The 433,002-nt window shown below is 38.3% G+C and overlaps 1 protein-coding gene and 1 non-coding gene across 2 annotated transcripts; both read left to right on the forward strand.

Annotated features, from left to right (window-relative positions):
* The first annotated feature begins 105,339 nt into the window (after nucleotides 1–105,339).
* On the forward strand, nucleotides 105,340–363,270 carry ric8a (ric8 guanine nucleotide exchange factor A). The gene is made up of 21 exons (XM_090383331.1): nucleotides 105,340–105,492; nucleotides 125,250–125,420; nucleotides 133,704–133,952; nucleotides 134,050–134,307; nucleotides 140,203–140,330; nucleotides 141,751–141,930; nucleotides 154,234–154,375; nucleotides 221,024–221,071; nucleotides 230,765–230,978; nucleotides 231,190–231,259; nucleotides 256,612–256,687; nucleotides 257,775–257,827; nucleotides 258,692–258,959; nucleotides 286,938–287,032; nucleotides 310,043–310,220; nucleotides 313,670–313,768; nucleotides 327,874–327,935; nucleotides 343,007–343,089; nucleotides 344,980–345,133; nucleotides 355,307–355,426; nucleotides 363,144–363,270. The coding sequence occupies exons 1-21, from the start codon at nucleotides 105,340–105,342 to the stop codon at nucleotides 363,268–363,270; spliced, it is 2,928 nt and encodes a 975-aa protein (XP_090239457.1).
* Nucleotides 151,789–151,860, forward strand: TRNAC-GCA (transfer RNA cysteine (anticodon GCA)). The gene has a single exon. It is a non-coding gene; the product is annotated as a tRNA-Cys (tRNA).
* Nucleotides 363,271–433,002: the final 69,732 nt, after the last annotated feature.

Here is a 433,002-nt window from a genome sequence, read left to right on the forward strand (position 1 = left end):
GTTGATGACGCAAGGAACTTTAATGGGCTTTTTTTACTCAGTGGCTGAATTGGTCGGATTCAGGCTTAGATAGCAAGATTTTTCACCAGAAAATGAAGTTTTCGTCCAGAAAAATAGGCATATCAACTAGAGAACACACAATTTACAGACACACACTCTGGGTGACACTAATGTAATTTCTTTTTTTTTTTGTTTCAACATACTGTCATTCTAAAAATATACAGCCACCTATACGATAGTCATATACCTGTCGCAGCGCGATGCTTTTTAGCTGAACGTATAGTCTTACGAAGAGCATTTAATGAATGCTCTTCGTAAGAGCATTTACGAAATGCCTACAAACATTGTAAATTTTTGAAGACTCTCAAGCATATTGAACAAGTATAGAGAACGGCAACAAGATTATTGATGAGAATGAAGGGGTCCTCTTATAAGAAAGGCTTAAATTCTGCAAATTGCAGCGTCTGGAGACTAGGCACTTGCCAGGTGATCTGATTGAGGTGTATAAGGCCTTGAATGGGTTGAGCAGGCTCAATTATGATGGGATTCTTCCTCTTGCTCAGATTGCGAACATGAGGGGACATAAATTCAAATTGTGGGAAGACAGTTGTACAGTAGATGTGCGGAAATTTGTTTTTAGCTAGCGGGTAGTTGATTGCTGGAACAAACTTCCATCTGTCGTTGTGGAAGTTGATAGCTTAAATAAATTCAAGACGTAACTGAACAAACTTTTAGAGGGAATGAATATGTGAAATAGTTTTTTTTCTTTTTTGGCTGATGTTACATAAGTTTGCTTTCTTGCACCAAATGCTCTATTACTACTATTACTAATAATAATATCGACAAATTTTCGAAAACCATCTCAGGGCAGGTAGACAATAATTCTCGAGGAAAGAAAATAAAATTGCACCTTAGACAACTAATAAGTCGTTCGAAACTTTCGCCTACAGAAGTTAAATCAGAATAAGACAGTCTAAATGCCTTCACAACATGACTCTGTACCAAGGTTGCCAACGGCACATAAATTTACATACAGTCAGTAAAATGACTTACTATTAGGCAGCCTTTAAAATTGCAGTGCTAAGAAGTTTTTTGTAATCTAAGTTTAAGGGCTATGCACACTGAAAGGATACTGAAAGAGGCCATTTATCCTAATGGGAGCAAGTGGTCTGCACGACCGGAATAATAAAAGTTTTACAGGATGAAAACAGCCTCTTTCCACACATGTTAAATGTGTGGAAAGATGCTCCAATACGATGGGCTTCAGTGATGTACGATTATTTGGAATGTAATATGATTATTAAGAACATTATCATGCCCTTTGTCATTATACTTAACCATAAAGAGTATTTTACTGGAAGGAAAATTATTGTAAGATCACAACATCTTACTTTTAAAAGGGATATTAATCAAGGATATCCACACGGGGTAAGTTTTCGGACCAGTTTTTTGGAACCTGGTCGTCGATCAGTGGTTGCAAAGAGAGTTTTCTAATTGCCATAAGGTAGCTTACTCAGACGATTTAGAATTGTGTGTGACAGGTAAGTCTAGGCGTGTCACTGAGGGTAAGTTGGAACTTATTATGAATGATCTTGCGGACTAGGCTTTAACTAATAAACTTAAAATATCTTCAAACAAAGCAGTTATGATGTTACTGAAAGGAAGATTAGACTATAATAGGACTCCGCGTTTAGTAATTGATAATAAACAATTACCATTGGTTTCCTGTGTTAAATATTTAGGGGTAATTTTAGACGACAAATTATTGTTTACAGCGCATTCGGATTATTTGAGTAATAAAAAAATGTATATACGGCCTCCATTGTGAGGATTACTAAGAAAGATTGGGGTTTGAATAAAAGAACTCTTACTCTTTATTATAAAATGATATTTATCCTTATAGTGACTTATGAGGCCTCTGTCTGGTATGCCAGGATAAGGGTTGTTAAATTTCGCCAGAAGTTATTGTCCATACAGAGAACTATCTTGTGGGTGTGTAAAACAGTGTCAATTAATGCCCTACAATATTTGCAGGGACTCTTCCACTAGATTTAGTAGTAACTTTTAGAGCTTTCTGTTATTTTATGCGTAAAGGTAAACAGATTTCTTTTATGGGCATTGCTAATAATCTGTTTGTGGGAATTAAAAAGGAAAAGAAAAAGAAAAGTTTATTCTAAAAGTAAGCTTTATTTCAACGATTCATCAAAAGGGTGGTTTTATCCCTACATGGAGACTTCCTATGTAATCACTAGTCATGGCTCATTAAAATTATGTTATTCCAACTGGGTCTTGTAGAACAACCATATTGTATTTGTGGTATGCTGGAAACGTGGGATCATGTACTATATGACTGTTCCATTTATGAAGAGTATAGATTCAGATCTTTGATACCAAATTTTGATAGAGGGTCTGAAACTTTGTTAATGTTAACTCCAGTTTACTTTTTGGCCTTACAAGAATTTTGTAGAAAGGCTTTTAGAAAAAGAAAGCGAATTCCTATAATAACTGATGTTAGCTAATTAACTGTACATTTATTTATTTATTATTATTATTTTTTAAATGTGTGCTGTGGGGGTGCATTCTATAACTCTCCCTCCCCCGCATGCCTTTTTTATTATTTTTTTTCTGGTATTGTGCACCGACTGTGAACTTGTGCTACGGTTTCTGTACTCTATCGGTAACAAACACGCTTGAGTTTTTTTTTTTTTTTTTTTTTCTGCTGGCACCGAGGAGGGCAGCTGGTGCGGGATTTTGCTCGTGAGTGTTTGAAATTTTTTTGTTTTTTGTTATTTATTTTATTTTAATTTTTTTTCGTTATTTATTTTATTATTTTTTAAAAATTATTTATATATATATATTTTTAAATTTTATATATATATATATATATATATATATATATATATATTTGCCATATTTACTATTTGCCATATCCACTATATATATATATATATATATATATATATATATATATATATATATATATATATATATATATTATTATTTATTTATTTATTTATTTTTATATTATTTTATTAATTTTTTGTTTTTGTTTGTTTATTTTTTATTTGTTAAAATTTTTTATTATATTAATTATTATTATTATTATTTACTATTATTTTATTTTATTATTTTTTTTATTTATTTTACAGGCACCCAGGAGTGGGCACACTTTGGTCTAGCACTTCTACCATTGGGTGCAGGATTTTTGTGCTGTTAGTACACACAGGGTAGTAAACCCATGCATTCCGCGTTCCTTGGGACGGGCACCAGACAGCAGTTTCCCAGGTGTTGGCTGCTGTCTGGAGGCTAGATGGTCTGGATACAACATAAATACACAACGTAATTTACACTGTTTTTTTTTATTTTTTTTTTTTATCTTCCAGGCCTGTGGTAATTCCGGTTTGGATATTACAGACAATAAAATTAGGTGGATTTAGGAGGACAATAAAATCAGGCCGCCGTAGCCTAGTGGTCAGGCGCGCAGGTGCATAAGTACACGTGCCTTGAGTGACCGGGGTTCAAGCCCGTGACTGCTGAATACGGTGCTGTTTCTCGTATTCTGTCTATCTTGTTAACTCCTCTGACTGTTTGGTCGTCCCGGAGTATAAACAGAAAATTTATTTATTTATTTAAACTAATGTCTAGGGGCCACCAAAGACCATATATACATACGAGAATAGTGGATCTATTGGGCTGGTAAATACGAGGGAAAATAAACAACTTGCAAAAAAACTGTAGGGAAACCGATAGTGGATGAACGAGGTGAAAGTGAACGTAGTACCCAGGACCGGATTCAAACTTGTTGTGGCCCTAAGCTATAACATGTATGAGGCCCTTCTCTCTTAGAGTTCACCTGTGACAATATTAAAAAAAGGATTTTTTAAGGTGAAGCAAGATCCCCTGTAATGCGATGCCTTAAGCTGTAGCTTGTTTAGCTTATATGTAAGTCTGGAGAACAGTGTCTGGAGACTAGGCACCAGCGAGGTGATCTGATAGAGGTGTATAAAGCCTTGAATGGTTTGAGCATGCTCAATGCTGATGGGATTTTTCCTCTCTCTCAGATTAATCACCTGAGAGGGCATAAATTCAAATTGAGGAAAGACTGATGTAGGATAGACGTTCGGAAATTTGCCTTTAGCCAGCGGGTGGTTGGTTGGTGGAACAGACTTCCATCCCTTTTCGTGGAAGTTGATAGCCTAAATAAGTTTAAGGCTCAGCTGGACAGGTATTTTGAACGAACAGAGGGGTGAAGTGGAAGTGGTTTTTTTTTTTTTTTTTTTGGCTGATGCTGCATAAGCTTGCTTTCTTGCATCAAATGCTCACGTCCCGATACATATGACCGCATATCTGCCAGCCCCCAAATTAGAAGCCAGAAGGACAACAACAAAGGTTGACATCACTAGCCCCAACTTACTTGATATAGATAAGTGCATCAGAGCCGCCTCTCTCATTCCCTGGGTGGCCTTAGAGACTTGTGACCCAGAACTAGCTGTGAACATTCTCACAAACTGGATCAACACGGTTGCCAAATATGCTGCCTCTAAAAAGATCACAATCAGTCCATATACAAGACTTTGGTGGAATTCTGAACTCAAAATGAGTTTCCAGCTGAAGCAACAGCTCCATCCCACATGGAAACAGTCGCAAAACGTCAGTGATCGTATCGTTTATTCAAGGGCACGGGCTCAATTTAATCGCCTGAAATCTGAGGCAATCAAATTATACGTTAACTGTGAGCTGGCTAAAGGAAAAATTCCATACAAAAAAGTGAACCCTCATTTTCCTTTACAACTTGATCCTGAATTGTGGCTCGATTTCGTCACAAGATTTAACCGTAATCCTATGCCAAACTCAGATCTAGCTCTACTAACAGAGCCCATCCAGCAAGAAGTGTTGAACAACATTCAGATTACAAAACAACAACTGATCGTAGCCATCAATTCTCTACCTGCCTCGTCAACCACCGGTGATGATGGAGTTCCCCAATTCATGCTCAAATGCCTAAGTCCGTACATTATTCAGCCACTTTTAATTATCTTCAACCAGTTACTCTCGAACAAAATTTTCCCACAGCAGTGGAAAAACTATCTCATCAAACCTTTAGCCAAAGTTCAGTCGCCATCGAAACCTAAACACTTCCGACCCATCTCCAACTCCTCCAGCCTGCTGAAGCTCCTGGAGAAGGCCTTACTCCCCATCCTCACTAAGCAGATCTTGCCCAGTAATCCAGCCCAAATTCACTACTCCCTTCCAAACAGATCAACGATCACCAATCTGCTAGCCACCACAAATACTATCTTGTCAGCATTGGAGAATAGGCAGGAACTAGCTGTGACTTACTTAGACATTGAAGCTGCATTTGATGCCGTCCAAGTAAACCAACTTCTCACTCTCCTGGAATGCCACTTCCAGATCACAGGGAACATATTATGCTTTCTCTCCTCTCTTCTGAATAACAGAGTTATAAAGCTTCATACAGGAGATCGCACCCTTACTAGATCCCTCACCGCAGGAGTCCCACAAGGAGGGGTCCTTTCGGGCCTTCTGTTTTCATCCATTATCTTCCCACTGGTTGCACATTCTCGATGTCTACTGAGCTATGCGGACGATATCAAGATACTCACTCCCATCACCCCCGGTCAAGACCTAGATCTGGTAAAAGTGGAAATTAACAACACTCTCACCACAGTCACATCTTACCTCTGCCAGTTTGGGCTCAAGATCAATCCTGCTAAGTCCGAATTCATGGTGTATTCATTGAAGCAAACTCCTTCTTCTCTCCAGCCTTCGGTCGGCAACACCCTCATCCCAATTGTGTCCAGCCATCGTGATCTGGGCGTTGTATTCGACCCAAAACTTCGATTCAACGCCCACATGGATATGCTCCTCACACGTGCTTCAAGACTCCGGTGGATAGCAAAACAACATCTCCTTCATATCACAGATAAAAAGATAACCGTGAGGTACATAAGAACAGTTATCTTTCCACCTTTACTCTATGCTGCTGAAATTTGGGCGTCAGCGGCACCATCAATAAAGAAACCACTCTTTGCCACAGAATTCTGGCTCCTAAAGTGGGCCAACAGAAAGCACAACCTTCCAGCTCTGATTCGGACCACACAGCTTGCCAACTCTCTCGGAATTCCACGGCTTCCCACCTTAGTCGACGACCAACGCCTCCTAGCAACAGTCAGGATGATAACAGGCATAATGGCAACACCTTCATTCTGGGATACCTGTGGCTGGAGGATCCCCCCTGCTGCCCTTAGGGCCAATCCCGAGCTCCACTCACATTCAGCACGACTCCATCTCTCGGACAGGTTCCTTCCTCAGCAGATGCTCAAGCAAACCCAGGCACTGGACGCCGACCTGAACAAATTCGCTGCTGACCGGACTTACCGGAAAAAAATTATGACGAGTAGGACTAATCGGCAATGACTGATGTATACCTTGCATCTGTTCCTGTCTAATTGAGCTGGTGTTCTTATCTCGATGTTAAGCCAGCTCAATCAGATTTAACTCTCGTAAGGAGTTCTCTCCTTTGTATTATAATGTTTTCTTTGTAAAATTACCTTTTGTAAATAATTGTTCAATTTTCCCGGAAGTTTGGGAAACTGTAAGCCCCTGGCTTTATGGCCGTGAAGGGTAATAAAGATTATCTGTCTCTCTCTCTCTCTCTCTCTCTTAAATGCCTCTACTAATGCTAATGCTAATGGTAAAAAGTCCGGCCGTGGTAGTACCTCTTGTGAATTAGAGGGATGGTCATGGCAGAGGACCACTATATCACTCACACAATGTCAAAAATCCAGTGTACTTCATATCAGGACTAATCGACGTACTTTCCATCAAGCGGAATTTCCGAACAGAGGGTATGCTCGGTAGCACAGTGGTATCGTCACCGTCCTTCCCCAAACCGGGTTGTAAAGGCCCGGGTTCGAATCCCGTCGAGGACGCGAGAAGCTTTAATGGGCTTTTTTCTTCGCTCCGTGGCTGAGTCAATCGGTCTCAGGTATGGACAGTAAGGTTCCTCCCCCCCCCCCCAAACTGGTTTGTTCGTCCAGCAAAAGGCAATTCGACCAGAAAACACACCCAATTTACACACACGCATACGGGTTTATGTAATGAATTGCGGGTAACCTTAATATAATAATAAAAAATAAATTTAAAAAAATCAGAACAGATGGCCAATTGGACAATTCTTTCCTGCCATTCTTTTCATCACAGATATTAGTGTCTGACGTGCCAGCCTTGTTGAGGTTGGACAGCAGATAACTAGAAGAAGAAGATGGATTTACTTTTTGTTTCCTGCTTTGTTTAGCGACAATGTGATATATTTCACATGCAGAGTGTGGGAGAACAGTCTGGGGAACGCTCTGGTTTGGTATCCTCTAGTTAGTATTAGCGATATAGGAATACTGTATATTGCAATGAATCCGCGTTTTCTGCACTGGCCAAATAAATAAATACATGTTCGTTGATTTCTTTGATACAGGTGCCTATATAATGGTGCAACAAGTCTCCATCGTCTATGGAGACTTGTTGTACCATTATTGCCAACTAAACACGCACATCGACCAGCCGTTTTTGGAACATAGACCGGAAAGCTCTGCTTTGGAGTGCCTAATCGCGGTATATATCGATGACGGTTTGCAGCGATGATTTGTTGGCCATTCTGAGGACTTCGAGAGCAAAGTCCTTAGAGCAGTAAACAGATGTTGATTCATCATTTCCCATTGTAGATGAGGGAAAATCACCATGTCTGTAAATATGGTCATTCATACTTACAGATATGTTCATACACTTGTAACATCTATGCTACGACGGTGCAAGCCATTCTGCGAGCACTTAAAAGCCCAAACTCAATATTATGAAAGGTGAACCGATTTCAACGCCATTTCGGTATAGTGTATACCCAGTTGTCACTAAATTATGACCACCGCATTTGTAATGGACTATGCCGCATAGCTCGCAGTATAAAAAGCAGAAGCTTCTAACGCTAAAGCAATGGTAATTTGTAAAAGTGATAAAGTAGCAGATATGACACGTATTAAAGACATCGCACAGTTTCAAAAGGGCATAATTGAAGGAGCTCGTGCATCAGATGCTTCCAGATCAGAAACAGTATGTCTTATCGGCTGCTTAGCCCATGGTGGTGAACAGGGGCGGCTCGTTCATAGGCACTGCGGCACTGCAGTACCCCCAGCTATTTAAATAATAATAATAATAATAATAAAATTCTTTATTCATAGAAATGTAGGACCCGATTCCCGCTAGAGGCAGCCAGAGGAATCTTACAATTAACTGGATACATTACATTCAATACATAAAAAACTACGTGGTTACAGAGCAAATACATAGAATACTTAGACAGTGCAATATACACAGCTAATATTGCAATAAATAGATTTTATAGTTATTATTATTTGATTATACAGAGCTTATATTGCATTACAGTATATATAGGTTTTATAGTATTATTATAATACATTGATTACACAGAGCTTATATTGCATTATAGTATATAGGTTTTATACTTATTATAGGTGGTAGATGACTTTCATCAACCGGTGAAATACTACCACTTTGCTTATTGGAGGCTTGAAGTGGTGAAACCCATGTTTAGTCTTTAGAGCAAAGTTTCTGGCATCCCCCTCTCCCCGTACTTCTCCTTCAACCCATGCACAGTACTAAGTACTATAGGTTTTGATACCGTTCGTGTTTGGGGTTTTCATAAAAAAAAATAATAAAAAAAAAATACAAGATGCAGCACATTGAACCAGTCTGTAAACTTTCACTGGGAGTTATTCCGCAGACAATTTCAGAAATGCTGAATGCACTTCACTATGGATTTGCGCTTTTCTCTTCTGTACGCAGAATCTCTGGACCACACATCCAAATCAATGTTTGTGGAGTTCAGCACGTCCATGACGCTGTTCGAAAGTGCCACTTAAAGGTCGAGAGCTTCAGCAGGTTAGAACAGAGCACTGGACAGTTTCTGAGGCCTCTACCAGGGATTTTCCATCCTACGATTTCCCAGATATTAACTAAGTCGAGAGCAGCGGAGCTCAGATTAAGCGGCATTGTGAGCTTCCTCGCATATGCCAGGTGCTGCGCCGGGCTGTACCTCAGATTTATGCAGAGCTGTAATTTTAATGTTATATAGGATAGGTGAGCTCAATTGTTGGCCCACTTTAGGACCCAGAATTCCAGTACCCAGAGTATCTTCAGACTGGACATAGGAGCAGAGGACCAAACATCAATACCATAACTGATGACAGAACTAAAATAGTAGAGGAGAAATTTTCTGACTATTTTCTTGTTGTGCGCACTACAGAGATCAAGTTTCATACCCCATAAAGCCTATAATGCTCTTGAACGCAGTTGCTGGATTTGTTCCTTATCCGTTAGATTTTCTTCGATTGCCACTCCTAGGAATTTTACGGAATGAGTGGCGACGAGACCATGCCCCGCAATGGAGGGCTGCAGAGAGGTTGCTGGATTGAGGTCGGCTTGTGCTCTAGGTGAGAAGATGACGTATCTCGATTTTTCAGGGTTTATTTTAAGTCCAAAGTAGGTAGCATATTCACAGAAAGAGGAGAGATATTTGTTCAGGATGACAGAATTCGATAATTCCTCTGCCTGGTCTGGTGAGGTGTTAGCCGGGTTTGAGAGGTAACATACAATGTCGTCAGCGTAAGCCATGAACGCAGATATTTTATTCATTAGTGGAAGAAATATCGCTGAAAAAAAGCAGTCCCGACAACGATCCACCTTGTGGTATACCGACTTCCACCTGTTTTGTGATGCAGTTATTCCCTTGCTGGAAGGTAAGGCACCTCTTGGTCAGCAAATTTCTGAGGACCTTCGAAACATTACCCGTGAAACCGTAGTAGTTCTCCAGGAGGTACACAAGCGGCTTAACTTGGACTGAGTCAAAGGCCACTTTCAGATCCAGAAAAACAGCAAGCATAACATAGCCTTGCTCCCAGGCTTGAAGGTTTTTAAATTCAGAGCCTGTATGCATGTTATAGGTGATCTTTGTGAGAGCGCGTAATGTGTATGCTGAGGTCTCTGGGAAAGGATTTGATTGGCAACAACTTTAAACATGCCTTTCTCCAGGCATTTGAGAAAAGGGGAGGAGATTGAAATATGACTATAGTCAGCAGTAGAGGTCGGATTCTGCACCTTTGGAATTGGGATGATTCTATAATTTAGCCAAGCGTTTGCGACAACTCCCTGTTGTAAAATTCTGTTAAACAACTTCGTCAGTTTATCTCTGATGAAGTAGGAGGCAACTTTAAGGCAAAAGGTGGGAATAGAGTCACTTCCCATTGATTTCTTATTGGACAGGGCGTTGATGGCCTTGATTAGCTCCTCTTCGCCAATCGTCACGTTCGCGAATTAGTAAAGTCGTAGTGGACAATGTTCCAGGGGGAGTCGACAGCTGCACTGTCTGTTTTGACGAACCGAGTTACATGATCGCACCATTCGGCCAGGTCACCATCCGGTCAGCAAGTATAACGATTCTGCTGACCGGATGTGATTGGCTGACCAGGATCGCTATCTACAAGCTATCCTCTTTTCCATCAATGAGTTGATAGCTGCTTTTAAGATTTCTGGAAACTGTATCTGGCTATTGAGTACGCTGAGTATGATCTTTCTATGGGTGATCTCTTGAATTGGGCATGTAGTCGTTGTTTTTCTTTAAACTGGTGCATAAGGATGCTGGACCACCATGGCTTCGAGTGTGGGCAGATGACGCAAACTCTTTACACGGCCACTTTAGCAATGAAAGATAACCATTTCTGAAGCCAAAACGCTGCTTCCTCTATATCGATTTCACTGAGAGTTCGCCAGGAGTAGAGGCTAAAGAGGTCCATTGCTGTTTCAATTTATAGGTATTTTGGATCATATACAGCTTTCATGATCTTTTAAATCGTGTTCGATTGGTTTGGTTGGTTGTAGAATTCTTTCAGCATGATGAGAGAAGCTTCAATTGGCCTGTGGTCAGAGGGAAATGCCGAATTAGAGCTGATTACAGCTTCAACACTCCCATGGCTGGAAAAGATTCTCTGTAATGTGGCTTCTCCACGAGAGAGATGCAACCTGCCCACCTCTGGCCTCGAGATCGCATGTACCCCTGGTTGCGCATTTTGGTCGCCGAAAGATGGCATCACTAGGAGACCTGCAGGCCAGATATCTGTGTTTAGATACCTTTCTATATTAGGATCTTTGATCTTGATCCAAAAAAAGGCATAGTTTGGATATCTGGTGGGAACCCTGACGGGTGTATCGGGTATATCTAGCTGCTGCAGAAGAGTTTCAATTTGTTCCACCGTTGTTTCCAGGGATAGTCGACTTATAAATATGCTAGATGGTTTAGACCTCCTTCCTCTATGTTGCACGATTTTAATGCTTAGTGGGTTAGGGTTAGAGCCAATAACTCCATCACGATTCTGATCTGCTCGGCTGATAAATGTCTCTTTACTAAGAGTGGCCTTGCCTTGCTTGGGAAGCACATTACTTCTGCTTAGTGCTGATTTCTTCCCCCATGCTTTCGCGACTTCCGTGGCAGGGGATGAAGGCGAAAGGATTGCAGTTAACGGCTCTGTTGGAAGACGCACGACGCGGGAGTCAGAAACCATTTGTTTCGAGTGTTGAACAATTTGCATAGGTAGGGAGTGTGTAGGTATCCTGAATGGGCTTACTGATGGATTCCAGCAGCAAGGTGCTGGAATCCATCAGTAAGGAATCCATCAGACCTACAACATTCTATGCAGAATGGTGCATAGAATGTTGTAGGTCTTCCAGCCTACGTATTGACTCTCTTAGGGTTGTATTCTCTGTGTAGAGCTTTCTCAGAATATTTTCATATAAGGTAAACTTCTCACCCATTTTACTACCATTTTGACACATGAGCGTAGGAGAACTGTGGCGGAGTCGGACATGCTTGCATTAGGTGACCTGCAGTCAACTTCGCCGGTGAAGCCCGCTGGCGACGGAGGTGGGGAGGGGCAGACGTTATCCCTTGCCTTTGATTCTGTGGTGTTCACTTTTTGCACACGGCATGCAGCACATTGCCATCGTAATCGCCTCTGGGCTGAGGCGCGAGCTATGTTTTTTAAAAGACAACAGGTTTCACAAAAACCAAGCCTACAGTGGCCATTGCACTTGATCCAGCAATTTGTAGATTGTGAGCATTTTCTGCACGTTTCAGATTGCTTCTGCGCCCTGTCGCCATGGGTATAGCAAAGCTTAACTTCATGGGAAGAATAAAAGTTTAGTATACAGTACTTACTTTATGACGTATAGTGAGTGGAACTTTACCCTACGGGGAGATTATCACCCCCTTCCTGACCTTGAAAGTGATCGCAGACGGTAAAGACGGCAATGAGTTAAGCAAATTCTTCCAAGATGTAGGAATAGCGAGCTTCCGCAGCAGCAAGATACCTGATTCGATTTGACTAACATGATGTTGGTACAGTGAATGGAGTTATATGAAATTTTGTGAAGAACAATGCAACGCAATGAATATTTTTATTAAGTAAATGCTCAACATTCAGCAGAGTAATTATGTGAATACAGCTTAATTGCGAATTGAGCTTGAACTTGAAGTTATATTATGAGGTGATGTGTAAGTAAAAGATTATTTTTACGACACGATTTTGTGAAATTTGATTCGATCATGGCCTCCACGTTTCCCCATGAAATAAATCTCGTTACAGTGAATAAACTTCAGCAAGTTAGTTTTTCACAATTATCTCTCCAAGAAAAAAATGCGATTAAAAAAAGAAGGCTACCTCACACCAAAGATTCAAATTTCTCAGCGGCGAATAAGTAATAATAAGAAATATATTCACAGTTTCAAAACTGAATGGTACCAAAGGAAAAGTTGGCTTTGTGGTTGTGAAGTTAAAAATGCATTGTTTTGTTTTCAGTGTTTACTGTTCGGGGGTGACTTAACGTGGACAAAAAGGGTTTTATAAACATAAACAGAACGAAAGAAAAAACTCCAAAACATGAGAGTTCCAAGAAACATTGATAATGTGATTTCACTATCGCTTTTAGGAAGCGTAAATATTAAAGAACAGCTTAGTGAGGCGTACAGACTTTCGATCTGCAAACATAAAAGAAAAGTAACCAAGAATCCTTTTGATTGGCATTTTTCAAGGATCTGTTGTACTGTTGAGATATGATCCATACATGACCTCCCAGCTGAAAATCACTTTTCTAATTCTCGAACGGGGCACTTACGCCCCGTTGATTCACAAAGGTGTCCAACCTACGGCTCGCGAGAAAGATGAACTAAAACAGCATTTTAAATTTTGTTAATTATCAAAAAAATTTTCTCATTAATGTTTTGTTCAGTAAATGTAATTGTGTATTGTACTTAATAAAATTTTCGAATATTTCAATTTTACTTTTACATGCAATAAGATATGAAAAATGTAACGCAGTAAAGAAATCTAACTGAATTTTTTGAATATGGCTCCTGTACGGGAAAAGGTTGGACACCACTGCAGTAGAAGGTGGGCCAGCGCCCATTGGGAATACACGATCTGCTCATTCTTGACTAGCGCGACTCCTCCGTATGTGGGATAGGTGGTCGGATAGGTTTCACCAGGTACCATAAGTTGTAGAATGCGTTAGCTCTCTTAATTCGCACAGCAGCACTAATTGCCCGAAGGCCAGAAATGAGAACAGTGCGTACCGAGTTAATTCTCTCTTAATCCGTTCGCTCAATGGAAAATATTTTAAATGTAACTTCCAAGGGGAATTCGAAATAATTCGCTATAAAAGTTAAACAGAGGCCTGACTGAGTAATTTAGAATTATAAAAATGGTCATACAGTTTTATATAGAAAATATCTTAAAATAAACAGTAAAAAATGCAAATTTAGTTAAATAATTTTAAGCTTATTTGAATAGTAGGTAAACATGTGAAAAAAAAGTTAAGGAATATTACAAATTTCGAAGTGCACTGCATCCAAATGTCACTGTCAATAAAGGTGCCGGTACGCTGTACCGTTGCGTACCGTCACAAAAAAAGTACTGCTTCTTTGTGACTTCACCATGCACAGACTCATTCCATCTACTTTGCCAAATGCTAACCACTTCACTCCATAATCTTTTACGTTCTGTCTTCAAGTTACTAACTGGGTCTGTTGTAATTCCCATAATAGATACCTGCAGTTCTTTCTTATGTTTATAAATCATGCCACGGTATAAGATAAATAAATCTAAAGGCAGTTCTCCTCCAAGAATTTGGAGGGAATTGTTTTATACTGTACGAGGGACATTATTTAGTACCAGAAGCACTGTCCTTTGAATTGATAGTAGCTTATTTTTGATTTTCACTTTAACGATGTTCTGGTGCCAAATACCTGTTACGTACGAAACTATACGCAGATATATTGCTTTATAATATAGTTTCATGGTCTTTTTATTCAAACCCCAGTCTCTTTTGGAGATTCTTATGGCCAAAGCAGTAAAATTTCTAATTTTTTCCTTCAGTTTGGTGACATGAGAGAGAAAGGTTAATTTATCATCGAGGATTATGCCGAGATATTTGTTTTGAGGAACATAAAGTATCTGTGAACCATTCAGTTGAATTCTTGGTGGTCTTCCATAATTAAAGTGGTTTTTAAATGTCATGAAATTTGTTGTACTTGGAGATATCTTGAGGTTGTTGATTTCAGCCCATGCCACCAAATCATCTAAGATAGGTTGAATGTTGTCCTCTAATACCTTACGTGGCCTTCCTTCTATAGCAATCACGAGGTCATCAGCGTAGGCCACCTTTAGAGAATCCTCGTGTGTTCTCGTGAACCACTGATCTAATACGGAATTCCAGAGGAGAGGCCCCAACACCGACCCATGGGGGAATCCTCTTGAGACCTGCGCATTATAAGACAGATGCTTTGCCTTGACCATGATGTATTTCTCATTAAAGTATGATCTCAGTACCCTGTACACATAATTATCACATTTAGCCAACCTTAAAGACCTGAGGGCACTCTCCCACCAGAGGGAGTCGAAAGCGCCCTCAATGTTCACAAAAATTGCCAAGACATATTTAGAAGAGGAATTCTGGATAAAGTTAGTCAATGTAAGAATAGCATCGTCAGTGGACCTCCCTTTCTTGAAGCCAAACTTACAGCTTGAGCATAACTGGTTTTCCTCAATTTTTTTTAGTATTCTGGGAGTCAGAAGATGTTCAAATAACTTTCCCAGATTATCAAGTAAGGAAATTGACCTGTAAGCACGGGGATCGGATGTGTTTTTCCCCCTGGCTTGTGAAGAATCTTGAGCAATGCCAATTTCCACTGATTTGGAAAGTACCCTTCCAGGAGGCATTTCTTCAAGAGATTTAGCAGTACTTGTGAATATAAGTCGAAAAACTTGACAATAACGAGGTTCTCCGCAATGTCAGTTCTGGGGCATTTCTTGCTGTTTAGTCTAGCTATGGCAGAACCCAACTCCAACAAATTAAAACACTCAATATCAATTGAACCCGTATACATACTATTTTCAAGACGTACCTGACCTTGCTCCAATGTATCCAACTCTGGAATATCTTTAGGGAACAGACTTAACACTATAGCATGTACCGTCGAGTTCCAGTGCTCAGATTCTGCTCCGTTTATTCTTACTACACTTTACTCCACAGATTAATTTGTTTCTGGAGATTTTGTAAACTAATCCCCATGGTTCTGAATTCCCAATCTATTTGACAAATCCTTGCCAACAAGCTATTTTAGCATTAGCTATTTCCTTGTGGTATCTACACCGAAGATCTCTATAAAAATCCTTGTATGCTTGAACATCCCGTTGAGACAGATTTTTGTGTTTTTGATATTCCTTTCTTGCGTTCTGAACTTGCGATCTTAAATTTGCAATATCTGAGTTCCACCAAGGGACAGGAGTTGTCTTCTTTTGTTTTTTCTTCTTTGCATAATCCATGGCCAGATACAACTGGGTTTGAATAAAATCAACAATCTCCTCAGCCATTAATATATTAAGGGATTCGATCGTTTCTGAAGAGAGAAAATCTTAAAATTTGTTCCATTTAATACTGTTAATGGAAAATCTCCTAAGATCAGTAAGTTGAAAGTCATCGACTCGCTGCCCAGGAAGAAGACCATAAACTATGGCACTGTGGTCACTGTTGATTAACTCTGGGACAACATTCCAATGAGAGATATAACAATCAATTTTGACAGAGGTCAGAGAAATATCAATATTGCTTTCACCATTGACTGTCGAAACAGTGTAGGGTTTATTAGGCAAATTTTAAACAGTAAGTCCATGAGCAAGAATAACATCTTCCAGGGCCGACCACGAGAGTCAGTAAACCCGCTATCCAACATATTGGATTTTGCACTAACATCACCAGAAATTATCAAGATTTTCGAAGCAAACTTTGTACACAATCTATCTATATTGTGCAGAGCCAATTGGAAATCTTCTGATGGTGGGCAATAGAGAGAAACAAAGTAGAAATTTATAAATGTCGAGGAGACAAGCCAACAGACTGCATTCTGAGAACACTCACCAGAAACAGAGGTGACCGCCAAATCATTATTCAAAATGACGATAGCTGTCTTGGGCGAATTGTCAAGCGAATGCACAATTCTTTGCAGAAGTTGGGAAGCCCATTACCTAAAATGCTCTACCACCAATTTGTGCAGAGCAGTAAGGTCCCTGAATGCAAATAATATCCATTTTATTCTCAAACGCCACCATCCTTATCTCGTCCATAGCTGCTCTAGCTCTTTGGCCGTTAATTTGGAGGATTTTAAAGCCCTGGTAAGAATAATTTTCACTCAAAAGAGGATTTAAATTAGCCGTATTACTCATATCGTGTTCTCTTTTCTGTCAATTCCACCGCTTTTATGTATTTGGGACAGCAGCTATCATGAACAGAATGTTGAAAATCTAGATTTCTCCTCTTACAGTTGACATATTTTGGTGTCTCCTCTTTGTGCGTGCATTTCGAGAAAACGTGGCCTCCATTGGCACAATTGCCACATGAGACTGTTTTCTGCAAACAGTTTTGCGCTGAATGTCCATACCCCAGACAGCGAAAATATTTAGAAAAAACTGTAAAATGGCAAAACCTGTGTGAGGAGAAACTCAGAGAATACGGTCATTTTGCATTATATACTTGTATATTTTTGGTGCTAATCCAATGACCCAGTTAGTAACACGATTTCCTGCACCAGAACTGAATCTGAACGTGATTCCTTGCCTCACCTCTTCAAAACTAAAGCCAAGGTCTTTCAAGTTTTTAATGTGGAGATCCTCTACAATGCCCTCTTTGGAATAATCCTTGTGGATATTGTATATCATAACCGTGGGGCGTTGCAAACCGGTTTTATCCATAGCTAGAGCAACACCAGTCAGCGTTGTTGAATTGCAAATGGATTTTGCATCTGTAGAATTAGTTTTCGACTAGAACACCATTGTTTCTTAACAATCTAATGTTTTTAATCTTGATATTTCTATGCTCTTTCCTTATTGTGTCAGTGACCTTGTTTTTGACGTCCTGGCCACTAGTTATTGGACTGTCAGGCGAATGCCTTAATATTATATTGTTAGGATCACTACAAACTACACTTTCGTTCCTGGCGTTAACATAATCTGCAGTTCTGGGTTCAGATTCAGACACTCCCTTGTGTTCTTTAGTAATAACTCCTGAGGGGAGAGTCCGACCAGCAGGACGTTGTGCCCAAATTCCAGTGTGATCTCTAACAACGTCCGCAAAAGACGTAACTTTAGGATCTTCCTTAAAAAGTTTTGCTCTTACTTGCAGTTCCTCTGCCTTGACTTTTAAACGCTCGTTCTAAGGAGCGCTGAGAAACTTATAGAAATTAAGTAACATGACGATGTTTTGGTATACCAACTTTGAGGTGAATTGGACCAATAGCCACTGAGATAAAGCAAAACACTAGTCCAAAAATAGCTCAAAAGAGCCAACTTTTATATTTCTTATATTAACTGTGAAATTGAAGTCCATACCTAAATCTTAGCCCAATTGGGGTTTAAATATTCACGCTTATATATCTAACGTTTATATCTATTCCATTTTTATAGGTGGCACTGGTAACAATAATGGTGACTCCCACGGAAAGTATTTTTCCCCTCCATAAAGCAGTTTAAACACTAGTCCAAAAATAGCTCAAAAGAGCCAACTTTTATATTTCTTATATTAACTGTGAAATTGAAGTCCATACCTAAATCTTAGCCCAATTGGGGTTTAAATATTCACGCTTATATATCTAACGTTTATATCTATTCCATTTTTATAGGTGGCACTGGTAACAATAATGGTGACTCCCACGGAAAGTATTTTTCCCCTCCAAAAGTTGTTGTTATGCCGCCATCTTGTCTTGCACCATAGAAGGCAATGATGAAACCAATAGCACTACCACAAAGCCTAACATTCCATTTATTTCCAGTCTCCATTATAAGTCTATGGGAAAAAACCTTGTAGCATAAAATATTAACGTTGAAATCTTAAATCACTCATATCTTAGCAACCCCTTCACAAAACAACCCCAAACTTGTCTCCTATCACTCACCAAGAATTTATGGAAGTTATGCAATAATTTATTCACGGGGGGTTTGGTCTAGATCTTGAATAAAATCCAATTATTGAGGAGCACAACAAATGTAAGGACATACATACAAGTGTTATCGGAAGATTATAGAATCTGTTCGAAGAAACCCAGGCCATTCATAGACATAGAGAACAGTCATAAATCATCATCAACACTAATGAAAGATCGCTGCCCCCTCTTTCTCTCGAAACTTTCTACTCGTTTCCAATGGTGTATTCGTGCTGGAACGCACCAGAAAAACGTTCCGATACTTTTTTCTAAATGTCATAATTGAAAATCATTAGATTTATACACCTAATATTATGAAACAATGGCATAATCAAAGGGGAGGGAGAAATATCTATTTTACTCATTGCTACTAAAAATATATATTAATAAATACTAGTAATACTTTAAAATTAATAGATTTCTTTAAAAATTTATTTAAAAGCAAAAGTATAAATTTCGCAATGAAACTTGAACGTTTCTTACTAAAGTACAATAGGTTAGATAAAGAGATTCAACGAATGACATATACCGTGATGAGTGCGAACGCTGCATTTTGATTCGCCATGAGCTGAACGCTAGAACTGGTTGTTCTATGAACCATGAGTCTGAAATCTGATTCAATTAGTGTACAGTCAATGTGGCGTTATCATATTGTCTTCTGGAGAACGAGCGTTCCGGTACTATTTTTTTTATGACGAGCGTTCCGCAATCGATGCTCGAACGTTGCCCAGTTACTTCGATGCAGTGCAGTACCGGCAGGGATAACGGTGTCAAACCAAACCATCAGAAATCACATACACGGACTTTATGCAAGAAGACACATGCTGCGTGTGTTCCATCGAATTTCTGACATCTTTGGACCTGAAGAATGTGGCGACATTCGAAGTCGTATTTTAACTGACTCTACTTGAACTTTTTGTGGATGACTCTAAGCAGAATTTTCAGTCGATTCTCACCACATCATAGTGTAGCGTGAAATAGAAACGAGAAACAACCCTTGTACGTACACAGCCAATTCAGTGGAGGTAGATTGCTAGTATGGACTGAAATTAAGCTGTGCGCATGTATAGACATACTGCCATCCAAGGTTGTTCCGTATGCTGGCGCTGTAAACGAAGAATTAGTTCTGATGCACGACAGCACTTAACCCATAAGCCACAACTACTCAAGATGAGGGTTTCATCCCTATGCATTGCTCTTGCCCTTGGTATTTTGGTTGATCCCAAGGAAAAATAAGGAAGTCACCAGGATTTGTTATACGGCAGTCAGTTGGTCACAATTTGAACTGGAAATAGAGTGCAAAGTATTAAATAAAGGTCCAATGAACTGTTAATGAAAGCAAGACCCGGATAAAGTAGTAGGGTGGCCAGGAACGAGAGTGCAATAGCACGCGCTCTTTGAGTGTACCTGGGTTCCAGCCCATTACTGCTAAATTCGATTAACGTTTGTATTGATGAATTTTTGTAAACTCCACTGACCTGGTGATTGGTGTATTTAACGTATTTGTGTATTGTATGCGGTCTCTAGGGTTTCCTGTAGAGAGGGTGATCGGAGTATAAAAAGGTTCTCTGAGAGTGTACAAAGGCTGCCAAGACAGACAGCCTTATCTTGAGTACTAAATACAGATCTGGAAGCCTCATTTTAGGAAAGATGATCTGGATCAGTTGGAACGAGTGCAGAGAATGGCAACGAGATTGTTGAATGGATTGAGTAAACTTAATGCTGATGGGATCCATCCTCTTGCCTGGGCTACACATATAGAGGCACAAATGTAAATTTCCGAGGAATGGTTGCATGATAGATATGTGAAAATTTTCCTTCAGCCACTGGGTAGTTGATTGTTGCAAAGAACTTCCAACTAGTGTCGTAGAGGTTGGTAGATTGGATAAATTAAAGGAAGAACTAGACAAACTATTAAAGGTGAGATACATGTGATAGGGGTATTTTTTTTTTTTTTTTTTGAGCTATTGGTGATTATACCAACTGTGCTACAGATGAGTACACTATACCTCTTAACTCCCCGGGTGAGCCCCCCACGGTTCGGTGTGAGGCCCACTGTAGTTTTTTATATTTACCAATAATATTTATGAAGAAATATCAGGTTTTGAATAGCTTGCTCAAACTATTCAAATACACCTCAATCAGACCACCTCACAGGTGCCTAGTCTACAAACGCTGCAATTTGCAGAACTTAAGCCTTTCTTTGTTAGAGCACCCCTTTGATCCCCTTACCAATGTCATTGCTCTTTTCTGTACTTGTTACAGCTGCTCTACATCCTTCAAGGAAGAACTAGACAATCTATTGCAGAGAATGAATAGGAGATAAAATGCAAAGTGTCGTTTTTTTTTTTTTTGATTATAGGAAGGTGACCCCAATATGGTCAGTGAGACCTGCCCAAATTCCCATGGAGAAAAAGGGTGAGGGAAACAGAAAACCGTCTCCCCACTCGAGGGAAGATGTTTTAAAGAGGTGAGCCAGGTCAGGGTGCCCGGCGCAGATCGCCTAGAGGCGCCAGGTTTGGGGTAAAGTGTAAAATGTAAAGTGTGTTTAGGGTCAAACGGCACCAGGGGTTCCCCCCATCTCCGCGTAGTTTACATTGTGGGTGAACCAGTTGACTGGAAAAGCCAGAGATTTAAAAGTGTATGGACTTTGTATATGTATGATGCCTTGTACCGTTGTTCATCTGGTCATTTAGCCGCTGGGCCCCTACTGAGGCCCAACGTTGCCCCACTTACGCCCCGTGGAGGCAGACCAGGAACCCAGTAGTCTGTTTCACTCTGGCAGGTCCTGCCACTTAATTTCCTGAGATTTCGGCGGCTAGGACCTTAAAAAAAAAAAAAAAAAAAAAAAAAAAAAAAGAAAGAAACGCGTCGACGTAGGGGTAGAATCGCTTAGTTTTGCTAGGCCAAGTTATGGGCGTAAGGTAATTTAGATATGTTAAGTTTTTGGCATGTAGGGCTTTCGCTAGCGTATAGATAGAGAGGGGGGAGGCAGAAGGCTGGGGGGAGAAAGACAGAAATATGGGGCCAATAGAGTAGGTAGCCTCAGTTTTCAGTGGGACATGCCCATGTCCCACCAAAGCAGAAGATATAGGGTGGAGAGGAGGGGAGGACGAAAATGTCCCCCCTCCCCCCAAGGAAGTAGGTATAAAGGTGAAGGGGGCTATAGTGCCCTCTTCAGATCGCCATATGGCTATTGGCAGCTATTGTTTCAAGTTTCTTTACTCATGGTCCTTGTGCTTGTGTCCCTCATCTTTAGTTGCAGCCTTTACATTGTGCTGGCTGGTGTCTCAATAGTGGTACTTGATGTCAGTCATTGTAGATGGTGATTGATGTCCTTCTCCTGATGAAGAGGTCTTGTGCGAACTGGGATAATGCTCTATATTCATCCTCAGTATCTATGAAATGGGATTCCAATCCTTTTGGTAGGTATCTTATTTTTGTTATAAGTACTCCTCTGAGGTCTTCATATTGTGGGGTAGTGGAAAATAAAAAAAAAAAAAAAAAAAAAAAGCTGTAAATAATTGTCCTGAATTGCAGAGTTGTAATATTTCTTACTACTCTGTGCGCTGAAGCATCATAGCCTTAGTCGCATTTTTTTTTTTTTTTGGATACAATTTATTCTGTTTTATTTATTATTATTATTATTTATTATTATTATTATTATTGTTAAAACAACGTTCTTAACATCGGTGCTTGCTAATTTTCGATTTCCTAGCGTTACACAGTGTAAATAAAAATTTTGAACAATAAACACTGATTTTCTCCAAATTTTACAATTTCATAATCAATCCAAAATAAGTTTGGGAAGATTCGTCCTATTAATACTAGTAGTATAAGGAACAAATGCCGCGAGTTTTATAATAGTAATTCAAAATTAAGTCAATCACATATATCAATAGATTTCTGGAAAGCTTTTGATACTGTTGCACATGCAAGACTACTCTACAAATTGGAGCAGCATGGCATTAAGGGCAAATTGCTACAATGGATAAGAGGATGGTTGAGTGGCTGAAGACAGAGTGGTAATCAATGGATACTGCTCTACGTGGATTAATGTTATTAGTGGTGCTCCTCAGGGTTTTGCGTTGGGCCCATTGTTGTTTTGTATATTTATCAATGATATTGATGAAGGCATATCAAGCTTAATGTCAAAGTTGCAGACGATATGCTATCCATCTGCAGTTCTTTGCAGACAAATGCAAAGTACTGCAGATGGGTAGCAGTAACTCCAAAGAAATGTACCAACTGTGTGGTGCTACACTCAGGGTAGCGGAGAATGAGAGAGACCTGGGGGGTAATTGTGCACTCAGATATGAAGTTTTCTGAGCAGTGCAGATAGGCTGCCAGAGTAGGCATTGGGTCTTGTCAATGATATACAGGAATTTTTCGAGCAGGGATAAGGAGGTGATTATCCTCTTGTATAAGGCAATGGTCAGGCCACACTTTGAATACTGCATACAGGTCTGGAAGCCTCATTTTAGGAAGGATGTAAAGTTGCTAGAACGAGTACAGAGGAGGGCAACAAGACTGGTGAAGGGAACAAAGGGGTGCTCTTACGAAGAAAGGATTAAGTTCTGCAAATTGCAGCTTACGGAGACTAGGCATTTGCAAGGCGATCTGATTGAGGCGTATAAGGCCTTGAATGTATTGAGCAAGTTGAATGCTGATGAGTTGCTTCCTCTTGCTCAGATTACCTAACTGAGGGGGCATAGATTCAAACTGAAGAAAGACAGTTTTAGAATAGATGTACGGAAATTTGCCTTTAGCGAGCGGGTAATTGATTGGTGGCACAAAATTCAATATGTTGTTGTGGAAGTTGATAGCTTAGATAAATGCAAGGTAGAACTAGACAAACATTTGGAACGAATGGATCAGTGAAATGAGAAGAGTTTTTTTTTTTTTTTTGTTGCTGGTGCTGTATAAGCTTGCTTTCTTGCATCATGTTCCTCTAGTAATGCTAATCTTCATCTCTTTTTCCAAGCCTAAAGAGCACCAGCTCTATAGGCTTGGAAAAACAGATGAAGATTAGCATTACTAGAGGCACATGATGCTAGAAAGCGGTTTCAATTTTTATTTCAATTTATTTACCAAGTCTTGTAATGTTATAACAGTATCAGACATGGAATGTAATAATATTACATTCCATGTTAGTACCCTGGTTGGTACTGTGAATGTCAAATACAAGTGTACCAGTTAAATTTCCGTTACTATTTGTACTGACTTGGTAAATAAATTGAAATAAAAATTGAAACCGCTGTCATGGTTTTAGTTCAGTTTATTTTATTTTTTTTTTTAGAGTTGCTTGGTCAGCAAGAGCAGAATTGCCTTCTCAAGTTTAATCTTACAAAGAGAGTAGAAATTTCTTGTATTTTTAACAAGGGTTTAGTGTTTTTTCTTTTTTTTTTTTTTTCATGTCTTACATTTTTCTTTTAAAATCAGACTGTTCTCTATCAACCCAATTTTTCATACTCTACATGTATACTCTATATTTGCTATTGTTATTATTTATTTCTATTATTTTTTTATTTATTATTTCTATGAAACACAGAGCCAAGCCAAGATTTATACGAGCCTCAGTGCTAACGATAAAGACGAGTAGTCAACGCATTGGAGTTAATCATGGTTCGAGGCCCAAGTTAAACACAGTAATGTTCTATCATTCTCTACCTTATCTCCTGTAACCCTATGTGGCATTCCCAGAATATATTTGGAAAATTTATTAATTAAAATGATGTCCCTCTCAACTTCATGAAAAGGTCCCATTGATCTTTATCTCGGATGTATTTGGCTCCAGGTTTAACATGGCCCTGACTAAATAACTTCTTTATTTTGCCAGAAAAATTAATCATCTAAATATTTAAGACAAACATTTATGAAAAAAATTAAGAGAAATATTTATTGGAAATTATTTTAATAATAATGCTCTGTATTATGGGAACATACACATATCCACCACCAATTCCTTAAATGCGAATCTCCAAGTAATTCTCCAACGGGGTAATAATAACTGAGTTAATTTCAATCCTTTTGATCAGTCCTATCCTACCTCTTGAAAAAATAAATCCTGATTTCTAATCTCTCTCTCTCTCTCTCTCTCTCTCTCTCTCTCTCTCTCTCTCTCTTGGAATAAGCACATCCCAAGTATTGCTTCCCAGGCATCAAAAAAGAAAAAAAAAAATTGGATTATTCTTTTTTACTCTCGGCGTTACTTTCCTTCCAAAGAACTTCTCACGGGAGATTTTTCAATACACAATGTTCACAATATAATATTCACTGGAGTCCTGCATTTGTTTCACGAGTGAGATGACAAGTTTCAGTCAGCCGTGGACATACGCACAATGAATATGGGGAAATGAAGAGTTCATGGATGAGCTTCATGGTGCAGATGTTGGACGATTCTTTCGCGATACCTCGGTTCTTTGGAAAATGTTACGAGAACAAAATAGAGTTGGTGGATCAGACTTAGCATGTACATCGTGTTGAGAAATAAATGCTATGTTCAGAATAGTTCCCTCCTCGAGTTTTTCTCCTTTCTTTGTGATTTATTATTCATTCTTCCTTGTATAACGTATTTTGATTTTGTGTTCCTGCAAGTTAATGTTTTCTGATATAAATTGTAGTAATTGTACCTCGTTTGGGACTTCTGTATGCCTGCAATTAATAGACTAATAATTTTATTTGAAGTAAAAACAAAAGTACATTTCTATTTGGGCACTGTTTTATGAAATAACATCAACGTTGCTAATATTAGAGTGCTCTAGGAAAGCCAAGGAGATAAAAAAAAATTACATTGGTCACGAAAATGTCCCACTTTTTTTTCTTCTTCAGGGTATGTTTTGTTCCGAATTTTTCATCTTTACGATTGTTTTGTCCCAATTTTTTAAACTTATGGGATGTCTAAAAATGCAGATGATGTAAACATTGGTAGAGTAGTTAAATGATTTGATTAATGTGCTTCTCTGGATTAAAAGTAGTTAATGCACTTCTCTGGATTAAAGCAAAGCTTTAATCCAGAGAAGTGCAAGGTCTTACACCTGGGGAACAGTAACCCCAAAATAACTTATACACTTGGTGGAGTTGAACTAAATTCAGTAGTGGAAGAAAGGGACTTGGGAGTTACGATATGGTCAGACATGAAGTTCTCTGAGCATTTTGAGACAGGTTGCAAGGAAGGCCCATGGTGTGCAATCGATGATTTTTCGAATGTTTGCTAGTAGAGATATGGACGTCATAATCCCACTATATAAGCGTATTGTTAGACCACACTTGGAATATTGTGTTCAAGTATGGAGCACCTAAAAAACACATCAAGCTTCTTGAAAGGGTCCAAAGATGGGTAAATTCACCCCAGGGACTCACATCTGTGAGTATGGGCTTGGCACACCCAGGCCCTTGAGCTGGATATCATCATTCTTTTCTTTCTTGGTGATTCCTTCCTACTTCTCTCTCTCTCTCTCTCTCTCTCAGGGTAACTAGGGGATATTTTTTTCTTGGCTGGTGCAGCATAAGCCTCAGGCTTCCTTGTACCATATAGCTAATAATAATAATAATAATAATTCCCCTGGTGAGATCGGCAAAAGGGCGTCCATATGAGGAAAGATTTCGAACATGTGGGTTGCACAGCTTGGAAACTAGACAACTTATAGGAGACTTGATTGAGGTGTTTAAGGCTCTGAGAGGCAAAAGTAAAATGAATGAGGACGAACTTTTCACGGTTATAAATTATTCTAGAACAAGGGGCCATAATTTCAAGTTACGGGGGGTGATGTTTAGATTGGATTACAGGAAGTTTTATTTTAGACAGCTAGTTATAAATTACTGGAAAAAGTTACTAACATGGGTGGTAGAGGCTAACAGTTTGGGGAAATTTAAAGACCAGCTGGATAGTTACCTACGGAAGGAGGAAAAGGCATAGGTTATCTATTTCCTTTTCTTTTATTATTTATTTTATTTGAATTTATTATTATTATGCTCTTTTTTTTCTTTCTTTTTTTGTCTGGTGAGCATAAGCCTTAGGCTTTCTTGTACCATACGGCCATTATTAATACTAACTTTAATATTTTATATAAAAATTTTTGTCAACCTTGGAAATGGGAGAATCTATAAAGAACTTTTTGCACTTAGTTGAAAACTTAGCACTTTTTAATTTTAGTACTTTTTCTGTAATTTCAAGAGGTAATCCATAGTATAATATGGTATTGGATAACACTTATTTATAATGAAAAAAAAAAGTTTTATTATTATTTTGTACGGTGAAAGCTGTTATTACTCTGATGCTCAAATACAGTTCTCCTGCAGTCTTTATCATATACCGATTTGTAAATCTGTTTCTGTATTTGCATATTTAGATATTACCAGTACTTGCAAGTGATGACTATCCACGGTTACTAGGGCTAATACATTTGCAAATTAATAAATATTGTGTTTGTTAGATTAGACAAGAACAACTTTAACTGTTGAAAGAAAAACAAATACGTAAGCAATTTGGGAAGCAAAAATTCGAGAAATGTTCTTAGTTGGAGTGAGCGAATTTTTCCACTCGCTAAATATTGTGATTCATTATTTACGAAAACTGTTACACTAAACGTGTAATCGTGAACTTCTTCATAAAAACACTGGAAATAACGTGCCCTTAATATCGTGTTAATCTTGCACCACACGGGGTGTTCACTTGTTTGTTTACGATTTACCGTATGCAAAAACAACTTATGGAATGATCTGATATTCTGGTGTTGTGCATGTTATTTAAAAACACACGAAACACGAAAACTAGACATTATTCACTCGCTTTCAGAAATCACGTCTCTGTTTTAATTGCTTTTTTTCGTGACACGGAGAATGCAGAGGTACGGAATTACTGCCAAGCTAAGGGATAACCCTGCCCGCTGTATAAAGGTAATTCGATCATTTCTATTGAAATAGCATTTAATGATGCGCTCGATTAAAAATAAATAAAAATAATTGTTATGTTGTTTCTAAAATTGTAAAGTTTTCGTTAAAATAATTTTATTTTATTATTAGTGAATTTTCAAGAAAATTTGTAATTTTACAAAATGGTTTCATTTCTCAAACATAAAAATAATACGACACAATATATAAAATAAATTTTTCCATATAGCAAACCATCTTCTTTGGTACGTAAGACACTGTCACCTCGATAAGTGCAATTTGAATTTTTGAGTTTTTTCTAGCTCCCACAGCAAAATATCTCACGCTTATGGGACCTAGAAAACATTATTTTGCAAGTAGGGGCATACCCTCAGTTTGCATATGCATTTTGTATACAATAAAGATTTCTTCTTCTTCTTTGTACGCAGCATTGAACAAAACTAGTTATTCTACTAAGTGCATCGATTTCATGTTGTGAAGCAATTTTACCACGAGTTGTCTTGCTATTGCACTTCAGCATTTAAAAAAAATCACTTCTCACACGGAGAAGTAATTTTATTATTATTTACGGCTATTTTTATTTAAATTTATTTAAAATATAAGCCATTTTCCCTATCGCGTTTTCGACTCCTTTTTTGAGCCTCATCGGTGGGGAAGCATAGAACGGTAAAGGATATCGTTGTTATTGGTTGGGTTTTTAGGAGCATCAGCAACTAAGGCCGTGTATATTGTCTGTAAATTTCGTGGGTTGTGTGATCGAGTTTCTGTTTGCTGGACGAAAAACCAGAGTTTTTGGGAGGAAAAACCATGCTAATTTTGCCTGAGACCGACTAACTCAGTCACGTTGTGAAAAAGACCCATAAAAATTCTTCCTTCCGTTATCGACAGAATTCGAACTCAGATCTCTTCCACCCAGTGTTGTGGGGAGGACGGCGATCCGACTAACTGCGCTACCCACAAGGGCGCGGTAAGTGAACAACCTGATCTACAGTATGTGAGCAGCTGGATGGATATTATTCATATAGTTCTTCACGTTGTTCACTCGCTGATGACTTTGCAAAAAAAAGGAGCCTTAATGCGGATATAAGTAATGGCATAGACTTTAAATAATTAACAATATACTTCTCCAGTGGAGGAGTTTTTTTTTTTTTTTTTTTACTTAAAGTGGGCAATACCAAAAAATATCCAATGTTCGTAAAATATCCAAGATCGATATTTGAAAAGGTTATGTCTTCGTAATCGCCATGCTGTGCCCCTGATCTAAAATTAGACTTTGAGATGGCCTCTAGTGTAGAAACAAGTGCACGAACTATCCAAAGACGGCTTTCGGAAGTCGTGGTCTGCATGCCTATTTGGCCGAAAAAAAAGCCTTTGTTGACCCAACAAATGAGGAAGTTTTTTGCTATTTAGATTTAATGATGATTTTGTCTTCTTGTCTCACAAGGCTTAAAACATACACCAGTGTTTTCCCTCGTTTTTCTCCCTTAAAGTGCAGTCATACCTCAAAAAAGAACAGGAAAAGTTTGTTCTATTGTGAGAATTAACACCGTTGCATTAGTTATATAGTTCAAATCCTGCTGGCCATGAAAACCGATTTTTTTTTTTTTTTTTTTTTGTTAGTTGTTGGCGCATCGGCTTCTATGGCCATAATGCACCTCCCAAGATTTCTACAGTACTCTGATCCAAGCCCGAGGCGGAATTCGAACCCGCAACCTTTGGGTTTCCAGGCAGGCACTTGTGGGGGGGGGGAGAAAAAGAACTTCTTAATTTATATACATATGTCTTTACTCTTCTTTAAATTTTATTTTGAATATGTATAATAATAATTCTTTATTAAATATATATATATATATTTTTGTTCTGTTCCCTTATAACTATATAGACCTCTATTCCTTACACCCCCACGTACACATCTGACTTTACTTCACAGGAGAATTCCAGATTCGTGGGAACTTCTCAATTGTGTATAATTCCCTTCGGAAAGGCTGAGTGTTCAGGAATAACAAACTCACAAATTAATAAACAACAAAGTTTATTTACATACATATGTACAACATAATATACAATTGAATAAAAAAATAATATAATATGCATACAAAGTTAAATCAGGATACCTTGCAAATATTATTCTTATATTAACAATCAATATGCTACTTTCATCATTATACTCTGTGTTCTCACCATTCTGTTACAATACACTGAAGACCAATCATAACTTTCCTAAAGTCTCTATTTGTTATTAGTCTTTCAGATGAACCAACAATTTTTCATTAATACAAACACTATATTCAATTATCTATCCTTAAAACATAATCAAAACTTCTCATAGGATTCAATTATCTGTCCTTAAAACATTCAAAGATTCTCATATAATCCTTACTACCCTTCTAACACATTATAATCATTTGAACAACAATTTAGTCTATTACTCATCCTTCGTTTTTCTTGCATTTTACAATAACCTTTTTTAATTAATTAAACTCTGTTAGTATATATAATTTACTTCAGAGATAATTTACTTCAGAGTTAATTTATCTGTCATTTTACTTCTAGTGCTACCCCTTTTTTTTTTAATCACTATGCTGTTTCACTAACAGTCCTAGTTAACTTACAGCACTTAATAATATCTCACCTACTTCTATCTTTTTTCTTTCCTTTCCGGGGAGGTTCCAAGCTTTCCATTTGGCTCTCTGAGGATCTCCTTCATCTGCTACACCTGAATTTTCTACAGATAATTTTTTTGGAACCCTTTGCTGCGCTGGGACTGGCATTCTTTCTCCACCTTATTCGGGCTACCACCCATTCGCTGCTTCCTTCCTTCTCATCGAGCTACTAATTTCGCATTTTCGCTCCTTCTCTCGAGCTACTGATTCTGCGGATTTCGCTCCCTTTTCTCTCCACCTTATTAAACATATCACAAGGAAAAACTCATAGGGCATCTCACACTAACTCCTTCTCCACTCCACTTTATTAAAACTTATCACAAGGAAAAACTCATAGGGCATCTCACACTAACTCCTTCCTTCTCCTCTCCACTTTATTAAAACTTATCACAAGGAAAAACTCATAGGGTGCTACCCTCGTTTTTCCGCTCCACCTATTAAGAACTCTTTCAAGAAGAAAACTTCCCAGGGCGCACCCTTCTCTTTTCCCACCACGACCAAACACTCCCCTGTTAACTGACACATATTTCCTACCACAACAGAACCCTCAACTGTCCATGTTACTAACTCATTTTTACTTATATTGACGAAAATCTCGACTGCTGTGTCCGCTGACTATTTCATTTTCCCTACCACCAACAAAAAACTCAACTTAGAATCTCACTAGCCCATTTTCATAAACACCCACAAGATCTCAACTTTGGGTTCTGTCCCCTACTCACATTTTCTAACACGACAAAAAACTCAACTGTCTGTCCTAACTCAATTTCCCAAACGCCGACGAGAATCTAAACTTTGTCTCCCCCTAACTCATTTCCATAAACACCCACATGAATCTCAACTTTGGGTTCTGTGTCTCTTTTCTCTCTGTTCACTCGCTTTTTTCATCTCAACTACCTACCGCCCCTTTGTCCATGTTCTGAGTCTTAACCAATCTTTCTCATTTTATCAACTTCCACTCTCTTCTTATTTGCCCGTTTTATTTTCTCAAGCTGATTCCTTATTGCTAGATCTAACTTCTTATTTTAAGAAATTTGTAAACTTTCTCAGGCTGTCTGTACCTTTGAAGTCAGCCGCTTATAATTATACTTTAGCAGACTAATTTCCCACGATCTATAAAACTTGCCATCATCGACAGCCAGACGCCAATCTTAAATCTAATTCCCAGCATTTGTTCCGTATTTACTATCTGTCTCTTCTCCAGATGTCACCGATTAAAGAAATGTCCCGACAGCACATGGTCCACCGCGCCATTCTTTTCTAGAGTTAACACCTTCTACTAATAGCAGTTGCTACTCATTTCTATTGTTTGGTTTGTCCGTGGGAGCTGGGAGTCGAGTGTACCTAGGTTGCTAATAGCTTTTCACTTTTTTTTTTTTTTTTTTTTATGAAACCCCCAAACACGAAAGGTATCAAAACCTATAGTACTTAGTACCGTGCATGGGTTGAAGGAGAAGTATGGGGGGAGGGGGATGCCGGAAACTTTGCTCTAGAGACTAAACATGGGTTTCACCACTTCAAGCCTCCAATAAGCAAAGTAGTGGTATTTCACCGGTTGATGAAAGTTATCTACCACCTATCCCCTTGTATAAACGTTGTCTAATTTAATCCCTTGCGAGTGATCTTAGTAATATTCTTGACTTGTAGGGTTTCGTTCCCCCATATTGCTATATTATAAGTTTTTCTTTAAATTAATCTCACCTTTCTATAAAATGATATATTTGTAAGATTTTACATCTTACACACTTTACCCACCCGGATAGCCCGGTCGGCATGAAAACAGATAAAGGTACAAGATAATTCTGCAAACAAGAAATGTTACTTTCTTTTCTTTCTTTCTTTCTTTTTTTTTTTTTTTTTGCATGGATTTGCACTGTACACCTTAAGCACAAATCCAATCTTTTATATGAGTGTCTTAATATCTCTTACGGCCTGCTCCAGGTCTTCTCTTCACATCACTGGTTTCACGCTTTAATTTCAGCACCTGGGATACTTTCATTTAATGGTTATTCTCACGCTCTACTTCTAGTTTTATTTACCTTTTTTTGTTTTTTTAATTCAACGGTGTTGATCCTTTTTACTCTCTAGTACAGTAATCTGTGTCGTTTGTGATGTGCGTGTGCTTTAGGAGCCTCCGTGACCAAGGCCATACTGCTCCATTGTGTATTATATAACCCAGGGGCTACAGCCTATTTTATCAGCGATAGCACGCGTAGAAAGCCCTTCCTGGGACAGAGCAACAGCTACACTTTTTTTTTTTTTTTTTCTTCGTGTCAACTGAACATATGGAACCATGCTTACACCTCCGCAAAACGGATACTAATCGGCGTGTATATCCTTCCAACGCCGTATTTATAGAAACTGCTGATGCAATACCTTGCAATTACTGTCTGATGCAATAGAAGTATTATCTGGCGCAATACTTTTGCTTTGCGACAAACAAAATGACTGTAATTAAACAATATCTTATACATTTCGCTACAAATGTTACTTTTTTTAAGGTGATGCAGTTTTTTTGTCCGCCACTGTACACCTCAATCGGATCACCTCGCAGGTGCCTAGTCTCCAGACGCTGCAATTTGCACAACTTAAGCCTTTCTTCGTAAGCGCACCCATGGCTGGATTTGCTGCTGTACGAATTAAGGTATTGCATTATTATTCTCCATTCAGTTTAAACCCTGTTGCCTGCAAAAAAAAAGGACGAGATGGTCTTTATAAATGTTTACAGATGTAAATATTTAATTTTTTAAAATGTTGAAATGTCTGTACTTAATATTTATTGAAATCTGGGAGGGTGCCAGATTTTAAAGAAGTTACTGTGTGTATTTTTAAGTATTTATTTTTTCAATTTTTTCCAATTGTAAGAATTGGCATATCTAGAATAAAAATCCAATATTTTATCAGATTATTGTAGTTATATTAAGCTAATATTTTACTTTTTGGAATGAAATAAATATGTTATACATATACACTAAACTCCCGTTATAACGATCTGGCACATAGCCTTATCTCACTTTTCTTTATTATCAATCTTATGAAGTGCGTGCATTTTTAACGCATATAAAGCCTCGACATAAAACTCTCTCTTTTATATTACTTTTTTTTTTGGTGTTTCAAAAAGGAATAAATCTGGATATAGCCCTCCTCATCTTGAGTTTAGCTTTTGGGAATGGGATGATAAACACTAAAGCCTAAGAAGCGTTTATGATGCAAGTGTCTTTTCATTTAATGGTTATTCTCACGATCTACTTCTAGTTTTATTTACCTTTTTTTGTTTTTTTAATTCAACGGTGTTGGTCCTTTTTACTCTCTAGTACAGTAATCTGTGTCGTTTGTGATGTGCGTGTGCTTTAGGAGCCTCCGTGACCAAGGCCATACTGCTCCATTGTGTATTATATAACCCAGGGGGCTCACATCTGGTGAGTATGGGCTTGGCAAACCCAGGGTTCAGGGAGCTGGATATCATCATTCTTCTCTTCCTTGGTGATTCCTTTCTATTTCTCTCTCTCTCTCAGGGTAACTTGGGAATTTTTTTCCCGCTGGTTCAGCATAAGCAGCAGGCTTCCTTGCACCATATGTCTAATAATAATAATACTAATAATAATAATATCAGTAAAAGTGTGCATTTACAGGTCGATTTGCACGTTTTGTGGGCGGGCTGAAAAACATGGAATAACTCACGCGGGATCGAGATCAACTACATCTGAAATCGAATAAATACAGCCCTGAAGAGAACTATAGAAAGCCATCTAGGAGGCCATTCCATTTAACCTCCATTAGCCTATACCATTCCCAAGGCCGGAGCCTATCCATGGTTTTGGACATAATGGGAATAATGTTACTTGTCTTGTGAAAATTCAAATTTGTTAATTAAATTAAAAAAACTCAACGCAAAATTTTAACTAAACAAAATTGGCCACTTAGCCTCTCATTAGAAAAACCAAATCTAAAATATAACTTTCATTTGTCTTAATAATGAGGGTTGACATCCCTGCCACGGGGAGGCGGGCCTCCACTATCTAGCCGTATTCTTAAACGCCTCTTAAATACCGCGGCAACATACTTATTAAAATAGGCAAATAATCTCTTGTCCATAAACATGACCCACAAACTACTTCTCTCCAGAACTTCCACAGACATTTACAATTCTTGTCTATAATCTACATAGTTGCAGCACTCCAACATAACATGTATGGATGTTTCCAAGCATCCACATGTACAGATTCCACTATCAACCAGCCCTAATTGGTTTAATCTCATGGCGAGTCCGTGTCCAGTCAACAGAAACGTTACATTTAAACATCTAGGAGGCCAGGGGAAATGAGCCTAGATCTCTCCAAACGAGTGACAAGTGACGAACCCATTATACTGTCAGGGAGGACAAATTTCATTAATGACAGCCGTATTATTATTATTTCTCCTAATGGGCGTTTTTTAATAACACACAGGCATGTTACGTTTATAAGATGGTCGGCAGAGTTCTCAAAAGGGGACGGCAGTCAGTTGAGGAAGATCCAGGGTCTGGTCAGCCACTTAAGCAATCAATTCCGAAACAAATGCCATCGTTGAAGAAAAAAATTTACAAAACGTAAGAATTAAAGAATTAAATTAAACTGAAATTGAAGAAGTACTTAATATTTTTCATTTTACACAAAATTTGTCTAAGATTGGTTCCCGGAAACCTTTCCATTCATGACAAACATCAGAGAGCGCAGTCATCAAAAGAGAATTTAAAATTCATTCTTGCTAATCATATGTATAATCCAGATAGATTTTTATTCCAGTTGGTGAATGGTGCTGAAACTTGGCTGAATATTTTTATGATCCTGAATCTAAATTAGAAAGCATACAATGGACGCACAAAGGATCGCCAACCCGGAAAATGTTTCGAACTCAACTATCAGTTCGAAAAGCGTTGGCCTCAATTTTCTGGGACACAAAAGGATTGTTGTTAATTGATTATCTTGCACGTAAAACCACAATGGCAGGGGAATATTATGCTACGCCAAAGTTAAAAGCTGCAATTGGAGAAAAAAGACGAGGAAAAGTGAGTCATTGGATTTGCTTCTCCATGACAATGCACCCGTGTACTAAGCGTGGGTTGCACTGGTAAAATACATGAATGCGAATTTCAACAATTAAAACTAACCCTATATAATTCAGATCTGAACCACAGTGAATATTACTCGTTCAGAAATCTCGAGTCTCATCTTCGTGGAAAAAGATGATGAAGAGCTAGAAGCAAATGTGGAAGCTTAGTTTGATTGCTGAGCCTGAAGGGTTTTTTTTTTTTTTTTTGAAGGATTAAACCCTTTGCAGATTGAATATGATAAGTCTGTTGAACGTCGGGTAAATAAATTGATAAATAAAATAAAATAACACAGAATTTTGTACCTGTATTTTATACTCCGTACTCAGAAATTTTTGATCACCCTTCTTACCTTTTATTTATTTATTTGTTTGTTTATTGTACCATGTGGCCCCTGGCAACCCCGCAACCTATTTACAATGCTATACCACTCAACAATGTCAACGTACAAATACAGTTATCTCAGATTCCCTCGTAGAGGGTCAGTTTTTTTTTTTTTTTTTTTTTTTTGCCAGTGCAGCAAAAGCCTGTGGCTTCATTGCGAATACTATTACTATTACTTAAATCCGATCGAACATGTGTATGGCGCCCTTGGGCTTCCCATTGCACACTGACAGCTACCTCCTTGGTCACTTGGTGAGCTTAGGTGTGCGCTGGTGGAAGAATGGGATTTATTGCCACAGAATCTTATAGACACCATTATATTGAGCATGGTTCACTGCTGTCAGGCTAGTTTAGCTGTTGGAGGGGGTCATACGCCGTCCTGATGTCATGTGACCGTATTTTCGAGCATCTTATATCGACTTCTGTAACGTGATCTTTTTGGTAATATATAACCCCTATAAATGTCCTTTGTACCTGTCTGAAGTTTTTCACTGTCCCCTCATTTCACCGTTATTGTGTGGTACACCACCATATAAAATTATGTCCTGCTGCTCCATTGCAAGCTGCACGAGTTACGCCACGTTTTCTGTTAATTTTGTTGAGCAATGTATTTCAAGTTATGGTTGCTTGCAATTGCAGTATTTGGCAGTATTAAATAAAACTCGTGGTTTTATTTAATTTGAAAAAAAAAATTGAATTTTATAGTTTTTCATCCAGTAAAATAAAGCTAATTAGAACTGATTTTCATCCTTTATATAATCTGTATATAATTGTTCTCAAATGTTAATTTGTAAAATTTCTCTATTAAAATTTCATGTTCAATTATGTTATTTTTGAAATGCCTATGTACAACTGTTATACAGAATGGCTGGCTAAGAACGTTGTAAACAGATAATATAGTGATTCTTTAGTGCCTTTAATTATCTTCTCTGATAACTAAAAGTCTAAAGAACCGATTACTGCCGTAATAAGAATCAGAAAAAATAAAGAAATAAAAGCTGCAGATACATCAATGGAGATTATTTAGAAGAAATCAAAAGATACAACATAAAGTAACTATGCCTAGCCAGTTTCCTCAGACAGTTGCTACTCCTCAGTAAATGATTGCATGGTAGTGTGCTGTCTAGAAGAGTTCAGAAATTCAACGAAAATTGGGGTTCACAATAATTATACCTTGTTGGAAGTAGCATTTAGAAGGAGTTTTCCTAAACGATGTTTGTTCTATTATTCTTGCCGGCAGTAGAATAATAGAACAATAGAAGTATGCGAAGTCCACATCTGGATTATAGTTGTCCTTCAGCATTTGGCGGTGGAATAATCTGGGAATGAGTTAGAGCCATCGTTTCACTGGTTTTATCGGGCTACCTCGAAGAACTAGAGTAGTAAATTCTCCACCAGCAGAGTTTCCAACAATTGAGGCATATTTTAGATCTAATGGTGATTTTAACATTTGTGATTTCTCACAAAAGATGGAATATCTTAATTTTATTATTTTTTTTAAATTTTTAGTGACCACAAGTTTGGATGCGAGGTCATCTTCGCTACATTATGTTTGTAGATTTCCCACTCGAAAGACAATAATTCATCGCTGTGTTGATGTGCAGTTGCCCAAACCACTGCTGCATGACGGATTGGTTATTTCGAAGAAACGATGTCTTAATGTTAGTGCAGTAATAGATTAAAACGACTTATCTCGTCTCTCCATTCATTCTAGTATTTCTATAAATTTTTCAAACTACCCACTTACACAACGACAGGTGGTAGTTAGTTCCAACTATCGATTACTCTGACGGAAAGCAAAGCTTTGCACGTCTATCCAACAACATCCTGTTTCAGTTTATGTCCCTTCATGGGGATCGTCCGAAAAATAATGATGCTAGCAGCATTTAGTCTACTCTGTCCACATAAAGCTTAAATACTTTAATTACGTCTCCTTGCAGGTACTCAGTTTTGAAGGACTGCAATTTTTACAATTGAAGTCTTTCGTGGTAAGAGTATCCTTTTGTGCGATTGACTAATTTGGTTGCTCTTCTCTGCACCCGTTCCAAAATATCCACATCCTTCTTCTAATCAGGCTTCCAAACCTGTATGTGACGCTGAAGATGCGTCCTATCTATTGTCTTATACAATGGGATAATCATCTCCTTGTTCATGCTAGTGATCCTGCATATCATTGACAGAACCACTTGTCCTCGCCGATAGCACATTAGCTATAATCACCGTCTTCCTCACAACCGAGTCCGCGTTTGTATTCCGTCAATAACACTAAGGAAATTTCGTGGGATTTTTTTCACTCCGTAGCTTAATTAGTTGATCTCAAACAAGAATATCAAGGTTTTGTTCCTGGAAACACGGTTTTGCATTCAGAAAAACAGGTAAACCTACCAGAGAATGCAAGCAATTTAGGGACATAATGCACATGTAACCCTAATCTGATATTTTTTATACAACTATTTTTGTTAACAGGAGAGACTGCTTCTACAGGGATGGGATACACTTAAATAGAAAGGGTGCAAGAATGTTTGCTGATGCTATCGAGGCAATGTTAGGTGGGTCGGAAAACTGCTAGATTGGGGGGATACAAGGACTAATAGATTAACAGTAGCCACTGGCAGAGGTGAAAGTGATTCTTGCACTGCTTCTATTGGAATGAGCCGCAGCCTGGAAAATAAGATGCAGGATATTTCAGAGACTGCTGGGAATCATTGGGGTACAAGTAAACACATGGGTTGTGTTAGGGTAGCAAAGAAAAAGAACAGGTGCATGTATACTTGTGTGTACACCAATGCTAGGAGTTTAGTAAATAAATTTGATGAATTTGAGGTATTGCTCAAAACATCAAAGGCAGATATTGTGGGGATTTCAGAGACGTGGTGTCACACAGATATAAGAAATGCAGAACTGGAATTTGGGGAGTACAATGTCTACAGAAAGGATAGACAGGATAGGAAGGGAGGAGGGGTTATGCTATTAGTTAAAAAACACATAAAATCCAAGGAAGTGAAGCCAGTCGACATCGCTGGACAGTGCAGTGTCGAGTCAGTTTGGTGTGACATAAGCATTGGGAGATCAAAATTGAGAGTAGGAGTGTGCTATAGGCCTAATGACTCTGATGAGTATAATAAGAAACTGTTCGGAGAAATAGAGTGGGCCAGTAAATCAGAGAGTCTTATAATGGGGGATTTTAATTTCCCAGATATTGACTGGAATTTGGGGGCTGGTCACTCACACAGTAGCAAGGCTTTTGTGGATTTATTGGATGATTGTTTTCTACATCAGCATGTTCGGGAGGCAACTAAAGGGAGTAATACTCTTGATTTGATTATCAGTAGTGATTCTTCATGCATTAAGAATCTGCAGATAAATGAACCACTTGGTGGCAGTGATCACAGTGTGCTGAAGTGGGAGTTACTCAAAGAGGTAACTACCATTAGGGGTAAAGGGAAGGGGTATTGCTTTCGTAAAGGCGACTACAATGGACTGAGACAGTATTTAAATTCTATACAGTGGGATCAACTGATGATATTGCCAACAGCAAATTCAAAATGGGAAGCATTCAAAGAACTTATCGTGGAAGCTACTAGGCTTTACATACCAACTAAGAAATATTGTTCAAGGTTTAGGCCTAAATGGTTGTCAGATGAACTAATGAGGCATATGGCAGAGAAGAAAAATGCATGGGATACATACAAATTAACACGTGACACGGACGCCTATGATAGATACAAGTTGATCTGTAACCAAGTTACAAAGGAGGTTAGGCAGGCGAAGGCAGATTACGAGAGATCCTTGGCAAGGGATGCGAAGAAAAACAGCAAAGAGTTCTTTACTTATGTAAACTCTAGAAGGAAGGGGATGAATCAGATTGGTCCACTTGAGATCGATGGGTCAACTGTTGATGACCCTGCTCGGGTAGCTAACAAACTAAATGAATATTTTGCATCGACATTCACACATGAGGAGTTATTCAGCGAGGGGAATGCCAGAGGTGTATTCAACTCTAGCAGTAAGCTTGAGAATCTTGTAATAACTGAGAGCAAAGTGGAGGAGAAATTGTTGAAGATAAACACAAGAAAGGCACCTGGGGTGGATGGGATCTATCCAGTTATATTAAAGGAGGCAGCAAAGGAGGTAAGCAAACCCTTAGCCATAATTATGAGAGCTTCCTTGGACTCAGGGGAGGTACCCATTGACTGGAGATGTGCAAATGTGACCCCAATTCACAAAGGGGGATCAAAGGCTGACACAAGTAATTATAGACCTGTGAGTTTAACTTCTGTTCCCGGAAAATTAATGGAGGCACTGGTGAAAGAAGCACTGCAGGATCATCTAGACAAGACTTCAGTTATAGCTAGGACACAGCATGGTTTTGTTAAGGGGAAGTCTTGCCTGACCAATTTGATTGGATACTATGATGCAGTCACAAAAGAACTGGATGCAGGGAATAACTTTGATATTATATACTTGGATCTTAGAAAGGCTTTTGATACTGTTGCACATGGAAGACTGCTGCACAAATTGGAGCAGTGTGGCATTGGAGGCAAGTTGCTGCTATGGATAAAGGGGTGGTTGAGGGGGAGAAGAAAGAGAGTGGTAATCAATGGACACTGCGCATCGTGGACTAATGTTATTAGTGGAGTCCCTCAGGGTTCAGTATTGGGGCCTTTATTGTTTTCTGTATTTATAAATGATATTGATGATGGTATATCAGGCTTAATGTCCAAGTTTGCAGACGATACGAAGGTTGGCAGGGTTGTCAAGGACACTACTGACACTATGCTGCTGCAACAGGATTTGGAAAGGTTGAGCAGATGGGCTTCGAGGTGGCAAATGAAGTTTAACATTGACAAATGTAAAGTACTACATATGGGAAACAGCAACCCCAGAGCAACGTATCAACTCTGTGGTACTACACTGACAGTGGTAGAGAATGAAAGGGACCTGGGGGTGGTGGTGCAGGCAGATATGAAGTTCTCTGAGCAGTGCAGACGAGCTGCAAGAGTAGCTCATGGTGTATTGTCAATGATATATAGGAATTTTTCTAGCAGGGATAAGGAGGTAATTATTCCCTTGTATAAGGCAATGGTCAGGCCACACCTAGAGTACTGTATACAGGCCTGGAGGCCTCATTTCAGGAAGGATGTAGAGCTGCTGGAACGAGTACAGAGAAGGGCAACTAGATTGGTGAATGGGACAAAGGGGTTCTCTTACGAAGAAAGGCTTAAATTTTGCAAATTACAGTGTCTGGAAACTAGGCACCAGCGGGGTGATCTGATAGAGGTGTACAAAGCCTTGAATGGTTTGAGCATGCTCAATGCTGATGGGATTCTTCCTCTAGCTCAGAAAAATCACCTGAGAGGGCATAAATTCAAATTGAGGAAAGACAGATGTAGGATAGATGTGCGGAAATTTGCCTTTAGCCAGCGGGTGGTTGGTGGGTGGAACAGACTTCCATCCCTTGTCGTGGAAGTTGATAGCCTAAATAAGTTTAAGGCTCAGCTGGACAGGTATTTCGAACGAACAGAGGGGTGAAGTGGAAGTGGTTATTTTTATTTATTTATGTTACTTTTTTTTTTTTTTTGGCTGATGCTGCATAAGCTTGCTTTCTTGCATCAAATGCCTCTACTAATGCTAATGCTAATGCTAATGCTAATGCTAACTCCGTGAACTGCCTAGCAGCCTGTCTGCACTGTCAGAAAACTTCACGTCTTACTATACAACTACCCCTAGGTCTTTTTCATTCTCCACCACCTTGAGTGTGTAAAATCTCATATTTATTCTGAGATTATTGCTGCCATAGGCAGTACCATGCACCATGCATTTATCAACGTTAAATCTCAATCGCTACTTCTCAGCCCAACTGCTTAATATTTTTGTTCTTGTTGCAGTAGTAGGCTTTGATTCTTTATTCCTTTGATTAACCAACCTGATAATAGCGGTTATCTCTTTAGTTAATCATCTGCAAACTTAGACAATAAGCTTTTTATGCTTTCCTCAATATCATTAATACATTTTGAAAATGGTAAGGGCCCAGTACTGAACACTGAGGGCTCCACTAATAATATTAGTCCAAGAAGATCAGTGCCCATTTATAGCCATCCTCTGTTCTCTAGGACTAAATTTATTGTCCAATAAATAGAAGCAGTCTTTAATGCGTACAAGTGGCAAAAACTTAACTGAAATCTAGGTGTATGATGCCAAAAGCCAAAATTATTTTTTACATCTACTTCCTTTGTTACTGCAGTCATAGTAGTTAACCAAAGTGATTAAACAAGTTCTCCCCTTAACAAATCCATACTTTGATTTCCGTATAACACCATTCCTGTCAAGGTGATCCTGCAATACTTAGTATTAGTAGTGGAAAACGATTCATGAAAGCAAGCTTACACACAGCATCAGCCAAAAAAAAAAAAAAAAAAAAAAAACCATCTCTCTCTCTCTCTCTCTAGTTCTTTTAGTTCTTCCTTGGATTTATTCAACCTGTCTATCTCTACAACAACTCCAGTTGTGCCATTGTGTATAGCACAGTTGATATAATCACGTCCTTCCCGCACAGGTGGAAAAGATCCTAGCTGAAATCCCGTTATCAATGACGAGAGGAATTTTTATGGACCTTTGTTACAACGTGACTGAGTTAGTCAGTCTCAGGCGAGGGTAGCATGGTTTTTCTCTTGGGGTTTTCTTCCAGCAAAATAGCAATTTGCAGAACATATTATATACGACGCAATGTGTTCTCAGTTGCTGATGCTCCAAACTCTACAACAGCCAACCAACACCAGATTGAAGTTTGTTACAACAATCAACTACTCGCTGGCCGAAAGCAAATTTCGGCACATCTATCCTGGAACCACCCTTCCTCAGTTTGAATTTTACCTCCTCAGTGTGTAGGATGAGCAAAAGGAGTGGTGAAATGATGCCATCCCCATTGAGATTATTCAATCCATTCAAAAAGATAATTTGCCCAAGAGTTGGAAATTATTCAAGAAAAAATTCCATATGATTATTACTAAAATTATTAATAATCTTATGGAAGATTAAGAAATTTCAGGGAAAGTTTCACAGTTTTACACTTTGAGTGAAATTTCATAGGAAATTTGAGTGAAATTTCATAGTTAGGTGTAAAATTTCGACTCAGTAATGTGGATTTACCCCAGATTTTTTTATAAATGAAATAGCCGATTTTTTTGCCATGCTTTGTCATCAATTCAATATTTTTATAAATATTTTATCAATGAACAGAAAATATAAATATGTATATATTTATATTATATATACAAGGTTATATTATTCTTTTAAATGTACAGTTTTATTTAAATTTCTGTTGTAATATACCCTGTCTATAAATTGTTGTTGGAGTTTATCCTGTAATGTATATTTTGAATAAAATTAAATAAATCTAAGTATAAAAGTAATGTACATCAAAAACTTTAAAACGACTGAGGAAAATATCGGTTTCCAATAAGTAAGAGGACGGTACTCTTACTCATTAATTAATTTTCCTCTGTCAATAATCAAAAGCCTGTGGCTTCCGTGCATTAAGTTGGTTAATATTAATACTAAATATTGGGATTCTGGATAATGAAGGGATAGTTGTGCTTGCCAACATCCCTATAGCTGGAGCACCCCTTCATATGTCTTCTGCTCGGGTTTTTTCCTAAATCAAACACTCTGAGAGCAAATCATTCATTAGTGGCAGGTATTCTGCGAACTCCAGTGAAAAGAATGACACACACACACACACACACACACACACACACACACACACACACACACACACACACACACACACACACACACACACACACACACTCTCTCTCTCTCTCTCTCTCTCTCTCTCTCTCTCTCTCTCTCTCTCTCTCTCTCTCTCTCTCTCTCTCTCATTCAGACATTAAGAAAAGACTCACAGACTTACAATGACTAACGAAAACTCGGAAATAATTCAATAACAAACCATGGAAACGTCGAAGAATACCTTTATTGGTTTTACAAGAAGCCAACACCTGCCTATTATATTACCATCCAGGTTGTAATTTGAGAATTTTTGTGAGATAACAAGCGTTTGCCTCACGGCTGTTCTGTCTTTGTTCAAAATGTGACCTTATCAGGGATTGAAAGGTACCTTTCAATTCACCTAACTGAGGTGAATTGCAACAGATTTCTTAAATTTTTATTAATTACTCAGTTCCCATTAAACGTTTTGCGATTTTTAAGTCATGGATTATTTCCATTGTACTGTTTTCATTAGAGGAATCTCCCATTTCGATCGGATGAAGAATGTAACATCATGGATTGAAGTTATAGGTAGCCATAAGGGTGTTAAGCAGAGGTGAGCGGCTTGTCCCCTAGAAAATATTCCAGCTTGTTTTGATTCCCTGGAAATATTAAACTGCCCTAGTTGAACACGATTATTGAGCTGTACGCACCGACAGTTGCCTGGTATGATTCCCATGAGTTACCGATCTATTTTTAGGTAAAATACTTGAATGAATAAGCGTAGTGTTCTTTGCAGAGAGGCAGCAAAGTTTATATATATATATATACACACACTTTAATAAAATCATAAAAAAGTCATTTCAAATGCTTAAAGCCACCAAATTCTCAGAAGGACGTAATTATTTTGAACGAAATTGTTACTTATACGAATAGAAAATCTTCCATTTTCAGAGGTCACAAAAATTTAAAATTCATCGACGAAATATTAGTTTTAAGATACTGATTACAGGTAAATTGTAATATAATTTTCATAGAAAATATCTAATTTCATCGAACCATATCTAATTTAAAATAGGCATTTTCCAAATGTTCTTTAAGGTGTTGAGATTAAATCTTCCAGTATTCTTTCTTTTTACACCCAAAAATCTTATTCGGATTTCGTTAGTCTGGTTTTGCACCATAAATTTTCGAAAACGTGATCAAACGTATTACGCAAGCGGTAAGTAATTAGCTTGAAGGAAGAACAACTAAAAAGTTGTTTACACTCCATACTAGTGTTTTTATATTAAAAAAAATCTAGACTTTTCAATTTTTTTGTGAAATGTTAAAATAAATACATCGCTTAGTTTTTAATAAAAAAATCGAAGAATTAAATTAATTTCGCACGAAATTATTATGGAGAAATCATCCGCGAGGTGCTCGCGATTGTTGTGGTGATGGCAGCAAATAAACGCTGTTTACTTTCATGTACGAGCGCTTCAAGTCCAAGTTTGAGAAAAGTGTTCGTTTAATGTTTGGCCATTTGGGCCATATCGTGTTCGTTTAATAACAAAGCATTAAGTACGTGACGTGCAGCAGTCGTCGCAAGTTATTTCTCGGATTAAAAACTTTCGTGCAAATACATGGTAAGTGGAGTGTTTGAGATATGCTGCAGCCAGTTAATTATTACTTTTCTCTTTTTCTGACGCTGCAACGTGCGTGCAAACTTATCATTTGGACAGAGCCATTAAAATTAGGCCTACTCTACACGTTCCTTATTTATAATCGCCTTCCAGAAATAATTATAATATTTTCGTTCATTGCGGTCTATTTTTATAGAGAATTTTAAGTTTTAAAAAAATTCTTTAAAAATTTCAAGTTCATTTAAAAAAATGCATCTTAACGATTTTAATAAGAATAGTTCGTTGTTCTGAATCTTACTTTCAGTGAGATAATATAAATATAAATGCGTATATAGCGACTGAATTTCGTGAGAGACGTCAGTTGTCCAATGGTTACACCAAGAATGTTTTATTCTAAACGGACAAAAAAGTTTAAAAAATTCTAGTTCATGTTTTAGGGGGTTGTTAACTTGTGGTACGCACTCCTGTTTTGTTCACGCACATGCACACCAAAACATACAGGGGAAAGAGGTTAGACTAGACCAGTGGTTTTCGATATTTTTATTTATAATATATATATATCTAATATTTAAAAAATGTGTTATATGATAGTTATTAACAATAATATAATTATAAACCAAATTACAAATTATATATACTGTACTTATATAATAATTTTATTATATGGAAGGTATGTACAATGGAAGGTATTTGGACATTTGGTTTACGTAGCTTTTCAATGAGATATTTATGCCTGGTGTGATTCGCAGATCTTTTTGATATTAGGTGGAATATTGGAGAGATATACTCTCATTTCTTTCTCAATCGTTTGTAGTCTTTCTCTCTTGTTAGTTTTTATAGTGGTAAGCACAGAAAATCTTAACTCACATAGGTAAGATAAGATGTACCTTTTTATAATGAAATAAACATATAAATTAGAAAATAATAAGTTTAAGTACCTTAAACCCAAATTACGTGGTACCCCTGGAATGTTGTTTCGGCAGTCTAAGGTGCCATGGCACCCCTGTTGAAAATCACTGGACTAGATTGTAGGAAGTTTTTTTCTTTTAGCCAGTGAGTTGATTACTGGAACAAGTTGCCTCCTCAGATAGTTGAGTATGACATTTTGAAGAAATTCAAAAGTCTACATTACTTACGTGGGGGAAGCGCATAATTTGTATTTTCTTATCTACTCCCCCTTTTTTTTTTTTTTTTTTTGATTTTAAGATGTATTAGTAATCAAATGAGACGAAGTTTGATTTCGCTACTTATTTTGGATGATATAATACATATATTTCCAAGTAGCGACTATTTTTCACTATGATTTATGTTTCTTCTTTTTTTGTGCATGTGTTTGGTTTCTTGATTAGACTTAGGCGATATTAGACGGAAAATAAAGATGGCGGTGTCCTGAGTAACAATATAGTGTTCTTGGCACTTGCCACTTTTTATTAATATAAAATAAATATGAGTCACAAACTATGGCTCAAACCAAAATTTTTAAGGAATAGTATGTATTGAATTACAGTTTGAAATGTGAAACAGAATCTCGATAAAGTTAGCATTTACGATGGTTCTCTAATTTTCTTTCCTGGAAATTAATGAAAAACGAAACGAATATATTATCATGAGTGAATAATATATAGTAGAATGGTATAGTGGCGAATCGCCTCCATCCCACAAGTTTAAGAACTTCTCGTGTTTCGACTCAAATTTATGTTGAAAGCGGTGGAATTTTATTTTATTATTTATTTATTTATTTTTTTGTTCCTGTCAAAATCACTGAACTAGAACTGGCCAATGGCATCAGGTAATTTCAGGGTGGTCCAAAGATTTCGATGACTTTAATGTGCAACTTCTGCAAAATTCGCAAACTGCAACAATTCGATTGTTAGTTTTATCTCTAAACGCTCAATACGTGGATGCTGTTTTCTCTTTCAGCTTCTCAGTTGACATTGGGGTACACAAACTCACAAACTTAGAAGCACAAATAGTTTGAAGGGATTTGTGTTTGTCATAAGTACCCAAGGTTATCTTGTTTCAAACTTTTTGTTTTTATATCATTGAATTTCCACCAAGAAATTAGGAAATATTGAAAAATATGTTATCGTAGTCAGTTCGAACCCACAAAAGCTTCGTTAACCGATACGTTAAGGATTTAAACTAAGTAACTGATGAACAAAAAGTATATATTACTTTTTGTTCATCAGTTACTTGACTTACTATGACTGACATATTTTTCATTTATGAAGATTTTACATATGTATAGAATCAGCATGAAATGAGAAATACAAGATAAATCCTAACCTATTGGCTCAAACCAAAAATTTAAATTGGTTTTAGGCAGTGCATTGGGAAAAGTTTCAAGGGATGTTTTACATATTTGTCCAATGCATTTTTTCTTTTTTTTAGACTCATTAGAATATATGTGTAAAGTGCTTATTGTCTTCACCATCTCTATCTGTCTATTCGTTCGTCCTCATGCAATAACTGTTCGTAGCAGATAGCTATATTTTCATGAAATTTTATATTTCGCTCTAGGAAATTTTTGTAGAGCTGTCCCAAAATTCGAAATTCTGTTAAAATTGGATCAGTAGAGGCCTGGCAATTATTATTTATTTGTCCGTCCGTCTGCCCTCAGGTAATAACTTTACTCGTAGCGCATTGATTCTCATGATATTTTATATTTGGCTCTTTTAGGAAGATTGGTTAAGCCTCCCGAGTTTTTTTTTTAAATACATATCACATAGGTTATCCGTATGCTGTATATTGTTTCTGAAAACTGGATATTATGTGTGTTTCCGTGAGCTGATTAGAAGATTGAATGCGCAATGTGGCGGATGCGCAGAAAAGAAATTTTCTCTGTTCGCGCACAAAGGTCGTTGCATTTTTGCTCGCATTTTTATAATATATATATATATATATATATATATATATATATATATCATGAATTATTACTATTTGCTAATGCGTCTAACATATAAAACGCATTGCATATATCAGCTAACTTGTTCTTGTCTTGATTTTGCCTTTTGTTTTTATTTGTTTTTATTTTCAATGGTTGATACAGGGTACTCCACATACATTACATCATATGATCATTGGAAAAAATTATGGAACCAGCTATTGAATAGTCCAAAATAATTTACAAACGGAATCTCGGTTAATGAAACTTTGTTCAGACTGAAAATTGATTAGAATAAAGCGAATATCTATCCACGAAAATCCATAGTTCTAGTGATGATATACGATCCCCATCTTTCTTGAGATTTTGTATCAATTGTAAACAAATGTACTGGGTATTACAGCATCATTATTTCCTTATCGATTATAAAACGTTCATCAATCAGTAGGCGTTTCTCCACGCTTAATTCCTTGGGAGGAAGAGATACTCGGGAAATAAGTAATTTTAATAACAGATTAAAAATAATGCACTCCAAGTAAATTTTTATAGGCTAAAATGCAAAATGCTAAAGGCAACCTATAAAATAAAATTCTACGAAAAAAAAAAATTCCAATAATTCAATTTTATAATTTTTACATCTTGCACAATCAATCGCCTTATTCCTTTCTCTAGACTTAACAGCGGTATCCACAAGGATTTCGAAACATCATCAGAATTGGTCTATAAATGGTTGGGTTACTGGAATGTGTTTTGCAAAATTTTACTTTTCCGTCTTGTTTCACCAAAACTCGATCGTTTTTGCCTATAAAATTTAAGTGGGCAGTGTTTTTAATCTGTTATTAGAATTAGGCCTGACGAGCCCAGTGGTCAGGAGCGAGAGTGCATAGCACGCGTTCCTTGAGTGGACCGGGTTCAAGCCCGTGACTACTCAATACAATAAATATTTGTATTGACGATTTACTGTAAACTCTACTGACTTGGTTGTCGTGCTAGAGTATAAACAGAAAATTTATTTTATCTAAACAAAGATATCTGGCCTGAAGGTCTCCTGGTGATGCCATCTTTCGGCGACCATAATGTACAACCAGGGGTACATGCGATCTCTAGACCAGAGGTGGGCAGGGTGCATCTCTCTCTCTCTCTCTGCATAGCTAGGCAGCAAACCAGACTGTACCTTTCCTTTCAACCTAATGAAAGAAGAGCAGCCACCGTGCTGACTAAATCCTGCAATCATCTCGTCAAGTCTGATAACCAGATACAAGTGCACATTACTAGTAGGGTGAGTCCTAGTGCCACACCCTGCTCAAGAGGAATCCACCTCCAATCAGCCACCATCCTCAGGGAAAGGAATCCTAGAAACTTAATCCAGATCAAGCCTGTCAACGATAAACATGTGAAATGCTTCATGCAGAATATCAGGAGCCTGAAGAACAAGCTCAGTGCCCTGATTGACATACTTCTAAGTGCGGATTACGACTTTGTTGTCCTTATTGAAACCTGGCTTCGTGATGACATGGACATATCGCCTTTAACCATCAACATCGGTTATCAGTTTATTCTGGCAAACAGGAAAGATAGGAAAGGAGGGGGAGTCTTAATTTGCCAAAGGCAACAGTTTCCTCTGATCAAGGCTTGTGCATATCCTGGTAACGATTTTGAGGCCGCACTGGGCTGCTATCTAGTCGATGGACTACAGTTGCTAGTATGTACAGTTTACTTACCCCCACCCGTTGCAGACCAATGCATTACTAATTTTTCTGCTTGGCTGCTGACCTCTATCAAGTGCAACCAGAAAGTAATAATTCTCGGAGACTTCAATCTGTCCCTGCCAGCTGCATCATAGCTCCTCGATCAGTTAATTTCGGATCTGTCGAGTCTCAACATCCATTGCATCTGTGTCCCCCCTCTCGCGGAGAAGCCACATTACAGAGAATCTTTTCCAGCCATGGGAGTGTATGTCGAAGCTATAATCAGTTCTAATTCGGCATTTCCCTCCGACCACAGGCCAATTGAAGCTTCTCTCATCCTGTTGAAAGAATGCTATAATCAAAGAGTTGAAAGAATGCTATAACCCAATTGAAAAGATCAGGAAAGCTGTATATGATCCACAATACCTAAAAATTGAAACAGCAATGGACCTCTTTAGGCTCTACCCTTGGCGAACTCTCAGTGAAATCAATATAGAGGAAGGTGCGTTTTAGCTTCAGAAATGGCAGTCTTTCATTGCTAGAGTGACCATGTCAACAGTTTGCGTAATCTGCCCACACTGGAAGCCGTGGTGTTCCAGCATCCTTATGCACCAATTCAAAGAAAACAACGGTTACATGCGCAATTCAAGAGATCACCCACAGAAAGTTCATACTCAGCGTACTCAATAGCCAGATACAGTTTCCAGAAATCCAAAAAGCAGGCTATAAACTCGTTCATGGAGAAGAGGATAGCGTGTGGCCAGCGATCCTGGTCGGCCAATCACATCCAGTCAGCAGAATCGTTAGACCTATCCGAATGGTGCGATCATGTAACCCTGTTCGTCGAAACAGACAGTGCAGCTGCGGACTCCCCCTGGAACAGTGCACACTACGACAAAGCCATCAACGCCCTGCCCAATACGAAATCAATGGGAAGTGACTCTATTCCCACCTTTTGCCTTAAAGTTGCCTCCTACTTCATTAGCGATTGGCTGACAAAGTTGTTTAACAGAATTTTACAACAGGGAGTCGTCCCAAAGGCTTGGCTAAATTATAGAGTCATCCCAATACCAAAGGTACAGAATCCGACCTCTACTGCTGACTATGGGACTATTTCAATCTCCTCCCCTTTTCTCAAATGCCTAGAGAAGTGCTTCTTTAAAGTGGTTGCCAATCAGATTCTTTCCCAGAGACCTCAGAATATATATATATATTACACGCTCTCACAAAGATCGCCGATAACATGCATACAGGCTCTGAATTTGAAACCCTTCAAGCCTGGGAGCAAGGCTATGTTATGCATGCTGTTTTTCTGGATCTGAAAGCGGCCCTTGACTCAGTGCAAGTTAAGCCACTTATGTGTCTCCTGGAGAACTACTACGGTTTCACGGGTAATGTCTCGAAGCTCCTCAGAAATTTGCTGACCAAGAGGTGTCTTACCTTCCAGCAAGGGAATAACTGCATCACAAAACAGGTGGAAGTCGGTATAGCACAAGGTGGATCGTTCTCGGGACTGCTTTTTTCAGCAATATTTCTTCCACTAATGAATAAAATATCTGCGTTCATGGCCTACGCCGACGACATTGTATGTTACCTCTCAAGCCCGGCTAACACCTCACCAGACCAGGCAGAGGAATTATCGAATTCTGTCATCCTGAACTAATATCTCTCCTCTTTCTGTGAATACGCTACCTGTTTTGGGCTTAAAATAAACCCTGAAAAATCCAAATATATCATCTTCTCACCTAGAGCACAAGCAGACCTCAATCCAGTAGTCTCTCTGTAGTTCTCCACTGAGGGCCACGTTCTCCTCGCCACTCATTTCGTAAAATTCCTAGGAGTGGTAATGGACGAAAACCTAACGTATAAGGAACAAATCCAGCAACTGCGTTCAAGAGCATTACGGGCTTTCTGGGGTATGAAACTTGATCTCTGTAGAGCGCACAACAAGGAAACAATCAGAAAATTTCTCCTCTACTATTTTCGTTCTATCATCGGTTATGGTATTGAAGTTTGGTCGGCTGCTCCTACGTCCAGTCTGAAGACGCTCTGGGGTCTGGAATTCTGGGTCCTAAAGTGGGCTAACAATTGGGCTCACCTACCCTATACAACATCAAAATCACAGCTCTGCATAAATCTGAGGTACACCCCGCACAGCACCTGGCATATGCAGGGAAGCTCACAATGGCGCTTAATCTGTGCTCCGCTGCTCTTGACTTATCGTAGGCTCGTAAATCGTAGGCTGGAAAATCCCTGGTAGAGCCCTCAGAAACAGTCCAGTGCTCTGTTCTAACCTGCAGAAGCTCTCGACCTTCAAGCGGCACTGCACTTTCCGAACAGCATCATCCTCGCGCTGAACTCCTCAAAAATTGATTTGGATGTGTGGTTCGGAGATTCTGCCTACAGAGAAGAAAAGCGCAAATCCATAGTGAAGTGCAGTCAGCATTCCAGCTATTGTCAGCGGAACTAGTGAACTCCCAGTGAAAGTCTCCAGACTGCCTGAATGTGTTGCAGCTTGTATATAATAACTATAAAATCTATGTACTATAATGCAATATAAGCTCTGCATAATCAATCTATTATAATAACTATAAAATCCATTGATTGCAATATTAGCTGTGTATATTGTCTATGTATTCGATGTATTTGCTGTGTACGCACGTAGTTTTTTATGTACTGAATGTAAGTGTACAGTTAATTGTAAGATTCCTGTGGTTGCCTGTAGAGGGAATTGTGTCCTACATTTCTATGAATAAAGAATTTATATTTTATTATTATTATTAAACTTTGCCTAATTAATAGATTAATTAAAATTATTCCCCTTACACATTTCGAGAAATGAGCACTTTTATTGTATTTCTTCTGCTATCTTCACCATGTCCGTCCGGATGTAATAACTGGACTCTCAGTGGAAGAAATTTTGAGAAAATTTATATTAGAAACATTTGTCGAGCATCCCAAATTTTATTGAATTCTAACAAATAGAAATCCGGTAATTTTTACTTTTTTTTTCTTTTCATCCATGTACCCTGCACTATAGTATAGATGAAGCGCTGGACGGATTTTTATGAATTTTGATAATTAGCTCTTTTATGAAGAATTGTTGAGCCATCCAAATTTCATTAAAATCGGTAAAATAGGAATCCGGTAATTATTATTATTTTTTTTCTTTTCCTTTTTTCTTTTTTTTTTTCTTGACATATCACGTAGGCTATCCACATATCGTATATTTGTAGCTGAAGCACTGGATGTTATATTTGTTGGAATATAATATCCTACTGAATATTATAATATCCACTAGTGCCCTGATTGAAGGAATGAATGGGCAATAGGTGGATGCTCAGGAACGAAATATTCTCGGTTCACAAATAAAAAGTCTTAGCTTTCTGCTCGCTTTTTATTATCAGTTTACCAAATACATAAATCATAAATTATTACTATTTGCTTACTACTGTACCATGCCGGATTAAGGTATGAGCTAGTAGAGCCCTAGCCCGGGGCACCAATCTTTATAGAGCACCAAAAACAGAAGAATGATGAAGCAAGAAATATATATATATCCTTAGGAAGAGAGCGCCGAAAAACCTTTCTGTTCGGGGCGCAGAAATACCTTGGTTCAGCTCTGCTATTGTAGATAGTCAAGTGCAAGTCGAAGTCGATATTAGGAAATGTGCTTTGATGCCATAGCCGATGACGTCCGATTTTGTATATCTCGGAAGAAATTGGTGAAGTGAAACTATTTGATCCAAAACCTTTTTTGTTAGTAAATCAATGGAATATAATATTAATGTACTTTATAAAATCTAGGGGTGCGGGATTTTTCTGGCACCCACTGGTATAGCACTACTTCCAGCGGGTGCGGGATATATTGCCTTTCCTGGGCAGACAGTGATTATAGAGGCGCGGCTTCTCGTGGGAAGCGGCTTGAGAGTAATCTCTGCTTCCTGGTGGCTGACAGTCCAAACAACGTAACACTACACAACGTATAACACAAACAACATGTTGTTTAGTTTCTGGCCACTTTCTACCAGGAAGCAACAAGCACCAGGGAGGGGCGTCTTGACCCGTCTACGCCACGAGGAGACGGGCCACAACTGAGCGCGAACCGCAGCAAACGTCGAGTGTAACGTACTGAATATCCAAACCATTCAAAATATGAGGAAATAAAATAAAATAGAAAACTAAAATAATAAAAATGATAAAAATAGGAATAAAATAATTAAAAATAAAATAAAAATAAGGAATTGATAGCAAAATATAAAAAAAACGGAAAAAATAAGGTAAAAATAAAATAAAATAAAATTCTGCACCAATGCAAGGCTGGTGCCATCAGTGAGAAACACAACAGAGGAAAGAATAACAGTAAAAGAAGGAGGAAGAATAAAAAGTAAAAATGTAAACACTTAATAGGCGGACAAAAGGGAAAAGTCATGAATTAAAATTAAATAGAGGGAAGAGATAAAGATTCCAGGCAGGATAACGTGTTTCAGTATATGATCCTGCCTCAGGACCAGGAAATAGAATACAGGAAAACACTGATCGTTCAGCATTGTACAAGTAAGATTAGGAACTCTCCAAGTGGAAGGTGGTGGTGAAGATGGTGGTGGTATCACGAAATGATGACGATGGAGGTGATGGCCTGGACTTGAGTAAGAATAGGAGTTAAAAAAAAAAAATTTTTTTTTTTTTTTTTTACAAAGAAGCATGACTTATTTTTAAATCCTGGAATGACCACCAGGTCAGTGGAGTTTACAATAAATCGATCAATACAAATTTTAACAGTCTGTGACTGTTAAATAATTAACTGTTAATTATTTAACAGTCACAGACTTGAACCCTTTTTCACTCAAAGAGCGTGTGTTACTGTATACGCACTCCTGACCACGCGGCTACGTCAGGCCTCGAAGTTCCCCCCATTGAAGCACTATTGATGAGTTGCCCACGTCTGGCGAAGACTTTATATGCAAAATATGGCAGGAGATTTTGCATATTTTGCAAATCTTGCAAAAATCTTGCAAATTTTTCTTTGAAGTCCAAGAGAGATGACTCATTGCTTGGAGAAAACGGTTGACACACAGCAAACAACACTATACCAACACATTGGTCTAATTCTAGTCTGTATCACGAAAGAGAAACACAGCGGAGTTGGTCTACTGTTCCAGGTGTTCCAATTAGTTGTTTAATATTCACGTCTATTAATCGCAGAAAAAATAAAAATATCGATTTAAGAAGTAAAAATCGAACGCACCTGCCATGTAATGCACCGCATGCATTAACTAACCTGGTTTATTACAAAAACAGATTATTGTATTAATCTAATCTTCAAAAGTAGATAAATAACGAATGCTTCGAAACGTCTCCCGTTTTTTCGCTCGCGTGCTTGTACGGTATTACGAAGATACGACTGCCCAGACGCCTAGCCATGTTTACATACTCGCATTTTATTTATTCTTTTTTTAAAACTAAATAAAGCCCAAACAGCGATGTACGCAATATATATTTAATCATGCAAATCACAGTGTTTATATGCGCATTCGCCGCCCTTCTAATAATATATAATTTAATTTAAGCCGCTTGTATTATTTCCCATACTAAGAACTGTACAATGCATCCATTTGTAGTTTGTCTTTTTTTTTTTTTTTTTGGATGGTATAAATGTTATATGTGAATTTAAAAACACGCTTCTTTGTAATGTGCCCCCATAGCCAATAATGGGCTGTTCCAGTGCACTCTTTTGTAAGTTCATTTGCTATTTGTGTTTGTGATTTTATTTCAATATCTGCTCAAATCGCTTGTCTTGTTAGACATCGTAATTAAACCTCGTTCACTGTCAAATTTTTAAAACAGTTACGTTTACACACGTTTGAGAACGAGAATAGCCTTGTGCAGGCGTAGATTTTTGCTGCTCCTGGAATAGAGAAGTTTTTACTGTTTTATTAGCTTAAATTGGCATATTAACTTATTTTCTAGCGTAGCTATATATTCCTAGTTACGATACTTAGTTTAAAGTTTAACTTAGAGATTTTGTAGGTATTGCTTAGTATCGGTAAGGGTATCAAATCCACGTGTTACAAGTTGCAACTCCGCTGAACGAGAAGGTTTTTTTAGCCATATTTAGCCGTTTTATTGACCTGTTATATCAATGTTATTTTCGATAAGTGGCTTGTGGACCTAGTCAGGATCCTTGATATGTTCTGAATTGAGACAGCGAGATTTGGAAGTTAATTAATACTTAAGTGTCCGTGTATTACCGTTCGTAACTTTCCGCCATTGTATAACAATACAACGTTATATCCCGAACTAGATAGCGTAAGCTTAGTATAGTATATAATATAATATTGTCAATCAATCAGGAAAATCTGTTGATCTTGTTGAACTTCATTGTCAATTAAATGGTACTTTTTAACTAAATACATATAACGACTTAGATTACAAACGTAACATAATTAATTAATACATAACTTGATACGGAAGTTATATAAACGGAACTCGTAGATAATACTCGATACTGAAAAATATATATAGCTTTATAACTACTGTATGTTGGGATACACGTTTAGGGTTATAATTTTGTACTGAAAATGAAATTTTATTGAAATTAAAACGAAATCATGACTCAGACCAGAGCAACAAAGCAAAAGGCTCAAGCTAATGGGAGTACCGTGGCCCAGAGCAGAACTGAGGGGGTGGAGGGCAGTTACCCTCTGAATCACAGCCTTTTAAAATGCACTGCTTGCATTATGTTTCTGGAGCAATCGGATACGGGACATGATATTGCCATGGTATGTCTTTGTGTCTGCGCGATGTAAGGAGTGTAAGGAAATCAGTCAAAAACTCAACGTTGTTATGGGCCTATATGAGAACTTGAAGGGCAGGGTGGATGCCCTCGAAGGATCTATTGAGAGGCCCATCAAGCTCTCAGCTTCCCACATCAACGCCAGAGCTACCACTTGGTAATCATGCAAAACAGCTGCAACCCCCAAGGCAGAATGCGCTGGTCCCAGGAACTAGTAGTTGCTGGTGACTCTGCTGTCAGGGAAACGATGACATACTTTGTAAAAAGGATAGGTGGAATAGGACCAGGGTATGTCTGCCAGGAGCAAAGATGATGACGTTGTAGAGCGGATATCATCTTTTAAGGGCACAAAAGGTGATATAGTTGTACACATTGGCACTAATGATAAAAAGAGCAGGAGACAGGCAGAATTACTTAACAAGTACAGGTCACTGTTGAAAAAAAGCCGTGAGTTAGGATTGAATTTGAAACTGTCTGCAATTCTGCCCAGACACGATAGGAGGGAGTATATGATGAGAGACTTGTCAATCAATTCGGCCCTGGAAAGATTGTGCAAGGCTCAAGGGGTTGAATTTTTTTCAGACTGGTCTGTACTTGTTAACAGAAGGGACCGCTTCTAGAGGATGGGATACACTTAAATAGAAAGGGTGCAAGAATATTTGCTGATGCTATCAAGGCAGTGTTAGGTGGGTCGAAAAACTGCTAGCTTGGGGGAATACAAGGACTAATATATTAACAGTAGCCACTGGCAGAGGTGAAAGTAATTCTTGCACTGCTTCTATTGGAATGAGCAGCAGCCTGGAAAACAAGATGCAGGATATTTCAGAGACTGCAGGGAGTCATTGCGGTACAACTAAACACATGAGTTGTGGTAGGGTAGCTAAGAATAGGAACAGGTGCATGTATACTTGCGGGTACACCAATGCTAGGAGTTTGGTAAATAAATTTGATGAATTTGAGGTATTGCTCAAAACATCAAAGGCAGATATCGTTGGGATATCAGAGACGTGGTGTCACACAGATATAAGGAATGCAGAACTGGAATTTGGGGAGTACAATGTGTACAGAAAGGATAGGAAGGAAGGAGGGGTTATGCTATTAGTTAAGAAACACATAAAATTCAAGGAAGTGAAGTCAGTCGACATCGCTGGACAGTGCAATGTCGAGTCAGTTTGGTGTGACGTAAGCATTGGGAGATCAAAATTGAGAGTAGGAATGTGCTATAGGCCTAATGACACTGATGAGTATAATAAGAAACTGTACAGGGAGGTAGAGTGGATCAGTAAATCAGAGTCTTATAATGGGGGATTTTAATTTCCCAGATATTGACTGGAATTTTGTGTTGGTCACTCACACACTAGCAAGGCTTTTGTGGATTTATTGGATGATTGTTTTCTACATCAGTATGTTCGTGAGGCAACTAGAGGGAGTAATACTCTTGATCTGATTATCAGCAGTGATTCTTCATGCATTAAGAATCTGCAGATAAAGGAATCACTAGGTGGCAGTGATCACAGTGTGCTGAAGTGGGATTTACTCAAGGAGGTAACTACCATCAGGAGTAAAGGGAAGGGTGTTTGCTTTCGTAAAGGCGACTAGGATGGTCTGAGACAGTATTTAAATTCTATACAGTGGGACCAACTGATGATGTTACCAACAGCAAATTCAAAATGGGAAGCATTCAAAGAACTTATCTTGGAAGCTACTAGGCTTTACATACCAACTAAGAAATATTGTTCACGGTTTAGGCCTAAATGGATGTCAGATGAACTAATGAGACATATGACAGAGAAGAAAAATGCATGGGATACATATAAATTAATGGGTGACATGGAATCCTATGATAGATATAAGCTGGTCTGTAACCAAGTTACAAAGGAGATTAGGCAGGCAAAGGCAGATTTTGAGAAATCCTTGGCAAAGGATACAAAAAAGAAAAACAGAAAAGAGTTCTTTACTATGTAAACTCTAGAAGGAAAGGGATGAATCAGATTGATCCACTGGATATTGATGGTTTAACAGTTGAGGATCCTGCTCAGGTGGTTAACAAACTAAACGAGTATTTTGTATCTACATTCACACATGAGGAGTTATTCAGGAAGGGAAATGCCAGAGGTGAAGTAAACACGGGCAGTGAGCTAGTTGATTTCGTAATAACTGAGAGGAAAGTGGAGGAGAAATTGTTGAGGATAAACATAAAAAAGGCACCCGGGGTGGATGGGATCTATCCAGTTATATCAAAGAAGGCAGCAAAGGAAGTAAGCAAACCGTTAGTCATAATTATGAGAGCTTCTTTGGATTCAGGGGAGGTACCCATAGACTGCAGATGTGCAAAATGTGACCCCAATTCACAAAGGAGGATCAAAGGCTGACACAAGTAATTATAGACCTGTGAGTTTAACTTCTGTTCCAGGAAAATTAATGGAGGAACTGATTAAAGAAGCACTGCAGGATCATCTAGACAAGACTTCAGTTATAGCTCGGACACAGCATGGTTTTGTTAAGGGAAAGTCTTGCCTGACCAATTTGATTAGATACTATGATGGAGTCACTAAAGAACTGGATGCAGGGAATAACTTTGATATTATATATTTGGATCTTCTTAGAAAGGCTTTTGATACTGTTGCACATGGAAGACTGCTACACAAATTGGAGCAGTGTGGCATTGGAGGCAAATTGCTGCTATGGATAAGGGAATGGTTGAGGGGAAGAAGACAGAGAGTGGTAATCAATAGACACTGCTCATCGTGGACTAATGTTATTAGTGGAGTTCCTCAGGGTTCAGTGTTGGGTCCATTATTGTTTTCTGTGTTTAAAAATGATATTGATGATGGTATATCAAGCTTAATGTCCAAGTTTGCAGACGATACGAAGGTAGGCAGGGTTGTTAAGGACACTACTGATGCTATGCTGCTGGAACAGTTCAGCAGATGGGCTGAGAGGTGGCAAATGAAGTTTAACATTGACAAATGTAAAGTACTACATATGGGAAACAGCAAGCCCAGAGCAACGTATCAACTCTGTGGTACTACACTGACAGTGGTAGAGAATGAAAAGGACCTAGGGGTAATTGGGCAGGCAGATATGAAGTTGTCTGAGCAGTGCAGGCGGTCTGCAAGAGTAGCTCATGGTGTCTTGTCAATGATATACAGGAATTTGTCCAGACGAAGAGAGCGTGGTTGAGTTTTCAAAGAAGCTCAACATTAAGAACTGTTGCTACGTGTTGGCAGATGCCTAGAACATGTTGTCGGAGAGAAATCTGAAAAAGGCATGACAAACTTTGGGGTGCTGCCGAAGAGACGGTGACCCATGTGCAAGATTTGAATGAAGACGTAGGTGACATTGTAGCTTTATTTGGTGTGACCTGACCATTGCCAGGTGTGACCTGGCAATGGTCAGGTCACACCTTGAGTACTGTATACAGGTCTGGAGGCCTCATTTTAAGAAGGATGTAGAGCTATTGGAACGAGTACAGAGAAGGGCAACAAGATTAGTGAATGGAACAAAGGGTTGCTCTTATGAAGAAAGGTTTTAAGTTTTGCAAATTACAATGTCTGGAGACTAGGCACCGGCGAGGTGATCTGATAGTGATGTATAAAGCATTGAATGGTTTGAGCATTTTCAATGTCGATGGGATTCTTCTCCAGAATAATCACCTGAGAGGGCATAAACTCAGATTGAGGAAAGACAGATGTAGGATAGATATGCGGAAATTTGCCTTTAGCCAGCAGGTAGTTGGTTGGTGGAACAGACTTCCATCCCTTGTTGGAAGTTGATAGCCTAAATAAATTTAAGGGTCAGTTGGACAGGTATTTCGAACGAATGGAGGGGTGTATTGGAAGTGGTTTTTTTTTTTTTTTTTTTTTGGCTGATGCTGCATAAGCTTGCTTTCTTGCATCATATGCCTCTACTAATGCTAATGCTAAAAAAAGCTCGCTGTTTGCTGATTAATGCAAGTTTATTACCAGCGAATTAACTCGATAATATAGGTATGTCAGATGGAGAATGTGCAGAAACACGGGAAACATGTCAGGAATGATTGCATTAAAATTATATTGCTTTTTAAACACTAACATTCTTGTTGACCCCATGAGTGAAAAAAAAAAGTTCAGTTTACCTACGTTTCTTGGTCATTTTTATGAATTTGGTAATCTTATTTTGAACATAACCTTAGTTTTTACATTGCATCAATGATTATTATTTAAATAAATAAATATTTCTGTTTATACTCCGGCATGACACCCAAGTCAGTAGAGTTTACAATAAATCGCCAATAAAAATATTTATCGTATTTCGTAGTCACGGGCTTGAACCCCAGTCCACTCAAAGGAACGCATGCTAAGCACTTTCGCTCCTGACCACTGGGCTACGTTATTAACCAGGGATGATTAAAGATTGATTTTTAAAGATTTATTAACAATGTTGAAGTTATGTACAGAATAGAGTATAAATATAGTGTATTCATGTTTGCTACAGTAAAAAGCAAGTTAAAAAATCAAAAATGAAAAATTAGAAACCTTCCTTTGATTAATCAAAAAAATTTACTTAAAACTGTACATTTGAACGTTTTCGTCTTTTATGATCATCCCAAACTAAGAACTAAATATAGTTGCCCGTCATAGCGTCATCCCACCTTCCCTGGTACTGCTTCTTCATTGATCCAGGTGAGAGTGTAAAGCAATGGAGCTTGATTGACATTCTGCATCCCATTTTCCTTAATTTTCAATCAGCTTCTCAGCTACTTCTTTCACTAAACTTGCCTTCGCTTTATCAGGTGATGTCCCGGAGGTAGAAGCTTTTAAAGAGTCTTTTCTGAAAATGGCAGAGGAACAAGGTGTTTCCAAGAATGACGTTTACAATGCAGATGAAACTAGTCTTAATTGGAAGTCACTCCCTCGTAAATCACTTGCATCACGATGCGAAATGACTGCTCCTCGTTTCAAAGCTAACAAACAGGCGTGTTACAGTTATGGTGTGTGCAAATGCAAGTGGACAGCATGTTTTACCATTGTTGATTGGGAAATCCAACACAACATGCTTTAAAGGTGTAAAAAGTGCTTACCAGTACGATATAAAGGACAGAAAAATGTTTGGATGAATTCCAACATTTTTTTGGATTGGTTTAGCCAAGATTTTATTCCAAGTGTGAAGAGACATCGAAAAAATTAGGATAAAGCTGGTCAAGTTTTGTTTATTATCGATAATGCACCATCCCACCCTCTTGAAAAAATGAATTCAGTTGACGAGAACATTATTTTCAGATTTTTACCGCCAAATGTTATAGCCCTGCTGCAGCCAATGGATCAAGGTGTTATAGAAAAACTAAAAAAGATGTACAAAAAACAAGTCTTGCGTCGCTTGCTGCAACCAGAGGGAGACGAAGAGAGCGTGGTTGAGTTTTCAAAGAAGCTCAACATTAAGAACTGTTGCTACGTGTTGGCAGATGCCTAGAACATGTTGTCGGAGAGAAATCTGAAAAAGGCATGACAAACTTTGGGGTGCTGCCGAAGAGACGGTGACCCATGTGCAAGATTTGAATGAAGACGTAGGTGACATTGTAGCTTTATTTCAAGGGATTCCTGGGTTTTCCGAGTGTGGGCAAGATAATGCAGAGGCATTATCATGCATTATCATGCGATGCTGATTATCATGGTTATTATATTTTAACTGAAGAAGAAATTGTTCCATTAGTCCAGGATAAAGAACGTGCTGACTTTAACCAAGGTGATTCTGAAGACGAAGAAGAAGAAGAGGGAGCGGACTCACTCACGCTGAGGCCTTCATTGGCTATAAAATGCAATGACATTGTGTGAGCTGCTGTCTGAATGCAGTTCTGTGGAGATATTGCTATTAAAGAGATTGACAGCTCGCCACGAAAAAAAGACAATCTCCTATGGTTCAAAGAAAAATTCAAAAATTCAAGATTACATATTTTAAAAAAATAAACGTTCCCAAGATTCAATTTACTCTTATTTGTGTGCAATTGTGTTCGTTTATTTCTGTTGATGTAAAAAAAAAAAAAAAAAAAGTGTTGATTTACACTGGTGTTCAAAGAAAGTGCATCACCCCTTAAAATTGTAATTGTCGCCCGAATAACGTAAGTATATGGCAATATTTCCTACAGATTGCATCAGATAAGATTGACACGCGTAGATGATGACGTAATATTGCATCAGCTATTACTTTCAGCTATATAAGCACGCTCTGAAAGAGTTGCAGTCATTCCTTGCTTGTGTCAGGATGGCGAGTTACGTGCAGTAACGCCACGAAGAAAGAGTACTATTTTTGCTTTACGCGAGGAAGGATGTACTTCCCATCATATTGCTTATAGAGTGGCCTGCTAATCCCCACTGAGGGATGGGATATTTGCTGCTGACCCCTACCTGGGGTGGAATCTTCACTGCCTGCTAATCCCTACTGAGGGGTTGGGATCTTCGCTGCCTGTTGACCCCTTCTCAGGATGGGATCTTTGTTGCTGACTCCCACCTGGACTGGAATCTTTGCTGCCTGCTGACCCTTACTGAGGGGTGGGATTTTTATCTCTATCACTTTAACTAACAACTGCTCCTTCCTACTTCTATGGGGATGCCTCTAACTATCATCTCCATCTTTCTATCACTATATTTCCCCCAGTCCCTCCTTCCCCATCTTCTCCCTGATATACATCCCTCTCCTTTCCTATATTTCCACGGGCTTCCCCAGACCATCAGTTCTGGGAACGCCCAGCAGGAGGTAAAGGATGAATCTGGCCTGCCTCTGTGCAGCTAGAGATGTGAGACAGTGGGCAGTAAAACTCTTGTTTGTCGCCCCCTGGTTGCTAAATCGCCTAACGCCAGCCACTCAACACAACAACAACAAAAAAAAAAAAAAAAAAAAAAAAAATCACACCTTCACATATTCCAGCTACACACAAACGGCCGACGATGGCACTTACCTCACCACAAGACGACAAAGCGGCGAAATGGGGGGGGGGGAATCCTAGAATCCGAAAAATAAACCTAATAATAATAATAGTGTCTTGATCAGTCGACAGTGAGTAGATTTCTTTCCAAACTCAAGAATACTGGTTTTGCTGATAGGAAAATAAAAAAAAAGGAACCGGACGCCGCAAACGAGTGTCTACACCAAAACAGGACCCCGTTTTGAAGCGCGTATGCCTTTAAAAACCGTACAGCTTCTTCATCTGAGCGGAAAAGAGAATGGGAAGAACGTACAGCAGTGGTAGCAAGTGCAGTACCAGTCAGAAGACGCCTCTTCCAAAATTGACGTGTCGTCCTAAGAAGTTCCTCCTCACACAAAAAATGAAAAAGGCCCGATTAATTTGGTGTAAGGAGCATGTGAAATGGACCCCCGAGCAGTGGAAGTCAATTATTTTCTCGAATGAGAAGAAAATCAACCTGCATGGCTTTGATGGGAGACAAACGATTCGCCGTAGACGTGGTGAAGAATATCATCCAGACTGTATGGTGTCTACAGTGAAATTTCCTACCACCCAAATTATGTGGGGGTGCATTTCGTATCACCTGCAGTTTATAAAAGGTTCCGCCTGACTGCCAATGGATACCTCGCTATATAGGAAGGCAAATTGCTGCCAACCATTAGAGACCATTTCAACCTAACAAGTACCTGCATCTTTCAGGACGACTCTGCTCCTTGTCATTGGGGGAGAAAAGTGTAAGTAGGCACTTCTGTAGCTACTTTAGCTTTATTTCTGCATTAGAGGTTCGACAGTAATGTGTTTACATTTGTTACAGGTGAAAAAAATGGTTGGAAGAATGGTCCATTACAACTCTTAGCTGGCTAGGAAACAGCCCAGACTTGAATTCTATAGAGAACTGTTGGCATCGTGTGGAATCTGCAGTTGCCAGAAAGAAACCTAATACCCTTTGTGAACTTCAGGAAGCCATAATTCGTGTTTGAAACAACTAACTATCAGTTGATTATCTTCAGAAATTGATCTTGTCAATGCCTCGACGATGTGCTGTTGTCATCAGTGCCAGAGGCAGTTCAACTAAATATTAGTTTGCACCTGATGAACTTTTCATTTTGTTTTCCATTTAAAATGATAAACTGAATCAAATTCTGATAACATTTCAGCCATAATTGTCGTGTTTACCAAAACTGTTGTATAAAGGTTGCAAATACTCATTTTGGAATATTTTGAGAGCACCTGTCAAATATTACTTAGCTTTGCCTTAACTATTAATAAATATCTTTTGTTTTTATTTCTATTTGTGATGCTAGTCATTAATGTAACATACCATCGCGAAAAAAGGTTAGAAATATGAAATTCCTAGGTAATGCGCTTACTTTGAACACCAGTGCATAGTTGAAACCATGTAAAACAATTTGGTAAGTTCAAAATAAATATAATATATATTGTTTCTTCAAAACGTTTCGGTTATTACTTTATTTACAAACCATTTCCTAAATAAATAATTTTTTATAATACTTCATATTTCGAAATACAGTAGCAATAACCTTGCTTACAATAATTGAATTCTAGGCCAAATTATTACCCTTTGTTTCCTACAAACTGGGTATTCTTATTATGTTTCATTATCCGAACTATTTGATTAAGAACCAATCTTGGTCCCGATTAGTTCGGATAATCGACGTTCTACTGTATTTCATTAGGGTTACCTGGTTATTACATATATCCATGTGTACTGTGTCTGTAAATTGCGAGTTCTCTAGTCGAATTGCCTGTTTTGCTGCACGAAAAAACCCGTTTTTGGTAAAAAAAAACAAAAAAACTTGCTATCTTACTCCTGAGACCGATTAACTCAGCCACGGAGTGAAAAAAGCCCACAAACGTTCCTCGTGTCATCGACGGGATTCGAATCCGGGCCGTTTCCACTCTGTGTTTGGAGGACGATTACGATACCACTGTGTACCCGCGCAGACTGAAGGTGGTGCATGTGGGAATAAATGGTTTGTTCAACAAAATTTCGAATATATGTGATTCGTGATCGGCGGGAGAAAGTACTGCTCAGACTGAGCGCATTCGGGCAGAGTGAAAAAGAAAAAGGCACGAAATTTCGTCATTGGCAATGAAGATTTTATGAACGCAACTATATCAAACTATATTCCCAAAGAAGACGAGAAGACTGCAATTTATTTTGCTATTTTTCTTTAAAGATAAATTTTTTTTGTAGAATTTGTATTGTTTAAATGTTTCAATAAATTAATGAGAATATTAAAAATTGCTTACCTTGCACCATGCTGCCGCCGGCGCCCATGATTCTTTACATGTGTGTGACACCACGTCTCTGATATCCCAATAATATCCTCCTCTGATGCCTTCACCAGCACTGACGTGTTTCTGATCAGATGTATTTACTATACTTCTAGCATTGGTGTATATATGCAAGTATACGTGCACTTTTCTTACTCTTAGTTACCCTAAGACAGCCCATGTATTTACTTGTTTCATGATGATTCCCAGCAGCTCTTGTGATCCCCAGCAGCTTTCCAGGCTGCTGCTCATTCCAATAGAAACAGCGCAAGTCTCACTTGCACCTATGCCTGCGGATACTGTTAATCTATTTGTCCGTGTATCCTCCAAGCTAGCAGTTTTCCGACCTACCTAACACCGCCTTGATAGCATCAGCAAATATTCTTGCACCCTTTCTAGTTAAGTGTATCCCATTCCTGTAGAAGCAGTCTCTACTGTTAACAAGCATAGACCACGCTCTGAAAAATTCTACCCTATGAGCCTTGCACATTCTCTTCATAGCCGAATGGATTGATAAGGCTCTCATCATATACTCCCTCCTATCTGGGCAGAATTGCAGACACTTTCAAATTAATCCTAACTCGCGATTGTAGATTTTTTTTTGTTTGTTTGTTTATATTAACTCTCTTTGCTGCCGCTGCAAAGGTGATCGGTATATGCTACCATGAATCCTTTAACGTTCATATTTAACATTGCATCAAGGTGTCACGTGTACCGAACTTCCTGTAAATGATGTACAGTTATGTTGAAGCATTAGCAGTCGGAAAGAGCTTTATGCATGCGCCTTATGCCTGTTCATGATGTCCCAAGCAAAAGTACATAAACGTGGTCTTCAAACGCCATTCTCGCGAAGGTGAATTGGTATGCGGCTGACTGCTTGAACCTCGCGAAAATGGCGTTTGGAGACCACGTTTATGTACCAGATTAGTGGGAAGAACTGGTCTATAAAGATAACAGATTAGTGTGAGCTCCAATCTGACTAATCATTTAATAATGGCTTTTAAGTAAATTTTTTCTTTGCCCTGTTACATACCTCATATGCAATTATGTTTATGGCTCTATTATATATTCGAAAAATTAGTCTAACTAATGAGAACATTAGTTATTCTAATCTTAATATATTTTCGCATCTTTAAGGAGCTATTGTTCTGTGCGCATGCCCAAATGGACGTTCACTGAACTAAAATTAGACGAGATGAAGTATAAACTTTCAGGTTTTAAGCCTTGTATTAATATAAATATACATTTAGAGGGAGTTGACTTCAATTATGAAACAGTTTTGAAATTGTTGTTGTAGTCACGCTAATCTAGTTTTATTTTGCATGCTGGGCTGCCGATACCACAAAATATTACTCTGAGTTTTGTCATTTTAACTGCGTGGATGATAATAATCATTATTATCATTGTCAACATGAAGGGTGCTTATGTTCTTGTTAACAAGAAAAGGTACACATACTGGCGACACGAATAATATTTTTAGTTGGAACTGTATAATTAAATTTTCCTGACTCATATGCATTCTTCCAAAGGAATTTTAGAATATCCAAGCATAAAACAGCCGGTGCCGTGAAATTCAAGTAAAATTTATTAATAAATTAGGGTAAAAATTTGAAAGTTTCGCGCTTTTCGATTTCTATCCCTCTGTTATGGCTTTTTTTTGATTGCATGACAAATAAATAAGACACATTTGTTTGTAATTTCTGACATCAAAATTTATAATGCTTTTATAGTTTGATTTTAAGTATAATTTGTCACTTGTTCCCTGTAGTATATAAAGGTGTACTAAAGGGTAAAGAGTACTATGTAATAGTACTGATGTGTAATTTGTAAGTTTCCGGTCTTTGTACATACCCATACTTATTTTTCTTTGCTTGAGGATGAAATGGCGCATTTGAATTTTGGAACTAAGCAAATTTGATTTACTGCTTAGATTGACTGGAGTTTAATTTTCATATGACGTACTTTTATCTTTGAGCACTTCAAAATGTTACTGTTGGTTATTAGAACACGTAATGTTCTTTACTTCAAAGTATGTTCTAGGATAAAAGTGCTTTGGAAAATATCCAAAAGAACGTTTTTAAACGCATAATTTCTGTTTATATATTTTTAATTCACATTTAAATTGCTATGCACATCATAGATTTACGCTGGCTCCCTCTTTAATATTAAAAAAGGGCTTGTAATCGATTTACAATTTTCACATTGCCTTTTATTGTGTCTTTAGACGATTATTCAAAAGTATAATGACGAACTTCAGAGGACGAGAATTGCTTCTGAGGTGCTGGCTAAATATGAGGCGAATTGAAAGATATGGATTGTAACTGATGATGAAATAAGGACGCAACACTTTGACCAAAAACAAAACGACAGTCTGCGGAATGATGTTAGCAAAAATTCTCTCCCAAAAGAAGAAATTCAAGATAGATTCCTCTGCATGAAAAGCGATGGGCGTTATGGACAAAGCACAACCATAAATTCTCAGGAGGTGGGCGTCACAAACTCAGATGTTCAAAAAAGACTTAGAGGTGGCCTCCTGTTACATAATGCAACACACCACACCACACCACCTTTGCCTTTAGCCAGCGGGTGGTTGGTTGGTGGAACAGACTTCCATCCCTTGTCGTGGAAGTTGATAGCCTAAATAAGTTTAAGGCTCAGCTGGACAGGTATTTTGAACGAACAGAGGGGTGAAGTGGAAGTGGTTTTTTTTTTTTTTTTTTGGCTGATGCTGTATAAGCTTGCTTTCTTGCATCAAATGCCTCTACTAATGCTAATGCTAATGCTAATTCCACTCCCTCTTTTATTTAAAGATAATGACTTAGAGCTTATAAGAAGAGGCCTTAACTACAGGCTCTGAAGACAAATACCAACAGACTTTTTGGTATAACTCTAAACTAATTAGACTGCTGTACAAAAACACACACATAAAAGACCTGGATATAAAGATTGCACATAAAAGATTGCTGTACAAACTGAACCAATGTGGCATTAATGGCAAGTTAACTGCTGTGGATAAGGGGATGGTTAAGATAAAGAAGACAGATTGGTCATCAATGGGCACTGCTCCTTGTGGACTAATGTTATTAGTGGAGTTTCCCACGGTTCAGTGCTGCTTCTATTGTTGTTTTCAATATTTAGCAATGATATTGATGAAGGTATATCAAGCTTAATGTCTTAGATACAAAGGTTGGCAAAAGCTCACCCTGATGACAGTCATCAGGGTAAGCTACTGCAACAAAATCTAGGAAAATTGGGTCGATTGGCTGAGAAATGGCAGTTGAAGTTTAACATTGACAAATGCAAGGTACTGTATATGGGTAACAGTAATCCCAGAGTAACTTAGCTGTGTGGTACTACACTCAGGGTAGTGGAGAATGAATTATGCAGTCAGACATGAAGTTTTCTGAGCTGTGCAGCCAGGCTGCCAGAGCAGGTCATGGGGTCTTGTCAATGATATACAGGAATTTTGCTAGCAGGGATAAGGAGGTAATTATCTCCTAGTATAAGGCAATGGTCAGACCACACGTTGAGTACTGCGTACAGGTCTAGAGGCTTCATTTTTGAAAGCATGTAGAGTTGCTAGAACGAGTACAGAGAAGGGCAACAAGATTGGTGATGGGAACGAAGGGGATCCTTTTACCAAGAAAGGCTTAAATTCTGAAAATTGCAACTGGTGTGAGTCTGAGCACGGAAATATGTAATCATTTCCGAAATAGTCAAATAATAAATTATTGCTCTCTCGGCAAAGGGCGATTCGTGATATTTCATATACTTGGTCTCGTGTCTCTGTATAATGTCTTGAAAGGGGTACGTCAGATATACCACATTTGTTGATGTTAATTAATAATTCAGTCCACGTTCTGTAATCAGGTATTCAAATTTTTACCCTCTTTTCCAATAAAGCATGGTCATAAAATCTATAATAGCATCCGGATATGTTAAAATTCTGACATTGTCGCGTACGGGGTCCGGAATATCAACGGCTTAAAAAAAATAAAAATAAAAATAAAAAAATTATAATAATAATAAATAAAACTGCGTTTTCCTTTTATTAGAGTAGACTTTTCACTTTATCTTTGTCAATTCCTTAAGTCATAAATTTTAAAATCGGAAAGATCATTTATAATCGCCATGTACACAATTGTTTTTAGTAAGCAGTACCACTGAAATATTGATGCTGGTTTTTTTTTATTTCAGAATTGTATTTTATTCATTTTGAAAATGGTTGTGTTTTATATAAAAGCACCGTTACTTATTTCAGCAATGAGCACGCATTCTTCGGAAGAATCGCCTAGCCTTATGACTGAAAACCAAACAGAGACAGACAGTCCTAACTCCAGGAAGAGATCTCTCTCTCCACAGACCGAACAGACACAGTTGGACTGTGACAATACAAAACTTCGTTTAGTGCAAGTAGAGAATCAGCCAGCTACCGGAGATCCCTGCGAGTCCTCTCAACAGAATTCGCCAGCATCCGATCAGTAAGATTTTCATCATGTTTTTGCCTATTAGTTAACAAGCGATTTAATAAAATAAATAAGATCTTTATTGTAAAGTTCATCGGTACACGCAGGTACCACGACCCTACAATACCCTTCACGGCATCATGCCAGGGGTTAACAAACGGCAGAGATAACCTCGCCGGGATTATAAAGATTAATTATAGGCAGATTATATATACATATATAAAAAAAGTTCTTATAGCAGATAACATTGACTTGGAAGGAAAACTAATACAAAATAACAAAAATAATACAAATTGTGATAACATAAGATATTTTCCTCGAGTTCGGTTTTCTGAGAGTTTCTTGCCCAGCCAGAACGATCTGAGATCAGTTGGTAGTTGTGGAAACCACGTGCAGATCTAGGATGAGCTGTCTATACTTTTTATCATCTATGATTTTAAACAAGTCTTCATCCAGGGATTGAACCTGATGGAGCTTCTGATAAGGGAGGAACTGATCTTTAAAATGTAGCCTCTAAGGAAGAGCAAGAAGCTTGGGAGTTGAGCGGAGAGCTGGTTGGGGAATCCGCCAGCACACGGTGTCCCAAACGTTGGGTGCTGAGACTCTCCCGGCAATCATTTTTACGGTGAAGATGAGTCTTCTCTGGTGCATTAATGCTGAAAACCTGGTTAAATTCAGCGCTTTGGCCATCGGTGTTGTGCGCTGCTGTGGTGGGAGATGACACTTCTAGGTTGCCCACTTCAGGACCCAGTATTCAGCGGCTTTTAATGGTTTAATTGTGGTGTCTGCAGCTGAGCCCAACAACTCTACTCCATACAGTACACCTCCGAAAATCATCATCCTGATATACATTTTTATCAGGTTTATGTTGTGAATGTGGAGCAAGTGCTGCTTGGCAACCCACTGTTTCTTGTTGAATTTAGCACAGAGTTCTTCTATATGATGATGGAATCGTAATTTTCTGTCGAAGATTACATCCAGATCTCTTTGCTTTTCAACGCAGGGGATCGGGACTCCTTCAATCGCAGGCTGAATTATGGTTGGTATAGGTTTAAGTGAGAATACCATGATGGCAGATTTCTCAGGGTTCACTTGCAGGTCAAAATTCGTGAGGTACTGCTGTACTTCAAATGTCCTCTTGGGCATTTTTTATTTTTCAAATTTAAACGTTGCGGTGGAAAATTAGCCACTTCAGATGAACTCTAGTTGAAGTAATTGTTCGTAATGGGTTGAATATTTGTTTATCAAGAAATCAAGAAGAGAAATTGGTTTAGTTTTATGTGGCCATTATCATAAAGCAGGAACAGTTCACACCTATCGAAAGATGTGTCTGATTAGAATTTTTAGGACTCCATGTGGAAATATTTTTGTGACCTTTTTGATAGCTCTCTCCTTGCAGCTGACATAATATTTACGATGGCCGTTAGTTTTTCCTCTTGTGCAAAAGGCCTACTTTTTTCGAATTAGTAGGTTTTTCCTCTCAAGGTTTTTATCCCTTAAACATACAAAACATGCAGTTTACAAATGCCAACGAGTATAATGGGCCCCGTTATAAAGTTGTTTATTATCATTTTTATTGTATTATTAATAAAGTTCAAGGAAGAAACTTGTAGTTACAGAAGTTTTTACATTTCCCTTAATCATCCATCCCCCCAAATTATAGATATCTGTGGAGTAGTCGGTTTGCCACACGCCACTTGTTTTTATTGGTGTGTTCAAATTTTATCGTCGGCAAAAGTAAATTGTTTTCTAGATCTTTTCAAAAGCTGAGTCATTCAGTGGTTCGTATTCCTGTGGCCGCAGAATTCTGATCTTGGCCTTTTTTCTGAATATCCTTTGCCTTAGAACGAGATGGTCTCAGATGGTAGTATATGGGTGTTTCTTTCCGGAGACAACCAGTTATATTTTTCACGGTTGTATGCCTTTGTTAAGTAAGGCATGAAATAAATAAGCTTGGAAGTTGCAATTTAAAGCATTGGTTCCAGCGTAAAGAGACAAAGGTTGGATTATGTTAGTAGAATTCTGTTTCTTTCTCCTTTAAGACATATTTCTTCAAATAAGCCTCTGGGACTAGGACAATTCTGACACATAATAACTGCAATGGAATACACCAACCATATATGATTCAAACTTTATTAAATTTATTAAATTAAAATAGAATAAAAATAAAATAACAAAATAAGACAGGCTAAAATATGCTACCTTCGCTTGACACCAATAACTCAGCCACGTTGTTAAAGAGAACCATAAAAATTCCTTTCGTCATTGATATAATTTGAAATCAAGTCTTTTGCACTTGGTGTGGGGAGAACAGTGATTATACCAACTGTGCTACCTACAAGAGCATGAGATTATGATGGTAAACACCGGTGAGTTTTGCTTTGTTCTCCAGAGGGCTGCAAGGCTCTTTCTTGGTGTTTGCAAAGTGCCGCGAGAAGGTGGGTTATTCATCCCAAGTGACTCCTAAATCTGTTGTGATGCGTGACTGTTTTGACGGGAAGGTCATCTGTTGGGTCCGTGATGTCACTTTTATTATTTTTGTTTTAAAAAGTGATCTTGGCGGACTTGCTGCGATTTAACTCTAAGCCAGTATGTTGCAGCCTGCAACATATGTGCAGCGTCTTGGCTGTCTCGTGAGAAGATGAACATCTTGAGGTTGTCTGCATACAAATTAAAGTTTTTATGCAGCTACATCGAGGGTTATCGCATAAAAAAACAGGTGCGCACAGAACGCCTTCTCGGGATACGCCTATGTTCACGGTGTACTTGAAGGTATTGTTGAACGCCATAAACAGAGTAAAAAAACGACGAAAATTCACAGATTATGGTGTACAAAAAAGGTACTATAAGTTGGGAATTAATCATAATCACTAACTCGTTGCTTTCGGCAGTTTCACAAGTTGGTCGCTCCACTTCCTGCTAGATGGTGTAAGAACTTGTTAAACACGCCAAAACAACTAAGGCTGTGAGGTGTCAGTATATTGTGTTTCTAATTGCGTATATTCTTTGGTCAGTTTGATGTTTATTTAATGAAAAATTGAGAGTTAGGAATTGAAAATTTTCAACCCTTCGCTTGAGACTGAGTTACTTAGTCAGGTTGTGAAAAAGCTCATAAAAATCCCTCTTCTCTGACAGGTTTCGAACCCTTTCTCCACTTGTGTCGGTGGAAGGTGATTAAAACTACTATACTACTCGCGAAGGCTGTGTCGCGGCAGTAGGGCTATTTTGAATGTCCATGAATATCATGGATGGGAACAATAAAAATAAGGAATTTCTTCAGATATGTTGACTGGAACGGCAATGGAAGTTGTCAAAAAAAAAAATATGTAAATGATTTATACACGTACGCAGATGACATCAAGATTTTAACGACCATCCAACCGTCTTTGTCTAATAGTGCATTGTGTGACCAGGTCAATCATAAGCTTATGGAGCTATTCATATACTAGATAAATTTGACCTGGCTCTCCCCAGAAAACTGTAATAATGGTGTACTCTCTCAAAAAATCACCTACGCTTATACATCCAAAAATAAATGGAATGCCTGTCCCAATTGTCACAACTTATAGAGATCTGGATTTAACACAAGACTTACGTTCACGTTACATATTGACTTACTTGTAAAGAGGATGAACTGTCTACGTTAGCAACCAAACAACACCTCTTGCACGTGAGACAAACTGCGACAATCGCACGATACATAAGAACAACAGTGTATTCGGCTATATTGTATGGTGCTGAATTGTGGGCGTCAGCCACTCTACCCACATTTGGAGAATATATGCGACTGAATTCTGGTTGCCGAAGTGGGCCAACAATAAACACCATCTTTCGCATCAGTTAAGGACCACGCAGCTTGCTGAACATTTTACATTTTTTATTAACATTTATACAAATATACATATATACAAACAGTTTTCTTATACAATCATCCGGTTCTGCAGAGAAACTCCTGATTATAGACCATCTCATACAAATCCAAAAATAACAATAACACACTCAAAAACTCTAAAGAGAAACATGTTGCGTGTAGTAAAACATGTTGCAACAACACCCAGAACAGAGTTCAACTCCGCCAGTTATCATCGTATTGTTCACAGAATGCTGTAGTTTGGCCAAATGTAGATCACGTAGTTTGTATGTGCCTTATATGCGCTGATATCACAGTGGTATTGTCACCATCCTCCCCACACCAGGTGGAAAAGGCCCGGGTTCGAACCCCGTCAATGACGCGAGGAACTTTAATGGGCTTTTTTCACTCCGTGGCTGAGTTAGTCGGTTTTAGGCGTAGATAACAAGGTCCCCCCCCCCCCAGAAACTGGGGTTTTTCGTCCATCAAAACAGACAAATTGACCATAGAACACGTGCAATTAACAGACATAAGACACACAGCACGGCAGATGAATTTACTGTAATTATTCGGGTGGCCTAAAAATAATAGTTTGGTTTTTGGTTTGTATGTGCCACCTTAACTGGGCAGCAGCAAAGCAGTACCCATCCTCAGCACGAGGAGGTGGACCTGTATTAACTTAATTGCCTAAAAGGGGCAGATTCTGCACCCACTGAAGGTAGTGCTAAATCGGTGGGTGCCAGCAGATTTCTCTAGTTGCCCGTACTAGAGAAAGAAAGAAAGAAAGAAATAAGTCACTGAAGACTTCTTGAATTTTAGTTCTACCAAGGCAAGCATCCGTTCATAATGATGCGTCGTTGGAACTCGTCGTGGAAGTTGTAAGTAACTGCCTTCTTCTGCTGAAAGCGTCCACAGAAAACTGTTGAAAATAGTTGAAATGGAGACATTTTCAATCAAAACGTTTATATTGTCAGGTAATAACTGCGAAACTTTTTCCAGTAGAGAATTTCTAAAGTCACAATAATAACGGCAGTGGAAGACAACGTGCGCCAAGTCTTCTTGCTGCTGACAAAGGCAAGTATCATTATTTTCTAAACCCAACTGAACAAGTTTCGATTTGATGGAACCGTGCCCAGTGATGAGAAAAGACGTGTATATATTTGGAGAGAACCAAGATGAAAATTTCCGATCAGAAGCAAACAGTACATTATCGATAAACTTGTATGTGATTCTAGCCTTGACTGACGTGGTTCAACGATCTTGCCAGATGTTGATAAGTTCCGACCATATACGACGTTTTTCCTGCTTTATATCATTTAAAACGTTTGTAGTAATACCAGAAAATTCCATCGGCAATGCATGCTTGAGATGATAACAGAAATATATAAATATAAGATGAAGATCTAACGGCAATGTCGCACCTGTTACTTGTAGGGCATCCGTAGAAACTGTCCTGCAGGCACATAGCATACAAAGCAGCATTGGACGCTTGCGGAACAACCGAAACTACAGCGTTTACCAGACATCATTGCTTGGAAACGACTGATAACTATAATAAAGATGATGCCTGGCGTTATATGCGTTATATCATTACCGTGCTTCTGACAGCTTGTGAGTAGCACATCCTGCCATCTTGCTTAAGAGGCACCAAATCCCTGAGGATGAAGGCCAACAGACTAAAGATGGCCGATAGATTTATACCAGCCAGGGCATTGGAATCAATCCACACCTTATCTCTAATTGGAATTGATCTTAAAAGGATAAGAGAAGATCCGAAGTACAGAAAAAAAAAAAAAAATGAAGTTCGCTGAGGCTACTCTCGCCTAACAGAGCTGTGCGTTTTTTGAACAATTGTGTTTACCAATGGTGTGTTTATGTGAACACGTATAACACGTCTATAGTGTATTCAGTGGTGGTGGTGTTGCTATACTGAGTAATTTGTATGTTAACTGCCAGGACTCTTGACAGAAATTCAGTGTAAATGTAATCTCTGAATTATTTTATTCCTTTGTATTATATGTAAATCCCCTGGCATTTACTGCCGTGAAGGGAATTGTAACTCATCAATGTAACACTTTATTTAGTTTGGTAAGGCAGATAAAGATTTATTTATTTATTTAAATAATACTGTACGAATAGAGCATAACCTCATTATGTACAGAATGGGGCTTTGCCCTTTACCAGTGATAGTAGTAATATTAATAATAGCAAATGACGCAAAAAAGCAAGCTCATACAGCATCAGATAAAAAAAAAATTAATACTCGTCTCATTTGCTATTCCTACTAATAATTTGTCTAATCCCTTCTTAAACGTATTCAAACTACCAACTTCCCCATTACCACCCGTAAGTTTGTTCCAACAATCAGTTACTATGGCTGAAAGCAAATTTTCGCATACCTGTCCTGTAACCATCCTTTTTTACTTTAAGTTTTTGTCCCCATATGTGTTATCCGAGAAAGAGTAAGGATGCCATCAGGACTGAGCTTACTCAATCCATTCAAAGGTTTAAACACCTCAGTCAGATCTCTTCGCAAGTGCTTAGTTTCCAACTGCTGCAATTTGCAGATTCAAAAACTTTGAATCTGCAATTTTTGTATCTTAGATTAATCTTCTTATTCTTTTCCGCAAATTTTGCAACAAATCCGTATCCTTCCTAAATTGAAGCTTCCAGATCCATATGCAGTGGTTTAACCATTGCCTTATATAGCGGGATAATCATCTCTTGTCTCTGCTGGCAAAATTCCTGTATATCACGCACAGAATCCCATGAGTTGGTCTTAAAAACTTGGTTCTGCACCGCACACCTATTTTTTTTTTATGTTATTCTGGGATTACTACCTCCCATATGATAAATGCAGTACCCAGCATTTATTAATGTTATTTCTCAAGTGTTATATTCCAATGTCTGCCTAATTTCTCTCGGTATTGTTGCAATGATATACCTTGATTCATGTCATTACACACTCTGCCAACCTGTATCATCTGCAACTTAGACGTTAAGCGTAATATGCCTTCATCAGTGTCATTAATAAATATAGAAAGCAACAGTGGGCCCCAGCACTAAACCCTGGGCGACTCCACTAACCCAAGAAGAATAGTGCCAATTTATAACCAACCTCTGTCTTCTGCCACTGAACCACCTCTTTATCCATAGCAATTGCTTTCCTCTAATGCTACATTGCTCCAATTTGAAGTAGTCAAAAGTAATTTTTGCATTCAATTCCTTTGTTACTGCGTCGTAGTATCCAATCAGATTACCCAGACCAGATTGTATAGCTGTGTTCCTGTCTAAATGGGCCTGCGTTACTTTTTTAACCAGTGACTACATTTTTTCCTTGGAACAGAAGTCAATTTTACAGGTCTTGAATTACTTGCTTCCCTTTTGATTCCTGTTTGTGAAATGGGGTGACATTTGCACATCTGCATTCTATGTGTGCGTCTTCCAAATGCAAGAGGACTTATAATTATGGCTATAGGTTTGCTTACCTCTTTAGCTGCTGCTGCTTTTAATGTAATTGGATATAAAACAACAGTGGGCCCCAGGTGGCTTTAAATTTAGCAATTTCTCTTCCACCTTCTTCTTAACTAGAGAAAAATCATTTAGCTCCCACTCCCAATTATAACTTGTTGTACTCATGGGGCTCCCATCCCTAAAACCGTCTTCGCAGGTGAATGTCGATGCAAAATATTATTCAGTTTGTTAGCAACCCGAAGAGTTTTATCAATAGTTATGGCATTCATATCTAGTGAGCCAATATTTTCTTCCCTTCTTTCTTGTCAACATAAACAAAGAATAAAATAATAATGTTTTACGTTATGGCTCTCGTCGCGTGAGGCTTTTGTTCTAAATTTACTTCACTGCAAAGGGTATGTAAATAATTTATGCAAAAAACTCCAGACTGAAAGACAGTTTATTTATATTACTTGCAATTTGATAGCCAATCTTCCCGGTGGAAAACTGGGTTTTGTGATCGAATGTTTTTAGTCATTTTATCTGTATATAGCGGTGTCTTTAACTCTTTTTTACCCAATGGAAGGAATAGTTAAAATTAAACGAGTATGAATGAGAGAATGAATATTTTTATCCACTATATAATTAGCTTATTCGTTTCGTATTTTCAGGATGCAGGGCTCAGTTAGAGCAAACGGTTCTTTCCTTTTTAAGATACCCATAAATTCTTCGTCAGTTTTGTCACGTGACTGCTTTCTTGCCGCGCTTTCGCCTTTCTCTTAATGTCCATTTAATACACATATAAAGCCAAATTCGCCTTTGTCCATCTGTATGTTCTCAGAATTGCAGTCTTCATTAATTTATTGGAATTCTTTCGTTCTTGTAAAAGCGCCTGATGCGATATTGTATGAACCTTCGTTGATTGGTTATTATGCTTTCTGTTTATACAACGATGCCTCTTCTAAAGGTTTCAATTAATGTTTTTCTAGCTCTTTTCAGCTAACTTTTCTTCCGTTTAGATTCATGCGCATTTTTTAAGAAGGCGCTTGAATCGAAAATAAATGTCTTTTTAAAGGAAATGAGATGTGTTTTCCTTTGAAATGTTCAAAATGTTTGAAAATCTGTGTGAATAAAAAATGCAGTTTTTTATTTATTAGACTAGTCTAGTTAATTATTTATTTCGTATAAATTTTGAAAGAGGTGGGGTCAGGACCTAAGACTGTTCAAACAAAATGTGCCGTTTTAACTTTAGTCATCCGTGCAGTCCAGAGTGTAGAAGTAAAATATCTTCATCATTAAAGAATATCACCATGAGTGGAAGCAGTGGTTAAGGTACAACGAAAGTTTTGTAAGGAGTTTACGTAAGAAAGCCACTTGCAAGATCAAGTATATTTTCCGACTAATAAAACGAGTCATGGCGTTGGCCATCCAAATGCATACCAAATGCAAATATATAGAACAAAAGAACTGGACAAACATTGGAAAAGAGTTTTTGAAAATTTTTGACTTTCACAGCAGGGAAAAACTATGAAATGGTGTTCAATGCGAAACTTCGATAAAAGAAAGTTTATTTCCGTTGAATTTCCTAGCATCTCATGGCTTTCCCTCAGTATTTGTGATGTCACCCTTTATTCCATCTGTATATAGTGTGTAAGTCAAAAGTAGCTTCACACATTTGGTTCTTTCTAACTTTTCATTCTGTTTACATAGAAGAAACACACTAGTGTCATATTAGGACCACTGTAGAAGTAAGTCATAAGTCCATAAATTGCCTGTGTTCTCTGATCAATTTGTCTGTTTTGCTGGACGAAAAACTCGAGTTTCTGGGGAGGGGGTTGGAACCTTGTTAATCACGCCTACGATCGAGTAACTCAGCCACAGAATAAAAAAAAAAAAAAAAAAAGAAAGAAAGAAAAAAAAAAAACCCATAAAAGTGCCTCGCGTCGTTGAGAGAATTCTAACCTGAGCCATTTCCATGCGGTGTGAGTAGGACGATGATTATAACCACTATACTACCCGCTCGGACAGAGACGTTGTACTGGGAGGAAATTAGTGCAAAACCTAAATTTTCAGAGAAAGTAATAGTCACGCTGTTTCGATATAACCTCTGCAGTAATGCTGCACATGTCCCAATGGTAATCAATCTTTTTCCAGTGTGCTGTAGCATGGCTTGTGTAATCATGTTGATCGCTGCAGTGATTTTACTGTCCAAGTCATTTACATCAGTTGGCAAAGAAAGCTTGTACCTGAAGTCCTTAATGTAACCCCACAAAAATAAGTTCATTGATGTGAGTTCCGGTGATTCTTTATGAGAAGAGGCAGAACGCGGACTATGCACCTTCCTGTAACTTGAGCACAAAACACGACTTTTTCGGATCTGTTCCCAAACCATGTTGGGTTTTAAAATGCTCACATTGCGTGTGTTCCCTTTTTTGTGGCGTAGATGTGCATTCATACTAAATGCAAAATATTTAAGCAGCTCTTCTTCTCTTGCCATCTTTGCAAACATGCACGCACAGAATGTCTGATCTGATCTTGTCATCAGCCATAGGTAAGAGAGCTTGTATCACATGATATGTTAAGTGCTTGTCAAAGGCCATGAAGCGTCAGTATATTCTGCTTGTAATTGCGTGTATTCTTCAGCCAATTTGATGATTGCTGGAAAAAAAAACAAACGGAACAGGTTTTCTGAACAAAATTTCCTCACCTGAGACCGACAAACTCAGCCAAGTGGTGGAGAGAAGGGAAAAAATTTCTCCCCCCTCCATTGATGGGATACGAACTCGGGTCTTTTCCACTTTGTAGGAAGGACGGTGATTATAGCTACTGGTCAGCCCGTGATGGGTGGATTCTATCACCTGCCACTTGTATGGTTTTAGATGCAATCGCTGACGCAGCACTCTCCACAGTGCTTATTTGCTGTATAACAAGTTCTATTAGATTACCAAAGATTACGAGAAATCTTTGGCAAAGGATGCAAAGAAAAACAGCAAAGAGTTCTTTATTTATGTAAATTCTAGAAGGAAAGGGATGAATCAGATTGGACCTTAACACAGATGGGTTGACTATTGATGATCATGCTCAGGTAGCTGATAAACTGAATGAGTATTTTGCATTTACATTCATATATGAGGAGTTATTCAATGAGGGAAGTGCCAGAAATTTAACAAACTCTAACAGGGAGCTAAGCGATTTTATAATAACTGAGAGAAAAGTGGAGGAGAAATTGTTGAAGTTAAACATAAGGAAGACACCTGGGATCTATCCAGTTATATTAAAGGAGGCAGCAAAGGAAGTAAGCAAACCCTTAGCCGTAATTATGAGAGCTTCCTTGGACTCAGGGGAGGTCGCCATGTACTGGATGTGTGCAAATGTATCACCAATTCAAAAGGGGGTTCAAAAGGTGACATAAATAACTACAGACCTGTTAGTTTAACTTGTGTTCCGGAGAAATTAACGGAATCACTGGTTAAAGAAGCATTGCAGGATCATCGAGACAAGGCTGCAGTAATAGTTAAAATACAGCATGGGTTTGTTAAAGGAAGGTCTTGTCTGACCAATTTGATTAGATACTATGATGTGGTCACAAAGGAACTGAATGCCAAAAATAATTTTGATATCATATAGTTGGATTTCAGGAAAGCTTTTGATACTGTTGCACATGGAAGACTTCCTTCGCTGCCTCCTTTAATACAATTGGATAGATCCCAGGTGCATTCCTTATGTTTAACTTCAGCAATTTCTCCTCCACTTTGCTCTCACTTATTACAAAATCACTTAGCTCCCTGTTAGAGTTTGACGGAGAGCGGTAATCAATGGACACTGCTCTTCGTGAACAAATGTTATTAGTGGAATTTCCCAGGGTTCGGTGTTGGGCCCATTGTTGTTTTGTTTATTTATCAATGATATTGATGAAGGTATATCAGGTTTAATGTCCAAGTTTGCAGATGATACAAAGGTTGGCAGGATTGTTAACGACATTAAAGACAGTATGCTACTCCAACTGGATCTAGATAAGTTGGACAAATGGGCTGAGAAGTGGCAACTGAGGTCTAACGTTGACAAATGCAAAGTACTGCATATAGGTAGCAATAACCGAAGAGAAACGTACCAACTCTGTGGTACTACACTCAGGGAAGTGGAAAGTGAAAAAGACCTGGGGGTAATTGTGCAGTCAAATATGAAGTTCGTTGAGCAGTGCTGATGGGCTACCAGGGAAAGTCATGGAGTCTTGTCAATGACATATAGGAATTTTGTTAGCAGGGATAGGGAGGTGATTATCCCGTTATACAAGGCAATGATCAGGCCACACCTAGAGTACCATGTACAGGTCTGAAGGTCCCATTTTAGGAAGGATGTAGTATTGCTAGAATGAGTACAAAGAAGGGCAACAAGGTTGGTGAGGGGAACAAAAGGGTGCTCTTACCAAGAAAGGATTAAGTTCTGCAAATTGCAGCGCCTGGAGAGTAGGCACCTGCGAGATGATCTGATTGAAGTGTATAAGGCCTTGAATGGGTTGAGCAAGCTGAATGCTGATGTGATTCTTCCTCTTCCTCAGATTAAGAACCTGAGAGCTCACAGATTCAAATTGAGAAAAGACAGTTGTAGAATAGATAGATGTGCGGAAAGTTGCCTTTAGCCAGCGGGTAGTTGATTGGTGGAACAGACTTCCATCTTTTGCTGTGGAAGTTGATAGCCTAAATAAATTTAAGGCTGAGCTGGACAGGCATTTGGAATGAATGGAAGGGTGAAAGGGGAGGGTTTTTTTTTTTTTTTTTGTTTAGCTGATGCTGCATATGCTTGCTTTCTTACATCGTATGCCTCTACTAATGCTAATGCTATTTTAGGCAAGTACGTTGATTTTTGTGGTCTGTGGATGAAACTCCTCACCTACAGTTTCCCTAGCGAGCTTATACTGCGTCGCACAAAAAATCGTAGCTAAAAAGTCTTATACCAATAGTAGATCGAATACTCGGTAGGGTTTTGCGGAAACTTGGACGAAATTTCCGCTTGACCTGCATCGTTAACTTTGTTTCTTCCTTCCAAAGATGCATTGTGCTGTACCAGTGTGTTGCCGTGTCAGCAGTGCCAGGTTGCTTGCAATTAAAATTGAAAGCTCCAACTTTATCTATTTTTAATTACTCTAGTATATCTGCAATGAGCACATTTACAAACTTTTAAAAGTTTGAAAATGTGTGAAGTTGTGATGCTTCTTTTGGCTTACTCTGTAGATTCTTGCACGGTTCCAATTAGACCTGCATCTGTAGTAATTGGAACCGCACCAGAACCCGACGTATTAAGAAAATTTGTCTTAAAATTTTTTGCACGCCAGTAATAATGCAATATAGTTAATTTTAAATTAAAATTAATCAATAATATTAATATTTATTGATTATAATAACAAAAAATTAAATAAAAAATGAAAATATGTAGAAACGGTTCATCAGCAATTGTGGGATTTAGCTGTATTCTTTATTGGATTAGAAAGCCATTTGTAGAAAACTCTTTCGCTGGCTAGCGTAGCTGACCAAACAGTTTGAGGCAAATAGAAGCTCTTGTTTTTCTGTTGAAAGCAAGAGAATGTTTAACACTATGAGAAAAATTAAGCCCCTCCTATTTCCCCACAGAGAGCAGGAATTTACTTAAAGGCAGCACGAAACTGTTCGTACTACAATGTCACCTGCCATCTTGACCCCAATGGAGGTGTATAAGATAATTTGCTGAAATACTTAATAGGACGAAACTACAATCAACTTTCATGAGAATCATGGTTATGTTGAAGTCAGAGTGGTATTCAATACAAAACAAAAAGCTGTGCGAAAATTTAAGAAATATGTATATAACAAATCTGGATATAATTTCGACATTGTTTACTCAGATTCAGGAAAGACTTTGACTCAGTCCCGCATGTATAACCTGTAACACGTTGGAAACACAGAGAACAATCCTTAGATGGATTGTAGGATGGCTACAAGGCAGAAGGCAGAGGGGTTATTCTTCACATTGGGCTAACATAATAAGTGGGTTTCCTGAAGGATCGGTACTGGGACCACTCTTGTATTTTGATTTTCTTGAATGACGTCGACGAAGAGGTAGAAGGCGTGATGTCAAAATTTGCATACGATATCAAGATCGGTAGAGTAGTTTAATGATTAACACACACCTTCTTCAGAACGATTTAGATCGACTTCAGAGATAGTCAGAAAAGTGGGCAGCATCGTTTAATGCAGCAAAATGCAATCCCAAAATAACTTACACACATGGCGGGTTGAACTAAAAACAGCAGAGAAATAAAAATATTTGGGGGTTATGATACGGTCGGAGATGAAGTTCTCCGAGCAGTGTAGACTGGTGACAAGGAAGGCCTATAGTGTTCTATTGATGATTTATCTAGCACTACAGTGTGGTATCTGTAGAGAATAAGTAACATTAGTCTTCTCTACTAGGGAAGCGTTGCTTTTTCGAGGTAGTGCAGTAACAGGCAATTCGTTGTGAAGGCGTTCGCAATATGAGATGTAACGAAAACGTTGCCGTTTCACCTACTGCGGTGATTTACTACGAACTAAAACTATTTTTTGCACCAACTTGTTCGTCTAGTATTCATACATTATGAAATAAATAAATAAATATATTTTTATTAAGCAGAGTTATGTTCGGAAAATATAGTGTATAGTGTGTATAGTGTTTTTTAGGGTCTAACGGCACCAGGGGTTTCCCCCATCTCCGCGTAATATACATTGTGGTGTGATACAGAACACTGTAGAGGCCAGAGGTTTAAAAGTGTATGGATATTGTAGTGTGTAATGTTTTGTACCGTTGTTCATCTGGTCTTTTAGCCGTTGGGTCTCAAATGAGACCCACCGTTGCCCACACTATACCTCGTGGAGGCAGACCAGGTACACCAGTATTTTAGAAATTTACTATTTACTCTGGCAGGTCCTGCCACCTAATTTCCTGAGATTTCAGTGGCTAGGACCTAAAAAAAAAAAAAAAAAAAAAAAAAAAGTGGAGGGGGGAGGAGAAACGCTAGAAATTGGGTCAGACCGAAAGAGATATAAGTTATACGGGTTATAGTTCATTTATTATTATTATTTATTTATTATTTTTTTTTTTTTTTTTTTAATTTTTGTGTGGGGCTTGTGTAGTTTTGGCAAGGGTCAAACGCTAGTCGCAAGATAGCTAGAGAGGGAAGGGAGACTGAAGACTGGGGGGTGAAAGACAGAAATATGGAGTCAATAGTGAAGATAACCCCAAAAGTCGGTGGGGCAGGCCCATGCCTCACCAGGTGAAGATAGGGGATGGCAGGGGGGAGGGTACAGAGTAACCATCCCCTGCCAAGGAAAGGGAAAGAAAGTGAACCGAGTGAGGGTACCCGGTTCAGATCGCCTAATGATGTTTCGGCAGCAAACTGCATAATGTCTTTGTCAGGTCTTCGTACGCCATTCCTGGGACATGTTGTTCCGTCCGTGTGAGTGGTCAAATCCAGATAATGACTCCAGTTTAAGCCAGTGGTCAGATCCAGGTTAAGTTAATGATTAGTTTTTCAGATTGTAGCTGTTAGGTTTTTGTTTGGTTGACACATCTAAGGATCTTTATTATGGATGATGAGTGGTTAGTTTGTGGGAAAATTCCTGCTAAGGTTGTGGGTATGTTCTTCTTCTAGTAAAAAGATCCTGCGCAAACTGCGTTAAGGCTTTATAGTTGTCCTCGCTCTCCAGGAGATATTGTTCTTGGTTTATTGGTGAGAAACGTATTCTAGTTATTAAGAGGCAGCGGAGGTCTTCATATAGTTGGCAGTGGTGCATGAGGTGCTCCCACGTCTCTGGCTGTCCACAGTGGCAGAGAGGGGTGTCACTCAATCCGAAACTGGAGAGTTTTGCTCTTATTGCGCCATGTCCCGTGAGCAGGTAAGATGTCAGCAGACCCGGTGAAAACCAGTTTGGGCTTTGGGGAAACACTAGTTGATTATCCGGTATGAATCTTCGGGTGACTTCCCCTTTTGTCGAAGTCGTCCAGCGGGTTTGCCAGGCCTGCTGTAGGTGGGTGAGAAGGCGTTTTTTCTCTAGTTTACGATCGTTCGCCGGATCAGTTGTGTAGTCTAGGCAGGTGATTGATTTGCCTTTGGATAGTTGATAAAGCAACCCACAGCGGACGATCTCCAGGTCCAGGGGGAGAGCACCCAAGAGGACCTGGAGGGCGTGGGTGCTTACAGTAGAGCAGGCTCTCGAGATTGTTAGTAGGACTGAACGTTGAATGGTCTCTAGCTTCCTTTTGTTAACTGCTGTTACCGCCTTGTGGAACCAGACTCCTGATGCGTATGTTATTGCTGGTAAGAAGACTGCCTTATAGAAGAGGGCTAGGGTCCTCTTCTTAAGTCCCCAGTCGCGACGAGTGACTCTAGCTATTAGTGCGGAGTATTTTTTGATTTTGCTTCTGAGGTAAGTAAGATGGGGTGTGAATGACAGATTTTTATCCAGCAGAATACCAAGATATTTAAGTTCAGTGGAAAGCTTAATTGTTGTTTCCTGAATCTTTATCTGGGGAGGCCTTCTGATATTGAGAGAACCTTTAAGTAGGATGGAGCAGGTTTTTGTTGGGGATATCTTTAAGTGGTTTTGGGTGGCCCAGTCTTGTAGGATATTTATAGCACGGTTTGCAGAGATCTCTAGTTGAGTTCTTGAGTCTGCCGCCAGCATCAGGATCAGGTCATCCGCATAGGCCTGCGATCGCACATTACCAAGGTCGAGGTTTAGAAAGCTGTCGAGCACCACGTTCCAGAGAAGTGGGCCAAGTACTGAGCCTTGTGGGCATCCTCTATAGACTGGTCGTGTGACTGAACAGTACGGAGCACTGACGGTTACTGTTCTGTTTGCAAGATAGGTTTTTATACAATTGTACAAATTAGCTGGTAGTTTTGCTTTCCGGAGTCTGCCAAGGACGCTTGGCCACCAGAGGGAGTCAAACGCCCCGGCAAAATCCACTGAAATGACAAGGAAGTATTTATGGCTGGTAGTGGTAGCTGCTTTGACGATATTCTCTAAGGCGTCCACCGTGGAGTATCCCCTTCTAAAGCCGTATTGGTTGTCAGAGTGAAGGCCAGCCTTGGAGTAATGAATTTCTATTCTGTTGCTTAGAAGATGTTCTAGGAGTTTGCTTAGTATGGATAGAAGAGCGATGGGCCGGTATGACTCCGGAAGGTCTTGTGGTTTTGTCGGATTCTTGAGAATAAGCCTTAATTTTGCAGATCTCCATACTACTGGGAAATGGCCTGCTTCAAGGCAATGGTTGAAGAGGTTTAGGATCTCATTTGGGATGGTTTCAACAGCCTTCTTTACGATCTCAGGCTCCAGCATATCTTCTCCTGGAGATTTCTTGTTTTTTATTTTTGCTGCAGCGGAGTCCAGTTCTTCCTTGGTGAAGCTGTCTTCCACTTGGGCCGTGGTGTATGTGCTGTTTTCCTCACATAGTAGTATTTGCTCTGGGGTACTTGGTGGCATGTGTTGATGGAACATGGCGTCAAGGATGTTATTTATAGATTCGGACCATGTCTTTGTATACGTGCCTTGTGGCGTCTTGGTGGCTGGGATGACTTCTCCCCTGGGGAGTTTGTTTGTGATTACTCTGTAAACCACTCCCCATGGAGCAGAATTTCCAACTGTGGAGACTAGGTGCTCCCAGGAGCGCTTTTTCCTTTGTTTAATCAGGGCTGTGTATTCGTTTCTTGCCGTTCGGTACTGCTGCTTGAGATACTCTACTTCCGCTTCTGGCCATGTCCGTCTTGCGCGTTGAAAATTTTTCCGTCGGGTGTAAACCTCCCGTCGCAGTTGTTGGAGCTCTGGGCACCACCAAGGTACGGCTCCAAGAGAAGGTTTCTTCCGTTTAATAGAGTTAATTGAGCTGTCAGTGACTAGGCTTACAATTGCCTTTTGGTGCTGGTCTGGGTTCAGTCCAACTGTGCTGAGAGAGTGGGCGGCCATGATCAGTGAATCCTTAAATTCCTGCCAGTTTGCCTTGTCAATTGCAAATCTATGTAGAGTTTGCCTCATAATTGGTTGTCGGCTTACTGATCGGTGTAGTTGGAAAGTTATTACACGGTGGTCCGAAGTGGTCCAGCTTTCTCTAACTGTCCAGGATGAAAGGTGTTGTGCAACGGATCTTGTGGCCAGGGTGATATCAATTGTGGCTTCCCACATTGTACTAGAGAAGGTCGGTAGGTTATTTGGTTGGTTGAGAATTGAGAAAGAACTGTTTGAAAGATATTCTTCCAGTCTTTGTCCGTTGTTTGTGCCTCGTCTATCTTGAGTTTCACTGAACCACGCTGGCGACCTGCAGTTTACGTCGGCGGCAACGATGATTTTTGCATTTGGGAATTCCAGAGAGATGCTTTGTAAGTATCTAATAATCAGGAGAATATCCTCCCCCGGCCGCGAGTAGAGAGAAACTGCGTAAAATTCCCCCAAAGGGGTGATGATATGGGCACAGGCTGCCCAGGGAAGGCAGTAATGTGGTATTTTGGTAACAGTGAGATCAGAGTTTCTGACCAGAATAGCCGCCCATGGGGTCTCCCCGTCCACTTGAACGATCTTATAAGCCAACGGATACCCTCTGACTGCCTTACTATGCGAATATGGCTCTTGAAGAAAGAGGATATCGAGGTTCTCCTCATCTGCCTTTTTCCTCAACTGCGCTGCAACTGCTTTAGCTCGCTGGGCATTAATTTGTGCAAATTTTACAGTGGTAGTATTAAATGGTTTAAGGTAAGTCCCCATAATCGAGCCTTAGTTGGCATGTGCTCTTAGCTTTTGTGTAGACAGGGCATTTATTGTCCCGGATGGAATGATCCGCCTGCATTTTCATTGATTTGCAGTTTGCGCAAGTGGGTGGGTCTTCTTTTTTAGTGCACGAGTTAAAGTCGTGGCCTCTCTCAGCACAGTGTCCACATGTGGGTTGAGCTTGGGTACACGTGTGTGTCGTGTGTCCAAAACGACAACACTTGTAGCATTTGGGGACAGCCACATGCTCCTTGAAGCGGTGACTGCCCCAATTTATGAACACTCTATTTTGTTGACTTATTGTTCTCCAGGCTGCGGGGGAAAGCTCCACTACCCAGTTGGTAGAATTTCCCACTCTGGCATTTTTTTGGAATTTCGGGAAAACGAGGTCATTTGGTTCAACATCTGGGTGGTCCTGCTGGAGGTTTCTTCTGTATAGTTCATCCTGGAGCGTTGCTGGGGTTAGGTCCTTTTCGGTATCATAAATTATTATGCTGGGCCCCTTTCTTTTCGGGGGTGCAGCCTGTAGGCCAAGTGTTTGTATTTTGGGGTTACTAATGATTTTGTTAGCTTCTTCTTTCGTCTCAGTTTCAATGATGACACCAATATTACGTGTCTTACGCACAGATTTAATTTTTGCCATTTTCAGGTCTTCTGCTAAATTTGCGACCACTATATTTTTTACTTCCTCACTTGTGTGATGATCTTCTGTGGAAGTAGATCTAACAATTACCAGATGTGGTTTTTGTAGGAGAGTTTTCCTTTTGGTTGAGTTTTCTGATTCAGTTGTTTGTTCAGCATTACTGGGAATCCTCAGCGTGTCTGCATAATTAGGGGCGCGCTGTTGCATTTGACTATCCCTACCGTCAAGATATGCCTCGAGTTTAGCCACTGCTTTCTCGCGTTCGAGGTGCGTTGTAAGTAAAATGGTTTCCAACTTCGTCCATAGGGAAACTATGTCTGCGCGCAGAGCTGTACTGACTCTGCTGTTGGTTGTCTTCATTAAAGTTTCTAGTGCAGTTCTCAGGTAGAGAACCTGCTCTAAAACGGGACCCTCAGGCAGAGTGGGATCCAGTGGTGTCTCTTCATCATCATTTTCTCCTTGCTGGGAAGATCGGTCTTGTAGTTCCTTTCGTTCACTTTGGGATCTGGTTTCCATTTCTGATTTCGGAAATGATTTTTTATTACGCTTCTTGGAGGCTGGAGTAGGCCTGGAGGCCTCAGTATCACCCCGTAGGCCTAGAGTTTGGATAGTTTCAGGAGTAAAGTCCTGGCATTCATCAATGATAGTATAGTCTGCAGTGGACATGATTTTCGAAAAACGGAAAACAGGGGTTTCCAGATAATCGGGTCGCCGTTAGTATTCTCCTAAAAAGTAGCAAAATGATGGTTGAAGCAAGTCTCTATGATAAACAGGAACCCGGTATTGGGCTGTAGCCTTCTGTTCACGTGGGAAAAAATAGGAAAAGTTCAAGCGGAAAAACCTCTAAATTAACAGAACAAGGTCTTTTTTTTTTTTTTTTTTTTATTATTATTATTATTAGAAGTTTTTGGGGACGATAAATACGATGACAGTCTTCATTTTCTCGCCGGATAAGCCTGGGGGAAGTTTCACATCTGCCACAAAAAGTTTGTAGACGTGTGGGGAACACACAGAAAACATGGTAAAGTTAGTTTAAATCAGGCGAAAAGTTTCAGAGACGTTGTGCCTATGGGCATAAGAGGAGAAAAGTGCAATTAGGGTGGAGGAGTATAATCCCTAACCTTGTCGCCACGTGACGTTATTCTTGACCTTGTTAAGCGACAATCACTAGGCAACGTAAGCAGACAATTGCTGACACACAGCGGGTGGTCCCCTCCCCAGTCACAATTTGCTAGATATTAGCGTGGCAGCTCCGAAAAGACCGAAAACTGCTCTCTTCAATTTCCTGCCAATGGCGGCATGGCGACCTAACCATTGACAAAGACGTTGAATAATTAACGTTAAGATCTAGCAGAAAGATCCCAGAAAACACCAAAAAAAAAAAAAAGTCTCACCAACGGAATCCTCTTCTAAACTTGTCTATGGAGAACATAATTCCAGAAGTATGAGGCACTTTAAGCACTTAAATTAAACAAAATATCAGGAGCTCGAATTATTGCGTCTGCATGCCGAGACTATCCCCGCACCTCCCCGTTCGGAAAATATAACGTGCCCGACTCACGAAGCGCGAGGATTGGGTACAACTCCTTGTATATCAAAAGGTATGTCAGATTTCTAATATACAGCAATCGCAATATTCATTATCCGTATTTAAGGGTGATTGAAATTGGGTTACTGTTGATATGTCAGCCTTAGTTTGAATTTGCACCAGCGAAGCGATGGCTTCCAGTAAGAGAGGTGTTCCCATAGCAACCGCCACAATTAGACAGTCTCGTTTACAAGAAATTTCTGTTTTCTCTGGGGGAAAAAAAAAGCAGATGGATATTGGGTTTCCTTCAACTAGACAAATGTTTCCGTGCTATAGCTGAAGTGTGGGAATTAGATACACTCTTTACACTTTTTAGAACGATTTACTGTACTGTGTGGGGAAACACCCCTTAGACAAGAAGAGTTGGATAGCACAGAAAGTAATAGTCGTCGGTTTCCAGGATTGTTGCATCCAGCACTTTGAGTAGCAACAAGACAGTGAAGACTTTTTGGGCGGCAGTCAGTCCGGTAAACATCAGAAAGAAAGTGGATATTACTGGATGCCGAAGTCACCAAGGGATGATGTTTACTTTGATATATAACTATACAGGGTGTCTCAAAAATATTGGTACAAACATTTAGGGGAGGTAGGTAACATCTAAAGGAATGTGAATCGCATAGGAACCCATAACTAACGTCACGGGAAAGTAGTAGCAGAGGCACAAGAGCAGAAATGACACGAGACAGTAATTAGTGGCAAACATTTATTTGACATAATATTAACAATGGAGTACGAGATGGATGCATATCATGATGTTACAACAGATGCTCGAAGGTTCCACCATGAGACGCGATGACACCGACGCAGCATGGATTGGCCGACAAGGTCGAACACACCTGGAGTTTCTTTGACAGTAGCAGCAGCGCAGACGAGATCCATTTCCGTCTCCACAGGCGATTCATACACGATAGATTTGAGGCCGCCCACAGAATGAAATCAAGGCTCGATAAATCAGGCTGTGTGGGGGCCAGGCAATGGGTCTACCATGGCCAATCCATCGACTCCCAAAACGCCTGTTCAAATGGTCACGAACACACCTTCCATAATCGGCAGGCGCCCCGTCATGATGAAACCAAATGTTGCGTCTCACATTTGCTGGAACATCGTAAAGTAACCCTGGTAGAACTTGTTCAAGAAAGATCCAATATTTAGCGGAGTTCATGCGGGATGGTAACAGGTATGGGCCGACTAAGCAGTCACCATACCTGTCCACAAATTTATTGCGAAGCGATGTTGTGCCGCATGGGGGCGCACACCGTGTGGGCCCTCTGCTAATCCATACACTAGGTGCATGTCTGCCAGCTCACAGTTCGTATATCGATGCATGCTCTTCGTGCGGCGACTACTGCTTGAATGAGTAAACCAGAAATTTTTCCTCTCGCGAACTGATGAACAGCGCCGTGTACCGACTTACGGTGACGTTTTCGGTGATGGGTTCCTATGCGATTCACATTCTTTTAGATGTTACCTACCTCCCCTAAACGTTTGTACCAATATTTTTGAGACACCTTGTATAATATCGGTGTAGATACACCATAGTTTACCCATAAATTAAACTACGTACGTAGTGTGAAAGACATCGTTTTTAATTGTATCTCATACTGTGGCTACCTTCACAACGAGATACTAGGTATTGCACTACTTCGAATAAGTAACGCTTCTCTAGTAGAGAAGACTAATGTTATTTATTATCAGTGGATACCACCACCACCCAGACGGCACCGTTTCAAAGTTGTTGGCCTATCATCGCTGGGCAGGTACCCAGATAATGCAAACATGCCATCACAGTTGCGAAGTGGTTCCACAATATGAGAGATGCCAAATGGTATACAGAATGATACAATATTTGAAGATTAAATGCACAAGGCATAATATGATAAGGGTTTAAATATTGTATCATTCTGTACACCATTTGGCATCTCTCATATAGTGGAACCACTTCGCAACTGTGATGGCATGTTTGAGAATAAAGTATCCACTGATAATAAATAACATTAGTCTTCTCTGCTAGAAAAGCGTTACTTATTCGAAGTCGTGCAACGCCTGGTATCTCGTTGTGAAGGTAGCCACAATATCAGATACAATTAAAAACGATGCCTTTCCACACTACGTACGTAGTTTAATTTATGGGTAAACTATGGTGTATCTACACCGATATTATATAGTTAGTTTACACCCATATCATATTATGCCTTGTGCATATAATCTTCAAATATTTGATATATAACACAGCCCATAGATAGTGGATGAGTTGTCCATGACCCTCTTATTCAACCATCTTGTTATTCAGTACTCGACTGAGAGGAATTCCTTTACATACGGATTCCTTACAGAGAGTGGGACAGAATACCAAATTAGAGAAGCGTAAAGTGGAATCGGTTGTAGACAGTGTAGGACATGTCTCGCGACTACTTCCACGTTGAGCAGCGAATGTGTTAGTTGTTTGACGGCACCAGGGGTTCCCCCATCTCCGTTGAGCAGCAGGTGTCGGACTGTCAACATTGCAAAGTGCTTTTTCGTCTTCATGATGAAGAAATAGCCCTGAGAGGTGAGGCCCTCTTACTGTGTCAAGCCGAGGTCGGTGTGACTTTACTTTAATCTGTGATCCATTATGATAGGCTCTGATGTCATTCTTCAACCTCTTTTCGGAAAAGGTGATTTGAGCTGATTTCGATATGTTAAGTCCAGAACCGTAGACAGGCTAGGGGCTGTTAGTTACGGTATTTGCTGTCATTCTTCAACCTCTTTTTTGGAAAAAGTGATTTGAGCTGATTTCGATATGTTAAGTCCAGATCTATTACCGTAGAGAGGCTAGGGGCTGTTAATTACGGTAGATATGTTACTATACGAGGTGAATCTATGCAGGGTCTTTAGCTGTTATATACAATTTGAGTTGGTCCACGTATGATGCAGAAATCACTGTTCCTTGCGAGAAAAGGTTCAAAGGCAGCAGCGAATGGAAGACCGGCCAGGACTTCACTTTGCATTATACCCCGCATTATAATAAGATATAAATCTTTCCACACTTGCTGGAAAAAGATTTATGGCTAATGATCAACTGTGTTCGGGTGTCAGAATTAGATCGTTGATTTTTAAGTTTCCTGTGATGAAAAAAACTATTTTTCCAGAATGTAAATGAGAACAGGAACTGAGAGTTTATCAGTTCCTGTTTAATTTAAAAAAAATTAAGTCTAGTTGAAATATACTGTTAATTGCTGATTATGTTTTAAATACAGTGTTGAGTAGGTTCATATATGCAGGGTTATTCGGGATTACTGTGTGAAGGGGTCTGTGACTGTAACATTGGCCAATAAAATGCTGTTAAGGTGGTTTTCTCAAACACTGTTAGCCCACTAAGAGCAGCCCACTGAGACACGATGAAGATTTGATTTCTTTCTCGCCTTGACACCCTGGCAGTCATGGCCGCGTATTTCCTTATTTTTTCCTTATTTTGATAAGTCCGAGATATTTCACATACTTCATCAGTTTTATCGTTTTTTTTTTTTTTTTTTTGATTTGGTAGTTGTTGGCGCATCGGCTTCTGTGGCCATATTGCACCTCCCAAGGTTTTTGCAGTACTTTGATCCAAGCCCGAGGCGGGAATCGAACCCGCGACCTTTGGGTTGCCGGGCAGGTACTTTACCCACTCGGCTAACCCGGTCGGCAGTTTTATCGTGTTCCCTTGGAGCTTAATTTGGGGTGGTCTTCTGATATCAAGCGTGCCCTTCAGTAGGATTGAGCAAGTCTTCGTCGTTGATATCTTTAGGCAGTGAGTCGTCGTCCATTCCTGCAGGATCACCAGCGCTTGGTTGGCCAGGGCCTCCAGTCCTGCCCTTGAGTCCGCCGCCACAGTGAGGACTAGGTCATCAGCAAAGGCCTGGGATCCAACCTCCCCCCAGGTCCATTGAAGAAATTCATCAAAGACAGTGTTCCACAGGAGCAGCCCCAGGATCGATCCCTTTGGGCAGCCCCTGTGGATGCTCTTGGTCACTTTCTAGAATGGTGTGACTATCTCTAACCTCCTATCCTTCAGGTAATTCATTATGCTCTTAAAAAATCCTGTTAAGCAACCTGACCAACGAGACTCATACCGTCCTATAGCCCATCTCTCAACTCTTAAGTAAATTGCATGAAAGATTACTTCACAGCAGGTGGGGGGTTAATGGGGGTCTCTTCCATCAAAGTGAGTCGAATGCCCCGCGAGGTCGACCAGGATGGCGAGAAAGTATTTCTTGATACATTGTTGTGCCTCAGTCTGACGTTTCTGGATCTCAGACCAGGCCTGAACCCGAACTGATTAGGGTTTGTGAGGTTTTCTGCAGTGTATGGGCTAGTATTCTGCTGTGAAGTAATCTTTCATGCAATTTACTTAGAGTTGAGGATGGGCTATAGGACGGTATGAGTCTCGTTGGTCAGGTTGCTTAACAGGATTTTTTAAGATCAGCTTCAGGTTGGCTGTCTTCCAGTGTGTTGGATATTTCCCTGCTTGTAGGCAGGTGTTAAAGAGATAGAGGAGGAGTTCAGGCTCATATTCCACAGTCTTTTGAGTATCTCTGATTCTGTCAAGTCCGGGCCAGGGCATCTTTTATTTCTAATTTTCAGTGCTGCGGCCCTTAACTCATCCATAGTGAAAGGATGCTCCTGCCATTGCGTTGTGTAATTTTGATTTGCATCACATATTTCCTGCTTCTTAGATGTGACTACGTTAGGTGCTGCTTAGGTGTGACTATTTCTTCCTGCTTAGGTGTGATTAGTGTAGGTGGTTCCTGGAATATTAGGTTATGTTAAGTTAGCCTAACCTAACCAAACTAACCTAACATAACCTAACCAACATAAGTCAGTGGGGCATGTCCATGCCCCACCAGGAGGAAACTCATTCGGCTGATTGGAATTCAGCTGAGTAGAAAGTCACTGATGAGAGTGTCCCGTCCGGGGGGGGGGGATCCACATATCGGGTGTGCACATTTCGGTGGTCAGATCCGGTTCCTGTGATCCTCTTATCATTTTCTTTTTTTTTTTTTTGCTCTCTCTGAGGCAGTTAAAATGTTTAGGTCGGTGTTTAGGTAGTTAGTTTAGTTTATGTATAACTGGCTCTGGTGGCGCCCAGGGTAATGTCCATCTCCACCTATATTCATGTATCCAAGTGAATATCCAAAAAAATATATATTCATGTATCCAAGTGAATATCCAAAAAAATATATATTCATGTATCCAAGTGAATATCCAAAAAAATATATATTCATGTATCCAAGTGAAAATCCAAAAAAAAAAAAAAAATATATATATATATATATATATATATATATATATATATACACACACAGGCAACCGCATCCCGGTGTCCGTCCCCACACGTGGGTCTACTATACTGTCTGTGTAAGTAACACAAAAATCTCGCACCCACCAGCAGTTGTGCAAGTCTGATAGGTGCCAGCGTCTCCCACTTCCAGGCTGCCCAAACCTAGGAGCAGAAAAAACAAATAATAATAATAATAATAAAATAAAATAAAAAATAATAAATAAATAAAAAATTAAATATATAAAAATTTATTCCCCCCACCAAAAAAGCCACCTCAGGGAATAATCCCGCTTCAGTAAATTCTATTAATGCCAACAAACACAGCAAAACTAATAAACACGAAACAAACAAAAAAAAAAAAAAAAAAAAAAAGGTACAGTCATGCAGTCGTACTAAAAACCTAATCTACACTAATCAAAAGAGAGAGCTGCTTCCTTTTAAGGAATACGCCCCTCCAAAATTCCTGTAATAGCTTAAAACGTTTTTCATCAATCAACCATTCTGTTTCAGTTCCCCTATTCAATGTAGGCAAGCTAGCTCTTAATTTACTTCTAAATTCTTCATAAATTGGGCAATCATTCAAAACATGATCCCAAGTCTCGTTGAACCTAGAGGAGCACAAGGGATCTGTTTCCAGACCCAGATCACATAGCTTAGATTTTAATGAGACATGTCCAGTTAGCAAATAAGACACTTCCATAGTTGGGTTAAATCACTTAGTCTTCGTACCCGTATTAAAACTTTCTTTTGAAATAAATAGCTTGGTATCATATCGAGTATTACTTGTGCTCCAACGGTTCTGCCATATTTCATTTAACTTTAACCATATATTCTTTTCCTCAATTTTCCTATCTACCAAAATTTCATTAGTAATACCCAAAAATGATGTCTGAATTCCCTTTCTCAAAAAAATAGCTGAATGCCCTAAACGCTATATATAAATCTAATGGAAGGATGCCAGCAATTACATGCATTGCATGCATAGAGACGGTTTTACACTCTTAATATTGGATCTCTGAATTGGGTTAATTTTATTCCTAAATTTAATTACATTAATTCTCTTAAACCAGACAGAAGCAGCGTATGATACTATAAGCAAGAATATAACCTTATAATATAATCCAAGGACCTTTTACTGGTCCTTTTTAGTAATCCTTACAATAGAGGCAGTAAATTTTTTAACCTTGCCACCGAGATATTCAAGATTTGCCACAAATGACATATTATCATCTATAATTACACCAAGGTGCTTGACCTTAGAGACCAAAGGTATCTGTTTATTATTAATAAGTACACGAGAGGGGCCTATTGTAATCAAGTTTCCCTTTAGTCAACACCATAACTTTCTCAGTAGAAGATATACTAAGTTTATTATCTATAGCACAATTGGCGAGACTATCCACAACCATCTTAATTATTTTAGGTGTTTAGGTAAAGTGTAAAGCTTACATTGTGGTGTGATACAGTTCACTGTAAAGGCCAGAGATTTAAAAGTATATTGATATTGAGGTGTGTGATGTTCCTTTGGCCATTTAGCCGCAAGACCCCTTCTGGGGACCGACGTTGCCCACACTTCTCCCCGTGGAGGCAGACCAGGTACCCAGTAGTTGTAGTTTACTCTGGCAGGTCCTGCCACCTAGTTTCCTGAGATTTCAGTGGCTAGGACCTGAAAAAAAAATTACGTTTGCGTGTTGAACGCTAGATTGAAAGACCGAAATGTGGGCGAATTTAATTTGGATGATATTAAATTTTGACCTGTGGGGTATATGCTGGTGTGTAGATAGAGAGGGAGAGGAGACTGAAGACTGGGGGGAGAAAGACAGAAGAAATGGGGGTCAATAGAGGAGACGACACCATTATAAATCAGTGGGGCATGCCCATGCCCCACCAGGAGGAAATCTGGGTTGGCGAGGAGAGGGAGGGGGAAAGAAAGATGGGACCAGCAAGAGTGCCGGCACCGATTGCCATTATGGCTGGAATATGCAGAAAGCTGTGTGGTCTCATTGGGCTGTTTGGAATTCAGCTGAGTAGAAAGTCATTCATGAGGCTGCGTCTCCTCTGGGGGAGATCCATGTATCGGGTGTGCACCTTTCATGGGTCAGGTCCGGTTCGGGTGATGCTCTTATCATGTTGATTTTGAGGTGGGGTTATGACTTTTAGACGCAATTCGGCCAAAGTTCGCACTGGTAGGTTATTCATTTCATGGTTGTTGTTGTTGTGGTGGTGGTGGATGCTGTAGAGTCCGTCTTCTTGTGAAGAGGTCTTGTGCATATTGAGTGAAGGCACTGTAGGTATCTCTTTCAGTTAGTATCAGATATTCCTGGTTTCGTATCATTATTTGGGTGGTGGCGATAAACCGGCAGACGGAGTTCCTCATACAGTGAGCAGTCGTACATCAAGTTCCCCCATGTCTCGCGTAGACCGCAGTGGCATGGGGGGGGGGGGGGTGTATTTATTCCCGATATCCAACTAGTGTTGGATATCGGGAATAAATTTTTTGGTGATTTCACCTTTGGTTGATGTCTGGCAGCAGTTTTGCCTGGTCTGGTTGAGGTGTGCGAGGAGACGCTTGCGTTCCACTTTGTGGTCGGTTTCAGGGTCCACGGTGAAGTTCAGGTGGTTAGCCTCCCTTCACTTGGAGAGTTGATATGTTAGGCCGCAGAAGACTATTTCCTGGTCTAGGGGAAGAGTACCTGTCAGAGCCTAGAGATCGTGCGTGCTTACAGTATTGCAAGCCTTTGTTATTGTAAGTAATATATATATACTGCTGGGTGGTGTCAGTTTTCTTCTGTTGATGGCCGTGGTGGCCTTCCGGTACTACACACCAGCGGCATACGTTATGGCAGGCAGGAATACGGTTTTATAGAATAGCTTGAGGGCTCTCCTCCACAGGCCCCAATCCTTGCGGCAGACCCTCATGAACAGAGCAGAATATCTCTTGATCTTTTTCTGTATGTAGGTCAGATGAGGGATGAATGAGAGGTTATTGTCTAGGACAATCCCGAGGTGTTTTAGCGCCTTTGTGAGCTTAATTGTAGGTATTTAGGTAGGTGGTAGATACAGAGTGCCTGGCACATGGATAACTGGACCCAGGGTTTCTCTCAAGTGGATGTCTAGGGATCAGTTCTGGGACCCCTCTTCTGGAACATAGTTTTGGACAGCTGGCTTTTGCAAAAACCTGACAATGTCTCTGCCTTCGCCTATGCCGATGATTTGGTTCTCCTAATTCCAGGTCGATCGCGTTTTCAACTAGAACAATCAGCTGATATAACTCTTTCTGAGCTAATCAAATGGTCTACAATAAATAAATCACGATTATCTGCATTAAAAACAAAACTGATGGTTTTTAATGGCAAGTTGATTACAGAAGAACTCCTAATATAAAAATATAGACGGTAAGCAAATCCCTTTGGTACCTGAATTTTGGCGTAATTTTAGATGACAGATTAACCTTCTCCTCTCCTATTAATCATCTCGCCTCGAAGATTAAGAAGTTCACTGCAGCAATTATCCGCATTTCCAAGTCGGACTGGGGACTAAATAGGAAGACTCCCTTATATTATATAGCAGTATCCGTACCAATAACAACATGTGCTTCGGGAGTTTGGTTTCATAGTGCCGTTAATGTTAAACTTCGTTCCAAGCTATCTCCATTCAACGGATTATACTGCTTGCCATGCTCTGGACCTGCAGGATAGTGTCTTCTGCTGCTCTGCAGGTCCTTGCTGGAGTCTTACTACTACGAGACGTGCATGTCATTTTCAAAGGACTGTGCTATCGTCTAAAGCACGGAGTTCCTGGCGTTAGGTTAGGTTACATCTCATGTAACCTAACTGCTGACATCAAAAACGAGAAACGGAGAATTTGGAATGAACTTACCAATGTGTGGCATTCACTATGGGATTCCAGTACTACCGGTCAATTCACCCACTAATTTGTTCTTGCAGTTACCTTCCCTCTCAACAAGAACGTTCAAAAATGGCTTTCTCCCAGCTTAACCGGGGCGACCTTCGTATCATCTGCACACTTGGACATTAAGCCTGATATAACATCATCAATATCATTAATGAATACAGAAAACAACAATGGACCAAGCACTGAACCCTGAGGACTCCACAAAATGACATTAGTCCATGAAGAGCAGTGTCCATTGATTACCACTCTCTGTCTTCTCCCACTCAACCATCCCTTTATCCATAGCAGCAATTTGCCTGCAGTGCTACACTGCTCCAATTTGTTCAGCAGTCTGCCATGTGCAACAATATCAAAAGCCTTTCTAAGATCCAAATATATGATATCAAAATTATTCTTTGCATCCGGTTCCTTTGTGACTACATCATAGTATCCAATCAAATTGGTCAGACAATACTTCCCCTTAACAAACCAATGCTGTGTCGGAGCTATAACTGTCTTGTCTAGATGATCCTGCAATACTTCTTTAACCAGTGCCTCCATTAATTTCCCTGGAACATAAGTTAAACTAACAGGTCCGTAATTACCTGCGTTTCCCTTTGATCCTCCTTTGTGGATTGCGATCACATTTGCACATTTCCAGTCCATGAGTACCTCGCCTGAATCCAACGAAGCTCTCATAATTATGGCTGAGGGTTTACTTACTTTCTTTTCTGCCTCCTTTAATATAACTGGATAGATTCCATCTACCCGAGGTGCCTTTCTTATGTTTATCTTCAACAATTTCTCCTCCACTTTACTCTCAGTTATTATAAGATTATCTAGCTTACTGCCAGAGTTTAATACACGTCTGGCATTCCTCTCCTCATGTGTGAAAGTAGGTGCAAAATATTTATTTAGTTTGCTAGCTACCTGAGCAGGATCATCAATAGTTGAACCATCGATAGCAAGTGGACCAATCTGATTCACTAGAGATTACATAAGTAAAGAACTCTTTGCTGTTTTTCTTTGCATCCTTTGTCAATGATTTCTTGTAATCTGCCTTCGCCTGCCTAATCTCCTTTGTGACTAGGTTACAGACTAGCTTATATCTATCATAGGCTTCTGGTCAACTGTTAATTTATATGTATCCCATATAATAAGAGTTAAGAGTTAAGTTATAGACTTATCTCTTTACTCTAAGATCCCAAATGTTTTGACAATCATGTGTTGTATCTCTGTATATAGTATTTTATTATTATTCTTCCTTTGTGTGGTATTGCATTTCATTTGATCGTACTAACTTGCCTCCCCCTCGCTGGATAATTGCAAAGCGCCTAGTCTTCAGAAATACTGATATTAATAATGATAATTTCAGAATGTTATATAAAAACAGATAATGATTATGATCATAATTTTCTACAGTTGTGTAAATTCGTTTTCATTATCGTCTTGTATCATCGGCATTTACTTCGTTTCAGAACTGAGGTGTCTTAACTTTTTGGCTGGGGAGGCAAAACAGATCAAATGCTGAAGGTCGCAAGTCATATTGATTCTCGTGAGCCGCAAGCAGCGGGTCGCAAGATCAGTTCCTTACCACTAAATATGCAATTTTCAAAATAGAATTTATTTATTTATTAGACAGATAAACATATATTTTACTCTTAATAATTAAATACGAAAATTTAAATAAGTTATTACATGCATTAATAACATTCTTAACTCTTTTCAATTGCTCCCATGCATCCAAGTATTGTCATGTCTCATTCGTCTTGAAACTTTTTTTTTTTTTTTTGAATATGAAGACCCCAGACACGAAAGGTGTTGGAACCCATATTACCGTACGTGGGTTTCAGGTTAAAAAGACAGAAGATACTTGACGACATTAGACTAGAATTTCTGTAATTTCTGTAAATATATGTGTGAGTGAAGATTGTTCTAGAAAGCAGAAGTAGAAAGGATAAATGAGGAGAAGAAAAAGTTGCTTTGTGAATTTAGAGTTGGACATAGAAATTCCTCGTTTAGGTTTTGGTTGGGCTGATGCCCTGGGGCACGTAGCATGTCTCAATTAATCCTTGAAAAACCAAGCCTCTGTAGCTTCCTATGCGGACCGTGCATATATACTGCGCCGGATTAAGATTTTGTAGGTCCCTGGGCTACAGGTACTGTGAGGTCCCCCAGTAATATTTTCAAAAGGAAAAAAAGTTAAAGAAAAATTAAATTTATTTTTACGAGGCTAACAATTAATATTCAAACATTTGCTCTGAATAATTTCTTGAAAATAAATTTCTCCAAAACATCAGTAAATTGTAAGTTCTTGAGAATATCGTTTTCAATTGCCATGAGAGCAAGTCTGTTTAGTCGTTCTTGTGCCATTGTCGATCTGTGTACATTCTTTAGATGTTTCATCTTGGAGAAATTCCTCTCTCCAATGGCATTAAACAAAAGTAAATCTGTAGTGCTATTTCAACATTAGGGAATGAAGAAGTTAATCCATTGTTTACTACAATGGTATAGATATCAGAAGCTTGTAGTGTTTCATGCTTGTGCCTGAATTCATAAAATTGCCCAACAAAGTTCCTGAAGTGAAAAATTTCAGGCATAAATCCAAGCTCGATGTCATCTGAGTAAATCTTCTGCAACTTGGCTGCTGCCGTTGAAGTGTCTTCATCATTCATTGTTGGAAATTCGACCGGGAAACAAAAGTAATGAATGAACATTTTTATATGCTTCAATGCGATGAGAAAGAGCTGAGCATAACTTTTCTATGATGGGTAGATATGTTTCCACCTTAAACTTCTGTCTTCCTCGCAAAGCAACATCTTCAGCATTACCATCATTGATTCGTTTTCTTTTCCAGTGCTCTCATTTTTTTCGTCACAGTATTCCATATATTCTACTTTGTCTTTTACTTTATTTTAAAACACTTCAAACTGATCCCGCTGCGACATCAAAAAATCCAGTAGAGATTTAAGAAGTGTAATAGCTGATTGAAACTCCACTGTTTCAACTTGAAGTGATTTGCTCTCTAGTATGACAGCCCAGAAGTCTGCCAAGAGAACTGTTTTCAACTTTGATAGCTGCTTGAGTATAGTTTTTGCGTCATAATGTGTGTCAGCCTTCTGATTTCCATTTTCTGAGATTAACTTCAAAGCTTCTTGAAAACTGATGTACCCTTTAGACGAGGCTTTTGTGGCATCGGCCCTTGCAGACCATCTAGTATCTGATGCTCTTTTAACTACCAATTTAGATTCACTTCCACTTTCAGCTTTAAGGCACTGAAGCATTACTAATCAACGTTGAGTTGAACTTGAAAAGAAATTTTAAAGTTTTTGTATAAGACCAAAGAATGAAACTGCTCCAATGCAGTTTTCCACAGCACTTACACCTACCAAATTACGGGAGTGTGCAGCACGTGGAATGATGTGCAAGGTGATTGATATTCATAATATGTGCTTGAAGCCCTTTGTAGCATCCTAACATGTTTCATGCGTTGTCATAAGACTGTCCTCTTAGATTAGCTACATCAATTCCAATTTGTTCAAAGAATTTCAAGACAATGTTGGAAAGAGCTTCTCCATAGTGTGCATAGTGTTAGGGTCGGGCGCCACCTGTGGTTTCTCACATCTGCGCCATATGTACACTGTGAAGAAATACAGAACTGTAAATGCCAGAAAAAGTGTAGTGTGTTGAATGTGTAGTATTGTGTTGGGTTCTGTTGTGTGTCCTGGCATTTGGCCGCGGGAACCCTGATGGGACCCCACATTGCCCGCACACACCACTAGGAGGTAGCCAGGCTGCCCATTATTCTCTGGTAGGTCTCCGTCAGGGTCGCCTGAGCTTCCTGAACAGAGACCAATTAAAAAAATAATAAATAATAATAATAATAAAAAAAATATATATATATATATAAATAATAATAATAATAAAGTAAAAAAAATAAAAAATAATAAAATAATAAAAAATATAATGAAATTTAAAAAAAAATTAAAATAGAAATAAATTAAATAATAAAATAAAAATAATAAAAAATGATAATAAAAAATAAAATAAATAAAAAATGAAAAAATAAAAATAAATAAAAAATAAGGTAGAGTGCGGCAGTACAGGGTGTACGGAAGAAGATGGTTGATGAAAGTAAGAGTAAAATTGACAGTGGAGCATATGCTCCACCAGGAGAAAAGTGGGGAGGGGATAACTCCAGAAGGGTAGAAAGGCCACTCAGCGAGAGTGCTGAGTGTGACTTATATTTTGCGGTGGAGTGCTCAAGACCACTGGAGCCTACTCAACCATGTGGAAGTTAGCAGGTAATCCTACCCTGGATGTTCCAGGGTTAGCAAGTCGATGCTGGTAAAACGGTCAAGTGTAGATTTTTTATTTCAATTTTTTTTATTTTTTTTATTTCATTATATTTTTTATTATTTTTTTTATTTCATTATATTTTTTATTATTTTTTTAATTTTTATATTTTTTTATTTTATTATTATTATTATTATTATTATTATATAAAAAAATAAAAATAAGAGCTTCGCCAGTGTGACTTGCAATGGGAATGAAAGTGAGAAAACGTTCAACAACACCTTATGATCTGATATTCCAACATAGCGAAGAACTACAGTCCGCTGATCAATGTGAGAATTGTCTGGTGTTGAATCAACACTTAAAGAAAAGTATTTGGTTTCCTTGATTTCTACAATGGTTTTCAATACTTTATTTCTCAAATCTCTATGACTTCCTCACATATTGTTGAAGATAGATATGAAGCTTTTCCTCGTCCTTGATTACTATATTTTGCTATATGTGAACTAAGAAAAGTATCATACTCAGCAAGTAATTCAAGTGTCCCAAGGTAGTTGCCATTCTGTTAAGAATTAAGTACTTCTGTATCACCACGAAATGCTAATGTTTTTCTAACTACGAGATGAGAGAAACTTTATAGTTGAAACTACTCTTTGCAGTACTTTTGCCCAGTATTCTGTTTCCTTTGTGAATTGGATTTCCAATATTGATTCAATTCGTCCAAGTGATTTTCGTCTAGAAATCTATGTCATCATAGAGGTTCAATGTCCAGATTTTGTAATTCGTGTAGAGGCATGTTTCCAGTCTGAAAATCCACCATCAGAAAACTGGGTTTTTGATCCATGTATATCATAAAAGAGAACGCAAGCAATATACATTTCCTGTTGAGGAAGAATACATTAGCCATTCCCTTTTAATTTTATTACCAGTTATATGTTTTCGGAATATCAATGAACGCAAACATTTTCTTTTCCACGGGATCTTGTTCATACCAAAGTCACGTACCTCCTTTGTTATAATTGAGTTTGTCCACAAACCAATGTCATCTTGATACTCAGATCTCAGGTCATCTTTCTTCTGGTGGACAAGTTCAGCATCAACTCCTATGGCATTGGCATCATCAGAGACAACTTGAACTTCTAGTGCCTCAGTCGTTTTTCCATCATTGAATTCATTTGTTGTTAGCTCTGTTTGCTGTTCTGCTGCTGCCTTGCGTTTGAACCCAAGATCAAATAAGTTTGGAGATTCACTGAGCAGTTCTTCATGCTTCCGCGTCTTCTCTTGTTGTCTTTTTCTTTTTCTTGCTCCACTCTCAAACCTCTTCTTCTCCGACATGATTAATCTGAAAGGGTGAAACAATTTGGTAAAAATTGATTTAACTGAATTATATTTATTCAACTTTCTGGCTGACATGACTCAACGGAACCGGCCAGGGGCACAAATAAGAATATAGTTTGCCGAAGCATACGGTCACGAAGCATACATGATGGTCCCACACAATGGGACCATCACGCCCAATCCAACGGCCAGGAAACGTCATCAAGATATCTCACACTCAAAGCCCAATGTGGCGGCGCTCCATCCTGTTGGAAAATAACCCCATTTGGCAGTTCATCCAACTGAGGATACACATAAAACTCAAGCATGTCCTGGTAATTATCCGCTCTCATAGTCGCTTCTTGAAAGGATTATTAGTTTCCTATTATTTGTATTACTCATTTAAAATTGGTTACACCTTTTTGTTCGAGAATTATGGGCCTCCTGGCTTCCTCCTAGCGGGGTGTGCGGGCAACGTAGGGTCCCACCAGGGGGCCCTGCGGCCAAATGCCAGGATATAACAGAACCTAACGCAATATGTCATATACAACACACAATACTTTTCTGGCATTTACAGTAGTACTGTATTTCTTCCCAGCGTATATGCGGCGCAGATGTGGGAAACCACAGGTGGCGCCTGACCCTAACACTATGCACTATGCAACTCATATATTCTTGGTGTTTCTGGTGCGTACGTTTTCTTACCTGAATATGCATGGCTGTATCTTTTACTACCTCGGAAGGGTTTCTGAATATTTTTGAGAGAGTAGTGTATGCTTCCAACGTGTACCCTACCAAAGTAATTTATTTATTTTTTTATACTTTAAGCTTCTTTAATGATACATTTAAATATAGCATCGTAAAATATTTGAAACATTTGCATTCGACCTGTTCTTTTGTTCCTCAGACAGACAAGCCCAGGTGGTGCTGTACGACCTCAGTTCTACATTGAAGTTGATGCAAATACAGTGGCAAATTTAAAGGCTGGCACTCAATATACTCTCGTTCCTGTTGATTCTGAGCAAATTAGGTCCACAGCTGAGGGTGGAGATATAACAGTAGCTGGCTTTGACAGCAATAAACAAAATCAGTACGTAATTATCTCTTTTTTTTATCATCCTTTACTTCAAATGTTTGCATATATGTCTTAACTTCAGCCTGGATTCAATAGATAATACCATATGTGTCCTGTAGATTTAATTGGACAAAGGCGTATTTTTGTTCGCCTTTGTCCAATATCATATCGTTTTTCATTGGTACGTTGATGAACTACCTTTAAAATGAGGCCACAGATTAACTGTAATAGTGTTCAAAAATGTAAATAAATAAAAATATTTTTATTGCAATCTTTTATTTTATTAAAAACCTTTTCGCACATTTGCTGTGATAGGAAATATTGTTTGCGTTGAATTCTCTCAAAGAATAAAAATATTGATTATGACGAAACTTTAGGGACACATTCGTTTTATTGCGCGTTTGCTGGATAAAACACTAATTTTAGGGAACCCATGCTACCTTCGCCCGATACCAACTCCCCAATATATATTAAAAAAAAAAAAAAAAAAAGTACTGTACAAGCGAGATTCGAACACAGGACTTTTTCAGTGATGTGAAAGAGTAGTAATTATAATCGCTGTGGTAGCCGCGAGAGCCTCCCTCTTTTTAAGTATTACAATTGGTATAGGCCAACGTATGCACAAAAGTCAGGTCGTCCTATCAGCCAAAAAAATTGGCTTATAGAACTTATACTATCTTACAAAAGTATTTGGAACACTCTCCAATTTTATGAACGGTATGAAGTGTTTTAATGGTTAAAACACTCCCGTGTAGTGTTTAAAAATCATAAGAACTTGAATAATTACTAGCACAACTTCGAGTCCAGTTGCATCACTTTTACGGAAAACAACTTCGGGATACAAGTAGGTCTTGTTTATTTCCCGCCAGAACGATAAGAACTCTATTCAGGTCCTTCATTAGGAGAAGCCAAAAAAGAATAAAATCTGCAAGTGATCCAGACCCAGGTTCTCTAAAAAAAGCAAATCCATCTTTATCGGCAAATAGAAAACCTTCAGGAAAGAGGGAAGAGCCTAATTTCACGAACCGTTCATGAAGTACAGAAAACAAAGGACAATCCAGAATCAGGAGACACTTCTCAGGGCGTCAACGTTCAGATCAGTTACCCTTCAAGAAAACATCACTACCACGACTAGCCATCACAAGGCAAAATACTCTTCTGCATGAAAAGAGACTGCTGCATTAATGGACACTCCTCCATTAACACTGAACCCTGAGGGACTCCACTAATAACATTAGTCCACAATGAGCAGTGTCCATTGATTACCACTCTCTGTCTTCTCCCACTCAACCATCCCTTTATCCATAGCAGGAATTTATCTCCAATGCCACACTGCTCCAATTTGTGCAGCAGTCTTCCCTGTGCAACAGTATCAAAGGCTTTTCTAAGATCCAAAAATATGATATCAAAGTTATTCTTTGCATCCAGTTCCTTTGTGACTACATCATAGTATCAATCAAATTAGTCAGACAAGACTTCCCCTTAACAAACCCATGCTGTGTCCGAGCTATAACTGAAATCTTGCTAGATGATCCTGCAATGCTTCTTTAACTAGTTCCTCCATTAATTTCCCTGGAACAGAAGTTAAACTAACAGGTCTGTAATTACCTGTGTCTCCCTTTGATCCTCCTTTGTGGATTGGGGTCACATTTTGCACATCTCCAGTCCATGAGTACCTGTCCTGAGTCCAGGGAAGCTCTCATAATTATGGTTAAGGGTTTGCTTACTTCGTTTGCCGCCTCCTTTAATATAACTGGATAGATTCCATCCGCCAGAGGTGTCTTCCTTGTGTTTATCTTCAACAATTTCTCCTCCACTTTACTCTCAGTTATTACAAGATTATCTAGCTTACTGCCAGAGTTGAATACACCCCTGGCATTTCCCTCCCTGAATTACTCCTGATGTGTGAATGTTGATGCAAAATATTCATTTAGTTTGTTAGCTACCTGAGCAGGATTATCAAGAGTTAAACCATCGATATCAAGTGGACCAATCTGATTCATCCCCTTCCTTCTAGAGTTTGCATAAGTAAAGAACTCTTTGCTGTTTCTCTTTGCATCCCTTGCCAAAGATTTCTCGTAATCTGCTTTCGCCTGCCTAACCTCCTTTGTAACTTGGTTACAGACCAGCTTATATCTGTCATAGGCTTCTGTGTCACATGTTAATTTATATGTATCCCATGCATTTTTCTTCTCTGTGACATGTCTAATTAGTTCATCTGACATCCATTTAGGCCTAAATCTTGAACAATATTTCTTTGTTGGTATGAAAAGCCTAGTAGCTTCCAAGATTAATTCTTTGAATGCTTTCCATTTTGAATTTGCTGTTGGTTGGTAACATCATCAGTTGGTTCCACCGTATAGAATTTAAATACTGTCTCAGACCACCGTAGTCACCTTTACGAAAGGAAAAACTCTTCCCTTTACCCTTGATGGTAGTTACCTCTTTGAGTAAATCCCACTTCAGCACACTCTGATCACTGCCACCTAGTGGTTCCTTTATCTGTAGATTCTTGATACATGAAGAATCACTACTGATAATCAGATCAAGAGTATTACTCCCTCTAGTTGCCTCCCGAATATGCTGCTTTAGAAAACAATCATCCAATAAATCCACAAAAGCCTTGCTAGTGTGTGAGTGACTAACCCACAAATTCCAGTCAATATCCTGGAAATTAAAATCCCCCAATATAAGACACTCTAATTTACTGCCCCACTCTATTTCTCTGCACATTTGCTCATTATATTTATCAGATTCATTAGGCCTGTAACAAACACACCTACTCTCATTTTTCCTTTCCCAGTGCTTATGTCACACCAAACAGACTCAACATTGCATTGTCCACCCACATCAACTGGATGCACTTCCTTAGATTTTATTTGTTTCTTAACTAATAGCATAACCCCTTCTCCCTTCCTGTCCTGCCTATCCTTTCTGTACACATTGTACTTCCCAAATTCCAGTTCTGCACTGCTTATGTCTGTGTGACACCATGTCTGTGATATCCCAACAATATCTGCCTTTGATGTCTTGACCAACACTTCAAGCTCATCGAATTTATTAAGTAAACTCCTAGCATTGGTGTACATGGTGTACACAGCCCAGGGATTTACTTGTTCCACTATGACTCCCAACAGTCCTGGAAATTCCCATTGCCTTGCTTTCCCGGCTGCTGCTCAATTGCATTTCAATAGACGTAGTGCAAGAATCACTTTTACGTCTGCCAGCGGCTACTGTTAATCTATTAATCCATGTTTCCCCCCTCAAGCTAGCAGTTTTCCGACCCATCTAACACTGCCTCGATAGCATCAGCAAATATTCTTGCACCCTTTCTATTTAAGTGTATCCCATCCCTGTAGTAGCAGTCTCTTCTGTTAACAAGCACAGACCAGGCTGAGAAAAATTCTACCCCTTGAGCCTTGCACAATCTCTCCAGGTCCGAATTGATCGACAAGGCTCTCATTAAATACCCGCTCCTATCGTGTCTGGGTAGAATTGCAAACACTTTCAAATTCAACTCTAACTCACGGCTTTTTTTCAGCATTGTCTTATACTTGTTAATGAGGGGTACAAAAGGGTTGTCTCACCAAAGACTTCAGTTCTGCAAATTGCAGCGTCTAGAAACTAGGTATTCTTATTCTTTCACACATGACAAACATAAGGACCACCTACAATGAAGATATTTATAGTGTACTTCGACGAATCTAGTTACCAATCCTCATCCCCAGGGCTGACCCAGCTAAAATTATCTAAACTATAAATAACAGGATCGTTGAGTTAGTTTTCAGCCAGTAAATCTAAGATGATGATCTTGTCTTTTACCAGCCACCTTTCTACCCTCTTTCAGTAGAGCTCAGATTCCGATAGTGAACATAGTGGCATAGTGTTTTGTGGAAGCCGCCACCGGTGGTTTCCCACATTTGCGCCATGGTACTTTGTGAAGAATTACAGAATCTCTGTAAAAGTCAGAAAAAGTGTAATGTCTGGTTTGTGTCAGAGTAGTGCTATGTTCTGTTGTTCTGTCTCTGGCTGCTTGGCTGCAGGGCCCCTAGGGGAAATTGCCCGTCACTACGTGAGCCAGGCTGCCCATTATACTCCGGCTGGCCTCCGCCAGGGATGCCTGAGCTTCCTGCGGAGACCAACTAAAAAAAAAAAAAAAGAGAGCCAGAAGAGAGGGGTATAGAAGAAGAAGAAAGAATTGAAATCGGAAATGAATTTGGATGGATTGACAGAAGAGAATTAATCTACCCTAGTTTAGACGAAGGAAGGGAAACAGTAGGATTTAAGAGTCACATGGGACAGACACTCCTGTGTGTTGCCATTGGCATAGTACTTGTAGATCCCGCACTATGGTGAGTGTCAGCAATCCCGCACCTACATCGGTGCCAGCAGTATATCCTATCCATTTCGGGTTTGCAATAACTTTTAAATCCCGTATTCCGAAGATTTGTCAGCATCCCGCCTTGGATGGTGCCTCCAATAAATCCTACCCTATTCGTGTTAACATGGTCCTGTCTGTGTTGTTCTGGGGGGGGGGGATGAGAGTTATCTCACGCTGGTCTGGTTTACTTCTTGGGCTCTGAGTTCTACAATTTTAGCTCGCCTAAGTGCAAATGTTTCCTGCGCGTAGGTGGTTAATGCCTTATAGGTATCTTCCTAGAGTAGCAGAGTGAATTCTTGATTGCGAGGGTTATTCTGTATTGTGGTGAGGAATTTAAGCCTAACGTTGTCGTAGCTGGGGTGGCATTTGTATATGAGGTGCCCCCAGGACTCCTCTTTGCCGCAGTGGCAATGTGGATCATTCTCGATTCCCATGGCTGTCAGTTTTGTTGGAAGATCCATGCCCGGTGATGATAAAAGTCACATGGAGACCAGGCGAAAACCAGAGTTTCTGGGTGAGTTGTACTTATAGATGAAAGGAATTGTTTCGTGATGAATCCCTTTGTTGTGGTGTCCGAGTCATGTTGTCATATCTCTTGCAGATGCTGAGTTTTCCATTGTCTTTCCTGCCTGGGGCCGTTTGTGATGTTAAGTTGAAGACTAAGCAGTTGGATTGGAACTCCCTTCCTTAAGTGATAGAAAAGCCCTCTTTTAACCACTTCTAAGTACAGTGGATGGCATCCAGTTATTACCTACATAGTGAACAGCCACAGAGACCTTAAGGTTATTTGCGACCAAAAGCTTAGATTTCATCAGCATGTTAAAGAGAATGTGTAGTTTTAGATGGTGCGTGGGACAAAACCTGTTGCATGTAAGTGATTTGAGAACAAGGAAGAAATATATCCAGACTGTAATTTACCTGTGGAACTCTATGCAGAAGAAATTTGGGCATCAGTAGCCCTGACAGTAAAAGAAAAAAATCCATGATGAAGTGTGCTGGCTGTTCAAGTGGGTCCTTCATAAATATAATGTTCCTCCACAGGTACAGACGACTCAGATGGCGAGACAGAACTGTCACGCTACCACCCACAATAAATTGCAGAAGGCCCACAACTTCTACCAAGCTTCTAACTGGTGTCATTTTCATCCCCAAATTTCTGTGCACAATCCTTGAGGTTAACCCCAAAACAGCTTTCAATGTTATGTAGACTTAAACTGAGCGACAGAGTCATACCTGCGCAGTCACTACCAGCCATTCGAGTATTGGAATCAAGTGGAGTAAATATAAATAGATTTGCAAAGCAAGTCCCCTCCATACTCATAACAAATATGACTCGGAGAATTTGATAACGCTCGTCTCTGTATTCTGCCTTCCGATCCTGGTGATGATGCAATCCGTGAAAGTGCTCACAAAACCACACAGGCTGTAAATTGGACTGGAGCTTCTCCAGTCCAATTTACAGCCTGTGTGGTTTTAATTAGATTAATTGGAATCTGGTACAAGCTGTGATGTAAGAAACTAATAATGACTGATAATGAGAGCACCTTTTCACACTATATTATGAAGTGTGCAACTGCCTGCCTTCCGTCAGCGTTGTTATCGTATGCTATGGCAGTTGTGTCGGCTATAATTAATTTTTATGTATACGAGTAGTTTCTAAATTATATGCAATTAAAATTACATATAATTAAAATTGAATATAATTATCGCACAATTTGTACTTTAACTATAATTTAGACGCATTATAGCCAAAGCAGCTTATGCGCCATCAAACCCCCAAAACAACATTAACTATAATTTACTTTCCACTTTTTTTGAAGCCGTTAAAAACTGTTAACCTAACTTTCCATTATTATAATTGTTAACATAACCTATTAATTTCCTTATTGTTATATCTCTAATTGTAAGTTGATGGCCTGTCAAATCCTAGCCTTGTGGGCTGTGATGAGTATTTATTTCCCATTGTATCTAGCCGTGTGCTGCAGTAAAAAGCTTATTTATATTTTGTACTGTAATTTTAAATTGAGGAAGGATGGCTGCACGATAGATGTGCGAAAATTTATTATAATTGATTGAATGGAAGTTTGTTCTAACAAACTTTCATCTGATGTGGAAGTGGACAGATTGAATAAATTTAAGGAAAGCTTAGAGTTACCATTGTTAATACTAATGCTAAGAGCTAACTAAAGTTAACAGCCTAAATGCCTCTTGGATCCGATGGGTTTTTTTCCCATTCATTATAAAAATCCATACTCCCTATATCTTAGATCTCCTTCACGTACACTGTGTGGCCTCCTTATTACACACCTACCCTTTTCAGAAAATGGAGGGTTCCTTCAATAACAGCATTATGTTCGAGCCATGCGATATGAAGCAGGTGGACTGATGCGTAGGGATGCCATGCCGTATGTGTGTAATTCTTTGAGACGATGGAAGAGACAGGCGCCTCCGTAGCCAGGTGGGAAGGAGCAGCAGTGCGTAGCACACGCTTCTTGATTAGACCGGGGTTCGAGCCCGTCACCACCAAATACGGAGGATGCGGAAAGGTCAAGGGAATGACCACCGCATATTCCCGGAGAAATATGGCCTTAGTTGCTAATGCTCCTAAAAAAAAAAAAAAAAAAAAAAAACCATGGAAGAGACTAAATATTTAAGTGACTTTGAACGTGGCATAGTAGTTGGTGCTAGATGTACCAGTATGAGTGTATCGGAAACTACAACCCTGCTGGATGTTTTTAAGTATAGCTGTGTCTCGGGTGCATCGAAATTGGCCCAATAACCAAATAACATCCAACCAACGGCGATCCAGTGGACAGAAACCGCTAGTTCATGCGAGAGGATAGCGGAGGCTGAGAAGACTTGTGTGAGTTAACAGAAAGGATACAATAACTCAAACAGCAAACCCAGTACAACAGTGGTAACCACCAAAGAGGCATTTTAGAACTCAACTATTCGTAAATTGCCATGATTGGGTTATCACAGCCGACGACCGAAACGGGTTCCACTCTTATTAGCAAAAAAAAAAAAAAAAAGAAAAAAGAAGATACGGTTACAATGACATAAAGAAGAACAACAACAACAACACCGGACAGTGAGGGATTCTCATATACGGACCCATCCTGCCAGGTATCATCACTGCAGGCTGGTGGTGTTATTGCGCGGGGCATGTTTTCGTAGTTCGCGTTGGGTCCCTTAGTAGTGAAGCAATTTGTATGCCACATGTTATCTGGAAATTGTTCAGGACCACGCACATCCCTTCATGGCTGTAGTGTATCCATCCACGAATAGCTTTTTCCAACAGAATATGCACCATATCAAAAGGACAGAATTCCGCAGACGTGGTTCCAGAAACATGAAATTGAATTTATCCTATTAAACTATATAGTCACCAGATCAAAATCTGTTGGAATCGCCTTGGAACGAGTCGAAGTAGAGTTTTGCAAAAAAAGTGTGAGAAGACATGTAGTCAGTACAGATCAACATCTTTCTACCCCTCATTGAATCCATGCCAAATTCTGGCTGCTCTATGGGCTAAAGGAGTACTTACTGGCTATTAGGTAGATGTACCTAATAAAGTGGCCACTTCGTGTATTTAATTCACTCTTTCAGATAGGCAATTTCTTTCTGGTATGGAAGAAATATTTCATTAAGCCCTTATTGAATAATAATGATCGCAAAGCTTAGAAAGATTTCGGACCAATCTCCATTGGATATAAATTGCTAAAGATCCTTTAAAAATTCATTATTGAACATATTATCAGCAGTGAGCAATGGTCAATAAGATCTGCGGACTTACTTAACAAGTACAGGTCAATGTTGAAAAAAAGTTGCAAGTTAGGGTTAAATTTGAAAGTGTCTGCAATTCTGCCCAGACACGATAGAAGGGAGTATATAATGAAAGCTTTGACGATCAATTCGGCCCTGGAGAGACTGTTCAAGGCTAATGGGGTAGAATTTTTTCTCAGCGTGACCTGTGCTTGTTAACAGGAGAGGCTGCTTCTACAGGGATGGGATACACTTAAATAGAAACGGTGCAAGAATATTTGCTGATGCTATCGAGGCAATGCTAGGTGGGTCGGAAAAGTGATTATTGCATTGCTATTGGAATGAGCAGCAGCCTGGAAAGCACGTTGCTGGAGATTTCAAGAACTGCCAGGAGTCATCATGAAACAAGTAAATACATGGGCTGTGTTAGGGTAACTAAGAGCAGAAGGAGTGCATGTACACAAAAGTTAGAAGTATAGTAAATAAATTTGATGAATTTTAAGTGTTGGTCAAGACATTAAAGGTTGTTGTTGTAATTGGTTTTTAGGAGTATCGGCAACTAAGGCCATTTTGCTCCGTGAATACTGTCTATAAATTGCGTGTGTTCTGAGGTCGATTTTCTAATTGCCAGATGAAAAGCCTGAGTTTCCCGGAGAAAAACCATGCTACCCTCACCTGAGGCCAAATAACAGCCAAGTTGTGAAAGAGACCCATAAAAATTCTTCCGTCATCGACGGGACTCGAACTCGGGTCTTTTCCACTCTATTTTATTTTTTACTTGGTCTCCGTCAGGAAGCTCAGGCAACCGTGGCGGAAGCCAGCCAGAGTATAATGGGCAGCCTGGCTCACCTCCCAGTGGTGGTGGTGGGCAACGTGGGGTTCCCTTAGGGGCCCTGTAGGCAAGCAGCCAGAGACAGAACAACAGAACATAGCACTACTCTGTCACAAACCAGACATCACACTTTTTCGGGCTTTAACTGAGATTTTGTACTTCTTCACAAAGTACCATGGCGCAGTTGTGGGAAACCACCGGTGGCACCTTCCACAAAACACTATGCCACTGTGTTCAACCAGGTCGAAAACTAGTGGACTCCTCTCGTGTTGAAGCTGTGGCTATGGCTGTCGTCGATTTATCAAGTCAATCTCCATGTGGTAGCGCAAGTGTGCCAGCTGATTCTCGTGAAGTGGATATGCCATATTCCACTGTAAGGCTAGTAATGCGTCAGGTGTTGCGGTACATCTTGTATCCTTACAAGATGCACATGCTACAGCAGCTAAAGCATGGTGATGCAGATATTCGTTTCACACACGCACATCAGTTTCTGGCGCGAGTGACTGGATATCACTTCGTCATGGAACATCCTTTCGAGTGATGAAGCCCACTTCTGCTTAAATAGACAAGTGAATACGCACAACTGTCGCATTTGGGCAACAGAAAACCCTCGAGTTATCCAAGCGGTCCCATTGCATTCTCCAAAACTGACAGCGTGGTATGGATTTACGGCCACATTCATGATTGGGCTATATTTTTTTTGAACTGGTAACACCGACTGAACCGTGCACCTATTCCGTCACTGGACAGCGATATTATGAAATGTTGGCAAATTTCGCGATACCAGAGCTGCAACAATGTGGGTACCTTCAGGATACCAAATTCATGCAAGATGGTGCGCCACCCAACATCCACCGTTGTGTGCAAAGATTGCCAAAGCAACATTTTACAGATGAACGGGTCATCAGCCATTGTTTCCAGACATCTTGGCCACCCCGATCACCAGACTTCATCCCATGCGACTTCGGGTTGTGGAGTTTTTTGAAGAACCAGATGTATCAGGAAGGATGCCAAACTCTGCCAGATCTAAAGGACAGCATTAGACGTCATGTGCTGGCTATTACAGTTGACATGTTACGTTCTGCTGTAGAAATTGCTGTTCTTCGAATGGAAACTGTTGTTGACCAAAATGGAGGACACATTGAACAATTGTAGCGCTGTTCAAGTGATTTGTATTGCCACAGCGCCATATAGTGACAAATTTTGTAACTAATTTTTTTTTCCCAATAAATGCGAGCGCATTCTTTATTGTACCTGTTGTCCAAATTTATCTTCAGTACGAGCCTTAGAACTCACTCCAGAGCCTTCTGCTTAGGAATACTTTAATTTTAACAACTCTGTATATCTTTAAATTCCCATCCCACTTCACAGATTTGGTCCTCTGCTCCATAGAGTAACTTGAAAGCTTTATTCGGTATTGAATACTACTATTGAGATGGATGAACAGGATCTCGAATCGCCTGTTTACTATCTCTAGAACCATCCTACTTTCCAATCTCAGTATCCCTCCCTGGAAACAGACAATTAACACAAGAAACATTTTCACATTAGCCCAACTGCTAACAGGAAGATTAGACGCTCCCAGCATTGACCGTTTATTTCACTCTCATCGAAAAGTCCCAGAATGATGAAACAAGACATCCTCTTCAAAGCAACTTAAAAAAACCTGGACAGCCTAAGTCACTTTTTTTGTGCAAACAGTAGAACTCTTCAAGCAACTAAGAATAGACAACGCATACAGGTTGCAGGTCTTTGCCTACTCCTATCGTATCGTGCAACTTTAGTGGCACCACTCGGCTCAAAACTGCATTTAATTTTGATCCTGTTGAACTATATCTTCTCATTATTCTAAATGTCAACCTAAGATGTCAAAATTTTAAATATTCTAATATGAAATCATAATTATCCATGTATGTCAAAATTTTGTATTCAACCTTTCAGGTGAACGCCCCATGGACTTTTTAACCTTTTGCTCATGAGGTCCGCTTCACACTTTAGAATGTAACCCACACCCTTCTAGCCAATGGCTGTCCCAGGGGTGTCTCCTCAACGGAGAAATAAATTTATAATAATAATAATAATAATAAAAAATTCAGGGAAGTACTGGACAAACTTTTGAAGCGAATAGATAGGTGAAATGGGAAGGAGTTTTTTTTTTTGGCTGATGCTGTATAAGCTTGATTTCATGCATCATATTCCTCTGCTAATGCTAAATCTTCTCGAAACCCGCAAAAGACAAAGCACCTTTAACAATAAAGATCAGCTAGATGCAATCTTCCTCTCCGCATTAACGCTGGCTTTGACAATTTGACCTCTTTCTATTCCTTAGAGATGCATTGTCGCATTACTGGCAATCTTGAAGTATGACAATGTCATACTTCAAGATTCCCTTCAAGATTAGATAACCTACTTGTCTCAGTTTCAGCAAGTATGACTTTGTGACTGAATCGTAGATAGACCCTAGTGATCTTTAATATTAAGTACATACTTAATAGAGGAGTCCCTCAAGGAGGCATTCTCTCTGCTTCCCTCTTCTCATCAGCTGTGGGTCCATTTCACTTTCACTTCGCAGCGAATTTTTGTTGTGCGCAGATGTTGTTAAAATGTGTATTAGGAGTCTAAAGACGGGGTTAACACTTTACAGATCTCATTTTAAAGTGTAGTCATCGCAGAAGAATTTGTGGTAGCATATAAAATTAGGGTGAGGTGTGTACCAGCTGTGAACAATGATGCCTTTTGATTATACAGCCTTCAATATCTAGCTCAACCTTTGCTGTGTCGTATTTCCACTAATTGTATCGAAACTTTTGGGTTTTTATTTACTGAATAAACCTTTGGGGATACAACGTCTCAGTTTATGCACGCAGTATTATGAATCGACACGTAAAACTGCCTCAAAACAGATGGATTTTAAAAACAGTAAGTGTATTAAAGGATTTGCAGCTCTTGACACGCCCTTAGTCTGTTTGAGCTACTTGTTTTGAATTTTTGCGTTTTTTGGGCTTTTGTATCTTCAAATCTTGGCAACAGGTCTGAAAAACATAAATACACCCATTTATGTTTTTCAGATCGAAATTATTACATGCAGATAAGGGATGGCTTCGTAATTAATCAAGAATTCTGAGGCTTGCTGGTTGGGGGGAGAAGGATCTTGAAAACCAACTTACTTTTTTTCATATTTCTAAATTGAAATTTATAACGCGCACCTATTTGGGAAAATAATGAAATTAAATTATCAAATTTATTTGTTGCCAAATGTTTCAGCACTTGCGTGTGAATCGCGTGTCGAAGAGACCTGCAGAAAACCTAAGCTGGAATTTTTGTACAGCACAACTAAAGGTCTAGACAACTTTTTCCTAATCAGTGCTTCATTCATATCACTCACTTAGACGTTGATATTTACACCTCCAGTTGCCATAAAGTCTCCTAGATTAAAATTATTAATTTAGAATTAAAACATAATGAATTAGAAGGAACGAAATTATTCGAATTGCATTTAAGCAGCTGGATGCCAAGTGAGTTTATTGCTCATCTCCCTTCTAGCTGTACTACATTTAAATATTTGTCTTTCCTAAACAATAACAATTACAAAATCCGTTCACAATCATCTTATACAGAAACTAAAGAAATGTTGCTGAAAATGCAATATTTATTAACAATTCAATAACACTTTCAGTTCATACAAGAGAACTAAAGTACCATTAACAATTCAGTTCTCCATGTGTTCTCCTCCATTTTCTAGTTGACTGTCTATTTAGGGAATTGTGTTATCATCACAGTTTCCTCAAGAATGTCACTCGGAATATGAAGATCTCGCAATGAAGTGGCTACTATAGATCTATAATTGAAGTTGGAAATCTATATATATATAACCCATATACATCTGTATTTCACAGGAGTCAGGTTGGAAGATCTCACAGGCCACGGATGCAGACAATATCGATTAGCTACTATGACACAGTAACAAAGGAACAGGAGGCAAACTCTAATTTGTCATCATACATTTTAGTAAAGCTTTTCACACTGTTCCACTTGGAAGCCTGCTGCACAAATTGGAGCAGTGTGGCATTAGGGGAAAGTTGCTGCTGCAGATAAAGGGATGGTTGAGTGGCAGAAGGGAGAAGATGATTATAAATGGATACTATTCTTGCACTAAGATTATTAGTGGAATCCATTAGGGTTTAGTACTGGGCCCCTTACTGTTTGCTGTTTTTGTTTACGGTATTCATCAGTATCGTAAACAAATATGATATGCTCCATATGCCTTTTCTAAGTTTCTTTACAAACTTAGACAAAGCATATCAAGCTTGTCTAAGTCTGTAGATGATACAAAGATTGGTGGAGTGAATAACGACAGGAATCAAGGAATACTGTTTCAGCAGGACCTAGATAAATTAGGCAAGTGGACTAAGCAGTGGAAATTGAGGTGTCACATTGGTTAATGCTTTGCATTAACCAATGTGACACCTCAGTTTCCTCAATTGGTTAATGCAAAGCATTAACCAATACATATGCTTTGCAGTAATTCCAGAATAACATACTATTAGGTGGTACGACACTTAAGGTCATGGAGAAAAAAAAGAGACATAGGGATGATTGTACAGTATGAAGTTTTCTAAGCTGCCTTACAGCTCATGGGATTCTGTTAATGATACATAGGAACTTTGCCAACAGGGACAAAGCGGTGTTAGCCCGTTGTGATGGTTAGGCCGCATCTTGAGTACTATTACAGGTATGAAAGCCTCATTTTAAAAAGGACGTGGACCTCTTGGAACTGGTGGGCAGAAAAGCAACGAGATCGGATCAAAGACTGCGTAGAAGTGGCGTGCTTAAACTTCTCACGAGTGATGCTTTCGATCCTGCCCCGTAGTGCATTGCAGATGCAAACTTATATATATATATATATATATATTTTTTTTTTTTTTTTTTAAAGATTACTACATTTTCGGCTATCTTCCTTTTTGGCCTGTGGCTTTCCGGACATTTCGTACTACCATCATTCTTTATTTTTATTTGTCATATTTTTTATAATATGCATATACTTACATTTGCATCCATTGCTGCTGCCTTGCGCGCTTCGGTGCATTTTCCATATCCTATCCTGTTTATTTAACCTTCAAATATCTTATCTGTTTTTACTCTTTAATACAATCTCTTATATATTATATCAATTTAAGAATTAGTTATCTACTGCTTTGCGCGATACTATTCTTAAAAATACACCCATTTATGTTTTTCAGTCTTTTTATGGTCTTGTTTGCAACTCCGTTTTGCCATTTAGCCTATGCTGGCTTTAATCATCAATCTATAATATTTAATCTATATCTTTAATCTATAATCTTTAATCTATAATCTTTAATCTTAAATCTAAAGTTTATCTATCTTTTCTTTGTGGCCTTTAGTGTTTTATATATATATATATGTTTTAAATAACCTGATTTTTCTAATGCTAGTTTAACAACACAAAGGGATAACACCCTTACCAAAAAATACTTCGGTTCTGCAAACTGCAGCTCTTGAAAATTAAGGCACTTGTGAGGAGGCCTGATTAAAGTGTTTAAATATAAGGCTTTAAATGGATTGAGTAAGCTTAATGATAGTGGTATTCTAACTCTTTCTCAGACAACGCACACAGGAGGACATAAACTTAAACTGAAAAAAAGGATGACCGTAGATGTGCGAAAATTTTCTTTCAGCCAGCCAGAGAGTAATTGTCGGAACAAACTACCATCTGATGTGGAAGTAGACAGTTTGAATGAATTTATGACAATTAGACATTGTCAGAGGGGATTGACAGATGTGATGGGGGGGGTAGATTTTTTTTTTTTTTTTTACTGATGCTCTATATTCTATAAGCTTGCTTCCTTGCATCAGTTTTGAATATTACTCCTAATATTAATACAACAATGGTGTGCAAAACGTAAGAACCAACACTATTTCTGAAGGTTACACCACAAAATCTGTACTTAAGGTTACTCTTTACTGATGAGAGTAGATTCAGTCTCAGCAGCGATTCTGGATGTCAGCTAATCTGGCGAGAGGTTGGCACACGGTATCACCCCCGCAAACATCAGTGAAAGGGATCGATATGGCGGTCGAGGTGTTCTCGTCTGTGGAGGCGTTATCTTGGATGGACGTACACAACTCCAGATACTGGAAGGCGATACTATAACCGGTGCACGCTACGCTACTGTACTGAGGTAATCCTTCCCCATGTGCGTCTGTTCTGAGGTGCCATTAGCCCCGAGTTCGTGTTTATGGATGATGACGCCATACCCCATCGCACTTCAGCTGTTGATAAAGCTTTTGGAAAGTGAGGGCATTGTTCGTATGGATTGGCCTGCCCGTTCCACCGCCGATCTAAATCCCATCGAACACATATGTGGACGCCTAATGGCACGTCCACATCCACCACAAAATGTTCACCAGCTGAAGATGGCGCTGACAGAGGAATGGACGATGTTACCGCCAGAACTTATCAACAACATTGTTCTAAGTATGGACAGGCAGTGCAAAGCCTGCATCGACATTAGGGGTGGCCATATCTCCTACTGAGAACCACCTCTTCCTTTTGTTCCATCTTTGGCAGTGATGCATCTGTATCATGGCAGCCAGTGCTATGTTGCCATTTTTCAATAAAGTCCCTCTGTACCGTTTTGTTTCCGTTGTTGTGTCGGTGTTACTTCATTCATCATTTGTGTACCTCACGAGGTTACTTTGGTATGCTTTTCCCATATGCAGGCCACTCCTATGAGAAGCTACAGGTAAAAACCTGACTTGTCCTTAAATTTTGCACACCAGTGTATTACCGAGTACTACCGGTAGAAAGTCCTCCAGTTTTTTTTTTTTTTTTATGTGGTGGTGTATATTATCTCATCATCCTGAGCACGTTCGTTTAATGCAAGGATAATCGTAATCTGTACTCAGATATCGGTCTCCATTAACAACAACAATAATAATAATAATAATCCCAGAGTCTCTGACTCAAGGAATCACCTACTGAAGGCTAATGACAAAGACACCACAAATTCGACAGAGAACAGACCACGCACCTGTCTCTCAGCAATGTACAAGATACTGACCAGCTGCGTAACTAAGAAGATATCAGATAACTGGAGAGCCAGAATATCATAATCGACAAGCAGCAGAAAGGAAATAAGCAGAAGGAATTGACCAATGACGCTGCAGTTATGAAGCAAGCCTAGAAAAAGCACCGCAACCTGTACACGGCCTATACCGATTACCACAAGGCCTTCGACTACTAGGCCCATAGATGGCAGATAGATATTCTGATCTACAAAGTCGACACAACATTGACAAACTTCCTAGAAACAACCATGGTGAAATGGAAGGCCACCATCAATGTAGAGAACATCACGACCAGACCAACCCCATCAGAAGAGGAATCTTCCAGGGAGATAGATGCCTTGAGCCCACTATTCTTCTGTCTAACGCTCAACTCACTGTCTTTTATTATTTATTTGGTTTTTTTAGGAGCATTAGCAACTAAGGCCATATTGCTCCGGGGATATGCGGTGGTCACGGGCTCGAACCCCGGTCTAATCAAGAAGCGTGTGCTACGCACTGCTGCTCCTGCCCACCTGGCTACAGAGGCGCCAAATCACTGTCTGCCATGCTCAATAACAGAAAATATGGATATATCCTAAAAGAAGGGAAAAATAACCTGTACACCGTTATGCTTGATGTACATGGATGACTCAACTCTATGCCGCCAGCGAGATTCAATCCACCAGCTACTCCGGATCACCGATGAGTTCAGCACTGACATCAGGATGCAATTTGGCCTAGAAAAATGCAAAACCTATGAAAAGGAGGTGCGATTAGCCCAGTGGTTACGACGTCAGACAACCAGTATCATGGACCGAGGTTCAAATCCCGCCACGAAAAAAAAAGAAAATGGCGGGAGGAAAGAAAATCGCGAAAGTCGCTTCATCGGACCCACCTTCCCCAAGGTAAAAGTTACAGCTGAGGTAGAATGGTGCCATCTGCTGCAACTGCCATTAACTACCATCAAACACTGGATGCAAAAGCCATAGTTAAACAGGTCCACCTTCAAAGCTGGATGAAAATGAGAAGTAGAAGTATTGAATATAGTGCCTCGAATGTGGCGTAGGATAAAGTCACTCGCATTCAGGCCTTAGGCAGAGAGAGAGATCTCTTCGAAAAGTCACAGATGGTCTATCGTGGACGACTGTGGAGAAAGTGGCGATGTCTCCCATGTGGCCACGACAATTGTATGACAGGGCATCCAGCCCAACCAACTGGAAGTGCTTTCTGCGCAACTGCGCTGGCGACCACCCAGGAAGAAAGTAGAAGCCAACACATGAAGTGAAGCTGGAACAGATTATGAGATCGATAACGATGATGAAGTGCCGCCAACACCACCCGAAGTCGACCATCGAGAGACTGATCATAGCCTGGAAAGAAGGAGAAGGGGAGACTGACTGACGTCATTGAATAAGAGAGAAGGCAATTAAGAACTTGCTGGATTACTTCCAGGAAAACACAGCACCAATCTACTAAGCGATAAGAGAGTTAGACTAACGGCACACAACGCTCAGCCTTAACAAGGAGACTCCGCTCACACAGATTGGAGAAACAAAGGCAGAAAGATGGGCGAAGAAGGCGCTCTATGGCAGACACGATAATGACCTCCAACAAAACTATGTAGATAAGATGGCTTCTAACACATGGCTCACGAACGGGAATCTCTTTCCTGAGACCGAAGGATTCATTCTCGCCATCGCCCAACAGGTAATCAACACCAGGAAGTAGAGGAAATACGTAAAGGATCCCGGAGTAATAGATGACACATGTCAACGATGCCACCTGGCCCCCAGAAGCAATCCAGCACATCACCGCGAGATACAGAGTGATCACCCAGACACAATACACTCACATACACAGCCAAGATAATACATCAGAAGCTAGGGCAAAAATACCAGTTGATTAAAGAAAGTGTACGGTAATACGGGTATGAATCCCAAGCTATATACTACTCACAAATTATACTGGGACGGTGGCATAGTAACGGATAAGACGATCCCTCACAACAGACCAGACATAACCCTCATCGACAAGAAGGAAAGAACTACCTACCTGATCGATATTGCAGTGCCGAAGACCAGCAACCTCCAGGAAACCTACGAGGAAAATATCAGAAAGTACACAGATCTAAGTCAGGAAGTCAAAGAGATGTGGCATATTGAACACGTAATGACCATCCCTATCACCGTGTCAACCACGGACATGGTGACAAAGAGCCTTCATAAGAACATAGCAACAATAGGTCTCCCAGAGAACACTTCCTGAACACCTGCAGGATAGTCAGAAAGTTCCTCGACCAACAGTAATAATAACAATAACAGTAACCGGGAGCAACCAAACACCCCATGCACTTGAAACCAGTACCCATCACGTGGTGGAAAAATCCCATAAAGGATTAAAAAGAGATAATAATAAAACAATGAGAAATAAATAAATAAATTTCCGTTTATGCTCACTCAAGACGTCCAAAGTCAGAAGAGTTTACAATTTCGTTGAAGCTGTTTATTGCAGCTGATTTACTAGGGGAAACAGCTAAACAATACCGGCACATTTTATGGGAGAAAGGGCTCGATAACGCAGTCTTCGCGTACATGACCCCATGACAGGCTATTTTCAAATAGCCTCTAGAATTGACTCTTTTCAATGGGGAAAATTAAAAAAAAAAAAGTCTGTGCAACAAAGTGCTTCACTTTTTTTTCCTCCCACAAGCATAAAGTAGATGAATCCTGAGATACCGCTGCGCCGAATTGGAAATCGTAATCCTAAATGCTTTATGTATAGCGTCTGAGAAAAATGGCATTAAAGGGAAAGATACGAAGTTAAAATGAATATACAGTTACAGTTTTCTTAAAGTTGTACTGTCTTAAAGCTGGACTGTCTTCTCATACACATTAGTAAATTATTGTGGCCTCAAAATTTAGACTAGATATTGTTAACAGTAGAAAGTTTGGATATATTTGACCAAAACTAGTTTCGTATACGTAGGAATTGGCCAACAGGTGGAGGAAAAGGTGTCTATCTTCAGATGTCAACAAATTCAATAGCATTGCCACTTTCTCACGCAGATTGCAACAGTCCAGTTGCAGTTACTGCCGCTCATCCTGGTACTGTATTGGCTACATTTTCGAATGACAAACAAAAGGTGAGTTGTGTAAATAATATTCCAACGAACACGTCACATTTTTCCTAGTTTGCATTTCGTAAATTCTAAATTTTACCTTTGCTTATATACTGTATATGTTTATATATTTTATATGTTTACGAAATCAAGTAAAAAACCTTTTATCGTAAAGGTAGCAGTGCCGATTGATTTCTCTGGTAAAGCTGATTGATTAATCTTGTAAAAGACAATGTAAATTCATGCTGTCTTTGTATGGATTTTGAGTTAATATTGTTGTAGAATTTCGGGTGTCGGCAGCTTAGGCCATATTGCATCATATGTAATATGTGTTTAAATTTCATGTATTCTGTGGTCAATTTGCTGTTTATCTGGAAGAAAAACCCGAGGTTCCGGGAGAAAAAACCATGCTACCCTCGCATGAAACCGACTAACACAGTGTGTAAAAAATACCCATAAAAATTCCTCGAACTCTGGTCTTTTCCACTGGCTGTCGGGAGGGCGAGGATTACACCAACTACGTTCTCCACGAGGGTTGTTTTTAATGTAGGGTTTAACATATCAGCAATTTAGGACATATTGCTCTGAATATATTTGTAACCTGTATTTGGCCGGTTTGCTGGATGAAAAATCTAAATTTCGGGCGTAAAAACAATGGCACCCTCGCCTGAGACGAGTAATTCAGCCACGTTATGAAAAATGCTTATAATAATTCCTCTCATCATTGACGTGTTTGAATTCAGGTGTTTTCCACCCGGTGGGTGAATGATCCCACAAAGGATCATCCAATAAATTATTAGGTTGGGAAGGGGGGTTGATATTTTAGTCACACCTTTTATTTAATCAAAACGTGATATCTGTATAAAACATCAGTTCAAAAGTGAATCAAAAAGTAACTTCAATTTAAGATTATTATTAAATATAATACCAGAAATTAATAATATAATTTATGAAGCTATTCGCCTAAACTACTATACATTAAGGTAACGTTTCAGGTATCTTACCGATACCCATCATCAGACCGTGCTGTTGGGGGAACAAAAATAGAAAGGGTTACAAAGCCACTACACAAGAACTACGGATCGAGGATAAAAATCTTGGCACAATTCTATTGACTATTGGAATTAATCCCTCACCTATAAATTAACTGCTGGCAGACCTCTTGCCTGTATGCATATCAGGTTTCTGGAAGTATTGGCAAGAGGAGTCTGTCAGCAGGTAAGAGTTTAATCCCTTTGTATTTAATATTTGGTTTAATATTTTGTTCTATTGTAGCAATAATCCAAACTTAGAATTGTTTATTTGAAAATCGTAATTGTAATTATAATATTCATAATATTGATAATTGTGATTGTAATATTAGTAATTGTATTCAAATTTGATGATGGTTATCGGTAAGATACCTGAAACGTTATCTTAATGTACAGTAGTTTAGGCGAATAGCTTAATAAATTATATTATTAATTTCACGTGGCATAAGAGTGGTATTATATTTGGTAATAACCTTAATGGAAAACAACCACGTAACGTCTTTCCCTAACTATAACGGCAATTTATTTAATCTATAATTAAAATGTGGGTTTGGCGATTAAAAATCATTCATTTTACTTCCTTTCAAAAATTAAACATCTGATAACAATGTAACAATGTTTTTCAGTCAATTTAAACTTGTTTACACTTGTTATGTTTATTTGTAAATATTGTTGCACCTTTTACAAGATTGGTTACGATTATTGCACTTCCATACCATGTAGAAATAGCCTGGGTTCAAATCCCACTTAGTCGAGGGATAACTTTTGTTTTCCGCAACCTTAGAGATACGGTATGTCCGGAGTTCAATCTGCAGGTTACTACTTTTCATTATTCTGTATTTAAATGAATTTCCCCAGATGTGATCGATGTTGGTGCCTTTCTGACTATTGGCCAAATTCAATAAAAAGCAAATAATGAAAGATTCCGTGATGTATTTACACTGTGATGTGTTTCAGTAGAAAATACACGTGTAATCGAAGTGAAAAAGAATAATTTCTTTCTTCATACAGTCATGATGGTTCCATCTATTGTTTTGCAATGCTTGAGGTTGTCTCAGTGCTCTAGTAGATTTAAACATCTTGTTACATCGTCCAAATAAGCTACCCTCGCCGGTAACAGTGTTTTATAATCACAGTCCTTCTGGTCAGGGTCCGAATCCCGTCAGGGCAGCTAATAAATTTTTTTTTTTCACATCATGGGCCGAGTTAGTTGGTCTCGGACGAAGGTAGCAACGTTTTTTCCAGGCAACTCCTGGATTTTTTCGTCCATCAAAAGAGGAACACCATAGAACACAACATGTGAGGTGGATGTTGTAACAGGAATAGTATTTCAGGCATTTACTGAAGTCGTGGTACAGAAAGTACCAGAAAACATCTGAAAACAATCTCTAATCATTTAATAAATTAAGATAAGATTATACAGATGACACTATACGCATATTGGAGCTTATTTTTTCACTAATTTTCATTTGAAAGTGATTTGTTTGTTTTATGACAAAACTCCTGTGTTGTCAAAATACACAAAAAATTGCTTATTGTGACAAAATACACTTATCACATTGATATATATTTCATCGGGAATAGGCTTCTTTTTGTTTGACGTTCCAGTTTCCTGATGCAAATCAAGAGAGTACTAGTATTATTATTAGTATTGGTGTTAACCATATATTTTTTAAATTATTATATTAGGGTCCCGTAAATGATTACATATACCCGTTTATGTGTTATGTCTGTAAATCGCGTGTGTTCTCTGGTCGATTTGCCTGTTTTACTGGAAGAAAAACCTCAATTTCTTGGGGAAAAACCTTGCTATGTCTGATGTGTTATGTCTGTAAATTGCGTGTGTTCTCTGGTCGATTTGCCTGTTTTGCAGGAAGTAAAACCTCAGTGTCTTGGGGGAAAACTTTGCTATCTACGCTTGAGACGGACAACTCAGCCACGGAGTGAAAAAAGCCCATTAAAGTTCCTCGCGTCATTGACGGGATTCGAACCTGGGCCTTTTCCACCCGGTGTTACGAGGACGGTGACGATACCACTGTGCTACCACGCAGACTAGTGTTAGCGATATAGTTCGAGCAAGTCACAGGCTTTGGCTGCACTCACCAAAAAAAAAAAAAAAAAGTATAAAATAAAATAGACTAATTATCTGCTTCCCGCCTCACTTATTTAACTGTCCAGTTCACTTCTGAATTTCTTTCAAACTGTAAGCCTCAACTACTAAGGCAACCTGTTCCAGCAATTAACGACTCGGTGGGGAAAAGGACCTGGGGGTAATTGTGCAGGCAGGTATGAAGTTCTCTGAGCAGTGCAGACTGGCAGCAAGAGTAGCTCATGGTGTCTTGTCAATGATATGCAGGAATTTTTCTATCAGGGATAAGGAGGTGATTATTCCCTTGTATAAGTGCATTATAGCCTAAGTTGCTGATGCACCAATAAATCTAACAAATAACAACAACAACATTGCCTTGTATAAGGCAATGGTCAGGCCACACCTTGAGTACTGTATACAGGTCTGGAAGCCTCATTTCAAGAAGGATGTAGAGCTGTTGGAATGAGTACAGAGAAGGGCAACAAGATTAGTGAATGGAACAAAGGGTTGCTCTTAGGAAGAAAGGCTTAAGTTTTGCAAATTACAGTGTCTGGAAACTAGGCACCTGCTACGTGATCTGATTGAGGTGTATAATGCCTTGAAGGGTTTGAACAAGCTCACTGCTGATGGGATTCTTCCTCTTCCTCAGATTACTCACCTGAGGAGACACACTGGTGTTCAAAGAAAGTGCATCACCCCTTAAAATTGTAAAATTGTCGCTCGAATAACGTAAGTATATGGCAATATTTCTTACAGATTGCATCAGATAAGATTGACACGCGTAGGCGATGACGTAATATTGCATCCGCTGTTACTTTCAACTATATAAGCACGCTCTGCAAGAGTTGCAGTCATTCCTTGCTTGTGTCAGGATGGTGAGTTACGTGAGGAAGGATGTTCTTCCCGTCATATTGCTTATATAGTGTCTTGTAATCAGTCGACAGTGAGTAGATTTCTTTCCAAACTCAAGAATATTGGTTCTGCTGATAGGAAAAAGGGAAATAGACGCAAACGAGTCTCTACGGCAAAACAGGACCACGTTTTGAAGCGCTTATGCCTTAAAATCCGTAAAGCTTCTTCGTCTGAGCTGAAGAGATTTGAAAAGAGAATGGGAAGTACATACAGGAGTGGTAGCAAGTGCGGTAACAGGCAGAAGACGTCTCTTCAAAAATGGACTTGTAGCCCGTCGTCCTAAGAAGAAGTCCCTCCTCACACAAAAAATGAAAAAGGCCCGATTAATTTGGTGTAAGGAGTATGGACACCCCCCTCACCCCCAAGCAGTGAAAGTTAGTTATTTTCTCTGATGAGAAGAAATTCAACCTGCATGGCTCTGATGGGAGACAAACAATTCGCCGTAGACGTGGTGAAGAATACCATCCAGACAATATGGTGTCTACAGTAAAATTCCTTACTAGCCAAATGATATGGGGGTGCATTTCGTATTGCGGAGTAGGCCACCTGCAGTTTATAAAAGGTTCCGTAAATGCCAATGGATACTTGGCTAATTGGAAGCCAAATTGCTGCCAACCATTACAGTCCATTTCAACCTGCCAAGTAACTGCATCTTTCAGGATTACTCTGCTCCTTGTCATCGGGCGAAGAGTGCAGTTCTGGGCACTTCTGTAGTTACGTGTTTCCTAATATCACCCCTAATAGGACATTTACACTTGCTTTCTCATTCCAATTGCATGTAGAGACTCTAATCATACTCTTCACAGTCTTCTATCTGTAGATTTATCTCATTATTCCTTTGTTTCCAATTAATTTTAACCTTTGTTTACAACACAGATTCTATGCTGGCAGATGTAACTTCTGACTTTGCAAAAGCTCTTTTTGCGCTCAGGCTGCTTTTGATAAGAACCAAGACCTCGCCACTCTTTCTTTCTTTTTTTTTTTTTTTTTTCTAAATACATCGTTGGGGATGATGAGTTCCATTATCGTACATACGATAATGGAACTCATCATCCCCAATTTCTGGGTGGCACACCAGGTTTCTGGTAGTCCGATTATGCCAGCATTGGTTGTCCTAACCAAGATTTCAAATTTATGAATTTTTTTAAAAACATTTTTGACATTACTGTAGGCACAAAAAAAAAATCTATTATATTAGGGTCACCGTGTAATTTCTTACTTATACCCGAATTTGTGTCTGAAAATTTCGTGTGTTCTCCGGTCGCTTTGCCCGTTTTGCTGTAGTTTCTGGGGGGGAAAAAACTCGTTATCTACGCCTGCGACTGACTAACCCAGCCAATGAGTGATCAAAGCCCATTAAAGTTCCTCGTTCCATCACGGTAGGAAAAGTCCCGGGTAAAACTCTCATTACCCGGGACTTTTCCGCCTCGTATGGGGAGAAGGATACACTGTGCTACAACCTCAGATTACTGTAGGCACAGTTAAGATTAAGTATTCTTCTATTATTTATTACCCTACCCTGACACACCCTCTGAAATTACTTTGGCTTGTGTCCCTAGCTTTATCTTCCCACTCATGAAGCGTTACCACACTCAGAAAATCTTGCCAACATCGTTTGTACCGTCAATAAACAAGAATTCTTGAGATGTGTGCAAGCATTACTTTGACCCATATCATCAGAAAATGCAAGTATATTACCCTACTTACTCCCTCTAACTAGCTGTTTCCCTGAACTCTTAAGGAATCTTCAATGATATTAGCAAACCCTTGCACCACCTTTGTTCAATTGAATACCGTCCCTACAAAATAGATTCCTTCTACTTACAAGTGCCAGCCACGCAGAGATCCTCAAGTCTTAAGTTAATCCAAAAGGCTTTCAGCTTATAATCCCTCCTAACCCATCTAGACAGAATTGCAGACATATAAACATTCTGACCTAACTGGCAATATTTTTCGGCATGGTCGTGTATACAGGGTGTTTCAGTTAAACGTTTCAGAACTTCTAAGAGGGGTAGGGTACATCCTGACAACTCGAAATCATATAGCAATGTGGGGTCGGAAATGCTTTCCTGAAGCGGTGTTGTACACAGAAGCACCATAAAGAAAAGAGACCGTAAGTGAGAAATCGTTTTAATAATACATGAAAAGAAGCAAAAGGTACATGGATTAAAGTAAGTGTTCGAAGTTTCTTCCACGGGCTACAATGCACGCCTGACATCTCCGACGCCTGGACATCCGAACATTCTGGAATACTCCAGGCGAATTTCGAATTTCTTGAACAAGAACGCCAAGTTAGTAGGATGGATGATTACACGAACGCAGAGTTAGCCGATATGCATTTGGTGTACGGGGCTGCAAATTGTAGTGGGCCAGCCGCACAGCATTTGTACGCGGAACGATATCCGACGAGGCGTATTCCCAGTCATAATTTCTTTGCAAGACTGCACCAGAGGTTAGCTGAGAGAGGTTCATTTGAAAGAGCTGACAGGGACAGGGTAAGAACAGCACGGACTCCAGCCGTCGAACAGAATGTGCTGCAGCATGTACAGGGGAAACGAGTACACGAAGTCTAGCAAACGCAGTCGGGGTTTCCCATTGCAGCGTCTGGAGGATTCTCCGAGAACAAGACATGCATCCGTTTCACGTGCAGCGTGTCCAGACACAGCAACCGGAGGATTATGCACCTCGTATTGCTTTCGCACAGTGGTACCTTGGAAAATGTGCTACAAATCCCCTTTTTCCTGCTGAAGTGTTGTTTTCCGATGAGGCATCCTTCACAAGGGAAGGAATTTTCAACACGCATAACGACCATATCTGGGCGGTCGAGAACCCGCATGCAATACGACGTCGTGCAGCACAGATTCGATTTTCGGTCAATGTATGGGCCGGTATTATGGGAGATCACCTCATCGGACCTTACCTGTTACCGTGTCGTCTAACCGGACCTATCTACTTGATCTTTCTGCAGCAAGTATTGCCACAACTTTTGAGAGATGAACAGATTTCTGCATCGACGCAACAGACAATGTGGTTCCAACACGATGGAGCCCCTGCCCATTATAGCGGAGATGTTCGTAACTACCTGGATGTCACATTTGGTCAACAGTGGATCGGACGTGGTGGTCCCGTGCGTTGGCCTGCTCGGTCACCCGACCTATCATGTCTTGATTTTTATTTCTGGGGTCATATGAAATCGCTAGTTTATGACACCCTGTTGACAATGCTGAGGAGCTGGTTGCAAGAATCGCAGTAGCTGCCGAAGAAATTCGAAATTCGCCTGGAGTATTCCAGAATGTTCGGATGTCCATGCGTCGGAGATGTGAGGCGTGCATTGTAGCCCGTGGAAGAAACTTCGAACACTTACTTTAATCCATGTACCTTTTGCTTCTTTTCATGTATTATTAAAACGATTTCTCACTTACGGTCTCTTTTCTTTATGGTGCTTCTGTGTACAACACCGCTTCAGGAAAGCATTTCCGACCCCACATTGCTATATGATTTCGAGTTGTCAGGATGTACCCTACCCCTCTTAGAAGTTCTGAAACGTTTAACTGAAACACACTGTATATTCAACAAATGGTCAGGTCGTGTTCGTTTACCTTCGTTAATACCCACATGAAGAATAAGCTTTCTTTATTTCCCTTAAAATCTGACAGTCGGTTGGTAGCATCATCAATTGTTACTCTCGGCAAACACACCCTAGTTCTGGTATACTTGTCATTACAAAAGATGTTACCGTTTCTAAAACTAAATAAAACTAAATCTCCTTCAACCAGGGAAGTATGCACTTCACTGTTCTTTTCTTGGACTCGAATCGGAGGAGCATCACTTGACAGGTCAAGAGATACTTGAGTTCCTGACGAGTTCTCAAGTTACATTTGTTTCTAGGGTAAGCACTCGTTTCTTCAGTCACTCAAATTCTTCTAGTAATGTACCATGTTTCAATTTGACATCAGTACACTCGTTACATCAGGTGCAAAGAAATGACTCGCCAGTTGAGTTTGTCTACTACACTGGACTCAAAATACATGCCACAAGCTACACAAACGAGAAGTCATGACCCATATCGGAAATGCCCTAGGTATATCCGTTTTAGTTATGGCATTCTTGCATGTTGCATTGAAAGAGGACCTTGTAGCAACCATTATTTAGGTAAAATTTTATCTTAAGAAAGAACAAGTATTGGGAATCATTTTATATATTTAAATAATCTATGGTACTATACAGATAATTACTCTCACTTGTTCCGTAAATTCCGTTGATGCATAATTTCAGGTTCTGGAAGGTGCACAGGTTATAGATATTCAGTGTAATGGACAAGGTGATGGAATTGGAACTCCAACGCCCTTTATTAGCGGGAACCCTGAAACTGTGATTAAATGCGAAGCTCCTGGAAGAGATGATGCCATTCACAGCAGAACTCATTATGTCGAACACCAAGAAGGCTCCTCCATTGAAAACGAATCCAAAGATTTGACCTACACGCCTTTGACGACACGTGATCAATCACAACACGTGGCCATGGTAAGTTTTCTTCTGCACCTAGTCCCTGATACATTTAATCTCTGTTTTTAATAAAAGCGAAATGCCACTGTTTTATCTTTATTTTCTGTTCTTTTAGCATTCGGGCCATTTCGAGACTCCACGTATCTCGCATTTCCAGAATCCAGCTTTGACCAACTCCTCGACACCTTTAGCAATAGTACCAACACCATATCAGTTGCATCGCACGCCTACTATTTATAGTACTTCTGGAATCGCCAATCCTTTGAGTACATCATTTCCACATCCCTCGCTACCAATAGGTCACCCTAGAGCTCACATAGGCTCCACTCCCACCGCTCAGCACATGGCATCTCCGTGGTCTCCCTACGCACAAGTAAGTATAATCACTGTTTCATATGCTAATTGTTTCATTGGCTTTTTTATTGGGCAATGGTTGTTCTAATGAATGAATAGTGGGTGGGGGCTGCTTTGATTCTATGAACGGATGTATATATAGATACAGAAGAGTGTAGATTTTATGTGGTGGTGGTTGCGAAGTGCACAGAGTGGATTCATTTGCGCAGTGTGCTCTAATGCCATTTTACATTACTCATATAAGGAGCACCTCCAAGTGAAATTTCTGAAGAGAACAAAAAAAAATTATGATATTAGGTTCCCCCGTAAATGATTACATCTACTCATGTATTTATTTGGAAGAGAAGTGTCCAGAATCAATGGACACTGCTCTTCGTGGGCTAATGTTATTAGTGGAGATCCCCAGGGTTCAGTGTTTGGGTCCGTTGTTGTTTTCTGTATTCATTAATGATATTGATGATGGTACATCAGGCTTAATGTCCAAGTTTGCAGACGATACGAGGGTCGGCAGGGTTCTTAATGACACTAATGACAGTACGCTGCTGAAACAGGATCTAGAAAAGTTGAGTAGATGGCAACTGACGTTTAACATTGACAAGTGTAAAGTACTACATATGGGAAGCAGTAACCCCAGAGTAACGTATCAATTCTGTGGTACTACACTGACAGAGGCACAGAGTGAAAAGGACCTGGAGGTAATTGTGCAGGCAGATATGAACTTTTCTGAGCAGGCAGTGCAGACGGTCTGCAAGAGTAGCTCATGGTGTCTTGTGAACGATATACAGGAATTCTTCTAGAAGGGATAAAGAGGTGATCATCCCCTTGTGTAAGGCAATGGTCAGGCCACACCTTGAGTACTGTATACAGATCTGGAGGCCTCATTTTAAGAAGGATGTAGAGCTATTGGAACGAATACAGAGAAGGGCAACAAGATTAGTGAATGGAACAAAGGGTTGCTCTTACGAAGAAAGGCTTAAGTTTTGCAAAGTACAGTGTCTGGAGCTAGGCACCTGCGAGGTGATCTGATTGAGGTGTATAAACCTTGAATGGTTTGAGCATGTCAGTGCTGCTGGGATTCTTTCTCTTGCTCAGAATAATCGCCTGAGAGAGTATAAATTGAAATTGAGGAAAGACAGCTGTAGGATAGATGTACAGAAGTTTGCCTTTAGCCAGCAGGTAGTTAATTACTGGAACAAACTTCCACCTGTCTTACGAAAAAAAACCCAGTTTCTGTGGGAAAAAACCTTGCTACGCTTGAGACCGACTAACTCAGCTATGGAGTTAAAAAATTTCACTATAGTTCCTCGCGTCATCAATGGGAGGAACTATAGTGGAATTTTTTAACTCGGGCCTTTTCCATCTGATGTAGGGACGGTGGCGATAGCACTGTGCTACTCGCGCAGACTCTGAGGAGAACAAGTCGGGCAAACACCATATGGGTGGTCATTTTTCCACAGATCTGCGCAACCTGAATAAGGCACGATGTGCCTTATTCAGGTTGCACAGATCTGTGGAGAAATGACCAGCACATTGTGCCCTGCTATTAACGTAGCAGTTATGAGGCTGGTTCGCCATGTAGGAAAATCCCACGAAGAGGTAGTGAAAGCAGTAAATGTTATTGTTGGTATTGTATGAATCAAGCAGACTGTAGCCGAGTGGTGAATACAAGTACAGATATATGCATGATGCGCATTTGAAGACACGTTCTGCCACAAAATATGGCAATATTCTTGTGATCTGCATCGCGTAAATTCCTTTGTCCCATATGTCTCGTCTCGGATTATAAACAAATAATTTATTTATTTATATAATTCTTTGTAAATAAATTGATATTAATTTAGTATAATATAATACTCCAGTGGTCTAATATAGTTAGGGAAAGACGTTACGTGGTTGTTTTCCATTAAGATTATTACTAAAAATATTGCCGCTCTTGTGCCGCGTGAGATAGTCGATTATTAAGCTGGTCTCCTGAACTGCTATACATGGGGGTGACGTTTCAGGTATCTTATGAAATGTTACCTTAGAATCGTTAAGATACCTGAAATTCCCCCAATTCACGGGGGTGAAGCGGGTGGTTATTTGTTTGTTTTGGTTTTTTTAGGAGAATTAGCAACTAAGACCATATTGCTCCGGGGATATGCGGTGGTCATTCCCTGACCTTTCCGCATCCTCCGTATTTGGTGCTCGCGGGCTTGAACCCCGGTCTAATCAAGAAGCGTGTGTGCTGCTCCTGCCCATCTGGCTACGGAGGCGCCACGGGTGATTATAGAGCTGTGGGTTTGGCTTCTGTTGCGGGGAAAATAATGGAGTCACTGGTTAAGGAGATGATACAGGATCACCTATACGAGTCAGAAGTAATAATTCAGACACAGATTGGGTTTGTAAATTCGACGTCTTGGCTGGTCTGACCAATTTGATTGGATATTATGTTGTGGCCACAATGGAACTGGATGCAAAAAATAAGTTTGATATCATAAATTTGGATTTCAGGAAATCTTTTGATACTGTTGCACATGGAAGACTGCTGTACAAATTGGAGCGGTATGGCATTAAGGGCAAGTTATCGCAATGGATAAAGGAATGGTTGAGTGGGAGACGACAGATAGTGGTAATAAACGGACACTGCTCTACGTGGAATAATGTTATTACCAGAGTCCCCCAGGGTTCAGTGCTGGGTCCATTGTTGTTTTGTGTATTTGTCAATGATATCGATGAAGGTATATCAGGCTTAATGTCCAAGTTTTCAGATGATACAAAGGTTGGCAGGGTTGTTAATGACAGTATGCTACTGCAACAGGATCTAGAACAGTTAGGCAGACGGGCTGAGAAATGGCAACTGAAGTTTAACATTGAAAAATGAAAAGTACTCCATATGGATAGCAGTAACCCAAGAGAAATGTACCAACTGTGTGGTACTACACTCAGAGAGGTGGAGAATAAAAAATACCTGGGGGTAATTGTGCAATCAGATATGAAGTTCTCTGAGCAGTGCATAAGAGCTGCCAGAGCAGGTCATGGAGTTTTGTCAATGATAAATAGGAATTTTGCTAGCAGAGACAAGGAGGTGATTATCCCTTTGTATAATGCAATGGTCAGGCCACACCTTGAGTACTATATACAGGTCTGGAGGCCTCATTTTAGGAAGGATGTAGAGTTGCTAGAACGAGTACAGAGAAATGCCGATTGGTGAGAGGAACAAAGGGGTGCGCTTACGAAGAAAGGCTTAAGTTCTGCAAGTTGCAGCATCTGGAGACTAGGCACCTGCGAAGTGATCTGATCGAGGTGTATAAGGCCTTGAACTGTTTGAGCAGTCTCAATGCTGATGGGATACTTCTGCTTGCTGAAATTAAGAACCTGAGGAGGCATAGATTCAAATTGAGGAAAGACAGTTGTAGAATAAATGTGCGGAAGTTTGCCTTTAACCAGTGGGTAGTTGATTGCTGGAACAGACTTCCATCTGTTGTTGTGGAAGTTGATAGCTTAACTAAATTTAAGGCTGAACTAGACGAACATTTGGAGTGACCTGATGGGTGAAATGGGAAGGGTTTTTTTTTTTTTTTTTTTTGGCTTCTGCTGTATAAGCTTGCTTTCTTGCATCACATGCCTCAACTAATGCTAATGCCTTATGTATAGTGGTTTGGGCGAGTGGCTTAATAAACTGTATTATTGATTTTGCGTGGTGTAGGAGTGATGATGTTTTTAGTAATAATCTTAATTTTTAGTTATACTCCAGTGGATTTTCCTTTTGGATTTGTATTGTCTGGTGCACTGTTGAAACCAACCTGGACATGCTATTGATGGTATATTTGTTAATACTGAATCTTGCCCTTTTAACGGAGTGTGATGGGGTGAATTTTGCTCCATTACCTTTGGACTCTTTCCTCAAAGAAGACAGGAATGTCCCTGACGAGCATGTTTTGTCTACTGATCCTGATACCAGGATGGGATTTTTGGTAAGATGCCAGGCGCCGGTCACACAACATGAGGACGGAACAGAGCACAAACACTACACGCACATGACCGGATTTCGCGCAAGCTCACCACAAGAAGTATAAAAGCAGCTAATGGGGGAAACCCTGGGCTCTGAAACAACTACACTCAGCATGAATTGTTGAGGAGGCTTCCATCCTGCAGTGGGTTGATAATGGCTGCACTTTACCTTTACCTTTTACCTATAAAGACCAAACATTTAGGAACATTGAATGTTGGTGCTTTCATTTGAACAATTCTTATATTAATTGATATTTATGAACTGCGTTTATCATGTAAACAATTCATTCCTACTTGCCCATATACAATTTTAAGCTGATTCTCGTTCTAATTTATATTTAACTGAGCTTTCTATTGCATTAGCATTAGCAAAGGCATACATGCAAGAAAGCAAGCTTATGCAACATCAGCCAAAAAAAAAAAAAAACCCCTCCCATTTCACCCTTCCATTCGTTCGGAATGCCTGTCCAGCTCAGCCTTAAATTTATTTAGGCTATCAACTTCCACAGCAAAGGATGGAAGTTTGTTCCACCAATCAACTCCCCGCTGGCTAAAGGCAAAATTCAGCACATCTATTCTACAACTGTCTTTTCTCAATTTGAATCTGTGCCGTCTCAGGTTCTTAATCTGAGGAAGAGGAAGAATCACATCAGCATTCAGCTTGCTCAACCTATTCAAGGCCTTATACACCTCAATCACCTCGCAGGTGCCTACTCTCCAGGCGCTGCAATTTGCAGAACTTAAGCTTTACTTGGTAAGAGTACCCCTTTGTTCCCCTCACAATCTTGTTACCCTTCTTTGTACTCGTTCTAGCAACTCTACATCCTTCCTAAAATGAGTCCTCCAGACCTGTACATAGTACTCTAGGTGTGGCCTGACCATTGCCTTGTATAACGAGATAATCACCTCCTTTTCCTTGCTAGCAAAATTCCTATATATCAATGACAAGACTCCATAACCTACCCTGGCAACCCGTCTGCACTGCTCAGAGAACTTCATATTTGACTGCCCAATTACCCCCAGGTGTTTTTCGCTTTCCATTTCCCTGAGTGATAGTTATTATAGTTATTGTGCTCTGTAAGGCGTTTTTTCCCGATCTTTATTGTTTGGTCGTTCGATATGTAGTAACTTTACATTAATTGTATTAAAACTAAACCAATGTGTGCAAAATATTAACCTCCATTTTCAAATATGTGTGTAACAGCTTATATATTCGAAGGCGATATCTGTCCAGCAAGCTTTCAGCACCTCACGATTAGTGAAACACTGCAGAAACTTTTTAAATTGGTGAACTTCATTGGATGATTTAGTTTGAGATGGCTTTCCAGTGTCAAACGAGAGTTTTATTGCCTGTTAACTGCTTGCTGACGTTTCACATTCAGGCCAACCAGAGTTGTGCGCTTGTGTTCATGCGATGGCATACACAGGATATGCGGTACCACAAAAATAACAATATTCTGTTTACCACACTGTTTTGAAGTGCGCTAATGTTTCCCTGGAAATGATTTTCATCGTTACCATACTTTGAAATCATTCCTGCCCATGAAAAATAGTGGTACATCATTCACCCTACGAGTTACTTGTAGTTCAAAAGAATAAAGCTGGCTTTAGATGAAATCCGAGGAGAGAAATATAAGTATAAGAACGGTTTCATTTTTCTGTTTAAACAATTTTTCTGCCAAGCATCTTGAAGATTCCAAACGAGTAACTTAAAAAAACATGAGTCGCTTGTAATGGTGTGCTTCATTTGTTATTACATGGTGTTACATGTTATTCTTGTTATTACATTAAATGTAATTTTGTGCCTATCATAATGCTGATTTATTTATACTGAAAATACTTTTTATACGTAGTATGAATAGTATGATGTTTGGTTTTCTTACTTTGTTATTATTTATTATATATATTTTTTTACACTCAGTCTTCACAGGGAGTCTTTGGTACGCCTGTAGTTTCCACTACAAATATCGGAACGGCATCAATTAGCTCGAGTGTGTCTTTGAATAGTAGTGGAGAAGAAGGACAGAATTCCTCACCGGAATATCCACGGTTAGTTTTTGTTATCAGATTTTCTAACATCAAACATTTCATTTATCTTTGAATGACATGACTTACACCAGCCAAAACATTATGATCACCCAACTAATATGATGGTCTCCACGTGCAGCCAAAACATTATGACCACCTAACTAATATTATGTTGGTCCTCCACGTGCAGGCAAAATAGCCTGTACCCGGCGAGGCATGGACGCTACAAGATTTCTAAATGTATCGTCGTATCTGGTACCAACACGTAACCAGCAGATCCTTTAACTCCTGTAAGGTCTGTGGTTGAGATGCTGCAGATTGGAGATGCTGTTCCAACACAAACCACAGATGCTCGATGGGATTGATGTCTGGGGATTTTGAAGGCCAGGGCAATACCTGGAAGTCTTCCTTATGTTTCGCGAACAAGTCTCGAACAATCCAGGGGGGGGGGTGTGGCATGGTGCATTATCCTGCTAAAAGACTGCACCTCCAGAGGGGAAGACTGTTGCCATGAAAGGATGTACCTGTTCAGCAGTGATGTTTAGGTAGGTGGTAGACGTCAGAGTGCCCGGCACATGGATAACTGGATCCAGGGTATCCCAGCAGAACATCGCCCAAAGCATGACACTGCCGTCACTGGCTTGCTTTCGTCCCACAGTGCATCCAGGCGCCATCACTTCCCCAGGTAAACGACGCACACGTACCCGGCCGTTCACATGGTGCAACAGGAAACGTGATTCGTCAGACCAGCGACCTTCTTCCAATCACTCAAGGTCCAGTTTCGATGCTCGCGTGTCCATTGTAGGTGCTATCGCTGGTGAACCGTGGTTTGCATGGGCACTCGAAGCGGCCTATCGCTACGCAGGGTTCGATGTACTGTGTGTGTTGTGACACATTACTCCCATCACCAGCATTCCAATTACCGTCGAGTTGCGCTACAGTCGCCCTACTGTTTCTACGTACCATCCAGGAGAGCCTTCGCTCACCTCGAGCATCGATGAGCCGTGGTCGTTCAACACCCCGCCGGCGGTTCGTGGGTTTCCCCTCCTTGGACCACTTTCGGTAGGTACCAACCGCGGCTGACCATGAACATCCCGCCAGCTGTGTCGTTTCGGATATGCTCCGACCCAGTCGTCTGGTCATTAAAATTTAGCCTTTCCCATCTGAAGAACAAGAGTAGCACTGATTAACGGAGCTCAGTATCAGGTGTTTTTTATACCGTGTCCGGACCCGAGCATGCGCCGTTATTCATCTGCAGTTGCTTCGATTTGCATAATGACTCGTTGGTCATAATGTTTTGGCTCATTGGTTTATGTCATGGTGTTCTCAGATAAATCAAATATTTCAATAAAAATAGTATTTAGCAGCTTTTATTAAAAATCTTCCTTCCGGTTGTTAAGGTCTTTTTATGCATCTGCTGATTTCTTTTCTCCCTGTTTAGGGCCCCGCACAATACTCCGAACGCTGGTGAAATGTCGCTGGATATGACTGGCGGAGTTCAGAGGTTAACTGTGCCCGGTGAAGGCCAAATGGCTCAATATGTTGGACCTTTGGATAGTATGCGTTATTTTGTCCCATTCAATGGACGAGAGAATCACAACGAAAAGGAAAGGCGAAGAAGGTACACAATAAAGGGAAAAATGCAGTAATTGCAGCCATTTTTTGATAAGTACATTATTATTGTTAAAGTCTTTTTAGTTTTCTTACATCTATTGAAATATTTTGCGTTACATAGCTGTCGTGAAGCACGGGAAATGTTATTCGTGCGAAGACATGATCCCTGTGCATTCAGTAGCATTTTCAGACACGTGGACAATTTTCATAGCCGCAATTGATTTGCAAAACAGTAAATGTGATTATCGCTTCACTTCTTCAGCCGAATGTGGATATTCCTGCACATTAAAAATTCCACACGAAATAATCATTCCAAATCCGATGAGAACGGACTGTGTAGCTATAAATTGTTCATTATATCGACTCGAGATGACCGTATGATAAAAATATTCTCTAAGGAAATGAACAGAATTTGTTGAAAAACTATTTCTTGCATACGAGTAACTCCCTGATTAAAGATTTTAGAATAAAGTTCTTGAACCTGTTCACCGTGTTGTCATGAAAGGCTAGTTTGACAATTCCAGCATATGAAACAGTATTCCCTCGAGGGCAGCACACTGTACATAGCCACCGTTTTCTTAAGTTTTTAATGTTCAAACATCGGACTATGTCATCAGTGTTTCTTGTCGAGGTATATTTTGCTTTCCCTGCTCTGCTGTGAAGAATGCAAAAAAATGAAGCTAAATTATAATGCTTGCAATTCTTGGCGAGCGTACATTCTAACTCTTCTCTCTCACTTCATCCCCCCCCCCCTTCAAGCTGGAGTTGAAAGCGTTCTTGTAGGTGAACATGATCAAAGACGAACGAAACGTGGGCTATTCCTGCTCCGGACAATCAATCTCAACGCTTTCACCGAATCCAAGAATCAGATTAAGAACTTACTTTTACAGGATCCTACTATACTCAGCGATTCGTTGTGACCGAGAAAGTCATGGCGGAGGTGTTCTTCTCCTTTGGTATCGCAGTTTGAAATTAATTAGTTCAGGTACTTTCGCCATGTCGAAGGAATTCAAAAAATCTAGTTTTGTGTTGCTTCTTTTAAAAGTCGCTTTATCTTCTCCCCGTTTTACATTCTGCTGTTTCGGATCTTGACCGCAGCTTAGACAATCTTATAACTGAAATCTCGTCATCTGCTCACGTCATTATTTTAATCTCCCGCGAATTTATCTCACCTCCTCATCTTCTGGATTCAGCCTCTCTCCAGCCCGTCAACACGACAACAAAACTCAGCTTGTATCAGTATCGATTTTTTTTTTCACTCAGGGTTTAAAATGCTTGCACTTAGTTTTTTGGAACGAATTCATTAAGCCGGAAGTGATTCCTAACATAATTCAATTTGATCATAAAGCCATATACCTACTTCCGCTTTTCATAGGTTCAAAGAAATAAGAGCCGTGTGTGAAAAAATAGTCTTTATAAGGGTTATATTTCCTCTGTCATCACCAGCGCTACTCATCGGAATGACCTTAGACCTCAAAATATCGCTTGAAAAAACCAAACAAATACTTCTAAAAGGTAATTTGGACATAAGAAGACGTCCACAAATCAAAATTAACACAATCACTATAAAAATGGTAACAGAACTAAAATATCTTGGAGTGGTCTTTGATTCAAAATTAACTTTTTACCCCCATTTGATCTACTTGGCGAAGAAAGTGCGAAATTATGCAGGTATGATTGCCAGGATCAGTCGAGCAGACTGGGGACTCAAAAGAAAGACTCTGACAATCATATACCGTGCAATATTCCTACCTGTTATCACCTATGGAGCCGGTGCGTGGTTCATCCGCTCGGCCATAGTAAGAAATAGGAATAAATTAGAATCGATACAAAGGACAATACTACTCACTATTACCAGAGCATGTCGCACAGTAAGCACACCTGCACTACAGTTGCTGGCCGGAACTCTCCCACTTTACCTGGAAGTAGCCAAAAGAGGCTTATATTATAGATTTAAAAAGGGCATACCCACAGAATTTCTGGGGATAGCCCTTGATACAACCAATACGTTCAATGATGAAAGAAAAAGAATAGCCACAAAGCTCCACGAGCTATGGCAAACAAAGTGGGAGCAGGAAACCAGAGGTCTGGTCACCAAACGGTTTCTGCCACTGGTGTCAATGGTTAGCCCAAAGCCACCTAAGTGGTATGCCCCTGGACTTTTTACAACATTTATATTGACAGGGCACGGCTCCCTAAAGGCGAAACTAACCTCCTTAGGCCTGACCGATGACCCAAACTGCACCTGTGGCGAAAGTGAAGACTGGGCACACATTCTCTATGAATGTATAATATATGACATCCCCAGAACAGAGCTAATAGCACAGATTGGTCCCCTTCCCAGGGGAGAAGAACATCTCTTCATCATAGAAGAGCAAAATTATAAAGCTTTTACATCTTTCACACAGAAAGTTTTCGAAATGCGCAGAGCAATGCAAAGAATGGCAATTCAGCCCCCCCCAGCAGTTAAACAATAATCAATAGTAAAATTGCCCAAGTTTCCCACCACGCCCAGATGATGACTTAAAAACTGTTAGGGTAGCAGTATTCTGCACCCTGACAGAAACCTGACATAACAAAACTCCCCATGACTACCATGCCATGTGTAGGAACCTGGGGCCCCAAACCAATGTAGGGGAGGAGGATGGGAATGCATGCAGAGAAAGTGAATGGGAGTGAGCAGAAGAGCAAATGTAATTGGCCGAAAGAATACAAAGTTAAAAATAACTTACATTACTTTATATATACTGTACCAACAAACATTTACAAACCACATAAACACTATCACTGCATTCTCCCCTGGCCTGCAAAAAAAAAAAAAACCTTGCAGCTAGGCCTGCACCACAACTGAAGAATAACAGTAAGTTGCGGTGCCCAGAGAGTGCAGTGCAGAAAGAAAGAGTCGAATAAATGAGATGAGAGCTAGAAGAATGAATAAAAGTGCAAGCGTGAGAGAAAAGAACACAAACCACAAATGCTAAGTTAAGTACACACTAACCCTGGTTTTAATTAGTATTTAAATTTACGCTACCCATCATTGCATCCCCTCCTGGTGTGTGAGAAAAAGATGAATGAGTTGAGTGAAATAAAACAAAAAATAAATAAATAAAATAATAAATAAATTTAAAAAAAATATATATATATAAAAAAATTATACAATAAGAAAAAAGTATAAAAAAAATAAATAAATAATAATAAAAAAATAAAAATAATAAATAAATAAAATAAAAATAAAAAAAAAAGAATGCAAGTAGAGTGAGAATGCACATTACGAATGAAGTAAATGTGTGTGTCTCCCCCCCTTCACCTGGTAGGTTCCCCATTGCCAGCTAACATATCCCACTCCCAGAGGGGGATGGGCAGCTGGACCTTCATACCGGATTCGACACTCCTTGGACATGACACCGACGAAGACATTCTGCGGCTTTGCTGCCAACACGCCATTGGCGATCCGAACTGGGTGCTCTAACCTGGTTCCCTTTAAAACCCATCCCCGGGCAGGGAATGGAGGAGACGGATCTCTGTCTCCTCTCCTCCCTGTCTACCCCCCATATTTCGCCTGGTGGGGCTCGTCTCCACTGACCTCTTTGGGGATGCCTACTCTATCCGTCCCTATTCTTCTATCTGTTTCCTCCCCAGTCTTCAATCTCCTCCCCCTCCTCTCTCTCTCACTAAATCGACCTAGTACACCCCTTAAAAATGCCGCCAAATTATAACCAACATCTAAATTCTACCGGTTTTGTGCAAATCTCTAAGATATCTAACACTATCAGCTTTTATCTAGCGTTACATGTCTAAATTTAATAACATCAAAATTTTGCCCTACCTATTTGGCCTTTAACACATCTCTTTAGTGTTCAACCCTAACCAGCGATTTCCTAACAGCAATCCCATTAAGCATTAATGTCAAATGCATAAACTTTTTTTTTTTTTTTTTAAATAGGCCCTGGCCACTGAAATCCCAGGAAACTATGTGGCAGGATGCCAGAGCAAATTGTTGTGATACTGGATACACCCGGCTAGCCTCCACGTGGCAGGGTATGGGCAACGTCGGGCCCCACTAGGGGCCTGGCGGCCAATTAGCCGGATAAACAATGGGCACAACATATCACACTGCACAGACACGACCCACACACTTTCAAGTCTCTGGCTTGACAGTGTACTGTCCTCGATACAGTGAAACACACGCTGAGATGGAAGAAATCCCAGGTGCCGTCTGACACGAACATACCTTATGACCTTAGACCATTTTGGAATATGGTCAACAATATGAGATCTTCGACTACAGTTACGATCTTGTCATTAAAGCTTGCTGACCACATTATTACAGATGTCGCTGAAATTGCCCACGAATTCTCAGAATATTATAAATCTCTCTAGAACGTTCACGACATCACTAATTATGATTCCTCTCTATTTACGTGTAACGATGTTATCTCTGCGGTCCAAATTGAAGAGCCTGATCTCATTGCTGGTGTTGAGCACTTGAAAAAAGACTACTCGCAGGGAACTGATGGAATTCCTCATATATTCTGGAAAAGAGCAATCCGTGTGCTCTGTCCTTATGTTCTTCGCTTAGTTAATCAATATTTAGCCAGTGGAATTTATCCCCCTTCAAGTCTGGGTTTATTCTCCCTCTTTATAAAAATGGCAGAAGATTCTACCAAGAATTAAATTGGCTTGCGAAAATCGCGCTGTTTGCTGTAAACTTTCCGGTTTCGCAAAGTCTCTTCTTATGCCACGCCAACGCGGATTTAGGCACCGCGGTTCAGTCACATCCAATCTTTTGTTTTGGCAAACTGTTTTGCTGCAACTAGACGCCAGCCTCACATTTGAGGTTGTACACAGACATATCAGGAGCGTTCGACTCGGTGTCTCATAGTTTACGTAAGTAACTGTTTTTCTGTGGATTCAGAGATCCCATTTTAACTTGGACCATAGTTATTTAGCCAATGCAGCTATAAAGTTTTAATCAATGGAACAAAGTCTTCTCTTTTCACACAACACTAGTCCCGTGGAGTTCCTCTCTTGGCCCATTACTTTGTAATCTTGGTCTAGCCTATTTCCTAAAGAATTCATTCTGACGTTTGTTTTTTATTTTTTATTATTATTTTTTTTAGCATATGCTGATTATGTTAAATTTTTTTATGGTAGTCAATAATTTCGCTCACTTTCAATCTTTGCAAGGAGCTTTAAATATTTTCTGTTTTTGCATTAAAAATAACTTTTGTATCAACATTATCTAAATGCTGCGTGATGTCTTTTCCCGATCTTCACACTCGTCTTACGGCATATGACTACTCTGTCAACTGTATAAAGATCCCCTATAAAGATCTTGGTGATCTCCACCTAACGACAGTTTCGTTGCCCACTTTTAAAAACATCACTCAGAGGCTTTCAAATGCTTAGCCTGTTAAAAAGACCTTTTGTAACTCTAGACTCTTCTCTTTACAGAATGTTCTTTACTGCGCTAGTTCTGCCCATCTTGATTTTTGTGGCCATGATTTGGTCTCCTCGCTCGGAACCCGCTTATAATTTCCCTCAAAAAATTCAGGAGGAGGAGGAGGCTATTAAACAAATGCTTAACTAGATGGTGATATTTTCTTTTATTAATATATCTTTATTGCAATCAGTGAATAGAATGGATTACATAGAGGAGTGGTGCCCTCTCCTCAATACCCATAACAGCAAAAATGCTAAGGGTTTAACATATTGAACTGAAGATTACAAAGAAAGTTATTTACAGAGTACTGTATATGTATTTAGATGTTTTTTTTTGTCTTTTTTTTTTAAACCGCGATGGTCATCAGAATGTCGTGCTTGCCGGATCACTGCTCTTGGAACCGCATAGGCAACCTTCCTGATGACACGTCTTCTGTAAGATTTGTCCCCAATATAAACTTCTTGAAGTCCGCATCAATCTTTGGAATGTTTTGGATAAAGACCGTTACTCGCCGTATTTATCTCACTTGCACCTTCTATTCCAGAGAAGAAACCATCGCCAGATTTCGATTTCTCCACAAAATCATTAATAATTGACCCGATCTCCTTACCCTCATAAATTTCTGCGGCGTCCCTTCCACATCAACCAGACTGAACCACTTATTTTATTTGTCTTCCCGTACCAACTACGGTTCCCATTTTAGTCCCCTTTTTAAATTATTAAATTTAATCAACGTTTTAGAATTAGATGCTTTTACAGATTGCAGTTCTCTTATTCAATTCACTACTGTTTATTTCCATAAATGTTTAAGTTTTTTATTCTCTTTCTTTTTTATACCATCAATTTATTTTTATTTATTATTTATTTAATTTACTACGCATTGTAATTGGGATCATCCTCTATGTGCTAATTAATAATATATATATATAAATATAAAAAAAAGTCTCGTATTCGAATCCCGTCAATGACGAGAAGAATCGTTTTGGGCTCTTTACACGACGTGGCTGAGTTAGTCGGTTTTAGGCGAGGGGAACATGGTGTTCTCCTCTCGGAAACGGAGTTTTCGTTCTGCAAACAGCAAATCGACCACAGAACACACGGTCTAAGCCACTGATGCGCTTAACACTTGACAACCAACACATGAAACATTTTTTTTTTTTTTTTTTTGTGCGGAAAATATTTCTGAATTTTCCGGTGACGTGACTTTCGACGAAGGTAGGCCTTTTCCGCATGTTACTGCATATCCAGAGCGTTTGGAGCTGGTTCTAGTGTCAACTTGGAGACTGGAGAAATTCTTAAAGGCCTCTTCAGTCTGGTCTAAAATTATTACTTTGCTGTGTTAGTTATGTTTATTATTTTGTAATTATTGTACTGCTATGCTTTTTTGGTATGTCGCTTGTGTTACGTGACCCCCCATTTAGTTTGTTTCCAGGAAGCAGCGATCACTTGGGAGGCAGCTTTCTGGCATCCCTCCGTGTCGCATGGAGGCGGATCTCTTCTAGTACATCAATGGCAAGCTTCTTTCAGTCTGACAAAGTCAGATTAAAGGCCAGCCCACGAGAATTTCGCATGAAAGGAGGGGGGGGAGGACAGCCAGATGGTTGAAGGGATAAAGTGATAGTACGGAGGGGCAAAGGAATGATAGGTTTCTCGAGAAAAGACGAAAAAAAAAAAGAAAAAAAAGAAAAGGAAGTGAAGTGAAGTTATAAGGATAAAAGTTCCCACGCTGAAGACTCCCAGAGGCTCGAGTGCCAGCAATTCCCTTCGTCAAGTTTAGTTGAAACTTTAGACGGTGACCAGGCAGATGGTTTGCAGGCAAGAAAATAAAATAAATACGTAAATAACCCATAGTTTTAATGCTATTTTACTATTCGTTCTCATGCTATCAACTACATCACATGAAATGTTTTTGTGAAACATGTCAAAAATTAAATCTGTACAAAACGTCGTGTGGAACCGTGGATTGCCAATTACGGAAAAAAATATATGAAAACAGCATCACACTTTATGACCAAGCAAAGGAACTATTTCCAGAGCAGTCACCTTTAAGGAAGCCTTCAAAAGAAGAGAAAAGTGATTTTCAAAGGATTTGTGTCTCGCCCTGGTACGCAGCAATATCTCTTTCAATAAGTTAAACAGCTTTCAAGCAATTTTTGAAACAGTATTGTATAAATGAAAATATTACGCACGAATCTGCCTTGAAAAAGAATTACCTTAACGCTATTTATGACGACATTATTCTCGAAATTCGTCAAGATAATCGAGTAAACTATATTTGGATGTCCTTCGACGAAATGATAGACGTTTGTGGTCGCTATATTGCACATTTTACGTGCGAAAAATTAGACCCAGAACCATCGTGTCTGTATTTGCTTGTTTGTGATTCACCTCGAAAAGGTGAATTACTCTACAATAGCAAGATTTTGTAATAGTCTTTGTAGTTATTGTGGACAGAATCGACCCATAGCGAAAGAGTCCACATTTTTGTTAGTAACGCTGCTTTGTATATGATAAAAGCCGCTTCTGCGTTACAAGTTTTTTATCCAAATGTGTTACCCATGTTACTCGCTTAACCCATGGCTTACATAGGTTGGCAGTAGTAATTCGTGAGAATTTTGGCGAAATTAACCAAATTGTTTCTAATATAAAAAAGATTTTGTCAGAAGCGCCTATCGAGAACAGCAATTTACCTACTCTTCCTCTCCCACCTGATAATGTTCTCACAAGATGGGAAACATGGTTACTAGCTACATCGTTTTATGCTAAAAATTTTGATTCAGTAAAAGAATTTATTGATTCTTGGATAGTACGCATTCATCGGCTATTGATGCTAAAGGCATTGCTTTCTGATTCTTTAAAATGTTTATTGTTCATCCAGACTCATTTCGGCTGTTTACCTAGTTGCATAACCGAACTTAAAACGTGGGACTTGCTTGGAGAAGCGCAATTGGAGAGATGGAAAAAGCTGAATTGCAAATTTTAACCGTGCCAGGAGAAGAAATAAGAATAAAATAAAATGTTTTAGAAAATAACTCAGGATTTCACACTTTAAGGAAAAACAGATGAATTTATAAATGGGAAAGGAAAGGAAAGGAACTTCCATTTCAAGTAAAGGCTTCAATAGCTCACATTTAAGTAGAAAGGTCACTCTCTGCGTATAAAATCGATAAACGCCACAAATTTACGATGGACCAGAATTGTAACAAAAATTATTACGGGTGTGAATTTTAAAGAGAAAACTTTTAAAAAAGATTTAAAAGTTTTCATAAACGGTTCCATACATGTTAAAGTAATACTGAGGAAAATATTCAGTATTACTTTAATATGTGGAATAAAATTTTGGTTCAATTGTAATAAACGAGTAATAAATTTTAAAAAATGTGCATATATTAGCGTGTAGATATTTTAGTGCATATTTGACCTGTTTTTTAGTGCATATAATCCGATGTCTAGTGATTATATTGAAGGAAAGTAACTAGTAAGTACGTGACTGCCACTATTTTTTCTCTGATCCCCATATTACTGCATAGCGATATTTCGATAGTTTTTTTTTTTTTTTGGTATTGAAAAACATACTTTTTAAATTTATAAAATCAGCTGTTTCAGCTTTGTATATACATCTCTGCAGGCGCTTTTCTGATTTGTATACTTTAGATGCATAGAAATGGAGGGGAAGGAAAGAAGATTAAGCCTCTAGGGAAATACTTGAAGCAAGGCAAGCTCCCTATTTTAAATAAATAAATTCTCTTTATTGTACAGCGAGAGAAATGAGCACTACTATGTACAAGCCCTTCCAGAGGGCCAGGGATTAAAATTAAAAAATGAAACTAAAGCAAGGAGCTCGCGGGTTTGAACCGGGGACCTATCGATCTGGAGTTCAACGCTTCACCACAGACCTATATCCCTTCCCCCCACATTTTTTTACGTACAAGACCGGATTTCCCGCACGAAGTAGCACATTTACTTCAGGGAACCCCCTCCAAAGGTCTCTGGGGGATCCCTGAACCAACGCAATTACTAAATGAAGTAAAGCTAATTGTATGTTTAATTTTTTGTAGTTATTGCCCCTTTACTCTGTCTAAATCCATTCCGTTAATATTTCGTTTATTATTATTAGTTGCAAACTTCTCTGGCCACTATGTTAGAGCAATTTACAATTAATAATTTCGACAATGAATACGATAGTTAACCGTATTTAGCAGTCATGCTGCCTTGAACCATGTCCCAGTCAAACTCATGTGCTACCCGCAGCAGTATATTTTGCCGTCAGTGACTTGGTTTTAATTGTGCCACAGCGTTTTATTAATCATACACTATTAGTAACTAAAGAAATATAATTATTTCAAAGCTAATGTTAAGCACACCTTACTCGACCGATAATTCCCGGCGAAATAACTAGTTAGATAGCATGCGAATGTGTGTGGGGGTATAGCTCAGTGGTAGAGCATTCGACTGCAGATCGAGAGGTCCTCGGTTCAATCCCGAGTGCCCCCTAGGTATTCTTTTTTTTTTTTTTTTTATTCTCTCTCTTTTTTAACTGAATCCCGGACGAGGATTTTTGGAAACTTCACTTAAAATCTCCATCTGGATTTTAGAATTTTTATCATTTTCTGTTTTTACTTCCTTAAAAGAACTATCGGCTTTCGTTATCAACTTTCCTTTTCTTTTTATCCTGTTTTTTTTTTTTAAAGAATTAAAGAAACATATAAACGAAAAATTATAATATAGCCCTTTTGGGGTATAGAGGAACAATTTTCGTAATATACTTAATAAAAAGCACACAAATAAAAAAATTTTTTTAATTTGTGTAGTTTTGAATTAAGCGTAGCTAACTACGTTGAACCTGGTCTGTGAGCAGACTGTTTCATTTGGATGTCTTTGAAATATAGCTAAAATAACGGGGAAACATTAAGTTACATGTTTACTCGATACTCGTGCATTTAATTTTTCAATTTCATTATAAAAAATAAAATTACATTTAAAAATAAAATTCATACTTCAGAAATGTTATGGCATCAGTAACGCGAAGAAAGTATCCAGTATGGTCGATTTTTAAGCAAACTTAACGAAAATGAAAAACTAAAATTACGTTTATTTTTGACTTCAGTTGGAATCTCACAGTCTGTGAAGAGCCGTTGGCTCTTCGAATGCGAACCACGGTCCGTCAGTTTGTGATTCCTGTTATGGAACAACCACCAGAAATCCGACTGATTCAGGTCCAAATCCTACCCTAAAGTAAATATCCCTATACCTTTATTAGGCCAACTTGTAAAAACTCTTTGACGTGTAATGGCAATTAGAATTTCAAATCTTTTTGAACTCAACAACTTAAATTCTGTGCATCAATATGGTTTTAGACATGCAAATCTTGTGAAATACACTGCTTGGCCTTGTATCTCGTGTTCAAGCTTCACGTAAAAAATACGAATATTCGTCAGTTTGATTTGCTGTTGATCGATTACATAAAGACAAATGTCCTCGACAGCTTTATCAGGTTGTAAATAGTTATTTCCATAAAATAACTATAAAAAGTATAAAAGTCATTTCTAAACACTGGTCTGTCACTAAATTGGTTACGAATTTGCTACCATTGGTTACTACTTTCCATATGATGGGCTCCCAAAAACCAAGTCATGTCTCTAGTCCCTGTCTTGTGCCTGTCCTCTGTCTTACGCCAGTTCTCACTCAGAAACACTAATATAGTTCTTTCTGATTTCAACGACTGGACGGTTAAAAATACGCATCTCTCTCTCTCTCTCTCTCTCTCAAAAACCAAAACGATCGTCTTTAGGGGAAAATTTGGCCACATCCCATCATGAAAATTAATGCGCCTTCCATGGAGATGGGGACGGGGCTGAACTGCGTCTTACGAACAAAAACTGTCTTAAGGAGTGGTCTAAAATTGAATACCTTGGTTCAGTTGTGGATAACTGCTGCTGTTGTGCATAAAATTGTGAAATAAGTACACTGTGAAATATTAAACATGTCTGAAGAGCACCAAGGTGCATTGTAATATTTTATATCATAATTAACAGAGTAAACGCGCGTTATCCTTAGGATAACTAGTTTTCCCTTAACGTATGCTATGAAATAAATGCGACATTGTCAATTGATCTTGGAAAGTTGCAATTCTAGCTGTGGGTAACTTATTGGGTAAATTATGATACTTGTTGTGCACAGGTTGCCGAATCATATTCTGCCAAAGTTAATTGCATTGAATTGTTGCAATTTCTGCAGCCTTTCTTTCCTAATTTTATTTGTAGAAAAATGGAAAAGTTCTTAGTTGAAAGTTGTAGTGGAATGCAGTGAAAAACAATGTCAATAATTATAACCTTTAAATCCTCCTTCAGAGTATAGTGGGTTCGCCACTTGTTATTAGTTTGAAGAGATCTGGGTTGAAATCGCATTGTAGACTGAAGATAGAATCGCATTGTAGACTGAGTCAGTGGGGTTCACCCTGAGTTCTGAGGGTTTTTTAAGCCCTTATAATATGCAGATCAACCCCTGAACACATAATAAAATCCTATAAACTAGTTTACTGTGGCTAAAGTAGGCAATAAACCCACAAGATAACCAATGATAATTTTTAATTGATTCTTGGTTGTAAGTGTGACTCATCTTTAATTGCTTATCATGATCCACAGTTAGCATATATATATATACGAGTATTGCATTACATGTAATAATCTTTTTCATTTTGTTCAGTATTTATGCTTTTCTTTACTCTCTTTTATTTTAAGATCGTCACCTAGTTTTCGGACTGTTTGGAAATGAATCACACATATGGAAAATTTTGATTTAAGAATTCTATACATTATGCATATGCGTCATAAAAATTCTGACAAAATGCCTCGTTTAATCTTTCAGGAGTCGCATTAAAACTGCTTGTCAGACTCTGAGGACCTTGGTGCCAGGACTGAGTGAGAAGACAGACAAGGCAACTGTATTTGAATTCACCGTTCAGTATTTGCTTCACCTAAAAAGAAGTATAGGAGTTAAATACGATAAGGTACTTACCTCTGATGATAGGCTTCTTAATCGAGATGCTCTAGATCTAAGTTATTATAGCAGAAATGTGATACACGATCATTGAATTATTGGCCGGAGGTCTCAATTCAGTGAGCAAAATATGAACGCCCTCCATCAATAGGGTTACTTAAGCTTACTTCACATATTCACTAAACGATGTTTTTGTTCCAATTTGGTATGTTTGTTATGTCACTATATCTCTAATTATTAATAAAAATTGGAAGAGTTCGTTCAATTGTATTTTAAAGGTAAGCGGTCCTATCACACCATGAACCTCAGGTGTGATAGCACCTGTGGATCATGGTGTAATAGGACTCGATTAGATTTTCTGTTTTTTACTGCCATATTTGAAAAGAACAGTGAATGGACGGATTCAAAAAACAGTATCGAGAAAACTTGTACGCTTAAACTGAAATGTTAAAAAACGACTAGGACAATATCTGAAATCATTTTACTAATTGTTTCATATTTATAATTTCCTAAAACAGCATGATGGCCATTTTAAAATAATACAAATTGTAAACAAATCAGCTTTTACACTGCTCCTTCCCACTGAAGGGTCACGTAAACAAATGCCTCTTAATGGAGTGCTGAATCCCATTTGAAAATGAAGATGCAAAGCTGAATCCCATTTGAAAATAAAGGCCTTGAAATGGGCATGATTTTTTCCCCTCTCTTTTTTCAGGAAGTCCATATTTATTTGCACATTGGCTTGAGGTGTACATTAAGATTAATCCATTTGAAATAGTATGACAAGGTGTTTTATAAATGGAGCAAGACATCGTGGCAGAGAGTCCAAAGTTTCTGTCCTGGATGGCTTTACAATGACAATAGGAGTTTACAAAGGCATTGTTATTGAGCATCCCGATTTGTTCGTGAACCCCAACACGTTGTGTAGCTAGTTGCTGATTTTGCTTCGTACAGCTTGTATGGTTGTCGATGTCTTTACTCCGTGAAAGAAAGTACTAGGCTCCTACTGGCAATCTGACTTTTTTTACAGCAGAGCATTAACCCTTTCTAATTCCTGACTGATATCTCCTTTATTTATTTTTCATGGTTTATATCGATTTCCAAAAAAATAATGGCAGTTGTATTGATGATTTTCTCCAAGAAAAGGCTAACCGTCAGATTAAAGTATATTGCTGATTTTCACGTTTTCCTTTTTTCACCACCGAAAGGTGCCCACTTGCACCTTTTGATATACACGATTCCACTCTGCATCAATAAACAACGCTGAACAGCTGCATTCTTGTTTCTTCGATAATTATTGCTATAAATTAAACTGCTTCCCAAAGTGAATCAAAATGAGCGAAGTCCACTGTATTTGAATAAATACAAACTCATTATACGATGGCATCTTTTAGTATTTTCACGTATAGTCATATCAGTAGATGACTACTGATGCGATATGACTACTACATAGTCATATCAGTAGATGACTACTGATGCGATATGACTACTACATAGTCATATCAGTAGATGACATACGTGCGACGCATGCTCATGCCAGATATTGTTCCGGATTGGCCCATGTTATATTGGGTGGTCAATTCTTCGACAATGTTGTGCCTGTGCGCCTGTACGAGTCGTCGGACCTGGCCCTCATCTCTAACATCAGTCATTGGCTGACCTTTGCAGTTTTGCTGTCGGGTGGTTGTTTGACCATTTTGACGCCAGTCCTGGTACACTTTAACTACGGCGGCTCTCGAACACCCCGCCAGTTCAGCCGTTTGGGAAATTGAGGCACGAGCTCGTCGAGCACCCACAATCTGTCCTTTAGCAAAGTCCGATAAATTCTTCCTTTTATCTATCACGCTCGGAATTTTACTATCTACTGAACCACTGACACCTTATCTATGTGACGTAGGTCGGCTAACTCCGCACTCTCGTACCTCATGTGGTCAACGGGTCGCATTCAGTTTTCATAGGGGTGGTCATAATTCAGTGATCACTCAGTGTATATATTATGTCTGTAAATTGCGCGTGTTTTCTGGCCGATTAGCAATCCACCGGACGAATCCCAGGATTATCTGTTATGGCTACACAGTACATGTAAATACCAGATGTTTACGTTTTATTTTTCTTTTATATTTTTAACCAAGGAGGAGGAGGAAAAGAAGATGGTATGGCTTTTGAAACATCGACTCTCCCCCCCCTGCTTATTTAACCGCTATAAAGAGGGAACAGTAATAATTTATTTTTTCATTCAGCAATCCGGCAAATGGATCACAGGATGCTCGCGGTAATCAGACACGACATGAAACGTGTTCTTGCATGTGTTTCGTTATTTATAAATAGTGCAGTTAGTTTCCTCCTCTCTCTCTTTCATGCGATTATGCTTCCAGGGTGATCTTTCCCCTACTCCTTCAAAAAAAAAAAAAAACTGGACAGCAGAAATTTTTACCGGCCTTTTTCACTGTAGCCGACTTTGTCCATATCGGGTGAGGATTTCGTGGATTTTTTCTTTTCATCCAGCAAGACAAAAGACAATAGAACACTCACATGCATACAGATATTAAGAGAATATAATATAAGAGAATCATTTTCTTTTAAATGTCTAAATGCGATTCGTGAAGTCACATGACTGAGAAGTAACTCCAATAAAAAAAGGGGCATTTCTCGACAAACAAATTTAAAAACTAACGCTACAGTTAGCACTAGCATTAGCAGCGGAATATAAATAAATAAGTTTTCTGTTTATACTCCGGGACGACCACACGGTCAAAGGAGTTCATAAAATTGAAAGAATACAAGAAACAGCACAGTATTTAGCAGTCACTGGCTTGAACCCCGGTCACCCAAAGCACGTGCACTCTCGCGCTTGACAACTTGGCTACTGCAGCAAGCTTATACAGAATCAGGAAAAAAAAAAAAAAAAAAACTTCCCTTCGCTCCAAATATTGGTCTAGTTCTGCCTTGAATTTATTTCAGCTTTCAACTTCTACAACAACAGATGGAAGTCTGTTCCAGCAATCAACCATCCGCTGGCTAAAGGCAAATTTCTGCACATCTATCCTACAACTGTCTTTCCTTAATTGTTACGCCCCCTGAGTTGCAGAATCTGAGCAAGAGGAAGAATCCCATCAGCATTGAGCTTGCTCAATTCATTCAAGGCCTCAATCAGATCACCTCGCAGGTGCCTAGTCTCCAGATGCTGCAACTTGCAGGACTTAAGCCTTTCTTGGTAAGCGCACCCCTTTGTACCGCTCACCAATCTTGTTGTCCTTCTCTGTTCTCGTTCCAGCAGCTCTACATCCTTCCTAAAATGAGACCTCCACACCTGTATGCAGTACTCAAGATGTTGCCTGACCATTGCCGTATACAAAGGAATAATCGCCTCCTTTTCCCTACTATCAAAATTCTGTATATCATTGACACAACCCATGACCTGCTCTGGCAGCCTATCCGCACTGCTCAGAAAACTTCATATCTGACTGCACAATTTCCCTCAGGTGTTTTTCATTCTCCATTACCCTTAGTACAGTGTCGCACAGTTGGTATGTTTCTCTGGGTTTACTGCTACCCATATGCAGTACTTTGCATTTGTAAGTGTTGAATTTCAGTTGCTACCTCTCAGTCCATCTGTCTAACTTTTTCTAGATCCTGTTGCAGCAGTGTACCGTCGTTAGTGTCATTAACAATCCAGCCCACCTTCGATCATCTGCAAACGTTGACATTAAGCTTAGTATACCTTCATCGATATCATTAATAATATTGATGAATGTATAACAGGCTTAATAATGTACAAGTTTTAAGATGATACAGGTGTAGCTTAAGTTGAAATAAGTTTAGAAATTAAGTTTATCACAGAATATTTATACCGATAAATTCACTTTTAAACTATTATTAACATGACCTATAGTGGCCTTCGGATAATTGAGAAGAGAAGAGGTCTGTGTGGAAACACATTTCTCCTGTACAATGTCTAGAATTCGTCCGTTTTACTTTTTTTTTTTTTTTAATAGAATTAAGAGTTTCTTCGAGACAAAAAAAAAACTAAGAAATTGTCAGGAAAGATAAGATGTTTTCGTCTACATAAAATTTTGACCTTTTGTGGAATAATTTGAGAAATCCCTGTTTTTGCATATATTCTTGAATCTGTCATTATCCGAGCCTGTTTCACTTCAAACCTCGATTATAAGTAATTCGGTTAAAGTAGACAGTCTTTTTGTTTGAAGTGTTTCCGATCGGAACGACCAGCAAAGGAGATTCAGTTTTCATTTCGTACATTATGCATTAAACCGATTGGTTTACGCGTGTTTTATTCAAATCTCCAGGCACATGGCATACAAATTTGCTCCTTTTCTAATTCTTTTACCCCAAAATACGTTTTTAGCGGAATGAAAATAGAATCGCCTCATGTTAATTAGTGGATTTATTGCTTTTACTGCCGATTATTAAATAAATATTCGTCTTCTGTTTTCTTTACAGGAATTTATGGAAAAATATTCCCCATACTAAAATAGCCAGATGTGTGCATTGCTGCCACACATGAATCCTTGTAATTATTTGTAAAGTTAATTTGTGGACCTATTTACTATCTCTGCCGAATTCAAATCATTCCACTGTGCTCGTTGGTCCGTAGCCAATTTCATGTAAAAAAAAAAAAAAAAAAACTATGTCCAATACAGTTGAGAAAGTTTAATTAGTTGTAACATGTTTATCATTACGACAGAGCAAGTGTTGTACGTAATTATACTCAATAAATGTGTAAAATATTGTCCTCTGCAGCTATGCAAATTTTAAATGCTAAACTTATTGATTTGCATGTTATTATATTCACTGTTGTTGTTTGTTATTATTATTATTATGATTATATAATGTGTGCTTTTTAAAATAAAGATGTATAAAAATGATGTCTCTTTTCATTGACAAGTGTCTTCACAAACTTCAACCGGGTGGAAAAGACCTGAGTTCTCACACCAGGTGGGAAAAAACCAGAGTTCGAGCCCAGTCGATGACGTGAGGAATTTTTATGGGCCTTCTTCACAACCTCTCTGAGTTAGTCGGTCTACGTCGAGGATAGCATAATTTTTTCTACCGGTAACTCTGGTTTTTCTTCCACCAAACAGAAAATCGACCACAGAACGCACGCAATTTACAGACAGTATACACGGGGCAGCATGGCCTTCTGATGCTCCTAAAACCCTGCAACAACAGTAACTTAATAAAAGTAACAAAAAATACATTTGGCTACAAAACATCGCTCCATCTGTAAGTTTTCAGCTGGCGAGACTGGGATCGGATTATTTGGATTAGCCAAGAACCGGCGCAAGCCTCACGAGTCCTGGTGCTTTTTGAAATGATTTCTAAAATAAATTCGTACGGAGTGTAAATTTCATTATGCGACCCCATGAAAATAATAATAATAAGATTCTTTATTAACATAAATTTTATACACTAGTGATTCCTTATACAGAAAGCCAGAGGAATCTTACAATTAGTTGTTTATACAAGTGATTTTGATTTATAAAAAAAAAATAATAATAATAATAAAAAAAATAATAAATAAAATAATAATAATAACTAAATAATAATTAATAGATCAAAGCACAGATAATAGTCAAAATGTAAAAATGAATGAAGTAGTAATTACAGCGAAAGAGGAATACAAGTTGAGCAGAAACAAATTACATAAGTTAACTAAGATCGGCACTTACACAAATGTCCTTTACAAACAGCAAGATAGGACAAGATGCCATCTCGGTATGCCTTGTCTATCGTCCACAGGTCGAAGTCGATGTTGAGCGAGTTGAGAGTGTCCAGAGTCACATTAGGGAAGTGTCTCTTGAAATTCTGTAACCGCTGGAGCCTTGAGCATAAGGAGGGAGTACTACGGAGATGTCTGCCTGGCAAACGCCAACCAACTGTGTTCCAGATGTTGATGTGATCCTGCTTAGCTGAGCACAGATGAAGGAATGACTTTATTTTTAGCACATGGGCTCTGTGGACTATGGGCGTATATTGCAGGTTGCAGCAGAGAGTAGATTTTGATGTTGTGTAGTTCTGGTGCGACCACAAGTTGGCCCACTTCAGCACCCAGAATTCGAGGCCCCATAGTTTCCTGAGGCTGGTGGGTGGTGCCGCCGACCAAACTTCCACGGCATAGGAGAGTACACTACAGAAGTAAGTTGCAAGGTACTTCTTGATTATTTTCTTATTGTGCGTTTTGCACAGATCAATTTTCATTCCCCAGAACGCTCTTAGGGCTTTGGAATACTGTGCTTGGATTTGTTTTTTATAGGTGAGGTTGGCATCCAGGATTACTCCTAGGAATTTGACACTGTCTGTGGGAGTCAGGACATTTCCTGCCAATTCCGGAAGTACAGAAGATGCAGTATCAATAGAAGTGATCCGACTTGGCGTAAAGATGAGATAGTTTGACTTCTCTGGATTGACTGACAGGCCAAAAAATTTAGCATACTTACAGAATGTATTTAGGTAGCTGTTTAATGATTCAGAGGCGGTTTGTCTTTCTTGTGAAGGACCAACATTGCGTTTGCATGGCAAGTAGCAAACAATATCAGCATACGATAGGAACGCTGGAATTTGATCCATTAGTGGAACGAATATTGCTGCAAATAACAAGGCTGAGAGACAACCACCTTGTGGGATCCCTACTTCGACGCTTTTAGTGACTTTAACGCCATCGCCTTTGAAGTGAAGCATTCTCCTAGATAGCAAATTATTGAGGATCTCGAGCATCTTTCCGGATATCCCGTAGAATCTTTCAAGTAAGGCAAGAAGGGGTGTTATTTGGACTGAGTCGAAAGCAGATTTCATGTCCAGAAAAATGGTGTGAAGATCTTCGTTGTCATTCCAGGCCTGAAGTATTTTCTGTGATAATGACTGTAGGCAGGTTACCGTAGATCTATTAGGCATGGCATAATGGGTGTGTTCTGGCCTATGCGCAAAGATTGCGAGTGCTACATCATTATAGATGCACTTCTCGAGGCATTTCAGGAAGGGAGAGGCAATTGATATTGGCCTGAAGTCAGCCGGTCTTTTCGCATGAGGCTTTTTCGGAACTGCCACGACTCTGTATGATAACCAGCTTGAAGGCACCTGTGCAAATTTGAGTACTTTGTTGTAGAGTTGAGTGAGCTCTTTGATGATGAAATGAGAAGCAATTTTTAGACTAAACAGAGGTATTGCGTCAATTCCTATGGTGAACTTGTCAGGTAGTGAATTTATTATTTTTATTAGTTGTTCTTCGGAAATTTCTGTATTACTAGTAAGTGAAGAAATGTTAAACGCTTCGTTCCAAGGATATGCTTCGGACACACGGTGATCTCGCTTAAAACGCAGCACATGCTCACACCATTCCAGGACATCTAAAGATAGAGGGGCGCAAGTATGGCTAGTGGACCACACACGTTTTCCCCTGGATAGCCGGCCGTTCATGAAATTGTCAATAGAAAATTGTTTCCTCTTCTGGAAATCCATCCTTGCCTTGAAAAATCTGGCGTATGACTCTTGTGAAGGCGACTTCTTGTAAGAGGTATGGGCTGCCTGTTTTTCCCTAAAGGCCTTGGTCAGGAGGTCATTCCACCATGGCTTTGAGTGGGGACTAAGGATGCAAGTTTTGGACATTGCAGACCTTGCAGCAATCGGAACATGATCGGATGGGAGGAAGTTCTCAGTTATGGTCAGGGTTTCCTCTACTAAACAGTTTTAGAAGATGCGCTACAGGGTGGCATCGCCGTGTGAGGGAGGAACATGAATAAGATCAATGCCCATTTCCGACATGTTCAATGACAGAGTATCTAGGATCTTCTTTGTGGCTGGCAGTGGAAGGTTAAAGTCTCCGAGGATGATGAGCTTTTGCCGATTATTGATTGTGGATGACAGCCATGCTGTCAGATTAAGTACAGAATCCTCAGAAACTGGTGGAGGTAAATAAACACACAGAGATCGAAAAACCAGCAATTCGGTAGATTCCAAGAACAGCTTCTACGTCACCTCCTGGATAAGTGGATGCCTTAATCAGGGGTAGTGAACTCCTTTGACAGATTGCTACACCGCCACCTCGTCTCCCAATTCTATTAGCAGCCAGCGTGTGATAGCCAAGATTTGAGGTGAAGGCAGAAATTTCCATTTCATCTCTGAGCCAGGTTTCAATCAGAATGACGAAGTCGTACTCTGAGCAGGAAAGCAAATCAAGTAGACCATGTAGCTTGTTTTTGACACTCCTGATGTTTTGTAGGAAACATCGAATTTTTACTTCGACAGAAGGTTGTACTATGGTGAGATTACTCTTGGAACAGTATTTGCTTTTCACATAATGATCTGAAATCTCGTCCCGGGATCGATGTCGCGTTCGATGTGCTCTCATTCTGGATATTCTAACTGGAATGCGATATCCAGTGCAGCTGCACAATTTGCGCATGTCTGATGCTGGTCATAGCCAAGAAAGTCCAAGCTATGAGCCCACAGTGTTTGCGATACGAAAAATTCAGGATGAAACTGTTTAATGGAAGAGTTAAATTAGCATTAGCATTAGCAGAGGTATATGATGCAAGAAAGCAAGCTTATACAGCATCAGCCAAAAAAAAAAAAAAAAAAAAAAAACCTTTCCATTTCACCCATCAATTCGCTCCAAATGTTTGTCTAGTTCTGCCTTGAATCTATTTAAGTTATCAACTTCCACAACGACAGATGGAAGTTTGTTTCAGCAATCAACTACCCGCTCGCTAAAGGCAAACTTCCGCACATCTGTTCTACGCCTGCCTTTCCTCAATTTGAATTTATGTCCCCTCAGGCGATTAATCTGGGCAAGAGGAAGAAACCCATCAGCATTGAGCATGCTCAAACTATTCAAGGCCTTATACCCTCCTGTCAGATCATCTCGTAGATGCCTAGTCTCCAGACACTGTAATTCACAAAACTTAAGCCTTTCTTTGTAAGAGCAACCCTTTGTTCTATTCACTAATCTTGTTGCCCTTCTCTGTACTCGTTCCAGCAGCTCTACATCCTTCCTAAAATGAGGCCTCCAGACCTGTATACAGTATTCAAGGTGTGGCCTGACCATTGCATTATACAATGGGATAATCACCTTTTATAAACCGTATATAAACCTTATTTTAGCCTTACTATCGAAGAAAAACGTTTAACATGGTATGAACATGTAAAACGGATGCAAGAAACCAGATATCTAAAGGCTATCCTGGAATGGATACCTCCAGGAAGAAGGAGAAGAGGAAGGCCTAGGAGGACATAGGCGGATGGAGTACGGGAGTGCATGACAGCCTGAGGTTTAACTGACCAAGATACCAGGGTGACTGAGTGGTTAAAGCGCCAGAACCTGCCAAGCCAGAGTTCAAATACCTTGAACTGCATTGTGTCGGGAAAAGATTCCTAGCAAAAAAAAAAAAAAATGAGGCCGAGGAAATCCATTGTAAATGGAAACACTCTTGAAGAAGATTTTAGCTTTACAACGCCATTGCTACCCCGTGAGTCATCTAAAATATTAATGCACTTTCTTTTTATATTCTAGCAAGGCCATATATGGTTAGAGGAGTTTATATTAGCCCTAACCATGTATTATTGTGAGTATTATCAAACTGGTAATATTTCATTATATTATACTGACTAATACCAACTCATTCATCAAATCCATAAACAAACAAAAATCAATTCGTCTTGTAGGATTTAAACTGAAACATTTCAGCATAGTGGCAAAGTCTCAAAAATATGTTCGCTAACTACTTCCATGCACTGTTTGTATGGGATAATACCATGCAAACAGCGCTTTTAGTTTGCTTCAACTTAATAGACGTGTTAATCGGATATTCAGGACTATTGTGAGTGAATGGAACACCTTTGTTCCAGTGGTCCCGCTTCGCCATTCGGATAAAGCTATCCTAACAATACCTTTAGTTTTGTTCTAATTTTTGAGAAAAGCAAACTGTAACTGGAAAAACATTAAACAATAATAGTAAAATAAAGGGACCAACATCTCAAGCGAAGTTGGCCTGTATAATAAAGTGGCTCAGTTTATTAGATAAACTGACAACCGAAGAATTAGTGAACAATCAGTATTAAACTTGTTTGATGTGTTTGTATAAGACGTGTATGAAATACTGTGCCGATTGAGCTGTATAACGCCTTGAATGCTTTGAGCAGGCCCAATGCTGATGGGATTCTCTGTCTTGCTCAGATTACGCACCCGAGGGAGCATAAATTCAAATTGAGGAAAGACAGTTGTAGAAAAGATAGATGTGCATAAATTTGCCTTGAGCCAGCAGGTGGCTGATTACTGGAACAAACTTCCATCTGTCGTTGTGGAAGTTGGTAGCTTAAATAGATTCAAGCAAAAACTGAACAAACTTTCGGAAAGAATGGATAGGTGGAATGGGAATTTTTTTTTTTTTTTTTTTGGCTGGATGGTACATAAGCTTGCTTTCTTGCATCATATGCCGCCTCTACTAATGCTATTACGGCACCTCCCATATTAGGGAGGTGCATATAGACATTGTTAAAATATTACGATTGTGTTAATTCTCGCCTATTGCAGGGCAATAACGTTAAATAGTATCAAAGATTTGAAGACATATAGAAAATAATATTTAAATTAAACGTTTATAATATTGAACACACTGGTAATATATACACAGAGGTGGCCACTTTATTACGTACATGAACGCTTCATGAAAAAAGCGCTGCACCTTCAGTGAGCCTCGTGCGCATTACACTGGCCGCTTTATTAGGTACACCTACTTAATAGCGAATAGGCTTCCCTTTAGCCCTCAGAATATCATAGGCATTCGTACTGGCACGAACTCAACAAGGTGTCAAAAGCGTGCCACGGGGATACTGCTTCATGTTGACTCACCTGATTTCCACAGTTGTTGAAGATTGGATGTTGCAAAAGCTGGTTTCACCTCATCCCCTCAAGTGCTCAATTGAATTGAGATTTGGCAACGAGGGAACCACCACAGCAGACTGAGGACACTGTTGTGTTATTGGAAACACTTCTGTATAATCCTTGCCTTGTTACGGGCATATTCTCTGTAAAGAACTAATTAGCAAATGATACTTTGCAGCCACGAAATGTTGCTCCACTGGTATCAATAGGGCTAAACGTGTACCACGAAAACACTCACTACGCTATAACACGGTCACCAGTAGTCTGTTGGTGATACCTGGCAGTATGAAACCACACGCTCATGCGGTTTTTTCCTAATTTCATCCTCCCATTATTATTAAAAACGTTGCCTGGTCTGACGAACCAGAATTCGTCAATATGTTCTCATGGAATCCATGAGAACATATTGCGAGTTATGCGTTCTGAAATGTCTGTTTGGTTACCACCGTTGTACTGGGATATTATTTGACTGACTATAGCCATCCTGTTACCACCACAAGTGTCACCAGCCTCTATTGATCTCTGACATCAACGAGCTGTTTCCGACCACACCTCGCCGTTGGTTGATGTTTGATTTTTGGACTAATCTCGATACTCCCTAGACGCAGTGATTCGTGAAAAACCGAGCAGGGTTGCATTCCCGAGTTACAGATAATGGCGCGTGTGGCACTGATTATCATGCCACTTTCAAAGCAACTTAAATATTTTGTCTTGCCCATTCTCAGCCTGAATTGAACACATATGAAATCCCTACGTATCTGCCCAACTGGTTTATATCGCATCATACGAATATATGGTGCGGTTACCGAAGGAGCGCTCCATTTCATGAAAATGGGTAAGGCTATCTAATAAAGTGACCACTTAGTGTAAAAAAGACACATATGAATGGGAATTTCACTGTAAGAATGGGAAATATGAAAGGTTTAAGTGACTTCGAACATGTCATATCATGGTAGTGAGTGCAAGATGCAACAGTACACACTGTCCAAAGAAAACATTATTGCCGCCCACGTGTTTTAGCAATCAACAGTTCCACCCAGTCAGGTGGCATACATGTCGCGGTTAGAACCGGTAAATGTGATACTGCGGGTTCGCGCCATGCGGTTCATACGAAGTACTTGATCGATAGGGGCAAAGGACAGTGATGAACTTTGATAAAGGGATGACTGTCGGGTACAAATTTAAAAGTGATATTATTACGGAAACTGCGAACCCTGGGGATTTTTCATAGAGCGCTGTAGTTAACATGGCTTAACGGAGTGCTGGAGCCCATCGACGAAGCGTGGTGAACATAGGTTGTGAGCCGATAGACGGGAAATGGTAGAGCGACTGATCATGGATGGAGTTGGGGGAACCTGTGGTGGCACAAGACCTGCAACACTACACACTGTGACCATGAGAAATGGTCTATGCAGATAGCATGATGGTCATAATCCCTGTCTCCCACACCGGGTGGAAAAGCCCGGTTTGAATCCCGTCAATGATATTAGGAACTTTTATTGGCTTTTTACACTCAGGGGGCCGAGTTAGTCAGTCTCAGGCCGAGATAGCTAGGTTCACCGAAAGTTACCGGAGAACCTTGCTATCTCTGGTTTTTCATACAGAAAAACAGACAACTTTACTAGATAATACACGCAATTTATCGAAATGTCACACGAGGACAAAGAAGATAGCCCTTGGTGGTCTTAACATAACAGTTTTTATTTTTGACCACGAGGAAGTGACTTATGGGTGATACTTTGGCCGCCGAATTCTCTGCAAATGAATCCTGCAGAACGTGTGTAGGATTTGGGATCGACAGATCCAGCGTTTACTATCGCAGACCTACGGACTCAACCCTTGGCCACTTGGTAAAACATACCTCCCACGATGTTAAGAGTCCTTATAGAGTCCTTGGCTAGTGTGGCGAAAGTGGCAACAAGAGGAACACACCACTACTATTAGATAGGTGGTCATAATGTTTTTACTAGGTGCTGTAAGTGACTTGGAAACTGTAACACGCCTAGAGTTTTCAGGAACAAATGTTTCAGGTGTATCGAGATTGGTGCAAAAATCAAATGACATCTAGCTACCAGCGATCCTGTGATGGGAAACAGCTCGTTGAGGCAAGAGAACAACGGATGCTGACAAGACTTGTGCAGAGTAACAAAAAGGCTACAGTCAGTAGAAATAACACCTCACAACAGCGGTACATAACGAAGCAATTTAGAACGCACAACTAATATTTTGTCAGGGTGAGATATTGCGGTCGACTACAGAACTGGATTCCACTCCTATCAGAAAACAAAGGGTACGGTTACGGTGGACTTAGAAACACCAACAATGTGCAACGGAGGATTGTAAAAACGTTGCTGGAATGACGAATCCCGGTTCCTAATGTATCAACCCGATGACAGGGCTAGAATACAACGAAAACAGCACTAGTCCAAGAACCCATTTGCTCAGGTGTTGTGTTGTGTTGGCATTATTTTCGTGGTGCACCTTGTGCCCCTTAATAACAGTGCCGCAACATATGGCTGCCACAGGAAATTATTTCCGACCAGGCTCATCCCTTCGTAGCTGCAATAGGCTGAATTTATGAGGGCGAATTCAGCATAGGGCAGTTGCTTCCCCCACAATTCGCCAGATTTCAGATGAATTGTGTAGGATGACAACCTTGGTACACTATCGACCTCTCGTTGAGATCATGCCATGAAAAAACCAGGGTATTCTGAGGTCTAAAGGGATATACTCACTGTTAGGTATGCATGCCTAAAGTGGCCACTCCATAACTGTTACCCTCATTATGGTATAATTTCAGCACAAAGATTCTTTTAATTTCTCACTTCCACACTTTTGGTCAATTTCTCTGTCTCTCCGTGCGGTACGAATCCCGGTGAACAGCAATACTTCAAGCTGCGTATGTTACCGACATCTTCATTATTAATGAACTGGGCGATGGAAAGTCACGAAGTAGTTTAGATTCCGCATGCGATTTCAATTAATAGAACAAATGGAAGGCGAATCATCAAACAGCCATCACTGGCGATGTTGTAGAAAACAAAAGTAGAAGTAAAAAGAGAGGATGATGGAACAAAATAGTAATAGTTCTGTACTATGAAGATTTTGCCAGAAAATCCTAACCTATAGAAAAATGCTTCGTGTCACAAAGCAAAAATGTACAGACCGATAATCTGAAGATTCGGGTCCCAGAAAGAATAGTCTAGTACAGACTGTTCTAGTCGAAAGTGATCTAGTTTTATTGGGAGACTCAATTGTCAAGATAACATTTTTTGTAATAAAGAGAGGTGCTCCAGATGAAGAAGTTTGTCAGGAACAACAACTAATGATGTTATCAACAAATTGTAAGATTTCAAGGGAGGTAAAGACAGCACAATTATTCGTGTGAGGACTAACGATATTAAACGAATACGACTGTACCATCCGTTGGATAAATATAGGATTATGCTATTAGATAGTATGAATCAGAGCTGTAATACTCAATATGTTCTACGTTGATAATAATATTAGTAAATTAATAAGAGGTGTTTACCTCAATATAGTACGTGGAACACTTCCGTATGATACCCTCCAGAAATTAAAACGGAAAAAACGAAAAAATCGACAACTTACCGGTACATTAAAGTAAAATATAAATAATTAAATAATCAATTTAACACAATTCAAAATCAATTCAAAACAATTAAAATTCAAATCAACGCAATTAAAAGAATCTAACGAAAATATTCAAAACGATTTTCCTTCCTGAAGCTGACAAAGCGAAGTCACATAATCACTATTTAAGTTGCAGGTTTAGCCTGATTCGGTAATTTTCATTCCTGTGATCACGACAGTCGGTCGAAAAGCTTTGTCAGCTTCAGGAAGGAAAATCGTTTTGAATATTTTCGTTAGATTCTTTTAATTGCGTTGATTTGAATTTTAATTGTTTTGAATTGATTTTGAATTGTGTTAAATTGATTATTTAATTATTTATATTTTACTTTAATTATTTATATTTTACTTTAATGTACCGGTAAGTTGTCGATTTTTTTGTTTTTTCCGTTTTAATTTCTGGAGGGTATCATACGGAAGTGTTCCACGTACTATATTGAGGTAAACACCTCTTATTAATTTACTAATATTATTATCAACGTAGAACATATTGAGTATTACAGCTCTGATTCATACTATCTAATTAATTTTCAAATTCTTATTGACTATTTCATTCACTTCCTGTCTCTCCAGTAGTATACAATCGATACACACAATTATGGGAGATTTTTTGAATGGCTTGGTACAAAATTACATTAAATCTACACTAAGGTACTCGGCCCAAAGTTACCATATTTCTTTCCTAAAATATTGCCTTCAAAACAACATCGTTCCGAAGTTTGCCAGGGTGAATTTAAATCAAAAAATTTCAGGCATAAAACAACTATCACTGACGACATCACGTAATATTGTTAAGCTTACCTTAAAATCTCGATATTCGGATAAACAAAAATACCTTTCCCAGGTTAGGAAGCTTCGCGATAAATTAAAAAATTATCTACATCCGAACGATTGGTCTGTATTGAAGACCTCCATAGATTTGCGACGGGAAGCACAAGCCTCAGAAATAAAAAACAGACACGTTAATAAGTTGCAAACATTATCGAATAGTTCAAGACACGTTCATGCGAATTCTAACACATTGTCGCGAGCTTGCGACCAAGTTCACACGAGTTGGGTGACATCCCCCCCACAGACACATAACGCACTACCACAGAATATGTCGGCTAGTTCACGAACACCCCCTCACCCAGTATCCAACGAACCGACATATCAACAGGTTACAAATCTTTCCTCGTGTACACTATCGCAGGACCAGATTTCACTTTTATCCAAAGGATTAAATTATAATTTACCACCTCGAAAGCTGCCAAAAAAACAATGCGTAATTGATATTGAATTTGGACTTCGTAGTGTTCCACAAAAAGATGTATTTATTCAACAAGTTAACCAAGTAATGAATAACATAAAAGAAACGCGACTTCCTAAATTGAATACACATGACAGTTTACGAGAACTTCGAGAAAATAAGGACATTATTATACAGAGGGCAGATAAAGGAGATACAGTGGTAATACTAGATAAACATGATTATATTAATAAGTTAGATTCAGTTGTATCTGATAGCTCCACTTATTGTGAAGTGGACCCGACACTGTTTACCAATTTGGTAAATCAATACAATAAAACGTTAACCACATATCGTAAAAACGACTACATTACTATGGTTCAGTTGAAGGAATTGAAGTCCAGAACATACAATATCCCTGCACTTTTTGGTCAGGTAAAATTACACAAGCCTGGATTTCCGATTCGACCTATTGTTTCCTACAGGAACTCGGCATTTTCAGCCTTAGCCACACATGTATATAACATTATAAAACCTTTTAGACAGGTTATACAATTTGGGATTAAGAATTACGATACATTATTTAATAATCTTAAAGACTGTAGACTCGGCGACAATGACAATTTATTCTCATTAGATGTTACATCATTATATACGAATGTAAACGTTGAATACACATTAGATATTATTTGGGATATGTTAAATAAAAACTCGACACCGATTAATTATACGAAGCTGCCTATAAAGGAGATTTTTCACTTAATTAAACTATTAGTTGAAGCTAACTACATCACCTTTCGAGACAAGGTGTACAAACAAATTTTTGGATTACCAATGGGTTTGAGCCTGAGTGGCTTAATGTCAGAGATCTATCTCTCAACGATTGAGCAGATACATTTGACACCTTTTCGTCCCCGTATCACATACTATGGGAGGTATTTAGACGATGTTCTAGTTATTACCGATAATAGTACTATCCAAGATATTTTACATTCGTTTAATAATATTCATTCTAGACTCAAATTTACATTGGAAAGGGAAGATACGGATACTAAGTCATTAAACTTTCTAAATTTCACGCTTACCCGGGACTCGAACAAAATACAATTTAGCATCTATCGAAAACCCACAAACACCGGTATGCTTCTACATTATAATAGCTACCACCCGTTCACCTACAAAAGATCGATTATCTTTAATCAATTTCTAAATGCCTATAAATATTCAACGACGGATTCTGCTTTAGACTCAGAAATACAAATATTAACTAGCAGATTCTTGAACAGGGGTTATCCCATTAACACAATAAATCGAATTAGGGTACAAGCTAGGGATAGGATACAAAATACTGCACCAATCAACAATAGTAATATCAAAAAATACTTTATTTCTGTCCCATATGTTGAACAGTGGCACAAACAGCTTAACAGATTCTTTAAAGATACCGAATTTAAAATTATAGCTAGGCCTATACGGAAGTTACACACTATACTGAACAATCGCTCGGTTCTTTCGGCGTTCGCAACACAAATTAATGATCTAGTATACAACATTTCTTGCGGTGATTGCGACTCGTCTTATCAGGGTTCGACGCGGTTTTCTCTTAATATCCGTGTAAATCAACACGAAGCCTCAGTTCGTGCTTCTCGTTCAGCAGCGTCAGAATTAGCCTTTCATGCCATTAACGAAAAACATACTTTTTTATTTAATTAACGAGGCCAAAATACTTAACGTTCAACGTAATTATACGCGACTATTAATTGCAGAAACCGTTGAAATTAAATTACACGAGAATTCTGTTAATGTTCGGCGGCCATATTTGATCTCCGATGCGTGGACCTTTACGCGCATGCGCGAAGTCACATAATCACTATTTAAGTTGCAGGTTTAGCCTGATTCGGTAATTTTCATTCCTGTGATCACGACAGTCGGTCGAAAAGCATTGTCAGCATTGTCAGTTTTGAATATTTTCGTTAGATTCTTTTAATTGCGTTGATTTGAATTTTAATTGTTTTGAATTGATTTTGAATTGTGTTAAATTGATTATTTAATTATTTATATTTTACTTTAATTATTTATATTTTACTTTAATGTACCGGTAAGTTGTCGATTTTTTCGTTTTTTCCGTTTTAATTTCTGGAGGGTATCATACGGAAGTGTTCCACGTACTATATTGAGGTAAACACCTCTTATTAATTTACTAATAGGATTATGCTATAAATGATGCGATTTTGTAGAGATGGTGATATTCGTGTGAACAAAGGTGGAGCAAGAATTTTTGTCTGCATCGTTGAGGATACCCGAAGGGTTACTCCCAAGAGCTCTTCGCAAGAAGACGAGTGCTCTCGTCTTCTTGCGAAGAAGACGAGATGCAATGGAGCACAACTGAATCCTACACATAACAACCAGCAAAATATATATACTTAACAAATGACAAGAACTGACTTGACTGAACTGGACGGGACCTGGTCCCATGAGTGATATTCCAAATGGGAACACCAATACCACTGAAGACTAACTGCAGCTTGCTGCTGGCCATCTTGGCTTTCAAACCATGCTCCCTTGCATTGTCCTATCTTTTCCCCTTTCCCCCGGAAAGAATAGGACGGTCTTTTCCGCTCCCTCCCCTCCTTGCCACTCCTCTCTTCGCCTGGTGGAGCATGGGCCTGCCCCACTGATTATCTGGGGTCGCCTTCTCTATCGTCTCCATATTTCTGTCTTTTCCCCTCAGCCTTCTATCTTCCCCCCACTCTGCCTAATACGCTAGCATATACCACAAATAACTTGAAAAATTTAATTGCGTTCATTCTAAACTCATTTGGCCTTTCTACTAAATTTTCTTAATCCCCACCGAGCAAGAATTTTTATTTTATTTTATTTTATTATTTATATATATATATATACAGTATATATATATATATATATATTTTTTTTTTTTTTTAGGTCCTAGCCACTGAAATTTCAGGAAATTAGGTGGCAAATCCTGCCAGAGTAAATATCTAAATACTAGTGTACCTGGTCTGTCTCCACGAGGCATAGTGTGGACAACGTTGGGCCCCAGCAGGGGTCTAGCAGCTAAATGGCCAGAAGAACAACGATAGACAACACTGTTCAAAGTTTAGGCCTAAATGGATGTCTAAACAGATGAACTAATGAGACATATGGCAGAGAAGAAAAATGCATGGGATATATATAAATTAATGGGTGACATGGAAGCCTATGATAGATATAAGCTGGTGTATAACCAAGTCACAAAGGAGATTAGGCAGGCAAAGGCAGATTATGAGAAATCCTTGGCAAAGGATGCAAAGAAAAACAGCAAAGAGTTTTTTACCTATGTAAATTCTAGAAGGAAAGGGATGAATCAGATTGGTCCACTGGATATTGATAGTTCAACAGTTGAGGATCCTGCTCAGGTGGCTAACAAACTAAACGAGTATTTTGCATCTACATTCACACATGAGGAGTTATTCAGGAAGGGGAATGTCAGAGGTGAGTAAACTCTGCCAGTGAGCTAGATGATTTTGTAATAACTGAGAGGAAAGAGGGGAAGAAATTGTTGAGGATAAACATAAAAAAGGCACCTGGGGTGGATGGGATCTATCTAGTAAAGGAGGCAGCAAAGGAAATAAGCAAACCCTTAGCCATAATTTTGAGAGCTTCTTTGGACTCAGGGGAGGTACCCATGGACTGGAGATGTGCAAATGTGACCCCAATTCACAAAGGAGGATCAAAGGCTGACACAAGTAATTATAGACTTGTGAGTTTAACTTCTGTTCTAGGAAAATTAATGGAGGCACTGGTTAAAGAAGCACTGCAGGATCATCTAGATAAGACTTCAGTTATAGCTCGGACACAGCACAGTTTTGTTAAGGGAACGTCTTGCCTGACCAATTTGTTTGGATACTATGATGCAGTCACAAAAGAACTGGATGCAGGGAATAACTTTGATATTATATATTTGGATCTTAGAAAGGCTTTTAATACTGTTGCTCATGGAAAACTGCTGCTCAAATTGGAGCAGTGTGGCATTGGAGGCAAATTGCTGCTATGGATAAAGGGATGGTTGAGGGGGAGAAGACAGAGAGTGGTAATCAATGGACACTGCTCATCGTGGACTAATGTTATTAGTGGAGTCACTCAGGGTTCAGTGTTGGGTCCATTATTGTTTTCTGTATTTATAAATGATATTGATGATGGTATATCAAGCTTAATGTCCAAGTTTGCAGACGATACAAAGGTTGGCAGGGTTGTTAAGGACACTACTGACGCTATGCTGCTGCAACAGGATCTGGAAAGGTTGAGCAAATGAGCTGAGAGGTGGCAAATGAAGGTTAACATTGACAAATGTAAAGTACTACACAACGGAAACAGCAGCCCGAGAGCAACGTATCAACTCTGTTCTGTGGTACTACACTGATAGTGGTAGAGAATGAAAAGGACCTTGGGGGTAATTGTGCAGGCATATATGAAGTTCTCTGAGCAGTGCACACGGGCTGCAAGAGGAGCTCATGGTGTTTTGTCAATGATATACAGGAATTTTTCTAGCAGGGATAAGGAGGTGATTATTCCTTTGTTTAAGGCAATGATCAGGCCACATCTTGAGTACTGTATACAGGTCTGGAGGCCGCATTTCAAGAAGGATGTAGAGCTGCTGGAACGAGTACAGAGAAGGGCAACAAGATTAGTGAATGGAACAAAGGGTTACTCTTATGAAGAAAGGCTTAAGTTTTGCAAATTACAATGTCTGGAGACTTGCATGGTTTGAGCATCCTCAATGCCGATGGGACTCTTCCTCTTGCTCAGAATAATCACCTGAGAGGGCATAAATTCAGATCGAAGAAAGACAGATGTAGGATAGATATGCGGAAATTTGCCTTTAGCCAGCAGGTAGTTGGTCGGTGGAACAGACTTCCATTCCTTGTGGAAGTTGATAGCCTAAACAAATTTAAGGCTGAGTTGGACAGGTATTTCGAACGAACGGAGGGGCGAAATGTAAGTGGTAATGCTAATACACTTACAAAATCCATACACTTTTAAATCTCTGGCCTTTACAGTGAACTAGCACACCCACAATGGAAGCAACGCGGAGATGGGGGAAACCCCTCGTGCCCTTAGACACGAACACACTATACACTATACACGGAGGGTTTGGGAAAACTGCTAGTTAGGGGGAGAGATGGGTAATTTAGATCCACGTTTATCTAATGATATGGGTCGAAATAATACTTGCACTCACCTTATGAATTCTTGTTTATTGACACAACAGCCGATGTTGATAAGATGATGTAAGGGAAGCAATGTTTCAAATGAGGGAGAAGATAAAGCTTGGAATACAAACCTAAATAACTTCAAGGTGTCTGTCAACGTAGCAAACCATAAAAGATTACTTATTCTCAACTGTGTTTACAGTAATGTCAGGAGTAATTTCAATAAAATGGCTTAATTTGAACTCCTGGTCAGTACACAACAACACACACACACATAATATTACACACATTTCTGGCCTTCTACAGTTCTTTGTAATCCTACAGTGTACAAAGGCGGAGTTGAACTTTCGTTCAGGTGCCGTCCTACAAAAGATATTACACATGTCTACATGTCCTGGTTCGGACAACTAATGCTGATATAATAGGTCTAACAGAAACGTGGTGCCACCCGGAAATTGGTGATGACGATTCCACTACTCGTCATCACAAATTTCCGGATGGCACCACGTTTCTGTTAGACCTGTTGTATCAGCATTAGTTGTCCTAACCAGGATATGTATAATGCATTTAGAAAAAAATATGGAAGATAGAAGGAGTGGAGGGGTCATAGTTCTTATCAAAAGCTGCCTGACCGCGAAAAGAGCTTTTGCTGAGTCCGAAGTTACGTCTGACAATAGAATCTGTGCTGTGAGTTAGTTTGAAGTGAAGGAACAATGAGAGTGGGAATAATCTACAGACCAGAAGATTGTGAAGATTATGACGAGAGGCTTTAAATGCAGAGGAAATGAGCAAGCAAGCGTGAATGTCTTATTATGGATGACTATAATCTCCCCCAGATTGATTGTAATAAGTGGGTGGGAAATTCACAATGGGGAAAACTCTTCTAAATAAAGAATGATTCTAAATAAACTGGATGTTCCAGTAACATTTAGATTGATATAGCATTCTGAAGGACACACAACATCGCTTTATTAGGGAAAAATCATCTTTAACTAAATTAATAGTCTATTTCGACATGAGCTGGATTTGGGGAACGTTTTCAACATACTATATTTGGATTTTAGAAAAAAATTGGACTCGGTTCGTCATGAGGTTACTGTATAAGCTTGAACAGGTTGGGATTACTGGTAAGATTCTAAGATGGATTGCTGGGTGGCTGTAAGGAAACCCTCTGTGATTAATGGATATGCTTCAGATTGGTGTAAAGACAGGAGTGAGGTCCCTCAAGGATTAGTTCTTGGACCACAGTTGTTTCTCATTTGCATAAATGACGTCGACGAAGGGATAGAAGGAGTGATGTCAAAATTTTCATATGACATAAATATTGGCAGATTCGTTAATAATCAGTACCAAGCAGCGCTCCTTCAGAATGACTTGAACAGACTTAAAAGATGGTCAGAGAAGTGGCAGATATGTATTAATACTGCTAAATGCAAGGTCTTACACTTGGGGAACAGCAACCCACAATTAAATTATATACTTGGTGGAGTTGAATTAAAAACAGTGGAGGAGGAAAGGGATCTGGGAGTTACAATACGGGCAAATATAAAGTTTTCTGAGCAGTATAAAAAGGCAGGAAAGCACATATTGTTCTATCGATGATTTTTCGAACGTTATCCTGTAGATATAGGGAGATCATGATCCCAATATATAAGGCAATTGTAAGACCACATTTCGAATACTGTGTTCAGGTATGGGGGCCTCAACTGAAAAAAGACATTGAGCTTCTTGAAAGGGTCCAAAGATGGGCAACTCGAACGGTTAGATTGGCAAAAGGACGACGGTAAGAGGAAAGGCTCCGGTTATCTGGGTACTACATCGCTTGGTAATAAGGCACCTTACTGGTGACCTGATTGAAGTTTATAAGGCTCTGAGAGGGATTATTAAAATGAATGAAGGTGGAATTCTCATTGTTATAAAGAATTCCAGAGAAATAGGGACCGTAAATTCGAATTCGTATTAGCATTAGTATTAGTAGTGCCGTATCCAGATATCATCATAAGAGGGGCATGACGACCAGGTTTTTGAGTGTTTCTTTAGATAGACCTAGGAACGAATATGCCCCTGGGTATTAGATGCAAGGAAGCCCAAGATTTATGCTGCACTGTAAAATAATAATAATAATATTTAATAAAATAAATAAATAATAAAAGAAAAAAGAAATCGACAACCTATGCATTTCCCTCCTCTCATTGCTAACTATTCAGCTGACTTTTGCATTTCTACAAATTGTAGGTAAACTGTTCCAATAAATTTTACCTCGCTAGCTAAAATAAAACTTCCTGCAATCCTCTTTATCCAGTCTAAACATCTTCCCCCGTAACTTGAATTTATAGCCCCTTGTTCTAGAATAATTTATATCCGTGAAAATTTTGTCCCCATTCATTTTAGTTTTGCCTCTCAGAGCCTTCAACACCTCAATCAACTAAGGTGCCTAGTTTCCAAGCTGTGCAACCCACATATCCGAAGTCTTTCCTCATATGGATGCCTTTTTGCGATCCCACCAGGCGAGTTACCGTCTCTGGACCCTTTCAAGAAGCTCAATGTGTTTCGTTAGGTGCCGTCTCCATACTTGAAAACAGTATTCCTTGTGTGATCTAACAATGGCCTTATATATTGGGTTTATCTCTACTATCAATTGTTCGATAAATCATCGATAGGACACCATGGGCCTTTCTTGCAACCTGTTTACAATGCTCGGAGAACTTCCGGTCTGACCATATCGTAACACTCAAGTTCCTTTCTTTCTTTACTGATTTTAGTTCAACTCCACCAAGTGTATAAACTATTTTAAGGTTACTTTTCCGTAGGTATGAGACCTTGCATTTTGCAGAATTATAGCATAGCTGCCACTTTTGTGACCCTCCCTGAAGTCTATCTAAATCATTCTGAAGAAGCACGGCTGGGCGGTGATCATTAACTACTCTACCAATCTTTACATCATTTGCAAATTTAGAAATCACGCCCGTATCCCTTCATCGATGTCATTTAAAAAATCAAGAACAGTGGTCCCAATACTGATCCTTGGGGGACGCTACTTCTTATATTAACCCAATCTGAGGAATAACCATTTATCACAACCCTCTGCCTTCTGCCCTGAAGCCATCCAGCTACCCACCTATGGATTTTCTCTGTGATTCCAACCTGTTCCAGCTTATAAAGTAATTGGTCATGTGGGACTGAGTCAAATGCTTTGCTGAAATCCTAATGCACAATGACTCAATTATTCCCTAAATCTAGCTATATATCTGGCTATATGTAGAATACTATTACTATTAGGATGGAAAATTTCTTAGCTGGGACAATCAAAAGTACTAAACGATACAAAGTTAGATTGGTTATTCCTCGTATTAGTTTTGATAGAAATGACTTCGCAGTCGAAGGCTTTGAAATAATTATTACAAAGTTTTTAACTTGGCAAACTAGTGATATTAAAAAGTAATTATTTTATTTATTTACGTCACCTCACCCACATATTAAAATGAGACCCTCATCTCAGTAAACTAATACAATCCAGGTACACATCCAGGTTCCATCCAGGTTCATACCAATAAAAAAAATCATACAACATAACACATACAATTATACTCACAAAAACGTCAATAACAACACAATGATTTAGCTAGAAATAATGTTATATGCAACTCCCAAGCTCCTCCTTAAAGCCTGACAAGCAAAAAGGGGGAAAAAATTCAGTGCTTTACTAATTCACTAAATCACTTAGTCCGAACCTTGTTTTTTAGAGACGGGCAACTTTTAATATTTGAAGCAGAGGCTTCAAATATTAAAACCGCAAAAAATATTAAACTATTTTTTAATAGTTTTTACTTTGCTTGTTAAACTATTTTTAATAAGTAACATAACATATGTGATATATAAAAAAACCGATTATATTAGGGTGACTTAGAAAGTCATTTCAACTACTCATGTGCATTCAGTCTGTATATTGTGTATGTTCTCTGGTCGATTTGCCTGCTTTTGCTGGACGAAGAACCCCAGTTTTTCCTGGAAAAAACCTTGCTATCTATGTCTGAGGCTGACTAACTCAGCCACCAAACTATTATTTTAGGCCACCCGAATAATTAAATTCCGCAGATCGGAGTTTCTATTCCAACACAAACCACTGATGCTCGATGGGATTGATGTCTGGTGAATTTTGAGGCCAAGCCGCAAATCTTCCTCATGTTCCGCGAACTAGTCTCGAAAAATCCGGGCGGTGTCCACATGGTGCAACAGGAAACGTGATCCATCGGACCAGACGACGTTCTTCCAATCACGCAAGGTCCAGTTTCGATGCTCGCGCGCCCATTGTAAGCGCTGTCGCCAGTGAACCATGGTTAGCATGGGCATTCGGAGCAGGCTGCGGCTACGCAGCCCCATTTTCAGTAGGGTTCCATTTACTGTGTGTTGTGACATATTACTCCCATCACCAGCATTCTAATTACCGGCGAGTTGCGCCACAGTCTCCCTTCTGTAGCCACATACCATCCGATAGAGCCTTCATCACCTCGAGCATCGATGAGCCGTGGTCGTCCAACACCTCGCCGGTGGTTCGTGGGTTTCCCCTCCTCGGACCACTTTCAGCAAGTAATAACCACGGCTGACCATGAGCATTCCACTAGCCGTGCTGTTTCGGATATGCTCTGACCCAGTCGTCTGGCCATTACAATTTGGCCTCTGTCAAACTCGCTTAAGTCCGCTGCCTTTCCCATCTGAAGAACAAGAGTAACACTGATTAACGGAGCCCAGTATCAGGTGTTTTTTATACCGTGTCTCGACCCGCGCACGCCTCGCAGTTCCCCTGCAGTTGCTTCGATTTGCATAACGACTCGCTGATCATAATATTTTGGCTCCTCGGTGTAAATTAAGAGAATCGTCCAATTTATAAGAAACTTGCAAAGCCGAAAAATTAATTAAAATTTGAATAAACCTTCGCAGCACCTAAATGCTGTCTCCTAAACCTTAACAAATGTCTCCAACACAGAAGCAATCGCCTCTGCAAATCGCTCCGTCCCATCCTCCTGGTAGTGTGAACTGCGAAAGTCGGACTTTTATACTGAGGAAATGGGCTTACAAAACCTTTTTTTTTTTTTAAATGATGATAAAATTTGATCTACGTTGTTTCTTACCCTTCGATCCAAGAGAAAGCAATGTGAGAAATTGCCAAAGCGACTATCTCACTTTAATAGGTAGATGCCTGGACGCTTAACACACTAACTATTTTAGGTATAGTTAGTTAGTATATCAAGTTGCAACTAAGGCTATATGAGGCGTCAGTATATTGCTTTTGTAAAGTGCATAGATTTGCAGGAAGATTGGAGTAGGTGTCTAGTCACGCACGTTTCCTAAGGTATGTGTGTCTGAGACTTTCTTTCGATTAGCACAGTGCAAATTCAGGAGCACAGGGACTTTTTCTCATCCTGTAGATGTGTGCTGGATATATCTCACTTTTATTCTTCAGATTACATTTTGTCCTGATGTTTCATCTTCAGAATTCGATGTGGACTGATATTTCGTCACTGAAAAGACACCTTAACTTAATGTCAATAAGGGTGAAGAGCATCCTTACATGATGCTGATAACAGTGATTAAGATTCAATAGTACACTGTAGGCCCATTGTACCATGCAATATGTACTGCATGTAGAATTGCATGTTTGCCAGTGTAGATTTACCGATACAAGTGTAATTTTGCAGCTAGCTGTTACCCAGATCATTCTGAAGGAGTATTGTTTGGCTCTAGTGATTAATTTCTCTCTCTCTCTCTCTCTCTCTCTCTCTCTCTGTGCCTTCATCTTCATATCATCTGCAAATTTTTAAGTCATGCCCTTTGTTCCTTGATTAATTTATTCAGAAAAAGGGGCGGTGCCCAATACTTGATGTATCTCCCTAGAGAGTAACAGTTAACTACAATTCTTTGCCTACTGTCGTGTAGCTATTCCGCAAAGTGTATAAGAATCTTCCTTGCGATTCCAGCATATTCCAGCATGTAGGTTTATAGCAGTATCCAGTGTGACTGGCATAAAGTTATGGCTCCTCCGTAGCCAGGTGGGCAGGAGCAGCAGTGCGTAGCATACACTTCTTGATTAGACAGAGGTTCGAGCCCGTGACCACCAAATACGGAGGATGCGGAAAGGTCAGAGAATGACCTGCGCATATCCACGGAGCAATATGGCCTTAGTTGCTAATGCTCCTAAAAACCCAAACAACAACAGCATAAAGTCAAATATTTTGCTCAAGTACAAATAATAAATAATCTCGAAGTTATTTCCTTTGTTCCGTGGTCACAGCTTACAGTGTTTTTGTTAAATGTATCTGTGTTAAATATTAAAACAACTAAGGCTATGAGGCATCAGTATATTGTAATTGTGTGTATTATGCGATCGGTTTGCTGAAAAAAAACCCGAGTTTCCAGGATAGAAAAACTATTCAACCCTTCCCACAGACCGATTAGCTTATGGGCTTTGTGCATAGGCCATAAAAATTTATCACGTCATTGACGCGATTGAACTCAGGCTTTTTCTGTCCAATGTGGAGGACGGTGATTATAACCATCGGTTACCCGTGAGGGTCACTTACACTATCATAATAGTTCACCAGGAAGGTGGAAAACAATCGATTAGCGGATGTAACTCAGTCATGTGTAATTATAAAATAAATTGTCTGTTTATACTCCGGGACGACCAGACAGTCAGAGGAGTTCACAAGATAGACAGAATACAAGAAACAGCACCGTATTCAGCAGTCACGGGCTTGAACCCCGGTCACTCAAGGCACGTGTACTTATGCACCCGCGCGCCTGACCACTAGGCTACGGCGGCCTTTTCATGTACTCCAACATGAGCCTTTGTGGGTAGCACTGTGGTTATAATCACCGTCTTCCCACACCGGGTGAAAAACGCTTGGATTTGGATCTTGTCAAGGATGCTAGAAGTTTTTATGGGCATTTTTCCCAATGTGGCTGAATTACCTGGGCTCAGGCAGGGGTGGGTGTTCATGCTTTTTTTTATCCTGAGTCTCAAATACTGTATCATTGTTTCATTTTTTATTTGTATCCATTAAAAGAATAGTTCTACTCATCTAGGATTTTATGATTAACAACTGAAACCTTAATATTTGGCATCAAAAATATGAGGGTGGATGGTCCCAAAGGGAAGCCTAGTGTTTGGAAACAAGGAGGCAATCTGATTGAGGCACATGAGTGGGGAGTCAAATTAGATGACAGTGAACTTTTCACATCGAAATGGAGAACAAATATCAGAGGAAATATAGTGTTAGAGACAACTAGCAGAATGGATAATATGAAGTTTGTTTGGTCAGCGTGCTATCGACCGCACTACTTTTGTGTACAGGTTTTCTGCCATGTACAATAGTAACATTGTCCTCACCTTTATATTTTTTAAATTCAAGTTTTACTACCGTACACCGCTTTGCTCTTCACTTAGACAAAATACATTATTTGCAGTTTTGCATGTTCGCTAACAGAGACCACCCTCTATGTGATGGGAAGTCAGTAAGCTATGAAACAGCTGTCCTAGTTGTGTCTCAGAATTTTCAATGTTTAGCGGATTTACATGTTCAGCGATGCTATACAATTTAAAAAGACATTAAGAACTTAAACATAATCGTACATAATGGTGTTTCTGTTTAAGCCGAACAGTTTAAAGCCGAGTAGTAGTAGTAGTAGTAGTAGTGGCATGTGATGCAAGAAAGCAAGTGTATGAGCTTATGCAGCATCAGAAAAAAAAAAAAAAATCACACCATTCCCTCCAAATGCCTGTCCAGTTCCTCCTTAAATTTATTCAACCTATCAACTTCCACAACGACAGATGGAAGTTTGTTCCAGCAATTAACCACACGCTGGCTAAAGGCAAATTTCCGCACATCTATTCTACATCTGTCTTTTCTTAATTTGAATTTATGCCCCTTTAGGTTCGTAATCTGAACAAGTGGAAGGATCCCATCAGAACTCAGCGTGCTCAACCCATTCAAGGTCTTATACACCTCAATCAGATCACCGCGCAGGTGCCTAGTCTCCAGCCACTGCAATTTGCAGAACTTAAGCCTCTCTTGGTAAGAGGATCATTTCATTCCCCTCACTAACCTTGTAACCCTTCTCTGTACACGCTCAAGTAAATCTACATCCTTCCTAAAATGAGGCCTCCAGACCTGTACGCAGTACTCAAGGCCTGGCTTGACCATTGCCTTATACAGAGGGATAATCACCTCCTTTTCCCTGCTAGCAAAATTCCTATATATCATTGACAAAATCCAATGACCTGCGCTGGCAGCCTGTCTGCATTACTCAGAAAACTTCAGATCTGCCTGCACAATTACTCCTAGGTCTTTTTCATTTTCTACCACCTTAAGTGTAGTACCACATAGTTGGTACGTTTCTTTGAGGTTACTTCTACCCATATGCAGTACTTTGCATTTGTCAAGGTTAAGCTTCAGTTGCCACTTCTTAGCCCATCTGCCCAAATTATCTAGATCCTGTTGCAGTAGCACACTGCCATTACTGTCATTAACAACCCTGCCAACCTTTGTATCATCTGCAAACTTCGACATTAAGCCTGATATACCTTCGTCAATATCATTGATAAATATACAAAATAACAGTGAACCCAACACCGAACCCTGTGGGACTCCACTAATAACATTAGTCCACGAAGAGCAGCACCCATTGATTACCAACCTCTGTCTTCTCCCACTTAACCATCCTTTTATCCATTGTAGCAACTTACCCTTAATACCATTCTGCTCCAATTTGTACAATAGTCTTTCATGCGCAACAGTGTCAAAAGCTTTCCTGAACTCCAAATATATGATATCAAAATTATTTTTTGCATCCAGTTCCTTTGTAACCACATCATAATATCCTATCAAAATGTCAGACAAGACTTTCCCTTAATAAATCCATGCTGTGTCTGAATTATTGCTGCAGTCTTGTCTAGATGATCCTGCAATGCATCTTTAACCAGTGACTCCATTATTTTACCCGGACAGAAGTTAAACTAACTGGTCTATAATTACTCGTGTCACCCTTCGATCCTTCTTTGTGAATTGGCGAAACATTTGCACATTTGCACTTCCGTCGGAACCTCCCCTGAGTCCAAGGATGCTCTCATAATTATGGCTAAGGTTTTGCTTAGTTGCTTTGCCGCCTCCTTTAATATAACTGGATAGATCCCATCCACCCCAGGTGCTTTTCTTATTTTTAACTTCAACAATTTCTTCTCCACTTTGCTCTCAGTATTCTGGGCTTGGTCTTCATTGAGTTCAGGAATTTTCCCATGATGGAAATCAGACACAGGTGAAAGTGTATGAATTTTGATTTCATTTCAAGTAGTGCGTTGAAATATTATTATTATTATTAGCTATATGGTGCAAGGACGCCTGAGGCTTATGCTACGCCGGCCAAAACAAACAAAAAAATTTCTGAGGTACCCTGAGAGAGAGAGAGAGAGAGAGAGAGAGAGAGAGAGAGAGAGAGAGAGAGAGAGAGAGAGAGAGTAGAAGGGAATCACCAAGAAAGAGAAGAATGATGATATCCAGCTCAAGACCCTGGGTGTGCTATCTCTGTAATCCTATAGTATTTTACTTCATTAATTTAATTACTACTACAAAAAAAGTGTAAGCACACTAAGGAAGACAGAAAAAAGGTCAAAGAAAAAATAGGACAGGTGTTCAAAAAAAGAAGAATTATCATCTTGGTGACCAGATAAATGCGCACATGAAAAAAGCCCACACGAAAATTTCGCACAGAAAAAACCCCACTTTCATAAATGCTCACATGAAAACTGCCCACACGGAAAATTGCTCACACGGATAAATGTTCACATAGAAAGGTAGTAGGCCTAGTGGCCTGTTACTGTCTCCAGCATCCCTTAGTTGGCCAAAAAAAACCAGAATGGTTTTCTAAAAGGGCATCTGTCCACCTTATAATTATTCTCTACGTACAAGTATCCCAAGAATGAATTTTAATTGATTTCAGAAAGTTTAAATTCGTGCATTAGAGGTGTGTTCGTGTGCCTTCTTCTATTGGTGCGTGATGATCATGTGATAATTGAATGCACGATATTCCACTCTCGTTGATATTTGGGATTGAGAATGAATATAGCGCCCCCTGTTGGATGCGCAGTGAAACTGAGAGTGTGACATCCGTCGTTAGTGTGTCGTACCCGGTCGATCCGTAGCCGCTGTTATTACGGTAGCAAGTGGATGCTGCATGGATCCTGTGGGATGAATGGGTAGGGAAGAACGTTTTTATAGGCTGCACTTAAATTGCAGTTCAGACGTTGGATATTTATTAGAAAGAATGATGGACGAAGTTTCTTTGAAGTACCTCCAGATTGGATCGGAAGACGACGTCGTCAGAATTTTAAGGGACTTCAACACGCAGGTAAACATAAACAAATTCTTTTTCGAAATGCCTCGTTTTCATATTTTTACATTTTCATAGATTGCATATCTGCGTGAAAGGTGCCAGAAATAAGTACACTTATAGTTATTTTTAAGCAAGAGATTTTTGAAAGTAACAGTTGGTAAGATGTGCAATATCTCTAAACAAGTGGGCAAGAAAATGTTTTGATCGGAATATCATCTTATAATTATATATGCGGAAAAAAAAAAACCCATTTATATTCGTTTATAATCTCCAGGCAATGAGTTTAAATAACGAAGCATTTATTTATTTTTTTAATAATGAACCGTAAGTAGAAACAAAATGCATATTTTATTTGTTTTATGATAACACGTAGTTAAAGAAAAAAAAAAAAAAAAAAAAGGATCCAGTGCGAAACATACGGCATTAAGGAACACCCGTTTATTTCTAAAATGAATACTTAAGATGGCCGCCCCCTTCCCATTCCTTTCCCACATAAAACAATCTCAAGTGTAACCTTTAATACTATAATTCCTGGTGTTGAAGATTGACATATTTTGGAGTGTTACCCCAGAGCTAGGGGGTATAACACCTCGTCTTCCGTGGTAGAACCGATAACAGGTGGCCCAGTTTGTTTGAGAACGGAAATGATTGTAAAATTCGTCAAGAAGCAATTAGAGAATTTGAACATATTGCAATTCACCTCTCCTCACATCTCCAATTCATATAGCGAAAATACCAACTTCATAGTATTCCAGAAAGATGTATGCAGTTTTCAGTAACTCATTTAATAATATAATAAGCTTTTTTAAGGTTGACTGGAATCTTCAGTTTATTTGTTTAGGAAAGAACCATTTTGTGATCGCTTGCCCTGTTTCATAACGTGCCACTTTTGTAGAAATGTAATAGAAGAAATGCAAACGTTTGTTAAATATATATTTGTACCTAGAAAAATTGAAATGTTTCCAACTATTTGGAATGTTGAGTGTTTATGTTTAGTAGCACTTAGGTATTATTACTCCAGGGGCTTACATCTGGTGAGTATAGGTTTGGCACACCCAGGGTCCTGAGCTGGATATCATCATTCTTCTCTTTCTTGGTGATTCCCTTCTCTCTCTCTCTCTCACACACACACACACATGGGGTAACTCAGAAATTTTATTTTTTTGGCTGGGCCAGCATAAGCCTCAGGCTTCCTTGCACCATATGGCTAATAATAATAATAAATAATGGTATATTCAGATCAGAATTTAACTGTCCATCACTTGCACTCCCAATTTTAATGAAGTTACTTGCATGGCATCTGTGTGATTCTCCTTTGTTTTGTTTTTAATTTATAAAAATTTAATTTTTACCTATTTTACCAAATTGAAAACAGTGATATATTAATTATGATTTGTTAAACTTAATTAAAAATGTCAAACAAAAAAAATGATAGAAACCAATAATAAAGAAAGTTTTCATCATATTTTTGGAAATTTTTTTTTCAATGTCAGTGATTTTGCCAGTTTGAAACCCAGATGTGCATGCAACATCTGGCAGATGAAACATGTAACTCTGTATTTTTGTCAGCTGTTCACATTCAGCCAGCAAAATCAAAGTTCTATGACAACTTGTTGGTGCATTAGGCACTAGTTGCTGGTCCAGGAATAAGAGTGGTCTAGAAAGAAGATAGATGCTTCAGCCCCTGATGTCTGTTAAAGGCCAAACAGAAATTTAATGTTTAATAATTCATAGTATATAGAAATGAAAACTGAAAATACTGAATAACCAGTTAGAGAATATTGGTGGGTAAAGGTGTATGGAAGGATTTTATTTTATTTACAAACTTAAAAAAAATAACAATTTTAAAAAATAGTGTATTTAAAAATTTCAAATATTTAAAAAAACTCTAAATGGTTGAAGATAATTATAACATTGTAGGTCTGAGTGCTTTATTTTCAAACATATACAGACTTTCCTATATTGTTTAGTTGCATTTGGCAAGAACATTAGCATTAGTAGAGGCACATGATGCAAGAAAGCAAGCTTATACAGCATTAGCCAAAAAAAACCCCTTTTCATTTCACTAATCCATTTGCTCCAAATGTTTGTCTAGTTCTGCCTTTAATTTATTTAAGCTGTCCACTTCTACAACGACAGATGGAAGTTTGTTCCAGGAATCAACTGCCCGCTGGCTAAAGGCAAATTTCACACATCTATTCTACAACCGCCTTTCCTCAATTTGAATTTGTCTCCTCAGGTGATTAATCTGGACAACAGGAAGAATCCCATCAGCATTGACCTTGCTGAAACCATTCAAGGCCTTATACACCTCAATCAGATTACCTTGCAGGTACCTACTCTTCAGACACTGTAATTTGCATAACTGAAGCCTTTCTTCATAGGAGCAACCCATTGTTCCAATCGCTAATCTTGTTGCCCTTCTCTGAACTCGTTCCAGCAGCTCTACATCCTTCCTAAAATGAGGCCTCCAGACAGGTCTGGAGGCCTCATTTTAGGAAGGATGTAGAGGCAATGGTCAGGCGTGGCCTGACCATTGCCTTATACAAAGCGATAATCACCTCCTTATCCTTGCTAGAAAAATTCTTGCTCATTGATACAGGAAACTCTGTAAATATTTGAAGATAGTAGCATTAGTAGAGGTATACGATGCAAGAAAGCAAGCTTATGCAGCATCAGCCAAAAAAAACCGCCCCCATTTCATCCCTTTATTTGTTCCAAATACCTATCCAGCTCAGCCTTATATCATTGACAAGACACCATGAGCTACCCTTGCAGCCATGAGTTAAATGACCTGCACGGCTCAGAAAACTTCGTATCTGACAGGGCCATTTCATTCTCTACCACCCTGAGTGTAGTACCACACAATTGATACGTTACTGTGGGGTTACCGCTCCCCATATGCAGTACTTTACATTTGTCAATGTTAAACTTCAGTTGCCACCTCTCAGCCCATCTGCTCAAATTTTCTAGATCCTGCTGCAGTACCATACTGTCATTAGTGTCATTAACAACCCTGCCAAACCTTTGTATCATCTCCAAACTTAGACATTAAGCCTGATATACCTTCATCAATATCATTAATAAATACAGAAAACAACAATGGACCTAACACTGAACCCTTTGGGGACTCCATTAATAACATTAGTACACAAAGAGCAGTGTCCATTGATTACCACTCAACCATCCCTTTATCCATAGCAGCAATTTACCTCCAGTGTCACACTGCTCCAATTTGTTTAGCAGTCTTCCATGTGCAACAGTATCAAAAGCCTTCCTAAGATCCAAGTATATGATATCAAAATTGTTTGCATCCAGTTCCTTTGTGAGCACATCATAGTAACCAATCAAATTGGTCATACAACACTTCCACTTAACAAACCCATGCTGTGTCTGAAAATGGATCAACAACACATTTTTCTCATTGATACAGGAAACTGTGAATATTTGAAGATAATAGCATTAGCATTAGAAGAGGCATACGATGCAAGAAAGCAAGCTTATGCAGCATCAGCCAAAAAAAAACTGCTCCCATTTCATCCCTTTATTCATTCCAAATACCTGTCCAGCTCAGCCTTAAATTTATTTAGGCTATCAACTTCCACAACACAAGATGGAAGTCTGTTCCACCAATCAACTACCTGCTGGCTAAAGGCAAACTTCTGCACATCTATCCTATAATTGTCTTTCCTCAATTTGAATTTATGCCCTCTCAGGTGATTATTATGAGCAAGAGGAAGAATCCCATCAGTATTGAGCATGCTCAACCCATTCAAGATTTTATACACCTCAATCAGATAACCTCTCAGGTGTCGAGTTTCCAGGCACTGTAATCTGCAAAACCTAAGCCTTTCTTCGTAAGAGCAACCTTCATTCCATTCACTAATCTTGTTGCCCTTCTCTGTACTCGTTCCAACAGCTCTATATCCTTCTTAAAATGAGGCCTCCAGACCTGTGTACAGTACTCAAGGTGTGGCCTGACCATTGCCCTATACAAGGGGATAATCCCTGCTAGAAAAATTCCTGTATATCATTGACAAGACACCATGAGCTACTCTTGCAAACTGACTGCACTGCTCAGAAAACTTCATATCTGCTTGCACAATTACCTCCAGATCATTTTCATTCTCTACCACTGTCAGTGGAGTACCACAGAGTTGATACGTTACTCTGGGGTTACTGCTTCCCATATGTAGCACTTTAGATTTGTCAATGTTAAACTTCATTTGCCACCTCTCAGCCCATCTGCTCAACTTTTCTAGATCCGTTTGCCTCAGTGTACTGTCATTAGTGTCCTTAACAACCCTGCCAACCTTCGTATCATCTGCAAACTTGGACATTAAGCCTGATATGCCATCATCCATATCATTTATAAATACAGAAAACAACGATGGAACCAGCACTGAACCTTGACAGACTCCACTAATAACATTAGTCCATGAAGAGCAGTGTCCATTGATTAACACTCTCTGTCTTCTCCCACTCAACCATCTGTTTATCCAGAGCAGCAATTGGCTCCAATTTCACACTGCTCCAATTTGTGCAGCATATGAGTTATTTCCTGCATCCAGTTCCTTTGTGACCACATCATAGTATCCAAACAAATTGATCAGACAAGACTTCCCCTTAACAAAACCATGCTGTGTCCAAGCTATAACTGAAGTCTTGTCTAGATTATCCTGCAGTGCTTCTTTAACCAGTGCCTCCCTTAATTTCCCTGGAACAGAAGTTAAACTAACAGGTCTATAATTACTTGTCGCCCTTTGATCCTCCTTTGTGAATTGGGGTCACATTTGCACATTTCCAGTCCATGGGTACCTCCTCTGAGTCCATAAAGCACCCAAACCTGTATTGTTATAATTATGTTTATTTCAGAATTGAAAATATGTACATAATGGAACCAAACATTTCGGGAGTCTGCTGACGAGGCTACTAGTGACGGTCGTGTTCCAAGCCGCTAAGTGGATTTTTCTTATTTATTGATTTGAAATTATTGTTTTTCTAAAACTTTTGATTTAAATTTAGTAGTATAACATTATTTTGTGATTTGTTGATTAATTTGGTGTACTTATTCTTTACTCGGCCTTGTAAAAGTATCGGTAAGGGTTTCCATGTGTTCGTAACTACCGTTAGTAATTTTCCCGCCATTGTGATACCGTACTAGATATACCGTAGGTTATATACCGTACTAGATAGCGTTAGTTGAACTTCGTTAGCAGTTAAATTGTACGTTTAAATAAATACATATAACGACTTAGATTACAAACGTAGTATAATTAATAACATAATTAATAAATTAATAGAATCATGACTCAGACCAGAGCAGCAAAGCAAAAGGCTCAAGCTAATGGAAGTGCTGTGGCTCAGAGCAGAACTGAGGGGGGCAGTTGTCCTCTGACTCACAGCCTTATAAAATGCACTGTTTGCTTGATGTTTGCAGAGCAATCGAGTACGGGACATGATACTGCCAAGGGGGATGTCTTTGTGTGTGCGCAATGCAAGGAGTGTATCGATATCAGGCAACAACTCGGCGTTCTTATGGGCCTATATGAGAGCTTGAAGGACAGGGTGGATGCCCTCGAAGAAACTAAATTGAGGGGCCCATCAAGCTCTCAGCTGCCCACATCAACGCCAGAGCTTGCACTTGGGCATCGCATGACACAGAGACAACCCCCAAGGCAGAATGCGCTGGTCCCGAAGGAACTAGTAGTTGTTGGTGACTCTATTGTCAGGGAAACGGGGAACATGCTTTGTAAAAAAGATAGGTGGAACAGGACCAGGGTATGTCTGCCAGGGGCAAAGGTTGATGACGTTGTAGAGCGAATATCATCTTTTAAGAGCACAAAAGGTGATATAGTTGTACACGTTGGCACTAATAATATTAAGAGTAAGAGACCGGCAGAATTACTTAACAAGTACAGGTCACTGTTGAACAAAAGCCGAGAATCTCTTACGAAGAAAGGCTTAAGTTTTGCAAATTACAGTGTCTGGAGACTAGGCACCGGCGAGGTGATCTGATAGAGGTGTATAAAGCCTTGAATGGTTTAAGCATGCTCAATGCTGATGGGATTCTTCCTCTAGCTCAGAAAAATCACCTGAGAGGGCATAAATTCAAATTGAGGAAAGACAGATGTAGGATAGACGTGCGGAAATTTGCCTTTAGCCAGCGGGTGGTTGGTTGGTGGAACAGACTTCCATCCCTTGTGGTGGAGGTTGATAGCCTAAATAAGTTTAAGGCTCAGCTGGACAGGTATTTTGAACGAACAGAGGGGTGAAGTGGAAGTGGTTTTTTTTTTTTTTTTTTTTTGGCTGATGCTGCATAAGCTTGCTTTCTTGCATCAAATGCCTCTACTAATGCTAATGCTAATGACTGTCAATGAAGACAGTTGTCACTAAAGAAGTGCAATTTTCTTACCAATTAAGTGACAGCTGTCTTTGCAATATCACCGTCACAAAAGATCACCTCAGTTACAAGAATTGTTGTTCCTATGACCTTTATGCCACTCAAGGAATACTTTAACACTCTGTGAAATTTGGTACATTTTACAAAAAAAATCAACATTTTGCAATCTGAAAGTATTAAGAAAACAATTCAGGACTTGCATCTGTGATTGCATTTGTCATTAAGAATTCATGGAGAAAGGATGAATTTTAGTGCTATCACACTTATTCAGTAAATTTATTAACTTAGCACAAACTGCCCTTGCAAATTACAACTGTATGATACAGATTTTTGTAAGCAGAGAAAAAGAGAGCGAGAGAGAAGGGAAGTGTAGTTTTGGATGTAACTGGATAAAAATGTGCAGATAATCTCTTCCATAAACAGACTTAATAATGCCTATAAACAATAGATTTAATTCCACACAACGAATATTTTTTTTGCCATTTATCTAGTCTTGTCCTCCATGGCAGCTTAATTGGCATGATACATTGTTGCTTGCCACTTGTTTGGAAGTCTTGGTTTGATTCCCATATGCAACTGGAGGAATTCTTTAGGCCTCTTCATTCAGGGCCATAGTTAGTTGGTCTCAGGCAGTGGGAGTAAGGTCCCCTCCCTGCCATCAGTTATTACTGCCTGCAATAACTGACCGAGAAAAAAATGTGTGCATGTGTACATTAATGTTCAGTGCAAAATGCCCATAAATGCACACTTATATAGACAAAATATGTATATCCAGTATTAGGATTAGTCAACCAATATGGGAAGTGAATGAAGTGGGAGATGACTATGAAAGAAAGCATATCTTTCCCTACCTGTAGCTATGGTTGCGAGGTTGTCATTAGTCGTGATGCATTTTAACCGCAGTCGTTTTTGTTCCATAAAAACCCAATGTAATCTAATCTAAGCAGCATGACTAGTTATAATGATCGCAAAAAAACCAAAACTTTGTGATCTGTGTTATTATGTGCAAGAAGTGGATTTTCCCTGCAGTACATTATTAAAATCAAAATTTGACGTAAATTGTAAAGATTTCATATACTTTGTTCTAATTATTTTTGCATTAGATCCTTTGTGCAACCCTGTAACTGGTTGCACAAAGAATTGGTACTTCTCTAGGTGCAGTGGTCTGAATGACCCTACACACCTGTAATTACAAAAATCAGTAAGAAATAATTCAGAATTGTTTTCCTTTTTGATCATCATCATCATTATTAGTGTTCTGTTAAGGGCAGGTCCAAGTGCACAAACTAACACACAGCGACTTCTCCATACCTTCCTATCTGCAGCCTTCCTCTTTATTTCCCCATATCTACCCAACTCTCTCAATTCATCAACCACAGTTTTCCTTAATGTCCTTATGGGCTCCTCTCTTCAACTTTTCCTTCTATCACACCTTCATCAATCCCTCATCTTGCAACACATGTTCAATTCAATTTCCTTTCATCGGTAAGGGTATCCAATCCACGTGTTTTACAAGTTTTGCAGCTGCACGAGATAGAAAGTTTTTAGCTATGTTTGGCCGATTTATTGACTAATTGTTATATTAAATTATTTTCTATAAGTAGCTTATAGACCTAGTTAAGATCCTTGGTTCATTCTGAATTGAGACAGCGAGATTTTGGAAGTTAATTAATACTTAAGTGTCCATAGATTTACCCTTCATAACTTGCTGGAAGTCAGATAACGAAACTCAGAGATAATACTCTATATTAAAAAAAATATATATAGATATATAGTGTTATAACTGCATTGATACAAGTTTAAGGTTATAATTTTCTACTGAAATTTAAATTTTATCGAAATTGAATCGAAATCATGACTCAGACAAGAGCAGCAAAGCAAAAGGCTCAAGCTGATGGCAGTGCTGTGGCTCAGGGAGAACTGAGGGGGGGCAGCTGCCCTTTGAATCACAGCCTTTTAAAATACGCTGCTTGCTTGATGTTTGTGGAGCAAAGAGGTACGGTACATGATATTGCCAAGTCTTTGTGTGTCTTTGTCTTTGTGCGATGTAAGGAGTGTGAGGAAATCAGGTGACAACTCAGCGTTGTTATGGGCCTATATAAGAGCTCAAAGGACAGGGTGGATGCCCTCGAAGGATTTAAATTGAGGAACCCATCAAGCTCTCAGCTGCCCACATCAACGCCAGAGGTTGCACTTGACCATAACGCAACACAATGGCAACCCCCAAGGCAGAATGCGCTGGTCCCACAGGAACTAGTAGTTGATGGTGACTCTATTGTAAGGGAAACTGAGAACATGGTACGTAAAAAGGATCAGGATATGTCTACCAGGGGCAAAGGTTGATGATGTTGTAGAGCGGATATCACCTTTTAAGGGCACAAAAAGTGATATTGTTGTACACGTTGGCACAAATGATATTAAGAGTAGGAGGCCGGTGGAATTACTTAACAACTACAGGTCAATGTTGAAAAAAAGCAATGAATTAGGGTTGAATTTGAAAGTGTCTGCAATTCTGCCCAGACATGATAGGATGGAACATATGATGAGAATCTTGTCGATAAATTCAGCCCTGGAGACATTGTGCAAGGCTCAAGGGGCAGAATTTTTTTTTAGCCTGGTCTGTGCTTGTTAACAGGAGAGACTGCTTCTAGAGGGATGTGATAGACTTAAATAGAAAGGGAGCAAAAATATTTGCTGATGCTATCGAGGTAGTGCTAGTTTGGTCGGAAAACTGCTAGCTTGGGGGTATACAAGGACTAATAGATTAACAGTAGCCACTGGTAGAGGTGAAAGTGATTCTTGCACTGCTTCTATTGGAATGAGCAGCAGCTGGAAAAACAAGATGCAGGGTATTTCAGAGACTGCTGGGAGTCATTGCAGTACAAGTAAACACATGGGTTATTTTAGGGTAACTAAGAATACGAACAGGTGCATGTATACTTGTGTATACACCAATGCTAGGAGTTTGGTAAATAAATTTGATGAATTTGAGGTATTGCTCAAAACATCAAAGGCAGATATATATATTGTTGGGATAACAGAGAAGTGGTGTAACACAGATATAAGGAATGCAGAACTGGAATTTGGGGAGTACAATGTGTAAAGGAAGGATAGGAAGGGAGGAAGGAGGGGTTATGCTATTAGTTAAGAAACACACAAAATCCAAGAAAGCGAAACCAGTTGACATCGCTGGACAGTTGCAGTTTCGAGTCAGTTTGGTGTGATATAACTAATGAGAGATCAAAATTGAGAGTAGGATTATGCTATAGGCCTAATGACTCTGATGAGTATAATAAGAAACTGTACAGGGAAATAGAGTGGGCCAGTAAATCAGAGTCTTATAATGGGGAATTTTAATTATCCAGATATTGACTGGAATTTGTGGGTTGGTCTCTTGCACACTAGCAAGGCTTTTGTGGATTTATTGGATGGTTGTTTTCTACATCAGCATGTTCGTGAGGCAACTAGAGGGAGTAATACTCTTGATCTGATTATCAGCAGTGATTCTTCATGCATTAAGAATCTGCAGATAAAGGAACCACTAGGTGACAATGATCACAGTCTACTGAAGTGGTATTTACTCGAAGAGGTAACTACTATCATTGGAAAAAAGGGAAGAGTTTTTGCTTTTGTAAAAGCGATTACTGTGGTCTGAGACAGTATTTAAATTCTATACAGTGGGACCAGCTGATGATGTTACCAACAGCAAATTCAAAATGGGAAGCATTCAAAGAATTTATCTTGGAAGCTACTAGGCTTTACGTAACAATTACGAAATATTGTTCAAGTTTTAGGCCTAAATGGATGTCAGATGAACTAATGAGACATATGGCAGAGAAGAAAAATGCATGGGATACATATAAAGTAATGGGTGACATGGAAGCCTATGATAGATATAAGCTGGTCTGTAACCAAGTCACAAAGGAGATTAGGCAGGCAAAGGCAGATTAGCTCCTGGTGCCTTGTCAATCATATACAGGAATTTTTCTAGGAGGAATATGGAGGTGATTATTCCCTTGTATAAGGCAATGGTCAGGCCACACCTTGAGTACTGTATATAGGTCTGGAGGCCTCATTTCAAGAAGAATGTAGAACTGCTGGAACGAGTACAGAGAAGTGCAACAAGATTAGTGAATGGAACAAAGGGTTGCTCTTATTAAGAAAGGCTTAAATTTTGCAAATTACAGTGTCTGGTGAATAGGCACTGGCGAGGTGATCTGATAGAGGTGTATAAAGCCTTGAATAGTTTGAGCATTCTCCATGCTGATGGGATTCTTCCTCTTGCTCAGAATAATCACCTGAGAGGGCATAAATTCAAATTGAGGAAAGACAGATGTAGGAGAGATGTTCGGAAATTTGCCTTTAGCCAGCAGGTAGTTGGTTGGTGGAACAGACTTCTATCTCTCGTTGTAGAAGTTGATAGCTTAAATAGATTCAAGCAGAACTTGAGTGAGTGGATGGGTGGAATAAAGGTGTTTTTTTTTTAATTTTATTTTTTGGATGCTGCTATTATAAGCTTGCTTTCTTGGATCATGTGCCTTTGCTAATGCTGTGTCTGAGCGATAACTGAAGTCTTGTTTAGATGATCCTGCAATGCTTATTTAACCAGTGCCTCCATTAATTTCCATGGAACAGTAGTTAAACTAACAGGTCTGTAATTATCCGGGTCTCCCTTAGATTCCCTTTGTGGATTGGGGTCACATTTGCACACCTGCAGTCCGTAGGCAACTCCCCTGAGTCCAAGGAAGCTCTCATAAGGGTTTGATTACTTATTTTGCTGCCACCTTTATATAACTGGATATATTCCTTCCACCCCAGGTGCCTTTCTTATATTTATCTTCAGCAATTTCTCCTCCACTTTACTCTCAGTTATTATAACATTATTTAGCTTACTGCAGAGTTTAATACACCTCTGGAATTCCCCTCCCTAAATAACTCCTCATGTGTGAATTTGGATGCAAAATATTCATTTAGTTTGTTAGCTACCTCAGCAGGATCATCAACAGTTGAACCATCGATATCAAGTGGACCAATCTGATTCATCCACTTCTAAAGTTTACATAAGTAAAGAACTCTTTGCTGTTTTTCTTTGCATCCTTTGCCAAAGATTTCTCGTAATCTGCCTTTGCCAATCTAACCTCCTTTGTGACTTGGTTACAGACAAGCTTATATCTATCATAGGCTTCTGTGTCACCTGTTAATTTATGTATCCAATGCATTTTCTTCTCTGCCACATGTCTAATTAGTTCATCTGACTTCCATTTAGGCCTAAACCTTGAACAATATTTCTTAGTTGTTATGAAAAGCCTAGTAGCTTCCAAGAATAATTTGAATGCTTCCTATTTTGAATTTGCTGTTGGTCCCACTGTAAAGAATTTAAATACTGTCTCAGACCACTGTAGTCACCTTTACGAAAGAAAAAAAAAACCATTCCCTTTACCCCTGATAGTAGTTACCTCTTTTTTTATATCCGACTTCAGCGCACTGTGATCACTGCCACCTAGTGGTTCCTTTATCTTCGGTTTCTTAATGCATGAAGAATCACTACTAATAATCAGATCAAGAGTATTACTCCCTCTTTTTGCCTCTCAGACATGCTGTTGTAGAAAACAATCATCTAATAAATGCACAAAAACCTTGATAGTGTGTGAGTGACCAACCCACAAATTCCGATCAATCTCTGGGAGATTAAAATCTCCAATTATAAGATACTCTGATTTACTGGCCCAGTGGCGGACTAAGGAAAAATCTGGCCCTAGGCAAGGCTATCATTTTGGGCCCCACCTAGGGTTGTCACCTTTCAGAAATTGTAATTGAGGACACAGTTGAATGGGTTAAAAAAGGTCTTCTGTTACTAAATATAAAAATACAGGTCTTGTATTATGTTGAAAGCTAAACAGAGTCCTCTGCCTATAAATATTTTTATTATAAAAAATGTATAATAAAACCGTTTTATGGGTCCCTGAAAATTAAGGGCCCTAGGCAGTTGCCTTGCGGTAGGCTAAAATCTGCCCACTGTACTGGCCCACTCTATTTCTATGCACAATGGCAGATATAAATTAATCTGTAATCAGGTCACAAAGGAGGTTCGGCAGGCGGAGGCAGATTACGAGAAATCCTTGGCAAAAGAAAAACAGCAAGGATTTCTTTACTTATATAAACTCTAAAAGGAAGGGGATGAATCTGATCGGTCCACTTGACATCGATGGTTCGACTGTTGATGATCCTGCTCAGATAACAAACAAACTGAATGAGTATTTTGCATCTACATTCACATGTGAGGAATTATTAAGGTTTGAAAATAGCAGAAGGTTATCAAATTGCAGGAAGATACTTAATGATTTTGTAATAACTGAGAGCAAAGTGGAAGAGAAATTGTTGAAGTTAAATGTAAGAAAAGCACCTGGGGTGGATGGGATCTATCCAGTTATATTAAAGGAGGCGGCAAAGCAACTAAGCAAACCCTTAGCCATAATTATGAGAGCATCCGTGGACTCAGGGGAAGTTCCCACGGACTGGAGATGTGCAAATGTATCGCCAATTCACAAAGGGGGGATCGAAGGGTGACACGAATAATTACAGGCCAGTTAGTTTAACTTCTGTTCCGGGTAAAATAATGGAGTCGCTGGTTAAAGATGCATTGCAGGATCATCTAAACAAGACTGCAGCAATAATTCAGACACAGCATGGGTTTGTTAAGGGAAAGTCTTGTCTGACAAATTTGATAGGATATTATGATGTGGTTACAAAGGAACTGGATGCAAAAAATAATTTTGATATTATTATTATTATTATTATTATTATTAGCAGCCATATGGTGCAAGGAAGCCTGAGGCTTATGCTGCACCAGACAAAAAAATAAATAATTCTGAATTACCCTGAGAGAGAGAGAGGGAGAAGTAGATGGGAATCACCAAGAAAGAGAAGAATGATGATATCCAGCTCAGGACCCTGGGTGTGCCAAGTCCATACTCACCAGATGTGAGCCCCTGGGGGTAAATATAGGCACAATACACTGATGCCTCCCAATCTTAGTCTTTGATGCAAAAAAAAACCACTTTCTTTTTCTTATGTTCAATCAGATTACAAGTTGATAACAGTGACCAAAAACTAAGCCCACTGCAGTAGACCATTAACCTCTAAGCAGTGCATGCATTAGTTGTAATGTCAGCAGTGGTGAGCTATAGTGGACTTTTGAGAGCCCATTGTTATTTTTTTTTTGAAAATGTGCAAGCCTATTGTTGAAACAATCATTTATTTTACAAATTAAATCCTGAAGTCAATTATTGAGTATCCAAAGCCAGAACTGTGGTGGGGCAATGGAACCCCAGCCCCAGGCACAGCATTTTAAGGGTGCACTCGACCAATTAAGTATTTTAAAATTGCTTTATTTTTGATTTAATTAGTCGGACCTGTGTTTAACGAACTTCTTTATAGCGAATTTTTTTCAAATTCCTCTTGGTAATTACATTTAAAATAGTTTCCATAGAACAGAAAATTTCCATATAAAACGGATTAAGAAAGACAACTTTTGTATGCATTGTGCCCACCTCTGGCCTTTAGGAACTTTTAAAACGTGAATTAAGGGTTATAGAAATTACCATTCCGCAATGTTAGTGGTGCCCACGAAGCCTACGCGGCCAACTATTCCACATACTGAGAAGTCACGCTGGTCTAAATGCTTTCCATAGCCAGTTGGAAGATTAAGGCGTATTCCCAACATGGATAAGAGCCACTGGTCAACCTGTGTTGTGGTTCCCCTCTACTCCGGCAAGCAATCTGTTTTTCAGAGAAGTGAGTGATCCATGTGTTTCCGTTAATTTCTCATGTCTATGTTTACATGGTCACAGTAGCTGAAAATCCAGGTAATTCAAGAGTTTGGACAGTATTCAAGAACTTGTGTGGCCTGACCATTGTATAAGGCAATGGTCAGACCACACCTTGAGTACTGTATACAGGTCTGGAGGCCTCATTTTTAGAGTTACTAGAACGAGTACAGAGAAGGGCAACAAGATTGGTGAGGGGAACAAAGGGCTGCTTTTACCAAGAAAGGCTTAAGTTCTGCAAATTGCTGCGCCTGGAGAGCAGGCCCCTGCGAGGTGATCTGATCAAGGTGTAAAAGGCCTTGAATGGTTTGAGCAGGCTCAATGCTGACAGGATACTTCTGCTTGCTCAGATTAAAAACTTGGGGGGGGGGGATAGATTCAAATTGAGGAAAGACAGTTGTAGAATAGATGTGCGGAAGTTTGCCTTTAACCAGTGGGTGGTTGATTGCTGGAACAGACTTCCATCTGTTGTTGTGGAGGTTGATAGCTTAAATAAATTTAAGGCTGAACTAGACAAACATTTGGAGTGACCAGATGGGTGAAATGGGAAGGATTTTTTTTTTTTTTTTTTTTTTTTGCTTGCTTTCTTGCATCGTGTGCCTGAACTATGACAGTAGCGATCTCAAGTGGGCAATGAGACGAGAGCGAGTAAGATATTGAATAAACTTTCTGAAGATGAAACGTTGGCAGATTTTGAAACTGCATCGAGGCCTTCATTGTGAAGAAAATGTTCCAAAATATAATAGTATACTGACAATAATTTAAAAAAAAAAAAAAAACTGTGCATTAAATCACCAATGATTGCTAAAGAACTTTATGTGAAAATTATAAAGATCGGTCACGTGTTCAGGCAGATGGAAATCATGGTTTGGAGGAATCATCCCACTTTATGCAAACATTTTGAATCAACAGTTAAATATTCGGGATTATTAAACATACTTTTAAATCTGGAATTTAACAATTTAGCTCTAATGATCAAATCATGCAGGAGCTCTCTTACCTTTCAGAAGTGTTACAAAGTCACAGCATAACTATAGTAAATGTAGATAAATTAATTATTCAAACTGTCAATGCTATTGATAATTTGAAAAATTCTGAAAGAATTTATGAAGCTAAAATTGAGAGCATGTTGAAGTTGAAAGAATTTGAAGTAATCAAAAGTAAAAACACCTTTAAAAAAGTACCTTGTGACAAGTTATTAAACTGCATTGTGTTATCCTTAATGGATAGGTTATTAATGCAACAGAGTAATTTTAAATTAAATAAAGAAAATAATAATATCGTTGACTATGAGGAATTGAGAGAAATTTTAAACGTATGCTACCCGGAAAACTGGAATATGGAAGAACTTTTGTCACCACGGCAACAGGGTAAAAAACGAATAAATTTAATTTTTCTAATAAAATACGAAATAAAAATTCTTAGAGATTTTGTTGAAGACAGTTTATCTTTAAAATCAAATGAAATTCCCTTTTCAATTAAAAAAGCCTGAAATATCCTTGAAACCACTGCGATTAGCAGTGCTGAACTGAGCAAGTTTTCAACATAATGAATAATATTGTAACAATAAAAAGAACATCTTTGACAATTAAACACATTGCAGATATGAAGGCCATAAATCCAAATGGGAAACCATTCATCAATTTGATCCGAATTGTTACGTCAAACCTTTCCTCCGTAAGCATCGCTCAATACTTGAGCAAAGCAGATCGAGAACAAATATTAATAAATGGAAATTCTAATGGAAATTTTTAGAATAATTTTTTTTTTGAATATTTGTGTAATAATTTTTTTTATGTAATCTGATTTTTCTGTGCCTTTTCTGGAATAGTTTGTTTTCTTACATAATATTTGTTTTTATATTCTAGAATGTCTTGTGATAGTTTCTTATGTCATTTGTGATATGGAAAATATTTCATGTTATTTTCTATTCGCAATATTAAAATTTTATTGTAAAAAAAATGTATCCATAATATTTCCCTATTTGAAAAAAAAAGAATAAAAAGTCAGCACAACTGTGAGCCCATTGTTAAAATGGGTTCACAGTTTTGAATGAATGTCAGTATTATGTAGAGTGATATTCTCATATTGGAAGCTTATATTGCAATCGATAATAAATAGAGCTATTTAAACTGAATCACATTTTTTGTCATGGCAGTATATGCTTATTTTTATTTTTTTAAAAAAAGTAATGGCAGTGTTGCAGGGCAGACCATGCTAAGGACTGTCTGGATGGTCTGCTGAAATAGTGCATCATAGGCAGAATCAACCACAATATGAGAGTATCCCTACCATACTTGTATATGGCTGTGTTGGCCATAAAGGCTCAAGTAACAGAATGCTTAATATGGCAATGTGATGATTGTTTGATAATGGCTATTGTATTAACAGAGGGTACAAAATACCATGTAAATGGCAGTGATGCATGGCAAACCAAATATAAGCATGGCAAAGCAAATCCAAATATATCATATATTTGGATTTCAGGAAAGCTTTTGACATGTTACATATGGAAGACTATTGTACAAATTGGAGCGGAATGGTATTAAGGGTAAGTTGCTACAATGGATAAAAGGATGGTTAAGTGCGAGAAGACAGAGGGTGGTAATCAATGGGTGCTGCTCTTCTTGGACTAATGTTATTAGTGGAGTCCCACAGGGTTCGGTGTTAGGTCCACTGTTGTTTTGTATATTTATCAATGATATTGATGAAGGTATATCAGGCTTAATGTAGAAGTTTGCAGATGATACAAAGGTTGGCAGGGTTGTTAATGACAGTAATGGCAGTGTGCTACGGCAACAGGATCTAGATAATTTGGGCAGATGGGCTAAGAAGTGGCAACTGAAGTTTTACCTTGACAAATGCATATTTGTCATATGGGTAGAAGTAACCCCAGAGAAACGTACTAACTGTGTGGTACTACACTTAAGGTGTTAGAAAATGAAAAAGATCTGGGAGTAATTGTGCAGGCAGATATGAAGTTTTCTGAGCAATGCAGACAGGCTGCCAGGGCAGGCCATGGGGTTTTGTCAATGATATATAGGAATTTTGCTAGCAGGGAAAAGGAGGTGATTATGCCTCTATATAAGGCAATGGTCAGGCCACGCCTTGAGTACTGCGTACAGGTCTGGAGGCCTCATTTTAGGAAGGATGTAGATTTACTTAAGCGTGTACAGAGAAGGGCAACAAGATTGGTGAGAGGAATGAAGGGATCCTCTTATCAAGAGAGGCTTAAGTTCTGCAAATTGCAGTGGCTGGAGACTAGGCACCTGCGCGGTGATCTGATTGAGGTGTATAAGGCCTTGAATGGGTTCAGCACGCTGAATTCTGATGGGATCTTTCCATTTGTTCAGATTACAAACCTAAGGGGGCATAAATTCAAATTACGAAAGGACAGATGTAGAATAGATGTGCGGAAATTTGCCTTTAGCCAGCGGGTGCTTAATTGCTGGAACAAACTTCCATCTGTCGTTGTGGAAGTTGATAGGTTGAATAAATTTAAGGAGGAACTGGATAGGCATTTGGAGGGAATGGTGTGATATTTTTTTTTTTTTTTTTTTTTTTTTTTTGCTGATGCTGCATAAGCTCATACATTTGCTTTCTTGCATCACATGCCACTACTACTACTACTACAATTGCTGATTATACTCATCAGATTCATTATTCCTGTAACACACACCTACTTTCATTTTTCCTTTTCCAGTTCTTTTGTCACACCAAACAGACTCAACATTGCATTGTCCGCCAACATCAATTAGGTGCACTTCCTTAGATTTTGTGTTTCTTAACTAATAGCATAACCCCTCCTCCCTTTCTGTCCTTCTATCCTTTCTGTACACATTGTACTTTTCAAATTCCATTTCTGTATTCCTTACTTCTGTTGGATACCACGTCTTTGATGTCTTGACTAGCACTTCAAGCTCATCAAATTTATTAACTATACTCCTAGCATTGGTGTACATGGACCTGTTTCTACTCTTAATTACCCTAACACAACCTATGTAGTTACCTTGTTCCACTATGACTCCCAACAGGCCTGGAAATCCCCTATGCCTTGCTTTCCAGGCTGCTGCTCAATTGCATTTCAATAGAAGCAGTGCAAGAATCACTTTCACCTCTGCTAGCAGGTACTGTTAATCTATTAGTCCGTGTCCCCCCCCTCAAGCTAGCAGGTTTCTGACCCACCGAACTCTGCCTAGATAGCATCAGCAAATATTCTTGCATTCTTTCTATTTAAATATATCCCATCCCTGTAGAAGCAGTCCCTCCTGTTAACAAGCACAGACCAGACTGAGAAAAATTCTACCCCTTGACCCTTGCACAATCTCTCTAGGTCCGAATTGATCGACAAGGCTCTCATCATTTTCTCCCTTCTATCGTGTCTGGGCAGAATTGCAGACACTTTCAAATTCAACCCTAACTCACGGCTTTTTTTCAACTCTTATTATGGAGGTGAATAAATTCAAGGAATAACTAGAGAAAGTATTGGACGGAATGGATAAGTGAAATGGGACAGTTTTTGTTTTTTTTTTTGGCTGATGCTTTATAAGCTTTCTTGTATCATTTGCTAATTCTAAATAAGTTAAGCTTAATTATATGCACATTTTGATTCACGCATGTCACTTTTAGTTATTGATGGTAAGTTGTGTTTACTGCTATGTGCTTTCCTCCAATTGGTAATGCTCTCTAGCTTCGTGACTTTGAAGCATTATCATCTAGAATCACTGTTGACTTTAGTACTTCAGCCGTGCTCCTGTTAGTTAGAGGCTGTTGTTCAATTGCAAGGGGGTCTGATGAAGCATACCATTTTGAAATTTGTATTTTGTTCACTGACAAGTCTAAAAGGAGTTTTAATTTCAACAATTAGTTAAAAATATATGCTTTTAATGTAAAAAATGGAATTTACCATTATGTTCACAAAAGATTGAAAAAATATAGGTGGCAAATAAAGTTAACAATTCTTAATTATTGTTTGGTGATTTTTCAAATGTATGCATGTGGTGGGTGTCAAAGTGGCCCTGCATAATTAGAGGAAGAACAATCGTTTTCACGCCTGCAGATAGTTTACTTTAGCAACGAGTACTGTGCTATACTTGCCAAATTAAGTGACTTCGTGTTTTTTGATAATTTACTTTACTTTTGCATTTCCAGTTGAATAGCATATTACTTGCATTCCCCCCCCAAAGTATGGTATCTCTGTCCCCCCCCTATCTGTCAGATATGAAGGTATATGACGGATTTAGGGGAGAAACAGAGATAACATGGTATTCCCAAAGTTGTTTTCTTTAATGCAAACAGAATCTGTTTATGTTTCAGTCATTGTGGTTAGTGACATATGAAGTTCCTTATAATTCTGTAACCTGGGACACTCATCCGTATTCCTCCAAATTTAAAGTGTTGCACGAACAGTCATAGCAATATGAGCAACAGAACCTTAGTCTAATCAGCTTTATTATTTTAATTTTTTTAGTGTCGTAAAGGAGGAAAATTAGAGATTCCACATTTGTTTAAAAATTAAGAGGAAGTTAAAACAACCAATAGTGTGAATCATTAATTGCTTTTACATCTGCTTTATAACAAATAACTATAGGAGGTTCTCCTAATAGTTGTTCTAGTCCACTCTTGGTGGCAATTCACACAATCATTTTAGCATTGCCTTAAAAGTTATTCTGTTAGGATCATGAGTTATTTGATTTTAGGCTGTGCATGTAAGCCTTTTCAAAGACTGCTCCAATGTCTGTCATGTGAAAAAACTTAACATTGTAGTATGCAGTTTTTGGAAACTAAAGCCACCAGTATTTTCATAGCTATAATAGTGCATATAGGATAGTGAATGGGATGCCAGAAAATTAGTGTTTGATTTTTTTATGTAATGCCTCCTTCCAAAATGTTAATATCTGTATGAGTGCAAAATTGAATGTGATCACAGAATAGTTTGATAAATAGATTTTTAAAAAAATCTCAATAATTCATTGGCGGGAGGGATCCTTCTCTGCTGCACTTGGCTTACTACAGCCCCAAGTGAAAGGTCTACTTTTTGTATTTCTTATAATCCAAAATGTCTGTATTCTTTCCACCTCCCCACCCCTATAACTACAAAATCTTAAATGCAGTTGCAAATTAAAGAAATTTTCTGTTGGTATTTGTTCAAATTTTCTAGTATTAGTTGCATATGTAAGATAAAACTGTATAATGTAATTAGCAAGTAAAATTAAAGCACTCCAGTTCTTAGAATAACTGATACTCAGTTCTCATCCAGAGAGAGAGAGAGAGAATATGGAACAGGCACCCATCCTTCTAGTGTCAAGGAAAAGAGTAGTACGTTGGTCTGGAGAATCATGCTTAGTAGCCATGATGTTCCATACCTTTGATGGAAGTACTTTTATCTAATGGTGTATATCAATAAGCTCTTTGATTCCTGTGCAAGGCTTTTCAGAAGAGGTGCCTTAGATTCTGAATTTGTTTTCTTGGTTTTTCACGCATTCAGATAGGCAATAAATAACTTCAAATTGAGGATGTTATTTAGATTTGAGTGGGATTTATTACAAGGCCTTGTCTGCTTCCTAAAATCAAAACTTCAATCAAAATCACAGTTCTTACAGTTGAAGGCTTATAGTATGAGTTGTTTTGCCATCAGGGGATTGTCACTATTAAAAGCCTGAATTATGTAGGATTAGTCTTAGAATTTTGGTTGTTAATATAATTAATGAATATTTGTTTTCAGGCTCAAGGTAATTGAATCTTATAACAATACTGTTCCACAGATTTGATAATATTAGTATTAGCAAATGAATTCCTTTTTGTTTTCCCAGTGTTTATATCACGCAAGATTGATTCAGTGTTACACTGGAAGCCTCTGTCTACTGCTACTCTTTTATCTTTTAGAAGCTATAACTTCTTAACCAAAAGCACCACACCCTCCCTCCTGTTTTCTGTTCTTTATGTATGTCGTATAATCACCATATTCAAATTCTGCATCTTTAATATCAGAGCAGTGTCATGATAATTTCAGCATGTCATGACTTAATACAGGTAACCTTCATATAACACGGTTATTAGGTTCCTATAAAATGTTGTGTTGTGCGAAACCATGTTATACGGGACTAAGAAAAAGTACAAAAGGGGGGGTTACGTTCCAAAAGCCAACAAAAATACACTATTTTCTTAACAAAATGTTAACAAAAATATACCATTCTAGATTTCGTGTATCTTCTACTCTTTTTAAAAAATCAATAATCTGGATTTATTTGCTTTTGTTTGATAAATCTTTGTGAATTTCATCATATGGAACTAAGCATTTTTGAAGCTCCTTTTTGAACTTTGGGCTCCTTTCATTCAAGATTCTGCATTCAAAAAATAAGATTCTAATTGCTCGGCTCACTTTATGCCTTCCCCTATGCTTTTTAGTGTAAAATATGGAAGTTTAGAATTTTCATCTGTGATATCATCACCTGAATTGATTTGATTTTACCTCCAATGCTATTTGCACCAAATCCGCTATGCTGGCTTCTTTTTCTACCAGTAATTCTTGAACATCTTCAGTAATCATATCTTTTTTTATTTTTTTAGGAGCATCAGCTACTAAGGCCATGTTACTATTGTCTATAAATTGCATGTATACTGAGGTCGATTTTTCTGTTTTGCTGGACGAAAAACCCGGGATTCTGGGAGAAAAAACCATGCTATTTTCTATTTTTCTGGATGAAAAACCAGAATTTCCATGAGAAAAACCCATGCTATCCTCACATGAGACCGACTATCTCAGCCACATTGTGAAAAAGACCCATAAAAATTCTTCCTGTCATTGACAGGATTCAAACTCAGGTATTTTCCACCCAGTGTGGGTAGGAGGGCGATTCTATCAACTGTGCTACCCACGGGGCTTCAATAGTCATATCACCAAAACCTTCCCTTCCTACTGACGTAGCAAGTTCTACTATCACACTGATTTTGTTTTCTGCCGGTTCGACCATATTTCCTGAATGAACTGACTCTGGCCATACATTTTTCCACGAATTTAACGTTGTTGGTTTTACTTCTTTCAGCAATAAAGCTATGGTTCTGATACAGTCCATAATTGAGAAATGTTTCCACGCCTCCATTACTGCAATAGATTCGGAATCAATTTTTTCCAAAATCCATTGTAATGATTTTCTGATGTAACGAGTTTTAAAGGTGGATATAATGCCTTGATTTAATGGCTGAATGAAAGAAGTCGTATTAACCTAGTACAACTGTGATAGTAGGAACAGAACTTCAATGTTTGGATGACTTAAATCTTTTACATGGCCTGATGTGCTCCAATAGTAATAAAACTTTGAAATTTAGATTTTTCCACAAGTTCAATAAGCACAGAATGTAACAAGGGAATTTCCAACAAAATAAAATACAGGGATTTCTCAATTTTTTTTTTTTTTTTTTTTTTTTTAATAGTGAGTCAATATTGATAATATTAGTATTAGCAGATGAGTTCCTTTTTGTTTTCCCAGTGTTTATATCATGCAAGATTTATTCAGTGTTACACTGGAAGCCTCTGGGGGGGGGGTCCAAAAATAGTGGAAACATTGAAAAACTACATGCAATATAATAGCAGGGTTTTCCCCACACAAAAGCTCAAAAATACCCTGTTATTTTTGATAATATTAGTATTAGCAAATGAATTCCTTTTTGTTTTCCCAGTGTTTATATCACGCAAGATTGATTCAGTGTTACACTGGAAGCCTCTGTCTACTGCTACTCTTTTATCTTTTAGAGGCTATAACTTCTTAACCAAAAGCACCACACCCTCCCTCCTGTTTTCTGTTCTTTATGTATGTCGTATAATCACCATGTAATTTTCGGTAAACATGCGAGGTTTACCGAATTCCTCTAACCATGTTAGCGAAACCATGTTATATAAGTATTGTATTGTGCTAGGATTGCTGCAATTTATCAATCATGTTAGGTGAAACCATGTTGTAGAAGTACTCGGGGTTTTCTGTACTTCAAACTCATCAAATTTATTTACTGTACTCCTAGTATTAGTGTACTAGCAAAAAATGTGCACCCATTTGTGTTTTTACTAGTTCTATATGGACCTTCATCAAGCCTTTTAACCTTCCCATCATTCTGGCATGTTACTATAGAAGCAGTGCAAGAATCAGTCTGCCTCTACTTATGTCTGTCATTTATTACTCTGCATTCTTCTACCCCCCAACTAACAATTTCTGATGTCTTAGCATTGCCTTGATAGTATCAGCAAATATAGAATTCCATTAAATACATAAACAAATACATTTTTGTTTATTTTATGGTTGTAACTTAATTTTTGAATATCACAGAAGATAAATGGCTGATAATTCAAGAATAGGCTTGATTTCTTCATGTGACATTATTAAGCATGTTCACAAAAGCATTAGCTCCTGTGGGCTTTGGTGTATCTGTTCATCTGTCTGGTCACTAGTAGTAAATTGTATTACCAATGAACAGATTTTTATGAAATTTTTTTATTTAGCTGTTTTTTGGAACTTTGGTTGAGCCACCCAAACAAATAGAAATTGAATACTTTTTTTGTACATATCAAGGAGATGATTATCCAGTCAGTGATTAGGTGACATTGTAAGTACTGTAATACAGGACAGAAAGGTCATTTTAGGAAGGATGTGGATCTGTTTGAACGGCATAGAAAAGAGCAATAAGATTAGTTAGGAGCACCAAAGGATTCTCTTATGGAAAAATATTTGAGTTTTGTAAATTGAAGTATCTGGAAACTAGTGATCTGTGAGGAGACCTGATTGAACTGTCTAAGACTTTAAATGGATTGACTAAGCTAAATGCTGATGTCATCCTTACTCTTTCTAGGACAACAAAGACAAGGAGGCATTTGCTTTCAGCCAGAATGTGATCAGTTGATGAACAAACTTCTATCTGGTGTTCTGTAAGCAGGTAGTTTGATTAAATTTAAAGGATTAGCATGTTAGATGGGTTAAAGTTATTGTGGTTTTTTTTTTTTTTTTTTTTTTTGCATATTGTGTATCCTTTCACCATTTTGTAAACACTAATACTCTTGTTAATTTCAGTGATTTTTCAAAAAAATTTCATAACACGTATTTAGTATTAATGGTGCAAATGATGCAAGGAAACAAGCCAGAATGCCAATGCCATTGGGAAATATACTTGTACATTGTAAGTAATTACAATAATGGTTGAAGCAGCTAAATGTTTTAAAGTGAAGGTGAAATTTGAATCAATAACTAGCTTACAGAAACTATGTTGAGTTCTGCTTGCATTAGTCAATAATATAAAAGAAATTTTGAGGTAAAAATGCTAGAAACTACTGAAAGATATATCAAAATTGCATTTGAGTAATATTGGGTGACAAGGCTTAATTTCATTTGAATAACTGGAAAGTGAGGTTAAACATAACACTGAGAAGTTGCTATAAAATAAGACCGGTCTAATTTCATATCCATTTAAAGATTATTGGAAAAATTAAAGCAAGTATGTCATAAGGAAATATAGCAGGTGCATTTCTAAATACATCTGTCATTTATGGAAGAATACACCTGCCACGTTTAGTTTCTGCCTGTACATAGGATGTTCTTCGAGGATGTACATATACATTTACTTCTGATACATTGTCAGAAAGATGCTACATGGGTTGCATTAATTGGAAATCATGATACTTTAATAATAAAGTTTGCTACCATATTACTAAAATTACAGATATTAGTTTGCTTTTTATTATAATTCTCTTCTTGGTGTACAATTACTCCTTTTTTATTATTATTTTTTAATCAGATTTCCAGCATTTTGAAATTTCGTATATTTATACTGTTTCTAATACTGTATCTGTATTTTAGCTTCTTTATGAATGTTTGTGTTAATATTTTTTTAATGTAATTGTTATGTGGGCATAAAGTTCTGTTTTCATGATTGGATTATAAGTGTTTATTCTATTAAAGTTGTGCAATGCCGTATATAACATTGCTGTACACAGCTTATATCTGCCAAGTATATATCCTGTTTCCCTGGCATGACAGGGAAACAGGATATATACATGCCAGTGAGCTTTATTATATAAACAACTGAATGTTTATTTACAGTTACATGATTTTTGTAAATTTTAGATTAGTCTCTTTTTTTATGGAAACCTCTAGGATAATAACATAAGTGTATTAGTATTGGCAAAATATTGCAAGGAAGCAAGGCTTAAGTAGCATTAGCCAAAAAAAAAAAAACTTAGACCTGGGATTTTCAGTATCACTTTTATTTTCTTAAGTATATGTGTCTGATGAATGGCAACACCTGGAACGTCAGTTCAACTCTGCTGTGTTTCGCTTTCATGATAGAGAAAATACCTGTAGGTAGAAAATCAAAAGTAGACATGAAAGAAACCATTTCAGGTTAAATTATGAATTCAATTTGAAGGAAATTTTGTTTAGAGTTAAATTTTCTTTAAAAATAGGGATACCATTTAGAGATAAATAATCTGAAATAGTTAATAGTTATTATTTATGCCACTCAACTGTTTGCAAGAAAAGGAATTATACAGAAAATTTACAGAATAAACAGAATTATACTACTGCAAATAATTATACAAAAGAAATTATTACATTTTCAAAAAAAAAAAAAAAAAAAGGAATTAACCATTAAAGTTAATGATTTCTTCCATTTACTTCATTTACTTTTTGTATAAATATTATTTAGATAAAGTTCCCTTACACAAGACTAGACGGAGTTTATTCCAACAGCTACCGAATATTCTAGGTAAAAGAAAATTATCACGCATCTAAATGCAAACAATAATTTTGATATCATATACTTGTCCTTCAGGAAAGCTTTTGATATTGTTGCACATAAGACTGCTCCAGAGGGTATTAATCAATGGGCACTGCTCTTAGTAGACTAATGTTATTAGTGAAGTTCTCCAGGGTTCAGTGCTGGATCCATTGTTGTTTTCTATATTTATTAATGATATTGATGAAGGTATATCAGGCTTGATGTCTAAATTTCCAGATGATCCAAAGGTTCACAGGGTTAATGACAGTAATCAAGGTAACCTACTGCAACAAGATCTAGAAAAAAGCTGATGGGCTGAGAAATGGCAGTTGAAGTTTAACATTAAAAACTGCTCTGGTTAAAAAGGACATTGTTTTATTAGGAGACTCCATTGTCAGGGAAACGGGGAATATTTTTTGTAATAAGGATAGGTGGAGTAGAACTAGGGTATGTCTGCTGGGAGCAACTATTAATGATGTCACCAACAGATTGTCAGATTTTAAGGGGGGTAAAGAGAATATTATTATTCATGTGGGGACAAATGACATTAAATGTACACGATCTGACGATTTGTTGGAAAAATACAGAACCATGCTGAGGAAATGTCGCGAGCTAGGCCATAATGTCTATGTGTCTGCAATTCTGCCCAGACACGATAGGAGGGATTATATGTTAAGAGCCTTGTGGATTAACTCAAGACTTGAAGGAATCTGCAAGGCTTTAGGGGGTAAATTTCTATCAGCATGGCCCACACTTGTAGGTAGAAGGAATTTGTTTTGTAGAGACGGGATACACTTAAACAAAGGTGGTGCAAACGTTTTTGCCAGTATTATTGAGGATACCTTAAAGGTTCAGGGAAACTGCCAGTCGGGGGGAATGTGGGTAATACTGACACGCGTTTATCTGATAATATTGGTCAAAGTAACTCTTGCACATACCTCAAGAGTTCTTATCTGTTACCCCAACTGCACATATTATCTGGATGTTCTGGGGGCAGAACCATTTCAAGTGAGCGGGTAGCTAATGCCAGGGAAGAGAGCCTAAAAAACTTCAAGGGTTGTGTTAGGGTAGTTAATAAATATACAAGAACAGTAAGTTTTAATTGTTTATATAGTAATGTTAGAAGTGTCGTCAATAAAATGAGCGAATTCGAACTGCTGGTTAAAACAAGTAACGCGGACATAATAGGGCTTAGGGAGACATGGTGCCACCCAGAAATTGGGGATGATGAGTTTCAGTACGGCTTGTATAATGTATTTAGGAAGGATAGGGTAGATAGAAGGGGTGGTGGGGTAATGCTTCTTAGAAGCAGCCTGAGTGCGACGACAGCTTTCCCGGATTCAGATGTTTCACATGCTAATATAGAATCTGTATGGTGTGAGATAGTTGGAAACAAAGGTATAATGCGAGTAAGAGTAATCTACAGACCAGGTGATTATGAAGATTATGACAAAAGCCTCTACATGGAAATGGAATGGGCAAGTAAGCGTTAATGTCTTATTATGAGTGATTTCAATTTGCCTCTAATTGATTGGAGTAAATGGGAAGGAAACTCGACATGGGAAAGAAACTCAGTTATGGCACGGACACCGCATGGTTTTGTTAAGGGGAAGTCTTACTTGACCAGTTTGATTGGATACTATGATGCAGTCACAAACGAACTGGATGCAGGGAATAACTTTGATATTATATACTTGGATCTTAGAAAGTCTCTTGATACTGTTGCACATGGAAGACTGCTGCACAAATGGTAGCAGTGTGGCATTGGAGGCAAATTGCTGCTATGGATAAAGGGGTGGTTGAGGATGAAAAGACAGAGAGTGGTAATCAATGGACACTGCTCATCGTGGACTAATGTTATTAGTGGAGTCACTCAGGGTTCAGTGTTGGGAATATTGTTTTCTGTATTTATAAATATTATTGATGATAGTGTATCAAGCTTAATGTCCAAGTTTGTAGATGATACAAAGGTTGGCAGGATTATTAAGGACACTACTACATAGGGGAAACAGCAACCCCAGAGCAACGTATCAAATCTGTGGTACTACACTGACAGTGGTAGAGAATGAAAAGGACTTGGTGGTAATTGTGCAGGCAGATATGAAGTTCTCTGAGCAGTGCAGATGGGCTGCAAGAGTGGCTCATGGTGTCTTATCAATGATATACAGGAATTTTTCTAGCAGGGATAAGGAGGTGATTATTCCCTTGTATATGGCAATGGTCAGGCCACACCTTGAGTACTGTATACGGGTCTGGAGGCCTCATTTCAAGAAGGATGTAGAGCTGCTGGAATGAGTACAGAGAAGTGCAACAAGATTAGTGAATGGAACAAAGGGTTGCTCTTACGAAGAAAGGCTTAAGTTTTGCAAATTACATTGTCTGGAGACTAGGCATCTGTGAGGTGATCTGATTGAAGTGTGTAAATGCCTATAAAAACCATAGGCAATTTATGACTACTGCTGACATTAGTACATACCATTATAGTGAAGCGATCTTTTTGCATCTTAAATCCCGGTGCCATGTTTTTTGTCATTGAGGCCAGTGTCTTTTGAGGTAGTGTCTTCCAATTAAGGCCAGTCTCATCGCAGTTGTATATTTTGTCTTTAACCAGACTTCGATCAGCTATTTCCTTCTGTACTTTTTCACGACAAACAGAAATTGCAGCTCTATCTACACTGAACTTCTCATCCTGGATCGACAGTTGTCGAATAAAAAAAAAAAAACCACGGTGAAACTTAAATTTGTCCAAAGATCTGATGCTTGAATTAAAGATCCCGTTGCGATAACCCCAATGCTATTTGCTCACTTTTCTCTGTCATTTCAACTAGCATTAGCAATGGCACATGATGCAAGAAAGCAAGCCAAAAAAAAAAAAAAAAAAAAAATCCCTTATTTCACCCATCCCCTTGCTCCAAATGTTTGTCAAGTTCTGACTTGAATCGATTTAAGCTATCAACTTCTATGACAGATCGACATTTGTTCCAACAATCAACCACCCACTGACTAAAGGCAAACTTCTGCACATCTATCCTACAACCGTCTTTCCTCAATTTGAATTTATGCATCAGCATTGAGCATGCTGAAACCATTCAAAGCTTTATACCTCAATCAGATCACCTGGCAGGTGCCTAGTCTCCAGACACCGTAAGTTGCAAAACTTAAGCCTTTCTTCGTAAAAGCAACCCTATGTTCTGTTCACTAATCTTGTTGCCCTTCTCTGTACTCGTTCCAACAGCTCTACATCCTTCTTAAAATCAGGCCTCCAGACCTGTATACAGTACTCAAGGTGTGGCCTGACCATTGCCTTATACAAGGGGATAATCACCTCCTTATCCCTGCTAGAAAAATTCCTGTATATTATTGACAAGACACCATGAGCTACTCTTGCAGACCATCTGCACTGCTCAAAAAACTTCATATCTGCCTGCACAATTACCATCAGGTCTTTTTCATTCTCTAACACTGTCAGTGTGGTACCACAGAGGTGAATGTAGATGCAAAATACTCATTTAGTTTGTTAGCCACCTGAGCAGGATCATCAACCCTCAATATCCAGTGGTACCACAGAGTTGATACGTTACTCTGTGATTACTGCTTCCCATATGTAGTACTTTACATTTGGCAATGTTCAACTTCATTTGCCACCTCTCAGCCCATCTGCTCAACTTTTCTAGACCCTGTTGCAGCAGTGTACTGTCATTAGTGACCTTAACAACCCTGCCAACCTTCATATCGGCTGCAAACTTGGACATTAAGCCTGAACCATTATCAATATCATTTATGAATAAAGAAAACAATAATGGACCCAATACTGAACCCTGAGGGACTCCACTAATAACATTAGTCCACGATGAGCAGTGTCCATTGATTACCACTCTCTGTCTTCTCCCCCTCAACCACCCCTTTATCCATAGCAGCATTATATATGAGTGACACCATGTTTCTGATATATTATTACAGTGTCTGCATTTGATGACTTACCAGTACTTCACATTCATCAAATTTGTTTACTATGCTCCTAGTATTGTTTTAAATGCAAATTTACATGTGTGCCTGTTCTTACTCTTAGTTACCCTAACAGAGCCAATTTTTTTTTTCCCTGTTCCATGATGACTCACTGCAGGCCTTGAAATCCCCAGCACCTTGCTTTCCAGGCTGCTAAATATTCCAGTGGAAACAGTAAAAGGATCATTTTCACCTCTTCCTGTACTATTGTTAATCTGTTATTCTGCATAACCTCCTGCCAAGTAATGAAAATATAAAAGTGTATTTACTCAGGCACTCCTGTGGTGATAGTAGTAGTAATGGCAAATGATGCAAGAAAGGAAGCTTGTATAGCATTAGCCGGGGGAAAAAAAAAAAAAAAAAAGCCTACACAGTTCATCCATCCATACCCACCGAGAATTTGTCTAGTTCTACCTTGAATTTTATTTAGCCCATCCACTTCTGCAATAACAGATGGCAAACTTCTACACATATATCCTGATACCATCCTTCCTCAACTTGAATTTTGCCCTCTCATGTGTGTAGTCTCAGCAATTGGAATATACCATTAACACAGCTGGACTGTCGATGAACCTGCTCGGGTAGCAGACAAATGAATGGGTATTTTGCATCAACTCATTCACACATGAGAAATTCTGTAGAGAAGTGGAGGCCAGAAGTTTATAAAACTCTGATAGGGAGCTAAATGATTTTGTAATTGGATGGATGGGATATATCCAGTTATATTAAAGGATGTGCAGAGGAAGTAAGCAAACCCATAGCCATAATTATGAGAGCATCCTTGGACTCAGGGGAGGTCCCTGTAGACTGGAGATGTGCAAATGTATCTCCAGTTCACAAAGGGGGTTCAAAGGGTGACACAAATAATTATAGACCTGTTAGTTTAACTTCTGTACCGGGGAAAATAATGGAGTCACTGGTTAAAAAGATGATACAAGATCACCTAGACAAGACAGCAGTAATAGTTCAGACACAGCATGGGTTTTTTAAGGGGACATCTTGTCTGACCAATTTGATTGGATACTATGATGTGGTCACAAAGGAACTGGATGCAAAAAATAATTTTGATATTACAGTATATACTTGGATTTCAGTAAAGCTATTGATACTGTTGCACATGGAAGACTGCTGTACAGATTGGAGCCACGTGGCATTAAGTGCAAGTTACTGCAATGGATAAAGGGATGGTTGAGTGGGAGACGGCAGAGGGTGGTAATAAATGGATACTGCTCTACTTGAGGACTAATGTTATTAGTGGAGTCTCCCAGAGTTCGGTGCTGGGCCCATTGTTGTTTTGTGTATTTATCAATGATATCGATGAAGGTATATCAGGCTTAATGTCCAAGTTTGCAGATGATACAAAGGTTAGCAGAGTTGTTAATGACAATAAAGTCAGTATGCTACTGCAACAGGATCTAGAAATGCCAACTGAAGTTTAACATTGTCAAAAGCAAAGTACTCTATATGGGTAGCAGTAACCCAAGAGAAATGTACCAACTGTGTGGTACTACACTCAGGGAGGAGGAGAATGAAAAAGACCTGGGGGTATTTGAGCAGTGCAGACAGGGTGCCAGAGCAGATCATGGAGTTTTGTCAATGATATTTAGGAATTTTGCTAGCAAAATTCCTGAGAGACAAGGGGGTGATTATCCCTTTGTATAAGGCAATGGTCAGGCCACACCTTAAGTACTGTATACAGGTCTGGAGGCCTCATTTTAGGAAGGATGAGGAGTTGCTAGAATGAGTACAGATAAGGGCAACAAGATTGAGAAAGTTCTGCAAGAAAGACTTAAGTTCTGCAAGTTGCAGCAGCTGGAGAGTAGGCACTTGCGTGGTGACCTGATTGAGGTATATAAGGCCTTGAATGGTTTGAGCAGGATGAATGCTGACGGGATACTTCTGCTTGCTCAGATTAAGAACCTGAGGGGACATAGATTCAAATTGAGGAAAGACAGTTGTAAACAGTTGTAAAATAGATGTGGGAAAGTTTGCTTTAAGCTAGCAGGTAGTTGATTGCTGGAACAGACTTCCATCTGATGTTGTGGAAGTTGATAGCTGGAATAAATTTAAGGCTGAACTAGAGCAAACATTTGGAGTGCCCAGATGGGTAAAATGGGAAGAGGTTTTTTTTTTTTTTTTTGGCTGATGCTGTATAAGCTTTCTTTTTTTTGCATCATATGCCTCAACTAATGCTAATGCTAAAAATTCCTGTATATCATTGACAAGACCCCATGAACTGCCCTGGCAGCCTGTCTGCACTGCTCAGAAAATTATATATCTGACTTGCACAAATACCCCAGTTCTTTTTCATTCTCCACTACCCTGAGTGTAACACCACCTAGTTGTACATTTCTCTCAGGTTACTGCTACTCATATGCAGTACTTTGCATTTGTAAATGTTAAACTTCAGTTGCCACTTCTCAGCCCACATGCCCAACTTTATCCAGATCCTGTTCCAGCAGCATACTGTCATTATTGTTATTAACAATCCTCCTCAACCTTTGTATGTATCATCTGCAGATTTTGACTGTAAGCTTGATATAACTACATCAATATCATTGATCAATATAAAAAACAACAATAGGTGCAACACTGAACCCTGGGATACACTGCTAATAACACTGGTCCACGAAGAGTAGTGTCCATTGATTACCACTCAGTCTTCTCCCACTCAACCATCCCTTTATCCATAGCAGCAATTTGCCTCCAGTGCCACACTGCTCCAATTTGTTCAGCAGTCTTCCATGTGCAACAATATCAAAAGCTTTTCTAAGATCCAAATATATGATATCAAAGTTATTCCCTGCATCCAGTTCCTTTGTGACCACATCATAGTATCCAATCAAATTGGTCAGGCAAGACTTTCTCTTAACAAAACCATGCTGTGTCCGAGCTATAACTGAAGTCTTGTCTAGAATATCTTGCAGTGCTTCTTTAGCCGGTACCTCCATTAATTTTCTTGGAACAGAAGTTAAACTAACATGTCTATAATTCCTTTTTTTGCCCTTTGATCCTCCTTTGTGAATTGTGGTCACATTTGCACATCTCCAGTCCATGAGTACCTACCCTGAGTCCAAATAAACTCTCATAATTATGGCTAAGGGTTTGCTTACTTCCTTTGCTGCCTCCTTTAATATAACTAGATAGATCCCAGTTATCCCAAAAGAGGGGATAGATCCCCTCTTTTTCACTAATGCTGGTATTCCTTTCTCCCACTCTTTTCCTCTTTTATATTTATCTTCTTTTATTGACTTTATAGGTTTTTCTATTCATATTTTTCTATCCTATTCAGTTTTTCTGATGATCACACAATACATTCCACTCCACCTTCCAGTTTGAGAAACTTTGCCCTACACAAACAGCTTCAACTTATATATTTAATCCAAATTCCTTAAATACTGATCTCAAGGCAATTCTTGAGTGGGGAGAGAAGAACTTACTTAATACCGATCCTTCTATAAATCTTGTTTTATTTCTCACAAAAAAAATTCTTCTCCTGTGTCCATCTTTGATGATACTCAAATTTCTAGACAAGATAAGATACCTATTAGATGTTACAATGACTTGTAATCTCTCTTTCTATAAACACTTCACAAATTTTGCTTATTATGCATCAAGAAAACTGGATTTTATTTTTTGTTCCCTCAACATTCAAGCTACAGAGCTTGGCAATCAGGCACCTCAGAGGTGACCTGATTGAGGTTTATAAGGCACTGAAAGGGATTAGTAAAATGAATGAAAGTGGAATTTTCACTGTTATAAAGAATTCTAGAACTAGGGCCCATAAATTCAAATTACTTGGATTAAAGTTTAGATTAGAGTGTAGGAAATTTTATTTTAGCTAACGAGTCATTGATTGCTGATACAAATTGCCCTCGCAGGTAGTTGAGGCTGACAGTTTGAATTCAAAGGTCAACTGGATGGTTAACTGCATGAGGAGGAAAGCATATAATTTGTATTTTCTTATCTGCTTGGTAGTGGGTTTTTTTTATTTTTTTGCAACTTTACCAAAAGCCTGTCACTTCCTTGCACTATATGGCAAATACTGTTACTATTAAATTCGTTTTCTTCTAAACAGTTATTCACTCTGCACAAATCTCATACCTGCCTATTATAGAATCAAAAAGAAGAGAGCAGTTAGGTTAATTATTGACCCATCTCTTATAGTAGCTTTTCGTTCTCTGTATTTTATGAGTGTAATTTCTGCTACTACATGCTTTTTCTATAGGTACTTCCATGGGTGCCTCAACTACCCACCATGCATTCACTATGTCCAAAATCTGAGACCTAACTTTTGCTCTTCCACATGTATCCCTTCTACTTTCATTCTCTGGAACAACATTCCTTCCTTCCCATGTATTTCCACTAAATTAACCTCAACAGAAATTCAAGGCTAATGTCAACAAGCATCCTTCTACTGTCTTCTCAACTTTCAACCTATGCACAGTACTAAATTCTGTAGGTTCCTTTTGTGTTTGGGGATTTTTATATAAAATGGAATAAAGATTATTCCATTATATATAAAAAAAACCCTATTATATTGGGGTTGAAAATCTTGGTGTCAATCAGCATGAGCCGGGACCAAGGTATGACTTCCACATCACATACCACCTCCCTTTGTCACCAGGCGGTAATATGGATAGGTGCAGCCTTCATCTTGAATTTTTCAATACAAGTTTCTCCTTTTTAGGATAGATTATTTGTTGGAGAGAGCAGTGAAGAAGAACAGGGTTTGCTCTCCTTACTAACTATAATCGTTGTGTCCTTAACAGAGTTTGTTAAGAGCACAAAGATTACAGGAATTCTCAGTAATTATCGAGAGAGAGAGAGAGAGAGAGAGAGAGAGAGAGAGAGAGAGAGAGAGAGAGAGAGAGAGAGAGAGAGAGAGAGAGATGAGTTCTGCAAGCCATTGTTTTTGAGAACTGGTTATCTGCACGGTGACTTGATAGAGATGTGTAAGGTTACAAAAAAAGGGTTGAGTTTATACTCTTCTGGCTTTGGCCATATATGGAGAATAAATGGACATTTTATATATTTATTAATTATATAACATACATTCTTTGTTATTTTCACATACAGTAAACTTAAGTACATATATCATTATTATATATCTTTAGTAAAAAAAAAAAAAAAACACACCTGAAAGAGCTAAGAAAATTAAGATCCAGAAATTTTGTTTGTCTCAAATTTATTACAGTTATATTTAATACATGATGAAACTAAAGTAGTTCCATTAAAACTGACTAATTTAAAGTAAAAACAAAACTATAAAGTCTTTTTATTTACTTCTAGCATTCACAAACATTCAAGTTTCCTGAGTTTACTGTGGATAAAAAAAAGGTAAGGTTTTATACCATTTTGTATAAAAAAAGCAGCAGTGTCATTTAAATAGTTATTATTATTATTTTTAAATAAGAAAAACAAATTTAGGACCAGCTTTCGGCTTGTGGCACTGAGTACAAAATAACTAAGTAATGAAATGAAATAAAAAAAAAAATAGGATATTTGAAATATGGGAATAAGAACTTAGGCACAGTTATGACATTAGATTTTCAATTTAAACATTAGATTTAGCATTGCATTACAATTCCTTTTGTATTTAAAGAATGTATGTTAATATAGAAACAAGATAACCACATACAATGAAAACCAATCAATTGAAATGGCTTTTTCATATGCGTTTTGTTCAAACATAAAAATTAAATTATCATTAGCATTAGTAGAGGCATACGATGCAAGAAAGTAAGCTTATGCAGCATCAGCCAGAAAAAAAAACACACTCCCATTTCACCCTTCCGTTCGTTCGAAATATCAGTCCAGCTGAGCCTTAAATTTATTTAGGCTATCAACTTCCACAACAAGAGATGGATGCCTGTTCCACCAACCAACCAACTACCCGCTGGCTAAAGGGAAATTTCTGCACATCTATCCTGCATCTGTCTTTGTTCAATTTGAATTTATGTCCTCTCAGGTGATTATTCTGAGCAAGAGAAAGAATTCCATCAGCATTGAGCATGCTCAAACCATTCAAGGCTTTATACACCTCGATCAGATCACCTTGCCGGTGCCAACCGGGCTAGCCAGGTAGGTAAAGTGCATGCCTGGCAACCCAAAGGTTGCGGGTTCGATTCCCGCCTCGGGCTTGGATCACAGTAAAAAAATACAAAAACTTTGGGAGTTGCATCTATGGGTTATCTGGCAATATAGTTGAGCTCCTTAAAAATCTTCTTCTCTGGGAGAATGCTCCACTTCACAGGTAATAACAGTATGGTCTGTAGAAGTGTGGTTGTAGGTATCTCACAAAGTCGTTCTCTCTCAGTCCTGCTATTTGCTGCATTATCTGTTCCACTCATGGATCAAGTTCCAGCATTCTTATCATATGCTGATGATATTTTGTGTTACTTGCCATGCAAATGCAAGGTTGGTCGGCGCCTCCGTAGCCAGGTGGGAAGGAGCAACAGTGCATAACACACACTTCTTGATTAGACCGGGATTCGAGCCGGTCACCACCAAATATGGACAATGCGGAAAGGTCAGGAAATGACCACCGCATATCCCCGGAGCAATATGGCCTTAGTTGCTAATGCTCCTAAAAACCAAATAACAAACAGCAAGGTTGGTAACTCACAAGCAAGACAAACCTCCTTAGAAATTGTGAACAGCCACCTTAATACATTCTGCGAGTATGCTAAATTTTTTGTGTCAGTCAAAAGAAGTCAAGCTATCTCATCTTTACTCCAAGTCGGATGACATCTGTTGATACTGCATCATCTTTACTTCTGAAATTAGCAGGAAACTTTTTTTTTATTATTATTATTAGCATAATAATAAAAAAATAAATAAATAAAAAAATAAATAAATAAAAATAAAAAAAAATAATAAATAAATAAAAATAAATAAAAATAAAAAATAATAATAATAAATAAAAAAAATAATAATAAAAAATAAATAAATAAATAAAATAAAAAATAATAAATAAATAAATAAATAAATAAATAATAAAATAAATAAATAAATAAAAAATAATAATTATAATAAAATAAAAATAAAATAGAATAAAATGCATATTTAGTTAGAGCTGTCCCGCGCTGTCAAAACCGAAGTAATTCGCTGGAAAGAAATAAAATCCTTAATTTCCTTTTCAAATTCCAAGCCTTCCCTCGTCCTTAAGAGCTGTATGTGAGAAGGGCGTTACGATGAGACTGGTAAATTTCTTAGCCACGACCAATTGGTTTGGTGGTGTAGATTCACACACGTTCACAATATTTTTCTGGAATTTCAGTTGAATAAAATAAAAGTTATTGTGTGAATTTCACTTGGCTTTTGAGGATTTTCATTTCAGCCTACCTAAGTTCTCATCTGCAAAGTTCACTTAGAAAGAGCAACTGAAGATGGAGAGAAGAAACTGCATGCGGCCGAAAAAAAATTTATGGCGAACGTATTCTTTTTTATGGCTGCACTGCATAACACAAAGAGCGCTGAAGTTAAAAAGCTGCCGTCCGCTACTTCTCCCCCATTTCCATTCCCCGCAGCGTGTGACGTTTTTGTCGTAATCGTGTTCGTTCCTTAAGATGATGACTTTTGGTGGCCGACGATCCATCACAGCTGACGTTAAGTTGCCACGCCGTCTGCATCCCCTTCCCTCTCCCTTCTCAGTTCCCACTTTGCACATAAATAGATGAAACGCATTACAGGAGACAGAGAGAGAGAGTGCTGGTGCAAGTTCTGCTTCAGGCCGTCCTTGTTGATAACTGAATGTGGTCCTCATGTTAATTTTGCTGTTCTTCCCATTCTGGGAAGAACAGCAAACGTTTTGATATTTCGAGTTGCAAAAACCGAATTATCTTCTCTCATTTACATTTGTCCTTCGCAGAATATGAGTGACTTTCCTACGATATGTTATGGCAACCTCTTTTCTTCTTCAGGGAATTTACTTGACTTCAAGTTTTTTTAATTCATTAAGCGAGTTCATTAATAAAAAGCAACAATATTTTCCCCTCCTGTTCTTGTCTATAGATGCATGTGGTGTTTGTGTAGAATCGTCCCTCTCATTATGACAGACTTCTTTTTCCAACTGCTGAGGAACTATCTACACTTAGTCAATAACGAAAGTTAGCATAAGCGGGGTAAGCAGCCACCTAGGGCCTCGGAATTTCGTGAGCATCTGAAATGACAATAGCTAGAGCAATGTCCAATCCTCGCTTTTGGCATTGAGGCATTCGTTTGAGATGTATTTTAAAGTTAATTCATTAAAAACACTTCTTTTTACGTTTTGTAAAAATACAAGATTATGTAAATAGATTTACATAATCTTGTATTTTTATCCATGCTCCAAAAATCCTACATGAATGTTTCCATATTGCTAAATCCATTGCACTGTCTCCATGGCGGAAAATGAATCATTCCAAAGTCATATAAAAGACGAGCCGAACTGCAATTTTCGGTAACGCGTTGTAACTTGGTGGACTGGTAGTTGCATCAATCACGAAGAAATTCAAGTGGAGTAAATAAATAAACTCCATAATCTCTTGGAGTAAGAGGGATGGATTGTCTCCTTTCCTTATTTCTCCAAAACAGCACACCTAGCGTTTCGGACAAATGAGATTTTTTTTTGTATCTTTACTGTACAATAAAGATTTCTTATTATTATTTGTACTTAGCGGATTCGTTTCCTATTAAGTGATTGTTAACATCCCTTGATGAATCTGCTCTTCAACACAGAAAGGAGGCTTACAGTGGCCTTGTTTTTATTGAATTCTCTTTTCAAATAACATTTTAAAGATGTTGAGAATTGGTCCTCAGCTGCTGACTACTATTAGTTGTCTTTTTTATGGATGAGGATAGTTTTAGTTACCATAAATATCTTCTTAAGAAGAAGAAGAGTTTGTTGTAATTAAGGTGGGAGATGACTTTCATCAACCGGTGAAATACCACCACTTTGCTTATTGGAGGCTTGAAGTGGTGAAACCCATGTTTAGTCTCTAGAGCAAAGTTTCCGGCACCCCCCTCCCCCCATACTTCTCCTTCAACCCATGCACGGTACTAAGTACTGTAGGTTTTGATACCTTTTGTGTTTGGGGTTTTCATAAAAAAAAAAAAAAAAAAAAAGTAGGGGTGAAGACTGAGGAAGGGGGGATGATAGGGAAGGCAACCCAAGAAAGGTCAGTGGGGACTGGCCCCACCAGGAGAAAAAAAAGGGGGTAGCAGGGAGGGGGAGGAGACAGAAACCCGTCCTCTGCCTACCAGGGGAGGGGCTATTAAAGTTAGGGTACATGGTTCGGAATGCTAGTTGGCCAAGAAAAGAAGTTGACATCCAATGGCATGCCGGTGGCGTTGTCAGTCTTTATCTAGGAGATTGTCTTATTGGTCACATCCATGAGAGACAAATCTATTTCAATAGTGTGCTGCTCTCCTATGCCGTGGAAGTATGGTCTGCTGCACTTCCAACCAGCCTCAAAAAACTATAGGGTCTTGAATTCTGGGTGCTGAAGTAAGCTAACTTATGGTCTCACTAGATCTACACGACATCCAAATCTGCACTCTGCTCCAACCTTCAATACATGCCCACAGTCCACAGAACTGATATGTTTAAAGTAAATGCATTCCTTCATCTTTGCTCATCTAAGCACGATTACATGAATATCCGGAACACAGTTGGTTAGCGTTTATCAGGAAGACACCTCTGCAACCCCCCCCCCCATCCCTTGTGCTCAAAGCTCCAGAGGTTACAGAGTTTTCAATAGACACTCCCAAAATGTGACTCTGGACACTCAACTCGCTCAACATCGACATTGACCTATGGTCCCTTGACAAGTTGTATCGAGATAATATCTTGGCCTATCCTTCTGTATGCAAACGACAGGTGTGTAAGTGTCGAGCCTAGTATGTTATTAGCATTAGCAGAGGCATATGATGCAAGAAAGCAAGCTTATGCAGCATCAGCCAAAAAAAAAAAAAAAAAAAAACCCCACTGCCACCTCACCCCTCTGTTTGTTCCAAATACCTGTCCAGCTGAGCCTTAAACTTATTTAGGCTATCAACTTCCACAACAAGGGATGGAAGTCTGTTTCACCAGCCAACTACCCGCTGGCTAAAGGCAGATTTCTGCACATCTATCCTACATCTGTCTTTCCTCAATTTGAATTTATGCCCTCTCAGGTGATTATTCTGAGCAAGAGGAAGAATCCCATCAGCATTGAGCATGCTTAAACCATTCAAGACTTTATACACCTCTATCAGATCACCTTGCCGGTGCCTAGTTTCCAGACACTGTAATTTGCAAAACTTAAGCCTTTCTTCGTAAGAGCAACCCTTTGTTCCATTCACTAATCTTGTTGCCCTTCTCTGTACTCGTTCCAGCAGCTCTACATCCTTCTTGAAATGAGGCCTCCAGACCTGTATACAGTACTCAAGGTGTGGCCTGACCATTGCCTTATACAAGGGAATAATCACCTCCTTATCCCTGCTAGAAAAATTCCTGTATATCATTGACAAGACACCATGAGCTACTCTTGCAGCCCATCTGCACTGCTCAGAAAACTTAATATCTGCCTGCACAATTACCCCCAGGTCCTTTTCATTCTCTACCACTGTCAGTGTAGTACCACAGAGTTGATACGTTGCTCTGGGGTTACTGTTTCCCATATGTAGTACTTTACATTTGTCAATGTTAAACTTCATTTGCCACCTCTCAGCCCATCTGCTCAGCCTTTCCAGATCCTGTTGCAGCAGCATATGGCGCCTCCGTAGCCAGGTGGGAAGGAGCAGCGGTGCGTTAGCACACGCTTCTTGATTAGACCGGGGTTCGAGCCCGTCACCACCAAATATGGAGGATGCGGAAAGGTCAGGGAATGACCACCGCATATCCCGGAGCAATATGGCCTTAGTTGCTAATGCTCCTAAAAAACCAAAATAACAACAACAACAGCAGCAGCATACTGTCAGTAGTGTCCTTAACAACCCTGCCAACCTTCGTATCGTCTGCAAACTTGGACATTAAGCTTGATATACCATCACCAATATCAATTATAAATACAGAAAACAACAATGGACCCAACACTGAACCCTGAGGGACTCCACTGAAAACATTAGTCCATGATGAGTAGTGTCCATTGATTACCACTCTGTCTTCTCCCCCTCATCCACCCTTTATCCATAGCAGCAATTTGGCTCCAATGCCACACTGCTCCAATTTGTGCAGCAGTCTTCCATGTGCAACAGTATCAAAAGCCTTTCTAAGATCCAAGTATATAATATCAAAGTTATTCCCTGCATCCAGTTCTTTTGTGATTGCATCATAGTATCCAATCAAATTGGTCAGGCAAGACTTTCCTTTAACAAAACCATGCTGTGTCTGAGCTATAATGTTATGTGCTTCTCAATTTGTAATCTTGGGTGTTCTAATTCCTGTCGATCCTCTTTGGACTTGTTTTTACTGGGTATTTATTTTATTATTTATTTTATTTTATTTTATTTATTTATTTTTATTTTTGTAATGCAGCTGTACTTTGCATTTCTGTATTTAGTCACTTGTTTAGACAATGCATTGTTAGATTCCTCTGGGTATCTGTTTGCAGAATCACGTATGTATATGATTTAGTCAATAAAGAAACTTATTATTATCAGAAATTGCATGTTCATTTAAAGAAAGGATATTTTAGTTTCTAAAAGACTCCAGTGATATTTACCTCCTTTCATTATGCTTGTGTCCAATATTTGCATTGATCTTTTCAGTATAAATATGATAAAAGGTTGATGCACACCATACAGTAACCTTAACTATGTGAAGATTTTCTCTAGTCCATTGGAATGTAATTCCTGATTACAACAGAACTGAATTGAAATGAAAGTAAGCTTTATTCATTGATAGGAAGGGTGATAATCAACCTTCTTCTTGACCAGCCTCATCAGTTATCTACTATGCATGATTGTAATGACTTTGATAACCTTGTAGTTACAACTACTTTTAAGCCGACCAGGCTAGCTTGGTGGGTCAAGTGCCTGCCTGGCAACCCAAAGGTCGTGGTTTCGAATCCCGCCTCAGGCTTGGATCAGAGTAGTGCAAAAACCTTGGGAGGTGCATTATGGCTACAGAAGCCGATGCGCTAACGACTAACAAAAAAAAAAAAAAAAAAACCCTACTTTTAAGATAAAACAAATTATCTAAAAAAAAAAAAACTGATGTTGTTGGCATTCAACTGACATGTCTAATTCCTTAACTAGTTCCTTGTGGTCTCATTGTTTAGTAGATAATGTAGTTAAGGAATTGGACTTGTCAGTTGAATGACAACAACATCACAATTTGTTGCCTTCTTTAGATTTGCTATATCTGAGAAATTTCTATACACTCAATATTAAAATAGACCCCTAACCAAAAGGTTGCAGGGGTGAGGCTGGTAGATTTAGCAGGCCAAGTATGCAGGAAGTTGATTAGCATTAACATTAATAGAGGCATATGATGCAAGAAAGCAAGCTTATACAGCATCAGCCAAAAAAAAAAAAAAAATGCTCCCATTTCACTCTTCCGTTCATTCCAAATACCTGTCCTTAAATTAACTCAGCCTTAAATTTATTTAGGCTATCAACTTCCACAACAAGGGATGGAAGTCTGTTCCACCAACCAAGTACCTGCTGGCTAAAGGCAAACTTCCGCACATCTATCCTACATCTGTCTTTCCTCAATTTGAGCAAGAGGAAGAATCCCATCAGCATTGAGCATGCTCAAACTATTGAAGGCTTTATACACCTCAGTCAGATACTGTAATTTGCAAAATGTAAGCCTTTCTTCGTAAGAGCAACCCTTTGTTCCATTCACTAATCTTGTTGCCCTTCTCTGTACTCGTTGCAACAGCTCTACATCCTTCTTAAAATGAGGGCTCCAGACCTGTATACAGTACTCAAGGTGTGGCCTGACCATTGCCTTATACAAGGGGATAATCACCTCCTTATCCCTGCTAGAAAAATTCCTGTATATCAGTTGAATGACAACATCACATTCTTCAAATAGGCCTCTGGGGTTGGGTATATTCATACTATGATTTTTTAGCGTTTCTCACCAACCATTGAAGTAAAAACGAAAACTAAAATCTTAATAACTTTGTATTTAAATTTACAATAGATTTACAGTAAATCAAACAAGACAAGTATAATTAAATTTACAGTGGATATACAAATAAAATACTGATAATAAAATAATAAATACTAAATTAAAATACAATAAACTAGATTAAAAGTGCTAAAATAACTGAAAACAAGTATAATTACATTTACAGTGAATATACAAATAAAATAATAAAATACTGAATTAAAATACAATAAAATATACTAGATTAAAAGCGTTAAAATAACTGTAGCTTTCGAAGGCTTCCGCCTTCTTCCTCAACAGTACACTTTTGTTCTGCGGTGCCTCTTTAAATACCAGCAGGTTCACGGTACATCTCGCATGATTCTATAGCACGTGTACTGTTCCCATGCGTGTTGGAACCGGAAGTGGCTCGGAAGCACTCCAGGCGGACACGTTCATCTCCTCCAAGGATTACCGCCTCAAAGAGGGGATGAATACATATATCCCTGTCTCTATTTATATTATTCTGAATAGAACTAATTTGTAGGCTCTCGGGCCACTTGCGGTCCCAAAACCTATGCGCCCGATCCGTGATGACTGCTTCTTCCGGGGTGATCTGATGCTGCTTCTTCCAAAAATGTTCTGCTATGGCGGATTTACCATAATCCGCATTTCTTATCGTGTTTGTGTGCTTTCCCCCCCCCCCAGACGATCCTTGAGGCGCCGTTTCGTTTCCCTCACATAACATTCCCCACACTCCCGGCACTTGATGCTATATACGACCCCACTTGTATTTTTGTTTAAGATGGGGTCTTTCACCTGTGACACGACCGTGTGCAGCTTCCGACCTGGGAGCTGCACACAGCACATCTGGTAATTCCTTAGTATACGAGCTATACGCTTTGTTAAACCCGGATAATAGGGAATGTATGCAGTGGCTATCGCCGTGAAGGACTCACCTCTCCTCTAACCTCCTCTAATGTATTTCTCTATGATCCTCTGGGGGTGGCCACACTTCAAAAGATCTGCTGTAACACACTCATACTCTATCTTCCTGTCCTGTAACAACATCACAGTTTGTTGCCTTCTTTAGATTTGCTAAATCTGAGAAATTTCTATAGATTCAATATTTAAAATAGACCCATAACCTGCAGGGGTGAGGCTGGGAGATTTAGCAGGCCAAGTATGCAGGAAGTTGCTTGATTATGTGTTCTTCACTGGATGTTTGTTCTTAGAAAGACTTTTGTATTGTTTTGATGGAGTTGTAAATTGATGCAAAGATTTATGCAGACTTGCCCATAAAGCTTTATGAATGAAATGATACTCCAAGAATTTCAGTGATGTGAGAGATGTGCTGAGAACTGGATGTTATCACTAAGTTGTTTGATTAATCATATGATATGCTTGTAATGGATGACCACTTCTGTAGTGTGAAAAACATCTTCAAAGTAATTTTATTGCAGTTTCTTTACATTTGAAATGATCTTGGAGCTACAATAGTTCTATCATTATTTTTGTTATAAAGTTTAATTAACAGAGCAAAATGTTATTGTTTATAAAACTTTGCTAGTACAAATGGTGGTCGCTCAGAGTAGTGTGAGTAAACACCCATGCTACGTATAGTCTAGCCACCTGCTGACTTTTTTTTTTTTTGCCTGTTTACCTATTTTTTTTTTTTTTTTACCTTTCTTTTATGCCTTAAGAAAAAACCCTAATAAATGCAAAAACCATCTTTGTTGCATTTATGTGTTTGAATTGTAGATTTTTTTTAAGTGGGAAAAAGACTTGACAATAATCTTGTACATTGCAGTTACATTATACACTAAATGTCAGTTTTCAGTATTTTATTATGATATATATATATATATATATTATTTATTTATTTTTTTTTTTGTTTAATAAACTTATCTGTAAAAAGAATTTTAATTTTTTCTTCTTTTGTTTTCTTATTTTTCCCTCTCTCATGCTAGAAATTTCTTGATGAAATCTTCAAACAGTTGTGGGGTGAATCCTTGGAGATTAGCCGTCTTTGTTTGGAAGCTATCCGTATTTTGAGTCGTGATAAATGTGGTTTGGACGAGGTGTTTACACAAGACATGCTTAGTACCATGGTGAAATTAGCTGGTCTGGTTACTGAAGAAGAGGAAGCTGTTAATCAAACTATTAGGCCAGTAGATGTGAATGGTAAGGCAAAATATGTGATTTAAGATTTCTGATACCATATAATTTTACAAAATTTGTGATTGACAATCATATGTAAATGTAAATCATATCTTAAATTATATTCATGGTTCTAAGTGTATAGAATAATTGCATTTATTATTAAATAATTGCAGCGACCTTATATTTTAATATTTTTTCATTAATGTATAATTTATTTTTATTTTGTTTATAGTTATAATTGAAGCTCAGAAGAGTCTGTGTAACTTGATATATAATAGTTCGTCAGTGCAGAGAATATGTAGGTATGTTGATATTATAGTTTTAATAATAGGTTAGCTTTTCTAATACATCAACAAGATTTGATATTTTTAAATGTACTACTAATAGGAAGACCCCCACTTATGTAGGGATTGTTTCATGATTTTGTACCAGTTTGTTGCTTTCTTTATCATAGGATTGCCTTCTATAGTGCTTGAAATATTTTATGGAAATGGGCTGGATGGCAACTGGAAATGGGCTGGGTGGGAATACAGGATACTAGAATGGGATAACATGTGCCTTCAGGTTTCAAAGATATTGATACACTCGCTACTTTGGGAGTGGTGAGCCATGCTTTAATTTCAAAACTTATAATCTAATTATGGCATTAATCATGTATCTCAAGGCTCGAAATTCTTAAAATTGCTTTTAAGGTTTGCATTAGTACAGGCATATGATGCGAGAAAGCAAGCTTATACAGCATCAGCCAAAAAAAAACTCTTCCCTTTTCACTGATCCATTTGTTCCAAATGTTTGTCTAGTTCTGCCTGAAATTATTTAAGCTATCAACTTCCACAGCAACAGATGGAAGTTTGTTCCAGCAATCAACTACCCGCTGACTAAAGGCAAATTTCCACACATCTATTTTGCAGCTGTCTTTCCTCAGTTGGAATCTATGCTCCCTCAGGTTTGTAATCTGAGCAATAGGAAGAATCCCATCAGCCTTGAGTCTACTCAATCCTTTCAAGGCCTTATACACCTCAATCAGATGCCTCGCTGGTGCCTGGTCTAGAGAAGCTACAATTTGCAGAACTTAAGTCTTTCTTCGTAAGAGCACTAATTTGTTTCCCTCACCAATCTTGTTGCCCTTCTCTGTACTCATTCTAGCAACTCTACATCCTTCCTAAAATGAGGCTTCCAGATCTGTACTTAGTACTCCAAGTATGGCCTGACCATTGCCTTATACAAGGGGATAATCATCTCCTTATCCCTGCTTGCAAAATTCCTGTATATTATTGACAAGGCTCCATGACTAAATGTGCTAAGGCTATTAAAGATAAGAATATAGCATATTACAATTGGCTTATATCTAAATTTTTAGCTGCATTTTCTGCCTACACCAAAGCAACAGTTGTAAAATACTTCTTAATCAATTGAAATTTGATTTTGAACAGTAAGAGTAGAAAGTTGCTTCTTGTCATAATGGTAAAGCATTCTGGTCTCTTGTCAAAGCTGTTGGCTACAGTTTCTGCCCTTCTGTAACTTCACTTCTGTTACAATCTGCCTGTTCTATTGTGTCCTCATTCAAAGACTTGCAATTATCCTATTGTTCTTCTAACTCTTATATCAACAATTTTGGTAAATCGCTTCCTGCCTTACCCAGTACACTCCGCTCAATGCTTCCCATAGTTTTTTTTACAGAAAAATGTTAGAAGAAGTCTGAACAATCTTGAGGCTAAGAAAGCTCTGGATCACAATGACATTTTTCTACTTGTCTTCAAACTGCTACTCCTTCTGAAAAGGGAGCTGTATGCCTTGTGAAAGTGGATGAATTCTTGGTAGGCATTTACTACTATCTAGAGAGAAGTGTTAAATGGAAAGATAGATTTAAACAGTTTCACCTGATGCATGCTACTGAGCAATGGGAATATCATTAACCCTTGCATCTATTTATATATCACCTAATTATCTTTGTTCACAGACTGAACTTGACAATCTTTTAACACAACTGCCACCTCCTGTCTGTTTACTCTGTGATTTCAATGGTCACCATCCATTGCGGAGCTCTTCCACCATGAATAGTAGAGGCCAGTTAATTGAAACATTCCTAGATAACCATAATCTGACTATATTAAACACTCGCTCTCCATCTCATGTTCAACTACCTACTGGTACAACCTCTACCATAGACTTATCCATCTGTTCAGCATCTCTTTTTCCAAGCATGGAATAGTTAGTGGTGAATGATCCATTCCATAGTGATCATTTTCCTATTATTAGTTTGATTCAAACACAGGTCGTGTCATGCCCTAAAGCCCGTACTTCTTGAAATTTCCACAAAGCAGACTGGAAAAACTATTCTACTTGTGTCCTACTCAACAAACAGTATGTACAGCAACAACATATTGATGACGTAACCGATCACATTACCAGCTATATAGGTGCCTCCGTAGCCAGGTGGGAAGGAGCAGCAGTGCGTAGCACACGCTTCTTGATGAGACCGGGGGTCGACCCCGTCACCACCAAATACGGAGGATGCGAAAAGGTCAGGGAATGACCACCGCATATGCCGGAGCAATATGGCCTTAGTTGCTAATGCTCCTAAAATCCAAATAACAAACAAACAAACAAACAACAACCAGCTATATATTATCGGCAGTTGAAATTTCCATTCTAAAATCTGACTTGTGCAAACGGGTACGTCAAAACCAGTGGTGGAATGAAGATTGCTCCAAAGCGAGAAGAGGAAAAAAAACGTGTTTGGAACCAATTTCGGAAATTCTCAACTACTGCCAACCTAATTGTTTTCAAAAAAACTCAGAGCCAGAGCAAGACAAATTAGAAAAAAAGCGAAACGTGACTCCTGGATTAACTTTGCCTCGACTATTAACAAAAATACTGACACTCGGATTATCTGAAAAAAAATACAAGCGCTCAATGGGAAATTTCTACCATTGTAGTCTCCAATAATATAGTGGAATGGGCAAGGCTTATTCTCTCCTACTGATATTGCAAATACTTTAGCAGAATCTTTCTATAATATGCGACCTCCTTTCAACACATTGAAACTAATGAAGAATGTATTAAATTGAATTTTTCAACTAGTATAACCTTTGAACAACTTTCGTATAACCAGCCCTTTACTCTCACTGAGCTGAAAGAATCCCTGAGCAAGAATGACATTTGGTCCTGCTCCATTTAGTGGAGCAGGACCAAATGTCATTCACTACAGTATGCTGAAGCATCTATGTGAACCCAATCTGTGCATATCATTACTCTTTTACAGCCAGATCTTTTGAGAAAATACATACCCTCTATCTTGGCATCATTCCTATATTTGCACTATACCAAAACCTGGCAAAGATCCTTCTCAAATTCAAAATTATAAACCGACATCATTGACAAGCTGTTTGGGGAAAATATTTGAAAGGATGGTGTATAAGAAGCTCACCTGAATTCTAGACTCCCAAAATCTATTTTCTGATCACCGATATGGCTTCCGTAAAAACAGGTCCACCCACGATTTATTTGTAAAAATTGAATCCAACATTCGTAGCGCCTTCGTCAGCAGACAATGCCTAGTGATGGTCAACCTGGACATTCATAAAGCATTTGACATCACATGGCATCATGGTATCATTAAAGATATGCATCAGTTAGGACCGAGAGACTAGGTCCCTTTAATAATTCAAAACTTTAAAATTACACACATTTCAAGTCCGATATCAAAACATGCTGTCAGCATCTCACATTTAAGAAGATGGTGTCCCACAGGGCTTATTATTGAGTCCAACCCTATATGCAATTAGGGTCAACAATATATTAGAAGATCTTCCAAAAACAATTGAAGTGTACATGTATGCTGACGACCTCACCATATCCTGCCAGTCGCAAAGTATGAACACTATCATACTGCTGGGAGTCATTGCGGTACAAGTAAACACATGGGTTGTATTAGGGTAGCTAAGAATAGAAATAGGTGCATGTATACTTGCATGTACACCAATGCTAGGAGTTTAGTAAATAAATTTGATGAATTTGAGGTATTGCTCAAAACATCAAAGGCAGATATTGTTGGGATATCAGAGACGTGGTGTCACACAGATATAAGGAATGCAGAACTGGAATTTGGGGAGTACAACGTCTACAGAAAGGATAGACTGGATAGGAAGGGAGGAGGGGTTATGCTTTTAGATAAGAAATACATAAAATCCAAGGAAGTGAAGCCAGTGGACATCGCTGGACAGTGCAGTGTCGAGTCAGTTTGGTGTGACATAAGCATTGGGAGATCAAAATTGAGAGTAGGAGTGTGCTATAGGCCTAATGACTCTGATGAGGATAATAAGATACTGTACAGGGAAATAGAGAGGGCCAGTAAATCAGAGAGTCTTATAATGGGAGATTTTAATTTCCCAGATATTGACTGGAATTTGGGGGCTGATCACTCACACACTAGCAAGGCTTTTGTGGATTTATTGGATGATTGTTTTCTACATCAGCATGTTCAGGAGGCAACTAGAGGGAAGAATACTCTTAATTTGATTATCAGCAGTGATTCTTCATGCATTAAGAATCTGCAGATAAATGAACCACTAGGTGGCAGTGATCATAGTGTGCTGAAGTGGGATTTACTCAAAGAGGTAACTACCATTAGGGGTAAAGGGAAGGGTTATTGCTTTCGTAAAGGCGACTACGATGGACTGAGACAGTATTTAAATTCTATACAGTGGGACCAACTGATGATGTTACCAACAGCAAATGCAAAATGGGAAGCATTCAAAGAACTTATCTTGGAAGCTACTAGGCTATACATACCAACTAAGAAATATTGTTCAAGGTTTAGGCCTAAATGGATGTCAGATGAACTGATGAGGCATATGGCAGAGAAGAAACATGCATGGGATACATACAAATTAACACATGACACAGAAGCCTATGATAGATACAAGTTGATCTGTAACCAAGTTACAAAGGAGGTTAGGCAGGCGAAGGCAGATTACGAGAAATCTTTGGCAAGGGATGCAAAGAAAAACAGCAAAGAGTTCTTTACTTATGTAAACTCTAGAAGGAAGGGGATGAATCAGATTGGCCCACTTGATATCGATGGGTCAACTGTTGATGATCCTGCTCAGGTAGCTAACAAACTAAATGAATATTTTGCATCGACATTCACACATGAGGAGTTATTTAGCGAGGGGAAAGCCAGAGGTGTATTCAACTCTAGCAGTAAGCTAGAGAATCTTGTAATAACTGAGAGTAAAGTGGAGGAGAAATTGTTGAAGATAAACACAAGAAAGGCACCTGGGGTGGATGGGATCTATCCAGTTATATTAGAGGAGGCAGCAAAGGAAGTAAGCAAACCCTTAGCCATAATTATGAGAGGTTCCTTGGACTCAGGGGAGGTACCCACAGACTGGAGACGTGCAAATGTCACCCCAATTCACAAGGGAGGATCAAAGGCTGACACAAGTAATTATAGACCTGTGAGTTTAACTTCTGTTCCAGGAAAATTAATGGAGGCACTAGTTAAAGAAGCACTGCAGGATCATTCAGACAAGACTTCAGCTATAGCTCGGACACAGCATGGTTTTGTTAAGGGGAAGTCTTGCCTGACCAATTTGATTGGATACTATGATGCACTCACAAAAGAACTGGATGCAGGGAATAGCTTTGATATTATATACTTGGATCTTAGAAAGGCTTTTGATACTGTTGCACATGGAAGACTGCTACACAATTTGGAGCAGTGTGGCATTGGAGGCAAATTGCTGCTGTGGATAAAGGGGTGGCTGAGGGGGAGAAGACAGAGTAGTAATCAATGGACACTGCTCGTCATGGACTAATGTTATTAGTGGAGTCCCTCAGGGCTCAGTGTTGGGTCTATTATTGTTTTCTGTATTCATAAATGATATTGATGAGGGTATATCAAGCTTAATGTTGACGTTTGCAGACGATACAAAGGTAGGCAGGGTTGTCAAGGACACTACTGACATTATGCTGCTGCAACAGGATCTGGAAAGGTTGAGCAGATGGGCTGAGAGGTGGCAAATGAAGTTTAACATTGACAAATGTAAAGTACTACACGTGGGAAACAGCAACCCCAGAGCAACGTATCAACTCTGTGGTACTACACTGATAGTGGCAGAGAATGAAAGGGACCTGGGGGTGGTTGTGCAGGCAGATATGAAGTTCTCTGAGCAGTGCAGACGGGCTGCAAGAGTAGCTCATGGTGTATTGTCAATGATATACAGGAATGTTTCTAGCAGGGATAAGGAGGTGATTATTCACTTGTATAAGGCAATGGTCAGGCCACACCTAGAGTACTGTATACAGGTCTGGAGGCCTCATTTCAAGAAGGATGTAGAGCTGCTGGAACGAGTATAGAGAAGGGCAACAAGATTAGTGAATGGAACAAAGGGGTGCTCTTACGAAGAAAGTCTTAAGTTTTGCAAATTACAGTGTCTGGAGACTAGGCACCAGTGAGGTGATCTAATAGAGGTGTATAAAGCCTTGAATGGTTTGAGCATGCTCAATGCTGATGGGATTCTTCCTCTCGCTCAGAATAATCACCAGAGAGGGCATAAATTCAAATTGAGGAAAGACAGATGTAGGATAGACGTGTGGAAATTTGCCTTTAGCCACCGGGTGGTTGGTTGGTGGAACAGACTTCCATCCCTTGTCGTGGAAGTTGATAGCCTAAATAAGTTTAAGGCTTAGCTGGACAGATATTTTGAATGAACAGAGGGGTGAAGTGGTTTTTTTTTTTTTTTTTTGGCTGATGCTGCATAAGCTTGCTTTCTTGCATCAAATGCCTCTACTAATGCTAATGCTATCGAAAGACAGCTACAAATTGCTCTTACCAAAATTCAGTTCTGGACCTTACTCTATGGATGCCATCTCGCTGAACAGAAATTCACTACCACTCATTTCTGCAAACGTTGCAGAAATTAGTGGTGGTGGATTTCTCTTTGTTATTCACTTCATTCTGATCCAGAGCTAAATATAAATAACGTGCCAGTTCCTCTTTCTCACGCTGTCCAATTTCTTGGCCTGATACTAGATAGGAAACTGAACTTTCAAGCACATGTGGCTGAACTATCTGTTTGAAGAAATTGAATGTCCTCCGATGTGTGTGTGATCCTTGTCATGGGGTGCTGATCAATGTACCCTTATCCATCTTTATTATAGAGATCTAAACGGGTCTCACTTGGACTATGGTTCTCCAGCGGAAAAAATACTTTAGAGTGATTAAACACCATCCAGCACAGTGCTCTGAGATTGCTCTAGGGGCTTTCAGAACTTTCCCAGTTCAGAGTTTTTACATCGAAGCCCATGAACCTCCCTTACATCTTCACAGAAAGATATTACTTCTGCTGTATGGCGCAAATATTCGTAGTCTTCCCTCTCACCCTACTTGTAGATGTCTATACAAAACCAAGTGGGAGTCATTTTACAATAGTAGACCAAATGAAAACTGACCTGCTCCACTTAGATTTAAGGAACTGACTCAATCATGGAATATAGAAATCGGTAATATATTTCAGGACATGACACCACCAGATCCACCCTGGACAAATATCTGTGCAATATATGATGACTATTTTCAATAGTGGGGAAAGAACACCTTATCTCCCTCCAATATTGCACAGTTACATGCAGCTTACTCTCTTTGTCATTCACAGGCCTGTGAGATCTATACAAATGGATCAAAAACTGAGACCCAAGTAGATGCTCCTGTAATATTCCCGTCATTCACCACTTCTGTCTCATTACCAGTATCTTCACTGCTGAGATTTTTGCTATAAACTTAGCCCTGGATCACATTATTGAACATCTAATTCCAACTGCTTTAATATATACTGACTCACTCAGTGCTGGTTCTGCTATAAATAGTAATACCCACTCCTCTCACCCTTTAATAAAACAGTGCATTATAGCCTAAGTTGCTGATGCACCAACAAATCTAACAACATGTAATAAAACAAATCCATTCTAAATTACTTGCGTGTAATGAGTCAAACCAAACTGTGACATTCTGCTGGATCCCAGGGCATTCTGGGATAGGAGAAAATAAAAAAGCAGATCTTGCAGCCAAACAACCAAATACTTCTATTTTACAGACTTGTCAAGTTCCATATACCGATTTCAAACCCATCATCCATAAAGCATGTTACAATAGCTGGTCAATAATCTGGCGAGGTTATCCAGGAACTAAATTTTACAAAATAAAACCAGATCCAAAGCCATGGCTCTCCAGCTTCCTGAAAAGCAGACGAGAAAAAATAATTCTAGGAAGGCTAACAATTGGGCATACTTGCCTCACACACCTGTATCTGTTAACGAATGGCAGCGCTCCTCAGTGCACATCATGTCACGTGCAACTGATTATTCATCATTTATTAGTGGGCTGTCCTCACCTTCTCAATATCTGCTCAAACAGCTTTAAATCATGTGCTAATGCACTGTCATCACTAACATGGCCTGTATCTGTTAACGAATGGCAGCGCTCCTCAGTGCACATCATGTCACGTGCAACTGATTATTCATCATTTATTAGTGGGCTGTCCTCACCTTCTCAATATCTGCTCAAACAGCTTTAAATCATGTGCTAATGCACTGTCATCACTAACATTATTGCAAATTCTTGGAAATGATCCTAATAAGAAAGAATTGTTAACCTACCTAATAACATAGGAATATACTATAAAATATAAGAGGTATTACAAAAAAGTTAGTGTTTCCTATTAACCATTAGAAAGACACAATATGGCCCTAGCAGCCTATGTGTCATTAAATCCCAACACAACAACAACAGCATGCTACTGAAGTAAAAAAGATTTTGAAGCATTTGTGTGCATGTTGGTTATCTTTGGTATAATGTATAACTAGACTGGTAAAGTGATAACCTTTGACAAGTCTATGTAAAGAAGAGGTTAGAACTGGTGATAAAAGCCATATGGGCTCTTTTCAGATCTACCAGATTGAAAAGTACAAGTGATCACTAGTGAGTGCCACTGACCCCAAAACCGGTTCATGATCTGAAAGTCAAATTAATGAACGGAACTTCCCAAGAAAAAGAACTTCACAAACTTCTGTTGAAAAATCCTAAACAGGCCAAGATAATTCTAGGCATGTTGCCTTCACTTATGCAAAAATTTCATGTTTCTCTCATCTGGCTTGAATAAAGCAATTTGCTTGTTTTTTTTTTTTTAAATATTAGCATTAGTAGAGGCATTTGATGCAAGAAAGCAAGCTTATGCAGCATCAGCCAAAAAAAAAAAAAAAAAACCCCACTGCCACCTCACCCCTCTGTTCGTTCCAAATACCTGTCCAGCTGAGCCTTAAACTTATTTAAGCTATCAACCTCCACCACAAGGGATGGAAGTCTGTTCCACCAACCAACCACCCGCTGGCTAAAGGCAAATTTCCTCGCGTCTATCCTACATCTGTCTTTCCTCAATTTTAATTTATGCCCTCTCAGGTGATTTTTCGGAGCTAGAGGAAGAATCCCATCAGCATTGAGCATGCTTAAACCATTCAAGGCTTTATACACCTCTATCAGATCACCTCGCTGGTGCCTAGTCTCCAGACACTGTAATTTGCAAAACTTAAGCCTTTCTTCGTAAGAGCACCCCTTTGTTCCATTCACTAATCTTGTTGCCCTTCTCTGTACTCGTTCCAGCAGCTCTACATCCTTCTTGAAATGAGGCCTCCAGACCTGTATACAGTACTCTAGGTGTGGCCTGACCATTGCCTTATACAATGGAATAATCACCTCCTTATCCCTGCTGGAAAAATTCCTGTATATCATTGACAATACTCCATGAGCTACTCTTGCAGCCCGTCTGCACTGCTCAGAGAACTTCATATCTGCCTGCACAACCACCCCCAAGTGCCTTTCATTCTCTACCACTGTCAGTGTAGTACCACAGAGTTGATACGTTGCTCTGGGGTTGCTGTTTCCCATGTGTAGTACTTTACATTTGTCAATGTTAAACTTCATTTGCCACCTCTCAGCCCATCTGCTCAACCTTTCCAGATCCTGTTGCAGCAGCATAGTGTCAGTAGTGTCCTTGACAACCCTACCAACCTTTGTATCATCTGCAAACTTGGACATTAAGCTTGATATACCATCATCAATATCATTTATAAATACAGAAAACAATAATGGACCCAACACTGAGCCCTGAGGGACTCCGCTAATAACATTAGTCCACGATGAGCAGTGTCCATTGATTACCACTCTCTGTCTTCTCCCCCTCAACCACCCCTTTATCCATAGCAGCATTTGCCTCCAATGTCACACTGCTCCAATTTGTGTAGCAGTCTTCCATGTGCAACAGTATCAAAAGCCTTTCTAAGATCCAAGTATATAATGTCAAAGTTATTCCCTGCATCCAGTTCTTTTGTGACTGCATCATAATATCCAATCAAGTTGGTCAGGCAAGACTTCCCCTTAACAAAACCATGCTGTGTCTGAGCTATAGCTGAAGTCTTGTCTAAATGATCCTGCAGTGCTTCTTTAACCAGTGCCTCCATTAATTTTCCTGGAACAGAAGTTAAGCTCACAGGTCTATAATTACTTGTGTCAGCCTTTGATCCTCCTTTGTGAATTGGGGTCACATTTGCACATTTCCAGTCTATGGGTACCTCCCCTGAGTCCAAGGAAGCTCTCATAATTATGGCTAAGGGTTTGCTTACTTCCTTTGCTGCTTCCTTTAATATAACTGGATAGATCCCATCCACCCCAGGTGCCTTTCTTGTATTTATCTTCAACAGTTTCTCCTCCACTTAACTCCCAGTTATTTCAAGATTCTCTAGCTTACTGCTAGAGTTGAATACACCTCTGGCATTCCCCTTGCTGAATAACTCCTCATGTGTGAATGTCGATGCAAAATATTCATTTAGTTTGTTAGCTACCTGAGCAGGATCATCAACAGTTGACCCATCAATATCAAGTGGACCAATCTGATTCATCCCCTTCCTTCTAGAGTTAACATAAGTAAAGAACTCTTTGCTGTTTTTCTTTGCATCCCTTGCCAAGGATTTCTCGTAATCTGCCTTTGCCTGCCTAACCTCCTTTGTAACTTGGTTGCATATCAACTTGTATCTATCATAGGCTTCTGTGTCATGTGTTAATTTGTAAGTATCCCATGCATTTTTCTTCTCTGCCATATGCCTCATTAGTTCATCTGACATCCATTTTGGCCTAAACCTTGAACAATATTTCTTAGTTGGTATGTAAAGTCTAGTAGCTTCCAAGATAAGTTCTTTGAATGCTTCCCATTTTGAATTTGCTGTTGGTAACATCATCAGTTGGTCCCACTGTATAGAATTTAAATACTGTCTCAGTCCGTCGTAGTCGCCTTTACGGAAGCAATAACCCTTCCCTTTACCCCTAATGGTAGTTACCTCTTTGAGTAAATCCCACTTCAGCACACTGTGATCACTGCCACCTAGTGGTTCGTTTATCTGCAGATTCTTAATGCATGAAGAATCACTGCTGATAATCAAATCAAGAGTATTACTCCCTCTAGTTGCCTCCCGAGGCCAATATTATGCCAATGTTTGAAAATCTGAACATAGATCTCCATTCCAACCTACCTCAGTCCATGTATCAAGGTCTCATTACTCTTAGATATGTCGAAGAATGAGCAAATTTATTTTACCAACAGCTTTTAAATCTTTTACTTCCATTTTGTAAGTTGATTACAATAGGAGACTAAACCAGAAGAATGATTATGACTTAGTCATAGGTGCATTTCTATTGCCAAGGTCATGGATAATCAAAAACAAGAGGAGAAGATTCTGCTCTTTTGTTCAGTTGAGGAAGTACTTTATTGCTGCATGACTACATAGTGCATAAGTTCCCATTGAGAAATGGTCTTGTAAAGACTCTAGGTAGCAAACATTTCATGAATTGGCAGTGTTCATTTTCAGATTTGAATTTTTGTGTGGACAAGTTAATAGTACTTCTTGGTATCTATTAAAAATAAAGAAATAGTTGAAGCAATAGTTTGCAGCATGAGTTGTATCAGTTTCGGTATGAAAACTTTTCAGATGCTATTATGGAAGAAGATTGCTGTATGGTGGTCCTTTGTTTAGGAAACTAACAAGTACACTAGAAATAATAAAATATAACAAATTATCCTAAGTCATGCTTGGCATTTTAACAATTACTGATGTCAGTGATGTGTGTGAGAGAATATTCATCCAAGTTAGAAAACCAAAAATTGTATTCACATCTTTTCTTTCTGTTGAAACTTTGGAAATGTTCCTAACAGTGAAGTCTAGACAGCAGGGCTGTTGGTATGAACAAAACTTGACTTAAAATTTCTGAAGAGGACACATGTCTTTCTTGAAGCAATCAAAATCAGTTGGCATTAGTAGTGGCAAATAATGCAAGAAAGCAAGCTTATATACAGCATCAGCAAAAAAAAAAAAACCTCCCATTTCACTATTCATCCCTCCAATAATTTATGTAGCTCCTCTTCTTCTTGGATTTCTCCATTGTATGAACAGTTACCTTGACCTAACTTCTTTTTTTTTTTTTTCTATAATTTAATTTTGTTCCTCCACTCTTTTCTGCCCTCCCAGTCTCCATTCTTCAATTTCCTCTTTTCCATAGCTGCCCTCACTCCCTACATTCATGTGCTTCTCATAACATGCCCATACCATTCTAATCTTTTTTGTTCTATTTTGTCGATGATGTTTCTTTGAGCATCTATTGCTTTTCTTATGTCTTCATTCCTAACTCTTTCTAGTTTATATCTTTGGGCTGAACTTGGGCAAAAGGTGAACTTCTGCATGTCTATTTTGGAACCATGCTTCCTTGATTTGAATTTGTCCTCCCTCTTGTATAGTGTGAGCAAGAGGAAGAATCACATCAGCATTGAATTTCTCAATTCATTCAAAGCCTTAAACATGTTAATCAGATCACTTCGCAGGTGCCTAGTCTCCAGATGCTACAATTTGCAGAGGTGCACCTCCGTAGCCAGATGGGAAGGGGCAGCAGTGTGGAGCACACGCTTCTTGATTAGACCAGGGTTCGAGCTCGTCACCATCAAATATGGAGGATGCAGAAAGGTCAGGGAATGACCACCGCATATTCCCGGAGCAATATGGCCTTAGTTGCTAATGCTCCTAAAAACCAAATGACAAACAAAACAAACAACAATTTGCAGAAGTGAAGCCTTTCTTGGTAAGAGCACCCCTTTGTTCCCGGCACCAATCTCATTGCCCTTCCTTGTACCTGTTCCAGTAGCTCTATATAATTTCCTAAAATGAGATCTCCAGATCTGTATGCAGTATGCAAGATGTGACCTGACCATTGTCTCATACAATGGAATACAGAGGGTTGATTCAGCCTTTTGATAATAATTTTGACAGTCCTTTAAAACTATGAAATTCCGTGCCACCACCACCACCACCAGTTGTGTTCTATTTGTTTTCCCTGTTCGTGGACTATCGCACGGCATCGCAATTTCTATTGAAGTAAAGCCCGCTTGCCAAGTTTTGTCTTGTCCCATTCCTGCTGGCAGACTTTCCACGAACCTTGAGCAGTTCTGAGGCAGCGGTTTCCAAGAGCCCTTTTCAAAAGTCCAAATGCGCAAAAATCCACGGGTGCGGCATCAGGTTATTTAACAGGTATATCTTCAAATGGGATCGAACGAATACTTGTCGCCACTTCCATTCTCCGCAAAAAAGCACGGGTGGAACGTGACTGTGGCTGGACGCCTTATCCTAGTGCATCCAGACCTTTTCAGCATCAGAACCATACAATATGGTTCTGTAGAACTTCAGTCTGGTAATACACTGAGTTGACTTTCACGTTTTTAGTGACTCTACGCAACTCAAATTTGCCATTATAACAAAAATCGGCTACAACCATAAAACCTCAGCCAAAACTTTCCTTGCACTGATGTACCCATGTTGAAAGGCCTTGTCACCCTGTGGACGGTAATAAATTGCCCGAATTTTTTTGCAATAGGAGAAGTACACCCACGCTTCGTCCAATGATGCTATGAATTTCCACCTTTCAGCTGCCAGATATTTTTCGTAGAGTTTTCAAGCATTGACCCACCTCTCTGCAGTGTGCCTTGCTCCTAGATGGTGTATGAGGGCCTTTTGCTTCTTCTCCAGTTGCAAATTTTCGTTGATTATACAACAAACGGTTGACTAGGATGTTCCCACACGTGACACTATAGCTCTTTGGGTTTTTGGATTTTCACCGACAACGAGCGACTGCACTTTTCGTACTACCTCCCTCATTCGACTTGGAGCAGGTTGCAGTTTCTTCTGTGTTTTCGGCCCACTTGCAGCAGCTTCGCTGAATTTTCCTTTGCCATTCAAAACCTTATGGATACCGAACTTCAATACACTAAAATTTTCCGACCAATAATTTTCACATAACTGTACTCTTCTTCGGAAAGTGTGGTTATGTAACCTTCCAACCATAGGTCCAATTTCCAAGGCATGTCGACATTAAAATAACTTCTACAACTGATACACCTGTTCATAAGGTTTGGGACTGTGCCTGCTTGAAAAAAAAATTTACATTGCTGCCATAAGTCACAAGCAGGATTAATGTCAAAATCGTTATCAAAAGACTGAATCAACCCTCCATAATCATTGACAAAAATCGCATAAGCTGTCCTGGCAGTCTGTCTGTATTGCTCAGAGAACTTCATATCTAACTGCACAGTTACCTCCAAATCTTTTTCATTTTCCACTACCCTTAGTGTAGTACCACACAGCTGGTATGTTACTCTGGAGTTACTGCTAACCAGTAACCCCAGAGTAACATACCAGCCTTTGCATTTGTCGGTGTTAAACTTCAATTGCCATTTCTCAGATAATGACTCTTTATTCAGACAGTGCTTGAAAACAGGACTATTATTGTTTTGGATGGCAATTGGAGCTACACCAGGCCAATTACAGCTGGATTCCTGCAAGGTAGGGTCCTGTCTGGTATCTTGTTCTCAGCTGTTCTTGTGCCTTTTTGGACAGGCTGGACTGACACCATTACCTTTGTTGATGATAAAACTGTTCACTTTCATCAACTTTTGGGACACTGATTATATTAGTAGATTGACATAACAGAAAATCAGAACCTTGAGACCTGCTTGTCTAGTTTCGATCTTTGCATCAATTCAGATAAGTCTAAGCAGTTACTGTCTCACTCAAATGTAATCCAGAAGTGGTGCAACCCATTTAAGGAATCCATGGTCTCTGTTGTCCAACAGCATGCTGATTTGGGTGTTATTTTTTTACCATAAACTCTCCTTTCTTCCACACACACAGAGATCACCTCTACAAATTAAGTTCTGCCAACTCCGGTGGTTGCTGAAGCAACAACTTATTTTACAATTCCACAACCAAGCTGTTGAGTGAAAATACATCTGGCTACGTCTGGCTGGTCATTCTCTATGGCCCTGAAGTCAGGACATCAGCTGCTGATGCGATGCATCTCAGATGGATTTTTGCAAGTGAATTCTGGCTGTTAGAGTGGGCCATTTGGCAATTTCAACTTCCTCTGCACTAAGAACCACCCAAATGGCAGCAACTCAAGACAACTTCTGGCCATCAGTCATGAGAGAAGACTTCTCTTTGCTGTTCCTCTTGGGTACCATTCTGTTATTTTCTTAATCCATCTGTCATCATGTCTTCGAGCTATGTGCCCTGCCTGAGACCATTTTAGTTGTTTAATTTTGATAAGAATGTCCTTTACTTGAGTTTGCTGCCTAATCCATGTGCTTCTCTTCTTATCTAACAGTCTGATTCCCAATATAATTCATTCCATTCTTCGCTGTGTAGTTCTTAGCTTCTCTTCCATTCTTTTGGTGAGTGCCCAAGTTTCACTTCCATAAGTCATGGTAGGGAGTATACATTGGTTCATTATTTTACGTTTCAGACAAACTAGCATATTGCTCTTCAGTATGTGACTATATTTCCTGAATGCTATCCATCCAAAATTTATTCTTCTCTTGACTTCTAGCCATTTATCATTATTACAGCTAATAACTTGTCCCAGATAAGTATATGACTCCACCATTTCAATTACTGCTCCTTCAATAATTATTTCCCTTTCCGTGGCATACTTGTTCATCATTACTTTTGTTTTAGCCATATTCATCTCTAGTCCAAAATCCTTACTAACTGTGCATAATCGATTAAGATTTTCCTCTAATTCTTTGGGATCGTGGCTTATGACCACAATGTCATCTGCAAATCGTAAATGGTTTAGGTACTCTCCGTTCACATTGACTCCTTTCTGCGACCAGTCTAATCTTCAGAAAGCTTCCTCAAGGGCAGCAGTAAACAGCTTTGGAGATATTGTGTCTCCTTGTCAAACTCCTTTCTCGATTTTAAATTTGCTACTGTCTTTGTCTAGTCTAATAAAGGATGTAGCACTCTCATATATTTTCTTCAAAATCATAATATATGGAGTATCTATGCCTTGTCTTTCCAGTGCTCGAAACATTGCCTTATGCTGTATGGAGTCAAATGCCTTTTCATAATCCACAAATGCCAGGCATAATGGTGTTTTATATTCATTTGCTTTCTCCATTAGCTGTGATATTATGTGAAGGTGATCCATAGTTGAGAATCCTGTCCTAAAGCCAGCTTGCTCTTTCGGTTGATTCTCATCAAGTATTCTTTCTAATCTGTTAGTAATGACCCTTGTGAACAACTTGTAGATATGGGATAACAAGCTAATTGGTCTATAATTTCCAATTTCTGATTTATCTCCTTTCTTATGCAGCAAAACTATTATTGCATTATTCCACTGCATAGGCATCACACCTTTTCTAATGCACTTTGTGAAGAGCCGTGCCAGTTTTTGTGTTATGTCTCTTCCTCCCAATTTTAACAACTCTACAGTAACTTCATCTTCCCCCGGGGCTTTCCGATTCTTCATTTTCTTCAATGCATGTTCTACCTCATCAGGAAGAATATCGGGTATGTCGTATGTGTTGCTACTTTGCAATCCATCTTCCCCACTGCTGGTATCATTCCCCCGCTCCTTGTATAATTTCTATACTAGTCTTCTGCTATTTGAATTATGCCTTCTCTGCTGTTTATAAGTACACCATCGCTATTCTTCAGTTTCAGTATCATTTGTCTTTCTGTATTACTGCTCATGGCTGCTGATTTAAATCCTTTGTTTTCCCTTAATGCTTGTTCTACTTTCTTGTGTTAAATCTTCTTATGTCCTCTCTGAGTCTCTTTCTAATGGCTTTGCATAACTCAGTATACTCAATTTTCTCCCTGTCAGTGTTTTTCTTGCTCTTCATTTGTCGTCTTTGGTTCATCATGACAAGTGTTTCTTGACTAATTTTTTCTTCTTTGGATTTCTGTTTCCCTATAGGTTTCTTGGGCTTTATCACTTTCAGAAAGTTGTAATATTCCTCGTCGATATCTTGGTCCTGAGCAGTCTGCAGAAGCTCAAACTTGTTCTTAAGTTCCAGTACATACTGCTTTTTCTCCTCCTCTGTTATCTCAATGACCTTTGTATTATTTACTCGAGTCAGTTTTTTCCTTTCCTTTCCTACATCTATATCAAGTGTACATCTTACCATTCTGTGATCACTTCCAACATTTACCTTATTCAGGACGGTAACATCATTCACAATATATCTTCTGTTAGTGAGGATGAAGTCGATTTCATTAGTTGTTAATCCATTTGGACTCTTCCATGTCCACTTTCTGTTCACCCTTTTCTTGAAAAAAGTGTTCATTACTGACAGTCCTTGAGATTCTGCAAATTCCACAATTCTTTCACCTCTTTTATTTCTTTCACCTCTTTTATTTCTTTCACCAATTCCAAAATTTCCTATAGTTCCTCTTTCTGCGCTTTTTTGCCTTTTTCCAACCTTAGCATTGAAGTCCCCCATAATAATAGTGTAGTGGGTTTTCTGCTCATCTAGATTTCTGCTCTCAATTTCAGTGTACATTTCTTCAACCTCTTCATCATCATGGCTCGATGTTGGTGCATAAATCATTATAATCTTTAGCTTGTACCTCTTAGAAATCTTGAGTATTAGTCTTGACACCCTTGGTGATTTACTTTTGAATTCCAAAATGTTGTTTTTATAATCTTTATGGACCAGAAACCCAACTCCACCTTCACTCCTTTCACTGTTTCCATTGGTGTACAGCAGATTTCCACTTGATAAACTTATAAGTGATTCCTTTCTTCTTCTTGTTTCAGCCAAACCGATGATATTCCAATTCACATTTTCTAATTCCTTTTCCAGCTCTAATATCCTGTCTTCACCGATGAGTGATCGTACGTTATAACAGGCCAAGTTCAATTTCCGTGCATGGCAGCCTGCTCGTACCCAGAGATTCTTAGCACCCTCCGCCTCCACTCTGATCCTCTCGCTGCCGTAAGAGGGAGAGTGAAAGCTGCTGGGGACTGAGGGCCATTTGTATTGTTGTGCTCTCATTGCTGGAGGGTTTGGTCTTTTCCTCTTCACGCTGACCAGGCGTCTTGAAGAGAACCACTCTACACGTTCGTTGCCTCCTAAGTGACATAACAGGGCTTACCATCGAGAAGGTGTGCAGGAGTGGATTTTAGGGAGGCAGGCCAACCGGACTTCTCCTAAATCTTCTGTAATAGAGAGATATTGGATCCATCAGTGTTTTAGGCTGAGTGTCTGATAACACACAGGATACCTGTTCCCCTCTAAGCCCCGTTGCATCATATGCCTCTACTAATGCTAATGCTAATCCCCTTTCCCTTACGTAAAGGTCCGATCTGGTTTGTCCTGCTCTTCTTGGCATTTATATATGTGAAGAATTCTTTATCCCCCCTCTTTGCTCTGTTTGCTAGTGATTTCTCATAAACTGTCTTTGCCTGTCGAACCTTTTCTGTGGATCTATTACAGATCACCTTGTAGCTGTTATAGGCTTCAGTACTTTTTATTGCTGTGTAACCTTTCCATGCCACCTTTTTCTGCTTAAGTAATGTGGCAACTTCACTATTCATCCAACTTGGAACCCTTCTCGTGGAGTATTTTTTTAATGGTATATACGCATTCAAGGCATCTGTGATTAATGTGTTAAAAGCGTACCACAGTTCAATTGTATTCATTCTCAGCGCGATATCTACCCAGTTAGAGGCCATGTAGTACCTTAAGGCATCGTAATTTCCTTTTTTGAAATTAAAACCCATTCCTTTGCCTTTTACTTCTGCTACCTCTCTCGTCATCATCATCCACCGTAGAACTCCGTGATCACTTCCTGATACTGGTTCCTCTACTATCAGCCCTGTTATGTCATCTGATTCATGTGTGATGATGAGGTCTAGGATATTCTTTTCTCTAATACTTTCCCTGACATGTTGATACAAATAACAGTCATCTAGTTGATTTAATAATTTTGTTCCCCATGTCGAGTTTCCTTCCCATTTACTCCAATCAATTAGAGGCAAATTGAAATCACCCATAATAAGGCATTGACGCTTACTTGCCCATTCCATTTGCATGTAGAGGCTTTTGTCATAATCTTCACAATCACCTGGTCTGTAGATAACTCCTACTCGCATTATACCTTTGTTTCCAACTATCTCACACCATAAGACTCTATACTAGCATGTGAAATGTCTGAATCTGGGAAAGCTATCGTCGCACTCAGGCTGCTTCTGATAAGAAGCATTACCCCACCACCCCTTCTATCTACTCTATCCTTCCTAAATACATTATACACGCCGTACTGAAACTCATCATCCCCAATTTCCGGGTGGCACCACGTCTCTGTAAGCCCTATTATGTCCGCGTTACTTTTTTTAACCAGCAAGTCTTGAGTTAATCCACAAGGCTCTTAACATATAATCCCTCCTATTGTGTCCGGGAAGAATTGCAGACACATAGACATTATGGCCTAGCTCGCGACATTTCCTCAGCATGGTCCTGTATTTTTCCAACAAATCATCAGATCGTGTACGTTTAATATCGTTTGTCCCCACATGAATAATAATATTTTCTTTACCCCCTTTAAAATCTGACAGTCTGTTGGTGACATCATCAACAGTTGCTCCCGGCAGACATACCCTGGTTCTGCTCCACCTATCTTTATTACAAAAAATATTCCCCGTTTCCCTGACAATGTAGTCTCCTAATAAAACAATGTCCTTTTTAACCAGAGTAGTTTGCACTTGGTTTTTCTGTTTTGAGGCTCAAATCGGGTGTGCATCACTTGGTAGATTGCTGGAGTTTTGAGTCCCTGACGAGCTCCCAGATGCATTATTTTCGAGGGCAAGCACTCGTTTTTTTCAGGGACTCAAATTGTTCCATCAGTGCACCAAATTGTAATTTAAGATCGGTGCACTCCTTACATCGATCACAAAGAAAAGAATCCCCAGGTGAGGTAGGATTAGCCACCAGGTCGACCCTGGAAAACATACCACAGGTTCCACAACGGATTAAATCATGACTCGCCATCTGCTATTTCCGTGTGAGTCACGATACCCTGTGACGTGTTTAAGGCAGATCTCGTAACTACCATTATAAAATTAAATAAATATCAATGAAAGTAACTTTAAAAAATTATATCTATAATATTATTAAAATCAAACAGTTACAGGAAAACCTATAACAAAATAATCCAACAATATCTAAATAAATCAAATATTTAAAAGCACTATCCAAAAGTAAACCACTTAACTGAGGAGCCCTGTCTAAGCGCGTCCGTTCACCTTGAATGCCAACGTACGAAATATATATATGTTGTGCTATTTCTTATCAACTAAAATATGGAGGCTAGCTCAACAATATTGGTGCCAACACCGTGAGTCATAACTTGTAAAAATCACTGGTTAAATTCAAAATAAGAAGCTAACGAATGCTACTAAAACCTATTTAATATGTCATGTAATCTTTCAGGAAAACACAATGTAGTATGTTAATTAACGAAGAATACGGTAAAAATTAAGAATACTTATCCCTTTACTGCAGCTAAAAATCCACCGAGTGTTCTCTTCGTGAAAAAAGTGCCCTCTCAAAGTTCAAGGTTGGATGTTCAAATTTTCAGTATAGCGAGAAATGAGAAAAAGAATTGTTTACTCAAAGCAATTTTCTGCTAAACTTTATGTGCACATATTGAAATTATGTCAACAAAACTTCAACTGCTCTCACTGAACACTAAGAATTTGATTAGTCATCCTTAATCATCAGTGTTAGCAAGAAGATCCCCATGATTGAAATTCAATGCATTAAGCATATGAATTTTATTCAGTTCTGAGAAAAGACAACCACGACAGAAAATCAGTCATCACAAAACAGATTCCCCCTGATTCTAATGATTTGGACCACTAACCTCACCAAAAAGGTCTCCTAAACACACACAACCTCTTCTCCCTTAGCATCTAGCAAGTTTGAATGGCATAGTCAGGTCCTTGAGGTTGTCACAGACATTCTCTCAGATATGCCAGACAAGCTGTACTTGCTACCTGGGAGTCTAAAATGCTGGTGGAACTGATATTCGGGTGACACTCAAGTCAAGTGGACCCAATTTCGTCAAAGTCCAGACGGCCTGTGACAGCCAAATCCTCTGCTTGCACCTTCACGATGGTGGGACTGTTAGTAATCCTGGGTATAACCTCCATGCACAAGTACATGGTGGGTGACCACCCAGATGTGAACCTACGTAAGCAGGGGTCGAGGTGTGGCATCCACACCACATGGAGGAACGCCGCCCCTCTATGTTACCAGGCAGTACTAGGTGGTAGATGACTTTCATCAACTGGTGAAATTCCACCACTTTGCTTATTGGAGGCTTGAAGTGGTGGAACCCATGTTTAGTCTCTAGAGCTAAGTTCCGGTCAACCATTCCCTATCTCTTCCGTCATGCAGTAGGATTGATGACTTTTGAGGTTATGATGAATGTTGTGGTGAGATCCAATGTTCTTTACATTTCGAGGGTACAGCTCTAAAACGGTGTTTGCAGGCCGGCCACTAGTTAGTACACCGGATCGAACCTATTGGTAACTCTCTAGGAGCCTTCCGGATCAGCTAGTGTATAATCTTGCTATCTCTACTCTGCCAGATAGTGACTGGACAGAGTCTGAGTAGTGTGTATGCGGGGAGCATCGTCGAGGCCAAGGTCAAGGATCTGGGTATATTCTTACCACGTTTACGCCATAACCAAAAATTTCATTACTTCATACAGCATGTCCCACCCACTTTTTCTTACTATTGAATACACCATGAATTGTCAAACTAATAGAGCAAGCTTATCTGCGAAAAGATCTAAACCTCCCAAGCACTTCCTAATTCATTTCACAAATATACGTGGTCTCAATTCTAATCTCAACGATGTCCATTTCCACTAGCAGTCTGCCAAACCCCATGTACTTTTTCTGACAGAAACTCAGTTATCGGTTGATTCAACTACTGCTCATCTCAGATGCCCAAATTATTCGCTGTGTGATTCCTTTCACCTCAAAGGTGGTACTTATGCATATGTCCGTTCTGATATCCCCAGTCAGAGACTTGGCAATTTGGAATCTCCTCTCTTTGATCTTCTCTGGCTTAAAATCTCTACCTCATTGTGTCAAATTCATCTGTTGTCTCTACCGTTCTCTCAACCCCACTAATCATTTGGAGCTCTTTAATTTCCTCTCTTTGCAACTTGACTTTCTCCAGTCCAACTTTCCTAACAGTGAGGTAATTTTTCTTGGTGATTTTAATGTTCACAACTCCAGCTGGCTTCCGTTTTCTAGTCACACCGACCCTGCAGGTCGAAATGCTGAGGCTTTTGCAATTACTAATGAGCTAGCACAGATTGTTCATTTACCTACAAGAATACCAGACAATCCTAATCATACAGCCAATACGTTTGATCTTTTTCTCACAAACAACCCTTCTAAATACATGGTCAAAGTGAGAGATCCTTTAGGCACTTCAGATCACAACTTCGTGATTGTCTCTTCTCCAATGGAACCTTTATCTCGTGGCAGTTCCCAACCTTGTGTTGTTTGGCATTACAAGAATGCAAAATGGGATGACCTGCGAGACTTCTTTTCCTTGGTCGGATTATTGTTTCAAAACTTGTGATGTCAACGTTTGCTCAGATCGTGTCAGTGAAATTATCCTTGCAGGAATGGAATCCTTTATCCCACACTCCACTTTAAAATCTCATCCTTTATCTAAACCTTGGTTTTCCAATAAATGTGCTAAGGCTATTCAAGAGAAGAATGTTGCATATCGTAATTGGCTTGTTTCTAATTCTTCAGTTTCATTTTCTGCCTACACCAAAGCTCACAACAATTGTAAAGCAGTTATTAATCAGTCCAAACTAGAGTTTAAACAGGCTAAGAGTAGAAAACTTGCTTCTTGCCCTAATGGTAGCTGAGCATTCTGGTCTCTTGCCAAAGCTATTGGCCGCAAATTTTGCCCATCTCTGCTCCCACCTCTGTCCAAACCAGATGGTTCTGTTGTCACTTCAGCCAAGGATAAAACCGACCAGCTAGCATCCCAAACTCATGCATTAACGATCTTGGTAAAACACCTCGCACTATTCCCAACACGCTTCATTCAATGCCTCCTGTGGTCTTCCGTCAAAAGGATGTCAGAAAGATTTTGATGAATCTTGATGCTAAGAAAGCTCCAGGTCCCGATGGTATTTCTCCACTTGTTCTCAAAACCTGTGCTCCTGAACTTATTCCTATTTTTTGCTGCCTTTTTTCACTTTCTTTTTCCAAAGGTGTTTTTCCTTCTGCTTGGAAATTTGCTCATATCCAGCAAGTTCCTAAAAAGGGTGACAAATCCCTCCCATCCAATTATCATCCCATTGCAATTACTTCTACTCTTTCTAAAGTAATGGAGAAATCAATTAATTGCTAACTCTTAAACTACCTAGAAACCTTCCGTCTGATCAACGATCACCAGTATGGATTGCGTCAGTGTCGATCCACTGGTGATATTCTGGCTTATGTTACCCATTTATGGACTAATTCAGTGGAATGGTTCGGTGAAACACAAGTAGTTGCTCTTGACATCTCAAAAGCTTTTGATCGTGTTTGGCATAAAGGTCTTCTGAACAAGCTTCCATCTTATGGTTTGCCAACTGTTTTTAGTAATTGGTTATCCAATTTTCTCTCTGATCGCTCACTGAGGGTGATGGTAGATGGCTCTCTGTCTTTTAACTTCTCCACTAATGCCGGTGTCCTCCAAGGTTCAGTTCTTTCCCACACTGTTTTCCTCTTGTATATTAATGACCTTCTTCCATTAACTGGAAATCTTATCCATAGTTTTGCCGATGATAGCACATTGCATTCCACTTTCCATTTTGAGAAACCTTGTCCTGCTCAATCAGCTTCAACTTCTCGAAAATCTGCTACCAATTCCTTAAATGCCGATCTTCAGGTAATTCTACAGTGGGGCAAAGTCAACTTAGTTGATTTCAACCCTTCTAAAACTCAGTCTTGTCTTATATCTCGCAAAAAGGATTCTTCTGCTCCTATGCTTATCTTTAGTGACACTCCGATTTCTAGGCAAAATGATATATCTCTTTTGGGGATTACCCTGACTTCTAATCTCCCTTGGCAGAAGAATATTACAAATATTGCTTCCTCTGCATCTAAAAAACTTGGTTTTCTCTTTCGCTCTCGGCGTTACTTTTCTTCCAAACAGTTGCTCACTCTGTATATATCGCAAATCTGCCCTGCCATGGAATGTTGTTCCCACATCTGGGGTGGTGCCCCCAAAACCTCTCTCAGGCTTCTTGATTCCATTCAGAAGAGGGCAGTTAGGTTAATTAATGATTCATCACTAACAGAGTCTCTCCACTCACTGTCTCATAGACGTACTGTTTCTGCTGCATGCCTCTTCTACAGACACTTCCATGGGCACTGTTCTTCTGAATTGGCTTCTATAATTCCCACTTTCTCTTTCAAAACAGTCCGAACACGTGCCGCCAACATCCATACTGTCCAACTTCAAACCCACAGAAACAACTTTTCATCTTCCTCATTTATTCATTCAACTGCCGTTTTCTGGAACAACCTTTCTTGATACGTATTTCCTGAAAATTACAATCTACAGAAGTTCAAGTACAATGTCAACAAATATCTTTTTTCGTCTTCTCAAACTCCAACCCAAGAACAGTACTAAGTACAATAGATTCCAATACCTCTCGTGTTTGGGGTTCACATAAAAAATAAAAAGTCTAACTAAGGTAACGGAGACATCAGCATCCTATATTCAGCTGTACAGAGATCTGCTGTGAGAAAAATGCAATAACTTTTCCTCCCTTTCTGGAAGAAACAGGTGACTTTTGGTGTCCAGACAGAAGGTGGAACTACAGTTTATTCATATTGAAGAGACATTAGTACTTATTAGTGAAAACTTATTCTTATGTGCTACTTAAGTACCTTTTTGAAGTCCATTCATTCTGTGAACAAATGAAGGTGGTTAAACTGAAGAGGAATAATCTGTATATCTGAAACATTTGCTGTAATATAATTTAAAGATATTTTTGTCTTTTGCTGAGTCAGTTCTGTATCTATATAAGGGCTTTCCATATATATCAGAATATTTTATCACGTAATAAAGATTTACATTAATGGAATTTTCAGTATATATAAATATATATTTTATCTCATTTATACATATTAAAATGAAAAATGGCAAATTTTTTCAATCTTTTTTTCAACAATTTGTTTTTTTAGTTCCAATGGATGTATAGAGGGTATTATGCTAAGATTAAGAACATATAAAGACCCTGAAATTCCACATGATGTCAAGGTAAGTTGCTTTATCTTTCTCCCACCTCATGTAAATATTCTTTTCTGTAATAAGATTATATAAAATTTTTTGTACACCAAAGATACCACTGATTTACCCGATTAACTATTTTCTTGTCCTACTTTCAACTGTCATTTATGACTTCTGGCGGTAAAGTTACTGGACTGGTGCATTAAAAAGAACACAAAGTGAAGGAGCTCAACAATAGTTTTATTGTTATTCAAAGTAATTTCCACCTGATTGAATGCATTTATTACTCCGTTCTAAATGTTTCTGAAAAGAATCAGTGAGTTTACATAAGTAAAGAACTCTTTGCTGTTTATCTCTGCATCCTTTGCCAAAGATTCTCATAATCTACCTTCGCCTACCTAACCTCCTTTGTGACTTGGTTACAGACCAGCTTATATCTATCATAGGCTTCCTTGTCACCTGTTAATTTATATGTATCCTATGCATTTTTGTTCTCTGCCACATGTCTCATTAGTTCATCTGACATCCATTTAAGCCTAAATGGATGTCAAAGAGAGATCAACAAGAAAAACATTCTCATTTAAAATTGAATTATACTTTCTGCAAATTTTATATTAATTATAGAAATTCTTAATTTCCAAATTTCAACTTTTTTTTGTTTTGTTTCTCATGTAATGCTTTGCTTGTCTGTTTTCTAAGGCTCCTGGTTGCTTCACTTTACTCAACTTGTTATTATTAAAGAATATTTTATATTATTATTAGGTACTGTGCCAGATGAGAAAAGAACTAGTGCTTTTGCTTCAGTTTGCGTGTTCTTTTCTCCTTTGCTTGATAAAATAATTTAAGGATTTTTGTATTGGTAAAGTTTTTAAATAATGGGATTTACTTTTGCTCTTTTTTTAAATTATTTTTTGTTTACTGATGTAGTAGTCTACAAACTTGCATAACATGCAGTATGGAAAAATGTTTAATTCTTGCTGTTGATTTAATTTGTATTTTACATTTGTTGTAATATTAAAATGCAGGTTTTTATTTAAATTCTATTAGAACTGATGCTTTTATTTATATATATATATATAAATATATATATATTATTATTATTTTTTTTTTTTTTTAGTATTTTGATATGAAAATGTTGTTCCTGTTAACAGCCCTACGTGCTGAAACTAGGTAAGTATTCAGAAAACCAGCCCTTTTGTTTTTCTAAGTAGAGTAAAAATAATTATTTTTATTTTCTACCTTATGTTTTTATTTCTCTTGCATCAAAACTTTTTTTTTTATAACTTTAAGGTATGAATTATCTCATTTTAAATGCCCAATTCTCTTTCTCTCCCCCCCCCCATTCTTTCCCTCCTCCATTCCTCTTTTTCATTTGTAAATTAATGATGGTAACCTATTTTTAACTAAACTAAAGAATTAAAACATGAACACTATATTACAACATTTGTTTCTCTCATCCATCACAGAACAGGAAGTTGTTGGTGTTTAAACTAAATTGCATTGAAGAACTAACTTAGCTATGATTTGTAGTTACCCACTACATTCTTAGAACCACTATTATGGATTGATGACATTGGACTTATTCTTTCCAAAAGAATCTTCCTTCAGCACAATGGTGCTGTCATTGGTCTTAATAGTTTATTGCTCTCTCTCTCTCTCTCTCTCTCTCTCTCTCTCTCTCTCTCTCTCTCTCTCTCTCTCTCTCTTAAAATTATAAAATTTATGTCATCAACCCTAGGGGCATTATTTGCCTTTAGGCCCTAGTTTTTCTAATAAAAGCCTTCAGTAATTTTGATATCACTAGTTTCCTACTGCTTCACTAGCATAGTTTCTCATCACGATGAGTTTTAATTGTGTAGATGATGGGAAGTAATCATCAGCACCATCAGCTGGGTTATCTAAGACTTCTGCATTCATTATGTGAAAAGCAGGTTTTTTGGATGGACACAGCTTGCCAGATTGTTACTGCTATTAATAAATATAATTTAATTAATGTAAATAGTTTAGTAATCAAATTCTTTCTTATACTTTTAGGCCCAAGTTGAGGTCTGAACTTCATGGCCTTACATATTTAATGGAAGTTCTTGACTTAATACTGAAGAATAATGCTGAGCGAACTAGTCAGATTTCAGGAAATAAAAAGCGCTTCAGTACCAGAGGTAGTAGACGTGGAAGTAATCACGGTGATAGTGATTCTTGTGTTATTCCTTGTCTAGAGGATAGTGAGGTTGACCTTGCCTGTGAAGTGTTAAAAGTGCTCTTCAACCTCACATGTAATGTTCACAAGAACAATTTGGATGAGGTAACTTCCTTGGTTATATATTGTTGTTATAAACTTGGTTATATATTGTTGTTATATTTGCATTTTTGCTTTAATATAGTAGATCTCAAAATTCTGGCATTCAGACAATGACAATTTTCAAAAATCCAGTTGTTTTTAAATATTTCTTTGAGGGTAGTTGACTGTACCAGAGCAGAGGGTAAATAGACTGACTGAACTTTAAAAAAAAACCCTACTACAGGTGCTATGTATTGCATTTTGTTTCACTCATAATTTCCAAACACCAGTTTCTTTCTGTTTTACCTATTTCCTGGCTTTTGTGTCATTGTTACTTTATATTTAAAAAGCATAAAATCATTGGTTTTGTTTGTTTACATTATAGTAGTTAAAAGTACAGTAGTATATATACAGTATTTAGTTTTTAAGGTGATTTGATTGCTGAAATCGTATCACACTATTTATACTTCATATTAAAATGTACTGAACGATTGGAATGAGCTAAAACAATATTCTTGATCTGGTTATCAGAAGCTACACTTCATGCATTAAGAATCTGCAGGTATAAAAGAACCACTAAGAGGTAGTGATCACAGGGTATTGATGTAGGATATACTTAAAAGATGTAACTACTGTCAAGGGCAAAAAGGACTTTTGCTTTCTTAAAAGTAACTACAGACAGTTTGCAAATTCTATTCAGTGTGACTAACTGATGATGATGTCACCCACAGCAAATTCTAAAGGGAAGTAATCATAGGATCTACCAGGCTATTCATACCAAATAAGATATACTGTTAAAGGCTTAGATCTAAGTGGATGTCACACGAACTGATGAGACTTGTGGCAGAGAAGAAAAATTTGTAGGATGCATATAGATTATTAGGTGATAGAAAAGTGTACATTGGATATAAACTGCTCTGCAATCGAATCACAAAAGTGTCTGTAGCCGAGCGGTCATGAGTGGCATTGCAGTAGCACACACTACTACTAATACTACACACTACTAGTAGCCAATAAACGAACAGAGTAGACCAGGGTTCAAGCCCCTGACTTCTAAATATGGTCGATCTGCCAACCTGCACTGGACCAGCGTGGCAGATTATGGTCCATTTCCCTCAACATAAATCGTCGAGGAGGCTTCCATCCTGTAGTGGATTGATAATGGCTGCAGTTTACCTTTGCATTTTTTACAAGAAGTCTCTGGCAAATAATGCAAAGAAAAGCAAAAAAGATTCTTTACTTGAGTACATTTCGAATCCCACCTCGAGCTTGGATCAAAGTACTGCAAAAACCTTGGGAGGTGCATTATGGCCACAGAAGCCAATGCGCCAACAACTACCCAAAAAAAAAAAAAAAAAAAGAAAAAGGATCACATTGGTCTGCTAGATATGGATGGTTTGACTATTGATGATCTAACTCAGGTTGTTTACAATCTGAATAGATATTTTGCATCTACATTCGTGCATGATAAATAGCCATAATTATGAGAGCATCATTTAATTCAGTGGAAGTACACTTGCAAAACTGCAGTTTTGCGAGTGTATCTGCAAAGGGTGAGGTAAGTAATTACAGACTACAAGCTTGACTTCTATTCCAAGGAAAACAATGGAGTTACTGATTAAAAAACTAATGTAGGATCAATCTGAACAGGAATGCAGTTATACTTTGATCACTGCATGGATTTGTTTAGGGCAGATATACCGGATGTAGCCAGAATTTTTACCTATCTCAAATAAATTAGATATTATAATGCACTATATATATATTAAGGAAAATAAACCTTTCAGTAAACTGTATGTTATTTCTCACCTAAGATTTGGTGCATTATGGCCTAGTTGCCCTTTTGCCGTTAAACCCAAAGAAGCAACAACATTTGTTTTGGGGCAATTTTGTCTGACCTATTTGATTGGATACTATGATATAGCAATAAATGAACTGGTTCCAAAAAATAATTTTGACATCATATACTTAGATAATAGAAAAGCTATAGAATAGAATATAATATAGCATAAAGGACTGCTGTAAAAATTGAAGAAATAACCATATAACTTGCTCCTAATACCCAGTGTGGCATTAGGGAAGACAAAGAGTAATCATCAATAGGCAATGTTCTTCTTGGACTACTGTTATTAGTGGAGTTCCCCAGAGTTCAGTATCTGCCCATTGTTGTTTCCATATTTATTAATGTACCAATGAAGATAAATTAATTTAATTCAGCTGATCTGCTGAATTAAAAAAAAAAATTAGCAGATCAGCTGAGAAGTGGCAAGTGAAGTTTAACATCGACAGATGCAAGATACTGCATATGGGTAACATTAATCCCAGAATCTACTACCACACTCAGGGTAGTAGAGAATCAAAAATACCTGGAGGTAAATGTGCCATCAGATATGAAGAACTCTGAGTAGTACAGAAGTGCTGCTAGGACAGCTCATGGGGTTTTTTTTATTATTTTTTATTATTATATATACAGGGTTATTCAAAACGAAGTCCAGGGTTTCAAACAATTTCTGTACTGAAACCCCGGACTTCATTTTGAATAACCCTGTATATATATATATATATATATATATATATGATATGCAGGAATAAGGAGGTGATTGTTCCATTGGATAATGCCATTAGTTAGGCCGCATCTTGATTACTGCATATATCTCTGGAAGGCTCATTTTAGAAAGGATGTGGACCTGCTGGGATGGGTGTAGAGAACAAGATTAGTGACGGGAGCAAAATGGTTCTCTTATCAGGAAAGGCTTCAGTTTACAAATTGAACTGTGTCTAAAGAATAAGTATCTGCATTGAGATCTGATTGAGGTGTTTAAGACTTTGAATGGATTGAGGAAGTTAAATGGTGATGACATCCTTCCTGTTGCTCAGACAACACAGACAGTGCATAAATATGTAGAAATTTGCTTTCTGCCAGAGGTAGTTCTTGGTTCATTGTTGGAAGAACCAACTTCCATCTTGTGTTGTGAAAGTGGGTAGTTTGAAGAAATTCAAGGAAGAACTAAACATCAAATTGTTAAGTGAGAATGGACATTTGATGTGGGAAAGGTGTTTTTTTTTTTTTTTTTTTTGCTGATGCTGTATACATTTATTTTCTTGCATCATTTTCTAAAACTAATACCATTTATTTCTTAGCCAAGTGGGCTACCTACCAGGCTAATCTGGAAGAACATTGGCTAACATTTTTGCTTAATGCTGGTGACTACTATTCTGTGGGTATTATAGCATTAGCATAGGCATATGATGCAAGAAAGCAAGCTTATACAGCATCAGCCAAAAAAAAAAAAAAAAAAAAAAACCCCCACCCTTCTCATTTCACCCATCCACTTGCTCCAAATGTGTGGACGTGTTTTTGTAAAGGTCGGCTCCTAGAGCATCTGTTCAACTCCGCCTCATATCTCTGTAAAGTCCAAGGACTCAGAGAAGGTTCCCCACTCCCCAAATTCTCTTCCCTAAATAACTCCTTGTATGTGAATGTAGATGCAAAATGCTCATTCAGAAAAATGCCTTCACTTGCCTGACCTCCCTTGTGACTTGATTACAGACTAGCTTATATCTACCATAGGAAGCGCCTCCGTAGCCAGGTGGGAAGGAGCAGCAGTGCGTAGCACACGCTTCTTGATTAGACCGGGGTTCAAGCCCGTCACCACCAAATATGGAGGATGTGGAAAGGTCAGGGAATGACCACAGCATATCCCGGAGCAATATGGCCTTAGTTGCTAATGGTCCTAAAAACCAAATAAACAAACAAACAATATCTACCATAGGCTTCTGTGTCACATGTTAATTTGTATGTATCCCATGCATTTTTCTTCTCTGCCATATGTCTCATTACTTCATCTGACATCCATTTAGGCCTAAACTTGAACAGTATTTCTTAGTTGGTATGAAAAGCCTAATAATTTCCAAGATTTATTAGTATTAGTATTAGTAACGGCCGCATGGTGCAAGAAAGCCTATGGCTTATGCTGCACCAGCCAAAAAAAAATAAAAAATAAAATAATCCGAACAAAACAATGATAAAAACAAAAAATAAATAAAATAAATAACTAAATAATAATAAATAATAAATAAAAAAATATATATAAATAAAATAAAATATAAATAAAAAGGAAATTAAACCTATCATCCTATGCGCTTCCCTTACCCAAAGGTACTATCCAGATGACCTTTGAATTTCCCCAAACTGTCGGCCTCTACCACCCATGAAGGCAACTTATTCCAGTAATTTATAACTCGCTGGCTAAAATAAAACTTCCTGCAGTCCAATCTAAACATTTCCCCCCGTAACTTGAATTTATGTCCCCTAGTTCTAGCATCATTTATAATCTTGAAAATTTTGTCCTCATTCATTTTACTGATGCCTCTCAGAGCCTTAAACACCTCAATCAAATCTCCTCTAAGGTGTCTAGTTTCCAAACTCTGCAACCCACATGTCTTTCTTTAGGTGCGGTCTCCATACTTGAACACAGTATTCCAAGTGTGGTCTAACATAAGCCTTATATAATGGGATTATCATGTCCCTATCTCTACTTGCAAAAGTTCGATAGATCATCGATAGGACACCATGGGCCTTCCTTGCAACCTGTTTACAATGCTCAGAGAATTTCATGTCTGACCGTATCGTAACACCCATGTCCCTTTCCTCCAGTACTGGGTTTAGTTGAACTCCACCAAGTGAATAAGTTATTTTGGGATTACTGTTTCCCAGGTGTAATACCTTACACTTTGTTGGATTAAAGCACAGCTGCCATTTTTCTGACCATTCTTGAAGTCTATCTAGGTCTCTCTGAAGAAGCTCAGCTTGACAGTAATCATTAACTACTCTACCAATTTTAACGTCATCTGCAAATTTAGACATCACGCCCTCTATCCCTTCATCAATGTCGTTTATGAAAATTAAAAACAACATTGGTCCTAATACTGATCCTTGGGGAACTCCACTTCTTACATCAACCCAATCTGAGGAATAGCCATTTATCACAACCCTCTGCCTCCTGCCCTGAAGCCATCCTTCTATCCATCTAAGGATTTTCCCAGTGATTCCAACCTGTTCCAGCTTATAAAGCAACCGCTCGTGTGGGACTGAGTCAAAAGCTTTGCTGAAATCTAAATAAACAATGTCGAAATTATTTCCTAAATCCAGCTCCTGAGTGACCCTTTCGAAATAGCGAACCAGATTTGTTAAACATGATTTTCCCTTTACAAAACCATGCTGAGTATCCTTGAGAATTTCAATTCGATCCAAATGATCCTGAATTCCACCCTTGATCATTGCCTCCATGATTTTCCCTACTACTGAAGTCAGTAGTAATTCCTCGAATGCTTCCCATTTAAAATTTGCTGTTGGTAACATCATTAGTTGATCCCACTGTATAGAATTTAAAAAAACTGACTGGGACCAATGTGGTCGGTCACCTTTATAAAAGCAAAAATCCTTCCCTTTACCCATGATGGTAGTTACATTTTTTTTTGTTAGTTGTTGTCGCATCGTCTTCTGTGGCCATAATGCACCTCTCAAGGTTTTTGCACTGCTCTGATCCAAGCCCAAGATGGGATTCGAACCCACAACCTTTGGTTTGGCACTTTACCCACCCAGCTAGCCCAGTCGGCGGTAGTTACATCTGAGTAACTTCCACATCAGTACACTGATCACTGCCACCTAGTGGTTCCTTTATTGGCAGATTCTTAATTCATGAAGAATCACTGCTGATAATCAGATCAAGAGTATTGCTCCATCTAATTGCCTCTTGATCATGCTGCTGTAGAAAACAATCATCCAGTAAATCCATAAAAGTCTTGCTAGTGTGTGTGAGACCAACCAAGCACAAGTTCCAGTCTGTCTGGGAAGTTAAAATCCCCCATTATTCTGATTTACTGGCCCACTCTAATTCTGTGTACAGTTGTTCATTGTACTCATCAGAGTCATTAGGCCTATAAAACACTTCTACTCTCAAGTTTGCTTTCCCAATTCTTATGTCACACCAAACTGACTCAATACTGCACTATCCAACAATGTCAGCTGGATGTACTTCCTTAGATTTTGTGTTTTTTAACTAACAGCATGACCCTTCCTCCCTTTCTATCCTTTCCGTACACATTGTACTCCCCAAATTCCAATTTTACATTCCTTATATCTGTGTGACACCATGTCTGATATCCCAACTATAACCGCCTTTGATGTCTTGACCAGCACTTCAAATTCATAAAATTTATTTACTATACTCCTAGCATTGGTGTACATGCAAGTATACGTTCATCTGTTTTTATTCTTAGTTACGCTAACACAGCCCTGTGTTTACTTGTTCTATGGGTTACAAAATACAACTAGTGCTACAGTATATGTAGCACTGGTTGTATTTTGATCAGTTAATTTTATCTTGCAGCCATATCCATGAAAGAGAAGTAGTGGTAGTTGATACTAACCTTCATAATGTCATTTTTGTTTTATTTATTTATTAATCACATGGTTCAGACCCATGTGATTAATAAATACAGTAATAGTCTTGTATTTTCTCGACCTCTAAACTCCTCTGCCCCTCTATTTTGTTTTAAAATATAAACAGAAATTTAAAATTCATAAGCTACCTTAAAAAGGTAACAATTGTTCCACTGTTGCTACCACAGCTTTTCAGGGAAAACATGAATAATGTAAATATTTTTTGTCTGGATATTGCCAGTGAGCTTGATAATATCACAAATAGGATGGCAGTAGAACTGTTGGAAACAACTGACACTGCGGTATCCTAAATTGGATGATGACAAAGATTTCTGTTGTAAAGGGTTTTAATTTCAAAAATGAGATCCCTCTAGAATACGGAACTTCTTTGGACTCTGCTAGTCAAAGGTGACAAAATATACAAGGGAGAAAGCACAGTTGAATTGTATGGAACTTTCGATGTATTCTTCAGGAAATACTGCACAAGGAGAATGTGAAGGTAAATGAAGAGAGATTTAGCAAGCTTGACAGCATATGATAGTTTTGAGCAATGGGAGACTGAGATTCATATAATTATGTTGATTTGTGAAAAACCACAGATGATGTTAGGCAGTCTAAGTCAGAGTATTTGAAATCTCTATCCAAAAATGGGAATAAGGAGTTTTTTTGTAATTCACAGAGGAAAGAGTAAATCAAATAGGACCTTTGTGTAATGGCAACAGAATCATAATACAACCAATGTGGCTGGTGATCTGAATAGATACTTTGTCCTTTTGGACACCTATCCTTTTGGACTTGAAGATAATTATATTAATGTACCCAAGGACTGTAGAATAGGATATTAATATTACAGAGAAGTCTCCAACAGAAACTATTGAGCTTGAAAGTGGATAAGTCTCTGTTTGCTGATTTTAATTGGGTTGTATTGAAGGTGGCTGCAAAGGAGTGTCATGCCATTAGGTTAATCATGAAGTCACTGTTGAACTCAAGGAGAATCAAGGCTGATATGAGTAACTACAGACTGGTCAGTTTTACCTCACTGGTGGGATGCATTAGAGAATCACCTTGAGGTATGATATTCAAAATGGATCAAAACGCAGCTTTGCAAAGAAAGAATCTTGGTGATGTTTGTTTAATTTGTGACTAATTGTCTAATGAGTATAATAATATGAGGAGAGACTAAGAAAATGTGAGTTTCAGAGCTTGGAAACTATGCATCTTGGGGAAGGATGTATCTGAAGTATATTTGGCAATTGGAGGGGCTGAGCAAGTTGAATTTTCATGTTGAAATGGAAGAGAAAACCACAGTGCATAAATGCAGATTATTGTAAATGATTCATAGGAACTCGTAAAGTTTGTTTGGCCTATGTATTGTCAATGACTGGAATGAACTGCCTACTTGTCAGTTATAAGGTGTCTAATTTTGAAAAACTTTCACATGCATCACATTCTAAGTCATAGATGTATTCATCCTGACTTGGATGCTAAGTCTAGTCCAGCAACTGGATTTTGATCTTGTAAGATTTTCCAGGGTAACCAAAATTTTTTTGAGGTATCCAAAAGAATCCTTGAACAAATCAGTCATGAAGCTCAATCCGTGAACTAGCCACTGGGCGAAAGGGGGTTAGGCCAACCCGGGTGAGAGAAGGGGATTGGGGGAAGGAGTTTTTGCCATATCTACTCTACAGATGTCCTTGACTGACTGTCCTCACTGGTGGAGAGAATGCAGGACTTCAATGAATATTGTGTATTGAAAATCTGTTGTTCATTTTGTTGCTAAAATATAGATATGTGAATACCATCTCTATGTAAATATGTAATAAAATATGTAAACAGTTTCTGGTATTAAAAATAACTATTGGGTTAAGTGATCATAAAAGGTATGGATGAAAGAATTTTAAAACTCGTGAGAAGTAAGTTTGTATAAAAAAACCGACCTTATTCCAGTTGAAGTGTGCTTGTTTCTTAAACCTAAAAACTGATTGTGAATTGAATTTGACTTCTTCAAAGATAATTCATCTTGGAGAAAGTCATCTTGTAGCAGAAATCAGTATTTAAGTAAATTGAGTTCATTTCATAATCAGTTTTATTTAGTTTAAAAAAAAACAGGCATTCTTCAACTGGGAATGCATATTAGGATGAATAAGGTTAGTTTTTAAACAAACTTGCACCATTTGAGTTGCCCATCTTTGGACCTTTCCATGAAGCTCAGTGTCTTTGATCAATGTCAGTGATTGTGGAAAGAATTTAAAATTCTTTCCACAATCGTTTAACCCAATAGATACGAGGTTTACTTCTTGCTATTTTTAATATTAGATTAATAAGAATCTGTAACTAGCAGCCAGATATAATTAATGGTAGTGAAGAGCTTCTGTAAGTAGAAATGTATGAAGATATTCATTGCTTCAGACAGTTCATGAAGCTCTCTTTCCTCTTACTCTCAAGATCTTGATGAGAGCTCAGGTAAGGAGGTTCACCCTTTCATTAATCTCATATTCCATGTTTGTTCATCTTAATTTTGTTTATTGGAATTCTTGTAATTCAGTCAATAGTTGTTGCTTTCTGTATATTAAGATGTCATCCTTTTGCTGATATTCATTTTTCTGTTATTATCAGTTATTATGTTACTATTTCATAATAGTGAACCCTTGACCATGATTATTTGGGCTGTGATGGGTAATATTGATGTGTTTCTTCTGTCTTTATGTAATAATAGAAAAATGTAAAGGATTTAATAATAATTCTTGGCAGTTATAGGGTTGCTCTTAGTCTGAGCAACTTTTATGAGTATTACATTTAAAGGTGCAACTGTATATTGGTGGAGAGGGGGAGTGTTTTAGTTGCAATTATATTAATTATAATAATGATATAATTATAAATTATATTCCGACTGTATAAGAAAATTGTCAGACCACATTTGGAATGCTGTGTTCAAGTATAGACCTCATCTGTAAAGAGACATTGAGCTTCTTAGAAGGGTCCACAGACAGGCAACTTAATGGTGAGATTGGCAAAAGGACGACTGTATGAGGAAAAACTCCATCTGCAATAAGGCCTCTGAGGTTGGGATTATTCATACCACCAATTTTAAACACACACACCAACCGTTTATGACTGATTGAATAATGAAATAAAATAAAATAAAATGATAGAAAAGACTGTAAAATAATATTTACAAAAAACTTTTAATTATTTACAAAAAACTGAACTATAACAAAAATAAAATAAGTAAAGAAGTTAAAATGCATTAAAATATAAATATAAAAGTGATAAAAAGACGATAAAAAACACTATTAGAGGTTTCGGAGGTGTCTGCCTCCTTCCTCAGTAATAGTGAGATTTAAGCGACACATCCTTAAATACCAGGTTCACGGCACACGTGGATGACCAGGCACATACTCAGCATTCCTTTCACTTGTACCAGAACTGGAAGTGGTCTGGAGACGTGGAAAATTAAAACGTTTATCTCTGGCCAAAACCACCGCCTCAAAAAGGGGATGAAGCCTAACTCCCCTGTCTCTGTTCATACTATTGTTACCAGAGGATCCAATCCACAGACTTTCCAGCCACTTGTGGTTCCAGAATCTATGCGCCCAGTCAAGGATGACAGCGTTGTCGGGGGAGATCTGGTGTTGTTTATCCCAATAGTGCTCGGCAGTGGCGGATTTATTGAGCTCTGCGGTCCGTATCGCTCGTGAATGTTCCCCCAGATGGTCCTTGAGATGCCGTCCTGTCTCCCCCACGTAACATTCCCCACAATCCGGGCATGTGATCTCATATACGACCCCACTACTAGAATCCCTAGCAATGGGGTCTTTGACCTGTGACACTACTGCGTGCAACCTCCGGCCCGGAAGCTGCACACAGCATGTCTGAAAGTCGTGAAGCATCCTCGCAATGCGATCTGACAGGCCCGGATAGTAGGGAACATACACTGTGGTAAGCGGTACAGGCGGAACTACCCGATTGGGCTCTTCCTCTCTGTTGTATTCATCAATGACCCTCTGGGGGTAACCGCACCTCATAAGATCTGTCGTGATTTGCCTAATTTCCTTCTCCCCCTCCTCAGGGGTACTGCAATGTGTTCTCACCCTACCCAAAAATGCTCTGGCCACACTATTTTTATGTTGGACAGTCTGTGCTGTCCTATAGTGTGTACTGGCCCCTACACATTGGTTTCCTATAAACCTTAGTTCTAAGTCTGGGGCCTTCCCTATATACCATTATGTCCAGAAATGGGAGGGTACCATCTATTTCTACCTCCGAGGTGAATTTTATAAAGGGGGAGAAACCATTGAGAAACGAGACCACATCTTCCTCTCTCCCCTTCTTTACAATAGTAAACGTGTCATCAACATATCGTTTCCACTTACGCATAGGGAACTCCAATCTTGCGAAAACCCTATTCTCAAATTCCTCCATAGCCAGATTTGCAACAATGGCACTGATTGGAGAACCCATGGCTGCGCCGTGAACCTGTTTATACACCACTCCTTGGAAAACCAAGGTTGTACTAGAAAGACATATTTCAACAGCACCACATTTATCTTCTATGTTTAGGTGGGATCTAGCACTTCAGGTATTATCCTTTTGTAAAGCCAACCTCACACATTCTACCCCATGTGCTATGAGGATACACGTAAATAATGATATAACATCTAATGACATCATCATCTCGTCCTCCCCTATTTCTTGACTCCTTAAAAAGTTCACAAATTCCGCACTGTCTCCAATGACCAACGCGGACTGCCCCACAACCGGGGAAATCAGCTGCGCCAGATATTTTGATAAAGCATACGTAGGGCTACCAATGAAGGAAACTATGGGCCGTCTTGGAACATTCTCCTTATGTGTCTTAGGTAACCCATAAAATCTGGGCAGTCGACACCCTGTTGCATGCATGGACCAATACTTGTCCTTTGGAATCTTTTCCATTCTTAGCCAGGAAAGTAGCATCTTATTTACACACTGTTCTAAACTAGCCAAGGGGTTTCTGTGGATAATCTTATAAGTACCACTATCACCTAATAAGTCTAACACTTTCTTGTGGTAATCTTCTTTGTTTAATACCACCGTTGATCTGCCTTTATCTGCTGGTAGGATTATAATATCTTCGTCCCGTTTAAGTTCTTCTAGTGCTTTCTTCTGGGGTAAGATTTGGAGCAAGTCCACTGTTTTTGCTTGGCCCAGGATGGCGACAGCTTTAACACGAATTTGATTAGCAATATGTTCAGGTAATTTGCTAATTGCCCTCTCAATACCCATAGATGTTTCGGTAATTGGAGGTTTAGGGGGTAGCAATACAAACTTAGGTCCAAGAGCCAATAGTCTCTCTTGTTCTTGGGTTAACGATTTGCCACTTAAATTCTGAATAAATTTGGAATGGTCGCTACCTCTAAATACAGTGGACTGCTCCTCTAATAACGTGTGAAACTTCCTAATATTTCTCTGTTTATATGAATAGGTAATCCTATTCATCCTCTCCAGAACTAACCTCTTCACACCTATCAGGTGTAGGGAGGACAATCTACTACTAATATCACCTAATGCTACATCAATCAATCTCCTACTATGTCTCAAGTCATCATGAAGTTTCTGAATCCATGTATTCAAAACCTTCTTTTGATACCATGTGATAATCCTGGACAAACGGGCATCTTTAAATGGTGCCTTGATCCTAAATCCATGTGGCATAAGATTATGATCACTGCAACGGTAGGCAAACCTTAAGTGCTGTTGCTATTTGGACTCAGCTATGCTATATCTTTGGAACCTTCGGATGTGCCGCAAAACTGTATGGCCATAAACATTAACTATATCTGCAATAAGGCCTCTGAGGTTGGGATTATTCATACCACCAATTTTAAACACACACACACACCAACCGTTTGTGACTGATTGAATAATGAAATAAAATAAAATAAAATGATAGAAAAGACTGTAAAATAATATTTACAAAAAACTTTTAATTATTTACAAAAAACTAAACTATAACAAAAATAAAATAAGTAAATAAGTTAAAATGCATTAAAATATAAATATAAAAGTGATAAAAAGAAGGATTGTAGTAGTGAGGTCGTATATGAGATCACATACCCGGATTGTGGGGAATGTTATGTGGGGGAGACAGGATGGCGTCTCAAGGACCGTCTGGGGGAACATTCACGAGCAATACGGACCGCAGAGCTCAATAAATCCACCATTGCCGAGCACTATTGGGAAAAACAACACCAGATCTCCCCTGACAACGCTGTCATCCTTGACCGGGCGCATAGATTCTGGGACCACAAGTGGCTGGAAAGTCTGTGGATTGGATCCTCTGGTAACAATAGTATGAACAGAGACAGGGGAGTTAGGCTTCATCCCCCCTTTTTGAGGTGGTGGTTTTGGCCAGAGATAAACGTTTTAATTTTCCACGTCTCCAGACCACTTCCGGTTCTGGTACAAGTGAAAGGAATGCTGAGTATGTGCCTGGTCATCCACGTGTGCCGTGAACCTGGTATTTAAGGACGTGCCGCTTAAATCTCACTATTACTGAGGAAGGAGGCAGACACCTCCGAAACCTCTAATAGTGTTTTTTATCGTCTTTTTATCACTTTTATATTTATATTTTAATGCATTTTAACTTCTTTACTTATTTTATTTTTGTTATAGTTCAGTTTTTTGTAAATAATTAAAAGTTTTTTGTAAATATTATTTTACAGTCTTTTCTATCATTTTATTTTATTTTATTTCATTATTCAATCAGTCATAAACGGTTGGTGTGTGTGTTTAAAATTGGAGGAAAGACTCCGATTATGTGGGCTACAGAGCTTGGCAACCAGGCACCTCACAGGTGACCTGATTGAGGTTTATAAGGCTCTAAGAAGGATTAGTAAAATGAATGAAGGTGGAATTTTCACTGTTATAGAATTCCAGAACCAGAGGCCATAAATTCAAATTACAGGGGTTGATATTTAGATTAGATTGTTGGCAGTTTTATAAGATTCATTCAAATTCATGTTTGCCATGAAGACCTCTGCAAGTAAGAATGGAAAGGGGTTCAAACAAAGGGCTCTGTGCCAAGGGCCCAATTTTTGCAGTAAAAACTCTTTTTTAAAAAAAAAAAGACTGGAAGTAAACCTGGCCAGCCATGGAGTAAATGGGACCCAAGATTAGGAGACCGGCAGAATTACTTAACAAGTACAGGTCACTGTTGAAAAAAGCCGTGAATTAGGGTTGAATTCGAAAGTGTCTGCAATTCTGCCCAGACACGATAGGAGGGAGTATATGATGAGAGCCTTGTCGATCAATTCAGCCCTGGAAAGATTGTGCAAGGCTCAAGGGGTAGAATTTTTTTCAGCCTGGACTGTACTTGTTAACAGGAGAGACTGCTTCTATAGGAATACAATATAGACTGCTTCTATAGGGATGGGATACACTTAAATAGAAAGGGTGCAAGAATATTTGCTGATGCCATCGAGGCACTGTTCAGTGGGTTGGAAAACTGCTAGCTTGGGGGGAGACAAATACTAATAGATTAACAGTAACCACTGGCAGAGGTGAAAGAGATTCTTGCACTGCTTCTATTGGAATGAGCAGAAGCCTGAAAAACAAGATGCAGGATATTTCAGAGACTGCTGGGCGTCATTGCGGTACAAGTAAACACATGGATTGTGTTAGGGTAGCTAAGAATAGAAACAGGTGCATGTATACTTGCGTGTACACCAATGCTAGGAGTTTATAAATAAATTAGCATTAGCATTAGTAGAGGCATATGATGCAAGAAAGCAAGCTTATGCAGCATCAGCCAAAAAAAAAAAAAAAAAAAAAAACCCTTCCACTTCACCCCTCCGTTCGTTCGAAATACCTGTCCAGCTGAGCCTTAAATTTATTTAGGCTATCAACTTCCACAACAAGGGATGGAAGTCTCTTCCATCAACCAACTACCCGCTGGCTAAAGGCAAATTCCCACACATCTGTCCTACATCTGTCTTCAATTTGAATTTATGCCCTTTCAGGTGATTATTCTGAGCAAGAGGCAGTATCCCGTCAGCATTGAGCATGCTCAAAACATTCAAGGCTTTGTACACCTCTATCAGATCACCTTGCCGGTGCCTAGTCTCCAGACACTGTAATTTGCAAAACTTAAGCCTTTCTTCGTAAGAGCAACCCTTCGTCCCATTCACTAACTTTGTTGCCCTTCTCTGTACTCGTTCCAGCAGCTCTACATCCTTCTTGAAATGAGGCCTCCAGACCTGTATACAGTACTCAAGGTGTGACCTGACCATTGCCTTATACAAGGGAATAATCACATCCCTATTTGGCGCCTCCGTAGCCAGGTGGGAAGGAGCAGCAGTGCATAGCACATGCTTCTTGATTAGACCGGGGTTCGAGCCTGTCACCACCAAATACAGAGGATGTGGAAAGGTCAGTGAATGACCACTGCATATCCCGGAGCAATATGGCCTTAGTTGCTAATGCTCCTAAAAACCAAATAACTAACTAACTAACATCCCTATCCCTGCTAGAAAAATTCCTCTATATCATTGATAAGACACCATGAGCTACTCTTGCAGCCTGCCTGCACAATTACCCCCAGGTCCTTTTCATTCTCTACCACTGTCAGTGTAGTACCACAGTGTTGATACATTGCTCTGGGGTTGCTGTTTCCCATATGTAGTACTATACATTTGTCAATGTTAAACTTCATTTGCCACCTCTCAGCCCATCTGCTCAACCTTTCCAGATCCTGTTGCAGCAGCATAGCGTCAGTAGCGTCCTTAACAACCCTGCAAACCATTGTATCGTCTGCAAACTTGGACATTAAACTTGATATACCATCATCAGTATTATTTATAAATACAGAAAACAACAATGGACCCAACACTGAACCCCGAGGGACTCCACTAATAACATTAGTCCACGATGAGCAGTGTCCATTAATTACCACTCTCTGTCTTCTGCCATTCAACCATCCCTTTATCCATAGCAACGATTTGCCACCAATGCCACACTGCTCCAATTTGTGCAGCAGTCGTCCATGTGCAACAGTATCAAAATCCTTTCTAAGATCCAAATATATAATATCAAAGTTGTTCCCTGCATCCAGTTCTTTTGTGAGTACATCATAGTATCCAATCAAATTAGTCAGGCAAGACCTTCCCTTAAAAAAACCATGCTGTGTCTGAGCTATAACTGAATTCTTGTCAAGATGATCCTGCAGTGTTTCTTTAACCAGTGCTTCCATTAATTTTACTGGAACAGAAGTTAAACTCACAGGTCTATAATTACTTGTGTCAGCCTTTGCTCCTCCTTTGTGAATTGGGTTTACATTTGCACATTTCCATTCTGTGGGTACCTCCCCTGAGTCAAAGGAAGCTCTCATAATTATGGCTAATGGATTGCTTGCTTACTTTGCTGCCTCCTTTAATATAACTGGATAGATCCCATCCACCCCAGGTGCCTTTCTTGTGTTTATCTTCAACAATTTCTCCTCCACTTTAACTCTGAATTATTAAAAGATCATCTAGCTCGCTGCCAGTGTTTACTTCAACTATGGCATTCCCCTTTCTGAATAACTCTTCATGTGTGAATGTAGATGCAAAATATTGATTTAGTTTGTTAGCTACCTGAGCAGGATCATGAACAGTTGAACCATTGATATCAAGTGGACCAATCTGATTCATCCCCTTCCTTCTAGAGTTTACATAAGTAAAGAACTCCTTGCTGTTTTTCTTTGCATCCCTTGCCAAAGATTTCTCGTAATCTGCCTTCGCCTGACTAACCTCCTTTGTAACTTGGTTACAGATCAACTTATGTCTATCCTAGGCTTCTGTGTCACATGCAAATTTATATGTATCCCATGCATTTTTCTTCTCTGCCATATGTGTCATTAGTTCATCTGATTTAGGCCTGAACCATGAACAATATTTCTTAGCTGGTATGTAAAGCCTAGTAGCTTCCAAGATAATTTCTTTGAATGCTTCCCATTTTGAGTTTGCTGTTGTTAACATCATCAGTTGGTCCCACTGTATTGAATTGAAATACTGTCTCAGACCATTGTAGTCGCCTTTACGAAAGCAATAACCCTTCCCTTTACCCCTGATGGTAGTTACCTCCTTGAGTAAATCCCACTTCAGTACTCTGTGATCATTGCCACCTAGTGGTTCCTGTATCTGCAGATTCTTAATGAATGAAGAATCACTGCTGATAATCAAATCAAGAGTATTGCTCCCTCTGGTTGCCTCCCGAACATGCTGATTTAGAAAACAATCATCCAATAAATCCACAAAAGCCATGCTAGTGTGTGAGTGACCAACCCACAAATTTCAGTCAATATCTGGAAAATTAAAATCCCCAGTTATAAGACTCTCTGATTTACTAACCCACTCTATTTCCCTGTACAATTTATTATTATACTCATCAGAGTCATTAGGCCTATAGCACACTCCTACTCTCAATTTTTATCTCCCAATGCTTATGTCACACCAGACTGACTCGAAATTTTTTGATGAATTTGAGGTATTGCTCAAAACATCAAAGGAGATATTGTTCTGATTTCTTAGACGTGGTGTCACACAGATATAAGGAATGCAGAACTGGAATTTGGGGAGTACCACGTCTACAGAAAGGATAGACAGGATAGGAAGGGAGGAGGGGTTATGCTATTAGTTAAGAAACACGTAAAATCCAAGGAAGTGAAGCCAGTCGACATCGCTGGACAGTGCAGTGTCGAGTCAGTTTGGTGTGACATAAGCATTGGGAGATCAAAATTGAGAGTAGGAGTGTGCTATAGGCCTAATTACTCTGATGAGTATAATAAGAAGCTGTACAGGGAAATAGAGTGGGCCAGTAAATCAAAGAGTCTTATAATGGGGGATTTTAATTTCCCAGATATTGACTGGAATTTGTGGGACAGTCACTCACACACTAGCAAGGCTTTTATGGATTTCTGGATGATTGTTATCTACATCAGCATGTTCGGGAGCCAACTAGAGAGAGTAATACTCTTGATTTAATTTATCAGTAATGATTCTTCATGCATTAAGAATCTGCAGATAAATGAACCACTAGGTGGCAGTGATCACAGTGTGCTGAAGTGGGATTTACTCAAAGAGGTAACTACCATTAGGGGTAAAGGGAAGGGTTATTGCTTTTTTATAGGCGACTACGATGGACTGAGACAGTATTTAAATTCTATGCAGTAGGACTAACTGATAATGTTACCAACAGCAAATTCAAAATGGGAAGCATTCAAAGAACTTATCTTGGAAGCTACTAGGTTTTACATACCGACTAAGAAATATTGTTCAAGGTTTAGGCCTAAATGGATGTCAGATGAACTAATGAGACATATGGCAGAGAAGAAAAGTGCATGGGATACATACAAATTAACCCGTGACACAGAAGCCTATTATAGATACAAGTTGATCTGTAACCAAGTTACAAAGGAGGATAGGCAGGCGAAGGCAGATTACAAGAAATCTTTGGCAAGGGATGCAAAGAAAAACACAAAGAGTTTTTTTTACTTATGTAAACTCTAGAAGGAAGGAGATGAATCAGATTTGTCCACTTTATATCGATGGGTCAACTGTTGATGATCCTGCTCAGGTAGCTAACAAACTAAATGAATATTTTGCATCGACATTCACAAATGAGGAGTTATTCAGCGAGTGGAATGCCAGATGTGTATTCAACTCTGGCAGTAAGCTAGAGAATCTTGTAATAACTGAGAGTAAAGTGGAGGAGAAATTGTTGAAGATAAACACAAGAAAGCCACCTGGGGTGGATGGGATCTATCCAGTTATATTAAAGGAGGCAGCAAAGGAAGTAAGCAAACCCTTAGCCATAATTATGAGAGCTTCCTTGGACTCAGGGGAGGTACCCACAGACTGGAGATGAGCAAATGTGACCCCAAATCACAAAATCAAAGGCTGACACAAGTAATTATAGACTTCTGTTCCAGGAAAATTAATGGAGGCACTGGTTAAAGAAGCACTGCAGGATCATCTAGACCAGACTTCAGTTATAGCTTGGACACAGCATGGTTTTGTTAAGGGAAGGTCTTGCCTGACCAATTTGATTGGATACTATGATGCAATCACAAAAGAACTGGATGCAGGGAATAACTTTGATATTATATACTTGGATCTTAGAAAGGCTTTTGATACTGTTGCACATGGAAGACTGCTGCACAAATTGGAGCAGTGTGGCATTGGAGGCAAATTGCTGCTATGGATAAAGGGGTTGTTGAGGGGAAGAAGACAGAGAGTGGTAATCAATGGACACTGCTCATCGTGGACTAATGTTATTAGTGGGGTCCTTCAGGGTTTGGTGTTGGGTCCATTGTTGTTTTCTGTATTTATGAATTATATTGATGATGGTATATTAAGCTTAATGTCCAAGTTTGCAGACGATACGAAGGTTGGCAGGGTTGTCAAGGACACTACTGACGCTATGCTGCTGCAACAGGATCTGGAAAGGTTGAGCAGATATGCAGAGAGCTGGCAAATAAAGTTTAACATTAACAAATGTAAAGTACTACATATGGGAAACAGCAACCCCAGAGCAACATATCAACTCTGTGGTTGTGCAGGCAGATATGAAGTTCTCTGAGCAGTGCAGACGGGCTGCAAGTGTAGCTCATGGTGTATTGTCAATGATATATAGGAATTTTTCTAGCAGGGATAAGGAGGTGATTATTCCCTTGTATAAGGCAATGGTCAGGCCACACCTAGAATGACAACAAGATTAGTGAATGGAACAGTGAGGTGCTCTGACGAAGAAAGGCTTACGTTTTGCAAATTACAGTGTCTGGAGACTAAGCACCGGTGAGGTGATCTGATAGAGGTGTATAAAGCCTTGAATGGTTTGAGCATGCTCAATGCTGATGCGATTCTTCCTCTTGCTCAGAATAATCACCTGAGAGGGCATAAATTCAAATTGAGGAAAGACAGATTAGCATTAGCATTAGTAGAGGCATATGATTCAAGAAAGCAAGCTTATTCAGCATCAGCCAAAAAAAACACCACTCCCATTTCACCCCTCCGTTCGCTCGAAATACCTGTCCAGTTGAGCCTTAAATTTGTTTAGGCTATCAACTTCCACCAACCAACCACCCGCTGGCCAAAGGCAAATTTCCGTACATCTATCCGACATCTGTCCTTCCTCAATTTGAATTTATGCCCACTGAGCTGATTATTCTGAGCAAGATGAAGAATCCCATTGGCATTGAGCATGCTCAAACTATTCAAGGCCTTATACACCTCTATCAGATCACCTCGCTGGTGCTTAGTCTCCAGACTCTGTAATTTGCAAAACTTAAGCCTTTCTTCATAAGAGCACCCCTTTCTTCCATTCACTAATCTTGTTGCCCTTCTCTGTACCTGTTCCAGCAGCTCTACATCCTTCTTGAAATGAGGCCTCCAGACCTGTATACAGTACTTAAGATGTGGCCTAACCATTGCCTTATACAAGGGAATAATCACCTCTTTATCCCTGCTAGAAAAATTCCTGTATATCATTGACAAGACACCATGAGCTACTCTTGCAGCTCGTCTGCACTGCTCAGAGAACTTCATATCTGCCTGCACAATTATCCCCAGGTCCTTTTCATTCTCCACCACTGTCAGTGTAGTACCGCAGAGTTCATACGTTGCTCTGGGGTTACTGTTTCCCATATGTAGTACTTTACATTTGTCAATGTTAAACTTCATTTGCCACCTCTCAGCCCATCTGTTCAACCTTTCCAGATCCTGTTGCAGCAGCATAGCATCAGTGGTGTCCTTAACAACCCTGGCAAACTTTGTATCATCTGCAAACTTGGACATTAAACTTGATATCCCATCATCAATATCATTCATAAACACCGAAAACAACAATGGACCCAACACTGAACCCTGAGGAACTCCACTTATAACATTAGTCCACGTTGAGCAGTGTCCATTGATTAACACTCTCTGTCTTCTTCCACTCAACCATCCCCTTATCCATAGCAGCAATTTGCCTCCAATGCCACACTGCTCCAATTTGTGCAGCAGTCTTCCATGTGCAACAGTATCAAAAGCCTTTCTATGATCCAAATATATAATATCAAAGTTATTCCTTGCATCCAGTTCTTTTGTGACTACATCATAGTATCCAATCAAATTGGTCAGGCAAGACGTGCCCTTAACAAAACCATGCTGCGTCTGAGCTATAACTGAATTCTTGTCTAGATGATCCTGCAGTGCTTCTTTAACCAGTGCCTCCATTACTTTACCTGGAACAGAAGTTAAACTAACAGGTCTATAATTACTTGTGTCAGCCTTTGATCCTCGTTTGTGAATTGGGGTTACATTTGCACATCTCCAGTCTATGGGTACCTCCCCTGAGTCCAAAGAAGCTCTCATAATTATGGCTAGGGGTTTGCTTACTTCCTTTGCTGCCTCCTTTAATATAACTGGATAGATCCCATCCACCCCAGGTGCCTTTTTTATGTTTATCCTCAACAATCTCTCCTCCACTTTCCTCTCAGTTATTACAAAATCATCCAGCTCACTGCCAATGTTTACTTTACCTACATCATTCTCCTTCCTGAATAACTCCTAGATTGTTAGCCACCTGAGCAGGATCCTCAACTGTTGAACCATCAATATCCAGTGGACCAATCTGATTCATCCCTTTCCTTCTTGAGTTTAAATAGGTAAAGAACTCTTTTCTGTTTTTCTTTGCATCCTTTGCCAAGGATTTTTCGTAGTCTGCCTTTGCCTGCCTAATCTCCTTTGTGACTGGGTTACAGACCAACTTATATCTATCATAGGCTTCCATGTCACCCATTAATTTGTATGTATCCCATGCATTTTTCTTCTCTGCCACATGTCTCGAGTTGAACTTCGTTAGCAGTTAAATTGTACGTTTAAATAAATACATATAACGACTTAGATTACAAACGTAATATAATTAATTTTATTTAACATAATTAATTATACATATAACCACTTAGGTTACGTAACATAAATAATTAGTAAAAACAAATAATTAATACATAACTTGATACGAAAGTTATATAAAGGGATTTCGCAGATAACACTCGTTACTGAAACGTAAATATTCCGTAGATAACACTCGTTACTGAAACATAAATATAGCGTTATAACTGTGTTTGGATACAAGTTTAGGATTTAATTTTGTACAGAAATTGAAATTTTATTGAAAGTAAATCTAAATCATGACTCAAACCAGAGCAGCAAAGCAAAGGGCTCAAGCTAATGGGAATGCTGTGGCCCAGGGGAGAACTGAGGGGGGCAGTTGTCCTCTGAATCACAGCCTTGTAAGATGCACTATTTGCTTGATGTTTGCGGAGCAGTCAAGTATGGGACATGATACTGCCATGGGGGATGTCTTTGTGTGTGTGCGATGCAAGGAGTGTAAGGAGATAAGGCGACAACTCAGCGTTGTTATGGGCCTATATGAGAGCTTGAAGGATAGGGTGGATGCCCTCGAAGGATTACAAGTGAGGGGCCCATCAAGCTCTCAGCTGCCCACACCAATGCCAGAGCTTGCACTTGGTCATCGCGGAACACAGCGGCAACCCCCAAGGCAGAATGCGCTGGTCCCAAAGGAACTAGTAGTTGTTGGTGACTCTATTGTCAGGGAAACGGGAAACATGCTTTGTAAAAAGGATAGGTGGAATAGGACCAGGGTATGTCTGCCAGGGGCAAAAGTTGATGACGTTGTAGAGCGGATATCATCTTTTAAGGGCACAAAAGGTGATATAGTTGTACACGTTGGCACTAATGACATTAAGAGTAGGAGACCGGCGGAATTACTTGACAAGTACAGGTCACTGATGAAAAAAAGCCGTGAATTAGGGTTGAAATTGAAAGTGTCTGCAATTCTGCCCAGACACGATAGGAGGGAGTATATGATGAGAGCCCTGTCAATCAATTCGGCCCTGGAAAGATTGTGCAGGGCTCAAGGGGTAGAATTTTTTTCAGCCTGGTCTGTACTTGTTAACAGGAGAGACTGCTTCTACAGGGATGGGATACACTTAAATAGAAAGGGTGCAAGAATGTTTGCTGATGCTATCGAGGCAATGTTAGGTGGGTCGGAAAACTGCTAGATTGGGGGGATACAAGGACTAATAGATTAACAGTAGCCACTGGCAGAGGTGAAAGTGATTCTTGCACTGCTTCTATTGGAATGAGCCGCAGCCTGGAAAATAAGATGCAGGATATTTCAGAGACTGCTGGGAATCATTGGGGTACAAGTAAACACATGGGTTGTGTTAGGGTAGCTAAGAAAAAGAACAGGTGCATGTATACTTGTGTGTACACCAATGCTAGGAGTTTAGTAAATAAATTTGATGAATTTGAGGTATTGCTCAAAACATCAAAGGCAGATATTGTGGGGATTTCAGAGACGTGGTGTCACACAGATATAAGAAATGCAGAACTGGAATTTGGGGAGTACAATGTGTACAGAAAGGATAGACAGGATAGGAAGGGAGGAGGGGTTATGCTATTAATTAAGAAACACATAAAATCCAAGGAAGTGAAGCCAGTCGACATCGCTGGACAGTGCAGTGTCGAGTCAGTTTGGTGTGACATAAGCATTGGGAGATCAAAATTGAGAGTAGGAGTGTGCTATAGGCCTAATGACTCTGATGAGTATAATAAGAAACTGTTCGGAGAAATAGAGTGGGCCAGTAAATCAGAGAGTCTTATAATGGGGGATTTTAATTTCCCAGATATTGACTGGAATTTGGGGGCTGGTCACTCACACAGTAGCAAGGCTTTTGTGGATTTATTGGATGATTGTTTTCTACATCAGCATGTTCGGGAGGCAACTAGAGGGAGTAATACTCTTGATTTGATTATCAGTAGTGATTCTTCATGCATTCAGAATCTGCAGATAAATGAACCACTTGGTGGCAGTGATCACAGTGTGCTGAAGTGGGAGTTACTCAAAGAGGTAACTACCATTAGGGGTAAAGGGAAGGGGTATTGCTTTCGTAAAGGCGACTACAATGGACTGAGACAGTATTTAAATTCTATACAGTGGGATCAACTGATGATATTGCCAACAGCAAATTCAAAATGGGAAGCATTCAAAGAACTTATCGTGGAAGCTACTAGGCTTTACATACCAACTAAGAAATATTGTTCAAGGTTTAGGCCTAAATGGTTGTCAGATGAACTAATGAGGCATATGGCAGAGAAGAAAAATGCATGGGATACATACAAATTAACACGTGACACGGATGCCTATGATAGATACAAGTTGATCTGTAACCAAGTTACAAAGGAGGTTAGGCAGGCGAAGGCAGATTACGAGAGATCCTTGGCAAGGGATGCGAAGAAAAACAGCAAAGAGTTCTTTACTTATGTAAACTCTAGAAGGAAGGGGATGAATCAGATTGGTCCACTTGAGATCGATGGGTCAACTGTTGATGACCCTGCTCGGGTAGCTAACAAACTAAATGAATATTTTGCATCGACATTCACACATGAGGAGTTATTCAGCGAGGGGAATGCCAGAGGTGTATTCAACTCTAGCAGTAAGCTAGAGAATCTTGTAATAACTGAGAGCAAAGTGGAGGAGAAATTGTTGAAGATAAACACAAGAAAGGCACCTGGGGTGGATGGGATCTATCCAGTTATATTAAAGGAGGCAGCAAAGGAGGTAAGCAAACCCTTAGCCATAATTATGAGAGCTTCCTTGGACTCAGGGGAGGTACCCATTGACTGGAGATGTGCAAATGTGACCCCAATTCACAAAGGGGGATCAAAGGCTGACACAAGTAATTATAGACCTGTGAGTTTAACTTCTGTTCCCGGAAAATTAATGGAGGCACTGGTGAAAGAAGCACTGCAGGATCATCTAGACAAGACTTCAGTTATAGCTAGGACACAGCATGGTTTTGTTAAGGGGAAGTCTTGCCTGACCAATTTGATTGGATACTATGATGCAGTCACAAAAGAACTGGATGCAGGGAATAACTTTGATATTATATACTTGGATCTTAGAAAGGCTTTTGATACTGTTGCACATGGAAGACTGCTGCACAAATTGGAGCAGTGTGGCATTGGAGGCAAGTTGCTGCTATGGATAAAGGGGTGGTTGAGGGGGAGAAGACAGAGAGTGGTAATCAATGGACACTGCTCATCGTGGACTAATGTTATTAGTGGAGTCCCTCAGGGTTCAGTATTGGGGCCTTTATTGTTTTCTGTATTTATAAATGATATTGATGATGGTATATCAGGCTTAATGTCCAAGTTTGCAGACGATACAAAGGTTGGCAGGGTTGTCAAGGACACTACTGACACTATGCTGCTGCAACAGGATTTGGAAAGGTTGAGCAGATGGGCTTCGAGGTGGCAAATGAAGTTTAACATTGACAAATGTAAAGTACTACATATGGGAAACAGCAACCCCAGAGCAACGTATCAACTCTGTGGTACTACACTGACAGTGGTAGAGAATGAAAGGGACCTGGGGGTGGTGGTGCAGGCAGATATGAAGTTCTCTGAGCAGTGCAGACGAGCTGCAAGAGTAGCTCATGGTGTATTGTCAATGATATATAGAAATTTTTCTAGCAGGGATAAGGAGGTGATTATTCCCTTGTATAAGGCAATGGTCAGGCCACACCTAGAGTACTGTATACAGGCCTGGAGGCCTCATTTCAGGAAGGATGTAGAGCTGCTGGAACGAGTACAGAGAAGGGCAACTAGATTGGTGAATGGGACAAAGGGGTTCTCTTACGAAGAAAGGCTTAAGTTTTGCAAATTACAGTGTCTGGAAACTAGGCACCAGCGGGGTGATCTGATAGAGGTGTACAAAGCCTTGAATGGTTTGAGCATGCTCAATGCTGATGGGATTCTTCCTCTAGCTCAGAAAAATCACCTGAGAGGGCATAAATTCAAATTGAGGAAAGACAGATGTAGGATAGATGTGCGGAAATTTGCCTTTAGCCAGCGGGTGGTTGGTGGGTGGAACAGACTTCCATCCCTTGTCGTGGAAGTTGATAGCCTAAATAAGTTTAAGGCTCAGCTGGACAGGTATTTCGAACGAACAGAGGGGTGAAGTGGAAGTGGTTATTTTTATTTATTTATGTTACTTTTTTTTTTTTTTTTTTTTTTTTTTTTTTTTTGGCTGATGCTGCATAAGCTTGCTTTCTTGCATCAGGTGCCTCTGCTAATGCTAATGCTAATGCTAATGCTAATGTCTCATTAGTTCATCTGACAACCATTTAGGGCTAAACCTTGAACAATATTTCTTAGTTGGTATGTAAAGCCTGGTAGCCTCCAAGATTAGTTCCTTGAATGCTTCCCATTTTGAGTTTGCTGTTGGTAACATCATCAGTTTGTCCCACTGTATAGAATTTAAATGCTGTCTCAGACCATCATAGTCGCCTTTACGAAAACAAAAACCCTTCCCTTTACCTCTGATGGTAGTTACCTCCTTGAGTAAATCCCACTTCAGCACACTGTGATCACTGCCACCTAGTGGTTCATTTATCTGCAGATTATTAATGCATGAAGAATCACTACTGATAATCAGATCAAGAGTATTGCTCCCTCTTGTTGCCTCACGAACATGCTGATGTAGAAAACAATCATCCAATAAATCCACAAAAGCCTTGCTAGTGTGTGATTGACCAACCCACAAATTCTAGTCAATATCTGGGAAATTAAAATCCCCCATTATAAGACTCTCTGATTTACTGGCTCACTCTATTTCCCTGTACAATATCTTATTATACTCATCAGAGTCATTAGGCCTATAGCACACTCCTCTCAATTTTGATTTCCCTATGCTTATGTCACACTAAACTGACTCGACACTGCCCTGTCCATCGATGTCGACTGGCTTCACTTCCTTGGACTTTGTGTTTCTTAACTAATAACATAACCCCTCCTGTCCTGTCTATCCTTTCTATACACATTGTATTCCCCAAATTCCAGTTCCGCATTCCTTATATCTGTGTGACACCACATCTCTGATATCCCAACAATATCTGCCTTTGATGTTTTGAGCAATACCTCAAATTCATCAAATTTATTTACCAAACTCCTAGTATTGGTGTACATGCAGGTATACATGCACCTGTTTCTATTCTTGGCTACCCTAACACAACCCATGTGTTTACTTGTACCGCAATGACTCCCAGCAGTCTCTGAAATATCCTGCATCTTGTTTTTCAGGCTTCTGCTCATTTCAATAGAAGTAGTGCAAGAATCACTTCCACCTCTGCCAGTGGCTACTGTTAATCTATTAGTTCTTGTATCCCCCCCCAACTAGCAGTTTTCCGACCCACCTAACTCTGCCTCGACAACATCAGCAAAAATCCTTGCACCCTTTCTATTTAAGTGTATCCCATCCCTATAGAAGCAATCTCTCCTGTTAACAAGTACAGTCCAGGCTGAAAAAAATTCTACCCCTTGAGCCTTGCACAATCCCTCCAGGGCCGAATTGATCGACAAGGCTCTCATCATATACTCCCTCCTATCGTGTCTGGGCAGAATTGCAGACACTTTCAAATTCAACCCTAATTCACGGCTTTTTTTCAACAGTGACCTGGACTTGCTAATGTCGGATAGACGTGCGGAAATTTGCCTTTAGCCACGGGTAGTTGGTTGGTGGAACAGACTTCCATCCCTTGTCGTGGAAGTTGATAGCCTAAATAAGTTTAGGGCTCATCTGGACAGGTATTTCGAATGAACAGAGGAGTGAAGTGGAAGTGGTTTTTTTTTTTTTTTTTTTTGTCTGATGCTGCATAAGCTTGCTTTCTTGCATCAAATGCCTCTACTAATGCTAATGCCAAGATATCATCTTTAGAAAGGAGCATAAGAAGAAGACCTGTATGTGTGTATCGGTAAATGTGTACACCAGAATGGTTGCCAAAAATTCTTAGTGTGTGTGTGTGTTGTACTCCCAGTTTAGAAGGTTCTGGGAGTTCTTAAGAGAGAGAGAGAGAGAGAGAGAGAGAGAGATTGGATGGCAGCAGAGAAGATGAGCCATTTTGGCAAAGTCTCGGGTGGTCATCATCATCATCAGCTATTTTCAATCCACTGCAGGATGAAGTTCTCTCCAGAAACTTTCCAATTCCTTCTGTTTTGTGCAATGGCCATCCATTTACTACCCACAATCTCATGAATTTCATCTGTCCATCTCCGTTATTGTCTTCCAGATTTTCTTCTAGCTTCTCTTGGGTACCATTCTGTTATTTTCTTAGTCCATCTGTCATCATGTCTTTGAGCTATGTGTTCTGCCCAAGACCATTTTAGGCTTGGGTGGTACATTCCACTAACAATAAGCTGGATTGTGAGATCAGCTGTATTTCTTTATCAGATGTGTTTTAAACTTCCAAATTGGGAAATTCTGAATTGTTTAAGTTGAGGTGCTTAAAGATGGGGTGATCTAGCTTACCTGCACAGAGGTGCTTGTTACTGGATTGGCAGTGGAACCAGTTGATAACCTGTAGAATATTTTGCTTCAAATTTCACACAGAATAGTGTCGTAACATTCATACTTCCTAAATCATAACTGCATATGCAAGGTTGCTTTTCAACTGCTGTATTTTTATTTTTTAGGAAGAAGAAGCTCATTTCATGAGGCTTGTAAGTATACTCCGTGACATCCTGCTTTGTGATTCAAAATCAAAAGAAAAGAAAGAGGAACTTCAAAGGTTAGTTCAGATGTACAGTCAAACGTGGTTAATGCATCATTGAGGGGACTGCAGTATTTTTGACATTAAAACTGAGCGATACTCACTTATAATATGTCAACTTTTTCTAAATTATGCTGATATTAGTAGAAATTTAATAAAATTTAATTAACTGATAAAGTGCATGCATATCACATAATTATGACTCCATTTATATAAACAGTTTCAATTTTATGAGCATTATTTACTTAGATAAATACATTCAGCCACAGATTTATATACATGCAATATTATTCATATAATATATTGAATATTTTAGTATATATTATCTAACAGAACTAATCTGATATATATATATGTATAACTAATATTAAAAATAAAATCAAAACTAAAGCCAGTAGCATGGCAAAAGTGTTGAACAAAAATAATAAATTAAACATAATAATTAAATTGACAGGGAGAGAGAAGAAAAGGTAACAAGAGTAAAATTGTAGTAGAAACTCTCCAAATAATTTAGAAAATCCAATTAAGAATCATAAAAATCCATTTAATTTTAATACCAATTACATAAAATTTAATGGCAATCCCCCCCCTTGTGAGGTGCCAGGTCCAAATTGTGTGAAATATCACAAATAGAGACTAAACTTTATATATATATATATATATATATATATATATATTTTTTTTTTTTTTTTTTTTGTTTGTTTGTTTGTTTGTTTGTTTCCAAACCTGAAACATTTGTCAAGGTCATGTTAAATTTTTGCAGTTTGTGAAATGATATTTATGAAAGTGATCCTAAAGCTTGGCTGCTTGAAGTGCTTCACTGATAAGTCTTTTCATCTTCAGCTTGCTCACTCTTCGTCTTCACTTTGTAAATAATGCCTTATCTGTTAAAATTTGCAGTGTAATTATGTTGTCATCACTGTAGGATAAACTTCTCAATCATACTAATTTAAATCCATGTGATTTGTTTCACAAATCTATTCTGATAAAGGCTTCTTCCTAGTTAATATCAGTTTCAAGAGAATCAGTCCTAGGAGTTTCTGTACTAAATTCCACGTAATGAAACGCATTGCAGATGATCTTCTCAGATACTCTGTTCCATGCCCTTTCTACATTTTCTATTCTATCTAGTAATGCTATTGTACAATTTTTCTTTCTTTCAAGATGAGTAGTAATTAAGAAAAATCAGTTTTTGAAAATATTTGACATTTCATACAACCACTTGAGCTATTGGTGTTGTAAGTTGCTTGTATTCGTTGGAAGAAAAAGACAGTTTATGTTTTTTGATCATGTCTTCATAACTTTTGAGTCTGTCAACAGCTAATTTAAAAATGAGTCCTTTCTCATCCAGATTAAAAGTCTTTATCTGTGTATCCTTTGCACACTATGGGCCATACTAAATTTTACCACTGCAGAACAGTTGTATTGTTCAGATCTTTTGCTTCACTTGTAACTTTTTTTAAAACATATATTATGACACAACTTAACGTTGTTTAATCTGTCGAACACACAAAGTTCTGTAACAAATAATTTGGCAACATGTTTGAATTTATTCATTAAAAGTATTCCACTTAAAGGGATATTTTCACTCTGCTGTTTAAATCACTTTTAATGCCAATTTGAACAGTCTGATGCCAACGAGTTGGCATCAGACTGTTCAAATTAATTCTTGCTTCCATTTTGCTACATGTATTTTCATGTAACTCCATAAATTATTTTGTTTTGAATTACAAATTGTGTGTGCTGTTGAATTTGATAAGTGAAATTCAGAAGCAACAACACATTTCTTCCCATTTTTATGTATTTCTCTAATAACTTTCATTTTATTCTCAATGCTTAAAACTTATGATTTAAAAAAATATAAAACATGGTTGCACCACATGATAGAGTTTTAGATTTTTATTGAAGTGAATCGCATCAATTTATGTTTAATATTTTGATGATGCTTTGAGAGTCAACTGAACCCTGTCACCAGGTCTATAGGGGTAGTTAAAACATGAACCAAAGAAGTCAAATTAGCAATTGTAAGGTTACAACAGGATTGCATTATGAAGTTACAATTTTTTAAATTAAATTTAATACAATATTGGCATTCTGATGATTAAGTTAAGATAAATTACTTTAAATTAAATTCTTTACAAAATTACAAAGAATAATTTACGAGAAATTGTCTTCCAGCCACAAGCATGGAAGAAAATGCTCCCTTTTGCACTTAAAACTTAGTTTTAAAAATGGACATTTTTCAAGGCATGTAGTATTAGTTTTGGCAACATGATGTAAGGAAGCAAAGCTTATGCAGCATCAGCCAAAAAGATAAAATTACTTGCTTCATTTGCCAATTCCATACAATAATTTGTCCAGACCTTTCTTAAAAATTATTAAAACTGCCCACTTCCACAGTGGAAGGTGGAAGTTTAGTGTAAGTATCAGATGAAAGGAAACAAGCCTATGCTGCAACAAAAAAAAAAAAAAAAAAAAAAACCCCACTTCCCACATTACATGGCCATACACTATAATAATCTACCCAATTCTTTTCTGAATTTTTTTCTCCTTATCCATTACAGTTCTTCCCCAAAATTTTTCATTATTGTACTGTACATTGTAACGACCGTGTCTTAATGTTTGCAATAGAATGGTGCAAACTGACTGGAATTCAAAATGAAATCAGTTGTGTTGATACTAAATGCTCATGAGTTTACTTTTCAAGAGCACTCCAAATCCCATATAAAAAAAAAATAATAATAAAAAGAAAAAAATAAATCTGTCCTTGATCCTGAAAAATAAACTTTCCAGAGTCAGTTTCTTCTAGCAGATGTGCTTCCATAATGAGGCATTGTTTACAGAGAAACTAATTTGCAGCACAGTACTAAAAAGCAACAAGAAATGTCTTAGTTGCATAATCAGAGCCTTCCATGTACACATATTACATCAATAAGTGTGATGTCACATCAACTGTGCCTGTAGGTTTTGTGATCTTCTACATAAAGGTATGTAGAAGCTGCAGTGTAAACCACTGTCTACTTCTAATTTAATTATTTCTGCTCTTTCAAAAGAGCAGAAATAATTAAATTAGAAATAGATAGTGGTTCTTAATGTGAATTTTAATGTAGTACCACTGTGTGAAGTGCAAAATATGAATGTAAAAAGGTGAGCGGGTTCAGCTTATAATAGCAAATACGTATTGCTGGTCACGTAGCTGGAAAGTTTTTATTTTTTTATTTATTTTTTTTATTATTATTATTCTTTTTTTGTTATTGTTGCCAAGTTTGTAACTTGGAATTGACATTATAACTAGACTTTAGATTATATGCATTTGTATATTTGCATATGCAAATGCATATTGTAGTCATTGTAGTTGTTAGTGCACATAAATACATATAGTATAAATATTACAGGCAAGACCACATATTCCTTAACTTGATCATTTTTTCAAATGTTGATCTTCGGAACTACGTAACAAGTCACCACATTGCAATTAAATTAGTGAAGAGTAATTTTTCACTGAGCCTGGAAAAGTTTCTCAAATTGACGTAGGAAATGTTTTAGTAGTATTTTGCTGTTCATTCTCATGCTACCGACTACATCAGAAATGCTTTCGTTAAACGTGCCAAAAATTAAATCTATAACAAAACTTCGTATGGAATTGTGGATTGCCAACCACGGAAAAGTTTTTACTGCAGATGGCATTATTGTGCTCTGCATTGTTTGCAAAAGGAACAAGAAAATATTCCAGATTGACCATTGCAAAATTCCAGATCGATCATTATGACCAAGCAAAGGAAAAGCAAGGCAAAAATTTCCAGAGTAATCACTTTTAACCAAGCTGTGTACTTCAAAAGAAGAGAAAAGCAATTTTTCAAAGGATTTGTGCTCGCTCTTGAAAGGAGCAATATCCTGGAAAGCAGTAATATCCCTAGAAAAGGATATTGCTGCTTTCCAGGGCAATATCCCTTTAACTTATTGAAATAAATTAAACAGTCGAGTCTTCAAGCAATTTTTGAAAAAATATTGAATAAAACAAAATATTCCAGGCGAATCTACCTTGAGAAAGAATTACCTTAACACTGTTTATGTTGACATTATTTGCAAAATTTGTCAAGATATTAGAGAAAACTACATTTAAATGTCCATCAATGAAATGACAGAAGTTAGTCACTGCTATATTATACATTTGTAATAGCCTAAATAAATTAAGTTTGAGCTGGACAAGTATTTGGAATGAATGGAGGGGTGTAATGGGAGCATTTTTTTTTTTTTTTTTTTGGCTGATGCTGCATAAGCTTGCTTTCTTGCATCGTATGCCTCTACTAATGCTAATTTTATATGTGGAAAATTAGACCAGGAATCATTTACTTGCTTGTAAGTAAATATTTACTTACAAGTAAATATTTAGTGGGTCTGTAAGTCTGTTTAGTAATTACTTGCTTAGGAATAGGTGAATTACTTTGTAATAGCAAGATTTTGTAAAAAAATTTTTATTAATTTGTTCCTTTTGTAGTAAAATCAATATAAACTAATATAAATAGAATTTACCGAGATTCTTTGCGGTTATTATTTCCGGAATCGACCCATAGCAAAAGAGTCTGCATTTTTGTTAGTGACGCTTCTTCTTATATGGTAAAAGCTGCTTCTGTGTTACAAGTTTTCTATCCAAATCTGATATGACAAATCGGGATAAAATTTTTAATTTCGAGTCAAAAACCACCCCTAAGTATTTTAGTTCTGATACAATTTTTTCATTAATATTAATTTGAGAGGGTTTCATTAGGTTTCCATTTAAAAGTATGGATTTAGTTTAGTTTTGTCAGGTGATATTCTGAGCATGTGCATTTGTGCCCACTCCTGCAGTTGTGAGGGTGGCATTAGTTCTTTGCTCTGCAACCACTCTTTGTGTTTCTTCTTACAAGGAGAATCAAACTGTCTGCAAAGATTAGTCTTTCCGCCGGGCCCAGATCCAAGGCCAGAAATTTATCCAGAACAATGTTCCAGAAGAAAGGGCCAAGGATTGAACCCTGAGGGCAACCTTTATCCACAGGACATGTTAATTCCTGCAACCTTGTGCATACTGAGACACTTCTGTCACTAAGGTAGCTGTTAATTACCTTGTAGAAGTTTTTTGGGACATTTGTCTGGCAAAGTCTCCTAAGGACACTATGCCACCAGAGTGAGTCAAATGCCCCAGCAAAGTCTATAGCGATTGCCACCATGTACTTTTGCCTCTGTTGTTTTCAGCTGTTATCAGTAGGTGGTGCATCGCATCCTCTGTAGAGTTGCCCTGCTTAAAACCATACTGATTGTTTGAATGTAATCCTGCTTCTGTGTAGTATTGAGATAATCTGTTATATATTAATTTTTAATATATTTTCCCTAGTACAGGGAGTATGGCTATTGGTCTATATCAGGGGTGGCCAACTTAATTTGTGATGCGATCTACTTTTTTTCTTCAAAATGTGCCGCGATCTACCATCTCAAGAATTTCATTGCACATGGTTAAAAAAGTTAATCAACACATTGAAATATGTTGTTTATAAATTTTAAAATTAAATACAATTAAGAATTTTTATTTAAATTCATACGTATTTAAATTTTTAATTTATGTGCAGTTTGTGACTTCATGTCATCTTCCAAGCTTTCAAAATCGTGGATATATTGTGATAAGGCCAACCGTAAAGAATCTTCTGTATGCAAGTCTGTAAGAGTAGGGCGATTCTGTATCTTTGTTTGTTTCAAATACGAAAAGGCCGATTTACATAGATATGTGGAACGAAAACAGGAATTTAAAAGTTCACTGCATTTTTTTACATTTGGGTACTTTTCTCGGCAAACGTAATGCCAAAAGTCCTTTTTTGATGATCTGGCTTTTAGGAAGATATTGTTTTGCAACGTAATAATTTCATTTTCAAGTAATATTTTCTGCAATTTGTTTCATATCTAAGTCGACATTAAATATATTGAATAATGTCTTCAATTGTTTTAAAATCACTGAATCTGGTTTCAAAATCATCCACAACTTTTTCAATTTCAGAAACATTTCTCACTATTAAATTCAAAAACAGATTTTTGCAAATGACCTTGCATATTTGCAAAATGATTGATTTCCCCCCCCCCCTTCTTTGAAATCGTTAGTCATTGCCAAAAATTGATATCTATATGCAGAAACACTACTAATCATGTCAACCACATTTTTATTTTTTCCTTCTAATTCCAAATTCAGATCACTTAATTTACTGGTAAAATCTGCCAAAAAATCCAGATCACACAACCACTCCGTATCTTGTAGTTGCTCATAATCATCACCCTTTGATCAACAAATTTTTTAATTTCATTTAGCAAATTTTGAAATCTCTGTAGAAACTTACTCCAACTCATCCACCTCACGTCTGTGTTGTAATATCAGATCTGGTTCATTTTCATCGAGTTGCATTTTGAAAAGTCTCCTTTTAAGAGATTGTCCTCTGATGGAATTCAAGATTTTGAAAGCTATGTCCATAACACTTTTAGTGTTTAATCTTTTGCTGGCTAACTCTTGTTGGTGGATGATACAGTGGTAACTCAAAAAATCTGGGAATTCATCATCCTTTTGGCACAATGCGATGAATCCGTTAAGATGCCCCGTCATTGCTTTAGCTCCATCTGTTGTTATTGATACGAGCTTAAATGGTGGTAATTTTATTTTTTCTAAGGTCACTATTAGATGAAAAATCCGATTGGTATTTACCATAGAGTGCGTTGAAGTGCCTTTCTAAATTTCCTTTTTTGGGTATAACCACGGAAGCATTGCAAATCAAACGACAACATTTTTCTTTTATCATTGCAAAAAAGTATTCTAGTTCCGACTCTTGATGAAAATGATACGTTTCTCTTTTTTGTAGTATTCATTTTAAATCAAAGGGTATTAAATTAACGTATAAGTACTGGCCAGTTATTAATATTAAGTAAGCTAAATAAGAATTTGACACATACGCTATGCTCTCCACAGACTTAAGTGAAAATTCATGCAGCATAAATGCTGCATGAATTTTCGCTAGACAAGCCTAAGGGCTGCGCAGTGGCAAGAGTAGTCATGTGGTTCAGCGGATTTGTAATAAGCCTATGAAGTTGGGCGCATAATAATAATAACATTTAGATTTTGACTAATCTATTTTTTATATATATTTCAAATTCATCGTGATCGACCAAAATTAAATCCATGATCGACCTTTTGGCCATGCCTAGTCTATATGATATAGTATCGTTAGTGAGTTTCTCAGAGTTTTTAAAAGTTAGTCTTAAAACAGCTTTTTTCCTTATTTTGGGGAATATTCCCTCTATCATACAGTTGTTATACAAGTCTATTAATTTGTTAGGTGCTATTTTTGTTAGTTTTTTGATTATTTCAACGTCTAAGAGATCATAACCAGGGCATTTATTGTTCTTGGTTTTAATTAGTGCTATTTCTAATTTTACAATAGTAAACAGAGGTTCTACACCGATGAGCCAAAACATTATGACCACCTACCTAATATGATGTTGGTGCAGCCAAAACAGCTCGTATCCGGTGAGGCATGGACGCTACAAGATTTCTAAATATGTCTTGTGATATCTGTAAGGTCCGTGGTTGAGATGCCGCAGATAGGAGTTGCTGTTCCAACACAAACCACAGATGCTCGATGGGATTGATGTCTGGGGAATTTGGAGGTCAGGACAATACCAGGAAGTCTTCCTCCTCATGTTCTGCGAACCAGTCTCGAACAATCTGGGTGTTGTGGCATGGCCGCATTATCCTGCTGAAAGACAGCACCGCCAGAGCGAAAGACCGTTACCACGAAAGGGTGTACCTGGTCAGCAATGATGTTTAGTTAGGTGGTAGATGTCAGAGTGCCTGGTACATTGATGACTGGACCCAGGGTATCCCAGCAGAACATCACCCAAAGCATGACACCGCTGCCTCTGGCTTGTTTTCGTCTCACGGTGCATCCAGGCACCATCACTTTACCACATAAACAACGCACACGTATTCAGTAGTCCACGTGGTGCAACAGGAAACATGATTCATCGGACCAGATGACCTTCTTCCAATCACTCAAGGTCCAGTTTCAATGCCCATTGTAGGCACTGTCACTGGTGAACCATGGCTAGCGTGGGCACTCGGAGTGGCCTGCGGCTACACAGCCCCATTTTCAGAAGGGATCGATGTATTGTGTGTTGTGACACATTACTCCCATCACCAGCATTCCAATTACTGCCGAGTGCCATCCGGGAGAGCCTTCGCTCACCTCGAGCATCGATGAGCCATAGCCTTCCAATACCTTGCCGGTAATTCGTAGGTTTCCCCTCCTTGGACCACTTTCAGTAGGTACTAACCATGGCCGACCGTGGGAATCCCACCAGCCGTGCCGTTTCAGATATTCTCTGACCTAGTCGTCTGGCCATTACAATTTGGCCTTTGTCAAACTCACTTAAGTCCGCTACCTTTCCCATCTGAAGAACAAGAGTAACACTGATTAGTGGAGCCAGTATCAGGTGTTTTTATACCGTGTCCCAACCCACACACCCGCACGGTGGAGTTCACCTGCAGTTGCTTCGATTTGCATAACAACTCGCTGGTCATAATGTTTTGGCTCATCGGTGTATATTGGTATTGTCATGATCAGTATTTTCTTTCATGATGTCAATCTGGGTAGGGGTATAGTCTCCCAGACTCAGTCTGGATAATACTGTCTAAGGTGTTGTTCAGACTGCCCAACACAAGGTTGGGGTTCCATCCAGTTGGCAGTTGTTTCTATAACATTTCCTCTTGGCAGCTTGTTGGTCACTATTCTGTAGACAACTCCCCAAGGGTCATTGTTTCCAGTAGGTCCCACAAAGGATTCTTTTTTTTCTTATCCCTAATGAGGGCTGTATACTGATTCCTGAGCATTCTATATGATTCTCAGTGCATCCACCTCATTTTGTGGCCAGAGTGCTCTGGCTCTTTGAAAGTGTCTTCTTGCCTGGTGCACCCTTCTGCTGAGTCTAGTCAGTTCAGGGGACTACCTGCTTCCTGGGTTTTTCCTAGGGATAGACAAGTTTGATGTTTTAGTAATGTCAGACATAGTCTGCATAAATGTTGGGCTATAATTGTTGTTTGATCTAGATCATTCATTACCCTGTTTCTGCAGCTCAGCTGTTGTGAGTTCAGTGAAGAAGAAGAAAGAAAGAGTTTGCTTTCTTTAGATTATATCTTTTAACATCTAATAGAGACTGTCGAGCTGTTTGTTGTTGTCTGTTTAACTTAAAAGTTATTGCTCTGTGATCTGATGTGGTCCAGGCTGGCTGGACACACCAGTCTGAGATTCTGTGTGCCATTGAATTTGTGAAAAGAGTGACATCAATATCACTCTCCCACATAGTACTGCTAAAAGTAGGCTGGTTTAAAACCTGGAATTAGCATTAGCATTAGTAGAGGCATTTGATGCAAGAAAGCAAGCTTATGCAGCATCAGCCAAAAAAAAAAAAAAAAAAACCCACTTCCACTTCACCCCTCTGTTCGTTCAAAATACCTGTCCAGCTGAGCCTTAAACTTATTTAGGCTTTCAACCTCCACCACAAGGGATGGCAGTCTGTTCCACCAACCAACCACCCGCTGGCTAAAGGCAAATTTCCACACGTCTATCCTACATCTGTCTTTCCTCAATTTGAATTTATGCCCTCTCAGGTGATTTTTCTGAGCTAGAGGAAGAATCCCATCAGCATTGAGCATGCTTAAACCATTCAAGGCTTTATACACCTCTATCAGATCACCTCGCTGGTGCCTAGTCTCCAGACACTGTAATTTGCAAAACTTAAGCCTTTCTTCGTAAGAGCACCCCTTTGTTCCATTCACTAATCTTGTTGCCCTTCTCTGTACTCGTTCCAGCAGCTCTACATCCTTCTTGAAATGAGGCCTCCAGACCTGTATACAGTACTCTAGGTGTGGCCTGACCATTGCCTTATACAATGGAATAATCACCTCCTTATCCCTGCTGGAAAAATTCCTGTATATCATTGACAATACTCCATGAGCTACTCTTGCAGCCCGTCTGCACTGCTCAGAGAACTTCATATCTGCCTGCACAACCACCCCCGGCCGACCGGGCTAGCCGAGTGGGTAAAGTACCTGCCCGGCAACCCAAAGGTCGCGGGTTCGATTCCCGCCTCGGGCTTGGATCAAAGTACTGCAAAAACCTTGGGAGGTGCAATATGGCCACAGAAGCCGATGCGCCAACAACTACCAAATCAAAAATCAATCAACCACCCCCAAGTCCCTTTCATTCTCTACCACTGTCAGTGTAGTACCACAGAGTTGATACGTTGCTCTGGGGTTGCTGTTTCCCATGTGTAGTACTTTACATTTGTCAATGTTAAACTTCATTTGCCACCTCTCAGCCCATCTGCTCAACCTTTCCAGATCCTGTTGCAGCAGCATAGTGTCAGTAGTGTCCTTGACAACCCTGCCAACCTTTGTATCATCTGCAAACTTGGACATTAAGCTTGATATACCATCATCAATATCATTTATAAATACAGAAAACAATAATGGACCCAACACTGAGCCCTGAGGGACTCCACTAATAACATTAGTCCACGATGAGCAGTGTCCATTGATTACCACTCTCTGTCTTCTCCCCCTCAACCACCCCTTTATCCATAGCAGCAATTTGCCTCCAATGTCACACTGCTCCAATTTGTGTAGCAGTCTTCCATGTGCAACAGTATCAAAAGCCTTTCTAAGATCCAAGTATATAATATCAAAGTTATTCCCTGCATCCAGTTCTTTTGTGACTGCATCATAGTATCCAATCAAGTTGATCAGGCAAGACTTCCCCTTAACAAAACCATGAATGTGGAGGTGTCTATATATATTCTGTTAAGGTTTGGTCATTGTGTGTGCTGCTCTGTCTTCTGTACAGCTGTGCTTTAAGGGTGACCTGCAGTTGACATCAGCATACACTATTATATTAGAATTTGGCAGCTCTGCTGCCAAATTCTAATATAATAGTGTATGTAACTCTTTTTAAGTATTCTAGTAAGTATGCTAGGATTTATATCTTCACCTGGTCTATTGTACATGGAAATAATATAAAACTGTCCTGTAGCACTGGTGATATGTGCAAACACTGCCACTGAGGAGCAGAGGCAACCCACCTTTGTAACAGTAAGGTCAGTAATTTTTACAATTATTGCAGTAGAGGTGTATTCTATGATCTTATAGCTTCTTGAACTCTATCCATATGTGTGCATGTGTGGGGTTCTTGGGGTTCTCAAATTAGAGTAAAATGATATAGATATCTTGGCGTACCAAGATATCTATATCATTTTACTCTAATTTGAGTTTGATTTGATCAACGATTGTACATGCATGCTCTTTGAGCATTCAATTGGATGAAGTTTGGAGCCCTGGTCACATTTATATTCCCAGTCTGATCCATAATTGGTTCTAGATTGGATTAATTTAATACTTTTGATAACAGGGGCATTTCACATCCCTGATACTGTGTAAATGGTCAGACAGCCTGGCTGACTTGTAAGTAGCATATTTTGGCTGCTGATACTTATTTTGACAATTGTTGTAGTCATGGCCAGTGACTGCACAGTTGTCACAGACAGGAGTTTTCTGGCTGCAGTTCCCTGGCAGTGTGTCCATACTTGTGACAGCTATAACAATTTTGTACAGGGAAGTGCTCCCTGAAACTATGGCTAGTCCAGCCTGCATAGGTTCTCTGTTGTCCTTTCTTTTTGCCATATTTTAGGGGAAATCTCAGCTATTATATTCAGCTGGCCAGTTTTTCTACTTTTGGTATCCCTCTTTAGTTGAAATTGTTCTGCAAATTCTTAAATTGTCATATTTCTGAAATTTTTATATTGGAAGTCAGTCATGAGCTCTCTTTCAGGGGTACTTTCCACAGTATCAAAAATAATGATATTGGGATTTCTCCCCTTGGGCTTCTCAGGTTGTAATCCCAGGTTTTTGACTTCTGGGTGATTTTTCTATTTTTTGTGGGTCCTCTTTGGTGACTACCTCTATTAAAACTCCATCGTCTCTCTAACTTTCCTGATGTTATTAACCTCGATTTCTTTTAGATGATTGACTTGGCACATTATGCCCTTAGCTGCCAATGTGCCATTAAAAACCAAATCAATCAATCTTTTAGATGAGGTCTTAACTTTGTTAAGACCTCATCTAAAAGATTATGATAGTGTCATTATGATAGTGTCTTTTACTGCCTCATTTGTTTTAAGGGTGGAATATGGCTTAGCCTTTAGAATAACTATATTTGTTTCCTTAGTCTTGGGCATTTTGTTTGTTTTGTTATTTGGCTGTCTAAGTTGTGGTGTCCCACTTTTGTTGGCCCTTGCTAGCTGTGCATAACTTAAAGTATTCATATCTTTGTAATTGTTATTTTTCTCCTTTATTGATTCAACTTTTGTTCTTAAGACTATTTTCAGTGTTTACTTCTATTAATCTCTGGTCTAAGACAGACCAACGGTTCACTGTCTGCAACCTTAATGCAGATGAGATCCTGTTGGTCTAATTATGCATATAGTCTCACTTCTTTTATTTGCTTAATTGGCCTGGGTCTTCTATTTTCTTGTCTTGTCCTTATTTTCTTTACTTTCTTGCTGATTTTTTCGTTTCTGGCCTTTTTTTTACTAAGGGAGCCTGGGGTGCAAGTTTCTAAGTCATCATTCTTATTATTTTCCTGATTATTGGGGGTTCTTTCTCTAAGTTCTCCCCTCAAACTCAGGGAGGTCATTTGATTCTATGTCAAGGTCGGTGTTACCTTGTTTTTGAGTTTTTTTTTTTTTTTCACTTAAATCTTGGTCCTTGCTTGCCATCCTTTTATTATATTGTTGTTCAAGTCTGGGGAAGTAATTTGATATGTTATTAAAAGTGTGGGCCTATTAGAGCTATATAACTTTTCCATTATGGCAGGAAAAGCGGAAATCTCATTCTTTGTTTAGACGGAAACAAAGAAAGGTCTGTTAAATATCAAAATTTGTCAGTTTCTCGATTATATTTAAGGTTCTCATCATTGAAAACACCTTTGAAATTATTTTTTTTATCACAAAATACATAGTATTTTCCAATTTCTGAGCTATCTGAAAATCGAAGGTCGCACCAATACAATTGCCACGAAGATCGTTGTATCGACCACATTAGCATTAGTTGAGGCATTTGATGCAAGAAAGCAAGGTTATGCAGCATCAGCCAAAAAAAAAAAAAAAAAAAAACCCACTTCCACTTCACCCCTCTGTTCGTTCAAAATACCTGTCCAGCTGAGCCTTAAATTTATTTAGGCTATCAACTTCCACGATAAGGGATGGAAGTCTGTTCCACCAACCAACTACCTGCTGCCTAAAGGCAAATTTCCGCACATCTATCCTACATCTGTCTTTTCTCAATTTGAATTTATGCCCTCTCAGGTGATTATTCTGAGCAAGAGGAAGAATCCCATCAGCATTGAGCATGCTCAAACCATTCAAGGCTTTATACACCTCAGATCACCTCGCTGGTGCCTAGTCTCCAGACACTGTAATTTGCAAAACTTAAGCCTTTCTTCATAAGAGCACCCCTTTGTTCCATTCACTAATCTTGTTGCCCTTCTCTGTACTCGTTCCAACAGCTCTACATCCTTCTTGAAATGAGGCCTCCAGACCTGTATACAGTACTCTAGGTGTGGCCTGACCATTGCCTTATACAAGGGAATAATCACCTCCTTATCCCTGCTAGAAAAATTCTTATATATCATTGACAATACACCATGAGCTACTCTTGCAGCCCGTCTGCACTGCTCAGAGAACTTCATATCTGCCTGCACAACCACCCCCAGGTCCCGTTCATTCTCTACCACTGTCAGTGTAGTACCACAGAGTTGATACGTTGCTCTGGGGGGTTGCTGTTTCCCATATGTAGTACTTTACATTTGTCAATGTTAAACTTCATTTGTCACCTCTCAGCCCATCTGCTCAACCTTTCCAGATCCTGTTGCAGCAGCATAGTGTCAGTAGTGTCCTTGACAACCCTGCCAACCTTTGTATCATCTGCAAACTTGGACATTAAGCTTGATATACCATCATCAATATCATTTATAAATACAAAAAACAGTAATGGACCCAACACAGAACCCTGAAGGACTCCACTAATAACATTAGTCCACGATGAGCAGTGTCCATAGATTACCACTCATTGTCTTCTCCCCCTCAACCATCCCTTTATCCATAGCAGCAATTTGCCTCCAATGCCACACTGCTCCAATTTGTGCAGCAGTCTTCCATGTGCAACAGTATCAAAAGCCTTTCTAAGATCATAGTATCCAATCAAATTGGTCAGGCAGGACTTCCCCTTAACAAAACCATGCTGTGTCCGAGCTATAACTGAAATCTTGTCTAGATGATCCTGCAGTGCTTCTTTAACCAGTGCCTACATTACGTTTCCTGGAACAGAGGTTAAACTCACAGGTCTATAATTACTTGTGTATCCTCCTTTGTGAATTGGGGTCACATTTGCACATCTGCACTCTGTGGGTACCGCCCCTGAATCCAAGGAAGCTCTCATAATTATGGCTAAGGATTTGCTTACTTCCTTTGCTGCCTCCTTTAATATAATGTATTTATCTTCAACAATTTCTCCTCCACTTTACTCTCAGTTATTACAAGATTCTCTAGCTTACTTCCAGAGTTGAATACACCTCTGGCATTCCCCTCACTGAATAACTCCTCATGTGTGAAGGTCGATACAAACTATTCATTTAGTTTGTTAGCTACCTGAGCAGGATCATCAACGGTTGACCCATCGATATCAAGTGGACCAATCTGATTCATCCCCTTCCTTCTAGAGTTTACATAAGTAAAGAACTCCTTGCTGTTTTTCTTTGCATCCCTTGCCAAAGATTTCTCGTAATCTGCCTTCGCCTGCCTAACCTCTTTTGTAACTTGGTTACAGATCAACTTGTATCTATCATAGGCTTCTGTGTCACATGTTAATTTGTATGTATCCCATGCATTTTTCTTCTCTGCCATATGTCTCATTAGTTCATCTGACATCCATTTAGGCCTAAACCTTGAACAATATTTCTTAGTTGGTATGTAAAGCCTAGTAGCTTCCAAGATAAGTTCTTTGAATGCTTCCTATTTTGAGTTTGCTGTTGGTAACATCATCAGTTGGTCCTACTGTATAGATTTTAAGTACTGTCTCAGACCATCGTAGTTACCTTTACGAAAGCAATAACCCTTCCCTTTACCCCTAATGGTACTTACCACTTTGAGTAAGTCCCACTTCAGCACACTGTGATCACTGCCACCTAGTTGTTCGTTTATCTGCAGATTCTTAATGCATAAAAAATCACTATTAATAATCAAATCAAGAGTATTACTCCCTCTGGTTGCTTCCCAATCGTGCTGATGTAGAAAACAATCATCCAATAAATCAACAAAAGCCTTGCTAGTGTGTGAGTGACCAGCCACAAATTCCAGTCAATATCTGAGAAATTAAAATCCCCCATTATAAGACTCTCTGATGTACTGGCCCATTCTATTTCCCTGTACAGTTTGTTATTATACTCATCAGAGTCATTAGGCCTACAGCACACTCCTACTCTCAATTTTGATCTCCCAATGCTTATGTCACACCAAACTGACTCGACACTGCACTGTCCAGCGATGTCCACTGGCTTCACTTCCTTGGATTTTATGTGTTTCTTAACTAATAGCATAACCCATCCTACCCTTTCTATCCTGTCTATCCTTTCTGTAGACGTTGTACTCCTCAAATTCCAGTTCTGCATTCCTTATATCTGTGTGACACCACGTCTCTGATACCCCAACAATATCTGCCTTTGATGTATTGAGGCAAAATTCACTCAGAAATTGTTAAAACCACAAAACTAATAATATAAATATGCCTACCTGAAGAAATTCACCTTTCCTCATCTGTATTGGTGCAGAAATCCATAGTAAAAGAACTGTAAAATCCAAAATGCAGCATTCTCATTCTGTCTACCTTTTACCTATCAAGCAGATTGTTGCTCCACATGTCCGCTCGCTACTGTGTCTACCCTCGTACCTCCACTTCTTTAGAACAGTGAAAATTCCACCTCCATTCATTTTACTAATCTCTCTCAGAGCCTTATAAACCTCAGTCAGATCACCTTTGAGGTTCCTGGTTGTCAAGCTCTGTAGCCCACATAATCGGAGTCTTTCCTCATACGTTCGTCCTTCTGCTGATCTCACCATTTGAATTACCCATCTTTCAACCCTTTCAAGAAGCTCGGTGTCTTTTTTCATATGAGGTATCCATACTTGAACACATTCCAGTCAATATCTGGGAAATTAAAATCCCCCATTATAAGACTCTCTGATTATTTCAAATAATGTGTGGAAGTTTACCTTTTGCCAGCAGGTGGTTGATTGCCGGAACAAACTTCCATCTGTTATTGTTGGAAATTGATAGCATAAATAAATTGAAGGAAGAACTAGACAAACTGTTGGAGAGAATGAATAGAATGAATGCAAATACAACAGTGTCTCAAGAACTCTTCATTGAGTGAACTACAGAACACACTGCCATCTTGAATTGCATTAAATCATATAGACAAGTACAAGTTCTTTCCAAAAATGTCATATGCACAGATTCATTGTGCAATACAAGCATTACAGCAAAAATGCAGTCTTAGCCATCCAGTCCTAAATGAAATTCAATTCCAGTTGACAGATCTTTTGAGCCTTTTACTGTATTCCAGGATATATGAGCATCTCAGGCAATGAATGTGCTGATCGAATGGTGAAAAACCCAAAAAACTTATATAATTCATCCTATCAGGTTCCCTATGTTGACTATAAATCTGCCATGAAACATACAAACAGCAGAGGTTACACACTTGGCAGAACCAGCTGAATAACAAACTGTTCCAAATCACACATGATCTAAAGCTATTAAGTCAAGTAAATGAATGAACTGTCATGAGAAAGTTGTTCTTGCAAGAAAATTATTGGGCATGCTCATTTAACAAAAGATTAGATCTTAGAAAGGCTTTTGATACTGTTGCACATGGAAGACTGCTGCACAAATTGGAGCAGTGTGGCATTGGAGGCAAATTGTTGCTATGGATAAAGGGATGGTTGAGTGGGAGAAGACAGAGTAGTAATCAATGGACACTGCTCATCGCGACTAATGTTATTGGTGGAGTCCCTCAGGGTTCAGTATTGGGTCCATCGTTATTATCTGTATTTATAAATTATATAGATGATGGTATATCAAGCTTAATGTCCAAGTTGGCAGGGTTGTTAAGGACACTAATGACAGTACGCTGCTGCAACAGGATCTAGAAAAGTTGAGCAGATGGTCTGAGAGGTGGCAAATGAAGTTTAACATTGACAAATGTAAAGTATTACCTATGGAAAGCAGCAACCCCAGAGTGACGTATCAACTCTGTGGTACTACACTGACAGTGGTAGAGAATGAAAGGGACCTGGGGTTGGTTGTGCAGGCAGATATGAAGTTCTCTGAGCAGTGCAGACGGGCTGCAAGAGTAGCTCATGGTGTATTGTCAATGATATATAGGAATTTTTCTAGCAGGGATAAGGAGGTGATTATTCCCTTGTATAAGGCAATGGTCAGGCCACACCTAGAGTCCTGTATACAGGTCTGGAGGCCTCATTTCAAGAAGGATGTAGAGCTATTGGAATGAGTACAGAGAAGGGCAACAAGATTAGTGAATGGAACAAAGGGGTGCTCTTACGAAGAAAGGCTTAAGTTTTGCAAATTACAGTGTCTGGAGACTAGGCACCTGCGAGGTGATCTGATTGAGGTGTATAAAGCCTTGAATGGTTTAAGCATGCTCAATGCTGATGGAATTCTTCCTCTTACTCAGAATAATCATTTGAGAAGGCATAAATTCAAACTGAGAAAAGACAGATGTAGGATAGATGTGTGGAGGTTTGCCTTTAGCCAGCGGGTGGTTGGTTGGTGAAACAGACTTCCATCCTTTGTTGTGGAAGTTGATAGCCTAAATAAATTTAAGGCTCAGCTGGACAGGTACTTGGAATGAACGGAGGGGTGAAATAGCGTGTTTTTTTTTTTTTTTTTTTTTTTGCTGATGCTGAGTAAGCTTGCTTTCTTGCATCATATGCCTCTACTAATGCTAATGCCAAAGATGTGCCTCCACAGGAGGGCGCTGAATCTCTTTAAAAGTTACAGCTGTCAGTTACAGGCTCCGCAAAAACGATAAGTGTTTGCCTTTTATTTACATGATTGTTATTTTATATTGTACTTAATACGTAGTCATATAGTTATAGTTACGCTGGTTATTTTTTATTTTTAATTTAGACAAAGAGTTTTTGTGGATTTTACTTACGATAGGTAAAACCGTTATTTCGTTCCATTTTTGTAGCCATTGTTTTTGGATATAGTGGTAGGGAATTCAAATTTTTTAATTGAGGTAGCTAGGTAGCTCTAACGCATAATTATATAGTAATACGCTTCACTGTTTCTATTTAATAGTTTCTATTCAAATACTATTGACATTTAATTTATTGATTTTATTAATTTAAACTACCATGCCCCAAACTAGAGCAGCAAAGCAACGGGCACAAAGTGGCAGGAGTGCTGTGACTCGGGGGAGAACTGAGGGGGACAATTCTCCAACGCATCACAGCCTAAAAAAATGTGCAACTTGTGAAATGTTTGCCGAACTCTCTGGAACGGAACATGATATTGCCATGGGGGATGTCTTTGTGTGTGCGCGATGTAAGGAGTGTAAGGAAATCAGGCGACAACTCGGCGTTGTTATGGGCCTATATGAGAGTTTGAAGGACAGGGTGGATGCCCTCGAAAGATCTAAATTGAGGGTCCCATCAGGCTCTCAGCTGCCCACATCAACGCCAGAGCTTGCACTTGGTCATCACGCAACACATCGGCAACCCCTAAGGCAGAATGCGCTTGTCCCACAGGAACTAGTAGTTGTTGGTGACTCTATTGTCAGGGAAACGGGGAACATCCTTTGTAAAAAGGATAGGTGGAACAGGACCAGGGTATGTCTGCCAGGGGCAAAGGTTGATGACGTTGTAGAGCGGATATCATCTTTTAAGGGCACAAAAGTTGATATAGTTGTACACGTTGGCACAAATGATATTAAGAGTAGGAGACCGGCCGAATTACTCAACAAGTACAGGTCACTGTTGAAAAAAAGCCGTGAATTAGGGTTGAATTTGAAAGTGTCTGCAATTCTGCCCAGACACGATAGGAGGGAGTACATGATGAGAGCCTTGTCGATCAATTCGGCCCTGGAAAGATTGTGCAAGGCTCAAGGGGTAGAATTTTTTTCAGCCTGGACTGTACTTGTTAACAGGAGAGATTGCTTCTACAGGGATGGGATACACTTAAATAGAAAGGGTGCAAGAATATTTGCTGATGCTATCGAGGCAGTGTTAGGTGGGTCGGAAAACTGCTAGTTTGGGGGGATACAAAGACTAATAGTTTAACAGTAACCGCAGGCAGAGGGGAAGGTGATTCTTGCACAACTTCTATTAGAATAAGAAGCGACCTGGAGCGAGGGGTGTTGGGGGTTTCAGGGACGGATGGCAGTCATCATGGAATAGTTGGGTATATGGGATGTGTTAGGGTAACAAGGAATAGGCATAGGAGCATGTATGCTTGCATGTATACCAATGCTAGAAGTATAGTAAATAAATTTGATGAATTTGAAGTGTTGGTCAAGACATCAAAGGCGGATATTGTTGGGATAGCAGAGACGTGGGAAAGGGAGGGGGTGTTATGCTGTTAATTAAGAAAAACATAAAATCAAAGGAAGTGCACCCAGTTAATATAGATGAACAGTACTCTGTTGAGTCAGTTTGGTGTGAGATAAGCACTGCGAAAGGAAAAATAAGAGTAGGAGTGTGTTATAGGCCTAATGACTTGAATGAGTACAATGAACAATTGTACAGAGAAATAGAGTGGGCCAGTAAATCAGAATGTCTTATAATGGGGGATTTTAACTTCCCAGATATTGACTGGAACTTGTGGGTTGGTCACTCACACACTAGTCAGACTTTTGTGGATTTATTGGATGATTGTTTTCTGCAGCAGCATGTTCGAGAGGCAACCAGAGAAAGTAACACTCTTGATCTGGTTATCAGCAGTGATCATTCATGTATTAAGAATTTGCAGATAAAGGAACCACTAGGTGGCAGTGATCACAGTGTGCTGAAGTGGGATTTACTCAAAGAGGAACTACCATCAGGGGTAAAGGAAAGGGTTTTGCTTCCATAAAGGGGAGTACAGTGGTCTCAGACAGTTTTTAAATTCTGTACAGTGGGATCAACTGACGATGTTACAAACAGTAAATTCTAAGTGGGAAGCATTCAAGGAATTAATCGTGGAAGCTACTAGACTTTATATACCGATTAAGAAATATCGTTCAAGGTTTAGGCCTAAATGGTTATCAAATGAACTAATGAGACTCGTGACAGAGAAGAAAAATGCATGGGATGCATATAAATTATCAGGTGACGCAGAAGCCTGTGTCAGATATAAGCTAGTCTGTAATCAGGTCACAAAGGAGGTTCGGCGGGCGAGGTGGATTACGAGAAATCTTTGGCAAAAGATGCTAAGAAAAACAGCAAGGATTTCTTTACTTATATAAACTCTAAAAGGAAGGGGGTGAATATGATTGGTCCACTTGACATCGATGGTTCGACTGTTGATGATCCTGCTCAGATAGCAAACAAACTGAATGAGTATTTTGCATCTACATTCACACGTGAGGAATTATTACAGTTTGAAAATGGAAGAAGGTTATCAAATTGTAGCAGTGTGCTTAATGATTTTGTAATAACTGAGAGCAAAGTGGAGGAGAAATTGTTGAAGTTAAACATAAGAAAGGCACTTGGGGTGGATGGGATCTATCCAGTTATTTTAAAGGAGGCGGCAAAGCAACTAAGCAAACCCTTAGCCATAATTATGAGAGCATCCTTGGACTCAGGGGAGGTTCCCACGGACTGGAGATGTGCAAATGTGTCCCCAATTCACAAAGGTGGATCAAAGGGTGACACGAGTAATTACAGACCAGTTAGTTTAACTTCTGTTCCGGGTAAAATAATGGAGTCACTGGTTAAAGATGCATTGCAGGATCATCTAGACAAGACTGCAGCAATAATTCAAACACAGCATGGGTTTGTTAAGGGAAAGTCTTGTCTGACAAATTTGATTGGTTATTATGATGTGGTCACAAAGGAACTGGATGCAAAAAATAATTTTGATATCATATACTTGGATTTCAGGAAAGCTTTTGACACTGTTGCGCATGGAAGACTGCTGTACAAATTGGAGCAGAATGGTATTAAGGGTAAGTTGCTACAATGGATAAAAGGATGGTTAAGTGGGAGAAGACAGAGGGTGGTAATCAATGGGTGCTGCTCTTCGTGGACTAATGTTATTAGTGGAGTCCCACAGGGTTCAGTGTTGGGTCCACTGTTGTTTTGTGTATTTATCAATGATATTGATGAAGGTATATCAGGCTTAATGTCGAAGTTTGCAGATGACACAAAGGTTGGCAGGGTTGTTAATGACAGTAATGGCAGTGTGCTACTGCAACAGGATCTAGATAATTTGGGCAGATGGGCTAAGAAGTGGCAACTGAAGTTCAACCTTGACAAATGCAAAGTACTGCATATGGGTAGAAGTAACCCCAGAGAAACGTACCAACTGTGCGGTACTACACTTAAGGTGGTAGAAAATGAAAAAGACCTGGGAGTAATTGTGCAGTCAGATATGAAGTTTTCTGAGCAGTGCAGACAGGCTGCTAGGGCAGGTCATGGGGTTTTGTCAATGATATATAGGAATTTTGCTAGCAGGGAAAAGGAGGTGATTGTCCCTCTGTATAAGGCAATGGTCAGGCCACGCCTTGAGTACTGCGTACAGGTCTGGAGGCCTCATTTTAGGAAGGATGTAGATTTGCTTGAGCGTGTACAGAGAAGAGCAACATGATTGGTGAGGGGAATGAAGGGATTCTCTTACCAAGAGAGGCTTAAGTTCTGCAAATTGCAGTGGCTGGAGACTAGGCACCTGCGCGGTGATCTGATTGAGGTCTATAAGGCCTTGAATGGGTTGAGCACGCTGAATTCTGATGGGATCCTTCCACTTGTTCAGATTACGAACCTACGGGGACATAAGTTCAAATTAAGAAAGGACAGATGTAGAATAGATGTGCGGAAATTTGCCTTTAGCCAGCGGTTGGTTAATTGCTGGAACAAACTTCCATCTGTCGTTGTGGAAGTTGATATGTTAAATAAATTTAAGGAGGAACTGGACAGGCATTTGGAGGGAATGGTGTGATTTTTTTTTTTTTTTTTTGGCTGATGCTGCATAAGCTCCTACACTTGCTTTCTTGCATCATGTGCCACTACTACTACTACTACATCACAGTGTCCTCATTGTTACACCCAAGTTACTGTCAAACACTTATTCATAGAATGTTCCTTTTATCAAATGGCTTGACCGTCTTTAATCTCAATAGGAATATGTAGGACTCTTGCTGACCTTAACGCACCTAATAGGAAAAGATGCAGCTCATGACAAACTGTTCATGTTTCTAAAAATAATAGATCTGTTTAATAGAATATAGTCATTACTACCACTTAATGAAATTATGATATCTTTAATATTAAATGTTTGACACAATAGGGCCTAAGCTGCTGCTATGCTAAAAACTCTTCAAACAACAAGTAACAGCCATTGTTGTGATGGTCAGTGCCACAATGGCTGTTGTTGTTTGAAGAGTATCCCTTGATGTGTTTCATAATCTCATGACATCTAAATCCATGTAAATTGGGAGTCACTGAAATATGATTATTTCAATGACCTTTGATTATATGCAGCATTGAGATAATAGGGTACATATTTACTTTTCCCTAATAAATAAATATAAAAAGGTAGGTGCACTTAGGTGTACAACAAAGGTTTTAGTTCATGCTCATTGTATTTTAATTGTATGAAACAATATTTTAGCAAGGTATATGTGTTTTTTATAGCCATACTGTAAATCTGTTGACCAGTATGCCCCCTGCTAGTTATGAAGAGCTGCTTACTCCACTAACTGATCTTCCAGGAGGGAAGGGCGAAAATAAAGAATGGGAATTTGAAGGAATGAATATGGAAGCTGTGGTTGTGTTGTTGGATTTCTTAGAAAATAGGCTGCTAACAGAAAAGGTAAATTATTTGTAAAATGAGCATTTGATTTGTTATAAATTCAATTTAATAGCTATAAAGTTTACAGTAGTAACATTTAGTCTTAATACACTATGCCTTTCAACCTTCATGTTGTAAATTACCTTCCTGTAAAAAATGAACATTCATTTTTGATTGGTGGAAAAATATTACAGATCTGCCATGGCAACTAATTATCACTCTTTATCCTTGTACATTTAGATTCACCACTGTTACTTGTGTTATGAGGTGAAGTCACAGTTAATTTCTCTGAGATTGGAAAAATAAAAACCTCTTCAGTTGAGACTGAAATTGTCCAATCTCAGGCAGAGTGAATAAGAATTCCCCCTATTAATAGGTTATCTGGAATTTTCAGCCAAAAATGATAGAAGTCATAAGAAATGGCACTGACCAAAGTAGTCTGCACAACAAAAGCCTCTAAAACAACCAATCAGAATTTTTTTTCCCTTATCAGTTGAAAGGAAATTTAACTGAAAATACGAGTATAATTATAACCTTAAGGAATTTCGTCTTTATTTTAAAACCATTTCTTGCAAATAAAGTTTTTGTGAAAGTTTTACTGTAGAGTTTACCTAGGAAAACTTCAGTTCTTCAAAACTAGGCATCTACAGGGAGTTCTGTTTAAGGCTCTGCGGATTGAGTAAGTTAAGTGTTGATGACATCCTTCATCTTGCTCAAGCAACACATGAGGAGTCTTGAGAAGAATGTTTACAGGATAGATGTGTGGAAATTTGTCTTCAGCCAGTGGTAATTGATTGCTCGGGCTAATTTCCATCTGGTTTGAATAAATTGAAGAATTAGACAAATTATTAATTTGTCTATTAGAATTAGACAAATTATTAGAGAGGTTGAACAGGTATTTTTTATTATTATTTTTTTTCTTGGTTGAATTAGAAAGACCAAAAGATGCAAGAAAGCCAGAAGACTTTTGTGCATCAGCAGGGCTAAATGTAAACTTCTGAGATCTGGGGGAAAAAAGTTTGTGTTTGTGCCCATAGTTTTGTGTGAAAATTCTATTCCACTGGCATCGCCCCCCCCCCCATCCAAATATTCTTTATATGCCCTCAACACATCATTTTTGGCCGACCAGGCTTGCCGGGTGGGTAAAGTGCCTGCCTGGCAACCCAAAAGTCACGGGTTTGAATTCCGCCTCGGGCTTGGATCAAAGTACAGTCAGTCCTCATGTAACACGTGTTTACACTACACGAATTCGATCATACACGATTTATAAATAGGGGAACGATATCTTATATAACACAAACCGAATTCGCTTATGCATGATTTTGCCTTTGTGTTTACAAGAACCTAACGCAGAATCACCCCAACCAAACGCAACACGATAGGAATGAAGAGAAGATTTTGAAAATGTATTTGTTTTTTATATCAGTGAAGGGGAAACACATTTCACCATAATAACTTAAAAACCCACACAACTCCATCTATCGGTATAATCGCAAATGCAATTAGATCAAGTTTACTACCAGTTTATAACAGATTCCACTAGCCGAAATGCAACTGAAAATTGTTTTTATTGTTTTATGGTAGTAACCCCTAGAAATGTGAGCTAGTGAGGTGTTAGTGTGTCTCTCCATTTATGGTGTTGTTTGTTCAGTTGCTACACGCGCGCAGCTTTGTTTATGTGTATCAAGCGTGCCACCTCATTTTGTAATTGTACTTTATTCCCTAAAAATTAGTAAAATACTTAAAAGGTGTGAAAAGGGAGCGTCCTGGTGAAGACACTGCAGAATCAGATAGAAAAAGAAAAGTAATATCGATAAACAGAGGCGGACTGGGTCAAAAATTCTTACCTGGGAAAATTTGTAGTGGCCTCATACTAGCGTTTATGGCCAAAATCACACCAGACTCCGGCCCACCGGGGTTTCCCTGGTGAGGCTTATGGTCAGTCCACCTCTGTCGATAGAGAAAAAATATGAAATTGTGAAACGCTTTGAGCGAAATGAAAGACCATGTGATATTGCACGTGCTACAGACCTAAATGAGGCAACGCCGAGAATTACAAAGAATGCAGAGAAAATAAAAACAACTTTCATAGCAGAACAACTCAAAGTGTAATTAAAATCCATTAGATTAAGACACAAAGAATTGGAAGAGATGGAACCGCTGTCATCTGTTTGGATAGAAATCGAACAAAAAACAAGTTTGCTTATGATAGAAGCAAAAGCATTAGCAATATTTTATTACATAATAGTCGTAAAAATATATGTAAGTATTTTATTACGATTATTTATTGTATTTGGTAATGTTTTGGTTACAAATGTGTGTTCAATCTTGGGTGGTTGGCACCTAACCCTATTTTTCCATAGGGCCTATTGTTTATATTGCACGATTTTGCATTGCACGAGGGTTTCTAGGAACACAACTATCGTGCTATACGAGAACTGACTGTACTGCAAAAACCTTGGGAGGTGCATTATGGCCACAGAAGCTGATGCGCCAACAACTACCGAAAAAAAAAACAAAAAAAAACATCATTTTTGAGAGGTTACAATTTTCCAAGCTGCATCCTCATATGAACATCAATTTTTTTATTCTCGCCAGAAAGAGTTGCCTCTCTTTGCCTTTTTCGAGAAGTGGAGAGAAATAAAACAGAACAGTATACAAAAAAAAAAAAAAAAAAAAAAAAAAAATCACAACAAGAATAATCACATAACATAATTTTCTGTTTGATGAATGCCACTAAATTACATAATCTTCCATCATATTTCAAGTGGCAGTGAGGCATGTGAAGGACCCTTCTGGGTAGTACAATGATTATGTCTATTGCAGAAACATTGAGTTCAGATCCTGTCAAGATGGGAAGAATCTTCATACTATGGCCAAGTCAGTCAGTGCAACCAACTCACTCTCAACTTGGGTGAGTTGCACAATTTTTATTATACAAGGCCCAAAATTAAACTTGGGCCAGCAATGCAGGTCCAAATACAAACTTAGGTTTATTATCCAGTAGTGCAGGCTGAAGGACATACTTCATTTTCCAATTTGTACAATTTTGCAATAAGCAACTATCTTTTTATTGGCACTGACTGGTTGTATACCTCACAAATATGAGCATGTTCTAGTATGATAATGAAACCATATAACAAAGATAAAGTGGTAAGGATCATTTTTATACTGACTTTGCTTTTCCTAGTATACTTTTTAGATGACTCTCCTAGCTGTAAGTTATTATTTATCAGATTGTATTTTTCAGTAATTAGTAAAATGGGTCTACTTTGCTATTTTTTTCCAAATTTTCTTTCTATTTTTTCTATTTTTTTATTTCCTGTTTAATTTCACTTCCTTGAAATTAATAATAGAACTAATTAATATTTAAAACCATAAAATGTTTGGTAGCCTATAAAATTTGCTTTTAAATTATTACTTGGAATTATTTAGAAATATAATTCCTCAAATATATTTATTTTTCATAGCCTGTCAGGAATTGTAATGAGGCTATTTCTCCTATTCTCAGTTCACTTATTGAGTGTGCTCGTTCTAATCGTGTCATTCGGAAATATTTACGAAGTAAGGTGAGCAATTTTGTTTTAAATATCGGTGAACAGCTATAAATTTAAAATTATTTCTTTATTTCTAAATTTATTTCTTTGAATTGTTGGATTAAGGATTATAGCATCATTAGAACCATCCATTCTTAATAGCTTAGTAAAAAACATCAAGGATAGGGAAATGATTTAAAGTAAGACTTAATTCAGTTGTATGATAATTTCTCATTAATGAAGTTGATAAGAAGAATAAGACTGAAAGTGGAAAAGAAGTGAAATTACACTCATCAGTATCATCCCACCTATGTGAAGAACAACTGCAAATTTAATTAACATATAGGGCAAGGGTTCTTAACCTTTTGCTTTCTTGATTTTGCATGTATTGTAAGCGAACAAGATTTTGCAGCTTACAATACATGCGAGCACCATATATTAAAACATAAATTTTTTGCTTAAAGATTAAAAATGCATTTTTTAAATTATTTTTTTGGCTGTATTATGCATATATGAATTATATTTCTCAATTAAAATTTTTGGGTGCTAATATTTATTACCTTATTAGTGTGAACCTAGACTTAGAAGAAATGATACCAAACCTTTGAAATTATTTCTCCATTATGAAGAGATAATCACAGATTTGTTCCAAATGTGATGTCAACAATTTTTTTCCTTTTTTAGGGTCCATAGTCTTAATTCTATAAAGGTCATTTATAAATTTTGCAACAAGAAGTATTTTTTAACAATTTTCAAAGCTGGAGTTGTCTCGGCAAGGAGGTACTTGGAGAGCCAGGTTGAGCTGGCAGTGGTGGGGAGGTGCCTGCACAGAGTCTTGCATGGCCCTCACCTGCCAGCTGCTTCTCCCACCCTTATCATTCACAACAACTGGAAAGACTCAAATAGACAACATTTTCATTAGTTCCTCAGTTTAGGCCAAGTCAGGGTACTAGAAACTTTTTTTTAAGTTACCATAAAGCTCTCTATTTGAGATACTACACTAAAGACCATTTGTGACTATGGACCCTTCATCCTGAGTGCCCGCACTCAGTAGTTCACCGATTTAATTGTTTTTGATATTATTCATTAACGAAAAAATCACTTTCGCATATATTGATCCAAACATATAAAGTATTTGAACACTTCTCTTTGTAATAAGGGAAATTTTTTTGCAGTCGAAAGAATCCCAGAACTTTAAAATAGTTTTGTGTTGGAAAAGACATTCAGAGCTAAAGACAACTGCATATCAACAAGTTCTAACTTGGCAACTGCTACTTCATTTTGATTGAAAATTTATCCCAAGTTACTGATTTCAAAATTTCTGTAATTTATCATTAATTCAAATTTTGGGAGATGCTCTTTCAAGTATTCAAATCTTTCTTGGAATTGGTCACTAAGGTCTTGGATTACATTCATTACAAGCGATGGGCACTCCCGAGCAGTTACCTCCAGACACATTTTTAAGAGTAGGAAAATGAATCAAATTTCCTTTTAAAACTTGATTCTGGAACACTCAAAGTTTTTTTCTCGAATGCAATAATCCATTGTATAAAACTACCACGAATTTATCTTTTCCCTGTAGCCTCAAATTTAACTTTCATTTAAATGGCTGAATATATCAAATATGAATGAAAGTGCAATCTTGAAATCTTCAGTAAAAATTTCATTATAAAGGTTTTCTTTATTTGCTTTCTATGAGAAAAGCTCTTACTTTTTTCAAATAACCTCCATATTCTGGAGAACACCTTTCCCCGACTGAGCTAGTGAACCTCTCTATGGGTAATAAGATCAGAATGTGGTGCTTGAAGATCTTCCAAAAATAATCCTGAATTATTTAGGCAGAAATGGTCTAATGGTCAGCTCATTTGTCTATGTTCAGCATAGTGTAAATATTTAACATTTAATCTGGCTATAATTTAAATTTTATTCATTGGAACTAAGCCTATACAAACCACCATGAAAATGTTTAAGAAAATTCAAAAATCATTAATATATTGGACAAACACATCCTAATTCATTTCACAAATATACGTGGTCTCAATTCTAATCTCAATGATGTCCATTTCCATTTGCAGCTGCCAAACCCCATGTACTTTTTCTGACAGAATCTCAATTATCGGTTGATTCAACTACTGCTCATCTCAGTTGCCCAAATTATGCACTGTATGATTCCTTTCGCCTAAAAGGTGGTACTTGTGCATATGTCCATTCTGATATTCCCTGTCAGAGACTTGGTAATTTGGAATCTCCTCTTTTCGATCTTCTCTGGCTTAAAATCTCTACCTCACTATGTCAAATTCATCGGTTGTCGCTAACATTCTCCCAATTCCACTAATCACTTGGAGCTCTTTGCCTTCCTCTCTTTGCAACTTGACTTTCTCGAGTCCAACTTTCCTAACAGTGAGGTAATTTTTCCTTGGTGATTTTGATGTTCACAACACCAGCTGGCTTCCGTTTTCTAGTCACTCCGACCCAGCTGGTTGAAATGCTGAGGCTTTTGCAATTACTAATGACCTTGCACAGATTCTTCATTTACCTACAAGAATACCGGACAATCCTAACCATACAGCCAACACGCTTGATCTTTTTCTCACAAACAACCCTTCTAAGTACAAGGTCGAAGTGAGAGGTCCTTTAGGCACCTCAGATCACAACTTGGTGATTGTCTCTTCTCCAATGGAGCCTTTATCTCATGGCTATTCCCAACCTCATATTGTATGGCATTACAAGAATGCAAAATGGGATGACCTGCGAGATTTCTTTTCCTAGGTCAGATTACTGTTTCAAAACTTCTAATGTCACCATTTGCCCAGTTGTGTCAGTAAAATTATTCTTGCAGGAATGCAATCCTTTATCCCACACTCCACTTTAAAATCTCGTCCTTTATCTAAACCTTGGTTTTCCAATAAATGTGCTAAGGCTGTTCAAGAGAAGAACATTGCACATCATAATTGGCTTATTTCTAATACTTCAGTTTCATTTTCTGCCTACACCAAAGCTCGCAACAATTTTAAAGCAGATATTAATCAGTCCAAACTAGAGTTTGAACAGGCTAAGAGTAGTAAACTTGCTTCTTGCCCTAATGGTAACCGAGCATTCTGGTCTCTTGCCAAAGCTATCGGCCGCAACTTTTGCCCATCTCTGCTCCAACCTCTGTCCAAACCAGATGGTTCTGTTGCCACTTTAGCCAAGGATAAAGCTGAACTTCTAGCATCCCATTTTTCTTCCAACTCATGTATTAACGAACTTGATAAAACACCTCCCACCATTCCCAGCAAGCTCCATTCAATGTCTCCTGTGGTCTTCCATCAAAAGGATGTCAGAAGGATTTTAACGAATCTTGATTCTAAGAAAGCTCCAGGTCCCAATGGTATTTCTCCACTTGTTCACAAAACCTGTGCTCTGAACTTGTGCCAGTTCTTTGCCGCATTTTTTCACTTTCTTATTCCAAAGGTGTTTTTCCTTCTGCTTGGAAATTTGCTCATATCCAGCCAGTTCCTAAAAAGGGTGACAAATCCCTCCCATCCAATTATTGTCCCATTGCAATTACTTCTACTCTTTCTAAAGTAATGGAGAAATCAATTCACATCCAATTCTTAACTAGAAACCTTCCATCTGATCAACGATCGCCAGTATGGATTCCGTCAGTGTCAATCCACTGGTGATATTCTAGCTTATGTTAGCCATTTATGGACTAATTCAATGGAAAAATCGGTGAAACACAAGCAGTTGCTCTTGACATCCCAAAGGCTTTCGGTCATGTTTAGCATAAAGGTCTTGAAAACAAGCTTCCATCTTATGGTTTGCAACTGTTTTTTGTAATTGGTTATCCAGTTTTCTCTCTGATCGCTCACTGAGAGTGATGGTAGATGGCTCTCTGTCTTCTAACTTCTCCACTAGGGCCAGTAACCCCCCAAGGTTCAGTTCTTTCCCCCCACTCTTTTCCTCTTGTATATTAGTGACCTTCTTCCATTGACTGGAAATCCTATCCATAGTTTTGCCGATGATAGCACATTGCATTCCACTTTCCATTTTGAGAAACCTTGTCCTGCTCAATCAGCTTCAACTTCTTGAAAATCTGCTACCAATTCCTTAAATGCCAATCTCCAGTGAGGCAAAAACAACTTAGTTTTTTTTTTAATGTAAACCCCAAACACGAGAGGTATTAGAATCTATAGTACTTAGTACAGTGCTTGGGTTGGAGGTTGAGAAGATGAAAGAAGATATTTGGTGACATTGGACTTGAACTTCTGTAGACTGTAATTTTCAAGAAACATGTATGAAGGAAGGTTGTTCCAGAAATCGGCAGTTGAATAAATAAACTAGGAAGATGAAAAGTTGGTTCTGTGAGTTTCAAGTTGGACAGTAAATGGATGTTGGCTGGTGGCGGCACGTGTTCAGACTGTTTTAAAAAGAGAGCGGGAATTATAGAAGCCAATTGAGAAGAACTGTGCCCATGGAAATATCTGTAGATGAGGCATGCAGCAGAAACAGTACATCTATGAGACAGCGAGTGGAGAAACTCTATTAGAGATGAATCATTAATTAACCTAACTTCCCTCTTCTGAATGGAATCAAGAAGCCTGAAAGAGATTTTGGGCGCACCACCCCAGATGTCGGAACAGTATTCCATGGTAGGGCGGATTTGTGAATTGTAAAGAGTGAATAGCTCTTTGGAAGAAAAGTAACTCCGAGAGCGAAAGAAAAAACAAAGTTTTTTAGATGCAGAGGAAGCAATATTTGTAATGTGCTTGTGCCAAGAGAGATTAGAAGTCAGTGTAATCCCTAAAAGAGATATATCATTTTGCCTAAAAATCGGAGTGTAACCAAAGATAAGCATAGGTGCGAAGAATCCTTTTGCGAGATATAAGACTGAGTTTTAGAAGGATTGAAATCAACTAAGTTGTCTTTGCCGTACTGGAGAATTACCTGGACATCGGCATTTAAGGAATTGGTAGAAGATTTTCGAGAAGTTGAAGCTGATTGAGCAGGACAAGGTTTCTCAAAATGGAAAGTGGAATGCAATGTGCTATCATCGGCAAAACTATGGATAAGATTTCCAGTTAATGGAAGAAGGTCATTAATATACAAGAGGAAAACAGTGTGGGAAAGAACTGAACCTTGGAGGACACCGGCATTAGTGGAGAAGTTAAAAGACAGAGAGCCATCTACCATCACCCTCAGTGAGCGATCAGAGAGAAAATTGGATAACCAATTACTAAAAACAGTTGGCAAACCATAAGATGGAAGCTTGTTTAGAAGACCTTTATGCCAAACACGATCAAAAGCTTTTGAGATGTCAAGAGCAACTACTTGTGTTTCACCGAACCATTCCACTGAATTAGTCCATAAATGGGTAACATAAGCCAGAATATCACCAGTGGATCGACTGGTGATCGTTGATCAGATGGGAAGGTTTCTAGGTAGTTTGAGTTAGCGGTTAATTGATTTCTCCATTACTTTAGAAAGAATAGAAGTAATTGCAATGGGACGATAATTAGATTGGAGGGACTTGTCAGCCTTTTTAGGAAATGGCTGGATATGAGCAAATTTCCAAGCAGAAGGAAAAACACCTTTGGAATAAGAAAGTAAAAAAAAAGCGGCAAAGAACAGGAATAAGCTCAGGGGCACAGGTTTTGAGAACAAGTGGAGAAATACCATTGGGATCTGGACCTTTCTTAGCATCAAAATTCCTCAAAATCTTTCTGACAGCCTTTTGACGGAAGACCACAGAAGGCATTGAATGGAGTATGTTGGGAATGGTGGGAGATGTTTTACCAAGATCATTAATACATGGGTTGGGAGAAAAATGGGATGCTAGCAGAGCAGCTTTATCCTTGGCTAAAGTGACAACAGAACCATCTGGTTTGGACAGAGATGGGAGGAGAGATGGGAAAAACTTGTGGCCAATAACTCTGGCAAGAGACCAGAATGCTCGGCTACCATTAGGGCAAGAAGCAAGTTTTCTACTCTTAGCCTGTTAAAACTCTAGTTTGGACTGATTAATAACTGCTTTACAATTGTTGCAAGCTTTGGTGTAGGCAGAAAATAAAACTGAAGAATTAGAAACAAGCCAATTATGACGTGCAATGTTCTTCTCTTGAACAGCCTTAGCACATTTATTGGAAAACCAAGGTTAGCATTAGCATTAGTAGAGGCATTTGATGCAAGAAAGCAAGCTTATGCAGCATCAGCCAAAAAAAAAAAATAAAAAATAAAAACCCACTTCCACTTCACCCCTCTGTTCGTTCAAAATACCTGTCCAGCTGAGCCTTAAACTTATTTAGGCTATCAACCTCCACCACAAGGGATGGAAATCTGTTCCACCAACCAACCAACCACCCGCTGGCTAAAGGCAAATTTCCGCACGTCTATCCTACATCTGTCTTTCCTCAATTTGAATTTATGCCCCCTCAGGTGATTTTTCTGAGCTAGAGGAAGAATCCCATCAGCATTGAGCATGCTTAAACCATTCAAGGCTTTATACACCTCTATCAGATCACCTCGCTGGTGCCTAGTCTCCAGACACTGTAATTTGCAAAACTTAAGCCTTTCTTCGTAAGAGCACCCCTTTGTTCCATTCACTAATCTTGTTGCCCTTCTCTGTACTCGTTCCAGCAGCTCTACATCCTTCTTGAAATGAGGCCTCCAGACCTGTATACAGTACTCTAGGTGTGGCCTGACCATTGCCTTATACAATGGAATAATCACCTCCTTATCCCTGCTGGAAAAATTCCTGTATATCATTGACAATACTCCATGAGATACTCTTGCAGCCCATCTGCACTGCTCAGAGAACTTCATATCTGCCTGCACAACCACCCCCAAGTCCCTTTCATTCTCTACCACTGTCAGTGTAGTACCACAGAGTTGATACGTTGCTCTGGGGTTGCTGTTTCCCATGTGTAGTACTTTACATTTGTCAATGTTAAACTTCATTTGCCACATCTCAGCCCATCTGCTCAACCTTTCCAGATCCTGTTGCAGCAGCATAGTGTCAGTAGTGTCCTTGACAACCCTGCCAACCTTTGTATCATCTGCAAACTTGGACATTAGGCTTGATATACCATCATCAATATCATTTATAAATACAGAAAACAATAATGGACCCAACACTGAGCCCTGAGGGACTCCACTAATAACATTAGTCCACGACGAGCAGTGTCCATTGATTACCACTCTCTGTCTTCTCCACCTCACCACCCCTTTATCCATAGCAGCAATTTGCCTCCAATGTCACACTGCTCCAATTTGCGTAGCAGTCTTCCATGTGCAACAGTATCAAAAGCCTTTCTAAGATCCAAGTATATAATATCAAAGGTATTCCCTGCATCCAGTTCTTTTGTGACTGCATCATAGTATCCAATCAAGTTGGTCAGGCAAGACTTCCCCTTAACAAAACCATGCTGTGTCTGAGCTATAACTGAAGTCTTGTCTAAATGATCCTGCAGTGCTTCTTTAACCAGTGCCTCCATTAATTTTCCTGGAACAGAAGTTAAGCTCACAGGTCTATAATTACTTGTGTCAGCCTTTGATCCTCCTTTGTGAATTGGGGTCACATTTGCACATTTCCAGTCTATGGGTACCTCCCCTGAGTCCAAGGAAGCTCTCATAATTATGGCTAAGGGTTTGCTTACTTCCTTTGCTGCCTCCTTTATTATAACTGGATAGATCCCATCCACCCCGGGTGCCTTCCTTGTGTTTATCTTCAACAATTTCTCCTCCACTTTACTCTCAGTTATTACAAGATTCTCTAGCTTACTGCTAGAGTTGAATACACCTCTGGCATTCCCCTTGCTGAATAACTCCTCATGTGTGAATGTCGATGCAAAATATTCATTTAGTTTGTTAGCTACCTGAGCAGGATCATCAACAGTTGACCCATCAATATCAAGTGGACCAATCTGATTCATCCCCTTCCTTCTAGAGTTTACATAAGTAAAGAACTCTTTGCTGTTTTTCTTTGCATCCCTTGCCAAGGATTTCTCGTAATCTGCCTTCGCCTGCCTAACCTCCTTTGTAACTTGGTTGCATATCAACTTGTATCTATCATAGGCTTCTGTGTCATGTGTTAATTTGTAAGTATCCCATGCATTTTTCTTCTCTGCCATATGCCTTATTAGTTCATCTGACATCCATTTTGGCCTATACCTTGAACAATATTTCTTAGTTGGTATGTAAAGCCTAGTAGCTTCCAAGATAAGTTCTTTGAATGCTTCCCATTTTGAATTTGCTGTTGGTAACATCATCAGTTGGTCCCACCGTATAGAATTTAAATACTGTCTCAAACCATCGTAGTCGCCTTTACGAAACAAAAACCCTTCCCTTTACCCCTAATGGTAGTTACCTCTTTGAGTAAATCCCACTTCAGCACACTGTGATCACTGCCACTTAGTGGTTCATTTATCTGCAGATTCTTAATGCATGAAGAATCACTGCTGATAATCAAATCAAGAGTATTACTCCCTCTAGTTGCCTCCCGAACATGCTGATGTAGAAAACAATCATCCAATAAATCCACAAAAGCCCTGCTAGTGTGTGAGTAACCAGCCCCCAAATTCCAGACAATATCTGGGAAATTAAAATCTCCCATTATAAGACTCTCTGATTTACTGGCCCACTCTATTTCCCTGTACAGTTTCTTATTATACTCATCAGAGTCATTAGGCCTGTAGCATTAGCATTTTAGCATTAGCATGTAGAGGCATTTGATGCAAGAAAGCAAGCTTATGCAGCATCAGCCAAAAAAAAAAAAAAAAAAAAAACCCACTTCCACTTCACCCCTCTGTTCGTTCAAAATACCTGTCCAGCTGAGCCTTAAACTTATTTAGGCTATCAACCTCCACCTTATTTAGGCACACTATAGCACACTCCTACTCTCAATTTTGATCTCCCAATGCTTATGTCACACCAAACTGACTCAACACTGCACTTTCCAGCGATGTCAACTGGCTTCACTTCCTTGGTTTTTATGTGTTTCTTAACTAATAGCATAACCCCTCCCCCCTTCCTATCCTGTCTATCCTTTCTGTAGACGTTGTACTCCCCAAATTGCAGTTCTGCATCCCTTATATCTGTGTGACACCACGTCTCTGATATCCCAACAATATCTGCCTGTGATATTTTGAGCAATACCTCAAATTCATCAAATTTATTTACTAAACTCCTAGCATTGGTGTACACACAAGTATACCTGCACCTGTTTCTATTTTTAACCACCCTAACGCAACCCATGTGTTTACTTGTACCGCAATGGCTCCAAGCAGTCTCTGAAATACCATGCATCTTGTTTTTCAGGCTTCTGCTCATTCTAATAGAATTTCTAATAGGTCATTCTAATAGGTTTAGATAAAGGACGAGATTTTAGAGTGGAGTGTGGGATAAAGGATTCCATTCCTACAAGAATAATTCCACCGACACAATCTGATCAAACATTGACATCAGAAGTTTTGAAACAGTAATCCGACCAAGGAAAAGAAGAAAAGAAATCTCACAGGTCATCCCATTTTGCATTCTTGTAATGCCAAACAATACGAGGTTGGGAATAGCCATGAGATAAAGGTTCCATTGGAGGAGAGACAATCACCAAGTTGTGATCTGAGCTGCCTAAAGGACCTCTCACTTTGACCGTGTACTGAGAAAGGTTGTTTGTGAGAAAAGGATCAAGCGTGTTGGCTGTATGGTTAGGATTGTCCAGTATTCTTGTAGGTAAATGAACAATCTGTGCAAGATCATTAGTAATTGCAAAAGCCTCAGCATCTCGACCAGCTGGGTCATTGTGACTAGAAAATGGAAGCCAGCTAGAGTTTTGAACATTAAAATAACCAAGGAAAATTACCACACTGTTAGGAAAGTTGGACTTTTGAAAGTCAAGTTGCAAAGAGAGGAAGTCAAAGAGCTCCAACTTGATTGGAGACTACGAAGACTACGTCTTAGAAAACTTAGTCTTAGACCATGTGTGTGTGTGTGTGTCGTGCACACACACCCACACATGGTCATACCAGATGTGGCAGTACACTTTTTTTTCTTACAACACTGCATCACAGAGCAGTGCTATTTATTTTGTTTCCATATACTGAGCATCATTTTGCTTACGCAGAATTTTCTTTACGTAATTTATAGTCTTGTAATGCTGCAGATAAGTGCCGATAAGTAAATTTGGAATCCCCTGTGGTCAGAAATTAGACAGTGCTGAGTTAAGATAAAAATTATTTGACATATCTATGAAATATCCATATCTCGCACTTTTTCTATATTATGCATTTGATAACACATTTCTTAAATATATTTAAGAAATGTGTTATCAAAGATATATTTAAGAAATATCTTTATACTTTAAGAGTTGTTTCAATGTGTTTTTTATATTTTTATCTCAGAAATGCATAATTAAATTTTTTTTTTTCTGTGTGTAAAGAATTTATTGAATTATGGTTTTAGGTTAAAGAGGTTAATTAATTATGGTTTTGGTAATAAACTGAACTGCAGTAATGTAGTTTTAAGAAAGGTTTTATTACTCACTTAAAACCATAATTAATATTTTGTTACATATACATCAATGAGCCAAAACATTATTACCTGCGAGTTGTTATGCAAATCAAAGCAACTGCAGGTGAACTGCGGCACAAGTCAGGACTCTATAAAAAACAGCTGATACTGAGTTCCGTTAATCAGTGTTACTCTTGTTCTTCAGATTGGAGAGGCAGCAGACTTAAGCGAATTTGACAGAGGCCAAATTGTAATGGCCAGACTGTAATGGGTCAGAGCATATCCGAAATGGCATGGCTGGTGGGATGCTCATGGTCAGCCGTGGTTAGTACCTACTGAAAGTGGTCCGAGGAGGGGGACCCACGAATGGCCAGCGAGGTGTTGGATGACCATGGCTCATCGGTGCTCGAGAGATTGAAGGCTCTCCCTGATGGTACATGGCAACAGAAGGGTGACTGTAGCACAACTTGCTGGTAATGGGAATGCTGGTGACGGGAGTAATGTGTCATAACACACATAATAAAATAAATAAATTTTCTGTTTATACTCCTGGACGACCAAACGGTCAGAGGAATTCACAAGATAGACAGAATACCAGAAACAGCACCGTATTCAGCAGTCATGGGCTTGAACCCCGGTCACTCAAGGCATCCACGCACCTGACCACTGGGCTATGGATCGAACCCTGCTGAAAATGGGGCTGCATAGCAGCAGGCCACTCCAAGTGCCCATGCTAACAACTGTTCACCAGCAACAGCGCGTACAATGGGCATGCGAGCATCGAAACTGGACCTTGAGTGATTGGAATAAGGTCGTCTGGTCCGATGAACCATGTTTCCTGTTGCACCATGTGGACAGCCGGGTACGTGTGCATTGTTTACCTGGGTAAGTGATGGCACCTGGATGCACCATGGGACGAAAACAAGCTGGCAGTGCCGGTGTCATGCTTTGGGCGATGTTCTGTTGGGATACCCTGGGTCCAGTCATCCACGTGCCAGGCACTCTGACATCTACCTAAAAATCATTGCTGACCAGGTACACCCTTTTGTGACAACGGTCTTCCCCTCTGGTGGTGCCGTCTTTCAGCAGGATAATGCACCATGCCACACTGTCTGGATTGTTTGAGACTGGTTCGCGGAACATGAGGAAGACATTCCCAGACATCAGTCCCATTGAGCATCTGTGGTTTGTGTTGGAACAGCAACTCCGATCTTCTGCGTCTCAACCATGGACCTTACAGGAGTTAAAGGATCTGCTGGTCACATTGGTACCAGATACCACAAGACATTTAGAAATCTTGTAGCATCCATGCCTCGCCAGGTACAAGCTGTTTTGGTTGCACGTGGAGGACCAACATCATATTAGGTATGTGATCATAATGTTTTGGCTCTTCGGTATACAAGACAGTGTATAGAATGTAAAGATTTTGTCTCTCTTCTTCAAATTGGTGTTGGCATTGTCTGCATAATGCTTATTTTTCACTGTTAAGGTGATAATCTTCTCTTAGGAATTACTTGTATTTCTTACATTTTTGCATACTCATCCAATTCCACAGTTCTTTAATTGCCACTCATGTTGCTTTGTGTACACCAATAGTTTCATTGTTTATCAATATTTCTTCAGTCTTAATTTTAGTAGCCTTCCTTGGTGTAATATCACTCCCCCCTGCCGCAATCTTCATTATATTCAGAGCTAAATCACCGTATAACAAAAAAATTACAAGATCACCTTTAGGGAAAAAACCACTCCCCACTGTGGCTGAGAACATACAATTTGCCTGGATTACCATATATATGGGTGCCTCTGTAGCCAGGTGGGCAGGAGCAGCAGTGCGTAACACACGCTTCTTGATTAGACCAGGGTTCGAGCTCGTCACCACCAAATATGGAGGATGCGGAAAGGTCAGGGAATGACCACAGCATATCCCCGGAGCAATATGCCCTTAGTTGCTAATGCTCCTAAAAACCAAATAACAAACAAGCAAATAACCATATATGTAATTGATGTGTTTAATGTGGTTAATGCCTAATAACTATTCCTGCTCTCCTACAGGTGGCCTAAGGGCTCATGACAAATTCCACATAGTTAACAGCAAACTATATTACTAATGCACAAAATATAGCTGTTGTTATTTGTGCATTAATAATATTTGGCATGACTTTGTTTTGTAAAAATTTATATATTCTTCAGTCACAAAATTTATATTTTGTTCACCCTAAGGATATGAATTTTGTAGTGTCCACAGCTTTTTGTACACAAAAATTTAAACACATATTTTTGAGCCCAAAAAAAAAAAAAAAAAAGGTTGAAACAGCAGAGTTGTTATTAATTTGTCCAGCATTGAGTGTGTTACACATCAAATAGTAATAATACTTATTAACACCAAAAGTACAATAGGACAAGTAAGTTGCATTATCTGTTGATACTACTTTGTGTGTGTAGTAGTAGTAGTAGTAGTGGCATGTGATGCAAGAAATCAAATGTATGAGCTTATGCAGCATCAGCCAAAAAAAAAAAAAATCACACCATTCCCTCCAATGCCTGTCCAGTTCCTCCTTCAATTTATTCAACCTATCAACTTCCACAACGACAGATGGAAGTTTGTTCCAGCAATTAAGCACCCGCTGGCTAAAGGCAAATTTCCACACATCTATTCTACATCTGTCTTTTCTTAATTTGAATTTATGCCCCCTTAGGTTCATAATCTGAACAAGTGGAAGGATCCCATCAGAATTCAGCGTGCTCAACCCATTCAAGGCCATATATACCTCAATCAGATCACCGCGCAGGTGCCTAGTCTCCAGCCACTGCAATTTGCAGAACTTTAGCCTCTCTTGGTAAGAGGATCCCTTCATTCCCCTCACCAATCTTGTTGCCCTTCTCTGTACATGCTCAAATAAATCTACATCCTTCCTAAAATGAGGCCTCCAGACCTGTATGCAGTACTCAAGGCGTGGCCTGACCATTGCCTTATACAGAGGGATAATCACCTCCTTTTCCCTGCTAGCAAAATTCCTATATATCATTGACAAAATCCCATGACCTGCCCTGGCAGCCTGTCTGCATTGCTCAGAGAACTTCATATCTGCCTGCACAATTACTCCCAGGTCTTTTTCATTTTCTACCACCTTAAGTGTAGTACCACACAGTTGGTACGTTTCTCTGGGGTTACTTCTACTCATATGCAGTACTTTGCATTTGTCAATGTTAAACTTCAGTTGCCACTTCTTAGCCCATCTGCCCAAATTATCTAGATCCTGTTGCAGTAGCACACTGCCATTACTGTTATTAACAACCCTGCCAACCTTTGTATCTCTGCAAACTTCGACATTAAGCCTGATATACCTTCATCAATTACAAAACAACAGTGGACCTAACACCGAACCCTGTGGGACTCCACTAATAACAGTAGTCCAAGAAGAGCAGCAACCATTGATTACCACCCTTTGTCTTCTCTCACTTAACCATCCTTTTATCCATTGTATCAACTTACCCTTAATACCTTAATTGATAAGGTGTGTGTGTGTGTGTGCGTGTGCGTGTTACACATTGAATGGTGTGCTAATATGATTCACTATTCATGCTTACATTATGTAATATATTTTTAATTTTAAATTTTTCTGAGAATTTTCATTTAACAATAAATTTTTTAGATATTGCCACCTTTAAAAGATGTTATGAACCGACCAGAAGAAGGTACAACTTTGAGAAATAGGTAGGAAGGAATAACTACAATTGATCTTTTGCTTTTAAATAAGAAGAGTAATATTTAGAATAATCTTTGTAGAATATTAATTAAGTAGTAATTAAATCTGTAGGCACATCAGATGTGTCCTAGTATCAGCATTGTTCTCACACCTAGAATGGTGCTTCCATGACTTAGATTCCTAGACTCTTTCTCCAAATGAAGACAGTTAATTAATGATTCATCTTTTACAAACTCTTTCCGCTGTCTATCAAACAGATGTTTAGCTTCTGCTGCATGTCTTCTTCATAGATATTTTCAACAGCACTGTTTTCAATTGTCATTCTGTAATACAAAACTCCCATCTCTCTCTTGCAAATCAACCTGTATATGTCGGTCAACATCCATTCACTGTTCACCTCTTTCAACTTCCACAACAACAGATGGATGATTTTTGCAGCATCAGCCTGCTAAAAGAAAAAGAAAACAGCTTTCACTACATGTATTCATTACCTTGAGACATCTGTCTAATTCTTCACTGAATTTACAATAAACTTAACCATTTGCACAAGATAAAAATTTGTTTCTGTAGCCAAATTATCCTTGTACTAAAAACATAAATAAAAAATTCTTACCTCTAGTATGCAGTTTATTCTTCTTTAAGTGATTCATATTTTGTGCCATCAGAGAAAAGAGAAAAGACATCCTTGATGTTTCGTTTTACTTTAGTCTGTTTCCATCATTATATATATATATATATGATAAGAGCCTTATCAATCAGTTCAGCACTGGAAAGATTATGCAAGGCTCATGGGTAGAATTTTTCTCAGTGTGGTCTGTGCTTGTTAACAGCAGAGATTTGCTTTGAAAGGGATGGAATACACTTAAATAGAAAGGGTGCAAGAATATTTGCTGATGCTATCGAGACAATGTTAGGTGGGTTGGAAAGCTGCTAGTTTGGGGGGCATTTGCAGACTAATAGATTAACAATAGCCGCAGTCAGAGGTGGAAATGATTCATGCACTGCTTCTATTGGAATGAACACAGCCCAGAAAGCAAGTTTCTGGGGATTTCAGGAACTGCTGGTGGTCATTAAACAAGTAAATACGTGGGCTGTGTTAGAGTAACTAAGAGTAAGAACAGGTGCATGCATACTTGCCTGTACACCAATGCTAGGAGTATAGTAAATAAATTTTTGCATTAGCATTAGTAGAGGCATTTGATGCAAGAAAGCAAGCTTATGCAGCATCAGCCAAAAAAAAAAAAAAAAAAAACCACTTCCATCCACTTCACCCCTCTGTTCGTTCGAAATACCTGTCCAGCTGAACCTTAAACTTATTTAGGCTATCAACTATCAACAAGACCAGCACTCCAAATTTGATGAATTTGGAGTGCTAGTCAAGACATCAAAGGCAGATATTGTTTGGATATCAGACATGTGGTGTCACATAGATATAAGAAATGCAGAATTGGAATTTGGAGAGTGCAGTGTGTACAGAAAGGACAGAGAGGGTAGGAAGGGTTATGTTGTTAGTTAAGAAACACATAAAATTTAAGGAAGTGCATCCAGTTGACATAGATGGACAGTGCAATGTTGAGTCAAGTTGGTGTGACAAAATAAGCACTGGGAAAGCAAAAATGAGGGTAGGAGTTTGTTATAGGCCTAATTACTGATGAGTATAATAAATAATCGTACAGAGAAATCGTGGGCCAGTAAATCAGTGTATCTTATAATGGAAGATTTTAATTTCCCAGATATTGACTGTAATTTGTGGGTTGGTCACACACACACACACACACACACTAGCAAGGCTTTTGTGAATTTATTGGATGATTGTTTTCTACAGCTTAGACAGGCAACCAGAGGGAGTAACACTCTTGATCTTATTATCAGCAGTGATTATTCATGAATTTAGAATTTACAGATAAAGGAACGAATAGGTGGCAGTGATCACAGTGTATTGATGTGGGATTTACTTAAAGATGTAATTACTACCAGGGGTAAAGGGAAGGGTTTTTGTTTTCATAAAGGCGACTAGAGTAGTCTCAGATTTTTTAAATTCTATACAATGGGATCAGCTGATGATGTTACCAACAATAAATTCTAAATGGGAAGCATTCAAGGAATCTTGGATGCTTCCCATTTAGATTCCAAGATTACTTGGAAGCTACTAGGCTTTTTGTTTTAACTAAGGAATACTGTTCTAGGTTTAGCCCAAATGGATGCCAGATGAACTAATGAGACTTGTGACGGAGAATAAAAATGCATGAGATGCATATAAATTATCAGGTGACACAGAAGCCTATGGTATATATAAACTGGTCTGTAATCAAGCTACAAAGGAGGTTAGGCAAGCGAAGGCAGATTATAAGATATCTTTGGCAATGGATGCAAAGAAAATCAGCAAAGACTTCTTTCTAATATAAACACTTCAAATTAAGGTGATGAATCAGATTGGTCCACGTGATATTAATGGTTTGATGACTGTAGATGATTATTCTCAAATAGCTGCCAAACTAAATGAGTATTTTGCATCTACATTCCCACATGAGGAGTTATTCAAAGAGGAGAGGGCCAGTTGGTTATCAAACTCTAACAGGGGGTTAAATAATTTTGTAAAAACTGAGAGCAGAAAAGTGGAGAAGAAATTGTTGAAGTTAAACATAAGAAAGGCACCTTGGGCGAATGGGATCTATCCAGTTATATTAAAGTAGGCAGCAAAGGAGGTAAGCAAACCCTTTGCCATAATTATGAGGGCATCCTTGGACTCAGGTGAAGTCCCCACGGACTGGGAATGTGCAAATGCATGTACTATTCACAAAGGGGGATCAAAGGGTGACACAAGTAATTATGAAGCTAGTTTGACTTCTGTTTCAGGGAAAATAATGAAGTCACTGGTTAAAGAATCATTGCAAGATTATCTAGACAAGACAGCAGTAATAATTCAAACACAGCATGGGGAAGCCTTGTCTGACCAATTTGATTGGATACTATGACATGGTTACAAAGAAACTGGATGCAAAAAATAATTTTGATATCATATACTTGGATTTCAGGAAAGCTTTTGATGTTGTTGCACATGGGAGACTACTGTACAAATTGGAACAGTATTGGAATATTAAGAGCAAGTTGCTACAATGGATAAAAGAATGGTTGAGTGGGAGAATACAAAGAGTGGTAATCAATGGATACTGTTCTTCATGGACTAATGTTATTAGTTGTGTCCCCCAGGGTTCAATGTTGAACCCATTGTTCTTTTGTATATTTATCAGTTTTATTGATGAAGGTATATCAAGCTTAATGTCAAAGTTTCCAGGTGATACAATGGTTGAGTTGATATGCTGCTGCAACAAGATCTGGAAAAGTTGGTCAGATGGGCTGAGAAGTGGCAACTGAAGTTTAACATTGACAAATGCAAAGTACTGCATATGGGTAGCAGTAACCCCATAGAAATGTACCAACTGGGTGGTGTTATACTCAGGGTAGTATAGAATGAAAGAGACCTGGGGTAATTGTCCAGTCAGATATGAAGTTTTCTGAACAGTGCAGACAGGCTGCCAGAGTAGATCATGGGGTCTTGTTGATGATATACAAGAATTTTGCAATCAGGGATAGGAAGGTGATTATCCTCTTGTATAAGACAGTGGTCAGGTCACACCTGGAGTACTGTGTACAGATCTAGAAGCCTAGGAATGATGTAGTGTTACTAGAACGAGTACAGAGAATTGCAACAAGATTGGTGAGAGGAACAGTGGGCTGCTCTTACAAAGAAAGGCTTACGTTCCGTAAATTGCAGCATCTGGAGACTAGGCACCTGCGAGGCGATCTGATTGAGATGTATAAGGCCTTGAATGGTTCAGTAGTGACGGGATTCTTCCTCTTGCTCAGATTACAAAAAAACCTTGGGGAGCATAAACTGAAATTGAGGGAAGACAGTTGTCGAATAGATATGCAGAAATTTTCCTTTAGCCAGCAGTTAGTTGATTGCTGGAACAAACTTCCATCTGTGGAAGTTGATAGCTTAAATAAATTCAAGGCAGAACTAGACAAACATTTGGAACAATTGGATGGGTGAAATGGGAAGGGGTTTTTTTTTTTTTTTTTGGGTGAAATGAGAAAGGGATTTTTTTTTTTTTTTTGCTGTTCACTGCTGCACACGCTTGCTTTCTTGCATCATATGCCAATACTAATACAAAAAAATTTTTCACAGTAAAAAAAAAAAAGAAATCCTTATCAATATCTAATTCCCTTAATAACTTGACTGCAGAATAGTTTAAATTACTGCAGGCTAATAAATCATCCCCTGCATTTTTTTTTTTTTTTTCTGCAACTAGTTTCATTAGCTCATCTGACTTCCATTTAAGTCTAAAGATTCTTGAACAGTATCTCTTCGTTGTAATAAAAAGCCAAGTAGCTTCTATGGTTACTTCCCTGAACACTTGTTCATTTGTTAAGAACATCACATAGTCTCATAGGTTGTAGCTAGAATGGTACCAAGGTATATGTCTGCTGTGGGCAAAAGTTGATGATGTTGTAGATCAGTTATCTTTAAGTTATCCTTGAGCACGTTTGATTGGCGGATTTACTTCATGGTGTGAGGTAGTATTTATTTGCATAAATATTCAACCTGATTGCTTTTCTTTGTTCTCTTTGTAGCAGATCCACATCGACTGCCATCATCATAGTATTTGAGATTTTTTTTTTTTTTTATGAGAACCCCAAACACGAGAGGTATTAGAACCTATAGTACTTAGTACCGTGCTTGGGTGGGAGGTTGAGAAGACAAAAGAAGATATTTGTTGATATTGGACTTGAACTTCTGTAGATTGTAATTTTCAGGAAATACGTATGAAGGAAGGTTGTTCCAGAAAACGGCAGTTGAATGAATAAATGAGGAAGATGAAACGTTGGTTCTGTGGGTTTGAAGTTGGACAGTAAATGGATGTTGGCTGGTGGCAGCACGTGTTTCGACTGTTTTGAAAGACAGAGCGGGAATTATAGAAGCCAATTCAGAAGAACAGTGCCCATGGAAGTATCTGTAGAAGAGGCATGCAGCAGAAACAGTGCGTCTATGAGAAAGCGAGTGGAGAGACTCTGTTAGAGATGAATCATTAATTAACCTAACTGCCCTCTTCTGAATGGAATCAAGAAGCCTGAGAGAGGTTTTGGGGGCACCACCCCAGATGTGGGAACAATATTCCATGGCAGGGCGGATTTGCGATTTATACAGAGTGAGCAGCTGTTTGGAAGAAAAGTAACGCCGACAGTGAAAGAGAAAACCAAGGTTTTTAGATGCAGAGGAAGCAATATTTGTAATGTGCTTGTGCCAAGAGAGATTAGAAGTCAGAGTAATCCCCAAAAGAGATATATCATTTTGCCTAGAAATCGGAGTGTCACTAAAGATAAGCATAGGAGCAGAAGAATCCTTTTTGCGAGATATAAGACAAGATTGAGTTTTAGAAGGGTTGAAATCAACAAAGTTGTCTTTGCCCCACTGGAGAATTACCTGAAGATCGGCATTTAAGGAATTGGCAGCAGATTTTCGAGAACTTGAAGCTGATTGAGCTGGACAAGGTTTCTCAAAATGGAAAGTTGAATGCAATGTGCTATCATCGACAAAACTATGGATAGGATTTCCAGTCAATGGAAGAAGGTCATTGATATTCAAGAGGAAAAGAGTGGGGGAGAGAACTGAACCTTGGGGAACACCGGCATTAGTGGAGAAGTTAGAAGACAGAGAGCCATCTACCATCACCCTCAGTGAGCGATCAGAGAGAAAACTGGATAACCAATTACAAAAAACAGTTGCAAACCATAAGATGGAAGCTTGTTTAGAAGACCTTTATGCCAAACACGATCAAACGCCTTTGAGATGTCAAGAGCAACTACTTGTGTTTCACCGAACCTTTCCATTGAATTAGTCCATAAATGGGTAACATAAGCCAGAATATCACCAGTGGATCGACACTGACGGAATCCATACTGGCGATCGTTGATCAGACGGAAGGTTTCTAGGTAGTTTAAGAGTTGGCGGTTAATTGATTTCTCCATTACTTTAGAAAAAGTAGAAGTAATTGCAATGGGACGATAATTGGATGGGAGGGATTTGTCACCCTTTTAATTACTGTTTATAACTGCTTTGCAACTGTTGCGAGCTTTGGTGAAGGCAAAAAATGAAACTGAAGGATTAGAAACAAGCCAATTATGATATGCAACATTCTTCTCTTGGACAGCCTTAGCACATTTATTGGAAAACCAAGGTTTAGATAAAGGACGAGATTTTACAGTGGAGTGTGGGATAAAGGATTCCATTCCTGCAAGGATAATTTCACTGACACGATCTGAGCAAACGTTGACATCAGAAGTTTTGAAACAGTAATCAGACCAAGGAAAAGAAGAAAAGAAGTCTCCAGGTCATCCCATTTTGCAATGCAATTGTTTGTAATGCCAAACAATACAAGGTTGGGAATAGCCATGAGATAAAGGTTCCATTGGAGAAGAGACAATCACCAAGTTGTGATCTGAATTGCCTAAAGGACCTCTCACTTCAACCTTGTACTTAGAAGGGTTGTTTGTGAGAAAAAGATCAAGTGTATTGGCTGTATGATTAGGATTGTCCGGTATTCTTGTAGGTAAATGAACAATCCGTGCAAGGTCATTAGTAATTGCAAAAGCCTCAGCATCTCGACCTGCTGGGTCGGTGTGACTAGAAAACGGAAGCCAGCTGGAGTTGTGAACAGTAAAATCACCAAGGAAAATTACCTCACTGTTAGGAAAGCTGGACTGGAGAAAGTCAAGTTGCAAAGAGAGGAAGTCAAAGAGCTCCAAGTGATTAGTGGAGTTGGGAGAACGGTAGAGACAACAGATGAATTTGACACAATGAGGTAGAGAGATTTTAAGCCAGAGAAGATCAAAGAGAGGAGATTCCAAATTGCCAAGTCTCTGACAGGGAATATCAGAACGGACATATGCACAAGTACCACCTTTGAGGCGAAAGGAATCATACAACAAATAATTTGGACATCTGAGATGAGCAGTAGTTGAATCAACTGATAACTGAGATTCAGTCAGAAAAAGTACATGGGGCTTGGAAGACTGCAAGTGGAAATGGACATCGTTGAGATTGGAATTGAGACCACGTATATTTGTGAAATGAATTAGGAAGTCCTTGGAAGGTTTAGATCTTTTCGCAGATAAGCTTGCTCTATTATTTTGACAATTCATGGTGTATTCAATAGTAAGAAAAAGTGTGTGGGGCATGCTGTATGAAGTAATGAAATTTTTGGATATGGCGTACATGTGGTAAGAATATACCCAGATCCTTGACATAACGTGGCCTCGACAATGCTCCCCGCATACACACTACTCGGACTCCCTGCAGTCACTATCTGGCAGAGTAGAGGTAGCAAGATTATACACTAGCTGATCCGGAAGCCTCCTAGAGAGTTACCAATTAGCTTAGCATTAGTAGAGGCATTTGATGCAAGAAAGCAAGCTTATGCAGCATCAGCCAAAAAAAAAAAAAAAAAACCACTTCACCCCTCTGTTCGGTCAAAATACCTGTCCAGCTGAGCCTTAAACTTATTTAGGCTATCAACCTCCACTACAAGGGATGGAAGTCTGTTCCACCAACCAACCAACCACCCGCTGGCTAAAGGCAAATTTCCACACGTCTATCCTACATCTATCTTTCCTCAATTTGAATTTATGCCCTCTCAGGTGATTATTCTGAGCTAGAGGAAGGATCCCATCAGCATTGAGCATGCTCAAACCATTGAAGGCTTTATACACCTCTATCAGATCACCTCGCTGGTGCCTAGTCTCCAGACACTATAATTTGCAAAACTTAAGCCTTTCTTCATAAGAGCACCCCTTTGTTCCATTCACTAATCTTGTTGCCCTTCTCTGTACTCGTTCCAGCAGCTCTACATCCTTCTTGAAATGAGACCTCCAGACCTGTATACAGTACTCTAGGTGTGGCCTGACCATTGCCTTATACAAGGGAATAATCACCTCCTTATCCCTGCTGGAAAAATTCCTGTATATCATTGACAATACTCCATGAGCTACTCTTGCAGCCCGTCTGCACTGCTCAGAGAACTTCATATCTGCCTGCACAACAATCCCCAAGTCCCTTTCATTCTCTACCACTGTCAGTACCACAGAGTTGATACGTTGCTCGGGGGTTGCTGTTTCCCATGTGTAGTACTTTACATTTGTCAATGTTAAACTTCATTTGCCACCTCTCAGCCCATCTGCTCAACCTTTCCAGATCCTGTTGCAGCAGCATAGTGTCAGTAGTGTCCTTGACAACCCTGCCAACCTTTGTATCGTCTGCAAACTTGGACATTAAGCTTGATATACCATCATCAATATCATTTATAAATACAGAAAACAATAATGGACCCAACACTGAGCCCTGAGGGACTCCACTAATAACATTAATCCACGATGAGCAGTGTCCATTGATTACCACTCTCTGTCTTCTCCCCCTCAACCACCCCTTTATCCATAGCAGCAATTTGCCTCCAATGCCACACTGCTCCAATTTGTGTAGCAGTCTTCCATGTGCAACAGTATCAAAAACCTTTCTAAGATCCAAGTATATAATATCAAAGCTATTCCCTGCATCCAGTTCTTTTGTGACTGCATCATAGTATCCAATCAAATTGGATACTGTGATGCAGTCGGCCGCTAGATAGTACACCGGACCAAACCAATAGGTTTGGGCATTGTCCGGTGTACTATCTAGCGGCTGGCCTGCGAACACCGTTTTAGAGCTGTACCTTCGAAATGTAAGGAATATTGGATCTCGCCACGACATTCATCATAACCTCAAAAATCATCAATCATACTGCATGATGGAAGAGATAGGGAAGGGTTGGCCGGAACTTAGCTCTAGAGACTAAACATGGGTTCCACCACTTCAAGCCTCCAATAAGCAAAGTGGTGGTATATCACCAGTTGATGAGAGTCATCTACCACCTAGTACTGCCTGGTAACATAGAGGGGCGGCGTTCCTCCATGTGGTGTGGGCGCCACACCTCGACCCCTGCTCACGTTGGTTCACACCTGGGTGGTCACCCACCATGTACTTGTGCATGAAGGTTATACCCAGGATTACTAACAGTCCCACCATCGTGAAGGTGCAAGCAGAGGATTTGGCTGTCATAGACCGTCCGGACTTCGCCGAAATTGGGTCCACTTGACTTGAGTGTCACCCGAATATCAGTTTCATCAGCGTTTTAGACTCCCAGGTAGCAAGAACAGCTTGTCTGGCATATCTGAGAGAATGTCTGTGACAATCTCAAGGACCAAGATGTGGCTTGTTGTATAGTCTGTTTGTTCTTTAAAATTGTTTCTACTGGAATAAATTACAAAGTTTCAGAAACTGTCCTGCACTTGTGTAACTAAAATACCCTTGGAATATAAATAAAATAATTTGCCACACAGCATTAATGATGCCATCCTTGTATACTTATCCTTACATCATGTGATGATTACTTTTAACAGTGGGAATGAGTCTGCATTTATTTTATTTATTATTATTTTTGTTCAGATAAGAAAAATCTTCTCGGCATTTAGCCATTCTAATATAGGCACTCCCCGACTTACGTAAATTTGACTTTCCATAAGTTTTTGCTGGCCAGTGAAACTGAATAAAAATATGGAAATGTATTTTGCATCCCATAGGAATAAATGTTATTACGAAAATAAAATGTGAACCCAATAACACTTTTTTTTTTTTTTTTTGGTAATTCGTTCCAAAGCATCAGAAATTGAAATTTCACTATATAACTAAGCCAAATATCACTTTTAACTAAAGGAGGTAAAAACAAAACCCATACATTTACAAATGGGGTACACTGTCTGGCTGGAGAATGCATTTTACTTTCATTGTTATCATATATTCCATTATAAGAATCAGTTTTTGAATGCCAATGGTTGAATACAATGAGATTGTAAAATTTTAACACTTATTTTAGGGAAGGAAAATTTGGTTTTGTCATCCAAGTTAAAGAATTGAATTTAGGAAACACTTTAACCACAAAATAAATACAGCAAGTTAATTAATGCTGTTAAGTCACAAAAGGGGTTAGGCAGGTGAAGGCAGATTACGAGAAATCTTTGGCAAAGAAAAACAGCAAAGAGTTCTTTACTTATGTAAACTCTAGAAGGAAAGGGAAGAATCAGATTGGACCACTTAACATAGATGGGATGACTATTGATGAACCTGCTCAGATAGCTGAATGAGTATTTTTCATCTACATTCACACATAAGGAGTTATTCAATGAGAGGAATGCCAGAAGTTTATCAAACTCTAACAAGGAGCTAAGTGATTTTGTAATAACTGAGAGTAAAGTGGAGGAGAAATTGTTGAAGTTAAACATAAGGAAGGCACCTGGGGTGGACGCGATCTATCCAGTTATATTAAAGGAGGCAGAAAAGGAAGTGAGCACACACCCTTAGCCATAATTATGAGAGCTTCCTTGGACTCAGGGGAGGTCCCCATGGACTGGAGGTGTGCAAATGTATCACCAATTGACAAAGGGGGTTCAAAAGATCCCAAAAGTAACTATAGATCTGTTAGTTTAACTTGTGTTTTGGGGAAAATAATGGAGTCACTGGTTAAAGAAGCATTGCAGGATCATCTAGACAAGACTGCAGTAACAGTTAAGACACAACATGGGTTTATTAAAGGGAGGTCTTGTCTGACGAATTTGATTGGATACTATGATGTGGTCAGAAAGGAACTGAATGTCACAAATAATTTTGATATCATATACTTGGATTTCAACAAAGCTTTTAATACTGTTGCACATGGAAGGCTGCTGTACAAATTGGAGAGGTATGGCATTAAGGACAAGTTGCTACAATGGATAAAGTGATGGTTGAGTGGGAGAATGGACACTGCTCTTCTTGGACAAATCTTGTTAGTGGAGTTTCCAGGGTTTGGTGTTGGGCCCATTGTTGTTTTGTTTATTCATCAATGATATTGATGAAGGTATATCAGGATTAATATCCAAGTTTGCAGATGATACAAAGGTTGGCAGGGTTGTTAATGACAGTAAAGACAGTATGCTATTCCAACTGGATCTAGATAAGTTGGGCAAATGGGCTGAGAAGTGGCAACTGAAGTTTAACATTTACAAATGGAAAGTACTGCATACGGTAAAGGTAGCAATAACCGAAGAGAAACGTACCACCTGTGTGGTACTGCACTCTGGGAAGTGGAAAGTGAAAAAGACCTGGGGGTAATTGTGCAGTCAAATGTGAAGTTTGCTGGTCAGTGCAGATGGTGTGCCAAAGCAGGTCATGGAGTCTTGTCAGTGATATATATAGGAATTTTGCTAGCAGGGACAGGGAGGTTATTATCCCATTGTACAAGGCAGTGGTCAGGCCACACCTAGAGTACTGTGTACAGGTCTGGAGGCCTCATTTTAGGAAGGATATAGAGTTGCTAGAACGAGTACAAAGAAGGGGAACAAAAGGGGTGCTCTTACCAAAAACTGCAGCCATTATCAACCCACTGCAGGATTGAAGCCTCCTCAACAATTCATGCTCAGGGAAATGGACTATAATCTGCCACGCTGGTCCAGTGTGGGTTGGCAGATTGACCGTATTTAGCAGTCAGGGGCTTGAACCCCAGTCTATTCAAAGAGCTTGTGCTACTGTACTCCCGCCCCTGACCACTCGGTTACAGAGGCCGTTCTTACCAAGAAAAGCTTAATTCTGCAAATTGCAGCGCCTGGCACCTGCGAGGTGATCTGATTGAGGTGTATAAGGCCTTGAATGGGTTGAGCAAGCTAAATGCTGATGGGATTCTTCCTCTTGCTTAGATTAAGAACCTGAGGGGGCATAGATTCAAATTGAGAAAAGACAGTTGTAGAACAGATGTGCGGAAATTTGCTTTTATCCAGCGGGTATAAAAGTCTTTGCCAATATCATTGAAGAACCTTAATGGTTCAGTGGAGGGGGGGCAGTCATCTCAGAGTTTTTTTTTGTGGCTGCAAAACCCAGTATTAGCAAAATGTACTGAATGGGAAGCTTAAATAACTTCAAGGGATGCATCAGTAAACTATATGTTGTAAGTTAATATTTGCAAATAATAAACTATATGAAAACATTTGGCATTAACTGTATAATGTCATCAATGAAATGAATGAATTCAATCTACTGGTTACTAGAAATAATAGAGCTAATGGAAACTTGGTGTCATCCCGAAATAGGGAACACTGAATTTTACTATAGTATCTATGTATAGCGTATTTAGGAAGGAAAGGAAAAATAGGAGGATTTGGGGGAGGGGGTATGCTTCTTATCAAAAGCAGTCTAATTATGCCAGTCTTTCTCCAATTCCTCTAATTCAGAACTTACACATTCCAGCATAGAATCTCTGTGGTGTTGGGTAGTTTGGAAGTAAAGGTAAAATGTGAGTGGTGGGGAGGATTATGCTGCAAACCAAATGATTGTAAAGAGCATGATGAGAGCCTCTATACATACATACATTATATGTCTTATTAAAGTGATTTCAATTTGATTGAAGCATGTGGGAAGGAAACTCATCATGGGGATGAATAAAATTTTTAAACTAGATGGTTCTTATTTCTGGTTCTATCATCATTTTAGAGAAAACATTAGGGGTAACAATATTCTAAACCTGATCGCTACCGACGAACCAAATGACATTGTAGGAACCATTAAAGTCAGTGTTCCTGCAGTTCTAAATTGAAAATCAAGAAAAATTTCAGTGGTTAAAGCTAAAGGCATCAGTTTAATTTCAGGAAAGAGGACTATGGCAGTTTAAGATACTACATGGCCATGTAATATCTTAAAATTGCTAATCAATGACCAACATAAACTTGACCTTAGGGGATGTAAACTGTGTCCTAAGGCCAATCTGCTTAAAGTTTTAAACCAACTTGTTTTTAACACTTGATTTATGGAATTCTGCTTACATCCCATACACAAAACAAGTCACAAAAAAAGAAAATAATTACCTGCTTCTAGAGCAGGACATTGTACAGTGATTGGGGAACATGAAATTTTATTTTGATTCTGGATACCTGGAAATTAGCATGAAAAATCTGGAAGTTTGCCATATACAGGGTTGTTAAAATTAAAGTATCCCTATGTAGAGGGCTCTGGAGTGAGTTCTAAGGCTCGTACTGAAGAGAAATTTGGAGAACAGGTAAAATAATGAATGCGCTCACCATTTATTGGAGGGGAAAAAATTAGTTATAAAATTTGTCACTATATGACGCTGTGGCAATACAAATCACTTGAACACACTACAATTGTTCAATGTGTCCTCCATTTTGGTCAACAACAGTTTCCATTCGAAGAACAGCATTTTCTACAACAGAACGTAACTTGTCAACTGGAATAGCCAGCACATGACGTCTAATGCTGTCCTTCAGATTTGCCAGAGTTTGATATCATTCCTGATACACCTGGTTCTTCAAAAAACCCCACAACCAGAAGTCGCATGGGATGAAGTCTGGTGATTGGTGTGGCCAAGATGTCTGGAAACAATGGCTGATGACCCATTGTTTCTTCTGTAAAGTGTTGCCTTGGCAATCTTTGCACACAATGGTGGATGTGGGGTGGTGCCCCATCTTGCATGAATATGGTATCCTGAAGGCACCCACGTTGTTGCAGCTCTGGTATTGTGAAATTTGCTAACATTTCATAATATCTCTGCCCAGTGACGGAACAGGTGAGAGTCCAGTCCGTGTTACATGTTCAAAAAAATATGGCCCAATCATGAATGTGACCGTAAATCCACACCACACTGTCACTTTTGGAGAATGCAACGGTCCTCTTGGATAACTCAAGGGTTTTCTGTTGCCCAAATGCTACGGTTGTGTGTATTCACTTGTCCATTTAAGCAGAAGTGGGCTTCATCACTCCAAAGGATGTTCCATGGCCAATTGATAACCACTGTCATTCGTGCCAGAAACTGAAGTGCATATGTGAAACAAATATCTGCATCACCATGCTTTAGCTGCTATAGCATGTGCATTTTGTAAGGATAGTCTGCAACACCTGACACATTACTAGCCTTACAGTGGAATACGGCATGTCCACTTCACGAGAAATGGCTGACACACTTACGCTACCACATGGAAATTGACTTGATAAATCCATGACAGCTATAGCCACATCTTCAACATGAGAGGAGTTCACTCATTTTCGACCTCTACCTGGTTGAACACCAAGATGTCCTGTTGTTTCAAATTTCGCAGTTATTTTGCAGACAGCACAAACAGTCATAGGTCTGTGCCTTATGCACATCTGACGCCCAAATTCTCTGATAGCCACAGCTGCATTGTTGCTGTTCTGATAAAAAAAAGGTAAAGTGCAGCCATTATCAACCCACTGCAGGATGGAAGCCTCCTCAACAATTCATGCTGAGGGAAATGGACCACAGTCTGCCACGCTGGTCCAGTGCGGGTTGCCAGATCGACCGTATTCAGCAGTTTGAACCCCAGTCTACTCAAAGAGTGTGCTACTGCACTCCCGCTCCTGACCACTCGGCTACAGAGGCCTGTTCTGATAGTACAGCTTAACTAATAGTGCCTTTTCCTGCAACGTTGTTAGCATTGCTGCTGTAGTGCAGGCAAACATCTACTGTATGATTTTGAAGAGACTGCTTTGCTTTTATACAGTACAGTAGAGCTGAGTAGTGGCACTGTGGCAATAACTTACTGGCAATTAACTTAAGTTATTTGCATAACTGTAACTAAGATAGTTACGTGCCATACAGTGACAAATTTTGTAACATTTTTTTTTTTTTTCCAATAAATGGTAAGCGCATTCTTTATTGTACCTGTTGTCCAAATTTCTCTTCAGTGCAAGTCTTAGAACTCGCTCCAGAGCCCTCTATATAGGGATACTTTAATTTTAACAATCCTGTATTTGATATATATATAACAGACTTCCACATTTATTTATTTGCCATATGTGGTTTGCATTCTCTGAAATAAAGAAACTTATAAAAGTTTTTAATTACTGATTTTTTTCTTATGGTATATTCATTAATTATAATTTTAATATAAGGCATATTTCATGTAACACATTTACTCTGATTTCTAGGTTAGTCAAATTAATGACATCTCCTCTGATGGATGTGAAGGAACTTGTTGCCGATTTTCTATTTGTTCTCTGCAAAGAAAATGGTAAGAGTAATGTGATATAATTTGCTGGAGTTAATTTTGAATATAAAAAGCACGGGATTCTTATTTTAATAATTCTGAGCAGCAGATCTTCAAAAAGGTTATTGGCACATCACCTTTCAAAACATTCACCTGATAAAGTTAGACAGTATTTTATATTGTTGGGTGTAGAATTTAATGCCCAGCACATTATTTTTTACAGAATTGTAATAATTTTTAAAAAAGCTAATCAATGCTAACTAGTCTCTTACCATGAATGGTGTCCCTTTTCTGCACTTTTGGCATAAAAGGAGAGTATTTATGAGACTGAATATACCACATCCATGAAGCATATTCAGTTGTAACAGTCTTGAAAAGTACAAATCGTATCAGCTTTTCAGCCTTAAAGTTGTTGTAGTAGGGGATTTAGGCATATCACCAACTTAAACCACATTGTGCCATTGTATATTTTGTATAAGTGTATGTTTGTAGGCTAATTTGTTTGTCGTGGTTTGGAAAACCTAGAGTAAGATTACATATCTCTTTTTGGGATTACCCTTACTTTTTATATCCCTGGGAATAAGTACATCACAAATGTTGCTTTTTCTGCATCCAAAAGAACTGGGTTTCAAGCAGTTTCACTACTTGAACCTTTACCTCATATTGAGCGAGGTGGTGATATTGCACCTAGTATTGCGTGGTGACACAGAGGTCGGCCATTCTTTTGTGAATGCCACACATTGATCCCTTCTTATGCTTGTTCACACCTCCAGTATGCTGATTGTGGAGATGCTAAACTGCACCTAGCATATACCTAAGGTTACTAACAATCCTGTCATCATGAGGATGCAGGAGGATGATTTCATGTCACAGAATGTATAGCTTTTCTGAAATTTGGTTTATATGACTTATAAGTGAGAACATAATATCAGTTTCATCAGTGCATTCCCATATCAGCTGCTGACATTCATTGATATGGAAGGATATGCCATCAGTGAATACAAGTAAATGCCAAAAAAACCAAAATCTTTTTTCAGAAATAAGAAACATAATTTAGGATCTGTCATGTCAGATGCCACTTGTAACAATTGACACCACCACCATTGCTGGATAAAAAGAAGTCAAGAAGTTAACCAGTAAAGCAATTGAGCATGTTACAGAAGAAAAGGGAAGAAATGCCCGAATCTTGTAATTGCTGAAAATGGAAACTGTGAAACATTGATCATACGATCAGTGATGTGACGGATAGTGAATAATTCATAATTTTCAGGATTCTGACAATGCTGATATTGAAAATCTTAGCAGAAATAATGGGATTTCATAATATTAAAGAAAGCTCTTTTTCGGGTCCTTCACAAAATAAAAATCTCTAAAATTTAAAAATATTATATATTTTTCAGATATTCTCCAAAATATATAAAAAGGAAAAGTGTAATCTCGTGAAGTAGGTCAAAATTTTTTGGATTTAAATGTCAAAAAAGATAAAATAAACAAATAATTTTGAAATTTCAGCTGAAGCGGCTAATTAAGAAAATATTTCAATGCATCATTGAAGTTCAGTGTTAAAATTTATGCTCTATCAATTTTCTTGATATCAGTTATATTTTCTACTGATTGACAAATTAGTTAATCATTATTTTCTGCTGATTGATAAATTAGTTAATCACTTAACATAAATTTATTTTACTATAAATATAGATTTATATTTTATTATATTGGAAGTAGACTGTATAGAAGCAGTGTGTATGATACGTTGTTTGACCAGACCTTGTACCTTTCTTAGTGGCACTAGGTCCCAACTTAACCTGAAACAGAATGTAAGTTTACTTGGTCACAGACTTTTGAAAAGTATTAGCTTACTCTATATATTTAAATTATTTAAAATTTAGTGATAGTTAATTTTATTTGTATTAGTGGGTCGGCTTATCAAGTACACTGGATATGGCAATGCTGCAGGATTATTAGCAAACAAAGGCTTGATGCATGGAGGTAGTAGGACTACGACGGGGAATTATTCTAGTGAGAGTGAAGACAGTGACACTGAAGAATATCTTAAATATAAAGACAGGTAAATGACTAGAAATTGTATTAACGTTTTATTATTGTTATTATTTGAAGCAATCCAATGAATTTTGTATTAGTGGATCCGAAAGTCTCCTTATACAATTAAATATTTTCAACATGAAAAAAAGGTCTCTCTCTCTCTCTCTCTCTCTCTCTCTCTCTCTCTCTCTCTCTCTCTCGCACATGAAAGGTACAGTCTTCTAGCTGGCTGACTGTTTTTATGTTCTGTGTTTACCATGGTCCTGTGACAGGTAAATTCTGGTGTATTTTACATTAATGGATTGCTGAAGTGGAATTCCATCCAGTGATGCAAAAATAATCCATGAATTTTATCAGGTTAAAATACATTTGCACTTTTGATTATTTGCTTTCTGTATCAATGGGTTGGTTCCATTTTGGCCATTAATGCTTCCAAGGTTAGCAGCCTGAAGGAATGAGCAAGCTAAGCATGAAGGAAGTCCATCAAAGTAAACCTCAAGGAATAGGCACTAGCACAAGTTGGTTACAAGGCAGAGCTAATTTTACAAAATCATTGCTTGTTTGTGGTTGAAGGGCAAGAGATTTTTTTGGGAGGTAATTTTTCCATTCATTATTAAACATTTATTTACTTCATTAGTTATTAAATACTTACTAATTATTAACATTAATCACAAAATGGAAGGGGCATCTCAAATAAATCTGTTTTCTGCGTGGGATATTGCTGAAGGTCCATTAGAGTGCGTGCTCTGCTGCTTGAGAAGTTTCTGCTGACTGTGCCTACTATCTACTGGGGAAAAAAAGTAGAAGGAACCCAAGGAAGAACTGGAGATGTAAGGAATGCAAAAATAAGAATAAGCATAAAATAATACAGAAAATAGGAATGAATGTGGCTACTTCACAAGCAGTCTAGCAATCATTGAACAGCATATCAGTTTAGATTTGCTGATCAAGTAATAGGCAAGTAAATGTAGAGATGGAAAAAATCCATGAGGAGTGTCCTGCATCAGCAGTGGGGACTCATACTACATCTGGGGCTTTGAATGGAAATCTGCTTGAAGATGTGATCATTTCTTCCTTCCATAGTCACAAGGGAGGAGTCTGTTGATGCTGAAAATAACACAAAATATTGCCCCTGAGCTGCATCATATCTAGGTATATCGTCATAGGGGGGAGGGATGGCGACCAGGTTTTTGAGTGTTTTTTTTTTTTTTTTTGAGATTGACCTATGAACACTTATATGCATGGTTAGGGGGCATATGCCCCCTCTCCTCCCCTAAACATGCCCCTGTCTCCGATCCATCCAATTCAAGGAGGGAGTGGAGAAAATAATGTTATTCTGCCTATATGTGAGAGCTTATCATCCATAGCAGCTGAGAATTCTTGCCTGAAGATACAAAATGCAGAAATCAAAGATAAACTCCTTTTAATGAGGAAAATTAAAGATTTAGCATTTATTATGAAAGATTTATTCAATCTGAGTGAGCTACGGAAGTTCCCAAACAATCCTGTACTTATGAACATCTTCACCTCAAATGTCATATACAAAATATATATAGAGAGAGAAATGTGATGCAGAGAAGAGAGACATACACAATCCCACAGAAACTGTTGCCAGGTGCAAAACCATTTTGCAAACTTATCAGTACTGGGAAGGAAGAGGGGCCAGAGAAGAATGCATCAACGAACAGGAATGTCTAAGAAAATTGTCAAGCTGGTGTTTTAGTTGAAAGACCATAAATTTCAAGTTGCAGTGGCCTGATGCCACACAGTTACAATCACCTTTTTACTCCTGAACAGAATACTCTAAATCATAGCTACATAGTTCTCAGACAACCAGTTAGTGAACATGCTCACACCCTAATCACTCAATTCAGCGGACTAGACCTACAATCACAGTCCAAAACCTGGGTCTAGATTTCGACAAGACCCTCTGCTGCACCCCTTAGCAAGCCATCAACCAACACACATTGCTCACCAGGCCTAGAGCATGCAGAGCTCCTTTAATACAGGAATGTCAAACACATCATGACTCCAAACTATACAGTATACTAGGAAGTTGAGTAGCCTAAAGATTTCAAGACCCTCTCCCCAAACAACCACAGAAGAAATAGTGGAATACTTGAGAGATGAGTGTCAGCTTGATGTCATTGTCTAAAAACTGACAGCAAAACACCAGAATTAGGCCTCATTCAAATTTGAATGTCAACCAGACCACTATCTAACCATCAGTAGTCCATCTATATGGTCAGTAGAAGCAATCATTTCGTTTTTACACACTAATCAATCACACTGTAGACCCTGGTTACATAACCCTGACATTTAGGGATACAACGGACACTTCTATGGGTGAGGGTAAGCCCACAAGGTAGGATTCTGCCAAGACTAATCCTTCCAGTGTTGGATTTTTGCTAACACCATCCATCCTTGGCATGGGATGACCTCTGGGCTTGTGTGCCCCTTCTGCTGCTACCACCACTGGCCATGTGTGGGATGATTCCTGCTGTCTTCAGGCTGTGCTGCTTGCCCTTGCCTGCAGGGCAAGCAGCATAGTCTGAATCCTCTGACGCTGGTTTCTCCTGGTGTGGGATTGGCTGCTTTGGCAACTTCACTCTGCAGGGTACCTTACCCTGCATTCTTTACTCTTTTCCTGTTGTGGGTAGGCTGCCCTGGTGCAGAGAACTTCTGTCTTTGTTCCCCTCCCATCTCTTCTGCAGGGGGATGCCTTTTTTCTCTGTCCCCCTCTCTTTACCTGCATTCTGCTGCCCCTTGTTCTTTACTGCACTCACTCATTCTTGAAATTTTTTTTTTTTTTTTATGGACCCCTTCAGGAAGCTCAGGTGACCCTGCTGACAGCTCAGCCAGAAATCATGCCATGTTGCCTGGCGCACCTCCACATGGTGAAGGGTGGACAAAAGGAGGAACCTTGGTTTCATAAGGGCCTCACGGCTAAGTAGCCACAAGAACAACACACCAACCCCGCCTCCCCCTTCACTACTTAGCATTAGCATTAGTAGAGGCATATGATGCAAGAAAGCAAGCTTATGCAGCATCAGCCAAAAAAAAAATTCAACTTCACCCCTCCGTTCGTTCGAAATACATGTCCAGCTGAGCCTTAAATTTATTTAAGCTATCAACTTCCACAACAAGGGATGGAAGTCTGTCCTACATCTGTCTTCCCTCAATTTGAATTTATGCCCTCTCAGGTGATTATTCTGAGCAAGAGGAAGAATCCCATCAGCATTGAGCATGCTCAAACCATTCAAGGCTTTATACACCTCTATCAGATCACCTTGCCGGTGCCTAGTTTCCAGACACTGTAATTTGCAAAACTTAAGCCTTTGTTCTGTTCACTAATCTTGTTGCCTTTCTCTGTACATTCCAGCAGCTCTACATCCTTCTTAAAATGAGATCTCCAGACCTGTATACAGTACTCAAGGTGTGGCCTGACCGTTGCCTTATACAAGGGAATAATCACCTCCTTATTCGTGCTAGAAAAATTCCTGTATATCATTGACAAGACACCATGAGCAACTCTTGCAGCCTGTCTGCACTGCTCAGAGAACTTCATATCTGCCTGCACAATTACCCCCAGGTCCTTTTCATTCTCTACGACTGTCAGTGTAGTACCACAGAGTTGATACGTTGCTCTGGGGGTTGCTGTTTCCCATACGTAGTACTTTACATTTGTCAATGTTAAACTTTATTTGCCACCTCTCAGCCCATCTGCTCAACCTTTCCAGATCCTGTTGCAGCAGCATAGTGTCAGTAGTGTCCTTAACAACCATGCCAACCTTTGTATCGTCTGCAACCTTGGACATTAAGCTTGATATACCATCATCAATATTATTTGACATAAATAATTTCAGACATAATTTCCGCAAACTTAATTTCAAATTTTCCGGGCCGGCGCACCGACCTGCCACTGCTGTTTTTGTGATTGATTGCAGCATCAGCTGTTAGCACGAACTCTTAAACACTGGAAAGCCATTCCCACTTGTTTTTCTGCATGTATTATTATAACATGCTCACATTTAGCCTCAGCAGCCATGGTTCCAATGCATAAAGGAAGAGCCTATCATGATATAAAGTGCGAACACCGTACATTGTCCTTAAGAGATAAAGTTGAACTTCTGAAAAAACTCGACAGTGGTGTATCTGTGAGAAGTTTAACTCTGCTTAATTGTAAATTCCAGCAATTTCTCTCAGTTCCTCTTATTTTAGTAATTTTCTTTTAGCCATTCCTTTTTAGATTTTTTTTTTTCAAAACACTTATACAACTTGCAAAAAAACACAACACAATATGATGGATAACACCGCGCACTAACGAATTTGTTTTCACAAAATATCTAACAATACTGACAAACTTATTGCAATGTTCAAGGGTTTATTTTATCGTTATTAGTTTTCTTGCAGCGCTCGCAATAAACTAATCACAAACGACCTTTATATGTATGCCGTAATAGCATCACACGTATGTGACCGCATATATGCAACATAAAAAAAAAAAGACCTTTTTATATATATATATATATATTTTAAGTGAAAAAACGACAACACTTACATTACAATATTTATTTTAGAATTGCTAATCAAATTATTTCCTAAATATTTTTTGCCCCCTTGGGATTTTTTTCTTAAACTAGCTGCCGGATTAGTGATGGTCGACCTGTACTTGGATTTCAGGAAAGTTTTTCATACAGTTGCATCTGGAAGACTGCTGTATACATTGGAGCAGTATGGCATTAAGAGCAAGTTACTGCTATGGAAAAAGGGATGGTCGAGTGGGAGAAGACAGAGTGGTAATCAATGGACACTGCTCTTCATGTACTAATGTTACTAGCGAGTCCAGGGTTTCAGTATTGGTCCCATTGTTGTTTTCTATATTTATCAGTGATATTGATGAGGATATATCAGGCTTAATGTCAGGTTTGCAGATAATGCGAAGGTTGGCAGGGTTGTTCATGACAGTATGCTACTGCTACAGGATCTAGAAAATTTGGGCAGATGGGCTTAGAAGTGGCAACTGAAGTTTAACATTGACAAATACCAAGTACTGCATATGGGTAGCAGTAACCCCAGAGAATTGTACCAACTGTGTGGTACTACACTCAGGGTAGTGGAGAATGAAGTTTTCTGATCAGTGCATACAAGCTGCTAGAGCAGATCAAGGGGTCTTGTCAATGATTATATAAGAACTTTGCTAGCAGGGATTTATTGTGACACCTTGAGTACTGCATACAAATCTGGAGGTATCATGTTAAGAAGGATGTAGAGCTGCTGGAATGGGTACAGAGAAGGGCAACAAGATTTGTGAGAGGAACAAAGGGTTGCTCTTACTAAGAAAGGCTTAAATTCTGTAAATTGCAGCATCTGGAGACTAGCACTCGCAAGGTGATCTCATTGTGGTGTATAAGGCTGTGAATGGTTTGAGCAAGCTCAATGCTGATGGGATTTTTCCTCTTGCTCAGATTATGCACTTGAGGGGAGTAAATAAAAATTGAGGAAAGGCAATTGTAGAATAGATGTGCGGAAATTTTTTTTTACCTAGTAGGTTGTTGAATGCTGGAACAAACTCTCGTGTGTTGTGGCGATTGATAGCTTAAATAAAGTCACTTAACAAGGAAGAACTGAACAAAGTTTTGAGCCAAACGAATAGGTGAAATGGGAAGGGTTTTTTTTTTTTTTTTTTTTGGAAGATTCTGAATTAACGTGCTTTCTTGCATCATATGCCTATGCTAATGCTTATACTCCCAATTAGCATTAGTAGAGGCATTTGATGCAAGAAAGCAAGCTTATGCAGCATCAGCCAAAAAAAAAAAAAAAAAAACACTTCCACTTCACCCCTCTGTTCGTTCAAAATACCTGTCCAGCTGAGCCTTAAACTTATTTAGGCTGTCAACTTCCACGACAAGGGATGGAAGTCTGTTCCACCAACCAACCACTCGCTGGCTAAAGGCAAATTTCCGCACGTCTATCCTACATCTGTCTTTCCTCAATTTGAATTTATGCCCTCTCAGGTGATTATTCTGAGCGAGAGGAAGAATCCCATCAGCATTGAGCATGCTCAAACCATTCAAGGCTTTATACACCTCTATCAGATCACCTCGCTGGTGCCTAGACTCCAGACACTGTAATTTGCAAAACTTAAGCCTTTCTTCGTAAGAGCACCCCTTTGTTCCATTCACTAATCTTGTTACCCTTCTCTGTACTCGTTCCAGGAGCTCTCCATCCTTCTTGAAATGAGGCCTCCAGACCTTTATACTCTAGGTGTGGCCTGACCATTGCCTTATACAAGGGAATAATCACCTCCTTATCCCTGCTAGAAAAATTCCTATATATCATTGACAATACACCATGAGCTACTCTTGCAGCCCGTCTGCACTGCTCAGAGAACTTCATATCTGCCTGCACAACCACCCCCAGGTCCCTTTCATTCTCTACCACTGTCAGTGTAGTACCACAGAGTTGATACGTTGCTCTGGGGTTGCTGTTTCCCATGTGTAGTACTTTACATTTGTCAATGTTAAACTTCATTTGCCACCTCTCGGCCCATCTGCTCAACCTTTCCAGATCCTGTTGCAGCAGCATAGTGTCAGTAGTGTCCTTGACAACCCTGCCTACCTTTGTATCGTCTGCAAACTTGGACATTAAGCTTGATATACCATCATCAATATCATTTATGAATACAGAAAACAATAATGGACCCAACACTGAGCCCTGAGGGACTCCACTAATAACATTAGTCCACGACGAGCAGTGTCCATTGATTACCACTCTCTGTCTTCTCCCCCTCAGCCGCCCCTTTATCCACAGCAGCAATTTGCCTCCAATGTCACACTGCTCCAATTTGTGCAGCAGTCTTCCATGTGCAACAGTATCAAAAGCCTTTCTAAGCTCCAAGTATATAATATCAAAGTTATTCCCTGCATCCAGTTCCTTTGTGACTGCATCATAGTATCCAATCAAATTGGTCAGGCAAGACTTCCCCTTAACAAAACCATGCTGTGTCCGAGCTATAACTGAAGTCTTGTCTAAATGATCCTGCAGTGCTTCTTTAACTAGTGCCTCCATTAATTTTCCTGGAACAGAAGTTAAACTCACAGGTCTATAATTACTTGTGTCAGTCTGTGGGTACCTCCCTTGAGTCCAAGGAAGCTCTCGTAATTATGGCTAAGGGTTTGCTTACTTCCTTTGCTGCCTCCTTTATTATAACTGGATAGATCCCATCCACCCCGGGTGCCTTCCTTGTGTTTATCTTCAACAATTTCTCCTCCACTTTACTCTCAGTTATTACAAGATTCTCTAGCTTACTGCTAGAGTTGAATACACCTCTGGCTTTCCCCTCGCTAAATAACTCCTCATGTGTGAATGTGGATGCAAAATATTCATTTAGTTTGTTAGCTACCTGAGCAGGATCATCAACAGTTGACCCATCGATATCAAGTGGACCAATCTGATTCATCCCCTTCCTGCTAGAGTTTACATAAGTAAAGAACTCTTTGCTGTTTTTCTTTGCATCCCTTGCCAAAGATTTCTCGTAATCTGCCTTCTCCTGCCTAACCTCCTTTGTAACTTGGTTACAGATCAACTTGTATCTATCATAGGCTTCTGTGTCATGTTTTAATTTGTATGTATCCCATGCATGTTTCTTCTCTGCCAAATGCCTCATCAGTTCATCTGACATCCATTTAGGCCTAAACCTTGAACAATATTTCTTAGTTGGTATGTAAAGCCTAGTAGCTTCCAAGATAAGTTCTTTGAATGCTTCCCATATTGCATTTGCTGTTGGTAACATCATCAGTTGGTCCCACTGTATAGAATTTAAATACTGTCTCAGTCCATCATAGTCGCCTTTACGAAAGCAATAACCCTTCCCTTTGCCCCTAATGGTAGTTACCTCTTTGAGTAAATCCCACTTCAGCACACTGTGATCACTGCCACCTAGTGGTTCATTTATCTGCAGATTCTTAAAGAATCACTGCTGATAATCAAATCAAGAGTATTCCTCCCTCTAGTTGCCTCCCGAACATGCTGATTTAGAAAACAGTCATCCAGTAAATCCACAAAAGCCTTGCTAGTGCGTGAGTGACCAACCCACAAATTCCAGTCAATATCTGGGAAATTAAAATCTCCCATTATAAGACTCTCTGATTTACTGGCCCACTCTATTTCCCTGTACAGTTTCTTATTATACTCATCAGAGTCATTAGGCCTATAGCAAACTCCTACTCTCAATTTTGATCTCCCAATGCTTATGTCACACAAAACTGACTCAACACTGCACTGTCCAGCGATGTCCACTGGCTTCACTTCCTTGGATTTTATGTATTTCTTAACTAATAGCATAACCCCTCCTCCCTTCCTATCCAGTCTATCCTTTCTGTAGACGTTGTACTCCCCAAATTCCAGTTCTGCATTCCTTATATCTGTGTGACACCACGTCTCTGATATCCCAACAATATCTACCTTTGATGTTTTGAGCAATACCTCAAATTCATCAAATTTATTTACTAAACTCCTAGCATTGGTGTACACGCAAGTATACATGCACCTATTTCTATTCTTAGCTACCCTAACACAACCCATGTGTTTACTTGTACCGCAATGACTCCAGGCAGTCTCTGAAATATCCTGCATCTTGTTTTTCAGGCTTCTGCTCATTCCAATAGAAGCAGTGCAAGAATCTCTTTCACCTCTGCCAGTGGCTACTGTTAATTTATTCGTCTTTGTCTCCCCCCAAGCTAGCAGTTTTCCGACCCACCTAACACTGCCTCGATAGCATCAGCAAATATTCTTGCACCCTTTCTATTTAAGTGTATCCCATCCCTGTAGAAGCAATCTCTCCTGTACAATGTCTTTGTAGCTTTGCTTCCATCTAACTCATACCACACAACTGGCTTGGTTGTTGTTGAGGCCTGCCTTCATGTGGATAAGATGGGTTGCTGTGGTGGCTTTTTGGTTTTGCCTCTTCTAAATTATAAATTTACAGTGTCCTGTATGAAAGCTACAGATTTAAATGGCGGAGTTGAACAAACGTTCCTCGTGCCGCCAGACCTATGACTTAACATACGTACATACATAACTCGTACCACACTGATTCTATATTAGCAAGTGTGACTTCTGAATTTGCAAAAGCTTTTGTTGCACTCAGACTACTTTTGATAAGAAATGCACCTTCTGCTTTCCCCATTCTCCTTAAATACATTGTATATACCATAGCAAAACTTGTCATTCCCTATATCTGGGTGATACTACATTTTCATTATCTGTATTATGTCAATAATAGTTTTCTTGACCATGAGATTATTCACATGTTTTATTGACGACCCTTTTGACATTACTATAAACACAATTGAAACAGTGTTCTACCCTGATACCTCCTTGAAGTTATCTAAGCTTGTTTTCTTTGATTAGCTTCCCTCTCATTTGAAATGTCAATACTGTCACCAGAATTTGCCACTGTTAGCTGCTGTATGTTGCTGCAACATACAGCAGCTAACACAGATGTTGCCCCACATCCTGTGACTAACAGTTTCCTGAGCCCTTAAGTTATTCTCACTTATATTGGAAAAAAACCAATGCATTACCTTTATTCAAATGAATTTCATCTGTACAAAAAAATTCTTTCTCCCTATAAGTGATAAGAAAATTCACTGAAAATCCACACTGATAGGAAAATTAACCCCCCCCCCAGAAGCCATGCACTCTCACTTGAGTCTCGAGTTATTCTGAGAGGCTTCTGGCATTTAATCTTTTCCGTCATGCCTAGGAAAAATTGCTGATATAAACATTCTGGCCTACATAATGACTCATCTCTTATAAATTCTTCCCCACCCCCTTCCATTTACTATCACATAGATGTTCAGTTATTGCTGCATGCCTTTTCCTGAAAATTACAATTTACAGAAATTCAAATCTCTCTTCTTACTATGAGGAAAGCATTAAAAAAATATTGAATTGTTTAGTCATCTACAGATATTCAAGGTCAATAAGTGCTTCACTTTTTATTTACTTTGTAAACTGTTGTAGAATTTAGCATATGTTTATGTGGAGCAAAGTGTTCATCAATTAATCTCCAGTAGTTTAATTTCGCATCACATCTACAAATTTGAAGGCATATTTTAAGTTCCATAAAGACTGGCAAAGTCATTTAGGTATTTTTTCACTTTAGTTTTCTTGCTATTATGCTTTTTATTAGGATCAACCCTGTTTTAGGCTGTTATCAAGAACCCAGACCGGATCCCATGGAAGGAATGTCAGAAGAGCAGAAAGAATATGAAGCTATGCAGCTAGTAAATATGATGGATAAATTAGCCAAGTATGTCAGTTATTATTTTATTTTATTTTTTTCATTTGTTTATTGTGTATTAGATATTTTTTCTATAATTAACATTTAATTTGAAACATAAAAATAATTACCTCACATAAATTTGAAGAAGTAGGCATGTCTAAAATGATATTAAACTAACTCCAGCTAATAGATATTGACAGGAAGAAATTAATTATTCCTGAGAAAGCAAAACACGAGTTTATGATTTGAACAAAAGATAAAATATGATTCTTTTTATATAGTTTCAGCTTAATAAAACACTCTCTCTCTCAACAAATAATGTTCTTTAATTAGCCTTTATATTGTAAAATGCTCCTTAAGATTTTAAACTAGTCTTTAAAAGAACTTTGCTTTTACTAAGGTTTAGGCTAGGGAAATAAAGGAGTTGGTATTGGCAAAATGATGCAGGAAAAAGATAAAATATGATTCTTTTTATATAGTTTCAGCTTAATAAAACACTCTCTCTCTCTCACTAAGATTTTAAACTAGTTCTTTAATATTATTAAAGAACTAGTTTAAAATCTTAAACTTAGATTATGCTCCTTAAGATTTTAAACTAGTTCTTTAAAAGAACCTTGCTTTTACTAAGGTTTAGGCTAGGGAAATAAAGGAGTTGGTATTGGCAAAATGATGCAGGGAAGGAAGCTTATACATATCCATTCTTCTTTTACTCTTCCCTTCTAATGATTTTGCCAGTAGGTTTGGACAAATTTGATCAAATTTAAATTCCTCTTTTTCTGAATACAAATTTCTGTGTTTCTCTTAAGAAGGAGTAAAGATGCTGCCACATTTAACTTATTCAGTCTTTTCAAACTCTTAAACACTTGGGCAACTGTGTGGAGACCTAACAGATGCCTGCTTTTCATATGTTATAATTTACAGAACACAAGTCTCATTTCATTAATAAATATTAAAAACTTGAAGACCAGTATGGACCCCTTGGGGTATATTACATATCCTGTTTATTTTAAAGAAAGTGGTGAGGCAATATATCATACCATAAGGTTAATTGTGAGTCTGTGTTAAATTTAGGGGATGACTACTCCCTTGTATTGAAAATGTATCACTGCATTGCCAAGAATGTCATTCTGAGAATGAATGGGTAACTACAGACCAGTCAGGCTGTCTTACGTGAAATGGAAAAGAATGGAGGAAATGATGATTAAGAATGTGATACAGAGGAAAAGAATGGAGGCAGTGATTAAGAATATAATAGTGTCACCTGGACAAACAGTATTCTTGAAGGAACACAGCACCTTTTTTGTAATTTTGATTTAATATTTTCCATTGACAAAATAATTTACTCTCAACTCCACATAAGGTTTGAGCTTGTGGTTACCAAGTGATTTCTTTAATACCTAAAGTATAAATGATACTTTAGGTATTATAGAAATATGAAGATAATACTAATTGTCAGCATCTCTGACAATTGGTATTAGTAATGGCCACATGATGCAAGGAAGCTTACATATTCAAGGTCTTTCCTCATATGGACACCCTTTTGCCGATCTCACTAGGTAAGTTACCCGTCTCTGGACCCTTTCAAGAAGTGCAATGTCTTTCTTTGATGTTGCTGTAATGATGACATTTTAAACTCAACTCTGGAGTTCATAGAGTTCGCCAGTAGATCAGAATGTCTTTTACTGGGGGATTGTAACTTTCCAGATGTTGACTGGAACTTGTGGATTGGCCACTCACACACTAGAAAGACTTTTGTGGATTTATTGAATGATTGTTTTTTTACAGCAGCAAGTTACAGAGGCAACAAGAGAGAGTAATACTCTTGATCTGATTATCATACAGTGATTATTCATGCATTGATGTTGATGATCCTGCTCAGGTAGCTAACAAACTAAATGAATATTTTGCATCGACATTCACACATGAGGAGTTATTCAGCGAGGGGAATGCCAGAGGTGTATTCAACTCTAGCAGTAAGCTACAGAATCTTGAAATAACTGGGAGTAAAGTGGAGGAGAAACTGTTGAAGATAAACACAAGAAAGGCACCCGGGGTGGATGGGATCTATCCAGTTATATTAAAGGAAGCAGCAAAGGAAGTAAGCAAACCCTTAGCCATAATTATGAGAGCTTCCTTGGACTCAGGGGAGGTACCCATAGACTGGAAATGTGCAAATGTGACCCCAATTCACAAAGGAGGATCAAAGGCTGACACAAGTAATTATAGACCTGTGAGCTTTACTTCTGTTCCAGGAAAATTAATGGAGGCACTGGTTAAAGAAGCACTGCAGGATCATTTAGACAAGACTTCAGTTATAGCTCAGACACAGCATGGTTTTGTTAAGGGGAAGTCTTGCTTGACCAACTTGATTGGATACTATGATGCAGTCACAAAAGAACTGGATGCAGGGAATAACTTTGATATTATATACTTGGATCTTAGAAAGGCTTTTGATACTGTTGCACATGGAAGACTGCTACACAAATTGGAGCAGTGTGACATTGGAGGCAAATTGCTGCTATGGATAAAGGGGTGGTTGAGGGGGAGAAGACAGAGAGTGGTAATCAATGGACACTGCTCATCGTGGACTGATGTTATTAGTGGAGTCCCTCAGGGCTCAGTGTTGGGTCCATTATTGTTTTCTGTATTTATAAATGATATTGATGATGGTATATCGGGCTTAATTTCGAAGTTTGCAGACGATACAAAGGTTGGCAGGGTTGTCAAGGACACTACTGACACTATGCTGCTGCAACAGGATCTGGAAAGGTTGAGCAGATGGGCTGAGAGGTGGCAAATGAAGTTTAACATTGACAATTTAAAGTACTACACATGGGAAACAGCAACCCCAGAGCAACGTATCAACTCTGTGGTACTACACTGACAGTGGTAGAGAATGAAAGGGACTTGGGGGTGGTTGTGCAGACAGATATGAAGTTCTCTGAGCAGTGCAGACGGGCTGCAAGAGTCGCTCATGGAGTATTGTCAATGATATACAGGAATTTTTCCAGCAGGGATAAGGAGGTGATTATTCCATTGTATAAGGCAATGGTCAGGCCACACCTAGAGTACTGTATACAGGTCTGGAGGCCTCATTTCAAGAAGGATGTAGAGCTGCTGGAACGAGTACAGAGAAGGGCAACAAGATTAGTGAATGGAACAAAGGGGTGCTCTTACGAAGAAAGGCTTAAGTTTTGCAAATTACAGTGTCTGGAGACTAGGCACCAGCGAGGTGATCTGATAGAGGTGTATAAAGCCTTGAATGGTTTAAGCATGCTCAATGCTGATGGGATTCTTCCTCTAGCTCAGAAAAATCACCTGAGGGGGCATAAATTCAAATTGAGGAAAGACAGATGTAGGATAGACGTGCGGAAATTTGCCTTTAGCCAGCGGGTGGTTGGTTGGTTGGTGGAACAGACTTCCATCCCTTGTGGTGGAGGTTGATAGCCTAAATAAGTTTAAGGCTCAGCTGGACAGGTATTTTGAACGAACAGAGGGGTGAAGTGGAAGTGGGTTTTTTTTTTTTTTTGGCTGATGCTGCATAAGCTTGCTTTCTTGCATCAAATGCCTCTACTAATGCTAATGCTAATTAAGAACCACTAAGTGGCAGTGATCACAGTGTATTGATGTAGAGTTTACTTAAAGATGTAACTATCATCAAGAGTAAAGGGAAGGGATTTTGCTTTCATAAAGGCAATTATAGTGGTCTCAGATGGTTTTTAAGTTCTATACAGTGGGACCAACTGATGATGTAAATCAGTAAATTCTAAATTGAAAGCATTCAAGGAAATAATCATAGATGCTACTAGGCTTTTCATACAAACTAAGACATACCTAAATGGATGTCAGAGGGACTAATGAGACATGTCAGGCACGAAAAATGCGTGGGACCCATATAAATTATCAGGTGATATGGAAGCCTATGGTGGATATAAACTTGTCTCAATCAAGTCACAAAGAATGTTAGGCAAGCTAAGGCAGATTGTAAGAAATGTTTGGCAAAGGATGCCAAGTAAAATAGCAAATATTTCTTTATTTATGTAAACTGTAATAGGAACGAGACAAATCACCTATGTCCAATGGATATCAGTTGTTCAACTGTTAATTGTCCTGCTCAGGTTGCTAGCAAGCTGAATAAGTACTTTGCTTCTACATTCACACATGGGGAATTCTTTAAGGGAGTTGATGTAGAAGTTTATCAGGCTAGCAGGGAGCTAAAGGATTTTTTAATAACTGAAAGGAAAGTGGAAGAGAAATTGCTAGAGTCTGATAAAGAGCGTGGACTGGATCTATCCAATTATATTAAGGGAGGCAGCAAAGGAGGTAAGCAGACCTTTTGCCATAATTATGACAGCATCTTTGGATTCAGGGGAAGTCCCTCTTGATAGGGATGTGCAAATGTATCCCCAATTCATAAGGGGGGAATCAAAAAGTGACATGAGTAAATATAGACCTGTTAGCTTAACTTCTGTTCCAAGGAAAATAATGGAGTCACTGGTTAAAGAGGTAATGCAGGCTCACCTAGACAAGAGTGCAGTTATGCTTCAGTCACAGTATGGGTTTCTCAAGGGGATGACCAATATGGTTGGATACTGTGATGCACTATCCAACCATATTGGTCATCAGTAACAAAGGAACTGGATGCAAAAAATTATTTTGATATCATATACTTGGATTTTAGGAAAGCTTTTGATACTCTTGCACATAATAGACTGTTGTACAAATTGGAGCTGTGTGAAAATTAGGGCAAGTTACTGCTATAGATAAAGGGATGGTTGAGTGGGAGAAGACAGTTGTTAATAGACACTGCTCATCGTGGACTAATGTTATCAGTGAAGTTCTCCAGGGTTCAGTGCTGGGTGCATTGTTCTTTTCTCTATTTATGAATGATATTGATGAAGGTATATGAAGCTTAATTTCTAAGTTTTCAGATGATACGAAGGTTGGTAGGTGGTTGACAGTATACTACTGCAACAAGATCTAGAAAAATTAGGCAGTTAGGCTGATAAATGGCAATTGAAGTTTAACATTTTACAAATGCAAAATGTTGCATATGGGTTACAGCAATCCCAGATTAAAGTACCAAATATGTGGTACTGCACTCAGGGTATTGGAAAATGAAATCCTAGGGGTAATTGTGCAGTCAGATGTGAAGACCTCAGAGGAGTGCAGACAGGCTGCCAGTACAGGAGATGGCATTTTCTCTATGATATACAGGTATGTATGATATACAGGTCTTAGGTATTTTTCTAGCAGAGATAAGGTGGTCATTATTCCATTCTATAAGGCAATGGTCAGGCCAGCCGCATCTTGAGTACTGCATACAGGTCTAGAGGCCTCATTTCAGGATGGATGTAAAGCTGCTGGAATGGGTACAGAGAAGGATAACAAGATTGGAGAGGGGAACAAAAAAGTGCTTACCATGAAAGGCTTCAGTTCTGCAGATTGCAGTATCTATTTCTTGCATCTTGAGAGACTAGGCAGCTGTGAGGTGAGCTGATTTGAAATTTTTTAAGGCTTTGAATGGATTGAGATAGCTCAATGCTGTGGAACATGAGGGGCCATTAATTCAAATTGAGGAAGGATGGTTGCAGAATAGGTGTACAGAAGTTTGCCTTTAGCCAACAGGTATTTGATTGCCACTACAAACTGCCTTCTGTTGTGGAAGTGGATAGCTTGAATAAATTCAAGGAAGACCTAGACAAACTGTTGGAGGGAATAGATAAGTGAAATGGGAAGGGGTGTTTTTTTTTTTTTTTTTTTGCCATTCCTGTATAAGCTTGCTTTCTTGCATCATTTGCCACTACTAATGCTAATACTTTGTCTGTAAAGCTGAGTTTTTTTTTTTTTTTTTTTTTTTTCAATAAAGTATTCTCCCTATTGCTCAGATTATACACCCGAGGGGGCATAAATTCAAATTGAGGAAAGACTGTTTAAGAATAGATGTGTGTAAATTGGCCTTTGACCAGCGAATGGTTGATTTCCAGAAAAAACTTCCATATGTCATTGTGAAGGTTGATAGCCTAAATAAATTCAAGGAAAAACTGGACAAACTTCTGGAGAGGTGAATGGGAAGTGGGTTTTTTTTTTTTTTTTCTTGCTGATGCTGTATCAGCTTGCTTTCTTGCATCATATGCCACTACTAATACTAATAAAGACAATAAATAATTTAAAATTGGGCACTTCATTATTCATTATCTTGACAGTATAGTGAATATAAGAAGAAATATAATTTTTAATTATTATTTTAATTAATTTTTAATAAACACTAACATTAAACCTGGATTAAAAATAATCACAACAGTTAGTAGATATTTACTTAAGCATACAAATGCACACTGCGATATCCTTTATTTATGGAATATCTTTTGAGCATATATGACAAAAATCCAGCTGCAGAGAAAGGCAATAAGATTAGTGAAGGGAACAAAAAGTTAATCTAACCAAGAAAGGCTTCAGTTCTGCAAATTGCAACATCTTGAGACTAGGTACCTGTGAGATGATCTGATGGTGTGTTTCGGGTATTGAATGGATTGAGCAAATTCAATACTAATGGTGTTCTTCCTCTTGCCCAGACTACACGTGAGGGGGCATAAATTGAAATTGAGGATGGATGGATAGTTGCTGGATAGATGTGCGAAGTTTGCCTTTAGTCAAATTATTGGAGGGGATGGACAGATGATGTGGGAAGGTCTTTTTTTTTTCTTTTTTTCTTTCTTTTTTTTGGCTCTGCTTTATAAGCTTGCTTTCTTGCATCATTTGCCAATACTAATATCATTAGTTTTGTCATCCTCTGCTTTTTAATTTAAATCTTAAATATAATATGCTATGATATATACACAAATATGTAAACCTATAACTCTGTGAATTTTGAACAGAGTAAAAGATATGAAACACTGAAAGAAAGTTTTTCATATTTTCAGACTTATCATAGTTCACACTTTTTCCGGTATCAGGGAGAGTTTATATTTGGCTAATACCAAAGGTAGCTCATTATCCTGGTATGTCTTATGCCAAACATGAAACATGGAGGAGGATCAATAGTTTGGGCAGCAATATCTTGCTGTCCAAACTATATATACACACATAGAAGTAATATGAGGGGGGGGAAGCATAAAATGAGTGGAAGAAACAAATAAATAATGAAGACAGAAGTAGAAATATGCGGCCACTTTACGTTTGCTGTCATCTTTTTCCTTCTTTATTTTTACTGTTAAACGTATTATTTTTATATAGTTTTATATATACAGTATATATTTCATAATATAATAAAGTAGATGCATAAAGCATGAAATATGTTAGTTGCATAGTAATGCGAGCGTATAATAATAGTTATTCTAAAAGAGGTGAAATCTAATACGTGATTCAAAAGACATGCAACTCAGTATAAATTCAGTTATTTCTATTATTATTATAATTGTAATTATAATAGGCAATAAATATATAAAAGTGCCTTCCCTAATGTAAGCAAAAACCCTTTTCATCGTGTTTAATGAGACTTGTTTATTGTAAATAATGTGTTATTGTTGAAATTTCTAATTCAATGTTGACTCAATGGATTTAAACGGCACAGCTATTTAAATCCATTAAAGGTACACCTTTGTTGTGAACAAAACACTACTGGTTAGTGACTGAAACCTAACATATAACAACTATAATTTTGCCTTTTTCATTATCTGTATGTTACCTCACTGTTTCCTACTAGTTATGATATACAATACACACTTCTTTCTTTTGCTTGTAGAGATGGATTAGTCCAGCCAATGCGAGTAGGAGATGATGGGAGGCCTCATCCTGTTGAACACATTTTGGAACTCCAGAGTGGTTTAAACTTACCGGATCAAGATATGACTGAGTCAGAGTCAGACTAATTTCCGTCTTTTGTGTTTTTTTGAAGAGATTGGATGCATGACAGCCATTTCCAGCAATTTCTGTGCTCTTATGGGTCCACAGTGCCTGTGATTTTTCTTGCCTTCATATTTGTAAAGAATGATGCATGTTGCAAACCTCTGCAAATTTCCTTTATTTTGTTAAATTCCTTTTATTTTGTTATTCTCTATATAATGCACTTCCATTAGTTTATAAAATTCATAGTAATTAGATCTTATAAATTAATGAGAAGAAAAAATTATAAGATTTTTTTTTTATCTCTCTTTACTAAGAAATTGAGAACTAGTCACATGATAATATTATCATCAGTAATGTTCTTTGGCTAAGTGATCCATGTCATATTTTTATAATGAGAGATCATTGACTTTATGCTTCTTTGAACTGTTGAAATTTTAAAGATTCTTTTAAGCATTATTTTTGGAAATGATTAATTTTCATATCCTGTGATGCTTTCAGTGATGTTTTACTTTTCTTTTTTTCTTTCTTTTTTTTTTTTTCAATTAACAGATCCTGCCTATATATATATATATATATACACAAATTAATAGGTAAATTTTAATATATCCAATTTAACCCTCAGATTGAATTTCATCTGGGAAAACTAGAGTCAGACATACTCAGATCTGTTTGAATATTATTTTTGACTCTTCATATTTTTCATAATTATTTTCCTTGTATGGTCAGCTTAGTGTGTTGCTCATTGAAAATATTTTTAATGTTTTTGAGATATATAAAAACATAAATGCATATTGGTATATCACAATTCCTCTTTGCTATACTCCTGATTGTCTTGTTCATATTAATGTTAATATTAATCTTCCAATCTATAATTGGCTTATTTGTTGCATAAATGTCCATTAGTTAAGAGAGTAAAGCAACTGATTTTCTTGGGTTTTCTCAACTCGTTGGCTTTCATATAGTCATTATAATGACTTTTTTTTTTTACAAATATATTTTTAATTTAAAAATGGTGTATTCTCACCCCTCCCCTGCAAAAAAAAAAAAAAAAAAGCTGATACAATTACTGGAGCAGAGTGTAAGATGATACTGTTAACCCTGACAGTACCTTCTTACACTGTTTCTGGCACCCGAAAAAATGTGTGTAGAATGTTCTAGAGCAGTGGTTCCGAAACTTTGAAGGCTTGAGGACTCCTTCTATAAAGGAAATATTTTGGCAGACCCTCTATTTTTAGCTGTTAGTTTGTAGTCAGTAATTAATAAACTACAATAATGATAAGCAACTTTTTTTCTTTAAAAACCATTTTTATTATAAAACAATTACATTTATTTATAATCTTAATAGATTTTATGGGTAATAATTATGTATTTCGGTAGCTGTGCAGTGGATGATGATGTTTCTTTTCCACAAGATTCGCAATGTTAGGTTCAATATTTGACATGTTGATTCTCGATTCATGTCCACATTTAGTCAGTTTCATAGTTTATTTTTTATATAATAACATGGAGAAGGCCCGTTCACAAAGGTGTAAGTTGTACAAAAGGGAAGCAATTTCTGAAGGGCTTTATCTGACAATTCTGGATAAATATTTCTCACTGATAACCAAAAATTAGGGAGACTGTTCTGTTTGAAAACAATTCTTAAGGAACCATTACACGATAGCTCTGTAAGTTTATCCTGTTCGGAAATTGTCAAATTGTTGATTTCGTGAATATTTTCGCAACTAAATGGGTCCCTAATCCAACTTTTCTTTTAAAATGTCTTTTAAATTTTTCAAATGTACGGTAAAAATATCAGTTATATTTTCATGCACTTTTTCTCTGTAGTTTTGTACAAAATCAAATAGGGTTGGAAAGGAATCAGAAACATTCTTTTTAAGTCAATTCTCCCACAATTCTATTTTTTTGATTATGGCTTCTATTTTATCTTCAACTTTAAAAACTTCTACAGTTGTTCCTTGCAAACCTAAATTTAGTTCATTTAAGTAACAAAAAATATCAGCTAAATATGCAGCCTTCACTAGCCAAGAGAAGTCATTAAAATGCTCTTTTAAAGGGTAATTTTTTTGATCAATTAAAAATACTCTTATTTCATCACGAAATCGAAAATGCGATTCAAAACCTTCCCACAAGACAACCAACGAACTTCAGTATGTAGTAGTAGTAGTTGTTTATGATGGCTTCACATTTCATTACATAAAACTTGAAAAATTCTACTATTTAGTGGGCGAGCCTTAATAAAATTCACTATAGATAAGCTTCATCCAATGTTGCTTTTAAATCTGTCGGTATTTTTCTGACAGCAAGTGATTCACGATAGATGCAACAGTGTTTCCAGATTGCATTTGGTGCTTCATTTTGAATTAAAATAAACATCCCACTTACTTTTCCAGTAATAATCCGAGCACCATCTGTGCTAATGCCAACATATTTTGACCAATTTAGTTCATTCATTTTTATGAAATCATTTAAACAAGTGAAAAGTGCTTGCCCCATAGTGCGAGTTTGAAGAGCTTTACAAAATAAGAAATCTTTATGAAATTTACCATCATATTCATACCGAATGAAGGCAAGTAAATTAGCACTGTTGGAAATTTCATCAAGTTGCAGTGAAAAATACTGACTCTTTCACATGCGTTAGACATTTTCATATGTCTAACAATATTTTCATATTGTTAGACATTTCCGTGATTCGATCACTAATTGTAGTAGTAGGCGCCTCCATAGCCAGGTGGGAAGGAGCAGCAGTGCGTAGCACACTCTTCTTGATTAGACCGGGGTTCGAGCCCGTCACCACCAAATACGGAGCATGTGGTAAGGTCAGGGAATGACCACCACATATCCCGGAGCAATATGGCCTTAGTTGCTAATGCTCCTAAAAACCAAAACAAACAAACAAAAACTAATTGTAGTGTCTGATAACAAAATTAAATTTAAATCTTTTGTGGCTCTATCTCTTACCATTCGTGTAACCGTTATCTTTGTGGCAGGTAGAATTAACTTCTCGGCAATTGTGTGAGGTTTTCCTGATTTCGCTATTAAGAGAGCGACCTCGTGTGATGCGGTAATGACCTGTTGATTGTTGCTACTAGACGCGGTTTTTCCTATGAGTTTCTGAGTTGCTTGTAATTCTTTTAATTTCATTTTTAAAAAATCATTCGATTTATCTGTGTATTGTTCATGTTTTGTGTTCAGGTGGTGCTTAAAGTTTGCTGGTTTCATGGCTTCATTTGATATGTCAAAACATATGATGCACAAAGGATTATCAACATTGTCAACACAACTACTTGTAAATCCAAGTGTTAAATATTCTGCGGAATATTTGTGTCTTGTGCATTGGTGTCTTCAAAGTTTCTGAAGTTGAACAAGGCATGCTGCCATCATCAGATGACTGAATTATTTCCTCTTTTACGTTTTATTGATGTATTACTCTTTAACCAACGATCCATTTCCTGGAATAATAAATATAATTTAAATACTAATAAAATATCAATAAAAATCGCATATAAGTATCAAACAACACTGTTCAACTTACCTGAATTTTTCAACAGAACTTTCGTGATGTAAGGAACAGACTAAAACTGTATTCGCGGCCACAAAACCAGGCAACTGACAATGAGTGCTGTCGCCACGGATGGGGCATGAGGCGAAGGGTGAGAATCGCTTGCTCCCGTGCTTTCATTTTACCACTCGCCGAGTGGTAAAATGAAAGTTTCCCAGAACAACTCTTATTGTCGAGATCAGTTCATGGTTATCTTAATCTGATAGCAGAACTTCCTGGAACTGCTGCAATGCCGGTATGAACAACTGCTAGAAAGAAAGAATCACAACTAAGAGCACAAGATGACTAACAAATTCAGGGAAGTAATTTAATTTTTCACCTGCGGACCCCCAAGCATGATCTCGCAGACCACAGTTTCGGAACCACTGTTCTAGGGGATTGGAATATTTTATTTATTTGCTGCTACTCAGTTAGTACCAACTAAAAAAAATCAAAAGTAAATGTTCAATATGAATGTAAAACAGTTATGTAGTTTGTAAATAATTGGCCATTTTTTATAATTGTCTGATTGCTTAGGCAGTACTGGTTTCTATAATCAGTATATCTTTACTTAAAATAAGCATTAAATTTTTATTTCATTGCCTTTAGCATACATACTAACTCTGTTCTACCAGCAGTGTATGCATATAGTTTAATAGTTACATGACTTCAAGTAAAAAGTTTGGAAAGCATAGCAAGTATTGATGGGCAGCTTGGGCATAGCACTAACATAAAACTATAGAAAAACTTTTTAATTATAAAGCTTTCAGGAAATTTGTGCCATCCCTCCTCATTTGTCTGAAACTTCTCTCTTCTCAATCTAGATTCTCTTACATGTATAATTATTTTCTTATAGTTCTTTCATCTCATTTGTTTCAGATTAATGACATTTCAAATGCTATTAATTTTTTTCCTCCTGTTTTTACATGGGGAAAAAAATTTTATTTTCTTCCTGTTTTTTACCATTGAACCATGCAACACTAACAAAACCATTGTTTTATAATTTTCTTAATTTTATTTTTTTTTTAATCTGGTCTATTTCATGAATTAGATAGCACAATCCATAGTTTTTAGCATAAGCTATGTTAATTAATTTCAGTTTTAAAAATATAATTCTATTTTCATAATAGATAGGAAAATAGGAACTTTGCAGACAAACAAAGAAGTTTATTTCTTTGTGTACAGTGATTAGGGATAGAAGATGCAGCAAAGATTGTTTTGCACTATGATAGTTGCATCTAATTGTTAATCTAGTGGAGAAAGAAAACTACTAAATTTACAGAGGGAGGAGGGGGATAAATGCTTAGATGAAATAAACAAATGAATAAGGAATAAGAGTTCAAAAAAAAAGTATCGAGATAGGACTAAATATTGTCATGGACTGGTTAAGCAAACAATATATAATTTTAGTAAATATTAATACATATTTTTTTTACCCTCATTCTTTTTGTTTTTGCTTTTAATATCCATGTACATAGGCAGCACAAAGCTACTAACTTGGCTTCTGGCCATATACTGTTAGTATGTTGAAGGTTGACTTAATTTTCATTAGCACTATGATGGTTAGTTATTCATGTTTTCACAGGTTGCTGTAAGTAAAGTTTCACCATTAGGACATTAAACTAAATTAAATATGTATTAGCACATTTAATTTAATTTACTACAAATTGGTTGATATTTTATGTAGAATTTTGTAATTATTCTACACCTTTTTTTTTTTTTTTTACCTCTTATATCTTTGAGTTAATGTTTGGAAACAATGGATGCAATTTCCTTTGTTTTGGGCCAAAAACATATAACATATAAATGAGGAGGGTACCAAGCACAAGCTTAATAATGCCATGTGTGATTGACTAAGTCAGTTTTAACCTTCAGAGAGCAAAGAATGTGTTCAGATTTCATCTGCCACTGAGTATGAAGCATGTGAAGAAATAAATATAAAGTTTTAATGTATTACTCAATAATTGTATTTTAATCAATATATTACATTAATATATGCAATAAAAATACTTGATATAATGCCAAAATTTGACAACATCACACTTTGGAAAGTTCTGTTGATTAAAGCTATAATCTTTAATTAACTCACTCAAATGAAACTTAAGATTCAAAACTGTTATCCATCATCCAAACCTTATATCCAGTGGATGAGCATATCATTCCCTCTGTACTATAAGCATCTATTCGTTATATTCTTCATGCTATTCTGTTTCCCATTATATTTTAGCCCTAGCTACAGTAAGCGCTCTTTCTTCTAATGCTTGTTTGACACCATCTATCTATCCACCTTCTCTTGGTGTGCCTCTAGCCCTTTTATCACTCATTTTTGTTTCAAATATCTGTTTAATCTTAAAAACTTGTTAACCGCTCTCTCTGAAAATTCTAATTTTTGATCAGACCATCTGTGCTTTTTTAATTCAGTTCTCAGCTCCTTAGGTTAAAATAAATAGTCAAAAACTGTGTTGTTAACAGATAACCATCTTTTGGCTAATTTCTGTTTTAATTCAAATGAATTTAACTAGCTTCCTATGCTTCCCTTTCTACTTATCCTGTTGTTTCCAGCTTCATTAAAGATTGTTCCTAGATACACAAAATTGGCAATTCGCTCCAATATTTTGGTTACTTAGTCTACAGTGTTGATTTTCCTTCTCTTCCAACATTCGTAGCTTTTATTTTTGTACTACTAATTTTCATACCAAATTCTATACACCCTTTATCTGTTTTATTCAGAGATTCCTGAAGGGTTTTCAAACTACTATTTAATAGCATAGTATCATTGGTATATAGCAATGATCCAGTTTTTACATTCCCCACACTAAACCTTGTCATTAACTTGCATTCTTTTAAATAAATGGTCCATAAAAATTATAAAAAGAAGTGGTGAGAGGTAACCTTGCCTTGCCTCGCCTCAAGGTATTTAAAATTACAATAAGGATAAATAAAACAGCTATAATGCTCCATGGGTTCTACATTTATATTAATCATCATCATCATCATCAGCCATTTTCAATCCACTGCAGGATGAAGGCCTCTCCAGCAACTTTCCAGTTCCTTCTGTTTTGAGCACTGGCCATCCATTTACTACCCAAAAACTCATGAATTTCATCTATCCATCTCTGCCTTTGTGTTCCAGGTTTTCTTCTAGCTCCTCTTGGGTACTATTCTGTTATTTTCTTAGTCCATCTGTCATCATGTCTTCGAGCTATGTGTCCTGCCCAAGACCATTTTAGTTCTTTAGTTTTGATAAGAATGTCCTTTACTTGAGTTTGCTGCCTAATCCATGTGTTTCTCTTCTTATCTAACAGTCTGATTCCCAATATAATTCGTTCCATTCTTCGCTGTGTAGTTCTCAGCTTCTCTTCCATTCTTTTGGTGAGTGCCCAAGTTTCACTTCCATAAGTCATGGTGGGGAGTATACATTGATTCATTATTTTACGTTTCAGACAAACTGGGATATTGCTCTTCAGTATGTGACTATATTTCCTGAATGCTATCCATCCAAAATTTATTCTTCTCTTGACTTCCAACCATTTATCATTATTACAGCTAATAACTTGTCCCAGATAAGTATATGACTCCACCTTTTCAATTACTGCTCCTTCAATCATTATTTCCCTTTCCGTGGCATACTTGTTCATCATTACTTTTGTTTTAGCCATATTCATCTTTAGTCCAAAATCCTTACTAACTGTGCATAACTGATTAAGATTTTCCTCTAATTCTTTGGGATCGTGGCTTATAACCACAATGTCATCTGCAAATCATAAATGGTTTAGGTACTCTCCGTTCACATTGACTCCTTTTTGCGACCAGTCTAATCTTCTGAAAGCTTCCTCAAGGGCAGCAGTAAACAGCTTCGGAGATATTGTGTCTCCTTGTCGAACTCCTTTCTCGATTTTAAATTTGCTACTGTCTTTGTCTAGTCTAATAAAGGAGGTAGCACTCTCATATATTTTCTTCAAAATCATAATATATGGGGTATCTATGCCTTGTCTTTCCAGTGCCCGAAACATTGCCTTATGCTGTATGGAGTCAAATGCCTTTTCATAATCCACAAATGCCAGGCATAATGGTGTTTTATATTCATTTGCTTTCTCCATTAGCTGTGATATTACGTGAAGGTGATCCATAGTTGAGAATCCTGTCCTGAAGCCAGCTTGCTCTTTCGGTTGATTCTCATTAAGTATTCTTTCTAATCTGTTAGTAATGACCCTTGTGAACAACTTGTAGATGTGGGATAACAAGCTAATTGGTCTATAATTACCAATTTCTGATTTATCTCCTTTCTTATGCAGCAAAACTATGATTGCATTATTCCACTGCTTAGGCGTCACACCTTTTCTAATGCACTTTGTGAAGAGCCTTGCTAGTTTTTGTGTTATGTCTCTTCCTCCCAATTTTAACAACTCTACAGTAACTTCATCTTCCCCCGGGGCTTTCCGATTCTTCATTTTCTTCAACGCATGTTCTACCTCATAAGGAAGAATATCGGGTATGTCGTATGTGTTGCTACTTTGCAATCCATCTTCCCCACTGCTGGTATCATTCCCTCGCTCCTTGTATAATTCTCTATAGTAGTCTTCTACTATTTGAATTATGCCTTCTCTGCTGTTTATAAGTACACCATCGCTATTCTTCAGTTTCAGTATCATTTGTCTTTCTGTATTACTGCTCACGGCTGCTGATTTAAATCCTTTGTTTTCCCTTAATGCTTGTTCTACTTTTCTTGTGTTAAATCTTCTTATGTCCTCTCTGAGTCTCTTTCTAATGGCTTTGCATAACTCAATATATTCAGTTTTCTCCTTGTCAGTGTTTATCTTGCTCTTCATTTGTCGTCTTTGGTTCATCATGACAAGTGTTTCTTGACTAATTTTTTCTTCTTTGTATTTCTGTTTCCCTATAGGTTTCTTGGGCTTTATCACTTTCAGAAAGTTGTAATATTCCTGTCGATATCTTGGTCCTGAGCAGTCTGCAGAAGCTCAAACTTGTTCTTAAGTTCCAGTACATACTGCTTTTTCTCCTCTTCTGTTATCTCAAAGACCTTTGTATTATTTACTCGAGTCAGTTTTTTCCTTTCCTACATCTATATCAAGTGTACATCTTACCATTCTGTGATCACTTCCAACATTTACCTTATTCAGGGCGGTAACATCATTCACAATATATCTTCTGTTAGTGAGGATGAAGTCGATTTCATTAGTTGTTAATCCATTTGGACTCTTCCATGTCCACTTTCTGTTCACCCTTTTCTTGAAAAAAGTGTTCATTACTGACAGTCCTTGAGATTCTGCAAATTCCACAAGTCTTTCACCTCTTTTATTTCTTTCACCAATTCCAAAATTTCCTATAGTTCCTCTTTCTGCGCTGTTTTGCCTTTTTCCAATCTTAGCATTGAAGTCCCCCATAATAATAGTGTAGTGGGTTTTCTGCTCATCTAGAAGACTCTCAATTTCGGTGTACATTTCTTCATATATTAATACATTTATATTAATACATAGGAATAAAGAGGAATTTACCTCAATGCTTTTTTTTGTAGAATGCTTCACTACAACACCCTCCTAAATTCAATCAGATGTAATATTATTGCTCAACAGCTTCCTTCCCTCACAGATATATGAATGGTCCGATGTATTCACGATCAATAGTCAAGATCTTCCAACCCGACCACCACCACCACATAACCCTGAGAGTCAGAAGACATCTTGTCTTATAATAAAATCATTAAAACCATTAAAATGATCACGGCGTATAAAAGTTAAATTAGCTAAAATAATTCAACCCAATTTTGAATAACTTCTCTTCCTAAAGCGGACCGGGGCTAGAAGTAACATAATGGGCCCGATTATGTTACTTCTATCCTGTGACAGACAGACCATCGAAAAGCCCCGTCTGCTTTAGGAAGAGAGGTTATTCAAAATTGGGTTGAATTATTTTAGCTAATTTAAAGATTTAAACTTTTATATGCCGTGATCATTTTAATGATTTTATTATTAGACAAGATGTTTCTGACTCTCAGGGTTATGTGGGTGGTTTAATGTGTTGGTGGTCAGGTTGGGAGATCTTGACTATCGATCACGGATACGTCGGATCATTCATGTGTCTGAGGGAAGGAAGCCATTGAGTAATAATTTTACGTCTGTTTGAATTTAGGAGGGTGTTGTAGTGAAGCATTCTACAGAAAAGCATTGAGATAAATTCCTCTTTATTCCTATATATTCAAATTACAAATAACACTCTCCAAGTTTTTATCATAACAAGGGTAATTTGGATGGTGATGTAATATAATTATTGTCTTCATGAATTGGTCAGCAAGTATACTGTTTACAAAATTTACACAGCATAACTAATAGCTAATTTATTTTGCAAATTATGCAAAATTAAATTGTATTTTGTATTCCTTGATCACAAGTAAATCATCAAATTACAAACAGCTAATGTAAAAATTTGGACTGACTTACCCACCATTTACCCTAAGTATCAATTTCCTAAGTAGTGGTCCAAACTACTGTGTAAGTAATGCCTGCTGCTAGCATAGTGGTTAGGACTGCTGTCTTTCTACACTGAAAACGGCTTAGGTTTTGTCCCACCTGGATGAAACTTTTATGCGCCCCCCCCCCCCAAATATGGCTGAGTTAATCTGCCCTGGGGAGAATACTTTTGGTTGCTTTGCATAAAATAACCAACCTTATAAGCTCTATCTGTGATGTTATACATCTGGTAAGCTTCCAGATATCAGTATCATAAGGAGATTAATTCTGTATGGAATTGGCTTTATATACTAAGCTAATCCCTTTTGTCTCTGATATTTCAAAGTTTTCTGGATATGTCAGATCACAGATTTTATTGAGTATATGAACTGCTCTCTTGGTACTATATCTTTTAATGGCATGCTTGTGATCTGACATAAAATTAAATTTTATATTAATATTTCATAAAATAAATTAGCTGTTAGTTATATTGGAATATTATGTAAATTAATTTGTATATTTATTAGATAATACTCCTTTTTAACCATCTGATGTTTTGATGTAATATGTTATATGGGGAAAAAAATTCTCTACAGTTTTGTGTTTGTGTACAGAGTGTGCTTCATACTTGCTGCTGTGTTACTTTTCCTTAGAGTTTTGTTTTTAGCTACAGTTTCATTTTCTCCACTCTGCTGAACATTGAAAGTGAGGTAGTGATTTTTTTTTTCTCAATAATAAGGAACGCCATTAGGAAAGATATATTTGTTCTTATTATCCAGTGTAATGTTCAGTAAAGAATAAAAAGGTGCACCATTTTCATTTATTTCTTGATTTTTTTTTTTTAGCTTAAAAAAATATATTGTGCATAAAATGAATCATGTTCCTGCTCTTGGATTTTTTTTTTTTATATATGTGATCCTTTCTAGAGTACTAGTGACTTTCAGAGATGAGTGGTTCCTTCTGAAATCCATGGTTGATGCAAACATGGGAGGAATTCAAATTTAAACATAAATATAAAAGGATTTTTATTTTATAAATAGTTTTTAGGATGCAGTAATAATGTTATATGGGAAAAATTATTCAACATTAGCAAGAGATAAATGTCTCTTAAAATACATAGCTTTTCAAATTTTGAAGTGCTTCACTCATTGTCAGTTCAGTACATTCTTAAATTTGGAATGCTGTTAAAAATAGCTACAAAAATGCTCTTAAGAAGTAAAAGGATCCTTAAATATTTCCAAAAATTTAGAGCTTTAAAATTGACATGGATCACTTAAGAAAGCTTCATACTTTTTTGTATATCAACATTATATTTTCAATTCAGTACAATTAAAATGTTCTTGTGAAAAAGCATTCTTATTTGAATATTTTTTTATATATATCTTGTAAAGAAGTCAGTTTTATTTTGCTGTCTTCTTTTATAGTGTCGTCAATGTCATAATTTCTCTTTCATTTTTATTTCTAGTCAGTTCATAGTGATTAATTTTATGGATCAGTTAATTCATTGATAAAATTGATTCTTAGTCATTCTTAGTAATTTTCACATCTCAGCATAAAATGTTTTATCAGTAAATATATTGTACTATATTTTTGATTAATTTATATTTCTGTTTATTTTGAATTTATTTTAGCTGCTGGCAGTGTCAAATTGCTAACCTATTTTATTATCATTTTGTTTTAAATCTTCCTCTGTGTCAAGCAATATTTCCACTTGTGGTCCATAATGAGGTTCAGTAAAGTGGGTGGCATGCATAAATAAGTATTTGTAAATCATATACATGTAAAGACTTTCTCTGCATATTGTACATAGTGTTTGGCAGTGCCATAATAGCATTAATTTGAATTTTATCTTTTATTTTAAAACAAAATATAGATGAATAAAGATTGCTGAATAATTAATTTATTTATAAAATTGGGGACCTGTTTTGGTATAGATGCACTTCTAAAATCATTTGTTTTTCTCATTTCTTTAATTTTGTATGATACCATGTTTTTGTGTAAAATATAAAATATTGTCACAGTCACTTTGGTTGTAATATTTTTCCTTTAAAATATGGTTCCCAGCACTTGTTCTTTTAGAAATGGCATCTGTGTGGATTTTAATAAACCTGTATCTGTATGAAATTTTGTAAAATTGTGGATGCTGGCTGTCACCAGTTTATACTAATATTGGCAGTTTTCTGGGATATTTTTCCATGTTGGTAACATTGGTAACACTAATGTTTTCTGTGAAATATTTCGGACTTCTGATGAGCTTTAGTCTAATGGCTGTTCTTTGTTGAAAGTCATTAACTCTACAAAATAAATTTTTTAATGTAATTTACATGTCCTAGTGCCTGTAAAATTGTTATGGTTTCCTACATAGTGTGGCCTTGGGTTTATATTTGTCTGTAAATGTTTTATCATTTTTTGACACTCGTGTCTTGGTAAAGAATACTTGTAAATCTGTAGGCTCTTCATACTTGTACGAAATGTGTTTGTAACAGTTTCTGAATCGTTAGTTTCAGGATACATATTAAGCTTTATGAATAGACTGAAGTTTCACAATTGCATTGATTGAATGGATATAGAGTGCATCGTCAAAGGGACAATGCTCAAATCTTGGATAAAAACCTTGTGCCTGGAAAACAAAATAAAAGTAGGAGCAAACTGCATATTTGTCAGTATATTATCAGTCTGATAGCATGATAAAACAGTCTTGGTCTGAAACATGTGAAAGAAAATTTCACTGTATTTAAAGCGTGTAGTGTGAAATATTTGTTGTGTAAGAATGGCCATTTGAAAATCTTTCTGATCCAGAAATTCTGACTCTGTTACTGATTTAGTTCAGCTATAATTTTTGTTTATTTTGTTTATTTTTAGAGAAAATTCTTTTGTGTAGAATGTTTATCAAAAATATTTCAGCTTGATCTGAAACTTAGATCTAGCTCAAATATTTTAAGCACACCTATAGTATGTTTTATTAATATTGGTGTATAATAATTAACCACTAGTATATTTAGTGAATTAAGTGAAAAATTGCATAAAAATTTGAATGGATTTATTGATTATTAACCCTTCATTTACATATGATATGCTAATGCATCATAAAAATATAGCCAACCTTTTAAAACCTTATTTAACCTGGTAATGAATGGGCTTTTCTCAGTTTGGTAGTAGTCAATAATATTACAAGTACAATAGGAAAATATATTCATGGGTTGTGAGGGGGAGGGAATTGCATTTCATAATGAAGATTGTCAAATGCATTTTTTTCCCCCTCCTGATCTAATGCATGTGATTGAAAGGTGCTGTAGTGATACTGTATTCAAAAACTTTTAAATGATAATCAAAATTATTACTCTTTTTGGCCCCTTGTTTATGGTGTAAACAAGGGTGAAATAGTGTGTATTCGATACCTATTTGAGTTTAATGTCTCTTTAACCAAGATTGCAGTTTGCCGCTGTGTGCCAAGGTGCTTCACAGCGGCAAACAAAAGCAGGGATTACAATTATTTAGGTTTACACTTATATGTAGTCTAACTTCATATAAGTGCAACTGTATGTATATGTAGTTTAAGTTACACATAGTGATTTATAATTTTAACTTATTTTAATTTTGCATTCCTGATGGAATATTTTGTGAAAACCATCGAAGTGTCACTAAATGCTTACTGAGATCACTTTGTATCTTCTGGTTAAGTGCATAAGTGATATTCAACAAACCTGACGAGATTTGCATCTCCATTGGTTTTTTATATTTTATACACACCATTATTCTTTTTTAAAAAAATTAGCAATTGATCTTTTTAATATCAACAATTGCTAAACTGTTTTCACTGTTTATGTTTATATATTTTCATTTTATGAGGTCATTTTTTTAATTTTTAAATATATATTCAGAAAAAAATATTACAGAAGTTTCAGGGACTGTTATTTAATTTATTATATGTAATTTTCATCTATACTCTGTATTTCATCCTAAGTTGGCTCCAACGGAAATCCTAGCTTAACCAATTTATACCTGTTTTATGTAACACTCCAACATAAAAAAAAAAAAAGTTCAAGTATTAATATTAAGCATAGTATAAAGTTATAGAATTCTTATAGTACCGTGAAAATAGACTAATATAAAAATAGCGAAATGCTTAAAGTGCAGTACTCACCTTGAATATAATCTGCAATAGTTTTATGAATAGTCTTAGATCGGGACAAGCTAGTACAGAACTCACAATTCATGCCCAAACCCACAATCACACTCCTTTAATTGACTCCGCTATTACCATTATAAGACTTAAAACCAGCCACAAAATTCTTCAATATGAAGCCCTCATTATCAAATGGTTTCGACACAACACTAATCTCAACATCCTAAACGCAAAACTTCCCTTTCACCTTTCCTCGGCTTCGAATCTCTCACATCTGAGATTCCCACGTGTTCCAAAGAGCATCACGAGAGTATAGAAAATTCCTTAAAATACAGCATGCGTTACTTCTCATTTAACACCGCCAGCTGAAGACGTTATAACTTAACGAAAGTCTGTCATCATGACTATTGGCATTATCAATTCCTTTATGTTCCAGATCTACTTTATGACAACCAGGGACTGAGTAGTGCACTTCTGCTTCCTTGCGCTTATTTTAAAATTCCGTTAAATTAAATCTCATCCCACCTTAATGCATTAACTTAACCATTCCACCTTATATTTAACCATCAGTCTTTTCATAAAACTATTGCAGATTATATTCAAGGTGAGTACCGCATGTTAAGCATTTCGCTATTTTTATATTTATATTAAGCATTTAATGTTATGTATAAATATGGATCTATGCATTTTTATGGGAGAACTGGCACAATAAACATTTGACATTTTTTTCCAATTCATTTTATTTTTTATCCATCTTGATGTAAAAGTGACATCACTTCTGTTACTGTTGTCTTTCTCTTTGACCATGAGACCATGTGTTACCATGTGATTCTGAGGTCAAAGATACAGCAGTGTTCATTATATTTTAGCACTACATTCAAAACCACTCAGGTTATTCACAAGAGAGCCCATATAAACCAAGTAGTAATTTGTGTGTAAAACTAGTGTATTCTTTGGATAATTTGCCTGTTTGCTGAATGAAAACTCTTGAGTTACCAGGTAATAAAACCATTACAACCTTCATTCAAGACAGACCAAATCGGCTATGTTGTGAAAAAAGCCTATAAAGATTCCTTGAGTCATTGATGGGAGTCAAACCCAGGCCTTTTCCACTTGATGTAGGAGGATAAGAATTATAACCGACATTTGACTCAGTCTCTCATATGATGTTACTATCTAAGCTGGAACATGTTAGGATCACAGATATGGATTGCAGAGTGGCAGGGTGCAGAGCTATGATTAATGGGTACTCTTCACATCAGGGTAACCTTAGAAGTGGGTCACATAAGGATTGGTTCTGAGACCACTCTTTTTGATTTTCTTAAATGGTATTGATGAAGGAATAGTGCCCTTGATGTCAAAATGTTTTATTAGTAAGGCCAAATGATGCAAGTGCACTGACCTTTTCTTGCATCAGTCAAAAAATAAAATAAAACAGAATATTTATATTATTCCTATTCCCATTCATTTGCAGATAATGTAAATATTGTGAGAGTGGTTAATGATCAATGCTAAGCAGCACTCCTTCAAGATGACTTGAATAAGGCTTTGGGGATGGTCAGAAAAATTACAGTTATGCCAAATTTGAATGCAGTAAAATGCAACGACTTACATTTGGAGGATAGCAACCCTGTGAGTTATCTGAGCAGCATAGGCAAGCACCAAGAAAGGGCCATGCCCTATCAAAGATTTATTGGACACTTTGCTGTAGAGATAGGGAGGTCATAATTCCACTGTATAAGGTAATTGCAAGTCCTCACTTGAAATAGTGTCTACACGTATGGTGACTGCACCTAAAAAAAAAAAAAAAAAAAAATTTGAGCTTCTTGAAAGATGAAAAGTTGGTTCCAAAGGTGGTCATTCACTTAGTAATATCTGCAGAAGGGTACCCATATGAAAAATACTTCAAATATGTGGGCTTACACAGCTTGATAAGTAGACACCTTAGAGGGAACCTAATTGAGATTTATAAGACACTGAGAGGGAATGGTAAAATGAGTAAAGCAAAATTTTCACTGTTGTAAATGATCCCAGAACTACAGGCGAAAAATTCATGTTAGCATTTAGTATTAGTAGTGGTGGCAAAATGATGTTAGGAAACAAACTTATATAGCATCAGCCATTTTTTCATGTTTTCGTCTCTTCTAATAATTTATCTAATTCTTCTTTTAAATTTGTTTAAATTTATTCAAACTACCCACTTTCACAACACCAGAGGAAGTTTATTCCAATAATCAGTTATGCTCCAACCAGCTAAACACAAACTCATATGTCCTGCAACCATCCTTTTATAATTTATGTTTAAATTATTTAATAAATTAAATAATTTAAGTTTATATTTAAATGGAATCCTTACCTTTATTGTGTAAATAAAGGTAAGTGTAAATCTTTATTGTGTAAATCCTTACCTTTATTGTGTAAATAAAGGTAAGGATTCCATTATCATTTAGTTTACAAATTAATTGATGCTCTTTCAATTACTAATTAGCATTGTTTACTCATTCCATTTAAAACCTTAGAGAATCCTCCTTTGCTTTATATGGAAAGAGGTTAAGAGATTGGGTTGCAAAATGTTTTCTTTTAGCCAGCAGATTACTAATTACTAGAATAAGTTACTTCCATCATTGGTTGGGGCTGGCAACTTGGGAAAATTCAACAGAGGTCAGCTGGATGGTTACTTATGCAAAGGAAAATATATAGGCAGTTTATTTTCTTTTATAAATTTTTTTTTTTATATTTAGATATTTTATTATTATTTTATTTTTGGCTTGTGCAAAAAAAGCTTGTGACTTCCTTACACTATAATGGCTAATACTGAATACCACTATGCTGTCTATGCACTTCTTCTGTACACTCTGTGTATCATGTGACCCCTCTTTCCAATACATTAGTCCTGTATAATGTGCATTCAACTTTGTCTTCAAAATAATCTTTTTTTTTTTTTTTTTTTTCTTTCTTTCTTTTAAATATCAATTCCTTCAAATGACCTTCCTTACAAATACATTTACACACTGGAATTTTACAAAAGGTGAGAAAATAAAATATTCAGTGGTGTATTTTATCATTAATTATAAAATTCTTCTGTTTGCCTTGATTATAATTTACACTCAAAAACAGTTCATAATTGATGCTTTGTTACAGCATCCTCACACTTCAGTGCTGTTAGATGTAAAATGTTTGAGTATTATTATTTATTATGATAACTTTAATTGCACCAGCAAAATTAACAGAATTATGTATTTATGCAAAAATTATATATTTAAATGAAAAATAGGACAAAACAGCATACCCAAAATATTTTGGGCACATTACCTGCAAAATCAAGATGACTGAGTCACTCTACCCAAAACAGTCTTTACAAAAGCTCTGTGTTCCATGCTTAATTTTTTTTTTTTCAGTGTTGATAGTAGAGTTCAATTTTTGAAAGCATGAAAGAAAGAAAAAAAAAAAAAAAAAAACTTTAAATATTAAATTATTAAATATGTCTAATTTTTTTTATCACCTTGTAGAATATTCATCTCTTGTAAATTCCTAAGGAGGATGCCATATAGGATATTTACTTTGTAGATAAATTGGGACATTGTCTATTTTAAAAATTAATGTGGTTTTTATGGAATCTGCAGCAACACTGGACAATTATTTCAATGACCACTAATCAACTTGCTTTCATTTCAACTCCCATTCTTTTAAAACCTCTTCAGTAAAGGCTATAGCTAACTGATCCCAGATGATGGAAATAGTCCTCCCTCAAAAACAAATCCTTTTGTGATTTTTCACCCTGCACAAAAATCAGTCTGTGAATGTATATTTGTACAGAACAAATGCAGTACACAAAGTCTTGAAGTGGCACTCTTCTTCCAGTCACATAGCTCCCTGAGGAGCTGTTGTGGCCACCAACAGATTCCTCCAACTGCATCGATCGTGTGCTATATGAGCAGCATCGCAAAATGTCATGCCCAGAAGTTCACTGATCCCATCCTTCCACCTAGTTGCAGGTCTTCCTCTGCACCTCTTCCTCTCCATTTTTCCTTCCATTATATTCTTGAACAGAAAGTTTTCCCTTCTTATATGACCAAAAAACTTGAGCTTTCTTTTGTTGATGCTATGAAGAATAATTTTAGGCCTGCCAATTTTATTCAATACCCACTCGTTTGTTCTTCCATCCATAAGAAATACGCAGTATTCTCCACACCACATTTCAAATGCCTCAATTTTCTTCCTGTCAACTCTTTTCAGATTCCATCCTTCACGTCCATAAGTGGCAACTGGAAAAATTAACAAATCGATGATTCTCAGTTTCATCTTTAGGGGGCAGATCATGATCTCTCCATAATTTTATCAGATCAGCAACCAACGTTTTAGTAATTGCCTGTCATCTCTTTACATGTTTGAGCAGTCACTATTTTTATTTATTCTTGACCCTAAGTAATCAAATTCATCAACTTATTCGATATCTTTCCCATTAACCTTCACTTTACTGGAACCGAGATTATCACCAATTACCATAATTTTAGTTTTACACACATTCAAAAACAATCCTTTTTTTTGTACTTGCTTTACATACTCTCCTCAGAGTATGTGAAGTGGTACACCAACCCCAAAGTAGTTATCAACTAAAAATGACAAGATTAAAAAAACTCAGTGGTGTCATAATAATTGATTTGAAATTGATATCATTAAGCTATAATCCCATAGATTATAATATCACAGCTGAAAAATTTCTGCTATAAGGAATACACAAGGTAGAGCCTCAAAAATCTGGTACTCTTTTTTTTTGATTGAGGGAAAATAGGCTTGATGGACTTAAAGAAGAAGAAGAGAGTACTGCAAGTGCCAAATTTATGCATTATGTTCCATTAATAATTTCCAAACACCAATTTCTTTGTTTTACATGTGTGTGTGTGTGTGTGTGTGTGTGTGTGTGTGTGTGTGTGTGTGTGTGTGTGTGTGTGTGAAAAAATAAAATCATTCATTTAATGAGACTACATTATCTAATAAAAGTAATAAATTGCACCTCAATATCAGATTATGAGGTTCTACTGAATATCCAGTTATAGTTGGTTATTCACAGCCTGTCTCAGAAGTATCCAGTTGCTTCATTTGGCAATAATTTCATGTATATTTCTCAGCTCCAACTTGCTCTTTATGCTTTAAGTTTTCCCTCAAATTTAAACCTGTGCAAGATAAATATAGGTAATGGATAGTCCAAATTTGATTACTTTCCTAAGATTTTAAAAGTAGTGTTATTAGTTAAAAAAAAAATTAGAATTGTAGAAATGTAGATTAACTTACTGTGCGTATACTCTTAATTTCATTTATTATTTATTTTTCTCTTAGATTTCCTTGAGAATAGAATCCCAGAGCAGATACAAAAATGCTTGCACTATGCAATTTTTTTTTTGAATGAAAACTCCAGAGATAAAGTGTTAGAACCTATATAGTACCTAGTACCGTGCAGCAGTTAAAGCTACCGAAGATATTTGTTGACATTGGACTTGTAATTTTCAGAAAATACACATAAAGGAAGATTTGTTTCAGGTAACGGTAGTATATGGGATAAATGAGGAACAGTTGATTCTGTGTGTTTGGAGTTGGACACTGAATGGATATTAACTGATTGAGACTGGTTTGGAAGAGAGCAGTGGAATTACAGGTGCCAATACAGAAGAACAGTGTCTCTGGACGTATCTATAGTTAAAGCATGCAGCAGAAACTGATTGTCTGAGACAGTGATTGGAGCTTTGGGGGCACCACTCCCAAATATGGGAACCATGTTCCATGGTATGGTGAATTTGGGATTCGTACAGTCAGTAGTTCTTTACAAGAAAAGTAATGCTAAGAGCAAGAGAACAATCCCAATTTTTTTTAATAGAGAGGAAGCTGTATTTGTGATGTGCTTACGTCGAGAGAGAGAGAGAGAGAGAGAGAGAGAGAGAGAGAGAGATTCAAATGGGTGATTCCCAATAGGGATATAAGACGGCCTCCGTAGCCGAGTGGGCAGGAGCGGGAGTGCAGTAGCACACGCTCTTTGAGTAGACCGGGGTTCAAGCCCCTGACTGCTGAATACGGTCGATCTGCCAACCCGCACTGGACCAGCGTGGCAGATTATGGTCCATTTCCCTCAGCATGAATTGTTGAGGAGGCTTCCACCCTGCAGTGGGTTGATAATGGCTGCACTTTTATTCAAGAAATTGAAGTTATTTGTGTAGGGAAAAGTTTTTCAAACTGTAGGGTGGAATGTAATGTGTGAATAATATCCCCATTCAGTGGAAGAAGGTTATTAATATTCAAGAGGAAAGAGCAGGGGAAAGAATTGAACCCCTGGGGGGGGGGAGCTGCTTCTAATTTCTGAGAATTAAATGAAAAATTATAAGGCAGCCATTTTATCTACCAACATTTGCAACTGGCAGTCAGAGAAAACTGACTACTACCCAGTTACAAAAAAAAAAAAAAAAAAAAAACAACAGGTGGCATTGCAAAAGATGGGATTATTTAAAAGATCTTTATGATCAAACGTGATCTAAAATCTTGAATACTTCAAGAGCAGCTGCCTAACTTTCACCAAACTTTCCATCAAATTTGTCCAAAGATGATTAACATAAGTCAGTTTATCATCAGTGAATTGACACTGGCAGAAGCCATCTTGGCAATCATTCATGAGATGGAAGGTTTCGAGATAGTTGTAAGAATTGGCAGTTGCTGTAGTTCTCTATTTGTGAACATGTCTTTATATAGGAAATCCTTTTCCTCATTCCTAGATATCAATCAATAAATCATTTAATTTGTAAGTATACATAGGAGTCTGTTTTTTAACTTTTGGAATTTAATCAATAATTTTCACATATTGCCTTTCAGAGAACATTTTATATTATAACTGCTTAGAATTTTAATCGGATACATAGTTGATGAAGAAGGAAGCAAATAGGGGTGGGGGGGGAGTCTTTTGAGTCTTTTTATTAACATAATGCCTATGGCCTAGCACTCTAAGATTTAAGATTAGTGGTTCCATGATTTCATATCCTTCTTTAAGTATAGTCTTTACTTCAAAAGATCCCCCCCCCCCCATCATTAAGGCATCATATCCCCATTTTGTGAAACCATGTTTTAAAATAACTGTGAGTTAAGTTTTTTTTTGTTTTGTATGTGGGTGCACCTCAGGTTTATTAACAGGATTATGTCTTTATTGAGGATGGCCCCTCTCGGCATAAGCTTATCACAAATATGCCTTCACTACATTGAAAAAAAAAAAAAAAATCGAGGATTTCTCTTTAGCACTTGCTGTCACTTTTCTTCTAAACAGCTGTCTAACTCTGTCCAAATCACAAATTTGCTGCACTGAAGAATATTACTTCATCTGCAGTGGCCCTGCCAAAACTTGTCTCAAATGCCTAGACTCTATATCCATAAGAGGGCAGTCAGATTTATTAACAATCCCTCGCTTATCAACTAATTGGACTTGGTGCAGTTATGGCCTAAACTGCCAATGCACCATGAAACACTAAACCAACAAATTTTGCTGCACATCTTTTTATTATTTCAAACTTATATTCTGTACGTTCACCATTTTCTTCCAAACCATTCCAAACACATGCATCAGCTAATCAATATCCATTCACAGCTTAACTCCAAACTCATGAAACCAACTTTTCTTCTTCATTTATTCCTCCTGCTTCTGTTCTTTGGAAACACCTTGTTAATTCTGAAAATCATATAACCTATAGAAATAATGTTCAACATCAAAAGATATCTTCTCAAATCATATATATATAGTACTAGAGTATGTTCAAGTTCCAATAACATTTTATATTTGAGATCGCTATTAAAATAATTATTATAAGTGGTTTAGTTTTTAATGCTGGGATTATGAATATTGGGATAATTTAGTCAGTAATAAGGCTCCTGTTGTCTTATTACTGGCTATGGGGGCCTTATTACTAACTAGGCTAACTCCCAAAGTTTTTGGGAGTTAGCCTCCGTTGCCGAGTGGTCAGGAGCGGAAGTACAGTAGCACACACTTTCAAGCCCCCGACTGCTAAATATAGTTGATCTGCCAACCCACACTGGACCAGCATGGCAGATTATGGTTCAGTTTCCTCAACATGAATTGTTGAGCAGGCTTCCGTCCTGTAGTGGATTGATAATGGCTGCAGTTTACTTTTTTACTTTTTAAGGTACAGTTGTGCCCCCCATATCTGCTGATTCAGTTACCTGTGGTTTAACCATGGAAAGAAAAACAAAAAAAACTTAACACATACTATTCGCGTGTCCAATACGATGCTTCCCTTTATTTTTTACAATTTCGCGTATGGTTTGGTCACCAACATTATAATGGTTCTTTAGAGATTTAACTGATGCACCATTTTCAAACTTTACTTTTGAATAATTTCAAGTTTTTGTTTAATTTGAAAGCACAACTCTTGTGCTTTCCCATCATTTTCGTAATTTAATTTCTAAGCAAAAAAAATAGTTGCTATAAAAAAAAATTTCGACATCCCTGACATAAATAACGAAACAAAATTGTCCTTTTGAGGTGCGATGGAACACAACAATCGACATGACACACTAAATCAAACTAAACACTTGGTCTCTCTCTCTCTTTTGTTTTGAGCGGTAGGTGTGTGAAGACAGTGGGGGTTGCAAGATAATAGGTACACTAATCTCTCAATGATGACTTATAATGCCGGTTCTTGTTGCTTATTTAAGACATGCAAAATATATGTTTATACCTATTCTAGTTATTACTTAAATTTTATGATTTCTGGTTGGTTTTTTTTTTTTTTTTTTTTTTTTTTGGTTTTTTTTTAATTTGGAGTCTTGAAGTGTCCCAGTAAATCGAGGGTCTGCTGTACTTTATTATTACCATATTTAATGTTGATAATGTCTTACTGTGTGTTTAATTTATCAATTAAACTTTATTATACGTATGTATATACAAGAAAATCATGTTATATATGGAGTCAGCAGGTGTTTGCTTATATCTGCGGTTTCAGCCATCCACGGTGTCTTAGAACTTATCCACCGTGGATACGGGGGTCTTACTGTATATTTTTATGTTAATCTTTTCCTCTCTCCTAAATGCATGGAACTGTTTTGGCCAAAAGTACAGTTCACAAAACTATGACAAATCTAGTTCAATTATTATTATTATTTTCATTCATTTAATGCTGTTTTCATATAGTATTTACCCAAGTATTGTGATATAATTTTAGTATTGTTTTCACACAAAAAAAAAATTTTTTTTCCATTAAAATTTTCTCAGTTCATAATTTTGCAATAACATTTGCTTGATTATTGAAAGCAGAATGAAATTTGTCACCAATTAGCAAAATTTATAGCAGCCTTTCATAAGATAATTCACTCATTTTTAGCCCAACCAAATTGTCATCTAATTGGGAGAGGGGGGGTGGAGATAATATTGAGCTTGGGAATCAGTGGGAATAAAATTTGTGCCTTTGGAACAATTTTATTCCTAACTTGGCCCTTTTGACCTTCCAGATGAGGTAATTAAGTCCGGAACTTATTCACTTGCACAACGAATGGAATAAGGTGTTCCATGCATCATTTGTAATTAAATTAAATTCTGCTGATTTGCTTAATATCATTAATTTTTAATTTAACTATTTAAAAGATTTATTTTCTTATACAACAAATTCCAATTTTGTGCTTCAGAAAATTATTTAATACAAATTTTATTGGTAATCATCCTAGCTTTTAGTCTTATGCGAATATTGATGCACTAGCATGTCATAACATCTTTAAAGAAATTTTAAATGTTAAAATTCAGTGAAATATATTGGTGTACAGGTGTAAAATTATTTTAATTCCTTATCAAGAGATGGTGCTAATGATGACATTGCTATTTCTTTTGGCTGTTTGTTACTGGGAAGTGCTTGCTTTTTTATGGTTTTACAAATGTTTCCATAACAGAAATTTAAAAAAAGGTTTGCTTGAGTAATGGAGGTGGGGGGAGAAATTAGGCTCTCAGTTTTCTGAGTATTGTGCAAGAATAATTATTTCATAGTATATTTATTAAATTTTGACAAAAAAATAAAAGTTGCTTAAATTTTAAAATTAATGATGCAGTTAATTATAAGCAGAAAAATTCAGTGGATCACGTTTAATGACATAGAAAGCTGTTACATAATTAGTAGAAAGTTTTGCGTTTCAGAACTCTATTTGGTAAATAATTTTGATACATTCAGCTGTTTTTGTGACTAGATGTAGGATGCCAGGATGATTGTATTCGTTAGTGAGCAAGAAAAAAATTACATGACCACTACAGTCAAGTCCAAGAAAGAAAGTTAGTAAACCTTGTGAGTATGTTTTAAAAGCAAGTTTAAAGAATAATGTTCAAACAAAAGAAGTATGAAAAAGTTTCGTTAATTTATGTACAATATTTCAGATTTTGGTTTTCCTTAAGAGTGTCTTGATTAAGATGGGGAAATCAACCTTTCTTAAAAAATAATTTGTATATCAACAATCCAATCTTACTGTAACTCAATTTAGAGTCCTGCCTGCCTGGTCCATTATATGACACCTGTGGTAACTGGAACCACACCCAAACCTGCTCATAACCCACAAAATAAAAAAATAAAACTGAAATTTTCTACATGTGCAATATGGTTACTTTAAATTAAAATAAAATTGTGAACAATATTAATATTCTATTGTATATAATAAAAGTGCACAGTCCATTGTTAGCTGCTACCCTGTTATGTTGACTGCAATATAACAGTTACAATGAAGTTGCAAACACTTGTGGCCTCAGCTTACCAGAGTATAAATAGACATTTATTTTATTTACACAAATTTAAAAAAATTTATTAAAAAAAAGAATGAAAACATATTCATAATTAATTTTATAAATTTTTTGGTAAGTTTTTATGCAGAAACAGGACATAAACAGTTTCTTGGTTCAGCTGTATTCTTGGATTAGAAATCCAGCTGCAGAAAAAAAACCCTTTTGGTTGTGTGTGATGTTGTCAGGCATGGCAAGAATTAAATCCCTCATGTTTCCCCCATAGAGGGAAGAAATGCATTTGAGCAAGACCAGATGAAACTGTATACCCTAAAATGTCACCTGCCATATATGACCAGGATAAAATTTTATAATTTATGCAAATCACTTAATCAAACAAACTGCAATTGCCATTCACAACAACTCTGGAACCTGTAAGGGGGGGGGGGGGTAAGAACTGGTCTACCTCCCAATTTCCAACCTTGTTTCATTCAAACTCTAAATATTTTTTTTTTTTTTTTTTTTTTGTAATTATATGAAGACACATGTTTTAAAAATAATTTTAATAAACAATGAGAATGCAGATGGTTTTTTATGCCAATAACGTATTTAAATTATACACTAATTTTGAATTTCCCTTAATAAATGCCATCTTGAAAAAGCTATTCCTGAAAGCTGCAAATTTTAAGACTATTTTAGTGATGTTTATACTGAAAGATTTCATTTTTATTGCTGATTTAATTTCTAATTATGTAGCACTTTATTGCAAACTTCATAGTCAGTGCAATGCGGCCTTAGATACTATATAAATAACAGCAACATCACAATCAAATAATTATGAAAAAAAAAAAGTCTATTTTTCTACTTTTTACACCTGGGAATGCGATATTGGTGGGAGGTAGTAAAAATAATAGATATTGAAATCTTAAAAAAAAAAAAGTAATTGTACCTTTTCGTACAATTACATGTATCACATTTATAAAAATATCAATAGTTGCGTAGTGTTTTATGTAATTCAAATTATACATCAAAATTACAACAGAGCTTATAATTTTGCAAATACAGCAAACCCTTGATTTAACCAACTTCAGATTTAATAGAAAAAAATGACTGCCAATAGAATACCACTATATAGTCATAGTAAATTATGTATTATGAATCAACCAATAAAGTCAAGATAAATGAAAGCATATTTTTTATTGTTTAACTTTATTTCAGTGTTTTGAATACATACATATAAGGAGGATGAGAGGGTGGATGAATACTGAGCTGACCAGTCTAATAGAACAGAAGAAGATAGCGATGAAAAGTACTTAAACCTATAACAGCTACAAAGTTGATCTGTAATTCTACCACGATAAGGTTAGAGAGGCCAATACTGAGTATGAGAAAGCACTGGCTAAAAAATGTGGAAGAAGAATGTGCACAAGTAGATTTTCATGTATATGAATAAAAAAAAAAAAAAAAATCAGATTGGACCCTTATGCACTGGGTGTAGGAAAGTCTTAGATAATCCAGTTGATGTTGCTGAGGAATTCAGTAGGTACTCCACATTAGCGTTTGCTGAGGCTGTTCGATTTAAGCTGAACCATCTGAAATTAGTAATTTTGAAATTGCAGATAACTATTTATTAGAAAGACTTCCTAGGCAAGTAAGGCTCCTGGAGGATTTTTTTTTTTTATGAACACCATAAACATGAGAAGTATTAGAACCTGTAGTACTGTGCATGTGCTGAAGGCTGAGAAGATGAACGAAGATACTGTACTTGTTGACCTTAGACTTGAACTTCTGTAGATTATATTTTTCAGGAAATACATATGAAGGAAGGTTGTTCCAGAAAATGGAAGTTGAACGTACAAAATGAAAATTTGGTTCTGTGAGTTTGAAGTTGGACAGTAAAAGGATGTTGACTGGATGCAGCATGTTTTTGGACTGCTTTGGAAGAGAGCAAGCTTTTTCTATAGATACCTCCATGGGCACTGTTCTTCAATTCAGAAGAACATGCCCATGGAGGTGTCCATAGAAGATGCAGCAGAAACATATTGTCTATGAGACATGCCATGCTAGGTGCCTAATGTTAGAGAGGGGTCATTAATTAATTTAACTTCTTTTGAACGGAATCAAGAAGCCTGAGAGAGGCGTTGGGGGGCACCGCCCAGTTGTGGAAACAATGGTAGAGTGGATTTCAGATTTGTACACAGGTAACAGCAGATTTGGAAGAAAAGTAATGTTGAGAGCGAAAGAAAACCCAGTTTTTTAGATGCAGAGGAAGCAAATTAGTAATTTGCTTGTGCCAAGAGAGATTAGAAGTAATTGTAATCCCCAATAGAGATATATGATCTTGCCCAGAAGTCAGAGTATCATCAAAGATAAGCATGGGAGCAGGAGAATCATTTTTGCAACATATAAGACAGGACTGAGTTTTAGAAGGATTGAAATCAACTAAGTTATCTTTGCCCCACTGGAGAATTACCTGTAGATCAGCATTTCAGGAATTGGTGGTGGATATTCGAGAAGTTGAAGCTATTTGTGCAGGGCAAGGTTTCTCAAACTGGAAGGTGGAATGCAATTTGCTAACATAAGCAAAACTGGATAGGATTTCCAGTCACTGGAAGATGGTCATTAATATACAAGAGGAAAAGAGTGAGAGAAAGAACTGAATCTTGGGAACACCAGCATTAATGGAGAAGTTAGAAGACAGAGACCAATCTACAATCACCCACAGTGAATGGTAAGGCACAAAACTGGATGCCAATTACAAAAACCTTTTGGCACACTATAAGATGGAAGCTTATTTAGAAGATCTCTATGCTGAACACAAACAAAAGCCTTTGAAATGTCAAGAGCAACTGCTTGAGTTTCACCAAACCTTTCCATTGAATTTGCCCATATATGGGTAAGGCGCCTCCGTAGCCAGGTGGGAAGGAGCAGCAGTGCGTAGCACACGCTTCTTGATTAGACCGAGGTTCGAGCCCGTCACCACCAAATACGGAGTATGCGGAAAGGTCAGGGAATGACCACCGCACCAGAGCAATATGGCCTTAGTTGCTAATGCTCCTAAAAACCAAATAATAACAACAACAACAACAATAGATGGGTAATGTAAGCCAGAATATCACCAGTTGATCAATACTGATAGAATCCATAATGGCGAGCGTTAACCTTCCATCTGATCAACGATCGGCATAATGGCGATCGTTGATCAGATGGAAGGTTTCTAGATAGTTTAAGAGTTGGCGGTAATAGTAGTAGTAATGGTAAATGATGCAAGAAAGCAAGCTTATATAACTGCTTTTTTTTTGGCTGATATAACATCATCCCAAAAAAAAACAGTTCACCCATCCATACCCTCCACCTAGTTTTCCCTTTAATTTATTCTGCCCAACAATTCAACAACAAGAAGCCTTTTGAAACAATCGACCACCCACTCCTTGAAGGCAAACTTCCGCACATCTATCTTGCAACCATCCTTCCTCGACTTGAATTTATGCTCGATCATGTGAGTAGTCTTAGCAAGTGGAAGAATACCATTAACACTCAGCTTACTCAATCCATTCAAGGCTTTAAATACCTCAATCAGACCTCCCTGCAAGTACCTGGTCTCGAGATGCTGCAGTTGGCAGAACTGAAGCCTTTATAAGTAAGAGCACCCTTTTGTTCTCCTCACCAATCTGGTGGCCCTTCTCTGTACCTGTTCCCCATATCTACATCCTTCCTAAATTGAGGCCTCCAGACATGTATACAGTACTTAGGATGCAGCCTAACCATGGCCTCTATATTTTTTTCTGTATATCATTGACAAAACCCCATGAGCTGTCCTGGCTTAGAGAATTTCATGTCTGACTGCACAATTACCCCCATGTCTTTTTCATTTTCCACTAACCTGAGTGTAGTACACAGTTGATAAGTTACTCTGGGGTTACTGCTACCCATGTATGGCGGTACCTTGCATTTGTCAATGTTAAATTTCAACTGCCACTTCTCATTCCATCAACCCAATATTCCTGGATCTTGTTGCAGAGGTACAGAAATGGGCAAAAGTTTCAGCCAATAGCCCTGGCAGGAGACTAGAATGCTCAACTACCATTTGGACAAGAAGCAAGTTTTCTACTCTTAACCTGTTCAAAATTTAGTTTGGCCTGATTAATAACTGCTTTACAATTGTTGTGAGCTTTGGTGTAGGCAGAAAATGAATCAGGAGGTTTGGATACAAGTCAATTAAGATATACAACATTCTTCTCTTGAACAGCTTTTTATTGGAAAACCAAGGTTTAGATAAAGGATGAGATTTTAAGGTGGAGTATTGGATAAAGGATTTCATCCCTACAAGAATAATTTTCCTGACACAATCTAAGCAAACTTTGACATCAGAAGATTTAAAACAGTAATCCGACTAAGGAAGAGAAGAAAAGAAACCTCTCAGTTCATCCCATTTTGCATTCTTGTAATGCCAAACAACACAACGTTGAGAATAACCACAAGAGAAAGAGACCATCACGAAGTTGTGATCTGAAGTGCCTAGAGGACCACTCACCTCGACCATGTACTTAAAATTGTTGTTTGTGAGAAAAAGGTCAAAATGTTGGCTGTGTGGTTAGGATTGTCTGGTATTCTGGTAGATAAATGAACAATCTGTGTGAGGTCATTATTAATTGCAAAAGCCTTAGCATCTTGACTGGCTGGGTCCATGTGACTAGAAAATGGAAACAGCTGGAATTGTAAACATTAAAAATCACCAAGGAAAATTACGTCACTGTTAGGAAAGTTGGACTCAGAGAAAGTCAAGTTTCAAAGAGAGTAAGTCAAACAGTTTCAAGTAATTAGTGAGTTGGGAGAATGATAGAGGCAATGGATGAATTTAATAAAATGTGGTAGAGAGATTTTAAGCCAGAGAAGGTCGAAATTTGGAATCTCCTCTTTTCGAGGAGATTCCAAATTAGTAAGTGTCTGACAGGGAATATCAGAACAGACATATGCACAAGTACCCACCTTTGAAGCAAAAGGAATCATACAGTGAATAATTCGAACAACTGCGATGAGCAGTGTTTGAATCAACTGGTAATTGGGATTCTGTCAGAAAAAGTAAGTTTAGCTTGGCAGGCTTAAGTGAAAATGAACATCATTAAAATTGGAACTGAGACACGTATATATGTAAAATGAATTAGGAAGTGTTTGTGAAGTTTGTTCCATTAGTTTGACTATTCATGATGTATTTAGTAGTAAGAAAAGGTGAGGGCGGGGGCGATATGTTTATGAAATAATGAAATTTTTGGATACGACTTACACCATGAAACGAATATACTCAGCTCCTTGTCATACTGAGGCCTCGACAATGCCCCAAGCAAACACACTATTTGGACTCCCTCCAGGCACTGTCTAGCGAGATTATACACCAGCTGATCCAGAAGCCTCCTAGAGAGTTACCAATAGGTTTGATCCAGTTGACTATCTAGTGGTTGGTCTGCAAACACCATTTTAGAGGTGTACCCTTAAAATGTAAGGATGTTCGGATCTTGCAATGATGCCTGTCATAACCTCAAAAGACATGAATTACACTGCATGATAGAAGAAATTGGTGGTGGTGGTGGCGAGAGGGGGTTGCCGGAGCTCTGCTCTGGAGACTAAACATGGGTTCCACCACTTCAAGCCTCCAATAAGCAAAGTGGTGGTATTACACTGGTTGTGAGAGTTAACTACCACCTAGTATTGCCTGGTAACACAGAGGGGTGGCATTCCTCAGTGTGGTGTGAACACCACACCTCAACCCCTGCTTCCGTTGGTTCCCACCACCTCCACCATGCTAGGTGCCATATTTCAGGACTTAAATGTGGTGGGTTTTACTCAGGTTACTCAGTCCCACCATTGTGAAGGTGCAAGCAGATGGTTTCATTTTCACAGACTAATCAGACTTCATCAAATTAGGTCCACTTGACTCGAGTGTCACCCGAATATCAGTTCCATCAGCACCCAGCTTGGCATATCTGAGAGAATGTCGGTGAGAGCCTCAAGGAGTTGACGGTATATATACCCAGTAGAGTTGATGGAGGTGGCCAGAGAGTGTATTGAACCATTGAGGTTAATTATGAGGGCATTGTTGGACTCAGAAGACATTCCTTTTGATTGGAGAAGTGCCAACATATCACCACTACATAAAGTCAGTTCCAAGAGTGAAGTCTGTAACTACAGACCACTGATTTCAGTGGTAGGAAAAATCTTAGAGGCAGTGTTCAAGAGTGCAATCCAGGACATATAGATCAAAATGGCATTCTGAAAGGCACACAACAGGGTTTTGTTAATGGAAAATAATGTTTAATTAACCTGGTAAGCTATTTTGACACAGTTGCTCATGAACTAGATTTAGGGAACAATTTTGAAATTAATTTTTTGGATTTTAGCAAAACATTTGACTCAGTCCCTCTTCAGAGGTTACTGTATAAGTTGGAACCTGTTGGGATTACTGGAAAGATTATAAGACTGGTTGCAGGGCAGAAGGTTGGGATTAATGGATATTCTTCAGATTGAACATCAGAAGTGGGTCCTCCAAGGATCAGTTCTTGGACCACTGTTGTTTCTGATTTTCATTAACAACATTGTTGAAGGGATAAAGGGCATGATGTCAAAATTTGCAGATGATGTAAAGAATGAGAGAATCGGTAATGATCAGTGCCAAACAGCACCCCTTCAGGAACGGGCTTCAAGAAAGGTCAGTAAAGTGGCAGCTGTTTTAATGAAGAAAAATGCTAGTCTTATGCTTGGAAAATAACAACTCTGAAATAACTTATACACTTGGAGGGGTCAAATTAAAAACGTTAGAGGAAGAAAGGGATCTATGATACAGGCAGATATGAAATTCAGAGCAGTGTAAACAGGCTGCCAAGAAAGCCCATGTCCTGTTGATGATTTATCAAACAATATCCTATACAGATAGAAGTTATAATTCCATTCTACAACAGTTGGAAGACTGCATTTGGAATACTGTGTCCAAGTATGGAGACTTCATCCAAAAAAAAAAAAGACATTGAGCTTCTTGAAAGGGTCCAAAGAAGTGCAACTTTTTGCATGGTGAGATTGGCAAAAGGGCAACCATACGAAGAAAGAATTCAATTAAGTGTGTGCTACAGAGCTTGGCAACCAGCCACTTTAGAGAGGACCTGATTGAGGTTTATAAGGATTCTGAGAGGGATTAATAAAATGAATTTTGGTGGAATTTTCACTATTATAAAGAATTCCAGAACTAACGGTTATAAATTCAAATTACAGGGGAAGAGGAAGGAAGTTTTCTTTTAGCTAGCGAGTTGTTGAAACTGGAATAAGTTGACTTTTCAGTTGGAACTTGCAGTTTGAAGAAATTCAAAGGTCAACTGGATAGTTGCCTGCATGAGGTAGTAAGTGCATAATTTGTATTTTCTTCTTATTATTTTTTTTATAACCAGGGCAGCAAAAGCCTGTGGCTTCCTTGGACTATATGGCTAATACTAATAGATATACAAAGTAACTGTTTAAATTTTTAATTATGTGAAGTAGTACAAATAGTGTCAAAAAATACCCTTTTGATTTAACAAACACATTCTCTCCCCCCTGCTAGTCCATAAATCAAGGGTTTACTGCAATGTTACTTAAAAAAAAAGTAATAAAAATGTTTAATCATGAGTTGGAAAAATGGCCTTGATTGTTGGCTATCATGTCAGTTAAAATTTCTTGCAAAGCCACTACAGCTTTATATTAAAATGTGATAAATACAGATATAAAAATTAGTTAAAAACTGATAAAATATTTATAAATAAAAAATAAAAAATACATAGATAAAGATATAAAATAAGTAAGATCAAATAAAGTAAATAAAAGTGGTTACATGAGAAAACAGCTGAGTTACAACAATGTTCAGAAAAAGAAAGGAGGGGAGAACTTCTCAGAATCAAGTGGCAGCACACAACTCTGCTTGAAACAAAATTTAGAGTGTATTTGCATTCACCATATTGCAAAATCACAGATTCATAATGTGCCTTTGTTGTCCTGTGTATGTCCCTTTGTTGAAATTAATACTGGGACCTGGTAGTAAAAAATAAGAAGCACCTCAATCCATGAGTGCATGTGAAAATTGTGTGAGTGGTCAGTCACCTGAACGCTACTGCAAGGGTTGAGTTTATTGTACTGCTTGCTCCAGTAATGTTTGGAAAGGGCAGAACAAGCAATATTAGTAGTGGTAGCCTCCTCATTCTTGTGTATAGTACCCCAACCTGCTACCCGTCTCATCAATATAATGCATGAGTTTTGACTTTATGAATTAATTTATTAATTTTTGGTATTGTATCAAATTTTTTACATTCAAAAACTGCACCCAACCTACAAATCACAAAATTAACTGACGACCTGAATGTAGTGATCTGTGGATTTCCACAGGTACCCAACCCAATGCAGGACTCTAACTTAATTTACTCAGAAAGTGACTTGTGAATGTGGTAATTCTGATGTGTGTGTAGAGAAATTTAAAATTCGTTACATTTATGCAGTATTGTTTACAGATTATATCAGCATTAAATATAGTGTTTTAAAAGATAAATCATGTGCTTTTATTATTCTTTTGTATACATTCATCCATGAGAATTCATGATGGGCAAGAAGGAAGGAAAAGGTGTAATTAGGATTGAAAGATTTTCCATAATGAATGAGCTTAATTCAAAATTAGTGTTAGAGCTATATATACTTAATCACCACGTAATAGCATACATAAGAGAATTTTATATATATCGAGGTGGGGTGGCTTTACTGTTTATTAAGGTGCCAATGATGTTATTATTTAATGTGAGTGAAGACAGTTTGAAGAAAGAATGGTGTTCAAAATATAATTCAGATATCTACTTGACCTTGCATATACTATTTTATAATGTCATATTCCTAGCTGTACAAACAAATAAGAAATTTTATGGATTTCTTAGGATAAAATATTTATAGTTAGTCAGACTTTTAAATGAAATCTGGTGCTGTATTTTCCAAGTAAAGTGTATTTTCTAAACCCAAGTTTCCTTGAGCATGGAAAGTACACTTTACTTAAGTCTGTGGGAAAAAATGTTATACAACTACATGACTTTTTCTTTTTTTAGAACAGAATACATTCAATCACAAAGTGTGTGATCAGTAACCTCTTGGTTAGGATCAGAAAAGTTCTGGGAATGAATTTACAGTTAGTTATACAAAATTTACTATTTGCTCATAATTACCTTTACCATAAAATACCAAAATTTTGCATAAATTACCTTTGTCATAATTAAGTTTACCTTTACTATTTGCCCATTTTTTTTCTATCATTTGTATAATTGCAAAAAAACTTCTTTCGGGTTCATTTTTTTTAACAGTTCCTTGATTCCACTGATGTAGTTTCTATGAATTTTTCCCAAAAAAATATTATCCATTTAATGAGTTTTAATTTTGGAAAAAATAAAAATCATATGCTTGCAAGAGAATATTGTAACACAGTTTCAGAGTGTTTGGAAGGGTATTCAAATTAGTGTTTCATGATGAGCAGAAGCATTATTTTTGAGTAATTTCCAATTATTTCAGTTTTGCCTTAGCCAGCAGGTGGTTTGGAACAAACTTCCATGTAGTGTTGTGGAAGTGGCAGTTTGGAATTCAAGGAAGAACTAGATAACTTATTGGAGGAGGTGGAGAAGTAATTTGGGAGCAGTGTTTTTTTTTTTTTTTTTGGCTGTTGCTTTATAAGCTTGCTTACTTGCATCATATGCCACTAATAATAATATTCCCTGTTCACAGATCAAGTCTCTTTTTTTCTATTTGCACCTTTCTAGTGCTTAATAAGTTCTAGTCTGACGATGTGATGACCTCTTGGTATAAATTCATGATGAATTATATAGGCAAAACTAATTCTGATAATTTCAATATAACTCTAAATTTTAACCTGTGAATCTGATTTTCTTTTTAATTTTGTTATATGTGAAACATGACTTCTAACCTAGAGAATGGAAGCCCCCTATCGAGGTTTTGTGTACTGGTCTTAAAGATAACACCATGTTTAATTTCCTGTCACTGTTGCTTTCCTTTTAGAAATATTGTATCACAATCACAAATTTGAACCAGTTCTTTTGTTTCCAATTATTTCAGTTCCTGTTTCCATACAATCTGGGTGCAGAATTCATAATGGTAAATCGATGCAAGGAAACCAGTCTTATTCGGCATCAGTTTGGGGGGGGGGGAACCTATTGGTTCCATCCATGTACAGGGTGGCCATAATTAAAGTATCCCTATTCAGAGCTCTCTGTAGCTCTGAGTAATAAGCGGAATGCCACCAAAATTAGTAAGTAAATTATTCAAGGCATGGGAAGAAGGATCCCGTGAAAAAAAAATTAGTTCCAAAATCTGCCGATAGGGAATATATGGCGCTGTACAAGAGGAAAGACATGACAAAGTACGAACAAATAAATAACTAAGACAAACCTTAATGAAATTACAAATTTTTATTTGTGCTCTGCAAAAAAACAGAAAGAAACAACTAAACTGCCAAAGGAAATGGTTTCACAGCTCTAAACTCACTCACAGTTTACTCCCGATGGTCAATGACGTCGCTGATGGTGGAATTGGTTTTCGATGTGATTACCATTGTTCTGGACCAGAAATTGCATTCAATGCACATGTGCTGGATTGCAGAATGCAACATCTCTGGAGTAATGTTCTGCACATGCTGTTTACATTGTCCTTTAAGACAGCCCGGTTAGGGACACTTCCTCAATTGACATTGGCCTTGAAGTGACCCCACAGCTAAAAATCACATGGTGTAAGGTCAGACAAACGTGGTGGCTATACAATGGGAAACAGACAACTAATGACTCTTTCTGCAGTAAAGTGATGCCAGAGAAGCTGCTGTACTGGTTGTGCAATATGAGGAAGAGCCCCATCTTGCATAAAAATTGTCTCATCCAGGCTTCTCTTTACTGCAGTTGAGGAATAATGAAACTGCTCAGCATGTGATGATATCTTTGTGCTGTAACGGAACAGGGGGCTACTCCTGCTGGGTGCAATTCCTTGAAAAAGTATGACCCTAGGATGAAATTTGAAGTCACACCACACCAGACAGTGATTTTTGGTGAGTGCAATGGGATTTGCTGAATAGCATGCAGTGCTTCTGAAGCCCATATTTGGCAGGTTTGAGTGTTGACAGTCCCATGGAGATAAAAATGGGCCTCATCTCTTCAAAGAATGTTCCATGGCTAGGCATCATCCACTTCCATTCTGGCAAAAAAACGTTAGAGCAAATGCCATTCGTTTTTCAGGATCATCTATTTGCAGCTGCTGCTGGCAACTAATCTTGTATGGATAATAGTGGATTAGTTTCTGAAGAATTTTCCCCACAGTGGAATATGAGACATCCAATTGCTTCTGCTACTCCCCCGTGTGCTGCTGCTAGTTCCAGCAGCTGTATCCATGGATCAGTTGACAATAGCTGTTGCAACTTCCTCTGGTACCTGAGGTGAAACAGGCTTCCTTCCTCTTCCAGGCTTAACAACAAAGGACCCAGTTTCCTCAGATTTGTTAATCAACCTTCTAACTTCCGCAGCTGATAAAGGACCTTGATGTAAGTTCTTACAGTGGCTAAATTCTGCATTGCATCTATTAATGTAGAAAAACTTCACGTCAGGCAGAATGAGATGCATTGTTAACAGTAAACTTACAGAATATGTTTGCGATGTTCTTGTTGTGCCTTTATAGCTCTCTGCTGCTGGGAAAATTAAATTAACTCAGATTTATGCAAATTTTCTGCTCCTCTTATGTGTCTTATTTTTTAGTTTAGATTTAAGACTTTAGTGCAATTCAGTTTCTTTGTTTTTTTTTTGTTTTTTTTTTTTTGCAAAGAGCACAAATAAATTTGTAATTTCACTTATTTATTTGTTGGTACTTTGTCGTGTCTTTTCTCTTGTACAGCGCCATATTATCCCTTATCGGCAGATTTTGGAACTTTTTTTTTTTTTTTTCACAGTATCCTTCTTCCCATGCCTTAAATAGTTTACTTACTAATTTTGATGGAATTCCACTTATTACTTAGAACTACAGAGAGCTCTGAATAGGGATACTTTAATTATGACCACCCTGTACTTGTCCAACCCTTCCTTAACCCTTAAACAGTTATACTTAAATATTAAGTAAGCTTTTTCAAAATTTATATGAAAAACATTTATCTTTAATTATTTTTTTAAAATAAACCACCTCTCTTATCTGGGAGTTGTTAATTTACATTTGCTCACTAACATCATCTTGTGAATGAAATATAAAACCTGCATGCTTCAACAAATTGAGTGCCAGCCAGATTAATAACACAAAGCCAAAGAGGTAATAATGGAGGCACTTCCTTAAAATGTAAGGCCAGACATTTTATGTGCCATTAAATGTAAAGCCAGAATACTTCTATAATTGGAGATGCTGTTGATTTTAAATTTTGTTTTTTAGCACATTCACATAATTAAGAATGGGCTTAACTTGACCTTGTATTTTACTGTTTTAATGATAACTAATGGGTTTCTGGATTATTTTCTGTGTTTCATTTTCAAATTTACTGAATTTTCCTGTTTGCATGATAATTAACAGATTTTTGGAAAGCGTTTTCTTTAATTTATTCAGAAATCAAAGAAACTCCTGACATATTTCAACTTTTGAATAGGAATTTGGCTGTGTGCTGATTAGGTAAAAAGCATGACATTGCTGAAATCTTGTATTGCCACGTGGAATAATTACTCCTTTTTACCTATTAACAAAATTCCTCTCCATCATGAGGGGAACACAATGTTATATTCTAGAAGCAAGTCTGTGCCATTGAGAGAATACATGCCAGATTGCATAATTACTTCTAAGTTTCTTCATTACTATTGCTCAAATTTAAACCTTACATATCTCAATATTGTACTATTTTCAGACCAGCTGAATAATTTATCTGTCTTGGTGAAATAGCAAACTTTGTCATGAAGTCTGTTGTGCCTCCATTATTAACAAACATCATTACCAAAGATCTCCACTCAAGACCCTAAATCAATCTGCACAATATCCCTTCATAGCCACCCTTAGTCTCATATTCCTTAATCAACCTTTTATCCACTATAGTACCTTCTGACCAATGGCACATTGTTCCAGTTTATGCAAAAAACCTCCATGTGGGATGGTATCTAAAAGCCTTACTAAAATCTAAATGTACTATGTCAAATTATTTGCATCCAGTTCTTTTGTGGCAATTTCATAATTATGTCTGTCACAAAATTAATGAGACTGATTTTATAAAAAATGTATTGCAAATCTTATATAACTGAAGGTTCTATCCTTTAAAGTAGCTTCCTTTGGAAATGCATTGCCTCCAATGCTCCTTCCATCCCTGGAAGCATGCTGGAAGTCTTTTTCTGTGAGATCTTTCAGTGCATCAGTTACAGCATTCTGGAGATGTTGCCAGTCAGCCTAAAATGACATCCTTTCGGGAGATTTTTGATCTTTAGAAAAAGAAAATAGTTGCATAGCAACAGATCGAGGGAATACAGTGGCTGCAGGAGCACATGGGAGTAACAGTCATCATGGCAGGATGCATTGCCGTGATGCAGAATCCAGTTTTTGGCATTTTCAGATCAAACTCGCTTTTTTGTACTTTTTTCAGACCAGCTGAATAATTTATCTTTTCCGTGGCCATTCAAGGACTTTCCAGTAGAAAGTTTGGTTGGTAGTTTTACCTTGAGGCTAAAACTCTTTGCACTACTCAATGCTGATCAAAAAAAACAGATGACATTAATTTAATTCTGCATTTGCTCATTTGTGCTTGCTTTTACATGGCCAATTTGTGATGTGCCATTCTTCACTCTTTCTTTTTGTTTCTGGATCTACTCAAAAAACCATGTTTCATCACCTGTTATCACTTGTTGAACAAACGCTGGCCCATTTTCAATACAATTGAGAAGATCAAGGCACTCTTCCAATTTTGTTTATGTTCTTCAGTGAGATTTTTTTGGCACCATTTTCACACAAATTTTGCACTTGCCCAATATCTCTGTTGAAATGTCATGGATGGCTTGGTGACTTGTGTAAAACTAACTGGCCATCAATCTCATGGTCCACCATTTGTCAGTCAATTGGAGCCCTTACCCTCCCACATTCTCCTCTGTTATTGCCGAGACAGGTTTTCCTGCAATTGGTTCGTCTTCAATGGGTTTATGTCCTTCAAAAAAGGCCTTATGCCATTGGAAAACTTAGGCTCAGTATAAAACTTGATCTCCTTAAACTCGTTTTAATTATTTGCATATTTTTTTTGCACTTTCATTAAATTTGATGGCATAACTTTGCTCAGTATCCTTCCACTCCATTTTTCATGTTAGAGTTGCCAAACATGCTGTTGCTTACTTCACAATGACTTGACACACACTTAATGTGAGATGCAACTACTCTTGTTGTGTGTAGGGGGTAGCCTACATGCTGATATGCATTACACATGTGCAGTGCCTCCACAGCACTATACAATCAGTTTCATTAATTTTGTGACATATTCAACAAATGCATGCCATATACTTCTCATGTAATTTCATTTCTTTCTAGATGAACCTGTAGTGCATTAATCATGGATTCTGTAGTTCCCTGTCAACCACAGCTATTTAAATATTAAAATATCTGTTAGAATTACATCAACGTGTGCCCAATATGGTTAGGGAAGGACATTACTTACGTGGTTTCTATCCATTTAAATTATAATATAAGGAGGAAGCAAAGTTTGCAAATTATCAGCAAAATAAAAAAAAAAAAACCCGAATTTCCCCATTCCATCCAATATTTCAAACCTTCCTTAAATTTATCCAAACTACCCACATCCACGACATTTAGGTAAAAGTTTCTTCCAACAATTGATGATACTTTTTGGCTGAATGCAAATTTCTGCATTATCTGTTCTGCAATATTCCTTTTCCAATTTAAATGTATGCCCTATGTTTCATGCGAGAAAAGGTAAAAATTTAATCAGCTTTTAGATTACTTAACCCTTTTAAAGCCTTATGCACTTCAATAAGATCACCACATAGATTCCTAGTTTCTAGAGATTGCAGTTTGCACAACTGCAGTCTCTCTTGGCAAAAATATCATTTTGTGCTCTCAGCTAATTTTGTTCTTCTCTGCATCCCTTCCAACAGATTACGACCTTCTTAAAATGATGTTTCCAAACCTGTATGCAGTATTTCAGATGTGGCCCAAATATTGTTTTATACAATGAGAAAATCACCTCTTTATCCCTGCTAGCACAGTTCCTATATATCAGTAATAGAACCCTGTACTATGCACAGTGCAAGCAACCCTAGCAGTTGTAAGCACTGTGCTGAAAATTTCATGTTTATCTATATCCTCTCAAAATAACATACCTTGATTATTCATTCAACACTCATTTAGCCATCGTTGCCACCTTGTATCATCAGAAAAGTTACGACATCAAACTTTTTTCATCAGAAAACTTACAACATCAAACTTTGAAATATCATTAGTATCATTAATAAATGTTAAAAACAGTAACTTGGGCTCCTTACTTGTTGGTCCGTAAGGAGCAGTTTTTTCACCATATGCCTCAGTAGTGATTTCTACAGTCCTTGAGACTGATTTCTTCAAAAAGCAAAATTTTATAAATTATCTTTGTTGAAAATGTGGCATTCTAAAAATGGCAGTATGAAGTTACTGTCAACAACAGATAAAATTAACCTAATAAACATTCTAGATAGTTTCTTGTTCAGTGTTCAATTTAAAAAAAAAAAAAAAAAGAAAAATCTTTTGTTAGAAAAACCTGGAACTTTTTGATCCTGCCTTGTATGTTCATTTTGCTGCCTGTTCTCAGTGAGCCACTGTATCTTATCATTCCTATTGCCAATTACATGTTTTTGACTGAATATTTATCTCTTATGAAGACATAGGATAGATGCAGAGATATATTTATTTTTGTCTTGAAATCATTCCTAAGTTTTATTTAAGAGCCAGCATTACATGTATGTGAGGGTAAATTCCATTAAAATTATTGTTCACTTTTATTATTTGCATTTTGAGAGAAAGGATGTGTGTGTTCCTTGCAAGAATTTTTTATCCTGACTGTTCTGTAAATCATGTTGATGGAAGGTGTTTTTAGAATTGAAGCGATATTTGTCTGTAATAATAAAAAAAAGTTTTTAAAATGGAATATGCATGCCCCAGTCTCTTACTCACAGTTCCAACACTAAACGTTACAAGTTAAACACATTTCACACTAAATATACTACTGTATATAAGGTTTTTATAGGACAACTTTTTTTTTTTTTTTTTAATTTGTATATTTATTTTTTGTAAATGTGCCAAAGGTGTCTAGTCAGAATGTATTCTATGTCTAAATAACAAAAACAAAATATTTGCATTGCTGTGTTTCAATAGTTTGGCAACATATGAGTTATAGTAATATACAAAATATTAATGTCCCTTTACAATTTATTCCTTGTGTGTTTCATCAGCAATGACAGCTGCTATCTGAGAACACTGTCTCATAATTAAGTGTTCATATATGCAACTATTTTGAACTACTTTGTATAGGATTTTATATGCACCTGCTTGAAAAGTTGTTCTTACTATGCATTGCAGTCACTAGTTGGTTTTTTTTTTTTTTTTTGTTTGTTTGTTTGTTTGTTTTTGGGGTTGAAAACATCTTTAGCGGAGTTGGTTGAATTTTTGCTTTATGAAAAAATGTTATAAAAAAGTGCTCTGAAAAAAAAAGTGAAATATAACATTCATGTTATAGAGATGGTAGAATGAATTCAGTTTTTTGACATCTGCAATACAGTAACGAGATGAGAGATACAATATTCAGTATATGCACTCAGTGATCACTGAATTATGACCACCCCTGTCAGTAATGGACTAGGCTGCATGACTTGTAGTATAAAAAGTCAAACAGCTTCATATGATGGAGCAGTGGTAATTTGCATCTGTCGTGCTAGTCAAAGTGATAAAATAGCAGTTATGAGATGTAGTAAAGATATCACAGTTTCGAAAGGGCGGAATTGCGGGAGCTCATGCATCGGTTGCCCACAGACCATTGTGGTTAAGGTGTACAAACAGCATGTCAAGTGATGAGTCAAACCACCTCCTGCAAACAGAACTGTAAAGGATTATGCAAGGTGGATGTTTATGGTAAGAAAAGGGTGCAGTGCATTGCGAGGGCTCAATGGCAAGTCACTGTGTTACAGTCGATATTGCAATACAATATGGGGAATGCAAGAACAATATCCCAAATGACAATGCACTGCACACTCAGACTTATGGAGTTCCACAGTAGACCACCCAAGAGACACCCTCTCCTCACAGCTGATTGTAGATGGCAACTGCTGTGCTGTGATGGTGTCGACAACACACTGGTTGGACACTAGAGAAATGGAAATGAGTGTGCTGGTCAGACGAGTCCAAATACCTGGTGCAACATGCCAATGAACACCTTTGTGTGGTGCAAGCAACAAGAGTCCATGGACCCATTGTGCATAGTGCCCACTATCCAGGAAGGTGGCAGTAGTTGCTTAATATGGATATGTTTTGCTGATAAGAACTGACCCTTGCATATAGACCAACATTTTATTGGTGATGTCTACCAGCAGCTCTTAGGAGACCATGTACACCCTGCCATTTTGAATTTTTGCCAGGCAAATACAGGATCTTCCAATATGACACTGTGCCATGTCATTAGGCCTGCACTATGCACAAGTGGTTCGAGGAACGCAGTGAAGATAACACCCATCTTGATTAGTCTCCAAGTTGACCGTAACTTCATTCCAATGGAATTCCTGTAGGATGTTTTGGAACAGGAAGTGTGTGGACACTCAACCATCGTCCATTCCAACACTGTGTAAAGCCTTGTAGGCAGCATGCTGCAGATCCCTTTGGATGTCTTCAGACATATATGGTTGAAGTTGTGTAGTCAATGCTTAGACTACACAATTGTTATTTGTGCGAATGGTGGCCGAACGTGGTATTAAGTAGGTGGTCATAATTCAGTGATCACTTAGTGTGTGTTGTAATGGTATAAAAATGTATAATATGAGATAGAGTGTGAGTTCTGTGGTTAGGGAAAAAAAAAATTTCCAAATGTAAATTACATATGTTATCTATAAATTTCAATATACTAAATAAATTACGACTGAAGAAGTAGCGATTTTACCATATATGGAGCGAGCAACTGTAATAAATGAAGATGCAGTAATGCACACAGGTGGACTTCCTCTTTGTTGAATGTATCTGTTGCCACTGAAGTTGACAGCTTAAATAAATTATGGAAGAACTAGAGGAACTATTGGAGGGAATGAATAGGTGAAATGGGAGATGTCTTGTTTTTTTTATGCTGTGTAAGCTTGCTTTTTGTGTCATTTGTGACTGCTAATGCTAATATATATTCTCAGTTTTGAAATTGAAAAATTAGCATTAGCATTAGTAGAGGCATATGATGCAAGAAAGAAAGTTTATGCAGCATCAGCCAAAAAAAAAAAAAAAAAACCCTTCCATTTCACCCCTCCGTTCGTTCGAAATACCTATCCAGCTGAGCCTTAAATTTATTTAGGCTATCAACTTCCACAACAAGGGATGGAAGTCTGTTCCACCAACCAACTACCCGCTGGCTAAAGGCAAATTTCCGCACACCTATCCTACATCTGTCTTTCCTCAATTTGAATTTATGCCCTCTCAGGTGATTATTCTGAGCAAGAGTCAGTATCCCATCAGCATTGAGCATGCTCAAGCCATTCAAGGCTTTGTACCTCTATCAGATCACCTCACCAGTGCCTAGTCTCCAAACACAGTAATTTGCAAAACTTAAGCCTTTCTTCGTAAGAGCAACCCTTCGTTCCATTCACTAACCTTGTTGCACTTCTCTGTACTCGTTCCAGCATCTCTACATCCTTCTTGAAATGAGGCCTCCAGACCTGTATACAGTACTCAAGGTGTGGCCTGACCATTGCCTTATACAAGGGAATAATCACCTCCCTATCCCTGCTAGAAACATTCCTGTATATCATTGACAATACACCATGAGCTACTCTTGCAGCCCGTCTGCACTGCTCAGAGAACTTCATATCTGCCTGCACAATTACCCCCAGGTCCTTTTCATTCTCTACCACTGTCAGTGTAGTACCACAGAGTTGATACGTTGCTGTTTCCCATATGTAGTACTTTACATTGTCAATGTTAAACTTCACTTCTCAGCCCATCTGCTCAACCTTTCCAAATCCTGTTGCAGCAGCATAGCATCAGTAGTGTCCTTAACAACCCTGCCAACCTTTATATCATCTGCAAACTTGGACATTAAGCTTGATATGCCATCATCAATATTATTTATAACTACAGAAAACAACAATGGACCCAACGCTAAACCCTGAGGGACTCCACTAATAACCTTAGTCCATGATGGAGCAGTGTCCATTAATTACCACTCTCTGTCTTCTGCCACTCACCCATCCCTTTATCCATAGCAACAATTTGCCACCAGTGCCACACTGCTCCAATTTGTGCAGCAGTCTTCCATGTACAACGGTATCAAAAGCCTTTCTAAGATACAAATATATGATATCAAAATTATTCCCTGCATCCAATTCTTTTGTGACTACATCATAATATCCAATCAAATTGGTCAGGCAAAACCTTCCCTTAACAAAACCATTCTGTGTCTGAGCTATAACTGAATTCTTGCAAAATCATCCTGCAGTGCTTCCATTAATTTTCTTGGAACAGAAGTTAAACTCACAGGTCTATAATTAATTGTGTCAGCCTTTGATCCTCCTTTGTGAATTGGGGTTACATTTGCACATCTTCAGTCTGTGGATACCTCCCCTGAGTCCAAGGAAGCTCTCATAATTATGGCTAACGGATTGCTTACTTCCTTTGCTGCCTCCTTTAATATAACTCGATAGATCCCATCCACCCCAGGTGCCTTTCTTGTATTTATCTTCAACAATTATTCCTCCACTTTACTCTCAGTTATTACAAGATCATCTAACTCACTGCCAGTGTTTACTTCATCTATGGCATTCCCCTTTCTGAATAACTCCTCATGTTATTTATTTATTTGTTATTTGGTTTTTTTTTTTAGGAGCATTAGCAACTAAGGCCATGTTGCTCCAGGTGCGGTGGTCATTCCCTGACCTTTCCGCATGCTCCGTATTTGGTGGTGACGGGCTCGAACCCCGGTCTAATCAAGAAGCGTGTGCTACGCACTGCTGCTCCTTCCCACCTGGCTACGGAGGCGCCAACTCCTCATGTGTGAATGTAGATGCAAAATATTGATTTAGTTTGTTAGCTACCTGAGCAGGATCATCAACAGTTGACCCATTGATATCAAGTGGACCAATCTGATTCATCCCCTTCCTTCTAGAGTTTACATAAGTAAAGAACTCCTTGCTGGTTTTCTTTACATCCATTGCCAAAGATTTCTCGTAATCTGCCTAACTTCCTTTGTAACTTGGTTACAGATCAACTTATATCTATCATAGGCTTCTTTGTCACATGTTAATTTATATGTATCCCATGCATTTTTCTTCTCTGCCATATGTCTCATTAGTTCATCTGACATCCATTTAGGCCTGAACCTTGAACAATATTTCTTAGTTGGTATGTAAAGCCTAGTAGCTTCCAAGATAAGTTCTTTGAATGCTTCCCATGTTGAGTTTGCCGTTGGTAACATCATCAGTTGGTCCCACTATATAGAACTTAAATACTGTCTCAGACCATCGTAGTCGCCTTTACGGAAGCAATAACCCTTCCCTTTACCCCTAATGGTAGTTACCTCTTTGAGTAAATCCCACTTCAGCACACTGTGATCACTGCCACCTAGTGGTTCCTGTATCTGCAGATTCTTAATGCATGAAGAATCACTACTGATAATCAAATCAAGAGTATTGCTCCCTCTATTTGCCTCCCGAACATGCTGATTTAGAAAACAATCATCCAATAAATCCACAAAAGCCTTGCTTATGTGTGAGTGACCAACCCACAAATTCCAGTCAAAAATGGGTAATTAAAATCTCCCATTATAAGACTCTCTGATTTACTGGCCCACTCTATTTCCCTGTACAGTTTCTTATTATACTCATCAGAGTCATTAGGCCTGTAGCACACTCCTCTCGATTTTGATCTCCCAATGCTTATGTCACACCAAACTGACTCGACACTGCACTGTCCAGCGATGTCGACTGGCTTCACTTCCTTGGATTTTGTGTTTCTTAACTAATAGCATAACCCCTCCTCCCTTCCTATCCTTTCTGTAGACGTTGTTCTCCCCAAATTCCAGTTCTGCATTACTTATATCTGTGTGACACCACGTCTCTGATATCCCAACAATATCCACCTTTGATGCTTTGAGCAATACCTCAAATTCATCCAATTTATTTACCAAACTCGTAGCATTGGTGTACATGCAAGTATACATGCACCTGTATGTATACTTGCAAGTATACATGCACCTGTTTTTTTCTTAGCTACCCTAACACAACCTATGTGTTTATTTGTACCCCAATGATTCCCAGCAGTCCCTGAAATAACCTGCATCTTATTTTCCAAGCTGCTGCTGCTCATTCCAATAGAAGCAGTGCAAGAATCACTTTCACCTCTGCCAGTGGCCACTGTTAATCTGTTTGTCCTTGTATCCCCCAATCTAGCAGTTTTCCGACCCACCTAACACTGCCTCGATAACATCAGCAAACATTCTTGCACCCTTTCTATTTAAGTGTATCCCATCCCTGTAGAAGTAGTCTCTCCTGTTAACAAGTACAGACTAGGTTGAAAAAAATTCTACCCCTTGAACCTTGCACAATCTTTCCAGGGCTGAATTGATCGACAGGGCTCTCATCATATACTCCCTCCTATCCTGTCCGGGCAGAATTGCAGACACTTTCAAATTCAACTCTAATTCACGGCTTTTTTTCACGTATTCACGGATTATAGTTCCTTTGGAGAATATTATGTTGTAGGTTATTTCAAACAAATCAAATTTCAACACAGAGAAAGTCCATATGCACATATATTATTAGGGTTAAACAATTCATCTAATTGTTTAACCATAATATGCAAGATACAAACTGGTATATATGTTATAATAGTATAAAAGTGTATGAGATAGATATAGTGTAAATTCCATCATTATGCAAAAAAAAAAATTTCTGTTGAAAGTATGTATATATGAAAACAATAGTAAATGATCCAGTGGGTTGTGATCACTTGCTAATGAAACTCCCGAACAATATAGAACTGCCTTTTTACAGATCTATATTGTGATTATAATTGATGAAGTTAGTATGATAAGTGCTGAATTGTCAATTATAGATATGCATCTAAAGCAGATAACAGGAATTCATGAACTCTCATTTGGAGGTAAGAACGTATATTTTATAGGGGGAGATATGCCAATTACCTCCTGTGCATGCAACAGCTATATATATAAACTCTAAAGAATTTGTTGGCTGGTCGAGTATTTTGGCACTCACTACAGTTTTATGAACTTGTACAAGTTGCATGTTAGTAATGCTGAGAATAATACATTCTTGGCATTACTTATGAAAATAGGTAACGGAGAATCATTAACTTCTGAAGAACTTAAAATTATCAAATCAATTTGTTTCTAAATAAGGTCATGCATGTCAGTCCTTGTGGTATTTGGTCGAGTCTAAAGAATAAGGATTTTAATGACTTATAATTATGTTTTATCTCGGGAAGGAATGCAAGGAAATAATTCTGAAGAATAATGAGTACGAGAATAAAATTCATAAAATATAATGACGGAAACAGCTCCTATATTGTTAAAGGGGGAACCACATATGATTACCACAAATGGAAATGTAGATGAAATGGTAAATGGTGCAATTAGTGGATTAGAGTATATTGAGTACAAAGAAGATGAAACTGTCTAATGAGCATAGATGTAGTATTCTCCATTACTTTAGAAAGAATAGAAGTAATTGCAGTGGGATGATAATTGGATGGAAGGGATTTGTCACCCTTTTTAGGAACTGGCTGGATATGAGCAAATTTCCAAGCAGAAGGAAAAACACCTTTGGAATAAGAAAGTGAAAAAAGGCGGCAAAGAATAGGAGTAAGTTCAGGAGCACAGGTTTTGAGAACAAGTGGAGAAATACAATCGGGACCTGGAGCTTTCTTAGCATCAAGATTGGTCAAAATCCTGACATTCTTTTGACGGAAGACCACAGGAGGCATTGAATGGAGTGTGTTAGGAATGGTGGGAGGTGTTTTACCAAGATCATTAATACATGAGTTGGAAGGAAAATGGGATGCTAACAGGTCAGCTGAAGTGACAACAGAACCATCTGGTTTAGACAGAGGTTGGAGCAGAGATGGGTGAAAGTTGCGGCCAATAGCTTTGGCAAGAGACCAGAATGCTCGGCTACCATTAGGGCAAGTCTGTTCAAACTCTAATTTGGACTGATTAATAACAGCTTTACAATTGTTGCGAGCTTTGGTGTAGGCAGAAAATGAAACTGGAGAATTAGAAACAAGCCAATTACGATATGCAACATTCTTCTCTTGAACAGCCTTAGCACATTTATTGGAAAACCAAGGTTTAGATAAAGGATGAGATTTTAGCATTAGCATTAGCAGAGGCATATGATGCAAGAAAGCAAGCTTATTCAGCATCAGCCAAAAAAAAAAAAAAAAAAAAAAAACCTCCCATTTCACCCCTCCGTTCGTTCGAAATACCTGTCCAGTTGAGCTTTAAAGTTGTTTAGGCTATCAACTTCAACAACAAGTGATGGAAGTCGGTTCCACCAATCAACCACCCGCTGGCCAAAGGCAAATTTCCGCACATCTATCCGACATCCGTCCTTCCTCAATTTGAATTTATGCCCTCTGAGGTGATTATTCTGAGAAAGATGAAGAATCCCATTAGCATTGAGCATGCTCAAACCATTCAAAGCCTTATACACCTCTATCAGATCACCTCGCCGGTACCTAGTTTCCAGACTCTGTAATTTGCAAAACTTAAGCCTTTCTTCGTAAGAGCAACCCTTTGTTCCATTTACTAATCTTGTTGCCCTTCTCTGTACCCGTTCCAGCAGCTCTACATCCTTCTTGAAATGAGGCCTCCAGACCTGTATACAGTACTCAAGATGTGGCCTAACCATTGCCTTATACAAGGGAATAATCACCTCCTTATCCCTGCTAGAAAAATTCCTGTATATCATTGACAAGACACCATGAGCTACTCTTGCAGCTCGTCTGCACTGCTCAGAGAACTTCATATCTGCCTGCACAATTACCCCCAGGTCCTTTTCATTCTCCACCACTGTCAGTGTAGTACCGCAGAGTTGATACATTGCTCTGGGGTTACTGTTACCCATATGTAGTACTTTACATTTGTCAATGTTAAACTTCATTTGCCACCTCTCAGCCCATCTGTTCAACCTTTCCAGATCCTGTTGCAGCAGCATAGCGTCAGTAGTGTCCTTAACGACCCTGCCAACCTTTGTATCATCTGCAAACTTAGACATTAAACTTGATATCCCATCATCAATATCATTCATAAACACCGAAAACAACAATGGACCCAACACTGCACCTTGAGGAACTCCACTAATAACATTAGTCCACGTTGAGCAGTGTCCATTGATTACCACTCTCTGTCTTCTGCCACTCAACCATCCCCTTATCCATAGCAGCAATTTGCCTCCAATGCCACACTGCTCCAATTTGTGCAGCAGTCTTCCATGTGCAACAGTATCAAAAGCCTTTCTAAGATCCAAATATATAATATCAAAGTTATTCCCTGCATCCAGTTCTTTTGTGACTACATCATAGTATCCAATCAAATTGGTCAGGCAAGACCTGCCCTTAACAAAACCATGCTGCGTCTGAGCTATAACTGAATTCTTGTCTAGATGATCCTGCAGTGCTTCTTTAACCAGTGCCTCCATTAATTTACCTGGAACAGAAGTTAAACTAACAGGTCTATAATTACTTGTGTCAGCCTTTGATCCTCCTTTGTGAATTGGGGTTACATTTGCACATCTCCAGTCTATGGGTACCTCCCCTGAGTCCAAAGAAGCTCTCATAATTATGGCTAGGGGTTTGCATACTTCCTTTGCTGCCTCCTTTAATATAACTGGATAGATCCCATCCACCCCAGGTGCCTTTTTTATGTTTATCCTCAACAATCTCTCCTCCACTTTCCTCTCAGTTATTACAAAATCATCCAGCTCACTGCCAATGTTTACTTTACCTACATCATTCTCCTTCCTGAATAACTCTTCATGCGTGAATGTAGATGCAAAATACTCGTTTAGATTGTTAGCCACCTGAGCAGGATCCTCAACTGTTGAACCATCAATATCCAGTGGACCAATCTGATTCATCCCTTTCCTTCTCGAGTTCAAGTATGTAAAGAACTCCTTTCTGTTTTTCTTTGCATCCTTTGCCAAGGATTTTTCGTAGTCTGCCTTTGCCTGCCTAATCTCCTTTGTGACTTGGTTACAGACCAACTTATATCTATCATAGGCTTCCATGTCACCCATTAATTTGTATGTATCCTATGCATTTTTCTTCTCTGCCACATGTCTCATTAGTCCATCTGACAACCATTTAGGCCTAAACCTTGAACAATATTTCTTAGTTGGTATGTAAAGCCTGGTAGCCACCAAGATTAGTTCCTTGAATGCTTCCCATTTTGAGTTTGCTGTTGGTAACATCATCAGTTGGTCCCACTGTATAGAATTTAAATACTGTCTCAGACCATCATAGTCGCCTTTACGAAAACAAAAACCCTTCCCTTTACCTCTGATGGTAGTTACCTCCTTGAGTAAATCCCACTTCAACACACTGTGATCACTGCCACCTAGTGGTTCATTTATCTGCAGGTTCTTAATGCATGAAGAATCACTACTGATAATCAGATCAAGAGTATTGCTCCCTCTTGTTGCCTCACGAACATGCTGATGTAGAAAACAATCATCCAATAAATCCACAAAAGCCTTGCTAGTGTGCGAGTGACCAACCCACAAATTCCAGTCAATATCTGGGAAATTAAAATCCCCCATTATAAGACTCTCTGATTTACTGGCCCACTCTATTTCCCTGTACAATATATTATTATACTCATCAGAGTCATTAGTCCTATAGCACACTCCTACTCTCAATTTTGATTTCCCTATGCTTATGTCACACCAAACTGACTCGACACTGCCCTGTCCATCGATGTCAACTGGCTTCACTTCCTTTGACTTTATGTGTTTCTTAATTAATAGCATAACCCCTCCTCCCCTCCTGTCCTGTCTATCCTTTCTATACACATTGTATTCCCCAAATTCCAGTTCCGCATTACTTATATCTGTGTGACACCATGTCTCTGATATCCCAACAATATCTGCCTTTGATGTTTTGAGCAATACCTCAAATTCATCAAATTTATTTACTAAACTCCTAGCATTGGTGTACACGCATTTAAAGTGGAGTGTGGGATAAAGGATTCCATTCCTGCAAGAATAATTTCACTGACACGATCTGAGCAAACATTGACATCAGAAGTTTTGAAACAGTAATACGACCAAGGAAAAGAAATCTCCAGGTTATCCCATTTTGCATTCTTGTTATGCCAAACAACACGAAGTTTGGAATAGCCATGAGATAAAGGCTCCATTTGAGAAGAGACAATCACCAAGTTGTGATCTGAAGTACCTAAAGGACCTCTCACTTCGACCATGTACTTAGAAGGGTTGTTTGTGAGAAAAAGATCAAGCGTGTTGGCTGTATGATTAGGATTGTCCGGTATTCTTGTAGGTAAATGAACAATCTGTGCAAGGTCATTAGTAATTGCAAAAGCCTCAGCACCTCGACCAGCTGGGTCGGTGTGACTAGAAAACAGAAGCCAGCTGGAGTTGTGAATATTAAAATCACCAAGGAAAATTAATTCATTGTTAGGAAAGCTACTGGAGAAATTCAAGTTGAAAAGAGTTCCAAGTGATTAGTGGAGCTGAGAGAACAGTAGAGACATCGGATGAATTTTACAGAATGGGGTGGAGAGATTTTAAGCCAGAGAAGATTGAAAAGAGGAGATTCCAAATTACTGTCTCTGACATGCAATATCAGAACGGACATATGCATGAATACCACCTTTGAGGCGAAAGGAATCATACAGCGAATAATTTGGACAAATGAGATGAATGGTGGTTGAATCAACCGATAACTGAGATTCTGTCAGGAAAAGTACATGGAGTTTGGCAGACTGCAAGTGGAAATGGGCATCGTTGAGATTAGAATTGAGACCATGTATATTTGTGAAATGAATTAGGAAGTCCCAAATGAGTTGAATCAAAAATTTGTGTACCTTACTTTAGATGGACCAATTATCATTGAACAATAATTTCTCTACCTTCAATACAGCCTAATGAATAAATGATTGTTTAAAAAAAATGCTTACTTTTATTTATTACAACTGTGGTGAAAAAAATATAAAAATGAATACAAAAGGTTAAAAAAAATTCACAAACTTTGTTCAAGGTCTGTCTTTAGCTAATTTTGGGTAACTGGATTATAACCTTGACTTAGTTTACTTATTAATCCTGTTCCATCCATGTATTATCCATCTATCCCTTTAAATGAACATAAGCTCTCTGGTTATAAAAGATTACCCCAGGAGCTCACATCTAGGGTCCTGAGCTGGATATCATCATTCTTCTCTTGTTTGGTGATTCCCTTCTACTTCTGACCCTTGTTCTCTCACTCAGGGTAATTCAGATTTTTTTTTTTTTTTTTTTTGGCTGGTGCAGCATAAGCCTCAAGCTTCCTTGCACCATATGGCTATTAATAATAATTTGGGTGGTAATTTAATTGAATAATTAGTAAGAGTTAATATGGTAATGGACATGTAAGGTCTTTTATAAAGGTCAAAATAATATGAAGGAAAAACACTAATTCTGTATTAATAAAAAACTATAATAATGACAGTATAAAAAACAATTTTTAATCACATTGCAAATGTGTATAAAATCCCATTGTGTTCAATTCGAACATTCTATCAATCCTCAATGGAACTTCTTGAAGAAACAACAAAGAAGAAGAATTAGGCTTTGGATTTTCCATCATCCTGAGCATGTGTGTTCCATAAAAAAAACGGGTGTTTGGATTTTTTTATATTTTTAATGTGAGTATGAATCAGCTGTAATACTCAATACGTTCTACATTGATATTAATATTTGTAAAATAATAGTAGTAGTAGTGGCATGTGATGCAAGAAAGTAAGTGTATGAGCTTATGCAGCATCAGCCAAAAAAATAAAAACATATCACACCATTCCCTCCAAATGCCTGTCCAGTTCCTCCTTAAATTTATTCAACCTATCAACTTCCACAACGACAGATGGAAGTTTGTTTTAGCAATTAACCACCCGCTGGCTAAAGGCAAATTTCCGCTCATCTATTCTACATCTGTCCTTTCTTAATTTTAATTTATGGCCCCTTAGGTTCGTAATCTGAACAAGTGAGGTAAACTCCTCTCATAATGAGAGGAGTTTACCTCAATACAGTATGTAGAACACTTCCGTATGATACTGTAAATTGCAGAAACCGTAGAAATTAAATTAAATTACATGTCTGCCGGGAGCAACTATTGATGATGTCACCAACAGACTGTCAGATTTTAAAGGGGGTAAAGAAAATATTATTATTCATGTGGGGACAAACGATATTAAACGTACACGATCTGACGATTTGTTGGAAAAATACAGGACCATGCTGAGGAAATGTCGCGAGCTAGGCCATAATGTCTATGTGTCTGCAATTCTGCCCAGACACGATAGGAGGGAATATATGTTAAGAGCCTTGTGGATTAACTCAAGACTTGAAGGAATCTGCAAGGCTTTAGGGGGTAAATTTCTATCAGCATGGCCCACACTTGTAGGTAGAAGGAATTTGTTTTGTAGAGACGGGATACACTTAAACAAAGGTGGTGCAAAAGTTTTTGCCAGTATTATTGAGGATACCTTAAAGGCTCAGGGAAACTGCTATTTAGGGGGGATGTGGGTAATACTGACACGCGTTTATCTGATAATATTGGTCAATGTAACTCTTGCACATACCTTAAGAGTTCTTATCTGTTACCCCAACTGGACGTATTATCTAGATGTTCTGGGGGCAAAGACGTTTCACGTGAGCAGGTAGCTAATATCAGGGAAGAGAGCCTAAAAAACTTCAAGGGTTGTGTTAGGGTTGTTAAATATACAAGAACAGTAAATCTTAATTGTTTATACAGTAACGTTAGAAGTGTCGTCAATAAAATGAGCGAATTCGAACTGCTGGTTAAAACAAGTAACGCGGACATAATAGGGCTTACGGAGACGTGGTGCCACCCGGAAATTGGGGATGATGAGTTTCAGTACGGCTTGTATAATGTATTTAGGAAGGATAGAGTAGATAGAAGGGGTGGTGGGGTAATGCTTCTTATCAGAAGCAGCCTGAGTGCGACGATAGCTTTCCCAGATTCAGACATTTCACATGCTAGTATAGAGTCTGTATGGTGTGAGATAGTTGGAAACAAAGGTACAATGCGAGTAGGCGTAATCTACAGACCAGGTAATTGTGAAGACTATGACAAAAGCCTCTACATGCAAATGGAATGGGCAAGTAAGCGTCAATGCCTTATTATGGGTGATTTCAATTTGCCTCTAATTGATTGGAGTAAATGGGAAGGAAACTCGACATGGGGAACAAAATTCTTAAATCAACTAGATGACTGTTATTTGTATCAACATGTCAGGGAAAGTACTAGAGAAAAGAATATCCTAGACCTCATCATCACACATGAATCAGATGACATAACAGGGCTGACAGTAGAGGAACCAGTAGCAGGAAGTGATCACGGAGTTCTACGGTGGATGATGACGAGAGAGGTAGCAGAAGTAAAAGGCAAAGGAATGGGTTTTAATTTCAGAAAAGGAAATTACGATGCCTTAAGGTACTACATGGCCTCTATTAACTGGGTAGATATCGCGCAGAGAATGAATACAATTGAACTGTGGTACGCTTTTAAAACATTAATCACAGATGCCTTGAATGCGTATATACCATTAAAAAATACTCCACGAGAAGGGTTCCAAGTTGGATGAATAGTGAAGTTGCCACATTACTTGAGCAGAAAAAGGTGGCATGGAAACGTTACAGAGCAATAAAAAGTACTGAAGCCTATAACAGCTACAAGGTGATGTGTAATAGAGCCACAGAAAAGGTTCGACAGGCAAAGGCAGTTTATGAGAAATCACTAGCAAACAGAGCAAAGAGGGGGGATAAAGAATTCTTCACATATATAAATGCCAAGAAGAGCAGGACAAACCAGATCGGACCTTTACGTAAGGGAAAGGGGATAGTAATAAATACACCAGCTGCCGTTGCAGATGAACTCAACAGTTATTTTGCATCGATATTTACAAATGAAAAGCCTTTTGTGGCAATGGGAAATTGTGGGAGCGAAGTTAAAAAATATGTAATTAATGATATTGAAATTTCGCAAGATTATTTAATGAAAAAACTTTCAAGCCTACAGACTAGTAAGGCTCCTGGAGTTGATGGAATATACCCTATAATCTTGAGAGAGGCGGCAAGCGAGTGCATTGAACCACTGAGGCTGGTTATGCGAGCATCACTAGACTCTGGGGAGATTCCCTTGGATTGGAAAAGTGCAAATGTATCTCCCATACATAAGGGTGGCTCTAAAAGTGAAGTCGGAAATTATCGACCTGTCAGTCTGACTTCAGTAGTAGGGAAAATCATGGAGGCATTGATCAAGGGTGGAATTCAGGATCATTTGGATCGAATTGAAATTCTCAAGGATACTCAGCATGGTTTTGTAAAGGGAAAATCATGTTTAACAAATCTGGTTCGCTATTTCGAAAGGGTCACTCACGAGCTGGATTTAGGGAATAATTTCGACATTGTTTATTTAGATTTCAGCAAAGCTTTTGACTCAGTCCCACATGAGCGGTTGCTTTATAAGCTGGAACAGGTTGCAATCACTGGGAAAATCCTTAGATGGATAGAAGGATGGCTTCAGGGCAGGAGGCAGAGGGTTGTGATAAATGGCTATTCCTCAGATTGGGTTGATGTAAGAAGTGGGGTTCCCCAAGGATCAGTATTAGGACCACTGTTGTTTTTAATTTTCATAAACGACATTGATGAAGGGATAGAGGGCGTGATGTCTAAATTTGCAGATGATGTTAAAATTGGTAGAGTAGTTAATGATCACTGTCAAGCTGAGCTTCTTCAGAGAGACCTAGATAGACTTCAAGAATGGTCAGAAAAATGGCAGCTGTGCTTTAATCCAACAAAGTGTAAGGTATTACACCTGGGAAACAGTAATCCCAAAAAAACTTATTCACTTGGTGGAGTTCAACTAAACCCAGTACTGGAGGAAAGGGACTTGGGTGTTACGATACGGTCAGACATGAAATTCTCTGAGCATTGTAAACAGGTTGCAAGGAAGGCCCATGGTGTCCTATCGATGATCTATCGAACTTTTGCAAGTAGAGATAGGGACGTGATAATCCCATTATATAAGGCCTATGTTAGACCACACTTGGAATACTGTGTTCAAGTATGGAGACCGCACTTAAAGAAAGACATCGAGCTTCTTGAAAGGGTGCAAAGAAGGGTAACTCGCCTGGTGAGATCGGCAAAAGGGCGTCCTTATGAAGAAAGACTTCGAATATGTGGGTTGCAGAGTTTGGAAACTAGACACCTTAGAGGAGATTTGATTGAGGTGTTTAAGGCTCTGAGAGGCATCAGTAAAATGAATGAGGACAAAATTTTCAAGATTATAAATGATGCTAGAACTAGGGGACATAAATTCAAGTTACGCGGGGAAATGTTTAGATTGGACTGCAGGAAGTTTTATTTTAGCCAGCGAGTTATAAATTACTGGAATAAGTTGCCTTCATGGGTGGTAGAGGCCGACAGTTTGGGGAAATTCAAAGGTCATCTGGATAGTACTTTCGGGTAAGGGAAGCGCATAGGATGATAGGATTAATTTCCTTTTTATTTAATTTTTAATTTCATTTTATTATTTTTATTTATTTATTAATTATTATTATTTATTTATTTATTTAATTTTTGTTTTTATCATTGTTTTGTTCGGATTTTTTTTTTTTTTTTTTTTTTTTTTTTGGCTGGTGCAGCATAAGCCATAGGCTTTCTTGCACCATACGGCCGTTACTAATACTAATACTAATACACGAGAATTCTGTTAATGTTCGGCGGCCATATTTGATCTCCGATGCGTGGACCTTTACGCGAAGACAATCACTATTTAAGTTTGTTCAGCCGAGCGTACTGGCAAGACTAAGGCAGGCACAAGTGCCGATCAACTTATACTCCATAATTAGGTCATATCTCCGAGAGACGCATCATCGTGGAAGCACCTTATGGTAGAGTGAATCGTGATGTCCGCAGTGTTCTGTTCTGGGGCCGCTCCTGTGGAATATGGTTCTGGACGAGTTCTTGGCTTTGCACCTCGGTGATGTGCGCTCCCAGGCCTTTGCTGATGATTTGGTCCTCACCATTGCTGCAGATAGCAGGGCCCAGCTAGAGGAAAAGGCCAATCAGGCAATGCTGATATTGCAAAACTGGACCAGAACCCACTGCCTGACGATATCAACAACAAAGACGTCCTCCATCCTGCTAAAAGGCAAGCTTGATATACGTAGACCGCCACAAATAAAGGTGGGACCTACCACAATAAAATTAGTGACCCAGTTAAAATACAAAGGGTACTATGTATGTATGTATGTATGTATTTAACTGTCGAAGGGTGGCACCCGGACATACATCCATCTCCACCAATTTATCATATAACATATTCTCATAATGGCCTGTTAGTGTAAGTGTGTGTACACGTGTGTGTAATGTGTTATAAGTGAAACAGGCTACTCTGTCACCAGGTGATAGTCCATTGGGCAATTACCACCTGGTGCCCATCCCTGGCACGAGGAGCTATGCCTGGATCTATTAGCTCTGGCTGTGCATATTGCACCTAAATCCCGCACCCACCAGTAAGGGTGCAAGACTGGTGGGTGCCAGCAGTCCCGCTCCTGGGGTGCCCACCCCCAAAAGCCAGCAAAAAAAAAAAAAAATGCACCAACTAGGAGAATACATCTTACTAGTGAGTGCAACAATCCCGCCTCATGGTCATTCCACAAGGCCAGCCAAAAAAAAAAAAATTTTTTTTTTTTTTTTTTTTTTTTCCTCTCCCCGCCTCCAAGACAGAATGCCTATCCATCCAGAGGAGGGGGGGAAAAAAAAAAAAAGGTCTTTAGTCAGTATTAGTAACAACATGTATACTCCTTCTTTTATTAAATGTCAACCTGCAAAACCGTTGAAATTCTACAAAATTCCTTTCATTAGACAGCCAAATTAATTCAGAACCCCTAATAAAATTAGGTACCAAATTAAATAAGTCTAATCTAAATTCATCATACAAATTGCATTCATATAAGATATGATCCCATGTTTCCAACCTTCCACAAACACAGTAAGGATCTTCCACTAAACTAAACTGATGCAACTTACTTTTTAAGGAACCATGCCCCGTAATCAAATATGAGCATTCCATACTTGGATAAAACCAGCGATGCAATTTGTTATTAAAATTAAATTCAACACTAGGTATAAATAAATAAGTTACTCTACCAGTACTACTGGAATCCCAACGGTCCTGCCATAATTTAATTAATTTCACCAAAATTTCTTTCTTCTGTTTGCTGACTGCAGAAGAAACTTCATTAGTAATCCCCAGAAATGTAATTTGTATTCCTTTTCTTATAAAATAACAAAAAGCTCTATACACAACTGTTAAATCCAAAGGCAATACCCCCGCAATCACCTGTAGAGCATTAGTCGAAACAGTCTTACAAACACGCAAAATAGTTAACAACATTATTCTTTGTATTGATAATAGTTTTTGTTTAAATTTTACATTGACATTACGAACATACCAAATTGATGCAGCATACGACACAATCGGAATAAAAATAGCTTTATAATATAGATACAAAATGCGTTTACCTAATCCCCAATCTTTTCTGGTAACCCTAACTATAGAAGCAGTGTAATTTTTTATTTTCCTACTTAAATAATTCAAATGTTGGAAAAATAATAACTTGTCATCCAAGATAACCCCTAAATATTTTACCTGGGAAACAAGAGGAATTTGTTTACTGTTTACTGATAATCGAGGTGGTCTGTTGTAGTCTAATTTTCCTTTTAATAACATCATGACAGTTTTAGAAGATGAAATTTTTAGTTTATTTAATGTAGCCCAATCAGTCAAATCCTGAACAATAACCTCCATTCTACTTTCTAATACTGCTCTAGATCTTCCTGTCACGCACAAAACCAAATCATCAGCATAAGCCACCTTATAACAATTAGGGACTGTTCTACTTAACCACTGGTTTAAGACCAGATTCCATAAAATAGGACCCAACACAGATCCTTGTGGACAACCGCGATCAATAATTCTATTAAAAGTTAAATGTTGGGATCTTATAATAATCTGTCTATCCATTAAATAACTTTTAATAATTTGGTATAACAAATTGGGACAATTTAATTCTCTTAATGAAAAAAGCACACTTTGATACCATACAGTATCAAATGCTCCTTCAAAATCTATGAATAATGCTAACACATATTTCTCACCAGAATTTACACTAAAATTAATCAAATCGCGTAGGGCATCCTCTGTTGAACTATTTCTCTTAAAACCATATTGATATTTAAAATGAAGATTTTGTTCGTTGAACAATTTCTCTAGCCTTAACAACAATAATCTTTCCAATATTTTGCCCAAATTTGCTAACAAAGAAATGGGTCTATAGCCCCTAGGATCAGTCAACAATTTGCCAGGTTTTTGTAATAATTTTAACAGAGCAATTTTCCAAAATCCTGGAAAAACTCCTTTCAATAAACACTTATTATACATATTAACCATTATTTCTGGACACAAGTCAACAAACTTTTTAACACAATTATTTTCAATCAAGTCTAAACCTGGTGTTTTATTATCCCCAACCTTAGAACATACAAATTTCACTTCATCAATATTAAACAATTCCATCTCAGATGATCCAGTGTATTGTTCATTCCCCTGTCTAATTTGTCGCTGCTGTACACTATCTTCCCCACAATTGTCATTCAAAAATAAAGTGCTAGTAATAGTAGCAATTGTAGAATACCAATCAGTAGACTCAGTATCATTTGAATACACAGTATTAATTAAATTATTAACATTCAACTTGTTTCTAGTTAACTTAAACAACAATCCCCATGGCTCACTATTTCCAGTAGTACAAACCAATTCTTTCCATGCATTAAATTTGTGTTCAGAGATTGCCTTATGGTATTCTCTCCTCTTAATTTTATACATTTCTTTATACCTTAGTGCTTCATTATTACTTCTACTCCTAACCCTCTGAAAAAGCTTACTCATTCTAAACACTCCCCTCCTTAATACTGATAGCTCCAAAGACCACCAAGGTACTTTATGACCTCTCTGTTTTCTTCTCTTAGCAGCCAAATTTAAAGCATTAAAAATAGAGGATTGAACAAAAAATGCATATTCAGAAGCAGTTAATGAATTTAAATTTTCCCTAGTATAAATTGAAAAACTATCCAACACAGCACCTTTAAATTTATCCCACTTAATATTTTTATAATTAAATCTCAAAGTATCATCTGTTGACATATCTGTATTGCTAATTTCAGATAAATTTATAATTATTACAATAGCTCTGTGATCACTGTTAGTCATATTTGTAACAACATCCCAAGAACTGACTCTTCTATTTAATTGATTATTTACTAAGGTGATATCAATATTGGAAACACCATGAATGTTATCAAAAGTATATGGTTTAAAAGGTTCATTCAAAACACTTAAATTATGACATAAAATGAATTCCTCTAATTGAACACCTCTATAATCAACCATATCACTATACCACAAATGTGATTTTGCATTAGCATCCATTGCTAATATAAGATTACTAGAAGCTACAAAATTCATTACATTTTCTAAGTATTGCACTGAAATATCAATATTAAATGAAGGTGGACAGTATAGAGATACTAAATAAAATGATATCACATTAGTTGAAACATGAATACAAGTAGCATGTTCAGAGCAAAGACTAGATATAACAGTGATATTAAAACTCTTATTAAAAACTACAATAGCAGTTTTAGGTTTAACTACAGTAGTGTGTATAACATGAGCAGTTATTGGAAATCCAGTGACCTTACAAGAGTTTGCAAATGTACCTACATAAGGTTCTTGAAGACACAGAATATCATAACCTCCTTCAATCATACCAACTTTAATTTCATCCATGACATTTCTTGATTTTTGCCCATTCAATTGAACAATTCTTAAATAATTTACTCTATGATCATACGTACTAGCATTATTCATCATAATTAATTCGCATACTTGCAATTTCCAATGCCCTGATATATTCAGGGCAATTAACATCTCTTATAGAATGATCATGAATCCTTCCCTTCCTTTTACAATTAACACATTTTGGAGTACCATCCTTATCTTGACAATCACTATATTTATGCCCCCCCTGGGCACAATGCCCACAAGACACAGTCCTATGTGTACAGTTACCAGCTGAATGTCCGAATCCCAAACATTTAAAGCATTTGGATATTATTACAAACTTTCTGAATTTAAAAGAAGCAAACCCAATGTATAACCTATCACAAGCTAAGATACACCTGTATAATTTTGGATTCATACTTATAACCCAATTATTATACCTGGCTTTAGATCCAGTACAAAATCTAAATAATACACCCTCTTTAACTTCCAATTCAGTAAAACCAAAATCCTTAAAGTTCTTATAAAACAAGTCCTCAAAAAATTCCTCCTTTTCCACATCCTTTGGCACATCATATACTAAAATTGAAGGGTCTGAAAGTTTAATGTTGTCTAGTTTTAAACCTTTATTTACTAAACCTTTATATACAAAGGGTACTAGGAAAGTTTTGCAATATGATGCAACAATGAATCACAGGAAGCTGCATGTTGAGACATGTTCATACGTGCATAGTAGCCGCCGCGCCAAGTCGATGGGCTCAGTTATTCATTAGTAGTGAGAGTGTAAAGTGCTTGCGATGGCATCGTGGTCACGAAATGAGATAAGGACAGTTTTGCGGTATAATTTCGTGCGTGGTTTAACCATAGACCAGTGCTTAGAAGAAATGACTCTTGCACTAGATGATGATTGTCCACATCGTACAACGATATTCAGGTGGTATAGAGAATTCCAAAGGGGAAATTTCACTCTGGAGGATTCTGAGAGGCCGGGAAGGCCACGAACATCAGTTACGGAGGAAAACGTTACTGCTGTGAGGAAAATGCTTGACGAAAACAGGCGAGTGACCTACCAACAGATAGAGGATACTTTGGGCCTAAATGCACCAGCAATTCGTTCGATACTGCAAGATCATTTGCACGTGAAGAAACTTTGTTCCCTCTGGGTGCCGCATCAACTGACTGAAGAGCAGATGACACGACGTGTGACTTGGTGCCGGGAGATGTTAAAAAAGTTTGATAAGGGACAATCTCGCTATGTGAACAACATCGTGACAGGTGACGAGACTTGGCTGTACTATTACGATCTGCCGACCAAGGCTCAAAACAAAGTTTGGGTCTTTGATGATGACGACACACCCGTAATTGTCAGAAAATCCCGATCTGTAAAGAAGAAAATGATAGCTGTATTTTTCAAATCGAGTGGAATTGTGGAACGTGTCGTTTTGGACACGCAGAAGACAGTCACAGCTAAGTGGTATACTGAACAATGCCTGCCTAAAGTCATTGGATCTATGAAGAACCTGCGGCCAAAGTCAAGAATGGACACCTGGTACCTGCATCACGATAATGCTCCAGCTAACCGCGCCAAAGCCTGCACCGAATATTTGACCACGACAGGACTGAAACTTCTCGAGCACCCTCCCTACAGTCCAGACCTTGCTCCCTGCGACTTTGCACTGTTCCCGCATGTGAAAATGAAGCTAAAAGGGAGGCGGTTTTCCAGTGATGAGGACCTTCTACGGGCTTGGGACAACGAGTGTGCTTTACTCCCTAGTGAAACTTGGCAGAACTGGTTTAAAGATTGGTTTCGGAGGATGGAGAGGTGTATTGAATGTAGAGGAAATTACTTTGAAAAAATTAAATAAACAAAGTTGTATTGTCCTAGCCACTAAAATCCCAGGAAAGTAAGTGGCAAGACCTGCCAGAGTACAATTGACTCAATGGTAACACCCGGCTAGCCTCCACGTGGCGAGGTATGGGCAACGTCGGGTCCCATTAGGGCCCTGGCGGCCAATAAGCCGGATAAACAATGGGCACAACATATAACACTTCTAAATCTCTGGCTTTGACAGGGTACTGTCCCCGATACATAGAACATTCGTGGAGATGGGAGAAATCCCAGGAGCCGCTAGACCCTCAATATACCTCATACCTCCTGTGATCACTACATACGGTCGAAAAGTGTTGGCAGCTTCAGGAAAGAAAATCGTTTTGAATATTTTCGTTAGATTCTTTTTAATATTTTTGATTGCGTTAAATTGATTTAATTGTATTAAATTGATTTTTAATTATTTATTTTTTACTCTAATGTAAGTTTTCGATTTTTTAGTTTTAGTTTCTGGAGAGTATCATACTTCCGTATGATACTCTCCAGAAATTAAAACAAAAAAATTGATATAAATATTTTACAAATATTTATATCAACGTAGAACGTATTGAGTATTACAGCTCTGATTCCTACTATCTAATTCATTTTTTTTTAACTCTTACTGACTATTTCATTTACTTCCTGTCTACAGAAGGCAGATTCAGAAATTTTTTTTTTAGATTCAGAAAATTTTTTTTTTTTTTCTTTTTTAGGCTGGTGCAGCATAAGCCTCAGGCTTCCTTGCACCATATGACTAATAATAATACTAATAGTAATAATAATAGATAAAGGAGATACAGTGGTAAAATTAGATAAACCTGATTATATTAATAAGTTAGATTCAGTTGTTTCAGATACCTCCACTTATCTTGAAGTAGACCCGACACTGTTTACCAATTTGGTCAATCAATACAATAAAACGTTAACCACATATCGAAAAAACGACTGCTTTACTATGGCCTAGTTAAAGGAATTGAAGGCCAGAACATACAAATTTGTACAATATTCCTGCACTTTTCGGTCAGGTAAAACTACACAAGACTGGATTTCCTATTCGACCTGTTGTTTCCTACAGGAACTCGGCATTTTCATCCTTAGCCACACATGTATATAGCATTATAAAAACCCTTTAGACAGGTAATACAAGTTTGGATTAAGAACTACGATACATTATTTAATAATCTTAAAGACTCTAGACTTGGCGACAATGACAATTTATTCTCACTAGATGTTACTTCGTTATATACGAATGTAAACGTTGAATAACATTAGATATTATTTAGGATATGTTAAATAAAAACTCGATACCGATTAATTATACGAAGCTACCTATTAAGGAAATTTTTCACTTAATTAAGCTGTTAGTTGAGGCCAACTATATCACTTTCGAGACAAGGTATACAAACAAATTTTTGGATTGCCAATGGGTTTGAGCCTGAGCGGCTTAATGTCAGAGATCTATCTCTCAACAATTGTGCATATACATTTGACACCTTTTCGACCCTGTATCTGGGAGGTATTTAGACGATGTTCTAGTTATTTCTGATAGTTGTACTAACAAAGACATATTACATTCGTTAAATAATGTTCATTATAGACTCAAATTTACATTGGAAAGGGCGCATACGGATACAAAGTCATTAAACTTTCTAAATTTCAAGCTTACTCGGGACTCGAATAAAATCCAATTTAGCATCGATCGAAAACCTACGAACACTGGTACGCTTCTACATTATAATAGCTTTCACCTACAAAAGATCGATTATCTTTAATCAATTTCTTAATGCCTATAAATATTCGACGGAATCTGCCTTGGGCTCAGAAATACAAATATTAACTAGGAGGTTCTTAAACAGGGTTATCCCCTTGCCACAATAAACAGAATTAGGGTACAGGCTAAGGATATGATACAAAATGCTTTATTTCTGACCCATATGTTGAACAGTGGCACAAACAGCTTAATAGATTCTTTAAAGATATCGAAAATTGTGGCCAGGCCAATACGGAAATTACACACTATACTGAACAATCACTGGGTTCTTTCCGCGTTCGCAACACAAATTAATGACCTGGTATACAACATTTCTTGCGGTGATTGCGACTCGTCTTACCAAGGTACCATTTTTGATCTCCGATGCGTGGACCTGTACGCCCATGCGCGAAGACAAATAATCACTATTTAAGTTTCGTGTTCAACCCCATTTGGTAATTTTCATTCCTGCGATCACGACATACGGTGGAAAAGTGTAGGCAGCTTCAGAAAGAAAAATCACTTTGAATATTTTCGTTAATTCTTTTTAATATTTTTAATTGCGCTAAATTGATTTAATTGTGTTAAATTGATTTTTAATTATTTATTTTTTTATTCTAATGTAAGCTTTCGATTTTTTCATTTTAATTTCTGGAGGGTGTTCTACGTACTATATTGCGCAAAACTCCTCTTATTATTTTACAAATTTTTAATGTGAATAATTTGTTTTTTAAACTGCCTCATAATAAAGTATTTTTTTTTTTATTAATGCAAAGTAAGTTCTTTTCCTTATTATAGAGAATATCTTATCTAATATTCAACTGAACATCCTTAATTTATCCTTATGGACCTGGGGGTAATTGTGCAGGCAGATATGAAGTTTTCTGAGCAGTGCACACGGTCTGCAAGGTAGCTCATAGTCTTGTCAATGATATACAGGAATTTTTCTAGCAGGGATAAGGAGGTGATTATCCTCTTGTATAAGGCAATGGTCAGGCCACACCTTGAGGCCTGACCATTGCAGTGCATCGATAAAATGAGTGTGTACAGGTCTGGAGGCCTCATTTTAAGAAGGATGTAGAGCTGTTGGAACGAGTACAGAGAAGGGCAACAAGATTAGTGAATGGAACAAAGGGTTGCTCTTACAAAAAAAAAAAAAAAAAAAAAGGCTTAAATTTTGCATATTACAGTGTCTGGAGACTAGGCACTTGTGTGGCACTTGTGTGCTGTTTGAGGTGTATAAAGCTTTGAATGGTTTGAGCATGCCCAATGCTGATGGGATTCTTCCTTTTGCTCAGAGTAATCACCTGAGAGGCATAAATTCAAATTGAGGAAAGATAGATGTGCGGAAGTTTTCCTTTAGCCAGCGGGTAGTTGATTGGTGGAACAGACTTCCAGTCTTTGTTGTGGAAGTTGATAGCCTAAATAAATTTAAGGCTGAGCTGGACAGGTATTTGGAACGAATGGAGGTGTGAAATGGGAGCAGTTTTTTTTTTTTTTTTGGCTGATTCTGCATAATTTTGCTTTCTTGTATCATATGCCTATGCTAATTTAAGTGCTTATTTTTTTTTATTATTTTATTTGTTTAAGGGTTTTATGGCGTATTAGCATCTAAGGCTATAATGCGCCACTTTTAAGTGCATGTCCTCTCCAATTTATGTTACTTGCAATAGTGGTGGGGGCAGGATGCCCAGTTAATTTACTCAAGCTTTTCAAAGTCTTAAATGCTTCAATCCTGTCCTTATGCAGCCATCTGGTCTTGAGACTAGCCCACAAAATGGAAGCTTCAGTATATCATAATGCTTTTTCATATCGATAATTGTCCGATTTGCTGCAACTTTCCCAGAAATTCTGCATCTCAGAGGTTTTTTGGGCGAAGGAGTCTCCGAATTTTGAAAATGTGCTGATGATGGCAATGTTTTAAACAAACAGAAAGCTAGTGCAATAAGCTTTAAAGGAATGTACCACGTTAGTGAAAATTACTAAAAAACATTTAGCATGAACTGTGTCTACAGAAATGCCAGCAGTGCATCGATAAAATGAGTGTGTTTCAACCGCTACTTAAACAAATAATCCTCTCATAATAACACTGTTGGAAACTTGGTGTCACACATAAATAGGAAAGAGAGTGAGTTGTGCTACAACATAACACAATGTACAGCAGACTCGATTTACCAGGATTGGATTAACCGGGACACTTCGACTCCAAATTAAAAAAAAAAAAAAAAAGCAACCAAAAATCATAAATTCAAGTTATAACTAGAATAAGTATAAACAGATGTTTTGCAAGTCGTAAATAAGCGGCAAAAAGTGGCGTTGTAAGTCGTAATTAGGAGATTAATGTACCTATTATTTTCCAAACCCCCAGTCTTCACACCCACCGCTCAAAAAAAAAAAAAAAAAAAGAGAACAAATGTTTAGTTTGTTTTAGTGTGTGGCGTCGATTGTTGTGTTCTGTTGCACAGCTAAAAGATAAATTTTGTTTCATTTATGTCAGGAATGTCGAAATTTTTTTTGTAATAAATAATTTTATTTTTTTGTTTAGAAATCGCGAAAATGGTGGGTAAACGCAAAGGAGTTGCGCTTTCAGTTAAACAAAAACTTGAAATTATTAAAAAGTTTGAAAACGGTGTGTCCGTTAAATCTTTAATGATGAACCATTATAATGTTGGTGACCAAACCATACACAACATCGTAAAAAGTAAAGAGATGCTATTAGATTTAATATTGACATAACAAAAAATAAAGGGAAGCATCGTATTGGACACGCAGGTAGTACTTTGGAAGTTTTTTTCGTTTTTTGTCTGTCGCCATATATTTTTACGTAGGTTGCTGAACATTTTTCGATACAGTTAGTCCCCGACTTGTGCAACTTCGGACTTAACGAAAAAAAATTTTCACTCAATTTTTTTTTTTTTTTTAATTTTAGGATTGTAAAATTTAATACAAAAAAATAACATAAAATAAGCAATCAATGACGACGATCACGGTACGCACAAATTACACAAGTGAGAAACGGAGTAACAAGCAAAAAAAAATAGGAAAAAAAAATATTACAATTTATTTATGGTTTTTTTTTTTACATATGACTCAAGATTTCAGTGAAGGGGACACACATTTCACCATAATAACATAAAAATCCACAGAATTGCAGTTATCGGTATTTTCGCAAATGCGATAAGATGACTTTACTACCTTTTATAATTAGATACACGAACAGAAAAGCCCAATAACACGGAAAGTGTAAATTGTTTTTATTGTTTTTTTGGTAATGACCTCCAGAAATGTGCTTTAGTAAAATATGAGATCGCACAGGGTGATAATAGTGAGTTTTCGCCTTAACCCTGTAAGTTCTTTACAGAAAATTCATTTTGACCGTTATCATCGTGCCGACTAATTGAATAAGTGACAGCGGTACTAGTAAATCTACCCTGAAAAGGAAAGCGATCGATTTGGATCAGAAAATTAAACTAATAATCAAGTATCGCGCTGAATTCAGATTTGTCAATAATAATATACAGTAGTATCAATATGTTATTAGTCATTCCATAGTTACGTAAAACTCGACGAAGTAAGAAGGCCTGGAACGTATTTCTTACGTTACGTACGTCTGGGACTTCTGTATTTTTGGATTAACCGGGAAATCGATTATCCAGGATTTGTTTTTTACTATCTATCCCGGAAAATTGAGAGTCTCTCGGGATCCTGTTACTAGTTAAAAGTAGTCTGTGTGTGACAAATAATTCCAAGATTCTGAACTAAAATATGCCAGAATTCAGTCGGGTTGTGTGAGATAATCAGCTGCCCTTTATTCATTGCAGAAATTGGAGGGAAACTTACTATGGGGAGAACAAAATTTTAAAACCAACTACGTATATGGTTTTTTATCTATACCAGCACAAGTGCTAGGGGCAAAATATTCTGCACCTGGTAATCACCTGTGATCTTGATATTATTATTATTAGTCATATGGTACAAGGAAGTCTGTGGCTTATGCTGCCCCACCCAAAAAAAAAAAAAAAAAATTCCCAAGTTGCCCTGAGAGAGAGAGAGAGAGAGAGAGTAGAAAGGAATCAACAAGAAAGAGAAGAATGATGATGTCTAGCTCAGAACCCTGGGTTTACCAAGCCCATACTCACCAAATGTGGGACCCTGGGGTTAAATTTTTGTAAGGTTAATAGTTTGAATTTATGCCCATTCACTAGCATCTTAACAGGGAGTAATTATGGAGGGCTAAGATGGGTGGTGATCACTGATGCCATTTGTTCAAGGTAAAGGTGAAAGCTTAAATTTCAGGCAAGTGTTCAGAACATGGCCTCTATTAACTGGGGAAAATAGCATAGAGAAGAAAGGGTGAATTTTGAAGTAAGAAAATGTGGCAACGAGAGTAGCCTTGCACAGGCGAAGTTTTTACGGCTCAGGAAAATAGAGAATTTTTTTTCTGTTTTATTAACTTAAATTGGCATATTAACTTATTTTCTAGAGTGGCTTTATATTCCTAGTTACGATACTTAGTTTAAATTTTAACTTAGATAGAGATTTTTTAGGTTATTACTTAGTATCGTTAATGGTATCCAATTCACGTACTGTATTTTACAACTTTCAGAGCGGGAAGTTTTTTAGCTATATTTAGCCGCTTTATTGACTAATTGTTATAGTAAATTATTTTCTATAAGTAGCTTATAGACCTAGTCAAGATCCTTGGTTTATTCTGAATTGAGACAGCGAAATTTTGGAAGTTAATTAATACTTAAGTGTCCATAGATTGATTTACCGTTCGTAACTTGCCGCCATTGTTATACGATTCAACATTATATCCCGAACTAGATAGGTTAGCTTAGTATAGTATATAATATCAATTAATCAGTAAAATTTAATCAAATTTATTAATCTT

This window comes from Mastigoproctus giganteus, chromosome 10 (assembly GCF_048544385.1).
Source record: "Mastigoproctus giganteus isolate SK-2022 chromosome 10, ASM4854438v1, whole genome shotgun sequence".
Lineage (NCBI taxonomy): Eukaryota > Metazoa > Arthropoda > Arachnida > Uropygi > Thelyphonidae > Mastigoproctus > Mastigoproctus giganteus.

Bases quoted from the DNA above. Each gene is read 5' to 3' on its own strand.
- ric8a (XM_090383331.1), top strand. From the start codon at position 105,340: ATGGGACCATCACGCCCAATCCAACGGCCAGGAAACGTCATCAAGATA. The intron at 134,308-140,202 runs GTAAGTATAATC...TTTTACACTCAG, and splicing joins CGTGGTCTCCCTACGCACAA to TCTTCACAGGGAGTCTTTGG. The intron at 257,828-258,691 runs GTAAGTATTCAG...TTATACTTTTAG, and splicing joins GCCCTACGTGCTGAAACTAG to GCCCAAGTTGAGGTCTGAAC.